This window comes from Dryobates pubescens, chromosome 3 (genome assembly GCF_014839835.1).
Source record: "Dryobates pubescens isolate bDryPub1 chromosome 3, bDryPub1.pri, whole genome shotgun sequence".
Taxonomy (NCBI): domain Eukaryota; kingdom Metazoa; phylum Chordata; class Aves; order Piciformes; family Picidae; genus Dryobates; species Dryobates pubescens.
The window spans coordinates 23,426,445-23,949,465 of record NC_071614.1 but is presented as its reverse complement, the minus strand read 5'-3'; the positions used below and the strand labels follow the sequence as shown (position 1 = coordinate 23,949,465).

General features: G+C 52.2%; 20 protein-coding genes and 6 non-coding genes across 53 annotated transcripts; 15 read left to right on the top strand and 11 right to left on the bottom strand.

Moving 5' to 3' along the window:
- Nucleotides 1–893: 893 nt before the first annotated feature.
- On the bottom strand, nucleotides 894–8,074 carry LOC104308324 (E3 ubiquitin-protein ligase RNF19B). Of its 5 annotated transcripts, none has more exons than XM_054179839.1 (11): nucleotides 8,023–8,074; nucleotides 7,537–7,630; nucleotides 7,319–7,410; nucleotides 5,372–5,975; nucleotides 4,573–4,781; nucleotides 3,647–3,797; nucleotides 3,158–3,320; nucleotides 2,379–2,493; nucleotides 2,095–2,232; nucleotides 1,561–1,753; nucleotides 894–1,438 (listed from the first exon to the last, which is right to left on the bottom strand). In XM_054179839.1, exons 4-11 carry the CDS (start codon nucleotides 5,812–5,814, stop codon nucleotides 1,279–1,281), a joined length of 1,572 nt encoding a protein of 523 aa, XP_054035814.1. In that variant the 5' UTR covers nucleotides 5,815–5,975; nucleotides 7,319–7,410; nucleotides 7,537–7,630; nucleotides 8,023–8,074; the 3' UTR covers nucleotides 894–1,278. The 5 variants fall into 5 exon arrangements, with proteins under 5 accessions (XP_054035814.1, XP_054035815.1, XP_054035812.1 ...); XM_054179840.1 differs by lacking the exon at nucleotides 8,023–8,074 and adding an exon at nucleotides 7,865–7,883; XM_054179837.1 differs by lacking the exon at nucleotides 8,023–8,074 and adding an exon at nucleotides 7,743–7,857.
- Nucleotides 8,075–8,111: 37 nt separating this feature from the next.
- ZNF513 (zinc finger protein 513) lies at nucleotides 8,112–13,007 on the top strand. Of its 2 annotated transcripts, none has more exons than XM_054179843.1 (3): nucleotides 8,112–8,419; nucleotides 11,080–11,673; nucleotides 11,903–13,007. In XM_054179843.1, the coding sequence occupies exons 1-3, from the start codon at nucleotides 8,212–8,214 to the stop codon at nucleotides 12,652–12,654; spliced, it is 1,554 nt and encodes a 517-aa protein (XP_054035818.1). In that variant the 5' UTR covers nucleotides 8,112–8,211; the 3' UTR covers nucleotides 12,655–13,007. The 2 variants fall into 2 exon arrangements, with proteins under 2 accessions (XP_054035818.1, XP_054035819.1); XM_054179844.1 differs by having other exon boundaries at nucleotides 8,155–8,251; nucleotides 11,025–11,673.
- A 137-nt stretch (nucleotides 13,008–13,144) lies between these two features.
- Nucleotides 13,145–23,252, bottom strand: SNX17 (sorting nexin 17). Its single transcript, XM_054179845.1, has 15 exons — nucleotides 22,965–23,252; nucleotides 21,103–21,177; nucleotides 20,835–20,952; nucleotides 17,980–18,044; nucleotides 17,730–17,840; nucleotides 17,251–17,341; nucleotides 16,972–17,059; nucleotides 16,597–16,666; nucleotides 16,387–16,479; nucleotides 16,048–16,251; nucleotides 14,687–14,809; nucleotides 14,484–14,561; nucleotides 14,233–14,307; nucleotides 13,906–13,947; nucleotides 13,145–13,826 (listed from the first exon to the last, which is right to left on the bottom strand). The coding sequence occupies exons 1-15, from the start codon at nucleotides 23,022–23,024 to the stop codon at nucleotides 13,707–13,709; spliced, it is 1,413 nt and encodes a 470-aa protein (XP_054035820.1). The 5' UTR covers nucleotides 23,025–23,252; the 3' UTR covers nucleotides 13,145–13,706.
- A 22-nt stretch (nucleotides 23,253–23,274) lies between these two features.
- EIF2B4 (eukaryotic translation initiation factor 2B subunit delta) lies at nucleotides 23,275–31,110 on the top strand. 2 transcript variants are annotated; one of them, XM_054179835.1, is made up of 12 exons: nucleotides 23,275–23,550; nucleotides 23,730–23,978; nucleotides 24,406–24,612; nucleotides 24,813–24,895; nucleotides 25,592–25,683; nucleotides 26,060–26,174; nucleotides 26,468–26,544; nucleotides 27,262–27,364; nucleotides 28,125–28,252; nucleotides 30,243–30,423; nucleotides 30,513–30,693; nucleotides 30,875–31,110. In XM_054179835.1, exons 1-12 carry the CDS (start codon nucleotides 23,475–23,477, stop codon nucleotides 31,072–31,074), a joined length of 1,692 nt encoding a protein of 563 aa, XP_054035810.1. In that variant the 5' UTR covers nucleotides 23,275–23,474; the 3' UTR covers nucleotides 31,075–31,110. The 2 variants fall into 2 exon arrangements, with proteins under 2 accessions (XP_054035810.1, XP_054035809.1); XM_054179834.1 differs by having other exon boundaries at nucleotides 24,403–24,612.
- A 1,258-nt stretch (nucleotides 31,111–32,368) lies between these two features.
- On the top strand, nucleotides 32,369–32,532 carry LOC128899921 (U1 spliceosomal RNA). Its single transcript, XR_008463176.1, has one exon. It is a non-coding gene; the product is annotated as a U1 spliceosomal RNA (small nuclear RNA).
- A 375-nt stretch (nucleotides 32,533–32,907) lies between these two features.
- LOC128899926 (U1 spliceosomal RNA) lies at nucleotides 32,908–33,071 on the bottom strand. Its single transcript, XR_008463181.1, has one exon. It is a non-coding gene; the product is annotated as a U1 spliceosomal RNA (small nuclear RNA).
- A 1,099-nt stretch (nucleotides 33,072–34,170) lies between these two features.
- Nucleotides 34,171–34,334, top strand: LOC128899925 (U1 spliceosomal RNA). Its single transcript, XR_008463180.1, has one exon. It is a non-coding gene; the product is annotated as a U1 spliceosomal RNA (small nuclear RNA).
- Nucleotides 34,335–34,749: 415 nt separating this feature from the next.
- GTF3C2 (general transcription factor IIIC subunit 2) lies at nucleotides 34,750–46,429 on the top strand. Its single transcript, XM_054180164.1, has 18 exons — nucleotides 34,750–34,911; nucleotides 35,094–35,457; nucleotides 36,287–36,584; nucleotides 37,210–37,304; nucleotides 37,410–37,487; nucleotides 37,880–37,978; nucleotides 38,239–38,466; nucleotides 39,202–39,313; nucleotides 39,459–39,576; nucleotides 41,435–41,466; nucleotides 41,640–41,769; nucleotides 42,269–42,413; nucleotides 42,676–42,837; nucleotides 43,264–43,351; nucleotides 43,622–43,750; nucleotides 44,624–44,752; nucleotides 45,439–45,546; nucleotides 45,683–46,429. Exons 1-18 carry the CDS (start codon nucleotides 34,797–34,799, stop codon nucleotides 45,884–45,886), a joined length of 2,634 nt encoding a protein of 877 aa, XP_054036139.1. The 5' UTR covers nucleotides 34,750–34,796; the 3' UTR covers nucleotides 45,887–46,429.
- A 932-nt stretch (nucleotides 46,430–47,361) lies between these two features.
- On the bottom strand, nucleotides 47,362–51,098 carry SLC30A3 (solute carrier family 30 member 3). The gene is made up of 8 exons (XM_054179833.1): nucleotides 51,000–51,098; nucleotides 49,633–49,805; nucleotides 49,411–49,557; nucleotides 49,186–49,339; nucleotides 48,462–48,672; nucleotides 48,201–48,306; nucleotides 47,636–47,770; nucleotides 47,362–47,508 (listed from the first exon to the last, which is right to left on the bottom strand). The coding sequence occupies exons 1-8, from the start codon at nucleotides 51,080–51,082 to the stop codon at nucleotides 47,363–47,365; spliced, it is 1,155 nt and encodes a 384-aa protein (XP_054035808.1). The 5' UTR covers nucleotides 51,083–51,098; the 3' UTR covers nucleotide 47,362.
- A 1,727-nt stretch (nucleotides 51,099–52,825) lies between these two features.
- Nucleotides 52,826–66,321, top strand: LOC104308329 (uridine-cytidine kinase-like 1). The gene is made up of 14 exons (XM_054179832.1): nucleotides 52,826–53,209; nucleotides 53,500–53,606; nucleotides 53,739–53,909; nucleotides 54,416–54,487; nucleotides 54,765–54,954; nucleotides 55,057–55,118; nucleotides 55,581–55,597; nucleotides 56,348–56,446; nucleotides 64,364–64,457; nucleotides 64,567–64,629; nucleotides 64,834–64,956; nucleotides 65,039–65,146; nucleotides 65,230–65,386; nucleotides 66,118–66,321. Exons 1-14 carry the CDS (start codon nucleotides 52,999–53,001, stop codon nucleotides 66,189–66,191), a joined length of 1,548 nt encoding a protein of 515 aa, XP_054035807.1. The 5' UTR covers nucleotides 52,826–52,998; the 3' UTR covers nucleotides 66,192–66,321.
- Nucleotides 66,322–67,506: 1,185 nt separating this feature from the next.
- Nucleotides 67,507–69,743, top strand: DNAJC5G (DnaJ heat shock protein family (Hsp40) member C5 gamma). The gene is made up of 4 exons (XM_054178378.1): nucleotides 67,507–67,723; nucleotides 67,949–68,162; nucleotides 68,333–68,486; nucleotides 69,041–69,743. The coding sequence occupies exons 1-4, from the start codon at nucleotides 67,611–67,613 to the stop codon at nucleotides 69,121–69,123; spliced, it is 564 nt and encodes a 187-aa protein (XP_054034353.1). The 5' UTR covers nucleotides 67,507–67,610; the 3' UTR covers nucleotides 69,124–69,743.
- Nucleotides 69,744–71,508: 1,765 nt separating this feature from the next.
- TRIM54 (tripartite motif containing 54) lies at nucleotides 71,509–75,534 on the top strand. The gene is made up of 9 exons (XM_009909513.2): nucleotides 71,509–71,730; nucleotides 72,342–72,514; nucleotides 72,839–73,010; nucleotides 73,346–73,441; nucleotides 73,536–73,769; nucleotides 74,346–74,368; nucleotides 74,482–74,606; nucleotides 74,901–75,002; nucleotides 75,284–75,534. Exons 1-9 carry the CDS (start codon nucleotides 71,563–71,565, stop codon nucleotides 75,520–75,522), a joined length of 1,332 nt encoding a protein of 443 aa, XP_009907815.2. The 5' UTR covers nucleotides 71,509–71,562; the 3' UTR covers nucleotides 75,523–75,534.
- A 3,325-nt stretch (nucleotides 75,535–78,859) lies between these two features.
- On the bottom strand, nucleotides 78,860–79,573 carry UCN (urocortin). The gene is made up of 2 exons (XM_054178388.1): nucleotides 79,471–79,573; nucleotides 78,860–79,171 (listed from the first exon to the last, which is right to left on the bottom strand). Exons 1-2 carry the CDS (start codon nucleotides 79,561–79,563, stop codon nucleotides 78,860–78,862), a joined length of 405 nt encoding a protein of 134 aa, XP_054034363.1. The 5' UTR covers nucleotides 79,564–79,573.
- Nucleotides 79,574–82,337: 2,764 nt separating this feature from the next.
- On the bottom strand, nucleotides 82,338–90,554 carry MPV17 (mitochondrial inner membrane protein MPV17). The gene is made up of 7 exons (XM_054179828.1): nucleotides 90,427–90,554; nucleotides 85,579–85,694; nucleotides 85,355–85,447; nucleotides 85,024–85,119; nucleotides 83,054–83,086; nucleotides 82,841–82,893; nucleotides 82,338–82,755 (listed from the first exon to the last, which is right to left on the bottom strand). The coding sequence occupies exons 1-7, from the start codon at nucleotides 90,497–90,499 to the stop codon at nucleotides 82,686–82,688; spliced, it is 534 nt and encodes a 177-aa protein (XP_054035803.1). The 5' UTR covers nucleotides 90,500–90,554; the 3' UTR covers nucleotides 82,338–82,685.
- A 21-nt stretch (nucleotides 90,555–90,575) lies between these two features.
- On the bottom strand, nucleotides 90,576–105,904 carry CAD (carbamoyl-phosphate synthetase 2, aspartate transcarbamylase, and dihydroorotase). 2 transcript variants are annotated; one of them, XM_054179829.1, is made up of 45 exons: nucleotides 105,739–105,904; nucleotides 105,357–105,496; nucleotides 104,196–104,325; nucleotides 103,867–104,009; nucleotides 103,476–103,617; nucleotides 102,739–102,910; nucleotides 102,470–102,655; nucleotides 102,275–102,387; nucleotides 102,006–102,151; nucleotides 101,794–101,925; nucleotides 101,362–101,595; nucleotides 101,055–101,276; nucleotides 100,542–100,730; nucleotides 100,215–100,339; nucleotides 99,982–100,115; nucleotides 99,792–99,904; nucleotides 99,455–99,705; nucleotides 98,688–98,934; nucleotides 98,483–98,581; nucleotides 98,163–98,387; nucleotides 97,884–98,066; nucleotides 97,558–97,776; nucleotides 97,294–97,461; nucleotides 97,041–97,223; nucleotides 96,856–96,960; nucleotides 96,528–96,776; nucleotides 96,262–96,343; nucleotides 95,915–96,081; nucleotides 95,650–95,814; nucleotides 95,441–95,572; nucleotides 95,159–95,360; nucleotides 94,892–95,082; nucleotides 94,683–94,823; nucleotides 94,505–94,600; nucleotides 94,289–94,430; nucleotides 94,120–94,167; nucleotides 93,592–93,636; nucleotides 93,354–93,508; nucleotides 93,196–93,270; nucleotides 92,874–93,086; nucleotides 92,553–92,678; nucleotides 91,819–91,974; nucleotides 91,643–91,744; nucleotides 91,420–91,514; nucleotides 90,576–90,687 (listed from the first exon to the last, which is right to left on the bottom strand). In XM_054179829.1, the coding sequence occupies exons 1-45, from the start codon at nucleotides 105,821–105,823 to the stop codon at nucleotides 90,585–90,587; spliced, it is 6,771 nt and encodes a 2,256-aa protein (XP_054035804.1). In that variant the 5' UTR covers nucleotides 105,824–105,904; the 3' UTR covers nucleotides 90,576–90,584. The 2 variants fall into 2 exon arrangements, with proteins under 2 accessions (XP_054035804.1, XP_054035806.1); XM_054179831.1 differs by lacking the exon at nucleotides 94,120–94,167.
- Nucleotides 105,905–106,233: 329 nt separating this feature from the next.
- LOC128899924 (U1 spliceosomal RNA) lies at nucleotides 106,234–106,397 on the bottom strand. The gene has a single exon (XR_008463179.1). It is a non-coding gene; the product is annotated as a U1 spliceosomal RNA (small nuclear RNA).
- A 1,056-nt stretch (nucleotides 106,398–107,453) lies between these two features.
- On the top strand, nucleotides 107,454–107,617 carry LOC128899923 (U1 spliceosomal RNA). The gene has a single exon (XR_008463178.1). It is a non-coding gene; the product is annotated as a U1 spliceosomal RNA (small nuclear RNA).
- Nucleotides 107,618–108,012: 395 nt separating this feature from the next.
- Nucleotides 108,013–108,176, bottom strand: LOC128899922 (U1 spliceosomal RNA). Its single transcript, XR_008463177.1, has one exon. It is a non-coding gene; the product is annotated as a U1 spliceosomal RNA (small nuclear RNA).
- An 819-nt stretch (nucleotides 108,177–108,995) lies between these two features.
- Nucleotides 108,996–126,168, top strand: TMEM214 (transmembrane protein 214). The gene is made up of 17 exons (XM_054179827.1): nucleotides 108,996–109,143; nucleotides 109,437–109,642; nucleotides 111,814–111,964; nucleotides 113,156–113,290; nucleotides 113,910–113,992; nucleotides 115,234–115,339; nucleotides 117,145–117,226; nucleotides 118,179–118,280; nucleotides 118,388–118,529; nucleotides 118,899–118,990; nucleotides 119,104–119,152; nucleotides 120,027–120,140; nucleotides 120,457–120,574; nucleotides 120,986–121,082; nucleotides 123,481–123,649; nucleotides 124,930–125,081; nucleotides 125,763–126,168. The coding sequence occupies exons 1-17, from the start codon at nucleotides 108,996–108,998 to the stop codon at nucleotides 125,887–125,889; spliced, it is 2,073 nt and encodes a 690-aa protein (XP_054035802.1). The 3' UTR covers nucleotides 125,890–126,168.
- Nucleotides 126,169–127,810: 1,642 nt separating this feature from the next.
- AGBL5 (AGBL carboxypeptidase 5) lies at nucleotides 127,811–142,721 on the top strand. Of its 2 annotated transcripts, XM_054179826.1 has the most exons (12): nucleotides 127,811–128,086; nucleotides 128,577–128,748; nucleotides 130,003–130,169; nucleotides 131,407–131,584; nucleotides 132,855–133,033; nucleotides 133,975–134,521; nucleotides 135,558–135,727; nucleotides 137,353–137,488; nucleotides 138,035–138,225; nucleotides 139,299–139,507; nucleotides 142,047–142,162; nucleotides 142,612–142,721. In XM_054179826.1, exons 1-12 carry the CDS (start codon nucleotides 127,890–127,892, stop codon nucleotides 142,660–142,662), a joined length of 2,313 nt encoding a protein of 770 aa, XP_054035801.1. In that variant the 5' UTR covers nucleotides 127,811–127,889; the 3' UTR covers nucleotides 142,663–142,721. The 2 variants fall into 2 exon arrangements, 1 of the variants encoding a protein (XP_054035801.1); XR_008463172.1 differs by lacking the exons at nucleotides 142,047–142,162; nucleotides 142,612–142,721 and having other exon boundaries at nucleotides 138,035–138,297; nucleotides 139,299–139,414.
- Nucleotides 142,722–143,686: 965 nt separating this feature from the next.
- On the bottom strand, nucleotides 143,687–144,763 carry OST4 (oligosaccharyltransferase complex subunit 4, non-catalytic). 2 transcript variants are annotated; one of them, XM_054179824.1, is made up of 3 exons: nucleotides 144,634–144,648; nucleotides 143,897–144,081; nucleotides 143,687–143,818 (listed from the first exon to the last, which is right to left on the bottom strand). In XM_054179824.1, exon 2 carries the CDS (start codon nucleotides 144,019–144,021, stop codon nucleotides 143,908–143,910), a length of 114 nt encoding a protein of 37 aa, XP_054035799.1. In that variant the 5' UTR covers nucleotides 144,022–144,081; nucleotides 144,634–144,648; the 3' UTR covers nucleotides 143,687–143,818; nucleotides 143,897–143,907. The 2 variants fall into 2 exon arrangements, with proteins under 2 accessions (XP_054035799.1, XP_054035798.1); XM_054179823.1 differs by having other exon boundaries at nucleotides 143,688–143,818; nucleotides 144,639–144,763.
- Nucleotides 144,764–146,431: 1,668 nt separating this feature from the next.
- EMILIN1 (elastin microfibril interfacer 1) lies at nucleotides 146,432–153,917 on the top strand. The gene is made up of 8 exons (XM_054179825.1): nucleotides 146,432–147,091; nucleotides 148,883–149,008; nucleotides 149,805–150,013; nucleotides 150,095–151,876; nucleotides 152,308–152,406; nucleotides 152,516–152,533; nucleotides 152,886–153,020; nucleotides 153,365–153,917. Exons 1-8 carry the CDS (start codon nucleotides 146,919–146,921, stop codon nucleotides 153,694–153,696), a joined length of 2,874 nt encoding a protein of 957 aa, XP_054035800.1. The 5' UTR covers nucleotides 146,432–146,918; the 3' UTR covers nucleotides 153,697–153,917.
- A 212-nt stretch (nucleotides 153,918–154,129) lies between these two features.
- On the bottom strand, nucleotides 154,130–159,459 carry LOC104308337 (cGMP-dependent protein kinase 1-like). The gene is made up of 18 exons (XM_054180162.1): nucleotides 159,278–159,459; nucleotides 159,036–159,202; nucleotides 158,607–158,720; nucleotides 158,431–158,536; nucleotides 157,902–157,965; nucleotides 157,634–157,711; nucleotides 157,237–157,325; nucleotides 156,989–157,054; nucleotides 156,862–156,909; nucleotides 156,064–156,205; nucleotides 155,692–155,822; nucleotides 155,521–155,610; nucleotides 155,292–155,433; nucleotides 155,046–155,209; nucleotides 154,839–154,955; nucleotides 154,433–154,495; nucleotides 154,286–154,361; nucleotides 154,130–154,216 (listed from the first exon to the last, which is right to left on the bottom strand). Exons 1-18 carry the CDS (start codon nucleotides 159,457–159,459, stop codon nucleotides 154,130–154,132), a joined length of 1,926 nt encoding a protein of 641 aa, XP_054036137.1.
- Nucleotides 159,460–169,993: 10,534 nt separating this feature from the next.
- On the top strand, nucleotides 169,994–259,550 carry ASXL2 (ASXL transcriptional regulator 2). 3 transcript variants are annotated; one of them, XM_054179809.1, is made up of 12 exons: nucleotides 169,994–170,240; nucleotides 197,204–197,286; nucleotides 215,094–215,202; nucleotides 218,769–218,922; nucleotides 233,923–234,038; nucleotides 239,749–239,875; nucleotides 244,261–244,401; nucleotides 246,070–246,233; nucleotides 250,384–250,480; nucleotides 251,521–251,626; nucleotides 253,306–254,005; nucleotides 255,135–259,550. In XM_054179809.1, exons 1-12 carry the CDS (start codon nucleotides 170,184–170,186, stop codon nucleotides 257,550–257,552), a joined length of 4,272 nt encoding a protein of 1,423 aa, XP_054035784.1. In that variant the 5' UTR covers nucleotides 169,994–170,183; the 3' UTR covers nucleotides 257,553–259,550. The 3 variants fall into 3 exon arrangements, with proteins under 3 accessions (XP_054035784.1, XP_054035785.1, XP_054035786.1); XM_054179810.1 differs by lacking the exons at nucleotides 169,994–170,240; nucleotides 197,204–197,286 and adding an exon at nucleotides 206,856–206,916; XM_054179811.1 differs by lacking the exons at nucleotides 169,994–170,240; nucleotides 197,204–197,286; nucleotides 215,094–215,202 and adding an exon at nucleotides 219,939–220,059 and having other exon boundaries at nucleotides 218,823–218,922.
- Nucleotides 259,551–270,302: 10,752 nt separating this feature from the next.
- Nucleotides 270,303–464,458, top strand: DTNB (dystrobrevin beta). Of its 10 annotated transcripts, none has more exons than XM_054179817.1 (22): nucleotides 270,303–270,455; nucleotides 271,163–271,238; nucleotides 288,691–288,758; nucleotides 295,245–295,325; nucleotides 297,631–297,844; nucleotides 305,612–305,697; nucleotides 312,250–312,404; nucleotides 317,832–317,937; nucleotides 326,228–326,394; nucleotides 340,781–340,905; nucleotides 366,612–366,689; nucleotides 376,231–376,320; nucleotides 384,450–384,537; nucleotides 391,195–391,280; nucleotides 393,761–393,874; nucleotides 397,789–397,885; nucleotides 404,102–404,122; nucleotides 440,165–440,315; nucleotides 450,482–450,571; nucleotides 455,767–455,820; nucleotides 461,551–461,586; nucleotides 463,469–464,458. In XM_054179817.1, exons 3-21 carry the CDS (start codon nucleotides 288,692–288,694, stop codon nucleotides 461,553–461,555), a joined length of 1,875 nt encoding a protein of 624 aa, XP_054035792.1. In that variant the 5' UTR covers nucleotides 270,303–270,455; nucleotides 271,163–271,238; nucleotide 288,691; the 3' UTR covers nucleotides 461,556–461,586; nucleotides 463,469–464,458. The 10 variants fall into 10 exon arrangements, with proteins under 10 accessions (XP_054035792.1, XP_054035791.1, XP_054035789.1 ...); XM_054179816.1 differs by having other exon boundaries at nucleotides 384,447–384,537; XM_054179814.1 differs by having other exon boundaries at nucleotides 376,231–376,356; nucleotides 455,770–455,820.
- A 10,880-nt stretch (nucleotides 464,459–475,338) lies between these two features.
- On the top strand, nucleotides 475,339–516,581 carry DNMT3A (DNA methyltransferase 3 alpha). 8 transcript variants are annotated; one of them, XM_054179804.1, is made up of 23 exons: nucleotides 479,590–479,649; nucleotides 482,244–482,481; nucleotides 486,674–486,778; nucleotides 495,837–496,176; nucleotides 499,742–499,788; nucleotides 502,119–502,265; nucleotides 508,236–508,445; nucleotides 508,542–508,700; nucleotides 508,781–508,888; nucleotides 509,404–509,560; nucleotides 509,827–509,976; nucleotides 510,249–510,293; nucleotides 510,770–510,849; nucleotides 511,000–511,112; nucleotides 512,759–512,942; nucleotides 513,069–513,153; nucleotides 513,259–513,404; nucleotides 514,425–514,515; nucleotides 514,606–514,754; nucleotides 514,851–514,936; nucleotides 515,437–515,506; nucleotides 515,900–516,018; nucleotides 516,107–516,581. In XM_054179804.1, exons 2-23 carry the CDS (start codon nucleotides 482,413–482,415, stop codon nucleotides 516,246–516,248), a joined length of 2,802 nt encoding a protein of 933 aa, XP_054035779.1. In that variant the 5' UTR covers nucleotides 479,590–479,649; nucleotides 482,244–482,412; the 3' UTR covers nucleotides 516,249–516,581. The 8 variants fall into 8 exon arrangements, with proteins under 8 accessions (XP_054035776.1, XP_054035781.1, XP_054035775.1 ...); XM_054179807.1 differs by having other exon boundaries at nucleotides 479,591–479,649; nucleotides 495,837–496,107; XM_054179801.1 differs by lacking the exon at nucleotides 479,590–479,649 and adding an exon at nucleotides 475,339–475,441 and having other exon boundaries at nucleotides 513,069–513,404.
- Nucleotides 516,582–523,021: the final 6,440 nt, after the last annotated feature.

The following is a 523,021-nucleotide window of genomic DNA, read 5'->3' as shown; positions in this document are numbered from 1 at the left end:
TCTGCTGAAGGGACAGAGCTACCAGCCACCCCCCTGAGCTGACCTGCCTGCTGCACACTGCACCACCTCTGCTCCAGGCTCCCTTCAAGGGGTGGTAAAAGACAGCTGCTCCCTGGTGTGCTGGGTGGCGTGAAGCTTGTACAACCCATGTCAGTGCTGCAGCTGCTGCTTGGACTCTAAATCACTGCTGGGGCAGTCAACTGCTCCTCCTGTTCCTGTGCCACTTCGCCTTCCACCCAGCACGGTGAAGCGCACAAGGAGGCACAGAGGTTTGCAGGCCAGGTCATGGGGCAGAGATTGCTCCAGGGTTCCTGTGGCACAAGCAGTGCCTCTGGCAGCACCTTGCACTGCAAGCCTTCCCTCTTAAAAACTGAAACCCACCCTCCTGTGCCCACTCCATTGTCAGCCCATGCACTGCCAAACTCGAGGGGTGCTTCTCCTGTCATTGCTGAGCCCCTTTCCTGTTGGCCCCTGAGCTTAGGTCCTTCTCTCTAGTGGTTCCTCCAAGGAATGAGTGATAGAACAAGAGATAACAGCATCAAGCTGCACCACGGGAGACTTCAGTTGGACATCAGGAACAATTTCTTCCCTGTGAAAGGACTGTCAAGGCCTGGAATAGGCTGCCCAGGCAGTGATGAATTCCCCATCACTGAAACTGCTTAGAAGCCACGTAGATATAGTGTTGAGGGGCATGGTTTAGTGGTGACCTGGCAGTGCTGGTTAACATTTGGACTCGATTACCTTAAAGGCCTCTTCCAAGCAGAACAATTCCACAATTCTATGCTTCTAGCCCTCCCCCCCCCTGGCTCCTGTGATACCCATCACAGGAAGGCCCAATTATCAGATCACTGTGGGGAAGTGGCCATTCCACAGGAGACAGACAGACTCTCAGAGAGCAGCTTTATTTCCCAGCAGTACTAATGCTCAAGCCAGACCTCAGGGAAAAGCTGGATGGGGCAGAGCACAGGGACAACCCTGGGGACAGTTAGTGCCCACCTAGCCTAGGGACAGCCAGGACCCAGTTCATGGCCAAGGTGGATAGGGCTCTGAGCAACCTTGTCTAGTGGGATGTGTCCCTGCCCATGACAAGGGGTTGGAACTGGATGATCTTTATGTGTTTTCCTGCCTAAACCATTCTGTGATTCCAGGGGGCTGTTGGTGCCCCACAGCAGGTGACAGTTCTGCCCAAGAGGACACAAACTCTGTATCAGTGGCCAGGGGGAGCCCAAGCCAGGACTCTTTGGATCGAGGATTTCCTCACCCTGTGCTTCAGTCCCTTCACTCTGCAGGGACACTCACAGCACTGCCTCTGTCACTGGTGCCTCCCAAGGAGTCCCCAGAGAGGCTCTGCCCTGACAGCACACTGCACAGGCTCTGCTCCCGGGCAGGATGTGGCACTGCCTCAATCGACACCTCCACCTCGATGTTGACACCTTCCCTGCAGACAAACGTGGGGCCTGAGCACAGCAACCCACAGGGGGATACCCAACCTCCCTGCAGGTATGGGGCAGGCTGTTGGAAATGAGGTGCCCATTCCCACTGCCAGCCCTGAGGGCTCACCTGAGGGACGTGTCCTGGCCCTCGCTCAGCATGCTCCCTGCCAGGGCCACTGTGCTGGCCGAGTGGCTGTCCTGCTCCTTCCAGCCCAACACACCGCGAGGGCTGTGGCTGCTGCTGGGGAGGGAGATGGTGGCATCCGGAGCTCCATCCTCAGGGGGCCTGGGGCTAGGCAGCACTGACCACAGCTCATTCACTGGCAGGAGAGATGGTACTTAGTGCCCTCCTTATTATAACTGCTCCCTATTGGAGCAGGGAGCAGAACAGCTTCCCCAGAGCAAGGACAGAGCACAGGGGATGCAAACAGGCAGATCCCAGACTGCTTTGGACAGCACACACCTCCCCCTGGACTGCTGCTTGCAGCCTGCCTGCAGGGACAGAGGCATATGTGGTGCCACCCTGGGTAGAAGCAACACCAACACCGCACCACAGGGAGCCCCCACCTCCAAAGATGTCACAGCCACAGAGATGAGGCAGGACCAGCACCTGCACAGCCCAATGAAGGGGTCAGTGACCATACAGCAGTGCAGGACTCACACTTGGTGAGGTTTTCCAGCTCCACCACACCAAGATCCTTGGGAGGGCTGCGGCTGCCCCCGCAGCCCCAGCGGCTCCGGCACAATGACAGCACCACCACCCCATAGACATAGGTGAGCATCAGGGGCACACCAACTCCTGTGGGCAGAAAGACAACTAGTGCACAGCCCAGCTGGTGGCCCTGGCTGGCCTCTCCCTCTCCCAGGTGAAGCCCAGGTGCCTCAGGTCTTGGACATACTCGCCCTGAGACGCTGCCATGGCGGCCCCCAGGCAGGTGCACTTACCCACAGTGACAGCTGTTATGATGGGGGACACAAAGAGGGAGAGGAGAACACTGCTGGTGACAGAGAGGCACTGCTGGCACCCTGACAGGCTGCTCCTCCGGCTCTGGCCCAGCACCTTGAGGAGAAGCAGGACAGGTAAACTGCTCTGCAGAGCTCTCAGCATGTAAACCCCAGGGATGGACCCTCTTGCCAGCCCTGGCAGAGCTGTAGCTGCAGCCACGGCTGCCCAGACATCCCCTCCCATCTCTTCAGGGACATGGTACCACTGTTCACATGTGCCTGGAAAACACACCCAGAGCCCTTGCCAGTGGAGGCTGTTGGAGTGAGCAGCAGTGAGGGTTCCTTCAAGGAGGAGCTGTGAGGGGTCAGGGATGGCCCAGGAGCATGCTGTGGGCAGTGGCAAGCATCGTGTGTCTGTTCAGGGCCGAGGGCTGCCAGTTTCCTTCAAGGAGGAGCTGTGAGGGGTCAGGGATGGCCTAGGAACATGCTGTGGGCAGTGGCAAGCATCGTGTGTCTGTTGAGGGCTGCCAGGTTCCTTCAAGGAGGAGCTGTGAGGGGTCAAGGATGGCCTAGGAACATGCTGTGGGCAGTGGCAAGCATCGTGTGTCTGTTCAGGGCCGAGGGCTGCCAGGTTCCTTCAAGGAGGAGCTGTGAGGGGTCAGGGATGGCCTAGAAACATGCTGTGGGCAGTGGCAAGCATTGTGTGTCTGTTCAGGTGTGAGGGCTACCAGGCTCAGTGGCGAGCAGGACCATGGGGACCCCAGAGCCCACTGAAGTACCTTCCTACCCATGTAAATGGGGATCCCAAAGGTAATGACAGGGATAGCGATGCCTGCAACAAGGGAGATCACCATGGGTGCCCCCAGCACCATGCCCAGCTGCCACAGGATCCTCCGGCTTCGTGACCATGGCCTCTTCCCCCAGAAGGTGCAGCCAGAGGGGCTGTGAGGACAGAGCAGGACTGAGCTGATGTTTCCTGCACAGGGGCAGGCAAACCCCAGCACAGCCACCCTCATGCTGAGGTGATTCTCCCACTCCAATCCTGAGATCCAGCTGTTCTCCAGGACCCCATCTGTGGCATGCCCAGAGCCAGCCCTGGGCCCTCAGCTGTGCCAGCACCAACCGTGCTGCTCTCCCATAGCCTAGCCAGACCCAAACCTGGCTCTCAGCATAGCTTCACTGCCCCCCATCCCAGCTCCACAGCTCCTGGAAAAGCCTCCATCTCAGCCCTGAGGCCTCAACCCATGATGCCCCAGCCCTGTGCTGACCTCAGGAAGTGGACATCAGAGATCTCCTGCAGACAGAGCCAGCAGAAGAGGCAGCCACACACTGTGCAGCTCATGCGGTTGCAGCTTCCATCGTTGATCTTCATGATGAAGGCACTGCAGCGGGGACAGACCTTGATGGCCTCAGCCTCAGCTGGTGGGGGAAAGGAGATGAGATGGGATGGGGTTGAGGGAAGCAGAAGAGGACAGTACAAGTCCACCCCTATATCCTACCCCAGCATTACAGCCCATCTAATGGATGTCAAGGTCAGCCAGACACAGCAAGGTCCCCTGCACAATCCCAGCACAACTGCACAGGGGCTACAGTAACTGTTAAGAGTTGAATTCAGGGGTGCATTAGAAAAGTGTGACCAGAAGACTGAGGGAGGTTCTCATCCTGCTCTTCTCTGCCCTAGTGCAGCCATGTCTGAAGTACTGGGTTCCATTGTGGGCTTCCCAGTTCAAGAGAGACAGGGAACTACTGGGAGAGAATCCAGCAGAGGTTACAGATGCTGAGAGGACTGAAGCATCTCTCCAATAAGGAGAGGCTGAGAGCCCCTGGGCTGTTTAGCCTGGAGAAGAGCAGGCTGAGAGGGGATCTTTTCAATGTTGATCAATGCTAAAAGGCAGGGAGCAAGAGAACCAAGCCATGGGGCAACAAGCACAAACTGAAACCCAGGAGGTTCCATCTGAACACAAGGCAAAACTTATTTTCTGTGGAGCTGCCAGAGCCCTGGACCAAGCTGCCCAGAAAGGTTGTGGAGTCTCCTGCTCTGGAGAGATTCCAAACCTGCCTGGACACCACCCTGGGCAATTTGCTGTGGGTGAACCTGCTATAGCAGGAGGGTTGGACTCAATGATCTCCAGAGGTCCCTTCCAAGCCCCACCATGCTGGGATTAGGCGAAATCCCTGCTCTGCTCGCTCCCACCTTGCACCATGGTCTCACTATGGGCCGAGTCCTCTGGGTGGGTGAGCTGTGCTGCAGGGCTGGACAGGCTTGGGGCTGGTGGCACTGGGGCACAAGGTCCATCAGGGTGCCAGGGCTGCCGGCAGTGGTAGCAGAACTCAGTGCCACAGCCCTCACGGCCACAGGTGAGGCGAGGACACTCGGCACAGCCGTAGGCGATGACAGCGTAGCTGTGGGGAGAGGGGGATCAGCACTGAGGCACAGCTGCAGAGTAGGGACTCAGGAGACACTCTCAATAGCTTAGATTAGAACAGCCTCCCCTCTCCACCACCCACCCAGCTTCCCTGGACCCTCCCAGACTGGTCCAACATGGACTAGGGTTGCTCAGTTTGGAGAAAAGGCAGCTCAGGGGAGAACTTCTCACTTAAGGTAACTCCCTGAAAGGAGGCTGGAGACAGGTGGGGATTGGTCTCTTCTTCCAAGGAATAAGCGATAGGACAAGAGGAAACAGTCTCAAGTTGTGCCAGGGAAGTTTAGCTTGGACATGAGGAACAATTTCTTCCCCAAAAGGGTTGTGTAGCCCTGGAACAGGCTGCCCAGGGCAGTGGTGGAGCTCCCATTCCTGCATAGATTTAAAAGCCACGTAGATGTGGTGCTGAGGGACATGGTTCAGTGATGACCTGGCAGTGCTGGTTAATGGTTGGACTAGATGATTTTAAAGGTCTTTTGCCTCTTAAAGGACTCTGTGGTTGCCCTGTGGGTTCCATGACCCACCACCACCCCAGCTCCCAGCCCCATACAAGGGGCAAGCACCAGTCACCTGCAGTCGGGCGCAGGGCACCAGCGTGTGCCTGGGTCTGCCACCAGGAGCCGTCGCAGGAGGAACTCTTCATACTTGTCCCGGAGACTGGGCTCAGCCAGGAGGCAGTGGACATCAGCAGGCTGGAGCAGGGCAGGGCAGTGCGGGCAGGCCACCGGCACACGGCTCTCACTGATGGCGATGCGCAGGTACTGCTCCAGGCAGGCCCTGCACGAGCGGTGGTGGCAGGAGGCCAGGGTGGGAAAGGCCTCGGGGGGCTGGGGCAGCAGGCAGATCGGACACTCCACCAGTTCCCCACCCTCACCCAGCGCCAGCACAATGCACATCTCCGCAGGTTCCTCTGGCTCCAGCTCTGAGGATGTCTCCCCTCCCACAGACTGTGGCTTCTGCCCAAAGAAGCCCAGCAGGCGGAGGGGCCTCGGCACCCACGTGGGGCGCTCCATAGTGGCTTCTCGGGGCAGCAGCCACCGCGCTATGGAGGGCAGCAGGGAGGTGCCAAGCCCAGCCTGGCCCTCATGGCCAGGCTCCTACCTGGGCCTTGGAGCCAGCTTCTCCCCGCAGGCGACAGGGGAATCATCTCCATCTGCAGTCGGTGCTGCTCAGCCTGTGAAGGAACCCCACGTGAGAGCAAGCTCTGGGCCCAGGGTGTGGGAGTGAGCCCTTAGCACCCAGAGGACCCCACTGCAGCCCCTGCCGATGAGCCCCAGGGCCGTCCACCAGCCACACCACTGAAAACACCCCAGCAGCACCAGGACAAGCCATAACCTGCAATCCACAGTTAAGTTCAGCCCTTATGTGTCCAGAGCAGCAGGGCCAGCCCCAACAGCAGCACCCTGGACCCATCACAAGCCCTTCAGCATTTGCCTCCCTCTGCTCCTGCATCTGCAGCCTCCTTCACCCAGAATGTAGAATCATCCAATGCTTTGGTGGTAATGGACCTTGAAAGGCAGTAGGACCCAGCCTCTCAGGGAATAAGTGCCTGACAAGTGCTTGCCTATATCCCAAGTTGTTGCCAAGCTTGTAGAAGAGACAGCCAAGCCAAAGGACCCAGAAGCCAGTTGATTCAGTGCCAAGTCAGGTGATTACAGGAGAGAGGAGGCAAATCTGCCCATTTTTACCATAGGGTTCATGAGCCTATGGCCACACAACCACTGTGATAGCAGTGCCAGCACTGCTCTTTTGCTCTTTACTTATGCAGAACCCAAAAGCTGCATCCTACACTTCACATCTCCCCAGCACTACTGTGTCACTTCACCTCTAACAGCCTCTGCAGTTTTTTTCTGATAGAGCAGAGCAAGGACAGCATAGCTGGCACAGGAGGAAGCAGAGATTAGTGTTGGCTCAGGTAAGAGCAAGGAGCCCAATTTCAGGGTGACAGAACCCTGGAAAATGCTGCTCAGAGAGGGTGTGGAGTCTCCTTCTCCAGAGAGATTCCAAACCTGTCTGGACACAATCCAGGACAACCTGCTCTGGGTGACCCTGTTAGCAGGGGCAGTGGACTAAATGATCTCCACAGTCTCCAGTCTCCACCATGCTGGGATTCAGGGATTCTGTGATCTGCTCTGCTGGGAATGAGCAAGGTTCTGCACCGCATCATGCCAGGTGATACAGCACTTCCCAGTGAGGTGGTAACTGAGGAGCTCATGGAAACCAGGCTGAGTATGAAATGAAATGCTTCTTAGCATGGGATGTACTGCAGGAGAGTGGGAGAGAAAGCACTCAAACATGGGGAGGGCAGTGGGACTGATGCCATTATTGGGACTCTGCCCAGCAGAACAGCAGCAATCAGTGCTGGAGCAGCCACAATGACACCGTGGCCATCAACTGTCCAGCCAGCAGGGACAGCTCACAAGGAGACACCCTGGAGCCACAATGCCTCAGCTGAATGTTCGGGGCTGTGGGGCACAAACGAAGAAGCACCAGCCCCATCCTCTAGCCCCCAGGTACCTGTCAGCGGGGGATCATTGCTGGTTACACAGCACAGCCATGGCTACCTTGGCACTACCACAAAGTCCGGCACATCCGAGTCCCTCAGGGACCTGAAAATACAGAAACACTCTGTGAAGAGGCTCTGCTGGTGGGCAGGGCAGGGTCCGGGATGCTGGGATGGCCAGACCCTGCGGTGGGGCTGCAGGGACCGGCACCAATACCGGCACACGACTCACCGAGCTGTTCCCTTGGCTCAGGAGCCCGGGCCCTGGCTTCCCCGGAGCGGGGCCAGGCCTGGCGAGGCAGTGGCAGAGGTGGCCGCAGCCGCTCCTGGTGGGGCATAAACACCGTCAGACCCCTGCCCCGGTGCCCCGTCGACCCTTCACCCTGGTGGCCCGGTGGCCCTCCGTCCCCATGGCCCCACCCTTTCCCGCTCACGGACCCCGCGACCGCCCCTCTGGGGTCCGCAGCGCCCGTAGTGCCGCCCGCCGCCTGCTCCGGTAGCCGGTGCTCAGGAAGGGGAGGAGCCCCGGCTGCCCCCGCCCTCACGACCTGCGGTCTCACAGAGCCTCGCCCCTCCCGAGCGCCACTATCGCCCGCAGGGCCCCTGCCCTGTCCATCTGCCGCCTGCCTCTCCCCGTTGCGGCTCGACAGTCCCCCGCCGCATGCCGGCAATCGCCGGCGCGGTGCCGGAGCGAGGCGGGCGCTAGGACCCGCCTTACACTTCCAGGTGCCAGGACGGCTTCCGGGGCGCCGCACCCACGTCCGGCGCTGGCCCCACCCCTCCGCGTCCGGAAGCGGAAGTGCCCGGTCGAGGCGGGGCGGCGGTGGCCGCCCCGGGCTGGCGGGGGCGGCTGGCGGGCCGCGGGCAGAAGGGCGGCGGGGCCGGGCCGGGGCCGGGGCCGGCCACGATGCCCCGGCGGAAGCAGAGCCACCCGCAGCCGGTGAAGGGTGAGTGCGCGGCGAGGCTGGGTGGCGGCGGCCCGGCCGTGACCCGCGGCGCTCCGTGTGTGGCAGCGGATGCCGAGGACGGCCCCGAGGAGACGGCGGGAGCGGCGCTGGTGCTGCCCGGTGAATTGCTGCTGGGCCGCGGCCTGGCCTTCGAGAAGGGATCGCCAGGTGCGTGCCGCCGTCCGGGCCCGGCGGCCCGCTCCGGGAGCGCCGCCGGGCGGGGACGCGGCCCAGCCCTGCCGGTACCGGCACAGCGCTTAGCCCCATCGGGCAGCCGCCCTTCCCGGGAGCGGTATCTCCCGGTGACTGCTCCCACTACGAGCGCGTTCCCCGTCCTGTATCATCTCCCGCGGGTGAAGGCCGAAGGCCGCGGCCCCTGGGGTGGTGCCCGCACTGGTGGTCTCTGGTTGCTCGACCCCGATCCTCGGCATTGACCCGCCCCCCGCGATTGCTTGGGGGCAGCGGGGTTTCCTCGTCGCCTACCGCAGCTGCACACGGGGCTCATCCCTGGAGCCCCTGATTCCCCCGAGACACGGCTTTGCTGCCCACCCAAAGCCGGGGCCTGGTCCCTGCGGGGTCCTACCCCACGGCCGCCCCATGCGTTGCGTGGGGGAAGCTGCGCCGGGGCTGTCCCTGCTCCCTACCGTTTGCCTGCTCTGTGGGACCCCCAGCCCCTTAGTGCAGCTGGTCGGCCAGGGGAGCAAAGGTGCTCCAGCCCCCTTCTTGTGCCTCTCAGAGACTGGTGAAAGCATCACTCGCTGCCACTGAGCAGTGAGTAATGTGAGGACATCCTCAATGGCGAGAGGGAGACACAGACCACCACTGTGGCCCTCTGTCACCTTACTGTCCTCAGGAGCTGTGTTCTGCCCTGTATACTCGGTGCTTGTGCTAGCAGCTCCCACTGTCACGTCGAGCTGTTGTCCCAGCTGCCTGACAGATGAGTTCTGTTCCCACTTGCCTGCAGCCTGTGTGCACAGAGCTCAGCATTGGGACAAAGCCATCTCAGCAGTAGGGGCTGAAAGCAGGTTTCTGCAGACCTTGTGCCATCAGCAATACCTTCTTTCCCCCTCCTGAGCTGGGGAACAGGACCAGGCACCTTAGGAGATGCTGAGGAGGTCAGGGGAGCCGTCACTGTCCGTGTCCTCAGCCTGTGAGCAGTACTGTCCTACCTGGGCACAATGACCCAGTAGCACTCGGGGGAGGGTGTTCCAGGGCAGCTGTGGTACTGTGGGCCTGAGTTGGGAGGCAGAGAAGTCCCTCAGTGTGGAGCTTCAGGCAGGTCAAGGGTCTCCCCAGCAGGAGCCAGGCCCTCATAGCATGCCCTGGTCTGGTGTCTGTGCTTCAGGCAGTGTTTACAACCAGACTGGAGGGCAGAGGGTTTACCCCATCCTGCAGAGTGGAGCTGCCTTGGGGCTTGGAGCTGGACCCAGCCAGGTGGCAGCAACAAAGGAGACTGCCCAGGCTGTTTCCAGGGGCAGTGTATGCCTGCTGAGTCTTTCAGGGTCCCAGGGCAGGCACTGCATGAAGAGAGCTGAGCAGAGCTTGAGGCTCATAGTTGCAAGGCTTTGAGTGCATGCCACTACCCTGCCAGCCCTGAGCACAGCCCTGGGGCCATATCTGGGGCACAAGAACAGCCCAAGGCAGTTACAGGGAAGCAGGTTTCATTCCTCTCATCATTACCGGTGCACCAGCACTGCCCCTAGGGTCTGTGACCAGACAGGAAGCAAAGGTGTGCTCTGAAAGCCTGGCACAGACTTCTCCCCACTGGCAGAGAGCAGGGGAAGGTCTCTTTTCCTCCGTGATGCAGGAGGGCTGGTGATGGAGCCCTGTAGTGTTGGCCATGGGAGCAGGACCAGCTGCCATCCCAGGGGTGCGGCAGTGGCACATCCTCAGGGGCCCAGAGTGAGTGTTACAGGGACACAGCCTTCCTGCCTGGGCTAGCCTGTACCCACCACCTTCCCACCACTACTGTGTCCCACTAGCCAGGCCTGGCAGCACTGGCAGGCTGGCTGCCCACCCCATGAACCTCTCCAGCTACCCTGCCTGCTGCTGGGGGTCTGGCTGTGGACTGACACCTAGCTTGGCCATCCACAGGGTAGAGGTGACAGGGCTTCCTGAGGCACCCAGGACAAGGTGCTTGGGCAGGTGGGGGCCATGACGCTCCTCATCCTGCTGTGTACAACATGGTGGGTGCTGCGGGGGTGAGTGCAGCTGCCCAGACCCTCCTGGCCACAGTCCCCTCAAGACAGACTGGTAGCCCAAGTGGAGGGGCTGATCCCATGCTAGCTGGGCTGACCCCACTGGTGAGGCTGCAGCTTGAATACTGGGTTCAGTTTTGGGCCCCTCACTCCAAGAAGGATATGGAGATGCTGGTGGGTATCCAGAGAAGGACAATGAAGCTGGTGAAGGGCCTAGAGCACAAGTCTTGTGAGGAATGGCTGAGAACTAGGCTTATTTACCGTGGGGAAAAGGAGGCTCAGGGAAGACAAATCCCTGAAAAGGAGGTGCAGGAGATGTGGGAGGTCAGTTTGTTCTCCCAAGTAAAAAGCAATGGGTCAAAAGGAAGGAGCCTCAGGTTGCACCAGGGAAGGTTTAGATTGAACGTTAGGAAAAATTCTTCCCCAAATGGGTTGCCGTGTCCTGGCACGAGCTGCCCAAGGCAGCAGCAGAGCCCCTGTCCCTGGAGAGGTTTAAAAGCCATGTACACGTGGTGCTGAGGGACTCGGTTGTGGTGACCTGGGATTGCTGGGCTAATGGTTGGACTTGATCTTAGGGATCTTTTGCAACCTAAATGATTCTGTGGTTCCATGACCCCCGCGGTGTTTCAGCAGACACGCTGGTGGGGAAGATCGCCATCCCGGCATACGCGCTGAGCGACGACGACTGCTCCTCCGGCTACCAGCAGCTGAGCGTGGAGAGCGACCCTGAGGAGGGGGGCGAGCCGGGCCCAGCCGCGCTGCCCTGCCGCCAGTGCGGGCTGCAGCTGGCTGCCAGCCTCGGGCAGAGCTGCCTGCAGTGCGCAGGCACCGAGGCGGGCCGCAGTCAGCGCATCGTCTACTCGTGCCAGCTCTGCCCCTTCGCCTCCCACTACTCCAGCCACCTCAAGCGCCACATGAAGACCCACAACGGGGAGAAGCCGTTCGCCTGCCCTCAGTGTGCCTACGCCTCTGCCCAGCTGGTGAACCTGACCCGGCACCTGCGTACGCACACCGGGGAGAAGCCGTACCGCTGCACGGGCTGCAGCTTTGCCTGCAGCAGCCTGGGCAACCTCAAGCGCCACGAGCGGGTCCACAGCCAGGACAAGCCCTTCCAGTGCGCCGCCTGCGACTATCGCTGCAACCAGAGCCGCAACCTGAAGCGGCACATGCTCAGCCACCGCATGCCCGAGGGCGAGGGACCGCACAGGCAGGACAAGGACACAGGTAAAGACTAGAGTGGGGGGCAGAGCTGCAGCTGGGGACCACCCCCAAGGCATAACCCCCAGGGCTAGGGAAGGGGCAAGGCTTTGGCTGCATGTTTCTGCCCTGCCAGCATGTCCTGTGCCAGGTCTGGGGCCGTAGGCCACCAGCGTCAGCAGGGCACCAGCCTCAGCAGGGCACCGTCACCCCCAGCTCCCCGCCACTGACAGCCTCTTCTGTGTTTGTCCCGCAGAACCCCTGCTGCCAGAGCTGAACCTGCACGTGGGTAGCGGCAGCGGCCCCTTCCTGCCCGGTTGTACCCGGCTGCGGGGTGAGGAGGCAGCCGCGCTGCCCGAGCTGCTCTTCCCCTTCACGTGCCGCATGTGTGGGCTGGTGCTGGACGACGGCTTTGCTCAGGATGAGGGCCTGGCCGAGCAGGTCTGCGGGCGCTGCAGCCTGGCGGTGCTGGGCACCGAACCGGGAGCCAGCCCCCGCAAAGGCACTGGGGACAAAGGCTTCGCCTGCAGCCTCTGCCCCTTCGTCACCCACTACCCCAACCACTTGGCGCGGCACATGAAGACGCACAGCGGGGAGAAGCCCTTCGCCTGCCCGCTTTGCCCCTATGCCTCTGCCCACCTCGACAACCTGAAGCGGCACCAGCGGGTGCACACAGGCGAGAAGCCCTACAAGTGCCAGCTCTGCGACTACGCCTGCGGCAACCTGGCCAACCTCAAGCGTCACGGGCGCATCCACTCGGGTGACAAGCCTTTCCAGTGCAGCCTCTGCAGCTACAGCTGCAACCAGAGCATGAACCTGAAGCGGCACATGCTGCGGCACACAGGCGAGAAGCCCTTCCAGTGCCGGGACTGCTCCTACACCACTGGCCACTGGGACAACTACAAGCGCCACCAGAAGATCCACGGCCACGCAGCTGAGAGCTGGGTCAACCCGCGCAATGCCAAAGCCCTCCTGGCCCCTCCAGCTGTGGGCACGGCCTTGCCCTGAGACAGCACTTAGCCCGGCTGCAGAGGCACCAGGCCCCGAATGCCTCAGCCCTGGGAACTGAACCCCCAGCCGCAGCCCCTGCCCTCCCTGGGGGAGGGATGGGCATCAGACTCCTTGGGGGCTCGGGGCTGCCTTACGCCAAGTTCTCCCAGGCAGGGTGAAGCGTGCGGCTCCGGTGCTTGCCGCAGTGACTGGTGCTGTGTCTCCAGGTACCCCCGGGAGCGGTTCCTGCCGACTGGAGCCTTCCTCTGCCGGAGTTTGGGGAAGAGGGGGGGTGGGGGGAACAGGACTGGTTCTGTGGCTGTCGCCATGCCGGTCGGTGTAATTTATATTGTGTATAAAAGCATTAAACAGTTGGTTTTGTTATCCGCTATTCTCCCTGGGGGCCTTGTTCTACTTCAGGAAAGGATAATGTGGGGCTGGCAAAGGTATACAGGGATGGGATGGGAGGGACAGTGGCCACGCCCCAACAGACAGCCTGGTACCAATCAGAATCCATTTTAATCATCATTGCAGTGTGTAAACATCAGTTACTGTCCATTAATGCTCTGGTCGGTCTGAGCAGCAGGAAATAGGTGGTTATAAAGCCTAGATTATGCTGGAGTCTATGAGCGGGTTAGAGAGGGGGCTCTGCGCAGGGCCTCCCCCTGGAGACAGCTTACTGCAGTTTCCCAGCAGAAACCTAAATGCTAATTTGGCATTTACAGAGCCTCAAGAGTGGCTGCTCAGTGCCACCCAGGGCAGCTGCCCTCCTGCACAGCTGGGCACTTGAGGCAGGGGCAGCTCTGCTCCCCACCACGCTGCTCCAGGGTTCAGCCTGGGCATGCTGCTCGGGTTGGAACAAGCCCTTCTCCCAGCTAGAGCCAGCAGCAGGAGGAGGTCAGCTGCCTCCAGCCCAAAGGAAGGCATTGGTGGGCTGAGGGCTTAGCCCTAGGGAGCAGGGGAAGGTGGATGGAGCGGGTGAGAGGCACATCGATTGCAACCTGACTGCAGGTCATACATTCCTCAGCGAAGGCCCTCGGCCGGTGCTGCCCGAGGAAGGAGCGGGGTCACTACAGATCTTCGTCACCGATGCCCTCAAAGGCGTAATTGCCATGGAAGTCGTTGGCGCCCACGTCGTTAGCTGAGCTGGAGTGGCTGATCCCTCGCAGGCTGACAGAGGTGAGCTTGCTCTATGGAGAGGGGAGGCATTAGGGTGGACCCCCACTCCCCCCAAGGGTGACAGTGATAGTGCAGATGCATACAACTCACCGAGAGTTTGGCCATTGGCTCCCGGGAGGCATCGGGTGAGTCCTGTGGGGAGCAGCATGGTCAGTACGCGGCACCCACCATCTCCCTGCCCTCATCTGGGACAAGGCCAGGCCACCCTCCCTTCCCCCCCGCAGTGAGTCAGCTCCCAGGGATGGGTATAGGACCTTTCTCTTCCCTCCCAGGGCTACAGTAGTGTGGCACTGCAGCCTTGCTGACTTTGGGGCTTGCCCCAGCCCTGCTGAGCAGACATGGCACCTCTGGTGGTGGCATACAGTGATGATCACAGTTGTGCCCATCTCCCCTCCAGCATTGCAGGGTCCCACTTACCAGCAGTGGGGGTGATTTCACAGCTTGCTGGCTCTCTGAGCGCCGCAGGGCCCCATTTACCCGCCGACGAAACATCTGCAAGGAAGGAGCTGGGCTCAGCCACAGGGTCTCCAGGGGCAGCTCCAGAGGTTGAGATGGGCCCTGGAGATCCTTAATCTGACCACACTCTCAGAAATCAAAGCAGGGCCCTGTGAGACCCCAGGGGCAGGGTAGGATCCCAGTCCAGAGATAAGATCCAGTCTCACCCTTACCTTGCGGATACTGCCTCCAGACTTTTTCACCATCAGCTCATCCACCATGGACTGCAGGCAGATGCTCAGCATGATTGCCTGCAAGGGAGAGGTGTCACAAGGCTCCACACGCCCCACAGCCTTCCCAAGAACCTATGCTGAGCCCAGACCACCACCTTGCTGCCATCCTAGTCCACCACTGGCCTAGCACCAGGCAGCCTTACCTGTGGACTGGTGATGGTAACCCACTGCAGTCGATCCTTGCTCATTAGATACTCAAAAGCCAACTCCAGCTTCACCTCGGACTTCCCTGGACTGCTCCCCGAGGGACCGTTGCTCATAGGCACCTGTGAGGGCACATGCTGAGGCTACAGCATCTGTAGAGGAAGCAGCCTGGGACCCAGGCCCCAGCAGGTTTCCCAGGCCCCAGGCGGCTTCCCAGATGCTGCACAGTCTGCCCAGTTCCCACTGGTCTTCCACCACTGTCAGGTGGCAGCAGTGGTCCCCTCAAATGTCTTCACACCGATGACCCTTAATACATTTATTAATGATCTGGACAAGGAGATCAAGGGCACCCTCAGCAAGTTTGCACACAACACCAAGTTGAGTGGGAGGGTTGTTGGTGGTCAGGAGGCCCTCAGAAGGATCTGGCCAGGCTGGATTGATGAGCTGAAGCCAACGGGATGAGGTTCAACAAGGCCAAGCACCAGATCCTGTACATGGGGCACAACAACCCCATGAATGCTCCAGGCTTTGGGCAGTGACTGGAAAGCTGCCCAGTGGAAAAGAACCTGGGGATGTTGGTCAACAGCCAGCTGAAGCCAGGATGTGCCCAGGTGGCCAAGAAGACCAAGAGCATCCTAGCCATGATCAGCAGTAGTGTGGCCATCAGGACCTGGGCACATAGCGTCTCCCTGTACTGGGCACTGATGAGGCCACACTTCAAATACTGCAATCAGGTTGGGGTCCCTCACCCCCAGAAGAACACTGAGATGCTGAAGCATGGCCAAAGAACGACAGCAAAGCTGATGGAAGGATCTAGAGCACAACTTCTGTGAGGAGCAGCTGAGGGAACTGGTGGTGTTTAGCCTGGAGTAAAAGAGGCTCAGGGGAGACCTTCCTGCTCTCTACAACTTCCTGAAGAGAGGTGGGGTCAGTCTCTTCTCCCAAGGAACAAGCAATAGGACAAGAGGAAATGGCCTCAAGTAGCGCCAAGGTACGTTTAGGTTGGACATAAGGAACCCTTCCTCAAAAGGGTTGTCAAGCCTTGGAACAGGTTGCCCAGGGCAGCACCCCTGGAAGGGTTTAAAAGCTGTGTGGATGTGGTGCAGAGGGACATGGCTTAGTGGTGACCTGGCAGAGCTGGGTTAATGGTTGGACTCAATGATCTTCAAGATCTTTTCCAACTTAAACCAGTCTGTGACACCCACAGCCCCAAAGCAGGACTCGGATCCGCCCTAGCTGGCTGGGCTGGAAGCGGGCGGCACAGCCAGAACCTCTTCTGGGCAGAGCTGCCAGCGCAGCAAGGTCCCAGCAGACCCCCCCCAGAGCTCCCCCTGCTCCCTGGCGGGGAAGCGGCACTCACCGAGGACGTGACACGCCAGCACCGCATGCGCGTGACCTTGAAGCTGCCCTCCTTGATCTGCTCGCTGGGCAGCCGCACCTGGAAGTTGAGCTCGTTGTTGCCAGCGCTGACCACGACGTGGCAACCCTTCTCGGGGAAGTCAGTAACGCAGGGGTCGAACTTGAGATAGCCATAGTACTTCAGGGTCTGTGCCAGCCGGATGAACTGCGGGCAGAGCCGGGAAGGGAGCTCAGCACTGCTGGCTGCACCGCCCAGACCAGCAACAGGCACCAAAAACAGCACCACCTCTTCACACAGTGCTGGGAATACTCCAGACAGAGCATTCCTGCTCTCCCCTACCTCCTTCTTGGAGACTTTCTCCTGCAGGGACTTCAGCTGCCGGTGCTGTTCCTTGTTGACAGGGATCCATCCATGCTCAATGTCTGACACCGTCTACCAGGGGACAGATGCTGGTGAGTAGCTGGTTCTGGAGCCACATCAGACCCTGCACAGCCGTAGCCAAGGGGTGCAGAAGCTCTCCTCACCCAGCGGGGCTGCATCAACCCTCACCTGTGCATACAGCAAGTTCAACCCCACGCGATGCTCCATTACATCATCGTCATAGGAGGAGTCCCAGTAGCTAGAAGGTAACCACATGGGTCAACCTATTCCCCAGGTCCTAATAGTGATGGGGAGAAAAACACCCCACACAATAGGACAAGGTGCTGGGCTGGCTCTCTGACCAGCACTTCCAGTGGCATGCTAGTTGCCATGACCGTCTCTTTTCCCTGTGTCATGGCTGAGACCATCTAAGTGTGTTCCTGGTGGCCAAAGCACCCTGTGATTTGGAATCCAGGCAGAGGAGGGGTCCCTCTACAGAGCAGAGACCCCCAGACACCAGCCCACTGCTCCAGCAGCCACTGCTACTCCATCCCCACCACTCACCTCTTGCGCAGGATGATCCTGAACTCGGGGTTGTGCAGGCTGGTGACAGACACATATGGCAGCTCAAACTCCTGCAGCTTCCGCACAACTGCAGGGAAACAGCAGCTCAGCAGCAGTTGTGGGCAGCAGGAGCCCACCAGAACCCCACCAGTACCCCACCAGTCAGGGCACTCAAGGGAGCGCACTGAATCCCCACCACCCAGGACAGGGTGCTTGGGGCAAGGCACAGAGCACATGTCCCACCACAGCCCTCACAAGGCTACAGTGTGCTCTACTTACAGGAGAAAGCTCCATCCTTGGTCTCCCTCACTAGGAAGAGGCTAAAGTATCCAATCAGGTCATCTGGCAGATCCAGCTTGGAGGCCACTGCCTAGGAGTGAGAGCAGGAGGTCAACACTTCCCACAGAGAGCACTTCTACCTCCCTGCATGGCAGGATCCAGTCCGTGTACACCCTGAGACCTCCAGACAGGAAGGGAGTACCGCTGTGGTAGTGGGACCCTGGGCAGTGGGGACAAATGGGGCCCGGGGGATCATGGCAACAATGAAGTGGCTGGGGACCTCCTGACATCAACCTTGGCCCAGAGAGGGGCACCAGCACATGGGGACACCCCTCCCAGCTTCAGCATTCTTCAACTTCCAAGACAACCCTGCTGAAGGATATGGACAAGGCAGGATGGGCCAGGAGCTGACAGACTGAGGGAAACGACAGAACTTTGGCTGAAGGAGCCTGTCTTGCACAGCACAACAGCTTTGGCACCTCAAGGACATCCTCCGTCTGGTCCGAGGTAAGAATGGTGACCTTGACCTTCTGGCCATTGGAGAGCAGCACTTCCAGCACCACCTCCTCTGTGGGTATCTGCTGTGTCTCCTGGAGAGAGAAACAAGGTTGGTATTTTGGCTCCTCCACCCTTCACTGCCCCACAGTCCAAGGGCCCCGGTTCCCAGCACTCACCCCCGTGCAGGCTGCCCCAGCAGCCCACCACCTCCAGCGGCTCCAGCCCCCTCACCTGCTGGGCCTTGCGCAGGAAGCTGTTGAAGGTCTCACTGCCTCCCAGCATCGGGTCCTGCCTCACTGGGGGTGAAGATGAATAAGAAATCAGACGTGACATGAGAAGTGTCACAACCCCCTGCAACCCTCCAGGCTTGTGGTAGAATGGCTGGAAAGCTGCCCAGTGGAAAAGGACCCAAGTATGTTTGGTCAACAGCCAGCTGAAGACAAGTCAGCATGTGCCCAGGTGATCGAGAAGGCCAACAGCATCGTGGATTGTGTCAGCAACAGTGTGGCCAGCTGGACCAGGGCCCTGGGGAGGCTCCACTTTGAATACTGGGTTCAGTTTGTGGCCCCTCACTCCAAGAACACTGAGGTGCTGAAATATGTCCCCACAAGGACAACAAAGCTGGTGAAGGGTCTAGAGCTTGGCCAGGAGTTTGCTGTGGGAGACAGTGTCAAAGGCCTTGCTGATACCCAGATAGACTACACCCACAGCCTTCCCCACATCCACCAGGTGGGTCACCTGATCATAGGAGGAGATCAGGTTGGTGAGGCAGGACCTGCCCTTCCTAAAACCTTGCTGGCTGGGCCTTATCCCTTGGCCATCCTGCAAGTGTGCTGTGATTGCCCCCAAGATGATCTGCTCCATAATCTTTCCTGGCACTGAGGTCAGGCTGACAGGCCTGTAGTTTTCAGGTTCCTCCATCCGACCCTTCTTGTGGATGGGCATCACATTGGCCAGTTTCCAGTCATCTGAGACCTCTCCAGTGAGCCAGGACTGGTGGTAAATGATGGAGAGCGGCTTGGCCAGCTCATCTGCCAGCTCTCTCAGCACCCTAGGATGAATCCCATCTGGTCCCATGGATTTGTGAGTATCCAAGTGACTCAGCAAGTCCCTAACTACTTCCTCATGGATTCGGGGGGGATTATGCTGCTCCCTGACCCCATCTACCAGTTCAGGAGGCCAGTTATCCTGAAGTCCTTCTGCCTTACTGTGGAAAATGGAGGCAAAGAAGGTATTTAGAACCTCAACCTTTTCCTCATCGTTAACTACAATGCTCCCCTCCAGGTCCAATAAGGAGTGGAGGTTCTTCTTGCCCCTCTTTTTAACATTAATATAGTTATAAAAATGCTTTTTATTATCTTTCACAGCAGTGGCCAGCTTATGTTCTACCTGGGCTTTTGCTTCTCTAATTTTTCTCCTGCATGATCTAACAACATCCTTAAACACATCACGAGCTGCATTCCCCCCTTTCCAAAGGTGATATTCCCTCTTTTTTTCCCCCCTTAATTCCTTCCAGAGCTGCTTGCCCATCCAGGCTGGTCGCCTTCCCTGCCAGCTCATCTTTCGGCACGTGGGCACAGCCTGGTCCTGTGCCTTCAAGAGCTCCTGTTTGAAGTAGGTCCAACCATCCTGGACCCCTTTGTTCTTAAGGGCTGCTACCCAAGGTACTCTCCAAATTAGTTGCTTAAATAAACTGAAGTCTGCCCTCCAGAAGTCCAAAGCAAGGGTTCTGTTATTGCCCCTCCTTATTTCCCTGCATATTGAAAACTCAAGGTCGCTGCACCCTAGACAGCCTCCTACCATCACATCTCCCACCAGCCCTTCTCTATTTGAGGTCAAGCAGGGCCTGATCCCTGGTAGCTTCACTTCACAGCTGCATCAAGAAGCTGTCCTCCATACACTCTAAGAACCTCCCAGACTGCCTCCTTTCTGCTGAGTTAAGTTCCCAGCAGATGTCTGGCAGGTTAAAGTCGCCCACAAGGACAAGGTCTGATGATCTTGAGACAGCCTCCAGTTGCTTATAGAATATTTCATCCACCTCTTCATCCTGGTTGGGTGGTCTATAAGAGACTCCAAGCAGGATGTCAGTTTTGTTAGCCCTCCCTCTGATTTTAACCCACAGGTATTCAATCCTTTCATCCTCTACCTCAAGTTCTGTGGCATCAAGAGATTTCCTAATATACAGGGCCACCCCTCCTCCTCTTCTCCCTCCCCTGTCTCACCTAAAGAGCTTGTAACCATCCAGTGCAGTACTCCAATTCTGTGAATCATCCCACCACGTTTCTGCAATGGCAACTGCATCATAGTTTTCCTGGTGAACCAAGACTTCCAGTTCCTCTTGTTTGTTACCCATACTGTGTGCATTGGTGTACATGCACTTCAGCTGGGCTGCTGATTTCTCCACTAACTCTAGTTTATGTCCCTCTCTCTCCTCTCCGGAGAGACTGGTTTCATCACCCACCCCCTTCAAACCTAGTTTAAAGCCCTCCCAATGAGCCCTGCTAACTCTGGTGCTAGAGCCCTCTTGAGCAGGACAAGAAGAAATGGCCTCAAGTTGTGCCAGGGAAAGGTTTAGGTTGGACATGAAAGACAATTTCTTCCCCAAAAGGGTTGTCAAGGCCAGGAACAGGCTGCCCAGGGCAGTGGTGAGATCACCATCCCTACAGGGACTGGGAAGCCATGTAGATATGGTGCCACGGTCACCTGATAGTGCTGTGTTAGCAGTTGTTCTTGATCTTATAAGTCTTTTCCAACCAAAACAATTCAGTGATTCAATGACTCTAAGGCACAGCGACCCCTGCCAACACCCATCCCCTCTGCAGCCACTCAGAGCCACACCTGCACTGCACCTAGGATATGTACAAGGGCAGCCACAGACTCCCTGCAGCTGGAGGCACCAGCAGGTCTCCACCTCTGTCAGTGCTGGGACAAAGGAGATGACCTCCAGTCGACAAAACTAGCCAGTACTAGAGCTAGACTGAGAGCATCAAGATGGGCCACATTGTGGGAAGATGCAGACAGTGCCTTGAGTGACCGAGCTGGGGGTGGCCAGCCCTGAGCCTCAGCATGGGGCACACTCAGCTTACCTGCCTGCATGTACTTCTCCAGCTGCTCCCGTCGCTGCTCCACCTCTGCTGGGGTGAGTGTGAAGATCTTCTTTGGGGGGAAGGCTGGGACCACGTTAGCGCCATATTCCTTCCTTAGCTGGGAAGAGAGCAAAGCACTGCAGGAGCCTCCAAAGCAGATGGTGGGTGCTGTGACCCCCCCACCCTAATTGATTCCCAGAGCTCCAGTGCTCCACAGCCACAGAGTGCAGCCAGTGGCTTGCAAGTCCAGCTGCTTGCAGCTCCATACCTGCTCATGCAGCCCCAGGAGCTGGCTGTAGCGCACTCGGCAGTGCAACACCCCGTTCACGTGGATGTTGTAAGCCTGGGGAGAGAGACAACAGTCAGATCCCAGCTCCTGCCAGGACACCGGTGCCCAGCTTGCAGAAAATGTGCCAGGGAGAAGCCCCTGCAGGGCCCAGCCTGAAACAGTGCTCCTGAGGACTCTGCCAAGGCACATATGGGGCACCCTTAGCCCTCCCCTCCTGTCAGCAGAGTTCAGCCCCCGCCCCACGAAGTGCCAGGACCCCCCATGGTACCCTGTGCCAAGCTGGGCAGTGCTGTGGGTGCTGGGTTTGCCTTACAGACATCAGTCTGGAAGCACCAATCCTAGCAGCATGCTGCCCAGACACCCTCCAGGTACTGTCCTGGAGAACACAGCTACACAGAGCTGCCCCTGGAAGGCCAGCTCCTCTCCAGCTCTCAAGGGCAACAGCCCAGTGCTCCAAGGCTGTCCACAGAGACTGACACAGGCAGGCACAGCCATGACCCCCAGCATGGCCAGGACCACAAAGAGCTGCTAATAGCAGCCAAGGGCTACATGTAGCAAGGATGGATCAGGCACCAAAAAAGGACAATAACAGCACTGAAAGAACTCCATAGAGCTAGTTCTTGCTACTGCCTACTGCTGCCTCTCTGCCCTGGCTCAGCCTTCCACTTACTGGCAGCCCCAAGTGTTCTCCTACCCCTGCATACTGGGGCTGCCCAGGGTCAGCAGAGACATCTCTCCAGGCCATACTGGAGCTCACAATGGCTTCTCAAGCCATCTTCCAACAACTCCTCTGCTCAGGAGCCGTGCAGAATGCTCAGGGCACCACAGGGGATGCTGGGTGGCCCAGACAGTGTCAATTTGGGGTCCACACTGCCAGGGTTCTCCATGGCATCACCAGCTCCTGCCCAGATTCAGAGCGGCAACTGACCTCTCTGGTGTCAGGGATGAGCTCTCTGATGCCAAGGATCAGCTCTCCTCCAAAACTGGGAACAAGGTCCCTGACACTAAGGACAAGCTCTCTTCTGACGCCAGGGATGAGCTCTTCTCCGACTCTGATGACATCCTTCCCCCACCCAAGGAGCCATCGTGATACTGGAGGGCAAAGTGCACGGGAAGGCTCAGGGCCAGACACTTCGGGTGCAGCTTTGCTCTTCCAGCTTTGTTCAGCTGCAGCTGTGTGGGGATCGGCGGGTCCCCTCTCAGCCCTTCCCGCAGGTCATGGCCTGTGTCCCCGACGCGCTGGCGAGACCCCCCGAGATGGATCTCGGCAAAGGGAGCAGGCAAGGGATCCCCCAAAAGAAGAAGCAGAGTAGCTGGGAGGCACGGAGCCCAGAGACGCGGGGAGCACAGGTCGGGACCAGCCTCACTGCCTCTGCGCACCCCGGGGTCTCCGCCGCTGCTGGGGTTCTCGGTACCGGGGAACTAGGGGGTCCCCACCCCGCGACACCATTCCTCCCCACCGCCCGGAGTAGCTGGCAGGCGGGAGGGCGTTCACAGCAAAACAGGAAGCCTGGACAGACGGATGGGCCAGGATGAGCTGGGCCCCCGCAGCGGACGGGGCCCCCGCACCGGACGGGGCCCCCGCCCGCTGTCCACTCCCGCCGCAGCACATCGGGACGGCTGGCCCCCAGCACCCCTCCGAGTCCGACAGGGCCCTCGCGGGGGGCTGCCCGCACCGCCTGGCCCGGCCTCAGACCCGGTCCCGGCCGGCACAGGCCACCCGCCACCCCAGGTCTGCACGGTCCCACCGGACCCGCTCCCGGCCGGCGGCCCCGTTCCCGGCCCCACTGGGCCACATCGGAACCGGGTACCGCGGGCGGCTCCGCTCCGGCCCCACTCACCACGTAGGCGGCTCCGCCGTCGCTGGCGCGGGTCTCGGTCTCGGGGATGGAGAAGTGCATGGCGGGGCCGAGACAGGGGCCAGGGCCGGTGCGGGTCGCGCGCCCCCGCTACCTGCCGCGCGCCGCCATGTCGGGCCGGGCCCCGCGATGGCGCGGCCGGTGGAACCACCCGACGGGGCCGGACCGGCTGGCAGCCCCGCCCCGCTGCTGGTGATCCCCTCCCCGCCCCTGGGGACCCCGAGGAAGCCCCGTGCCCAATGTCCGGGAGCGTCCCGGTGACGCCCCGCCGCGCCTGGTGCTGAGAGCTGAGAGCTGGGCGGACCCGGGGAGGGGAGCCCGGGATAGCAGGGGGAGCAGGAGCTCTCAGCCGCTTTGGGAGCGGAGCGGCGCGGGCAGGGACACCCCGGGTAGAGGGAACGGCCCCCAGCACCGGTCACGGAGTGGCGTCACCGCTCGTCATGCGGAGGGTCGCTTACATCACGCCAGGTCACGCAGCGCCGGCTGGGTGGCATGCGGACCTCCTGGCCAGCAGGGGGCACTGTGGGCGGGCGGGCAGGTGTCATGGCGGAGCGTGTCGCGCCGGGCGGTGAGTGCGGGACCCCGGGACGGGACCTCGGGATGTCGGTGGGACCCCGCCCCGCAGCACTGGCTGGGGCGCCGCGCCCGCTGCGCTGCTCAGCTCCTACCTATCCCCCTTCACACCGGTGTCCCCGTAGGCCACTCCTGGCCCCGCTGCCGGCCCCTCTCACGCTCTCATCGTTCCAGGTACGGGCCCCGAAGCAGTCGCGCCGCTTCCGACGGGACCGCAGGTAAGCAGAGCCGGGGATCAGTGTGGGGCTGGGGCCGAGGACCGTGGGCCGCCTGACAGTCTGTGCCTGCAGGCCCCGGAGCTGTCCCGAGAGGAGAAGCTGCAGCTGCGTAAGGAGAAGAAGCAGCAGAAGAAGAAGAAGAAAAGCGAGAAGGCAGCCGAGCCCCCGGAGCCCGGGACGCCCTCGGAGCCAGGGCCGCCGCGAGGTGAGGACTCCCTTACAGTCGGAATGGAGAGCTCTGCACAGAGCTCCCCAGAACCCTGATCAGGAAGGGGCTGGTGGGGTCCTGGGCTGAGAACGGCCTCAAGCTGGAGCTGCACTGAGCTGCGACAATGCTCTAGTTGGAGGAAGCTGCAGTAGGGCCTTGGGGTTGTCCCACCTCTCATATTGCACCTGAGTCCTGGACCTTGCTGTACCAGCATTCTGGCTGGGACTTGGATGGTGTCTTGTGCTCTCCCCACTTGAATATGGGGCTGGCCCAGTGTTCACTAGAGTGACAGGATGCAGGAGAATATGGGGACTCAGTCCCACCTGCTCCTCCAGAGGCAGGCCCTTACACAGAGGAGGGTCTCCACAGGCTGCCCTGTGACAAAAGCTGGGCACAGATTTCCCACTTGTGTCTCCTGCAGTAGCTGCTCAACCTACAGCCCCCCCAGCCTTGGCTGACGGCCCCAACGATGGTGAGAAGCCCTCAGGAGGCAAGAGCAAAGCTGAGCTGCGAGCAGAGCGCCGGGCCAAGCAGGAGGCCGAGCGGGCCCAGAAGCAAGCCAAGAAAGCAGAACAGAGCCAAGCAGCCGTAGCAGCCAAGCCCAGACTGACCCCAACCGAGCCTCAATCTGGTAAAGCTGTCATTACAGGGTGCAGGGGGTGGGCAAGTGGAGCGAGACAGGTCTGAGGTGGGCACCTATCTGCCCAGCCCTTCCATGGTGCCCTGGGCACTGCCCTGACTTGTGCTTTCTCAGTCTTGGGCAGGATGGCTGGGCTGGGGGTTGCACCAGGGTGGTACAATCTTACCCCATCCTCCCCTCTGTCCTTACAGTGGTAAAGCGGCTGCCAGAGCACGTGCAGGTGGATGACCCTGCTGCCCAGAGGAAGCTAGCCAAGAAGTTGGAGCGGCAGCAGGTCAGAGGAGAGCTGGATGACTGGGTGCCTCAATGCAATCATGCTGCAGAGGGGTGTGGTGGGGGTCAGGCTGCAAGTGTGGTGGAGCTGAGGCCTTCTCTGCTGGGGCAGGTGTGCCACCAGTGAGTGTGATCAGTGGCACTGGAGTGAGCAGGGCTGTATGGCAGGCTTGGGTAAACAATCATCAACCCCTCACTCCAAGAAAGACATTGAGTTCCTGAAACATGTCCAGAGAAGTGCAGCAAAGCTGTTCAAGGGTCTGGTGAACAGGCCTTAAGAAGAGTGAGGGAACTGGTATTGTTCAGCCTGGAGAAAAGCAGGCTCAGGGGAGACCTCACTCTACAACTCTCTGAAAGGAGGTTGTAGCAAGGCAGGGGTCTCTTCTCTCAAGGAACAAGCAATAGGACAAGAGGAAATGGCCTCAAGTTGCAGCAGAGGAGGTTTAGGCTGGGCATGAGGAACAATTTATTCTCCAAAAGGGTTGTCAATGCCTGGAACAGGCTGCCTAGGACAGTGGTGGAGTCATCATCTATGGAGGGATTTAAAAGCCATGTAGGTGTGGTGATGAGGGAACATGGTTTAGTGGAGACCTGGCAGTGCTGGCTTAACAGACAAACTAAATGCTCTTGAGGGTCTTTTCTAACATAAATGATTCTGTGAGTGTATTATTCTGTTGTCCCCACTCTTTGGCTGCAGGTGCCTCTGAGGCAGGACTATGGGACCAAGGTCAACCTGTTCTCCCACTTGCACCAGTACAGCCGGAAGAAGCCACTGACACAGCAGATGAGGTATGTGGCCTCCCCAGCCCAGCTGTCTGGCAGCCATTTTGCTTTGCTCTTGCTGGCCTAGCTGCAAAATAGCAAAGGTGTATCCTGGTTCTGCATGTGGATTAGGCATGATGTGGGGTCAAGGGACCCCTTCACTCGCTTTGAGAAGCAGAAGCAGCCCATGGGCTGGGGAGAGCTGCCCTTGAGCAAAGCATGGCCACAGTAGAAGAGGCTGTGGGGTTACCCTGGCTCTTCAGGTCATACAGCAAGTAGGGACCAGCTGCCAGCTCCCTCCTAGGGCTGCCCTGGCGGCTGTTTGCCTGGGGCCTGGCAGTGGGCTGTTTCATTCCTGGGCTGTAGAGGCCTGTGCTGAGGGCTCTCACATTTGTCCCTGCAGCATCCCCTCCACGGTCATTCACCCAGCTGTGGTGCGCCTGGGCCTCCAGTATTCCCAGGGCATCATCAATGGCTCCAATGCCCGTTGCATCGCCCTGCTGGAAGTCTTCAAACAGGTATGACAGCAACTACCTGTTCCCACCAGGCCCAGGCATTTCTTCCCATTCCCTGACTACTGAGGTTGTATTTGTGCTCAGTCATCTTCACCCTGTTCTTTCTGACCATGCCCAGGGCTGGGATGCTGTTCTGATGCTGACACTGCAGATTTGAGCTCTTGGAGCACCTTGTTACCAGCCCATGCCAAGCTGTGTACTGTGCACCCATGCCTGGTTCACAGACCCTTGGTTGAGGGTGATGGTGTATCAAGAAGGGGCAGATGTCCTGAGCTCATGCTCTCTTCTTGTCTCAGCTGATCCAGGACTACTCAACTCCTCCCAATGAAGAGCTGTCACGGGACCTGGTGGCCAAGCTGAAGCCACACATCAGGTGAGCAGGCGAGGGAGGGGATTTTGCCTCTCTGTTTTGCTCTGGTGAGACCCACCCTGCAGTGCTGTGTCCAGCTCTGGAATCCTCACCACAGGACCTGTTGGAGGTCCAGAGCAGGCTGCAAGTAAGATCCAAGGGCTGGAACCCTTCTGCTGTGAGGACAGGCTGAGAGAGTTGAAGTTGTTCAGCCTGAAAAGAAGGCTCCATGGAGACCTTATTGCAGCCTTTCAGTACTTAAGGGGTTGATAGGAAAGAATGCAGGGGGCAGACTGTTTAGCAGAGCCTGTTGTGACAGGACAAGGGGTGATGGTTTTAAACTAAAAGAGGGGCAGTTTGGACTAGATAGAAGGGAGAAGTTCTTCACTATGAGGGTGGTGAGACACTGGCCCAGGTTGCCCAGAGAGGTGGTAGATGGCCTATCCCTGGGTTGCCCTGAGCAACTTGCTTTAGTTGAAGATATCCCTGCTCACTGCAGGAACATGGGACTAAATGCCCTTTCAAGGTACCTTCCCACCCAAACCATTCTATGGATTTGATGTGAGGCTCCCAGTGCTGGAGTAGAGGGACTGAAACTAGTGGTATATCAGTTGTCTCTCCAGGTTGGTGTCCACCCAAACACAGGCTGACTTTTGGCAATCTGGGTTCTGCCTCCCTGCCCACAGCACTCCCTTTCTCTCTTCCTGTTGCTTTGGAGCTAAGCCTGTTTCCTCTCTGCAGCTTCCTGAACCAGTGCCGGCCCCTTTCAGCCAGCATGGGCAATGCCATTAAGTTCCTCAAGAAGGAGATCTCTTCCCTGCCTGACTCCCTGAGAGAGGAGGAGGTGAGTGGCCTCAGGCGAGCATCACAGGACAGCCCTGGTGCAGGCTGATTGAGGAAAGGTGGTGGGAGGAGACTGGGAGTAGGGCTGCAGGGAAGCTGGAGGACTTGGTCAGCACTGTCAGCAGCCATGGCCTGAGTGAGGACTGTGGCCAGACCTGTGCCCCCTCAAGTGACCCTTGAGTAGCTGGAGGACTTGCAGGCTGGTTGCACCAGTGCTGTGCACTGCTGGAAGGCCACCAAGGCTGTAGCAGCCAGGCACCATTAGCTGCCCTTGCCCACCAGGACTGGCTGTGAGCATTATTTGACAGTGTCAGTAAAGTCACAGATGGAGAAAAGTGTGGGTTTTTTGGTGCTCCTACACATAAAGCTCCCAAAGAGCACATGGGCTATGGACCGAGAGGCAAGGTGGTGGTAGTATGTGTCAAGAGGACCACTGAGGCTGTAGAGTAGTGGGCTGAGAGGAGTCTGAGCACTAAAATCTCTTAAGTCATGAGTAGAGTGTCTGCCCCAGGAGGTGTAGGGAAATAACGTGCAGCGCAGCTGAGGGCCTGCTGACAACCTGAATGCATGGTGAGGCACCATGGTCTGCTGGGACAGGAGCAATCCTGTGTGTCCTGCCCATGTCCCCTGGTCCCAGGGCAAGGTGCTGTTCAGCAAATAGGCTGTTAGAGAGCAGGGTGGGGTTCTCTGCTGGTGGGCAGGTCTGCAAGGGACAACAGTGTGACAAAACCATGCTGCACATGGTGGTACTATCTTCCCAGGCAAAGGAGAAGCTGCAGGACACTATTGACAAGTATCTGCGAGAGAAGATTCTTTTGGCAGCTGAAGCCATTTCACGGTCTGCCTTTGAGAAGATAAATGACAACGATGTGATCCTGGTGTATGGATGGTAAGAGGAGAAGGCAGCAGAGCAGTTGAGTGAATGTAGAACAGGGTTAAGGGAACTGGGGTTCACTCTGGGGAAAAGGAAGCTGAAGGGAGACTTTATCACTCTACAACTCCCAGAAAGGAGGCTGGAGTGAGATGGGGAGGTCCGTCTCTTCTCCCAAGGAACAAGTGCCAGGACAAGAGGAAAGGGCCTCAGGTTGCACCAGTGGAGGTTTAGGTTGGACATGAAGAACAATTTCTTCCCCAGAAGGGTTGTCAAGTCCTGGACCAGCCTGCCCAAGGCAGTGGTGGAGTCGTCATCTATGGAGAGGTTTAAAAGCCATGTTGAAGTGGTAATGAGAGATATGGTTTAGTGGTGACCTGACAGTGCTGGGTTAACTGTTGGACTCAAGGTCTGTCCCAGGCAAGACAATTTGATGGTTCTGTGTTTCTGTTTTAACAGTGGCTGTGTGAGGATGTCAGGACAAAGAGCATTGCCCTAGGATTAGCATTGGCTAATGGGACACAGATGTGTTGTCAGTGCTTCAGGAAAAGCAGAAAGCTCATTAGGACTCTGGTCCTATCCTGGGAGATGAGCAGGCTGATGAGCTCTTGTCACAAGGAGGTGACAGGGCACATTTTGCCTGGCAGCTGCCAGGAGGAATTCAAAGCACAGCAGGCAGTGTTGGCAGGTCTGGCTATAAACAGGTGCCATTGGAGGTCCTTGCTGCAGGGAGCTGCATTCTGCTGGTGTCATTCCTGGTATCTCCACATGCCCTCACATTGCCCTCGCATTCATTAGAGAAAGAAACAGGAGGATCTGATCAAGTAGCCGTATACCAGCCTGTACTGATGATTGTAGTGTTAGGACCTCAGACTTGGTCTGTGAATGCCTGAGTTGGCCATTTCAGCCATTTCCTTAGCCCAGACCCACCAGCCTGTGGCATTACAGCAGTGAGCATTGCCAGGGCTGGGCCAGGAAGTGTCTTGACAGAGGCCTGAAGCCATTTGTCTGTACCCACGGCTTGTCTGTGAGACTTTGCTGTTCAGGGTTCAGTGCTGTCCCCTGTGGGCAGGAGTCCAGAGTTAAGTGTTCAAAGGAACCCAGATTCACCACTCCTTCAATACAGGGCACTTGGGGAGCAGCCATGGCTCTCCACTGGCATTTTAAACACACTGTAGCAAAGCCGAAAGTCAGGAAACAAAGGTCAGGAGTCCAGTGAGGGACTGTGTCCCAGAAAGGCAAGGTGGGCGAAGGAGCCAGAGACTGCTGTGGCAAAACAGAGCCCAGATGCAGTGCATTCTCTGGGTGATGGGTGGAGGAAGAAGCAGGGGTGGGAGGGCCTGGTGTGTCGGGAGGAGAAAACTCAGAGAAGGTTTGGAGGGAGAGTTCCTTGCTGTGGTCATGGACGGGTTAGTGCTGCTTCCAGAGGGGGCTGAGACATCACGTTTTGTAGGGGCTGGTTCTCTCTGCAAGGACAGGGAGAGGGGCCTGGAAGTGAGTGTTGTAGGAGGCTGTTGGGAGGAGGCAGCACTTGTCACGGGAAGGGTGGACACTGGCTCTGCCTGGCCTCATCCTGAGGCAGCACCATCTCATCGGGGTGTCAGTGAGAGACTGCTACCCTGGGTAAGAGAGACACTGCTTAATTTGGGTTGGGTATGCTGGGGACCTGCTGCAGCTGCTGGCAGCGCCCACTCTGCTGCAGCTGCTGGCAGCGCCCACTCTGCTGCAGCTGCTGGCAGCGCCCACTCTGCTGCAGCTGCTGGCAGCCATCCTCTGCCATGGGGCACTTGTTGGGGCTGTCTCCAGGGCAACAGCCCATGTTAATGCTTAGAAGACCTCCTGCCTGGCTGGCATCTGATGAGTCCCACACTGGAGCCAGCACTGAGGGGAGAGTCCTGGCACTGGGCTGCATTTCTGGGCAATGCCACCAGTACAGGGCAACCAGGTGCCAAGTGAGAGCCTGGCATGGCAGGGTAGGGCAACCTCCTCCTTAATGGGTGTCTGTCAGCTCCTCCCTGGTGAACCGCACACTGTGTGATGCCCACGCAAAGAAGGGCCGGGCCTTCCGTGTGATCGTGGTGGACAGCCGGCCGCGACTGGAGGGCCGGGAGACGCTGCGCCGGCTGGTGCGGAAAGGCCTTCATTGCACCTACGTCATGATCAACGCCATCTCCTACGTGCTGCCCGAGGTGAGGGGCTGCGCTGAGGGCGGCGGTGGGCACAGTGTAGGCTGTGGTCTGGTTAGAGGGGCTGATGGATCTGTGCACTGTCCTTGCAGGTCTCCAAAGTGCTGCTAGGAGCCCATGCGCTCCTGGCCAATGGCTCTGTCATGTCCCGGGTGGGGACATCCCAGATAGCGCTGGTCTCCAAGGCCTACAATGTGCCTGTCCTGGTGTGCTGCGAGACATACAAGTTCTGTGAGAGAGTGCAGACAGACTCTTTCGTCTCCAACGAGCTGGGTACAACTTCAGTCCCCTTCCTCCCACCTGGAACCTGCCCCCTCTTCCTGCTGCTGCCCAGGACAGGGAGCTTTTAGTTCCCTTCCCAGGCGAGCAGCCACGGCTCACATGAGGGGTGGCCTGACAGGATGGAGAGAGGTGGTGTCCCTCCCCTGATCTCACTGGCTGCTCCTCTCTGCAGATGATCCTGATGATCTCATTGTGCTCCGAAAGGGCCAGGCCCAGCTAGGTGGCTGGGCTGAGAACAAGTCCTTGCGCCTCCTCAACCTGGTCTACGACGTGACACCACCTGACCTGGTGGATCTGGTCATCACAGACTTGGGCATGATCCCCTGCACCTCGGTGCCTGTTGTCCTGCGTGTCAAGAGTGTGGATCAATAGTGGGAGTAGCTGCATGGACATTAATAAACCATGATACACCCTCTCTGCCTTCTGTGGTACGGCAGGAACGCTGATGCCCCTTTTCCCTAAGGCTTGCCTCTTTGCTTGGGCTTGCTGGCAGTTCTGCCCAGTTCTGCATCAGCCTGCAAAAGGGGAAATGGGCCCTTCCTCTGGGACCTGGGGAAAATGAGGATGCAGTGCTGATGGACCCTGATTCTTCTGGCTCCAGTTCTGGCAGGCACTTGAGATGGGCTTGTACAGGAGAGAGAATAGCCCCAACTCTCTCTGTCCTCGTAGGAGAGGTGCTCCAGCCCTCCAATCGTCCTCGTGGGCCTTCTCTGGACACGCTCCAGTACGTCCAGATCCTTCCTGTAATAGGGGCTCCAGAACTGGATGCAGTACTCCAGGTGGGGTCTCACCAGAGCAGAGTAGAGAGGGAGAATCACTTCCCTCAACCTGCTGACTATGCTTCTCTTGATGCAGCCCAGGATGTGATTGGTTTTCTGGGCTGCAAGTGTACACTGCTGGCTCATGTTAAGCTTCTCATCCCCAAGCACCCCCGAGTCCTTTTCTTCAGGGCTGCTCTCAAGCCAGTCACTGCCCAGCCTATATCAGTGCTTGGGATTGCCCCAACCCAGCTGCAGGGCCTTGCATTTGGTCTTGTTGAACCTCATGAGGTTGGCTTGGACCCACTCCATCCTTGCAAGGTCCCTCTGGAGTCAGTGATTTGAGAGCAACGAGACCTTTAAAGGTCATTTACTCCAAACCCAGATGCATAACGGGTCCTTCTGTCTCCTACCACCAGCCCTTTTGCCAGTGCAGCCTCCCAAGTGCATTCAGGGATATGGATGGGGTTGGGGGAGCCGACTCCCTCCTAGCCAGGAACCCTGAGCCCACGGTAAAGGGACAGAGCAGGCAGTGCACGGCTGAGATGCTGTGGCCCGCGAAGAACCAAAGCCCCCGCTGTTCTGTGGATGGGGCATGGAGGATTATTCGGAACCACGAGGCCGGGCACCAGAATTGCCCCAGCTCAGCAATCCCAACCCTTCGGGGGCTGGGACTTGGGGCGGGGCCATTCAGATCAGGCACTGCGTAGCGTGCTGGGAGTTCATTGGTCCGCCCCACTGCTGGGCATGGACGTGGGTGAGCGCATGAGGCGGTGGAGCCTGATGGTGGCAAAATGGGCAGCGGGAAGCGGCGTAGTGGAATGTCGGGTTGTGTGTAAGGTGTGGGATGTCCGTGTGTTGAGTGTGTGTGCGGCGGCGGGCGGTGCGGTCACGGGGCATAGCTAAGCATACTTACCTGGCAGGGGAGACACCATGATCAGGCAGGTGGTTTTCCCAGGGCGAGGCTCATCCTTTGCACTCCGGGTGTGCTGACCCCTGCGATTTCCCCAAATGCGGGAAACTCGACTGCATAATTTGTGGTAGTGGGGGACTGCGTTCGCGCTTTCCCCTGGCTTTCTTGTAGCAAAAACAGGTTTAAGTGCGAGTTACAATTGCGTGCTGGAGAGCTCCTTTTCCGAGCAAGCTGATCGATCTGATGAGCCAATCCCGACGAGGTTTTCAGGGGGCCGGGAGCGTCCGTCACAATCTCCGGGGGGCCGAGGTTCAGCAGCAAAAGGCGAGAGGGTTCCGAGTCTTTTAAAAAATCCTTACTCAGAGGAAAGCGGCAACCTGGGGAACAACGAAGCGACTGAGACCTGCCTGCGCTTGCGTGCCCTGCCCAGCGCTAAGCAACACTTCAAAACCCATTACCTCTGTCCGTTCGAACCCGTAGCTGCCCCTCTAGTCACACGATCCCATTGTAACTCTATCTTTGTCACGGCCAAGTCAGGGGAGAGCGCGAACGCAGTCCCCCACTACCACAAATTATGCAGTCGAGTTTCCCGCATTTGGGGAAATCGCAGGGGTCAGCACACCCGGAGTGCAAAGGATGAGCCTCGCCCTGGGAAAACCACCTGCCTGATCATGGTGTCTCCCCTGCCAGGTAAGTATGCTTAACTATGTCCCGCGACCGCACCGCCCGCCGCCGCACACACACTCAACACACGGACACACCGCACCACACGGACACCGCACACACGTCGCCACGCCTCACCACGAGACGCCTGTCTCACCGACACCCCCGTCCCGGCGCTGCCGCCCGTGTCCGTTCCCGGCGACAGGGCGAAACGGTGAGCTCCCGACACCCCGTGCGGTGTCTGATCTGCATGTCCCCGCCCCGAGCTTCGAGACCCGGCCCTCTTGCTCCGTGGCGGCTCTGCTGGCAGCGGTGCGGTCTCCGTGGTTCTGCCCCCGTGCGCCAGGCTCCTTCTTTTTCCCCACTGTAGCGGGACGGGGCCCGGACCGGCACACAACGCTGCTCACAAGCGAGGCTGGGGCTGGCGAGATCCGGGACCCGGCTGTGAGCAGGAGCCGGTTCCCGCCGCCGGGAGGGGGCATCGGGGGCTGCAGGCTCGCCATGCACAACCGGCAGCGGTGACGTCCCGCAGCTTCGCAGCGGCTAGATTCTCGCCAAACCGTTCACCCCCCCTCGTTAATCCGGTCGCGCCGAGGCCCCGGGGCGCACTGGCACATAGCCCTGAACTGCCTCTGCTGGCCCCCTCCTACCCCGGGCGCTCGCACTGGCTGCTCCAGCACGACGGAGCCCCTCGAGTCCCTCCCGCCGCTGGCCCCGCGGTTGTCCCGCTCCGCCGGAGGAGGAGGAGGCTCCGTCCCGACCTCCCTCGGCTCCGACAGCGGCAGGTCTCGGTGCCGGCAGATGTGGGCCGCATGGGGGCGGGCTCTTGGGAAGAGGAGCACGGCCAGAGACCGCACCGCTGCCAGCAGAGCCGCCACGGAGCAAGAGGGCCGGGCCTCGAAGCTCGGGGCGGGGACATGCAGATCAGACACCGCACGGGGTGTCGGGAGCTCACCGTTTCGCCCTGTCGCCGGGAACGGACACGGGCGGCAGCGCCGGGACGGGGGTGTCGGTGAGACAGGCGTCTCGTGGTGAGGCGTGGCGACGTGTGTGCGGTGTTCGTGTGGTGCGGTGTGTCCGTGTGTTGAGTGTGTGTGCGGCGGCGGGCGGTGCGGTCGCGGGGGAGAGCTAAGCATACTTACCTGGCAGGGGAGACACCATGATCAGGCAGGTGGTTTTCCCAGGGCGAGGCTCATCCTTTGCACTCCGGGTGTGCTGACCCCTGCGATTTCCCCAAATGCGGGAAACTCGACTGCATAATTTGTGGTAGTGGGGGACTGCGTTCGCGCTCTCCCCTGGCTTTAGTGTAGTAAAAACAGATGGAATTTCTTTATTGTTCAAGTTGCGTTTGTGGATCTGTACGTGGAGTCAGCGGTTTCGGCTGTTGAGTTCTCCTTGCCCTGCAGCCGTTCAGTGCCCGTGCGGGTTGCTAAGGTTCATCGTGCGCCACGGTTGAGGTCGCTGCCCTATGACTGTGCTTCATCATCCCACATCTGCCCGTTCTAGCCCCGTTTGGGGTCCCGTAGCCCTCGCACTGCCCTTCGCGGACACCCCTTGGTCACACGTGGACACGCAGTGCTGTCAGCGCTTCGCACCACCGCTCCCGGGCCAGGTTCGCCCAATCTCTGTCACACGGCTGGGCGTGGACCGTGCCGGTAATGACGTTGGCGTCGTGACGTCATCTTCCCGCGCCACGACATTCCTGATCCGGATCCGTGCTTGGCGGCGCGGCTCCTTAACGGCGGCTCCGGGAGCCCGGGATGGCGTCAAGCGCCTCCCGTGCACCGCGCTGCCGGGAGCGGAGCCGTCGAGGCCGATCGGGACGGGGAGCAGCATGTCCCGGGCGTAGTCGGAGCCGCAGCAGGGCACAGGAGGGTAAGCCCCGGAAGCGGTCGGTGCTGGGCGGGGGTCCATTCCCGTGGGCGCCGCAGCGTCCTCTGGAGGGATCACCCTGCCCTAGTGCTACAGGGCACAGAGCTCACGTGTCGCTGCGCCCAGGGGTGGTGGGACAGCCTCGGTATGGTTGCTTGCTAACTTCGGCTGTTATTTTTGGGCAGGACACAAACATCCACATGGTTTGGAGCTCTCAGAGGATGGAGTAGAAGCTGTCAAATCACAGCAAAAAACTGTCCTCAACCAAAACCCGAAAAATAGCCCTAGTGACCCCCATGGTACAGAACCTACAGAGGGTGAGGGACACGGGGAGCCCTCGGGGACCTCTCAGAACGGGTCCGTGTCACCCACAAAGGGAAAGCGTGGGCGGAAGCCCAAGGCAGAGATGTTGCTGCTGAAACTGTCTCAGGACCTGGAGTGTCCGAGCTCAAAGCCCATCTGTGTGCAGAAGATGCTGGGGAACAGTGAGGCAGCAGGAGCCCTGGAGAACACCACTGGTGGGCGCCCCAAAAGGCGGGCAGCCAAAGTGTGAGTAGGGGCAAGTGGGTGGAGGGGTCCAAGGGCTGTGGGGAGGTTGGAAGGACAGACAGACATCACTCTTGCAGTCCTCTGCCTTACCTGGGAGGGCTTAGTGTCTCTGTTGAAGGACTTTTTCCATGTCAGTGGACCAGCAGGTTCTGTGCAGAATGATCTAGAATGTGTTTGAATCCAGGAGTGTGGGGTGGGGGTGAACCATGGGGGTTGTCAAGCTCACCTGCAGCAGGTGTTTGATGGTGGTGGGCTGTCTGTGGTCAGGAGAGGATCCCTTGGTTCCTGACAAAGCCACGAGGAGCCTTATCTGAGGGAGAACAGTCATAGGATCACAGAATCCCAGGTTGGACAGGGCCTTAGACATCATCTGGTCCAACCCTTCTTGGGAGCAACCTGGTTTAGACAAGCTGGTCTAGCCCCTCTTCAATTGATGCTTAATGGTGATCAATGACACAGCACTGGGGACATGCTGTGCTAGCCATGCACCGCTTAATGCAGTGTCCTGGGGGTACTCCATGTGCTCTGGGGCCTCCAAAGGCAGCTGAGGCAATGCCTTTGCTCTGTGAGAGCCCCAGGTGGGCAGGGACACAGCTGGCAAAGGGCCAGGTGCTGCTCTGCCTGCAGTTGCAGACCCAGGAGACTGACATTCCCTGCAGAGGAGCTGGCTGCCCAAGCACTGGCCCAAAGGCTATCAGTGCATCCAACTTGCTGCAGCCTGGCTGAGCAGGGCTAGCGCTAATTGCTTGCCCAGACCAGGAGCTGGAAGGGTTGGCAGTCCCTGTGCTGTCCCTCTGCTCACCACCAGGCCATGCCTTTGGTGTCCTAGGGCTTTGCTGTACCTGCAGGAGCTGGCAGAGGATCTGACATCTGTGTATCAGTCCTCACCTCCCACTGAGGGTGCCCAGGAGCCAGAGCCAGAACTTGAGCCAGTCCAGAAGAGGCGTCGGAAACGGAGGAAGAAGGAGGAGGAAATGGACAGCGATGATCTCACGCAAGATGCCGACTTTGTCCCCTCAAAGGACGTGCTGCTAGAGGCAGAGGAGGAAGGGAGTGATGGACCCCTCAGTGAGGTGTCAGAGCCAGAGCTGGAGACGCTCCAAGGACATGGTGGAAGGGCATCCTCGGTACGGGTAATGGTAGGGTCAAGGTCAAGGTTGCTTGGATGCTTCTTAGCTCTGGCCTGACATGAGCAACACAAAGTGCTGGTCAGGTTAGATCAGGCTCTGAGCAATCTACTCTAGCTGAAGATGTCCCTGTTTACTGCAGAGGGTTTGGACTAGATGACCTTTAAAGGTCCCTTCCCACCCAAACTAGTCTGTGGTTCAATAATTATAAGTGTCTGAGCTCTCCTGTAGTGTCCCCACGTGTGGCTGTTTGTGGCAGGATGGCCCTGAAGCAGAGCTCAGGGATGGCACAGTGCCCATCAGCATTGTGGCCTTTACTACAGGCAGGCACAGCTCTGCACGACTGTGGATGGGGACAGGGTGATAGATACTTCTGGGAGAGGGCACGGGGGTCTTGGGCTCCTGCTGAAGCTGGTGGGAGGTGAAGGCCATGTCTCGAGGCCATCCTGTACTTCATGTGTGTCCCCAGAATGGGACTCTGGCCCAGTGTGATGTGGTCTTGGTGACTGGCTGGGGGAGAGCTCTGTGCTTGGGGGCTGCTCCAGTGCTCTTAGGATAGGTGGATCCCCTGGGACATGTGGCAGTGAGCTGGTAGAAACAACCCTGAGTCTGCTCTTGTGCCCAGAGATCCAAGCCTCCATGCCGAGGCCTTGCTCCCAATGGCTTCCACAACTCCATCATGGCCCCAGTGGAGAAGAGCTCCAGCCTCACCTGCAACCTGTGAGTGGGGGCTCAGGGTGCTGGGAGGTCAGGGTGGGGTTGCCTGTGCTGCAGGCACGGTGCAGGAGGCATATCTGTGGCTGAGGTCTGTTTCACCCACTGCAGGCGGGATCAGCAGCACTCACAGTGGGAGTTTCCTGACTGGATCCCTTTGGCACACAAGTGGATATGTCTCTCTGAAAGGTGCCAGGGGAGCAATGTGGGAAGAGAGGGGCTGGGCGGGGGGGGGGCTGGCACACACGATGGGGCAGGTCCCACCAGTATTTGGGGTAAGCCAGCTAATCCCAGCCAATGGGGCTGGGGGAGAACAGGGGCATGGTGCATACTGAGGGAGATCTCTCAGGCCCCAGCAGAAGGGATGTAGCTTTCTTGTTTTGGTCTTTGGAGCTCTCATGGACTTGGCCATGGAGTGTCCATAGCCTTCGGCCCTTCAGTACCCTCCTATCCTGGCAGCTGGGCGTGTGGTGCTGTACAGAGGCTGGGATTGTACAGCGATGGCATGGTACTGTGCCAGGGGGTGACCAGGTGAGGGACAAGATGTGGAGATGTCTTCATACCTTCCTCTGTCTCCACAGTGAAGCTGCCCTGTACATGCCAGCCGAGGAGAAGTCTCCTTTCTTTTCCATCCAGCGGGAGGGCATCGATGATAACGGAGTTTTGTACAGGGTGAACAGGTCTGTGACAGGGTGCCCAGGGTGGGGCACTGCCAGGGTGGTCCCCGTGATAGGCAAGAACCCCCAGGGTTGTGGTCCTGGTGGGTCTGAGGGCTGGATGGCTGCCTCAGGCAGCAGGTGCAGCCATGGGCCAAACAGCCAGCCAGTGAAGCGTGCCCTGGGGTACCACCAGGCCCATGCCAGGTCTCTGTGCCAGGCAGATGCAGCCTCACGGTGACAGTGCCCTTGCCCTGTGCCCTCACCCCCTTCCTGGTTGCCAGGTTCGGCTCCCTCCAGCCCCATGAGGAGCGCCGGGATATGTCCTTCTTTGCAGGCGGCCCCGTCTGGGCGATGGAGTGGTGCCCGTGCCCGGAGGGCTCAGCAGCCTCACAGTACGTGGCTCTCTACTGCCACAGGAGCATGGAGGAGGCACACAGCATGGCTGGGCTCCACAACGGCCCAGCACTCCTGCAGCTCTGGGGCCTGGGCACGCTGCAGCACAATCAGGGGTGAGTTCTGCCTTCAGTTTTGGGCCCTTCACTCCAGGAAGGAAGTTGAGGGGCTGGAGCATGCCCAAAGAAGGGTCACAAAGCTGGTGAGAGATCTGGAGCATGAGTCTTGTGAGGAGCAGCTGAGGGAACTGGGGTTGTTAAGTCTGGAGAAAAGGAGGTTCAGGGGAGACCTTACTCTCTACAACTCCCTGAAAGGAGGTTGGAGCAAGGAGGAACAAGTGATAGAACAAGAGGAAACAGGATCAAGTTGCACCATGGGAGGTTTGGGTTGGATATGAGGAATGATTTTTTTTCTCCTAAGAGTGTTACCAAGGCCTGGAACAGCCTGCCCAGGACCATAGTGGAACTCCTATCCCTGGAGGAGTTTAGAAACTACATAGATGAGGTTCTGAGGGACATGGTTTAGTGGTGACCTGGCAGTACTGTGTTAACAGCTGTAATTCGTGATCTTAGGAGACATTTCCAACCTAAACAATTCCATAAATGGCCAAGCCTGGGGAACAGCCTCCCAGGAGAGGGGCTGGGGACTGCCCATCTCCCATGGATGGGTCAGGGTCTCACCACTTAACCATTCATGGCTGAGTGGGTGGCAAGGCTTGTCCTTTCCCAGAACCACCAGGCAGGTCCTGAACCCCATAGAGGCTGTGCTGGGAGCCAGCTTCAGTGCTGCTGTAGACTGGAGCTGCTGAGCCCCAGCTGCTGCGTTCTTCATGGCTCATCCTGTGCCTGCAGCTCTGCTGACAAAGCCAGGCTGGCTTACGGCATCGCTGCTGATCATGGCTGTGTCTGGGACATGAAGTTCTGCCCCAGCGGCGCCTGGGAGCCACCCACCACTGCCAGGAAGGTGGGTCTGCTGCTGGGGGGCTGCCTCTGCTTTCCTCCAGGACTCCTAACTCTGCCCTCACTCATGCCTTGCCTTCTCAGGCTGGGGATGGTGACCATGCAGTCCCTCAGGTGGTGACTCCCTGTCACTCTGTGTCGTTCTGCAGCTCCCACAGATGAGCCGGCTGGGCCTGCTGGCCGTGGCCTTCTCAGATGGCAAGGTGGTGCTGTACCCCCTCCCACACCCCGAGGCCCTGCGACAAGCCAAGACAACCCAGGTAAAAGGTAGGAAGAGCTGCGCTGCCGGGAAGGAGCTACCTGGCTCCCATCCCTCTGTGCTGGGATGGGCATGGGTGAGCCCCAGGGTTGGGGTCTCTCTGTCCTTGCTGCGCTGAGGGGCTAGGACGCCTCTGCCCTCACTGTGCCAAGAGGTTGGGCTGGGGCATGGCCGTGGGGCAGCTAGATCGTGCCCAGGCCAGTGCTACCCTGCCCAGGAGCTATGTAGTGGGGCAGCCAGCCCTAGTGCATCTCCAGGCTTGGGACCAGCAGTTCCTGCTTCCCTTGGCTTGGTTTCTGGCAGACAATGGTGGGAGGGGAGCAAGGCTGCTTTTTGATGTCATAGGACATCAAAGCACTGCTGATGCAGAAGCAGGTTCAGTCTTGGTGGGAAGCTGTGGCAACCCAGCAAGGGCATGGCTCCCAGGCAGCCCCACCTGAAGCTGGAAGCACAGGGAGTGTCCTCTTGGCAGAGTTGTGGGAGCTGGGATGGGGTTGAAGGATGAGGTGTCGCTGCAGCAGTGTATCCCTGAGCCTTTCCTCGCCTCCCTTCCCATTACTGTTGCATGTCCTGGCATGGTGAACCTGCTTATTCCAGTCCAGCTGAGGAGTGTTTCAGAGCAGGGCCCCAGGCCTCTGCACACTCGGCTGGCTCGGGCTAATGATACTTGTAATGGCCTCATCTGCCGGGAGCTGGGTGGGATTGATGGCTTGTGCGTGCTGCCTCGTGGTCACCCAGCCGTGGCTGACAGTGGGAAATGGGTTCCTCGCTCCCTGTCACGGCGCTGCCGCCGCCTCTCCTCCCTGTCTGGACAGGCTGGCTCTGGGTGGTTGTTGCTGGTGCCGCAGCACCCACGTGGGGAGCTTGCGGCAGGCGTGGATCCTTTCTCAGCCCGCAGCTCCTGTCACGTAGTGTCGGCCCAGCTGTGGCTGCTGTACCATCCCTGTGCCTTGCAGCTAGCCTGGGGCTGCTGGTTCACAGCCACAGGATCGCTGCCAGGCTGCGGCACGCTGAGGTTCTGCCGGCAGCTCCCGGGTGGGCATGGCTGTTTTCCCTGGGCACACCCTCACAGTGTTCCCACCTTACGGAGCCTGGGCTGCTCTCACAGCATGCCTTGGCTGTGCTGGAGGTGCTGAGGAAGACATGTGGCTCCTGTGTCTCCAGACAACATCAGCTGCAGTTGCCATGCTCTGGGATACAGGCAGTGCTGGCTGACAGCCCTGTGCTGAGGGATGGAGAAGTCCTGTCTGGCCCCAGCAGTGAAAGACAGGAACCTCACAGCACTTTTGTGCTTTGTCACTGGTGGTGAGATCCCACAGTGGACAAAGCTGGTGCATGGGGGTCCTGCAGGCACCTTGTCCTGGTTGCAGGGATCTCGGTGCATTCTGCCCTCCCCAGGCTGCTCCGGCCCTGTCACCAGCTGCTCTGGTCAGAGCAGGCTGTCCCACACAGCTGCTTTCATGGTCTTGTCAGGCCCCTGTGTGTCATCAGATCCCTTTTGGTTCAGGGAAGACCTTGTTCACAAAGGCAGGCGGCTGGTCACTCTGTGGTAGAGATTACCTGGGTGAGGGGAATGTCAGCCCTGCCCAGTGCCTGCCTGCGGTGCCTTTCAGAGTGCTGCTTCCTCCAGCACAGGCAGGTCTGGTTCCCAGAGGTCTGGTCACTGCCTGCATCTGGATTTGCAGCTCCATGTGCTGTTTGCTGTTCCTGGGTGTGCGACACTGGTCCAGATGGGACAGGAACTGGGAGCCCTGGCTAGGGCCATGGGGAGCAGTGAGCCAGGCTGCAGGCTACTGAGCAGCTCCCTACACAAGGAGCTTCTAGGAGAGCTGGTGCCTGTCCTGACTCCACTCTGCTCTCTTCTAGATGGGTCCTTCCACAAGCACGTTATCTGCAAGGTCAGTGTCCTCTACCAGTGTGCTCCCCGAGTAGGGCTGGCACCCACGAGCCTCTGGCAGGTGCAGGTGGGAGAGCTGGGGTGGCAGAGCAGAGCTGTGCGCCACAGCTGGGTGTCCTCGCTCTTGGGATATGAGCACAGGGCTGTGACCAATGTCTGTCCTTTGGCCTCCAGGTACAAGGTATTGCCACGCTCCAAGTGGGCTCTATCCAGGCAGGGAATGCCTCTGAGTGTGGCCAGTGCTTCAGCCTCTCCTGGATGCCATCTAAGCCCCATCATCATCTGGCAGCAGGTTTTTATGATGGTGAGTCCCCTCCTACACAAGAAGGATCTGTGTTCCATGGCAAAACATGGAAACACATGGAGCTTTGTGCTGCTGCAGCCTCACCTGAGGCAGGGAATGAGGAGTCTGAGAACAAGGTACAAGGCAGCATTGGAGCAAGTAGCAATGAGTGGCAGACACCGTGAAGGAACCTCTGCCCGTTCCCTAGTGGCTCTGCCTTAATCTACATCTGACTTAAAATCATAGAATTGTTTTGGTTGGAAAAGACCTTTAAGATCATGAAGTCCAACTGTTAACCCAGCACAAGACATGTGCTCTTAGACCTTTCATCAGCCTTGTTGCTATTCTCTGGACACTCCAGCACCTCAATGTCCTTCTTGAAGTGAGGGGCCCAAAACTGAACCCAGTATTTGAGGTACAGGGGGATGCTCACTGCCCTGGTTCTGCTGGCCACACTATTTCTGATACAAGCCAGGATGCTCTTGGCTTCCTTGGCCACCTGTACACACTCTTCCCACAGGGACCGTGGCCATCTGGAACCTGCTCACCAAGTCCCTGCTGCAGTGTGTGCGCCAGCCCAATGGCTCCCTCAAGCTCTACCCTTTCCAGTGCTTTCTAGCCCATGACCACGCTGTCCGGAGCATCGAGTGGTGCAAAGCCAACAGGTGAGGACCAGGATGTGGGCACGGGTGTGGGTAGTGCCTGGGAGAGCAGGCTGCTCCTGCAGATGAGCCAAGAGAGCTTTAAGAGGATGTGGTGGTGATGGCACTTGGTCCTCTGAGCTGATGAAGAGATTGAATTGGGCTTCCCAGGGTGAGAGATGGGAGCAGCACTGTGCTGCAGAACCAGAGCCACCTTGTGCCTGTAGCAGGGATGGGGCACAGCTCTGCACTGGGGTCTCAGTGCTGCCTTTCTCCTGGTTCTCAGCAACTTCCTGGTCACGGCAGGGAGTGACCGCAAGATCAAGTTCTGGGATCTGCGGCGGCTCCACGAGCCCATCAACAGCATCAAGCGGTTCCTCAGCACCGAGGTGGCCTGGCTGCTGCCCTACAACGGCGTCACTGTGGCCCAGGACAACTGCTACGCCTCGTGAGTGCCATGACCATTGTGCTGCCCGCTTTGTGCCCAGGGCCAGCCTGCTGGGGCCTGGCCATGCACCCAGTGCCCTCTCCAGTCTGTCCCTCCGTGGGAACATCCATTGGTGCCATAGTGAGGGCTGGGTCATGCCACCGCTGCACCATCCTGTGGCATGAGTGGGGTGGGCCCTGGGAGGGACAAGGTGCCTGAGCTGGGATGGGTGTGGGACTTCTGCATGTTGCTGACACAACACAATCTGACTGAAGGGTTCTGAGGTCTTGGGGTGTTCTCAGCCTCCGGGAGCTGCCCTGAGCTGTGACACACTGCTAGAGGGACGGCCCTCCTCCAGGGTCCCAGGTTCTCCAGGGAGGTGGACTGCTGTGGCTTTTAGGGTGGCCATGCAGGGCTCTGTCCTCACCCATTCCCTTTCCATTGCAGTTATGGTCTCTGTGGGATCCACTACATCGACGCTGGGTACTTGGGCTTCAAGGCTTATTTTGTGGCCCCTCGCAAGGGGACCGTGTGGGTAAGAGGCTGGTGCAAGGCACTTTTGTCCTGGGGGCCATGTCAGAGGGATGGGTACCCGCCCCAATACCAGTGCCAGCTGGGGGTGAGCCTCTTGGGGTCACCACTCTGTCTCTCAGATGATGGGTCATGACAGCTGCACAAAGTGGTGTCCAAGCTGGCTGTACCTTCAAGTCCTTTTCTCCCTGGAGATGCAAGGAAGTGCATGCTACAGCCTGGCTGGGGGTGTTGGGGACCCTGTTGGGATCCCCATGGAATCCTGTTCCCACAGAGCATTTCTGGCTCAGACTGGCTGAACACAATAGCTGCAGGCGACATCACCGGCGAGCTGGTAGCTGCAGTGCTGCCCGATCTGTCCATCTGCCCCCTCAACGTCAGGCGCTCCTCGGACCGCAGATTTGTAAGAGACCATCGTGCTCAGCAGGGCCTGTCTGTGATGTGCATGGGGCTGGGCAGGGTGACAGTTGTGTTTCTGGGTCACTGGAAGTGTCCTGAGCTGGCCTCATGCATGTATGTGTCATCCTCTCCCTGCCTGGGCAGGGGCTACATGGTGAGGAAGCTATGGGGAGCTGGGGTTTTGTGGGACACGAGCCATGCCCTTGCCGCAGCACCTCCTTCCACTGCAATGCCGTGGGACAGGGTTCCCAGGGCCCCCAGCCCCAGCAGTCTCAGGGGAGGTTTAGGCTGGATGTTAGGAAGAAGTTCTTCATAGAAGAACTGATTGGCCATTGGAATGGGCTGCCCAGGGAGGTGGTGGAGTCACCATCACTGGAGGTGTTTAGAAAGAGACCGGATGGGGCGCTTGGCATCATGGTTTAGTCAATTAGATAGTGTTGGATGATAGGTTGGACTCAATGATCTCAAAGGTCTTTTCCAACCTGGTTAATTCTATTCTATTCTCTGCCTGCAGAGGAGGTCAAGAGCACAAGCCTTCTGAGGGGCAGGTGAGGGAACTGAGCTTGTTCAGCCTGGAGAACAAGGGACACGTTGTTCTCTACAGCTCCCTGAAGGGAGGTTGGAGTGAAGTGGGAGTCAGTTTATTCTCCCAAGAAACAAGCAGTAGAACGAGAGGAAACAGCTTCTAGTTGCACCAGGGGAGGTTTAGGTTGGACATGAGGAACAATTCCTTCCCCAAAAGGGTTGTCAAGCCAGGGCAGTGGTGGAGTCCCTGATACTAAGTGGTGAGCTGGCCGTGCTGGGTTAATGGTTGGACTCAATGATCTTAAAGTTTTTTTCCAACAAAACCCTGCCCTGAGCCACATCTTGCCCACAGCCAGTCTACAAGGCCGACCTGCTGCCCTGCAGCCCCCCAGGGTCAGAGGGTGGTGAGAAGCTGCCAAGAACCAGACTCTACAGGGAGATGGTGACCAAGACCTACATTCGATTCCGGGACACAGACCTGGTAAGAGAGGGCTGGGGGTAGACCTGATCACAAGTGAGGCCTGTGGAAGCTATGCCAGGGTGGTGCCTGGGCAGTGGGAGGGCAACAACTTGCCATTCATATTGTGGCAGCCCCATGCCTCCATTTGGCTGCCCCAAGAGCACAAGGGTGGGTTGCCCAAACTCTGCAGAGCCTGTGCCTGGCTGCCTTGCCAGGCTGGGCCAGGATTCCCCAGGCAGAGACTGCCTGGCTGCCTAGTCACAGGTCAATGGGTGGTATGGCCATGGGTATCAGCCCCTGACAAAGCAGTACTTTCAATGTCCTGGCTGTGGCAGCCCTTGGAGGGAGCCTGAGGGGTCACAGCCTGCCAGGATCCCATTCCTGGCTGTGCTGGACTATGTTTGGAGCTGTTGGCTTGAGGCAGCAGGGCCAGATTGTGACCAGGGCCCCCCAAGAGAGGGGCAGTGAGTCTGTGGGTCAGAGCTGCTAGGATGGCATGGGGAAGTCTGCCACATTCCAGCAGACCTGTTTGGGCCCTCCCTGGCATGTAGTTCCTGCTGGCCTCTGCTGTGGGTGACCCAGAGGGGGACCTATGTCTGCTGGCCAAGCAGCACCTGCCCCGGTGCAGTCCCAATGCTGCCAAGATGGATATGTGTGCCACGCTTCTGGCCTGGCACACATTCCATGGATGTGCCACCACTTCACAGCGCAGCTTCAAGAATTTCTCCAGCCGGGAGCCGATGCGCAGGATGCACAAACAGGAGGCGAAGGCTGAGCTGAGCCTTGACCGTCTGCAGCTAGAGTCCCTGCACAAAGTGAGAGCTGAGCCTGCAGCCCCCACACAGCCTGGCAGGCTCTGCAGAACCCTGTCACCCATGCCCCATTCCTGGGCGCAAGGGTCCCGGTACCTCAGCCCCCTCCCTCCTGACCCCCTTCTCTTGCCTCCTGCAGGTGCGCTTCAGCCCCAACCTGGACTCACTCGGCTGGCTGGTGTCAGGCGGGCAGGCAGGCATCGTGCGGGCACACTGCCTGGCAGGGCTGGCCTCCAGCGTGGCACACCAGCTGCTCCCAGAGCGCCATGCCTGCTTCCATTCCCTCTATGGGGATAAGCCTGGCAGCAACAGCTCTGGCAAGAACTCCCCAATGCCAGTGTAGTAGGGGAGTGGGCCCCTTGTGCTGCTGCCCAACACGCTCACCCCAGGCAGGAGCGTAGGTCCAGGGCAGGTGGTGCTGTCCAGGGGAGCTGTGCACCCCTTCTTGGTGCTTCCGACCCTCGGGATCCCCTGCTCAGGGGAGGAATGGCTGCTCCTGGCTGTCACTGGGGATGCTGAGGACATTGTCCTTATGCTCTGGGTCCGGAAGGATCCTTTTGTGCTGTTTGCTCTGAGCTGGTGCGGGAGGGTGGTGGGACCCTGATGTGTCCCTGGGTCAAGCTGTGGGTCTGGGAGCCTGATGCTGGGGATGCATCCCACCTCTGTGGGGTTGTGCTTACTCTCACTCCCTGTTGCTCATGACCCCCTGCATGGGCTCAGGGAGGGGTCTGGGGGGTCCAGCCTTGCCCTGAGCAGGGCAATGGGGCTCGCATGGGGCCGGGACTTCTGAAGTCGCTCACATTGAGCCTGTGTTCAGCTGTGCAGTAAAGCGTGGTTGGTTTTGTAACACTGGTTGTGGTGCTGGCACAGGGCCCTGAGTTGGGCACCAGTGCCTGGGGAACTACCATGGGGCCCAATCCTGACTCTGCTTTACTCCTGGGGGAATGTCTGAGGCTAACCGCCATCCTTAGTCCCCTCCTGGATCCCTGCACTGCTGCTGCTGTCCAACAAGTTTATTGGGGGCTGCGGGTTCTGCCATTGCCTGCTGGGCTCCTTGCACAAAGCGGTGGACAGACACGGACACTCACAGTGTGACAGACAGATCACTACAGCAGGAATGGGTCAGGCCAGGGCAGGTGAGGATTCACTCCTGGCCAGGGTTGCAGTGCAGGGAGCAAAGCCAGGGATGTGGAGCTCAGGGCTGAGATCTGGGCTCTGGCTGCCCTGTTCCGCTGCCCTGGGTGGGTACAGAAGCAGCAGCTCTCCCACCCCACCTCCAGTGGGGCATCAGCAAAGCCATGACCATGGGGTGGTGAAGTGGCCATGGGGCTGGTGGGGTGGCCATGATGAAGCAGCTGCTGTCAAGGCTGAGTTTGGGGGCTGCATGCTCTCCCATCCCTGGCCCTTCAGCAGTGGCTCCCTCCTGTCCCCTTCTGTATGGGACAACAAGGCTTTGTGAGGGGACATGTGGCGCAGGACCCCACTCCTCCCTGGAGGCTGGCCCCCACTATGCATGGGGCTGTAGCAGCCTTCATGTACCCTCCTCCCACAGCTCAGGGTGGAGGTTCCCAGGGGACCCTGTGTGCAGCAGGACCAGTCTGTGTTCCCTGCCTCACAACCCTGCACCCTCAAGGACTCCGTTGTTCTCCCCCAGCGCGCTGTCCTGTCGCCAGCAGGGCTCCCCAGGAGCGAGGTGGATACAGTTCAGGGACAGAAGCCCAGGCAAGGCCCCCACTCCTGTGCTGCACCCCCAGCTCCCTCTCACCCCCAGGGCAGGGGCCAGGGCAAAGCCTGCCCCAGCTCTGCTGCAGGTGGTATCTCAGGCGCGGGGATCCTGGCAGTGGTGGCAGGTGGCCATGTCCTCCCGATAGGGCTCCACCTGCACCGTGCACGAGGCAAAGCCAAACTTGGCCTGCAGCTGGGTGACAGCATCCCGCAGCACCATCTCGGGGTCGACGCTGGACTCTGGGGACAGCAAGGCAGCTGTCTCAGTGCTGCTGTGTGGAGCAGCACTGGTGCCTGGATCAGCACTGGTGCCCCACGGGACCCCCAGCCACGCCCTGGGGGCTGCATGCGCTGGTGGAGCACTCACCAACAGCCACGTGCACCGACACAGCGTGGTGGCTCAGCGTTAGGGCCCAGAGGTGCAGGTCATGGGTGCCCTTCACCCCGTTCACCCCCAGCAGCATCTCCTTCACCGCATCGAACTCGACGCCCCGTGGTGACCCTGCCACCAAAACCTGGTCACGGGGGGGACAGCCCCAGCTGCAGTCCCACAGGGTCAGAGCTTGTGGTGGAAGCAGCTGTGGTGGGGGTTCCCTCAGGCTGTCACCAGTCTGGGGATGGTGGCTCCAGGAAGAGGTGACTTTTCACCACAGGGCTGTGTGCCCAGGGTGGCAAGGATGGCCTCAGGGACTATGGGGAGCAAGGGAGAGTAGAGGGGTGGGCTGGGGTGTGCCTAGGGCAGAGAGGCTGGGTTAGGGTCAAGGAGAGGACAGGATCATTGGCTGAAGGGTGCAGAAGATGGACACGAGGGGAGCTGCTAGCTTGGGGAAGCACTGTTGCAGCTGCAGTCCTGAGGCATTCCTGTGACAGCCCTCTGCACCCCACCACCTCCCTGTGCTCATGGTCCCATGCTCCCCTCACCCACTCCTCACCTTCCATGAGGACCCTGAAGACATCCCTGAGGATGGTGAAGGTGGAGCCAAGGACAAAAATGGAGAAGAAGAGGGTGCTGATAGGATCTGCAATCTTGCACTGGGGCTGCAGAGAACAGGGGCTGTATGAGGCTGGGGTGGGACAGACTTGAGCTGGGCACCCCAGTTTTGGGATGCCAGGACCTCAATGTCCCACAACACCCTGCATGGGGCTGAGGGACTTGTTCCCATGGGCAGTGAAGGGGGGTCCAGCTCAGGCACCTTGAAGTAGATGATAGTGGCAGCCACGAGGACTCCAATGCTCTGCAGCAGGTCACCCACCACATGGATGAAGGCTGCACGGATGCTGGTGCTGCCGGGTAGAGGGTCATAGCCAGGCAGGCAGACACCAGTGCTCTCCAGCTGCTCGTAGCCCTGTGTGCTATGGCTGTGGCCATGGCCGGTGGGACCCTGGTGCAGGATGTAGGCCATGCTGGGGAGAGCAGGGCTGGGTCAGTGCTGTGCTAGGCAGGGGACAGGGGTCTTGCTGGCCCTGCCTGGACCTGCACATAGCAGTGCCCACGCAGCTCAAGGAAAGGGGACATGGGCAGGCACATTGAGACCCTAGGATTGTGAAGAGGTGTGGGGCAAAGTCTCACCACTAGGCCGGGATGGAGGCAGATCTGGAACAGGGCAGATGCAGTGCTGCTGGGAAGTACGTAGGGCCAGGGCAGGGATGCCATGTCTCAGGCTGGGCATGAGCCAGGGCTGAAGGGTTGCTGCTTGGGGGAGCTGCAGGATGTGGGGCCAGAGGGGTGGAAGCTGGAAGTATACTGGGGACAACAAACAGGGAAGGGCAGCACTTGGGTAGGCAAGGCTGGTGCACAGGGACAGAGGGTGACCTGAGGGCAGGGATGGCAATCTAGTGAGGCAAGGGTGTGAGTGAAAAGCCAGGGTTTGGACTGGGGGTGTGCAAGGGGATGCACAGAGCCTGCATGGGACATACACCAAGTTGACGCCGACAGCGCAGGCAGAAGTAGCCAGCATGGCTCGTGCCTCGATCTCGTAGTCATTGCTGATGATGCGGGCAGCAGCCAGGTAGACAAGAGCCCCAGTCACCACCCAGATGGAGAGCACGGAGGCCAGCGCTCCCATAGTCTCTGCAAGATGGCAGCCATTAACACCCAGCTGGGCTGTGGGGCTCCTGGAAGACCATGCCCCACCAGCTTACCTGAGCGGTGCCAGCCAAAGGTCATGGTCTTGGTGGGTGGGCGGGTGGAGACCCAGAGAGAGAAAAGGCTGACAGACATGCTGCCCACATCCGTCAGCAGGTGAGCTGCATCCGTCATGATGGCCAGGCTGTGTGCCAGGTACCCACCTGCGGGCACAGGGTAGCTGGCACCCTGTGTCCTGGGAATCCCCTGTCCCCTCCTTGTCCCCATCCCGCCATTACCTATCACCTCCCCAACCATGAAGATGCAGCAGACGGCGCAGGCGATGCTCAGCTGTCGCCGAGCCTGGAGCTTCCCCGGGCCTGGGATGGGGATGGGGGGGCTGCAGTGGCAGCGGGAATCCGGGCCCGGAGGGTCAGGTGGCGCCAGGGTGTCCGAGGAACCTGCAAATACACTGGGGACAGGGGTCATTCCCAGACACATCAGCTCCCGGTGCCCCTGATCGGGGATCCCCGTAGTCAGCTTGGCTCAAATACCCAGGAGTCTCGCAGAGAACCGGGCACACGGGCACAGGACCGGGTCGCGGTCCTGCCGCTAGAGCTGCGGCAGCTCATCCTGGCTGTATCCCGAAGGGGTCGAAGAGATCCCGGACCGCGTGGGACCGGGGCCGGGAGTGGGGCAGAAGCCGGTGGGACCGAGGTGTCGCATGTGGGACCGGGATGCTGGACAGGGCGTGCGGGGACGTGAGGCGTGGGACGGGGGTGGACGGGGGCCGGGGCCGTGGAGGACCGGGGTGGGAAAGGGTACTGACAGCACCGGTGCGGGGCAGTGATGGATGGACGGACGGTAGCGGTGCGGGGACGTGATGTTTGGGCGCCGGTACCACCGCATGGATACCTGAGGGGAAAGCGGGGGACTGCGCAAGGTGCGGGGGCTGGTTCCGCTTGAATGGAAGTGCCGGTACCGGGGCGGGACGGGGGCCGCTGCACGGGCGGTCGGGACTGACTCGGGGTCTGCGGAGGTGCTGATGTCCGCGACGGATGGATGAGAGCGCGGGGGCTGGCGGGGGGGCAGCCGGACGTGCCGGAGGTGCCGGTGTCGTGTCGGAGTGGGAGTTGGGCAATGCCAGACGTGCCGGGGGCCTTGCGGGTCCCCGGGGGTGGGAGCGGGCGCTGCCGGGGGCTGCCGGTGCCGGGAGTGTGGGTGCCGTGGACCCGAGGGGGATTGGGTGATGATGGGGGAGCTAGTGTGGGTGCGAGGGATCGGGGGTTGCAGATGCAGCAGGTGATGGGGCGGCGGTGCCGGGGGTGCCGTGGGCACTAGAAGGTAGTGCTGGCAGGGAACGATGGAGAGGTAGTGAAGGGATGATGGGGGCGGCGGTGACAGAGGTGCCGGGATGATGAGTGTCTCTGGGTGTTGGGGGTGCTGGAGTTGCTGGTGCCGGAGATACCGGTGCTAGAGGTGCTGGTGCCGCAGGTGCCAGGGCTGCAGGTGCCAGGGGTGATGGAGCTGCCCGTGATGAATATGCTAGTGCCGGGGTGATGAAGGTGATGGAAGTGCAGGGGTGATGGGGATACCGGTGGTGGAAGTGCTGGGGTGTTGGGGATGCCGGGGTGTTGGGGATGCCGGGGTGCGATTCCGGATGTACCTTTTGAGACGCAGGCTGCTGTCGGCTCGGGCGCCCCGCGGGCTGACCAGCCGGGAGCTCTCAGTGCCGGTCGGTGGCTCCATGCCGGGAACGAGCAGCTCAGCGAGCGCCGACCGCCGACCGCCGGCTCTGCCGCGGCCCCGCCCCCTCGCCGCGGCCCCGCCCCTCCTCGGCACCTCGTAGGCAGCGGCCAGGGGGAGTGGAACTGTACCAGGGGTGTCGGGCGGGGCCAGCACCCGCAGGGCTACCTCCCCTGGCACTCTGGGTCTGCTCCTTGTTGGAGGAGGAGGTTCGCACACGGCGGCGCTAGCTGCTCCTGGCACCGGGGAGGGGGTACAGACCGCGACCCCGCTGAGACCCCAGCATAGGGCGAAGGAGACATGTTGGGGACCCTTCAGAGCCAGGCCGGGCTGTCTGGGGCCACAGGGCGCTGCGCCGGAGCCAGTTGGCCCAGAGAAATCACTGGGAGGCAGCACTGGTTCTGCCGGAGGGAAGTCGGGGCCCTGCTGAGTGCTCCTATGGATGTGTACGGGAAGGTGGATCGGGTACAGGGGGCTGCTCTGGTACGTGAGGAATGATTCGGGCAAGCTGCTTGGATCGGTGGGAACTGCTCATGTAAGGCGGTTGCTTTCACATGTGAGGCTGCTTGGGTGCAGAGGTCATCTCTCCTCTGTCCCTGCGAATTAATCCCGGGGGCCATTTCTAAGCATACGAAGGACAAACCTACCAGGAGATGCTAGCATGGCTTCACTGAGGGCAGATTGTGCCTGACTCACCTGATCACCCTCTTCGATGAAGTGATGACCTAGGCAAATTCACAGTGGGCGCTGTCTACCCCCACTCCCGGGAGGCTTTTGTGACCCCTCAGATCCTCCTGAAGAAACTATGGAAGCATGGACTGGAGGAGCAGATAGTGAAGTGCATTGGACACTACCTGCAGAGGCAGGCCCGTAGGATGCTGATCAGCAGCACAAAGTCAAGGTGGAGGCCAGTTAGGATCAGTGTACCCCAGGGGTCAATACTGATTCTATCCCCATTTAATGTCTTCGTTAACAATCTATCTATATAGGATGGGGAAGAGTGTACCCTTAGCACCAGGATGGGAGGAGCAGCTGTGCACCGAGTGCAGGAGTACCTGAACAGGCTAGAGAAATGGACTATCAGGAACCTCCTTAAATTCAGCTGAGTCCTGCCCCTGGGGAGGAACAGCGCCACACCACCAGCGCGTGCCGAGAAACAGACAAAGTGATAAAGGCCCCAGGGTCCTGGTGGACCCTGAGATGACCATGAACCATCAATGTGCTGTTGCTTCAAAAGCAGCAGATGGTGTCTTGGGCTGCAGGGGGGAAACACTGCCACTTGAGGGGGAGGATGGTCCTTCCCCTCTGCTCAGCACTGGTGAGATCACCTGAGGAGTGCTGGGTTCCACAGCACAAGAGAGATATGGTAACACTGGAGAGGGTCCAACGAGTGGTCACCAAGATGCTGAAGGAACTGGAATGTCTCTGCTGTGGCGGGAAGCTGGGGGAGCTGGGGCTGCTCAGCCCAGAGCAGAGAAGGCTCAGGGGGGTCGAAAACAGGTCTGTGCCAAGAGGATGAAGCTAGTGCACTCAGTGCCAAGACCAGGGGCAACAGACACAAAGTGGATTCCGGGAAGGTCCCTCTCCAGGGAGACGGGAGCGGTGGTGGGGTCTCCATCCCCAGGGACTCTGCCTATGATCCCGGGCAATGGCTCCGAGTGACCCGGCCAGAGCGGGGGCAGGGACGGGGAAAAGCCATAAGGGTCTGGCCCCGGGCGGCCCGTTTACGCTGGGCACGGGGCCGCGGGTCGGGACTCGATAACCCGGGCCCGGGGCCGCTGTGCCACACCCACGCGGCGGCGGGCGGGGTTCGGGGCGTGTCCGGCGCGGGGGCCGCCGGGAGCCGTGCGCGGCTGCGGCCCGTCCCAGCAGCCCCCGCGGCCCGTCCCGACCGGAGCGGCCCGTGGCGGCGCGGGGAGATGGCGGCGGCGGGCACGGCGGGTCCCGAGCCACCTGGCGCGCTGGGCTCGCTGTTGAGCCGGCTGCCGCTGGCCCCGCGGCGGCGGACCGCCAGCCAGTGCAAACCGGAGCCGCCGCTGCTGCGGACCAGCAAACGGACCATCTATACGGCGGGGCGGCCACCCTGGTACAGCGAGACCGGCGCGCCCGTGGACGAGGCCTTCGTCATCGGTGAGCGGCGGGAAGGGCCGGGCCCGGACTGGGAAAGGGAGCGGATGGAGCTGGGGATGGGATGGAACCAGGACCGGGGCCGGGCTGTGAAAGGGGTGGAGCCGGGCGGCGGTGCTGGAGCTGGGCCCAGGGAAATGACAGCTGGGGCTTGTGCCACAGCCAGGGAAGCGATGTGACCGGCGGGAGCTAGTCGAAGCTGGGATCGGGGATGGAAGTGGAATGGGATTGGAGCTAGGCGCGGGGCAGTAATGGAGCTGTGGGCACCGCGCTGCCCCACCGCTTGCCCCTAGGTCTGTGCGGCGGCAGTGCCTCGGGTAAGACGACGGTGGCAACACGGATCATCGAGGCACTGGACGTGCCCTGGGTAGTGCTGCTCTCTATGGACTCCTTCTATAAGGTGAGTGCTGGGGGCTGCAGATCTGGAGGGGTCCAGCACGGCACTGAGCGGTGTTAGCGTCTGTGGGGCTGGCGCGGTGCTGAGCGGTGCCAGTGCCCATGGGGTGGCGCTAAGCGATGCCGGTGCTCGCAGGTGCTGGATGAGGGGCAGCAGGCCCTGGCAGCCCGCAGTGACTACAATTTTGACCACCCTGATGCCTTTGACTTCGAGCTGCTTGTCAGTGTCCTCCGCAAGCTCAAGAAGGGCAAGAGCGTGAAGGTGCCAGTCTATGACTTCACCACGCACAGCCGTCGTCGCGAGTGGGTAGGTGCCACATGGGAACAAGGCCCCAAGAGGGTGGGTGGGGTGGACACCCTGGGTAGAGCTCCCAGGAAAGGGGCAGATGGCTGCAAACAGGGTTAGGGAGCATAGGAGGGAAGGAGGGGACTGGAGCAATCAGGTGTAGGAGTTTTAATCTGGGGCAATTTAGGATGTAGAGGCAGGCAGGGAGGGAGCACAGAGAGATTGAGAGGGACATAGAAATGAGCCAGTGCAGTTCAGGGAGAGGCTGTGGTTGGGAGCCTGGAGGAGTGCAGAGAGGATGAGGCTATGAGGAAGGTGTTGAACAGAGGTTTGGGGTTCTGGGTGAGTGGGGGGATAAGAGAAATGCCCTGTAGAGCTTGGATGATGAGTAGAACCCGTAAAGGTTGGACGATTATGGGGAGTCCTGCCCATAGGTGTTGTGGTCAGGGGTGAGGGTGTTGTCTTTGCTGAATGCTGATACTGCTGCAGTGCTTGTGAGGATGAGTACAGCTCTCATCTCCCCACAGAAAACGGTGTATGGAGCCAACGTCATCGTGTTCGAGGGAATACTGGCTTTTGCCAACAAGGAGTTGCTGAAGGTATTGCTGCCTGATGGGGCTGGTGGCCTCTCTTGGTGCGTGGTGTGGGAGATGCGTCATGGTGTTCTGTGGGTGCTATGGGCACTGCCCTGGTACAGCCCTTGTTGGCACTGGGTCTGGGCAGTGGCTGGAGGCTGTGGCGGGAGAGGTCACCAGGTGCTTGTGGCAGAGAGTACCTCCGTGCCAGGGCTTCAGAGGTGCCATTGCTGGGTGCTGGGAGCGAGGCAGGTCTGACAGGGGGATGCAAAGGGGATGCTCACCCCTCCCAGTTTTCCAGCTCCTGGACATGAAAGTGTTCGTGGACACGGACTCTGACATCCGGCTGGTGCGGCGACTGCAGCGCGACATCATGGAGCGGGGGCGTGACATTGTGGGTGTCATCAAGCAGTACAACAAGTTTGTGAAACCAGCCTTTGAGCAGTACATTGAGCCCACCGTGCAGGTCGCCGACATCGTGGTGCCCAGAGGTGAGACTCTGTTTGCCAGACCTCAGCTGGGTGTCAGAAGTGAATGTTCTGGGAGGGGTTGGGCACCGTGCATCTGACCCACCTTCTTCTCTCTCCTGGCAGGTGGGGAAAACTTTGTGGCCCTGGACCTCATCGTGCAGCATGTGCACAGCCAGCTGGAGAAGGTGAGGGGTGGGCTGTGATCACTGCAAGTGCAGGCGAGGAGAATGAGTACTCTGCATGCAGAGAGGAGGACGTGACTGCTCATAGAACCCTGTGCTTCTGTGCTCTCCTGTCACCTCTCTTTACAGAAGGTTTTGGTGCAGCTCTCAGGGCAGACTGAGCTGCAACACAGGGCTGGGGAACTAGAGACAAGGGTTGGAAAAATGAAGATTCTTGGCCTCATTCACTCACTGTTCCTTTCAGCCCTTCTGGTCTTAGCTGTCCCCACTTACTCTCCCTTGCCCCTGGGTTCACCCCACAGCCCACTCTTGTTCCCAGGTGTACCCAGCCATGGCTTTCCTGCTCCAGAAGTGGGGTGGGAGCTGAATGGGGCTGCTCAGGTAGTTGTGCCTGGCTATTGCATTGACTGGGTGTTCTTTTCTGTCCCCTTTGGCCATGCTGGATGCCTCTGCTCCACCACTCAGCGTGAGATCACTGTCAGGTATGTGGAGACACCTCCCTCCTCAGCAAGGCCAGTTCCTGGGCTGGAGGTGGAAGATTGCCAGCACCCCTCTGAGTCCTGCCTCTTCCCCAAGTCTCTGTTGGGAAAAACTTTGTCAAGATGCTGAACCATGGCTGGTGCTTCTTGACAGCTGAGGGAGCTGTTCCACATGCAGCTTCCTGGGGGTTGTCTCACGGTGGCCATGGGCTCCTGTATGACCTGTCCCACAGCAGCTATGCTTGACTTAGGAGATGGGCTCCTTGCACAGATCCTGTGCCTTTCTGGAGCACGTTTACTTCCCTGAGCACTGGAGTGCCCCAGTCTGCTCTCTCCTATGGGAGGTGTGCCTTGGACAGTCCTCTGTGACTCCACGAATCAACCTCATGGGACATTCCTTATCCCTTGGCACAGCACATACAGCTCCTGCAGCCCTGTCTCAGGGTGTGTGTGGAGCGGCTCCAGCTGCCCAGGTGCTGGCAGAGCCTTGTGTGCTGCAGAGGCTGCCAATGGCTGGGTTTGTGGGCAGGGGAGGCTCGCCCCGGGGTGGTGCTGCTTTGGGATCTGTGCTTGGCGCCAGACGTGGGGATCAGGGTGGGAAGGCCAAACACTTTGTGGTGTCCAGCCTGTGCAGTGGGTTCTCTAGGAGGAGCCTTCCGTCACCCAGGGGCCATGTCCCTCCAAGGAGGTCCAGCACAGTGGCTCTGTGTGTGTGTGTGCTGTGCAGCTCTGAGTGCTGCTTCACTGTTACAGGGCAGCTCTGGCCTCTGCCCACCAAGGGCAGCCCTTGCCGAAGACGCTGAGTGTCCTGGAGAACACGCCGCAGGTCCGAGGCATGCACACTATCATCAGGTACATCCCTGTGGCTGCCTTAAAGTAGCACAAGCCAAGCTCTTGGTGTCCCAAAGCAATCTTGAGCATCATGTCTCATGAAAATGCATGAGTTAATAGTGTGATGCAGCAGCAGGGTGAGCTCCAGCTGGTGCCTCCACAGAGGGACCTCGCAGTGGTGTCCCTGGACTCTTTAAAGCCTTATGCTCTATTGCATCAGCTCTCAGTGCCAACCCTGTGCATCTCAATGCAGCTGCTGAACAGTTATTCATCCTTTCCCCTGGTTGGAGTTTCGGCACAGGCGACATTACCCACGTACTCAGTTTCACTCTCTCTTGTTCCACTTGCCCCTGGGACTTCTTGATCTTCTCCTGACTCTAGGTTGAATGGATTCTTCCTTAATTTCCATCAATTCCAACTCCTCTCCTTTGGCTGGGATGGTCACTCAAATTCATACTGCTGAGCACAGAGTCCTCAGGAATGTGATTTATACAGGCTCATCATGTTCACTCAGTTACAATTCATCAGGGTCACGCAAAACTTCTCCTATCTGTTCCTCTTGTTTCTGAGAAGGAGCTCAGCCTCAGCTCACCCATCTCTAGGTCACAGCTGTGAGCTGAAGGCTTCAGTGATGATCTCATGCTGAGCGAGATCACTTTTAACCCTGCCCACAGCGTGGGATCCAGACAGTCTCATTAAGATCAGCTGCCAGCACTCCTGAGGGATATCCTTCCCATGGAAGGGCTGGTCTGCAGGATCACAGTACAAAACCTGGTGTGACTTTTCCCTCTGCTGCATTTAGGGTTTTGGATGAAGATGGTTTTGTGGAGCAGAACAGCTAAATAGAGCTGGCTCCGGCATGCAGACACTTTTTTGTTGACAAGACGTTGGCATATCTGCTCTGGGATGACTTTTGAGCCACAGGCAGGCTTTTTTTATGAGGGGCTGATTGGCTCTGGCCTAGATGAAGCAGAGATGTAGTAGTAGGTGGCACGAGGCGAAGTGCCCTTTCTGCCCCTGTCCTGAGTTGCTTTGTTTTGGAGCCATTTAGAGAAGGACCCAAGCTGCTGCTTCCACAGTGTTGATGTCACTTGATCATTCCCCACCAATGCTCATTTTTCCCAGGTGACAGTGGCATTGGTATGGGGCCAAGAGCTGCATTCCATAGGACCACTAAAATGTCCCTTGTTTCCTGCAGCTGCAAAAGCTTTAGCCTCTGTGTGTCTGTTGCTGAGTTGTAGAACAGTGAGGGGATGCTGATCTCAGCAGGGCTCCTCCTGCCACCTGCTGACGCTGTGGCTGGCCACCAGCACCCACATGTTGGTTTGGAGAATGTAATCTCACACCACACGCATGCTTGCACCTCTTTGTAGGAAGCATGGTGTTTGTGATGCTTCTCTGTGATTTCTAAGGGATCTAAAGCATAAGTCTTTTGAGGAGCTGCTGAGGGAGCTGGGGTTGTTGGTGAGAGAAGGTTGAAGAGAGGTGGGAATCAGTCCCAAGGAACAAGCAACAGGACAACAGGAAGTACCCTCAAGTTGCACCAGGAGAGGTTTAGGTTGAGCATGAGGAACAATTTCCTGGATCAGGCTGCCCAGGGCTGTGATGGAGTCATCTATGGAGGGGCTTAAAAGCCATGTAGTTGTGGTGCTGAGGGCCATGGTTTAGTGGTGACCTGGCAGTGCTAGTAACCTGTTAACCGTTGGACTTGATGATCTTAAAGGTCTTTTCCAACTAAAATGATTATGTGGTTCTATGAGCCCCTGTTGAAGCACAGACACCTGGAGCAGTTTGCAACAGTCAAAAGCCAAACAATGTGTTTCACGCTGCCGGTGCTCAGGTCAGTCCCATGCCAGTGTCTGAAGGCCCTCACCACTAGGTGGGGTCCTACTATGCTGTTCTGACTTGTGGCCTAGTTAAGGAAACTTTGGAGCTGGTATCACCTTGTCCCTCCGGCATCTTTTGCCCTGGCAGTGGCTGATTTCTGTGGATTAAGCCAGTTTCTCCAGCTCCCCTGCTCTGTGCACTCAGTGGTAGGGGTGGACAGGATGCCCTGGGGGAAAAGGCATCTCCAGAGCCTGAGTTGTCAGCTGTTTTCCCTTACCCAGGGTTATGAAGGGAGAGAAGAATGAGGTCTTTGTGTGGCAGCATGCCTGTCTGTGCCCTTCCTGCTCACTATCTGTGGCACTGACTGTTCACCTCTAACTCATCCTGTTCCCTGGAAGAGCCAGCAGCATGACTCTACTGTGTGCTGCTCTTGGGCGAGCCAGGTTCGGCCTGCCCCACCCAGAAGGGCAGGCACCAAGTCCTCTCTGGTGTGTAGCTGCTGTTTATTTCTTCCTCCTCGAAGTCTGTGTCCTTTTGCCTTGCCAGGAACAGCCTATGGTGCCTCCACCTTTCTGCCACAAGCCTCTGATAATCTTCATCTGCTTGGATTTAGGAGCGTGCAGGAGGGCAGGCTGTGCTGGCTGCAGTTGGAGTCCAGCAGTGCTGCTGATCTAGGCTGTGCTGCTGGTGTTAGCTGTGTGAGTGGCAGAGCTGCTGGGAGGAGGACTTTGCCTCTTCCAGATGGTAAATGAAAAACACCGTATTTATGAGGGGCGTTGACTTGGCCTGTCAGCCACCCCCTCAAATCCTGCTGCAGCCTCAGAAGGGAAAGCTGAGGCGGTGCTGTCACTAAGAGCCCAAAGCTGAGGAGCTCTCCTGGTGAAGAGTGCCTGTGTTCAGTGACAAGGCAACGTGGTATTTCTAGTACTTGTAGGTGATACTTGGCAGCACTTGCTTCTGCGTGACTTCAGCACGGCGTGGAGCTGTTAATGGTCCTCACGTGCGACCCTCTGGGCTCCTCCACTTCAGGAACACCACTCCCTGCCTGGGGGGCTTCCTGGAGAGCTCCATGCTGGCAAGGATTGAACAAACACCTTTCACCAAGCTTCTTGCGCCTCCCAGCGTGGACTTACTTTTGTCTTGGCAAACCTGATTTCTTCTTGGCCTCATTCTGCAGTGACAGTGCCCTACTGAACCAAACTGGGTGTCTATGGATGCACCAGTGAGCTGTGAGCCAGGGTTTCCCTCCAGCTCTCTCTTTTCCATCCTGCCTTTCCCATTCCCTTCCTCAGAGACGTTCTGTTAATTTCACTTGCCACGCTGCTGCCGGCCAACGCTGTTTTCCTGTTGTTCAACACTGGAGGCTCAACTGTGCTCCATCCTTCTGTCTCTGGGGGCCTGCCAGGAAGATGATGCCACGGCAGCAGATGAGCATTTACCACAGTCAGGCTTGGTGTGCTGGGACAAGTGGCTTCCAGAGAAATTTTCTGTTGTGGAGAAGCAGGAACTGAGTGGCTGAATGGTTTCATTGGGTGATGAGATACTGGCCCAGGTTGCCCAAAGCGGTGGCAAATGCTCCATACCTGGAAATGTTCCAGGTCAAATTGGACAGGTCTCTGAGCAACCTGTTCTAGTTGTCCCCCCTGACTGTAGGGGAGCTGGACTTAAATGACCTTTAAGGTCCATTCCCACTCAAGCATTCTGTGATCAGGCTGAGAATGGACAGTGATAAGGGTGTGAGTCTTCCAACGTATCAGGTCCAGACCTCCAGAGCCAGTAGTAGTGTTTCATGCCACAGTACTTGAACAGTCCTTGTTGCTCCTCAACATCCCTGAAGTATCTCAGGCTCTTTCTGCCACAGGAGCAACATTTCACAGAATCCCAGCATGGTGGGAATTGAAAGAGACTTCTAGAGATCATCAAGGTCAAGCCCTCTGCTAAAGGAGGTTTACCCAGAGCAGGTTACCCAGGGCCATGTCCAGACAGGTTTGGAATCTCTCCAGAGGAGACTCCACAACCTCTCTGGGCATCCTGGCCCAATGCTCCAGCACCTTCACAGGAAAGATTTTCCTCATGTATAGATGAAACCTCTTGGGTTGCAGTTTGTACCCACTGCCCCTTGTCCTGTTGCTAGGCACCACTGAAGAGTCTGGCCCCAGTCTCTTGGAACACAGGAGATTCCACCTCAACATGAGAAGAAACCTCTTTATGGTAAGGGTGATAGAGCACTGGAACAGGCTGCCCAGAGAGTTTATGGATTCTCCTTCTCTGGAGACTTAAAAAACCTGCCTGGGTGTGTTCCTGTGTGGCCTGCTCTAGGTGATCCTGCTTTGGTGGGGGGATTGGTCTAGGTGATCTCTGGGGGTTCCTTCTAATGCCTAACATTCTGTGATTCTGTGATTGTCACCCTTTAGATATTGATCAGTTTGCTCCAGGCTGAAGAGCCCCAGGTTTTTCAGCCTTTTCTTGTCAAAGAGATGCTTCAGTCCCCTCAGCATCTCTGTAGCCTCTGCTGGACTCTCCCCAGTACTTCCAGTTTCTCTTGAACTGGGGAGCCCAGAACTTGACCCAGGACTCCAGATGCAGCCTTACTAGTTCAGAGTAGAGGGGAGGAAATCCTCACTTGACCTGCTGGCCACACTCTTCTTAGTGCCCCCCAGTTTCCTTTCCACCACTTACATTTTGGTGCCCACATACTCATGAAAAGGCTCTGGTCCATGCCCTGTTGCACAGCTTCTCTTCAGGTTTGCTCTCACCCTGAAACTTTGGGCTCTGACAGGACACATTGTCCTATGCTGGAGCTGCCCTCGAGAGCGTGTGGCTGTTGATACTGGCGTAAAGAGCAGGGTGAGGTGCTCCTGCGCGCTGGGAAGCTGCCAACAGCAGACAAGGTAGTTCAGATGCAAGACCTCTCTGTGCTCAGGTTTCCTCAGGGCTGGAATGTGCTGGCTGGCTTTCAGCTGCTGACACTCCTCTTGCTGAACTGAGCTGATGCTGTGTCAGACTTCCAGGCAGATGCTTGCTGGTCCCTGTCAGGCCCCTGGTGCTTTCCTGCCATCTCCTGCTGAGATGGAGCTCACTGGGAGCCTTTTGCAGGGATCTGCACATTGATGTGGTTTGGCTACCTCCTGTTGAGTGGTGGGCTGCACCTGGGGCAGTGTGTATCCTTGGGCTTTACCTGAGCTGTAGCACAGGTGTCCAAATCTGTGCTATGAAGAGACAAGGTGAGCAGAGCTGACATACAGATGGCATGGAGGCATGGCTGGAACAGTCCTGCTCTGACTACTACAGGAAGGGTCCTCTGCTGCTGCTGGGGCTCCCCTGCAGCACCCTTCCCCCCTTGTACCGCTGGCAGATGCTTGTCCTCTGGGTGAGGAGAAGTTTATTGGTTGTCTCTGCCTCTGTTTCGGGCCTCTTGCTGCAAGAAGGACATTGAGGTGTTGGGGTGTGTAAGGACAACAAAGCTTGTGAAAAGTCTGGGACACAAGTCTTAGGAAGAGCAGGTGAGGGAACTGGGGTTGTTCATCCTGAAGAAAAGAGGGCTCAGGGGAGACCTTCCTATTCTCTACAACTCCCTGAAAGGAGGCTGGAGAGAGGTGGGGGTCTGTCTCCTCTGCCAAAAAGCAAACAATAGAACAAGAGAAAACAGCAGGTTTAGTTTGGACACAAGACCTCAAAGTGTTGTCAAGGCCTGGAACAGGTTGCTCAGGGCAGTGATGGGAGTCCCCATCTCTTGAGAGGTTTAAATGTCATGTAGTTGTGGACATGGTTTAGTGGTGACCTGGCAGTGAGCAGTCAACAGTTAGACTTGACAATTTTAAAGGTCTCTTCCAACCAAAATGATTCCATGATTCTAAAAGGCAGGCATGCTGGGGCCCTCATAGCACAGGGACAAGGATGCTTCTTCATCCTGCAACACCTGTTGGAGGCTGTGGAGGAACCTACCTCTGGTCTGAGCACTAATGATCCTGTCCCACCCAGGTCAGGGTTGACCAGGACAACCAACTGCCCCTTGCATGGCAGAGCAGCCCTGGGGCCACTGTGGGACTTGTCAGGGGTAGCTGTGGGCCTGGGTACCTGGGGCTCAGCTGGTGTGGGATGCCTCCAGAGCTGCTTCTGTGGGTCTGTGTAGGGGAAGTCCACACATGGATTAAAGTGTGTGCTGACAGCCCACACTGAGGAGCTGTGGGCAGGGTGCCTGTTTCTTCCAGAGCATAACTGATTTTCTGTCTTCTCCAGGAGTCCTCCAGTATTTCCACTCTGGTGGTTGAGTTTTTTGGTCACTGCAGCACTCTTGGGTGTGAGTTACCCAGGTCTGGCTGCAGAAATGTCTCATGATAGTAGCAGCTGTTTGTCCTTCTGAGCAGTGTTGACTGTGCTGTCTGTCATCTTGGTGAGATGTAAGAAGTGGCAGATGATGTCTTAAAATACAGAGTAAAATTATTCAATATCCTTCTGCCTCTCCTGGACTGCTGCCAGCTCCACCTCTTCCATCTGGACACTGGGAAACGTCTGCAGGGTTCCTTTGTTCCCTGCATCTTCCGGACAATACTGGGGGTGTGTGCAGGCTGCATGGCCTTAGAGCCGGGTCGCAAGAGAACAGATTTCATCTGTGTCCTTTTAACCATGGTTGTTCTGTGTCCATCTGCCTCTGGCTGCTGTTCAGCCAGGAGCTTGGTCTTGATGGTTCTCCAGTGAAACAGTGCTTACATCTCAGCCTGCTATGTACTCCTCTACCAAAGCAGCTGTGAGCTGTGAGGGGTATAGATGGATATTGATGGAGTCGTTACGGTCACGTTTTAAACCACAAGCACATCCCAGGTTCTCCTTCTTTCCTACTCAGTGACCTTTTGCTGAGGTACTTTGCCTTGACTGGCCATGCTGGTGAAGGAGCATTTCTGCTCACCCTTTGAGTGATGTTGGACTGGTCCCAGCCCTGCTGGTCAGGATGGTGCCACACAAGCCTGTACTGCTGCACGCCTGTGTGTGCAGCAAACCTGATGCTTCCTGCAGGGGTTTTTTCTTGTGTGATTGGAGGGTTGGGCTGCAGCACAAGCATGCTGATGATCAGAATGCTCCTAATAAGAAAAGCCTCTTTCCCCTCTGCCCCAACACTGGGATTAGCATGGGATTAGTTGCCTTTACTCCAAAAGGGAGAAGGGGAGGGAGGTGTCCTGTGAGTTACAAGCCCATTGTGGTTTCATTCTTATTTATTTCTTGCTGCCCACAGCATGTCAGTGTTGTGGTGAGACAACAGCAGGTGTTTCAAATCTCTCTGGTTCCCAGCAGTGGTTTATCTCCAACCTGGTCCATAAATGGAGAGGACTTGGGAAAGTGTTGTGTGTTTTCCTATTCCTGGTATCCCAGCAAGCTCCTGGATGGGGTGTGGCCTGGCTCTTCCACATCCAGGTGCTCCCAGAGCCAGCTGTCTGGCTGTGCCTGGTTCATCCTGACTGTATCCCTGTTGCACTCTGTGCTTCCCCGACAGGGCCCGTGTGGAACACTTGCCACTTGCTCCCAAGATTCTATTGCCCCAGAACTACTGGTGCTGCCTGATGTCCTGCTGCTCCTGCCATTTGTTCTTCTCCTGGTCCTTTCAGTGTAGCTGTGTCCTGAATTTCCAGCCCTGCAAATCCTCCAGCAGAGGATCAGCAGCAATGAGAGGTTGTGCTCAGAGCAAGTGATGCTGCACTTCTGCACCTGCTTCTGTGGCACCTGCCTCATCTTTGTTTGGGGTCAGGGTGTGCATCTACACCAAGCTGCTGATATTTGCTCACTTCTTCCTCCTCTGCCATTGGCTTTATTCACTTTTCTAGTCCAGCTAGCCCACTGCGCAAGGTCGGCCCTGAGCTGTCCCAAGTCCCAAAGACGGCTGAGCAGCTTCTCGTGGCATCCTTTCAGTGCATCTGACCTGAGTGATCTGCTGCAGGCTCTGTTCCCCACTTCCAGGGGAACTAAACACATAGCTTGACCATGTGCTACTTTCCAGACACCACCCTAGCTCTTCAGTGAGCCCTGTGTCTCCTTCCTGAGAGCTCCCAGGCTCTCAGTTTTCTTTGGGGTGGAGCGAGGACTCTGCTCTCATCTCATGCTGTTGTCTTCCCTCCACAGGAACAAGGACACAACTAGGGATGAATTCATCTTTTACTCCAAGCGCCTGATGAGGCTGTTAATTGAACACGCCCTCTCCTTCCTGCCGCTGAAGGTGAGCTGCCACTCCTCAGGTGTGGCCACAGCCACATTCCCCTTCCTGAGCCTGGGGCTATGCAAATGCCAGGTTTCATCCACACTCACTTCTCCTCCCCTTCCTGCAGTCAGTCACTGTGGAGACACCCCAGGGGACAATGTACGAAGGAAAGCGGTTCCACAGGCAGAGGGTGAGGTGTTGTCCTGTCCCCTTTCTTCCCCACCAGCACATGACTGCCCCAGCTTGGCACAGACTGGGAAAACCTGGTGGCTCCAGGGTCCATCCCTGCACAGATGAGCTGCTCAGTGGGGCTTGTTCCCCCTCCGCTGGTGCTAGAGCCTCAGGAGCTCATGGGAGCACAGTGCCAGGCAATGAGGTTCTCATCCCTTCCCAGATCACAGGCGTGTCCATCCTGCGCGCAGGGGAGACCATGGAGCAGGCCCTCACTGCTGTCTGCAAGGACATCCGCTTGGGCAAGATCCTCATCCAGACCAACCACGACACGGGTGAGCCCGAGGTGAGCGACGCCTGTGGCCCTGGCACTGCGGAGCCCCTGACACTGCACTGTGATCACCACCTCTTGTTCTTTCCCTCCTCAGCTCCACTACCTGCGTCTTCCCAAGGAGATCAGTGAGGACTATGTCATCCTCATGGACAGCACCGTGTCCACAGGAGCTGCAGCCATGATGGCTGTGAGGGTCCTGCTGGTGAGTGGTCAGGGATGGCAGGGGGAGGGGTGATGGGTCACACCCTAGCAGCAGCTGGGCCCTCATGGCACTATGTACTGCAGGACCATGACGTGCAGGAGGACAGGATCTTCCTGCTTTCGCTGCTGATGGCTGAGATGGGGGTACACTCCGTGGCCTATGCCTTCCCCCGTGTCCGCATCATCACCACCGCTGTGGACAAGAGGATCAATGAGGAGTTCCACATCATCCCAGGCATTGGTGAGCGCAGACTAGGCTTGTGTCAGCAATAGTGTGGCTGGCAGCACCAAAGCAGTGATTGTTCCCTTGTACTGGGTACTGGTGAGGTTGCATCTCAAATAGTGGGTTCAGTTTTGGGCCCCTCACTTCAAAAAGGACATTGCAGTGCAGAAGCATGTCTAGAGAAGAGCAGCAAGGCTGGCAAAGGGTCTAGAGTACAAGACTTGTAAAGAGCAGCTGAGGGAACTGGTGTTTAGCCTGGAGAAAAGGAGGCTCAGGGGAGACCCTCTCATTCTATACAACTCCCTGAGAGGAGGTTGGAGTGAGGTGGAGGTTGACTTCTCCCAAAGAACAAGTGAGTACCATGAGGAAACAGCCTCAAGTTGCACCAGGGAGGGTTTAGATTTTACATTTGGAGCAATTTCTGCCCCAAAATGGTTGTTGAGCCCTGGAACAGATGGCTTAGGGCAGTGGTGCAGTCTGCATCACTAGAGAGGGTTAAATGTGGTGCTGAGGGACATAGTTCAGTGATGATGTGGTAGTGCTGGGTTAATGGCTGAACTTGATGATTTTAAGGTCTTTTCCAACCAAAATGACTCTCAGGCTATGCTGTTACTCACTGGCCAAATCCCCCCAGTCCCTCGCCCCAGCAGCCCTATGGGGTGCCCAGTGGCCTCCCTGTGAGGGAGCCCCAGAGCAAGGGAATTGGGACTGCTGCTGCCATCACCTCACTTTGTCTCCTCATCCTTCAGGTAACTTTGGGGACAGATACTTCGGCACCGACGGCCCCTCTGCCTGGTGTGAGAGTGACAGCATGGACTGCTGAGCTGGCCAGCTCCATGGCCAGTCCGTGCCTGTGCCCCCCGGAGGGGCTCTGAGCTGCCAGCCTGTGCCACCTACCTACAGCATGGCTCAGCCCTGACAGCCCCCACTCGAGGAGGCCCTTGCCGCTGGCCTCTTCTTCACCTCTGGGAGCCATCCTCCCCGAGGATTAGGAGGAGGATGGGGTGGAGGGAAGGATGGTGGCTCCTCTGCCCCTGGGGACAGGGTCGATTCCTTGCCTCCAGAGCCCTGCCAGCTGCGCTAGGTGATCTCCCTGTGGCCCATGCCTGGGGGGGTGGACCAGTCACCCTCTTCTCTGGGGAGGTTGGGGGTACAGGGTCCAGCCCCCTTGCAACTTTCTCCAGGCCAAGGCTTGGCCCTGGGCAGGCTGCCAGGCTGGAATTTGTATTTATTTGTATTTATTTTGCGCAGCTGCCCGCACAGCTCTCTGGCAGGGCTTGCCACCTACTTGAAAACCATCAGGGATTGGGGATCTCTGCAAGGAACCACCTTGTCCCCACTGATCTGACACTCCATCCCCTCCCAGGCCCTGGCTTTCAGTGCCAGGAGGTCAGGGACTGCTTTGCCCCCACACTGTCCAGAGGGTTTGATATTCAAACACTCTTCTCCCAGTGAGATTCCAGCTCCGTGGGGTCAGCCTGGGGACCAAACTAAGGCTTCTGGCTCAGCTGCCACCACCCTTCTTGCTCAGGTTTTTCATTGAAGGGACAGCAGCAGGAGCAGACATGGCTCCAAGCAGGGCCCAGGCTCTGTGCCTGGCCCTTGCCCCCCTTTGCTGGCTGTGCCCCTGGCCCCAGGCACTGCCCCCTCCCTGCTGCCCTGGCTGCCTTCGTTTTGTACCCCAATAAAGGAGCATCATCACCCTGAGATCTTACCTCCTGCCACCATCATCACCTGCTGCTTCCTCACCTACACTGGGCATGGGGAGGGACAGCAGGCAAGGGGTGCTGCCTGCCTGCAAGGGTGTCACAGTGGGGCAGGGGAGGAGGTGATAGAATAGTGTGTGTGTCCCTACGCTGTCACTGTCTGGGTGTGGGTGATGGGGGTGTCACGGGGTGTGTGTAGGGGTTGAGGGGCGTGTCACTGCATGCTGGGGTGCTCTGGAGTGTTGCAGGGGGTGTGACTAGGGGCGTGGTGGGGGTGTCACCAGGTACTGGGGGTGCTGGGTTATGTGCTGGGAGTGTCAGCACACACGGAGGGTGTGGGTATAGGGGATGACGGGGGTGTTACTGGGAGTGCTGGGCCGTGTGACGGGGCCGTCACCCTGTACCGGGAGGTGTCCGAGCCGGCTCCCGGCGCTGCGCAGGCGCACAGCGGCGGGGGCGGAAGCGGCGGCAGGGCCGGGGCGACTGGTGTCGCCGTCCGCCTCCCTTCTTCCGTCCCTTCGGTCGCCTCCGCCGCCATGGCGGATCCCGGACGGCCGCAGCGGAAGCTGTCCCGGGTCGGGGAGAGCCTTTATCGGGTCCTCGGCCTGCAGAAGGGTAGCTCCCCCGAGGAGATCAAGCGGGCTTACCGGTACGGCGGGCACCGAGGCGAGACGGGGACTGGGCCGGGGCGAGGCGGCGGGGCTGGGGCAGCGGCCTGGGGATCCGTCCGGGTGGCAGGCGGGGCGGGACCAGCCGGGAGGGTGAGATGGAGGGGGGCCTGGCGCGGGGACCGTCCCGGGGGCGCCCGGGCACGCAGGGCCGGTCCCGGTGCCGGTATAGGTCCCGGTCCGGTCTTACTCGGCATGTCCCGCAGGAAGCTGGCCCTCAAGTACCACCCGGACAAGAACCCCGACGACCCGTCTGCCGCCGAGCGCTTCAAGGAGATCAACAGCGCTCACGCCACACTGAGCGATGAAGACAAGCGCCGGCTCTACGACCAGTACGGCTCCCTGGGGCTCTACGTGGCCGAGCAGTTCGGGGATGATGCCGTTAAGCACTACTTCCTCATGTCCAAGTGGTGGTTCCGGGTGAGCCTCATTACTGATTAGCCCGGCACTGGGCATCGTCGGGGCTGCCGTGGTGGGAGTCCTGGCATAGCTCAGTTGCACTTACAGGGACCTGGCTGCTGGTACAGCTTGGCTCCAGCTGCTGGCACAGCTCAGATGTTCTAATAGGGCTGCTGTCGCTTCCTCTGCAGGCCTTGGCCCTGTGCTGTGGCATTCTCACCTGCTGCTGCTGCTGCTGTTGCTGCTTCTTCTGCTGCGGGACATGCTGCCCGCCGAAGGAGGATGAGTCCTACAAGTACGTTGACCCCAAGGACCTGGAGGCGCAGATGCACGCAGAGGACAGTGGTGAGTCAGACTGGCTGTCTGTTTCAAGACCACCTGACTGTATCTTGTGTGGGACTCAGGGGGAGCTCGTGTCTCATCTCATAGAGGGGATGGAGCTCTGGCTCACAGCTCACATGGGACTCAGCTGCAGCTCTTGCTGAACTGCCAAGCCTGGGTGTTTCCCAGCTGGACTGGGGCTTGTGATAATGACAGAGGGACCAACCACACAGGCCATGAAGACTGTCTCCTTCCTTGCCTGCCTCTAGGTGAGGGCCCTCTGAAGCCCCTGTGCAGGTCTCTGACTGAGAGACAGATGAGTCTGTGCCTTCCAGAGTGTAGAACATAGCAGGAGCAGGCATGGTCCAGGCTGGTTTAATTCTCTGGGCGCTGGCCATACTGGTGCCTATGAGGACTGCCAGTAGGTGACTTGTGGAAGTCTCTGTGGGGTTGGGGTACTGCATTATGGCTGTGTGCTGGCTAGAGGTTTGGGAGCCTTTGTGGGGGTGTTGGGGCATCCCAGATACCAACTTGCTGGCACCACAGTATGAGGCTGATGCACAGTATTTCTCTTCCAGGTCAACAGATACCCATGGTGTCACAGCCCCACCCTGCCAGTGTGGAGCCGTTGCCAGCTGTCAGCGCCAGGAACGATGCCTGAGGCTGGCCTTGGTCCTGCCATCTCCTCCAGGACTCGGGGCTGGAATCCTCCTTTAGGACTGTTACTTTCCGGGACCCCGGTCACACCACTGGCACCGGCTTGCCGGCGTCACGGTGGTTAGAATCTCAGGTTATTTTAGCCAGCATCAATGCAGGGGCTCCTCTGGCCCTGCTCAAGCTCTGGGGCAATGCCCCTGTCGCCCAGCACTGGTAGTGGAGGTGGCCTGGAGCCTGTGCTGCTGCACCCCATCCCCTGTGCCTCCTCGCTTGCTGCTGTGCCCTTGCCTGGCATGGGACACCAGCCTGCCAGCTGCAGGCACAGACCTCTCCAGGCCAGGCTCTGTCACTCATGAGACCGTCAGCACTGTAATCTCTGGCGCTGGGCTGAGCCCGCTGCCCAACCTCACAGGGACCCTCACAATGGGTGCTGGGTGCCAAATGCTGCTGGTGGGGTTCGGGTGCCACCTTCTGTGCCCCCATCCTCTCTGCCCTGCCACAGCCCCGGGCACTGGCTGCACCCTTTGCTCGCTGCTGCTGGCCGGCTCCCTGCAGGGCTGGGCCCAGCACAGGCACTTTCCTTGGGTTCATGTAGGTTTTATGGCACCATTAAAAGGTGATGAGAGGGGAACTGTGCACGTGTCCCGAGTGCTCCAGAGTGGGACCTGGCTCTACCTGGGGGGCTGCAGCCATGGGTTGTGTGGGGAGGATCAGCTGAACAGGGTGTGGAGTAGCTGGGTCATGTCTCACTTGCAGCTCAAGGGATGACTTTCTCAAAGGGTGTAGGTTGATCTGTTTCCTGTCACTTTTCTGGGTCAGTTCTGTGTGCCCCAGTTGGTGCTGGCTCCCACAGGGCTGCTGCCACGCAGAAGTGTTTTAGCCCATCCAGCTGGCACTAAACGCTCCTGCAGCCACTTCCTCACTGCTGCCCCTTTCGGTGGGATGGGGAGGAGAAAATGCCACAAAAGGCTCAAGGGTTAAGACAAGGACAGGGAGGTACCACATACATGTAAGTGCTTCCAGTGCTGCTGATTGACTTGGCCTTGCCCAGAGGTAAGTCTGACATCTAGCTCCACTCCTGCCAACCCCCTGTCCCAGACACAGACCTAGCACTGCAGGGCAGCACTAGCCTGGCTGGACACCCTGCTCCCAACTGGCACCTGCGCAAAGACTGTCCCTCTTCTTCCCACTGCTGATGTGTGATGTAGCAGTGTTCTGGTCTCCCTGTGACCCTGGGGGAGATGCCACCCTGGGCCAGCCTGGCTGCCAGAAGCAGCTCCCCTAGACATGGGACTGGCAACTCGGTGTGAATCTCGCTGCCCTGGAGCCCTGTTCCTAGCCTGGACATAGCTGCTAGCTGCCTGGTCAGGCTCCTTAGCTCCTTCCTGGCTCTCCCAGGGACTGTGCCCCTGCTGAGGGCCAAAGCTGGACTGTGCTGCCACATCCTGGGGGAAAAGGGGTAAGGGTGACACCATGAAGCCTTTGTCCTTCCCTCCCACTCCACAGGCACCAGCCTCTGCCCACAGATGCACAGGCTGTGTCTCACTCCCTAAATATAGTCAGTGTCAGGGGGAGCAGTGGCACGGGGGGTAGTCCTGGCAGCGACCTTCTGGGAACCTTCCCACGCTACTGTCCAGGGGTGCTGGCACTGGACAGGGTCTGTGGAGCCTAAGGGGACCCTGGCCCTACTGTCTGCCAGGGAGGGCATGCTGCCCTGCTCCCCCAGGCCTGGCTCTGCTGTCCTTGGTCTTGCCTGCCTGCCCCAGCCCCATGGGCTCCATCACACAGGATGTTAGGGGTTGGAAGGGACTTCCAAAGATCATTGAGTCCAACCCCCCTGCCAGAACAGGACCATAGAATCTAGCACAGGTCACACAGGTCTTGAAAGTCTCCAGAGAAGGAGACTCCACAACCTCTCTGGGGAGCTTTGCCTTCCCCGTGCAGGAAGTAGTGGCAATACAGAACCCCTAGGAAGCAGACTAGGGGCCTGGGCTGGGGTGGAGAAGGACAGGCACCGAGAGGAGGTCTGCCTGCGGCGGGGGGCTGTCAGTCCTCGGGTCAACTGGTCCCTGGGGATCAGCCGGGCATGGGCTGTCAGCCAGTCCCAGGAGGTTAGCTGGGCCGGTCCGGAGGCTCAGCCAGTCCCTGTGGATCAGCCGGTCCCCAGGGGTCGGCCAGTCCCTGTTGGTCAGCCGGTCCGGTCCCAGGGGTCAGCTGGTCCTGGGGGTCAACCTGTCCCGGGGCCAGTGGGCCCCTCTGACGGACCGTGACTCAGTGTCACCCGACGCCGCCGACAGCTGCGGCGGCCCCGGCTGGGCGGGGGCAGCTAAAATTAGTGCCGAGTTCCGTGGGGCCGGGGCAGAGGTAGAGCGGGGATCGGACGGCCGGAGCGGAGCCGGAGCAGGCAGAGCCGGGCCGGGTCGGGCCGGACCGGACCGCGGCCATGAACTTCGCGGTGGGGTTGAAGCCGCTGCTGGCGGAGGCGCGGAGCATGGAGAGCTTGGAGAAGCAGCTCATCTGTCCCATCTGCCTGGAGATGTTCACCAAGCCCGTGGTCATCCTGCCCTGCCAGCACAATCTCTGCCGAAAATGTGCCAACGATGTCTTCCAGGTGCGCCCGCACCGGGACAGGACCACGGCGTGGGCCGGATCGGTTCCCGGCACTGGGACTAGCCGCTGGGATCCCTGGGTGGGCTGTACCCTGGTCTGCTGGGAGTGGGGACAGAGGCTGTGTCCAGGGCAAAGTCTGTGTCCATGTATGTGTGTCTGTCCATGTCTGGGGCTGTGTCAGCGTTTGTGCCCATGTCTGTGTCCATGTCTGTGTCCATGTCTCCATTTCTGTGTCTCTGTGTCCATGGCTATATCTATGTCCATATTGTTGTCTCTCCATGAACATGGCTGTGTCCATGCCCATGTCTACCCATGTCTGTCTATGCCCGTGTTCATGTCCACGTCTACAGCTGTGTCTCTGTGTCCATTTCTGTATCCCTGTCCATGTTTATCTGTGTCTGGGACTGTACCTATCGGTGTCTGTTGCATGTCCATATCCTCATGTGTTGATGTTGGTTTGTGTCCGTGCCTGTGTCCATGCAGGGAGGTGGGGGACCCAGCCTTTGTGGGATTTTTTGCTCCTGGCAGCAGAGGCCACGGTGGAGGGTGCTGGGAGGCTGTTAGGGGGCTCTGAGGGCGGGTGAACACAACCATGCCCTGCTGCCCACTCAGGCCTCCAACCCACTGTGGCAGTCACGGGGCTCCAGTGCGGTGCCGTCGGGCGGCCGGTTTCGGTGCCCGTCTTGCCGGCACGAGGTGGTGCTGGACCGACACGGCGTGTACGGGCTGCAGCGAAACCTGCTGGTGGAGAACATCATCGACATCTACAAGCAGGAGTCAGCCAGGTGCGGGGCGCACTGGAAGCACTGTGGGGAGAGAGCCTCAGGGAGAAAAAAGGGAGCCTACAGGATAGGAGGGCCGCAGGGTTCGGGTGGGGGCTGTTCCTAGGGCCATGGGGTATCCCTGGGTCTGGGTGTGTCCTTGGGGACTGGGTGTGTCCCGAGGACTGGGAGTGTCCCTGGAGTCAAATGAGGGCCGAGGGTGGCCCTAGGGCCATGCATATCCCCAGGGCTGGAAGAATCCCTCAGATCAGTGGTATCCCTGGGGTTGGGGGTATCCCCGGGACTGGGGACCCACTGTTGGGCAGCCATGCCCGGCCCCTGCTGCAGGCCCCTACACGCCAAGGCCGAGCAGCACCTGATGTGTGAGGAGCACGAGGATGAGCGGATCAACATCTACTGCCTGCGCTGTGAGGTGCCCACCTGCTCCCTCTGCAAGGTCTTCGGGGCGCACAAGGACTGCGAGGTAGCGCCGCTGCCTGCTGTCTACCAGCGACAGAAGGTGGGTGGTGCTGGGGAGTGCTGCTGAGAGGCCTGGAGACTACTCACCCAGCCAGCCTCCATGCTCTTCCCATCTTATCCCACCCCCTACTGTCTCATCCCATCCCCTCACATCCTGCCCTGTCCTATTGCCAACCCTTATCCCATCCCATTTCCACCTTCATCCCATCCTATGCCTGTTCCCCAACCCTAACCCATCCCATCTTGATTCCATCAATTCTCATCTTGTCCCACCCCCATTCCCCATCCCATCTCATCATGTCCCATCCCCATTCTCATTCCTCAAGTTGTCTCATCTTGTCCTGTCCCATCTCATCCCGTTGTATCCCATCCCAGAGCGAGCTCAGTGATGGCATCGCCATGCTGGTGGCCGGCAATGACCGCATCCAGGCCATCATCACACAGATGGAGGAGATCTGCCACACCATCGAGGTCGGGGCCAGGGAGTGGCATGTCCCCAGAGCCGTGCCAATGGCAGGGACATGGGGAGGAGGCAGAGGCAGCCCTGAGCCCTGTGGTCCCACAGGAGAATGGTCGTCGGCAGAAGCAGCACCTGGGGCTGCGCTTTGACACGCTGTGCAGCATCCTGGAGGAGAGGAAGAAGGAGCTGCTGCAGAGCATCGCGCAGGAGCAGGAGGCCAAGGTGCAGCGCGTGCGGGGCCTCATCCGCCAGTACGGAGACCACCTGGAGGCCTCCTCCAAGCTGGTGGAGTCAGCTATCCACGCCATGGAGGAGCCCCAGATGGCTGTCTACCTGCAGGTCTCTGTGGGCAGGGGTGGAGGCAGGACCCTCCAAGGGAGCTGGGGCTGCCCTGGGGCTGCCCTGGGGTTGTTGTGACAACCTGTTGTGGCAAGTCTTTTCGGGGGGACTTGGGGCTGCTCCAGGATTGTAGTGGGGAGCTGGGAGGCCGGGACTCCCCAGGGGGATGGGGGAACTGTGGAGCCAGGTCCTTCCAGGGACTAGCCCACAGGACGGTGGTGGGGAGCTGTGGGACCAGGACCTCACAGAGGGACTGGAGCTGTCCCAGGACAGTGGTGGAGAACTGGAGGCCAGGTCTTTCCAGAGAGGCTTAGACCGCTCCAGAACTCTGCTGAGGAACAGATCCTTCCATGGTGTCTGGGACTGCCTCAGGCATTGTGGTGGGGCCGCGGGTCCCTGCGGGAGGCTGCGGCTGCATCACAAGGCTGTCCTGGAGGCTGTGGTTGTTCCAAACGATCTGAGTCTGCCCCTGTGATGTGCTGGGATGGGACTGTAGTGAGGGTGACATGTGGTTCCTGGGGTCTCAGGTCTCATTGCTCCAGGGAGACACTGACCCCTCCACACTTTCCTCCACAGCACTCCAAGGAGCTCCTGAAAAAGTGAGTGGAGCCTAGGGAACATAGGGGCTTGAGGGCAGGGGCAGGGTGGGGAGGCATAACCATGGCTGCAGATGTGGGGACCCCACAACTCCCAGGCTTCTCCTGCCCTGCAGAATCACAGACATGTCCAAGGTGTCAATGAGCAGCCGCCCAGAGCCTGGCTATGAGAACATGGACCACTTCTCCATCAATGTGGACTATGTGGCTGAGATGCTGAGGACCATCGAGTTCCAGACAGGTGCCAGCACCAGGACAAGTACTGCCGTGCCTGGGGCACCCAGCCCTTGGACAGGCAGAGCCTCCTGGCCAACTCCTACCCTACATGGGGCTGTGTCTTGGGCGCAGGAATAGGCGTATGTGGCCCTTCAGCTGCTCTCAGGGACCTTGCAGGGTCAGGCCATCTCTGTGCCCCTTCCTGACTTGTGGGCTGCTGTTTCCCTCACTGGGATGGTTCTCTCTCTCCTGTGATGTCCCTGGGCTGCCCAGGATGTGGGGAGGGAGATCGCTGGCTGACCTGTGCCCCTGCCTGCAGAGCCACTGGGTGAGGATGAGGCAGATGGACCCGGGGATGGCAGTGAGGCCACAGCAGACGAGGATCGGCTGGACAGCCTCGAGGTTGCTGAAGCCACAGAGGGTGAGTTCTCATGCTGTGCCATGCCATGCTGTGCTGTGTCATGTCATTCTGTGCGTGGTTGCTGTGCTTGACCTCAGGGCTGCAAGGGTGGTTGAGGCCAGCAGAGCCCAGAGGGCTGGGGTTGCCATGCCCATGGAGGGGGGGACTGTGCCATACTGTGCCATGCCATGCCCAGCAACATATCTGTGTGGCTGCTCCATGGCCTGCATGTGGCTGTGCGGGTCTTGCAGCATGGCCAGAGGGTCCCTGCCTCCATCTTGTCACCCACTTTCCCTCTGCAGATGTGGGGCCGAGACAGAAGCCAGCAAGTTCGCCCCATGGTGAGACCCTCCCTGGGACTGAGGAGGAGGGGATGGAGATGGGATCAGGCCACAGGGTGCTGTGGGGCAGAGGAGGCACATCTTGGGGAGAGATGGGTGTTGGGAGAGAGAGGAGGGTTCACACCTTGGGGCCCCCCAGGCTGTCCTCATCTCCCTGCCTGCAGGGGCATGGGTCCTGGGTCCTCACTGCACAGTGCTGAGGCCACTTTCCTTCACAGGTCAGCACTGATCTGGTGCTGTAGTGGAGGATTTGCACTCTCCAGCTCTTTCCTGTCCTTGTCCCCACCCTTGGTGAGCCCCAGCCCTGTCACTGAGATGCCCCCAAAGCTGAAGCTGCTCTTCACCAACATTAAACGCTGTGTGAGGACATCATCTCAGGTGTGGTGTGTGGGATGGGTGGGCGTGGGGGCTGTCCCACCCACAGTTCCATGGGTTCCAGCTTGGCTCTGCCTCACTGACCTGGGTCCGCCCTGGACCCCCAGCAAGGGTCTGAGTCCCCAAGGGTCCCTCACCTCTGCCAGCCTAGAGCAGGAGCTTTGCATCCCAGACCTTGTGAGTGGGGCTCTGTGCCTGCGGCTCTTGTCTGGAGACCGCCCGCAGCCCCCACAGCGCTGCCAGCTTCCCCGCCGGGTGTGATGCTTGCTGGACAGCACTGTCCCCTGGGTGCTCTGAGCAAACAGCGAGAGGCTGAGCTGGCTGAGTACACAGCTGGGAACACCATGATCAACACTGGGTCAGGCTGTGCCCCCATCCCACCGGCTGTGCCCCCTGGGAGGGACGAGGCAGTGCTGGATGCGTCACCTGCCTGGTCCCACGCCACTGTGATGTCACAGATGATGCAAAAGGTGATGGCCGAGGCTGGGGCTGAGCAGGTTCCCTGGGTTCCCTGAGCAAGTTCCCAGCAAGAGCTGGCTGATGGTTCTGCCTGGGACTCCCCATAACCAGCAGCCCTGGTACCCCACAGCAAGTCCAAGGCCACCATAAGGGCCAGGGGCTGGGGGGCAAGACCCTGGAGGATGGGCCCATCTGAATGGGAAAGGCCAGGGGTGCTCTGAGAGCCAAGGGAGACCCCTGTGCCAGGGCTGTGCAAGACCCTTCCCCTGCTGCCACTTGGTTTCTGCCCAGTCAGGGTCCCTGTAAGCAAACAGGTAGGCACACCTGGCTGGGCAGGGGACACAGCAGGGACAGGAGCCAAGCTTGTGCAGCCAGGGGAGGGGAGACTCCTTGGCTGCCTCCTGGGGTGAGGGCAGCTGGAGCCAGAACCTCCAAGACCAGAAAGAGAGCACAGGAGTTGGTGATACAGGGTGTTGCACAGAACGTTCCTGTCAGATTCCAGGAAAATTCCATCTCCCAAGAGCACAGCAACCATGGGGCAGCTCCAGCTCCTTCAACATTGCCCCTACTCAGGGCAAGAGGGAGCAAGCGATGCAGCTGAGCTGCTGTGGTTTGACACTGCAGGGGCCACAGCAGAGCCCTGGCCATGGAATGGGACATGCACCAGCACCCCTTCCTGTAGGACACTGCTGTGGAACAGGACATGGCACCAGTGTCCCCTCTATGGGACACAGCCCCACACAGCTCTCATGGAACATGGCCCAGCATGGCTCCCTCATGGCCCCATGCCAAACCCACACCCATGTAGATGTTCAGGGATGCCACACACCTCAGGGACGTCACCCTGTCCCCATCACTCTCCAGAGATACTGTTGAGGGGCTCACAGAACCATGACAGTCTGTTGGCACCCTTGGATGCTGCCCCTTGGTACTCAGGTCGTCTCGGGAGAGTCCTCACCTTTGTTCTCTTTTTTGGGTAGCCCCATGTCCCAGTGCCCATCACCCATTGCTTCTCTCCCTATCTCCAGCCTGTCCATTGGGCAAAGGTCTTGTGCATCCCAGCCCCAGCTGATCTCTCACTGATCCACAAGCTCTACAGTGAGATGGTGACCAAGAGCTGGAGAGATGGATTCATTATCCTTGGAGGGGTTTCAAAGCCATGTAGATGTGGGCCATGATTTAGTGGTGACCTGGCAGTGTGGGGTTAACAGTTGGACTCAATGATTTTAAAGGTCTTTTCTAACCAGAATGATCTGATAGTGCTATGACACTGAGCTGAAGATTCAGCAGCAATGTGTGGAGGGTCCATCAGTACCGTGGGCTGTAGGGGACAAGTCCCCTGTTCCAGCAATGTGAGGAGGTTGTGGATGCATGATCCTAGCCAGGTTGGGGCTTCCCAGGTGACTTCTGGAGAACTGGCATGGGATTTATTCTGGGAAATCTATTCCAGTATGGCTCTTCTTGCCAGTACACTATTCCAGTTCTTATTTTCTTGCATTCAGATGGACTTTCCTCCTCCAAGGCCCAGGTGGGCACAGCCATGAACTACCAGCTCCAGCTGCCCCTGCCCTGAACAGGAGGCTGGAACAGGAGATCTCCCAAGGCCTTCCCCTGCTCCCAGCCATCTTGGCATCCTGTCACCACTCCTGAGCTGGTCTTCTTCTGGCTTTCCTCAGCAACTTTAGCTTTTGGAGCTGCCTCTGGCCAGATTCCATCTACCAGGTCACTGAAACGGCTCACTTGGAGCTTGTGGTGTGCACCCTGATAGTGGCCCTGGCAGTACTGAATTCCAGCCCCTCATGGCTGCTGCCATCACACTCCGGACACCCTCCAGAACCCTCCTTCCTTGCTCTCACACTGCTTTTCTAGTAGGTGCTGGAGAGGCTGAAGTCCTTTGAGAGGACCAGGACCACCTGTGAGGAGGCTGAGCCTCCCCACAGCTTCATCCATGTCCTCCTCTCGATGAGGGTCTGGAACAGATCCAAAACCAGTGGATGTGTTCCCTGCCTTCTGCTCCTGGTTCCCCAGCACCCAGCAGCACTCTGTCCTCCCAAAGGATCAAACCCCTCAACCAGTGCTCCCATGGCCCTCCTGAAGTGCCTATGCCTGTACCCCTTCCCATGCCCCAATCATACTATGACAGCAGCCCTTGGGATTGCTACATGCAGGACTCAGGTTCTCCCTACAATTCGTTTGCTTGTAGGTGCAGCACCTTTTGCCCTGCTCCTTAGTGACAAGGCACCCACTGTCCCATTACTCTGTGCCCTCGGCCTCCTGATGCACGCAGGGCTGCACCCAGCCCATCCCTCCGTTAATGGTGAGCCTGGGCCCGGTTCCCGGTGAGCCTATCCTTCTGGTCTTGGTGAGCCGATCCTCGGGTCAGCTTACCCTCCCCTCCCCTCCCCTCCCTCCTCCGTCCCAGGGACCCCCAGTCTCCTCCTCCCGCCCCGCACTCGCTCACGCCTCAGGTTTCCACCAGGTTTTATTACAAAATCGGTGCGGGCCGGTCCTGGGGCTGGTACCACACCCACTTGCCCCAGCACGGAGGATGAGGCGGGGGCAGACCGGTGCCGGTCCCGGCGAGTTTGCCAGTGAAGCGCTGAGCGGCAACGGCGTAGAGGCTGAGACAGTGGCCGGACCCCGGCGCAGCCCCGATGGGGTCCGGAGTATCACGGAAGGGTCCCGGTGGTCCCGGGCCGGCGCTCAGCGTCCCACGGCGTCGAGGATGCGGCGGTTGCTGTCGGCGCGGGCGCGCTGGCTCTGGGCGCGGGCAAGAAGCAGGAGATGCCGCAGGAGGTGAAAGGTGAGGTCGATGGAGAGCGGAGGCTCGTCCCGCCGCCCCCGCCACGGCCCCGGGGACGGCGGAGCCAGCGGTGGCCAATGTGGAAGCCGGTCTCGAACCCCTGCACCGGCCGCCGGGACGGAGCCGTCGGGGCGGGTGGCGGCGGGTGGCGGGCGAGCGAGGAGTAGCAGGAGGGCGAGCAGCGCCTGTCTCATCCTCGGCTCCGGCCGCACCTGTGGGGCCGTGGGTTCAGCGCGACCGGGACAGACCACCGGCGCACCGGGACGGATTCCCGGGACCAGGAAGACCCTAAGGGAGCAGTAGGGGACAGGCGGGCACCGGCTCGCCGTGGGGCCACCCCGGACACGGTGCCCCTTTACCCGGCCAGTGCACCATCCCGTACGCGCCGAGCCCTGCCTGGTTCCTTGCACCGGCGCCTGCTTGAGGCGCTGCACCCGTGCCCAGTGCACCGTCCCCTTACCCATGCACCATCCCGTACCCGGTGCACTGTCCCCGGTCCCCCGTCCCATACCCGGTGTGCTGTCCCCGGTCCCTTGTCCCCTCTGGTGTGCTGCCGGTGGAGTGGAACGCGAGTGGTCCCGCGGGAGCTGAGCCGGCGGCGCATTCGGTGGTTATATAGGTCCAGGAGCTCGGGCTGACGTCAGCGTCGGGAGCGCACCGACCGACGGAGAAGTAGGGGCGGGGGGAGGGGGCAGCGGGACCGCTGCGGGAAGCGGGCGCCCAACAGTGGCAGCGAGCGCCGGGACGGCGGGGCAGTGGGTCTGCGGGACAGAGGCTCTGCACCAGGGGGCCGCGACTCCGTTCCATTCTGGCCCCCACCTGGAGTAGCACGGCGGGGCTGTGCCGGTGCCGCTGATGATGCAGCTGCCGGCAGGTTCGCAGGGCCAGAAGTGGGAGCCGGCGCTGCCTTCCGGTGTCCCGGTTCCCCACGGGTCTCCCCGCTCCCCCTCCCGATCCCAGTCTCGACCCCGTTCACCGGGAGCCCCGGGGCCCAGCCCCAGTGCTCGCAGTGCCGCTGTCCGCGGTGCTGAAGGCCCGGGAGCGCGGGGGCTAGGTCACGGGTGGGGTGCCGGGGCCGGCGGAGCGGGGGTGACCCGCGGCTCCTGGAGTGGGAATCCTCTGTGCGGGACGGGCCAACAGCCGCGTCGAGCCGCGACGTCTGGGCAGGCACCGGGTGTGGCGGCGGAGCTGGCTCCGGGACTTCCGGCCACCGGCACACACCAGCCACTAACACCCATCACCATCCGCCGACAACCGGCACCCACGGGCACAGAGTGGGCACAGTGGAGCACTCAGGGCCTGGACGTGGCGGGGCCTGGGAGTCACCGTTCCCTGGTCAGCGCTGGTGGTGCTGGGGTCACACTGCTGCGTGCACCGGTACCGGTTGCTGCAGACAGCCCCCAGCAGCAGCGAGGCACCACCAGCCAAGTTCCGTGACTCATAGCGTGGAGGCTCCGGAGCCGACAGCGCTGTGCTGCATGCGGGATGTTCCAGCCGGGCATCGGCACCGCTGCCAAAGGGTGAGATAGAGCTGATGGTGCACCACTGCCCTGCCTGCAGACCCTTTCCCTGCCTGCAGACTCACAATTCTTGAAGATCTCCCTGGCAGCCCTGTACCTCTGCCTGCAGGTGAAGGGCACCTGAGCTGACACACAGGGTCGATGCTGGTGCAGGTGCCAGGGTGTGCCTGGAGAATGCCCTTTCCCTGTGCTGGTGCCAGGCAGAGCCTGGGGACAGCAGTTCTTAGCCTGGCCCCTTGCCCAGTGCATCCCACCCTGGGCTGTGCAGGGGTGAGGGGGCACAGCCCTGCCCGAAGCCAGACAGCACACGGTGTCGTGCACCTGTGACACGGATCTGGCATGAAGTTTGGCAGCCAGCACCACCTCCCCATGGCTCTAGGGCAGAACCCTCAGCAGGAGCTGGGCTCAGTCCCCTGAGCCCTGGCAGTCTCCATGCCATGGAGCTGGCTGCTGCTGGGGACAAGCACCTGGATCAGCCCTTCTTGCCACTCACTCACTGCCAACATGCTAGGGCCTCCTGCCTCCCACATAGGGCTCAGTGCATCGGGGTTGCAGCCTTCTGCAGCCTCTGACCAGTGTCATCCATGCTATGCACTGAGAAGAGACTGAGCCAAGCCCTGCAGCTCCCTGTGGTGGCCAAGGGCAGACTCGGCCCTGCACCTTGAAACCCTGATGCTGTCCACAGCCCCACAGCACGGCCCTGGTCCTGCAGCTGAAGGCTTCTCAGCTGTGCTGTTGGGCAGCTGTAGCTACAGCCCCACCACATCCCTTGGGTGCTGAGGGCTGGGCACCCAGCGGAGCTATGCCATCACCACAGAGCATACAGGGGTCCTGCAAGGATTTTGGCTCCTCCACGCTTTGGGTGGCACCCATATGCCTGGAACTGCAGTCATGCCTGGTGTGCCCAGCATTGAGGGGGTGTACCAGGGCAGCATGAGGCAGGGTCCATGTGGGCTTGCGGGGAGGGGAAGAATGGTGAAGAGGAAGGAAGGACAGTACAGCCCACTCAGCCAGTGGCACGATGGTGGCTGGTCAGTGGAGTCCAGCTGCTTGGGGCTGCAGCAGCATGACTGAGGGGCACAGGGCTTGGACTCCTGGCTGAGATCAACCTCCATGACCCCACCAGCCATGTGCTGGAGACCCTGGTCAGGATGTGCCACGCTGGGCATGGCATGAGCCGTGTCTGGTCACTACCTGTGTGGGATGTGGCTGAGCACATCTCCATGAGGCAGCTATGGAGGCAGGTGGTAGCACTGGGGTGCTCCTTGCAGGTGGGACTGACAGGCTCCTCTTGGACAGGGAATAGGCATTGGCCCTGTCACAGCCCCCACTCCTGCTTCACCCAGATCCTTCCTGCACCTTCCACTTTGATGCACAGCTTGACATCAAGTGTGATGTGAGCCTCAGCAAGGTCCTACTCCCAACATCTCTGTCCCCTGAGTGTAGATTGCCCTGTCCCACTGCTCAGCAACAGTGGAGGCACCACCACATCCACAGAACAGCCACAGTGGGACTTGGAGACCCACTAGGCCAACAATCCACCCTCTTCCAGAGCCCCTTACCCTTACTAGACAGCCGGGGTGCCTATGTCCAGCAACTTGCACCACTCAGCACTGCAGTGCCCAGCCCTGTGCCTGATGCCAGCCCCATGGCTCCACACTCTGCTCCCCAGGGGTGAGGCAAAGAGCAGAGCCATTGGTCTGCCATCTGGGAGAGCAATGCTGAGTTCCCACTTCACCAAGGGGACAGGAATGTCAGCAGCTCCCAAGCACAGGGACAACTGAGCTGAAACTGCTTCCGCACAGCCTGCAGCGTGGGATGGAGGGCTACAAGCTTGTGTCATGAGAGTTGAGTGAAAAACACCATTTATTGGGTGTTTTGACTGCCCACAGCAGACCTGAAGCCAAGTCCATCAGGGAGAGAGCTGGGGACTGGATTGAGCATGGACGGAGCAGCATATTAAGGGGCAGAACTGCCCCAACCACCTGCATCAGCTACTGGACCCCCATCAGTCCCTGGCATTGGCCCATCCCAGGCTGGACTTGGTGCTGTCTTCTCTTCCATGTGTCCCTGGAGCAGTAAGGGTGATGTGGTCTCCTGAAGAGAGCACCCTGCATATCCCAGCCCTGTAGACAGCCACAGGTGCCTGGTCCAGGGGCACTGGCAGTGGGACAGGGTCAGGCAGGGAGGGGACACAACTTCCACCTCACAGCCGATTTGTCTTCCAGGAGAGGTAGCAGTTCCAGATGATTGCAACGCACTGGACAACGGCCAGCCTGGGGACAGAAGGGTCAGAAAGAACAGGCTCCACAGCCACAGGCTCCAGGAGCTGAGGAGCCAGGGCTGCAGCAGCATTACTACCTGTGCTTCAGGGGCACGAAGTAGAAGTTTGCGATTTGCACTGGTGGCCAGATCTAGGGAGAAGATGACAGAAATGAAAGGGTTCTGCCAGTGCCCACCTCTGCCCAGACCCTCAGAACATGGCATCCCCCAAGGCAAGGGAACAGGGACAGAGGCACAGCCAGTCTGGCACAGAGGGGCATGAAGTCAACCGCAGCCACTGCCAGAACTTACAGAATAGTTGGTCAGGAGGGCATCCACATAGTCCTGGAAGAAAAGGGAGCCTGTGAGCACCGAGAGCCACCCTGTGCCCCCAGCCACTGTGGGGGACCCAGCCCCAGGGGTGCCCCAATGCTGGTAGGAACGGTGCAGGAGTATCTCTGAAGAGATGCCCAGGACCAGAGGTTGAGGCAGGCTGAGAGGCAGGTAGGGACTGGGACCAGAGGGTCACTGTCCCCTGCCAACTTCCCCTCTACTCCTGGTCACAGGAACCCTGCAGCCCCTGCCTGTCCCCTTCCCAGAGCCCTGTGCATGTGGGGTGAGCACAGGGTGGCACAACTGCTCTGCCCCCACCCAGAGTCCTTCCTGCCACGGATGTGGCCCACTGTGCCACAAACACGCTACCACACTGGCAAGCCCAGGGGCAGGCGTGGGGCAGGATAAGGTGAGTCTGCCAAGAGGGCAGGTGGTGAGCTGGGCAAATTGGACAAGGCAGGGGCAGTCAACTCCTCTCCCTGGCACAGGATGTGAGCCCCCATCAGGGCTTGTGTCACCCAACCTCCCCCCAGACTCTGTGGGACAGGGATAGAGTGGGGCACCAAGCCGAGAGCCACCTTGGGAGCCTGAGGCACTGTCTTGTCCTCGTGCCATGCCCATGGCCATGCCGCAGCCCTACCCCAGGGCAGCAGGACAAGTCTCTCGTCCAGCCTGGCTGTGACTCAGCTGGGAGTCCGGCCTCGTCCCAGCGCTGGCTGGCAGCCCAGGACGGGGTGAGCGGGCGCAGGGGTGATGGATGCTCTGCTGACGCTTCCTCTGCGTGGGGAGAGACGGATGTGGCCCGAGCCAGGGGTGAAGGTGGCTGCCAGCCACCGCTGCCCGGCCTCCAGCTCCCTGCCAGGGCCAAGCACCGCTCAGAGCCCCACAGCTCGCAGGAATCACCCACTGCCGTGCTCAGGCCCAGGCAGGCTTCCTTGGGAGAGGCAAGGCAAGAGAGAAGGCACAACCTGGTTGAAATGCAGCTGGGGCAGATGGGAATGCTTGAGGGGCTGCCCACACTGAAGACTAGCCTATGTGTCCGTCTGGGTGTTTCAAAAGACCTCAGACCCTGGCTCTCCTCTCACAATGAAGAGTTGACTTAGTCTCCCCAACATTTGCTCCTGGGCAGGACCAGGAACAAGAATTGTCTCTGCTGGCACATACCTGCAGCCCAGAAGGCTGCTGGCTGGGGCTTTGTGGGTGGCGCCACACTAAGGAGTGAGCTCCGAGTGATGGGACCCCAGCAGTGCTCTGGCCTGGGGGGCAGAGGGTCTGGCTGGAGCAGTCTCCAGCTCCCAGCCTTGGCTGGGCTTGGGACTTCTCACAACCCTGGTAGCTGTTGGTGCTGTGCACTCTGGGTATCTGTATGACCACCCCGGTGCACCTCATCCATAGCCAGTGGTCACCCACTCGCTGGTGACTCATGCTCTGGACATGCTGACTCAGCTTTAACGCTGGTTTCCAGCAACTGCTGCTAATGGGGAGCCATCTCAGTAATGGCTCTGGAGATGCAGCCAGGGGAGGGGCTGGGTGGCACACCGGGGACTGGATGGCACCAGGTACCCATCACCCTGGCCCAGGCAGGGGCCCAGAGCTGAGCCACAGGGAATAGCCCTGATATCAGCATCCAAAAGACTGCCAGCACCTGGCACCTGATGTTCCCAGCCCTGGCACCCACACCAAGCCCAGCAGGACCCTTGGGCCCCGGCCAAGTGGAGCTGGGCCACACCTCACAAAGTGGAGTTGACACTTCCCAACCCTGGTCATGGGATGCCCACGGGGCTGGCTTTATGTCTGTGGTTCTGAGGCACAACAGAGCCACAGGCCAGGCTGTGGCAGAGCTAGGAGCATGCAGCCTGTGCCTGGGCACTGGCATGGGCACAACCACAGGTGGGAGCAGCTAGTGCACCAGGAGGCTCCTGGTGCCACCCCGGGGATGCAGCACATACCTGCTGGATCTTGGACCAGTTCTCTTCCATGGACAGACCATTCATGGCACCTGTGATGGCGAGGAAGCAACCAAGGAAACACGGTGCAAAGGCCCCCTGCAAGACAGAGCAAGGGACTGACGCCAGGGAGCCTGTGGTGCCCAGCACAGAGCCACATGGCTGGCACCACTGTATGGCCTCTGGAAGGGTCCCAGCAGGCCTCTGCCCTCCACCACATCACGCCAGGGCTCTCAGAGCAAGACAGAAACTTGCCTACATGCACATCACTGCATCCACCACCCCACCCTGCTGTACCACCTGATGTGGGCACCCTCACCAATATGGCACCTACCTGATCCAGCACCATCTTCTTCACCGCCACCACTTTTGAGGTCCCTGGGATGAGTTGATCCAGAATCTTGTACCAGCTGCCCACAACGGGGCCCTGAGGAGGCCAGGAGGTGAGTGGTAGCACTCTGCCCTCCTGGGCCACAAGGTGCCAAGGCTGGAGTGGGTCTCTGTTCTGCCAGTACTGCCCAGGATGCTACCAGGTGCCCACTGTGTGCTGGCACTCACCACAAAGCAGAAGCCAATGGCCATCATCTTCACAGTGCGGGTGCCGTGGTGCCCGCGCAGCCCCCGCCGCTCCACCAGCTGCTGTGCTATCACGTCACCAACTCCCATGAGGGCTCCTGTGACCAGGAATGCCTGCTCAGGTGGGGCATGGTGAGATGCCCACATGTCCTGCCCATAGCCAGGCCCCCTGCAGCCCCACTGCCCTCGTGAAGGTCTGATCCTGCTCTGGATCCACCCCAGAGTGCAGCTGCCCACTGCCTTGCACCAAGCACTCACCTCGGGGCTCAGGCCCTCCCAAGCACCTCGGGGTGCCCTCAGGATGATGCAGCATCTTTAGCAGAAACAGTGTCCAGCTGTGCCAACTCCCTGCACCCCTGACATGGGGCTGATCCATCACCCAGCATCTGCTGCACCCAGGGCTTTTGGGGAAGAGCCCACCCTTGCTCCCCATCATGCCTCTCCCAAGCCCAGGGCTTCTGTTCTCCAAAACCTCCCCCTGAACAGCCCACAGACGCAGCCAACTATGATCCCATTCCTTGGAACGCTGCTCTGGGTCTGTGCTGCTTCTACCTGGCAGTGCCACTGCTGCCACCAGCAGCCAGGACAGGCAGGCAAGGCTCTGGCTGCTGGCACCAGTCCTCACCTTGTTTCCATGTCAGTGTGGGGGACCTTCTGCTGTGCTGTCCCCCACGGGGTGATGCTCAGCTGGGCCGCTGGCAGCCCCTACTGCATCCTGCACCCCTGACCTCTTCGACGCAACTTGGCTGGCCCAGTGCTGCTTCCCCTGGCTCCCTGCTTGTCCCCCCACTGCTCCTCCCAAGATGGGTCCCAGGCAGGTCTCCAGCCCTGCTGCCGGTCTGCTCTTGGGAACCCTGAACGCAGTAATCCTTTGGCCTGGGGAATAGTGTCCCTAGCATCCCCCCTCCTCTGGGCACCCTGCTCAGGGTCAGCCCTGTCTGGAGGGCCTCCATGAGCAATTCCTCACGGATGAAGTGTAGCAGAGGCCCAGGCGTGTCCCCAGCCTGCATGCATGTGGTGCAGGCTTGGCTCCCCGACCTCTCACCACAGCCACATGGACCAGGGCCACAGCGTGGCCCCAGCAGCCTGTGGGCAGGGGCTGGACCTGGCCCAAGATGGCTGTGGTAGTCAGGCAGGAGACGAGATCTCAGCCAAGGCCAAGTGGGCTGGATGTGCCCCAGCAGGACGTGGGTGGCTGTCCCAGTCTCTGCAGCTCCACAGGGCTGCTGTACTCCTGGCAGCATCTCCTGCTACCATATCTCCAAGCTCTAGGGTCCTCAGCACATGAGACATGGACCTGTTGGGCCTGAGGGCCGGAACTTCTCTGCTGTGAAGGCAGACTGAGAGGGCTGGGGTTGTTCAGCTGTGGGGAGACCTTCTTGTGGCATCTATCAGAAACCTGGGGACAGACCTTTTAGCAGGGCCTGTTGTGATAATTTTAAACTAAAGGAGGGGAGATTCAGTCTAGAGAGAAGGAAGAAATTGTTCATGCTGAGGGTGGGGAGACAGTGGCCCAAATGAGGCAGATGCCCTATTCCTGCAAACATTCCCAGCCAGGTTTGACACAGCTCTGTGCAGCCTGTTCCAGTAGGAGAGGTACCTGCTGTCTGCAGGGCTGCTGGACTGGATGACCTCAAGAAATTCCTTCCAACTACAACCAGTCTGTGATTCTGTGTCATCAGCTCCAACTCCCACCTCAGAGCACCATGGGCTGAAGCTATATCTCTGTTCCTAACAGTCCCCACTCCATAATGGCAGAACAGCCCCTGCCAGCCCACAGGCCACTGGGTGGGTCCCAGGGTGGTGCCAGACCCCTGGCTGTTGTGGCAGAGGCAGGACTGGCTGCTGTGGGCAGCGGTGCTGCTGGGCCTGGGCGCCTTGCTCCACACACTGCTCACTGGAACAGTGATGCCCTTGCTCATTCAATGCCAAAGGCTCTGGGCTCGGTGCCTGGCAGTGACAAAGCAGCCCCAGGGCTGCAGGGGGGCACAGATCTGTCCCCCAGCCCCTGTCTGGATCTAGGGGGACAAGATCAATCACCTTGCAAAGACTTCACTTGCTCAAGCTGGAACCAGCCACTGACTACCCCCACTGCATCTGCTAGGGTGATGCCAGCATGGCCTTGAAACAGCTCTGGCATAGGGCTGGAGCCTGGGGTGCTGTGCCCCACAGCATGAACATGGGGTCCAGCCATTGGCTGACCCCACAGCTCTGCCAGGCACTGTTATCATGCCCCAGGCTGGGCAGAGCCAAGGCACATTGCAGCACTGCGCTGGTGTGACAGCTGGCGAGAGAGGGAGATGTGCCACGAGGAGGCATTTTCTTGTCCCCTGGTGCAGAACAGAGCCATGAGAGTGGGGCAGGAGGCACCAAGCAGGCTGAGCCCTAGAGCTAAGGCTGCCTGACTGACCCTGGCTGGGGGAGTTTGAAATGGACCCAAGCTTAAGTAGGCCACACTGTCTGTGTCCCCCACGGCCTTGGCAGCTGGCAGCTCTCTGTGGGAGCACAGTGCTGCTTGCCCCAGGTGGGAAAAGCAAGGTTACTGATGTGGGCACGTGCTGCTGCCCACTGTGCCCAGGTCCTGCTGGCATCCTGGCCAAGGGCCTGGGATAGAGGAGGCAAAGCTCTACCTGACCCTGCAGCTCTGTCTGCAGGCTGGGACAAGGATTGGGCAGGCAAGCACAGCTGTACCCATCAGGCACAGCCAGCAACACTCTTTTGTGCTGGGGCCTGCTGGCAGCTCTGCTCTGCCTAGGGGGAACAGTGGCACCAGGGGAACAGCAGCACCAGCAGCAACCTAAGGAGGGGCTGGAGGCTGTCCAGTGCAGGGGCACAGGACCCAGGGCAGCCTGCCTCCTCTGTAAAGCTCATGGCATGGCTGGCAGCAAGTGGCCGAGTCCAGCACAGCTGAAGCCACAAGTAAAGCAGGAGAGAGCTCGGCCTCAAGCAACATTGCCCCATCACACTGGCACAGCCTTGCACAGACTGGGCCCCATCCTGGGCAAGGAGACATCCAAGATGACACTGAGGTAGCCCTGAGAGGCAGTTGACGTCCCATCCCTGGAAACATTCCAGGTCAGGTTGGATGAGACTCCAAGAAACCTGCCCTAGTTGAAAACTCTCATTGCAGCAGGGGTGGAAGTAGGTGATCTTCAAGGTCCCTTCCAACCCAAACCATGATATGATTTGGTGATTCAGGTCCAAAGGTTCTTTGCTATAGGAACCACATCCATCACTGGGCCAACCACCTACAGAGAGCAGCTGTGCACCTCCATAGGCACAGCTCACTCCTCGCCAGGGCTACCAAGGCACCAAACAACTCGGGGGGGCTGTGTCTTGGCACAGCAGGGCCAGTTCCAGCAAGAACAACATAGGGTTGCTTAGCCTGGAAAAAAGCAGGCTCAGGAGAGACCTTCTCACTGTCTCCACCTCCCTGAAAGGAGGTTGCAGCGAGGTGAGGGTTGGCATTTTCTTCCAAGTGAGAAACAATGGGGCAAGAGGAAATGGCCTTGAATTGTGGCAGGGAGGTTTAGGTTGGACATGAGGAACATTTTCTTCCCCGAAGGAATTGTCAAGGTCTGAACCAGGCCACCCAGGGCAATAGTGGAGTTCCTATCCCTGGAGGGATGAAAAGCTGTGTAGGTATGGTGCTGAATGACATGGTTTAGCAGTGACCTGGCAGCGCTAGATTAATGGTTGGACTCAAAAGGTCTCTTCCAGGCAAAATGATATAAGCAACAGGCAGAGCTGAAGTCCCAGCCAGCCCGGGCTGCACCAAGCCTGATACAGCAGCAGGCTGGAGTGGTATGGGAGAGCAAAGGCTGGCCCTGGGCAGCTCTCCCAGCTCCACCCTGGCCTCCCTCCAGGAACCAAGGGGGGGATGCACAGCCCAGCAGCACTTGGTGCAGCAGGGGCCATACAACAGACTCCATCAAATCAGATAAAAATAACAGCAGGAACTGTGCAGTGGCCTGGCAGAGCCCCAGTAGCCTGGGCAACATGCCACCATCCCCATGGGCAGCAGGAAGGAGGGCCAATGACTACACACTGAACTGAGGCTCCTCCAGCCATCACACCAGCTCCTTGGCACAGTGGTGCACCCCCAGCCCCCACGGTTGTGCTTTTCCAGTGCCCTGGGCCAGTCACTTGTGAATTTCTTGCAGAGTCTAGGTGGAGGGCAGCACCTCCTCCTCTCTAAGGCACCAGGGCCCTCCTTCCCACCTCCCCTGTGGGGGTCCTGCCCTGCATCCCACCAGGCGTGATTATGTCCATGACAGCAAGGCAAGGGGGCCCAAGTTACAGGGGTGAGGGGCTGGGGAAAGGAGGCAGTGGTAGGGATAGGGCAATAGTGGGGAGGACTGTGAGTTATACCCGACAGAAGGGGGCCTGTGCAGGGGGTGGGGCTGCATCAGAGAATGAGATGGGGGCTGTGTGCTGTGGGGCAGGGAGGAGGGCTGTGCATTCTGTGGTACAGAAAAGTGGAGCAGCAGTGTGCTGGGGCAGGTGGAGTGGATGGGGGGAGCGGGGTCTGCGTCTGAGGAGGGAATGGGGAGCTATGTGCAGAAGGGTAGAATAAGGCTGCGCATTATATGGGGATAGGTGGCTTGCGGTATGCCGGGACGGGGGCTGTGCACCCCCGAGGGGGCCGAGCCCTGCGTCGGGGGTGACGGGGAAACAGGCCGCGCTGGCAGATGGAAGGGGTCCAGGCCCCACGTGGGCAGGGACCGGGGAGAGGGCGGTGAGTGTTCAGGCCCTGGCTGAGCAGGGTCAGCGTTGCAGGACAAGGGCAGGGGCGGGGTCCCGCTCAGACCGGTCGTTCCCGGCCCTTACCGGCGGTGAGCGCCTGCGCAGCCCCCGGCCGCCGCGCCAGCAGCCGCCCGCAGTGCCTCCAGAGCGCCGCCATGGCCCGCGCGCAGCGATGACACAGAGACAGCGGCGCGGAGCGATGACGCGCGCGGGCACAAGGCGGCGCCGCACGGCGTTTATTGTCAGTAGCGGCCCAGCACGGTGGCCAGCAGCGCCATCCGCATGTACATCCCGTTCTCCGCCTGCCGGAAGTACGCGGCGCGCGGGTCCGAGTCCACCTCCACGCTGCGGAAGTGACGTATCCATGTCACCAGGACCCTCTCCCTCCCTCCCCCCGCGCCCAGCCGGGAGCCTGCGTGCGGAGCGGCGCCCCGCCTCGGCCCCGCGAGCGCAGCAGCCCCGCCTCGGCCCCGCGAGCGCAGCAGCGCCAGCGCCCTGGGCCCCCAGCCCCATCCGGCACCCATCAAACTGAGACCTTTTCCCCGCGCTCAGCAGCACCACAGCCCCCGGCGCCCCTGAACCCCTCCAGAGGTCCCCTCCCAGCATACCAGACCCCATCGTTCTGAGACCTCTCCACCTCAAGAGACCCCCACAGCTCCTCTCTCCACCCAGTACGTCCCAGCATCCCCAAACGCCCGGAGTACTCCCCCAGACCCCACCACCCTGAGATTCCCCTTGTGTCTGAGTCCCCTACTCAGGACACCACAGCCTCATCACTGCTGGATCATCCACCCCTGCAGCACACCATAGCCTCCATCACCCCTGCACACCCTGCAGCCCCTGTACCCCCAGAGTCCCCCTGAGCCAGCACACCCTAGCTCCTCAGACGCCTCACCTGCTCTCCTCCCTGCAGAGCCCACCACAGACCCCTCCCAATCCCACCAGCACACCAGTCCCCACTTATTCCAAAATACACCCAGATCCCCTCCACCGGGCACGCCACTCCCCCAGTCACCCTGAAACACCCCCAAACCCAGCATGCCACAGCCCCATGCGCCCAGGTTCTCCCATCCCCACCTGATCTCATTGACACGAGGCAAGGGGTGCATCACCACCATCTTCTCCTTGGCCCGGGTCATGATGTGGGGAGTGAGGATAAACTGCCCAAAGCACTTCGGGAAAGAACACACATCAACACAGCCCTGAGCTCCAGCATGGGGAGCCCCTACCCCACTGCTGCCCGCCCCCCCCCCCCGCCAAGGTGACACCCAGGGGTCCCCTCAAGCAGCCCCTCACTCACAGCCTCATACTCCTCAGTCAGGCGGAACCGTTCCTTCTGGATGCGAGTCATGTAGAGCACGTCTGTGTCTGGCAGCGCCTCCTCAATGCTCCCAAACTCCTCCTGTGACAGCACTGTCAGCGGGACTGGGGATGGAGGGGACACAGGGCCCTCGACCCCTCATCCCACTGACTCACCTGTTTGATGCCCTTGGAAGCCACAAAACTGGTGATGTCAGGGGGCATCTGGAGACCAGGAGGGGTGACGTAGCGTAGGTTGACACGGTACTGGGTGAGCAGACGGGCCAAGGAGTGCACTGTACGCCCATGTTTCAGGTCGCCCACCATGGTAATCTGGGGAGAGTGGCCGTGGAATCACCTCATGCAATTTAACCATTAACTCAGCACTGCTAGGTCACCACAAACCCACATCACTTAGCATCACATCGACACAGCTTTTAAATCCTTTCAGGAATGGGGACTCCGTCTCTGCCCTGGGCAGCCTGGTCTAGAGCTTGACAACCTCTTTAGAAGAAATTGTTCCTCATGTTCAACTTAAACCTTCCCTGGCACGCAAGGCTGGTTCCTCTTGTCTTATCACTTGTTCCTTAGGAGAAGAATCTAACCCACAACTTGCTCCAGCCTCCTTTTGGGAAGCTGTAGAGAGTGAGGTCTCCCTGAGCCTCTTTTACTCCAGGCTAAAAAACTCCACTTCCTTCAGCTGCTCATCACAAGACTTGTGCTTAAAACCCTTTGCCAGCTTGTCCCATTAGTCTCAGTTCATTGATCCAGCATGGCCAAAACCCTCTGCAGACCCTCCCAACACTCAAAGCAGTCCAACCCATAGTACCCAACAGCCCCTTTGCTCCAGATGGGGCCCTTCAGCCCCACGATGGTGTTGCCCCTATCTCCCCAAGCCCCTATCCCCTTACTGTCATGCCGTTGACGGTGCCCAGCTCCTCACGGATAGTGAAGATGTCCAGCAGCGCCTGTGTCGGGTGCTCCCCGACCCCATCCCCGGCGTTGATCACTGGCTTGCGGCAGTGCTTGGCAGCCAGCTGGAAGCACAGACAGGGCTCAGCATGAGCAGGATGCAGCCCCTGCCAGATCCAGGGGGCCATGGCCTGGCTCCTGCTCCTGCAACCTGCCCTGCTGGAGAACCAAGCCCTGCCCCATAGCACAGGCCACCACTCTCACTGTCAAGGCAAGACCCACAGTGCCACTGGGGCATGATATGATCACCCTACTCTCACCTCGACGGCACCAGGCTGGGGGTGCCGCAGTACCAGCACGTCAGCGTAGCAGCACATTGTCTGCACCGAGTCAGCCAGCGACTCGCCCTTCTGCACCGAGGAGGTAGCCTCTGAGAAAGACAGGACAGAGCCACCCAACCGGCTCATTGCTGCTGCGAAGGAGCTGCTGGTCCGTGTGCTTGCCTCGTAGAACATGGATGCCATCACCTTGCCCTGTGGGTGGCATGCCATTACCTCAGGGAGCCCAGGGGAACTTGTGCTTGGCACTTGGCTCCCATAGCCTTGCTCGGGGTCCTCAGCAGCTGCTCTTTGCCCATCTCACCTTGAGTATGTCCAGGCTCCGCTCCTTCTGCACCAGCATGCGCAGGGTGTGTGCCACATTGAACAGATGTGACATCTGTGGGGAGAAGTGGCTCAGCAGTAGGCACAAGAGATCACACTTCCTATGCCCATCCCGGTGCCCACCACCAGCCCAGGCACCTGTTCCTTGGAGAACTGCTGGACAGAAAGGACATGTTGCCCAACAAGGGGGTGCAGCAGTGGGGAGGTCTGGAAGTGGGGTGCACCCTGGGGGGATGCCTGGCGTGGGAAGGGGCCCGGTGGGTAGAAGTAGCTGTCTTGGATCACAGCTGGATCTGTGGCATGGAGAGCAGCTGGTCAGCTGACATGGTCCTGGAGCTCAGCCTGCTGCTAGCACTCAGATTCCCACAGCACTCACCTGCTTCCACTGCCTTCCTGCTGGCCTTCTCACGGGCATCCTCAGCTGGAGTGGGAGATAGAAAGTGGCAGCATTAGAGGATGGAAGGAGCTGTGGCACCCTGGGCTTTGCCCTCCCGGGGTGCTGGCAGCACAGCACAACCCTCCCGGCACTCATCAGCACTAGGCAAAAGCATGGCAGGCCCTGATCTCAGGCCTATGGCCACCCAGAGACTGGTGAAGCCCCAGTGTAGTGCTCTGCCCCTCTCCCCACGTACCCCACAAAACCCAATCGGACGCAACCCAAATCACTCTGGCAGGCGAGGGGTCCCTGAGGTGCCGTCCGGGCAAGGAACAGGCAGGTGCAGCCATGTCCTGTGCCGCGGTGCCCAGCCTCATCCCAAGGTGCAGGAAGAGGCCTGTGCTGGGATGGCATTGGGGCAGTCCGTGGCCAGCACGGCACCTGGGGGAGGATGCACTCATGGCTGCGGTTAGTGCCATTAGTACGGCCGCGTGTCATTGTCTGGGTGAGTCCCCCCTACAACATTACCGGTGCCTCGGGCGCCCGGGCGGTGCACGGCTCCCAGCCTCCGGAACGCTGAACGGGACACAAGGGCCGGTGTCAGCAGGGCCACCCAGCCGTGGCCCTGGGCGGCACACGCTCACTGCCCCGCCACCCACCATGCTACACTGCCCCATGCCACCCTACTCCCCCCTACCTGGCAGCCCCGGGTCAGAGGCCCGGTGAATGCGGGGCGGGAGGTGGAAGCGTCCCTCACCCGCAGGGCCGGCTCGGCGGGGGCTGGAAGCTCGGCCACGTAGCATCTCAGCAGCTACCACATGCCGCGGCCGCTCAGGCGTCTGCAAGGAGAGACTGAGCTGAGCCAGAGCAGGAAAGAGACCCCCTCCACCAGCCCCACACACACCCCTGGTACCTTTGTGCTCTCCTTGGTGGGGGCTGCATGTGGTGCCATCACAGCTCCTGAGGGCCACTTCTTCACATCCTGCCCATATCCAGGAGGCACCAGGACCTGCAGCCATGGGTTAGCAATATTGTTGGTGATGGGATGGGAGAACCCTTAGATACCAGGGTAAGGAGACCCATGACCTTACCTGCCCGTCGATGTAGGCAACCTCCCCACGTAGGACCACCCTCCGCACTGTCCCCTTCACTTTCATGCCCTCAAAGGGTGTCCAACGAGCCTTCGAGAAGGCCATGGCACTGGGGATGATCCACTCATGCTCCAGGTCCACCTACCAGGACAGTGAGTCAGGGGCTGCATTGCCAGGGACAGATCTGGAATGGGTGGGCAGGGACCCACCTCCACATAGGTGTCCTCCTGTGCTGGTAACCCAAAGATCTTGCGGGGGTTCTCATAGAGGCGCTGGATGATGTCCTCCACAGTAAGGCGTCCGTCAGAGACAGCAGTCAGTAGCAGTGGCAGAATCGTCTCCAGGCCGGGGAAGCCAGGAGGTGGCTCCTGCCCTTCCTTCTCCTCCAGTGTGTGGGGGGCTGAAAGATGGGGCTGGTCACTGGGGGGATCCACTGCTGTCCCCACCCCACGCTCCCACCATTCCCCTGAGCTCACCGTGATCTGTGGCAAAGCAGTCAATAGTGTCCATGTTCTCCCAGAGAGCCTCCAAGTCCTGGCGCGTGCCCAGCGCTGGCCGCACAGCCGCTCGGCCCTCCCCAAGGCGCCCCAAGTCATCCCGGCACAGGAAGAGGTGGTGTGGGGCCACTTCGCAGGTCACCGGCACCCCCTTCTGCTTGGCTGCCTTGATGAGGAGGATCTGAGAGAGCCATGGTGAGGTGGGAGCCCCAGACAGCCCTGGCCCCTGTCGCTAAGTTCCACAGTCCTCCCACCACTCACCTCCTCCCTGCGGGCCACGTGGCAGATGTGCACGGGGCGCTGGTACAGCTGGGCCACCATCAGGACAGCAGCCACCGTCTGCCGTTCTGCGTGTGCCACCACGGGCAGATGCCGTGGCCACCGCTCAAAGTGCTGCAGGATAGATAACACAGGGCTAGGTAGCACAAGTGCCAGGAGGTGGACCCAGCCCTGTGCCCACGGTGGCTCACCTCCATCCACAGTGACACGTCATCCATCCGCAGGTTGGAGAAGGTGTCATTCAGGTAGAGCTTGAGCCCAGCAGCTGCCCCAGCCAAGGGGCCCAGCAAGCTGGCATTCTCTGAGGAAGCCCCCAGAAAGAGGGCAAAGTCACAGCGGGCACCGGCCTCGGCCAGCTGTGGAGTAAGAGATGGTGGGTGTCAGGCCAGAGCACAAGAGTTTACACCACTGCCCATCTACAGGACATGGACACTGGGCAAGGCAGCAGCCCCTCACCTTCTGCACCAGGGTGAAGGAGGCGGCATCAGTGATGGCAGGACTGGTATTGGGCATGGCACACACCATGGTGACACCACCAGCCAGGGCAGCTGCTGTGCCTGATGCAAAGTCCTCCTTGTGTGTGCCGCCTGGCTCACGGAGGTGGACATGGACGTCAATCAGCCCTGGGGAGCGGGGAAGTGTTGGCACAGGTAGTTCCCAGCCACAGGGTGATGTGGGTACCCTGGCAGTGCAGGGAGATGTCTCCTCTTCTCAGAGCACCCAGCGTGGCTCTCAGCACTGCCCTGGCTCCATGCTGCACCTGCAGAGCCCCCACCCCCCTGCCATGGCCCAGTCCCACTGACCTGGTAGACGGATAAGCTTCTGGGAGGTCATGCAGTCCACGTGCATCTTCAGCGGAGGGGCTGCCCCGATCTGGCCCAGAGCCTGCAGAGACAGCAGCTGCGGGGTCAGGGCTCAGGAACAGGGCCAGGATAAGGACATTGGTCTGAGCTGCACCCCAAAAATGACCCTATGGCAGCAATGCCCACACACAGCACCCACCCTACAGTAGTCACAAGATGACTCACCTACCCCAGACATCCCTTGGCCCCACCACACCCCAGCCCACCTCCACAAAGAGCTTGGTGCACTTGATGTCAATGATGAGGGGCACGGAGTAGTCGACAGCCAGGCGCCGAGTGCGGTAGCCCTTGGTGACAAAAGAGGAGAGCCGGCGGCCCCCGGAGTTGCGCATTGAGAGGTTGATGACCATCTCAAAATGGTTCTCAGCCAGGTAGTCCAGGATGCTGCGCTGGGTCTCCCGGGCACCGGCCTCGCTACCATCTGCCTCATCAAAGTGCCAGTCCACAGCCATCACCTGCCAGCAATGACATCCATCAGGACCCCTCATACCACCCCAAAGATCATCTCTAGTCCCACTGCACCCCAGCCCCAACCTTGATGCCATGCTCAGTGTAGAAGTCAGCAGTGCCAAGGCTGGCATACAGCTTGTAGCCGAGGCTCTCCAGGGTCCGCACCGTTGGAAGCAGCTCGCTCTTGTTCTGCAATGACCCCACGGCTGGTCAGAGAGTGGAGGGGGGACACTGGCTCCCATTCCATCCCTTGTCCCGGCCCCACACACCTTGTAGCTGCCAATGGTCAGCAGGATGTTCTTCTTGGGGATCTTGAAACCGGTGCTGAGCATGGCCTTCAGGTAAGCCTCACAGCGGTTCTCCCCAAAGCAGGCCACCTCACCTGTGCTGGTCATCTCCACGCCCAGCACCACATCAGCACCCGCCAGGCGTGAGAAGGAGAACTGGGGCACCTAGGGGCAGAAGGGGCTCAGCGGCTGCCCAAATATAAGCCCCAGCCCAGCCCCGCCATCCCTTGCTCACCTTGACACCAACAATGCCTGTGCCAGTCATCAGCCCCACAGGCTCCACATCCTCACCCATGATCACTTGGCTGGCCAGTGCCACCAGGTCCACCCCCAGGGTCTTGGAGACAAAGGGAAAGGAGCGGGAGACTCGGACGTTGCACTCAATCACCTTCAGCTGGTCGTCCTGTGGGAAAGCAGACAGCACAAGGCTCGTGCAAGGTTGCAAAGCACCCTCCCACACCACACCACGCCAGATGGCAATGATCCCCAATTGAGGCACCTTGGCAATGAGCTGCAGGTTGAAGGGTCCGGTGACCTGCAGCTCCTGCCCAATGGCGTGGACAATAGCCTTGATACGCTCCAGTGTCTTAGGTGTGATGTCCTGGGGGGGTGTAACCAGTGTGGCATCACCTGAGTGCACCCCAGCATTCTCCACATGCTCCGAGATGGCAATGGCTACCACCACGCCGTCACACGCCACTGCATCCACGTCAATCTCCTGTGAGTTGGAACATGGTTATGGCACAGCACTGGCACCAGAGGAGGACAGTCAGGCTCTCATGGGGACCAGGGGTGCTCAGGGGCTGGAGTAGCCTCTAGATGGACCTTGGCTTCCTGGATGAACTTGGAGATGACAACAGGCTGCTCCTTGGACACAGCCACGGCGTTGCTCAGGAACTTCTCTAGGTCACTGTCTGAGTAAGCCACATTCATGGCAGCACCACTGAGAACATAGGAGGGACGCACGACACAGGGGTATCCCACCTTGCAGCAGAAGTGCTTGGCTGACTGTGAGCGAGATGGCACCCTCAGGGAACGTGTCAAGGACCAGTCCCCTTCAGGGCAGCCCCATTGCCCTCATCATCCCCCTCCCATGCCCCCCACCTCCATGTCGGAGAGCTCCTTCCAGAGGGGCTGGCTGATGCCGATGGAGTCGAGCAGGCGGGAGAACTTGAAGCGGTTCTCCGCTGAGTCGATTGCCTCTGGGGAGGTGCCCAGGATGCGGCACTGCTGCCGGTGCAGGGCCATGGCGATGTTGTTGGGCAGCTGCCCGCCCATGGACAGGATCACCCCCTCAGGATTCTCCAGCTCATAGATGTCCATCACCACCTGTGACACCACATGGGGCAAAGCAATAGATAGGATGGAGCCCAGGGCAACCCCCATCCTGCCCCACAGCAGGAAGGGCCTCCAGGCTTACTTACCTCAAAGGAGATCTCATCAAAGTAGAGGCGGTCACACATGTCATAATCAGTGCTTACTGTCTCAGGGTTGTAGTTCACCATGATGGTCTTGAAGCCCATCTGCCAAGGGAGCAGGACAGGGTGAGGCTGTGGGCCCCTTGCTCCCCCCTAGCTCATCCTCTGGCCAGGGACACCTGATGCAGCGACCCCATGGGGCCCAGCTGACCTTGCGGAGCTCCTGGATGCAGCCCACAGCACACCAGTCAAACTCGACGCTGCTGCCAATGCGGTAGACACCAGAGCCGATGACCATGACGTGGGGCTCGCGGAAGGTCAGGTCGTGCTCAGTGCCGTTGTAGGTCAGGTACAGGTAGTTGGTTTGGGCTGGCCACTCCGCTGCCACCGTGTCAATCTGCTTCACCACCGGCAGGATCTGCAGGTCATGCCGCATCTTCCGCACGGCCAGCTCGGTGCTGCAAGGGACTGGGTGAGCGCCGGGACAAAGCATGGGACATATACCACATGCCCTGCTATGCACCAGCTGCGGGAAAGATTGAATGCTACAACGGTTTGCTGAAAACCACTCTGAGAGCCATGGGGGGGGTGGAACTTTGAAAAATTGAGAGAAACATCTAGTACAAGCAACCTGGTTGGTAAACAGCACAGGTTCCGTAAATCGAGACGGACCTGCACAATCAGATTTGTTATGAAAAGTAGAAGGTGCTAGAGTTCCTGTTATTCGAGAAAAGAATCTGTCAGGAGAAACTGTTTGGGGATTTACTCCTTCAGGAGAGGCCAAACCTATCCGAGGTGGGGTTTCTGCTGAAGGTCCTGGTCACACTTACTGGGAAATGCAAGAGAATGGTGAAATTCAGTGTGTTCCACAAAGAAATCCCACTTTAGCTGAGAGAGTTTAAGTTCAGAGTATATAGTACAAGCTGTTAGGAGTTTCTGTTTCAGGCACAGAGCGGGGCCATTGCCTGCCTGCCTCACCTGAGCACGGCCAGGGCCACCTGTTTGTCAGAGAACCCAAGCTGCTTGGCCCTCATGAGCACGGCGGGCGGCATGGTGCTCTGCTCCTCGCGGTATGACTCCAGCAGCTCTGCGTGGTCTGTGATGTTCTTCATCTTGTGCAGGAACCAGCGGTCGATCTTGGTCAGCTCATAGAGCCGCTCGATGGAGTAGCCGGCCCGCAGCGCGGCCGCCAGCACAAAGATTCGCTTGTCTGTTGGTGTCTCTAGTTCCTGCCAGGCCGGGAGGTGAGTGTGGCTGGGCCGAAGCCAGACAGCTACCTACTACCCACACCTCCCCATACTTTCCTGCCACTCACCACGTCCGAGGCTCGCTTCACAGTGTGATCGAAGCCCACGCAGTTCTCATCCACCATCCTCAATGCCTTCTGAAAAGCTTCCTCGAAGTTCCTCCCGATAGCCATGACCTCCCCTGTGGACGAGGCCATGAGCAGCTGGACCCCACACCCACGACCCCCTTGCTCCCCCTCCTGCCTGCCCTGCACTCACCCACACTCTTCATAGAGCTGCCAATCTTGGTGCTGACACGCAGGAACTTGCTGAGATCCCAGCGTGGGATCTTCACCACACAGTAGTCCAGGCTAGGCTCAAAGTTTGCTGTGGTGGAGTTGGTGACAGAGTTTCTAGGGAGAGGATGGGGATCAGTGAACAGGGCTGTGCCAAAGCAGGGGTGTGGGGCTGTAAGGGCAGAGCCCTGTCCTGTGCCACAGCAGTGCCATTACCTGAGGATGGGCAGGGGGATGCCCAGGGCCAACTTAGCAGCCACATAAGCCAGAGGGTAGCCAGTGGCCTTGCTGGCTAGGGCTGAGCTGCGGGAAAGCCGGGCATTCACCTCGATGATATAGTACTGCAGGCAAAAGGGTTAGAGGGGTCAGCAGGATGTGCCCCCCAAGCCCAGCATCTCCCTGGTGCTGGGCTGGCACCAAAACGTCACTTGCACACGGAGGGCACAAAAAGTGACAGGGATGAAAGTGAGGACAGCCAGAGAAGGAGCAGCCCAGGGCCCTCAGGGAGCAGCCAGGGCTTTTGAGAGGGGAGGTCCCATTTACCTGCTCAGACTCAGGGTTCAGGGCGAACTGGATGTTGCACTCGCCCACGATGCCGAGGTGCTGCACCACCTTCACGGCTGTGCGCCGCAGCATGAAGTACTCAGTGTCATTGAGGGTCTGGCTGGGAGCCACCACGATGGACTCACCCGTGTGGATCCCCAGTGGGTCCAGGTTCTCCATGTTGCACACCTGGCAGTGGACAGCAGGTTACTGCAGACTGGAGTGGTCCCCACCACCCATCACAGGTTCCTCTCAGCTCCCACTGCCCCCTCTCCCCTACCTAGTGGGTGACAGAAGCACCCTGCAGAACCAAGACATAAGCCCCCAAGGACACCCCATTTGCTGCAGTTCCCACAGAACACAGAGGGTGTGGTGGTCTGCCTCAAGCTATGCAGCTCCAAGTGGTGCAGAAGAGGCTGGGAAGCCTTTCCTGAGAATGAGGTCCTGCCAGAGCCCCCCACCCCACACCTCCAACATCCAGAAGAGCCCTGGAGGTGTCACCCCAATCCATACCGTGACACAGTTGTTGTAGGCATCCCGTACCACCTCATATTCAATCTCCTTCCAGCCTTTCAGGGACTTGTCCACCAGGACCTGGGAGGTATGGGTGAAGGCCTGGCTCACCAGTGCCACCAGTTCCTCCCGGGTGTTGGCAAAGCCAGAGCCCAGGCCGCCAAGGGCATAGGCAGAGCGCACAAGCACTGGGTACCCCAAGCGGTCAGCTGCTGCCTGTGCCTGCAGAGAGCAGCAAGATGAGTCATGATGGACATGGGAAGGAGAGTACCCTGGACCCCACCTGTCCCCCTGACCGTGCCCAGACCTGCTCCAGGGAAGCAGCAGCCTCGCTGGGTGCCACATGCTCCCCAATCTCCTCCATCTTCTCCACGAAGACCTTGCGATCCTCTGTCATCTCGATGGAGGTGACTGGGGTGCCCAGCACCTGCACGTGGTACCGCTCCAGCACACCTGCTTTGGTCAGCTCCACACCACAGTTGAGGGCCGTCTGTCCCCCAAAGGTCAGCAGCACCCCATCGGGACGCTCATTCCGGATCACCTGGGGTGTACAGGGCAGTGGGGCAGGGACCTATGGCAGCTCCACAAGATGTGTGCTGTGCCTATGCAGCCCCACACGCATCCCTCCACCTCCTCCTTCTATGTATTAGCTTCTCTGCCATCCCACAGCCCCCCCAGATACCCTTAGTCCCCAGCCCCCAAAACTGTTCCCTCTGCCCCAGTGTCCTAAGGTGCTCACCTGAGTCACATACTCAGGAGTGATGGGTAGGAAGTAGACCTTGTCTGCCAGCCCCTTGGAGGTCTGCACCGTGGCAATGTTTGGGTTGATCAGCACTGTCTGGATGTTCTCCTCCTTCAGTGCTTTGATGGCCTTATAAGGAGCAGAGGGGTCATGGTTGGTGGCCCTGGTGACCTTCACTGCCTCCCTGTGCCCCCTGGATGTGTGCTCACCTGTGACCCTGAGTAGTCAAACTCGCCTGCCTGCCCAATGGAAAGGCCACCAGAGCCCAGGATCAGCACCTTGCGGGGCCGGACCAAATCCTGATCCCCTGCCGGCACCTTGGTGTAGGTCAGCCAATCCTGCAGGCGCTCCCGCACTAAGGGAGATAGGACATTCTGGAACCAGGGCCACATGCAGCCCTTTGCAGAGCCCCAGCCTCACAGGCCCTGTGCCATGATCCTGCCCCAACACCAAGGACGCAGCCCCTTCCTGCACCCACCTGTCCGGGTGCTGCCTTCCCCCCTCTGCAAGTCCCGCACAGTCTCCACAAAGACGTCAAAGAGCCCCTCCAGGTCCGTGGGGCCGGCACGATGCTCCGGGTGAAACTGAACACTGCAGAGGAAGGGCATCAGGCAGGGCTGTGCACAGACCTGCACCCCCTGCCTGGCCCCTCCAGCCCTGTCCCTGCGCCCACCTGAAGAAGGGCTTGTGCTGGTGGACAAGGCCCTCATTGGAGCCGTCATTGGCGTTGGTGAAGAGCGGAACCCAGCCAGGCGGCAGGCTGCCTGCCTCCACTGCGAAGCCATGGTTCTGAGCTGTGATGAAGCAGCGCCGCGTGTCCTCGTGCAGGCATGGCTGGTTGTGCCCGCGGTTCCCGTACCTGGGGTGGCAGGATGGATGGCAGTCAGCCCCCAGGCAGCTGGGACCCCAATGTGGTTGTTTCTACCCCAGAACCCTGCTCACTTCATCTTGTAGGTGTGGGCACCAATGGCCAGAGACAGCAGCTGATGGCCCAGGCAGATCCCAAAGACTGGCTTGGGCTGGGGCATGTCCAGCACCCGGCGCAAACTGGACACTGTCGCCTGGCAGAGCTGTGGGTCCCCAGGGCCATTGCTGATGAAAAGCCCATCGAAATCTGTGCCAAGACAGCAGTGAGATCAGAAAAGTGATCCCCAAGGCCACAGTGAGGTCCCTGCCCACCACCCAAACCCCTATTGCATGACAGCAGGATCCTCCAGCTCCCCAAAAGCCTTGCAGACTCACAGCAGGTCAGCCCCAGTCCTACCAAGCTGCAGAATGGCCCCCCAAGCTACCAGCAGCCTGAGCCCACAGTACCCCCGACACTCCAGCAGGGTCACACCAACCCCACAAATGCCACAACACTCATCCCATTAGCAGCAAGGCTCCCCTGAGTCTCATAGCCCCCAACAGTCCCCCATGTGAAGGGTCACATTACAATCCAGAGTTCCCCATCCCAAGCAGAGCAAGGCATCTCAAGTCCATGTCCCCCATCCCTGTAGTGTCACAGTAAGGGGTCTAAGTTCCAGAGACCCCTGGGAGAAAACTTTTAGGCTCCCCAACCCTTCCACATGGAGCAGGACACAGTTCCTTGCTGCCCCTACTACTGGCCAAGGAGATGGACCCTGCCTCCCTCACACCAGGGCAAGGCTCTATGATGTCCGCAGCTGTTGCCACCTCACCTGTGGTGTCCAGTGGGTGGTCCCAGGGCACCACAGTGACGGCTGCCCCTCGCTCACACAGGCACCGCACCTGGTTGTGCTTGAGGCCACAGTCAATGGCCGTAATGCGCAGTGACCCTCCAGGGTTGAACACACGGGGTGTCTGTGGAGGGGTGAGTATGAGGCACCCTAGCTCCCAAACTGGGACTAGCTACCTCTGTCAAGCCTCAGCCCAGCACCAGACTGTTGCCAGCCCCCTGCCACCCCAATGCCCCCCAGCTCAGCACCAGGCCCTCTGTCACTCCCCAGCCCAATGTCTACTCCTCTAGTCCCATCACACCTCCATTCCACTGCCAGCACTCTCTGCCACCCCCCAATCTCCCAAGTCAGGTGCCAGCCCGTCTAGCCCCACCTTCAGGGACACCTCCTGCACCAGGTGCCGTTTGTTGGGGTCCTCAAAGCAGAGGCTCTCCTCGGGGATCCCATCAGGCACCAGCTTCCCCAGCAGCGTCCCCTTCTCACGAATCTTCTTTGTCAGGGCCCGGGTGTCAACCCCTGCAGCAGGTTGTGAAATGCAACTCCATGGCCCTGACCCACCTCAAGCATCACCTCCCTTCATTGCCAACCACCAACAGGGGGAAAATCCCAACATATAGAGAGGCCTGGTCCAGAACTTGGTACCCCTGGTCTTTGGCCCCCAGGTCCCTCCCACACCCAACCCCACAGTCCCCTCAGTCCCACCTTGCAGCCCGAGGATATTCTGCTCCTTCAGCCACTGGTGAAGAGAGCGTGACGCACTCCAGTGGCTGGGGGTCTCCGAGCACTCGCCCACCACCAGTGCAGCCACGTGGATCTTGCTGGACTCAAACCACTGCAGGGATGGAAGGTCAACATGGCCAGGTGGAAAGCCACCAGCTTAGGAGGAGCCCTGTGTGCTTCTCAGGTGACTGGTCTGGCTGTTCTCACAGGACACAGCAGGATGGCTGTAGAACAGGGCTGAAGGTGCCCCATGGGACAATGGTCCACGGCACAAACCCAGCCACCCACACCCTCCCCCTATCCTTCTGATATGGCACATTGCGCTGTCAGTGCACCCCACTACATGCCACACCCAGCTCTGCAAGGTTGGGGCTTGGTCTAGCTGATTGCCCCCGCAGCTCTGGGAGCCCCAGGACAGAGTGTCCAGGCCCCCACCACTGCTGCACCCCAGACCCCCGCACCATGGGACTCCTCAGCTCAAACCAGCACACAGGAAAGCATTGATCCCTCTGGCACAGCCACATCGGGAGCCCCACACACACCAGTGGGTCCTGTCCCACGGGATTAGGGCCCTGGTCCCCAAGAGCAGGATTGAGGGAACGCAGCAGAAACCCGGAGTGGGCTGCAAATGGTGAGAGCGGGGCCAGGGATTTGGGATGGGCAGGACAGTCCCCAGGGTCAGCACGGGGGAGGCCCGAAACCACAGCGGAGCCTGGACTCTGTCCCGGGATGGGCAGCAGAGACCAGGAGCTGGGAGGGGGATGGGGTCTGAGAAAGCAGCAGGGGCAGCTCTGCCTTGACCCACTCTTGGGGCGTGGGACCCGGCAGAATCATACACAACAGCAGCACTCAGGGGTTCCCCCCCGCGCCCAGCCCTGGTCCTCTCTTGGAAATACGTCGAGCCGGAGCGCTTCGGGCCCCGCGACATCGGCGTCAAACCTCCTCTCACCGCCGCACGTGCCGCCCCGGTGCCCGCTGTTCCCCCGCCCTGGCACCCTGCACCGGCCTACCCAGCCACGCTCTGGCCACCACGGCTGCCAGCGCCAGGAGCTGCGGCGGCACCGCTGCCGGGACGCGATGCTCCACACACCGCTGCAGGGTCACGCTGCCCCATGCCCTCTGCCTTGGTCCTCGCCCGCTCACCCTGCTGAGGCCGAAGGGGTCGGTCTCGTCCCGGGGCACCCCGTAGTTACCGACCAGCGGGTAAGTGAGCACCAGGATCTGCGCCTTGTAGGACGGGTCGGTGAGGGCCTCCGGGTAACCGACCATGCCGGTCTGGAATACTGCGGGCGAGGAAGCGGGGCTGGGGATGGCGGGATGGCGCATTCCTTCCCGCCCGTCCCGCCCATCCCGCCGGCAGAAACAGCGAGCCCCGGGCACGGGCGATTCTTCCCCATCACCCAGGACAGTCCCCGCTCCTGTCGCCGTATGCCCTTCCCTCCCGGTACCGCTCGCCGCCCTCGGGCCGCTCTCCGACATCCGCCGCCGTCCCAGCCGCAGTCTAGCCCCGCCCGGCCGCCCTCACCGACTTCTCCGGAGACGGCAGCCCCGGTAGCCCCGAAGGGGCGTCCGTGCAGCACCGTCCCATCCTGCAGCACTAGGCGACCCATGGCGGCTCCACGTGCGTTCCGGCGGCTCCACGACAGCAGCGACCGAGTGAGGAGGCGCGTGCAGCGCGGCAGCAGCGACAACGGGAGGATCCGGGGCGGGGCCGGGCCCGGCCAGCCTCCAGGGCGGGGCAGCTGCAGCACCTGGTTCACCGGTGGTAACCTGCGGGGCAGCGCGATTCCACCGCTCGCGGCTATCAAGTGCCCGGGTGGCGAGTGCGGGCAGGATAAACTCCTAGGGGCTGAGATAGGAGCGCAACAACTCCGAGTGTGGCCACGGGGGTGCGGCAGGAACACGAAGGCGCCAATTAACGGAACCGCCAATGAAAAAGACACAAGATGCCAGTCACGGGTTACTTTGAAAGCAGGGAAATCAGAGTGAGACCACTGAGCTGTTTTTATAACACCAGAAACAGGGGAGAGCGCGAACGCAGTCCCCCACTACCACAAATTATGCAGTCGAGTTTCCCGCATTTGGGGAAATCGCAGGGGTCAGCACACCCGGAGTGCAAAGGATGAGCCTCGCCCTGGGAAAACCACCTGCCTGATCATGGTGTCTCCCCTGCCAGGTAAGTATGCTTTCATTCCCCGCACCACCGCGCCGCCCGCCGCCGCACGCACACTCAACACACGGACACCCCACACCGCACGCACACTCCGCACACTCCGTCATGCCTCACCCCGACACGCCTGTCCCACCGACACCCTCGTCCCAACACTACCGCCCCTGTTCGTGCCCGGCGATAGGGCGGAACGGTGAGCTCCCGACACCCCGTGCGGTGTCTGATCTGCATGCCCCCGCCCCGAGCTTCGGGGCCCGGCCCTCTTACTTCGTGGCGGCCCTGCCCCTTTCGCCAGGTCCCCTCTCTTTTCCCGTCGTAACGGGACGGAGCCCGGACCGGCGCACGACGGGCTGGCGAGACCCTGTTCCCGCGGCGGCTGCTTGGTAGGGGGCTGCGGGCTCGCCATGCACAACCGGCAGCGGTGACGTCCCGCAGCTTCGCAGCGGCTGCTTCGCAGCGCAAAGGGGCGGCTCCGGCCGGTAGATTCTCGCCAAACCGTTCACCCCCCCTCGTTAATCCGGTCGCGCCGAGGCCCCGGGGCGCACTGGCACATAGCCCTGAACTGCCTCTGCTGGCCCCCTCCTATCCCGGGCGCTCGCACTGGCTGCTCCAGAACGACGGAGCCCCTCGAGTCCCTCCCGCCGCCGGCCCCGCGGTTGTCCCGCTCCGCCGGAGGAGGAGGAGGCTCCGTCCCGACCTCCCTCGGCTCCGACAGCGGCAGGTCTCGGTGCCGGCAGATGTGGGCCGCATGGGGGCGGGCTCTTGGGAAGAGGAGCACGGCCAGAGACCGCACCGCTGCCAGCAGAGCCGCCACGGAGCAAGAGGGCCGGGCCTCGAAGCTCGGGGCGGGGACATGCAGATCAGACACCGCACGGGGTGTCGGGAGCTCACCGTTCCGCCCTATCGCCGGGCACGAACAGGGGCGGTAGTGTTGGGACGAGGGTGTCGGTGGGACAGGCGTGTCGGGGTGAGGCATGACGGAGTGTGCGGAGTGTGCGTGCGGTGTGGGGTGTCCGTGTGTTGAGTGTGCGTGCGGCGGCGGGCGGCGCGGTGGTGCGGGGAATGAAAGCATACTTACCTGGCAGGGGAGACACCATGATCAGGCAGGTGGTTTTCCCAGGGCGAGGCTCATCCTTTGCACTCCGGGTGTGCTGACCCCTGCGATTTCCCCAAATGCGGGAAACTCGACTGCATAATTTGTGGTAGTGGGGGACTGCGTTCGCGCTCTCCCCTGGTGTTCTGGTGATAAAGGTAGAGACGACCGTTGAGACGGAGCGTGTGCTTTTTCGCCTCGCGGTTCAAAAGTAGTTGGGTTTGTGGAACTGCTTGCTACCAAAGCCCTCCCTCCGAGAATGGCAGGAAAGGCACCAAGTTCCATCACGATACCGCGGTAGCAGAGGCCGAGACTCGTGGTTCCCACAGAAGTCGGGCAGGTTCTGTAATTTTCGAACCGCCGCTCAGAGCGAAGCGGTAGGTGGCAGAACAAGGAGGTCAATCAGCTTGGGAACACGGAGTGCTCAGCGCCAGCCCACCCCCGGCGACTGACCCCATCCAACCTCCTCTCCCTAGGGGTTTATTTACTCCCGTCGCTACACACTTCAGATAAAACTATTCTTGTGACAACAATATCAGGGGAGAGCGCGAACGCAGTCCCCCACTACCACAAATTATGCAGTCGAGTTTCCCGCATTTGGGGAAATCGCAGGGGTCAGCACACCCGGAGTGCAAAGGATGAGCCTCGCCCTGGGAAAACCACCTGCCTGATCATGGTGTCTCCCCTGCCAGGTAAGTATGCTCTCTTTACCCCTCCGCCGACACTGCCGACCGCCGGGCACACACCTAGCACATGGGCACCTCCATAGGCACCTCCACGATACCTCGCACATGCCACCACGCTCCGTTCCGACATCGACATCCTGCCCACACCCATGTGCCGCCTCCACCCGCGCCGCCCATGCCCGGCGGTTAAGGGGACAGGGAGCTCCCGGCGCCCTGCGCGGTATCTGATCTGCATGGCCCTGCTCCGGTGCCCGAGGCTCCGCCCTGTCGCTTCGTTGTGGCTCTGCTGACAGCTGTGCAGGCCCCAAGGCCCCCGTCCCCGCCCCAAGGCCCCGCCCCTCCCGCATCGCCCCGCCCCTCCCGACGAAGCTCTGCCGGGAGCGACAGAATCAGCGTGCTGCGGTCCTGCTCTGCTGGCCCTGCCTTTTCCCCCCACCTCGGACTAACTCTATCCGAGTCCGTGCCTTTCCCGAGGCCCGCGGTGCCGTGTCCCAGGACAACGCCTCGGTCAACACTGGCAATGCCCAGTGGGCACGGGACTGGCAGCCGAGACCAACTGCCAGCGGCATCGCTGTGGGTGCGGAGCTCGGCTGCTCTGGAAGTTGGGAATCGCTGGGGGCCGGAGCCGCCTGTCCCCGCCCCGCCGAGGCGTACCCGCGGCTGCCTTCTGACCTAGCGGGGCGGGGCGGGGACGTGGCACGAGCGGCGCGCTGCGCGTGTCTGCAGCTACAGCCAATGGGCAGGGGCGGTGCGAGTGGCTGTACCCAACAGGCGGGGCCCGTGTGCGCACGCGCCCCGCGCTGTCGCCTGCCGCTCCTCGGGGTGAGGCGACGATGGCGGCGGTGGGCGCGGGCCCGGGCCCGGTCTCGGCGGGAGGCGGGCGCTGGGAGGTGGTGCGGAAGGGACGGCGGACTGCGGGCGGCACCGGCAGCCGCCGCGCCCTGGGCGAGGCCAATGCCGGCCGGGTGCTGTCTTTGGCCGGTGAGTATGTGCTGGGTGAGGATGTCCCGCGCGGTCTCCCGGAGGTCTGGGGAGAGTCTGCCCGGGGCGATCGGGCCAGCTCCCAGCGCGGCATGGGGCGGTGGGTCGGGCCGTCGGGGTACTGGGCTCCATCGGGGTGGTGGGGCTAGGGGCGACTGTCCTTGTAGAGCTCACACCGAGACTCAGGCCCAGTTTGTCTGCCGCTCCCGGGAACTGTCCTTGTTCCCCGTCGCCCCGTCTGTCGGTGTTCTTGGTGCTCCCTGGCCATCTTCTCCCCTGTGTCCCGGTTCCAGCTCCCATTGCTACCTCCGACACCATTTTCGAGCTGGGCTTTGAGAGGACGCTGAAGAAACAGAACAAGGAGCAGGTTCCTCCTACCTCAGCTCCTGAACAGCCACATCGGAGGCAGCATGCAGGGAAGAGCACGAAGAAGCCACCGTCGAATGATGCCAGCATCAAGCCGGGCAAGTGCCGCACACTGGAGGAAGCCCTGAGAGCTGTGAGTGTGCCTGGCTGCGCTGTGCCTTGTGAGCACCCTGCCAGCACCTGTCTGCAGGTTGCTCATCTCCAGCCCACCCAGTTCCTGCAGGCCTGAGGGCACACAGGTCATTCCCACCCCACTTCAACATGGCAGAAACGAAGCTCTGGGGAAGCTGCCTGGGGAGGTGGTGGAGTCGCCATCATTGAGGGTGTTCAGGAGGGGGCTTGATGGGGTACTTGGTGCCATGGTTTAGTTGTTTAGGTGGTGTTGGATTGGTTGAGGGGTTGGACGCGATGATCTTGAAGGTCTCTTCCAACCTGGTTTATTCTATGTAATTCTACCCTTGGATACCTGAGGCTGGGCATTGTTCTGGTAGCCTGCACTCTCCCCTGCTTCAGGAGCGAGAGCCTGGGTTGTCAGGATGGGGGTGGGGTTGTCATTAAATCCAGTTGAAGGAAGCAGCACAAAGAGTGGTTCAGCCTTGTTACAGGGGTTCATCACACCTTGGGAGAAGCAGGAGGCTGGCTCCTGCTTCCCAGTGCCCCCTGGGCTCATTCAGGTGTCCCCACCTTCATTCAGGGATGAGCACTCCAGCTGTGGCCTGGGGTGGTCACGGTTGCTGTGGGAGTGGAACAGATGGTGTTGATGCATTGGCAAGCCCTGGGCTTGTCTGGGAGATCCCTATTCTGCTTGGAGTTCTGCTTTTGCAGTAGGCAGGAGCTGGCTGGAAGGGAATTTCTGGTTTCTCACATCACCCACTCCTTGTCTGCTGCCTGGGAGGAATCCTCAGAGAGCCTCATCAGTGAATCCTCCCTGTCTTGCCATGTGACGTTCCAGAGAGCTGTTTCTGCATCTCATGCTCCCTGCACTTCGGATAAATCTGTAGAACTCCTTTGCTTCTCATGTCTGAGCATGGGCAGGTTTTGGGAAGGAACCCCAGATGGACTCTTTGTTGAGGGAAAGTGGCTGCCTGGCAGGGCTCTCCTGCAGCACTGAGACATCCAGCTTCTTGCTAGCACCACCTTGTTTGTACCCTGAGCGCTTTTGGTCTCCTCTGTTGCAGGAGTAGGGGGTTTCTCCAACTCAGCAGTTCCCCGCATCCAGCTTTGTGCGCAGAGACAGCTAAGAGCAGAGTGGATGCATTGTTTCTGCATGTGTCAGGGCAGATATTCCTCAGGAGAGCAGCCCTGGACTGCAGTGTGGTTGTCCCATAAGTGCCCCATGCAGCTTAGCAGTGGCTGAGCTGTTGTGCAACTGCTGCTCCCCTGCCTTTGCCAACAGCCTCATTCAGTTTGCCCATGTAGCAGCAGCTATTTTGTTGTTACTCCTTTTTTTCAAAGTGGTTGCTGGAGTAAATGCACAACAGGAGGTGCCCAGCTCAGGTTTATTGATGTGCTGTAGCTGAACTCCATGGAAGGAAGCGTTAGACTCTTCACAGCTTCCGACAGCCATTAAAATCTTGCTGCTCTCCTACCTCTGGCGTGTGGACAGGGTCTCCCTGTGAGCTGGCAGAGAATCTGAGTTTGAAAGCAGGTGATGAGTGTGTTTGGTGACAGACAACATAGAAGGAAGACGGTGAGGGAACTTGAGTTGCTTCCTGTCCTCATGCTTTGTTGATTGCAGGTTGTTGATTGGAGGGGGTCTTGATGGTCTGGGCTGTTTTCTCCATGGAGGACTCTGGGTGCAGTTTCTGACACTGTTGACACAAACCAGCCACACTAGGGTAACGTTGGACTGATCCTCACCAAGCTGCAGCCTCAAGCTGTCTCTGCCCAGAGATGGTGTGGATGGAGCCAGCTGGCCCTGGGTGATGCTGTGGGGTACATGGAGAATAGCAGAACTGTGGTGGTAAATTGGAAGGAGGCTCTGAGAAAGCGCTCATCCTTCTGACATCTCTGGGCCTTTCTGCAGCCCTTCAGGCACCTGCAGTTCCCTGCATGTTTTTTTTTCTGTTCCTTGGTAGAGTTTTTTCCAGTGTTTCCAGTACAAGACAAAACACTGTCCAGGCCACTGCTCCCATTTGCCTGAGTCAGTGGTGGACTGGGGTTTCCATGCAGGAAAGGCAGCACTCTGGCGGTGAAGCAGGGAGTGTTTCTCTCCATGCCCAGTAGCCCCTTAGAAGCAGAAGTTCTCATTTTTCATTTGGTACTGCATGTCCTGGGTTGAATTTTTCTGTCTGTCACTTTCAGCTTGACCTGGCAGACCTGCAGAAGGAGCTGGCTAAGAGCCAGAGCATGTTCCCTGAGAACCCATCCGTCTGGGTGAAGGACCTGGCTGGATACCTCAACTACAAGCTGCAGACTCCCCGGAGTGACCCCTTGCTCAGCCAGCACCCCCATGGTCAGTGACTTGCCCTACTGCTGAGGAGGGCCTTGTGTTTTGTGGGGCACAAGGGACTAGTGCTTCTCCACGTCTAGGAGAGATTGGGGTCATTCTTAAAACCACAGGGTGCCAGGCAGAGGGGTGATGGGGCAGCTGGGCTCAGTGCCTGGGAAGAAGCAGCCTCTCCTCTCTTCCCTGATGGGCAGTCTCATTTAGCTTGGAAGAGAACCTTAAGATCAAGTCCAGCTGTCTTGGTCCCAAGAAGAAGACCTGAAAGATTTCAGTGCTGTTTTCCTTGCCATCCTTATTTTGTGCAGTTTCTGAAGTGCATGGGTTAGAGGCCAGCTTGCTATGGAGCCAGGTTTCAGAAACACCAAAACAGGTGAGACCAAAACAGATGTGACAGGAAAAAACTCTCACCTGAGACAGATCAGGTTGAGCCTGTCCCACAGTCTGGGCTGGTTCCCTATGAACTGAGATGTTAGGGGTTGGCTTTGCTCCAAACAGGTTTCTCTCTATGCAAAACCATCTTGGGAAACCTGTTAATAGAAAAGGCTCAAGACTGGTAGAGACCTTTATGTGCTCTGCAACCCTCTGAAAGGAGGTGGGAGCAAGCTGGGTGTTGGTCTCTTCTCTCAAGGAACAAGTGACAGGACAAGAAGAGCTGGCCTCAAGTTGTGCAAGGGGAGGTTTAGGTCAGACATGAGGAATATATTTTTTCCTCAGTTGTTAAGCCCTAGCCCGTGCTGTCCAGGGCAGTGGAGGAGTCCCTGTCTCCAGAGGGATTGAAAAGCTGTGTAGATGTGGTGCTGAAGGACATGGCTTAGTGGTGACCTGGCAGTACTTGGACTTGATCTTAAAGATCTCTTCCAACCAGAATGGTTTAGTGATTCTGGCTGGGTCTCCATTTGAAGCCTGATGTGTTGCTCTATGCATGCTTTGAGCACTTGTTGTCAGGGTGGCAATGGTTAAAAGAGCAGAACTCCTTCCCCAAACCCTTGGGTAAACTGCAGTGTCAACACTCAGCAGAAAACACTCCCTTACTGCTGAGTTAGCTGGTGCAGAGCAGCTGAGAAATAAGCTGGGGTTTGGCTGTGTGTTGTGCAAGGACAAGGTGCTTTGCCATGACCACCTTGTGTGCTGGGCCAGCTGTTTCTGGTAGCTGAGTCTTGCAAACTGGTGCTCACTGAACTCTTGCGTTGGTTCCAGACTACCCATACTGCCTGGTGAACAAGGAGCTAAGGAACATCATCAGATCCCTGCTGGGAAAGTCATCCAGTGTGCTGGAGCTCTTTTTTGATCACTGTGTTTACACCATGCTGCAGGAGCTGGACAAAACGCCAGGTAAGATGTTTGGCACAGGTCCATGGCACCAACATGCCCACTGTGCTCTGTTGGTGGACTAGATGATTTCCAGAGGTCCCTTTCAACCCTCACCATGCTGAGATTCTGGGATTGTGGAGCAACCAGTCTGTGCTACAGCCATGCTCCCTGTCCAAGGCGCTGGCAGAGCTAGAGGAGGTTGTTGGGTGGTGCCTGGCAAACATGGGGTTCCACTGTGACCCTCTCCTTTTGAACATGAGCAAGGGGAAAACGAGCCTTGGAAGCTCCTGGACTTGGGGTCTTGATGGGGACAGTTACTGTGCCTGCTTGCTGCTGTTCTGGAGGGCAGAGCTGGGATGTTGGGGGGGTTTAGGTAATTGCTGATGGGTTTCTAGGCATCTGTAGGGTCTGAAGGTCTGCTGGAGCCCTGCAGCAGAAGGTGAGTGGGGAGCAGCCAAAGAAGGAGCAGGACCTGTGATGCTGTGATGGGATTCATGTCTGGAGCTCACTAACCAGTGACCAGGCTGCTCTGTACCTGCAGGGACAGGATCATCACCCCCTGCACCTTCTGGGGCTGTCACAGGCAGAGTGGGACGTTTGAAGCAGCTTATGGCTTAGAAGCTTCTGTGCTGTGTTTCAGGAGAGTCGCTGCATGGGTACAGGATCTGCATTCAGGCCCTGCTTCTGGACAGACCCAAAATTGCCACCACGAACCTGGGCAAGGTGAGCCAGGGCCTGGTTTGCACCCCAGAGGTGCTGCTGCTTTTTATGCCTTGAAGACCACTGCAGCAGCTGTATGATGAGCATCTGTTCCTGATAACTGGAAGCCTTTTGGAGCCTGTTGGGGTCGTCCCATGCATGAAGCCCTTGTGCCTCTCTGTGCCTGTACCCCATGTAGAGGGACCAGTATTTCCAGTATCTCCCCACGTGAGCTGGAGCTGCTGCAAGCACTGACATCCAGCAGTGTCTTGTCCTTAAAGACCTTGTCCCTCTGTGCTGCTCTTGCAGGGACTAGGACCTGGCCACCCTCGGTGGCCAAGCAGCCATGGGGCAGGAATGAGGGTTTCTGGGGTCCTGTTCCTTTGAAAGCAGCAGGTGATCACAGGACCTTAGGGGTTGGAAGGGACCTTTGGAGGTCATTGAGTCCAACCCCCCTGCCAGAGCCGGAGGATAGAATCTAGCATGGGTTGCACAGGAACGCGTCCAGATGGATCTTGAAAGTCTCCAGAGAAGGAGACTCCACAACCTCTCTGGGGAGCCTGTTCCAGTGCTCTGTGACCCTCACAGGGAAGAAGTTCCTCCTCACATTGAGGTGGAACCTCCTGTGCTGTAGTTTATATCCACTGCCCCTCGTCCTATCACAGGGTGCAACTGAGCAGAGCCTGTCCCCTCCCTCTTGACCCCCAGCCCTCAGATATTTATATAACTGTGGCTTGGGTGCTGTCCAGCTCTGCTTCCCCAGAGCTGGGGTTAGCTGTTCCACCTGCCCAGAACTGGCACGTTCCCAGCCTCACTTGGTGCTGAGGGTCCTTCCTGGGATTGGGCTGGTGTGGAGAGTGCCTCTTGGGGTAATGGGACCATGAGGAGGGGATCCACAGCATCCATAGCAGGTGCTTAGTTCTTCAGTTGGGACCACAGCACCCATATTCACCCCTCGAAAGTTCTCATGGGGATGATGGGCCCACAGCAGTCATGGAGGGTACTCAGTTGCTCAGCACAGCACCCATATCATTTATATTGTGGGTGCATGGAGTGTGTTTGCTGGGGGGGTGATGGGATCGTGGGGAGAGGGTTCACAGGCCTCTGCCAGCAGCACCAGCTCACTCCTTCCTGGTCAGGCAGCCCTGTTTCCAGTGGAGCTGCTGTGGTCCTGAGACACCAGCAGCCCCATGAAGTAACACAGTGGTGTTGGGGTGGGAGGGACTGAGGCTCTGCTCAACTAGCAGCTCTTGTCTTTGCCACAGTACTTGGAGGTGTTGCGGTCCCAGCAGAACAAGCCAGCGAAATGCCTCACTGTCCTCTGGGCACTGGGACAGGCTGGACACACTGACCTCCACGAGGGCCTGAAAGGTGAGAGATGTAGAGCAGTGAGTTGGGCATCTGTCCCTGCTGAGAGGCACCCATCCCTCCCTGGGCAGTGGAAAGAGAGCCAGGGTGACCCTGGTGTTGCCCAGGCATGCAGTCTGTTCCAAAATGCACCTTCCCACTGCTGAAAAATGCCAGAGATGGGGGATCCTCAGGGCAGACTGCTCCAGGTGGACAGCTGGGAACTGGAGTGTCTGCAGCCACTGTGTGTCCCTCCCTATGTGGTCCTCCCTTCAGAGCAGAGTCATCGAATCATGGAATGGTTTGGGTGGGAAGAGACCTTTAAAACTCATGTAGTGAAGCCCCATGCAGTGAGCAGGGACACTAGAGCAGGTTGCTCAGAGCCCCATCTAACCTGACCTGTGTTTTTGCCAGGAATTGAGCATCTACCACCTCTGGGTGACCTGGGCTAGGTGTCACCACCTAAACTATTTCTTCTTTCAAACTAGTCTTAATCTCCCCTCCTTCAGTTTAAAACCATCACCCCTCATCCTGTCACAACAGGCCCTGCTGAAAAACCTGTCCTCATAAAGTCATTCAGGTTGGGAAAGACCCTTCAGCTCATGACTCTCAGCAATGGTGGGGCCTGGTCAGGCTATGCTACCTGGTGTGTCACAGCTGGCTGCTGCTGGCTGGTTCCTTGTGGGTGCCTTTGTTCTTTGGCCACATGTGTTCAAGGCTGGTCACCGTCACAGAGGGGGTGACCTGTGCTGAAGTGTGTTTGTAGAGGCAAACTGACTCCATGGTGACACTGCTAGAGCTCAGTTATTTTCAGGGCAGCTAAAGATGTTGCAAGAAGTATATTGCCCTCAGAAGGGTGGGTTCAGATCTCCTGTCCAGCCTGGGTGGTTAAATAGTGACACAAACTGCCCTTAACAGCATTTCATCTCCAGGGAGCATCTTCCCCAAGCTGGGACAGGGAACCACTGACTCTCAGCAGGGCTCATCCTGCCTGACAGGACAAGCCAGGCAGCACAGCGGCCCCGCAGCCCTTCCCAAGGGGTCTGTTTGTCTGGTTGCCTTCTGGGTGGTTTAAGTGGGGAAATGGGATCATGGTTTGTCCTGGGTTTAAATATTACTGTGGGCCTGGCACCTGAAGGTTCCTCTGCTCTTCACTTGCTGCCTGTGCACCCAAGGAGTGCTTGTGCTGATGGGTGGAGCATGTGGCATGGCCAGGGAGCATGTGAGTGTGTGGAGGCACAGCAAGAGCTCTCCTGCTCCCTGATCTGAAGTTGTATCATGAATAGTATGTTCAGATTTGGGCCCCTCACTTTCCAAGAAGGACATTGAAGGGCTGGAGCATATCTAAAGAAGGACAACAAGGATGGTGAAGGGTCTAGAACACAAGTCTTCTGAGGAGCATCTTGAGGGAACTGGAGTTGTTGAGCCCGGAGAAAAGGAGATTCAAAAGAGACTTTCTCATTCTCTCCAACTCCCTGAAAGCAGGTTGAAGCAAGGTGAAGGTTGGTCTCTTCTCCCAAGTAACAAATAATGGGGCAAGAGGAAATAGCCTCAAGCTGTGCCAGGGAGATTTAAGTTCAACACAAGCAACAATTTCTTCCCCAAAAGGGTTGTCAAACACTAGAACAGGTTGCTCAGAGCCCTTGTGGAGTCATCCCTGGAGGGGTTTAAAAGCTGTGTAGATGTAGTGCAAGGGGATATGGTTTAGTGGTGGCCTGGCAGTGCTGGATTAATGGTTGGACTGGATCATAAAGGTCTTTTCTAACCAAAATGATTCTGTGACTCCATGATCTTGTCCCCCTGCTCCTGACCATGGCCTCTCTCCACAGTGTGGCTCGGTGTCATGCTCCCGGTGCTAGGAATCAAATCTCTGTCCCCTTACGCTGTTACCTATCTGGACCGTCTGTTGATGTGAGTCACACCTTGCTTTCGGCATCTTTGCTCTTTTGGGGGCCCTGCTGGTGCCTTTCCTCACATGGGGAGGTTGGTGGAGTGGAAGCAAAGCCCTTCCTGGCAGGCCCTGGGCAGGCAAGTGGCTCAGCCACTTGGCTCCAGTGCTGAATGTTGAGGCTATGGCAGTGCTGGTGTAATACTGTACCAGGACCAGGCTTCTCCAGTGCCACCACAAGCCTGGGAGAGCAGCTCTGCTGTGAGTGTCCATGCCCAGAAAGGCAGTACTCTGAGGAACAGGGTCCCTATGTCCACTTGTGCTTGTGGTGCTTGGGCACATCAGGGGTCCTGGCTGCAGTGAGAAGTGCCAGCAGCGTTCTTCATCACAGGCAGATGAGCCTTTTCCTGGCTGAGGACTGGGACAGGTGGCTCTGTGGCCACTTCCCACCAGTCAGGATAGCCACTGTCTCCAGCATGGCCACCTGGGCATGGTGGAAAGAAGCTGGGAATTATGGCAGTGGCTCCAGCACTGGCTGGAATGCCAACTCTGCTAGCTTTGTTCCCTGGAAGTGGCTCCACAAGCCCCCTTTTTCTGTGTGTCCTTTGCAGCATGGCCACAGCCATGGTGTGGGGATACTGAAAGTATCAGGGTGGCTGCCCGGCCACAGGCCCAGAAATGGGTTGGCTGCCTTGTTCCAGAGTATGAAGGCAGCTGCTGTATCCATCCTGCCCAGCTGGCTGCTGCTAGGAAGGGATGTGGCCCCTGGAGCCCCAGAGCTGCCTATGTGGTGTGGCCCTGAGTAGCAGTGGAGGCCAATGACTGTGGTGGCTGGAAACCACTGGCATTTGGTGCCTCCCACTGGTGCATCCCACTGATGCCAGGCTGAGGGTGGTTGTTCTCCCATCCCTCCAGGGCTGTGTGGGGCCCCTGGCATGTCTGTCCCAGCTCACAGGGTGTGTTTGTGCCACACAGGATGCACCCAAACCTGACCAAAGGCTTTGGCATGATTGGACCCAAGGATTTCTTCCCCCTCCTGGATTTTGCCTTCATGCCCAACAACTCACTGCCACCCAAGTATGCTGACACCCTCTAGTACTCCCCAGTGTGGGCTGTGGCTTGGGGTGAACACCCCAGTGGCCAGGCTGGCCGCTGCCTGCAGCCCCAGTGCAATCTCCCCTCAGCCTGCAGGAGGAGCTGCGGCAGCTCTACCCTCGCCTGAAGGTGCTGGCGTTTGGCGCAAAGCCAGAGACCACACTGCACACCTACTTCCCCTCCTTCCTCTCCCGAGCAACGCTGAGCTGCCCTCCCAGCATGAAAAAAGAGGTGAGCCCTGGATGGGGGATGCATGGCCAGCAGCACCATGGGACTCTTGGTCCCAGCATGTAGCTGTGTGGCAGCCCTGGCGTTCCAGCGAGGAGGGAGGGCCAAGCAGGTCCTATCCGTCCCGTCCTACTCGCTGCACTGGGCATGAGGTTCTGCCATCCACCAGCCTGGCTACCTGGCATGGCCAGGCACTGGTTCTCTTGCAGGCTCAGCTCCCCAGTGTCAGAGTCTGAGCAGAGAGATGCCAACAAGAGGTCACGGTGCCAGCACACAGCCCAGAGCAGCTGTCTCGTGTTCCAGACCAAGAGACCTGTGTCATGCTGGGGGCCCAGATCAAGTGTGCTGACCTGCTGTCTGGTCTCTTCCCAGCTCCTAACCTCCATGAGCCAGTGCCTGAGCCTGGACCCCCTGAGCTTCAGCGTCTGGAGGCAGCTCTACACCAAGCACCTTTCCCAGTCCAGGTTGGTTCCTGCTGCTCTGAGGAGGAACAGCACCAACCTGCTAGTGTTTAGGAGTGTATTAAATTACTTCATGGAGCCCCTGATCCAGCCTTGTGCTTTCTTTCCCCCCTAAGTTTGCTTCTGAACCATCTACTGGAGTCCTGGGAGAGCAGCAGCAAGAAGGTAAGGAGGGAGCTGTGGGAAGGAGGAGTTTTCTAGGCTGGGGAGACAATGAACAGGTGCTCCTGTAGCAGGTCCCTGTATGAGCAGTGTCCCTGTGGGATCTGTTATATGCTCATCTGGTACTGCTCTAGTGGGCATGTCCCTGCCAGGCTGAAAAGGTGGCACCATGTCCTGGAGACAGGCCACACAGTGCCTGCAGACACAGGAGGGCCTCTTACTCTCCATGGGCTGCACCAGGACTCAGATATTCTGGATTCAGCCCCTCATAGGCCTTGCTGTTCTGGTGCTGAGAGGAAGCTCTTCACCTAAAGGGTCAAGAGGACATCAAGGTATCAGACTCTTTTCAGTGGTGCCCACCAATAGGACAAGGGGCAACAGACACAAACTGGAACCCAGGAGGTTCCATCTGAACATGAGGAAAAACTTTCCTATGAGGGTGCCAGAGGCCTGGATCAGGTTTGCCAGAGAGGTTGTGAAGTCGTCATGTCTGGAGAGGTTCCAAATGCACTTGGAGATTGCAGACCTGGGCAACCTGCTGTAGGTGACCTGCTGTAGCAGAGAGGTTGGAATAGATGATCTTTTCCAATCCCTGCCACAGGTGGGATTATGTGTGTGGGGAGATCACACTGGTCACTGCTGGTTTTCAAGCAACTCTGGCCACTCTGGAGCAGCAGGCTGGCTGGCTTGGTCAAGGCACCTGGTCTTGATGCAGGACCCTTGGAGTTGCCACCGCAGCTTCATCTGTCCTGCTTGTCCTCAATGTTTCTGCCCATCCCATCCCCTCTCCTTCTGCTCCTTCTCACAGCCTCTTTGGGGCAGGGTGCCACCAGCTGGCAGTGCCGAGTGCCATGACACAGCTCTTGCTTTCCCCAAGGTGCATCAGTCACTGCAGGAAACGGTTCACTCATTCAAAGTGACGAATGAGGAGCTGGTGGCAAAGGGTTCCAGCAGTGACCAGGATGTGTCTGCCTGCGACGCTGCCTGCAAGGTGAGCCCTGGGACAGGGTGGCTGCTGTGCTGTGACAGCCAGGGCCCGGGTTTTGGCTCTGTGCTGGAGTTGTGGTTGGCCTCTCCTGCCACCAGCACATGCCGGGCTGGGGCCTCACAGCAGCGTGTTTGCAGGACATGCTGGGGACAGATGTTGCTGGCTCCTGTCCATCCTCCCAGCTGCTCCGCAGATGACACTGGTTCCCACTGGGAAGCCAGGGGTGGGTGGTGTGAGCAGCTGCCAGTGCAGCAGTGTGGAAACCTCCCTGGCCTTGGCAGCCACATGTTCACTGGGCCTCATCCTTCCGCCTGCCCAGGAGCTGCTGCACAAGATGAAGGGCCGGGGCGTCCCCTGGTCCCGGCTGCTGCTCGTCCTCCTGGTCTTTGGGGCTGGCTTCCTCCTGCACGACGTTCGGACTCATGGCTCCTTCCAGGGTAAGGGGCTCTCTCTGATGGGATGGAACATCCTTGGGGATCAATAACCTGGCAGTTCTCCTGAGCAACACCCTTCCACAGCCCTCCCTTCACCTCGGATCTATGCTGATGAGCAGCATGGTCCTGATGATGTGTCTCTGGAATTGCTTGAGGGGTATGTGGACTGTGTTGGCCAGATGCTTTCAACAGGCTGCAGAAAGACTCCTCCTGCCTGTCCCCACTCCCCCAGGCTTCCTCTCTGCTTGGGAGTTTCTATGTCTCTTTGTCCCACCTTGGAGCATCTTGAAGATGTTTTTGTGAAGCAGCTCAAGCTAAGCGTTCCCAGAGAGAGGGTTCAGGGACAGGCTGAGAACACTGCTCCCACAGATCAAGTCAGAGAATTGCTCAGGGAGTGGTTCTTGTCTCTTACAGCCTCCTCTTCTGCTCGCCTGCTTCGTTCCACCAGCATCCTGCCAGTCTCTCAGCAAGCCTGGAAGAAGGTCTCCCACAGCTGCCTGGAAGGGTACAGGTCAGTGGTGCCAGTGCTGGGTGGCAGTGTGTGTGGCTGGATGGGTGTGAGGATATTCCCACAGCACAGAGCAATCTTCTTAGAGAGCCCTCCTTGCTGGGAAGTGTTCCTGGTGTTGCCTGGAGAAAAACTGAAGTCAGCTCTGGATTTCTTCTCTCTCCTTGGCAGCAGCTTGCTAAACCTCCCACAGCACAACTTGAGACTAGTTCTTCTTGTCCTATAGCTTGTTACCTTGGGAGGAGAAACCTGCCCCTAACTTGCTCCTACTCCTCTGTAGAACTTTCTGATCTTCAAGCAGATCAACACTGCTGCGCAGCTTGGTGTCATCTGCAAACTTACTGAGTATGCCCTTGATCCCCCCATCCAGATTGTTGATAAAGATATTGAACAGAAGAGGTCCCATGGAATGTTTAAAGAGGTTGCTAGGGCATGTAGGAGGAAAATTAGGGAGGCAAAAGCATATTTGGAACTTAAACTGGCCTCTGATGTGAAGGACAACAAAAAGTCCTTCTATAAATATATTAATAGCAAGAGGAAGGGCAGGGACAACCTCCACTCCTTGGTTGACATGGAAGGAAATGTTGTAACACAGGATGAGGAAAAGGCAGAGGTACTTAACACCTTCTTTACCTCAGTTTTTACTAGCTGGAAAGAACGTCTACCAGACAGCTGGCCTGCAGAACTGGCAGAGGGAGCCAGGGAGCTGCATGGTTTCCCTGTGTTCCATGAGCAAGTGATAGGAGCTCTCCTCAGCAGCTTGGACCCCCACAAGTCCATGGGACCAGATGGGATCCATCCTAGGGTGCTGAGAGAGCTGGCAGATGAGCTGGCCAAGCCACTCTCCATTATTTTTCATCAGTCCTGGCTCACTGGAGAGATCCCAGCTGACTGGAAGCTGGCCAACGTGGTACCCATCCACAAGAAGGGCCGGTTGGATGAGCCAGGGAATTACAGGCCTGTCAGCCTGACCTCAGTGCCAGGAAAGATTATGGAGCAGGTCATCCTGAGTGCAATCACACAACACTTAGAGGATGGCCAAGGGATCAGGCCCAGCCAGCATGGGTTTAGGAAGGGCAGGTCCTGCCTGACCAACCTGATCTCCTTCTATGATCAGGTGACCCGCCTGGTGGATGTGGGCCAGGCTGTGGATGTAGTCTACCTGGACCTCAGCAAGGCCTTTGACACCGTTCCCCATAGCAAACTCCTGGCCAAGCTGTCAGCCCATGGCTTGGATGGGAGCACACTGAGATGGGTTAGGAACTGGCTGGAGGGCCGAGCCCAGAGAGTGGTAGTGAATGGTGCCACATCCAGCTGGCAGCCAGTCACCAGTGGTGTGCCCCAGGGATCAGTACTGGGCCCCTTGCTCTTTAACATCTTTATTGATGATCTGGACGAGGGCATCGAGTCCATCATCAGTAAATTTGCTGACGACACCAAGCTGGGCGCAGGAGTTGATCTGCTGGAGGGTAGAGAGGCTCTGCAGAGGGACCTCGACAGGCTGGGCAGATGGGCAGAGTCCAACGGCATGAGATTGAACACATCCAAGTGCCAGGTTCTGCACATTGGCCACAACAACCCCATGCAGAGCTACAGGCTGGGGTCAGAGTGGCTGGAGAGCAGTCAGGCTGAGAGGGACCTGGGGGTGCTGGTCGACGGTAGACTGAACATGAGCCTGCAGTGTGCCCAGGCAGCTAAGAGGGCCAATGGCATCCTGGCCTGCATCAGGAACAGTGTGGCCAGCAGGAGCAGGGAGGTCATTCTGCCCCTGTACACTGCACTGGTTAGGCCGCACCTCGAGTACTGTGTCCAGTTCTGGGCCCCTCAGTTTAGGAAGGATGTTGACTTGCTGGAACGAGTCCAGAGGAGAGCAACAAAGTTGGTGAGGGGTTTGGAACATAAGCCCTACGAGGAGAGGCTGAGGGAGCTGGGGTTGCTTAGCCTGGAGAAGAGGAGACTCAGGGGTGACCTTATTACTCTCTACAACTACCTGAAGGGAGGTTGTAGACAGACGGATGTTGGTCTCTTCTCCCAGGCAAGCAGTACCAGAACAAGAGGACACAGTCTCAGGCTGCGCCAGGGGAGGTTCAGGCTGGATGTTAGAAAAAAGTTCTATACAGAAAGAGTGATTGCACATTGGAATGGGCTGCCTGGGGAGGTGGTGGAGTCGCCATCACTGGAGGTTTTTAGGAGAAGACTTGACAGGGTACTTGGTGCTGTGGGTTAGTTGCTTGGGCGGTGTTGGATTGGTTGATGGGTTGGACGCGATGATCTTGAAGGTCTCTTCCAACCTGGTTTATTCTATGTATGTATATGTATGTATTCAGTACTGAGCCATGGGGAACAGCACTTGTAACATATCACCAATTGGAGTTAACTCTATTCCTCCTGACTCTTGCAGGTGGCTGGAGCAGACCCTGCCTGTCTACAGCTCCCAGGCAGTGGCTGTCCTGCAGCCACAGCTGGAGCTGCTCTGGGTGAAGAGTGTTGAGCTGGCCCTGTACATGTCTGAGCAGAGTTTCTCTCTGCTCTCTGGCATCCATGACAGCTTGCCTGGCTTCATCGAGTGGGTAAGAAGGGTGTTTCAGCTGCTGGGAGAGACCAGGAATGCTGAGAGAGGCCTTGGGGGACTGCAGAGGCTGTGTTGGGGTCCCTGTCAGGTTGCAATACCACAGGCAGGAAGTGAAGGGAGAGGTCTGAAGGAGGAATGTGATGTCACTGTCACTGTTGATGCCTGACCGTGAGCCTTATGGTGCTGGTGGGTCTGGTGTGGGTCTCAGATGCTGTTCTCCCTGTGCTGGTACTGCTTACCAGCTGCCTTCCAGCTGCTGGCAGTGCCTGTGTCAGCTCTGAAGGGGAGAGGACACAAAGATAACTGACAGAGTTGCCTGGTTAGGAAAGACCTTAAGATCGTGGATCTAACCATAACCTAACATCTCCCTGTACACAACTGTTAGACCATGATGTCCATAAGCTCCTCACCCAAATATCTTTTAAACACCTCCAGGGATGGTGACTCCACTTCCTTGGGCAGCGTGTTTCAGTGCCTGATGACCCTTTTGGTGGAGACTTTTTTCCCCTAATATCCTGAAAATCAGCAGTTTAGTGGGAGGGGAATGACTTTAGTATCTCCCAGAGTGAGCACTGTGGGTACTGTGCATCTGCTGTTTGGTAGAAACATGCCACATGTGAGCCAAATGATCATGGAGAGGGCTTGGAGATGCCAGAACATGGCAGGAGGGTGGGGCCTGGTTCAGTTTAGACCAGTTCAAGAGAGGCAAGGAACTACTGGAGAGAGTCCAGTGGAGGCTGTGAAGATGCTGAGGGGAGTGAAGCATCTCTTTGATGAGGAAAGGCTGAGAGACCTGGGGATGTTTAGCATGGAGAAGAACCAATAGGTTCTCTGCCTATTGGTATGTAAAGGGCAGGGGACAAGGGGATGGGGCCAGGTTCTTTTCAGTGGTGCCCAGCAACAGGACAAAGGGCAGCAGGGACAAACCCAGGAGGTTCCATCTGAGCAGAAGAAACTTTCCTGTGAGGGTGCCAGAAGCCTGGACCAGGTTGCCCAGAGACTGTGGAGTCTCCTTCTCCAGAGAGGTTCCAAACCTGCCTGAATATTGTGACCCTGGGCAGCTTGCTGTGGGTGACCCTGCTTTAGCAGGTGGGTTGGACTGGGTGATGCCCGGAGGTGCCTTCCAACCGCCACCACGCTGGGATGCCTGGCTGTCTGTGGGACAGCCTGGCTTGGTAAAGCCTTCGTGGATATGCAAGACACCAGGCTCCTCAGGGCACCTGAACCCAGCCTGTGAAGGTGATGTTAAAGCTCTTCCATCCCTCTGTGTCCCCACAGCTCCAGTCCCAGGTGCCGCAGTTCCTGCTGCATTTTGCCGAATGCGTCCGAGAGCTGCTGCTGTTCCTGGTGCGGAGCTGCCTGCTGCCGCTGCTGGACTGTGTGGCCACGGCGCTGGAGCGAGTCTGGCAGCACTGCCTGGACTCCTGCAAGTGAGCATCTCTGAGGGTGCAGAGCCTGAACAGGCTGTGTGGGGCACTGGTGGGGTCCTTATCCCTGGAGGAGTTTAAAAGCTGTGTAAATGTGGTGCTGAGGTGAATGGTCTAGTGGTGACCTGGCAGTGCCAGGTTAATGGTTGGACTTGATCTTACAAGTCTCTTCCAACCAAAATGCTTCTGTGATGCTGTGGTGCTGCAGAGAGCTCATGCCCTGTGGCAGCAACATTCAGCCTGTGGGCAGCACAGCCAGGTCACTCAGCTTCCTCAAGCCCTGCAACCACTAAAGACCAGGGGTTCTCACTCATCCCTGGCTCCTGGTGGGACCTGGCAGTGGGGCCACCTATGGGTTGTCTGAGCTAAGAGTTGCCCCTCTTCAGGGAGAAGGGATGCAGCCAGACACTGCTGGTGTAGGTATAGTTTACTCCTGCTCTCACTACAGAACTGGCTCCATGCTCTTCCTGGCAGAGAGGTCATAGTCTAGGGAGATGGAGCTGGTGTTCCTGGGCAGGGCCTTTCCAAGGGGTTCAGGACATTCTTCCGCAGTGTGTCCCTGTAGCTGACAGCTTAGGGTGCTCTCATATCCCTCCTGGGCTTGTAACACTGGGGCTGGGTCACTGCCACTGCTCCACAAATGGTGATTTCCCTGCCCATAACCTGTTCTTCTCCCCCTTGCAGCGGAGAAGTGTCCTGGGACTGTGTGAGGGAACACCTGACGAGCTTTTCCTATTCCTCTTGGATTTACCTGCAAAACACAACCATAGCTGTCAAAAACTGGGCCTTGGCCATGATTTCCGGACACTGACCTGCTTCCTGGAGGAGAGGGGACACACAGTCCTGCCGTCTCCCGATGCTCCAGCCACCGAGGAGTGTCTCCAGCACAACGTGGGATGGAGGGAGACTCACATGGGGGTTTTGGGCTCAAATCTGAGCTTACAGAGGAGTTTTTTTCTTTCCTAGGCAACACACATCCAGGTCTTTTCCACACCATGTGAATTCCTTTTGTCTTTCCCTGTCCCGTGTTACGTGGGCAAGTGACTCCCATGTTCCCTCTCCTCCCCCTCAGTTCCCATGGCTGAATGAACTGGACTCATTTTTATTTCTAGGGTTTTTGTCTTTTTATTGTGGGTTTTGTTCCTGTCTGCAGGGTGGGGGAGGGCTCTGGTGAACTACTGTGCTCAGGGTCTAGCCCACTTTGGTGGGGGAAAACACCAATTCCTGCGGTTTCAGTCCCTGAGGAGCACTGTTTCCCCCTGCCTTGGACCTGGGCAGGAGAGTGAAGGAGGGGGAAAAGTGTTTGTGTGACCCAGTGGGGGGTTGTGGGTGCGTCTCGGGCAGGGTTTGAGAGGGATGTAGAACTCAGAGGGGATAGAATACTCATTGGCACGTGTGGGATGGTGGCTTTGAGACTCCTGTCCATGGTTTGGCTGCTGTGGGGTAGAGGAGCATGTATGTGGACATGCATGTTGTGGACATATGTGTATACATGTGCTTGGGGGGTTGGACATGTGTATCTGTGGGAACGTGTATTGATATGTATTGATGTGTGCACACATGAGTATGTGCATCTGTTTGGGTGCTTGTGCATGTCTGCATATATAGACATGCACATGCATCTGTTGGGAGTGTAGATGTGTGGGCAAGTACATGTGTGTATTTAGATGTGTGTGGGTGGATGCCTATGTGTGCATCTGTATGTGTCTGTACATGTGCATGCATGTAACAGCTTGGATCGGCAGAACAGAAGTGATTGTGTGCCTGTACTTGGCACTGGTGAGGCCACACTTCAAATACTCTGTGCAGTTTGGGGTGTGTCTAGAGAAGGGCAACAAAGCTGGTGAAGGGTCTGGAGAAAGAGGCCTTGTGAGGAGCAGCTAAGGGAACTGGGGTTGTTTGGAGAAAAGGAGGCTGAGGGGAGACATTCTCCCTCTCTATAAGTCGCTGAAAGGAGGTTGGAGAGAGGTGGAGGTTGGTTGTCCCTAGTAACAAGTGATAGGATACTAGAAAACAGCCTCAAGTTGTACCAGGGGAGGTTTAGTTTGGACACTAAAAGAAACTTCTTCACTGAAAGGGTTCTCAAATGCTGGAACAGGCTCTACCTCACTCCTCAGGGAGGTAGTTGAATCCTCATCCCTGGAGGGGCTTCAAAGATGCAGAGATGTGGTGCTGAGGGATGTGGTGGCACCAGACTTGGTAGAGGTAGATAAGGGTTGAGCTCCATGACCTTAGCGGTTTATTTTCTAGCCAAAGCAGTGAAATGATTCTGTATGCAGATGTGTGTACATACGTCTGCTCGTATGTACCTGTGCCCCTGCATGTGTCCTTCTGCACAGCTGTGCACGTAGGTGCATGCGTGGATGTGTGTGCGTGCACATACATGTACGGCGGTGTGCAGGTATGGGCGTGTACGCCTGCGTGCCTAGACGCCTGCGGCTGTGCGTATCGGTGTGTACGAACCTATAGCTGCGAGCACACCCACGCACATGCCTGTCCCCCGTGTACACCCGTGGGCGTGCCCCCCCCCGTCTGCGCTCACCCGCGGCCGCGGGGCAGCAAAGGGAGGCGGTCCGCAGGAGCGTGGCCAGCAGCGCACGGGTCCCGCGCAGGGGCCGCGAGCGGCAGTGGGAGGGTGTGGCCAGGCCCCCCGCGGACCGTGGGCCAGGCGCCGCCCAACGGGTGGGCGCGTTGCTGGGGAGCAGCGGGCCAATGGGAGCGTGCGTTGCTGTTGCCCGGGGGCGCGGCGGGCCGAGCCGGGCCAGGCCGGGCCCGGCGGAGCGATGAGCGGGCCGCGGCGGCCCGGCAGCCATGGAGATCCGGTGTGGGGGGCTGCTTTTCAGCTCCCGCTTCGACTCAGGCAATCTAGCACGTGTGGAGCAGGTAGACCCGACCGGTACCGGCGGGGGCCCAGCGGGTCGGGCTGCCACGCTTCCCGCCGCCGACTACGAGTTTAACGTCTGGACGCGGCCCGACTGTGCCCACACCGAGTATGAGAACGGCAACAGGTAACGGCACGGTGGGGGCCTGAGGGAGGAGGTGGCGGCTGCGGGGTTCCCCTGAAGGAGGTGTCTGGGGTTCCCCAAGGAAGGAGGCTGGCAGGATGCAGGGGTCCTGTGGGGAAGAGGGTTGGCAGGGGGGGCAGCTGGGGTGGCCCCGGGAGGGGCGGCCTCCGGGGAAGGGGGCTGGTGGAGGGGTGGCTGTCAGGGTACCGAGGACCCGGGAAGGAGTGGCTGGTAAGGTCGAAGGACTGTGGAGAGGGATAGGAGGAGCGAGCAGGGTCTGAGATGCCCTGGGAAGAGGGGAGCTTGTGCTATCTGTGTTCCCCCGATTGGAGATACCCTGGGATGCTTAGTGGGGTTGTGTGTCCGCCCGGGATCTGACAGGCTTCTTGCGGAGCGGGTGCTCATGGGGCTGGATGACTGGTGAGGTTGGAGGGTCCGAGAAGGAGAGACTGGTGGGCCTGGGGACTGACCCGGCGCTGCTGTCCCTCCCCAGGTCCTGGTTCTACTTCAGCGTGCGGGGAGGGGCTCCGGGGAAGCTGATCAAGCTGCACATCCTGAACATGAACAAGCAGAGCCGGTTGTACTCTCAGGGCATGTCCCCCTTCGTGAGGACCCTTCCTGTGCGGCCCCGCTGGGAGCGCATTCGTGAGCGGCCCAGCTTCGAGGTACGGACCCGGGCCTTAGGGCTTGTGCTGTGGCTGAGGGTACCTTTGTTCAGGGTGGGGGGCATTTCCGGGAACACAGATACCCCTCGTTCACTGTGCCAGGGTGACCTCCAGCCTTCTGTGGCAGGATAGGATGGCGTGGGCAAGTGGCTGGTTTGTATCTTAGCAGCCCTAGTGGAGAGGTGCGGGAGGTCAGTGACAAAGCCGCCTCTTGGGGCTGAGTACTTGGGAGAAGAGAACCCAGCGGCTTTTTTCTCTACCAGCCAACTCTGTCTGAGTATTGCCTCCCTCTAGGTGATTTCCCATTTCTGGCGTAGGAGAAACCACTGACCAGCTCCTGAGGTGTGCCTGGGGCTTTCTTTTCTATTGGTCAGTTGTCAAAGTGGGCAGTAAATGACCCTTTGTGACATGCTGCTGTCAAGAGTGTTGGTGCCCCATGAGGGGAGCAGGGGGTGAGAGCCCTGGGAACCAAAGGTGGCAAGAACAGCTACAGGGGCAGGTTTTCTCTCACAGCCCTGTTGAGCTCTTTGGACCTCAAAGTTTGCTGGTCCTAGAGTTTTCTGGCCTTGGCCTGGTAGGATATGCCTGGGAAGGGTCCCTTGTAGGTGCTCTGGGTTGTGCTTGCTCTGTGGAGAGGCAGTGATCCCTATTTCTGCCCCACAGAACAGGGGCCAGAAAGCATCTCCCCTGATCCAGGAGGGGTTGATGCTTGATACTTGATTTGGTCCATGCCAGTACTAGGGAGAGGCACAATGGAGAGCTGAGCCCTGTAGCACTTGTGAAATGTGTGAAGTGTGCCCAGATTGAACAGCTTAACTTCTGACTGCTGATGGTGGGTACAAGGACCACAAAGAACCCTTGTGGGTTTTCCAGAGAGCTCTCCACCTCTCTTGCGTGTGCCCAATGACCAGAAGGAATCCCCTGAGCTTGCCAGAGCGCTCTCTGGACATACAGTGAGGCTGGGGACATGAGCGCTCCAGGGTGAGCAGGGACTGAGGGCTTTGTAGTAAGCAGCTTGGTGTTTTGGGGATCTCAGTGAAGTGGGCTGGCATCTGCTGGAGCATATCTTTGATTCCTGTGCAGTTAGAGAAGGCCTGCAGGCACTGCCAATACCTGAGGGAGCCAGAAGAGAATTGGGGCAGGGGGCTGTGGTGGCCATGGCTGCCTGTCCCCTGCTCAGGGGGTGGCTCTGTGTGGCCGTGGTGGCTGCTTGTGGAACCTGCCTGCGCTCAGCCTCTGCTCTGTGTCTCCCAGATGGTGGAGACGCAGTTCGTACTGTCCTTCGTGCACCGCTTCCTGGAGCACCATGGTGCCACTACCTACTTTGCCTTCTGCTACCCATTCTCCTACTCGGAGTGCCAGGAGATGCTGGCGCAGCTGGATGGCCGCTTCCAGGAGTGCCGGCACATGTCTCCCAGCAGGTGCGACCCTCTGGTGCCCCCCATTCCCAGCCCTCTCTGCTTGGCTTTGCATCCCTAGTGGAAGTGCAGTGGGCTGAAAGTCAGAGGGGGTTCCCTGAGTCCTCTACTCTCCGTCCCCTTGTAGCTGCTGGATGCACCAGCAGCTGCAGCAGCTCCTCCCCAGCATGTGTGTCCAAGGGGTTTCCAGACAGTCCTTTGCTGCTGTGGGCAGAATCTCCCTGGTATTCTCAAGGGCAGGAAGAGGCTGAGGAGAGGCTGTTGCTGCAGCCCTTGGTTTAAGGAGAGAGGATTCTCATAGGCCAGGACCTTGTTTGCTTTCTCTCTGCTGGCTGCGGAAAGGTCCAAGCATCTCTCTTCTCCTGCTCCCTTTCTCTGCAAGCTGCTGTGGCAGGAGGAGACCTCACTGTTCAGAGTAGCCCCAGTGCTAGGCTCTCTGTGGGTCCTTCTGGGAAGCTCCTCTGCTCTCATGAGCTTCTTTTCCACAGTCAGAGGAGAACTTAATGCCTGGCTGAGGGGATGAAGGGAGAGAGTCATTCTTCAGTGTTTGTGGGTAACTGTCCTGCCACCCTAGAGATGCTCCTTGCCCTGCGTCTGGGATCACAAATACCTTTTCTCAGACAATAGGTGAGCAGTGGTGCATTGGAGGGGTTTGTGATGGAGAGTGATGAGAAATTCCAAACCTGACAGTCAATAAGCAAGGATCTCAAGGAAATATCATAATCTATGGGTCAAACTTACCTACTGATGTGAGGACACCAACCACTGGGATCATGGCAGGGCTGAGTGGTCCTGGCTGAACTCTGGTAATGAGGCTTCAGGCCCACTGGTGCAGCAGGAGCTGCCATGGCCACTGGCAGGCTGATACAGGGATCTCCACACCATGGTGGTAGTCAAGCACTCCTCTGTGCACCATCAAACCCTCCAGTCTAAGGCTGGAGGCTAGTCCTGCAGCAGCACCTGACTGGTGCCTAGGCTGTGGGTGACCCAGTGCCTACCTCATTTTCCCTCTTAGATGAGTGGTTGGAGGCCAAGCTCAGGGCTGTAGAGAATGCCCCCTGCCCACCTAGGAGCCACCTTTGCTCCTTGAAGGTATCTCCAGCTGCCCAGAATGAGGCTTGGGTGCCTTGTCCCTCGGTGCCCAGCCCAGCAGCACACACGGCCCCGGCTAAGCCACTTTCTTCCCTGATGGGGAGGCTCTGACCTGTGCGTTGGCAGCTGATCCCTCCTCACCCTGCAGCCCCCTTGACTCCGTCTATTACCACCGGGAGCTGCTCTGCCACTCGCTGGACAAGCTACGAGTTGACCTGCTGACCATCACCTCCTGCCACGGCATGCTGGAGAAGCGAGAGCCCCGGCTGGACAAGCTCTTCCCAGACACCAGCACTCCCCGGCCACGGCGCTTCACAGGGAAGAGGGTAAGTGCTTCCCAGCAGACTGTCTGATGGACTCCGTACCCCAGCCTTGTGTCTCTGACTTGAAAGGTTTCATAGCATAGAATCACAGAGTCGTTTTGGTTGGAAGAGGCCTCCAAGATCATCAAGTCCACCCAGCATTATGTCACCACTAAACTCTGGCCCTCAGCCTTGACAACCTTTTCAGAGAAGACACTGTTGCTCATGTCCAGCCTAAACCTTCCCTGACACAACTTGAGGCTGTTTACTCTTGTCCTGTCACTTATTACTTGTGTGAAGAGACTGATCCCCCACCTTGCTCCAGTCTCCTTTCAGGAAGCTGTAGAGAGGGAGAAGGTCTCCCCTCAGCTTCCTTTTCTCTGGGCTGACCACCTCCAGTTCTCTCAGCCACTCTTTTGATTTGTGCTTTAGAACCTTCACCAGCTGTTTTGCCCTTCCTTGGACACTCTCTAGCACTTCCATGCCCTTTTTGGAGGAGGGGCCCAAAACTGAACCCAGTGTTCAAGCTGCAGCCTCACCAGTGTCCAGTACATGCATACTGTCTCTGCCCTGGTACAGCTGGCCATGCTATTGCTGATTCAAACCAGGATGCTGTTAGCCTTCTTGGCCACCCGGGCACACACTGACTCACTTTTGACTTGCTGTTGACCAACAGCCCCGGGCCCTTTTCTACTGGGCGCTTTCCAGCTATTATCCTGGAGGGCTGGAGCATTGGACTGGATGGAGATTGTGCTGTGGGCACCACTGTCAGGAGTGCATCCACTCATCACCATGCAACCCTCTCTGGCTGCACCACACATGTGCTCGTCTGGACACAAATTAGTGTCTTGTTACCTCTGCAGCTGCACAGAACTGGGATGAGGGGATGCAGCTCCTGCTCAACCTCCCACCAGGTGAAGGGCTTTTCAGGAGGTGTTGTATGTTGCAATCAGGCTTATTCTGGGCTTTTCCCCTGGTGCACCTCTGTTGCTGTGGTTTCTCCTGGCAGCAGCTGGAGAACTCCTGTCCCCTTGGTCTCATGCAGGGATAACCAGCTTTGGTCTAAGCAGGACCTGGGAGAGGCATCAGGCAAAGAAACCACTAAAAATGTTGTATTGCCACACATGGTACCTGGTTGTCTGCTTCCTATAGAGACCTTGGCTACTTGTTGGGTGCAGGGGGCCTTGCTGCAGAGCAGGAGGGAGCCCTAGGAAGCATTTGACCTCTCAGCAAAGGCCATCACATCTTGGGGCAGACAGGAACTGTCCCATTGTCCCTGTCTCTTTGCCCCAAGGTATTCTTCCTGAGCAGCAGAGTCCACCCAGGAGAAACACCTTCCAGCTTTGTCTTCAATGGATTCCTGGACTTCATCCTGCGGGAGGAGGACCCCCGTGCCCAGATGCTGCGGCGGATGTTCGTCTTCAAGCTCATTCCTATGCTGAACCCTGATGGGGTGGTGCGAGGCCACTATCGGTGAGAGATCACTGGGTCAAATAGGGTGCAGGCTGGTCTGGTCTCTCCTGGTTTGGAGCCTGATCTGTGTTTGATGGTGGCTGGCAAGAACCATCCTGGGTCTGCGGAACAACCTGGGACTGGTGGATGCAGCAGCCTGTCCCTGCTGCTCTCTGATCTGTGTCATGACCTGGGACTGCAATGCCTGTGTAGGTCATCTCCTAGATGAGGGTTTTCTAGCTCAGGCAAGCAACACTGACCTGTGCCTTTGAGGTGCTCAAACGCTGACCTGTCCTGTCCTTGCTCCCCCTGGGGTGCTGGAGAGAGACCATAAAATCACTGAATTGTGCAATGGCTTGTATTGGAAGGGATCTCTAGACATCACTCAGTCCAATCCTCCTGCAGCGAACAGGGACATCTTCAACTAGATCAGGTTGTTCAGAGCACTGTCCAACTTGACCTGGAATGATCTCAGGTGTGAGGCATCTACATCCTCTCTGGGCAACCTGGGCCAATGTCACACCACCATCAGTGTGAACAATGTTTTTCTTCACTCTAGTCTGAACCTCCCCTCTTTTATTTTAAAACCGTCAGCCCTTGTCCTGTCACAACAGCCCCGGCTAAAACATCTGTCCCCAGCTTTCTTATCAGCCCTCTTTGAGTACTGAAACAGGGAAACCTTCTCCAGGCTGAACTCCCTCTGGCTGTCCTCTTAGCAGAGAGGTTCCAGCCCTTGGATTATGTTTGTGGCCTCCTGTGTCCGCTCCAACCAATCACTTGGGCTCTGTCTCACTACGGCCAGGAGAAAGTTTCTCAGTTGTGTTGGGGAAGAGTCTTTGCCTACCAGATGTTTTGGCCCCAGGACAGCACTCAAAGCTGTGGCTGTTAGGAGGAGAGGTCATGTCCTTGCCGAACAGCCATTCTCTCTGATGAACCTCATATCTCTTCCACTCTCTCTGCAGAACTGACTCCCGTGGGGTAAACCTGAACCGCCAGTACCTGAACCCCGATGCCGAGCTGCACCCTGCGGTGTTTGGGGTCAAAGCTCTTGTCCTCTACCACCATGTCCACAGTCGCGTCCTGCCAGGCTCTCCTGACTGGAGGACCTTTGTCTCCCCACTCAGCAACAGCTCGCTAAGAACAAAATCTTCCAACCATTCCGTCCGCAGCAGCGGCCCGTTCCCAGAGGCTGCACTCTTGGAGCTGGAGAAAGCCAATAACCTCCGGAACTCGCCCAGCTCCTGGCATGCCGGCAGCTACTTCAGCCCTTCTCAGGAAGCCCCTCTCTCGGGAGCACCGGGCAGCACAGGCCGCACTGGCTGGATCCTCCCATCAAGCCACACCGCAGAGCACTGTGAGGAGGAGGCTAGGAAGCCCCTGCCAGCACCTCTTCCTGAAACCATCCTGCCCCAGGACAGTGGACTGGCCTACTATGTGGATCTGCACGGACATGCCTCCAAGCGTGGCTGCTTCATGTATGGCAACAACTTCAGCAATGAAAACGATCAGGTGAGGCGGGGAGTAGGAAGTGATGTGAATCCCAGAATCCCAGCATGGTGAGTGTTGGAAGAGACCTTTGGGGATCATCCAGTCTGAGCAGGTTCCAGAGCAGGCTGCCCAGACTCATGTCCAGGTGTTCAGAGAAGGGCAACAAAGCTGGTAACGGGTTTGGAGCACAAGCCCTGTGAGGAGAGGCTGAGGGAGCTGAGGTTGCTTAGCCTGGAGAAGAGGAGGCTCAGAGGAGACCTTATTGCTCTCTACAACTACCTGAAGGGAGGATGTAGCCAGGTGGGGGCTGGTCTCTTCTCCCAGGCAACCAGCACCAGAACAAGAGCTGTGCCAGGGGAGGTTTAGAGCGGATGTTAGGAAGAAGCTCTTCACAGAAAGAATGATTGGCCATTGGAATGTGCTGCCCAGGGAGGTGGTGGAGTCACCATCACTGGAGGTGTTTAAGAAATTTGATGGGGTGCTTGGTGCCATGGCTTAGTTGATTAGATAGTGTTGGATGATAGGTTGGACTTGATGATCTCAAAGGTCTCTTCCAACCTGGTTAATTCTATTCTATTCTATTCTATTCTATTCTGTTCTTTGGAATCTCTCCAGAGGAGTCTCCACAACCTCTCCAGGCAGCCTGTTCAATGGCTCCAGCACCCTCACAGGAAAGAAATTTCTCTTCCTGGTCAGATGGAACCTCCTGGGTTCCAGTTTGTGCCTGTTGCCTGTCATCCTGTTGCTGGGCAGCACAGAAAAGGAGTCTGGCCTCATCCTCTTACCCCCTGCCCTTTAGATACTCATCAGCATTGAGAATATCCCCTCTTAGCCTGCTCTTCTTCAGGCTAAACAGTCCTATGTCTCTTAACCTTTCCTCATAGAGATGCTCCAGTCCCCTCAACATCTTCAGAACCTTCACTAGACTCTCTCCAGTTAATTCCTTGTCAGCCAACACCCCTGAGTGTCCCAGAGCTTGGCACTGGTGATGCTGGAGCAGGTTGAAGAGCTGTGGGCTCCCCACAATGTCAGCCATATTCCTCTCTGTGTGCTGCAGGTGGAGAACATGCTGTTCCCCAAACTCATCTCCTTGAACTCCCCTCACTTCGACTTCACGGGCTGCAACTTCTCGGAGAAGAACATGTACGCGCGGGACAAGCGGGACGGGCAGTCCAAGGAGGGCAGCGGCCGCGTGGCTGTCTACAAGGCCCTGGGCATTATCCACAGGTAGGCAAGGCTCAGATGCTCGCCGTGCGGCCCTGCCAGTGGGCCTGTCCTAGCACTCCACCATCTTGCCAGGTGCAGGGTGTTAAGGAAACTGTTTCGTTGGGGCAGCAGAGTCCTTTGTGGCTCTCTCGGGGGTTGGGGCTGGCTGGGAAGGGTGCTGTAGGCAGAGGCCAGGAGACAGCCCTGCTGGGTGCTGCCACCTTCCTGAGCCCACAAGCCTGACTCCTTTCCCTCTAGTATCTCCTGTTCACATACAGCCTGCAGCTGCTCCAGTTTCCTGTTCTCACTGTTACAGAGCTGTTTGTGTGCGGTTTTCCAGAAGGAATTCTTCTCTTTCGCAGCTGTTTATGTCTGTATTGAGCTGTAGTTAAAACCTTTTTAGCTGTAATGAGCTCAGATTCCCCAGACTGCCCACGTGAGGTTGCTCTGCAAGATTCCAGCCTCAGCCATCTGTGATTCTGCGAGACAGAATCATGGAATTGTTTTGGTTGGAAGAGACATTTAAGATCATTAAGTCCAGCCATTAACAGAGCACTGCCAGGTCACCACAAAACCATGTCCCTCAGCACCACATCTACATGGCTGGAAGCAGCCACTCTGGCTCTCTGGTACCCCCACAGCCAGTCCTTCCTTTGTCATCTGTTTTGAAGCCTGGTTCTTTGAGTCAGAGAGTCACAGAATCATTTGGATTGGAAGGGACCTCCCAAGCCCATCTGGTCCAACCCCCAGCAATGAGCAGGGACATCAACTAGAGCAGGTTGCTTAGAGCCCTGTCCAGCCTGACCTGGAAAGTTTCTAGGGATGGGGCATCTACCACCTCTCTGGGCAACCTGTGCCAGTCTCACCACCCTCAAAGTAAAAAATTTCTTCCTTCCATCTAGTCTGAATCTCCCCTTTTTTAGTTTAAAACCATCACCTTCTGTCCTATCACAACAGGCTGTGCTAAAAAGTGTGTCCCCATCTTTCTTCTGGACCTCTTTAAGTACCAAAAAGCCACCAGAAGGTCTCCCCAGAGCCTTCTCCAGGCTGAAGAATCCCAACTCTCTCAGCCTGTCCTCACAGCAGAGAGGTTTCAGCACTGAAGGTGGGGTCTCAGCAGAGCAGAGGGGCAGAATCTCCTCCCTCACCTGCTGGTCATGCTGCTTTGGATGCAGCCCAGGAGACAATTGGCTTCTGTGCTGTGAGCGTACATTGCCATCTCCTGCCCAGCTTTTCACCCACCAGCACCCAAAGGCCTTCTCCACAGGGCTGCCCTCCATCCTTCCATTGTCCAGTGTGGACTGATATCAGGGATTGCCCTGACCCAGGTGCAGGACATTGCATTTGGCCTTGTTGAGCCTCAGCAGTCCCGTGCCTCTGTCCTTGGCACACTTCTGGCTTCCACTCATTGCTTCTTTTTTTGTCCCCTCTTTTATTCTTTCCTCAGCAGATGACAATGTGCAGCACATGACACAGGTCACAGTCAGTGCTGCAGCTTGATGGCAGGAGCCATGCCTTTTCCCCAGACTCCCCTAGAGCCTCCCCTCCTGGGACTGGGGGACACACAGGCTTGGGGTGACCCCAGCTTTGTCTTCTGAGCGACATCTGATACATTAGGTGATGTGGGGCTTCTGTGTGCTTCACAGCTACACGCTGGAGTGCAACTACAACACAGGGCGCTCAGTGAACAGCATCCCTTTGGCCTGCCATGACAATGGACGTGCCAGCCCCCCACCCCCGCCCACCTTCCCCTCCAAATACACCGTGGAGCTTTTCGAGCAGGTAAGGGGTCCCCAGCAGTAGTGGGGGGCAGGTCTGCGCAGCCCTTTCTGGGAAGAGGTTTCACATTCCATTCTACTTCTGCATCCACGAGTTCCTGTGGGAACCCACAGAGTGGGTTTGGCGAGCTGTGAGAAGCATGGTGCTCTTGGTGTCAGTGCTGTAACCTGGCCATACATCCCAGCCCACACTGGACTGTGAGTCCCTCCACCACTAGCCCTAGCCCCAAAGTGCTTTGCCCACTGGCTGAGCTGGAGACTTCTGCCCTTGGCCTTGGAGGCAGCCCAAGAGAGTCCCTGGTTTCTCTCCACTGAGCATGGGGTTTACCTGCTTCTCTGTTGGCCCGTGTCTGTGAGCACCTGGCCCTGCGTGTGCTGTACACCCAAAGACATCCCATGGGATCAGTCCTCCTGCCAGGGAGCTCACTGAAGCCTATGCTGGAGGTGAGATGAGCTCTGGGGAGCACCTGTCTGCCTCTGTGCCTCAAGCTCCTGTGAGCTGCTGCTCTGCCTGGAGGCCCCTCTCACTGGTCACCGCTTGCCCCGGCAGGTTGGGCGAGCCCTGGCCGTGGCGGCCCTGGACATGGCCGAGTGCAACCCCTGGCCGCGCATCGTCCTCTCGGAGCACAGCTGCCTCAGCAACCTGCGCGCCTGGATGCTGCGTCACGTGCGCAGCATGAAGGGCGCAGGAGGGGGCCCGCGGCGCAGAGGAGGTGCCAGGACCCCCCCCCGGAGCTCCACGTAAGGGCCTGCCGGGTTGAGCGCTCAAGAGCTGCAGGATAACGCCAGTTAGAGATGATAAATGAACTCCAAGTGAGTTACCCTGCAGCTAACGATGCCGAGGGTTGTTTGCTTGCTCTCTCACCCCGCTGGGGCCCTGCAGGGTTTGCTCTGTGCCCTGCAGGGTTTGCTCTGTGTGCTGCAGGTGTGGGTGTCTCTCAGCCCCGTGGCATCGGGATGCAGCTATGTGGGGTCAGGCTGTTGGGGGTTCACCTGGGAAGAACCATGGAATGATTTGTGCAGGAAATTCCTTTTAGGGATCTAGTCCAACTCACCTGCATTGAGTAGGGACATCTTCAGCTAGATCAGGTTGCTCAGAACCCTGTCCAGCCTGACCTGGAATGTTTCCAGGCACCATCTACTGTTTCTCTAGTCAACCTATCCCAGTGTCTCACCATCCTCAGCATAAATAATTTCTTCCTTATATATAGTCTAAAGGGATGATCTGCCTGCAGATACAGCCAGCCTCTTCTACTTCCCCTCTCTACCCAGCCTGATCTGATGCTGGATGGGAATGGGTTTGGGACTAGAGGTGAGGAATAGGACTTCTGAAGCCACACTGCTACTCTGAGCTGCTGGGACAGTGATAAGCAGCACTGTGGACTGGGGTCTGCTACTGCTGGTGACAGCCCCATGTCACAGAATCATAGAATCTTTTTGGTTGGAAGAGACCTTTAAGATCATCAAGTCCAGTCATTAACCCATCACTGCCAGGTCACCCCTAAACCATGTCCCTCAGCACATCTACACAGCTTTTAAACCCCTCCAGGGATGGGGATTCCACCACTGCTCTGGGCAGCTGTTGTAAGACTTGACAACACTTTGCAGGGTTGTCCAACCTAAACCTCCCCTGACACAACTTGAAGCTTGTTTCTTTTTGTCCTATTGCTTGTTCTGTGGGAGGAGAGACAGCCCCCCACAATGTCTGGGCTGTTACTGGGGACAAGTCTGGGTCTCTGACCAGCTGCAGGGAGCACAGAAAGGACCCCTCCCCACAGAGCTGGGCTGAACCTCCCATTTCTTGCCCCTTCCAGCGGGATCCCCATCTCTGCCTCCGATAACGTCCTGTCCCGCGCCAGAAGCTTCAGCAATGGCACCAGCGGGAGCGGCAGCAGCCAGCAGGACTCGCCGCGGCTCAAGGCCTCTCCCAGCTTCACCTTCGGCTGCAGCAGCCCCTCGGCTCAGGCCGCCACAGACCAGAGTGCTCAGCATGGCAGCACCCCAGCCCCGGCTGTGGGCAGAGGTAAGCTGGGCCAGGGGCTGCTTGTGCGCCTGATCCGCCATCTGTCGAGCTGCTGTGCCAGGCCACAGCCCTGAGGAGAGCTCCTTCCAGCATCATGTGTGCTTTGATGTCATAAACGTGGGTTTGTGTGCAAGAGGTGTATGTGAGCTGCTGCCCCATTCCCTCAGAAGGGTGCTGGATGCCCTCTGGGCTCAGCCCCACACTCTGTCCTTGCCTGGGTAAGGACAAATATCAACCTGTGGCTTCTGCTGCCCAGCTTCTGCCAGGAACCATGAGGCTCAGGACAGAAGCTCAGGGCAGCAGCAAAGTGGCTTCTGAGAAAGCCAGCATAGAAAACCTCCACTCAATTTCCTTTGGCCTCAGCCACTCTCAAAGCATTCCTGAGGCCTGTGGGACACACCAAAGTGCCTTTTCCCTTCCCAGGCACCTGCTGAGCAGCATTTGATCTATCACAGCCCATGGCTCTGGCAGAGCTTCAGTCACTGGGGGGCTTGGAACAGGCAGTGAATGCTGGCCAGGGGGTTCCAAGTTGCCAAGGGGCAAGGGCTCAGTGCTGCTGCAGAGCTGGCCCCTTGGGGGCTTGGTGCTGATGATGATGGAGGAAACGCCAGTGCCACAGTTTGCTCTGGGCCAGCCCCACAGGCCCCCAGATAAGGAAACAGGGCTGGACTGAATGCCCCAGTCTGCTGTGGGGTTCTGGGCTGGGGTGAGCACTGAGGTATCCAAATGCCCAGTGATGGGAGGTGTGTGGGTGAGGGTCTGCTGTTGGGGTGTGACTCTGGGTGCAAGTCTGAAGCTGTCGTGGTGTCGTGGTGCTGCTCTCGGGAGACATCTCATTGTTCCTGACTGTCAGCTGGTTTCTTGTGCTCTGCCTGTTTCTTGCCTTGCTTAGTCCCTTGTATTTGCTCTCCAGCACTGTGTAGTGACTGTTTCTCCTCTGCCATGAAAATGTGGTGGGGAAGAAATAAAATGTTTCTGTTCTTATGGCCATGTTGTAATGCCTGTTCCTTCTGCCGTGCATGCATGGCCGGCCCTCAGCCAGTGGGACACCAGCCCTGGCTGCCAGGGGTTGGATGACAGTTTGGCACTTGAGCAGAAACAGACTCTGTGGGGCTGGAGGGGGAAGACTTTGTCTCAATAGGACTGATCACCATTCTGCTGCCCTAGCCTGTGCTCTCTGCTTGCTGGCTGCTGTCCACTGCCTCTGGATATGAGTGTCAGGTGGGGCATGCCTAGCTCCTGTCACTGGAATATGGCTCTTCCTTCCCTGCCCTGGCATTGCCTGGCAGATTTGCCTTCCACATGTCCAGCCTTGCTGCCAGCAGTGCCACTGTTTTCTGAGCGTGAGACCCTGGCAGCACTAGCACTGCTGTGTCCATGCAGGGAAACATGACCCAAGAATGCTTTGACCACCCAGCTTTGCCTTACAAGCCTCACAACACTGCCCTTCTGCCTGCTGTCCTGACATGGTGCTGGGGTACTGGCACAGACTCTCCCTTCCCCAGACAGCTGAGAGGGAACCGGGAATGCTCAGTTCCTGCCACCAGCCCTCGCATGATGAGGCAGTGGTAAGAAGGCACAAGATGAAGACACTGTCTCCTGGTCCTGTCCCATCCCTCCCCTTCCTGCTTGTCTCCTGCCATGCCCCGAGGGCCAGGGAAGCTGCTCTCTTGCTGCTGTGGCCCTGCAGGACAGCTGTCCTTGATCACACACAGGATGTCCTGCTGCTGGGGCCCTGACAAGTGTCAAGAGATGCATCCCTGTCCCAGCTGCTTCCTCACAGCCTCACAGGAAGGGAGCCCTTTCCTAGTGGGCTACAGCTACAGCCACAGCCCTCTGGCACAGCATGTGCCCAAGCAGTCTAGAGGCAACCCCCACTGGTGGAGCCAGTGGCACTGCTGTGCCAGGTCTCGTCTCCAGCTTCCGTGTCTGAGGAGTAGCAGTGCCTGGGAGAGGCTAGGGAAGGGAGAGGCACGTCTCTGAGCATGGGACCCCCTGGTGACCCTCCCAGCTGCTGCTGGCCTTTGCTGGCTAGAGTTTGCCACCAAGAGATGCTGTTTCAATTGTGCTGTGTCCCAGATTAAGGCTTGTCCCTCACTGGTACCAGCTGCTGTGTAAAGCCACAACTCAGAGAAGAGCTTCTGCCCATCACGAAGCTGCCCCAGCACAGGCACTGCTGGCATCTGGCACCTGTCTGCTGTTGTTGCAGACTGGTTTGCTGGGGGTTCCAATGGCCTGCTCAGGCATTTCCCATGTTGTCCAGGAGACAGTGTCGTGGTGTCATCCTTGGACAGCTCAGCCACCCCCCAGCCACACCTAGCACATGCTCACACACTGCTCTGTCTGCTGTCTTGTGCCACAGCCCAGCCACAGCACATCTTGGTGAGGGCACCAGCTCCAACATTTCTTTCCACCGCAGCGCTTGGCCTGTCCACACTGAATGGCACCACCGTAGCTCTGTGCACCCAGGGCAGGCAGCCAGTGCCCCTGCCATAGCTCACCCACCCTGGCACTGAGCTCTATCTCATTTGTCACACAGGGATTCTGTCAGCAGGCACCTGGACAGCACCCAGCACTGGCACCAGCCACCGACCACAGGAGGCCCAGCATGGTGCAGGACACATGGCAGCTGTCCACAGTACAGCACCACTACAGGTACCACTGGTGGGGTCTGGCTTCTGAGTCCTGGGTGAGGGCTATCCCATGGCTCTGCCAGCCAGGCCTGGGGAATATGGAGCTGTGGTGGGAAGTACCAGGACATATTCAGGTTGGACTCGATGATCCTTGGGGTCTCTTCCAACCTTAGTTATACTGTGATACTGGTCCCCAGATCCACTGAAGTGTGGGACTCAGAGACTCATCTGTGGGTCTGAAAACCCCCATCTGTCAAGCTCAGAGATGCCCCAATCCATCAGGCTCTTCCAGGAGCCTTTGCTCCATATTCATAGTTTTCTGAGCTGCACCTTCATGTTCCCTGAGCCATGCAGCCCCTCTCCATGTAGGGGTCTTGCTCTGAAGGACCCCCAGCCGCTGTGGGGAACTGCTGCGAGGCCAGGGTCAAACACCCCTGCCAGGCACTGAACCCTCATCTCCCCTCCTTGTAGGTACTTCCGATGAAGCTGGATGCCAGGAAAGCCTATGAGCAGCCTGGGTAGGTGCTGGCATTGGCCATGGTATGGGGTCACCCTTCAACCAGCCTCGAGGCTGCCCACACCTGGGCAGTTAGAGCTCCATGCAGAGCCCTTGCTGCAGGGGAGTCTGAGCAGAGGCACCCCTCCACTGCTGGCAGCCTCCTCAGGAGCATCATGTGGGTTCTCCACAGCCTGGGGGTGCCCTCTGTGCGCCCCAGCAGGATCCCGGTGCGGAGGAAGGGGGCAAGCACCTTCGACAGCACCACAGCCCTTTTCCAGGCTGGGGAGCAGAGCCAGAGCGAGCACCAAACCGTCCAGGCACCACCAGGTAGGGCACAGCACAGCGCTGGCACCAGGGCTGCCATAGTAGACACTCCAGCAGGGCCTGGCACCATGCTGGGGCCAGCCTCACTACTGATGCCAGTCTTTGTTCCCACAGGGCTGTGCCAGGAACCCCCTGGAGGAGTGCAGAATGCCAAGGGACTGTTCCTGTGCCAGGGCAAGGGGCTGCACCCCCAGGTATGGCCCTGTGGTGTTGGGGGACTGCAGCTTTGCTCTGCCATCTGCTTGGGCAAGGGCTGTGGCACCGGGGAGTGGGCTCCAGCCCCTCTATGTCTGCAGCCCCTCTCTACCTTGTTGTCCCCTACTGCAGCACCCACCAGGCCACGCCACAGGCCGTGCTTCGCTCAGCTCCTACCGGCACCTCCTCTCCTTCTGCGCCGAGGCCTGACTACAGCCACTGGCACTCACCAGGTGGCACCATGGGCCACAACGGTGCACGGGGCAGGCCCAAGGCCCCCCCAGACCAAAGCAGCAGCAGTGCAAAGCCCGCTCCTGGCACAGCCCAACGCTGTCTCTACCCCCTGCTGCAGCCAATGCCACCCCTGGTGCTGACTCACGTGGCTGGCCACCCTGGCAGCTCCCCAGCAATGAGAGCCTCCTGGCCCTGGATGGCCCTGCTCCTCCTGTGGGACCGGCAGAGGGACTCAGTGGGGGGCAGCAGAGATTTTTACATCATATGGTTTTATCTGGTATTGTTGTGTTTGTTAAAGTTGGTTTGGAAGAAGCTCAGCGTCCTGCCTCACTGCAGCACCACAGTGATCCTGCAGGGCTCCAGGCTGTGCTTGGACGGTCCCTGCTCCTCCATGGCCACTGTGTCACGGGGCGGTGCAGCTCAGCCCTGTTGGGGGGAGAGGGGTGAGTGGTGGTGCTGGCGCAGTGCTGGTGTGGGCGCCGGTTGTGGGCGCCGGTGCCTCACCTCATGTCACCTCACTCCTGCTTCTTGGGGTTGTTGACGGCCACATAGTGGTAGAGGACAACAAGGAGGAAGAGCGACACGCCCAGCATGTTGGCAAAAATGGCGAGCTGCACGTCTGTGATCATCCTGCCGGGGGGATGTGCTCACAGCCCACCAGTACCACCGGCCCCAAGCCTGGCTGGGAACTGCACGTTGGAAGGGGACATCTGTATCTCACTCCTGCTTGGGACATCTCCTTCGGGGCCAGCCCCCCTCCCCCGTTTCACCCTGAGCCCCTTTTGCACCTGGGACTGGACTTCCCCGGTAACTCCCACCCAGGTCAGGACCCCAAAACGGTCACGACTGGCACCCTTATGCCCGAGCCCGGCCGGGACCCACCCCGCGAGCCCCTTCCCACTCTGCATCGGAAGGACATGATACTACCAGTACCCCAGGGCAAGACCTTGTCCCACCCCACCTCCCCGCAGAAGCACCAGCACCCCTGGCTCCAGGGACCCCCGCTGGGCCGTCCGACCCCAGGACAGGACAATCCCGAGCCCCTTCCCACCCGGAACTTCCTGGTCACGACCCTCTGCTATCCCCCCACCCGGGGCTGGGCCCCCCAGGACCCACAACCGGGACCCCACTGCGGGGCCAGACCCCTCAGTAGCCCCCACCTGGGGCAGGGCCTCCCGCCGCCCGCACCGAACGCCCCCCGACCCACGAAGTCCCTAGGACAAGCCCTTTCCCCCCCGAGCCTCACGCGCTGCCGGTCCCGCCGCTACCGACACGTCTCCTTGCGCCGCGCGCCACTTCCGGGGCGGGGCCTCGGGAGCACCTCGGCCACTCGCATCCCGCCGCAGGCTCTGCCGTGACGTCACGGCGCGTTCCCGGCCACGTCGTGACGCCACGGCCGCCGATCCCCTTTCTAAGGGCTCTCATCACTCAGGCTCGGCGACACCCCGGCCCTGGGGCTGCGGTGACGCCACAGCTGCTGGCCCCAGACCCGCAGTGACGCGGCGGCTTGGCCTCAGCCCCGCGGTGGCGTCACGGCCCGGCTCACCCCATGGCAGGGGATGGGACGCCCCTGGGGCACCCCCCACCGGGAGCGTCCTGCCCGACCCCGTGCCTGTCCTCAGGAGGGGAAGAACTGGAGCCACCGCAGCCCCCCGCGCCCGCCCCCCGCGTTGCCTTCCCCGGGCCCCTCTGGCCGCCGCCGCCTCCATACAAGGCCTGGCGCGGGCCTGGGGGCGGGGCTGCGGCGAGCCAGGGGTGGGGTCTCGGCGCGGCCGTGGCTAATTATAGCTGATGGAGTGGGGTGTGCCTGCCGGGCTGTGCCTGCCGGGCTGTGCTGGGTCAACAGGAGCCGTGCTGGGATGAACTGAACTGCTCGTGGGCTGTGTTGGGGTGTACTGGGGAATGTAGGGATGCACTGAACCCTGCTATTCCGTACGGGGGGCCACAAGCTGGGTGGGGTCCCAGGAATGAGTCCACTCTAGGGGTCCTGCACCTCTACTTCACCGCAGAGTCCCTATGCCTAGCACCCACGAGCCATGCTGGGAACAGGACTGGGTTCTCTAGAGGATGAGAATCATAGAATCATAAAATCAATAAGGGTGGAAAAGACCTCAAAGATCATCAACCTGTCACCCAAGACCTCATGGCTACTAAACCATGGCTTCAAGTGCCATGTCCAATCCCTGTTTGAACACCTCCAGGGACAGTGACTCCACCACCTCCCTGGGCAGCCCATTCCAATGGCAAATCATTCTATGAAGAACTTCTTCCTAACATCCAGCCTAAACTTCCCCTGGTGCAGTTTTAGACTGTGTCCTCTTGTTCTGGTGCTGGTTGCCTGGGAGAAGAGACCAACCCCCACCTGGCTACAACCTCCCTTAAGGTAGTGGTAGAGACCAACAAGATCTCCCCTGAGCCTCCTCCAGGCTAAACAATTTCAGCTCCCTCAGCTCTCACATTCCCTTCCCGGCTCTGTCTGGGGTCCCCTGTGTCCCACCATCCCCCACACCCTTCAGCCGCCCAGCTGCCGGCAGCTGTTTGTGCTTAACCTGCCCACGATGAGCCCCAGAGAGCAGTGGGTTCCCGCGCTGCTCTGCCAGGCCATGATGTCACCCTGGGGCTGGGGCCAAGGCATGATGTCACTAGGAGACTGCTACATCATTTGTGATCTGGGGAAAGCCATAGTGTCACTCCAAGTCCAGGGCTCAGGCAGGGCAGCTACTGTGTCACCACCTGCTGCTGGTGACTGTGCAAAGAGCAGGGTGTTGTGTGACACTGCAAGGAGATGGCTGTTGTGCGATGGTGTCGCTGTGCAAGGAACTTGGTGTTGCATGTCACTGTGTAAGGTGCAGGGTGTTGTGTTATACTGCCTGAAGTGCAGGGTGTTGTGTGATGGTGTAGCTGTGCGAGGTGCAGGGTGTTGTGTGATGGTGTGTCATCTATGCTAGGAGCAGGGTGTTGTGTGTCACTGTGTGAGGTGCAGGGTGTTGTGTGATGCTGTGGCTGTGCGGTGCAGTGACTGTGGTGGTAGCACCATCAGTGCTGGCTGCCTCAGCCCTGGCCCCCTGCCCGGCCTCTCTGGCTACCCCCGTCCCTCCTGCCCGGCCTCGCCGCGGCCGGGCCTAACGAGAAGCAGATGTGCAGGCAGCTGCGGTGGCGGGGGCCAGCGGGGGCTGCGGTGCCCAGCAGAAGTCGGGATGCGCCGGGGGCTGCAACGAGGAGGAAACGGGGGGCCCCTGGGACCCCGGTATCGTGGTTGTCGTCGGTGGGCAGCACCGGGGCGGCTCTGGAGGCGAGGGGCTGGCCGAGGCGCGGCCAAGGGGAGGGCAGAACCGCCGTGCCGAGCTGAGTTGAGCCGAGCCGTGCTCGGCGGCACACAGCCAGGAGGGACGGACGGAGCCGCGACGGGACGCGCCATGAGCTCCTGAGCTGGGCCGTGACCGCCGAGCCACGCCGTGCCACGCTAAACTGTGCCGTGCTGTGCCAAACCGAGCCGCGCCACGCTGTGCCGAGCTGTCCGCTCAGCATGGCCCCCTGGCTCTGGCCGTGCCTCCTGGCCGCCCAGGCCCTGGCCGTCAACTTTCCCCCCAGGTACAGCCTCTACACCAGGGGGGCCACCTCGCTTGGTGTCGGTCAGGCCACAGTCCCGCAGGGCCCCGCCGCGGCCCACAGTGGTGCCCGGGTCGCCAGCCAGCACAGGTAGGAGCTGTGACCGCCGGGACATGCCGGGAGGGGACAGAGGCATCGGGGGAAGTACTGCCACCTCCGGCTGTCGGGGGGAGGGGGCGGGCTGGGGTCAGCCGTCCACCCTGATGTCCCTGGGACTGGCTAGGTACCAACACGTGCAACATTCAGCTCGGGGTGTGCGGCAAGGGACAGCAGCTTCTGTCCCTGCTGGGCGCTGCCATGCCGGATGCTGGGGGCACCCCCCACCTCATGGAGGCTGCTCCTACCCCTCCCTCACCCGCTGGCCCCGGCGCAGGCAGCTGGTGGGCGTGGGCAGGGGGTGCACGTGGAGGACACGGGACGGGGTGGGGGGTCTGCAAGGGGCTGAGGGCATGTGGAGGAGTTGAACCTGGGGGACCACAGATGCAGCTGTGAGACCCAAGCGTGGGGGAGCCCCGTGAACTGCACTGTAGGGGTGCCATGGATCCTGGGGCTGGTCCTGCCTCGGCATCCACACACTCGTGCTGTCTGGGACAGGACAAGGGGCCCAGACCCACCCTGTCCCCATCTCTGCCTATGCCATGCTGAGGACTGACAACTGGTACCGTGGGGCTGCCTGGAAAAGGTGGATAAGGTTCAGGCACCCCCAGCACAGCCCCGCAGTGGGGCACGGACATGGTTTGCCTGCTTTGGGGGCATAACGGCGTTTCCTCACAGGCTGGGGTGCACAGCGACCCCTCCCAGTGCTCAAGGGAACACGGGGTTGTCCCCATGCCCTGCCCTTTCAGGAGGTTTCCTCTCTCATCCCATATTCCACATCCCCGTTCCCATCCCATCTCTGGGATTGGGGCATCCTCAGTCCTAAGTGCTTGGGGACCCTAGGGCAGCCTGGGGGGTCCCGGAGTTCCGCGGGTGTGGGGCTGATGGGGTACAGTGAGGCCGGGAAGGGGAAGGAATGGGAAGGGGGAGGCGAGGGGGGGCCGTTGGTCGGCTCAGGAATTCCCGGCGGCCCCCGGGGAGCAGCTGGAATCCAGCCGGGGCTGAGGGGAACCAGCCGGGCTGACGGGAACCGGCCGCGGCTCCGCGCCCCACCGCAGCCCAGCAACCGCCAGGGGAGCCGGGGCCGGTCCCGGGGGAGCTGCCCGGGAGCTGCTTGGTGTGGGGCTGCTCGGGGGCTGGGTACGGGGCTGAGCTGCGGGCTAGGACCATATAAGGCGCTGCCGGGGACCCTGCAGTCTGTAGGGCTGGACTGGGGTCCCACATCATGGAGCTGGAGTCCCTGCGGCTTGTGTGGCTGGGCAGGGAAGGAAGGGATCCGGCCCATTAAACCGCAGCGCTGGGCCGTGACGGCTGCTACTGGTGGGGCCGGCTGGGCGAGTGTGGGGGCAGCTGGGGGGGGGGGGCGGTGTGTGCCGGGGGATGCCTGGGGCAGGGCATGCTGGATGAATGCCGGGACAATGCCTGGTGTGTGCCAAGGGTTGCCAGGTGTGAAGGACAGAGATGCCAGGTGTAAGCCAAGACAATGCCCCGTGTGTGCTGGGGGATGCCTGGTGCATATGTCAGTGTGTGCCAGGGGATGTCCACTGTGCTGGAATGATGCTGAGCATGCTCATGGGGTGCCTGATGTGTACCAGGGGATGCCTGTGAGGGTAATGATGCCTGGTGTGTGCTGGGGGATGTTCAGTGTGTGCCAGGATCATGATGAGTGCATCCTGGGGGATGCCTGTGAAGCAGATGATGCTGGATGTGTGCCAGGATGATTCCCAGTCCAAGACAGGGGATGGCCTCTGCATGCCAGCTGGACATTCTGACCCTTTCCTGCAGGAACTGGTGTGCCTACGTGGTGACACGCAGTGTGAGCTGTGTGGTGGAGGATGGCGTGGAGAGCTTTGTCAAGCCAGATTACCAGCCCTGTGCCTGGGGGCAGCTCCAGTGCCCCCGTGTCCTGGCGTGAGTAGGGCTGGGGACTCTGAGGGCTGGGGGAGCTCGCACAGAGCTGGCTCTGGCCATGGTCCGATCTCCTCCACTGCTGGTATTTATCCACCCCGGGGTCGTGTTTACTTTTTCACAAGAGCCGGATGGCCTCGAGCAGTGGCGGAGGGGCGGGGGTGGGGGGATCAGCCCTTACTACTGCCTGGCTGGCAGTCCCTGCCCAGGCGTATGCCAGGACCCCCAACACATCTGGTACACTCTATGCCCAAAGCAGGTCTCTCCATGCCAGTGGCTCACTGGCTGGTGATAGGGTTAGGGGGCCAGGCAGATGCAGCACCCTCCAGCTGCTGATGGTTGAGCAAGCAGCCAGGCACAGGCTGGGGCCTGGCTGTGCCAAACTATGACCAGACCACAGCCTGTGTTTGGTTTTGCTCCTGGGTGCCCAGCTCTGACCTGCTGCCTGCTGCTTTTGCACACACCTGGAACTGGTGATGCTGGCACAGCCTGAGTGGGGACCCACAGGCAGAGAACATGGGCAGGGGCCTGGGTGCAGGCAGGGAGCTGAGTGTGGGCAGTGGGCTTGTTGTAGATAGGGGCCTGCATGCAAGCAGGGGATTGATTGCAGGCAGGGAACTGGCTGCAGGCAGGAAGCTGAGTGTGAGCAGAGGGCTCAGTGTGGGCAAGGCTCTCTCACCTCCCCGCCCCTGCTTCCCCGTGATCAGGCCTGCTCCCCACACCTGGAACTTCCACCCAGTGCCCCAACCAGGGGCTCCCATGTTGACCTACATTGTGCCAGTGTCTCCTGTGCCTGCAGGTACCGCACCTTCCTGCGGCCCCGCTACAGGGTGTCGCAGCGGACAGTGTCCGAGCTGGCCTGGCGCTGCTGCCAGGGCTACTCGGGGGAGGACTGCACGGAGGGGCCAGCATCAGCACCCCCCCAGCCCACCAGCCACCCCCGGCCTCAGCCCGGCCGTCCCACGCTCTCTGGTTTTGGCAACCCCCTCAGCGGCCTGGGGGGAGAAGGTAATGTCAGAGATCAGGGCGGGGAATGCATGCTGGTGGGGTGTCCGCAGCGTGACCATGACCCTGCCGGTGCGGTGGTAGGTGGTGGTGATGCCGAGAAGGTGCGGCGGCTGGAGGAGCAGGTGCGGCGTCTGAGCGAGCAGGTGGAGGAGCTGCGTGCTGGGCAGGAGCCGCTGACGGAGCACCCGCACCGGGCGCCGGCCGCTGGCTTTGAGGGCGAGCAGCCGGCTGATGCAGCCGCCCCAGCCGAGGTGCGGGAGGCTCTGAGCCACGTCCAGCGGCGGCTGGAGGAGCTGGAGAACCGCCTGCGACGTCAGGAGAGCAGCCGGGAAGGGCCGGTACTGCCATCAGGCCCGGCGCTGCGGGAGCTGGAGCGACGGCTGCAGGAGACCTGCGCTGCCTGTACGGCTGGCACCGAGGGGCTACGGCGTCAGGCGGCCGAGGACAGGGAGCGCATGAGGGCTCTGGAGAAGCTGGTGGGCTCGGTGGACCAGCGCAACCGGGATGCGGTGGAGACGGTGCAGCGGCACATCAGCAGCCTGAGCAGCCGCCTGGCCCCTGCTGCCCCCCCGCCGCCAGACGCTGAGCTGCACCGGCGGCTGGCCGAGCTGGAACGACGTATCGAAGCCCTGCCTGCGGCAGCAGCGGGACGTGGTGGGCAGGGCCCGGTGCTGGCTCGGCGGTTGGCAGAGCTTGAGGGGAGGCTGAATGCCTCGCGGGCCGGCCCGTGGCCCCTAGAGCCAGAGGGTCGGCACAGTGGGATGCCAGCACACCTGACCAACCTGAGCCGGGTAGTGGAGGGGCTGGTGGCCAGTGGGGCCAAGTATGGTGCCCGCCTGGACGAACTGGAGGGGCTGGTGGCTCGCTGTGGACAGCCCTGCCCGGCACCACAAGATCCGTGGGCCGGGCAGCTTGGTCCCATCCTGCAGCAGCTGGAGCAGCGGCTGCAGGACGCCGAGGGTCAGCTTCGGGACCTGGGGGCTGGTGGGGATGGGGTGGCCGGGACCCTTGGAGGACTGCGGGAGTTGCTGGGGGCGCAGGGGGAGGCCTTGGGGCGGCTGGAGGGGCAGCTGGAAGTAGGGGGGTCCCTGGCAGAGGAGTTGGCACAGCTCCGCAACCGGACAGGGCAACTAGAGGCCAAGCTGGGGGGATCAAGTGATGACCTCTGTCCCCAGTCCTGCACCCCGCTGTCACCCCAGGAGCTGGAGCAGCTGCGGGCTGAAGTGGATGCCTGCACTGCCGCATGCCATTCGCCCCAGCCTGGCCCTGCAGAGCCGGAACTGGAGCCTGAGCCTCCACTTGATGGGTTCAGCACTTTCGGAGGCACCTCATCTTTGGAGCTGCAGGGGCTGCGGGGCGAGCTGTCAGGTGCTCTGCTCGCCTTTGCCAGGCTGAATGCCACGGTGCAGGGGCTGGAAGATGCTTTGGATGAGCAGGACGCTCGGCAACGGCATCTGGACACCATCATTGACCGCATCGTGGCCGAGCTGGACACAGCAGCGGCGGCGGCAGCAGAGCGGCAGGCTGAGAGCGAGGAGCGGCTGGAGGCGCTGGTGCGGGAACTGGTGCGACAGGCAGGGAGCTGCCCCGCTGGGCTGGAGCCGCGGCTGGCCAAGCTGGAGGGAGTCTGTGAGCAGCTGGAGGCTGTGTCTGACGGGCTGCGGGGTGTCCGTGATGGGCTGAGCCGGCACGTGGCTGGGCTGTGGGGTGCGGTGCGGGAGCTGAACGGCACAGCTCGCACCAACGCTGCCGTGATAGAGAAGGTGCTGGAAGCCCAGCTCCCGCGCCGTGTTGGGGCCCTCAATGCTAGCCTGCAGCAACTGCGTGAGGAGCTCCAGCGTCTGGGACAAGCAGACCTCACCGGTGCGTGGGGACATGAGGTCTTGGGGACGTGGGGCATCAGAGGTGCTTGGGGACAATGGTGGATGCGTGGGAACATGGGGACGCAGAGACACAGGGTGTCAGAAGGGTTGCTGGGGGGAGTGGGGCTGGGGGAACAGTACTTGGTGACAGCGGTGGAGGCATGAGGACGTGGGGACACATAGGCATGGGGGCACCAGGACAGAACTGAGTGGCACAGAGCTGCAGGTATGGTGCTTAGGGACAATGGCAAAGCTGTGGGGACGTGAGGACACAGGTCACCATAGAGTAAGGAGCTGGAGTGTAGGGACATGGGGATCCAAATCATGATATGGGGGCTCAAGGTGTGGGGATGTGAGGACACAAGCCATGGGAATGTGGGTGAAGGGAAGTGCTGTGGTGCTGGGGCAGCTCTAACCTCATCCTCCCTGCAGGCCCCCCTGGCCCTGCTGGCCCCAGGGGTGAGATGGGCCCCCCTGGCCCTGCTGGGCCACCAGGGAAGGATGGAGAACAAGGCCCCATGGGCCCCCCAGGTAAGAAGCAGTCCCCACAGCGGGGTATTGCTGGCATGGCTGGATCCTGTGCCCTGGGGGTCCTGCCCTATGCCACCTCTGCAGCCCCTCTCCTCCCCTTCTATTCTAGGGCTGCCTGGAGAGAGAGGTAGGACTCGGGGGCTTGGGGAGTGGGCATGAGAGAACAGGGGGTGGGCTTGGGTGGCTGAAGGGCGTGGGGGAGGCTGAGAGACTGGGTGCTGGGTGATGAAGGGGCCTGGAGTGCTTATGGTCTTGGGCTGAGGGTCTGGGTGTTTGCAATGGCAGCTGGGGGTGTGTGTGCTTGGGGCAAGGGGAGCAGGGGCTGGGGGCATGGGTGTGTGGTTAATGGCAAGGGGTATGGACAGCAGTGGGGCTGGCAGAGGGTGGGGGGGGTAAGGGGCTGTGGCTGCTGGGCTGTGGGTACTGGTGGGGAGCAAGGGGTACTAGACTGGGGTGCCTTGTCTTGACATGGTGCCCAGGCGAGGTGGGGGAGCCGGGCTCTGTGCCCCGCATTGCCTTCTCGGCTGCCCTGAGCACCCAGCGCACGGAGCCTGGCACTGTCCCCTTTGACCAAGTCCTGCTCAATGATGGTGGAGCCTATGACCCTGAGACTGGTGAGCATCTGCAGCATGGCCATGGGGGAAGTGGGGCAGAAGGGACTGTGGGTTGTAATGGGGGTGTAGGGTGAAATGGGACTGTGGGGTGGGATGGAGTTGCAGTGGGTTCTGTGGGGCTAGTGATGGCTGCAGTGGGGGCTGTGGGTTGGATCAGGACTGCATGGTCATGGATGAAGTGTGACCCTGGAGTGTGATGAAGGGCAACAGGAGAGGGGGGGTCTCCTCAGTGGGTACTGTGCACTAGGGTGCTATGGGGGAGCCTGGGGGTTGCCAAGCCTGTTCAAGGTTGCTTTCGGGGTCCCTGGGGCCAGGGCTGGCACTGACACCTGCACCCACCACAGGCACATTCACGGTGCCGGTGACCGGGCGGTACCTGGTGAGCGCGGTACTGACAGGGCACAAGGGCGAGAAGCTGGAGGCTGTGCTGTCACGCTCCAACCAGGGCATTGCCCGCCTGGACTCAGCCGGGTTCCAGCCTGAGGGGCTGGAGAAGGAGCCGGTGGCTGCCTTGGGGCCCAGCCCTGGTGCCCTTGGTGTCTTCAGCCTCCTGCTGCCACTCGCTGCCGGCGAGACCCTCTGTGTGGACCTGGTGTCGGGGCGCCTGGCCCACGCACCTGACGAGCCCCTCACTGTCTTCAGTGGGGCCCTGCTCTATGACACTGACGAGCCCTAGAGCTGGTGGATCCCCCAGGGAGGGTCCCCCCAGGGACCCTCTGACCCTGCCACCCAGACAGGGGAGAAGAGCCAGGCCAGGGGAACCCCACATCCTGGTGGGGCATCCCATCCCCACCCTGTTATTTATCAGCACCCCCCACCCCTCGCTGCCCCGATGCCAGGCACCCCTGCCCCACACTGCCCACCCCCATCCACCCACACCACCCCTGTTCCCCACTGCCCCCCACCAAATAAAGATGCGGCACCGGGTTTTGTACCCACGGCTCCGGCTCCTCCCTGCACCTGGGTGCAGCCCCACGATTTATTGCCTTAGGGCAGCCCCAGGCCTCACCACGGAGAGCAAGAGGCCACAGGGCAGCCCCCGGCATCGGCCTGCTGCAGAGGGGGCACAGCCAAGGGGTCCCACTGTAGGCACAGGAGTCTCGCTGCCATTAGAAATCCTTGTCCCAGCCTGAGAACTCATCCTCCACCGTTGTCGAGTCCACTGAGTAGCGTTTGAAGTTGATGTAGGGGGGTCCCTGTGGGGGGACAGCATCAGAGCTGGCCCCTCCTACCCCCCCACTAAACCCCTCGAGCCCCCACCTCACCTCCTTGATGAGCCGCAGGGTGGGTGCCTCCAGCTGCCCCAGCAGGAGCTTCCTCCACTTCAGGGCACCGAACCACCTGGGAAATGGAGGCTGCAGGAGGGCCCGGGGCAGACAGCAGGGCATCCCCCTCTCCCACCTTCCGCTCACCTGTGCTTCTTGATGCCGCGGATGCCGCTGGCCGTGTTCCCCAAGCGCTGTCCCGGGCGACGCCTGCAAGGGATGGGTGGGTCAGGGATTGGGAGCGGCACTCCAATGTACCCAGGGCCCTTCCACCCCAATATCCACCAGGGTGTAGCCAGGGGCCTCCATCATACAAACTGGGGTGTAACGGTCCACCCAGGGCACCCCACACTACCATTGGGGTGCACGATGTCCCTTGGGGCACCCCACCACGCGTGCTAGGATGCAACAAAGCGCCCAGGGACACCCCACGTGCCCCCATGCTCACTGGTGTATAATGATGCACCCAGGGCATGCAAATGCCTCCCATGGTGCCTTGATGCTGCCCAGGGTATCCACTGCACCCAGCCAGGCCATGCCCACCCCACGGTACCTGCAGAGCTTGCTGATGAGGGAGCAGGCGGCCTCGCCAAGGAAGGCTGGGAAGGAGAATACTCCATCCAAGATGCGGCTGTAGATCTGCTGGGGGTCAGCACTGTGGAAGGGTGGCCTGCAGGGTGCAGGGACAGGTGGGGTCTCGCCAAGGAGATGTGTGCAGGGGTGGGGTCTTGTCTAGCCCTAGCATCCCCTGCCCACTCACCTGCCTACCAGCAACTCGAAGGTGAGCACACCCAGCATCCAGAAGTCAACGGCAAAGTCATGGCCCTCCTGGCGCAGGATCTCAGGAGCCAGGTACTCGGGGGTTCCGCAGAAGGAGAATGTCTTCTCCCCCGGCCCCAGCTCCTTAGCAAAGCCGAAGTCTACCTGCAGACACCATCAGCCAGCATGGCCCCCGCTGTGCCCACTGCCCCCTCCACAGGCACCTCCCTGACACCCGCCCCAGTACCAGCTTGACGTAGCCACGCTGGTCCAGCATGAGGTTCTCAGGCTTCAGGTCACGGTAGATAATGCCGTGGCTGTGCAGGTACTCAAGGGCCTCGACCACGCAGGCGCAGCAGAACACAGCCACTGGCTCCTCAAAGCACCGCCTGTGTGGCAGGGAACAACAGTTGCATGGCACAAGCATGGCCTGGCACAGAATGGCATGGCCTGGCACCACCACCCTGGCTCCATACATCTCACGCAGCTTGGTCCACAGTTCTCCGCCCTGGCAGAACTCCAGCAGCAGATAGACGTAGTGCCTGTCCCGGAACGTACCGAAAAGCCTGTTGACGATGAGGGGTTGGCAGGACCTTGGCACGGCTGGTGGCTGCCCTGCCCAATGCCCTCCACAGCCCCCAGCTCACCTCACCACGAAGGGGCTGCGGCTGCCCGCCAGCACTCGCCGTTCTGTCCGCACGTGCTCCTGCTGCTGCTTCCCCACCACCCGGTCCTTGCGGATCCGCTTCAGCGCGAAGAGACGCTCCCGGAAACGCACCTAGGCATGGGCAGCTGTGGGCACTGAAATGGGCACCACAACAGGCACTGGGGTGGGTACCAGTTGGGCACTGAAATGGGCACCACAATGGGCACTGGGATGGGTACCAGGATGGGCACTGGGACGGGTACCAGAATAGGCACTGCAGTGGGCACAGACCACTGGAATGGGCACCAGGAGGGAGACTGCCATTCATGGCATGATGGGTGCCAGGAGCTAGGAATGTGGGGGTGGCACTCACCAGATCCACCCGACCGAAGCCTCCTGTGCCCAGGACAACACACTGGCCCTGCCGCTCCCCCTCCTGGTAGCGCACGGCCTCCAGCTCCTCCAGCCGCAGTGGCACAGCTTGTGGCTGCCCCAGGCTCGAGGAACCCCAGCCCCTGCAGGTGGGGACCACAGCCCTGCAGCACCAGCACTGGGGGACTCTTGACCCCCCGCCTGGACAAAGCCTGAGACTCCCCTGCTGCTCCCCAGGGACAGTGGTGGGTTGGGCCTTGAGGACCCCTGTCCCACCCCATCTCTATCCCCTTCCCCATCCTCATCCCTATCTTCAACCACATCCCCATCCCATCTCTCCCCATGATCATCCTCACACTAACCTCTCAGGATCTTCTGGGGATGACGCTTCTGTTTCAGGTATGTTTCTGGAGCGATAAGGAGGTGGAGGGAAGGTGAAGGCAGTGGTGCAGCCACTGCTCACCCCTGGGCACCCCCCACAGCCCTTCAGCCCCACAACTTCCCACAACCCCCCAGGGATGGGCACAGGGTGAGGGGATCAGTGGCAACCCAGTGGCAACCAGGAGCCAGACAGTCCATGGTGGTGGGACACCCACAGAGGCCCGCACAAGGTGTCCCCTTGACCCCACTCCAGATCTTTCAGGCCATGCCCACCTACATAGCATCCCACTCTCTGCCCAGCAGGACCCCAGTGCCCTGCCAGAGCAGCCCACACACACTGGAGGTTGTCCCTGTGGCTGAGGGGCTCTGCAGAGAGCCCTGATGGGTTGGGGGTCCCAGGAGGGCTGGCAACACTCACGGCTCTGCAGGATGGGGAGGGCAATAGGGACTGATCTCCAGGAAGTCTCTGTGGGGCAGAGGAGGAGTCAGGGGGCTGGGGGTGTCTGGTAGGGACAGGCCAGGGGGATAACATGGGGGACACCCACTCTTTGGCCATGGTGACGCAGGTGACATGTCCCTGGGCCTGACACGATGCCGTCCGGGGGCTGTTCCTGCACAGAGGGTCACAGAGGCTGTCACCGCGGGGACAATGTCACTGCAGGATCCCCTGCCGCAGGGACCAGAGCAAGCCCAGTCTGGCCAATGCCGCAGAAGCCAGGTGGCCAAGACTGGGCTGGTGGTCCAGGGAAGGCAGATGGAACACGGGGGTGGTGGTGGGCAGCTGGGAACTTACCATAGCAGGGAAAGCTCCCCAAAGTGCTGCCCAGCACCCAGGACACGGAGCAGCTTCTCTTGCCCATCCACTTGCTGGGTCACCCGCACCTGGACATGGGACAGGATGGGATAGGGGTGAGATGGGATAGGATGGGATGGAGATGAGGATAGGATGGGGCTGAGGTAAGGATGGGGATGCAGATGTGGATGGGATGAGATAGGATAGGGTAAGGATAGGATGAGGATGTGGATAGGGGTGGAATGTAATTGCATAGAGAAAAGGATGGGATGAGAATGCATGGGGATGGGATCTAAGGGTTGGGTGGAGCTGGGGGTAGTGGTGGTGGGCACAGGGCACATCCCTGCCCCTTCCCACTGGGGTATGGTCTCCAGGTTTCAGGGAGTGTTGCACACACCTCACCCTTCAGGATGATGTAGAAGTTTTCTCCCTCATCACCTTCATGAATAATGATATGACCAGGCTTGAAGGTGCGCTGTGGGGACAGGAGATGGGACAGAAAGGCAGTGAGGCATCAGAGGGGCAGGTAGGGGAGCAGGAGGGCTTCAGGAAGGCAGGCACCCCTCCACAGTCTGTCCCAGACCTGGCCCTCCAAGGGACACCGCCCCTCTGGCATGCGTCCAGGGGACCTGTGCGAGGGAGGCCCTTCCTGGGAGCCCACCCACCTCCTCCATGGCATCCAGCAGCTTGCAGAGGTAGCTGTCTGAGAGGTCCTGCAGCCAGTGCACCCTGCAGGGGAGAGGGTCCAGCTGGGCTCCATGGCCTGCCTGCTTGCACCTTGCCTGTGCCCTCCCTGCACCTTGCTTGACTCCCGCACCCTAGAGCCCAGCCCAGCAGGTGAGAAAGGTGCTGGTCTGGGGAGGAGATGGAATGGGGAAGGAAAGTGGGAATGAGGATGGGGACAGGTGTGGATGGTGACAGGGATGAGATATGGAATGGGAATGGGGATGGGTATGAGGATGTGGTGGAGTGGTGCTGGGCATAGGAAGGCAGATGAGATGGGAAGGGGATCAGACAGGAACAGGGATGTGGATGAGATGAGAATAGGGATGGGAAGTTGGAGGAGGGGGACAAGGCTGGGGCTGAGACTCTGAAGTGAGAAGGGGTTAGCACTCTCCACAGGGAGGGGGGTGTGGGGCATGGGGTGGTGGGTGCTAGGGTGGTGCCAGCAGGTAGCTGCCATGCCACACTCACTTCTGCAGGGAGGCCAGGATCTCAGCCCGTCTCTGCTTGGCATTGCTGGTGGCAATGGCCCGGTACCGCTGCCGGTCGATGGCCCAGAGGCGCACGGGGCTGAGTGCTGTAGCACAGGGGTGTCAGTGGGGTGCTGGGATGCCAGGGTGTAACGCAGGGCCTGGGGGGTCCCTTACCTTGCACGGTGGCCGTGCGCTTGCAGTTGTAGAGGATGGCCAGCTCCCCAAACACGTCCCCTGGCCCCAGGGTGCGGAGCTGGCGGCCACGCTGGCTCACACTGAGCTGCCCCTCTGCAGGGAGATGTGGCATCACGCACATGTGGGCACATGAACACAGGGCTGCCCTGCAGCAGCTGGCCCCCACATTTGTGCCCTGCAGTAGGGGCACACGTGTGGCAAACTGACAACCACAGGCACATATGGATGTGCACAAGCACATGTATGTGTGGCAGCCCAACAAACATGGGCACAGGTGGCAGATGCAGCCAGTGAGGTCACCCCAACACACACCAACATGTGGACACAGACATGGTCATGCCCGCGGCACACCTGCACAGGTGTGCCCTAGCTGTGTGACCACTGTGTGTGCCAGTGCTGTGCTCTCACCTGCCACGATATACATGCTGGTGCCTTCAGTGCCCTCAGCCAGCACCGTGTCCCCAGGGCTGTGCTGGACAGTGACGAAGCTCTGGGCCAGCACCTCAGGGCAGCTTTCGCCCAGATGCTGTAGAAACTCGCTGCGTGCCACCGCCTCCATGATCAGGCCAAGGTCCCTGGAAACACAGGGACATGGGGACAAGAGCAGGGCAGCACTGACCCCCTGCCCCCTCCCTGTCCCCACTGGTTACCTGCGAGATTTAGGGCTGTTGGGCACGCAGAGTGCAGCGTCACTGGCAAGGGGCTCTGGGATGATGGCTGGTGCCCGGCTGTCCCACCAGCTAGGGGGCTTCTTGGTGTCCTCCTCCCTTGCCATGCTCTGCAGGAAGACCCTCTCCTCCTGCAGCCGCAACTCCCGCAGCTGCTTGTCCATTCCTGCTTCTGGGGGTGCCACAGGCAGTGAGCAGCATGGCAGCCCCCAGCTATGCTCCCCAGGGGCACAGGTGTCCACACGGTGAGGGACACCCAGGATCCTTACATCCTGGATACTTGGCTCCCACTCCACCCTAAATCTTTGGCCCTGGCAGCTCAGCAGACCCAGTGCAGGAAATGGGAACCCACTGGGACCAGTGAGGTCCCAGCCCCACTCATATGCCAGCTGGGGCTGCCCTGGCCATGGCCCTGCAGCACAGGGCTCTCACAGCAGCATGCTGGGGCACACCCTGCTCTGTGCAAAGGTTGTACCACCAGCATGAGAGCCCAGAGGAGCCTTGGCACAGCCCCCAGCACAGCATGAGAATGTGAGGGCTGGCCCCAGCTACCCTGGCTCAGGGGTGCTGCTGGTCCCTGAGGGTTCAGCCCTGGTGCCTGACCCATGCCCAGTTGCCTACCTGTACCACTGCACCCGCTCCCGTGCTTCTGGTGACACGTTAGACTGCTTGGTGGCACTCCCACAGGCTGCCCTGCCCAGCACGTGCCACCCTACACCTGCGCCTGCTTGCACTACTGCACCTCGACCTGCACTTGCACCCTGGTGTGCACCCAAACCTGCACTTTGGCCTGCAGACCGACCTCCACTCAAACCCGAACCCTGGTCTGCACCCTGACCTGCACCTGCACCTGCACCCTGGTCTGCAGCCCGACCTGAACCAAAACCTGCACCCCGCCCTGCGCCGTGCAGCTGAGATGTGCGTCAGGTGTGCGCACGTAGGGGGGTTGTGCGCACCTAGGGGGTTCTGCGCACGGAGGGGGTGAACGCGGTGACGCGCTCACGACGTCCGGGGGCGCAGCGCGCGTGCCCGCTTTCCCAACGGGGGCGCGCAAGCAGCGCGTGCAGCCGCGCAGCTCCCGGCGGTCACACTCACTCGCGCGAGGTAGGGGGGAGGGGCCGGGTGGGCGTGGCTTCAGGCTCGGGGGGCAGCGCGGCCCCGCCCTTCCATCGCCCCCGCGCGGCGGGCGCGGCCCGGCGGCGGGCCGCGATTGGGCGGCGGGGCGCGGCGTGCGTGCGGGGCTTGCCGGAGGCGGCAGCGGAGGGCTGGGTAGCGGCCGGGTGCGGGGCGGGTATGTTGGAGCCGAGGAGCGTGAGCTCTCTTCTGGTCCCGCAGGACGTACGTGGGGCTCGACATATCAGCATGGTGGAGGGCCCGATCGGGGACTCCGTCTGCAGGTACCGCTGCTAGGGGACTCCTGCGTCTCCGACCGAGACAGCCCATGTGGATCCTCCTGGGGCTTCTGCCGGAACTCTTCCAGGGCCCTCCTGGACTGTTCCCAGGGTTCTGCCGGTGTTCTCTCTGTCTCCTCTAGGCCGCTTCCTCTCGAGCGCTCCTGTGCCGTTCCGATACTGCTGCCAGCGAGGTGCAGAGCCCGTCTCCAGACGGCAGTCGTGATGGGCGATAATTAGGGGGTTTGTCCATTGTTTTGAATCTGTTTTCTCAATTGTTTCAGACGTGTAGGGATCTGAAGTGATCTTAACCTGACTGCTTGGATCCCGTGGTGCGGTTGCTCCATCTGTCCCTGCTGCTATAACACTATTAAATTGTTTGGTTTTCTGAGATCCAATGCTTGAGACTCAGTTTTGGCACACTGAGGGCTTGGCTTGTGCTGCTTGAACATGTTGCAGCAGTTTTCTCACCAATGGAAGGTTCATTCTGATGGAAGTAGTTGGTAAGTCATGATACAACTGGAGCTTAACTGTAGCAGTTAGTGGGTTGTGCCAGAAGCTGAATAGGTAAAGTCACATAAAATCACAAATACAGGAACCGCCTGGGGTCCAATTTGCCCCTTGTCCTGTCACCACTGAGAAGATTCTGGCCTTGCCATCTTGCCTCTTGCCTTTCTAGGCTCCATAATTCACAAGAGACAAGAAACTTCTGGAGGGAGTCCAGCAGAGGCCACAAAAATGAGGAGAGGACTGGAGCATCTCTTTGATGAGGAAAGATTGAGAGACCTGGGACTGTGTAGAGAGGGGATCTTCTCGATACTGATCAATATCTAAAGGGCAAGGGGCAAGAGGATGGGACCTGAACCTCTTCAGTGGTGCCTATTGACAGGACAAGGGACAGTGAGCACAAATTGGAACCCAGGAGGTTCCATCTGAACAGGAGAAAAAACTTCTTTCCTGTGAGGATGCTGGAGCCCTGACAGAGACTGTCCAGAAAAGCTGTGGAGTCTTCTCTGGAGAGATTCCAAACCTGCCTAGATGTGATTCTGGGCAACCTGCTATGTGTGACCCTGTTTTATCAGGTGGATTAGACTAAATGATTCTTGGAGGTCCTTTCCAACCACCACCACACTGCAATTCTGTAATGTTGCTCTTTGCTTAGCTTTGCTTACTCAGAATAAGTAGCTGAATTTGCTGAGGCCTCTAGCTCTAAACTTCCACATGGATTTACTGAAATGTACCTGCTTAAGCAAATCAGGCCTCCAGAACCAGAAGCTAAGTGGGGCACAAGGCTACAGCCTTAAATGGCAGCTGTAAGTGGTCTAGGTAACATCCTGCCTGGAGACAATGAAAGAACAGAGTAGAGAGTCAGGTGTTGGAGCATCTCAGGTCAGAATTGTCATTGGACCAAAGGACGTGTGAAGATCACATGATAGTCAGATGCACAGTCTGTAAGGGTATAAAAGCCCAGGGATTTCATTCTCTGGAGGCACCCAGTTCAAGCTTTACCACTCTTCTAAATTACCTGTTTTTATGAGATCTAATGCCTGAGACTTTGCTTCATGAAAATGAGGGTTTGAACTGTGCCTCTTTAACATTATCTTCATACCAGCTCCTTTAATTTTCCAGATAACTCCATTTTCATGTGTGACCATGTTGGAAAGGTTATAATTTCCCTACCAGCATGAGTTGCCACCTTTCAGTGTATTTAACACAAGTCTGAGACCGTGGCTCCTCAAGGTGTCCTTTTGTGAGGCTCCTTTAATAATGCTGGGAGTGTTTAGCACAGGCATGGGGGTGGTTGTGCTGTGTTAACTGATTCTGAAAGATCTTGTTCTTAATATGATGTTACATCCTTCTGGAGTGCTCCACTCATTCATGATTTGTGGTCAGAGCCATAGGCACATGGCCAGTGGAGGGGAGATTGACCATGCCAGGCTGTCCTGGCTGTGATGTCATTGGATGTTCCCTTTTCCCAGAAGGTGGAGTGCTAGGCTCAGACTCTGTGAGCAATGCTTGGCCATAGGTCTCTGTACAGTCCACTCAGTAGATGGGGTGTGCTGGAAAGATGAATGTGGCTGAAGGCTCCTACTTAACAGGCCATCAGCTCTTTCTACCATCCCATTTGACTGAGGAGAATATGGGGGGGTGCATCATAAAGGCACCTACAAACCAGACAGGAACAGCTACCTGAAAATGGGGATTTATTGTCACCACATTTACTCAGCCCTCCTGCTGACACAGTTAAATTAGAAGTTCAGATGGCAGTCAGGAATACAACTACTACACAACCAATTAAGCTATAGCCTTAGTCTTTTAAGGATTATTGTTTCTAGAAAGATGAACCAAAATGTGTGTGTACTCACTCTTAAAGGGGAAACCTCCCACTCAAGGGTACTCAAAATAAACACACACCAAAGGAGTGTGTGTGTGGGTGTGTGGGTGTGTGTGTGTGTGTGAGGACTTGGTCAACAGAAGTATCCTCAGATGGTGTCCCATTCTAAGAGAAGAGGATCTGCCTCCTTTTTCTTCTCATTTTGCCTCTGCTCTGGTCCATTACTGAGGTTTCATTGGCTTTCATGAACCCAACTCATCAGCTGTTTGGTGTCAGTTTTGCTTTCATTTACTCCAAGGGAATTTTTGGATCTCAGCACAACCTCCCCCGCTGCCCAGGGCTGGCTTGAGATACTGAGTTATGTCAGGCCCTCAGCTGGAAGCAAGCACAAATGAGAAAGGTTTCAAGGCACGTTGGGATCCAGTTCTGCCTCAGTGGACTGCAGGCACCTGAAGGGGTTTGAAACCGCATGGTGCAGATGAAGCTAGTGAAGGGTCTTGAGCCCAGGGCTTCTGGAGAGGGAACTGCTGAGGGAACTGAAGTTGTTGAACCTGGAGAAAAGGAAGACTCAGGGGAGACCTCACTCTCTACAGCTCCCTGAAAGGAGGTTGGAGTGAGGTGGAGGTCTGTCTCTTCTCCCCACTTCTGTGCTCACTGGAATGTTTTCTGCTCAAAAAACCCCCAAAACCCATGTGGCACCCTGCTGTGAGCTGTCAGAAGATGTAGCTGAAACAGGAGTGATGAGATGAGATGAGAATAGCCAGTCAGCAGAGTTCCTGGTACAGTGATGACTTCAGACCACCAGAACAAGGGGACACAGTCTCAAGTTGTGTCAGGGGAGGTTTAGACTCGAGGTGAGGAAAAAGTTCTTCACTGAGCGAGTCATTCGTCATTGGAATGGGCTGCCCAGGGAGGTGGTGGAGTCGCCGTCCCTGGAGGTGTTCAAGGGGAGATTGGACGTGGCGCTTGGTGCTATGATCTAGTTGTGAGGTCTGTTGGAACAGGTTGGACTTGATGATCCTTGGGGTCTCTTCCAACCTTAGTTACTGTGATACTGTGTGAGACCAAACCCATTAGTTACACTGCTCCCTGCCTTATCCTTCAGCTAAATTTAGAGCAGAAAAGAAATGCAGTTCATTAACTTCCCCAGTAAGAGACACAATAAATCTGGGAGGCCCATGGAGCCTGGCTCTGGAGGCTCTGTTGTCCCCCCTGTATATGGTGAAGGTGGATAGGAAAACTTCAGCCACCTAAGACAGATCCCATAACCCAGCTGCAGGAAGTGACCTGTCTGCTGACATGTTCCAGACTGCAGAAAGTTGCACTTGGTGCTTAATGCATCACTTCCCATGGAAAGGGAAGTGAAGGTTGCATCCTTTTAGTGGCAATAAGACAAAGTTTCTGTTCTATTGTTTGTACTTGAGCATGACAATCTTATGTGCATAAGGCCAGACCTGCTTGCATTGCTCCCCATGAGCATGAGTATGACAGGGGAGATCACCAACTCTGAGCTTTTGCAGGGTTGGGAAGGGGCTCACACCTGAGTGTCAAGGCACATTTCACTTTCATTTTGTATTGTGGGTACACACTGAAAGTCATTCTGGTGCATATCTTGTTCCAGACTTGTGCTCATTAAAGACAAAGTTGTGACTGAAGGAACATGTTACTAAATAATATTTAGATGATTAGAGCAAACAGAGTAGAAACTTGTGGACCTCAGGTGAAGCCTCTCATGAGGAACCACATGATTACAGGCAGCTCAATGATTGGAGACTTCCAAGCCAAGTTTTTCACCTATAGCCTGTCAGAGTCCAATACTCTTTGAAAAGTATCTTACAGTTACAAGGTTTAATGTTTAATATCGAATATACTTACTAGAAGCTATCTGATGCTACACATAGTTCTGATTAAGCAGTGGCACAGCAGTGAGCTGAAATCACTACCCAAATACAACAACAGTTAGCAGTAAGCAGCAGTTGGCATAGAATCACAACACAAACATGATTTCTTTTCCCAGGCTCCATAAGACACTCACCATTATGACCCTGAGCATCCCTACAAAGGAGATCTTCTCAGTGCAGATCGATATCTAAAGGGTGAGGGTCAAGAGGATTGGGCCAGACCCTTTTAAGCCACAAGGCAAGAGGCAGTGGGCACATAAGGAGAAACTTTGTCCCTGTGAAGGTGCTGGAATCCCAGAGCAGGTTGCCCAGAGAGGTTGTGGAGTCTCCTTCTATGCAGAGATTCCAAACATGTCTGGATATTGTGATTCTGGGCAACCTATGCTGGGTGAACCTGCTTTATAAGAGAGGCTAGTCTAGATGGTCTCCAGAGGTCCCTTCCAACCCCAGTGCTGGGATTCTGTGTGAATACCTAAGTTGAGACCAGCTCAGGCCTGTTTCTCTCATCAGAGCTTCTTGATGCTTGTTGTTCAGATTTCATTCTCTCTGTGGGGCTGAGCCATGGATATGCTCTCTTATTTCTGGTCTGATTCAGGAAGGCTTTCAAACCCTTCTGACTAACTCAAGGACAAACATTTACACAACCACTTGATCCACTTAGCTGATATAGCCAGTTGATCTAAAACAAAGGCCACCCTTCAGTTCCCTTTGACTTGAGATCAGTCCATGTTTATTTGAAAGAGACATGGTCAATTATTCCTTCCTCCTTTAAGCTTCAGGAGCCCTTTGTCCTCTTCCCCCTCACCTTCTTCCATTGTAGAGGTTTATTGATTGGTCCTGTTGGTAAGTGCACATGTGACTCAGTCATAACTTCAAACAAACATGGGACATGCTCCACGGTAGCAAAATCCCACCCAAGGATGAATTCAAAAGAGTCACTAGAAGAGTCACTAGAAGAAGCAGTGTTGGGCCATCATTAAACCATGCCCCTCAGCACCACATCTACACACCACTGCCCTGGGCAGCCTGTTCCAGGACTTGACAACCTTTTTGAGGAAGAAATTGTTCTTCATGTCCAACCTAAACCTTCCCTAGCACAACTTGAGGCCATTTCCTGTTGTTTATTACTTGTTCCTTGGGAACAACTTGTTCCTGAGCCTCCTGAGTCTCCTTTTCTCCAGGCTCAACAATCCCAGTTCTCCCAGCTGCTCCTCCTAAAACATGTGCTCTATATGCTTCAGCAGCTTTGTTGTCCTTCCTTGGAAACTCTCCAGCACCTCAATGTCCTTCTTGGAATGAGGTGTCCAAAACTGAACCCAGGATTCCAGGCACAGCCTCACCAGTGCCCAGTACAGGGGCACAGTCCCTGTCCTAGTCCTGCTGGCCACACTATTGCTGATTCAAGCCAGGATGCTGTTGGCCTTCTTGGCCAGCTGGGCACAAGCTGGCTCGTCTTCACCCAGCTGTTGACCAGCATGGTTTATCCAAACACATTTAGATCAGATTTAATAACACAACTGTGTGGAGCACATGGAGATTTCAGACCTGACTCTACAACAGGCCTGCTTGGATTTAATGGGGATAATTCTTTGCCAGACTGGAGAAGTCCTGCTGGATCTGAGCTGGCTCTGCAGAACCCCAGGGCAGGTACCTGCATGCCCAGCAACCCAGACATCTTGCAAATGGATAGGAAGAATCAAGAAACAACACACTTCTCTGTTGTGAGGTGTTCATGTTACATTTCTCATTTTCATTCAAGGCTGCAGTCATCTGTTTGCACAGACATTTGGTTTCCTGGTTTTGAGTCACTTTCAGAACTTAAAATAATGATTGAAGAGCTGTAGCCCCATAACCCTCCCCCACCAGAAAGACCATCTGCTCCTTATTTTACCTCAGCAACCTGACATTTGCATCTTCTTTCCCTGGCTAGAAGAATCAACCTGCAACCAGCTTACTTCCTGCTTTGACTCTGAGTTTAGAAATAGGATTTAAACAGACTCACCCATTCTGCTTTTAATAAATACAAATTATTTAAGCTTAAAGCAAAATTACTGTAACAACCTTATTCCTGATCCTTCCAAAGTGGGATAGTGCTGGGGTCATATATAATAAGGTCAGTCCTTCCCTTTTCCATCAGGGACAAATGGATTCCCTGATGATGAACTCTGCTTCACTTCCTCCTGTACAGCATCCAGAGATAAAATTAGATCTGAGAAAAGTGACCCCTGAGAGCAGCTGCCCAACTGAGCCCGAAACTCTGAAACTCCTGTAAGCTCTTGTAATCAGCCATGACACATTTTCACAAAGTCCCAGCATTGTGGGGGTTGGAAGGGACCTCTTGGGATCATCTCATCCACCCACTCTGCTAAAGCATAGTCACCCAGAACAGGTTGCCCAGGATCCCAATATCCAGGCAAGTTTGAAAGCTCTGCAGAGAAGGAGATGCCACGACCTCTCCAGACAGCCTCATACAGTGCTCCAACACCCTCACAGGAAACATGTTTCTCCTTCTCTTCAGATAGAACCTCCTGAGTTAGATTTTATGCCCATTTCCCCTCATCATGTATCATAGTAGTATCAGTATCAGTCAGGGTTGGAAGGGACCACAAGGATCATCTAGTTCCAGCGCCCCTGCCATGGGCAGGGACACCCCGCACTAGATCAGGCTGGCCAGAGCCTCAGCCAGCCTGGTCTTAAACACCTCCAGGGATGGGGCCTCAACCACCTCCCTGGACAACCCATTCCAGGGCTTTACCACTCTCACGGTGAAGAACTTCCTCCTCACATCCAGCCTGAATCTCCCCACCTCCAGCTTCATTCCATTCCCCCTAGTCCTATCACTACCTGAGATCCTGAGAAGTCCCTCCCCAGCCTTCTTGTAGGCCCCCTTCAGATACTGGAAGGCATCAATTAGGTCACCTTGGAGCCTTCTGCTGAACTCTTTCTAGTAGTTCCTTGTCTCTCTTGAACAGGGGAGCCCAGAACTGGATTAAGGATTCCAGATATGGCCTCATTAGGGTAGAATAGAGAGGGAGGAAAGTCTCCCTTGACATGCTGGCCACACACTTCTTCATGCACCCCAGGAGACCATTGGCCTTATTGACCACAAGGGTGCATTGCTGGCTCATGGGGAGCTTGTCCCCCAGCACTCCCAGGAACTTCTCCACAGAGCTGCCTTCCAGCAGCTCATCCCCTAACCTGGCCTGGTGCAGGAGGTTCTTTCTCTCCAGATGAAGGACTCTACACTTACCCTTGTTGAACTTCATGAGGTTCCCCGACCCCCAACACTCCAGGCTGTCCATGTCTTGATGAATGGCAGCACAGCCTGATGGGGTGTCAGCAACTCCCTCCCAGTTTGGTTTCACCAGCAAGCTGGCTGAGGGTCCACTCTGTCCCTGGTCTCTTCTCCCAGGCAACCAGCACCAGAACAAGAGGACACAGTCTCAAGCTGCGCCAGGGGAGGTTTAGACTGGATGTTAGGAAGAAATTCTTCATAAAGAGAGTGATTGGCCATTGGAGTGGGCTGCCTGGGGAGGTGATGGAGTTGCCATCACTGGAGGTATTTAGGAGGAGACTTGATGGGGTGCTTGGTGCCATGGTTTAGTTGATTAGATGGTGTTGGATGATGGGTTGGACTCGATGATCTCAAAAGTCTCTTCCAACCTGGTTAATTCTATTCTATTCTATTCTATTCTATTCTATTCTATTCTATTCTATTCTATTCTATTCTATTCTATTCTATTCCATTCCATTCCATTCCATTCCATTCCATTCCATTCCATTCCATTCTATGTCATTGATGAAAATGTTGAATTTGCCACACCAGGTAGCCAAATAAATGGCAAACTGAAAGCTGACTGAGGGATATTTTTGTTAAATAAATAACAACCATTCAGTTTGGTGGCATGGGCAGCTGATTTGGAAAGATAAACCTGTCCAGATCATGTTTCCTTTGAGGTGCTGGCATGCAGGGTAGCATGCCCTCTCTAGAAGCACCCTGTTAAATAATTAACATGTTTCTAATGTTAAAGTAATTTATAAAACCAATGTCACAGACCAACTCTAAGTAAATGATTTACCATTTGTCTGATTTGTTTATATCAAGCAACCATCTATGAAGAGATGATCTTAGCACTTGTTCTGTGTGCTGACCGCATCTCATTTCGTGTCTTTGGTCTGTTCTAGGCAGATAGGAGGACAGGATCACAGAATGTTTTTTGTTGGAAGAGGCCTTTGAGGTCTCTTAACCCAGCACTGCCAGGCCACCACTACACCATGTCCCTCAGCCTGACATCTACTCTGCACAGCTTCTAAACCCATCTAGGGATGGAGGCTCCACCACTGCCTTGGGCAAGCCTATTCGAGGCCTTGGCAACCCTTTTGGGGAAGAAATTGTTCATGTCCTTCTCACAAGGATGCAAGAAAATGACCTCAAGTTGCACCAGGGTAGGTTTAGGCTGGGAGATTAGGAAGAATTTTTTTTTTTTTTCACTGAAAGGGTTGTCAAAGCCTGGAACAGGCTGCCCAGGGCAGCGCTGGACTCCCTGAGGAGGTTTGAAAGCTCTGTATGTGGCGCGGAGGGACACGGCTTAGTGATGACCTGGCGTTAGCGATGGGATTTGACGACCCTAATGTCTTTTCCAACCAACACGACCCTGTGATTCCGTGGCGTGGAGGTGGGGGGCAGTGCTGGCATGAGGAGAGGGAAATGAGTTTCGGGGTGGGGGTGGCGCCGGTGTCCAGCCCATGGCGAGCGGTGACTGCACGCAGTGGAAGGACAGCTGATCACTGTGACGGGAGCGGGCCGCCATGGCGCGGCCGCCGCGGCTGAAGGAGCCGGCAGCAAGGACGCACAGCAGCTGGCGGCCGGGCGCCAGCTGCGCGGCGCAGGGCAGGGACAGGCGCGGGCGCGACCCCGCGAAGCCTCACGGCCGCGCCGCGCCCGTGCGCAGGCGCGCGGGGCGGGAAGCGCGCGGGGCGGGAGCCGCGCGGCGGCAGCCCCGCCCCCAGCCGGGGCCCGTACCGTAGGTGGAGTCACGCGGGCGGGTCACATGACCGGGGCCCTTTACAGTAGGATCCCAACATGGCAGCGGTGGCGAGTGTGGGGGTCGTGGTGGTCCGGGGTGTCCGCTCCTAGGGCCGTTCCGCTTCTCTCCGCTCCCCCGCGAGCTCCTTCCGTCTCCCCTCGCGGACAGGCGGGTGGACGGCCTCCCCTTCCCCCAGGGTTACTTCAGAGTTAGCTGCGCCCCGTCGCGTCCGACATGAGGGAGAAGGGCCGCAGGAAGAAGGGCAGGACCTGGGCAGAGGCCGCCCGGACGGTACGTGGGGCTTGCGGGGTAGGGGGCAAGAGGTTGCTGAGGCAGGTCGGAGGCCTCCCAGGGCGCGCCGAATGATGCGGGTTCCCTCCTGCTTCCGCCGCGCACGGCCCCGCTCAGAGCCCGGCGGGGTAGGGGTTCGGTGCAGCTTCGGCCTCCGGCTGTGTGCAGGACTGCAGGGGCGGCCCGGGGAGGTTCGGAGGGGTAAAGGGGTTGCAGAGTTGGTGCGAGCTGCTGACCTGGCTCTGCCTCCAACTTTATATCAACGCTGCTCACTTGCATAGTATTTAATTTCTTTTTATTTTAATTTCTGACCTGTTCTTCAGTTGTTTGGAGGCTCCAGGCACGAATTTATGTGGGAATCTTTGTGGGGGAGGGATTGCTCCTTCATACTTAGAAAATGCTGTGGTTATTCAGGGTGTGCACAATGGATTTTTTTGTCACTATCATCAGTGTCTCAGTGTCTTTCATGCAGCAGAACACGTGCAGTAGGAGATACTGGGTTGTCTCAGGTCAGATAGTATGTTGTAAACCCTAAAAAGAGGATTTTTGTCTTCAAATTTCCCCAGAGTTTTTTACCACACAGTTTTCAAAGTGCATTTATTGCAGCTTCTCTGCAGGGTAGCCACGTTAGAGAGTGGATAAAAGAAAAGGGATGTTAGGCAGTGGCACAGGCATGAGAGGGGAAACTAAACAAGTGCAACCTGCAGGAGCTGAACAGCAGCATTGAACTCTGAAAGTACAACACACGCTTCTGAGGGAGCTGTATTTGCAATGGGGATTCACATCTACCTAATGGAGGGGGGGAGGGGTCCAGGTTCTATCTAAGCATTTTGAAAGAGGTATCTGTTAAAACAAGACCTGAAAAGCCTGGCTAGTGAGTAAATGTAGATAGACATCTGCAACTGAGACTTGCAAGCACCATTTTCATAAATAGTAGTTTATTTGGGCTTTGTATTTGCAGTTTGAAAGCCACCAAAATAGCTGCTGCCCGTTCAGGGAATATGAGGCAGTTAACTGTTTTAAGAATATGAGATGCTATCTCACAGGTAAACTCTCTGGTACTGCTCTCTGTGGTTTTGTGTCTATCTTTTAGAAATAAATTATTAAAAATAAAAAGAGTGGCAGCATCTCCAGAGTGGAGTATAAGTTGGACCAGCTCCTCTCCTGTCAGAGTTCATCCATGATCTCTTCCAGAATCCACTTAGTGGCTAAAACACGTGCTTAGAAAAGCTGCCCTGAAAACTGAGCTGCAGGTTGCCCCTTACCCTGCGTTGCATACCTGGATTCATGGCTGAGGCAGCCAAAACTAACCAAAAGAGGAGTAAATGCTTGCTAAAACTGAGGCTTTGGCAAATATTTCTAGTTGTGTATTCAGTGGGAATGTTAAAATATTCTGGTCAAACTCCAGCTCCAATCTTCAAAAGGTTTCCCTGTGTTTTCGGCTTGGAATAATGCCGTTTGATTCTTGCCCTAGCTTGTGTGCTTGTGTTGGCTTCTTAGCTGCTGGTGGTTGAAGTTTGTAGGGTTTGTTACAAAACTGCATTAAGAAATGTGGCAGCTCTTGCATGCCCTATTTTTCTGTTCTTTTAAGGTAACAGAAAACTTACCTCAAGATTAGGAAACCTCCCATTTTGTCTTCAGTGCTCTTCTGCAGAGTTAGTTCACTTGATAAGCTCTCTGTGGGGTGAGCTCTTAGAGTCACAGGTCAGCATGGAGCTGCAGGGGATGGAGCTAGGGTTCTGATAGCAGCTGGCTGTAGACTTCCCTGTCCTGGCAAACTGCCTTGTGGTGGTGTCTGAACAGCAATGTAAGGTCATCACAGCTGATGTTTCTGTGGCAGTTTTGTCCCTTCTCTGCCTCCTTGCTCTGTCATCTAACTGCTGATGCTTGTAGGTAGCTCATGGTGCTAAGCCAGCAAGAAAACATTGATGTTGTTATGGTGTTGATCTGGCTTAATGCCAGTTTAGTCTTCCTAACCAGGTATTTGGGAGTGGGTGTCCTCCAGTGCAAGGGAGGTGATGGGAGTGTGAGGTGGGAAGAGTGCCAAGGTAAAAGCTACTTGAATTAGCTTAATCTGTGGTAAGAGTTCAGTGTTAGCTGGAAATAAGGTGGTAAGCAAGACCTGACAGCTGAGCCTTGGGGAAGGTATGTCGATAAGGTAGATTCAGTGGGACTCAAGACATGCTTGCTTTTGGATTTATAGGACTATTAATTAGAGCAGAATTGCAGTCTGAAGGAAGGAAAGGGTGCCCTGTGTGGGCAACGTGTTTGGGGAGGAAGTTACTGTTGATAAACAAGGTTTTTCTTGTTTCCTGGCCCATTCAGTAGATTTGCAGCTGTAGATGACGGTTAACTTGTGACTTCTCTTGGGACAATGGCTGCATGTCCCTGCAGTTAAAGTAAAAAGTTTCCTTAAGGTAAGAATCGCAGAATGCTGGGGGTTGGAAGGGGTCTCTAGGGATCATCGCCTCCCGCCCGCTGCTAAAACAGGGTCACCCAGAGCAGGCTGCTGGGATCGTGTCCAGGCAGGTTTGGCATCTCTCCAGAGGAGACTCCACAACCTCTCTGAACAGCTTGTTTCAGTGCTCTGTCACCCTCACAGGAAAGAAGGTTCTCCTCATGTTCAGATGGAGCCTCCTAGGTTCAAGTTTGTGCCCACTTATCCATGTCCTGTCAGTAGGCATCACTGAAAAGAGTCTGGTCCAGTCCTCCTGACCCTCACACTTTAGATCTTAGTAAGATACCGTACAGTACACAAGATTAAGCTGATATTACACACTTTTAAGATAAATGCTCCAGGTTAGGGACACTTCCAGAGCATACTCTTCAGATACAGTGGTAGAGCAGCCAAACTGCAGAGACTCACCAAAGTGACAGTGTCTAAAGAAACAAGGCAATTTATCCATTGGGCTGAAGACTACAACAGGCAGGTTACATCTGTACTGATAAACTCAACTTTTAGGGCTTGCTTTCTGTCCCCAGGGACATCTTACAGGTTCTGTATGTATTCATACTGTTTGACCTTCATCCTAGCTGGATGTTAGTGTTCAGGCTGTCTTATGCTGATTCTTGAACAGCACCAGTGTCAGGGCTCAATTTGTCACTTTGCTTACAACCAGGCTGGTGCCTGTGCAGTGTCTATCTGGGGCTGAGCTTGAACTGGCTGTGGCAGTCCCATGGGCATGAGAGCACTGTAACTGATACCTTTTAAGTTGGCAGAGGCAGATGAGAACAAGCATTCAGAAGTACTTGCTGTAATCTGATTTGTGTTGAGTGTTATCACTGCAGCACTGAGTTGATGTTTGCTGGGCTGGAAGGGGCAGGTGCCTTGTTGCATGTGGCAATGGGACTTGGGTTGTGCAGCAGCGGTTCTGTGCTTTGTTGTGACTGCTCAGTCCCAAGTTATTGCTGTTCCTCTTGCTTTTAACGTGCTGCTTGTGATGCAGCTTTCCAAAGCAGAGGGATCAAAGCCCAGTTGAATGCTCTGTGCACTTTCCTGCTGCTGCCCTCTGCTCTGTGATGGGCTGCTGTGGTGTGTTAATGGCCTGTTTAGATCCTGACAAGAGGTCCTGCTGCTGGACAGAAGCCACGAGCAGGCTGCCTTTGTGCTTTGTTTGCGTGGAGGAAAGTGTGTGCAGTCCTGTGCCAAGTCTGAAGAAATCTGGTGTTTGTTTTTCATGGGAAATCCCCATGTGTGACCTGACAAAACAGTTCTTGCTGTGTGACCTCTGACTGTCAAGTCCTGGGGGTTGTAGGTGGCCTCTCTAAGTCCTCCATGGCAAGCTCATCCAGGAACACACAAGGCAGTCTTGTTTGCTACCTGTTTGAGAGGTGACTGCTGCAGCCGTGTTCTCTCCTGTGTGCTGATTTCCTGTTGGGTCAGACTGGCCTTATTGGCTTTGAGTGGTGGAAATCCACCCTGTAAATGCCTTTGGGAAAGCAGACAGAGCCTGAGCGTGTTGTGGTGGGCACCTCTGAAGATGTGTTGCTGTGTGGCCATGGTGATGTGAACGCTGCTTCCCTCTTGCTGTAGGGGTTTGTTTGCATCACGTGGCCAGGGAAGAATTCAAATGAAATGACTTGCCTTCTGAAACTGGTAGTGCAGAGCATATGATCTGATTTGGTGTTCACAGGCCCATCTGTTGTGTCAAACAGAAGAGTAGTAAGGTCAAAAGGTGAAGTCAAGTAGGAAGCTCATTTGTTGGGGGAAACAAATGATGTGTTTTTGCAAGCTGCCTTTAGTAATGAAGTCACAGAATGGGAAGGAGCCTTTAAAGGTCATCTAGTCCAATCCCCTGAAGTGAGCTGGGACATCTTCAACTAGAGCAGGCTGCTCAGAGGCCTGTCAAACCTGACCTGCAATATTGCCAGGGATGGGTCTTCTACCACCTCTGTGGGCAACCTGGGACAGTGTCACACCCCCCTCTATGTAAATAATTATTTTCCTTCTACCTAGTCTAAATCTCCCTTCTTAGTTTAAAACGATCACCCCTTGTTTTGTCACAAAGGGCCCTGCTAAAAAGTCTGTCCTCATCTTTCTTCTTGGCCCCTTTAAATGTTGAGGGGCCCCCCGATGGTCTGCCTGGAGCTTTTTCTTCTCCAGATTTAACAACCCCAACTCTCTCTTCCTTGTCATCCCCTGTTCCAGCTGTTGGTGCATTTTCGTGGCCTGCTCTAGCTGTGTTCCAACAGCTCCATGTCTCTCCTGTGCTGAAGACTCCAGAGCTGGGCCCAGCGCTGTGGGTGGGAGTTGGATCAGAGCAGAGGATCGGAATCCCTTCTCTTGACCTGCTGGCCATGCTGCTTTGGAGGCAGCCCAGGAGACAGTTAGCTTGTGGCCTGTGAGTGCACATTGCCAGCTCCTGTCCTGCTTTTCATGCACCAGCACCCCTAAGTCCTTCTCTGCAGGGCTGCTTTCCATCCCTTCAACTCCCAATCTGGATGGGTACCAGGGTTGGTGTGACCTAGGTGCAGGACCCTGTGATTGGCCTTGCTGAACACTAGGGAGCTCCCCCAGTCACACTTCTCCTGCTTGTCCAACAATGGAATAGAGAATGAGGGATGCCTCTTATCCCTCCTTGCTGTTAAGATGTTTGCAGAGGGGAGGATGGAAGGTTCCATACTGTAGAAGCTGTCTCCTTGCTTGCATTTGCTCACCCATATACATGGACTTGAAAACTTGCCACAGTTCCAAGGCTGCTGCAAGAATAGGCAGAAATTTAGAGGATTCTGTAAACCATGAACCTGAGGGGTCAGTAGATGATGTTATTTTTCACTGCTGTGTGTTTCAAGTGCCCAGCTGCAACTTTCTGGTGTGTAAGTTGGCAGCACCAAGTTTTGTGTTGCTTTGCAGGTTGCTTTTCTGAGGGAAGAGCAGTACCTGCTTTAAGGGGGTACAAAATGCTTCTGATGTCTGAGATGGGTTTCTTCATCTTGCCAGTCTTTCAGAAGTCTGATTGTTCAGCTGGGAAAAGTCTGAAGGATGATTTGGAGCACAGCAGCCCCTTCTTGGTTGAATCTGAGCACTGGCTTTTTGCTTTTCAGCAAGATATTGAACGGGGCTGCCCTGTAGAAGGTTAAATGATTAATCCCAGCTTGTGAAATGAGCTGAGAGTTGAAGCTGCTACAGCATGGGTGGGTTTTTCATTTGTTTGGGTTTTTTGAAGGGATTGTTTGTTGCTGTGCTAGGTGGTTTTGGCAGCATTGTTTCTTTCATTTTTAATCCCTTAAGTATTACCACGGATTACTTGCATGAATTAAGATGAGCGTGGCCAGAAGGTCGAGGGAGATTCTCCTCCCCTCCTGCACTGCCCTAGTGAGGTCACATCTACAGCTGTGGATCCAGTCCTGGGTTTCCCAGTGCAAGAGAGTCAGGGAACTACTGGAGAGAGTCCAGCAGAGGCTACAAAAATGCTGAGGGGACTGGAGCATCTCTGTGGAAAGGTTGAGAGACCTGGGACTGTTTAGCATGGAGGAAAGACTGATGGGAATCTTCTCAGGGCTTATCAATAGCTAAAGGGCAAGGGGCAAGAGGATGGGACCAGACACTTTTCCATGAGGGAAAGGGACAAGGAGCAGTGGTCACAACCTGGAACCCAGGAGGTTCCATCTGAACCTGAGGAGAAACTTCCTCCCTGCGAGTGTGCCGGAGTGCTGTCTGGAGAGGTTGTGGGGTCTCCTTCTCTGGAGAGATTCCAAACCTTGCCTGGACATAGCAATCCTGAGCAGCCTGCTGTGGGTGAATCTGTTTTATCAGAGGGGTTGGACTAGATGATCCCCAAAGGTCCTTTTCAATGCCTACCACACTGGGATTCCCTCTTTCTGGTCTCTGTCCAGGTACAAGACCTGTTTCCAGTGAGGATAAAGAGTCGTGGCAAAACTTGGTCTTGTGTGTCTGTTGAATGCTATTGCAGAGACCTTTGCAGGCCAGGCACAGTGTGCTTGGCAACCACTGCTCTAGTGACCAAACCATTGTATGGTGTCCTTCTGCCCTTTGCCCTATCTACATTTCTGCTAGCTAGGGAAATACCTTGGCAGTGTTTCTAGAGAAACAGACTACTGGCTGCACAAAAGTTGGCATGAAATTTATCACATGGTAATAAAGAACTGCAGTTTTCTTCACTCCATACTCATACACAACTTGATTCACCCACAGCACTTGGATTATTTTCCTGTGTTGTTGTTTGGGGATTTTTTGGTTCATTTCCCACCCCCCCGGGTTGTTTTTTTACTGACTTCAAAGTCAGTATTTGATCTGTAGCCACAGCAGCCCCATGCAGAGCTACAGGCTGGGGTCAGAGTGGCTGGAGAGCAGCTTAGAAGAAAGGGACCTGGGGGTACTGATTGACAGCTGGCTGAACATGAGCCAGCAGTGTGCCCAGGTGGCCAAGAAGGCTAATGGCATCCTGGCCTGCATCAAGAATAGTGTGGCCAGCAGGAGCAGGGGAGTCATTCTGCCCCTGGACTCAGCACTGGTTAGGCCACACCTTGAGTCCTGTGTCCAGTTCTGAGCCCCTCTGTTTGAGAAGGACATTGAGACTCTTGAACGTGTCCAGAGAAGGGCAACAAGGCTGGGGAGAGGCCTTGAGCACAGCCCTGTGAGGAGAGGCTGAGGGAGCTGGGGTTGCTTAGCCTGGAGAAGAGGAGGCTCAGGGGAGACCACCTTGCTCTCTACAACTACCTGAAGGGAGGTTGTAGCCAGGAGGGGGATGGTCTCTTCTCCCAGGCAACCAGCACCAGAACAAGAGGACACAGTCTCAAGCTGTGCCAGGGGAATTTTAGGCTCAAGGTGAGGAGAAAGTTCTTCACTGAGCGAGTTGTTCATCATTGGAATGTGCTGCCCAGGCAGGTGGTGGAGTTGCCATCCCTGGAGGTGTTCAAGAGGAGATTGGACGTGGCACTTTGTGCCATGGTATAGTCATGAGGTGTTGTGTGACAGGTTGGACTTGATGATCTTTGAGGTCTCTTCCAACCTTATTGATTCTATGATTCCATAACTGTTTTGGCCCAGTGTGAGTTGTAATCTCTGATACCTGCTCTTCAGGATGCTGGAACTTCTAATGAACTACAAGTTGCTTTAAACTCATCTTGGGAATCTGCAGGAGACAAATGGTGGTTTAAAAAGGTGGTTCTAATGTGGAAATAGTGCTTGGAAAGGGTGAGGAGAAACAGCAATCTGCTTTAATTGCTTCAGCAGACAACAGAATCTGCCTTTATTCCAGTTGCAGTAATCCAGTTATTTGTCTGCCATTTCAAAAAACAATTTCCAAGTCGACTTGCATTCCTGCTGGGAACTTTAACCTCTTCAAGGCCCCAAGACCTGACATCCCTGCTGCTTTGTGTGTGCAAGTGGTGCTGGCTTTGGCTGCAGCAGCGTGAGCTTGTTTGCCAGCTGATTGATGGGATTGGCAGTGCCATGCTCTCGTGTTAAGGTGTGGATAATTTCAGTAGTAGTGGTACAGCTTCTTTTAAAAGATACTTGAGAGGAGTGGCTCTGAGAATCATCAAATCACAGAATAGCTTGTGGGAAGGGACCTTTAAAGATCATCTAGTCCAATCCCTCCGCAGTCAGCAGAGATGTCTTCAACTACAGCAAGTCATTCAGAGCCCTGTCCAACCTGACCTGGAATGTTGCAGGGGATGGGGCATCTTCCACTTCTCTGGGCAACCTGTGCCAGAGTCTCACTACCCTCAGTGTGAAAAAATGTTTTCCTTCTCTCTAGCCTAAATCTCCTCTCTTAATTTAAATCCATCACCCCTTATCCTGTCACAAAGGCCCTGCTGAAAAGCCTGTCTCTAGCTTTCTTCTTGATCCCTTTAAGTGCTGAAAGGTCTTAAGAAAGTCTCCCTGAATTCTTCTTTTCTCCAGGCTTAAGAACCCCATCTCTCTCTGCCTGCTCTTGCAGCAGAGGGGTTCCAGTCCTTAGAGCATTTTCATAGCCTGCTCTAGACTCATTCCAGCAGGTCCATGTCTCTCCTGTGCTGAAGACCCCAGCGCTGCAGGTAGAGTCTGAGCAGCAGGGCAGAATCCTCTCCCTTGACCTGCTGGTCTTGCTGCTGGGGATGCAGCCCAGGACATGGTTGACTTCTGTGCTGTGAGCACATGTTACCAGCTCATGTCCAGCTTTTATCTACCATCCATTCCCTCTTGGCATGAAGGTAGTTGAGTCTCTGTCCCAAAGCATCAGTGCACATGGTATGATCCTGGAGTGTTACTTCCCTCCTGCAAAACAGGGTGGAGGCAGATGTGTTGGCACCCAGCTTGCAAGCACAAGGTGGAAGAGGAACAGGCAGGGAATCCCTGGCAGCTGCAGAGCATTGAAGCCCTGCCTGGGAATGCCTCTTATGGCATGCTGCAAGGTAGAGGTTTGGGCAACTGCTCACCTTGTTCTGTGTTCCTCCAGAAAAACTCATTGTTACTGAAGGATCTCAGACACATTCACTTCATATTCTTAAGTAAAACAATAAATGAAGTGGAGCTATTAATTCAGAGCTGAGATTTACTTGTGGTTCCTCTCATTAACTTTGTTTTGGCACCGAAGGATTCAAAGGTATCCACAGAGTTTTCCTTGAGTAAGCTCACCTCTGGAGCTGCAAGAGCATTGAAATGGCTTCTCTGAAAGTGGTGTGGTCTGTTTTCAGATGAGAAATGTAGATGTGTAAGTGTGTCTCCAGCATTGTTCCTGGGAGGCTTTTCCAATGCTTGTGAACAAAAGCTACTTGTGTTTCCCTGTTATGGCCTTACAAAACATCTGTAGGAGCCTAACCATTGTGTGTTCACCAGCACGTTGTCTGGTGTCCCCAGGAAATGGATGAATGATCTCTGCCTAAAATGTAGTTGGATTCTGGGTATCATGAAAGCTTTTTCTCTGGAAAGAGGGAAGTTCAGATAGTTTGTGCTCAAACCCCATGCTGCACAGCTTGTGGTGTGCACCAAGTGGGCATTGTTTTTGACAAGTAATGTGGAGGGATAAAACCACCTTGTGGAGGGAAGCTGGTGGCAAGGAGTTGGTGATATTGGTGGATGCTGTTGACCACCTTGGCTGCCTGAGCACACTGCTGGCTCATCTTCAGCTGGCTGTTGACCAGCACTCCCAGGTCCTTTTCAGCTGGACAGTATCCAGCCACTATTCCTGAGGCCTGGAGTGTTCAGATCCCTCAGCAGAGCCTGCCAACCATCCAGCAGATCCACACTCCCACCCAACTTGGTGTCATCTGCAAACGTATTGAGTGTGCCCTTGATCCCCTCATCCAGATCATTGATAAAGACACTGAAGAGAACCGGCTGCAGTATGGAGCCCTGGGGAATACCACTTGTGACTGACCACCAGCTGGAGTTAACTTCATTCACTACCACTCTTGGGACTTGGCCATCCAGGCAGTGAACTATCTGCCCATACAAGACATGAGCAGACAGTTTATCCAGGAGGATGCCATGGAGGACAGTGCCAGAGGCTTTGCTGAAGTGCAGGTGGACTCAGCCTTTCCCTCATACTCTAGGTGGGGGGTCACCTTATCATAGGAGGACAGTCCTCTGTCTTCATCCAGAGAGAATCTGTTGTTTTCACTGATAGCTGTTCTAGGAAGTGAGCTGAAGCAATGTAGGTAGAGACAGCTGAGACCCAGCATTGTGAGTGCTCTGCTGATGAGATAAAAACCAATAGTGTAACTGTGACATGTGGGTGTTAGTGTCCAGATACACCAGAACCAAATGATGGTCATCCTGTGGCTTTTTGGTTCCATGCTGCATCCATTGCCTGTAATGTCTGAAACCCCATCAGAAGTGGATGCTTAATGTATCTGTTCAACAAGGGCAAGTGTAGGGTCCTGCCCCTGGGGAGGTAGAACCTCCAGCACCAGGCTGGGTTAGTTGATCTCCTGGAAAGCAGTTCTGTGAAGAAGGACCTGGGTGTGCTGGGGGACAAGCTTCCCATCAGCCATCAATGTGCCCTTGTGGCCAAGAAGGCAAATAGTCTGCTGGGGTGCATTAAGAAGCATGCCCAGCAAGTTGAGGGAGGTGGTGGTTCTCCTGTATTTTGCCCTAGTGTGGTAGTTTTAGGCCACACTGGAGTTCTGAGTCCAGTTCTGGGTGCCCCAGTTCAAGAGACACAGCACACTGCTGCATAGAGTGCAGCAGAGGCTACAAAGATGCTGAGGTCACTGGAGCATCTCTCTGAGGAAAGGCTGAGAGACATGGGGCTGTTGAACCTGCAAAAGAGCAGACTGAGAGGGGATCTTCTTAATGATTAATAGCTAGAGGGTGGGGGGCAAGAGGATGGGGCCAGACTGTTTCAGTGGTGGCCAGTTACAGGACAAGGGGCAATGGGTACAAACTGGATCCCAGAAGGTACCATCTGAACAGGAGGAGAAGTTTCTTGTGAGAGATGCCAGAGCACTGGAACATGCTGCCCAAGAGAGGCTGGGGAGTCATCCTCTTTGGAAAGATTTAAACCCACCTGAATGTGATCCTGAACAACCTGTTCTGGGTGACCCTGCTTTATCAAAGGGATTGGACTGGCTGATCTCTAGACACCCACCATGCTGGGATACTCTGTTCATAGCTAATCAAACCTGGGAGTTTCTGAATGAAGAAGGCACCTCCTGTGCTGGCAGAGTCAGAAGTTTGCTGCTACCTGCTGAACTTCCTTTTTAACTATATTTAAATCCCCACTCTGTTTCAAAGTGTCCTTGCCAGTGCTGACATGGAGGATTTAGTGAAAAGGCTTTCTGCTCCTTGCCTCCCCTACCAGTGGCAGTGGGGATGAAAAGGCTTTCTGCTCCTTGCCTCCCCTACCAGTGGCAATGCAAAGCCCTGGCTGCAATGTTTAAAGGCAAACAAAAATCTGAGTGCAGTTCAGCAACCTTTGCCTCGCATGGCTGGCTCTCCCAGGAAGGTTCAGAGGAGTGGTTTTAGGGTAAGGTAGACATGCCTGAGCACTGACTGCAGAGCAGGCACCCAGGCACTCTGCCAGCTTGCCAACACTTAGCTCTCTCTTATGGTAATAAGAGACATTTGCTTTTCAAGGTCTGTCCAACTGTGTTCAAAAGAGGTTGTGGAGAGCTGTAGGGGCTTCTTTGAGAGATTTCTCTTCAGAGAGAACAGTTGGATCTCTGCTTCATCATCAACTTCAAGTGAAGGTCTGTAATGTGAGTTCTCACTTCAGGTCAGTAGGCAATGAATTTCCCATGGTGTCTCCTCTTCAGTGTTCTGACTAATGTGGAGGCTGCAGTGGGAGAGAATCCTTTATTCCAGCAGGGCTGAAAATGTGAGAGCTTCATTGCAGGAAAACAGGTTGAGGATCCTGTGTTAGGTCTAATTATTGGAGGGCACATTTTACAGGTTAAAGTAGCATTGCTGCTATTCTGATAATCTGATTCATGTGCTTTTAAAATTCTATTAGCTGTTAGATAATTACTGGACTGAAGTGGAGTCTTAAACAAGATTTTGCTCCTGGTTGGTAATAAATATTGACTCAGTTGGTGTTTGTTCCGGTGACTCCTGTGAAGCTGATGCACTTAATCAACCTGAAATATCGTTAGTATAATGATGATCATGGCTAAAGACACTTTTCTCTTGGAGACTTTGTCAATAGCTGTCCAGCAGGAACATTCTGTGGTGTCATTTGTCAGTGGTGCTGCTGGTGGGAGGCTCGCTGTCTCACCTCTGGAAACCAGGAGTGTGAATCGAGTTCATCTTTCCACATCCTCCTTAATGGGAACTTGCTGACTCCATGCACCATGGCACAAATAGCCAAGGTCTAATATGGAGGGTAAAAATAGCTGCAGTGGGTTTGTCTCCCAGTGTGCTCCCTGTGTTTCAAAACTGGCCTGCAAATGTGAGTGCAAATATTGGATAGTTGTTTAATCCTTAGTGCATCAGAACCATTAAGGGTGAAAAAGACCTCCAAGAACATTGAGTCCAACCATTAACTCAGCAGTGCCAGGTCACTGCTAACCCACGTCCTTCACCACATCTACATGGCTTTTAAATGTATCCAGGATGACAATGCCACCACTGCCCTGAAACAGGCTGCCCAGGCCTTAATAACCCTTTGGGGGAAGAAATTCTCCCTTATGTGCAACTTAAACCTCCCCTTGCACAACTTGAGGCTGCTTACTTTTGTCCCTGGGAGGAGAGACCGACCCCACCTCAGTCCAACCTTCTTTTAGGGAGTTCTGGAGAGGGAGGAGGTTTCCCTTGAGCATCCTTTTCTTCAGGCTAAACAACCCCAACCCCAGTTCCCTCAGGTGCTCCTCACAAGTCTTGGTCTCTAGACACTGCACTGCCTTTGTTGCCCTGCTCTGCACGCAGGGGTGGTAAAACCTGAAAGTGTTCTAAGTAAGGTTAACAAATCCATCAAACTGCACCATGGCACTTGATGGTTTGGTTGTGCCCTGTGCTGTCACGAATGTCTGCTCCTTACTTTCCTTTTTGGCTTCTCCTTACCTTGGAAGGATCCCCTGCTGGCACCCACAGCAGATGCAGTTACCTCCTTCCTGCAGCCTCCTGTGTTGATATTTGCAAGTCAAAGGCTGGTTTATGAACTACTCGAGCTGCTGCCAGATGAGGAGGTGCTTGTCAGCACTGGCCTCTTTCTAGTGCAACATGAATGTGTGAAGCTGCCTTTTTCTTTCCATTAAAAAAAAAAAAAGCTTATTTTTAGCTCAGATTAGATCCCTGATCTTGTTTACCACTTGGATAGCATGCAAGGTTCTGCAGCCTGGAGGAAGGGAGATGTGCCAAAGGCACAGAACCATTTTCCAGTATCAGTGTGGACACTCCAGCTTGTGGAACTTTGGTGTTTTGTTTAATAGGACATTGAATCATTTGAGACAGGTGTGGGGTTTTTTGGTCACTGCATAGTCTTAAATCACAGAGTTGTTTAGGCTGGAAAATACTTTGTAAGATTGTGGAGCTGAGCCATTAACTCAACACTACCAGGTCAGCTGCTGAACCATGTCCCTCAGCACTGTGTCTAAACTGCTCTAAACCCCCTCCAGGGGTGGTTGACTCCACCACTGCCCTGGACAGCCTGTTCCAGGGCTTGACAAACCTTTTGAGGAAGAAACTGTTCCTCATACCCAACTTAAACGTCCCCTGGAACAACTTGAGGCCACTTCCTCTTATCCTATGCCTTGAGGGGAGAAGAGACCAACTCCCCTGACTTCAGCCTCCTTTTAGGGAGTTGTGCAGAGCAAGAATATTGCCCCTGAGCCTCTTTTCCTTCAGGCTAAAGAGCCCCGGTTCCCGCAGCTGCTCCTCATATGATTTGTTCTCCATTTAGTAGCTGTCCCTGTTGGATTTAACACGATCATGTTTTCATACACAAATACTGGAAACTCTGCCTTGTAGCCCTGGTGTTCTACCCAAGTCAAGCATGAGCTGATTTTGATTTAGCTCTTTGCTTCATGCAGGATGGCTGCAGAAGCAATGTTTTATTTCTGAGACTTCCTTGTTGGGTTGCTACACACAGGTCTGGGACTCTGACCTCCAGTGTTTGCTCTCCCAATTGCATTGCTGTTTGTTTTCTTGTTGGGAAGTGGTGACCTGCACCAGGTCTCCATGTCTTCACTGCATGCCCATGCTCTCTTTTCACTAAATGTAGGTACCAGTGCAGGGCTTAAACTCAAATACTGCTTTTATCTCCACGAATACTTATTGGGACCTTAAGACCATTTAAGTCTGAAAGAAGTATATGTGTCCAAAGATGGTACTTTGTAGAGTTTTACATTCGTGTGTTGACCTCTTCCTCTGGGTGTGGGAGTCAAAATCATAGAATGGCTTAGGTTGGAAGGGATCATAAAGATTATCTACTCCAACCTCCTTGCCATGCAGAGGGACACCTCTCAGTTAGACTCAGCTGCTCAAGGACTCACCCAGCCTGGCCTTGAACACCCCTAGGAAGGAGGCATCCTCAACCTCACTGGGCAGCCTATTCCAGAGTCCCACCACCTTTGTACTGAAGAACTTCTTCCTAAGATTCAGTTTAAATCTACTCTCCCTCAGTTTAAAACCATTCCCTCTTGTCCTATCACTAGACATTCCTCTTCAGCCTTCCTGTAGGATCCTTTCAGCTATTGGAAGGCTGGGAGTAGATCAAGATTTGCTTAATGCTTGTGTCTTGCTAATAATTATGACCACCTTGTTTTACTGTATAAATACTCAAACCCTGAGAGATAATACAGTTTCATGTTTGTGTGTGGAAAAGGCCTCCACTGATTACCCTTCTGCCCCTCATCACCAAAGAGCTACAGGGATGATTTGGGAACTTGAACATCTTCCCTATGAAGAAAGACTGGGAGAACTGAGGCTGTTTAGTCTTGAGAAGAGAAGGCTGAGAGGGGGTCTTAACATCTATATCTGAAGGGTGGGTGCCAGGATGAAGGTGACAGGACAGAGAACAGTGGGTACAAGCTGGAGCACTGGAGGCCCCACCTCAGCATGAGGAAAAACTTCTTCGTGGTGAGGATGCCCAGAGCGGTTGTGGAGTCTCCAGCTCTGGAGATTTTCAAAACCCACCTGGATGCATTCCTGTGTGACCAGCCCCAGGTGATCCTGCTTTTGTAGAGGGGTTGGACTAGGTGATCTCTAGGGGTGCCTTCCAACCCCTGGCATTCTGTGATCTCATAAGCACGTTACTGCTGAAGGCATGTTGCACATAAGCCCTTTCCTCAGAGGTGCTGTTCTACTTTGTTTTTTGTTCACAGTTTGGGGGTGTAAGCTTCAAGTTCAGAATCTCAACATGGTGGTGGTTGGAAGGGATTCTGAGGATCTAGTCCAAACCCCCCCCTGCTACAGCAGGGTCACCCACAGCAGGTTGCCCAGGATCACAATGTCCAGGTGGGCTGGGGTCTCTCCAAAGGAGACTCCTCAAACTCTAAGGGCACTGTGTTCCAGGGCTTTGACGCCCCTCACAGGAAGGAAATGTTCAGACAGATCCTCCCAGGTTCCAGTTTGTGCCTGTTGCCCATTGTCCTGTTGCTGGGCACCACTGGAAAGAGTCTGTCCCCTTCCCTCTAGGTATTAATCAGCTTTAATTGCTCTTCAGGCTGAACCAGGAGTCTCAGCCTTTTCCTCATCTTTGAGTTGTTTTGTAGGGATGGTCACTCTTGGGTTTTCCCCACAAAAATGTGTTGTAGACATCAAACTTCTCTTGGTCTTTGAGGTTGATATAATCCTGTTGAGCTTCTTTCAGATTCTTTGTTTTCCACTTAAAGCTGATCTTATCAAGCTTCTGAAGGGGAGTTCTGGGAGTTGGTGGGAGCACAGAATAGCCTACAAAATGGTGATGTCTTCACCATTGGTTGGAAGTTTTTTCACCAGTACAGAAATGATTTGGTGCAGCACTTCAGTTTCCTCTTGGCCATATAATCTTCAAATGGAACAATCACAGACAGACAATTTCAGTTCCTGTCTCAGCTGAGCATCAGGGTATAACTTCAAACCTGTGTCCCTCTTCCACCATCTCTCCTGTGTTGTGTCTGGCAGAAACAGGTAATGAGCTTCCATGGAGCTGCTGTGTCCTCCTCCAAGTTCATGCTAGACTGTGGGTTATGCAGTTGCCTAACCAGGTCCTTGAGCTGAAACATGCCTCTTGGATCTCACCTCCTCATGCTGCTGTTCAAAGACACTTACAGCTGGTGTGACATGCTGCATGAAATGACAATGTGTACTGGCATTTAATGGCAAATGGTTTCTAATAGCATGGAGCTGTCCATTCCTTCTTGACCTCATTTCTGGCTAAAACCTTGAATAGCATTTGGTTAATTGGATGAGTAGAAAAGATACTGCAATCTAGGTCAAGTCTTTCAGTCCCCCTCTTTGCTCCTCTCGTTACTGCCAGAGTGGAGTGGTGTTTTGCATGCTGCCTCTGCCCAGCACACTGCTATGGAGTGACTGACTGAGAAGGAATTCCACACACACTTAGGGTTTTTTTTTATAGCTGACCCACTTCTCTCTAAAAGGTTTGATTGCATAAAGATAATTTCTTTATGAAGGAGTCTGTAATGCAATTTGCAGTTCCTGCTGGCATCTGCAGCTGGAATTCTCCTAGAAAGGACTATCCCGGAAGTAAGAGGCTCATGTTAGAGATGAGGGTTGAGAGAGAACCTCCTGAGAAGCTATTGCTGCCTCTCTAGAGCATGAGGGGAAATGAGCTAACAGCTGATTAAATCACTGTGAACTCATGGCTTTTAGGAAGCTTAAATTCTCTTTGCAGGAAGGAGCCCACATGTAAGCAATGGTTACACTCAGTGTTAAGTTGCCCCCTTTGAATTCCTCCTTTATAATAGATGCACTAAATAATGTTGCATATTTGATACTGTATGATAGTTTGGAGTTCTTGCTCCTGATGGTTATTGTAAAGTGCATTTTTAGCAAAGCTTGCTGAAAACATGAGTGGACTAAGGCTGCCCTTTCATATCACAGGATGTTAGGGGTTGGTAGGGACCTCTGGAGATCAAGTCCAACCCCCAAGTCTGCCCAGCCTTGGACAATCTCTTGCTTGAGCCATCATGGTCAGATTTGTTTGAAAACAAACCAACCCAAACCCAACCAAACAAAAACAAACCCCGAAACACCCTCAAAACAAGATTACAAAACCCCAAACCACTTCAAACACAGGGTTCCATGAGGCTTTTCTCCTGTGTGGTTTTAAACACTGGCATGAATTGCTGCTGTAGTTACATGGGCAGAGCTTTGATCACTCAGAGCATTCTTAAATGGAGAGGTGCAGCCAGCTCTTACTTCTGGCAGAGGCTGAGGTATGCAAGAAATCTTAACATTATCACCCAGGAGGAGTTGTTCTGTGCTGGACAGACTGGGGGAGGGGATGGCTTTTACTTCATTTAACAAGGGTTTCAGCTTCTGTATTCATGAATGATTCATTGCAGCCTTCTAAGGAGCTGCTTGCCCATGGTGTAACTGCATTCTAGTGAGGTGCATGCTAATTTGCTGCCCTGAGACTGCTCTGAAGCTCCTAACTAGCCTCGAACCTTGGTACTTACGAATGGAGGTGTGGATTCATTACATATGACAAATAGGGTGGGTTCCCTGTCATAAAGTTCCTCCTCCTTTGCCTGGTAAGCTGCACTAAGTGCTCAGATTTGTGCAGCAATTGATACATTTCCTGAAGACCTGGCATTGAAACTGAAGTCTCAGCATGGTGGGAGTTGGAAGGGATCTCTGGAGACCATTTTCTCCAATCCCCTTGCTAAAGCAGGGTGACCCACAGTAGCTGGCCCAGGATCTCCTCCAGATGGGTTTGGAATTTTGGCAGAGGAGGAGACTCCACAACCTGTCTGGGCAGCCTGGTCCAGGGCTACAGCGCTCTCACAGGGCAGAACTTTCCCTCGTGTTCACATAGAATGTCCTGGGTTTCAGCTTCCTGACTGAAGTGTCAGGCCCCATCCTCTTCTGGGGCACAAGAGGACGTGCTGGGTCTCTCTTTAGTGGTGCCCAGCAGCAGGACTAGTGGCAGTGGGCACAAATTGGAGCCCAGAAGGTTCCAGTTTTACTTTTCCTAGTAAGAAGCTGTAGGAGAATGATGAATGTAAAGAGCTGTACATTTATTCTGTGTTGTTTTAGAAGGAATCTTGATCTTATGTGGAACTCCCTCCTAAGCTAAGACTGGATCTTCAGGTTCTGACTCCATCTCCAAGTTAACACTCTTGCTTTTACTGTTTTAGACAACTGCAGATTAAACACAAGGGTGTAAGAGTTGAGTTTCTCATTGCCTTTTTCCCCAGCTGTTTCCAGTTAGCCATCAGTTGATCAGTATGATCCTAGACCTTTGTCTTATCCCTGTGCTTTAAAGTTATCTTCTATGGTTTTCCTGTTCTGTTTAATGGGTTGATGAAAGGGATAGAAATCCAAGATGGGGAGATTCTTTGGTCTGTCTGGTATTGTCTGAGAAGATATTCTAACAGCTTTAGCCTTACTAAATCAAAGATGTAACATGTTTCTGCTCACTAGAGAGACTTGCAATGCAGTTGAAAGGAGAGAAATAATACCACTCTTTGCAGATACAGTGGCTCTTGGTTTAAGTAGCACAGGTAACACCAGTTGGTTTGGTTCTGTGGGGTATGGGTCAGTATTTGAATCACAGAATGCTTTGGATTGAAAGGGACCTTTTGAAGGTCATTTAGTCCAATCCTCTTGCAGCTAGCAGGAACATCTTCAAATACAGCAGGTTGCTTAGAACTTTGTCCAGCCTGGCCTGGAATGGTTCTAAGGATAAGCCATCTACCACTTCTCTGGACAACCTGGGCTGGTGTCTTCCCATCCTCAGTGTAAACAGTTTCTTCCTTCTCTCTAGTCTGAATCTCCTCTCTTAATTGAAACTCGTTGCTCCTTGTCCTGTCACAACAGCCCTGCTACAAAATCTGTCCAGGGCTTTCCTTGCTTCCCCTTTCAGTGCTGAAAGGCCACAAGAAGTTCTCCACAGAGCCTTCTCTTCTCCAGACTGAACAGCCCCAATTCTCTCAGCCTCTGCTTGCAGCAGAGGGGTTCTAGCCCTTGGATCATGTTTGTGGCCTCCTCTGGCTTTGCCCCAATAGGTTTGTGTCTCTCTCCAGAGCTGAGAGCTGGATGCAGCACTGCAGGTGGGGTCTGAGCAGGGTGGCAGACTCTCCTCTCTTGACTTACTGTCCATGCTGCTTTTTAATTTGATGTACTTTCAGAGTGAGACCTTGGCTATGCCAGTGTTAATATCAGGAATCTAGTGGTGTGGCCAGTCATGCCTCCTCTTCAGTCTTGTTCACAAGTGTGTTGCCTTGCAGCTTGGCCAGCGCAGCGCATGGGCATTGCTGCAGCTTTGGGGAGTTGAGAGCAGGCTGCTGTTCCATGGGGCTTGGAGCTAGAAGGGCTGCTGATTTAGTTTAAGAAGATTTCTAAAAAGGAGGTGAAAGCTTTGATGTAGAAATGAGATTGTTTTGGTTTGGGATTAACAATGCTGGAAGATGCATGCCAGGCTACTCCCACAGCAGCCAGCCCAGGCTAATCGTGTTTCGAGGCTGGCTTGTTTGGTTTTGACTTTTAAACCCCTCCTGTCTGCAGCTGACACTGATGTGTGGGCACACTGAGCCTTGTAAACTTTTATTACTGAGCTCTTCAGTTTTCACAGAATGCTAGGGGTTGGAAGCAACCTCTAAAGATCACCTAGTCCAGCTCCCCTGCCAAAGCAGGATCACCTAGGGCATGCTGTATCCAGGTGTGCTTTAAAACTCTCCAGAGGAGGAGACTTTCAACTTCAACAACAACCTCTCTGGGCAGCCTGTGCCAGTGCTCCTTCACCTTCACTGTAAAGAAGTTTCTCCTGATATTGAGGTGGAGCCTCCTGTGTTGCAGCTTATACCCCTTGCTCCTTGTCTTATACCTTGGCACCACCACAAAGGGACTGCCACCTTTATCTTGCTACCCACCCCTCAGGTATTGATAGACTTTAATGAGATCCCCTCCCAGCCTTCTCAAGACAGAACAGTCCTAGGTTTCTCAGCCTTTTTTCTTAGAGGTGTTCAAGTCCCCCAGTCATCCATGTAGCTCTCTGTTGGACTCTCCAGTAGCTCCACATACCTCTTGTCTTTGGATGGTTTCTGTTCTGTAGCTGCATGCTGTAGCTCTGGGTTGCCAGCCCTACTGAAGGCATCACTGTGGGTCCTCTGTAGCCCAGCAGCTGAGGTGGAGGCTGTTCCCTACTGTGTGCTGGGTCACTTGAGATGTGTGTTGGCAAGCTCCCTCCTCCTTACCCCAATCCTTCCTGCTACTTAGTCTTGCTGGTTGGAACCTGATCATCCTCATTACTGAACTGAGCAGCAAGTTCAGATTTGTAGCAGAAATATGTATGTTTAAGAGGACATGTGGTTATGGGTGAAACCTTGTTGTATTGGGAGGTGTTGGAAATGCAGATTTCTGTTGGAACTCCTTGAGTCTTTGCATTTTGCTCTCAAAGTCAGGAGTGCTGGTAGGCAGGATAGCCAGAGATGAGATTTCCTCTGGATGGTGTTGTGAGAGTTCAACCTGGAACCAGAATGTGGAATTTGAGCTTGAGTTTAGCCAAACTAACAAAAGTGTATTTGGGGTACATTCAGAAGACTGACTAGCAGTTCAAGTTAGATTCTTCTCCCCTTTCCACACTGGAACCTAGAAGGTTCCATCTGAATGGGAGGAAGAATGTTTTTCCTGTGAGGGTGCTGGAGGACATTCTCAGGTTGCCCAAAGAGGTGGTGGAGTCCCTTTCTCTGGAGAGATTCCAAAGCCAGCTGGATGTCGTGGTCCTGTGCAGCCTGCTGTGAGTGACCCTGTTTAGCAGGGGGGTTGGGTTAGGTGATCCCCAGAGGTCTCTGCCAGCCTCCACCATTCTGTGGTTCTGTGAAGACAGATGAACCATGAAGTAATTTAATTTCTGTTGTCAGATTAGCCCTCCATCTTCCACTCTGGTATTTCCCTGGTTTTATCCCAGGTTCCAGAGTCTCCTCTCTGTTGTAAAGGGCTGCTCTAATGACAAGGATTTTGTGCACTATGACTCCAAACTCCCTAAATACTGTTACCTGTGTTTGGTCTCTGGTACCTCTAAACCACCTCTCAGTTCTGCCCCTTCACTAAAGCAGCATCTCCGGTATCTGCTCCAACAGTTGGATGCAGCTGCAGGCTTGTAAACAGCCTTTGGGTCGTTCTGCTGTAGCTCTGAGGTGTGACAGAAGCTTCCCCTCTTGCCAGTGCTTATAAATCAGCCATGTATGGGGAATGTGGAAAAACTTCTCTCATAGAATCGAATTAACCAGGTTGGAAGAGACCTTCAAGATCATTGTGTCCAACCTATCATCCAATACCATCTAATCAACTAAACCATGCAACCAAGCACCCCATCGAGTCTCCTCCTAAACACCTTCAGTGATGGCAACTCCACCACCTCCCCAGGCAGCCCATTCCAATGGGCAGTCACTCTCTCTGTGAAGAATTTCTTCCTAACATCCACTCTAACCCTCCCCTGGCACAGCTTGAGACTGTGTCCTCTTGTTCTGGTGCTGGTTGCCTGGGAGAAGAGAGCAACCCCCAACTGGCTACAACCTCCCTTCAGGTAGTTGTAGAGAGCAATAAGGTCTCCTCTGAGCCTCCCCTTCTCCAGGCTAAGGAACCCCAGCTCCCTCAGTCTCTCCTCACAGGGCTGTGCTCCAAACCCCTCCCCAGCTTTGTTGCCCTTCTCTGGACACCTTCCAGCAGCTCAACATCTTTCCTAAACTGAGGGGCCCAGAACTGGACACAGTACTCGAGGTGTGGCCTAACCAGTGCTGAGTCCAGGGGCAGAATGAGCTCCCTGCTCCTGCTGGCCACACTGTTCCTGATGCAGGCCAGGATGCTATTGACCCTCTTGGCTGCCTGGGCACACTGCAGGCTCATGTTCAGCCTGCTATCGACCAGTACTCCCAAGTCCCTCTCTGCCTGGCCACTCTCCAGCCACTCTGACCCCAGCCTGTAGCACTGCATGGGGTTGTTGTGGCCAATGTGCAGCACCCAGCACTTGGATGTGTTCAATCTCATGCCCTTGGATTCTGCCCATCTCCTGTGTTTTGCTGGAAATGATGAGGATGTTTCCAACAGTGGAGTCTGGGGTGGTGCTGGGTGAGAGTTTTGGTGTGGTGAGATGGTGCTCATAGGGCGCTCACTTTTCTGGGTCGTCTTGATGCAGAACCTTTACCATGCCACAGATACTTGTAAGAGTGTTTTGAAATCTTTGAAGAGGTGAAATGGGGAAATAATCTTCTGGGGATCCTATTTTCTTGGAAACCTTTGTGGGAACCAGAACATCTTCAGGGTGCAAAGCAGCTTGTGCTGTGGAACAGATAAACAATTAATGGAGTTACCAATGAGCCAACTAAAAATATTCCAGTGCCTAAGGGGGCATAATTTGACTCAGTGACACCATCCCAAGGTAACGGCTTTGCCTGTGCTGAACACTGACACTTCACTACTGAGAGTTAGGACCAAGTATCAAAGGCTTTGCCAGTACCCAGTGTTGGCTCTTGTTGCTTTGTACTCTTCAGTTATCTTGGCTGATGCTGAACGTAGTCCAAAGGTAGTTTATAAATCCCAGCATGGTGCAGGTGGGAAGGGATATCTAGAGATCATCTAGTCCAACTCCTGTGCCAAAGCAGGGTCACCCACAGCAGGTTGTTCAGGACCATAATGTCCTGGTGGGTTTGGAATCTCTTCGGAGAAGGAGACTCCACAACTTCTCTGGGCAGCCTGATTCAGTGCTTCTCGCAGGAAAGGATTTTCTCATCATGTTCAGGTGGAACCTCCTGAATTCCAGTTTATGCCTATTGCCTCTTGCCCTGTTGCTGGGCACCACTGAAAAGAGTCTGGCCCTATCCTCTTGCCCCCCACCCTTCAGATATTGATCAGCATTAAGAAGATCCCCTCTTAGGCTGCTCTTCTCCAGGCTTAACAGCCCCAGCTCTCTCAGCCTTTCCTCCTCAAAGAAATGCTCCAGTCCCCTCAGCATCTTCAGTCTCTGTTGAACTCTCTGCAGTACTTCCCTGTCTCTCTTGAACTGGACTCAGACCTCCAGAGGTGGCCTTCCTAGGGCAGAGTAAAAGGGGAGGAGAAAGTCCCTAGACCTGCTGGTCACACTCTGAGTGAACCTCAGGAGAACAGTGGCCTTCTTGGCCACAAGGGCAAAGTTCTGGCCTATGGAGAACTTCTTGTCCAGTCTTGGCTCTTAAATTGCCTCTCCAGTACTGTGACAGTAGAAGTAGACTTTATTTACACACAGTAACTAAAAAGACTTGAGTGAAAGAGCTGATGTGGGATTAAAGGGCCAGAAGAGAGGAGAGGATACTTAAGGTGGTGGTGTGTGGTTTGTTGTTTTTAAAGAGCTTCTTTAATTCTTGTATCTGGTTCTTCTGGATCAGCTTGTAGAACAGCAGAGGGGTTATGAGTGTCTGAAGATGTGAACTGCTTTGCTTATCTAAGTGGGCTGAGAGTTAGTGTTAAACAAGCCTCTCAAAGAGCATGTTACCAGGGTAGTGCAAATGAATCTTGGACCTGTGGAGCCAAAGCTGTTCATTTTATGGGCTCTGCCTGTGGTGTTAGTTGCCCCACACAAGAAATATCAATCCTACAGTACAGGATTAGCTAGTTAGTGAGGTGGGAGTTGATGTCTTTTTCCCAAGGAACAAGTGATAGAAGAGGAGGAAATGGCCCCAGGTTGTGCCAGGGAAGGTTTAGGTTGGGTATGGAGAACAAATTCTTCCCAGAAAGGGTTGTCAAGCCCTGAAACAGGCTGCTCAGGGCACTCTCCAGCTCTGGAGGAGTTTAAAAGCTGTGTAGATGTGGCGATAAGGGACATGGTTTAGTGGTGACCTGGCAGTGTTGGCTTAATGGTTGGGCTTGATTTTTGTTGGAAACCGATTCAATGATTGTAAAACCTCAGTGAACCAAAGTGGCCATGCAGCAACACAGTGGTTTATGTCACTGGGTTGTTGGCCTCTCAGCTTCTTTTCTAAAGTCAGACAAAGATCAGTGTGCTGGTTGTAGTCTGGTGTAGGTGAAGCAGTCCTGCATGGTGTATCATAGTATCAGTCAGGCTTGGAGGGGACCCCAAGGATCACCTAGTTCCATCCCTCCCTGCCCCTGTGGCTCGCACTGGTTAACGTCTTCCCTATTCCTGTTTGGGATATTTGCAGAGCTTGGTAGGCTGCTGGAAGTAATCCAGTGGGGGCTGCATGTCTTTGGGAAAGATGGAAACTGGTGCCTAGGAGTGCCCTAGCCACTCCCACAGATGGGTTGTCCTGCCTTTTCGTTTCTGGCTTGTGATCTGTGATCTGATTGCACAGGAGCTGTGTGTGCTTGGAGGTTTCTGGGAAGTGTCTGACCTCTGTAAACAAGTCTCTCAACTCTCCTGCAAACCTTCTGCTGTTAGAAGCAGCTGTGGCTGCTCAGCCAGGGAAGTTGTTTTTCCAGATGAGCTTGTCTAGACCGAGCTGAAGTTCCAGGAGTTTCCCAAACCTTGGACCTTTCTCAGGATGTTGTTCTATTTAAACCATACTGCACTGCTCAGGACTCCCTGAATGAGATGCTTTCTGGGATCTGGAAGCCTTTTGACCATGACCTGTTTCTGCCCATGCTTTCACAGCTCTGGCAGTACCTTACTTTTCCTCCTAAGGTCTCTTGTGGAACTTCCAAATGGTGAAAAGGTTTTCAGTGCCTATTTTATGGGACAGGAGTAGTGAATCTGAAGACCCTTTTCTGTGGTTATGCTGAGAGGAGTGGCTGGAACCCTGTCAGGCTGTGCTGCTATCCAGCAAGACCTGGACAGGCTGGAGAGTTGGGTGGAAAGAAACCACATGAAGTTCAACAAGGGCAAGTGTAGGGTCCTGCGCCAGGAAAGGTTAGGGGCATGACCTGCTGGAAAGCAGCTCTGCTGAGAAGGACCTGGGAGTGCTGGTGGGCAAACAAGTTTCCCATCAGCCAACAATGTGCCCTCATGGCCAAGACCTCCTGGGGTGCATTCAGGAAAGTGTGGCCATCAGGTCAAGGAAGGATCTCCTCCTCTTCTACTTTGGCTTAGGGAGACCACGTTGGAGTCCTGTGTCCAGTTCTGGGCTCCCCAGACAGGGAACTCCTGGAGAGAGTCCAAGAGAGGCTATGAAGATGTTGACAGGACTGAAGCATCTCTCTGAGGAGGGGCTGAGAGACCTTGGGCTGTTTATCCTGGAGAAGAACAGCTTGAGAGAGATCTTTTCGATGCTGATCAATATCTAAAGAGGGTGGGTCAAGAGAATGGGATGGACTTTTTCAGTGGTGACCAGTTGCAGGAAAAAAGTCAGTGGGCACAAACTGGAATGCAGGAGGTTCCATCTGAACATGAGGAGAAGCCTCTTTGCTCTGAGAATGTGGGAGTCCTGGACCAGGTTGCCCAGAGAAGTTCCAGAATCTCCTTTTCTGGAGAGATTCCAGAGCTGCCTGGGTACAATAGAATAGAATTAACCAGGTTGGAAAAGACCTTTGAGATCATCAAGCCCAACACTATCATCCAACACTATCTAATCAACTAAACCATGGCACCAAGCACCCCATCCAGTCTCTTCCTAAACACCTCCAGTGATGGTGACTCCATGACCTCCCTGGGCAGCACATTCCAATGGCCAATCTCTCTTTGTGAAGAACTTCTTCCTAACATCCAGCCTGAACCTCCCCTGGCACAGCTTGAGACTGTGTCCTCTTGTTCTGGTGCTGATTGCCTGGGAGAAGAGACCAACCCCCAGCTGGCTACAACCTCCCTTCACGTAGTTGTAGACAGAATCCTGGGCATCTAGCTCTGGGTGACTTTCCTCTAAAGCAGGGCTGGATTTAGGTGGTCTCTAGAGGTCCTTTCCAACCCCCCTTGTGCTGGGATTTGGGGATTCTGTGAACAGAAAAATTCAAACTGCTGATTTCTTTTTGCAAAGTCACTTGTAGGTTTTCATACTTCATACACTGATGGTTTTGTTTTCTGCTTAAAGACCCAAGTCAGGACTCCAGGGTTGATGTCTGGACATGGGTCAAAATTGGATGATTAAGAAGGAAATGAGGCATTTCCTGCCTATCCTTTCCAGCACAAATACTGCTTAAAATATCCAAATGACACATAGTAACTGACATCCTCCCTCTCTCTGCTCTTCTGAATTACACTTTTGCTTCAGGAAAGTGGTAGAGTAACTGTCCCTGGAAGTGTTTGCAAGACATGGGGATAGGGCCCTGAGGAGCATGGTTTAGTGGTCAGCTGGCAGTGCTGGGTTCATCGTTGGACACTCTCTTGGAGGTCTTTTCCAACCTTAATCTTTCTATGATTCTAGGATCTTGGCTCCCTTAAGGGGATGGATGGGTGATGCTGAGGCCCTGGGGTGTGCTTAGTGTGGGCTGGGGAAGTGGCAGGAGCATGTTGTCCATGTAGGAAGCATTTTTGTTTGCCTTGGAGCTTAATCATGAACTGTGTGCAGAGGTTTCCTTTCAGAGCACCCAAACAGTGCTGAACCCCGCACTTCTTTCAGCTTCTGCAGCACTTAGGACTAAACTGATCAGTAGTTGTTTCAACATCACAAACCTCAAAAGGTTTGTGTTTTGGAAGTTTTGTACCTCAGCAGTTCTTGAAGCATTCTGAAGTGAAGGTAATGGTTGTGAAGCCACCCATTTACTGTGGAACACTTAATTATCTTCAGAAAGTGTTTACTTCAAATGCACTGCCTCTAGCTAAACTTGGGAGTTGCACTCAAGTTCTTTATCCAGTCCAAGGGAATCTCCTTGCCCCATGTATTCTCCAGATGTATGGGGTGGTAATGAGATGTGAGAAGGACAGCAGTTCTTCCTTCTCCAAGGCTGTATCCCTGGGGAAGCCCAAACCATGAAATGCAGTTTTCTGTGCAGTTGAACATTGAAGTGAAAATGCAAATGAATAAATTCCTCTCAATCTACTTTTACTTGCCAGGTCCTGGAGAAATATCCTAATACACCTATGAGCCATAAAGAGATCCTTCAAGTTATCCAGAAAGAAGGACTTAAGGAGATCAGGTGAGTTAAGTCCTCATACCAGTAAACCAGTCCTCAAAACAGTTGTATAACAACTGTTGCATAAACAGTTGTAGTTCCTGCATAGTTTAGTTTACTCTTAACTTCCATCTCTCAAATATTTGGGGACTGAAATGTTACAAACCTGCAGAACTGGAGTCCAGGTCCCCTTTGCTATCAAGTCACTTACACCTTTCACCAGGAAAGCTAGCTGTAGAAGTCATACTTAATTCCTGCTATGAATGACTTTGCTCTGCAGCACTTAGATAAGATAAACTATACCTGATCAGGTAGTTCAGGCTCTAGGTACTGAAGTAGACTTAATTACTTGACTATTAAAAAGTGAATAGTCAGGTTAATAGAAATAACCTAGCCCAAAGCTACCCAGGAGGTTAAAATGCAGCCTCAGTTACAAATGCTTATTTAGAAAGCTTCATGCTCTGTTCTTCAGTCCTCTCTGGCAGTAGTGTGTGGTTCTGCTTTGCAGACCTTCCTATTTCTGCCCTCCCCCCAAGTTGCAGACCAAGTGTTTGGTGTGCTGGGCAAAAGAGAATGCCAGCCTGGATGCTGCTGATCTGCTTTGGAAACACAACAATCTGGATGACAACTCTGGAACTGCTTAATTCTTGAGTCCACACTCACATGTATTCCCCAGAGCTCACAGAATCATAGAATGCTTCAGGTTGGAAAGGACCTTTAAAGGTCATCTAGTCCAACCCCTCTCACTCAGCAGGGTCATCTTCACCTAGAGCAGGTTGCTCAGAGCCCTGTCCAACTTGACCTGGAATGGTTCCAGGAATGGGTTATCTACCATCTCTTTGGGCAACCTGGACCAATGTCTTGCCACTCTTAATGCACAAATATCTTCCTTCTGTTTAGCTGAAAAACCATCACTCCTTGTGCTGTCACCACAGACCCTGCTTAAAAAATTGTCCCCACCAAAGATGTATTTGCTGAGATACAGAGCAACTATCCATAGGATTTAGAGTCATTGTACTGCTGTTTTCTAAGACCAAAGGAAAAGGGAAGGGGGGAGGGAAGAGTATTGCATGTACCAGTTCATCTCTTTTGGAAATAAATAGGCATCCTGAATTCAACTTAATTACCTTTTCCACTTCACTTTCCCAGTTTAATACATCAATCCCTTGGCTTTGGAGGAAGTCCTCAAGGGCCCAAGTGTAGAAATTCTGCCATTGAGAACAAGCTGTGAACAACACAAAGGGTATTTGCTTTTTGGAAATTTGAGCTTTAAAAGTGAGGAAACCAAGTATAATCATACAGCTGTTAGGGAAGTGACCAAAGTGTGGTTTAGATCCTGCCCTGATGACACACTTTGCTTTGGGGCAGTGCTACATTAAGTCAGATCAAAGCTCTACCAGCCTTAGGGCAGCTTCAGTATTCTGTTAAATGCTGTGAATTCATTAAAGGCAAATTCATAAAAGGGGAACTGTGCTTGTCAGCCCCTTGTGTGCACCCAAGTGTAGAAATGCAGTTGTTAGTACTAGTGGTCTAGCTGATGGTAAGGCACAAGTCCAGCACTTTCATGTGGGGAACTGTTTTAGCAGTTCAGTGCTCTCTTGGGGCTAGAGCCTTAGAGAGGAACTCAGATGTGACATGAACGATCCAATCCCTGCCTGGCCAGGCATAGAACTGAACAGCCTCCACCAAAGCAGGACAGAAGTGCCATGGTGCCATATAAACTGCTTACCCTCAAAGACCTCTTTTATAGTTGATTTGAGGATTTAGCCTGAGCTGATAAATTGGTTTTCTTCACTAAAGAAGATTCTGTGAACACCAGGACAGCTCAAACGCTTCAGGGTCTTAAACCCCAGGTGTCTGTGGGAGCAGTTGGATGTGAAACTCAGTTTCTCTGGTTTGATCCACCCTGCTGACTTAGCCACCTTTGGATGCTGTGTGGTGCTCTTTCCCTCTTAATTGTTAGATTGGACTTGCAGCCCAGAAGCTGCTGTATCCAAAGCAGTGTGGCCAGCAGGTCGAGGGAGAGGATTCTCTATTGTGCTCTGATCAGACCCCACCTCCAACACTGTGTCCAGCTCTGGGGTCCTCAGCACAAGAGAGACATGGAGTGGGCCCAGAGTAGGCCACAAAAATAATCCAAGGGCTGTAACCCCTCTGCTATGAGGACAGACAGAGAGAGTTGGGGTTGTTCAGCTTGGAGAAGAAAAGGCTCCAACGAGACCACCTTGCAGCCTTTCAGTACTTAAAGGGGCTTAAAGAAAGTACTTAAAGAAAGCTGGGGACAGACTTTTTTAGGGCAGGAGAAGGGGTGATGGTTTTAAACTAAAAGGGAGATTCAGACTGGAGAGAAGGAAAAAAACTACACTGAAGATGGTGAGAGACTGGTCCAGGCTGCCTAGTGAGGTGGCTGATACCCCATCCCTGGTAACATTGCTAGTCAGGTTGGACAGGGCTCTGAGCAACCTAGTCTAGTTGAAGATGGCCCTGCTACCTGCAGAGGGGTTGGACTAGATGGTTTTAAATAAAGAGCATTCTATGAAGTAATAAAAGTTTGTTTAGATTAATACCTGAAAGGTTGTCAGTTCTTCAAGCATTTCAGTTCCAGGTAGTGCTAGTAATGTGTTTGTGGCTGGACTGGGCTTCTGTTAGGTCTGTGTCTGCAACAAGATTGACTTAACACAAACCAGCATTTAGTGGAGGAAAAACCATGATAGGGAAGATGTAAAAGCTAATGGAGGAGCATGTTAAATTCACCAGGTTTTTGAGCCTTCCTAAGTGAAGGTTCTGGGAGGAGACCATGGCAAAGACTCTCGGGCTGGCATAAGTGGTGTGTAAGTCTGTAGGCAAGCCATAGGCTCCTGTTAGCATGTGTCAGGGTATTTGAAGTTTGTTTGCCATTTTGTTTATTAAAAGCAAATTGTGCATTGAGGGGGAAAAAACCACAACAAATTAATTTGTTAATAAACTATTTCCACAAACCACGTAGTCAGTTTGGAGTGTGCCTCTGTTGAGGTTTTGAGATTTAGCATTTATTGTCACAAATGCCTAGCCACATCCAGCATTTCTAAATCTCTGATTTCCAGAAAGCAACCAGCTTTAGAAGTGACTTTCCTACAGATGTGTTGAACTGAGGCAAAATGGTGGGGCCCAGCTCGTGTCCAGCAGTCAGTTTCTGTTTTGTTTGGCTGTGCAACCAGTCCACCTCCTTTTTCGCTCTGATTCCTGGCATGTTGCTGCCCTTTGGCAGCTGCTGGAGAGGGAGCTTGAGGACATGTTGAAAGAGGACTTGAAGCCCTGTGGAGGATTTGGAACTGCAGGGAAGAAGGGTGGCAGGGGAGAGGAGTGTGGAGACAAAAAAATAGGAATGGTGATTTCTGCTACCTGCAGGACACTGACTCCTCTTTGAACAAGGTCTCTGATAAGATGGGGGGTGGGGTGGGCATAGCAATACTGGGTGATTATCTTGTCCATATTTATAATTCTATCCTACCAGTCAAGTGATTTTAATCATGAGATTTTTAAAGGTCAGCCCAGGATCAGTACTCTGATGTGACAGTTCCTGAGACTTGGGGCACCTTGAAGCTAGATTATATCTGTGCGTGATCTGTCATCCCAATTTCCTTGATTTGCCTCTTTCGACAGGCTGCTCTAATCCTCTGAGAGCCTTTCCTACCTATAGGTCACTGCAAAAATGTGGATAAACACTCAATGAACTGGCAATGTAACCAGATCTGACTCCTAAGGTTTGGCCAGCATCCTATATTGTCTTGTTTCTGTAGCCTGGTGAGGCCTGAGGATGTTTTTGCACGCTCCCAAACGAGCCTTTGAGATTCAGGGCAATGCTAAGGTGCATTAGTGTGAAGCCAAGCAGCATCAGCTGTAGAAGTTCCCTTAGCTTATATAGATGGACACCAAGAGTTAGCAACAGAGAATCATTTGTTTGATCAGTAGCTTTTAACATGCAAATTGTTAACTTGCCATTGGATTTAATTAGTCCTCTTGAGTACATTAAAATCAATTTAAGAATATCTGAAGAGTTTGCATCTTGGAAAGACATCCTTGGGACACTATTCTGTGAAAGCTTAATTTTTCATGAATCTTACTTGGGACACCATGTAAAATACCAGAATCTCAGCTTGGTGGGGATCAGAAGTAATCTCTGGAGATCATCTAGCCCAACTGCCCTGCTAAAGCAGGGTCACCCAGGATTGCAATGTCCAGGTGAGTCTGAAATCTCCCTAGAGAAGGAGACTCTACAGCCTCTCTGGCACCCTCACAGGAAAGACATTCTTCCTCATGTTCAGATAGAACCTCCTGGGTTTCAGTTTCTGCCTGTTGCTGGGCACCACTGGAAAGAGTCTGGTCCCACCTTCTTACCCCCCATCCTTTAGCTATTGATCAGCATTGCAAAGATCCCCTCTCAGTCTCCTCTTCTCCAGGCTAAACAGCCCCAGGTCCCTCAGCCTTTCCTCATCAGAGAGAAGCTCCTGTCCTGTCGGCATCTTTGTAGCCTCTGCTGGACTCTCTCCAGTAGTTCCCAGTCTCTTGAAGTGGACCCAGTACTGCAGATGTGGCCTCACTAGTGCAGAGTAGAGAGGGAGAAAAACCTTCCTGGACCAGCTGGCCACATTCTTCTGAATGCATCCAAAACACTGTTGGCATTCTTGGTCACAAGAACACACTGCTGACTTGTGAACCTCTGCCCAAACTCAGTGACTTTTTTTGGTCCAAATTTGAGCAAGGAGATGCATCTCAAGACAAGCTCAGCCTTGGTGAAAATGAAAACAGACTTGGTGCTCGGGCTGCTTTTATTTCAAGTAGTTGTGGCAGTTCTAACAAACCACAAGAAACTCTTAAACCACATTGGGGGAAGGAAATAAGTAGAGAAGCCAAAGTCCCCTAAGCTCCAGTCCAAATATGACCAGTGAAAAATGTGTTGTGAACAGTTTGGTTTCAACTTTTAGTTGCCCTCCAGGCAGGGCCTAATTTATGCTTCTCTTTGGCAAGTCAGTCCTTCCAAATGTTTTGCAGGATGCTCAGGACACCAATGAGGAGAGAACTTGTGTCCAGACAAGGAGATGGTTGTGTGAAAAGGCCTGGAGCTGCTCAGTGTGGCACCTCTATAAATGAGCTGCCAGCACTGCAGTTTTAGGCTTCCATAAGGTTTCTTCGGTGGTTTCCTATAGATTTTTCTCTCTTGCTGTCTGGAAATCAGATGCCTGCTGTATTTCTGTTCTCAGCTTCTCCTCCGAGTCCAATAATGTGAACAGTTTGTCTTCCTAAGTGATGAGGACTGCCACAGATTCTGATTCCCTTCATCTGGAAAGGAACCATGGAGCTCTTAGCTTCTGCCTGTTTCAGTGTAGTGCCACATTTGTATTGTTCCTGCAGCAGCTTGTGTGCTATGAAATGAGGATCTTGCATCTCTATACTTGGTCACTGTCTTGCAGGAGGAGAGAGGATGAACTTAAAAGGCAAACTGCTCTCTTGTTGACTTGTCTCAGAAATATGAGCAGAGGTCAGGCTAGAGTCTGGACTTAGGTGATAACTGTACCAAGAGGGAAGCTGCTAACTGCTGGAGGATGTTCTTGTGTCTCACTGAGTTGAGGACCAACAAAGTAATCTCTTCTCATCCTTGGCAAAAGGCTTTGCCATTAAAATTTCCCAGCTGTTCTGAAGTGCTTTGATTTCCCTTTGCTGCAGAGCTGGGAAATAAGATGGTGTTCAGAGAGCTAAGCTGCATGCTTCTCCATGCCTTGACTCTTGGGGCAGTTGTTCCTTGAACAGTTTGATGCTAGGAAATTCTTCCTCTAACATAACACCCCATCAAAAATTGAGCCCAATACCCTCCTGCAGAGTAGGGCTGGAAGGGGGTTTTCAAAAGGATGCAGAGTTCTTAGATTACTTTGAAAAGGCTGAAGTTGGCATTGGGTCCCACTGGCACTGGGTGTGAAGATAGATCATCTCTTGGTCTTTCCCCTCTCTATTGAAAACCACCCCTGTCAAAACCAAAAGACTCTTCCTCTCTTGTAAAAGCTGCTCTTCAAAACTGATGGATCCACACAACAAAAAACCTCTCCCAGGCAAAAAAAAGAAGAAAATCTCATCTAGATGAAAAGAATTAAATGAATAACCAGTGAAAAATGCAATTCTCATTTCTTTGTGCTTAAAAAACAAAGGGGGAAAATGAGGAAGCTGAAATTATCCAACAGTGGAAAAGACATGCAGAGAGCAGGCAAGCCTCTTGCTCTTGCTGCTGGCTGTGTGTCACATAGCCTGAACCACACTCTTGCCCCTTCCTGGCAGGGCAGCTGTCCATAACATGAAGATTTGCTGGTCTGAGTCAACTGTGAGGTTACAAAGCTTAGATTGAGTCCACTAATACACTTCTACCTTCCTAAAAGCAGATTAGTAGGACAAGGGGAGAGGGTCTCAGGTTGCCCCAGGGGAGATTTAAGTTGGACACGAGCTATTTCTTCCCCCCAAAAGGTTGTCAAGTCCTGCAACAGCTGCCAGGGCAGTGGTGGAGTCCCCATCCCTTTGAAGGTTTAAAGGCCATGTAGGTGTGGTGCTGAGGGACATGGTTTAGTGGTGACCTGGCAGTGCTGGGTTAACAGTTGGACTCGATGACCTTAAGGTCTTTTCCAACAAAAGTGATTCTATGATGCTGTGTTAACTCACTTCCTCTGTAGATTCTCCAGTTCTTCAGTGTTTTCACAAGTCCAGAGGATATTAGGTGTAGACCAAACCCTTCAGCAGTCTCCATAATGGCTCTGCATACTTCTGTTTGCTTTCAGGAAAGGAAGAGTTTTCATCATCTCAGTCTGACTCTGGTCATGAACTTATAGTTGAGGAACAAATATAGGCCATTATCCATCTTTTAGACACCTTTGACTAATACACAATTATCTTGATAGGCTTTTTAAGAACTTCTTGTGGAATAAGCATGTCCCTTCATCCTTGATGTCTGTACTCAAAATGCTAAGGAGCAGTTTCTTCATATGCAGTCTGCTTCCTGTCATCTTTTAGCAAGTATCTGTGCACTGGCAACTTGAAATTGGTCTCTCTGTTGGAGACTCTGTATTGTTGCTGATGAGCCAAATGCCACACAGAGCTCAAGTGAAGGAAATCAGCATGGGGCAAAGCAACCTTCATGGTATTGCTCTTAAAGTGGCTTCAGGCCATTTGACATGCTGGTGAGCTCACCTTCAGTGTTTCCTTCATGTTCTCTGATCATCTGAGCTGTTGGCTGAAAAGTACTTGGTCAAGCAGGGCCAGTGAGAAGTCTTGAGATAATGATGTGGCCTGCTTTGGGTTTGTCTTTCCAACTTCTGATTCCACCTGACAGCAGGAAGCTGGGAAGCTGCAGTCTGCTAAGTGGGAAAGCAAATTTCAAGCTTATTTTCCTGCCACTGCTGTGTAGGGAGCCTGGTGGCAGTAGGGTGAAGGAGGTTGGAACAGCTAGGAGGACCTGCTGGAGGTGCTTCAGGATGTCACAGTATCAGTCAGGGTTGGAAGGGACCACAAGGATCATCTAGTTCCAACCCACCTGCCATGGGCAGGGACACCCCACACTAGATCAGGCTAGCCAGCAGCAGTCCCTACAGCAAAGCATCCTCAAGGGGACACTTGTGTTCCTCTAGCATTCTGCCCTTAGCTAACCATCTAGCTTCTTGACTGTTAAGCACACCAATAAATGTTTTTTAGAGGCAATGTAATCTGTAGTATCAACAGGTTTTTCTGTGGGCTGGCAGGAGCTCCATACAGGAGGTGTTTGGAGGCATGAGCAGCAAGCACAGTACTGTGGGACAGGACCTCAAGGGAACTGCATGGAAAAATCTGCCAGGCAACTCATTGCAGTGTATTTCACTTGGGGCCATACAGTCTTCCCTAAAGGCTTCTATTTGCATCTGAGACCAAGAAGAATCATTCTGCTGACAAGAGCTGAGGCTTGGGTGTCACAGCCCCTCCCCTGCCCTGTGCTGCAGGACCCTGTTGGGAGGGATTGCTGGCAGCAGTTGTCCTTGCAGCCACTGAGTGTTGGCAGGCAGCAGGTTTGGCATGCTTGGTTTGTTTAGAGTGTTAATTTATTCATAGAAAGCTTTTCAGTACTTCTTAAAACAAATATTTATGAATTGCCTGGTGATAGCTGTGACATCACACAGGGAGGAGATCAGGTGACACAGGGGCTGCCAAACCCCCATCTTTCTGCATGGACTGGCCTGGAATTTGAAACTACACATTGCTTAGGTCTGTAGGTAACCACCACAGGACCCTTCTCCTGCTTGAGCTCTCTGTACAGCAGTACATTTCACAGAATCCTAGCGTGGTGGGGGTTGGAGGGAATCTCTGGGGACCATCTAGTCCCACTGCCTTGATAAAGCAAGGTCACCCACAGCAGGTTGTCTGGGGTGACAATGTCCAGGTGGGTTAGGAACCTCTCTAGGGAAGGAGCTTCCACAACTGCTCTAGGCAGCCTGGTCCAGAGCTCCAGCACCCCTCACAGGAAAGAAGATTCTTCTCATTTTCAGATGGAGCCTCCTGGGTTCCAGTTTGCATCCATTACCCCTTGTCCCCGTTACTGGGCACCACTGAAAAGAGTTTGGTCCCATCCTCTTGACCCCTGCCCTCTAGATATTGGCAAGCACTGTAAAGATCCCCCTCCCATTCTGCTCTTCACCAGGCTAAACAGCCCCAGGTCTCTCAGCTTTTCCTCCTCAGAGATGCACCTTTGTAGACTGTTGCATTCTCTCCAGTAGTTCACTGTCTGTCATGAACTGGGGAGCCCAGAACTGGATCAAAGGACTCCAGATATGGCCTTGCCATGGAAGACTAGAAGAGGAGAATCTCCTGTGATGTTTGCCACGCTTTTCTGAATGCACCCCAGGAGGCCTTTTGCCTTCTTGCCCATGAGTGCACATTGCTGGTTTATGCGCAATTTGTTCACCCCTAGCACTCCCAGGTCCTCCTTCCAGCAGGTGAACACTTAACCTGTCCTGGTGCAGGGGGTTATTCCTTCTTCTGGTGTAGGACTGTACACTTCATGAGGTTGCCCTCCAAGCGGCTCGGCAGCCTGTCCAGGTCTCACTGAGTGACAGCAGAGCCTGACTGGGTGTCAGCCACTCCTCCCAGTTTGGTATCCTCAGCAAACTGGCTGAGAGTCCACTCTGTCTCTTCACCTAGGCTGTTGATGAAGATGTTGAACAATACTGGACCCAGCCCTGACCCCTGGGGAACATCACAAGCTGCAGGCTTCCAACTACACTACACCACTGATCACAACTGTTTGAGCTCTGTCCTTCAGCCATTTCTCAAGCTGCTTCACTATCCACTTATCTGACCCACATTTCCTAAGTTTACCTATAGGGATGTTATGGGGTGCTGGGAAGGGTTGAAGACAACACATCTAGGGCTGCTTGGGGTTATTAGCTCCTTTGCAAAGAGACTGACGAAATCTGACAGGTCTCCATCTTCCTCCCTCATGTCTCCTTGATGGAACCTGCTCTTGGTGTTACTGCAGGTCTCAAACCCCTTTGGCTTTGGTTCTGGTGGTTGGGGGGAGGGTTCAATACTAACGATCAGATAATTTGTTTTGCTCAAGTTTTTAAAGGGGTGTTTCTCTCCTTTTTTTGGGTTGCACTCCAACTCCAGAAGGTAAGAACCACTGCTGATTGTTCTAAAGCTGCTCTTCTCTATTAACCCACGCTGCAAAAGCCTTCATTAGAAAAGCAACTGCTTGTTTCACACAGCGCTAGAGCTGAGTAATGGTCGTGTGTGTGACATTAATGCTTCTGCTCCCTTCCTCCTGCCTCTGCTGCATGCTGCTTGCATTGGCCAGTGTGATGCAAACCTGAAATCCTCATGTTTAAAGTCTGTGGAGAATGTTGGCTAATAGCTTGTGAGTGCTTCATGTCTTACACATTAACCCTGCTGTCCCCAGGCCCAGATTTGGTGGGAGGGGGTGGCGGTGCTTGATTTGCATGACGTGGCTTTGTGCATGGTTTGTCTCTGGGATACTTGGCACTGCATGGTGGGTGAAGCAAAATGTGACACATCAAATAAGCTGCTTTTCTAAATCCTGAATGTGTTTAACGAGCTTGAAGTTGGTACTGTGGTGTCTGCTCACAATGCTTCTCTGCTCTGACACTTCCATTGATCTGAAACTTGTTTGCACCATCAGATTTTAATACACTAATAACCGAAGAGCTATTTGTGTGAATGTCTGATGCAAATCGGAAGAGGGGAAAAAGGGGATGCTCAAAAGAACCAAAAGTGGGAAACCCCTCAGCCTTAATCACAGCCCAGTCCATCTGGGTGTTTTTACCCAGTTACACCAATGTGAAATGACACTTGCTGCTGGATGCACTTGATAGAGAGCTCCATTTAGAGCAGAAGGAAATCATTCACTTTTCCCAGGTGCTGGGGTTGCTGAATGCTCTGGTACCTAGCTGGTGTGGACCCAGTGAGTTCTGGGCGATGTTTCTGTGCCCAGCAGGATCAACAGATATCCCCTGGGGGGTCCTGCTCTGGTGGAGACTGCAATGGGTTCTTCTGGGTTTGCTATGCTGTTCACAGATTGCATGGGGTTGGAAGGGACCCTCAAGGGTCATTTTGTCCACCCCTTTGCAGTCAGCTGGGACACCTCCAACTAGATCAGGCTGCCCAGGGCCACATCAAATCTGATCATGAATGGTGCCAGGGATGGGGCCTCAACCACATCCCTGGGCAGCCTGTTGTGCACACAGAGAAATACTAAAATCTCTGCTAAGCAAACTGAAAATGGAGCTTTACTATGAAGTAACCTATTGACAGGTAAATTCACCTTGCATGGTGCTCCTGGGGGGCAAAAGGTTTTACGTACATCACCATCGAAAAATCTGAATGCAGGTCCTATCCACATGTGACCAAACAGAAGTGCTTTGGTCACTCTTTGTCTTCAAAGCAGAACAAGTTGGGTGCCTGAGGTCTCAGGAGCCAGGCTGCTGGGAAGGATGCTGCAGTGGGACTGAGAGTGCGGGGAGAAACGTGCCGCCTTCTTCCTCCCCTTACACAGGCAGCTGCTCAGAGGAGGGGACTCTCCTTAACCTTGTGTGCATTTACCACTCTCGAAACCCTTCTTTCCTGCTCAGTCTGAAGAAGCTTTGAATTTTAATGTGGAGTTTAAAATGCCATGATTTAATGAGGGCTTAAAGCTGGCAGTTCTCTAAAGGGGAATTTGGTATGTACGTGTCTGAAACGTCAAGTAGCTCGGAGAAATGCTCAGTGGCAAGAGCTCAGAACATGAAACTCTTCTTAGGCCTTACAGCTACCTCCTGACTACAAAAATTATTATTGCACAGATGTAGCCACTTCAGCAGTCCAATCAAGTAAGTAGGGAAGATGTTTTGTTAAAGAATTGCCAAATCCCAGCATGGTGAGGGTCGGAAGTGACCTCTGGGGATCATTTAGTCCAACCCTTTTGATACAGCTGGGTCACTCAGAGCAGGTTGCCCAGGATTGCCATGTCCAGGTGGGTTTGGAATCTTTCCTGAGGAGGAGACTCCACATCCTCTCTGGTCAGCCTTACAGGAAAGAAGTTTTCCCATGTTTAGATGGAATTTCCTGGGTTCCAGTGTGTGCCTGTTGCCCTTTGTTCTGTTGCTGGGCACCACTGGAAAGAGTCTGGCCCCAATGTTTTGCCCCCTGCCCTCTAGGTATCAATCAATATTGAGAAGTTTCCCTCTCAGTCTGTTCTTCTTCAGCCCCTGGTCTCTCAGCCTCTGCTTGTCAGAGAGATGCTCCCTCAGCATCTTTGTAGACTCCTATGGAGTATCTCTAGTAGTTCCCTCTCCTTTGAACTGAGGAGTCCACAACTGGAGCCAGGACTCCAGACATCACCACCAGCCCTCCTAGTTCCTTCTTCATGGTCCTGTTCTGCAGGCAGAAGGACTTTCACTAGCTGGAGGTCACTTTGAGATGGATGTTGTGGTTTATTAATGAAATGAAAGTACAGATCAGATAGCTGTTAGTTTCTAAACTAGGATGGATGCTTAAAATCTCCCCAAACCTCCACCCCTCTTTGTTTGCTCAAGGTAAAAATGCAACTTATGCCTCAGGGTTGTAAATGTCAATGCAAATTAATCTGTTAATTGGATTGTTTTTAATGGGGAACTCGGTGTTAGAATAATTACTAAACCACCATCTTCAGTGGAAAGAGGCACTGCAATGGAAGCAGAACAGTTGGTGACTGGACTGGCCACCTCACAGGCACTTAGTGTTTTGTCCCAGTGCCACGTGCTTGAATTGAGGTTCAGGAGATAGCAGACCTTTGGCTGACAAAATAAGTGTTGTTCACAGAATCACCAAGGTTGGAAGAGACCTCAAAGATCATCAAGTCCAACCTGTCACCACAGACCTCATGACTAGACCATGGCACCAAGTGCCACGTCCAATCCCCTCTTGAACACCTCCCTGCTGTGGAAGGTGCTGTGTAGCAAAGAGGTCAGTGCTGGCTCTGGTAACATCAGGGTTTGAGAACAGGTCAAACCTATCCACCAGGTGGTTGCCTGGTAAGTATTGATGGATACTTGCTGGTTTAGGAAGGTCTGATATATGCATCTGTAAATGAATGTGTTCTTGGTGCTGTGGTTTAAAAGCCATGCCAGCACTTAACTAACTTCTTCTGCTGTTGATGAAGGTGGTTCTAAGTGGGTAGATATGCTGCTCCCTAGTTTTGATGAAGCTGAGATATGCTTTGAGTGAGGGTAATGCATATTTACAGGCAAGTGAAATGATTCAGGACTTAAAAGAGTGAACAAATCAATGTTTCCTGGTTGTCATGCTGAAGATCCTGGGTTTAGGGAGGAGAGCTTGCCTCATTCCCCTTGCAGCAACACCATCATCCTGTAGTGATAGGACAAGAGAGAATGGATTTAAGCTAAAGATTCAGACTGGATATTAGGAAGAAATTCTTTACAGTGGGGGTGGTGAGACGATGGAGCAGGCTGCCCAAGGAGGTCATGGATGCCCCCTCTCTGGAGGTGTTCAAGGCCATTTTAGATGAGGCCTTGAGCAACCTGTCTAGTAGAAGGTGTCCCAGGCTATGGCAGGGGGGTTGGAACTAGATGATCTTCAAGGTCCCTTCCAACCCAAACCATTCTATGAATCTATGAATCAGTCCTATTTATGCTGTGTTTTGCTGCCTGTATTCTGCCAGCAAGCTTTGCTATTTTTAGCTTTTTGAGAAGTAAAAATGAAGAAGTTCCATGACACCATGGAAACCAGATTAATGCTGGTAAAGGCTGTTACAGTGACCTTTGCATCTTACCAGTTGCAAATATATGTTTTTACTTTAATGCAAGCTCATTTCCTAGAATCACTGAATTGTTTTAGTTGGAAGAGACCTTTTAACATCATTGAGTCCAACTGTTAACCCAGCACTGCCAGTCACTACCAAACCAGGTCCCTCAGCACCACATTTATGTAGCTTTTGAACATCCCCAGGGATGGGCACTCTACCACTGTTCTTGACAGCCTCTTTCAGGCCTTGACAACCCTTTGGGGGAAGAAATTATTCCTCACGTCCAACCTAAACCTCTCCTGGCACAACTTGAGGCTATTTCCTCTTGTCCTGATGCTTGTTTCTTGGGAGGAGACATTACAGTGACCAAAGCTGTAGCTGACTTTGCCTTAGGTGAATTTAGCAGTCTTAAACAACTCTGTTCTGATCCCAGCTGTCCTAAGAAGGGCTCAGCCGAGATGTGAACCAATATAAACATTTATGGCCTGGTATAAACAGAGGGATGTTTATCCTGATTTTTCCAGAGGATGCAGTTAGTTTATGGGTGAGCTAGCACTGATCTCTGGGTAGATGATAAAGGTCAGCATGCCATTTATTATCACAGCAGTTAAAATCTGCTGCTGTTGCTGTCAGCTCACACCCACTTCCCTATCGTCGTGCAAAGTGCAGGGAATGCCCTGCTGGGAGCGCATCAATGAAGACACAACTCAGAAATCCTTTCTACTCACAGAAGCACAAACAACTCCTGTGTCTGTGCACCTGAAAAAGAAAAAGCTGACAGTTGGACTGGATGATCTTAGATGTCTTTTCCAACCTTAATGATTTTCTGATTTGTGGTTAGGTACAAAGCTTCTGATAACTATGTAGGTGCAGAAGTAGGAGGGATGAAGAACACCACTTGTGGGAGTAGGACAGGTATATTGGTCAGGTATGCTTGTGTGCAGTTCTTGCATAGGATTTGTGTGCAGAAATCACATGCAGGAGCAGAGATGAGAAGAGGGGAGGTGTGTACTTCGAGAGTTTGGGGTTGCTGTAGGAAGTCACATTGAGTTGTAGTTTCCAATTGTACCTTTGGGCTTGGATTGGATGACCTTTAAACTACAAGACAGGTGATTCAGATTAGATACAAGGAAGAAATTGTTTGCACTAAGGGTGGTGAGACACTGGTACCTGTTGCCTGGAGGTGGTAGAAGCCCCATCCCTGAAACATTCTGGATGGGACTCTGAGCAACTGGCTCTAGCTGATTATGTCCCTGCTCACTGCACAAGGGTTGGACTAGATGACCTTTAAAGGTCCCTTCCAAGCCAAACCTTTCTGTGATGATTCCAGAGGGACCTTGTGACTTTCTGGACATGAGGATCAGTTTTGTGAAGTTAGCAGGTAGCCTTGGTGAAGCTAGTGTGAGAGAGTTGCTTCCAGTTGTGGTATTCCAATTTGCAGTGGTTGGTTGATGTACCTCTGGGGAAGGCACACAGAAAAGTGGTGGGAGCAGCGGGGAGTGATGAGCCATGAGCTGGTTTGGTGGTGTTGGTTAAGGAAGAGTTTGTCTACTGTGTGCAGGTCTGTTTAGGAGCTGTTTACATTCAGTGACATGACTTCTGGCTAGAACATCAACATAGACACATTGGGCATGGGGTTTTGGCAGGTATCAAAGTGGGATGCTGAGGTTTCTGGTTGCTCTCTTGTATCACAGTTGGCTGGCTCTCCAGAAGACACAAATTACTTAGAAGAGTTGCTGGGTCAGTGTAAGAGCACCCACATGAAGTAGAGTTTTACTTTGTAAGTACTAAACCATGAGTGGGTGGTCCCCAGAGTGCTTGAAGCTCAGCTGCTTCCTCCAGCATTGCTGGTTTTGCCTTGAGCATCAGGCTGAGCTATCTGCTGATGCAGTCAGATGAGCTTTGGGCTGGAGTTGAGAAGACTCTCCCCTCATCACCATTTTCACTGGTATTTGTTAGTTAATGATGCTGGCAGAACCTCAGAAAGCTCAGGACTGAAAAGAGACACAACAGAGGTTGTTCTCTGACCCTTTGCATGGAATAGCTTAAGTTTGAAGGAGATCTGCTCTGACTTGGGGTCTGTAACCCCACAGAGATCTCTGCTGGTGGGAAAAGACTGCACACCTGTGTCAGGCTTGTCTGAGCCCTGGGATGCCCTGGCACAACCATGGAGCTCCCACATCTGTCTCAGTATTTCCCTAAGGCTGTTCCTCAACCAGAGGAGCCATGAGCCTGCAATGAGGTTGTCTTCAAAAGCAGCTATGTAATTCCTGCCTTTCCAAATGGAGAAGGTACAAACCTTCTGGAGCTTGAACCCCCCCATCTTCAAGCCAGGAATCACAGCTTGAGCTTTTCTAGAGCTCAGAGCGATTGATGACCATGATCACAAAGCTGGAGAACACTTCCAGCATAAGCAATTTTGTTCTATGAAGAGACCTTTAAGATCATGGAGACCAACTGTTAACTCAGCACTGCCATGTCCACCAAGCTTTGGTTCAGAAGCTCTAGAAATCAAGTTAGGGGGTTGATCTGTAACAGATCTAACACAGCTTCCCCTGAGGGGACATGGAGGAACACAGCAGTTACCAAGTACTTGTGTCATAGTCTAGCTGCGGTCCAGAGAACCTTTCCTGAAGGATGAATCCTGTTTGGAGACCTCCAAAATTACTTGACCTCTGTGTTAGCATTCACATTGGTGGTCATCAGTGTTGGAGACTGACTGTGGCTTTGCATGTGGAGCAATATGAGCCTGTTCCTCAACTGGAGGGGCCAGCAGCCTCCAGGATGGCTGATCTGCAGTGCTGTGGGCAAAGGGGATCACCATGGTGTCCTGGCAGCGGTGATGCCCTGACATGGACCAGTGTGTCTCTGTGTGTTGGTATGGCAGTCAGCACAGATGGGACTGGGTCTAGCAATACTGACTCCTCTTGTCATGGTACTTCTGCTGTGGTTCATGAGTGCCATATCTAGCTGGTGTTCCTTGGGGGATCTCCTGCTGGCTGGTACTTGAAGGGCTTGAGGAGACCAGGCCTATTTCAGGCCTTGAGAAAAGAAGGCTCAAAGAGACCTTATCACTGCATTCCAGTATTTAAAGGAGAGCTACAAAGGAGAGGGAGACTTCATCTTACAGGGAGTCACATGGAAAAGGCAAGGGGTAACATATACAAGATATTCATGGGGGGATTCTGGTTGGGCACAAGAAGAAAAATTTTCATAGTAGGGGCAGTCAGCCATTGGAAATCTTGTAGAATCATGGCTTTTTGGTTGGAAAAGAGCTTTAAGATCATCAAGTCCAGAGATAAACCAAACACTGCCAGGTCACCACTAAACCATGGCTTTTAAACTCCTCTAAGAACAGAAACTGCCAGGGCAGTGGTGGAAGAAATTGTTCCTCTTGTCCAGCCTAAACCTCTGCTGGCACAACTTGAAACCACTTTCTCTTGTCTTGTTGCTTAATAATCTCCTCAGGAAAGTGGTGGAATCCCCAGCATTGAACACTGAAGATTAATCTGGATGGGATACTGGGCCAGCTTGCCTGAGCTGTGCTTTTGACAAGAAAGGATTGACCAGATGGTCCTTGAGGTCCTTTCCAACCTGTGGTTCCATGATTCAGGACATTGTCTTCTCCTTGTACTGGGTGTCAGTATCTCAGCTGAGCTGCTGTGTTACTCTTAGGCAGAGCTTGAAGTGCACATGCCCTACCCAGATGATCCTAGAGGGCTGTGCCAACCTTGCCTTTAATTCCCTTCCCTCACTGCTTTTGATCTGATAAAGGTTTCCTGCTCAGGGATTTCAGTCAAGCAATCACAAATTCAGATCTTTAGTCAGTTTGTTGGTTCTGGTTGCAGCCTTTGTGACAGGGTGTTGGAAGGTGAAAACTTCTGTGTAGGGGTTTGCTCCATATCAGAACAGTTCGTGAGGAAGGACACCTATTTAGCAGGGTGTGATCAGCCTGATGCTGCAGTGGGAACAATTCACCTGCCTTGCTGTGTCCACCTGATTCTGCTTCTCTCTACAGCATGATGGGTTTAAAAACCAAACAGAAACCCTCAGCAGCACCAGTGAAAAGATGGATCTTCTGTCTCTGTTCTGCTGCCTGGGATTGAAGATCTCCATTCTTTTCAGGGCAAATTTCATGACTGATTTCCATCCTCTATCCCACAGTCCTCATTCCAGTATGACATGGGGTGTTTTGGGCATAGACCCCACAACACAACTCTCCTTCTCTCTGCATTCGGTCGTTAGCTCGCAGCAAACCTGCTCCGAGTTGCAGAGAAGCAGCACTGAGTGTCTGGAGCTTGAAAGAGGCATTGGAGAGCATGAACTCAGGGGCTGCTCTGTTTGCTTTTTTCCCTGGGACGTGGGTATGTGGACTGCTGTCGCTTACTATGGCAGCTTCAACTTGTATTCCCCTTGGGAATAGAAGTTGGATCTGGAATCTTTCTGCCTCTGCATGTGTGGTGGTCAGGTGAGGGGCTGTGATTGTCTCCTGGCGGTAGATTAGCTCCAACCTAGTCCATGCAAATGTTAACCCTGTGTTTTTTGTTTCCAGTGGGACTTCTCCTCTTGCATGCCTGAATGCTATGTTGCATACAAACTCCCGAGGGGAAGAGGGCATTTTCTATAAGGTCCCAGGGCGCATGGGAGTCTACACTCTGAAGGTAAGTGGTCTTGGAATGCTCAGGGGACTGCTGTCCATTTAAGAAAACATTGGATTAGGATAATCCCCAAGAGGGGAACTGTATTCTTCATTGGTATGAATTGTAGTCAAAACCTTCCATCCAAATATGAACACCAAGACTTCATGTGCTAGTGGGCACCTGGATGCTGAGAGTATCACAGAGTCCCAGGATGTTAGATGTTGGAAGGGACCTTGAAAGGTCACCTGGTCTAACCCCCCTGCCACAGCAGGATCACCTAGAGTAGGTCACACAGGAGTGTGTCCAGGCAGGGTTTGAATGACTCCAGAGAAGGAGACTCCCAACTTCTCTGGGCAGCCTGTTCCAGTGTTTGAAGTACAACTGAAGATGCTAGGCATTTGTTTATTGATCACAGAACCCCAGCATGTGTGGGGTTGGAAGGAGCCTCTGAAGATCATCATCCACCACCCTGCTAAAGCAAGGTCACCCACAGCAGGTTGCCCAGGATTGTGTCCAGGCAGGTTTGAAATCTCTCCAGAGAAGGAGACTTCTCAACCTTTCTGGGCAGCCTGATCCAGGGCTTCAGCACCCTCACAGAAAAGAGATTTTTCCCTCATGTTGTTAATTAATCTTCCTGAAATGAAAAAGTAATTAAAATGTTAATGGCATTTTAGCCCTGAAATGGTAGCTTCATCTCTACTTATCTCAGCTTGGAAAATTACTTTGTCTTCAGTCTATTAATAGGAGGCAGAAAAGCATTTGTAGGGGGGAAAGTGTGGGTTCCTTAATTTGTTAGGCGTCTTTAAAAATCTTTGTTTGAAACCTTTCACCCCAATGTAATTACTGGGAGGCAGCCTGCTTGCAGGCTTGATTCTGAAGACTGTGCAATAATGTAAGATTCCCCTGCCCACACATAGACCTTCTAGAGTAGGTGTTGTCACTGGAACCTCTTTTCTCCTCACTCCAGGCTTCATAGAAATAAAACCTTCTGAGATGAGATTTCATAGACTCATAGAATCATTAAGGTTGGAAAAAACTTCTGAGGTAAATTAAGTCCAACCTTCTACCCAACGTCTCCGTGACCACTAGACGGTGTCCTGAAGTGCCACGGCTGCTTGTGGTTTGAACACCTCCAGGCATGGTGATTCCACCTCCTCCCTGGGCAGCCTGTACCAATGCTTCCCCACTCTTTCAGTTAAAAAAAAAAAGGTCTTCCTAATACCCAATCTGAACCTCCCCTGGTGCAGCCTGAGGCCCTTAAATCTTACCTGGAAATGAGACACAGTTGAGGGCATATGGTTTAGTGATAGTGGCTTAGCAGTAGTAGTGGGATTGGGAGTTCTAGGCAAGGGGTTGGGGCATGATCTCCAGGGTCTTTTCCAGCCTCCATAGTTGTGTGATTCTGTGAAAATACTCAAAACATCAGAGAATCTGTGCTTTACAAAGGCCACTGAGATCCCAGAATCACAGCATTGTGGGCACTGGAAGGGACCTCTGGGGATCATCTAGTCCAGCCCTTCTTGCTAAAGCAGGACCACCCAGATTACCAATGGAATCAACTAAGAACTGCCCTGCGAAAGACATCCTTATCATTGTCAGAACTGTAGCTAGGCTGGATCCCATTCTCACCATCTCAACCATGGCTCAGGCTGGAAGGGACCTCAGGAGATCATGTATTCCAACCATGGGCAGGGAAGCCTCTCAACTAGACTTGGTTGCCCAAGGTCCCATCCAGCCTGACTTTAAACACCTTCAGAGGAGAGGGCATCCACAACCATTCTGGGCAACTGATTGCAGTGTCTCACCACCCTTGTACTGCAGAACGTCTTCACCTATAGGGTCCCCCCAGAGCCTTCTCTCCATGCTGAACGACCCCAGCTCCCTCAGCCTGTCATCACAGCAGAGTTTGTGCACCAAAAGGGACTGGCAGGGTGATTTGCTGTAGCTCAGTTTTTCTTCACAAAATCTGCAAATTAAAACTGATTTTCTTTTAAATTTTTTTTTTGGTCTCAGTGTTAAGCTTCAGCAGAACTCCAATGGTACTTAGCTGGTTGTAGGAGTAAGTCAATTAAATGTAACAATTTGTATTGATTAGGAGGCTGGACTGCCAGCTGAGATAATCCAAAGGCATAGTCTGTCACGTGTCTCTAAAGATACTATGGATTTGTGTCTTCTTTCTTTCCTTCCTTGGGCATAGGTAGTCTGGAGGTAGTAAGTTCTGTGGAACACCAAGAAACCCAGTATTACAGAAAAGAGGGAGAGGTTCAGCCCTGCTGCACCAGTCCCGGGTCCCCTGTGCTGTGTTTACTTCTAGCACAGCTGCCAGGAAGGGCTTGGAAACTGATGGTTTGACAAGTCCTTTGGAGGGTCCATGATTAACATAACATGATGGCTTAGGCTGCAGTCAGGAGGACTGCAGAGGGGCTGACTACTCCCCAAGCAATGTGTTGTTACACCACAGTGAAGAAAAGCTAAATGGCCAGTACCTCACACCTCATAAAAGAGAAACTCACTGGGCACTGGTGAGGCTGCACTTTGAATCCTGGGTTCAGTTTTGGGCCTCTCGTACCGAGGGCATGGAGTTGCTGGGGAGTGTCCAAAGAAGGACAGTGAAGCTGAGGGGTCTAGAGCACAAGTCTTGTGAGGAGCAGTTGAGGAAACAGGGGTTGTTCAGCCTGGAGAAAAGGAGGCTCAGCAGAGACTTTGTTGTGCTCTACAGGTCCCTGAAAGGAGGTTTGAGCCAGGTAGGGCTTGTTCTCTAAAGAACAAGTTGTACCAGGTGAGGTTTAGGTTGGACACCAGGAACAATTTCTTCCCCAAAAGGGTTGGTAAGCCCTGGAACAGGCTGCCCAGGGCAGTGGTGGAGTCCCCATCCCTGGAGGTACTTCAAGTCATGCAGGGTGCTGAGGGGTGTGGTTTAGGGGGACCTGGCAGTGCTAGAATGATGGTTGGACTTGATCTTGACATTCTCCTCCAAACAAAATGATTCCATGATTCTATGGCTATCTCAGGAGCAGTTATCACCAATTTCCAGTGTAGGTTAGAACTGGAATCCAGAAGGACAATCACTAGAGGGCAGTCTGAGTTCAGGTGTGGACAGGGTGAAACCCGCCTGCAGTTCTCCCTGCTGGCTGTTTCCCACTTAATGTCGTAGGTGAGCTGAGTGAACCCACTGCTGTGGCCTTGGGTAGTCCAGGTTTTCCACCACACAGAAAGCCCCTGGCAGGTCCCCAGGGGCTGCTGAGGGACCTGATTGGAAAAATAACATTATCTGGGCCCACGGAACGCTGAGCCATCAAGTGTTCTTCTCTCATGAAATTCACAGATTGCCTGGATTTTCTGGGGAATGGGAATGTGTGTGTGATGGAGCTGTTAAGGAAGAGTGTGTACCTGAAGGTGGTGATGAGGGTGCTGTAGAAGAGATGATGTTAGCTGGGGTTGGGTTAAGCATTTCATATGGGCCCACAGAGGCAGTGTGTGTGATGCCAGTGGGCAAGCAATTTTGATGCTTGGTAAATAGAAATGTTTTGTTAATTGGGGGAGTTTATTGTCGAATGGGTGACTGTGCCTGTTTCTTGCCTTTGCAGAAGGATGTTCCAGATGGGTTGAAGGAACTCTCTGATGGCTCTGAGGAGAGCAGCGATGCCCAGTCTGACTCTCAGAGCTCTGAGAACAGCAGCAGTAGCAGCAGTGATGGATGCAGTAAGAAAGATGGGAAGAAAAGCAGATGGAAAAGGAAAGGTAATTTTTCCTTTTCAGGGGTGATGATTTTAATGTGGTCTCTGTAGGGCTTGAAGGCTTTTATTCATCACATCTGTTGCCTTATAAAGAGGAGGCTCAGGGAAGACCTCTTGCTTTCTGTGACTCCTTGAAAGGAGGTTTGAGCCATCCTGAAAGAGGGTCTGTCACTTCTTCTTGGGAACAAGAGGATCAGCCTCTAGTTGCTCCAGGGGAGGTTTAGGTTGAACATAAGGAACAATTTCTTCTCTGAAAGTGTTGTCAAGGCCTGCCCAGGAAAAAGCTCAAAATCTGCTGTTACCTTGGCACTTGTGGACTTGATCTGATGGATCTCTTCCAATGAAAATGATACTATGGTTCTAAATGCTCCTCTTCCCCATAACTTCCACCTTTGCTACTGCTCATAGGGAGCTATGAGGCAGACTTAGCAGAGAGCAAGAGTGCTCATCTCTCTGTCTGCTGGAATGACCATGTTTCAGCTGTCAGTGTGAGGCATGAAGAGAAATAAATCACCTGTGGGAGACACAGAGCCATAGGCTGAGTTCAGTGTGACATACTGAGACATCCCAGGGAGGTTGCAGGGAGTCCTCCCTAAGTGGAATGTGCCTTTACCCTGGGGAATGGGTCACGAGCAGTAGGTACAGGACACGTTGGAACATGTCCTTGGGTGGCTCTTTTATGGTGAGTGTCAGAGTGCATCTTTAACAAGCCAACTAAATGGCTGTGCTCAGAGCTGGGAAGGCTATTTGCAGCAGGCAGAGGGACACTCCCATCACAGAATCATTAAGGTTGGAAAACACCTTTAAGATCGAGTCCAGTCGTAACCAAACTACCATGACCGCAAGTGCCACATCTGTAGGCTTCTTGAATATCTCTAGGGATGGCACCTCCACCACCTCCCTGGGCAGCCTGTTCCAATGCCTCACCACTCTCCCAGTAAAGAAGTTTTTCCTAATGAATGTCCAATCTAAACTTCCCCTGGCACAACTTAAACCCATTTCCTCTCATCCTATCACTAGTTCCTTTGTCTGGAGTTGTCTGCTGCAGTCCATCTCGGCCTCCACCTTCCTCTGTCTTGGTTCACAGTAGGATCAAGAAACAGGTGGTTAAAAATCTACTTCTATGCATCACACTGGGAAGGTAAAGCAATATTTCCAGATGTATTTAGGTCTCAGAGGTCCATATCCAAAGATGACAACATGAATTTCATGCTTCAGAGCAAAAAACCACAAATTGCTTTGCAATGATGAAATTCCCTAATAGAAAAAAAAAAAACCAAACAATTGTTCTTAACTAACTTATGGGTCTGGTACTTTCCTCTAAACCACCAGGATGAAGCTTCTGCAAGGCTGGAGTGGTAACTGTCTGCTCTGCTTGGTGTGACTCTCTAACCTGCTCCGTGCTGACTTCTCCAGACACACCACCATGTTCTGCACCCTCAGGAAGGTGCAGGATGAGGGGGTGTGTAATTACTTGTTCCTCCTTGATGTAGCTTGAGTGATGCACTGAGCATTTCTGTCACTTAGGAGTAATGAGGAGAAGGACACAGGATTTATTTGAATGCTGATTGTTAGAGCGGGGATGAAGCCTCTTTTCTTGGCAGTCCACTTTCATTGCCTTTCCATATTAAAAGGAAGAGCTTTCTTTTAACTACTAACTGGTAGAGGACAAGAGCCCAGAGTGCTGGAGCCCAATTCTGGGCTCCCCAGTTCAAGAGAGACTGGGAACTGCTGGGGAGAGTCCAGTGGAGGCTATATGAAGATGCTGAGGGGACTAAAGGGTCTCTTCTCAGTCAGTCTTGCCAAACTAAACAGCCTTAGGTCTTGCAAGCTTTTCCTTGTCAGAGAGATTCTCCAATAAAGATGCTTCTTGGCTTAATGTAGCTTTGCCTGAAAACTAATGATGCAGAACTGTTGAATGAGATCAAGTAAGGTATCATAATGGTAAATTACTGAAAAAAATTTCTTTGCATGAAACATTTAAGTTCTAAGATTTGTAAGGCCTCTTTCTTGGGTCACACACTGTCACTCAGTGATGTCTGAGAGACAGAAATTATCACTAGGTGGAACCCACACTTCTATCAGTTTCACAGAGGTGCAGCTCAGCTGTACTTGGAGCTGACCATTTGAGACACACACAGAGTTGTGCCAGGAGAAAGAGCTTTTCTTTCTTTTCAAGTGTTTCATTTACTTGATGCATCTGAAAAGATTCTTTTGGTTTCCTCCAGCAACAGCTGAAGCTTCATGATCTTTCTGTGTATAAAAAATTCACTTGGGTTTCACATTGAAGGAGCTGCCATGAAAGCAAAATGAAAGTAGGAAGTACAAACTGGTTTCAGCTCACTCCCAGCTGTGGTTCATCTCGGACTTCTCCAGTCAGCAGTGTCTGAAAGTGGGAGTGGAGCTGCACATTGCAAGAGCTCCTGGCAGTGGTGGTTCCTGGCTATGGGGTTTAAGAAGTTGTGGCTTTGCTGGCAGCTCTCCTCTTTGGTGCTTCCATGCTTTTTACATTTGTATTCTTCAAGAGAAAAAGAGTTTCCTTTGCAAAAGGAGGGTTTTGTTGGGCAGCCTGGGTTGGTGTTTTTGGGGTGGGTTGGTTGGTTGGTTGGTTTTTCAGTTGGTATGTTCTTTTAACCAGAAAAGCATTCAATTCCAATTAGAAATCATGAGCTGTGCAACATCAGCTCTGGAATGCAGCATTCCTACACAACTGCTTCCTGGCTTGTCTGTGTGCACAAGAAACATATAAAAGATTCCTTACAAAAAACATAACACTCCCCCTCCCCCCAAAAAAACCAACCCCAAACCCCACCCAAACCAAAAGGACAAACAAAAACCCAAACACAAACCTAGCCCCTGGAACTCAAGGATGGCCCCAAACTTCAGTTGAATTTCTTGCTTGGTGGCTGACAGTGTCCTCACCTGTGCAATGCTGGTGGTAGGACTGTCAGCATCCACCAAGCCCTGTGTAATTCCACCCATCCTGAGAATCAGGTAGGAAGCAGCACTGGTACAAGGTGCTGCTGCTTTGCAGGGATTGGGGAAGGGAGGATAGGTTGGGAGTTGTGATAAAAATCAGTGAAGTGAGTGCAAAGCAGGGCAGACAGCGAGCAGAGGAGCTGTGCTTGTGTTGTTTCACTTAGAGGCTTTGACTTGGAGCTCTTGGAGGCTGCACTTCAGCTTAACGTGACATAATTTTTTGCTCATATACATATGAAACAGGAAGTGTGTGCAGATAACATCAACACTGCTTCCTTATATGTGCAAAAATAAAGTGCTCTGACAGCAGCAAAACTGAGGCTTCATTTCAGAGACAGAAACCTTTGTGCATTCCCAGAGACCCACATGGGCATTAAAGGAGGCAAATCAGGAGCACAGGGGGAAAGGTTTAAGAACAAGACCCATGTGAGGAGGCCAGGAGCAGCATTGAGTGCAGAGCTTAAGCAGCAGCAGAAATGTTTGTGGAGCAGTTCTGTGCCTTTCCCCATGAAGGTAAGATGGGGTTGTCTTAGCAGGCAGCTGTAGCAGGGGTTTGCTTTTGGGAAGGATGGGGGTGATCAGCAGTACAGAATCTAGTTGGAGGCCTGTCGCTCATGGTGTTTCCTGGAGGTTAGTCTTGTTCAACACCATCAGTGTCTTGCTGAGGCTCCAGTCTGTCCCTCCATTCAAGTTTTTTGAGGCTATAAAATGGAAAGAGTGGCTGAAACACTGTCAGTCTGTGCTGTCATTCAGTGAGGCCTGAGAATAGTGGGGCCAGCAGGTGGAGGAAGGTTGTCCTCTAGAGTCCTCCATCAAGTTCTGAGGTCTGCAGTTCAAGAGACAAGAAACTACTGGATAGAGTCCAGCAGAGACTACAAAGATGATGAGGGGACTGGAGCATCTCTGTGAGGAAGAAAGGATGAAACACCTGGGGCTGTATAGCCTGGAGAAGAGCAGGTTGAGAGGGGATCTTTGCAATACAGTGAAGGAAAAATACCTGAAGTAATATGTTGTCTTCATTGCCAATGACTTGCACTTAGGAAAATGGGAATAAGAAATAAAACACTGAGATTTTGTGTTATCTTTTAGTATGGGTTTAAAAACCTTGGCTACTCTGGACACACACAGACACCAGTTCCCAGCTGTAGAGCATGATCTGCTTTTTTTGGAAGAGTTTGGTGGAGGTGGCTCTTGGCTTCCTTAAGCAGTACCCTCATCATGGCACTAACTGCAGGAAGCCCTTTACTGCCTCGTGGCCCCAACAGCTGTCTAAAAACCCCAACAACTTCAAAAAAGAATTCTATTTGGGTTATGTCATTTTGTTTCTTCCTGCTAAATATTTGGTAGAAATATCAGCTCTCCTAATTGCAGCCCATTCATGCCTCTGCTCGTGACTCATGAGGAAGCTGTTTCCCAAGTATCACATTGTGCAATTTACCAAGGAATCTGCAGACACAAAGCCAGAAATGTTCCTTTTTCCTTTATTTAGCTCAGTGTGTCTTCTACTTAGGCTAGGACATCATAGTGTCCAGCTTTTGAGGGAGCTGGAGGTTTTATAATGGGCTGTATGCTCTCCCAGGGCTTCATCTCTATCAGTCAAGAAGTTACCTTTTCAGCAGGTTTCACAGCAGGTGCTGTAGTTTTTAAGTTGCATGAGCAGCAGTCATTAGACTGTGGGCTCAGCCCTCTCCCAGCTCTGTTTGGTAGGAGATTTAGAGCCATAGAATCAATAAGGTTGGAAGAGACCTCAAAGATCATCAAATCCAACCTGTCACCCAACACCTCATGACTACTCAACCATTGCACCAAGTGCCACCTCCAATCCCCTCTTGAACACCTCCAGGGATGGTGACTCCACCACCTCCCTGGGCAGCACATTCCAATGGCCAACAACTCTCTCTGGGAAGAACTTTCTCTTCACCTCTAGCAAAAGCTTCCCCTGGTGCAGTTTTAGACTGTGTTGTCTTGTTCTGGTGCTGGTTGCCTGGGAGAAGAGACCACCCCCCTCCTGGCTACAACCTCCCTTCAGGTAGTTGTAGAGAGCAAGGTCTCCCCTGAGCCTTCTCTTCTCCAGGCTAAGCAACCCCAGCTCCCTCAGCCTCCCCTCACAGGGCTGTGCTCGAGGCCTCTCCCCAGCCTCGTTGCCCTTCTCTGGACATGTTCAAGAGTCTCAATGTCCTTCTTAAACTGAGGGGCCCAGAACTGGACACAGTCCTCAAGGTATGGCCTAACCAGTGCTGAGTACAGGGCAGAATGACTTCCCTGCTTCTGCTGGCCACACTATTCTTGATGCAGGCCAGGATGCCATTGGCCTTGGCCACCTGGGCACACTACTGACTCATGTTCAGCTGGCTGTCAATCAGCACCCCCAGGTCCCTCTCTGCCTGGCTCCTCTCCAGCCACTCTGACCCCAGCCTGTAGCACTGCATGGGGTTGCTGTGACCAAAGTGCAGCACCCAGCACTTGGACTTGTTGAATGCCATCCTGTTGGACTCTGCCCATCTGTCCAGCCTATATACCTGCATGTATTTAAACGTGTAGAAAATGACGTAGATAACAGGAGAAGTTGGGGCTATGTCAATCTCCTGAGCTTGAACAAAGCTAAGAGCAAGGCACTACAGCTGGGTTGGGGCCACTCCTGGAATCAGTTGAGGCTGAGATGAAGAGCAGAGGGAGCAGCCCTGCAGAGAAAGACTTGGAGGTGCTGGGGAGTGAAAGACTGGGCAGGAGCTGGCAGTGTGCACTCACAGCACAGAAGTCAACTGTCTTATAGGCTGCACCCAAAGCAATGTGGCCAGCAGGTTGATGGAGGGGATTCTGCCCCTCTGCTTCACTCTAGTCAGACTCTACCTGCAGTGCTGTGTCCAGTTCTGGGGTCCTCAGCTCAAGAGGATCTGTTGGAGCAGGGCCAGAAGAAATAATGATGATCTGAGAACAGGAACCTCTCTGCTGTGAGGACAAGCATGAGAGAGTTGGGGTTGTTCAGCCAGGAGAAGACAAGGCTGTAGGGAGATCTTGTGAGCGGGGGCAAATCATTTTGGCAGGGCCTGTTGTGACAGAACAAAGGGTGATGGTTTTAAACTAAAAGGGGAGATTCTGACTAAGTGGAAGGGAGAAATGTTTCTCACTGGTGGTGATGACAAACTGGCTCAGGTTGCTCAGAGAGGTGGTAGAAGCCCTATTCCTGGAACCATTCCAGGTCAGGTTGGATGAGGCTTTGACATGGTTCATCTTGGCAGTCTGACCTAGTCCTCTAGTCAGTGGCACAGAGTTTAACTTGGTTTCCCTCCAACATTTCTGATGTATGCAGTGACACAGCTCCTTAGCATAGCTCTCTGGAATTTTTTTTAAATGGTTTCTGCAAAAAATAAATAAATAAGTGAAGCAGACTTGGAAGATGTCACAGCTACCTGAATGCTACCAGACCCAACTGCTGCATACAGCATGTCCTGTTTGCTCCTTTTAGGACCTGGTCATCAGCCAGGTATTACCCTTGTAGAGCAAAACTGTATCTGACAGCAAAGACATCAGGAGGTTGTCACAGAATCCCAGCGTGGTATGGGTTAGAAGGGACTGTTGGAGGTCCTATAGTCCAACCCTGCTTTAGAAGAGGATCACACAAAGTGGGTTGCCTGGGATTGTAGTGTCCAGGTGAGTTTGGAATCTATCCAAAGAAGATGACTTTGCATCCTCTCTGAGCAGCCTGGTCCAGTGCTATGGCACTCTCAGAGCAAAGGAGTTTGTCCTTGTGTTCAGATGGAGTTCATGCCCATTGCCCTTTGTCCTGTCATTGGGTACCACTGTGAAGCATATGACCCCATCCTCTTGCCCTTTGTCATTTAGATATTGATCAGCATTGAGAAGGTCCCCTCTCCATCTGTTCTTCTGCAGCCTATACAGCTCCATATCTCTCAGCCTTTCCCTGTCACAGAGATGCTTCAGTACCCTCAGCATCTTTGTAGCCTCTGCTGCACTGACTCCTGTAGTTTCCTCTCTGTTGTGAATGGGAGAGGCCAGAACTGGATCAAGGACTGTAATGTAGTTTCACGAGGGCAGAGTAGAGGGGGAGGAGAGCCTCCTTCTACCTGCTGGACACACTCTTCTCCATGCACCCCAAAGGACCATTGGCCTTCTTGGCCTGGAGGACATATTGCTGAATGATTGTGTATTCGTCCTCCAGCACTTTCAGGTCCTTCTCTGCAGAGCTGCTTTCCAGCAGGTCAGTCCCTAACCTGTCCTAGTGCAGGGGGTTATTCATCCCCAGGTGTGGGACCCTGCCCTTGTTGAACTTCATGAGGTTTCCCTCCACTGAACTCTGTCCAAGTGTGGCTTAATGTCAGCACATCCTTATGGGGAGTCAGACACTCCCAGTTAGGTATGGTGAAGCTGTCCCAGCACTGCTGGGGGCATCAGAGAGAAGACTGCAGACTTGCCTGTACTTCTGCAAGCACATTCTCCTGGGGGCCTTTGGGAGGCAGTTTCAAGAGCTGATGCTGCCCAGCAGTCTTCTTTAAAAGACCTTTTTCATTTGCCAGACTTTATTTTGATGACTTAGTTGTCTGTCTATCTGGGGGAGTGTCTTTTAGCAGCAGGATGTCTTCAAATGCCGCTGAGAATATAGTGGAGGGATATTTATTTTTTTTAGGGTCTACTTAAAAGCCTGACTTTCCCAGTATGGCAGTGGCAGTGCCTCAGCCCAGGACTGCAAGTTCTTGCTGACAAAAGGGAGCACACAGATTTGTTGTTTTCGTGACCCTGTGCCTGCATTGCTGAGCGCCTGAGGCTCGCGGTGCAGCGGGCTGAGGGCACAGGTCACGACAAGAGGAACAGGGAGCAGAGCGCAGGGGCGGCGGGGAGGCACATTTTTAAGCGCTGATTCTTTTCCCCCCAAAACTGTGAGTATCTCAGCTTGGCTCTTTCTTTCCTTGCAGTGCAGGGTTGTGGAATCCACTGTCAAAACGCTGGAGTTTTTGTTGTTGGGGTTGGTTTTTTTTCTGCTGGTCCCACCGCGGCTGAAGGGTTCCGCTTCAGCTGCGGATGGGTCCAAGGCACGCCAGGGCCGCAGCTGACAGCATTTTGTGTTTCTCAGCTATTTTGTTTTTTAATGTACATTTGCAAATTAATGAGAATTAGTTTGGGTTGTGAGTTGGAAATGCTTGTTGACAGCTCATTCCACATGAGGACTTTGCTGTTCCTGAGCGATTGGTCCCATGTGGGGTGAATCGGGAAGCGTTAATCACAAACAACTGTGAGGAAGAGCTACAATAGCTTTGTTTCAGTCTGTCTGACAGTGGGCTCTAGAAACTGGTCTCTCAACAGCAGAGAAGAAACTGAACACATTGTAGTAGATGTAGTGCTGAGGGACGTGGTTTAGCAATCACAGAATGGTTTGGATTGGAAGGGACCTTTAGAGATCATCTATTTCCAACCCCTGCACCATGGGCAGGGACTCCTTCCACTAGTCTGGGTTGCTCAAAGCTTCATCCAACCTGGCCTTGAACATCTCCAGAGAGGTGGCATTTACTCTGCCAGTGTCTCACCACCCTTACTGTAAAGAATTTCTAATATCCAGTCTAAATTTGCCCTCCTCAAGCTTCAGTCCATTCCCTCTCACCCTATCACTACAAGTCCTTGTAAAAAGTCCCTCCCCAGCTTTCTTGTAGGCCCCCTTCAGGTGCTGGAAGGCTGATACAAGGTCTCCCCAGCATCTTCTTTCCTCCAGTCTTTAAAAGCCCCAAATCTCTTGGTCTGTCCCCATAGGGGAGATGCTTCAGCCCTCTGATCATCTTTGTTGCCCTTCTCTGGACCTACTCCAACAGTTTCATGTCCTTCTTACACTGTGGTGACCTGGCAGTGCTGGGTTAATGGTTGGGCTCCATGAAGGCCTCTTCAAACCAAACGAGTTGATTATTATATGAATTTAATCCCAGCTATGTGTCCTGCTCTTCAGTAGCAACCAGCTGGACACACTCCAGCCCTGTTTCAGTGTTGCTCCTGGAGAAGGGGCTGCTCTGCTGGGGTGCTGCTCTGCATTGTTCCTGCCCAGGGAGTTTGCAGACATGCCACTTAAGTGACAAAGTGAAAACAGAGAAGGAAGCACAGGGAAACAGCTTAAGTTCTTCTATACTGGCTATAATTTGACTTCCCATTTAGGAGAGTGATGGGTCTAGAACACAAGTCTGATGAGGGAACTGGGGTTGTTGAAGCTGGAGAAAAGGAGGCTCAGGGGAGACCTCAGTCTCTGCAACTCCCTGAAAGGAGGTTGGAGCAAGGAGAGGTTGATCTCTTCTCAAGAACAAGTGAGGAGTGCTGAGGCATGTGGTTTAGTGGAGACTTAATAGAGCTGGGTTAACTGTTGGAGTTGATGATCTTGGAGGTCTTTTCCAACCTTAATGATTTTAAGATTCTGTGATTCTATTTTAGTGAAGTACCCTAGAGCTGGTGTTAAACATGATTACTCTCTCCATCAGCTTTTCTGCCTAAAAATTATCTGGAGAATTCCTAAAGTGTCTAAATCATCTGATTCAAAGTCAGCTGTGTGGTTTCACTAATGAAGAAAAAATGCTGCTTCAGAGGGTGAAAATCAGGAAGCTTCAAGTATTGGGTAACTCATGGTTCTTCTCCAAAATATGGATCAGTTATGCTAGTGCTGTCTCAGGAGTAAGAGTGTTGGCATCACTGCTGCTGCAGTCCATGCATAACTCTTATCACCCTCATGTGCTTGTGAAACAAAAAATAATCTTCTCACAGGCCCTTGTGCTGTCCTTGGAGGCTTATTTTGAGGCCTGTGTGTCTTGGCAACAAGCCCTGGTTACGTGGATGAGACACCTCCTCAGAGGCACAGGTGAGGTGGCAGCTGGGAGAGTGATGTGCAAGGCTTCACAGGTTCTAGTTTGGGATTCTCTGTAATCAGGATATGAGAGTTTTTAAATGGTTGGATTTGTTTGTTTGTGTGTTTATTTTTATTAAAATGCCTATTGGCAGAGACAAGCTGCAGAAACAATGATCAAAGAGAGCTGAGATCTGATGAGTTGGTTATCATCAGCTCTTAGACCTGGGGAGGTGAGCAGCTGCACTGCCTCGATGCAGTCACACTGAGGTGAGACGTGATGCAGGGAAGTGGAGTTCAAAGAAACATGACCACATTTTCCCCCCTTCAAATGCCTGTGTTAGCTTCCTCTAGGGTTTGTGTTTGGCCACATCTAATCTGTTCTGTGTTTGAGTCAGCAACCTAGAAATGTGTTCTGTTACCCCAGAACAAAGTATCTGAAGCATATGGTCCTGCTTATGTTGGCCTCTGCCTGCTGTGAAGAGATGCTAAGGATCAGCGGAGCTGCTCAGAGGACTCTCTTTGCCCAGGACTGTGATCTGTGCCCTCTCTTTACTGACCCTAGGTAGATGTGGGCAGCTGTGGCGACCCTGCTATGAGGCACCACGCCTCAGTAGTCCTGGACAAACCTAGCAATACAAAGACTGACAACCTTGTGCCTGATGAGCAACTTGGATCAGCCCATGGAGGGAGCTTTGGGTGTTTATCATCAGGGGGAATGAGTGAATACTTCTATCCTGGGCCGCTGTTGTGCACGTGAATAACTCAGCTCACTCACCCTCACGGTCTTGGCTTGTTCCTGAGGGCTCTTATGCTGGGATGTTTGGATTTTAACAACAGAAAGCCACACCAGATACCGTTGATGTTGGCTCATCTGATGCCAGCTGAGGTAGTTAGCCCTTAAAGCTGTAATTTTTCAATGTGTTTATGTAAAATACTTTGTTTATTTTCTTCCTTCCAGTACAACAAATGTAAAATCCCCCACAACAATGAACAACGTTGCTTGGATCAGTACAACATCTCTAAATTCAAAACATTTTGATGATTATGATTTGGCTTCTTGAGCACCCAGGGAGTTGTGCTTTCATCTGTCTTTGTCATTGCCATGTATCCTCCAGGAAACTTGAACTTTCTGAAACTTAGCGAGAGGGCTACAAATCACTGAGCATTTATCTTTTACTGTTTGCTTTAGTTCTGTTTGGTTTATAATTAGATTCTGAGCCTGCTGGGTTGGGGACTTCTCATGCCATTTGCACACATGCTGTCTGCAGCTGGGTCTTCTAGTTTGTGGCTGGTGTTCCTAGATGTGCTGCATGCTGTGTCATGGGCCCTCCCCATGGCCGGGCTGAAACCAGAACTGCTTTTATGTCCTTTTGGTAAGGCTGGGGTTGGTTAACTGGGGGGATCCTCCATAGCTGGTAAGGCTTTATGACAGAGATGATGTCTGAAAGGTTTGTAATGCTGATGGATGTTTCTCTGACAGAAGCAAAGGTTGTGCTTAGTCCTGCATCACAAAGAGCTCCACAGTGACCTGGCCTTCTGGTGTAAAGCCATCACAAATATGCAGAGCAGGTTTTGGTGTCAGTGTCTTGAGGTTTTCATGTAGAATCCTTGACTACTGTTGGCAGCTCAGCTTGTCAGACATTTAAGCGATCTCTTCCTGACTTTAAGCTACTTAGTGAGAGCTGCTTGGTGCCAACTTTATGTCTTCACCAGAGCAGAAAGCTGTAGAGCTGGGTCTTTCCTTTTCTCTTTCCCCTTCTTTCTTGTCAGTACTTAAATGATGTCCTTTCCTAGAGTGTAGGAATTGCCCAATGTGACCACAAATGAACAGATAAATAAATTTCCTCTAAGGAAAGCTCTAAATTGAGAGAGAAAGAGGATAGATTTTAGGTGAAATCACTGATGGATGGAGTGATCAGACACAGACTTGCTGAGTACTTCAGTTTGTTTTTTCAGAGCTGCCAGTGCCAGAGACATGTCAGTCTCTCCATATGAAGGAAACAGTTGATCTTTTTTTCTGTCTATAAAACTGTAATCTGCTAGCAGGAATGTGTAATCCTCAGCAGATCACAAGCTTCAGCTTTACCCAGGGTTGGTGCAGGAGAGGGAGTGCTGGGAGGTCACAATTAGACAGTGTTTTTTTGGCTGTTGTTTCTTCCTTCGCTTTAGCAAGGAACAGTTACATGAGGAAGACCTCATTTAAAATGGTTGCCTCACTTATAAGCATGACACTGTTTTGATGTGAATTCAAGGTCAAGTTGCCATTCTCTTTCTGGTAAACTTGCAGAAAAGAAAGGCATTGGATTAACTGGAGACATTTCTCTGCTTCTCAAAATGCATTTTAATGGCTTTCACTAGGAGTTGGCAATGTACTACATCTGGATCCCATTATCTGTTTGAAATTGGGTTATTTTAAGCTTTTGACTGCACATAGTTGAAGGGGGAGTATTGTATTTTTAGTTCAGCTTGCCTGTACTTTCTTTCCAAAGGAGTGAAGTACAGCCTTTTCTTTCTGAACATATAGAACTGAGGACAAAAAAATACCTTGGAAATCCATGTAGCCCCTTGAGCAGGAACTCCAGACCTGCTATTCCAGTTTCTTTCCATTTTACCATCTCCCAAGCCCAAACAAGTCAGTGACAAAGCCTCAGTAGAGCTCTTGCTTCTGATCTCCAGCCAGGACACAGGGGACACCTGCTCTCTCTGGCTGCATCACTTTGCCCCAAGCTCGGCTGCGGCTGCAAGAGTGACAGTAGCAGGTGCAGGGCTGGCAGCAGTGTCTGCCAATGGGATGTGCCTTGAGTCAAGATCACACTGCATTTTGGTGCTGTTAAAGGCAAAGGGCAGATATGCCTGAGGACTGTATGGACCCTGCTTCTGTGCCAAGTGGTCACAGTATCACAGAATCACCAAGATTGGAGGAGACCTCAAAGATCATTGAGTCCAACCTGTCACCACAGACCTCATGACTAGACCATGGAGCCAAGTGCCACGTCCAGTGGCACTTGAACATCTCCAGTCAATCAAGTGTATGCTGGCAGCAGGATTATGGACTTCAGACTCCTAATGAGTGGAATGAATTACCCAGGTGCATTCCCTGATCATAAGATGGCATCAATTTCTGTGTCATGTGCAGCCACAGTGGCTTGTTAAGTGATGCTCATGAAGCTGTTGTCCAGAAGAAGGCTTTTTATCCCTGACAGATGTTTATATCTCATGCTCTGAATATAAATTTAGTAGAACAATTTTAGTGCTCCAAAATATTTTGATTCCACTAACCCAAAGATGAAAGTTTGAATATATTTGAATAATATCTTTGAAACTATAGATCTGATCTTTAAAAGATAAAGGATGAGAGATCAAGCAAATCCCCCCATTCCAGGAGCTGTTGTGTGAGTGGTTCAGAAGGTTGTGCCCTTTGCTTACATCACTGAGCCTGTTGCAGTGTCACAACACAAGGTCCAGGTGGTGTTTTCACACAGTAGTATTGGGGTAGGTTAGTTTGGGCTGTGTTCAGCCAAAGAAGTTGGTTTCAGTTGGCTTTAGCCATAGCTTACACAAAAGACTCTTCTGTCAGATTAACTTCAGTTCTGCAAACTGTTACCTTTTCTCTTCTGATTTGAATGTATTTTGACTCCCAGGTTCTCCAGCAATTGCAGATGTATTTTTCCTCTACTCCTAGCACATTTTTTAATGCTTTGAATGTGTTTCATGCTGTTAAATAGTTAGCATGTTAGTCAAAATGTCTGTATCATAGAATCCCAGCATGGTGGGGATTGGGAAGGACCTCTGGGGATCATCTAGTCCAACCCTCTTGATAAAGCAGGGTCAGCCAGAGCAGGTAGCCCAGGATTGCAGTGTCCAGGCAGGCTTGGAATCTCTCCAGGGAAGGAGACTCCACAACCTCTCTTGGGCAGCCTGTTCCAGTGCCCTGGCACCCTCACTGGAAAGAAGTTTCTCTTCCTGCTCAGACGGAACCTCCTGGGTTCTAGTTTGTGCCTGTTGCCTCCTGTCCAGTTGCTGGGCATCACTGAAATGAATCTGGCTCCCTTGTTTTGACTCCTAGCGTTTAGATATTTGTAGGCATTCAGAAGATACCACCTTAGACTGCTCTTCTCTAGCCCTTTCAGCATCTCAGAGATGTTCCAGTCCCATCATCACCTTCATAGCCTCTGCTGGACTCTCTTCAGTAGTTCCTTGTCTCTTTTGAACCAGGGAGCCCAGAACTGGACCCAGTACTCCAGATGTTGTCTCACATAGTAATGTCAATGAGCTGTTTCATGCCAGGACAGGGATCCATTAGAGCTAACAGATGAATGCAAATGACCAGCAGGTTAACCTTGGTTATTGGCCACTATGATGTGTCTCTGAGAAGACAATGGAGACAAACCCATGATGATGAGAGTCTAGGAGTGAATGATTTCCCTCCCTAGCCATGTATCCATCACCCCACTGATGCCAGAGCAGAGTTGTTGAGTATGCTGTGCCAAACAGGTCTATTCAAGCTACTAAGAGGCATTTAATTCCCATCCCCAGTCTGCTGGTTGTGAGGAGACCTTTTGAGAACTGAAACTTGAAGCCTTTAGGACTCCGCATGGCTGGGACTAGATTTCTTTAAGCAGCTTAATTCTCATCCGCTGAGAATATGTCTTCATTTAGAGGGATATCCTGTATATTCCCTGATTTCATTTTGGAAAGGAGCAAGTGATGTTCCACTTCCTTTGCATGTCACTTCTCTTCCTGTTCTTGCGTGGGATTCAGATCTGTTCTGATCAGAAAGTGCTGTTATTTGGGTGTCTGACCACAGGACATTCCAGATGAAGACAACCGCTGCCTATGTTATTATTTCCATTTAGATCTGAAGTGGCCAAACTTGCACAAGCCTGAAGCTTTTCCTCCAGCTGCAGTGTTGTTTGACAGCAGCTATTTACAACAGCAATAAAAAAAGAGATGGACAAGAGCTGATAAATCTGAAGTCACAGGTATTGCTGTTGGCTTTCAGAGGAAAACAGCTGCCTTGGTGGTGGGGAGGAAATAGAAACGATTCTTTGTGTAGAGTAACATTTGCTAGAGGTGCAATTTTGATGAGCCTCATGAGACAATCTGCAATGGTCAGGACTGGCTAACGTGCTGCAGTCAAAATAAAGGTCAGATTATGTGTGTGTATACATACTGTTTTCTCTTTTCTTGTAGTGTCATCTAGACTGTCACAGACATCGTCTCCTCAGTCAGGCTGCCCGTCACCTTCCATCCAGGCAGGCAAAGTCATCTCCTCGTCACAGAAGCACAGCAAGAAGGCACTCAAACAGGTAAGGAGCCTACTCCAGAGCTTGGCTCAATGATTGCTGCCGTGATTTTTGTTCTCTGGTAGGTGCCTTTCTCAGTAAAACTGCATTCTGCAGGGAGAAAACTCAGGGCTGCCTGGCTGCCTCCTAGTAAATAGCTCTGTTTTGCTAATACATCCCGCTCTCTTAAGGGTGATTCCAAATGTTATGCTGTTTAGTTCTTTGCTTTTCCTCTGGAAACTCTTTTCATTATTATTTTAAGGAACAAATGTAAGATGTTATTTATTTTCACCCAACCCTTTGAGTGTCCTTAGCTTTCTACAGTCTGTTCAAGTAAATGGAAGGTCTTTTGGGGAAAATAATTGACTTCTTCCTTGAGTTAGCAGCATCTTTTCCCTTGCAAGGCTTTCTGGTTTTGCATATGTGGAGAGAGGAAGGGGAAGGAGAGCACACTGACTTTGTGTTGCCTCTCTGTTGAGTGTTAGGAGGGATAGAGGAGGACTGGTTGTTTGCCATGCTTGGAGAATGACTCTTTGTAGACAGAGTTAATTTTTTGTAGGCAGGATGAAATGGGTGTTTGTACTTCAAATTATGTATTTCTCCTGATGAAAAGTGCAAGATGAATTAGTCCTGAGTGACCTATTTGCAGGTGTTTCCCCAAATGCATTGTTCAGTTTTCCATGGTCCTTTGACAGGAAATGTTTTATAAGGGTTAGATTTACTCTGTAGTGAAGTGAAAACCTGTAAGGAATTATGGATCAAGTTGCAGAGGGGGTCCTACTCCAGCGATTACAGAGGCTCGTCACAGATGAAATCATGATCTGTTCCAGACAGGGTTTACCTTTTCCAGCCTGGACTGTTTGTGGTGTTCTGCAGCTGAGAAGCAACACTGGGGATGGTATTCAGCTAACAGATGTCTGGGGCATTGGGAAAAGGATCTGCAGTGAGAGGGAAGGATCTAATTAGGGCAGGTTATTGAGGAAAATGTTACAGGGGAAGATAAGGCAACAGGATGAACTAGAGCACTTTTTCCAGCAAGAGAGGGTTGATATCAAAATGGGATGCCAGTTTTAGGGAATCTTCTCTATCTTCTCACTTGTCTATTCCTTGACAGAAGCATCAGTGTTGCTGTGATGCTCCTTGCTCCTGATAGCTGCAATAAAGCTGCAAGATTATGTTGTCACTTCAGGGAGATTTACTTCTGAAATTCAGATTCAAGCTTCCCCTTTCATTTGAATCCTCAGAAAATGGCTTCTCAGTCATTCAGCAAGATATTGATGGTACTCTTTGCTTTCCCTTCCTCATCACTTTAACCCTGACTGGAAATCATTTCTTTCCAATCTCTGCAAAGACTTTTCTCTCTGAAGAGAGTGATCAAGCACACTCAGGGTTCATAACAAACCCTGAGTCTTACCCCTTTCATGCTCAGTAGTTCCTCCCCATTCTCTTTGCTCTGTAGGTCCTTGTTTTGCTGAATCACCTTGGAAGGGACTTCTGGGCAAAGTCACACTTCATTTCCAAACCAGTATTCTTTCCAAACCTGTACACCATCTAGCTTTCTTCTCTTCCCAGCCTCTGCCCTTACATGCCTAATAATTTGTTTTCCATGGTCCTGTTCCTACCAGCATCCCCCCACCATTATATTAATTCCCCTCTGACTCTACTTTTTCCCTCCACTCTGCAGCTTTCTTATTCTGAGATGTCTACTTCCCATTCAGGCTTGTTCCAGCACTGTTGCTGAATGTAATGGAATATGTCAGAGCCACTGAATTCCAAAATGAAAGCTGTTTTCATTTTCAGTGTGGATCTCATTGGTTTAGGGGGAAAGAAAAAGTCAGAAATCCTAGAAGAGAAATGGGGAACCACATGGAAGCCTTGCAGATCTGTTTGTACTTAACATTTCTGCAGTTGCCTGCAGAGCAAAAAGCTATTCCTGATGGTAACTGTAGAATTTGGTTGGAAGAGACCTTTAGGTTCATCCAGTCCAACCATTCACCCAGTGCTGCCAGTGCCTTAGAACCACATCTCCGCATCTTCTCAGTCCCTCCAGGGATGATGACTCCACCACTTGTCTTGCATTGCAACAGCTCATCTCCCTGAACTGAGCTCTTGTGGTGCAGAGTAGAGCCTCAGCTAAGAAGAGACATGCACCCATTGGAATGAGTCCAGAGCAGGCCACAAGCATGATCTGAGGGCTGGAACCACTCTGCTGAGGACAGGCTGAGAGAGCTGGGATTATTTAACCCAGAGAAGAGAAGGCTCTGGGGAGATCTTATTGAGGCCTTTCAGTACTTAGAGGCCTATGAGAAAGCTGGGGACAGACTGTTTAGCAGGGCCTATTGTGGTAGGACAAGGGGTGATGGTTTTAAACTAAAAGAGATTTAGAGAAGGAAGAAATGTTTTGTGCCAGGGGTGGTGAGGCACTGGCCCAGCTTGCTCAGAGGAGGTAGAAGCCTGTTGCATTTAGAGAAGGATAAACTTGGTAAGAGATGAATTCCCTTTGTTCTGGCTGGCCCTCAGAGATTAGAGGGGCTGGGGGCAGCTGGATTTCTCTCTTGATAAGCTGCCTGTGGCCCAACAGTTCTGTTTAAATTACAGTTAGAGATGGAGCTCAGGATGCTTGTTGGTGCCATTTGGAATTCTGCTCCTTTTTCAGCTCTCTAGAATAAAGTGGTGGTTTCTGACCTCAATAGTTGGGTTCACCTGAGAGTTGCCCTTTGTGCAAATGCACCTGCATGCTGAGGAACATCTGCCCTCCATTGAGGGGAGAGCAAAGAACAGCTTAAAGGCAAACAAACCAAAAAGTAATGAGCTCCTGCACACAGGCAGGGAGGAAGTGTTTGGGCAGGTCAGGGTGAAGGCAAAGTTGGCAGACTGGTAGAGGAGTCTACCTTGCTGTGGAGTCTCTGGAGACAAGACCCTCTTGGGACCCTCAGAGAGATCCTCTGGAGAGAGAGACCCACAGAAGAGACCTTCTGAGAGACCTTCTGCTGCCTCCAGAGGCTTCTGAAGCTGTGGCCCAGTTGGTGGGTGCAGGGTAGTTACTGCTTTGCTGATTGCCTGATTCCAGACAGAGGCAGGGTGAGGCCTTGCCTGGCTGGAGCTGAGGGGAGCTGGGTGTAGTGTGGGGTGTCACAGGAGAGCTGAGCCTCGTACCTCTGCTCAGCATTTGTGAGGAGGTTTTGGAGAAAATAGAAACAGGCTGTGGTGGAGGAAGTGAGATGATGAGGATTTGTTAAAGAAAGCCCCAAACATTTATTACAGAAGTGTGAAGAGTTTAAGAAGAGGTATCTAATGAATTTTTGCTTCCTCCTCTTCCCACACATCCCTAAGACACCATTGGCGTAGGCACCTTCAGGTGCTGCATGACCAAGAATTGAGGTGACAGAGGGAACAGAAGCAGACTTGTTTTACCTAAGCCAAAAAAAAATGCAGTAGTTAAAGAGCATAATGGAACAGGTGATGGACAGAACATACAAAGCCTTGAATATTTCATAGAATCATAGAATGGTTTGAGTTGGAAGGGACCTCCAAAAGTCATCTAGTCCAACCCCCTGAACACTTTAGTGGTCTTCATAGTCTTGTGTGTTCTTGATGTTCACTGTTTCCTGTGGTTCCTCTTCAAAGAATTTGAAGGAGCCTTCTGAACTTGTTTATGGATTTTTGATACTCATGTGAGTGCCAGGCCTCTGGTTTGATCTCGCTCTCTTTAAAGAGCTTTTGACCTCAGTAACAGGAGTTTCAGAGGATACTTCCTCATACTGATTTTCAATTCTGCTGTGTTTCAGCTTGGCTAAAGGCATTTTTTTTTTTCACCCTGTGGTAGAAGTGGTTAAATAGGAACTATTTAATATTGGAAAACAGGACTCAAAAGTGTCCATTTGTTCCCTTCATCCTTTTGTGTCTTTGCAGACTAAGTTGGTTTGTCTGCTGTTCTTGTGTGGCAGATTTTCTGCAGGTTCCTGCATGGTTTTTTTTTCGCCTATGATTTTTGTATCACTATTCATAGAAACACAGAATCATTAAGGTTGGAAAAGACCTCCAACATCATCATGTCCAGCTGTTAACCCAGCACTTCCAGGTCACCACTCAACCACGTCCCACAACACCACATCTGCATAGATTTTCACTTCCTGCAGGGAAGGGGACTCCACCACTTCCCTGGACAGCCTGTTTCAGGGCTTGACAACCCTTTTGGGGAAGAAACTGTTTCCCATGTCCAACCTAAACATCCCTTGGAATAACTTGAGGCTGTTTCCTCTTGTCTTGTTGCTTGGGAGAAGAGACCGACCCCTGCCTCACTCCAGCTTCCTTTCAGGGAGTTGTAGAGAGCCAGCAGGTCTCCCCTGAGCTTCTTTTTCTCCAGGCTGAGCAATCACAATTCCCTCAGCCACTCCTCACAAGCCTTGTGCTCTAGACTCTCTGCCAGCTTTGTTGCCCTCTCGGAGTGAGGGGCTCAAAACTGAAGGCAGGATTCCAGATGTGGGCTCAGCAGTGCGCAGTACTGATGGCTGCCTTGGGTTGTTGCTGATCTGTTGTTGGCATTCTTGGCCCCCTGGGCACACACTGGTTCACCTTCAGCAGGCTATCTACCAGCACCTCCAGGTTCTTTTCTGCTGGGCACTTTCCAACTGCTCTGCCCCAAGCCTGGAGCTTTCATGGGATTGTTGTTATTGTTACTGTTAATTAAGATGGTGATCTCTATTTAGCAGTCCCACTCATTTGTATGTGTGCAACACCACATTTTCCATTACTCTCTATGTCACAGCTCCACAGCTTATTTGATCTGTCAGTGTTCACTCTGAGGTTCAGTTGGTTTGGGCTTGAGTTTCCTTTTCTGAAGGCAGACAACATGGTTTGAGTAAATGTTGCAGTTGATCCAAATGTCTGCTTACTTCCTCATCTTAGTCATTTAGGCTCTATTCTGGTCACCTTAATGGCCTTTTCTGAAACAAAGGATTTTATTTCCTTCCTCTGAGTGTTTTAATCTTTGTTACCACCCTAATTAAAGGAATCTTGCCCAAATGACTAACCTCTCTGTAGAAGATATTTAGGAAGTTGGTTTTCCAGGAGACAGAAATTAATTTCATTGTGGTCCTTTGAGGTTGAGGTGCTGGTCTCTTCTCACAGGTAATTAGTGATAGAACAAGAGGGAGTGGCCTCAGGCTACGACTGGGTAGGTTTAGACTGGGCATTAGGAAATATTTTTTTTCCCAGCAAGAGTGGTCAGGGATTGGAATGTGCTGCCCAGGGAGGTGGTTGAGTCACCAACCCTGCATGTGCTTAAAGGTGGTTTGGATGTGGTACTTGGGGATCTGGTTTAGGGGGTGACTTCAGAGTAGAGTTATCATTTGGACTTGGTGATCCTCAGGGTCTTTTCCAACTTCAGTTCTTCTGTAATCATGTAATTACTTCTTGAGCCAGCTTCAGATTTGGAATCCTTTCTTTTTGCATTCTCTGGAGAGCATTTTTCATGAAACAAGGCAGGTTAAGATGTTCTGGGTTTTGGTTTAGATGCAAGGTAGAAAAATCTGTCAGCTTGCAGTGGTGTATTTAAGTGGCTGTTGTCCCCTGTGAACTGAATGTCTTTCAGAAGCCGTTTTGAACCTCTGATGTAGCTGGAATCAGAACCCTGTTATGGTTTGGTGTAAAACAAACAGTTTGTACTGTATGCTAGTCATTTGTAAGAGCAATTTGAATGTCTTTGGTCATGTTCTTCTGTCCTCTTCCTCAGGCCTTGAAGCAGCAGCAGCAGAAGCAGCAGCAGCAGCAATGCCGAGCAGGCATGCCTGTCTCCTCTAACCAGCACGTCCTTCTGAAGGCCGTCAAGGCAGCCAGCAGCCCCACACCAGCCAAATCCTGTAGGTGGCAGCCACACTCCCAGCGTGGGTTTTTACTGTCCTGTCTCTCTGAATTGCCTTTTCTCTTCTTAGGGGATGAGAGAAGGAACTACTCCTTTTTATGAGGTGTTCTTTTTGTTTCTGAAATGGTTTACCTTCTGTTTTCCTGCCTTTGATTCTTGTTAGAACCATAGAATCACAGAATGGTTTGGGTTGGCAGAGACTTTTGAAGTCCATCCAGTCCCTGCAGCACCCTGCAGTGAGCAGAGGTATCTGCAACTGGAGCAGGTTGCTCAGAGCCCTGTCCAATCCCACCTAGAATGATTGCAGACATGGGGCATCTACCACCTGTCTGGACAACCTGGGACAGTGTCTCACCACCCTCAGCCCAAAATATTTCTTCCTGCTGTCTAGACTGAATCTCCCCTCTTTTAGTTTACATCTATCACCCCTTGTCTTGTCATAACAGGCCCTGCTAAAAACTCTGTCCCCAGCTTTCTTCTTTGCCTGTTTAAGTGCTGAAAGGTCCTCCCAGAGCCTTTTCCTCCAGACTGAACTCTCTGAGCCTGTCCTCACAGCAGAGAGGTTCCAGCTCTCAAATCATTGTTGTGGCCTCCTCTGGACCCACTCCAACAGGTCCATCTCTCTCCTGTGCTGAGGACCCCAGAGCTGGACACAGCACTGCAGGTGGGATCTGAGCAGAATAGAGGGGCAGAATCCCCTCCCTCAACCAGCTGGCCAAGCTGTTTTGGATGCAGCCCAGAATAGAATAGAGTAGGAACTAACCAGATTGCAAAAGACCTTTGAGATCATCGAGTCCAACCTATCACCCAACACCATCTAATCAACTCAACCATGGCACCAAGCACCCCATCCAGTCTCTTCTTAAACACCTCCAGTGATGAGGACTCCACTACCTCCCTGGGCAGCCCATTTTTATGCAGTTGTCTTCTGGGCTGTGAGTGCACATTGCCAGCTCCTGTCCAGCTATTCACTCAGCAGCACCCCCAGGTACTTCTCCTCAGGACTGGTCTCCATCCCTTCATCCCCCCAGCCTGGATTGGCACCAGGAGTTGTCCCAACCCAGGTGCATTAGCAGTTCATTCAGTTTAGAATACACCTTGAATAGAACCCACCTGGGCATGATATTGGGCAGCCTGCTCTGGGTGACCCTGCTTGATGAGGGTGGCAGAGAGGATTATGCAGCAGCAATAAAGCAGTATTAGCATGAGAAACATCTTGGTCTTGCATGTTCTTGGTGTGATTTTATGATTGTTTAGTTGAAATTGACCAGTCAGGTTAAGAAACTTCATAGAACTACCAGACACTAGGCCTAGGAGTACCTTTGAGAGCTCATCTGGTCCACATCCTTTCCTCAGGGACAGATCTGTGATGCACTCATTCATTCCTGGCAGGTGTTTTCTTCAGTCTGAGAGATGCCATTGATGCCAAGACCCAAAACTTCCAGCAAGTCTTGTCCTTCCTGCATTGTTAAATTGGTCTTCAAAATGCTTTTCTTAGCCTCTAATTGGAATATTTTCTTCCTTCTTGGGTTTAAACCCAAGATTTCCTGTCCCATCTGCCACAGGCACAGAGTGCAGGTTATTTGATTTCTTCTCCCTACTGCCTTTGACATAATTAGAATTAGAGAATCAGAGAGTCATTTTGTTTGGAAGAGACCTTTAAGATCACCAAGTCCAACTGTTGACCCAGCAGTGCCAGGCCACCACTAAACCATGTCCCTCAGCATCGCATCTCCATGTGGTTCACTCAACAATGTTAGCTGACAATGTTATCTTACAAATCATCCCACCTGTTTCAGTCCCTCTTTGGTCTGCTCTGTTCTTGCTTTCCTAAGTGAAGATGCAGTTCCTCCTGGGGCTCAGGAGATGGGGGTCCTCCAGGAACAATATCTGCCTGTCGTGCTAATGAACCATTCAGGTTTAATCCTGGTTAGCAGAGAAACTGCCAAAGGCTTTTAAACTCTCATTTCACGCTAAAGACTTGACACACCTGACACTGCATTTTCTTAATAGTGCTGGGGGAAATGTGTCATTTCCTAATGGATTAATTTTGGCTTCCTTCTCAGACCAGGTGTTAGAGGCACAAGCACAGCTTAGGACTGAATTTCAGCCAAACAAGATGTTGTCTGCTACAAGGACAGGCTGAGGGAGCTGGGGTTGTTCAGCTTGGAGAAGAGGAGGCTCAGGGGAGACCTAACAGCAACTTTCCAGTACCTGAAGGGGTCCTACAGGAAGGATGGAGAGAGACTGTTTACAAAGGCCTGCAGTGGCAGGACAAGGGGCAACGGCTTCAAACCAAAGAACTCGAGGAGATTTAGACTGGATGTTAGGAATAAGTTCTTTACCATGAGGGTGGTGGATCACTGGAACAGGTTGCCCAGGGAGCTGGTAGAGGCCCTTTTCCTGGAGATATTCAAGATGAGGCTCAATAAGGCCCTGGGCAGCCTGATCTAGTTGGGGATGTCCCTGCTGACTGCAGGGAGGTCGTACTGGATCATAGTATCAGTCAGGGTTGGAAGGAACCACAAGGATCATCTAGTTCCAACCCCGCTGCCATGGGCAGGGACACCCCACACTAGATCAGGCTGGCCAGAGCCTCATCCAGCCTGGTAAGATGACCTTAGGAGGTCCCTTCTGGCCCAGACTACTCTATGATTCTATGTTAACCTCCTTCCCCTTAACCTTCTTGAAAGGGTCTGAGCTCCTAAGTTGCTTGGGAGCAACAGGCAACATCATCAGTTGTTAAATACTTTGCTCTTAAGTGATGCATGAAGTAGAGCTGATAAATATGGCTGTTCCTTCAGCTGGCTCTACAGCACATAGCTGCAACCTTGCATTTGTCTAAACAGATGTCACAAGAACCATTCCAGCTGTGTATTAACCAACAAGACAGGACAGATTGGTCTAGTTTTGGTTTGGATTTGTTTAGGGCTATGTGGAAGGGGAGCATGAACACACACACACACACAAACCCACAGAATTCCACACTACAGAAAATGAGCATGAGATGAGGAAATATTCCAGATTTTGTAGTGAGGGGCTCAAAACCTGCTGGTCACTCTGCTTTGGATTCAGCCCAGGATATTGTCAGCTTTGGGCTGTGAGTGCACAGTGCCAGTTGCTGCCCAGATTTTAATCTGCCAGCATTCCCAAGTCCTCCTCCACAGGGCTGTTCTCCATCCCTTCATCCCCCAGCCTGGATTGATACTGGGGGTTGTCCCAGCCTATGTGCAGAACCTTGCACTTGGCCTTGTGGAATCTCAGGAGTTTCTCCATTTGTCCAGGCCACTCTGGATGGGTCCCATCCCTCAGATGTGTCAACTGCACCGCTCAGCTTGGTGTCATTACAGACTTGCTGAGGGTGTCACTCAATACCACTGTCCCTGTCATTGATGAAGATACTAAACAACATTGGTTCCAGTATGAATCCCCAAGGGACATGACTTGTAACCAGTCTCCATCTGGACATTGAGCCATTGACCACTACCCTCTGGATTTAGTCACAACAGGAGCAGCTGGTGTAAAGAAGAGGAAAGGAACCAGGCTGAGAGCAGAGTAAGAGGCAGATGGGCAACAAAGGTGGCACAGAGTGGGTGAAGGGATTGATTAGTGCAGTAATTAATCAGAGCCAGAATTTGTTTAGGTTGAGACTTTATCACTTGCATTGTGGAGTTTCACAGTGTTGGACTTCAGTACCTTTCCATACTTGAGTGCTTGCTATAACATAAACTTAGAACAGAGGGAAGACCAGCTCTTGTTCTTAATTCATCTCACATAGGAGGAGGGAAAGAAAAGCAAGGAGAACCTAGGGGAGAAGCTCTTTCCACTGGCACAAAAAAATACTGCTGTGCAAACTAGAATGTGGGTGACAGTGATGTATAAGGAAAAGTCATAGTGATGCAACCTGTCTCATTTGCCTAAGTAATGCATTTGGAGAAGGACATTTAAGTATCTCTTTGAGTATGCGAAAGAGGAAGAGAAATTACTGAGAATAGCCTAAAAGAACAAAAGCTGCAAAAAGTAGGGTAGCATATGGAAAGTGCACATGCACTCAAACAGAACCTGAAGCTGCTTGTGAAAGGTGATTTTAACAAGGTCGTTAGTGGACTGGATACAGAGGGAAAATAAGATGGGACTAAGTGGGAAATAGACTCAAACCATAAACAAAATGTCTGTGTATCTGAAATAGAGGGGTCCTCTATTTCAGGCATTGGGGAGCACGTGCAACAAGAGCAAAGGAACATAAGTATCCTAGAAGTGCTTGTTCCAGAGCTGCTGGGGTTGGGCTGTGCATGTTAAAGCACCTTTGTTTCTATCCAAACAGCTCTGATTTGGTATTTCTTTGTACTTCCTTGGTTTTAAATGTTTCCATTTCCTGTGCAGCTTGGGAAGCAAAGCAGTCGGATGGACAGTCAGGAAGCCCTCAGAACTCCAATTCCAGTTCCTCTCCCTCTGTCAAGCTTGAAAACTCCTTGCCAGGGCTGGGGAAGAAACCGTTCCAGAGATCTGACAGGCTCCATGCAAGTAAGATATTTCTTCCTCTGCTTCTGGGGATTTGGTTGCTCTGATGACAGAACAAAAGCCTGAAGAGCAAAATGCACTAAAATGTGTAATTAATTGCATGGCTAACATGACTTCTGGACCACTCAAGAAGGCACTGATGTGAATTCACTGTGTGAATTAGGATAAATAATTCAAACCTTAATTAGGCAAAGAAACCTTTTCTCCTTTCTTCTCATCAGGGGTTTCTACCTGTGCATTTGCAGCTTGCCATTTGAGAAGCTAAAAAGGTCCTACATTATTTAGCAGGCTCTGTGTACTGTTTGGCTTCTTTCCCATTCACTGAGCAGAGGCCTTTCTCAGCACTCCTGACCTTCTGTGGTTTCTTTTACATCTACTAATAAAGAAACTGACTTCAGTGAACTAAGGGACATGCTGAGGTCTCTGTCTATACTAATCATGGTAGATTTCCTGTATCACTGCTGAAAACAGACACTTTTCAGGGCACGTTCCATTTGTCCTCTGTACTAAGGAAATTCAGCAACTTGAGTAGATTATAAACCTGCAGGGCTGTTTTCTGAAAGACCTCTAATTGAGCAAACTTACCCTAATGAAACAAACCTCCATGGCATTCATTAGGTACTGGTACTGTGAAAATAACTGCTGTTGCCCTTGGAGTCAGGAGGAGCATGACCTGTCTTCATGATAGCCATTTTACTAGTAATGTACTTCTAATCTACGCTTCCAAACATGGGGTGTTTTGCTAGTAGTAGGCAGTGGATGTGTCCAAAGGAAACAGAGTGCACAGCACTAAGGCTTTCTTGGTTATTCTCTTCTGAATTTGCAGCACAGAAATGAAGCTGGCTGCAGCAGAAAGGTTAATGCTGGACTTGCTGACTTGAGCACAGAAAAGGGAAGAAAAAGAGTTACTGCCTTGTCCACTGTTGTGGTTTCTACACAAGGACAAGGAGATGAAGAAGTTTACTAAAATGCTGTTGTGGAGATTGAAACAGGAAAATACAGGAAGAAATCCTGAGGAGCAAACTGACCTTAGAGGCTTAACACTGATGTCTCTGGGGACTCCTACCGATGACCTTCCAGTGCCTGAAGGGGACCTACAAGAAGGATGGAGGCTGTTTACAGAGGCCTGTAGTGATAGGATGAGGGGCAGTGGTTTCAAACTAGAGAAGAGTAGATTTAGATTGGACATTAGGAAGAAGCTCATGGTAATGAGGGTGGTGGAACGCTGGATCAGGTTGCCCAGGGAGGTGGTTGAGGTCCCATCCATGGAGATATTCAAGGTGGGGCTTGACAGTGCTCTGGGCAACCTGATCCAGTTGAGGATGTCCCTGCTTTCTGTAGAGGGGGTTGGACTGGATGACCTTTCGAGGTGCCTTCCCACCTAAACCATTCAGTGATTCAAAAAGCAGTTCTAGAGGCCCTCATGGATAAGACTCCTGGACAGTCCCCAGCTGGTCAGGATTCCTACTGAAGTGAGGTGAGCTGCAGGCTGGAATGTCTTAGGTATGGGAATGGTCTGTGCTGGGAAGGACCTCCCCATTTGTGCAACGGCAAAATGTGTCCAGTCGAGGTATGAAGAGGATTGTTGAGGTAGTGTTTTGATCTTCTCAAAAGGAGCCTTTAATCCTCTCCTAGCTGAGATGTCACTCACGTCCTTGTGCTTGATTGCAGGGCAGCTGAAGAGAGCCAAGTGTGCAGAAATTGACGTGGAGACTCCTGACTCCATCTTGGTGAACACGAACCTGCGGGCGCTGATCAACAAGCACACCTTCTCCGTCCTGCCTGCGGACTGCCAGCAGCGCCTCCTGCTGCTGCTGCCCGAGGTGGACAGGCAGGTACGTCCTCTGGAGACGAGCCAGGCTCTTAGGCATCAGCAGGAAGCTTCTCCAGCAGGAATTCAGACTAGACATCCCCGTGCTGATATCTAGTGGGATGGACTTTCTCTTCTGTGCATGGTGCAAAAAAAACAGCCTGGAAAATGCTTCAGTGATTTGTTTGGGTATTTATTGCTACCAGAAAACCAAACCAAAGCCAAAGAGTTCACAGCATCATTTTGGTAGGAAGAGACCTTTCAGATCATCACGTCCAACTGTTAACCCAGAGTTGCCTGGTCACTGCTAATCCATGTCTCTCAGCATCACAGCTGCATGGCTTTTAAACCCCTCCAGGGATTGTAATGCCCAGGTGGGTTTGGAATCTCTGCAGAGAAGGAGACTCCACAATTTCTCTGTGCAGCCTGGTCCAGTGCTTTGCCACCCTCACAGGAAAGAAGTTTCTCCTTCTGTTCACATTGAACCTCCTGTGTCAGCTGACCCTTGTTCTGTTGCTGGGCACTGCTGAAAAGAGTCTGGCAACATCCTCTTGCCCCTTGCCATTAAGATATAGATCAACATTGAGAAGATCTCCTCTTAGTCTGCTCTTCTTCAGGCCAAACAGCCCCGGGTCTCTCAGCCTTCCCTCCTCAGAGAGATGCTCCAGTCCCCTCAGCATCTTTGTAGCCTTTGTTGATCCCTCTCCAGTAGTTCCCTGTCTCCCTGAAACCAGGGAGCCTAGAACTGGACACAGGACTCCAGTTATGACCTCACTAGTGTGGAGTGGAGGGGGAAGATTACATTCCATGACATGCTGTCCACACTCTTTGAGTGCACCCCAGGAGAACATTGGCCTTGTTGGTGATGAGGGCACATTGCTGGCTGATGGGAAGCTTGTTGTCCCCCAGCACTCCCAGGTCCTGCTCTGCAGAGCTGTTTTCCTGAAGGTTAAGCCCTAACCTGTCCTGGTGCAGGGGGTTGTTCCTCCCTAGGTGCAGAACCCTATACCTGCCCTTCTTGACTTCATGAGGTTCCTCTCTTCCCAGTTTGTCCAGGTACAAATCTAGTTGGAACAATCCAGAGCCTGTGACCAAATACAGGTGTGTGCTTCAGGATGAGGTGAACCAAGTGAGTGAACCAAGATGAGGCTCTGGCCAGCCTGATCTAGTGTGGGGTGCCCTGCCCATGGCAGGGGGGGTTGGAACTAGATGATCCTTGTGGTCCCTTCCAACCCTGACTGATACTATGATGTTATGATAAATGCCTCCCTCTGTACACACAGCTGGCTTGGTCACTATAAACTGAAGAGGGACAGCAACTTGGGCTTATACACTTGGCACAAACATCTGTCTTAGTGGGGTTCTACCCATCTGCACAGCTGTGCTGCTCTTTTGGTTCCCACAGTATGCTGGTAACAGCTATGGCTGTGGCAGCCACACTCTGCTCTGTGCTAGAGGATGCTGTGCTGACCAGGCAGTGTTCTCCTGGAGCTAGGAGGAGTTCTGACATTTCATGTTGTCTCATAAATTCTCATCTTCCCTCAGTGTTCACTGGGGACTTGTTAGCCCAAGACTGATCCAATAAATATTTGAAGGAATTGTATTAGAAGTCCTGTGGCCTTTTGTCATAATTAGGTATGTGTCAAAATATGATGTGGTTGAGTTTGCAGCTGGCGTTCACTGGCAAGAGCCACACAGCAGATGGTAAGATGATTCTGGCCTGACTTTCAAGTTTAATTGTCCTTAAATTGAGTTAGAATTTGACTGAGAACAAGGTTTGACTAACTGACTAATATTGCCTGGCTGCTAGAAAATGTCAGGCATTAGAAAATGCCAGGCTCTGCTGTAGCAAACAGAAGAGGTGAAGGTGTTGGACATGCCAGCTGTGAAAGGTCACATCTCCTGTGTTTTGCTTGGCCATGACTCTGAGCTGTTATAGCTGCTGCTGCTGGGCACCTTGAGGTGTGACCTGGTCAGCCCTGCAGTAGTCCTCCAGCAAAAGGAACAGGCAGCACCATATCTGCAGCAGGGAGTGGTCATGTGAATCCTGCTCCAGATTTGGGCTGGAAGTAACAGCTCTGCTTTTGTAATCCCTGTAACGGCTGCTCCTACTGGAAAAGCCTCCAACTACCTCTTACCTACAAAACCCTCTGTTAGGTCACTTTTGTCACTTTAATCCCCTCCACCACACATGCTGCCTAAGGAGAAGCAGTGTGTTCTGCCTAACCCTGCACCACTGAAGGCTTGCCGCACAGATCTCTAAGTGCAAGCAGATGTATCCTGCATTTGGACAGCTGGATTTTGCTTGTTTACTCTGACTTATCATTTATGCAAGAACTGGAAACATGTTGGGTTTCTCCCTGCAAGTTTTCATGGAGCACCTGAGGGAGCTGGGGTTGTTCAGTCTGGAGAGGAGGCTGAGGGGAGACCGCGTTGCTCTCTACAACTACCTGAAGGGAGGTTGGAGTGAGGAGGGAGCAGCCTCTTCACCTTGGTGGCAAGTGTCAGGACTAGAGGAAATGGTTTCAAGCAACACCAGGGGAGGTTTAGGCTGGATGTTAGAAATATTTCTTCACTGAAAGAATACTCAGACACTGGAATCCTCTGCCCAGGGCTGTAGAGGATTCACTGTCCCTGCAGTGTGTGGACCTGGCACTTGGGGATGTGGTTTATTGCTGACCCTTCAGTACTGGGTCAAGAGTTGGATCTTTGAGGTCTCTTCCAAGCAGATGTATTCTGTGATTCTGTGATACCTCTATTTTTGTGTTTCTGGTAGAGAAAATTACTGCTGTGGGATAAGGAGCAAAAGCAAACTTGACATCTTTTCTATTACCCTGGTTATAATTTCTCACCATGCTCTGCTCTAGTCTTACCCTCAGGCCTTCTCCTTCATATCCTACTCTGCAGCATGACTGCCCTGTTTGGTTAACCATACTTCAAAGACCTGGGTTTTGAGCCACATTCCTGTTTTTCCTGGAGCATCCATAGTTATGACTGCATACATTTCAAATACATCTACATTACCTGCTGGAAAGCAGCTCTGCAGAGAAGGACCTAGGAGTGGTGGTGGACACCAAACTCCCCATCAGCCAGCAATGTGCCCTTGTGGCCAAGAAAGCCAGTGGTCAGGAGTGGATTCAGGAGAGTGGGAACAGCAGGCCAGGGACATTCTCATTGCCTTATACTCTGCCCCAGTGAGGCCACATCTGGAGTCTTGGGTCCAGTTCTGGACTCCCCAGTTCAAAAGAACAACTGGTGAAAGATTCCAGTAGAAGCTGCAAAGGTGCTGAAGGGACTGAAGCATCTCTCTGATGAGGAAAGGCTGAGAGTCTTGGGGCTGTTTAGCCTGCTGAAGAACAGACCTAGAGGAGGTCTTTTCAATGCTGATCAATAGCTAAAGGGCAGGGGTCAAGAGGATGCAGTCAGACTTGTTTCAGTAGTGCCCAATGACAACACAGGGGGTAGCAGGCACAAAATGGAATCCAGGAGGTTCCATCTGAAAATGAGGAAAAAATTCTTTCCTGTGAGAGTCACTGAGCCCTGGAAGAGGCTGCTCAGAGAGGTGGAGTCTCCTTCTCTGGAGAGATTCCAAACCCTCCTGGATAAAATTCTGTGCAGCCTTCTGTGGGTGACTCTGCTTGATCCAGGGAGGTTGGACTAGATGATCCCCAGAGGTCCCTGCCAACTCTCACTGTGCTGGGGCTCTGTGAAATTTACTTTTTTATGACACCTTTCATGTCCTTGCTTTTCTTTCATGCACTTCACGTTCCCCAGAAGACAGCAGAGCTGTTGCCTTGTGTGGTAGTTCAGACAATGCTAATTCTGGAGGGGAAAGAGCATCTAAAGAAGCTTCTCAGGGGCACTGCTGTTCTGTTGCCTTGTGATTCTCCTTGCCACCTTTACCATCTGCTGCTCATGCATGCTTGTGCAGCAGAAGGACCACAGAGAGCTGGGCTGAAGCAAGGGTGAGGGTCATTTACTCCAGCCTCCTGGATCCCAGGCTTGGCTGAGCACAGCCTTAAGAAGTGATTATCTAGGTCTGTGTGAGTTAAAGAAATTCCAGAGAGATTCGTGTCAGTGTTTGGGCTCTTGCTCTGTTTTCAGATCTGAGGTGACAGCTTGTGGCACTTGCCTTTCCAGCTAGCTAATGCTGTTTCCTTTGTCCTGTGCTGCAGGTTGGGGCGGATGGTTTGATGAAGCTGAGTGGCTCTGCGCTCAACAACGAGTTCTTCACCTCAGCTGCCCAGGGCTGGAAGGAGAGGTTGTCAGAAGGTAAAACCTCCTAAGAAAATGAAGCCAAATGCTAGAAAGCTTTCAACTAGTGAATGCCTGAAATGTGCTATTTGATGAAGAAGTTGAAGTGCTGTAGTGACCAAAGGTCACTGTTGTCAGTGCTGCTCATGCAAGCACACGCCAAGCCTAGATCTGTGTCATCTCAAGGCTATGGAGAGGGCTGGAGTAAGGAGTTCTCTTCTGAACCTAATATGAAAAAGTGAGCAAGTCCCTGGAAGAGGTGAGAAAAGATGGATAAATGGGCTTAAGATCTCACTGAACTGACAATAGAGATGTGATATCCTCAAGCTCTGGTATCTAAATACAGCCTGCTGCTGAGCCCAGTAGAGAAAGGAAGTGCACAAGCGTGCTCTTGTGACCAAGAAGGACAGCGGTCTTTTGGGGTGTATTAAGAAGAGTGTGGCCAACAGGTTAAGAGAGAGTCTCCTCCCCCTCTACTCTGCCCAAGTGAGGCCACATCTGGAGTCCTGGATCCAGGTCTGGGCACATCAGTTCAAGAGAGGCAGGGAACTATTGGAGAGAGTCCAGCAGAGGCTAAAAAGATGCTGAAGGGACTGAGGCTTCTCTCTTGATGAGGAGAGGCTGAGACACCTGGGGCTGGGTAGTCTGGAGAAGAGCAGACTGAGAGGGGATCTTCTCAGTGCTCATCAATAGCTAAAGGGTGGGGAGCAAATTGATGCACCAGACTCTTTTCAGTGGTGCCAGCAACAGGACCAGGGCCAAATGGCACAAACTGGAACCCAGGGGTTCTACCTGAACATGAGGAAAATCTTTTCTGTGAGGGTGCCACAGCCCTGGAAGAGACTGCCCAGAGAGGTTGTGGAGTCATCTTCTCTGGAGAGACTCCAAACCCACCTGGGCACTGTGATCCTGGGCAACCTGTTGTGGGTGATGGTTCTTTAGCAGTGGAGTTAGACCAGATGACCCCCAGCAGTCCCTTCCAACCCCCAGCATGCTGGGATTCTGTCATTCATTTTATCCATAGCTTTATAAAAGGTATCCTCTATTGCATTTTGCAGGTGAATTCACCCCAGAAATGCAGCTAAGAATACGTCAAGAAATAGAAAAGGAAAAGAAGGTTGAGCTGTGGAAGGAACATTTTTTTGAGAGCTATTATGGTCAGAGGTAAGGAAATCACCTGCCTTTTTTACCTTTGCATTGCCTGCCCAGATGCACTGCCACATTGATAGCTTTGCTGTCCATAAAGAAGCATTAACGTTTCTTTAGTCCTGACACCTGAAAAACTTGCCCCAGAGCTGAGTGATCTAGGTCAGAAGTGATTGTTTTCTGTCATTTCTAATGCTAATTAGACTTAATTTCTAATCAAGGCTTAGATTACACATTAGGAAAAAATTCTTCACCATATGAGGGTAGTGAGACACTGGAACAGGTTACCCAGAGAAGTGGTGAACTTTGGAAGAGTTCAGAGCTAAGCTGGATGGGGCCTTGAGCAGCATGGTCTCATAGGAGGTGTCCCTGCCCATGGCAGGGGGTTGGAACTTGGTGGTCTTTAAGATCTCTTCCAACCCAAAACATTCTATGATTTTGTGATTCCTTAACTCTTGTAGTACTGTTTTCCTTACCTGAGGGTGTCCTTTAGACTTTATATCTCAGTTTCTCCCACTCCTTGCCAAGATACTTAGAGATGCTATCCTCTCATGGCTCTTCTAGTGTCAGGATCCTGGTGATCCACAGGTGGTGGTTGAGCCTACTCTGCCTTGCAGCAAGAGGACACAGTCTCAAGCTGTGCCAGGGGAGGTTTAGACTGGATGTTAGGAAGAAATTCTTCATAAAGAGAGTGATTGCCCATTGGAATGTGCTGCCTGGGGAGGTGGTGGAGTTGCCATCATTGGGGGTGTTTAGGAGGAGACTTGATGGGGTGCTTGGTGCCATAGTTTACTTGATTCTATTCTATTCTAGTCTAGTCTAGCTGCTAGGTAAAATCTTTGTATTTCTCCACATCTTCAGTCAGGGATGTGTTCAGTTAAACACCTCAGTCTGCAAGCCTGTGCTTCTTTTTCCTTCAAGACTTTCCCATCATTTTGGAGATGGATTTAAGAAGTTCTTTAGTACGAGGGTGGGGAGACTCTCTGATTCTATGAAATTCACTTTATAAGGATTGGAGCATCCCTTTCTCCAAATGTCACCATATGTGCTCCAGTCAGAGGCACACAGTGTGGGAGATGTTCACGTGCTGCAGAGATAGGTCTGTGATGACCAATGAAGTGAATATTTACTCTTGGCCAAATTATTCTGGTTTGCAGCCTGGCAAATGGGTAGTTCTCTGAGTAGAGGGACTAGATCTCACCTGTGTTCCTCAAGTTTTGTTTAGATGGTTTAAAATTTGCTATTAAGTTCTGTTCCATGTGGAAGCACCAAGAGCTCAGAGAGTCACAGCATGTTAGGGGTTGGAAAAGGACTTTGAAATATCATCTAGTCCAACTCCTCTGCCAGAGTAGTATCACCTAGAGTAGGTCATACAGGAATGCATCCAGGTGGGTTGGACTTGATGATCCTTGGGGTCTCTTCCAACCTTAGTTAGTTATATTGGGTTTTGAATATCTCCAGAGAAGGAGACTCCACAACCTTTCTGGGCAGCTTGTTCCAGGGCTCTGTCATCCTCTCAGTGAATGAGGTTTTCCTTATGTTTACGTGGAAACAGGTTTTCAAAGACAGCAGCATAGATTTAGTTCTGAGACACATTTATTTAGGGTGTGCTCTGCTGAGAGTCTTCTCCCTGTTTTCAAAGTGGTAATATGCATTTTGCAAGCATGTTTTACAAAATACTCTGTTTTTATTGATAGTTCTGGACTAAGTCTTGAAGAGTCTAAGAGACTGATGGCAAACAGCAGCCCTGCCGAGCCAGAGACTGAAAATGTAGTAGCTGAACAGCCAAAACGCACAGCGGCCTCTCTGGCCTCGCTCAAAGAGGAGGTGATGTCTTCCTCAGAGTCTAAAGCACAAGCAGTCCACGAAGCACCAACCATGAAAAGAGAGGAACAAAGAGAAGATGTGCAGCCCAAACCAGCCAAACCTGCAGAGCCCTCAGTTTCCCCAGTGAAACCCAGTGACCATTCACTCCCTACAAAAGAGAAGGTCCAAGGAGAACCCGTTCAAGAGAAACCAGAAACTGCTGCTGGTCAGAAGCCTGAGGAAGAGAGAAAGCACACTGCCTCCAAGGAGGTGCTCGTGAAAGGGACCGTCAGTACCTCAGTCCTGGCCCCAAGTAAACCAAAGAGCCTTGAAGCAGGGGAAGTTGTAGCAAACATAAAGAGTCCAGTGAAGACTCCAGAAACACCTGAAAAGAAGGCCCCTGTAAATGAAGAGATGGAGGTCAGCATTGAAGCCCATAAGAGGAAGCTGGAGAGTCGTGAGGAAGCTCTCACCACTCCTGAGAAGAAGCCACGCATGGTGGAGAGCTGCCAGCACCACCAGGCGTTTCGCACCCAGCCACAGTCCTTTCCTGCCACGGGGACCCCAGTGCCACGAGTACCCCCACTCAAGGTAAGGAGAAACAAAGCCAGATATGTGGAGTGGCCCCAGATGGCTCATTTCAACTGGTGGCTCCCAGAGAAACCCTTTGTTGGTCCTGGTTGTGTTTGCAGATTGTTGCCTGCCTGTTGCAGCAATGTGGATATGAAGGCTGGTTGCTACTCACCATGGCTTGGGTTGGGTGTCTCTCGTACACACGTGTCTGTTAAAAGATGTCTTGGGCAGAAGCTTGGACAGTTGTGCAGAAGCCCAAGACTGCCCATAACAGGGAGCACTGAGTTCATTGTGGAAGCCAGGGACAGCTGTAGAGGAACTGTGAGACTATAACAAAGCAGATTGCAGCCCAGAAGTGCAGAGAACTTTGCAGATGTGGAGGTATCCCCAGCAGTACAGTAACAGGTCAGGAAAGAACATTGTTGCAGCTTCCTCCATTATGTCAAGCTCAGAAATTAAATTATTCACCATCTAGAGCTAATGCAGTTCTCATTTCTACCAGCTGGATGCAGCATAGTACGGACTGGGTGGCAGGGAAAGGCTGTTGTAGGGAATATCTGAACTTCAAAAGCCCTTTAGCTGCTGAGTCTTGAGAACCTGCATAGGAAAGGAAGCAGGCAAACAGTTGCCACTGGGATAGGGCAGACGGAAACAAAGAGGAAATACTCCAAATTTTGGTCTGGGCAATAGACCATACACCTACTACCAAACCACCAGGAAATACCCCATGAGTGAGCAATAAGCACACTCAGTTTGGGCATTTGATAGTCTTTGAGGAAACAAAGGCTGGAAGAATGATGGACCATAAGTGCTGAGGTCCAGAACAACCTTACAGATTTTTCTGAGTGAGCTTGATAGGCTTTGAGTTGTGATGTATGATGTTCTCTTGCCTGTAGCTGTGAGGGGTGAGCTTCCAGGTGAGTCACTAGGATTGAAATGTACTTAAAACAGGTCTGCCTGACACCGAAAGATCACACAGGGCCTTTATTACTGGCCTCAGGTGAGGGAGATGAGGGATTTCTCCAAGAGACTTCTCCAACACTACAACTATTTATCTAAGGCCCCAGCTGTAGACCCTAAAGTTCTTAAATACATGGGTTGAATGTTTCCTGTATCTCAGCTGTGCTTTTCTCCTCCTCTGTTTCAGATTCCCGTCTCCAGAATCTCCCCAATGCCATTTCCTGCGGGCCAGGTCTCTCCCAGGGTACGTTTCCCACTCTCACTTACCAGTCCAGGAAGAACCGGGGCCAGAACTCTGGCAGACATCAAGGCAAAAGCCCAGCAAGCCAAGGCTCAGAGGGCAGCAGCCGCCGCCGCTGCCGCCGCCGCTGCTGCCGCTGCCTCCAATGGGGGAGCTGTCCCAGGGCCTGGACCAGGAGGTGGTGGGGCCCCGCCGGGAGGTGGAGGAGAGAAGAGTAACACAGCATCAGGTGGAACCAACACAACTGGAACTGGAGGAAATGCACTGGAACTGGCAGGAACTGGAAGCGGGGGAAGTTCGAGAAGGTTTCTTTCCCATTGTCCAGGGACCCACAGCCAAGTGGAGAACCAGGCCACAGAGCAGGCACCACCTCACAATCCTTCTAGAGCACAACTACAGCAGACTTCCACACTGCAGTCCAGAACTCCGGCCAGCAATACAGGCACCAGCCCCTCCCCATCCGCGGCACCGGCATTAGAGAAAACCAGCAGGTTAAAGCAGAGCCCTCCCAGCATGGTTCTCAGTCAGACTTCAGGCTCCCAGTATGCTGGTAGCAAAGAGAAACAAGAGAAAGTACCTCCTGCTCTGGCAGGGCCAGGCCAGGCCCGTGGGGCTCCAGCTGTCAGGGATGGAATGGTCTGCGTCACGGTATCCACAGCGGATCCCAGCACAAGCCTAACTAAGGTAACACCTACAGCCTTAGGAGGGACCATCTTAGATGTTTCTAAAAGCAAATCTCCTTCCCCTCCAATGTCTTCGCTAACATCCGTGAGCTCAGAAGGCCAGGCTGGAGGCGTGGTCCCATCTGCTGCATCCGTCCCACCCTCTCACACTTCATCAGCAGTGCCTAGCCTTAAAACTCATCCAAGTTCAAGTGCAGCCCTCCCAAAACCAAGCTCCAGTATTCCTGCTAACAACCCTTTGGTCACCCAGCTTCTTCAAGGCAAGAACGTCCCTCTGGAGCAAATCCTGCCGAAGCCTCTCACCAAAGCAGCAATGAAAACTGTCCCGTTAGCTCCTCATGAAGAAAAAGGGGCAGCAGCAGCATCCAGTGCTACAAGTGTAGCAGGGAACAGCACTGGAGCTGAGGGTGGGGAAAGACAATCCAGTTTACCTGCACCACAGCTGGGGAAAATCTTTTGCCAGAACCGGCCTCTGCCTCACGTTCAAAGGACCTTCCCACTCCCCTTGGGAAAGGAGCCCAGTCTTGAGCAGCAGCAGTGCCATGAGGCACTCAGCAAGACAACCCAAGAGCAGATTCTTCAGACTCTTATCAAGAGGGTCCAGAGGCAGAATTTGTTGCCAGTCCTTCAGCCTTCACAACTGAATCTCACTCACTCAGGCTTCCAGGTAGAAAACAGCTCCAACAGCCAGAGATTTATGTTGGGTTTCATGGGCAGAAGGACATCCAAGCCTGCTATGTCTGGTCATTATCTGCTCAACATTTCCACCTATGGTCGTGGTTCAGAGAGTTTGAGGAGAGGCTTCTCCTTGAACCCTGAAAGCCGCTTGTGCCTGAGCAGTCCTGCTGATGCTCTGAAACCAGAGTGTGGGGAATGTGAGGAGGTAGCTGGCCATGGCAGCAGCAGTGAGGAAGGAGATGCAGATGATGAGAGCACTGGTGATGAACAGGAACATATCAGTGTAAAAGAGGAGCCCCAGGCTTTGCAGGCTGCTGGTCAGTGTGAAAAAGAGCAGGTATCTCATAGCATGACTTCTCCAGATTACAGCACCCTTGCTAAGAAGGGTGTAAAGACGGAAGCAGCCGCGTCGCAGCAAGCAGCAGCAGCCAGCAAGGAGAATGTTCAGGCCTTTGATGGGACTATGCTAGCACAAGATTTTATTCAGGCCGCCCAAGAGCAGGTGGCACATGCAATGAGGGGAAAAATGCACGGCAGTCCGGAGCTTTTCAGTCCTCCTGTACTGTCCTCAGACTCTGGGCAGCAGCAGCCTCCACGGCTCTCTCCTTCACACCCTCCAAAGCTGTCTGGAAACACTGCCCCACAGCTCATTGGGCCCAGTTACAGTGGTACAATAAATGTCTCCACTTCCCCGGACGTGAACCAAGGGTCTCTTATGACTGGGCTGTCTGAGTGCAATCAGTTGTCCAGTAGCATGGGGAACGTCATGTCTTTTTCTGTGACTGTCACCACCATTCCCACCAGCCAGGCTATGAACTCTGGCAACCACAGTCAACCCATCCCTGTTCAAGCCTTCGCTGAAGACAGCAGCATGGAGGATTCCCCTTCCAAATGTTACTGCAGGTTGAAAGCCATGATCATGTGCAAGGGCTGCGGTGCCTTCTGCCATGACGATTGCATTGGCCCCTCTAAGCTCTGTGTCTCCTGCCTCGTCGTGCGGTAACCAGGACGGGAAGTGGGGAAGAGGATGGCTTGATGTTGGGTTTGCTTTAGGAATTACATTGGGAAGAAACAGGAAATTTACTGCCTTGCACAAGAGACACGTTACAGAATCAGGAATACAGAGTAGAGTTCTTCTTTCATTAGAGAAAGAGCACCTTCTTGTACAGTGAGTCTAAACTCAGCTCAACTACGTGAATTGTGACAAGAGTTTGCACTTAAGGAATTATGTAAATATGTCACATTATTTTGTTTAAAAATATTTTTTCAATCTTCTAGGAGGTAGTGTTTGACTTGTACTGCAGTTTCATTAACCCCTTCCTGCTCTTCAGCACATTTGCTGAGCTCTGCTCTAGATGGAGGGGAACAAACCCCTGGCAAAACCTTAGCCTGGAGGTGGTCTTCTCTGGGCAAAGAGAAGAATTGGGTAATCAAGCAACTAAACATTTGTGCTGACTGACAACAAGCACCAGAGTGGAAAGCCCTGCCTGGGTTGCTGCCTGGCTCAGAATTTTAGCTCCAGTTGTTCAGAACTGGGAGGCCACTGCACCAGCCTTTCAAGCAGTTGCCTTTGCCTTGTGAGCAGGGCATTTCAAGAAGGAATTTTGGGTTGTGCAGTGTGGGCTGGTGGTTTTAGTTTGCATGTCCCTCTTTGTCAAGGAGGCAGCTGCAGTGGCCTTGTTTGAGTGTCTTGATTTGGTCCTGGTAAATACTGAAAATGGCAGCTGTGCTAACCATAGGATTCAGGAATCTAAATCACTAAAGCAACTCAGTAACCTTGATTATCAGTAATCCCAGGAACCATTTAAAGCAGAGGTCACAAATATGTGCTGAACCACATTTCATTTCTGGACTGTCAGAAATCTGCTTTCTTAGGCATTTTGAGCGAGCTGGAAGGTGTCATCCCCGATCACCATCCACTGTCACAGCACATGATGAGAGTGAAGCGTGCTCAGTGTCACCCTCAGTCCTGCTGTTTTCTTAACCGTGCTCATTCCAGCCCCTGCAGCAGTCAGACCTCTCTGAGCTCTGTAGATTTTATATTTAGCCAAGCATAGGAAAGGGAACGCAGGTGTCTTGTTGGGCCTTGCCATCAGCCTGCCGTGGGCGTCTCTTTGTGTTTTAAAATACCAAATCAGGCTTGACTCAGCTTGGGTTTTGCCCGGCTGAGAGCTGGGGAAGACTGGAAGGGGGTGCGTGGGACTTGTGCGTGGTGGTGGGACACAGCTCGTGCTGCTCATCCTCCCTTTGGGTGTTCAGGAGTGCATTCACTTGGGTTAATGGAAGCAGCTGCAAAGGGGTGCTCTGCTCTCCCGGGGAGGAACCGAGGTGTCAGGCTGGCGAACGACGCACAGGCTGAGCTGCGCTTCCATGTCTCACAACACGTCCGCATCGCATCCACCGTCTGTCTGTTGTTACTGAAACAAAGAACATCAGAGTCACCAGTCACCTCCAGTCCCATGTTGTTGCTGTTGGGGGCGGGTGGGGGCCATACTGCATTGTGGTCAGGGAACAGTTCTATGTATCTTTTTGATGGAAAAGCACTGAATTCACTTTTAATCCAAAGGCCTTTTTAAGATGAAGCAATATTAACAGAACAGGTGGGACAGCTGTTTGGTGAGCTAGGGGTCCTCAGCCTATCTCTTCTCCCTTTGACTGCTACTGCTTTCCCTTGCCCTCTCCCTTGCCCCAGAACCTGGCATGCTGCTGGCAGAGTTCAGGAAGCATTCCCTGTGAAGCAGTGTGTTTTACCAAGGGGCAGATGGTGATTTATTTGGTAACCATAAAGAAAAGAGTCACAGACTTCATCGCATCACAACAGAAACATTTCCTTCTCTGCCCAGCAGAGCATGGTGTCCTCCAGAGCAGGATTTGTGGGTGTGAGTTAACCAGAGCTGCAGCTTGGTCTCCATTTGCTCATCTTCACTGGTGAGCTGTGACTTCTGCTTTCTGACAGTGTAACACTGCTCTGACATCCAGCAGAGGAGGATTTAAGCGTTAGAAATAACCCCCCCACCCCCTTTGTTTTTAATCTAAACCTGAAATCTCCAATCCTGCTCAAAAATTCCTTCCAGTTTTTCCATCATGCTGCACACGTTGGTGGGAGAAACCTGTGGACGTGGAGAAACACATCCTGGTCTGTCTGCTTTCCCTCTGCCACCTGCGTGTGTGAAGGGCAGACCACCAAACATGGGCTGGCTTCTCCCGTTGCATGCCCAGGTGCTGGAACAGGGATAATCTCGTTCCCTAGGTTGGCTTACCCATCAGCACTGATTTGGACAGCAGCCTGTCGCTGCCTGCCTCTATCTCCAGTGCGCTTTGAGGAATTTCTGCCATTTTTTTTACATCCTAGGCTGTGGTGGTGTGAAATGGTTTCAAGCTGTGTGCCCTGGGGAGCCCAGCACTGAGAGCAGAGTCTGTCCACTTCTGATTAAATTAAGTTTTGTCTAGATATGACAGAAGTGACACCAGTGCAATCCTCAGACACTCTCAGTCCTCCCAGTATAATCCAATTTACAGATTGTTGCTAGTTACAAAACAAACTGAAAAAGTCATTAACTGCCCCAAATAAGAGCAGAGAGGCTTTGCTAGCATAATTGGATTGGTTCTGTTCATACCTTTACTTTCATCACTGTAATTTTTTAGGTTGACAAGAGTGCTTAAGGAGGGGAAGATGATGAGGGAGCAGCAGGCTGTGATCTTGGTCCCTGGAGGCTTTTCAACCCGCTGAAGCTGCCCCTTGGACAGGCTGCTCTTGGCATCTTTTAGAACAGTCCCCAACCCTGGCTGTGGCTCTAGCTGGTTCCTCCTTTTGAATCTTACAGCTCTGTAGTGCATGGGTTTGGATTTCTGTGCCACAGGCACCTCTTGAGCGTCTGCTTTGGCAGGGCAAGAAGCTGCTGCTCTATGCATGGTCCTGCAGGAATGCACCTGCTGGGCCATCGCTGTCCCAGGCTGGGATGTGTAGTGACCACGAAGACCTTGGTGTCTCCAGGCATGTTGTGGACAGTGTAGGCATCTTACATCACAATTTGGAAGTTTACAACTCTGTTCAGTGCCTTAGTTGTATTTTAACAGCTCAGCACTTTTATTGGGCTACTTTTCTTCTATTTCTTTTTTAAGAAAATAAATTCTTTTAACTGCATGTCTTTGATTTTAACAGAAGCTCTGAGCTATGAAGTACAGCTTGATGGAACAGCCTCCAGAGGTTTGCAAGAGGGAATGAGTTACTTAGGAAATCGTTAGAAATGACAGGGCTCAGTGTGATAATGTCTCTGAAGTTCAGGTGAAGTAAAACCTTGAAAGCTTTGCATGTTTTACAGTGCTGGTTATGGCACAGAGGACTTTAGAAGGGGGGAAATTCTGCAGTCTGCATAGAAAGTGGCATCAGCCTGCTGCTGCCCTGCTGCTGAGGCTCCTTCCAGTGGTCTCCACTCTTCCCATCATCCCACCTTCCTGCCGTTCCTTCCAGCCAGGTGGTGAAACCTCTTTCACACTGGTTGTACGAGTAAGAGGGATGCTGTGGCATAGTGTTAGACTCTGTTTTGCTGGGTAGTAAATTCACAGCACTACAGTAAATGCTGTTACAGAAAAAAAAAACCCAAAACCTGAGAAGATGGTGTTTTCATAGCTAAACATCAAACTATGTTTATAGGAGTAAGAACAACTTGAGTAAGGAAAGATACACAGCTTTACATTTTTCCCTTCAGGCCACATCCAGGTCCTGCAGTGAGAACAAGGTATTCTGTCTGATCAACAGAATTTAACCTTCCAGTACAAAACCTCCCAGTTTTGTGCTGCAGAGGAGCAGTGAACACAGCTCTGAGCGAGTGCAGTGTTTGAGGCAGGTTGGTAGTGTGAGTTTTTATTGTCCCTTCTTAAATCAAAAGGAAAGACCAAAATACTCAGCAGTTAGCACTGGTCAGCAGAGTTGTGGCTTTGTTATGGTGGCAAGAAATAGATGATGGGGCAGCAAGTTTCTGGTCAAGCTGTTAGCAGGCAGGAGGTATCCTCAGGTTGTTACTTCTAATGGGTGAAATTCATGCTGCTACAGCCACAACTATCCTGGGGCTGGCATGAAGGCAGTGGTGGGTTGGGAGCAGGACTTGGGCTTCTCTCTTTCAGGGGGGCTCAATGTGATGGGTCATTCGAACCACTCGAGTCTGGCAGGCCACCAGAAGGGGGAGGAGCACCAGCCCTGCCCAGGCGTTCTCCCATCTTCTCTGGAGATGGTCAGTCTTCCCCGTGGCAGTGGTGTGAGAGGCTTGTGGTAGGGCTGGAGCAGAACTCACCACTGCTCTGGTGGCAGACTCTACTTGGAGCACCATGGCTTAGAGAAATAAAACAGGCTGGGCTGTTTTCCATTGAAAGGCCAGCAGCCCCTTCACCTCACCAGAGGTGCTCGAAGCCCTGAACAAACTCTGGTTTCACATGGGAGTTGTGCTTAGGCTCAGCTGTTTGGAAGCCACCACTGGCTGTGCTTTATGGTTTCAGGGGTTGATGGAGGAGGGTGCTGGGCTCTGCCCAGTCAGGGCTGACTGGGCTGGCAATGGTTGAACATCCAGAATCCCACATCTGAGCATGTGGGTGGCAGCAGCAGTGGGAGGGAAAGGATGGGAGGGAAGGGATGGCTTGTGCATAATCCAATTAGCATGGATTAATTGCTGTGTGGGGTTGGAGAAGACTATTCCCAGGACACTGCTGCTGTGTTGAGGAGCACCCTCAGCCCATCTGCTGGTTGTGGGGTTAACTTGGTGAGTGAGGAGGGTCCCTTCCAGATGTCAGGTCCATTTCCAGCATAGTCTCACCGGGGGAACAGCTCCCACATCTGCTAAGATGATGATATCCAGGATTTTCTTTGTTACTTAGGTTGTTTGGTGGTGTTTTTTTTTTTTAATGCTATACATTTGATATAACTGAAGATCAATTTTAAGAGCTTACAGTAATATATTTTAAGTAATATATATTTTAGTATCTGTTTAAAAAAAAAAGAAAAAGGCAAAAAAAAGAATTGCTAAAGGATGATTTATGAAGTAGATAAACAGGGTCTGGGGGTATGCAGTGTCTCGGCAAGGCTGAGAATTGTTTTACTAGCAGGAGAACTTTTGCTTTGTTTTCCCTGAATGCAATAAAAATGGGAGTTCTCACAAAGAAGAAATCTGATGCTGTTGGCCACGTCTGTCCCTTGGTTTTGACAATGGGCCTGTGACACCCTTTAGAAGATGCTAATCTTTTGTCTGTCTTTTGCCATCGTAAAAGGGACTTAAGTAGTAGAGTGTCTGTACAGCAAACTCCAGCTGGCACCGTTTTCAGATGTATTTTTTACACAGATAATATAGAGGAGTCATATTTTACATAAGGATTTTCAATATTGGCAATATGTGTATGTATATTCTGTATGTACTTCATATAGGCTTTGTTTTACACTTTTGATGTATTAAAAAGGGTTTGAGCTGGTTGGGTTTGAGCGTGTGTGAAAACAAAAGGAAGAAAAGAGGGAGAGAAGGACTCGAAGCGCTGCGCCGCTGCAGGGGTGCAGAGGTTCAGGAGCAAATGGAGTTGGGAAGAGCTTCTGGAGCAGTTTTAGGTAGAACATCCAGAGTGTTTCTCAGTCCTGTGTCCTGTGTGTGTTTCTGTTAATGGTCATTCATTTTGCCTCGTAACCCACCCAGAATAACCTACGGTGAGATGGTGAAGTTGAGGTGGATCTTTTATACAAGCAATGCTGCCTTTAGAGCCAAAGACATGATGGACTGGTTCAGAAGCTACTCAACCAAAACAAAATTGGGAGCTACTCTGTTTTGCTGTGCCACTGAAATGTTACTAAATGGCTTCATTTCTTCCGTGAGCACCTGATGGGGAATTCAAATGATAGACCTAAAGTCCAGTGACTGGAAGGAAACATGCTCAGAGCAGGTGGAGGTTTTGCTTTGTAGGAATTTTGCTGAGAATCTTGCTGCAGAGGACAATCCATCTCTGCAGCTATTCGAATTCTCATCAGAAATGGGCTCCTGGAGATGCTTCTCTTGAGCAGCAACTACCTAATACACACACAGATTGCAGAGGGCAGCTGCAGCGCTGGTCAGACAGCACAGGGGTGCAGATCGTGGGGTTGCAGGATGATGCTGAGATAGAGAGCGCTGTGCCTCCTGGTGGTATTTATCAGAGCAAGCAGCACATGCTGCTCATTTGTGAAAGACTGGGAGATCTGCAGCCCCCTGAGACAACACAAAATCTCTGCTGAGAATCAGGTGGCAGCAGCTCTGCAGCACAGGAGAGACAGTGCACTCACCTCTCCTTTTCCGTGGTGCCCATTTTGCCTTAGATGAGTCTCAAGTGACATTTACACCGTTCCACTTAGTCCAGCCAGCAGTTGCAGGAATCTTGTGTAGGAATTGGAGATGTTTGCAGCAATTATCTGTTGCTGGGACCTGGGTGGGCGTGGAGGTGGGGAAAGAAACGATGGGGGGAAAAGAAAGAGGCATTAACAAGTCCTTAAAAGTATAAATCTGAAAGGTGAAAAGGCAGCTGAGTTTTATACTGCTTCAGTTATTAGTGGACTCGCTTGAAAAAACAAACCATGGCACCCAAAGCTTTGTCCAAACTTGCTGTCAGCACACTGAGGGGGGCTTTCACTCCATGAAGAGTTGCACTATGAGGAAGCCTTGCTGTTCTGGTGTGCATATAGAGTCTCTACGGGGGGGGCTGCGCGTGTGCACACTCAGCCACGTGTCAGTCGGCTGTACAGAGCAAGACCAGCTCCATCTCAGCCTCCTGGTGACCTTACACCTTGCAAAGTCACCATGGACCTGGGATGGAATTACAGCTTTTCTGTTTGTTTTCTTATTTAAGATAGGTGGGTAGACAAAGTATATGGTAGCAATGTGTTTTGACTGCACTTTTAAACAGACATTCCTTATTCCCCTGGTACTGCTGCATCTCCCTTCTTCTCCCAGTTTAACATTTTTTGTCTCTTGTACCTTTCAGTTCAGACTTCTCAGATGCTGCATTATATAGGAAAAGCTGGGTCAAGACATTAATTTTTTGGATCCCTCCAGATCCTCACGGCCCAGTTCCAGGGAATGTGACCCAAAAGGGGCAGCGCAGGTGTGGAAGTGAACGCGGTGTAGCTGCTGCAGCTTTCCACAGGGCTGTTTCCCAGCTGATAGGATTCATGTGCAGATGCTCTCAGCTTGTAGCTGAGGTGGGACAAGCTTTACCTTGAGCCTCAGGGATGGGGATTTCAGGAACAAGGATTTTACCGGGTGTCTAGAGGTATTCCAAGGATAGACCCACAAGCAGCCAGCTGGACTTACAGCACCTTGCACTGCCAGGAATCTTCTGTGCGCTTGCAAGCCCATATCGTACCACAGTCTGTTGGCAAAGTCAAATTTAGTAAGAAATATGGTGAGGTTTGTGTGTGTGGGGGGAAAAAGGCAATTTTAGGTTAGTAGGTGCTTAAAACCAGCACAGGCCGGTTCCAGTGAAGGAAGGTGTGCTCTGCAGCTATGCATCCTGGCAAAGGTGGTTTGGCAGCAAGTGTCTCACTCGTTTGGCTGTATAAGACTCCACCTTAGCTTCTCACCAGCATTGAGAGGGATCTGAGGAGTGCTAAAACCAGCCTGTTTCTAACCTGTCACTTGAAGATCTGCGTGCCCTTAGGAGATAGCACTTTGACAAGTAAAGCCTGCCCTGTGGCTGAGGTCTTCTTGCCGATTCCGTTCCTCTTCCTCCCACTTACTTTTTTTTGTCCCCCGTCGTGTAAAACTACCTGCTTTATAAATGAATGTAAAATACAGTAGTTCTTCAGCACATGGACAAATGTGTATTTTATCTTCATGTTTCATTTTATGTTAAATAAACAAAGCATATGATTTTATGGTCGTTAGTTCTGCTAATGTTGATTATTTTTTTCTCAGCCGTTGGACTTTTGGCTTTCAAGGACCCTTACAAACAACAGGCAACCAGGTTTTTCTGGCTGTATAAGCTGTGGGCACCTGTAATGGTTTGGTTTGTTTGTCTGCTTGACACATTTCAAGGGGAAATTTTGGTTTCATACAAAGCCTTAATAAATACCCTGCAGTCCCCTCAGGCCTCACTACCTGGGGTCCTGAAAGACTTCAGGAGCATTGGGGCTGTTTATCCTGGAAAAGAGCAGGCAGAAAGGATCTTCTCAGTGCTGATCAATAGTGAATGAGTGGGGAGCAAGAGGCTGGGGCCAGACTCTGTTCAGTGGTGCTCAGTGACAGGATAAGGGGCAATGGGCACAACCTGGAACCCAGGAGATTCCATCTGAACATGAGGAAAAAATTCTTTCCTGTGAAGATACTGGAGCCCTGGACCAGGCTGCCCTGAGAGTTTGTGAAGTATCCTCTGCAGAGATTCCAAACGCACCTGGACATTGCAATCCTGGGCAGTTTGGTGTGAGTGGCCCTGCTTGAGCAGTGAGGTTGGACTAGATGATCTCTAGGTCCCTTCCAACCCACACCATGCTGGGATTCTGTGAAATCAGCTGGGGTGCTTTGGAGCATGACAGTTGTTGCTCTAGTCCTTGTACCTCCTGCCTCTCTGGCACACACTGTTGATGCTCTCAGCTAGTATTTTTTTTTATGACATCAACACACTCTGCATGAGGAAGTCCTCTCTCCCCACACTTTTGCTGCTGTTTTTCTTTAGCTGAAAAAATATTGTGTGCTGTTGCTGTGGTTCCTCCTTTACCCACCCCCCTACCTCCCCCTCTGCATCGCTTGGAGAAGCTGTGACCTAGAATGGAGTAATGCTGGGCAAATGGATGTTGGCATCTTGGAGGTATCTGTACTGCAAGACCATGATAGAATGGGAAGAGTTCTGTGCAAACCATGTCCATCAATCTCCCTTCCCAGCCAGTGACTTTGGTTTGGGCCACAGCCCAGGCTTGGTTTCCCTTTTGTCAAGGAGAGGCTTGAAGCCAAGGGGCTGAGCATGCATTGACTATATTGTCCTATTTACACTAAGCAACCCACAGCAGCTCAGAAGGGAACAGCCTGTTCTGCCTCCATCAGGAGCTGCTGCCCACTTCGGAGGACTGAGGGAGCCAGCTGCTGTCACTTTGAGGCCACCCCAGCTATCTTCTGAAGGTCATGGTGATCAGGGGATATTCCTGAAGACTAGGCAGAAGCAAAAGTTGTTTCTATGGTTAAAAAGAGCAAGGCTGCTCCAGCCTCACCTCAGTCCCTGGGAAAGTGATGTAGCAAGTAAGCCTAGAAACCATTTATAAACATATGAAGGGCAAGGTGATTGGTTGTAGTTGGTGAAGACAAAACCATGCCTGACCACTATTACATTACAGCCTTCTGCAGTGAAGTGACTGATGTGCTGGCCATCTGTGATGGGGGAAGAGCAGAGGATATTTATCTGGGCTTCAGCACAGCTTTTCAAACTCCCCCACAACACAGAGCAACTGGTGAAGTGCAAAGTAGGTAAGAGGACAGTGGACTGAACAGTAGCTGGCTATGATCAGTAGCACAAAGTCCAGTTGGAGGCCTGTCACTCAGTGGTGGTGGTCCCTGAGACTTGGAACTAGGTCCAGATGTTTAACATCTTTATTAACCACTGTGGTGGGTAGACCCTGACTAGATGCCCACTGAAACTACTCTATCACTGCCCAACTCAGCTGGACAGGAGAGAGAAAGTACAACAAAAGGCTTCTTGGTGAAGATGAGGACAGGGACATCACTCAACAATCATTGTTGTGTGCAAAGCAGACAAGACTTGGGGAAATTAGTTAATTACAAATTCATTCAAAGTAGTGTAATGAAATCTTAAAACACCTCCCCACCCCTTTCTTCTTCCTGGGTGTAGCTTTACTCCCAGTTGTCTCTTCCTCCTTCCCCCCTCAGTAGTGCAGGAGTTAGAGAATGGGGGTTGGGGTCAGTTCTGTACTGTCTCTGCCACTCCTTCTTCCTCAGGAGGACTCTTCACACTCTTCCCCTGCTCCAGTGTGGAGTCCCTTCCACCAGTCTTCCTTGAAGTTCTCCAGCACAGGGTCCTTCCCATGCAAGACATTTCTTCATGAAGTGCTCTAGCATATGTCCCCTCCACAGGGATTTGCCAGCAAAGCTGCTCCAGCATGAGCTTCTCTCTACATGGGACCACAGGTCTTGTAAGAAGCCTGGTCCATCATGGCCTTCCCAAGGGGTCACAGCCTCCTCTGGGCATCCATCTGCTGTGTTAAAACAGTGTGTGGACCTGGTGCTTAGAGTCATGGTTTAGTGTTGACCCTTCAGTGTTGGTTAGGAGATTGGACTGGATGATCTTTGAGGTCTCTTCCAACCAGATGTCTTCTGTGATTCTGGTGTAGGGTCTTCTCTAGGCTGCAGGTGAATATCTGCTCACCCATGAACCTCTGTGGGTGCTCGGTGGATATCTGCTCCACCATGGACCTCAATGGGCTGCAGAGGCAGAGCCTGCCTCACCACAGTCTCTTTTATCCACTTGCACACAAACCCAATGCATTGACCTACGTGATGGGATGGTGTACAACCTTTGCAAGTCTGCAAACTTCACCACTGATGAGACACTGGCCCATATTATTCAGAGTGGTGGTATAAACACCATCCCTGGAAGCATTCCAGATCATGTTGGATGGGGCTCTGAGCAACCTGCTCTAGCTGATGTCCCTGCTCACTACAGGGGGACTAGATGACCTTAAAGGCCCCTTCCCACCCAAACCATTCTGGATGCACACTAAAATGCACTGTTTGGTACCTGTTTCAACAGTTAAACAGTACCATCAAACTCCAGTGCCAACGCCTACGTCCTGCTGCTACTTAATTCGCTAGTGTCGACGGAGCCAGCAGAAACAACCACCTCTGCCAAGTCTGGTTCCACTGCTGCTCGTGGGCCTGGCTCCAGGATTTGGGAAAAGGGCCCCATTACTATCATTTGCACATATAAAGCTCAGGGGAAAAAAAAAATCAATGCAGCACTAACTAGAACATCTATGCCATGTTTTTCTTTTCCTCTCTCATTTTCCTGCTCCTCATGCCAAAATCTCTTTCCCATACGTGTTAGCAGCCTCTCTTCTTCACACAGTGTTTAGACTCCTGTTCCTTTCCCACAGGCACAGAATTCTGCAGAGGGAACCTGTGGTATTTCCACTCAGGGATGCTGAGCAGAGGGAGGCTGCAGGCACAGATGCCCACCCTGCCCAATCTTCCTCAGAAAACACTCACGTACTAGTGTCTGTTGTGAGGGTGCCAGTGAGCTAAGCTGTGACATAGTTGATTGCCGTGCCACAGTGCTATCCAGCTGGCCACAGATGGTCAAAGAACAGAGCAGGGGAGATTGTCACATGAAAAACTTGCTGTTCCTCTGGCGGGGGAAGCTGTGAGACACAGCAGGGTGCTTTTAGAAGACTCCCCTGGTGTATGACTGGCCTGTTCTTGAAGTGCACAGCTCCTTGTGAGCCAAAGCTACCCTTCAAGCACAAAGGATACCTGTTGAAGGTAGTCTCAGCAAGACATACTGATAGAGCTGAAGCACTACACCAGTGTCTTCTCAATGCTATCCCTATCTAAATGGGAGGGAGGGTGCGGGGGGGGGGGGGGGGGGGGGGGGGCAAGAGGATGTGGCCAGACTCCTTTCAGTGTTGCCCAGCAACTGGACAAGGTGCATCGGGCACAAACTGGAACCCAGAAGGTTCCATCTGAACAGGAGGAGAAACTTCTTTTCTCAGAATGCCAGCGCCCTGGAAGAGGCTCACCAGAGAGGTGATGTTGTCTTCTTCTCTGCAGATTCCTAACCCACCTGGATTTTGTGACCCTTGGCAACCTGTTGTGGGTGACCCTGTTTTAGTGGAGGCTGGATTAGATGATTGCCAGAGGTCCCTTCCAACCCCCACCATTCTGTGATTCTTTGTTTCACACGATGGATGCTACAATGCTCTGTTCTTAGGGACTCCCCATTCCGCTTACCATGGTCTCAAAGCATAACTATCATACTTGCCTAATCTTTAGTAAACATTTAAATCGTTTAGACAACAAATACATATATGTATATGCACACACACCACACTGCTTTTTTGGAGCTGCTGCAGCTCCGCGGAGTGCTCTACTACAACCTGCCTGTACCAGGCCTTACCCGGTCCCACTGACAGGGCACCCTCAGGTTCAGAGCTAACCTCCGGATCTTTCTGTGGCCTCAAGAAGCTGCCTCTGTGCTCCACATAGCTCTACGGGCACCACAAGCGGGGCCGGGGCCGGGGCCGGGGCCGGGGCCGGGGCCGGGGCCGGGGCCGGGGCCGGGGCCGGGGCCGGGGCCGGGGCCGGGGCCGGGCCGACCCTGGCGGCGCACACCGCACTCCGCCGCCGCTGCGCCCTGAGGCAGGGGTGCTCCGCCTCGCGCTGTGGGGTGGGAGACGGGAGCGCGCGAGGCTGCTGATTGGCTGCAGTGCAAGAGAGCCCCCGGGCCCCAGGTTGGCGCAAGGCAGACGGCGCGCACTGGCAGCGCACGACCCCAGCCGCCGATTGGCTGAGGTGAAGGGATGGAGCGCGCAGGGGGAGCGCACGCACGTCCGCCGCCGGGCGAGGGTAGAGTCCTGCCTCGTGATTGGACAGCCAAAGCGGTGTCGTGCAGGAGCGGGAGGGTTGGAGGCTTCGCTGCTGATTGGCTGAGGGTGTCGGAGAGGGTGGGGTGAGGCGGGGCGCGGCGGGGCGCGGGTTCAGATTGGCGAGGGTGCGCGCGCCCCTGCAGAGGTGTGTTGGGATTGGTTGGGCGCTGCGAGGCGGCCGGGGACCGTTGGAGCAGGGAGGCTGACGGAGGCGTTTGGGCCGCCCGCGCCTGCGGAGCCGCTGCCGGCGGCGGCTGGAGCACACCAGGACGGTACTTCCCGCCCTCCAGCATCCCCGGACCGCCGTCCCTGGGAGAGGTGCGTGCTAGGCGGGACGAAGACAGGCGCTAGCGGGGCCGAGGCAGGCGCGCTGTGAGGTCCGCTACCGCCCGCGGGGCGGGAGGGTGCGGGGCCTGTTAGGGAGGAGGATGCTCCTGCAGTGCCGCCTCTGCCCGTGCAGGGTTCAGGGACCGGCGGGCACGTCCGGGACGCACCCTTCCTGCCCGCTAAGGTGTTGGCGGCAGCACCGGGCCGGAGCCCTTCGCGTCAGCCCCGGGAGCTGCGTGTGCGCTAACGGGCTTCGCCGAACTGCGGGCCTGGCGCGGAGGAAGCGCCGAGCGGGACGGCCGCCGGGAGGCCTGGGGAGTGAGGCAGTGGAGCTGCGCTGCCGTCTCGGTGCTTCTAAACGGGCCGCAGATACCTTGGAGAGAGCCTGGCAGGTTCACCTGCCCCGCGCCCTGCCGGCGCTGCACTCCTTGTGGAGGCTGTTGGCTGGCAGCAGGAACAGTCCTGGCACCCGAGTGATTCTGGCTGTGTCTCGTTCTTTCATCTTGTAGCAGACAGATGCTCACGTAGACACAGAACCTGCAGGCTTCATTGCTTTTGTAATTAACAGGAGACACAATCAGGGAGAAGTGGCGTAGTCACAATTGTAACTGCAAAAGAGGGGATGAGAGGTTATTTTTCTGTGGAAAGCCTCATCTTGGAAAAAAAAAAAATCCACGTTTTTCCTCCCGTCTTTTTAGATTGTCTTTAAATGCTTAAAGAAACTGAGCCCAGGAAAGTGGAAGTCGTCCTGAGAGACTTCTCAGTGTAATTCAGGTAATGTGAGCTGTTGCGACTGCCTGTGGTATTGAACTAAAGACTTTGGTAGGTAACTGATTTCAGTTGCCTGTTCACACTCATAGAACTGATAGTGAAGCGTTTCATTTGGGACATGCTTCTGGAATGAAGAAGTGATATCTGTACTTTATGTGAAATACTGGACATGGAAAAGTATTGCTGTGTGAAATGCAATCCTGTATTTAATAAACCTTTCACACAACAGCTCTCATAGATGAGGAAGGTGAAGCCAGTGGATGTTCTTTTGGAGACCTAGGAGAGCCTCATTGGTGTGCAGAGCACGAGCATGGTACTTTCTTTTTTCAGAGGGGATTGATGAGCCACTGAGAATGGGGTGGAGAGCACAAGGATACTTGGAAGTTGTTTCTGTGCTGCTTGAAAATGTGTGTCCAATAGAATCTGAGATACTAAAATTAGGATTTGATCAATAGTTGAGCATGACTGCCCCTTGAAAATGGTTTGTGCTTTCAGTTTTCTCACTCTGGTTCCCAAAACTGAAACTATAGTCTGGAGTGGCTGCCAAGTGACAAAACGTTCCATGTGCCTCAACCAGTGACTCAGAGTCAGAAGTCTCAGTTACAGGTTATAAGTTGGGAAATAATGGACTAAACAATAGGGCTTTTTCTCCTTTTTTCTTTATCCTGTTAAGTGTCTATGACCCTGTACTAGTGGATGGTATTGGGCAGTCAACTCTCACCAAAACATGGACATTTGACAAAGACTGGCTGTGACTTATCACAGAATGAATCAACCAGGTTGGAAAAGACCTCTGAGATCATCAAGTCCAACCTATTACCTAATAGCTCCTGACAACTAAACCATGGCTCCAAGTGCCACATTCAATCCTTTTTTGAACACCTCCAGGGATGGTGACTCCACCACCTCCCTGGGCAGCACATTCCAATGGCCAATTAGTCTTTCTGGGAAGACCTTTCTCCTCACCTGGAGTCTAAAGTTGCCCTGGTGCAGCTTGAGACTGTGTCTTCTTGTTCTGTTGCTAGTTACTTGGGAGAAGAGACCAACCCCCACCTGTCTACAACCTCCTTTCAGGTAGTTGTAGAGAGCAGTAAGGTCTCCCATTATGCTGCAGTCTTTGCTGAAACTCTTCCAGACTGGTGAATTCACGTACTGTTCCCAGCAACACTGTTCCTCTGGCCATTAGATTCTTCTTGTGATTTCATCTGTCCAGGATGCTAGACCAGAGGTGGCTTGCTGAGCTTATTGCTTTGACCATATCAGCCTACTTACATCCTCTTTAGGTTTCTGCTTCTTACCATTATTCTTGTCTTTGATTTGTAGCTGTTTAATGACTTATCCTAGTCTGCTGCTGAGGTGGTCTTCGGTACCAAGAAGGGAGCACCTCACTCTGGAGCTGGAGGCCTGCAGTTTGTGGTATTCCCCATGGATTAGGACTGGGTATAACCTTATTCAATAGGGAAAGAGTAGACCCTAGTGAGGCTACAACCTCATGGCCTGGGTCCAGTTCTGGGCTCCTCATATCAAGAGTGACAAGGAACTACTGGAGAGAGTCCAGCAGAAGCTACAAAGATGCTGAAGGGGCTGAGGCCTCTCTCTTGATGAGGAGAAGCTGAGAGACCTGGGGCTGTTTAGGCTGGAGAAAAGCAGCCTTAGAGGGGATCCTCTCAGTGGTTAGAAATAGCTAAATGAGGGTAGGCAGGCAGTGGAAGAGGATGGAGCCAACTCTTTTCAGTGGTGCCCAGCGATGGGACAAGGGGCAACAGGCACAAACTGGAACCCAGGAAGTTCCATCTGAACATGAGGAGAAAATTCTTTCCTGTGAGGATGCTGGAACCCTGGACCAGGCTGCTCGGAGAGGTTGTGGGGTTCTCCTTCCATGGAGAAATTCCGAACCCACCTGGATATTGGTAACCCTTGGCAACCTGTTGTGGATGACCCTGTTTTAGCAGTGGAGTTGGACTAGATGATCTCCAGAGATCCTGTCCAACTCATACTGGAGTTAGCCTACTTTGTAAGTGCTCTCACAATTTAAGAGGGCATATCCAGTGGACTTCCATGTTACACTGACCTGAGTTGCCCATAGCAGTAGTAGATAACCCATCAGTGGAACCATTCCAGGTCTCTAAGCAACCTGCTCTAGTTGGAGTCACCTCTGCTCACTGCAGGGGGGTTGGACTAGTGAGCTTTAATGGTCCTTTCCTTCCTACCCAAACCTGCAAACTTGCTGAGGGTGCACTTGATCCCACTGTGTCATTGATGAAGGTATTAAAAAGCACTGGTCCCACTATGGACCCTTAAGGGACACCACTTGTCAGTCATCTCCATTGAGCCACAGCTATGGGTGTGATCCTGCAGCTTGTAGAGCAGGGCGGACAGCACACCATTTGGAAGCAGGTGTGCTGTGAAGTACACACATCACAATCTTTCCTGATCTGGTTATGAATGCAGCTGAAATAGGCTTTGGGGTTTGGTGGGGTTTTTTTTAAGCTTTGCATAATGAGCAAGCCTGCTTGTCACGAGAGGCTCACTGGGGCTGCAGAGTGGACTAGCCAAGCTGGGTGGGCACGGTAGAGTTACACCAGGAGAGAGCTGCTGTGGTGACAGGCAGGATGCTCTGTAAAAAGCACAACAGGGTTCTTGGAGTTTGTTTGTTTATGGTACATCTTTTATGCAGTGTTTATGAAATCGTAGCTTTTAATTATTGTGGGTTAATCTTTTATTTATTGATATTGGAGTAGAATGATTACATAAAGGGAAACACTGAGTCAGTAGGGAGGCACTGGTGGTTTTGACAACTAGTTTGTGTACAGCCAAATCTTGGAAGGAGGTGGTGTCTGTTTCTGGCAACTCAGATAAAACAAATGTTTTCTCCTACCTGGGACTATATCTGTGTTCACTTTCCCATTGCCTGTTCCCCATTCTGCCCTGGGTGACCCTGCTTTAGCACAGGTGTTGGACTAGATCTCTAGAGGTCCCTTCCAAGCCCCACCATGCTGGGGTTCTGTGAAATGGCAGATGTACTTTTCAGGTTAATGTAAATTCCCTGTTCTATACTTTCACAGTCTTTTAATAACTTCCATAACTTCAAAAACATTATCACTTTGTAGACTTGTGAAGTTGAGGATAGTTCTACAATTCAATATATGACACAAAATTGCCATTATGTAAAGAATTAAGCTTGAGTAAGTGTTGTGGTTGTGTTGTTTTTTCCTTCCTTTTCAGTTGTGACAGTAAAAGTCCTTCATGGTTCCAGGAGTTTGTCACTACCTCTGTGATGGGAATTTGCCATCTCTGCAGATTCCCAAAGGAGCAGTTTGTGGCAGCATTTTCCAGTGGCTGAAACTTGTAATCCAAGATGATTACCTCTGAAGTGAGGTGGGAAGGAAAGGTCTTGCATGGATTACTCTGGTGAAGATGGAGAAATCATGAAATCATAGAATGCTTTAGGTTGGAAGGGACCTTTAAATCTCATCTAGTCCAAGCCTCCTGAAGTGAGCAGGGGAATCATCAACTCAGGTTGCTCAGAGTAAGCAACAGAGAACTGGAGATGATGGTATTATCTTTTCCTAGCATGAATGGGCTGGGAGGAGAGTGATGTTTCTGCTTTGTGCTGTCACTGACCAGCCAAAGATCAGGGTCAGTTTGCATTTGTTCTGTGTTCTTGTAGGTGTGATACCCTGCTGATCATGCATTCCTTACTCTGTTTATGTTTGATCACATCATGGTGAGGGCTTGGAAGGGAGTTCTGCAGATCATCTAGTCCAGAGTCACCTACAGCAGGTTGCCCAGGATGGCAGTTTTCCTGTAGGTTTGAAATCTCTCCAGGGAAGGAGACTCCACAAGCACTGTGGGCAGCCTAGTCCAGCAGCCTCAAGAGGTTTTCCCTCATGTTTAGGAGAAAAACCTGGGTTAACAGAGAAAAGAGCAAACATGTAACTCCAAGTTTTCCTACTAAATATTCTGTGGAAGAGGTGAGTTTAGAGGTCTCTCTTGTGTTCTGCTAGGCATTTCTGGGAACCTGCAGATTGAAGTGGCTAGGAGGGGTTTTGTTAAGGTTCAGGGTTTATTTTTGTTTTGGGCATTTGAGCAAATAGTTACATGCATGAGGTGAAATCTTGCTGTGTTCCAACAATTCAGATGGTTTGGAGCTCTACCTGGACTGGAATTCATTTTATCTTGAGCTGATGTGGAGCATTTAAAGCATCTCTTTTGAAAGAGCTTTTGGAGGTTGTGAAAGAAACCCATGCTGGAATACTGTTTCTTGTTCCACCTCTGATTAACTTACCTAGTATCACTTTTTACTGGGTGGGAAGATAAGATTGCTAGTCTCATCCTGGAGCTAAGAGCAGTGCTGTGGTTTTCCATGGCAGTGAGTTGAAGCAGTGAGGATTGGTTGTGGATGTGTTGCAGCATGCACCACGCTGTACAAACGGAACAGATGGCTTTTTACGCCTTGGAAAAAAAATCTCAGTTTAAATAGAAGTGGCAAGGCATGGAGTAGGGAAATGTGTAGTTCTTAGTACTAAATTTTACTTCCTAAACTGCTTGATTGCCTGTTCATTTCCAAGAAAGTTTACTGTAAAATAGGTGTTTAGGAGGAGACTGGATGGGGTGCTTGGTGCCATGGTTTAGTCGATTAGATGGTGTTGGATCATAGGCTGGACTCGATGATCTTGAAGGTCTCTTCCAACCTGGTTTATTCTATTCTATTCTAATCTATTCTATGTGTTTTAGCAAAATCCTCTGTAAGAGTGGCTTTTGATCTACTTTATTTTATATGAGATAAAGATCCATTGCCTTTTGTAGAACTTCACTGCAAGGTGATAATCCAGCCTCTTGGCCTTAGTCTAGTGGGTTTTTCACTTGTGCCCTTCTACACCAAAGTAATTTTTGACTAGTCATGCTCTTACTCAAGAGTTTGAGTCCAGTACTTGTAAAAAAGCTTTTATCTTAAAAAAATTGTGAGAGATCCAGACCTTTAGGTGTTTGGGAAACTGCTACTAGAAGATGCATTTTGTATCTCAAGGGTGCTCTGTTACTCCCCTTGCTGTAGGTACTGAAGTAACACTTTAAAGTGTTTTTAAGACTTTGGTGCACAGTTGCTTATGCTGCAATTACTTACCTCATACAGTTGTTGAGAGACACTGACTGGTTTTCTATAGTAAATTTTAAATAGAATGAATCTATTCTATGGGAACAGTGTTCAAAATCATGAATTAAACTGGGAGAGTTATCAGAAATGGTTAAAATAAGCTTTAAAAGCAGCTGTTATCAGTCTGCTGGCATAAGTAAAGGCCCATCTTTTGTCTTCCTGAGTTTTACTCTGTGTCTGTGTTAGATGTGTCCTCCTGATAAAACTTCTAGATTGTTTCTTTTAATCCTAGGAGGCATAGGGAGATGAAGGAAGTCATATCAATTAGATATATTAATGCTGACTGCCACTAAAAGGGAGATCAGAATATGAACTGAGAGGGAATGAAGGACAGAGAAATGAGTAAGACAGCGTTCGGGCATTTTGGACAGAGAATGAGATGAGGGGATGAAATCAATCCTTGTGGATTTTTTTTTTGGCTCAGATTTGCAGCCAAATAAGAATCCTTAATCTTTTTACTGAAATCTGCCTGAGCAGAATAAATGAAGCAACTTGCTATCATAACTACATTGTGTTTTTATACTTCAACCAAGCATTTATGACAATTCAGAAGCGATTTAAAATTACTTCAGTCAAATGCCCGTTGAAGCCACAGAAGTTTAGAAGCCCAAAGCAAATGATTGAAGTGTGAAAGCAGATGGACAGCAAGAACTACTTCTGCAAGTACAGACATGCCCTGGATTTTGATTCTGTATTTTCATCCCAGTGGAAGGTTCGCTCGGATATTTAAGAGTGAAGGAGCTGACAAGGGATGAAAGCTTTTCTTTAAACCACCCCTGAAGACATGTTCCATCTAATTAGCAAATTAGCACCAAGTTATTCAACTTCCTTCACTGAAAATGAAATAACTACATTTGAGATCAAGATAACCTCATAACTGGTATTCTGAATTTCTTTCTTCATTATAAGTACCTGTTTATGTTCAGAAAGAACAGTACAATTTGACCCTCACACAGCAGCTGCAGTCTTCCTATCACAGAATGTTAAGAGTTGGAAAGGACCTGAATGATAATCTAGTCCAACCCCACTTCCAGAGCAGGGTCACCTTGAGTAGGTCACACAGGAATGCATCCAGGCAGGTTTTGAATGTCTGCAGAGAAGGAGAGTCCACAACCTCTCTGGACAGCCTGTTCCAGTGGTCTGTCACCCTCACAGTGAAAATGTTTTTCTTTATGTTTGTGTGGAAGCTCTTGTGGTCCAGCTTGCACCCACTGCCCCTAGTTTTATCACTGGACATCACTGAGCAGAGCCTGGCTCTATCCTGCTGACACTGCCTTTCACATCTTCATAAACATGAATGAGGCCACCCCTCGGTCTCCTCCAAGCTGAAGATACCCAGCTCCCTCAGCCTTTCCTCATATCCCTGACATCAAATATTATTTCTGCTGGTAAAATGCAACAGTGAGACTCTGAACAAACTCAAATTCAGTAGTTCATAAATCAACTTCTATTTCTGTGCTCTTCTCTTTGGCTAATGAGGCTGTGCTTCAGTGCAAACTGCTGTCTTTAAAGGATTATCAAATCATGAATATCAGAATTGCCTTTGGAGTATTATCTTAAGGGTGGAAACATAAAACAAACAAAAATTGAATTTCAAGCAATAAAACCAAACCATCTCTCACCAAGGAGCTGATTTAGTGACTTAGAGTAATCAGAAAGCAGTGAGGAAGCACCTGGAATTGCAGATAAAAAACTCAAATGACAAGAGTTTCAGTGTATGGCCTCTGATGCAGGAAGTCAATGTAGACTCATACAGTTTTTAAGGTTGGATGAGACATTTAGTATCAGCATGCCTAACCAGTAACCCAGCACTGCCACATCACCACTAAACCATGTCCCACAGTGCCACATCTGCATGGCTTTTAAACCCCGCCAGGCATGGGGACTCCACCACTGCCCTGGACAGCCTGTTCCAGGGCTTGACCACTCTTTTGAGGAAGAAATTATTCCTCATGTTTAACCTGTACCTCTCCTGGTGCAACTTGATGCCATTTCCTCTGGTCCTATTGCTTGTTCCTTGGGACAAGAGATCAACCTGGTTCCAACTTCCTTTCAGGGAGTTGTAGAGAGGGAGGTCTCCCACGAGCCTCCTTTTCTCCAGGCTAAACAACCCCAGTTCCCTCAGCCATTCCTCGCTTGTGCTTTGGACCATTCAACCAGCTTCATGTATAGTGGCAGCTAGGGAAGCACAGAAGTGTCTTCTCTCAGATGATGGCTGTAGTTAGTGCAGAAACGAGGCAGCTGCATTGGCTGAGATTGGTTCCACAGCCTGTCTCCCTCCCTTCCATTTGAGGAGGAAAAGCTGCTGCTTTAGGCCGTTACCTACAGCTGATGAGCTCCAAGAAGAGCGAAACCTGTTAAGATAGGTCCTGTAGTATTGGCCTAACAGTGTGCAGAGTGGCTTGCTCATGTTGGCTTTGTGCTGGAGCTGCAAGAGTGCTGATGAACCCCAGAAATGAGTGGTCTGGAGTCATCAGTGGCTGAACCTGTTGGAGCAAGGCAAGGGGAAAACAGTCATTAGATTTTGCTTTTGATTTCTCTCATTGGTTTTGATCTAGCCAGGTGCACATATCTCATGCATGCATCTGTGGGGAGCGTGGGAGAGAGCTTTTGAAGGTAAAGAATAGGGAGAACTGTTAAACCAGCAAGGAATATAAACAGGAAAAGGAAAAAGAAAACAAGACAAAGAAGAGAAATGTTTCAGCTCATGGTGCTACTGAAGATATCTTAGATGGTGACTGACTGTAATTCTTCACTCTTACTGGTATGGAGTTTATAAGTTAGTTTATATGTTAAAACTGTCATAGATGTTAGTGGTGAAACAGTGTTAGTGTGGCTGTTGAAGAGGGAGAAGCTGAGTGGATAAAGCACAACTTTTTGAAGGTAAACAACTTTTTGAAGGTTTGCATCAAACCTACTCAGCTGTAGTTTTGTGAAGTACTGCATTTGATGTGCTTTAAGGTGAGCATTGCATTGCAACAAATGTAAACAAATCACAGAACAGGAGGATGTTTTACACTGGAAAAGACCTTTAAGATCATAAGAGTCCAACCATTAGCCTAGCACTACCAAGTCTGTTGTTAAACCCTCACCACATCTACACAGCTGTTAAATCTCCAGGGTTGGGGACTCCACCACTGCCCTGGGCAGCCAGCTGCAGGCCTTGACAACCCTTTTGGGAAAGAAATTGTTCCTCATGCCTAGCCTAAAGCTCCCCTGGCACAACTTGAGGCTGTTTCCTCTTGTTCTGTCACTTGTTACCTGGGTAAAGAAACAAACATGGCTCCAGCTTCCTGAGCCTCCTTTTCTGCAGACTGAGTAACCCTCAGTACCTCAGCTGTTCCTCACAAGACTTGTGCTCTAGACCCTTCACCAGATTTCTTGTCCCTCTCTGGACATGCCATAGCACCTCAATGCCCTTCTTGTTGTGAGGGGCCCCAAACTGAAACCAGAATTTGAGATGTGGCCTCAGCAGTGCCCAGTGCAGGGGGATGATCCATGCACTGGTCTTGCTGGCCACACTATTGCTGATCCAAGCCAGGATTCCACTAACCTTCTTGGCCACCTGGGCACACAATGGCTTATCTTCAGTTGCTGTTGACCAGCCCCCCCAGATCCTTTTCTGCTGTACAGCCTTCCAGCCACTAATAACTGTTATCATTTAATGGTTTTGTTCTGGTATTATTTAACTATAATTAAACTGTGTTTCTTTAGTGACTGCCATTACTGCAGTGCAGATAATTCCCTGCTGATTGTCAGCACTATGAATGTCAATAAGTCTTAGCTCTCTCATGGAACTTGAGGCTTATCCTTCCCATTACAGTAAAAAACAAGCCTTTAAAAAAATGTATTTCTACATAAGGTTATAGACACACACTTAAAAGTACAAATAAACTACCATTACAGTGTCTTGTTAATTTTCAACAGGCACAGCCTCTCATCTGAATACTTAGAGGAGGCAACTGAGAACAGAAATAACAGAGCTACTTGAAATGGGAGAAGTTGTGGCTTACATTCCATGTCAACAAACTTCAATCAGCAAACACGGTTAGCCCAGTGTCAGGTGCTGACTGCAGCAGCAACTTCAGTCCTCTAACTTTCATTTCTGGTTTCAGCTGGAGCATACTCAGCTGTAGAAAGCCATTAGTGCTAGTACCTGTCCTGACTTCACACAGAGTAGAAACTCTTTGCCAGTACTGGGATTGTCTTTCTGATTTCAGATTTTCCTTCTTAAAGTTGCTGCCTCTTGACATAAAGCAGAAGCATTTCTGTGGACTCAGCACCTTTAGAATAGAGTAGAATAGAATAGACCAGGTTGGAAGAGACCTTCAAGATCATCATGTCCAACCTATCATCCAACACCACCTAGTCAACTAAACCATGCAACCAAGCACCCTATCAAGTCTCCCCCTGAACACCTCCAGTGATGGTGACTCCACCACCTCCCTGGGCAGCCCGTTCCAATGGGCAATCACTCTCTGTGTAGAACTTCCTCCTAACCTCCAGCCTAAACCTCCCCTGGTGCAGCCTGAGACTGTGTCCTTTTGTTCTGGTGCTGGTTGCCTGGGAGAAGAGACCAACCTCTGCCTGTCTACCACCTCCCTTCAGGTAGTTGTAGAGAGCAATAAGGTCACCCCTGAGTCTCCTCTTTCTTACTTTACGTTCAAGCCCTGTTCAATGATTGCGTGTAATAAAGTCTGTATTTCAGCCTTGAGCAGAGCACTCGTGTGCTCTCTTGAATGTTTTCTGCACTTCCACCTCAGCTGGTGAGTGTAATTTTTAGTCCATTCTGTCAGAGCAAGAGCTGATGTGAAGACCAAAGTCTGTGGAAGTAACTTTTGCTTCCAGCTTTCTATGCTTTCAGAGTCCTTGACACTTGGGGAGACTCCTGTTGTCAATCCAGGCTGGGAGATGAGGGAATGGAGAGCAGCCTTGTGGAGAAGGGCTTGGGGGTGCTGGTGGGTGAAAAGCTGGACAGGAGCCTGCAATGTGCACTCACAGCACAGAAGTCAACTGCATCCTCCACTGCATCCAAACAGCATGGCCAGCAGGTGCAGGGAGGGGTTCTGCCAATTTGCTCAACTTTAGTGAGATGTCACTTCCATCACTGTGTCCAGCTGTGGAGTCTTCAGCACAGGAGAGGCATGGACCTGTTGGAATGAGGAGGAGACCACAATAATGGTCAGGGGGCTGCAGCACCACTCCTATGAAGACAGGCTGAGAGAGTTGGATTTGTTCAGCCTAGGGAAGAGAGGGCTCCCAAGAGACCTTATTGTGGCCTTTTAGTACTTAAAGGGGCCAAGAAGAAAGCTGGGGACAGAGTTCATTTGGGCCTGTTGTGACAGGACAAGTGGTGATGGTTTTAAACTAAAAGAGGGGAGATTCAAACTGAGGCTGGTGAGACACTGGCCTTGGTTGCTCAGAGGTGGTAAATGCCTTATCCCTGTAACCATTCCAGGACAGGTTGGACAGGGCTCTGAGCAGCCTGCTCTAGCTGAAGATGCCCTGCTGACTGTAGGGGAATTTGACTGTATGACCTTTAAAGGCCCCTTCCCACTTAAGGCATTCTTTGATTCTATGACATCCAGGCAGAAGAGATTGCCCCTGCCATACAAATTCAACTGCAGTAAGTTTTAAGAGCCTTTAAGGAAACACAGCAGTAGGTTGAACCTACCCTTAGTCCTTTTCCTTAAGTGGAGCAAGAGTTGTCATCATTGCATTTGTCCTCTCTGCATTGCTAAAGGTTTCAGAGAGCTTTCTGAGAAAGAAATACCCATGGAAATAATCCAGGATAGATCACTTAGACTTCCTGTCATGTCTACTCTCATGGGTGGCAGCAGAGTAAGCTGTTTGATGCTGCTACTTTTGCAAGAATAGCAAAAACAGGATGTTCATCATGAAGCACCTGTCTGCAATGCACAGCTTTATCAGATTGTAGGTTTTCCCCTCTAAAGGCACTGGTGGTGATACAGATTGTATATGTATTTTTTTTTCTCTTCAGGGGTATTTCTTTACACCCTGGAATTTTCAGCCTTTGGTTGAAGTGAGCGTTATTAAAGCTGGTGTTACTAAAACCTGGTGTTATTCTTCAGTCATTTATGTGTGCACCAACTGTATAAGCATTGAAAGTCTGCAGGTTTCACTTAGCCCTTGAAGCAACCTGTGAATCTGTGGTTTTCCTTTCAGTTCAGTTGTGAGTGTAATACTTAATTTGACCCTGACTTCTCTGTCTTTTTGGCAGCAAGGGAGAAAACCGATTTGGGTTGTATCACACAACAGAGATTTCTAATTTGTGAAACACTGGAACAGGGAAAGGGGAAGCAAAATCAAATCACATTAAGTTATTGCTAAGAATGCCTCAGTATAGGGTAAGAAAAATGGATCTCTGCCCTGTGAACAAGGTTATACAGAGAAATGGAGCTGAAGATCACAGATCAATTAATTTCTTGTAGTGTTGCCATTCCCAGATTAGCTGAGTTGCTGTCATAAACAACAGCAAGTGTTGGCTGACCAGAGGGTGACCAGGAACCTAATGAATAGAATAGAATTAACCAGGTTGGAAAAGACCTTTGAAGTTCAACAAGGGAAAGTGTAGAGTCATTCAGTGAGACCTGGACCGTCCAGAGAGATCAGGCAGAACCTCCCAGGTTCCAGTTTGTGCCTGCTGCCTCTTTTGCTGTCACTGGGTACCACTAAAAAGAGTCTGGACCCATCCTCCTGACACCCCCTCTTTAGCTATTGATAAGCATTGACAGGATCCCCTTTCAGCCTTTTCCAGGCTAAAATGCTCCACGTTACTCAGCCTTTCCTCCTCAGAGAGATGTTCCGGTGCCCTCAGGACTTTTGTAGCCTCCACAGGACTCTCTCCAGTAGTTCCCCGTCTCTCCTGAACTGGGGAGCCTAGATCTGGACTCAGCACTGCAGATGTGGCCTCACTAGGGCAGAGTAGAGTGGGAAGAGAAACTCTCATGACCTCCTGGCCACACTCTTCTGAACACACCCCAGGAGACCATTTGCCTTCTTGTTCACAAGAGCATGTTGCTGGCTCATGGTACTCCTATAAGGACTTTAAAAATCTAGTGTGATACTGGAGAAGTCCCATTCACATTGTCCTCTCTTGATACATAAATACATTTGAATATTTATCCTCCAGATATGTCCAGTGTAAGGTGAGCATACTTCTTGAGAAGTTTTGGCTCCCTTGTTGTTTTAATCCAGGCATGTTTCTCAGCTCTTTTCTCATGCATTCTTATATTCATAGAAGGTTTAGGTTGGAAGGAACCTTGAGGATCATTTGGTTCTAACTCCTCCACTATTCTAATTTAGAATAGAATTAACCAGGTTAGAAGAGACCTTTGAGATCGAGTCCAACCTATCACCCAACACCATCTAATCAACTAAACCATGGCACCAAGCACCCCAGCCAGTCTCTTCCTAAACACCTCCAGTAATGGCCACTCCACAGCCTCCCTGGGCAGCACATTCCAGGGGCCAATCACTCTCTCTATGAAGAATTTCTTCCTAACATCCAGCTCAAACCTTCCCTGGTGCAGATTGAGACTGTGTCCTCTTGTTCTGGTGCTGGTTGCCTGGGAGAGGAGACCAACCCTCACGTGGCTATAACCTCCCTTCAGGCAGTTGTAGACAGATGCACCATCTCTGGAGCAGGTCATGTTAGATGGGGCTCTGTGGAACATACTCTAGTTGAAGAGGGGGTTCACTGCAGGGGGGTTCATCTAGATGACATTTAAAGGTCACTTCCCATGCATAAAGGCCCCATGCACTCTATGACTCTGACCTCAGACAACGTTCCTTAGGATGTGATTTTCCTGAGATCACATCTGAAAAATCCATACAAGGTAATTCCTGAGCTATGGATTGATCAGGCTTTGTGGATGTGTCCCTGCAGCACTTCATAATTGTGGACAGACCAGCTTACTAATGCAGATCTCATTTCAAGGACATGGCTTAACAGATACTTCGCTCATTTGCTTTGCAGAGAGCATGAAGGGTACCACTAACTCCTTTAGAATTCTGAAGGTGTGTATCCTGGTCTATCAAACCTGTTCAGCTGGCAATTATGCATGGTCCTGTTGTGGTCCATGCAGCTTGAATGACCTCTTCAAATCCTCACATTCTGATGCCTGCAAGGCAAGGAAGGGTCTGTAGGGACAGAGATTGACAATCACAGAATCATTTAGGCTGGAAAAGATCCTTAAGATCATAGAGTCTAACTAAGTCTGCAGCTAAACCATGTCCCTCACTGCCACATCTACATGGCTTTTAAACTTCTTCAGGGATGGGTACTCCACTACGGTCCTGGGCAGCCTGTTCCAGGCCTCGGCACCCCTTTTTGGCTAAGAAATTGTTCTAATGTCCAACCTCCCCTGATTCAGCTTGAGGCTGTTTCCTCTTTTCCTATCATTTGCTGCCTGGGAGAAGAGACTGACCCTCACCTTGCTCCAGTCTTTCAGGGAGTTGTAGAAAAGTAGAAGGTGTCTCCTGAGCCTCTTTTTCTCCAGGCTAAACAACCCCAGTTCCCTTATCTGCTTCTCACAAGACTTGTACCCTGGATGCTGACCAGCTTCATTGTCCTTTCTTTGGACACACTCCAGCAGCTTGATGTCCTTCTTGGAGTCAGTGACCCAAAACTGATCCAAATAGTTGAGGTTTGGCCTCACCAGTGCCTAGTACAGGGGGACCATTGTGGTCCTGCTGGCCACACTATTGCTGATCCAAGACAGGATGCTGCTGGCCTTCTTGGCCACCTGGACACATCTTGGCTCATCTTCAGCTGGCTGTTGACCAGGACCCCCAGGTCCTTTTCTTCTGGGCAGTTTCCTGCTACTCTTTCCAAGCACTGAGCATTCATGGGGTTGTTGTGACCCAAGTGCAGGACCTGGGGGTCTCATAATATCATGACTTCCAAGGTACATGTTCCCCAAAAGCAGCAAAATCAATTGCAGCCCTTAATTCAGTATTACTCTCATCCTTTGCTTCATCTCTACCTCCAGTCCTCTCCTCAGCCCTGTCTGTGCTCCTTGTGCAGCCTCTTGATGGGTGCTGAACAGGACCGTCTGCTGTTGCCATCTGCTGCTTCTTGCTGGCTGGTAGCACGTCTCCGTGCCTTCTCTGGAAGCATGGTGGAAGATCTTTCCTGTGGGTTTAACTGGAATCTGGTAGGTAATTACTGGGACAAATGGTGGTTATGGTATCTCTGCTATCACTATCTTGCTGCTCTGCTGGGAGACAAATCCCCAGGGACTGGTTCCTGCTTTGCAGAAAAAAGAGATAGGCTTGGAGGCAGGGGGCTAGGAAGGTGGAATGAGGGACATGGGCACCTGCAGCCAGAGGACAACATTTAATGTTATTGTGATTATTAGTTTTTGGGGGTGTTGCAGAAGGATCAAGTGCTGTTGTCCCTTATGTCTTGATGAAATAGTCTCTACTAAAAGCAATTTAAAAGGTAAAATCTACCCCTTGGAGTCCATCTGTTGTGGAATTGAGAGAGGCACTAGCTCTTGAAATAAAGCTAATTGCTGCTACAGTAACTGGCAGTCTTCAAGATGACATGCATGTTTTATGTGGTGAGGAAATGAAGAGAACAGGAGTTAGTTCCAAAAGCTTTTAAGCATGAGGCAGTGTATGAGGATAGCTGAAACTTGTGGGGGAGCAAAATGAATCACCTGGGCAAAGTTTCTCTGTGCCCAGCTCCTTCAACACCTGCTTCAGGCTGCAGTGTTGTACAGCTCGAGATAATGTGTTGTGAAGAAGCATGATTGAGGAGATAAGACACTGGGTTTGCATGTAGTTATTGATCTTCATGGAAGGAATTTATTTGAGGAAGCTGAAAAGAAAAATAATTTTACATATCTACAAAAATATCATTGAATTTTTTCGCCTTTAAATAAACCCAAATCAGTTTGAGGTCTTTTCCAACCTTATTGATTCTATGATTCTATGATGAAATAGAGAGCAGCCCTACAGAAAAGGACTTGGGGTGACTGGTGGATGAGGAGCTGATCATGAGCCAACAATCTGCATTGCAGCCCAGAAGGCAAATCATATCTTGGGCTGCATTAAAAGCAGTGTGGTCAGCAGGTCAAGAGAGGTGATTCAGCCAGTCTGCTCTGCTCTGTTGAGACCTCACCTGGAGTATTGTGTCCAGCTCTGGGTCTCCCAGCACCAGAGGGACATGGAGCTGCTGGACTGGATCCAGAGGAGGGCCACAAAGATGATTAGAGGGCTCTCCTATGCAGAGGAGCACCTCTCCTTTAAGGACAGGCTGAAAGAATTTGGGCTGTTCAGCCTGGAGAAGAGAAGGCTCTGAGGAGACCTCACAGCTACATTTCAGTATCTGAATGGGACCTACATGAAGGCTGGGGAAGGACTGTTTAGAAGGGCTTGTAGTGATAGGATGAGGGGCAATGGTTTGAAACTGGAGCAGAGTAAATTTGGGTTGGACATCAGGAGGAAGTTCTTTACAATAAGAATAGAATAGAATAGAGTAGAGTAGAACAAAGTAGAGCAGAGCAGAATAGAATAGAATAGAATAGAATAGAATAGAATAGAATAGAATAGAATAGAATAGAATAGAATAGACCAGACCAGACCAGGTTGGAAGAGACCTTCAAGATCATCACGTCCAACCTATCATCCAACACCACCTAATCAACTAAACCATGGCACCAAGCACCCCATCAAGTCTCCTCCTGAACACCTCCAATGATGGTGACTCCATCACCTCCTCGGGCAGCCCATTCCAAAGGGCAATCAGTGGTGAAACACTGCAACAGCCTGCACAGGGATGTGGTTGAGGCCCTGTCCCTGGAGACATTCAAGATCAGACTTGATGTGGCCCTGCACAGCCTGATCCAGTTGGAGATGTCCCTGCTGACTGCAGAGGGGCTGGACAGTATGGCCTTTGAGGGTCCCTTCCAACCCAATGCAATCTGTGAAAACACAGAAGCATATTGGTTCTGAGTCTGTGGTTTTCTAAAGCAGGAAAAATTAGGGAAATCAAAAGTATTTGCAGATTTTCCCACCATAGGCTCATTTTCTTCTTATGAATAGTTAAGGAGAAAGGTTTTGGTGTCTTTCAAGAAAAACATGTGTTGTGAGATCTTTACCAGAGAATAATTAAGAGGCAATGGACAACTGCTGAGGGAAACTGTTAATCAGGGAGTGTATATTAAGTGCCAAGACACAACTTTCTCTTCCTTGGTTGACATTTAATCCTAATGAAATCTGTCCTACCATGTTGCAGGAGGGTGAGCTGGCTAAATCCCACAGAGTTAAGTTCTGATGTAACTGTAGGATAATTGTCTGCTTTTTTGACCTTTTTTGTTGTCTTTTTTTAGACATTTAAACAAATAACCCAACCACAAACATTTAATTGGTGAATCTGGTAACAAAAGGACAATACAATGGGGTTAATTTTAAGGGAACAATTACACTGATACTGAAGTAAGTTGTTTTTTATTCTGCAGGAGTTGACTGAAATTCAGCATGTAGCTTTTAGGTCTAAAAGTAGCTCTTTGAGCTGTCAGAGGAACTAAATTGTCCCTGTGCCTCCTTAACCATGGGCTGTAAGCTTTATTATGTTTTCCCCCTGTGCAGGGCACTGGTGAGGCTGCACTTCAAATACTAGGTTCAGTTTTGGGCTCCTCACTCCAAGCAGGACATTGAGGTGCTGGATCATGGCCAGAGAAGGGTGATGAAGGGTCTGGAGCACAAGTGTTGTGAGGAGCAGCTGAGGGAACTGGGGTTGTCAAGCTGGAAGAGAACAAGGCTGATGGGAGATTTTCTCGCTCTCTACAGTTCCCTGAAATGAGTGAGGTGGGGGTCAGTCTCTTCTCCCTGCTATCAGGTGATAGAATGCGAGAAAAGGGCCTGAAATGTTGTGCCAAAAAGGTTTAGTTTGGACACTAGGAATTTTTTCTTTACTGCAAGAGTGGTCAGGCATTGGAACAGGCTGTCTGGAGAGGTGGTGGAGTCACTGTACCTGGTGTGGACAGGGCACTTTGGGACATGGTTTAATGGCCATGGTGGTCTCAGGTTGACAGTTGGACTTGGTGATCTTAGAGGCCTTTTTCAACTGAAACAATGCTATGATTCTGTGAAAGTGTGGCTCTGCTGTGAAGCTGGATTGTTACAAAGAGAGGCCTGCCTTTCTACTGCTTTTTTTTTCATTTATTAAACACAAACTTTTATTTGAGGGATAAAATCATGTTGTTCACAGTAAGTTGCTCTTATAACAGAAATTCTAGCACCAACAGTGTTTGCCTTTTTTATCTTCAGAATGATTGAAGAGAGTGGGAAGAGGAGGAGGACAATGGCAGAGAAGAGACAGCTGTTCATGGAAATGAGTAAGTAAGACATCGCATGACGTAATGTCACTTAGTCTTTAGTCAGAGCTTCACTCTTGATAGTTTTCCCAGATCATTTACATCTTGTTTCCACAAGACCATTGCCTCATCTAGTGAAAAAAAATAGAATGGAATGGAATGGAATGGAATGGAATGGAATGGAATGGAATAAACCAGGTTGGAAGAGACCTTCAAGATCATCGTGTCCAACCTATCATCCAACACCACCTAATCAACTAACCCATGGCACCAAGCACCCTATCAAGTCTTCTCCTCAACACCTCCAATGATGGTGACTCCACCACCTCCCTGGGCAGCCCATTCCAATGGGCAGTCACTCTCTCTGTGTAGAACCTCCTCCTAACATCCAGCCTAAACCTCCCCCGGTGCAGCTTGAGGTGTCCTGGGTTCTGGTCAGGAGGAGAATACAAGAGGTGGGTGCCTAAAAGGCCCCTTCATTTCTAAGATTTGTGAAGCTCATATTTTAAGGAAAATTTGTGCCCTGTATATGGCAATCCCTAGAGTGTGTGGGCAACTATTAAAATAAATAATGACAAAAGAGAGATCACCTTTTAACTTCAAAAAAACCCAGCAAACCACAAAGCTGCACTGTAAGTCTGGTGTGACCCAGAAGAGAAACAGTTTGAGGGGTTTGGGAGGTTGGTTTTTGTACTTAAAAGGGCCCTATAAGAAAGACAGGGACAGACTTTTTAGCAGGGCCTGTTGTGACAGGACAAGGAGTGATGGTTTTAAACTCAAAGAGGGAGATCTAGGTTAGATAGAAGGAGGAATGTTTCATGTTGAGGGTGGTGAGACACTGGCCCAACTTGCCCAGAGACATAGATACCCCATTCCTAGAACTATTCCAGGTCAGGTTGGATGGGACTCCAAGCTACTTGCTATAGCTGCAGATGCTCCTTCTGACTGCAGGAGGGTTAGACTAGATAACCTTTAAAAGTTCCTTCCCACCCAAGGCATTCTGTGCTTCTTTGACACTCTAGATTAGGCAAGGATATCCTATAATTCTAGTTATGGGCTGATGAAGGTCTGGCTTAAAACAATAGTGTATTTGTGTTGTTTTCTTGAGGGAATTCCAGAGTGACATTCTTAGTGTGGTGATGAGCATCTTACCATTTCAGGAACAGTTTAATTCCTGGCTAATCTATATCTGCTTCCTCCTATGTGAGACTGATCTTGGAGAGTGTTTCTCCCCACTTTCCCAGCTTGAATTTATAGTCATGTCCTTTCTTGGCTTGTCCTACATATGGCACAAGCTAACTCCTGTGGTCTCCCTGCCCTGCACCTCATGTTGTGCTCTTCTCAGCCTCTGTTCAGTTTTATGTAAGCAAAGGTGGCTGAACTCTGTGATATCCTGGATGAAATCTCATTGGAGCCTTTTAAAATGATGATAGGACTTCTCCACTAGAAATGTTTTGACTAAGTGCATCAGAATATGACATTTGCCTCATCACTTTCAAGTGGTGTAGTCATCCTGTGATCCTGTGATCAGTTAGTACAGAAATGGCCTTGCTAGTTTTGGGTTTGGGCCAAATTGTTAAAAATACTCAGAATTCTTCTGATTCTCTCTATACAAGGTGTCCTTTTATTATTTTTTTGCAGCTGTGGTTCTTGCTGTTTGTCAGTGACAGTGCTGGTGTGTAGACCTTCTGAGCTGCCTTTCTCTTTAAAGCACTTTGGCATGTTGGTATGAGAAGTTTAAGGTCCCCAAGCTTCACCTGTGCTGTGGTGGACTGTTTCACTACAAAGTGAACACAGAAATGTTTTCCCTTCTAGGTGAGCTTCATACTCAGAGTATCACAGAATCACAGAATCACTGAGGTTGGAAGAGACCTCAAAGATCATCAAGTCCAACCTGTCACCACAGACCTCATGACTAAACCATGGCACCAAGTGCCACGTCCAATCCCCTCTTGAACACCTCCAGGGATGGAGGCTCATGATAAACTCAACATGAGCTGGCAATGTGTACTTTTAGCCCAGAAGGCCAACCATATCCTGGGGTGCATCAAAAGAAGTGTGACCAGCAGGGTGAGGCAGGTGATTCTCCCCCTCTAATCTGCTCTGGTGAGACCCAGTATCACTAAGGTTGGAAAAGACCTCGAGGATCATCGAGTCCAACCTGTCACCACAGACCTCATGACTAAACCATGGCACCAAGTGCCACGTCCAATCCCCTCTTGAACACCTCCAGGGATGGTGACTCCACCACCTCCCTGGGCAGCACATTCCAATGGCTAACAACTCTCTCTGGGAAGAACTTTCTCCTCACCTCCAGCCTAAACTTCCCCTGGCGCAGCTTGAGACTGTGTCCTCTTGTTCTGGTACTGGTTGCTTGGGAGAAGAGACCAACCCCTTCCTGCCTACAACCACCCTTCAGGTAGTTGTAGAGAGCAGTAAGGTCTCCCCTGAGCCTCCTCTTCTCCAGGCTAAACAATCCCAGCTCCCTCAGCCTCTCCTCACAGGGCTGTGCTCAAGGCCTCTCCCCAGCCTCATTGCCCTTCTCTGGACACGTTCAAGTGTCTCAATGTCCTTCTTAAACTGAGGGGCCCAGAACTGGACACAGTACTCAAGGTGTGGCTTAACCAGTGCTGAGTACAGGGGCAGAATGACTTCCCTGCTCCTGCTGGCCACACTATTCTTGTTGCATGCCAGGATGCCATTGGCCCTCTTGGCCACCTGGGCACACTGCTGGCTCATGTTTAGGCGGGTGTCAATCAGAACCCCCAGGTCCCTTTCTGTTTGGCAGCTCTCCAGCCACTCTGACCCCAGCCTGTAGCTCTGCATGGGGTTGTTGTGACCAAAGTGCAGCACCTGGCACTTGGATTTGTTGAATGTCATCTTGTTGGACTCTGCCCATCTGTCCAGCCTGTCAAGGACCCTCTGCAGAGCCCTTCCACCCAGATCAACACCTGCTCCCAACTTGGTGTCATCTGCAAACTTGCTGATGACTGACTCAACCCCCTCATCCAGATCATCAGTGAAGATATTGAAGAGGATGGGGCCCAGCACTGATCCCTGGGGGACGCCACTGGTGCCTGGCTGCCAGCTGGATGTGGCACCATTCACCACCGCTCTCTGGGCTCGGCCCTCCAGCCAGTTCCTAACCCAGCACAGAGTGCTGCTGTCCAAGCCATGAGCTGACAGCTTAGCCAGCAGTTTGTAAAATCAACACTGTCAGTAACCATTTGCTCTTGGTCAACGTACAAAGTGCTCAGGTGAGACAAGAGCAGACTTTGACATTCACCCACACTGGACATGCCACCTAAGGATGTGTGTGTTGGGTTTGTCATGTTCTGCACCAGTGATGGAGAGAAATAATTCTTGGACATTACTTTCAAGACAAGTACACCAAGTTGAGTGGAGGAGCTTGCACATCTGAGGGACAGGATGCCTTCCAGAGAGACCTAGGCAGGTTCAAGAAGTGGGTCCATGAGAACCTCCTGAGGTTCAACAAGGTCAAGTTCAAGGTCCTGCACCTGAGTCAGGGCAGCCCCTGGTACCAGTCCAGGCTGGAGAATGAAGTGATGAAGAGCAGCCCTCTGAAGAAGGACTTGGGGCTGCTCTTGGGTGAAAATCTGGATGTGAGTTGGCAATGTGTGTTCACAGCCCAGAAGCCAGCTGTATCCTGGGCTGTATCCAAAGCAGTGTGGCCAGCAGGTCAAGTGAGGTGATTCCACCTCTCTGCTCTACTTTATTCAGACCCCACCTGCAGCGCTGTGTCCAGCTCCGGGGTCCTCAGCACAGGAGAGACATAGGTTGGAGAGCGTCCAGAGGGGGATGCAACAATGATGCAAGGGCTGGAACCTCTCTGCTCTGAGGACAGGTTGAGAGAGTTGGGGTTGTTCAGCCTGGAGAAGAGAAGGCTCCAGGGAGACCTTCTTGCAGCCTTTCAGTAATGAAAGATGCCAAGAAATAATATGGGGACAGACTTTATAGCAAGGCCTGTTGTGACAGGACAAGGAGTGATGGTTTTAAACTCAAAGAGGGAGATCTAGGTTAGATAGAAGGAGGAATGTTTCACGTTGAGGGTGGTGAGACACTGGCCCAACTTGCCCAGAGACATAGATTCCCCATTCCTAGAACTATTCCAGGTCAGGTTGGATGGGACTCTGAGCTACCTGGTAGAGGGGGGATTTTGACTAGACAGAAGGAAGAAAATTTTTACTGTCAGTGGTGAGACACTGATACAGCAACTGGAGACCTTCAGGAGCATGTGGCTTTGGTTTGTTGTTTTTGCTTTGAAGTACCTTAGAAGTCTGGATTCTCTTAAGTCACAGTTACCCATATTTCTCAGTTCTCTACTCATCTAGGCTGTGGCTTTTGAGAGGGGTGTGAAAGGCTGCAGCAGATCCTACATTTATGCACTCTCCTGAGTGTACAAGTGGTTGGCTGCTTCCAAATCAAAATGGTCACTACTGGAATTTAAGCCAGTGTCATTTATCATCACCACATCATTTACCATCTCATTTGAGTGGTGTAGGAGGTACCCAGGCCTGTTAACCCTGGTAGAGGGTTAGCACAGTATCCTGCAATGGGTCAAGTTTGTAACCTTCAGAGCAAATGCTGGAGCTCGGAGGTGTGGTACTGACCAGTGACAGAAATCTTCCATGATGTGGCAGTGTTGGAAGGTGTAATCTTACCTGATTTGGATCTATCTGGGAGACCAAAAGCATGCTCCTGATGGAGCTGCAATGAAGGTGGTGGTAGGAGATAGATCCAAAACTGAGCCCAGTATTTGAGGTGCGGCTTCATCCATGCCCAGTACAGGGGAAGACAAACCCTGACCTTATCCTGCTGGCCATACTATTGCTGATCCAAGCTAGGATGTTGTTGGCCTTCTTGACCACCAGAGTAGCTCGTGTCAGTCTCAAACTTAGGTCAATTTGTAATGTACTGCTGAAAATCACTTTGACGTGAGCCCTTTTCTTTGTCTCTTATTTTTTGCTTACATCTTCCAGCATCAGCACAATCCTGTTCCTTGCTCACTCACCACTTAGTTCTTGCTTCTTTTGAAGATAATCATAGAATCTTTTAGGCTGGAAAAGACCTTTGAGATCATTTGAGTCCAACTGTTAATCCAGCACTGCCAGGTCATCACTAAACCATGCTCCTCAGCACCACATCTATATGGGATCGAGACAGTCACTGCCCTGGGCAGCCTGTTTCAGGCCTTGACAACCCTGTTGGGGAAGAACTTGTTCCATATGTCAACTTAAACATCCTCTGGCACAATTTGAGGCTGTTTCCTCTTGTCGTGTTGCTTGTTACCTGTGAGAAGAGACTGACCCTCACCTCATTCCAACCTCCTTGCAGGGAGCTGTAGAGAGTGAGAAGGTCTCCCCATAGCCCCGTTTTCTCCAGACTCAATAACCCCAGTTCCTGCAGCTGCTCCTCACAAGACTTGTGTTCTAAACCCTTCACTATCTTCACTGTCCTTCTCTGGACACTCTCCAGCACCTCAATGTCCTTCTTGGAATGAGGGACTCAAAACTGAGCCCAGTATTTGAGGTGCGGCTTCATCCATGCCCAGTACAGGGGAAGGCAAACCCTGACCTTATCCTGCTGGCCATGCTATTGCTGATCCAAGCCAGGATGCTGTTGGTCTTCTTGGCCACCAGAGTAGCTCGTGTCAGTCTCAAACTTAGGTCAATTTGTAATGTACTGCTGAAAATCACTTTGACATGAGATAATGAAATTCTTCATCATGTTTCTATGATAAAGGTCACAGGATGTTAGGGGTTGGAAGGGACCTCTGAAGATTATTGAGTCCAACCCCCCTGCCAGAATAGGACCACAGAATCTAGCACAGGTCACACAGGATCACATCCAGATGGGTCTTGAAAGTCTCCAGAGGAGACTCTACACCCTCTCTGGGCAGCCTGTTCCAGTGCTCTGTGACCCTCACAGTGAAGAAAGTTCCTCCTCATGTTGAGGTAGAACCTCCTGTGCTGTATTTGTATCCTTTACCCCTTGTCCTATCACAGGGTGCAACTGAACAGAGCCTGTCCCCTCCTTCTTGACACCCAGCCCTCAGGTATTTATAGACATTTATTAAATCCCCTCTCAGTCTTTTCCAGACTAAAAAGCCCCAGCTCTCTCAGCCTCTCCTCACAGGGCAGTGCTCCAGTCCCTTAATCATCCTCATAGGCCTCTGTTGGACTCTGTTGAGTAGATCCCTGTCCCTCTCGAACCGGAGAGCCCAAAATTGGACACAAGGACAGAATATTCCAGGTGTGGTCTCACCAGGGCAGAGTAGAGGGGTGGAGAACCTCCCCTGAGCTGCTGGACACACTCCTCTTAACGCATCCCAGGCTATCATTGGCCCTCTTGGCCACAAGGGCACATTGCTGACATAAGTGACATGGATAAGGTGATGTCTGTGAGGAAACACTGATACCATTTTTGAAGTCATGCTCTCAGAGTGTTGCAGAGGAAAGCAAAACAGCACCTCTTCTTTATTCATAGGAGCACAGAATTTTGATGTCATCAGACTTTCAACGTATCGAACAGCCTGCAAGCTGCGCTTTGTACAGAAAAGATGTAACCGTAAGTTACAACTGCTCTTTGTCTTCCAAAATTCCTCCTGCATGACTGTTTCACATGTCCTACCCCTGTGAATTGGAAGTATAGCCAGAGTATAGCCAGAATGAGCAACATTTTGTCAGACAGTGGTAGTTGCTGCTTAAACCAGAGATTAAAGAGAATAATTAAAGCGAGGCAGCAGTCTTTGTCCAGTGCTCTTTAGTATCTTCAGTTTTGTGCCTTAATGTTTTGAAACTTTAAAATATCTGGGCCAGCTTGCTGTTTTTCAGTTGCCTTGAGTGTTGGATGTGAGCAATCTCGAGCTATTTGAGCTCCTGTTCCTTCATGGTGCTCCACTAACCACCCCATAGCAAGGCCCAGCTGTTGAGTCTGGTGGTGCAGATGCAGTCCCCACCATAAAAGTGGATGGAGCTGATCACGGTGGTGTAGAAGAAATGTAACAGCATAAAGAATTCTGTATGTTTATGCCATGCTAGTTAGTGTAAGTTTTCTCATTCTCCTCTGTGGTCATTAAAACAAGGATCAATCCAAGGGTGAATAGATAATCCTACTCTGCATTCTGCTACCAGCATTGAACTGGATGTGACAAAAAGTGGAACAGACTGGTGAATGCAGGAAGATTCCAGTGCAGTGGAATTGGTGTGTGTCTGGTGTGGAAGAGGGTAGTTCACCAGCTGAGGAAACCTCTAGGGGACATGTACTACTTCAGCACAGCTGTCCCTGGGCCATTTGTGTCTCAGGGCTGTTCTGACAGCCCTCAGTGCCTTGTATTTGGTGAATGGCTTCCAAAGTTTTTGTCCCTGTGGAAAAGTGTAAGTCCTGGTCTGTAATTCCTGTTTTTGAATCAAAACCTCTCTGAATCTATAGAGAGGTATTAAGAAATGCTGAGGATACTACATTGCACACTTTGGGCCAAACTGACTGATACCTGTATGTATAGATGATTGTGCATTCATTATCTTTGTCCAGAGACAGGGTGATGCAGGGGCTTATGTTGGGTGTGAAGAGGCAGCCTGGCTTTTATCGTTGTGTGGTTTTCAGGTGAGAAACCATAAGATGAGTTTTATGCAAGAAGGGCCACAGAATAGATCTGAGGGCTGGGGACAGGCTGAGAGAGTCGGGCTTGTTCAGCCTGGAGAGGAGAAGGCTCTGGGAAGGCCTGATGTTGGCCTTTCAGTACTTAAAGGGACCTATCAGGCTCCTTTTGGCAGGGCCTTCTGTGACAGGACAAGGGGGGATGGTTTTAAGGTAAATAAGGGGAGATTCAGACTAGAGAGAAGAAAGAAATTCTTTACACTGAGGACTGTGAGACACTGGCCCAGCTTGTCCAGAGAGGTGGTAGATGCCTCATCTCTGGAACCATTCCAGGTGTGATTAGATGGGGCTCTGATCGACCTGCTATAGTTGAAGATATCCTGGCTGACTGCAGGGTTAGTTGGTCTAGATGAGCTTTAAAGGTCCTTTCCCACCCAAAACACTCTCTGATTATATGAAATGTTAAAGATCACACCCTTACTTCAGAGCCTTGTTTTGTAAGTTAAGATAATGAAAGGTGTGAAGTTAGCAAGTGAGTCTGTCCTTCGTAACTGTTGGATCACATTCAGTTTGGAGTGGTGGATTTCCTTTGATCCTTAGATGTCTTCTCCCACTCTCATACCTACTTTCCAAGCTTTGGAATGTTTAAAAGTGCTGTTTAATGTGGTTCTGCAGATACTCAGTGTGGGTTTGAAAACCTTTTTCTCTACACTGTTAACATTTAGATATGCACTAAGATACGGCAGGATAATTTAGAGGAACACTTGGGAGTTGTGGACCTGTGTTTACAAGGTGTTGTGCTCTTGCCTTGGCAGCTGGATCAACTGGAAATAGTTGTAGTTTAACTGGAACATCAAGTTTCTCCCTCAGTGCTCGAGTACTAGTCAACATGAGGATGTTCAAAGTTATTGTAACCAGATTGTAGTGGATGTAGAATATGGCTGATGTCTCTTTCAGATGGAGATACCTAACAGAATGCCCTGCATGATGATGGAAGATCACTTTTCTCCTTTAGGAGGTTGTTCTCTCAGAGCACCCAGAGGTCAAAGGGTGGAATAAAAGGCACTCAAGATGTCTGGGCACTGCTCTGTTGCTTTAAACTAGCTGACACGAGCTATGAGTATAACTATCAAGAGACTGTCTCTCCCTAGGAGTACCAATAAGTAACTGTTCATTCCAGAGTGAAAGCTAACATAGTAACCAGCAACAGTACCATAAAATAAGCTTGCATGCATTACAGAATAGAAGTTAATTTTTTTTCCTTTATTTTTAGTTCATCTTGTTGATATCTGGAATATGATTGAAGCCTTCCGAGATAATGGCCTTAACACTTTGGATCATAACACAGAGATCAGCGTGTCTCGACTAGAAACAATCATTTCATCCATCTACTACCAGCTAAACAAACGCCTTCCTTCTACTCACCAAATCAGTGTAGAGCAATCCATCAGCCTCCTCCTCAACTTCATGATAGCAGCATATGACAGGCTAGTAACTCCTCTTAAACTAATTTTCTGTTTTAGTTAGCTGGATGCAGCCAACAAACTGCATGAGTCTGGCAAGCTGTCCGCATGCTGTTTCTGGAGCTCCTGAAGTGGTGTGGCGCAGACACGCAGCTGCCTTGAGCATGGTGGTGGGGCCCGCAGAGCTTTACACTGCCGCAGCAGCAGCGCCTTGTCTTGAAGCCTGCTCTCTTCAGAAAGATGAGTTAGTGCCCTCTGTAAGTGGCAGGCTGTTGGATGCTGTGTGCCTGACCTGAAGATGATGAAGTGAAATGGTGCTCTGCTCTACAGGCTGTGATAGAACCTTGTAATGTTAACCTTTTGGTGGTATGGCAGTGTTGTGAAAAAGTGAAAGTGTTTTACTAACTCTTGATCCACAAGACCATTTGATAATGCTACTTCTATCCCATTCTAACATGCTGTGACCCCATAAAGGCTAATTCTCATTTCTAGACTGGAAGAAGCTTGATTACTCGTTCAGGAGAGTGTCCAGGCATTTCCTTTTGCTCACTGTTAGGAGTTTCTATTGCAGCCTCTTTCTTCAAGGTTTGGTTTGCTGATCTTCTTATGTAGTTGTGTCTCTGTGGGTTCTCTGAGTAGCAACTGCAAGTCTTTCACTGTGGTTTAGCACTTCTTAGTTTTCTCATCTCTTTTTCAAGTGACCTATTACTTCAGCCCTATCTTCCTTCTGCTTTTGCCCTCTCAGAGCAGTGGAGAGCTGCTTGTGGCCTGAATACTGTCACAGGCTGAATTTTACCCATGGCAATCTGCAAGAATAAATATACCAAATAGTTGCTCTATTTGTAATGTCCAGACTTGGCTCCTTTCTTAATCTTATCATCACCAGAAAAGAAGCCCCCAGAAGGCCAAGACTTCAGAACAGTTCTTGACTCTCCAAGGACAGATTCAAACAACCCAAAGCTCAGAGCAGGAAGACAGCTGTGACAACAGAATCAAATGTGTATTAGGTTTAGTTATTCTGAGACAGATCACACTAAAAAATGTAGAATTTAAACATAGAAATGGTTGTGTTTTGGGGACCTGGCTGAAAAGCTTGAGGCTTTAGACAGAGACAGGTTTTCCTACCCCCAGATCTGCAAGCTGTGCCTCTTGTTGGACCCAAGCAGCTGGCTGGATCCCAGCACAGTGGAACAGCTTCCCTTCAGCTCCCTCTGCCTGGCATCTGGGATCAAGACAGAAGCTGAGATGCTGAGCTGTGTGGAGCAGAGGGAGAACCAAGAGTAAAACGAGAGGTAGGGCTGAAGCTCCCTCTCCAGGAGTTCATCAGTGTGGCAGACAGCACCTGAGCACAAATCCAGGCTGAGCAGAGGATGGATAGAGAGCAACCCTTTGGAGAAGGGCTCAGGGTGCTGGTGGATGAAAAGCTGGACAGGAGCTGACAAAGTGTGCTCACAGCACAGAAACAAGCTGTCTCCTGGGTTGCATCCAGGGTAGTGTGGCCAGCAGGTTGATGGAGGGGAGTCTGCCCCTCTGCTCTGGTGAGACCCTGCCTGCAGTGCTGTGTCCAGCTCTGGAGCCCCCAACACAAGAAGGGCATGGAACTATTAGAGCAGGCCCAGAGGAGTGCCACAAAGATGATCAGAGGGCTGGAGCACCTCCCCTGTGAAGACAGGCTGAGAGAGGTGGTGGTGTTTGTTCTGGAAAAGACATGGTTCCAGGGAGACATTACAGCAGCCTTCCAGTACCTGAAGGGGTCTACAGGATAGCTGGAGAGAGGCTTTTTGTGGAGGTATATAGTGACAAAACAAGGGATAATGGCTTCAAACTGGAAGAAACTAGATTTATATTAGACATTAGAAATAAATTCTTCCCCATGAGGGTGATGAGGCAGTGGAACAGGTTGCCCAGAGAATCTGTGGAGGCTCTAACCCTGGAAGTGTTCAAGGTCAGGTTGGGTGGGTCCTAGAGGAGTGTGATGTGTCAGGAGGTGTCCATGACCCTGGCAGGAGAATTGAGACTAGATGACCTTTAAGGTCCTTTCCAACCTACCTATGATTTATGCTTTAAAAAGAACCACAGATCTGGAATTGTATCACCAGGGCAGCAGTGTGGTTGCTGGAATGAACATGGGAAGGTAGCTTCTTACAACATGGTGCTAGTGGTAACACCACAGAGTCATCAGCATTCCACCAAGCAGGGACAGGAATCAATGTGTTTTACCAGCACCTTCCCCATGGAAGTATTTCAGTTAGAGCTTATTTTAGAGCACAGTGAACACTTCCCTGGGACCCACAGAACAGCACTGTTCACAGTGGTTCCTGCTGCATCCGTGGTGAGCTGTCAGGAGGAGCTGTGCTGTTCTTTGCTTCGTTCTCCCACAGAGCTTTGTGACAGTTTGTTCCTGCTCTGTCTTTCCCCAGTATCCTCTCATGGCTTTCCAAAGTTGCTAACTGATGACTGGCAGCCCAGGCTCATCTCCTGACCCTGTCTGGCTGTTTCAGAGCAGCCAGGTTTTGATTTCATCGTTCCTGGGTACCATGTTTGATTTCACAGTGGGTTTAGTTGCTCCAGCTTCTTTTTATGTAACTTTGGCTCCTACTATTTTTTTTTCTTTTTAATTTAAATGATAAAATCACACTGCATGCTGGCAATAAAGGAGTGTGTAATAAGAGGGAGGGAGAGGATGACTAACTGTCGAGGGTTAGGGCTGGGCTGGCCTCCAGATGGGTAACAGATGCTCTCTGTGATACTACTCTCCCTTCCCAAAGGGAAGGGAAAGAGAATAAGGGAGAGAGACTTATGGCTTGGAAAAGAAAACAAATCAGCTCTGAACATAATAACAATAAAATGAAATAGATACAAATGGATACAAACCAATACTGAACTCAGCCCCCTGATGGCAATGATGTCACCATTACCACTGGTGCTGGGGGCAGGCACTGGGGAAGTCCCAGAATGGACTCAACAGAAGACAGGAACTGGATTCAGGAACTGGATTCTGGAACTGGATTCAGGAACACACAGGTCAGGATCAAAGGCAGAATGGACAGAGTCCCTCCTCAGACACAGGCTGTTGAAAAGAGGCTTGACCCTTGTGGTCCCTCAACCTTATGCTGAAAATCATGTCCATGTAATGAAATCCTTTGTTGGTCAATTTAGGGTCACCGGCGTTGTCTGCTTCTCCCTCAAGGTGTCACCTCTTACTATACCCCCAATCTTTATAATTCTATGGCCATGGCATACAAGATTTAGAAGTGACCTTGGGTTCCATAGAGGCAAGTACAAGCAAGAGCACCCCAGTTGTTGGAAGTAACTCTAAACATCAACATTATCACTCCTAGAAGCAGACACTGTCTGCAAAAACATGCTGGTAACATCGGAAAGTGCAGTCACTGAGAAGAGACTCAGCTGAGAAGTCAAATCACTGAACAGAATTATCACAGAATTAACCAGGTTGGAAAAGACCTTCTAGATCATTAAGTCCAACCTGTCACCCAACACCACCTAATCAACTAAACCATGGCACTGAGTGCCTCATCCAGTTTCTTTTTAAACACTTCCAGCAGTGGTGACTCCACCACCTCCCTGGGCAGCACATTCCAATGGCCAATCTCTCTTGCTGGGAAGAATTTCTTCCTAACCTCCAGCCTAAACCTCCCCTGGCACAGCTTGAGACTGTGTCCTCTTGTTCTGGTGCTGGTTGCCTGGGAGAAGAGACCAACCCCCACCTGGCTACAACCTCCCTTTAGGTAGTTGTAGAGAGCAATAAGGTCTCCCTTGAGCCTCTTCTTCTCCAGGCTAAGCAACCCCAGCCAACATCCAACTTAAACTGCAAAATTGTTTTAGAATCATAGAATCACAGAATTGTCAGGGCTGGAAAGAACCTCAAGGATCATCCAGTTCCAACCCCTCTTCCATGGGTAGGGACACCTTACACCACATCAGGTTGCCCAGAGCCATATCCAGCCTGGCCTTAAAAACCTCCAGGGATGAGGCTTCCACCACCTCCCTGGGCAACCTGTTCATTTCTCACCAACCTCATGGTGAAGAACTTCCTCCCAACACCCAGTCTGAGTCCACCCATCTCCATTTCTTTTTCCATTGCCCTTAGTCCTATCACCCCCTGACACCCCAGAAGTCCCTCACCTGCCCCATTTTGCCCCTTTTTCCCCTCAAATCCCGGAACACCTGGGCTGTGTTGGAGTCTCCTCCCACCCCAGGTGTGGCCATTTGGCCCTCCCCACCCACTCCCCTTTTTAATCCCCACCAGGAAGGGCAGAAGCCCCAAGCTGAGCCCATCTGGGCTGGAGGATCCTCCTCTCATCTCTGGTGAGTCTCCTTGGGGCACACTGGGTGATGGTGGTGGTGACAACAAAGGCCGGGGGGCCTGGTGGCCCCCCGGTTCGGTAGGGAAAGAATTGATGTTTCCTCCAGTATCACAGGATCATAGAATTGTTAGGGTTGGAAGGGACTTCAAATATTTTTGCAACAGAATTTGTTGTCCTGTCTACAGTTACACACTTTAAACTCATCTAGAGCAGTGTCCCTGAAAAACAGCTCTTAGGCTTTATGTACTGAGTCCACAGAGGCATCGTGGTATTGAGCAGGACATTAGTAAAAGAGATTCTAAAGCAAATATTTCACTGGTATCTGAATCCATAAAGTGAGGTACATAGGTTTCAGTGGTAGATAATAATAAGGGGAGGATCCCTAAGCCTTAAAAGCAAAAAGCCCATGAGGTAGTTCCAGCTCAAACCAGGACGCCAGCAAACGAGAAAGTAAGTTGGTGAGCAGTGTGGAGTGATGCCATTAGGAGGAACCTTGTAACTAGAAGAGCTGGAAGGGACTCACTTAAAGCAGATGCATAGAGAAAAGGGCATGCCTTCAGATCAGCATTGTGCAGAAGGCTCTTGTGCCTTTACTGGGCAGTCAGCCTGAGCAGGCATCTCTCTGAGATACTATTGTGTGCAGCATGGGGGAAAACCAGGTCTGATTCCTCTAGGGAGGACATGGTGGGAGAGCTGACACAACTGGAGTGCTGCATTGGGCTCTTTAAGAGGGACAGACCAGGAGGGCAAGTTGCTTTTCCTCTGAGAGAGTGGCTGGAGTGCATGGAGCTCTGCCTGGGGATGAAATGTGAGCCAGCTGGGAGCTTGAGTCAAGATTAGTGGGCAGACTGACATGGACATTACTGCTGTGAGCATCTGCTGCAGACTGCCTGGTTTGGAAATGTGGAGGCTGAGGCTTTCTTAAGGTGACTGGAAGAAGCCTTCTGGATGCAAGACAAGTCCCTCAGCTCTCTTTCAAGTCCTGAGAGCTCCTGGTGGTTCCAGGATTTGCAAAATCATATTGAAAGTTCTGTCCCTTTTCTGTTTGATAGGGAATTCAGCAGACTGAGTAGCAGTGGGACAGAAATACCTTTAGGGAAGATGTTTAAAGCCACACCTCTGCCAGATTGCAGGAGGAAGAGTTTGGGGTTTTCTCATGATAAATAAACAAAAGGCCAGCAGAAGCAGTCCTGATATCTGAAGGCACCGTAAGATAGCTTTGCAAGGGTATGTCCTCTGAGGAGGCACTGATGGCTTTTGTCACTTGTTTGTTTTCCTAGAAATCAAAACTGAACTTTTTGGGGAGAAAATTCTCTATTGAAAAGAAAAGAGGGAGGGTGACTGAGACTATAACTTAAGAATCCGCTAGAAAGATTTGCTTAGATGGAAGTGGGGGTCAAGGCTTGCAGGCCGTGAATTTTTGAGGCAACCATTTTGAGCTATGGTCAAATCTGATTTATTTTTCCACACTTACTCCTTGGAGAAAGCTGTTTAAGAGAAAAGACAGAAAATGGGAGAGCTGAAATCTTTACCATTTTATAGCCTTTATATAACTTAAAGTAAATATCTAATGTGTGTCATTTTCTGCCTTTGTTTAGCTTCTTCAAACAGAGATTCACAGGTAAAGTGATGGCCTTTGGATTGCCATTCGTCTTCAAAGATCTTCCTGAAGCTGTAGCTCTGGCAGAGGTTGCCTCTCTTCTGTAGAGGGAACACTTGTCTCTGTGTTAGAGAAATTGCAGATTACATTTCAGGTATTCTCAGGTGAAGAGCATTTACCTCACCATGGAGTTGTTAACAGAAGATAGTATTTGTGTATTAACTCAGAGCATGAAAGGGAAAACAAGTAATTTAGTTACTTCCTGATATCTCCACCTGACTGCTTGACTGTCAGTGGTGTTAGACCTTGTCACTGCTTTAATACCACAAGCCAACATTCACTTTGAGTAATTCTACCCTTAGCACTTCCCAAGTGCAAATGTTACATCACAGGATGGCAAGGTTGGGAGGGACCCCAAGGATCATCTGGTCCAATTTTTCTAGGTAATAGTGCAGCTGAAATAAGATGCTGAGTCTTACACTGCCCAAAGTAGGGGAATCCACCACTTCTCTTGGGAGAGGATTCCAGTGTCTCACTGTTCTCATGGTGAAAAATGTTCTTCTGGAGTCCAAAACAACTCTTGCTGAACTCATGGCCAAGAGTATGAGGGTCCATCTTGTTGGGATGTCTTGTTTCCACTTGCAATTCTTCTTTCCACTGAGAAGCATTCAAGAGTTTCTCTAGAGCTCTTCCAACACTGAAGTTTATTTTCTTCATCATTGTAGTTGCTATGATGATACTTCAGATTCTGTCCAATACATTTAATTAGTTACTTGAACTTATTTTAATTACTTGTATGTGACTTAACTTCCTTGATGGAGTCTGTTGTTTGTAGTTAAGGTTAATGATACGCCATGCTTCTGTCTGGCAATAAATTGCTCAGAACTCCAACAGTTTTTACCCACCTTTACACACTTTATTTTTTCCCTAAACCAGCATTCAACCAAGTTGTCACTAAGGGTGGATTTACACTGAGGTGACCACACTGTGGCTGTCCTACCACATATGCAGAGGTTCTCTGTCACTGTGGCAGACAGGCATTCAGGCGGCGGAGAGGGTGGGCTGTGTGAGCCCTCTGCCCAGCGCCCAGCTGGAGAAACTGACATCAGCTGTGCTGTGCTTTAACCCAGCAAGCTGCCTTCTGCATTCCTGGTGACTTTAATTCCCTCATAATTTCATCCTTATCTGTCTTTCTGGTAACAGGAGTAATGCACATAGCTGTTTCTCTATCTCATACTGTGCTGAATGGCCTTCTTCATACTTCCCATAGAGACAAATTCATTTTCCCTTGAAAATAATTCCCCAGTGTGCCATCTGCTCTGATAGCACAGCAGCTTGATTAACTTAAATTGGAATACAAGATTGTTCATATCCCTCCAGTTCTGTGTGAGATATTCAGGGCATCAAACAGCTTTTCCTTTAGCTATCAATCACCAAACTATTTGCAGAGTGAAATGTATATTTGAGCATCAGAGCTTAAATCAAGGAGTAAGAATTGATAGAGACTAACAAAGGGTAGCAGGGGTAAAAAAGAGATTCATCTTTTCTTTTACAGTGAGCAAATGGGGTTCAATAGAAAAATGTAATGCTACAGTGATGGGATGAACAAGGCAAATGTAGTCTGTCTGTGCATTTGGCTTAATTCTGAAAGGAAACTTGATGTGTGATGAAACACTTGTTAACTCTTCCAATACAGCAAAAATGCTGCTGAGTTGTCACTGGTTTAATGTTACATGAAATAGTTTGGGCAAACTTTAGTAGTTAATGGAAGGCATTTGTGCATTTCCTTCCTAGGCCTCGAGTGGTTTTGTTGTTTCTCATTCTGGGTAGCAATTACTCACCCTGTAATTTTTTTTTCCACAGCGAGGGCCACGGGAAGCTGACAGTGTTTTCAGTGAAAGCTATGTTAGCAACAATGTGTGGTGGTAAAATCCTGGACAAACTGAGATGTAAGTACTTTCAGCTCATGAAATGCTTAGTTTCCCTCACTGGCCACATGTTTTATTGTGCTTAAGTCCTGAAAGCTGACTTTTTCACTTATTCAGCCATCTTTGCACTGAAACAGAGCTTGCTCTGTTCATGGTTTTGTGACCCATGCCATCTGCTGTCCATAAACCAGACTGATTTGTCACTGAGAAGACTTCATGACTACATCTGTTTAAATCCCTGGGTGCTTCTTCAGATGTGAAACTTCAGGTGTGATTTTGCTGGTAGTAATGTCAAACTTGTTGCCATCTTCCCTAGTCTGAGGATGTTGGGGTGGGGGCGCAAGGAGTTGGCTGGATGGCCACACTCCAAGGGTTGTGGTCAATGGCTCAATATCCAAATGGAGACCAGTGACAAGTAGCATCTCTCAGGGGTTGGTACTGGCACCAGTGCTGTTTACCATCTGTCAGTGATATGGACAGTGGCACTGAGTGCACCCTCATCAAGTTTGCAGATAACACCAAACCGTGGCCCAGTTGTCACGCTGAAGGGAAGGAATGCCATCCAGAGGGCCCTGAACAAGCTCGAGAGGTGGGCCCATGCCACCCTCCTGAAGTTCAACAAGGCCAAGTGTGAGGTCCCAAAGCTGGGTCAGGGCAACCCCAAGCACAGAAAGGCTTGAGAGCAGCCTTGAGGAGAAGGACTTGAGGGTGTTAGCTCATGATAAACTCAACATGAGCTGGCAATGTGTGCTTTTAGCCCAGAAGGCCAACCATATCCTGGGGTGCATCAAAAGAAGTGTGACCAGCAGGGTGAGGCAGGTGATTCTCCCCCTCTAATCTGCTCTGGTGAGACCCAGTATCACTAAGGTTGGAAGAGACCTCGAGGATCATCGAGTCCAACCTGACACCACAGACCTCATGACTAGACCATGGCACCAAGTGCCACGTCCAATCCCCTCTTGAACACCTCCAGGGACAGTGATTCCACCACCTCCCTGGGCAGCACATTCCAATGATGAACGACTCGCTCGGTGAAGAACTTTCTCCTCACCTCAAGTCTAAACTTCCCCCTGGTGCAGCTTGGGACTGTGTCCCCTTGTTCTGGTGCTGGTTGCCTGAGAGAAGAGACCAACCCCCTTCCTGGCTACAACCACCTTGCAGGTAGTTGTAGAGGGCAATGAGGTCACCCCTGAGCCTCCTCTTCTCCAGGCTAAACAATCCCAGCTCCCTCAGCCTCTCCTCACAGGGCTTATGCTCAAGGCCTCTCACCAGCCTTGTTGCCCTTCTCTGGACACATTCAAGTGTGACCTGCAGTCATCCAGTTCTGGGTCCTCCAACACAAGAAGCACATCAAACTGTTGGAGCAGGTTCAGAGGAGAGCCATGAAGGTGATCTGAAGGCTGGTGCACTTCTCCTGTGGGGACAGGCTGCAAGAGTTGGGGCTTTTCAGCCTGGAGAAGAGAAGGCTTCTGGGAGGCCTTCAAGTAGGCTTTCTAGTACCTGATGAGGGCCTCCAAGAAAGCTGGGGAAAGACTTTTTACAAGGTCCTGTAGTGATAGGATGAGAGGGAATGGATTGAAGCTGGAAGAGGGGAGATTCAGACTGGATATTAGGAAGAAATTCTTTACAGACAGGGTGGTGAGACACTGGAACAGGTTGCCTGGGGAGCTCATGGATGCCCCCTCCCTGGAAGTGTTTGAAGCCAGGTTGGATGAGGCCTTGAGCAACCTGGTCTAGTGAAAGGCATCCCTGCCAATGGCAGGGGGTTGGAACTAGATGATCTGTGCCCTCAGCATGTCACTCACACTGACTTACCCACATTTGATCTTTCTGGACTAGTGTTAACTGTTGTAAGACCTATGTAAAACTTGGGTTTGGTGAGGGTTGTTTTTGTTGTGCTGTCTGGTCTAATATATTACAAGTCAACTGAGAAAGAAAAAGATCCATGCTGGTTTGCCACTGCTTTGTATGGCTATGGCACTTTGTTCACATGCACCATCTGGTGTGAATACTTCTCTGGCCCCTTATGTGCTGCTTGTGGTCTCTGCTCAACTGGAGAGAAGTTGAAGACTTGAACCACCTTACTATTAACCCCTAGAATGCTCAGAGAGGTTAGACCTGGAGGCAGAGTCTTGGTGTGTGATTAGCAAAATTGTCCAAGAAGAGTGATTTTGGCTAGTTTGAAGTTGAGCTTTCAGGAGCTTAGGAAATCTGTGCAGAAGGGAAAAAGCTTTTTCTAAACCAGGGTAGAATTAGGCTGTTGACTTCCCAGACAAGGTCATAGGAGAACTTACTGTGAAATGTGGGGGAAAACCTGGGAAAATCAGGGTCTTGTGAAGCTTCTGAGGGCAGAGAAGAGAAGTCTGTTGTGTTCTTAAGCTAAGTTTCCAAACACCACCAGAGTTCAAGTAAGTAATAAAATAACTGAACTTTAACTGTTGGTTACTTGTCTGTCTGAAAACTTCCTAAGGGACAAAAGAATGGGAAGAAGAAAATACCATCTGAAGTTTGGGAGGGGAGATGTGGCAAGCTGCAGGCTTCCCACATTCTGGGAAAGCTGTTAACAAAAAAGAACAGTAGCAGCTGACATGTGGATAAATGAGATTTTATTGTTGGGGAAATGGCTTCTGTGGAAGGATGCCCTATAAAACCACAGGAGGTCATTAAAGGAGGCAAAAAAAAAGATAAAAAATGTTCTGGCTGATGCAGACAAGGCTGAGTAACCATGAAATGAAATGGTAGGTGAATAGAATAAACCAGGTTGGAAGAGACCTTCAAGATCATTGTGTCCAACCTATCATCCAACACCACCTAATCAACTACACCATGCAACCAAACACCCTATCAAGTCTCCCCCTGAACACCTCCAATGGTGGTGACTCCACCACCTCCCCAGGCAGCCATTCCAATGGGCAATCACTCTCTCTGTGAAGAACTTCCTCCTAACCTCCAGCCTAAACCTCCCCTGGTGCAGCTTGAGACTGTGTCCTCTTGTTCTGGTGTTGGCTGCCTGGGAGACGAGACCAACCTCTGCTTGTCTACACCCTTCCTTCAGGTAGTTGTAGAGAGCAATAAGGTCTTCCCTGAGCCTCCTCTTCTCCAGGCTAAGCAACCCCAGCTCCCTCAGCCTCTCCTCACAGGGCTGTGCTCCAAACCCCTCCCCAGATTTATTGCCCTTCTCTGGACACCTTCCAGCAACTCAATCTTTCCTAAACTGAGGGGCCCAGAACTGGACACAGGACTCAAGGTGTGGTCTAACCAGTGCAGTGCACAGGGGCAGAATGACCTCCCTGCTTCTGCTGGCCACACTGTTCCTGATGCAGGCCAGGATGCCATTGGCCCTCTTGGCTGCCTGAGCACACTGCAGGCTCATGTTCAGCCTACCATCAACCAGCACCCCCAGGTCCCTCTCTGCCTGGCCACTCTCCAGCCACTCTGACCCCAGCCTGTAGCACTGTGTGGGGTGGTTGTGGCCAATGTGCCTCAGTGTATTTGTCAAATGGTGAATGCTGGAAGAGTGTAATCCTAATGTGGTGCACAGAAGGGTGAGCTAAGGAAGTTGTTGTTGCTCAGATGAGAGCCCTTGGAGTTGTACTTCTGTGAAGATTTTGATGCTCTGTTTCATAACAGCTAAAACCCACATAGAATGGTTTTGTTTGGGAAAGACCTTAAGGTCAAGTCCTGCCATAACCTAACATTTTCCTGTACAGAGATGCTTTTGTCATTGATCATGGAGTCTGAGCAGTAGGTTTTCACATTCTCTTTTTTTTTTATTCTCTCTGCTTTAAAAAAACACCCTGATTGTTTATACTGTAGCAACACTGAACTGAAATTGCATATGAGAGCTAAAGTATTAACTCCTTGTCATCAGGGAGCTGTTAGCACATGCCTGTTCTGACCCTGAGGTTAGCTCCTGAGAATTGGCACTATTAGCCTCTGTTTCACTTGAGGTTTTGTCTTTGAGGGTAATTTACCACCCTTGAAATGGACAGGTGGCTGCATAATGATATCCTACTAATCTTTAGCTTCCCCAATTTCACTGCTAATTTCCCATGTGTGAGGCCCCTGCAGAAATGGGTTCATCTTTACTTTGGTTACAAAGGCACTATTTTGATGAATGCAAGATGTAGGTTAGTGGGCTTTGGGATTGGTTTTTTTTTTTACCCTTGACACAGCCTGTTCCATTTTCTCATCTTCATTTTCCCAGCTTTAATTACTTTCTCTTCAAAATCATTTAAATCTTGCATACTGTTCAGGTTAATAGACTGCATATACCCAGAAGAGTTCTGTCCACTTTTAAATACAGAATAACAAAATCCCAGCATGGCAGAAGTGGGAAGGGACTTCTGTAGAGCATCTAGTCCAAGCCCCTTTGCTAAAGCAGGGTCACCCACAGCAGGTTGCCCAGGAGGGTTTGGAATCTCTCCAGAGAAGGAGACCCCACAATCTCTGTGGGCCACTGAAAAGTCTGTGGCTTGCCCTTTAAATATTGATGAGCATTAAAAAAATAACCACTTAATCTTGTCTTCTCTAGGCCAAACAGCCCCAGTCTCATCCTCCCATCAGAGAGATGCTGTGGTCTCCTTACCATCTTCATAGCCTCTGCTAGACTCTGTCCAGTAGTTCCCTGTTTCTCTTGAAGTGGGGAGCCCAGAACCAGATCCAAGACTCCACATGTCTCCACAGAGCACAGCAGTCAGGGAGGAGAACTTCCCTCAACCTGCTGCTCTTCTGAGTGCCACCCAAGATACCATTGGGCTTCTCTGCCATGAGAGCACATTGCTGGCTGATGGGGAAATTCTTGTCCCCCAGCACTCCCAAGTCCTCCTCCACAGAACTGCTTTCCAGCAGGCCACCCTCTAACCTGTCCTGGAGCAGGGGTTATTCCTCCCCAGAGGCAGGCCCTTGTTGAATTTAATGCAAGAGCTGTCACCTTCCAGGCATGATATTACTGTCCCACCTCAACTGATCTCTTACCAGACCTTCAGCTTTTGTTCATGTGCCAGTTCTAGACTGTAGATCCTCAAAAATCCCAGAATCCTAACCCACTGTAGATGCTCTTTAGTTTTAGTTGTTTTCATAGTTTCATTTGTTTGGGTTTTGATCCTGATGCTTTTTTTCCCCCTTCACATGCAATTTTCAATTTAATTTTTCAGCTTGGCTTAATTTTCTGAAAGACACAACTTCTTCCACCTTCCATCTCTCTCTTTCTCTTTCCTTCCCCCCCCTCATTATTCCTAATGTGTCTTACAAGATTAGAGGGGCAGAGAAGCTGGAACCAGATGATCTGTAAGGTCCCTTCCAACCCAAACCATTCTGTGAGCCTATGAATTATTTCATCACAAGGGCTCCAGACCTTTGCATTAAGCTTCTCTGCTTCTGCTGTTGTCTTCTTCTGTAGCCAATGATACAAATTCCAGACAGCCTTATCACCCTTAGCTTGGCTATTGCAGGCTGCTTCATCAGCTCTTTCACTCAGATGGCTGCAATAACTTCTTTGGTTTATTCAAAAGAAGCCTTTCTGAAACAGTCTTGTTTTTTTTCCTTCTTTTTTTCCCCCCAGACCTAATGTTGATTACTAAATTTAAGCTTAGTTTCTGTCAACATAATCCTGTTTGATGCTTAATTACTGACAGTGTCTTAAGTAACCTCATAGATGATTCAGTGGCTGTTCAGTGAAGGATTCTGGTATCTGTCACATCTTGGAAAATGTTTAGGTGTTACTCTCATTAGAGAAATTTTCCTTTATGGAGGAATCTGACTCTGCAAGTATCTCAGGGATCCAGCTTTCCTCTTTGAGGGATTTGTCTTTTCTAAAGACACTTCTTGATCCCAGGACAGTTCTGCTTTAATCTCTGTGCAGCTGTCCTAATGTTTGCATAGAATCATAGGATTGTTTAGGCTGGAAAAGACCTTTAAGATCATTGAGTCACAGAATCAACAAGGTTGGAAAAGACCTCAAAGATCATTAAGTCCAACCTGTCACCAGAGACCTCATGACTACTAAACCATGGCACCAAGTGCCACGTCCAATCCCCTCTTGAACACCTCCAGGGATGGGGACTCCACCACCTCCCTGGGCAGCACATTCCAATGGCCAACAACTCTCTCTGTGAAGAACTTTTGCCTCACCTTGAGCCTAAACTTCCCCTGGCACAGCTTGAGACTGTGTCCTCCTGCCTACAACCACCCTTCAGGTAGTTGTAGACAGCAAGAAGGTCTTCCCTGAGCCTCTTCTTCTCTAGGCTAAACAACCCCAGCTCCCTCAGCCTCTCCTCACAGGGCTGTGCTCAAGGCCTCTCCCCAGCCTCGTTGCCCTTCTCTGGACATGTTCAAGAGTCTCAATGTCCTTCTTAAACTGAGGGGCCCAGAACTGGACACAGGACTCAAGGTGTGGCCTAACCAGTGCTGAGTCCAGGGGCACAATGACTTCCCTGCTCCTGCTGGCCACACTGTTCTTGATGCATGCTTGTATCTTTATAGTAAGTGATAAGAAGCCATAAGAAGAAATTTCTTGGGAGTTATTTTTAGTAAACATCTACTTACTGTAGGTTTTCCTCTGTTTTCTTACAGATATTTTCTCTCAAATATCTGATTCAAATGGACTAATGATATTTACAAAGTTTGATCAGTTTTTGAAGGAAGTTCTGAAACTCCCAACAGCTGTCTTTGAGGGGCCTTCTTTTGGATACACAGAGCATTCTGTACGGACCTGCTTCCCACAACAGGTAAGAGCTCACAGCACAGGATTTGGGCACAGCTTGTTTAAGCAGTGCTTGCTCCTAAAGTCTGGGCTGCTTGTTGTTTGTCTGGGGTGTAAAGGGAGGGGCTTGACAGCATACAGCTATATAACTGACACAGCTCTAAGGCAGTCTGACTAGTTTAAGTTAGTATGTCTAGTTTTTAGTCTGTTAAAGAAACTTCTCACTTTTTAGTTTGTTCCTCCTTCTTGAAGGGACACTTCTGTCCTCATCCTAAGAACAAGGATCACAGACTCACAGAATGTTAGGGTTTGGAAGGGACCTTGAAAAGTCCAACCTCCCTGCTAGAGTAGGATCACCTAGAGTAGGTCACACAGTGATGCATCCAGGTGCATCTTAAACGTCTCCAGAGAAGGAAACTTCATAACCTCTCTGGCAGCCTGTTCCAGAGCTCTGTCACCCTCACAGTGAAAGTTTTCCCTTATGTTCATATGGAATGCTCTGGCTTGCAGCCATTGCCCTTTGTCCTGTCACTGGACATTAATTGAGAAGAGCCTGGCTCTGTCCTCCTGCCACTCACCCTTTCACATTTTTATAAACATGAATGAGGTCATCTCTCAGTCTCTCTGTCTCCTTCTTTCCAGGCTAAACAGACCCAGCCTCCTCAGCTCTCCCTCATAAGGGAGATGTTCCACTCCCTTCAGCATCTTTGTGGCTCTGTGCTGGATTCTTCCAATCAGTTCCCTGTCCTTCTTGAACTGAGGGGCCCAGAATTGGACTCAATATTCCAGATGTTCTCTCCCCACCTATTTATTTTCTAAACCAGGAAGCACAGCATTTGTACTATTTCCCATTGCTTTTTGTCAATTTTAAAGCTTTCTTAGCATGCTAAAAACTATTTTCAACAAATCTCTTACTAGTTGGTTGGATCTGTACAAAATAAAACCACTTTATGCACATAGTGTACTTTAAAATTGATTGTTGTGCTTATTACAGAATCCCCCAGGTGGGGGTTGGAAAGGACCTCTGGGGCATTGTCTAGTCCAACTCCTCTGCTAAGGCAGGTTTCATGCAGAGCAGGTTGCACAGGATGGCAATGTCCTGGTAAAGTTAGAATCTCTCCAGAGAAGGAGACACCACATACTCTCTGGGCAGCCTGTTCCAGTGCTCTGGCACCCTCACCAGCAGGAAGTTTCCAGTATTCCAGATGTGTCCATGCTCCAGGGCAGAGTAGAAGGGTAGGGCAACCTCCCTTGACCTGCTGGCCATGTTCCTTTCCATGCTGTCCAGGAGACCATTGGCTGCCTTGGTCACGAGGGCACATTTCTGGCTTATGGTGAACTGATAGCAAGGAAGCAGATGATGACAGAGTGTTCACACAGAAATGTGTTCTGGGGGTCACTTCTCATAATACCAGCATGGTGGGAGGCAGAAGAAAGCTCTGAGGATCCAATTTTCTTGCTAAAGCAGAGTCATCCACAGCATGTTGTCCAGGATCATGTCCAGGTGGGTTTGGAATCTCTGCAGAGAAGGAGACTCCACAGCCTTACTGGGAAGCATGTCCCAGGGCTCCAGCACCCTCATAGGAAAGAAGTTTTTCTTCTGTTCAGCTGGAACCTCCTGGGTTCCACTTTGTGCCTGTTGCCCCTTGTCCTGTTGATGGGCACACTGAAGAGAATTTGGCCCCATCCTTTTACCCTTTAGATACTGCTAAGCATTGAGAAGAATAATCACTGGTGAGCTTTGCCATTTCCTGATTTTCAGTTTATGTTCTTGGAGTTTGGAACCTGCTGGCAAACTATTGGATTGTTTGACATTTCCACATAGTGACTGATGTTTTTGTAATTGGGTTCTGAACCCAGGGAGAAGTTTTAGAGCAGCTCCAAGAACAGCCTTTATCCAGGCTTTTTCTCTGGCACATTCATAGTTTCCAAGAGAAGGAGAGGGCTACTTGCCTTTCTGCCAGCTCAGCCATTACCCTGAATATCAACGTCCAGACACACAAAAAGGCAGCAGTGATGCTGCCGTGGGATTCCTTTCGGCCCATTGGTTGCAAAATACCCCCCTGGTACGGCTGAAAGTAAACCCCAGCGCTTGTGTCCTTACCGCCCTCCTGTGGCCGCGCTGGGAATTGCACCACTCCGCGCACCGGCTTTGACAACTTACGTAAGGGTCTCACTCCTTAAAGGGACCCAGTGTCCTCTCTTTCAGGAACAGCCTTGTCTGTAGCAGGAAGAATCCTTTCTCGCAGGTTTAGGTTCTTCTGCCATTGTGTGTATCATATATCACTGCCTAATCGTAGAAGGGTTTGGGTTGGAAGGGACCTTAAAGATCACCTGGTTCAACACCCTTGCTTAGGGACAGGGACATCTTTCACTGATTCAGGTTGGTCAAAGCCCCAGCCAACCTGACCTGGAATGGTTCCAGGGATGGGAGATCTACCACTTGTCTAGGCAACCTGGGCCACCCTCAGTGGTGAATCTTCTTCCATCTCAATCTCTCTTTTAGTTTAAAACCATCCCTACCTTGTCCTGTCCCAACAGGCCCTGCTAAGAAGTCTGTCTCCAGCTTTCCAGTTGGGCCCCTCTGAGTACTGAAAGGGCACCAGAAGATCTCCTGGGAGCCTTCTCTTCTTCAGGCTGAACAACCTCAACTGTTAGCCTGCCCTCATAGCAATAAGGGTCCAGCCCTCAGATAATTTCTGTGGCCCCCTCTGGCCCCGTTCCAGCAGGTCCATGTCATTCCTGTGCTGAGAAATCCAGTTTTCACTCTGCATCCTTCTAATGCTTAAAGAAAGATGGGTCTGGAACAGAGAGACCTTATAAAAGTTGGAAGAAGTAAAATTAAATATTTGTTGGCGTTTTCCTTAATGGTAACTGGAATAGACAATGCTCATTCCATGTGTGCTCTCCAAGGCAGTTAGCTGCAGAGATGTACATATTTTCTAAGCCTCTTTAATTAATAAAAGCCAACAAAACAACCCACATGGAAAAAAAGAAATTTAATTATTTTTTTTTTGGCATGATGGTTGCAAGTGAAAGCTGCTATTAATTTCACAGCTCCTAGAAAACCAGCCTGGCTTTCCCTCTGGCTCTGCCTGCCCTGCCTGTTGCAGAGGCTTTTTGGACTAACACTGCCATATGCTAAGGTGAGGGGAAAAAAGAGCCACCTGCCCAGCTGCTCTTCTGCCTCTGGGGAGAATCTTCAGCATCCAGTTTACTGCATTCAAAAGCCAATGTTGTTTTTCTTTGTACCCATAATATTCTTAGCTTCTTTTCTTACAAATTATCTCATTCTATTTGAATTTGCAGCAAATATTTTTTCTCCTGCTTATTTGAATCTGAAACCTTAGGGAATACTACTCTTAATGTGCCTGACTTCCTTCTCCTAATGATTTAAATCCAATTTATGTTTTGTGTTTAGTTGTTTACAGTCATAACCTACTTCTCCTTTTGCCTCTTTTATTCCTTATTTTGCCTTTTTAAAATATTTCCTGCTGGGATCTTCTAGGACTATTAATTGTAATTATTCTTTTATGTGTGGCTACTTCTTGTAGCCTGAATTGCCTGAATTGCTGTTTTCTGCATTGTTAATGTTAATTATATGTTAGTAACCTCTACTCACATTTCACAGAAGGTTTGGAAGGGACCTCCAAAGGTCATTAGTCCAACCCCCCTGCAGTCAGCAGGGATATCCTCCACTGGATCAGGTTTCTCAGAGCCTTGACCTTGAGTATCTCCAGGGATGGGGCCTCAACTACCTCCCTGGGCAACCTGTTTCAGTGTTCCACTACCCTCATGGTAAAGAACTTGTTCTTAACATCCAGTCTAAATGTAATAATAATAACAAACCAGGTTGGAAGAGACCTTCAAGATCATTGTGTCCAACCCCTCAACCAGTCCAACCCACCTAAACAACTAAACCATGCAACCAAGTACCCTATCAAGTCTCCTCCTGAACGCTTCCAATCGTGGTGACTCCACCACCTCCTTGGGCAGCCCATTCCAATGGGCAATCACTCTCTGTGTAGAACTTCTTCCTAACCTCCAGCCTAAACCTCTCCTGGTGCAGCCTGAGACTGTGTCCTCTTGTTCTGGTGCTGGTTGCCTGGGAGAAGAGGCCAACATCTGCCTGTCTACAACCTCCCTTCAGGTAGTTGTAGAGAGCAATAAGGTCACCCCTGAGTCTCCTCTTCTCTAGGCTAAGCAACCCCAGCTCCCTCAGTCTCTCCTCATAGGGCTTGTGTTCCAAACCCCTCACCAACTTTGTTGCCCTTCTCTGGACCCGTTCCAGCAAGTCAACATCCTTCCTAAACTGAGGGGCCCAGAACTGGACACAGGACTCAAGGTGTGGCCTAACCAGTGCAGTGTACAGGGGCAGAATGACCTCCCTGCTCCTGCTACCAGCACTGTACCTGATGCAGGCCAGGATGCCATTGGCCCTCTTGGCCACCTGGGCACACTGCAGGCTCATGTTCAGCCTGCCATCGACCAGCACCCCCAGGTCCCTCTATGCCTGGCCACTCTCCGGCCACTCTGACCCCAGCCTGTAGCACTGCATGGGGTTGCTGCGGCCAATGTGCAGAACCTGGCACTTGGATGTGTTCAATCTCATGCCGTTGGACTCTGCCCATCTGCCCAGCCTGTCGAGGTCCCTCTGCAGAGCCTCTCTACCCTCCAGCAGATCAACTCCTGCCCCCAGCTTGGTGTCGTCAGCAAATTTACTGCTGATGGACTCGATGCCCTCATCCAGATCATCAATGAAGTGTTAAAGAGCATGGGGCCCAGCACTGATCCTTGGGGCACACCACTGGTGCCTGGCTGCCAGCTGGATGTGGCACCATTCACCACCACTCTCTGGGCTCGGCCCTCCAGCCAGTTCCTAACCCATCGCAGTGTGCTCCCATCCAAGCCATGGGCTGACAGCTTGGCCAGGAGTTTGCTGTGGGGAACGGTGTCAAAGGCCTTGCTGAGGTCCAGGTAGACCACATCCACAGGCCTTCCCACATCCACTCTTCTCTAGTTCCAAACCATTGCTCCTCATACTATTGCTATAGGCCTTTGTAAACAGTTCATCTGCAGCCTTCTTGTAGGGTCCCTTCAGCTACTGGAAGGCTGCTATTAGGTCATTTGTTATGTCCCTCTTCAAAGCAAGAACCTTTAACTGCAGCACAGGACCCAATCCTGATTGACTAGTACTCCACATGCTGCAGTTTTCTATTCCTCTGTTTATCATCTGGTTTTGTGTGATTATATCATGTCTATATTAATGCCTGCTTGCTTAATATAGATTGAAACTCCTTGAGCAAAGATTTTTATCTCTTTCTAGCCTATGAAACACTCTTGATAGGTAGAAGTTGAGTCAGAGTAGTAGTTGCAAGTAGCTGAAGTAGTTTTTGGTATGTAAAACAGACATTTCTCTTATAATTAAGTTCTTTTTCTCTTTTCTTTGCAGAAAAAGATCATGCTGAACATGTTTTTAGACACATTGATGGCTGACCCACCTCCTCAGTGCCTTGTGTGGCTGCCTCTCATGCACAGACTTGCCCATGTTGAAAATGGTAAATGGAATGTTTTCTTGTTTAAAGCATCTGTTCTGTTCAACACGTGTGGATGTCCTGTCCCTTCTCACATCACAAAGCACTTAGTGCCTTCCTTGTTCCAGCTGTAGCTATCTTAGTCCCAGAAGCATTTAACCCACCCTTCTCTGGGAGTGAAAAGTGTTCTGTGCTTCCTGGGATGACAACAAATTCTGTATGAAATCAGCAGCAGCAACAACGCAAAACATGATTAATTTTGGAGGGGAAGGTGGAAAAACAAGCAGTGGAAAGATGATCTTCTCTGAAAATTCATATTTATGCTGAAACTTTCCAAAAGCTTCACTTGAACTGTGCTGTAACACACACTTCTAGTGTGAACTCCCAGAGATTTTGGTACCTGTTCAAATGTCTGTCTTGAGTAGCATTTGAACACAGAAGTCACTTCAGTGTTTGCTGTGGAAGGCAAATGCTGAACTCCCCTCACTTCAGACCTTTTCTTAGCTAAATTGTCCTGGGTTTGCTGCCTATAGAAAGTGTTTAAGGGGCAGTAAGGGATGGAAAACTGAAGAGGGACAGTGACAAAGAATGATGGAAAAAGCAGTCTGGCTGGGAGGGCTTTATGGAATTCAGGGAAGCAAAAGGGTTTCCTGCAGAAGGTTGTGCAAGTGTATCAAAACTATTTCTTTGGTTTGGTGGCCAAAAGGGTGGTGTGTGTGTTTAATTTCCTGTGTGGTTGCACACAGTGCATGTATGAGAGTGTGTGTATGTGAATACTAGGGGGAAAATCCCAACCTTTTTATTTCTTCACCTATAAACTAAACTTCATTTTCTCCTTCCCCGCTAAGTAAAATCATGTTGTCAACCTTCAAACCCTTACTAGTTGTTAACTCTTAATGCATTTATAGTCATTTCAAGGTCTATGGATTGTTGCTTTTAAGACACAGACTCTAGACTCTCGGGTTTGCTCATCTCTTTACAGGCACACCTTGGCAGTTTTCATGGTTTATATTCCATTCTCTGATTCTTGACATTTATGTCTGTGAGGTGGCTCAGTATTGCAGTGATTTTTGATGTGCTGGGTTCTGGCATTCCTTTCATCACCTTCTCTTGATCATTTTTGCAAATCAGGGTTGTGAATTTAACCTGCATTTTTTCAGCAGTGAACAAGCTGGGAGTTGTGGTGCATGGTGGGCCTTTTCTTTATTGCAACAGAAGAGGAGGTGACTTTTCCATGTGCTCAATATGTGTACAGGCCTTTTCTGATAACTGGGGGTCTCAGTACAAAAGTGATTTGAGAGAGAATTTTTAGGAAAGCAATTTCATGAAGACAAATCTTATGGGAAGACATAGCAAAAAGGTGAGGAGGATGATCTAGTTGAAATATTGTGTGCACTACAGTAGTGCAGTGTCTTTCCCATCCTTCTGTGACAGGTTGCTCTGATAGAAGCTGGCAGAAGTGACTTCTTGCTTTCTTCTTCCTTTACCCTCTCAGCCCCATAAAACAGTGCTTCAGGAAAAGCACACAGGATAAACACAGTAAGGAAACAGGCAGTAAAATTGTTTTACATGACTTGCATGTCAGGATGGTATTGTACAAAGCTTAGGCAAGGGTAACATGTTTAAACAGAATGTATGGAAAGACCTGGGATCAGTCTTCTGCTTGCAAGTAGCTGAAGGAAATACTAGATACCCAGAATAATATCCTTACAGATGACTGCATGCATTCCTGTGTTATCTGAGAGCTTCTGTTGCTCTCACTGTGCCATGGGGCTGCATGAGTGCCCCTTTTGCTAGAACTTTCTTCCAAGCAGGAAGAGATTCTCCCCATTCACCTCTTCTGCCAACCAGTCCCCAGATATTGTAAAATCATAGAATTGTTTCAACTGGGAAAGACCTCTAAGATCATTGGGTCAGCCCAACACCACCATGGCCATTCAGTCATGTCCTGAAGTGCCATGTCCACAGGTTTCTTGAACAGCTGCAGGGACAGTGACTCCACCAGCTCCCTGGGCAACCTATTCCTGTGCCTGACCACTCTTTTTGTAAAGCATTTTTTCCTACTATCCAACCTAAACCTCTCCTGGCACAATTTCAGGCTGTTTCATCATATTACCTGATACTAGAGAGAAGAGACTGATGCCCACCTCGCTACAGTCTCCTTTCGCATCGTTGTAGAGAGCAGTGAGGTCTCCCTTCAGCCTCCTCTTCTCCAGACTAAGCAACTCCAGTTCCCTCAGCCACTCCTTACAAGACTTGTGCTCTAAACCCTTCACCAGCTTTGTTGCCCTGCTCTGGACACACTCCAGCACTTCACTGTCCTCCTTGTGGTGAGAGGCACAGAACCGAATGCAGTATTTGAGGTGAGGCCTCACCAGAGCTGAGCGCAGGGGCACAATCGCTTCCCTACTCCTGCTGGCTACACACTTGCTGACAGAAGCCAGGATGCTGTTTGCCTTCTTGGCCACCTGAGCACACTGTTGGCTCACATTCACACAGCTGTCAACCAACACCCCCAGGTCGTATGGTATGCACAGGAGTCTTGTTTCACAGAGGTGTTTAGCAGTCAGATAACTTGATAGGATAACTTTTCATGTTTGTGGTGTTAAAATTCTGGTTCTAACACTTCTCAGCCTCTTCTACAGCTGCCTCCTGAGCTGCTTGCAGAATTATGTTACCATCTCTAATTCCTGCCAGTGTTCTTGCCCTCTAAGTTACTACAATTTCTTTGTTTTCCTCAGAAACTTTTATTCTGTTGCAAGTGATATTTTTGCTCCAGAGTCAGGCAGCAGTTTCTCTGACTACTTAAAACAACCGATGAGGAATCATTGCAGCTACTGTAGAGAGGTATGTGGCAAGTCGTAGCAGTCTGAAGAGGTGGGGGGATTGAGTCTGCATTATGCCCCTGCAGTAAAAGAATGCCAGAATCCCAGAATGGTGGGGGTTGGAAGGAACCTCTGAGGATCATTCAGTCCACCCCCCCGCTAAAGCAGGTTCATACAGAGCAGGCTGCCTGGGATCACAACGACCAGGAGATTTTGGAATCTCTCCAGAGAAGGAGGCTCCAAAACCTCTCTGGCCAGACTGGTCCATTGCTCTGGCTCCATGTAGGAAATAATTTTCCTTCTCATGTTCAGATGGAACCTCCTGGGTTCCAGTTTGTGCCCACTGTCCTTTGTCCTGTCACTGACCACCACTGAGAAGAGTCTGACCCAATCTTTTTGACCCCCACCCTTTAGCTATTGATCAGCATTGTGAAGACCTCATCAGAGAGATGCTTCAGTCCCCTCAGCATCTTTGTAATCTCTGCTGGACCCTCTCCAGTAGTTGCCTGTCTCTCTTGAACTGGACCCAGTACTCCAGAGGTGGCCTCACAGAACAGATGAGAGGGGGAGGAGAACCTCCCTCAACTTGCTGATCCCATTCTTTAGAATTCACCCCAGGAGACTATTTGCTGCCTTGGCCATGAAGGCACATTCCTGGCTGATGGGCAGGTCCTTCTCCATAGAACTGCTTTCCAGCAGGTCAGGACTCTACAGTTGCCCTTGTGAATTCCTTGAGGTCCCTCTCCACTCATCTCTTCAGCCTCACCAGGTCTTGCTGCTTGCCAGCACATACTGCTGGTGTGTCAGCCACAACTCCCATTTTGTATCATCAAATAAAAAAGTTAAAGGAGGCTTGGTGTTGGAGGAGTGACTATGGGAAGGTAAAAATAGCAAACTTGAGGCATAGAGACAGAAGGAATGCTCATTGGATTACTGGAACATTGGGTAGGATAAGAAATATTGAGGGACAGCACAGCTCTGATTCCAGATGTTCCTGGTAAGGAAAAAGCAAGCCAGCAGCTTTTGTGGTTTAAAGTCTGGGACAGGATATAGGCAAAAGCTAAACATCTCCTATTAAGTGGTAATTTTCAACTTTTAAAAAGAAGTAGCTCAGTCAGCTTGTGTTGACATTGGCTGTTGCTGTGGCTTCTTTGACCAGATGAGTATGAAGTTATGTTGTGAGAGCTGTGTTATGTGTTAACATTTGCAGATACATAAAAGCATAAACTTGGTTGAAATGAGCGTTCATAGGAAGTCCCTTTTCAGTCAGGAAACACAGGCAAAGCATGAACAAAGGAGAAACCTCTGCTCATTCAAAACATGATCATCTTTTCTTTGGGTATGTTCAACTGATGATAGAAGGATGTTGACTTGCTGGAACGTGTCCAGAGAAGGGCAACAAAGTTGGTGAGGGGTTTGGAACGCAAGCCCTATGAGGAGAGACTGAGGGAGCTGGGGTTGCTTAGCCTGGAGAAGAGGAGGCTCAGGGGAGACCTTATTGCTCTCTACAATTACCTAAAGGGAGGTTGTAGACAGGTGGGGGTTGGTCTCTTCTCCCAGGCAACCAGCACCAGAACAAGAGGACACAGTCTCAAGCTGCACCAGGGGAGGTTTAGGCTGGAGGTTAGGAAGAAATTCTACACACAGAGAGTGATTGCCCATTGGAATGTGCTGCCCAGGGAGGTGGTGGAGTCACCATCACTGGAGGTGTTTAGGAGGAGACTTGATAGGGTGGGTGCTTGGTTGCATGGTTTAGTTGATTAGGTGGGTTGGACATGATGATCACAGTATCACCAAGGTTGGAAGAGACCTCAAAGATCATTGAGTCCAGCCTGTCATCACAGACCTCATGACTAGACCACAGCACCAAGTGCCACGTCCAATCCCCTCTTGAATGCCTCCAGGGATGGTGACTCCACCACCTCCCTGTATCTTGAAGGTCTCTTCCAACCTGGTTTATTCTATTCTAATCGCAGGATGCTTTGGTTTGGAAGGGACCTTTCAAGATCATCTAGTCCTGCAGTCAGCAGCTGTATCTTCAGCTGGAGCAGGTTGCACAGAGCCCTGCCCAAGTTCACCTGGAAGGGTTTCAGGGATGAGGTATCTACCACCTATCTGAGCAACCTGGGCTGGTGTCTCATCACCCTCAGTGTAAAAAAACAAAAAATAAAATTTCCCTTCTCTCTAGTCTATATCTTCCCCTCATTTTGTTTATACCCACCTCCCCTTATCCTGTCACAGCAGGCCCTGCTAAAAAGTCTGTTCCCAGCTTTATTGTCTTCTTCAAGCATGCAAAGGCCTCCATAAGGTCTCCCCAGAGCCTTCTCTTCAGTCAGGTTTTTGTCAGCCAGAACTAATCCTCTGGTTTGGAGGAAAGAGATGGCCACAGAGCTTATCCAATCTTTATCCATTACTTGATAATGAGTTACTGCCCCAACTGCTTGCTTCCTTCAGGCATTACCTCCACTTCTAATCCTGACCAGCCATTCAGCGCTGCGTGCAGGACTGATTTCTCCCAGGATTGACATGGTGGGAACATCAACACTGGATGCAGTAAGAATTGGCATCACCCTATGGAAATCTTGGAGCTGAAACCCGAGGCTTGATGGCCCCAGACATAATATTGGAGTTGTTTCATGAACTGTTCCCCAATTAGGAATAAGGCTTGTGTTTCAGAAATGGATTTTGAGCCCTTAATGCATTTGGTACGCTGGGGGTTTAAATTTTAAACTACAGCTGGCACCTGTGTTTCTGCATGATACAAAGTGCAGTGGAATGACAGGTTCTCACATCCAGCATCAGCTAAAATCAGCAGCAGTCACGACAGGAAGAATAACTAATCTATTCCACCCAGATGCTGGAGGTGCTTTGCTAGGGCTGCTGTGAAAGTCTCCCTGGCTGATGAACCTCTGTTGGGTTGTGATCTGATACTAGAACTTGTGAGAGTTGTGAAACTTTTTCACCTTCACCAATGGTAAACATAATGATGGATTCTCCAAGATCAGAGGCAAAACAGAATCCCAGCATGGTGGGAGTTGGAAGGGACCTCTGTAGATCATCTACTACAACTTCCCTGCTAAAGCAGGGTCACCCACAACAGGTTCCCTAGGACAGTGTCCAGGTTTGGTTTGGAATCTCTCCAGAGAAGAATCCACAACCTCTCTGGGCAGCTGGGTCCAGGGCTCCAGCACTGTCAGAGGAAGGAATTTTATTCCTCATGTTCAGGGGGAGCCTCCTGGATTCCAGTTTGTGCCCATTGCCTTTTGTCCTGTCACTGGGCACCACTGAAAAGGGTTTTACCTCATCCTCTTGCCACCTGCCCTTTATATATTGATGAGTATTGGGTAGATCCCCTCTCAGGCAGCGCTTTTCCAGGCTAAAGAGCTCCAGATCTCTAAGCCTCTCCAGATGTTTGTCTTCTTCACAGCTTGTAAATATTCCCATTAATTTCTGTGGCACTCTGCTGAGTTACTTCAGAAGCATTTAAACACCTCAGCTGACATCTTCAAAACCAGGAAAGAAAATCCTGGTGTCTTGGTTGTCTTCTCCACTCTGACACAAGCAGAAGGCAATTAGCTTGTTTTACTGGCAAAACAACGCTGCCACGTGAAGAACGTCTCTTCCTTCTTGAGGCATCAAATAAGCTCATGGATTGCTATTATTGATACCACAGCATGTTATTTTTGAGAGCTATCATCTCAATTTGCATGCTGATGTGCAGTCTAATAGCAGTGTGCATTCTGATCTGGTTAGCCATGCTCTTGTAGAAACAGGGGCCTTTGTAAATGCAAGTGGAAGAAGCCTGCAGGCTATGGTGGTTTTTTTTTTCACTCTCATTTGTAACAAAGGGAAATACAGAAACAAACAATTAGCTTTTAAACTTGCCATGGCTGTTACCTTAAGCTCACATTAAGATGTCACGGTGAACAAGTTTCCCATGAGCTAGCAGTGTGCCCTAAGGCTAACGGTCTCTTGGGATGCATTAAGAAGAGTGTGACCAGTAGGTGGAGGGAGGTTCTGACCCCCTCTACTCTGCCCATATGAGGTGCTGGATTTAGCTGACACAGTAAAATCTCACTTTTACTTCATTCTCATGTTCCTCCTTTGTTTATTCTGAAGACTTTTTGCTTAAATGAATCTAAGTCTGTGACTGGTCCTGGGTAGGGAGCTGGGGTTGAGGGAGCTGGGGTTGCTTAGCTTGGAGAGACTCAGGGGTGACCTTATTACTCTCTACAACTACCTGAAGGGAGGCTGTAGACAGGTGGATGTTGGCCTCTCCTCCCATGCAGCCAGTACCAGAACAAGAGGACACAGTCTCAGGCTGTGCCAGGGGAGGTTTAGGTTGGATGTTAGGAAGAAGTTCTATACAGAGAGAGTGATTGCCCATTGGAATGGGCTGCCCAGGGAGGTGGTGGAGTCACCATCATTGGAGGTGTTTAGGAGGAGACTGGATGGGGTGCTTGGTGCCATGGGTTAGTTGTTTAGGTGGTGTTGGATTGGTTGATGGGTTGGATGCGATGATCTTGAAGGTCTCTTCCAACCTGGTTTATTCTATGTAGAAGAACAGGGAAGAAACATTGGTTTACTTTTAGCCTTCTTATGGGGACTCTGCCTGTCACACCTAATTGAATGTTCCAGTTCTTGAGGTGTTCAGATTGAGAGGTACTATGGAGATTTCTCCAGTTTAAGCTGTAGAGGTACAAGAGGCAGCACACGGGTGGGGAAGGGAAGTACCTCAGTGAGAGGTGGTTCAGAGCAAAAGCACATTGTGGTGCTCTGGATTTGCCTGTTCTGTGGAGAGCTCTCCCAACTGACTCTAGGGCAAAGCAATCTCCTTTAGGCAGGAATTAACTTGTGTGAATGTAGCCTGTCTCCTCTCCCTGTCCCCTTGTATATGTTCACACTGCACTTGGACTGCCACAGAGGCTTCTGGGTCTGAGTGCATCAGAGGAGGGAGAAAGCTGAAGACAAAAGTACTGAATTTGTCAGATGGAACTTCTGTGTTATTATCATTAGGGTTAATCTTACTGAAATTGTCTGCTCTGCACTCAAAACTCATGGCCTGCTGTGGCCGTTTGAGGCTGTGCCTTTAAGAAAGGGGCACACTGGCTAAATGTTTGTAAAATATTTTGGTATTCTAAACGAATTTCATTGGCCAAGTATAGGGGGGAGGTGAGATTGGACCCAAGGGAGCTGGGAACTTTCTCTCAGTCTTCCTTCCTTCGCTGTCCCTCTCGGCTGGATCTGCTTCTGGGATTCTGGCCAACTAAGATAAGATACTAACTCCCTGTGCAAGGCCTTTCTTCCTTTCCTGCCCTGTTAACCGTCCCAGGCCACACCTGCCCAGAAATACAAGTTGCTTTCATGGTTAAGAACCTGGGGGTGCTTTGGAAGCTCCAGTGAAATTCATTGATCAAGGTTTTCCTGAAGTTCACTTACTACTTTTCTCTGTTTCTTTTTTCCCCTCTTCCTTCCCCATCCCCACCAAGTCTTCCATCCTGTGGAGTGTTCCTACTGCCGGTGCGAGAGCATGATGGGCTTCCGGTACCGGTGCCAGCAGTGCCACAACTACCAGCTCTGTCAAAACTGTTTTTGGCGTGGCCATGCCAATGGTCCTCACAGCAACCAGCACCAGATGAAGGAGCATTCCTCTTGGGTAACTCACCTTTGTTTGTCACGCTGAAACCACCACCTCACAACTCATTTGTTCTGAAAGCTGCAGTTTCTATAGTAGAGCTGAGCAGCAGGACTTGGCAAGGTCTTAGAGAATCATAGAATGGTTTGGGTTGGAAGGGACCTCCAAAGGTTATCTAGTCCAGCCCCCTCTGCAGTAAGCAGGGGCATCCTCATGCCCAGAGCCTTGTTGAGCCTCACCTTGAATATCTTCAGGGACGGGGCCTCAACTACCACCCTGGGCAACCTGTTTCAGTGTTCCACCACCCTCGTGGAAAAGAATTGGTTCTTAACAGAAATCGAAATGTACTCTTCTCTAGCTTGAAAGAAGCAAAAGCTTGTAAATAGGTAAACTGTCCTGGTTTTATCACAGGTCATGGTGATTTATTGGTGGTTATCCCTTTATTCACTGCTGTTTAAAGCATGCAAGACAGCACCTTCCATATGAAGGCTTTAACAGGTGGTTTTGCCTCCTCTTCACAACAGTCCTACTTTTCATGTATTTTCCTCTCTTCTAGCTTGAAAAGACTTAAAGGCTGCCATACCTTTCCTTCCCAGGAAGGTGAACTGGTTACCATGAATGTTGTGCTTAGAAAGGGACTGTATCCAAAGTGGCAAGAGGAAAATTCATTACTGCTATGGTCCTGACTATTGTAAATACATGCACTGAAAGCTTCTGACTAAAAAGACTTAAAGAAATTGAATGAGAAGTATCATTCAGTTAGATGACAGAATCCCAGCATGGTGGGGGTTGGAAGGGACCTCTGCAGATCATTTAGTTGAACTCCCCTGCTAAGGCAGGGTCACCCAGAGCAGGTTGCCCAGCATGGCTTCCATGTGGGTTTGCAGTCTCCCCAGAGAAGGAGACTCCACAAACTCTCTGGAAAGCCTGGTCTGGGGCTCTGGCATTCTCACCTGAATGAAGTTTCTCCTCATGTTCAGATGGAACCTCCTGGGTTACTTCCCAGGTTCCATCCTCTGGGGGGACCAGAACTAAACCTAGTACTCCAGATGTGGCCTCACTAGGGCAGAGTAGCGAAGGAGATAGAATAGAATAAACCAGGTTGGAAGAGACCTTCAAGAGCATTGTGTCCAGCCTATCCTCCAACCTGCCTAATCAACTAACCCATGCAACCAAGCACCCTATCAAGTCTCCTCCTGAACGCTTCCAATCGTGGTGACTCCACCACCTCCTTGGGCAGCCCATTCCAATGGGCAATCACTCTCTGTGTAGAACTTCCTCCTAACCTCCAGCCTAAACCTCCCCTGGTGCAGCTTGAGACTGTGTCCTCTTGTTCTGGTGCTGGTTGCCTGGGAGAAGAGGCCAACATCTGCCTGTCTACAACCTCACTTAAGGTAGTTGTAGAGAGCAATAAGGTCACCCCTGAGTCTCTTCCTCTCCAGGCTAAGCAACCCCAGCTCCCTCAGTCTCTCCTCATAGGGCTTGTGTTCCAAACCCCTCACCAACTTTGTTGCCCTTCTCTGGACTCGTTCCAGCAAGTCAACATCCTTCCTAAACCGAGGGGCTCAGAACTGGACACAGGACTCAAGGTGTGGCCTAACCAGTGCAGTGCACAGGGGCAGAATGACCTCCCTGCTCCTGCTACCAACACTGTTCCTGATACAGGCCAGGATGCCATTGGCCCTCTTGGCCACCTGGGCACACTGCAGGCTCATGTTCAGCCTGCCATCGACCAGCACCCCCAGGTCCCTCTATGCCTGGCTGCTCTCCAGCCACTCTGACCCCAGCCTGTAGCACTGCATGGGGTTGCTGTGGCCAATGTGCAGAACCTGGCACTTGGATGTGTTCAATCTCATGCCATTGGACTCTGCCCATCTGTCCAGCCTGTCGAGGTCCCTCTGCAGAGCCTCTCTACCCTCCAGCAGATCAACTCCTGCCCCCAGCTTGGTGTCATCTGCAAATTTACTGCTGATGGACTCAATGCCCTCATCCAGATCATCAGTAAAGATGTTAAAGAGCATGGGGCCCAGCACTGATCCTTGATGAGAATCACAGCACAAGAAATAATACACAGTTTTAGATACAGACCCTTATTTTATGGCAAAATAATAAGCCCAGCCTTTCACTTACTAAAGGAGAAGTTCAAATGATGATTGGATTATAATTAGTAATTATCTTCATGAGGCAGAGTCATTATAGTATTACTGTTTAATTTAGAAAATTGGGGCTGACTGCCATGCAATAGTTGGAAGGTGAAGAAAGGAAAATTCTGTCTTAAAGAATGTTCTATTTTTTTAAACTATGTGGGTAATAAACTGCTGGAATGTTTAATCTGAACTTCCAGTAGACTGTTATCCCTTTAAGTATATATAAATCCAGCCTGGATTGTTTAAAACAAAGACATATTGAAATAAATAGCTTTAATGTAGATAGTTACTTTTGAAGTCTCTGAGCCGTGTCTGAAGCAAGCTGTGTTAGATGAACTGTGCCCCATCCTGGTACCAGGGTCTGTGGCAGCCTTTTGTGCCTCACTGGTAACTCTGAAGACATTTAATTCTTACTGGGCTGTGCAGAGTAAGTTAGCTTTAAGATATAATGTGAATTGGAGGAGTGGAAAGCTGTCTGAATGGAGGGGGATATTCAGACTGTCACACTCTGATAAATGAAACAGTGCAGGTTGTTGGATGATCTCAGCTGCAGGACTGCAAGAACAATCTCTAGCAGACCAAACGGCACTCTCCAAGCAGCTCCTAAGGTAGGTTTAGGAGCTGACACCTGCAAGGAACTTACTAGACAATCTGGGTGCAGCAACCTTGCTTTGGAGATCAAGAATTCAAATTCTCTGCCATCAGGACCAGGTCTCTGTTCTGGATCACTTCCATTTTCCAAACAAATGCAGTTTGGTACAGAAAATGGCAAAGTTCTCAGGCGGGACAAAGCAGCTGCTAAGTTTTATGGAGTGGATGTGGCTGGGGAGCAGCTCTGCAGAAGACAATGTGAGGTATGTGGTTGCCTGTGAACTGAACATAGATGAGCAATGTCAAACTGCTGTGAAAACCCTATACTGGTGTCTGGAGAGGAAGACAAGACCACACAATCTAACTCTTTCTTCTACTCAGTGCTGGTGCAGCTTCAGCTCCTAACCTGTCCCTAGTCCAGGGTTTTTTCCTCCCAGGTACAGGACTCTACACTTGCCCTTGTTGAACTTCATGATGTTCCCCCCACCTCTCCAGCCTGTCCAGGTCTCAATGGCAGCCCAGCCTGCCTGGGTGTCAGCCACTCCTGCTGGTTCTGTAAATCACATAATATAGTGATTTTTACTGTGTATAAAAATATGTATTACTATAGTGAGATCATAGAATCACAGACTGATTTGGGTGGGGTGACCTTTAAAAGTCATCTAGTCCAGCCCCCCTGCAGTGAGCAGGAGATATGTGTGTGTGTATATATATCTAAATTCAGGTAGAAGTCTGTCTTTAAGAGTGAGGATTTGCTGCATGAGCACAGTTCTTGTTGGGGCCTGTTTGGGGGAGAAACAAAACCACTTCATACACTTCCCACCTTTTTCCTTCTGGGCTATTTCAATTTTGGTTTTATTAAATACCTTCAAATGCTGATTCATTTGGTTATGTACATGCAGCAGATCTGAAACCCAAATTGTTCCTCTTCAAAGGGAGCAGATTAGTCATTGTTCATTCCATTTGTTTATGTTTGTTTAGTCTGCTAAACTTCAACAGCCTCTGACATCTATAAATCTCAGGTGAAATGCTAAGACAGCCAAGTTCCCTGAAGGCCCACAGATTTATAGAATAGTTTGGGTTGGAAAGGACCTTAAAGATCGTCTAGTTCCAACCTCCCCACCATGGGCAGGGGCATCTGCTACCAGCCCAGGTTGCTCAAGGCCTCACCCGACCTGGCCTTGAACACCTCCAGGGAGGGGCATCCTCAAAATCCCTGGGCAACCTGCTCTAGTGTCTCGCCACCCTTACTGTAAAGATTTTCTTCCTAATATCCAGTCTGAATCTGCCCTCCTTAAGCTTCAGTCCATCCCTCTTGTCCTATCACTACGAGCCCTTATAAAAAGTCCCTCCCCAGCTTTCCTGTAGGCACTCTTCTACTATAAGGTCTCCCCAGAGCTTTCTCTTCTCCAGGCTGAACAGCCCCAGCTCTTGCAGCCTGTCCCCATGGGGGAGGTGGTCCAGCCTTTGTGGCCCTTCTCTGAACCTGCTCTAGCAGTTCAATGTCCTTCTTGTGCTGAGGACCCCAGAACTAGATGCAGGATGCCAGGTGATGTCTCACGAGAGCGGAGTAGAGGGAGAGAATCTCTTCCAAGATTTGCTGGGTTATTATTAGCTGTAGTTGAGTTAGAATCTGCTTTTTGCTGTAAATAACTGAATGCTTGTTATTTATAACCACTCTTAACGTGGTGGCTTTAGAGTATGTATCCACAACCTAAACCAATGTTCAGTTGTTTCTATAGTAATACTATCTCTGGCTTCTGTTGGGAAGCCATTGTGCTGGGTACTAATCGAATGGGAAACAAAAGAGCGACCCTTTCCTCTGCTGACTGAGAGACTAGCAATACCCTAAGCAGCTGTTAATAAGGTTTTGCTCTCACAATGATCTCGCTCCTATTTCTGCTTCATTCAGTTTCCCATTTAGACTACCATAACGTTATTACAAAATTTTGAGCACATTTTGATTCGGTCCCCCCGGAAAGGAGCCCAAAAGGAAGATGGCATGAACCGGTATGCTCTGCAGCCCTGTCACGTTGCTGTCTGTGTGTGGACTTCCACCATCACATGGCCTCCTGTTTTCAGATGGTTTAAAAAACCCTTCCGTCATTCGGCATTTTCCAGCAGAGGGCACACTGGCCTCGCAGACAGACAGGCAGATCTAGGGTGACCCTGCACCTTCTCTGCTGGGAGCTGGAGGCACACGTGTGCAGTTAGCTTCCTTCACCAAATACCGTCTCTGCATATGGGTTACACTCACTTCACTGAGCCCATCAGCTTTTTCCTGTTTAACCACTGGGCTGCTCAGCACAATTCTTCTGCTGGAAGAAGAGGAAAAGTTCTCTCTGTGCTGGCTTGGACAATGGGTTTTTTGCTTACTTACCATTTTTCAGTATAGGGGAAGGAAAAGTTTTGCCTTATTTCGTAGAATCAGCATCACAGAATGCTTTGGGTGAGAAGAGACCTTTGAAGGTCCTCTAGTCCAACTCCCCTGCAGTGACCAGGGACATCTTCAACTAGAGCAGGTGGCACAGAGCCTTATCCAATCTGATCTAGAATGGTTCCACTGGGGGGATGTCTCCCACCTCTCTGGGCAACACAGGCCAGTCTCTCACCACAACTTTCTTTCTTATGACTAGTCTGAATCTCCCTTCATTTAGTTTAAAACCATCACCCCTTGTCCTGTCACAACTGACCCTGATAAAAAGTCTATCCCCAGGTTTTTTATTGACTCCTCAAAAGCCTCAATAAGGTCTCCCTGGAACCTTCTCTTATCCAGGCTCAACAACCCCTGCTCTCTCAGCCTCTCCTTACAGCGGAGACATTGCAGCCCTTGGAACATTTCTGTGGCCTCCTGTGGATCCACTCTAACATGTCCATGTCCCTTCTGTGCTGAGAACCCCAAAGCTGAGCACTGCAGGTGGGGGCAGATCTCACCAGAGCAGAGAAGGACAGCCAGAGCTATTCCCTTGTGCGCTACTGTAGTCAGTCCATCATAGAAGGCCACTGGATTTGTCATGTTTACATCATGTGTAGTCTATTATATAGTGAGGAACATCAGCAAAATGCAGTGGATACTGTGGAGGGGAGCAAAGAGAGAGAGAATCATAGAATCAATAAGGTTGGAAAAGACCTCAAAGATCATCAAGTCCAACCTGTTACCCGTATAGCTGGATAGGAAGCATCAGGATGAAGGTCATATCAAACACCTTGGTTTTCACAGCACTGCTCTGCTGTTTACAGAGCAACAGCCATGGATGTGGAAAGGCAAGCTCCCTCCAGACCCACTGAAACTATGCTCCATGAGAACACTGCATGGCCATAAAATTCCCCACTTTCTGCTAGAAGACAAAGCAGCAAAAACCCCAACCACCAATCACCAACAAACCCAAAAGCACCTAAGAGCTTTCATTCCCATCAGTCAACATGCCACCGAGCAGCACTGTGAGTCCTGCTGTGATGAGAGCCATAGAAAAGTCTACAAGCAATAAAACACTGTGGCAAGTTTTCTTCTGGTCCATCCTCCACTGAAGGCAGTGAGGTTGCAGCAGAAATAATCTATTTGCAGTGGGCAAGACTGATAATACAAATAACAAAGCCCTTGCTGCTCCTTTATTAGAATCATTTATTGCTGCAGACATTTCAGTAAGCAGCAGACTCAAACCCTGCCACAGATTCACAGATTCAGACTGGTTTGGGCTGGAAGGGACCTTCAAAGGGCATCCAGTCCAACCACCCTGTAGTAAGCAGGGACATCCCCAATCAGACCAGGTTGCTCAGAAGTGACGTTAAACTCTCCACTTTCAAAACTTGCCAACCAAGTTTCAGTTCAGTTTCTATTACCTACAACTTACTAAGCCCATCATATCCATTTTTACTAGACCCTTTTGGTGGAGGTGATTTCTAAATAGACACAGGCTACCCAGAGGGATTGTGAAGTCTGGAGACTTTCAAAACCCCCATGGGCATATTCCTGTGTGACCTGCTCTAGCTGACCCTGCTCTGGCAGCGGGGTTGAATTAGGTGATCTTTTGAGGGCTCTTCCAACCCCTAGCATTCTGGGATTCTGTTATTTTGTGATTCTGTGGAAAGCTAGAAAGACAACTTTTAATCCAGTGTAGTTTTGAATTTCCAGCTTTTTTAATTCCATGAGGGAAGTAGTGTTTTTTTTAGCAGATCAGAGTGCAGGTGGACAGAGACAGGATCTATAAGCCGTTTGGAATTGAAAAAGATCTGGCACACACAATACAGATGCAATTTGGAACATCAAAGTTACATTTTTACTGGTAATTTCTCACATCTTTTCATAGAATCATTGACTGTTAGGGGTTGGAAGGTACATCTACAGATCATCTAGTTGAACAACTCTGCCAAAGCAGGACCACCTGGGGCAGGCCACACAGGAATGCATCCAGGCAGGTCTTGAAAGTCTCCAGAGGAGACTTCACAGCCTTTTTGGGCAGCCTGTTCCAGTGCTCCATCACCCTCACAGTAAAAAAGTTTCTCCTCATGTTGAGGTGAGCCCTCCTGTGCTCCAGCTTATCCATGTTGCTCCTTGTCCTATTATTGGGCACCACCAAAGAGACTGCCACCTTCATCTGAACACCCACCCCTCAAATATTTATACACATTAATAAGATCCCCTCTCAGCCTTCCCTTCTCAGGACTAAACAGCCCCAATTCTCTCAATATTTCTTCATAAGAGAGATGTTCAAGTCCCGTATCATCCTCATAGCTCTCCACTGGACTCTCTCCAGTAGATCCCTGCCTCTTGAACTGGTGAGCCCCAAACTGGTTACAGTTTTGCACATGTAACACAGTTTTTCAGTGCTCTATGTTAATAACATGTTCATTTCTCTGGCAGAGATGATCAGCCCATTTGCATTTGCTGCAGATACTTGGGCCATGTATGTTTGTGCAGATTTAGGCATCTCCAGGGCTGATGCTTGCCCAGCCACAGCACAGCTTTCTCTCAGCTCAGTTAAGAATGTGCATGCTCAGCACTTGCCATGGTTTTGTCAGAGAGCCCTTCATGGCATTTTCCTCATCTCCCTGGACAGTGGCTGAACCTCTGCTGTCAGAAAGACCTGCAGAGCAGGATGCCTGTTTCATTTGTCAAGCAGAGCCAGACCCCACACAGAGCAGCCATGTGCTGATGTCTGGGTCTCTGGGAAAAAGGAGTGGAACTGTTGTTCTGGTACTTAAAATGGCTTTTATTTATAGGCTGGTTGCACACTTACACAGACATCACTGCATCAGTTATGTTTTGTTCACCCCCTCTGCTGTGAGGACAGGCTGAGAGAATTGGGGTTGTTCAGCCTGAAGAAGACAAAACTCCAGGGAGACTTTCTTGTGGCCTTTCAGTACTTAAAGCGGCCTTTTTAGCAGGGTTGGCTGTGACAGGACAAAGGATGATGGTTTTAAAGTGAAAGAGGGGAGATTTAGACTAGATAGAAGGAAGAAATGGTTTTGGTTGAGGGTGGTGAGACAACACTGGCCCAGGTTGCCCAGAGAGATGGTAGGTGCCCCACCCTAGAAACATTCCAGGTGAAGCTGGATGGGGCTCTGAGCAACGTCCTCTAGTTGCAGATGCCCTTTCTAGGGGGGGTTGGACTAGATGACCTTCCCACCCAAACCATTCTGTGATTCTATGATTGTTTATCAAATAAAAATGTTGAATCCAGGACAGTCCATGGCTGATTTAGCAATGATACCTTTACAGAAGTAACTGAACCCTAAGTGTTAGGTTTGCATTTGATCCTGACTGAGGGTGGGTGCCATAGGGAGGGTGAGTCAATGGTTAATAGGAAAAGTCTCTTAACCTTACCTTGTGGCTATACAGGTGGAATGTGACATCACCTGGAGAGGCACAGTGCAGAGCCAGGGTCTCCTTCAACTCCTTATGTTAAATTAAACAAGAGCAAAGCTTCCAGCCTCTCAGAAGTATTTATTTCACTGTTTTGCAGCCTGGAGAAGCCAGCTGTGCTTGCTGGTAGGTAGACACTGTTGTGGATTGTGCAAGCTACTGCTGCTACTTATGAACTTGAGTGGCACTGCTGAAGAAGGCAGTTTTGCAGCTTCCCACTGCAGTGGCCACAGCAGCTGTGTACCAACCAGTGCTGTGCCTGGAGACAGATATGACTCTTTTCATACTTGCCTGATCTCTTCTGACCTCCATTTCTTGTTCACCTGTAAAATTTATTGACATGTATCATGTAGAAAGTGGTGGTGGAAGTGGTGTCACAGCAGCAGTTCTGGATGTCTGGATTCATGCATAATTAAGTAGCCTGCCTCTGATTTCAAACTTCATAGGGTTTACAGAAAACAGGAAACCCCAAAATGTGCATCTCAGATAACCAGCTCAAAAGCAGGGGGATCCACTGGGATGTCTTTATAGCTGTGTACTGAATTGTGACTGTTTAGAAGATTCATTGGGCCCTTAAACATCTACAGTAGCTGGTGCAAACATTTCTCCCAAGTTTTATTGCTATCAGCATGATGAAGAAAAAGCAGAAGCTGTTTCTTTTGAGAATTTCATGATAGACTTGGGGAAAAGGTAAGTAGCCTCCCCTGGTAGGCCTAGATGTGTAAAAGGCTGAGGGAGTTTGCTGCAGAAGAAGTCTCAGAAAGACCATGGAATTTAAGATTTATTATGCTGAAAAGCAGGAGTTCTGCAGCAGACCTTCCCTACTAATGCACACAACACTGCAAGGACCTGCTGCCTTATTCTAGGGCACAGGTCTTGCGAGGACTGACTGAGAAAATTGGGGTTGGCTAGCCTGGAGAAAAGAAGGCTGAGGCAGAGACCTCCTCACATTCTACAACTCCCAGAGAAGGGGTTGGAGAAAGGTGGGGATCAGTCTCTTCTGCCAAGTAACAAGTGATAAACAGCCTTGAGTTGTGCCAGGGGAGGTTTAGGTTGGACATTGGGAAAAAAAATTTCCCCAAAAGGGTTGTCAAGGCCTGGGGGCAGTGGTGGAGTCCCCATCCCTGAAGGGCTTTAAAAGCCTTGTAGATGTGATGCTGAGGAATGTGGTTTAGTGGTGACCTGACAGTGCTGGGTTAATGGCTGGACTAAATGATCTTAAAGGTCTTTTCCAGCCTAAAAGATTCTGTGATTCTATTACTGCTAGAGCCAAAGTGACACCAGCATCTGGTGAAGCTTTTGGAGTCACCTGGAGAAGAAACCTTTCATGAATACCTTGGCAGTTAGATGATCAGTAAAAGGGGGGAAACACAGTTGCTGTATGACAGCATTTTGGAAGAAAAGCAAAGCCATGAATTCCTGGGTCCAAGAAGGTGGCTGAAAGGTGGTGTCCAGATAAAGAGCACATATTTTGTTTGGTTGCGGGGGGGGAGGGAATCAAGAGCCACGCTTGCAGTCAGGCTGATAGAATGGCCACAGCAGTGCAAGTCCTGCTGAGTCATGTACCATGCCCCTTCAGGAAGTAAACCAAAATGGATTGCCTGCCAGCTGTTCCCAGGAGAGTGGAGGATGAAGCTGAAGGCAGAGCCGTGTGTTGCTGGCTGGTTTCTGCAGTGGCGCTTCTGCAGCAGAAGAAAATGCTGAAGGGGTTGAAAACCTTTTGAAAATAAAGGCACACCAGATTGTTTGCCCATCCCAAGCTGTAGATAAATAAGACCACAAATTGGGACTGGAGGATGTGTGAAAACCTTTTCAAAGCCTGAAATTCTTTATTAGTTTTTAGCTGCTGGTGTTGTGTTGAAATTCATCAATAGCAGGGATGTTACAGGTTCCAAACAGACTCACATCCTGTTGTGACAGCAGCTATGGTCGCTACAGGCCTTTGTAAACAGTCCCTCTGCAGCAGCCCCCTTCAGGTGCTGGAAGGCCACTATTAGGCCTCCCAATGCTTGCAGCCTGTGTCCATAGGGGAGCTGCTGCAGCCCTCTGATCATTTTCATGGCCCTCCTCTGGACCAGTTCTGCCACCTCTCTGTCCTCATTATGCTAGGGGCCCCAAAACTGAACACAGTACTCCAGGTGGAGTCTCACCAGAGCAGAATAGAGGGGGAGAATCACCTCCCTCATCCTGCTGGTCACACTTCTATTGATGGATATGGTTGGTCTTCTGGGGTGCAAGCTCACACTACCAGCTCACAGTGAGTTTTACCAACTGACACCCCAAAGTTTTTGGGACTGCTCTCAAGCCACTCCTCACCCAACTTGTATCTGTGCTTGGGATTGCCCTGACCCAGGTGTAGGACCTTGCACTTGGTCTTGTTGAACTTTGTGTGGTTGGCTTGGGCCCACCTCTCAAGCCTGTCCAAGTCTCTCTGGATGGCATCCCTTCCCTCCACTGTGCCCTTGTTGAACCTCATGAACTTCTCCTTCACCTAATTCTCCACCTGGTTTAATGTGATGCGGAAGGAGATCGTGTTATTTGTGGGTTCATGGTGGTGGATGAGAGGATTGGGTTACTCTGGGGCTTTTTGTTTGTATTTTGTGCCTTTTTTTTTTCCTTAAGAAAAAGGTGCTTACAAATGCTCTCAAATGAGGGATCCAGGTTAGTGACAGTGATGAAAGAGAAATGGCTTCATTAGAAACTGCTAATGGAGAACTTGGCTAATTAAAAGGAAAAAAAGAGCTGTTTCTCTGGGAAATGAGACACCCGTAAGAGGTTTACTTGCCTGTGAAACAGCATCTCACTCAGCCTGCTCTGCTCTTCTCACTATCAGCTGCACTGAGAAGCATTATCAGAAGGTTGGGATCAATGGGAATTATCTTTCCCCTGTAATTTTGGGAAAGCAAAGCTACAGTTGTGGCTCAGTTGTGCTGCGTTGCAGACAATGCTCTGTGTGTTTGACACAGTAAATGGTGGGGTAGCACAAGAGGATGTTGTGTTTGTTACCACAATGGGGGAAAAAACCTCACTTTTCAAATAAGCCTGAAATACTGCAAAGGGGAGGTCATAGCAAAAGGGGAGGTCTCAGCAAAGACACACTGAGAATAGAGGGGCTGTGCAGGAACTGAAAGGTGAGCAAGGGGAAAGCAAAGCAGGGAATACTCTAAAAGGAGAAGTGAACAAGTTAAGAGAGAAATAAATGTGGGAAATTTCAAGATGTAGAGGAATTAATTTAGGGCAACTAGAATGTTAGCTTTGCTATTATCACCTTTAGGTGCATGCTTTTAAGTTTGACTGCACACTTTAATAAGCAGTGATAAAAAGATTGGATCATGGTTTTCATAGGATTTCAAAATAGTTAAAGCTGATGGTAAATGGTCTCTTGGGGTGCATTTGGAAGAGTGGCCAGCATGTCGTGGAAGGTTCTCTTCCCCCTCCACTCTGTTTCAGTGAGGTCATAACTGGAGTCTTGTGTCCAGTTCTGGTTTCCCTGGTTCCAGGGAGACAGGGAACTGGAGAGAGTCCAGTGGGGGCTGAAGATGTTGAGGGGACTGGAGCATCTCTCTGAGGAGGAAACACTGAGAGACCTCAGGCTGTTTAACCTAGAGAACAGCAGACTGAAAGGGGATCTTTTCTATGCTGGTCAGTGTCTAAAGGATGGAGACCAAGAGGATGGGGCCAGACTTTTTTCATTGGTGCCCATCAACAGGGCAAGGGGCAGCGGGCACAAACGGGAACACAGGAGGTTCCACCTGAAAAGGAAGAGGAAATTCTTTCCTGTGAGGGTGCTGGAGCACTGGACCAGGCTTTCCCAGAGAGGTTGTGGAGTCTCCTTTGCAGGGGTTCCAAACCCACCTGGACATTGATAACCTGGGCGGTCTGCTCTGGGTGACCTTGCTTTATCAAGGGGCTTGGACTACATGATTCCCAGAGGTCACTTACAAGCCCCACCGTGCTGGAATTCTAGGGTTCTGTAATTTTACTTTAAAGTGCACCTCAATTTACTACAAACTTTGTAAATCCACAGAGGGAACAGCTTCCTTCACACAAGGATTCTCCATACAAAAAACCATTGCTACCTGGTGTATATCATGACAGCCAGAAGGCCCAAAGTTGGAGATTCTCACTGGTTTATGAATTACTAATTGTTTATTTTCTTAATTCTTTATTACTAAATAATAATAGTAAATAATAGTAAATAATTCTTTATTAGTAAATAATAATAGTAATTGTCAGTAATTGCTAGCTACTAATTTATATTAGCTGAAGTATGTGTGTAGCTCCATTCTGAGCAGCCTTGCCACCTACTTAAATCAGTGTTAATCTAAACTTTAATTTGATTGTGTCTTGAGAATTTGCCCAAATTGCCCTCTGGAAGGCCTTACAAGAGCAGTAAAAAAATTAGAGTAATTAGCCACTGGGTTATACCTGCATGGACTGTTGGTGAATTGGATCAGGAAAACAGGTTGCTTCTGATCTTGTAAAAGCATTATCTGGCCTCCCACATCACTGGCCAGACTCCAGTGGGTATAATAACATTTTAAGACTTAATTTTGTAAGTCAACATTGGACCTGAACCACATTTTCAGTGCATGACTCAGGCCAGCCAGCCATTCTTGTGTGTTTGGCAAGATTGTCTGCAGAGTTTTAGTCTTCCTTGGATGATCCCTGAGTAGTTGCTCCTGTGAGGTTAGTTAGCACAACCCAGTGAATTTGTGGAAGAAGATAAAGGAAGTGGTCATTCATATTTTATATGATTCTTAATTCTATGATTCTGTATCTAAACACTGTGGTTCACCTTGGCTTTGCCCATAATGACCAAAAAATGGTAAAGTTGTCCTGCCAAACTGCCTTTGCAAAGGAGGGAGGGGGCACAGCACCAGCTTTCCATGGATGCCAGTGGCTGTGAGATGAAAGCAGTGGTAGCTCTTGGTGTGTCTGTGTGTGCCAGTTCCTTACCTGCTCATACACCAGGTCCTTGGTCCTTTGTCCTTCTCTTGCCCTTCCCTCAAACTGAAATGCCTGTGTTCTGAAGATGTAAGTGTCAAAAATAGGTAATGGTGGAACATTGCTGACAAGGAGAGGCTGAGAGACCTGGGGATGTTCAGCCTGTATAAGAGCAGACTGAGAGGGAATCTTCTCAATGATGGTCAGTATCTGAAGGGTGGGGGGCAAGAGGATGAGTCCAAACTCTTCAGTGCTGCCTAGCAACAGGGGCAGCAGGCACAAACTGGAACACAGAAGGTTCCATCTGAGCAGGAAGATAAACTGCTTTCTGGTGAGGGTGCCAGAGCAGTGGAACAGGCTGCCCAAGAGAGGTTGTGGAGTCTTTTTACTTTGCAGAGGTTCCAAACCCACCCAGACATTATGAACCTGGGCAGCCTGCTCTGGGTGTCCCTGCTTTATCAAAGGGCTTGGACAAGATGATTTCCCAGAGGTCACTTCCAACTCCCATGATGCTGCAATTTGGAGATTCTGTGATTGCCACTTGATTTAATTCCTAATAGAAATGCCAGATAGTTGGTTTATTTCTTTATCTTGCACACTGTTGTGAAACTACTCTTACAGCAGGAAAAAAGCCACCCTCACAAACCTTGTTCACCTCTGTAGTGTCTGTGTTAATTACTGATCTCAATGTCTAAACTAATTTCTCCCATGTGGTACAACATGCCAGGATATTTCTGAATATTCTGGCACTTTGTATTTCTTTACACCTCTGTGTTGTCTGATTGCACAGTTAGCTGTTATCTGATTACCATGCCCTTTGTAATACTCAACTCATTTTTGTCCTTCTTCTCACCAACAGAAATCACCTGCAAAGAAGCTGAGCCATGCAATTAGTAAATCTCTTGGTTGTGTACCGAGTCGAGAGCCACCTCGTCCTGTATTTCCTGAGCAGCCAGAAAAGCCTCTTGATCTTGCACATATAGTGTGAGTATCTGGTTTTGTCTGGTTTTCACTTACTCAGTGATTTAAAGCAAGGTTTTTGTGGCTGTATTTGACTTCAGAATAGGCTGGCAGAGAGGAGAATTTAGGTTTGAATGATGAAGTTAGAATACCATAACTCTTGTGTTTCTCTCAAAAACCATTTGAAGCATATGTTTGGTTAAAAATAGCTCATTAGCAAGAAAAGAGACACAGAATATGTTTATGTGCAGTTAGACCAAGGCCTGACTCGATATTCTCCTTGCATCTATTAGCATTTCAAAGTACTGATCAGTCTTACAATCAATCAGTCTTTGCAGCAGTCTTTTGCACATCTCCATATTGCATCAGACACTATATTCTCATGTATGGCAGATTAAAATTATATAAACAACAACAACAAAAAGAAACATATTTACTTGCAACTTGATGTTGCCTAATATTAGCAGCAGCAGCAGGTTTAGCTGCCTGGCAGCTCTGGCTTTACATCCTTATTTGTCTCGCTGAGGGGTTTGCTCTGTTTCCCTGCTCAATGGCATTATTGTTACCCTTTCCTTCTGACCTTATTATTGAACCAGTGCAGTGATTGTACTGGTGCTGATTTGAACAGGCTTGAACTCAGTCTGCTTCCCCAGTTTACCAGTTTTCATATCAAAAATAAAACCTGAGACACCCCATCCCCCCTCCAAATGAATTCTGTTACTATGTATGTACAATAAATGAAGCCTCCCAATAGATCTGTCCTACAGAGTCTGGAGAGGAAGTCTCAGTAGCTAAATTTAAGGATGTGCTCAAGAAAAGGGTGAGGAGAGGAGCAAAGCAAAGGGAGATAATTGATGTGACATGGGGGACTCATCTTCATGAACACTGAGTCATTTGCAGTTCTGAGATTAAGTGGAATTGATGTTTTTTCTGGTTTTCTTTTGATGTCACAAATACCAGATTCTTCTTGAACTGATGGTCACCATTTCTGAATGGAGAAGCAAGGTATTCACATCTGAAAGTCCTGTAACCTCTGTTAGTTCAGTGTTAGGATGTGCTACTTGGCCTTTCCTGATGCCATATGGTTGTGATTGACTGGCTCTTCTGTACGCTCCTTTTGACAGTTGACAGTCATTAAGGAAAAGCTGGAGGCTAGCTTGTCAAAATATGGGAAAGGTGAGAATTGTAAAGCTTATCATAGTGTGGTAAAACACTCATGTGGCTTTCTCTTGTGAAAAGCATAGAAGATCCATAACGTGAAGTGGAAGCGTAGATGCGATGCTGTACTCCTTTACAACATAGTTTTCAGCTTTACCAGTAACTGCTTAGCTGTGTGAGTGGTTTCTCTCTGGTTCTTGCATCACTAAGTATTTACCACTTTTTCTATTGCTTGCTTTAGTCCTGTGCAGTGAGGGGAAGCTGATCTGATTTAATGGAATATGATTTTCTCTGTGAAATTGCACTTAAATTAAAACCAAAACAAAACAAAGCCTGTTCTGCTGCTGTTCAGTTCAGAGCTGGACTCCCTGTTCTCCTTAATGAATGGCTTATCAGACCCACATGGACAAGGCTGGACATTGTCTACAGATTTAGCTCCATGCCTTGGCTGGGATGTGATATGGAGCTTTTCATTTAGCCCTAAATCTGAATGTTCTGTAGTGAAGGTGCTGCTCAGCCTCACAGAAAACAAGATTGTGTTTAAAAAAATCTCATCAGATCATGAATCCATTCACATTCCTCCGTTTAGATTTTTCTCTGTGCTGCTTCCATGTTGAAAGGCACTAACATTCACAAGAGAAAATTAGTTATTCACTATGTCACATTTGTATAAAAAATAACATAATATGGCATTGCCTAAGTACAGTGTATGAAAATAATTGCCAGGATGGTGGTGTGACTCCTGCATGGGCAGCTGCATAAATGGACCCCAAAACTAATGAGACAAAGTTTTACCTCTGACACAGGTGACCAAGTCTGATAAACTACTCCTTTCTTTTCACAGAATCCTAGAACTGTTAAGGTGGTAAAACATCTTTATGATCATCCAGTCCAGCTGTTAACCCAGCACTGCCAGGTCACCACCAAACCATGTCCCTCAGCACCACATCTACATGGCTTTGAAATCCCTCCAGGGATGGTGACTTCACCACTACCCTAGGCAGCCTGTTCCAGGCCTTCACAACCCTTATGGGGAATAAATGGTTCCCAATGTCCAACCTAAACCTCCCCGACACAACTTGAGGCAGTTTCATCTTGTTCTATCACTTGTTCCTTGGGAGAAGAGACTGACCTCCACCTCACTCCAGTCTCTTTTCAGGGAGTTGTAGAGGGTGAGGTGATCTCCCCTAAGTCTCCTTTTCTCCAGGCTAAACAACTTCAGTTCACTCAGTCACTCCTCACAAGGCTTGTGCTCTAGACGCTTCACAGGCTTTGTTGCTCTTCTCTGGACATGCTCTAGCACCCCAATGTCTTTCTTGTTGTGAGGAGCCCACAACTCAATACAGGATTTAAGGTATGGTCTCACCAGTGCCCAGTACATTGGGACAATCACTGCCCTGGTCTTGCTGGCCAGAATATTGCTGATCCAATGCAGGATACTTTTGGCCTTATTGGCCACCTGGGCACATGCTGGCTCATCTTTAGCTGCTGCTAGGCAACACCTCTAGGTCCTTTTCTGCTGGGCAGTTTCTAGCCAGTCTTCCTCAAATCTAGAGAGTTCATGGGATGACCCAACTGGATTACTTGGCACTTGGCTTTGTTTTACCTCATCCCACTGACCTCATCCCATCGTTCCAGCCTGTGCAGGTCCCTCTGTAAAGCCTTCCTACCCTCCAGCAAATCAAAACTCCTGTCCACCTTAGTGTCATCTGAAAAGTGAGGGTGCACTCAATTCCTGCTTCCAGATCACTGATAAAGATACTAATGAGAAGTGGCCCCAGTACTGAACCTTGAGTAACACCACTTGTGACCAGCCATACCTAGATTTAACTTCGTTCCTCACTACTCTTTGGGCCTGACCATCCAGCCAGTTTTTATGCCCAGCAGAACCTAGCCTCATCCATGCACATCATGTGCAGCAGCCATGGTAGGAGCCAGCTGGGGGCATGCCACCTGTGAGGAGATAGGTAGAAGGGTGCTGGGGCATGTTGGGAACCTGACAAGGGTATGTGACCCTGGGGATGAGCAGTTGGGGTACAACAGGACATTCCTGCAGTGACTGGACTGCTGCCCAGACACTCTTGGCAGCAGCATGACAACTTGGAGACATCTGCTCTGGGCTGCCAGCTTTAATTAAAACAAAACCAAACAAAAAGTGTGTCCTAAGAAGTCCTAAGTCAAAGTAATTGGAAATGCTGCCTAATGCTTCAAGGACAACTGTGCTGAAGTCTGGGGTGAAAACAATGCGAGCTGATGATTTATATTAAACACTAAATCACATGATAATAGAACACTGTGGGGGGGGGGGAGACAAAAAAGACCTGCTCTTTTTATATATATATAAGTGATGGAAGACCTTTGGGGGTTCCTGTGTAAGTGGTACCACTAAAGTTAAACACACACACACACACACACACACAAAAAAAACCAACCCAGAGTTTTGAAGTGCAAAAAGCGACATAGCCAGCCAGGTTCTTTAATAGATCTCAGCTAATAAAGAGGAACTGCTCAGGGCCACAATGAGTCATTATTTAGGTGTTGGTGATCATGGCATGATTCCATTTGTTTCATGTAAACGAGGTGCCCATCAGCATCTACCACGTGCTTTAGAGGAGAGGCTCACGAAGCTAAAAATCAACTTCAGCTGAGTAAATAATGAGAATGTGAAAAACATTAATAACTAGGAACAGTTCAAAAACACTTGGCCAAAGATTCCAGGGAAAACAAGGCTTGGAAGGGAAGGAAAAAGAGCTATGCTCGTCAAGGGAAGGAGACAAGGCAAAAATTGGTATCAAGGAATGTAAACAAATGGTTTAAAAGTTGCTGGAAAATAGTTTCCACATTGTGATTTGGGGGGGGGGGGGGGGGGGGGGGGGCAGCAGTTGTGTGGTGTGCTGCTGGTGAGATATTTACCTTGCAAAGGATGTGGAATTGCACCATTGATGTTTTCAGTCCAAACTGCATCTTGAAAGGATTTCTTCATGTGGATTTTTGCTACTTGAGTGCTGGTATGTCTTGGAGCATTCAAAAGTTGCTGGAGTACTGCAGGGAAACTCATATGATCTCATTTCTTTTTGTGTTGTATTTTTTTAAGGTGGGGAATGAAGTCAAACAGGGCAATCTCTGACATGTTGTGTTTACCAACATGACTTTGATGGTGAAATAATTGAGCAGCAGAGAAGCTGTTTTGTTGATCAGTAAATAAAAAGATAACTCCTGCCAATCAACCAAAGGCTTTTGGCAGTGTGGTGTAGTCAGACACAGTTTATATCTTCTTTAATTAGATTAAGTTTGATTAAAAAAGTGATATCTGGCTTCTTGTCTGTGGCCAAGAAGGCAAATGGTATCCTGGGGTGCATTCAGAACAGTGAGAACAACAGGTCGAGGGAGGTTCTTCTCCTATTCTACTCTGCCCTCGTGAAGCCACATCTGGAGTACTGGGTCCAGTTCTGGTCACCCCAGTTCAAGGAAGACAAGGAACTACTGGAGAGAGTCCAACAGAGGTTACAAAGATGCTGAGGGCACTGGAGCATCTCTGTGATGAGGAAAGGCTGAGAGACATGGGACTGTTCAGCCTGTAGAAGAGCAGACTGAGTAGGGATCTCAGTGCTGATCAATATCGAAAGAGCAGGGGGCAAGAGGATAGGGCCAGACTCCTTTCAGCAGTGCCCAGCAACGGGACAGGGGGCAATGGGCACAAACTGGAACCCAGGAGGAGAACCTATGAGGAGAAACTTTGTTTCTGTGAGGGTGCTGGAGCTGTGGACCAAGCTTGCTAGAGAGGTTGTGAAGTCTTCTTCTCTGGAGAGATTCCAAACCCACCTTGACGTTGTCATCCTGGGCAATGTGTTCTGGGCGATCCTGCTTTATCAGCAGGGTTGGACCATGCTGGGATTCTGTGATGTTGTTGGCATAGTGCTTTTATTGTGAGCATTGAATAATTTAGAAAACAATAATCAATAGAGCACAGATACAGCAGATAAGGAAAAAAAATTGTTTAGCTTCTTGTCCTCAATATAACTGCCTAAAGCAGGTTGCTGAGTAGGGTCAGTTTCCTGCAGAGATCAGGCCTGTCTTTTGTGCTGTTATAAGCTGATTTCATGACCAGGAGGAAAATGTGTAAAATCACTACTGATAGGCTAGACAGGAAAACAGGAAAAATATGGGAGGGTTGAAGAAGATTAAAAGAACAGCATACTGCTCCAAAAATGTTTGGAGGTTGTGGTATCCAAAGGGCTGAATATGTGATTGCAGGTCATTCTGTAATGAAGGATCACAGAGTCACAGAATGTTAGGGGTTGGAATGGTCATCTAGTCCAGCCCCCATGCCAAAGCAGGATCACCTGGAGTAGGCCACACAAGAATGCATCCAGGTGAGTTTTGAATGAATAGAATAGAATAGAATAGAATAGAATAGAATAGGATAGGATAGGATAGGATAGGATAGGATAGGATAGGATAGGATAGGATAGGATAGGATAGGATAGAATAGAATAGAATAGAATAGACCAGGTTGGAAGAGACCTTCAAGGTCATCATGTCCAACCTATCATCCAACACCACCTAATCAACTAAACCATGCAACCAAGCATCCCGTTAAGCCTTGCCCTGAACACCCCCAGCGATGGCGACCCCACCACCTCCTTGGGCAGCCCATTCCAATGGGCAATCACTCTCTCTGTGTAAAACTCTCTCTGTGTAAAATGTCTACAGAGAAGGAGACTCCACAACCTCTCTGGGCAGCCTGTTCCAGGGCTCTGCCACCTTCACAGTGAAAAAGCTTTTCCTTCTGTTCACATGGAACCTCCTATGCTCCAGCTTGCACCCACTGCCTCCTGTCCTGTCATTGGAAGTCACTGAGCAGATCCTGGCTCTGTCCTCCTGATACTCATCCTTCATGTATTTATAAACATTAAGGAGGTCACCTTTCAGTCTCCTCCAAGCTAAAGAGCCCCAGCTCCCTCAGCCTTTCTTCTTAAGGGGGATATTCCACTCCCTTCAGCATCTTTGGCTCTGTGCTGCACTCTTTCAAGTAGTTCCCTGAGGTCCTTCTTGAACTAAGGGACCCAGAACTGGACATAATATTCCAGATGTGGCCTCACCAGGGCAGAGTACAGGGGGAGGAGAACCTCTTTTGACCTACTAACCACGGTCCTTCTAATACATCCCCAGGATGCTGAGAGTGCCAGCCAGAGTTAACCCACTGTGCTGGGTGCTGGCTGGGTCTTTGTCAGGAATCTGTAGTTACAGTTCCCACCGTCAAGACAAAGATTGAAAGACCAAATAGTCTGAGAAAATCAGTGGAAATGATGAAAGGACTGGAATTAGGTATGAGAAGGTGAACAGCTTCACATCCAAAGAGTCAAGTAACATAAGTGTAACACAACGAGGTTAAGAAATTACTTAATATGTCTAAAAATACCCATCCTAGAGAAATTAATTCTAATCCCAGGGTGCTCTAGCAGACAGGCTTAATGAGAGTCATGAACTGTGAGTTGGAGTTAGACAAATTCAGGCTAAAAGCAAGAAATAACATTTTTAATTGTGAGGGTGAGTAAATAATGGTTAGGGTGGATTACCCAAATGAAAAGTGGTGGTGCAATTTCCACCACTGACACCTTCAAACCAAGAGGAGAGTCTTTATCAATCAAAGAATTGCAGCCAGTCTTTGGTTCTGTGTTTGACAAAAGCTCTGTTGTTTCAGTGTTCCCTCAGAGCTTTATGAGAGAGAAAAAACTGCATACAAAACTTTTCATGTACTCTGAGAGTCAGGAGTTTTACAGGATCCACTGCCAGAGCACTGTGCACATGCTGCAAGAGGCAATGGCAGATTTGCTTTACTTGTATCTACAACAATAAGCGAGTGTTTCTGACACTTACCTCTGTTCCTCATGGAATCTATCACTACTGGTATGGTCTTGCTGTGAACCTGACAGTACTGTGGTGTTCTTGTGCTATGGGAAGACCTTATTGCTGTCTACAACTACCTGAAGGGAGGTTGTAGACAGACGGATGTTGGTCTCTTCTCCCAGGCAGCCAGTACCAGAAAAAGAGGACACAGTCTCAGGCTGCGCCAGGGGAGGTTTAGACTGGATGTTAGGAAAAAATTCTTCATAGAGAGAGTGATTGCCCATTGGAATGGGCTGCCCAGGGAGGTGGTGGAGTTGCCATCACTGGAGGTGTTTAGGAGGAGACTGGACGGGATGCTTGGTGCCATGGTTTAGTTGATTAGATGGTGTTGGATGATGATTTGGACACAATGATCTTGAAGGTCTCTTCCAATCTGTTCTGTTCTGTTCTGTTCTATTCCATTCCATTCCATTCCATTCCATTCCATTCCATTCCATTCCATTCCATTCCATTCCATTCCATTCCATTGCTGAGCATGGTGGTTGGTGACAGCTGCTGCAGTGTCAGATGGGTTGCATCACACTCTACCTGTCAGGTGATGCTGCTTTCCCTGAGCTGCTCCTCTCTCCTTGCTGTGGGAAATCGGTGTCTTCATGGGAAGGGTGACAGAATGTGGCATTTGTCACCTCTGCACCTCTTCACAGCTTGGAGGGGTTTAGCATGGCACTAGTGAAGGTGTGGTTGTGCTGATGAGTTGTGCTGCATTCAGTGACATCTGAAAAGGAAACATATGTCCCACTTGGCTCACAGAAAAGGAGTCTGTCTGCAGCAAGTCTCTCCAGGTGACAATATGTGAAGCCACAGAGAGGTAAAGGACTATGGATTACTTCAAATAAACTTGCTGATGTTAGGGAACTGGAGATGCTTCTTGAAGCCTTCATGAGATAAATGGGCTGAGGAACCCTTTGAAAGGATTCACAAAGTATTTTGTACTCCTGCTCGGCAGGGCTGACAAAAGTAAAGTTAGGAGCCCCATTGTCCTTATGTTAATGCACTTGCCTTGTGCCCAGCCAGAGCCAGTGTCACAGGGGAGCAATCATCTCTGGTGTATCGCAGTTGTCCCCCCAGAAGAGAACCTGGGGGCATCTGAGTTTTGTTGGTTGCCCCAAGTCACCTGGTGAGGTGATGTGAGACACTGGAAAGCATATTTTAAGTATTGTTACTGATTTCCATCTGAGCTTAAGGGAAAACTTCTTTCCTGTGGGGGTGCCAGAGCCCTGGAGCAGGCTGCCCAGAGAGACTGCAGAATCCTTCTTTGGAGGGATTCCAGATCTGCCTGGATATTGCTGTCCTGGTCAACCTGCTTTGGGTGACCTTGCTTTAGCAGGGGTTGTAGTAGATGATCTTCAGAGGTGCCTTCCACTATGCTTGCACACAGTTGTGATATCTTGTCAGCCTCTTGGTTTTATCTGTCCACATTTTTTGGGAAGTGGCTGTGTTTTCCCAAGATCTGCAGAGGCATTTGGTAGGAATTTATGTGTTGGGAATGCGATGGCTTGTTTTTAGCTTGCTGCTGCTGCTGAGGAATGGTGCCTGCTTCTTTCTCATTGTAGGCATTTTTTACTGAAATGACACAAATACTCATTTTAAAACTGCAAATATGTTTAGCAGAAGACTGATGACATGGTTCTTAAAAAGGGCTATAAAACCAAATGTGTTTGAAATGACTCTTGTCCTTGATTTTTCTGTTCTCTTAGGTTTTGTATTTGAGTACCACACCTGCTGCCTTGAATTTTCCATCATTTCATACAATCATGGAATCATTCAGGGGATAAAAGACCTTTAGAGTCACCCACTCTAAGCATATTTCCCAGGGAAGGAGCCATGTTTCTGTGTTCTCTGAAGTTCTCTTGATGGTTGCTTCTTCAGAACTAAATTGGTTTCATCATAGTATCAGTCAGGGTTGGAAGGGACCACAAGGATCATCTAGTTCCAACCCCCCTGCCAAGGGCAGGGACACCCCACACTACATCAGGCTGGTCAGAGCCTCGTCCAGCCTGGGCTTAAACACCTCCAGGGACAGTGCCCCAACCACCTCCCTGGACAACCCATTCCAGGGCTTCACCACTCTCATGGTGAAGAACTTCCTCCTCACGTCCAGCCTGAATCTCCCCACCTCCAGCTTCATTCCATTCCCCCTAGTCCTATCACTACCTGATATCGTAAGAAGTCCCTCCCCAGCCTTCTTGTAGCCCCCTTCAGATACTGGAAGGCCACAATTAGGTCACCTCGGAGCCTTCTCTTCTCCAGACTGAACAGCCCCAACTCCTTCAGTCTGTGCTCATAGGAGAGGTGCTCCAGGCCTCTGATCATCCTCATGGCCCTTCTCTGGACACCTTCCAGCACATCCATATCCCTCTTGTAATAGGGGTTCCAGAACTGCATGCAGTACTCTAGGTGGGGTCTCAGCAGAGCTGAGCAGAGGGGGAGAATCACCTCCCTGGACCTGCTGGCCACACTTCTCCTGATGCAGCCCAGGGTCTGATTGGCTTTCCAGGCTGCAAGTGCACACTGAGAGCTCCTGTTGAGCTTCTCGTCCACCAGCACCCCCAAGGCTCTCTCCTCAAGGCTGCTTTCCAGCCAGTTTTAGGTATCTGCACACTGGTGGTTTGATTTGCCTGATACCCCATGGACAGTTTCCTAATAGTTTTAAACCAGCGCTCACTCTTGTTGTGTCAGCTGGACTCCAGACTGCCTCACAGGCAGGATCTTCATCTCACAGCAGGAGAGGGATGCTTTCTGGGTTTCCATGCTTTTCTTGAAGTGAGCTGTTCTTAGAGAACAGGGAAATTTCCTAATGTTTGGGTCATAAACCCTTTTGCTGTTTCATACAATTCATCTGGATCAGCACAGCAGCTCTCCACCACATTTCATAGCAGCCTTTAATTTGGGGACCTGGTGGCCCTGTACAGGGTGTTCTGTGTACAGTGGGCTTTTTCCTGAAGCATTTGGCCAGTCAAAGAGTTCAGACTAGAAAGGCTTGGATGATGTGCTTGTCTTAACTGCAACTCTCATTATTCTCCATGACACCAAAAAATATTTCTTCCTTTCAAATTCTTTGGTAGGCTGCCAGGTGGAAAAGAACCTGGAGGTGTTGGTTAACAGCCGACTGAAGATGAGCAAGTGTGTGCCCACGTGGCCAAGAGGATCAACAGCATCCTGGCTTGGATCAGCAATAGCATGGCCAGCAGGACCTGGGCAGGGATTGTCCCCCTGTACTGGGTACTGATGAGGCCACACCCTGAATCCTGGATTCATTTTTAGGCCCCTTACTCCAAGAAGGACATTGAAGTGCTGGACCAGGTCCAGTGAAGGGCAACAGAACTGATGAAGGTTCTAGAACACAAGTCTTGTGAGAAGCAGATAAGGGAACTGGGGTTGTTTAGCCTGGAGAAAAGGAGGCTCAGGTGACAACTTCTCCCTGCAAGGAGACTGGACAAGGTGGTGGTGGGTCTCATCTCCAGAGTAGCAAGTGACAGGAAAAGAATAAATGGCCTCAAGTTGCACCAGGGGAAGTTTAGGTTGGACATTGGGAACAATTTATTCCCCAACAGGGTTGTCAAGACCTGGAACAGGCTGCCCAGGACAGCAGCGGAGTGACCACCCCTGGAGTGGTTTAAAAGCTGTGTAGATGTGGTGCTGAGCAACACGGTTTAGTGGTGACCTGGCAGTGCTGGCTTAATGATTGGACTGGATCATCTTAAAGGCCTTTTCCAACCAAAACAATGTGATGATTTTATGATTCTTAGTGCAGTTTTTGCTGGCTGAGAGAAAGCAGTGTGATGATTTTGTGCTTCTTGGTGCAAGTTTTGCTGGCTGAGAGAAATTTCTTCTGAATTTCAGGCTGGCTGAAGGTTGTGATGATACTATCCAGCACAATGCATAGAAACCTCTGGGTGGTTGGATATAAATTCTGGTGGTTTTTTTTTTAATCCAATTCTAAATTATTTTTGTATTCACGTGTGAATGATCTTTTTACAGTATTAGCAAGCAGCTTTCATGTGCTCCTTTCCATGTATTTTCATGTATCCAGGTCCTTTGTTAGGCCATCAAGTTTTAGGATATTGTCAATAATTATTAAACAATCATCTGACATCTTATCACACTTGTGTTCACAGCCATGGTTCTGGGAGTAATGCTGTTACTCAGGTATGGAATGTGAACCATAAGTTAGAAGTCTTTTTATATTTGGCAGAGGACTTCTTTTAATCCCTAAGCTATTGATGCTGAAGCCAAACAAGTGTTGGGTAAGAATCTGCCTTTTATGATCGAGGCAGGAACGGAATCAAGAACCAAGGGAAGGTGGTGTGACATTTTGCTGAATCACAGAATGATAGGGGTTGGAAGGGACCTCAGGAGATCGTGTAGTCCAACACCCCTACCAGAGCAGGTTCACCTAGAGCAAGTTCCACAGGGTGGCATTCAGGAGGGTTTTTAATGACTCCAGAGAAGGAGTCCCCACCACCTCTCAGCAGCAGCCTGTTCCATTGCTCCACCACCCTCAAAGTAAAGACCTTCCTTCTCATGTTTAGATAGAATTCCTGTGTTCAAGTTTCTGCCTGTTACTTCTTGTTCTGTCACTGGGCACCAACAAAAAAGGACTGGTTCCATCCTGACACCTAACCTTTAAGTATTGATAAGATACCCACACAGTCTTCTCTAAGCTAAAAAGCCCCAAGTCCCTCAGCCTTTCTTCATAAGAGGGATGTCCTAGTCATCTTCATAGCCCTCTGCTGTACCCTCTCAAGCACTTTCATATTCTATTTTAAACTAGGGAACCCAGAATTTGACACAGGACTCCAGATGAGGCCTCAACAGGCCAAAGTAGAGGGGGGAGGAGAACCTCCCTCAACCTCCTTGCCACACTCTTCCTGATGCACCCCAGCATGCAACTGATGCTTCGGATAGCAGGATGCTTTGGATCCAAGCCTGCTGAAAGTAGGCTTTAAACAAACTGAAGTAACTTGTCTTAGTGCTGGAGTATGTGGGGGAAATGTGATTTGTTTGTTTGTTTGTGTTTTATATACAGGAGGGCAGATTACCTGGTGGAATGATCTCTATTATATTTGCAGTTTATCATTCCTACATTAATTTATATTTGAGTTCAAAACATGCAGCAGTTTGCATCTCACTGTGTATGTATTGGCTGGATCTGTGCTTCTGTTCTAGCCAGTCTTTATTCTTCTCTGCCACCCTTTCCCTTCTTCCTTCCTTTCTTTTCAATGTCCCTAGGTCCTTGGTGTGGTGCAGAGAGCTGTGTGTCTGTGAGTCCATGGCACTTCTTTCTGTGCCCCATTCTGTCTGGGCAGTGGGAGATCAGTTATTTGTATTGAACTCTAAGGTTTCCTGGTGTTCATAGAATCATGGAATGGTTTGGATGAGGTGGGACCTCTGAAGGTCCTCTAAAGGTATTCACAGAATCACAGAATCACCAAGGTTGGAAGAGACCTCAAAGATCATCAAGCCCAATCTGTCACCACAGACCTCATGACTAGACCATGGCACCAAATGCCACGTCCAATCCCCTCTTGAACACCTCCAGGGATGGTGACTCCACCACCTCCCTGGGCAGCACATTCCAATGACGAATGACTCTCTCAGTGAACAACTTTCTCCTCACCTCGAGCCTAAACTTCCCCTGGTGCAGCTTGAGACTGTGTCCCCTTGTTCTGGTGCTGGTTGCTAGAGAGAACAGACCAACCCCTTCCTGGCTACAACCACCTTTCAGGTAGTTGTAGAGGGCAATGAGGTCACCCCTGAGCCTCCTCTTCTCCAGGCTAAACAATCCCAGCTCCCTCAGCCTCTCCTCACAGGGCTGTGCTCGAGGCCTCTCCCCAGCCTTGTTGCCCTTCTCTGGACACGTTCAAGTGTCTCGATGTCCTTCTTAAACTGAGGGGCCCAGAACTGGACACAGGACTCAAGGTGTGGCCTAACCAATCACAAATGTATGTGTGACAAATAATTTGGCACCAGAATTTCACAGAGGCTGTGCTGTGGTCTCTCTAACCCACATGGGATTTGGCAGGGCTGGCTGTGAGCAGCCTTGTTAGAGAGCCATGACAATATTCTTCCCCAAAAAGCCAGTGGTTTGATCTCAGCCTGGTGATTCCTTCGTGAGGGTGCTGTTTCTTGATGACTATGGGATTCTAAAGAGTTGACTGCTATTCCATTTACATGCTGGAGACAGCAGCCAGCTAACGATGCTCTTCAGTGTTTCTCATATAGATGTTGTGTAGAAATAAATTGGCTGTTACAGCAAGAAAGCAGCAAAACCTTCTTTGTTAAACCTCTCAGAAAGAACAGAGTGCACAGATCTCGCAGTATACACAATCTGAATTGCAAACTGCTGTATGCTGTGAACTGAAAAATAACTACAGGATTCACAAACTGTAACGGAGCTGACTCCACCAGGTAATCTGCCCTCCTGCATAGAAAAGGAATAAACAAACAAAAATCACATTTCGCCCAGTGACTCCAGCACTCAGACAAGTTATTTCAGTTCATCTAAAGCCTAATTTCAGCAAGTTTGGATCTAAAGAAGTAGGTTGAGAGAGGTTCTCCTCCCCCTTTATTCTGCCCTGGTGAGGCCACATCTGGAGTATTGTGTCCAGTTCTGGGCCCCTCAGGTCAAGAAGGACCTCAGGGAACTGCTTGAAAGAGTCCAGCATAGAGCCACAAAGATGCTGAAGGGAGTGGAACATCTCCCTTATGAGGAAGGGCTGGGGGAGCTGGGTCTCTTCATCTTGGCGACAAGGAGACTGAAGGATGACCTCATTAATGTTATAAATGTGTGAAGAGAGAACAGAAGATGGAGCTAAGCTCTTCTCAGAGATGCCCAATAATAGGACAAGAGGCAGTGGGCGCAAGCTGGAGCACAGGAGGTTCCATGTGAACATAAGGAAAAGCTTTTTCACTGTGAGGGTGACAGAGCCCTGGAACAGGCTGTCCAGAGAGGTTGTGGAGTCTCCTTCTCTGGAGACATTCAGAACTCACCTGGATGCATTCCTGTGTGACCTACTCCAGGTGATCCTGCTCTGGCAGGAGGGTTGGACTAGATTATCCTTTGAGGTCCCTTTCAGCTCCTAACACACTTGGATTCTGTGAAAGCATCAAAGAGAAAAAGTCACGACACCTTCCCTTGGTTGTTTATTCTATTCCTGTCTTGATCATAAAAGGCAGGTTCTTGACTGACATTTGTTTGGCTTCAGCATCAATAGCTTGAGGATTAAAAAAACCCTCTCAGCTCCTTTTTCAGGTATAAAAGGAATTAAAACTGATGCTGAATATTCTTTCCTTGAGTAACAGTATTGTTTCCAGAAGCGTGGCTGTGAATACTGGTATGCTAAGATGCTAAATGATGATTAAACAAATATTAATTTATTCAAGGTGGAGAATGTAGTGAAATATACATCTACAAAGTACTGCTTGTTTGTTAAAGAACTTTGCCTGCACATCAGCATGTGGTGTCTGGCTGACACCTCTGTCCTTCACCCCCAAATAGGTCAGAAGGGGTTAGATTACAAAAAACCCCAACAAAACAACAACTTAAAACCCCATTCAGAGTCCTTTTGTAGCTGGATAATCTATCCTGGACCGCCTCATCCAACCCAAACCTATTTTGTGGGATAACATCCCCTGTGCCCAGGAGATGCTGGGTCACGTGGCGGCTCCGTTTCCTTAGAGACGGCACCGTGCGGTGCATCCATCGGGATGCCGCCTGTCGTCGGGATGCCAGCTCGGTGGAGGACAGGAGAGCTGCTCGCCACCAGCGCAAAGGTTTGAGGATTTGCATTCCTCAGCAGGAAAACGTTAGCCGGGGCTTTGGGAGCTGTCGGGATACGGGAGCGTCGCTAAGGCAGAGTGAACTCTGGATTCGCGTTAAAACGTCACCCCGGCTTTTTGTGGTGGTGCGCGGGGAGCTGTTACGGACTTGGGAGAGAGGGATGCCAGCGAGGAGCAGCAGCAGCACGACCGTGCTGGCAGGTTTTGTTTCTTTCTGGCTGTTGTAAACAGCTTGTAGGAGCAGCTCAGAGAGGGACGCGGAGGGGGTTTCTTACTGAGCCACCGGGAGCGGGTAACTCACTGAATGCTTCCTTTTCATCGCTCCTGTTAGTCATTTTCGAAGAGGGCAAGAGCAAAGTCATTATGAAGTAATCCCTCACTTGGTGCCTTGTTTACAATCAGAACGATCATTAACAGATCATCCCCACCCTTGTGACGTTTTAGTGGAAACCAAGAGAATTTACTGTGGCGCTTTGTCACGGTAAGTAACGTGCACGCTGCAAATCACTGGAAATAAACAGGCTTAATAGCAACCTCGTGTTCCTGTCAGCTTCTCTGAACAGCTCCTGCTAATCCAGCTACGTGATGGAGATAGCAGCTAGCTGAAGATGCTCCTTAGTGGTTTTGTTAGAGATGTAGCATACAGATAAATTGGCTATTACATAAAAAGCAGTGAGGATCTTCTTGTAAGATCGCTCAGAAACAATCCAGTGCATGTTGTCAGAGTGTCCAGGGATGTATTTTCCTCAGTAGCTATCTTTTGTGAAATAGGGACTTGAGAGGGCAAATGTGGTCAGAATTGTGACTGGTGTTTAACTTCGGAGTATGTCTCATTTGTTTCTGATCAGCCATACACCTTAAACTATTTTTTTGAATGACTACAAATCCTGTTCAATTAAAACAGTCTGTTCATCACCCCTGCTGCTGAGTAACCTATATCCACAGTTTTCTGGAGGACAGAGCAGAGAGATGAGGTCTTTGAGTCCCCTCACCTGGGCCCGTGGCAATGCAAAGCCAGGGTGAGTTGCAGGACGTTGCTGTCCTGGCTTTGGGAATGAGTCAGGCCGTGGAATGTCATCATATCCAAATATGTTTAAAATGTTTCCCCTTGGCAAATATTCAGGCTGCTGGTTTGGGGTTATACATTTTTTAAAATGGAATTGCTGGATTGTACATTGTTCATTTTATTCCTATCTTCCTTTGCATCAAGAGAGCTTTGCGCTGGTTGACTATGAGGCAGCATTAGGAAAATTAGTCACAGTTAAAGAGCTGTAAAAGCTCCATAAAGGCATGTGTAAAACTAGCTCAAAATGTTACAGGGAAGCAGAGACCACATTGCTCATTCTTACGCCACAAACAAACAGTAGAAGAACAGGAATCGACTATTTTCTACTCTTTAAAGTAACAAAGGAAACAAAGAAGGAAGTAATCTGTAATACAGACACACAAATGTTCTAGGAAGTGGCTCATGTGATTTACACTGGAGTGGGGTGGTGAGGTCCAATTTGATACTACAGTTATTCTGTTCCCTTTTTATAGGGGAAAAACTGTTGGCTCAGCATAGCCAAAGATGTATTTGCCCTTGGTGCTCTCATTGGAGAAGTGTTAGCAAATATTTTTAAACAGTTCCCTATTTTTTCCTTACAAATACACTGTCTGACAGTAGTGTTCCAGTGAGGAACTGCCAACAGTCATCCTGAGCTTGGAATTTTTCAGGACTAACTGAAAGAGCAGTTAGAGAGATTGATTAATTACACTGAACTAGTTCTTTAGAACTGTTTTAAACAGTTGTAGAATCTGGATAGCATAGGAGGTAGGTAAAGAGCTATAGGGCATTTTACATCTGGTTCTCTGCCATTCAGGGACAGCCACAAAATCACACGATCCCAGCACTGTAGGAGCTGGATGGAAGCTCTGGGGGAATCATCTAGTCCAACCCCCCTTGATAAAGGAAACTCACCCAGAGCAGGTTGCCCAGGATCACAATGTCCAGGCAGGTTTGGAATCTCCAGAGAAGGAGACTCCACAGCCTCTCTGGGCAGGCTGTTCCAGGGCTCTGGCACCCTCACAGAAAAAAAGTTTCTCCTTGTGTTCAGGTGGAACCCCCTGTGTTCTAATTTGTGCCCACTCTCCCTTGTCCTGTCGCTGGGTACCACTGAAAAGAGTTTGGCGTCATTGTCTTGCCCCTTGTCCTTTAGATCTTGATCAGCACTGAGAAGATCCCCTCTCAGTCTGCTCTTCTCCAGGCTAAACAGCCCCAAGTCTCTCAGCCTTTCTCCTCAGAGATGTTCCACTTCAGCATCTTTGTAGCCTCCCGTGGACTCTGCAGTAATTCCCCGTTTTGCTGGAAGTGGGGAGCCCAGATGTGGATCAGTACTGCAGACATAGCCTCAATGGAGACACAAATGCAGTTCCATTCTCCAGTTTGTTTCATCTGCACATTTAATTGATTTACATGTCCTGGAAATTCACATTATCCCTATTAGGGAATTTTTGTTCTTTGCTCAGAAAAGAAACTGAAAGAGTACCAGCAGCTTCAATCTCTCTTCTTTACTGCAAGTCCACTTTGACTTTAAACAGACTTTGATTTTTAGTTAACTGTGGAAATAACAAGTAACAGTGTCCCACTTTTTGCTGGAGTTTTTTAGTATTTTGTTGTGGGATCATAGAATGTTCTCCAGGTAACCTCAAATCTCAAGGCTGAACTTGATTAGCCACTCTCCTAGGCTCCCTGGTGAGATAAAATAAGCACTTGAATAGAACAGAGATGAGGTAGGAAGTGATGTTTTTGGTTGCCCTGTGGCCATGTTTATACCTGTCTGGACACTGCAGGACTCTGGTGCAGTTTTACTTTAAACACAGGTGCAGAAAGTCATAGAATCATGGAACCATTGTGTTTGGAAGAGACCTTTGAGATTCTCATCTCAGCCGTTAACCCAGCACTGCCAGGTCACCACCAAAACATGTCCCTCAGCTTTTCAATCCCTCCAGGAATGGTGACTCCACTACTTCCCCAGGCAGCCTGTTCCAGGGCTTGGCAACCCCTTTGGGAAAGAAAGTTTTCCCTGTGTTCAGCCTGAACCTCACCTGCCACGACCTGAGGCTGTTTTCTGTTGTCTTATTACTTGTTGCTTTGATCTTTTCCTCCTTCATAAAGAGGGAGGAGGTAGTTTTGTGATTCTTAATCCAAACTCCTACCCAAGATTAACAAAACCACAAAACCCACTAAGGAAAGATTTCATTTACTTCTGCCTTTTGCACAGTACATCTAACAAAAATATTAGATCTAGATTAAATTAGATTAAATCTAACAAAAATATTTTTGCTATTACAAATCACATCAGGTTGAACGGAGCTCCGAGCAGCCTGGCCTACTCAATGTTCCTCCTCACTGCAGGGAGGCTGGACTAGATGACTTCTAGAGGTTCCTTCCCACCCAAACCATTCTGTAATTCAGTGACTCTATGGCGTTGTGGTTGGTTGTCAGCTGTTAGAGAGCATGGGCCATAGCTGCCACCAAACTGTCATTTTGAATTTGCTTATTTTGCCTCTTGAATTTGGCTGCTAATTCTTCTGTTTGTGCCTGATGGCGGTTTGGTGTCTTCATTCATTGTAAGAAATCACACCATGGCAAACAAAAGTTTCCAAAACTTCTCCTGATGTGAGGCTTTTTCATCATGTTTTGGAGCAAAAGAGCTGAGAACATTTCCACAGATGATTCTACAATTATTTCCTCGCTCAATGTTCAGGGAGTCCAAGTGAATCATCACAGGCATTTAACTTCAGCTGCAAGTTGAACAGAAATCAGAAGGTTTCTTTGAATTAATTCCAGTGCAAAGGAGAAAATACCAACAAATGTGAGATATTTTATAAAAACCTTTAAAATTTCTGATGTGAAGAGAGTGTCCCAGTCCTGGGAGTATCACAGAATCACAGAACATTAGGGGTTGGAAGGGGCCTCAAAAGATAATCTAGTCCAACCCTCCTGCCAGAGCAGGATCACCTAGAGAGGTCACACAGGAACACATCTAGGCAGGTTTTGAATGTCTCCAGAGAAGGAGACTCTACAACCTCTCTGGACAGCCTGTTCCAGGGTTCTGTCACCCTCACAGTGAAAAAGTTTTCCCTTTTGTTCACATGGAACCTCCTATGCTCCAGCTTGCGCCCACTGCCCCTTGTGCTATTATTGGACATCACTGAGAAGATCCTGGCTCTGTCCTCCAGACACCTGCCCTTCACATCTTTATAAATGGTACTGAGGTCACCTCTCAGTCTCCTCTAAGCCAAAGAGCCCCAGCTCCCTCAGCCTTTCCACTCCTGGAATCATCTTTGTGGCTGTATGCTGGACACTTTTAAGCAGTTCCCTGAGGTCTTTCTTGAACTGAGGGGCCCAGAACTGGACACAGATGTGGCCTCACCATGAGGAGGACAACCGCTCTCAACCTACTAACCACACCCCTTCTAATACACCCCAGGATGCCATTGGCCTTTTTGGCTCATGGTCATCCTTCTATGCACCAGGACCCCCAGACTGCTTTCCTCCAGGCTCTTCTCCAGTACTGGAGTCAGTAAATTAGTAGCTGATGTTGCTTTGCTGCACTTTGTTCATTGCAGTTTCTGCCCTTTGGATTTTGTTATGTCTTTGCTTGTGTTACTGTGGTTTGGTTTTATTAGAAGTAAATCAAATTTAGATCTAAGTTGCCATCACATCACCACATAATTGTCTGCTAAATAGGAGGTTTGGAATTAGGCTTCTCTGTGGAAAGAATGTTCTCCAGCTTGGAGTTGTTCCTGTTTTTCTTTGCTGAACCATTGCTGCTTTTCAGCCTCTTGAATTGTAGTTCCTCAAATTGGATGCAGTTCTATTAGCATTCTTAAAGAGCCAAACAGAAACTCTCTGTTCCCAGAAACTGCTCTCCTACTTCTGCACATGGTTACTGCAGTTGGCTGTTCTGCTCCAGCATCTCACCAGGGATGCTGCTTCAATTGACTGCCATGAACCCTTGTGCCTTTTGCAGTCATTCTCCCCAACTGAAATCTGTTTGTGTCCCTCAATCTGTTCATTCGGGGGGGGGGGGGGGGGGAAGATAGTTCTAGCATCCCTGTCCTTCCTGTTGTGAACTTTTATTTTATTAAAGTGCTCTTGCACTTTATATAGGTTTAGGTCTGTTTTTCTCTGATGCAGAGAGACTGAGAGACCTGTAGCTGTATATCCTGGAGAAGTTCACAAACTGAACGTGAGGAGAAAGTTCCTCTCTGTGAGGGTTCCGGAGCCCTGGCTCAGGCTACCCAGAGAGGTTGTGGACCTGAACACAATCCTGGGCAACATGCTGTGGGTGACCCTGCTTTTAGGGGTGGGGGGGTGGGGTGGGTGTTGGACTAGTTGATCTCTGGAAGTCCCTTCCATCCCCCACCATGCTGGAATGCTGGGATTCTTTGGTTTTTTTGCCTTCAGTGATGTATTGATCAGATGTACTGATCTTATATTCTACTTACTCAGACCTGTAGTCAAGAGGGAAAAGGTGGCAGGAGATCATTATTTAGCTTTGAATCATAAATATTTGGCCTTATTTATGAGTTTGGTTCTATACAGTACACTGTGCAAAAGAACTCATTCTTTCATGTCCACCTACTTTATGAGAGGTGAGTAGAGTAGAATAGAATAGAACAGAATAGAACAGAATAGACTAGACCAGACCAGGTTAGAAGAGAGTAATTAGCAGATAAGAGTACCAGTAAATACCAGTGGAATAATTACCCTCAAACAGCAGAAAAATTAGCTTGGTAGAGAAACCTTTGGACAGGAAATTCACCTGTCTTGTGGTCACCATTACCAAGGGCACAGTGTGACCCACTCACATCAGAGCTGATGAATTTCAAAGCAAGAAGGTATCTGACCTGATTAACTTCCAGAAGTGTTTCAAGTAATTGTTGAACCTCTCCAGGCACACTATGTGGAATAGCAAGGGCAATGTCAAAGTAAGAGGTCTGCTATAATTTTCACCTCATCTTATTTAAAAGTAGCTCTGTGGGCTACTGAAGCTTCAGTATCCTGCAGCACTGCACAATATCCTTTTCCTCATGCCAGCCCTCCTCTTTTGATTTAATGAATGTCTGTATTGCACAATGTTTCATACATGCTCCACCCCAGAGCCACTACACACAGAGCTCTGAAACGTATATGCTCTCCTGCCTAGCATGAATTAAAGCTTTCACTTTTGGCCATTCTTTAACTGGTTTTAGATAACTAGTAACCTGTGCTTGTGTAAAGTCAGGCCTGAAAGGACTTTGTGAAGCTCATGGTCCTTAGATGTTCTGGTCTTCCCATCTGCTTGCTCACTTCCTGCTCAGCACATGTAGGTTTAGAATCAGAATATCTCAGGTTGGAAGGGATCCTTAAGGATCATAAAGTCCAGCTTCTTTGATGTTAGCGAATGCAGACCTTAATGCAGACTGACCTGTTTCTGCAGATTATCCCAGATCCAACTGCTCAAACCCTCTGATGTAAGAAGAAAGGTTGCCTGATTGTAGGTAATCAGTGGGGTGGTGGAGTCGCCATCCTTGTAGATGCTAGTAACCTGACTGAGCAACCTGATCTGGCTGCTCAAGCTTGGGCAGAGAGTTTGGACTAGGTGGTCTCAAGAGGTCCCTTCCAACCTCAATGATTCTATCAGCTGAAATAACCGATTGCTTTGAGATGCTGGAGGCAGGGTGATTGAGCAGTGCTGTAAATCATTGCTTAACTCATGACTGCCAGTCTCCTGAGTGCCACCACTGATGTGAGGAGTTTCCCTGGATCGTTGCTTCTGATCAAACACTGTCCTCTGGCAGATTCCTGGTTGAGTGCTGTGCGGCCTTGATAGCAGAGAAAAACTGAAACTACAAAGCCAGAGCAACAAGCCCTTGATCAAGTCATAGTGCTGTGCATGGCTGTTAATTTGAATGTGCCTGGGACTGCTCTTTGCCAGTGAAGCAGCTGGCTCTGAAACATCACATCCGTGCTATGAATGCTTCTCACCTTCCAAAAGAGTCTGGCCACATCTGAACCACTTCCTGGGAGTTGTTCCTGGCTCCTGCAAACTCCTAGGAATTGTTAGAAGAGAGCTGTTTGACTCAGCCAAGTCTGTGCTAGTGCCTGCTAACAATTTAAATGTGTGGATGATCCCATTCCAGGGTTTTGGAAGATTCTGTTTCATTTAATAATCCGAGTGGGGCCAAACTGGCTCTGGATCAGGTCATCAAACTGTGTTCTTGAAGATCTGTGGGACAGCTCAAAAATGAGGCACGTTGGAGCAGGCTCTAAATTTTGAGTCCATAAATGGGAATCTCCCTTTCTTATATTATTTTTGGAGAATGTGCAATACAGTGGGGGAAGATACCCCCCTGGGGGACTATGGTTGCCACGCCACCTGAATTTTTTAACTCTGCTCCTTCAGTGTCCCTGTGTGCACAGAGCAGGTTTCTACACCAGCCCAAGCCTGCAGGGTTGTGTGTGAGCACATGAGGTTGAAATGCTCTCCTGTTATGGAGCAGTTTGATTTTAAATGGCAGACTCCTCAGACTGCAGCAAACTGCTCAGCAACAGTGGCCCCAATTACCTAAGCCATACAGAGGATCCACCGTGCTGCCACCCTTGTTTCATCCACACCTGTGTGCCAGTGGCCACAAATGGAAGCAGCATAAGGACATCCTCAGCAGAACCTCGCCTGAGAGTCTTGGCAAGTTCCAGCATGTGTAAAAGAGTGTTTTCTCTTTTTTTCCCTTCACTCTAAAAGGACACTGAGGTGCTGGAGCATGTCCAGAAAAGGGCAACAAAGGTGTTGAGAGGCCTAGAGCACAAGACTTCTGAGGAACGGCTGAGAGAGTTGGAATTGTTTAGCCTAGAGAAAACGAGGCACAGGGGAGACCTCTTCACTCTCTAGAACTCCTGAAAGGAGATTGGAGCCGAGTGGGATTAGATCTCTTCTGCCAAGAAACAAGCAATAGGATGAGAGGAAACAGCTTCAAGTTGCACCAGGGGAGATTTAGATTGAACGTGAGGAACAATTTCTTCATGGAAAGCGTTGTCAAGCCCTGGAACAGGCTGTCCAGGGCAGTAATAGAGTCACCATACCCGGAGAGATTGAAAAGGCATAGAGATGTGGTGCTAAACAACAAGGATCTAGTGGTGGACTTCACAGTTCTGGGTTAGAAGTTGGGCTTGATGATCTTGGAGGTATTTTCCAACCTTTATGATTCTATGGCTTCAGTTGTATTCACAATATAGAGCATTTTGCACATAGTGATGTGGTTTTACCCTCATTGCCTGCTCCCTTGAACCTTCTCCTCACAGCTACCCTTACTTTAGGTCATTTAAATCCAATGCACTTTGCCAGAATGACCTGACTTGTATAGCTGTTAGCACCAGACCTTGATGACCTGGATATGCTTTGTTTTCATAGTTGCATCTTGTGCCTTTTTGTCATATTGCAGTGCCTGCATCATGCCAGGTAGAGGAGAAACTCTGTTCTCCTTAGAGCAGCCCAGTGTCCTTGTACTGCACTGAACGTACACCGAGTCTTGTCATATCTGTGACAGATGGGAAGATTCTGAGAAGGAAAAGTTCCATATAAATTATTAAATTCTTGGCCAAAGTGCATTTCAAACATCTATCTCTGGATCTATCTTCCTTTGCCACTGCATGGTAGGTTCTTCGGTCCTCTGGCAAAACAAAAAGAATCAATCTCCTTTATATACTAACCTAGAAGACTATGTCCTCCTTTGTGTTTTGGATTGTTACACAGTCAAACTGGCCAGAAAGGAAGCTTGAAAACAAAACAGCTATAGATCCTGTATCTCATCGTCTTAAAGGTAAACAAGACGGGCTAGAATAACAGGAAGCACAAGCAGCCCACTAATCACTCTTAGTGTGAATAATGTCCGGGTTGGCCTGGTGAAATTAATGATCTATCATCTCAGCATCAAGTATGATAATGCTCTTACTGATGTTGATGAACCTATCAGTCTGTGCCTGACTACAGCCTTTCTGAATGAAGTCATTGAATGACAGACTGGTTTGGGTGGGAAGGGACCTTTAAAGGGCATCTAGTCCAACCCCACTGAAATGAGCAGGGACGTCTGCAACAAGAGCAGATTGCTCAGAGCCCCATCCAACCTCATCTGAGTGCTTCCAGGAATGAGGCATCTACCACCTCTCTGGGCAACCTGGGCCAATGTCTCACCACCCTCAGTGTAAACATTTTCTTCCTTCTATTCTGAATCTCACCTTTTTTTTTCAGTTTAAAACCATCACCCCTTTCTTATTGACCGCATTAAGTACTGGAAGGCCATGAGAAGGTCTCTCCGAAGCTTTCTCCAGGCTGAACGACCCCAACTCTCTCAACCTGTCCTTACAGCCTTCAGATCATCTTTGTGGTCTCCTTTGGACCCACTCCAACAGGTCCATATCTCTCCTGTGTTGAGGAGCCTGGAGCTGGACACGGCACTGAAGATGGAGTCTCACCAGAGTGAATCGGAGGCTGCTGGCCACACTGGTTTGGATGCAGCTCAGGAGACAATTTGCTTCTGGGCTGTGAGTGCACAGTGCCAGCTCCCATCCACCTTTTCGCTCTCCAGCGTGCCCAAGTCCTTCTCCATAGGGCTGCTCTCCATCCCTTCAACTCCCAGCCTGGACTGATGCCAGAGGTTGACCCAGCCCAGGTGCAGGACAAGCAGTTCTATTGAATTCTAATGAATGGTACTTCTTAAACTGCTGTGTGAGAGAAACTCAAGTTCCCAGACAGAGGACTCAATCTCACTTTATTGCTTTTTCTAGTCCACACCTTCTCTGAGAAAAGTGACAGGACTGTCAAGCCAGCTCTGATGGTTTTATCTCCTCTGTTGTGTGCAGTTTTATGTTTCATCAGCCTTTACTTATCATTCATGGAGGGGGTTTCAGTTAATAAACTAATCTAGGGTTCCCTATGGATTTGGTTGTTATTCCTTTGTTATAATCCCTATATTTAACTCGAAGCAAATCTTTCTAATGGTATCAAGGTCTTGACTGCAGGGTCTTCTGCCTGTGAAGCCAGTCTGCCTGTCCCCAAGAAATGCTTCATATTAACCCTTACCTTGAAACATCCACAAAACCACCTGTTTTCCTTTAAATATCTCCTTAAAATTCCATCAACATGCCTGCAAAATAATCATCATTGTCAGTCACTCTGTAGTGTAAAGTGATGCAACACCAGTGTGATTCTTCAGTTTCATGTCTCTAATATGAACAGTGTATCATGTGTGGAGGCTACCAAGATGCTGAGGAGACTGTAACATCTCTCTGAGGAGGAAAGGCTAAGAGACCTGGGGCTGTTTAGCCTGGAGATGAGCAGACTGAGAGGGGCAAGAGGATGGGGCTTGACTCTTCTCAGTGGTGCCCAGTACCAGTACAAGGTGCAATGGGCACAAACTGGAACCTGGGATTCTGGAGCCCTGGAGCAGGCTGCCCAGAGAGGTTGTGAAGTCTCTTTCTCTGGAGAGATTCTGGGCAGCCTGCTGTTGGATTAGAGGATTTTCTGAAATCCTTTCTGACCCCCTCAATGCTGGGATTCTGGGATTCAAGTAATTGCCCTCATTTGAATGGTTCCTACGTTTGCTTGAAGTATTAGAAAATGCCAAATGTCAGTGAATGACAAATGTTAGTTTTATCTCATTTAATGTAACACATCACATCATTGTTAGACCACAGTGGACCAAGCTCTTCAAGTCACTTTGTGCAAAGCAGTTTTTGCTGCTGCTGTTTGACCTGATGCTGTCACAGAGCACACCAATGTCCTTTTCCCTTGGGTTGGGTTTGTTTCATTTTTTGCTGAAATCACTAACTGGAATAAATATTTCTGTTGTAGTCCTCCTCGGCCTCTGACTAACATGAATGACACCATGGTGACCCACATGTCCTCTGGAGCACCTACCCCAACAAAAAGGTAAGTGTGCCTCAGCTGCTGATTTCTCTGAGAGGCAAAAATTACAGATTTTGGGGGTTGTATCACTAGGACCTTCTGTTTCAGACAACAATGACACTTCCAACCATGTCTGCAGCACTGGTAATACAAGGAACTGTTTGCATTGCTTCCTGTTGTTCTCTCTGGAGTGGTTATCTTTTGTTTTACCTGTTACTGCCTGGGAGTGACTGAAGAAATACCTAAAGAGCTCTAAAGAGGGTTTTAGTTTTGTTTTCAGTTAGAGCATTGCTTTCAAAGCCCTTCTGAGGAAGGCTGATCTTGTGTCATAGGCTCCTCTGCTCACAAAGGGCTGTTCTGTTCTGCTGGAGACAGTTCACGTTTCACTGTGCCCTGCACTGCTGTTGTTAGCATGTGTTCTCCACACCCAACACAGCCAAGCTGCCAGAGGTCTTTGGAGTTGCCCATGTCTGGTGAAGGCTTTTAGATTTGAATTTGGGCTTATATTTCACTAGTTCTATATATGTAAATTAATGTATGGCTGTATGTATTCAACCATCAAAAATATTTAGTAGAATCCTTCTGGAATTGCATTTTTCTGCCTTGTTAGGATGTTAGGGAGGATAGTGAGGTGGTTCACTGGAGACTTCACTTCTCCAAAGCTGCGAGTGAATATTCCCTTCAGGGAATAGGAAACCTAGCTGTCACTCTTTTAGTGACAAGGAGGTACTCAAGAGGCAAGCTAAAGGGTAGGGGCAAGAGGATGGGGCCAGACAGCAGGGCAAGGGGCACAAGCTGGAACCCAGGAATTTCCATCTGAACATGAAGAGAAACTTCATTCCTGTGAGGGTGCTGGAGCCCTGGGTCAGTCTACCCAGAAAGGTTGAGAAGTCTCCTTCTCTGGAGAGATTGCAAACCTGTCTGGACATCGTGATCCTGGACAACCTGCTGTGGGTGACTGTGCTTTAGCATAGATGATCTCCAGAAGTCCTTTCTGCTCCCCACTATGCTGATATTCTAGGATACAAATAATTGCCCTAATTTGAATGGTTCCTACCTTTGCTTGAAGTACTAGACAATGCCAAATGTCAGTTAATGGCAAATGTTAATTTTATCTCATTTAATGTAACACATCACTTGTGAAGAACGATTAGAGGTCCCTTCCAACCCTCACCACACTGGGATTCTAGGGTTCTGTAATGCATCCAACAGCAGGGGATTTTTTTAGCCTTGAGCATTTTAAGGTCCACTGACTTGTGCATAACCTCTGCATACAGCCAAACTGGATAGCTGTGGGATCTGTGAATTTAGCACTAAGCTTGAAAGCTGAAATACTTGGCTCTTGCCTCAGCTTGACACTGTTAGGTGTGTCTCAGCATATGTCTGTCCACGTATGGTATAATGTTTCCAAGTATTTTGAGGCTTTTAGTGCACTGACTGAACTTCTGAATATGTTGAAGCATTATTGGTTCATCTGTCATGTAGTCTGTCACAGAAGCTCATGTCTGTGCTGTTTGCATCTTCCATTTCTGTAAACTTGGAGAATGTAGAGGTGAAATAGAGTGAGGTGAGGAGGAGAAATGGGGTTTTCCCCCTTTGAAAGTTGGCTCAATTTCTCTTTTGTCAGTTCACCTATGTCTCATTACAGTGTTTCCCCTAAGATTTATTACTGTAAGTATTGCTCTGGGTTAATCCATGATGTAAAAGCACATCACTGAATAAACTTCAGGCCTCATTTCCCTAGCTGGAGGCACTGTCACGTCTTTGCAGCATGAAATAAAGATATCAGGGTCACCAAGGCTGCTCCATGTGAGCTGAATGGGGCTCAGAGCCACATTTAAATGTGCTGAAGCTGTTCAAACTGAAAATGTTTCAGTGGCTTCACTTCTTTGTTCCTAAATTAGAGTCATAGTATTGTTGAGGTTGGAAAAGACCTTTCAGATTGAGTCCAACTGTTAACACAGCACTGCCAGGTCGCCTCTAAACCATGTCCCTCAGCACACCATCTGAATGGCTTTTAAACCCTTCCATGGATGTGGCCCCGGGCAGCCTGTTCCAGGGCTTGACAACCCCTTTGGGGAAGAAATTGTTCCTCATGTCCAACCTAAACTTCCACTGGCACAACTTGAAGGTGTTTCCTCTTGTCCTTCTGCTTGTTCCCTGGAAGAAGATACCAACCCCCACCTCACTCCAAACTCCTTTCAGGGAGTTGTAGGGAGTGAGAAGGTCTCCCCTGAAACTCCTTTTCTTCAGGCTAAACAACCCCACTTCCCTCAACTGCTCCTCACAAGACCTGTGCTCTAGACCCTTCAGCAGCTTTGTTGTCCTTGCTGACTGCAGAGTAGCTAGATTAGATGACCTTTAAAGGTCCTTTCCCACTAAATTATCCCATGATTTGATCAGGATGGGGCCAGCTGCACTGCAGACTTTCTCACTCTTCCCAGTGAACGCTGACCATTCAGTGGCAGGGAAGGACAGAATCCTCTTTTTGTGATTTCCTGGTCTTAAACCCACAAAAATAACCTGCCTTTGACAACTGTTTTGTTGGGAATGGGGCTGAGCTGAAAGAACAGGGTTTTGATGCCTGAGGTCAGTTGTTTTGTCTACTAAAAAGGTGGAAAAAAAAAAAAAAACAACCTAAAGGAGCCCTCTCTGACACTGTTTTTGATTCCATGCACACCTCTTGGAGGAACCTTCAGTGTTTCCAGCCTCCTCATTCTCTATGTTCAGTGAGAAAATATCCAGAGGGGCAGTGAACTCTTCAAGTCCCACCATTGCAATGGCTTTGTTTTGCACAAGGAAGCAAGCTCTCTAAACTGCTGTAGACAGAATGAGGTCAGAGAAAGATTTTTGTGGTGATGGGGGAGTTCTGGGAGCTGTGGCCACACTCAGCTGTAGATTTTGTTCACATTTCTATGTGTAATGTTACAATTTTGGTGTTCTTCATCTTGCAAAATGTAAGTTTCCAAATGAAAAATGCCAGCTGATTCACTGGTGTGTTTACATGTAATGGTGTTGGTTCAGAGGTGGAAGCCAGATGTTCCATGTGTTCATGCATTTCAACCCACCACACCTTTGTAGATGTCTCCAGAATCTCAGCGTGGTGTGGGTTGGAAGTGGCTGCTGGAGATCACCTAGTCACCCACAGCAGGATGCCAATGATCACAATATCCAGTGAGGTTTGGAATCTCTCCAGAGGAGACTCCTCAACCTCTCTGGGCAGCCTGCTTCAGGGCTTCAGCACACTCACAGGAATGAAGTCTCTTCTCATCATCAGATGGAACCTCCTGGGTTCCAATTTGTGCCCATTGCCCTTTGTCCTGTCAGTGGGCACCAATGAAAAGAGTCTGGCCTCATCCTCTTGCTCCTTGCCCTTTAGCTATTGATCAGCAACAAGAAGATGCCCTCTCAGTCTGCTCTTTCCCAGGCTAAACAGCCCCAAGTCTCTCCACCTTGCCTTGTCACAGAGATGCTCCAGTCCCCTCAGCATCTTTATAGCATTTGCTGGACTCTCCTTCAGCTTGCTGTCTCTCTTGCACTGGGAAGCCCAGAACTGGACCAAGTACTCCAGATGTGGTCTCACTAGGGCCAGAGTAGAGGGGGAGGAGAACATCCCTTGACCTGCTGGCCATTCTCTTCTGAATGCATCCCAGGAAACCATCAGCTTTCTTGGCCACGAGGGCACATTGCGGGCTGATGGTGAGCTTACTGTCCACCATCACTCCTAGAGCCCTCTTGGTGGAGCTGCTTTTAATGCAACCTTGCCTGTGTTTGTTAATTTAACAAAACTCAGCATTTCTCTCATTTTCACAGCCAAGGAGCCTTTCCAGCTAACCAATGATTATGTTTCTTTTTTTGGACTTGGCCCAGCCACTAAATCTTATTTTGTTTTTGCTAATTTATTTTAAGTTACTTCAGAAATAGATTTGTATTTTTTTTTTGCTTTCCCTTGTGGTCAGTGTGCACTATTGTTCTTTCAGTAATTCTCTTCCCAAAGACAGCATGTCCTTGATTAGGTTAATTACATGATTTTCCCACTTCAAATGTACTTCTACCCTTCTGCCCTGCTGAGGAATCTTCTGTATTCTATGTATTCTATATGTACTCAGCACTGGTTAGGCCACACCTTGAGTATTGTGCCCAGTTCTGGGCTCTTCAGTTTAAGAAGGACATTGAGACACCTGAACGTGTCCAGAGAAGGGCAACGAGGCTGGGGAGAGGCCTTGAGCACAGCCCTGTGAGGAAAGGCTGAGGGAGCTGGGGTTGCTTAGCCTGGAGAAGAGGAGGCTGAGGGGAGACCTTCTTGCTGTCTACAACTACCTGAAGGGTAGTTGTAGGCAGGAGGTTGTTGGTCTCTTCTCCCAGGCAACCAGCACCAGAGCAAGAGGACACAGTCTTAAGCTGCACCAGGGGAAGTTTAGGCTTGATGATCTTTGAGGTCTCTTCCAACCTTGGTGATTCTGTGATTCTGTGTGATAGAGCAGACCTGATCTAGATGTCCACTTTAAGATGAGAACAGGCCTGATGAGAGTCATCCCACAGTCCTGAGGGAATTAGCTGATGTAGTTGCCAGGCCACTCTCCATAATATTTGAGAAGTCCTGGCAGTCAGGTGAAGTCCCTGAAGACTGCAAGAAGGGACACATTGCACCCATTTCTGAAAAGGGTAGGAAGGAGGAACCTGGGAACTAACCACCTGTCAGCCTCACCTCTGTGCCTGGGAAGAACATGGAACAGATCCTCCTAGAAGCTCTGACAAGGCACATGGAAGACAGGGAGGTGATCAAAGACAGCCAACGTGGCTTCATTAAGGCCAAGTCCTGCCTGATGAGCCTAGTGGCTTTCTGTGTTGGAGTGATGATGTCTGCAGGCAAGGGACGACCTACAGATGTTATCTATCTGGTCTTCTTCAAGGCTTCTGACACGGTCCCCCACAACATCCTATTTGCCAAATTGGAGAGATACAGATTTGACAGGTGAACTCTTCAGTGGATAAGGAATTGGCTGGATGGTGGCATCTAGAGGGTAGTACTCAATGTCTTGAAGTCCAGATGGAGATTGGTGACAAGTGGTGTCCCTTGGGTTGTTCAGAGCATTCCGGAAATGTTTTGGCTTCCCCATGACTTCAGATCTTTAAGCCAGATTACATCATGGTCTCAACAGAGAGCTGCAGGTCAGGCAGAGACGTGGCTGTGATTAGAAATTACTGTGCTACGTTTCAGCATCTGTGTTATGCAGACAATGGTGGTAATTATCCTTTTTGACCTTCACATCTATGTAAATCAGTCACAGGGGAAAGTAATGCAACAGAAAACAAGAGACCCCTCTAGGTTACATCCTAGCAGCTCTGTCAAAAGCTCCTACCCTTCTCAGCAGCCAGAACAGCAGTGTGCAGTTTAGTGAAGGTTTACAGAGTTGTGAACCAGGAGAATAGAAATTTGCAGGGAATTCTGCTGTAAGTTCAACAAGGGCAAGTGTAGGGTCCTGTGCCTGGGGAGGAATAACCTCTACCCCAGGACAGAATCATAGAATGATTTAGGTTGGAAGGGACCTCCAAAAGTCATCTAGTGCAACGCTCTCTGCAGTAAGCAGGGGCATCCTCAACTAGATCAGATTAGTGGTTGATCTGTTGGAAAGGAGGACCTGGGAGTGCTGGTGGACATGTTCCAGAGGTCCCTTTCAGCCCCCACCACACTGGGATTTTGTGATACAAAGATTTTTTTGCTGAAATACATCTGTGACAGTCAGAGTTACCTTCCCCTCCCAAACGCATCATAAAGCAATTGGTCAGTGCCCACGTAGAGGGATAGAGAATAAAAATAGCTGACATATCTATGTGGGGAACAAATCCTGCCCAAGAATGGAAACTGGGTGGTTCTGCCTGGGTGGGTGGCCTCCTAAAGGAGGGGGAGGCAGCAATTTACAATGCAGTGACTCATAAAGCTCTTGAAACTATCCCATATGCTGTATTCATAGATAAACTAGGTGGATGTGGACTGTTCTGGGAGTGCAACACCAGTGGAAAAATTGCAATCAGAGAAGGAGAATGTCAATATTTTCCTATCAAAGAAGGAACACAGGTCAGGTGGGACTCCAGGGACTCTGTTCCTAGCTCAGCGTTACTGGGTTTATGTCTTGGCAGCTTGCAGAATGCACTAAGGAGCAGGAATAGGTAAATGTCACAGCCACTGTGCGAGGGAGTACTGAGGATTCTCCAGCCTCTGATTCGGGATGGTCTGTAGATGCAGGACCAAGAAGGTCAGTAGTATCCTGGCTTGTATCAACAGTGGTGTGGCCTGCAGGACCAAGGCAGTGATTGTCCCTGTGCACTTGGCACTGGTGAGGCTACAGCTTGAATACTGGGTTCAGTTCTGGGCTCCACACTTGAAGAAGGATGTTGAGGTGCTGGAGCATGTCCAAAGAAGGGCAATGAAGCTGATGAAGTAATTGGAGCACAAGGCTTGTGGGGAGCATCTGAGGGCACTGGGGTTGTTTAGAAAAGGAGGCCTGGGGGAGGTCTTCTCACTTTCTGCAACTCCCCTGAAAGGAGGTGGGAGTGAGGTGGGAGTCAGTCTCTTCTCCCAAGGAACAAAGGACAGGACAAGAGGAAACAATATCAAGCTGTGCCACCAAAGATTTAGATTGGACTTTGGGGAAAAAATCTTTCCTGAAAGAGTGGTTAAGCTCTGGGGCAGAGTGCCCAGGGAACTGGCATTGCACTTGAGGGCATGGCTTAGTGGTGGCATTGGCAGTGTTAGATTAATGGATGGTCTTCGAGGCCTTGTCCAACCTTTATGATTCTGTGATCCTGTGATCAAAATGATGAAATTAATAAAGACAGCTCTGAGTGACAGGAAATAAAATGGAGTGCATGAATAAGTTGTAGAGGACAACAGACCAGACAGAACTCTTTTCTGTGGAGTCACAGAGCATTCAGGGCTGGACACAAGTCAACAAATTCCCATAGAAAAGGAGATGATGATGTCATTGGGGTTTGTAGTAAGAGGAGTGTCATATCTAGGACCTTATCTGTTTGACCAGGAGAAGAGCAGACTAAGAGGGGATCTCCTCAATGCTCATCAATATCTAAAGGGCAGGGGACAAGAGGATGGAGCCAGACTCTTTTCAGGGGCATCCAGTAACAGGACAAGGGGCAATGTGCACACACTGGAACCCGGAAGGTTCCATTTGAACAGGAGGGTAAGCTTATGAGGATGCTGGAGCCCTGAAGTAGGTTGCCCAGAGAGGTTGTGAAGTCTTCTTCTCTGGAGAGATTCTGAACCTGCTTGGATGTTGCAATCCTGGGCAGGCTGCTGTGGATGACCCTGCTTTAATGGTGGAGGCTAGACTATATGATCTGCGGAGGTCACTTCCAACCCCCACCATACTGGGATTCTGGGATTCTAGGAACAGCATTCAGACTCAAGTGAATCTAACTTACTTCTCTTCCAAACCCAGGAATGCTGTTTGTTGTCAAAGCTGTTGCCATTTTGTGTTACAAACATTGTCATCTCTGTTGGGCTTTTTCCCTTTCAGTAGAGCATTGTAAGGAGTTATGATGAAGAAGGTCTTGGAATCTTACTTGTTGTGTTTACAGCCATGTGCTTGCTCTAAATCCCACCTAAGCCAAACTTTTCAGCACTTGCTGGTAGTCAGACTTGATGAAGTGTAGATTGCTTAAAAATTCCTCTGTGCAGTGGTTAATGTTAAGGCACTTTGATTACAAACCCATTATTACAGAGGTTGCTCCTTGCCCAGAGGGGTTGGTGTGGATAATTCCATTTTACCTCTTTTTTTATAGGGTCTTATTCTGCTTCTGGCAGACTTCTCTGGCGTGTTGCTGCATGTAACATAGAAGAAAAGAGTTTGTGTGTCTAAAAAAATGTGAATTCTGTTTTCACAGTGTCAGTATGTTCATGCTGACAGCAATAAAAGCCATGTCTTTAAAGGTTCCTGAAACAAATACTTCCTGGCCATGTGTGGAGAGGGAATTAACTGCAGATTATGAACTGAAAGAGCAGCTTGAACACCTGATAGAGAAATGACAAATGGGATTTCTTGAACACTGGGGTTTTAGGAAGAAATGCATATTAGGCTAAAATAACAGTGATTTATGCTCAAGAATCTTTTTTTTTATGTAAAAAGTCTGATGTCATACCTTCCCAGGGCTTTCATTTCCCAGTACAGAGTGGTGCTTTCTCTAGACACGAACTGCAGGAGAGAGTGCAGCCAGCACATCAAAGGAAGTTCTCCTCCTGTTCTGCTATTCCCTAGGGAGGCCACCTCTGGAGTCATGGGTCCAGTTCTGGACTCTCCAGTTCAAGACAGACAGGGAACTACTGGAGAGAGGCCAGCAGAGGTTACAAAGATGCTGAGGGGACTGGAGCATATCTCTGAGAAGGAAAGGCTGAGAGACCTGGGGCTGTTTAGCCTGGAGAAGAGAAGGCGATCTTCTTAGTACTGATCAATATGTAAAGGGCAGAGGTCAAGAGGATGGAGCCAGGCTCTTTTCAGTGGCACCAAGTAACAGGACAAGGTGCAACTGGCACACACACTAGAACCCAGGAGGTTCCATCTGAAGATGATTAGAAAAGTCTTTCCCATGAGGGTGCAGAGTCCTAGAAGAGGCTGTGCAGAGTGGTTTTGGAGTTCCTTCTTTCACAAGATTCCAAGCCCACCTGGACATTGTGATCCTGGGCAACCTGCTGTGAGTGACCCTGCTTTAGCAGGGAGGTTGGACTAGCTAATGCCCAGAGGTCCCTTCCAACCTGCACCATGCTGGGATTCTGAGGCTCTGTGATACAGACAAATAGTTCTTTATGTGAGATGAGTTCTGACAAATATTTGATGTGTCCAACCTCTACGCATAGAAATAGTCAGAAGCACAGTAACCTTATTTTACAAGTCCTCAAAACAAACAAACAAAAAGTGTCATTTAATTAATCCCTATTAGAGGGTAGTTTGATTGGTTGGTGTCCACTACTCTTAGTAGTGGATATCAACTCATTTTGTAGGTTTTAATCACCTTCTTCATATTTTCATTTATTATTATGAGAGAAAGAAACTGGCCACTTACAGGTCTGGTTTTAGATACATCAATAAAACTGCCACCCAGTTTGGTTTGAGGTATTTTGGGTGCTGTTTGCCATCATAAGGGTAAGTTCTCTACAGGTTTGGGCTCCGGTCTGCCCAGCCATTCTGGCTCTGGTGGTTCTCACCTATTCCCAGGAGCTGCCTGAAGACCACGGATTCTGGTGGGAATGTCCCTGCTGCCATCAGAGCTTTGGTGGCACTGTTTGAGGCTGTCTCTCTCTCTCCAAGTGACAGCAGGCTCAAGGACACCCCCCATTCCACATTTACCTACCCAAATGTTGCTCTAACCTGCGTTTCCATCCCTCCCCGCAGAACAGGTCGTTTTCATGGGTCTTACAGAAACATCTTTCCATGTTTAACTGCTCATGCTTGGTTTGATTTTTTGACTGTTTGTTTTGTTAACATTCATTAATGATTTGCTTTGTATTCATGTCCTGGTTTTGTTTGCTCTCTTTTGCCTCCATTAACACCAGGTCACCCCGCAGCCTGGAGGCTGCCAGCCCAGTTGCTGACGAGCACACACTGATAGCCACCTACGTGAGCCGGCTGCAGAGCGGGGCACGGTTAGTGTTAGGGAAGCGTTCCCGGAGCAGGGACAGGTACAAGAACTGCTGCTTCTTCTGGGAATGATGGTCCCATCGAAGGTATTTGCCCTCTGTTGGCAAATAGAGGGAAATGTTTGTAGTATTCTCCAAAACCTTCTGAAAACACACAGACACGGTGTTCATGTACGCACCAAGAGCACAGGGGGAGACATCCGACAGGAAGGGATCTCTCTGTGTCCATTCCCACTCCACTGCACTCACTGTGTGACAGAATCCCTGACAGGAATGGGTTAATATAATTCCAAACAGGTTAGGTAGTTTCTGTAACCATTCTGAAATCTTGGTTTTCACCAGTAGGAAACAGTCAAATTTCATAGAAACATGGAGTGGTCTGGATGGGAAAGGGACCTTTAAGGGTCATCTAGCCCAACCTCTCTGCAGGCAGCAGGGACATCTTCTCAGCAGGTTACTGAGAGGCCTGTTCAACCCGACCTGTAAAATTTCCAGGGTTGGGGACATCTACCCTCTGTCTGGGCAACATGGGCCAGTGTCTCCCCACCCTCATAGTGATGAACTTCTTCCTTATAACCTAATTCTAATCTCCCTCCTTTTAGTTTTAAACCATCACCCCTTGTCCTATCACAACAGGCCCTGTAAATAATCTGTCCCAGTCATTCTGATAGGCTCCTTTAAGTATTGAAAGGCCACAAGATGTTTTCCCTGGAGCATTCTCTTCTCCAGGCTGAATGACCCCAACTCTCTCAGCCTGTTTCACAGCAGAGGGGCTCCAGACCTTGGATCATTATCACAGACAGATGTCCTGTCCTGTAATCACCTTTGTTACCTGGGCTAAATAAGCAAGCTCTTCCAACCCTGTTAACATGATCCTCTTTTCTTTTTGTGCCCTTCCAAAAAAAGGAGTTAATGCTTTGAAGAATTAATTTCTTTCATCTCAGCTTTACTGTTTGTTCACATTTATGTTTCATGTCTGTGTCTATACAAAAATTTTCCCCTAAAGCCCCAAAATTCAGCTCTCCCATTTCAGGACCTAGCTGGGAGGTTTCCCATATTCCACTTTTGGACCTAATTAAATTCTGCCTTTACAGAGCCAGAGCTGAGCTGGAAAGGAATAGGAGGTTTGGTAAGCTGGAGGCTATATGTAAAGACTTTGCTCTATCCATGTTGTCATCCTCTGGATGATATTTTTAGAACCCTATTTCATCACTGTGTCATGTAGCAATGTGTACTCCACAGCTTTGTTGATGAGGTCCATTCTGCCTGACTAGATCTGTGGGGAAAGTCAGGGTTTTTTTCTTGGTAGTGAATCACTCTTGTCTGTCATCACCTGCTATGAACTGAAAGCCCATAATACTGCCCATGAGACAATAAAACCCAAGGAATGTCAGGCTCTCACCCTCACTCAATTACTGTAATCATAGGACTTGGGGATACAAAGGAATGCAGGTTGTAGAGTACATGACAGATGGAAATCCTGTGTGTAGTTCCTAGCTGCCATGTCTCAACCAGCTAGAGTAGAGCTGCTCAGGCTTTGTAAGGCTTTACATTTAAAGAAGCCACTCAGTACAGTACTCCAAGAAGGAGTCAAACACAACAAAACCAGTTTAAACCCCGTTTTCATTGTGCATGGGAATGTCTCCCAGTTCAGCATGAGGGACTGAGGAAGGTGTGCTTCACTGGCACTTCAGGGATCTTCTCAATGCTGATCAGTATCTGAAGGGCAGGAGGATGAGACCAGACTATTTTCAGTGATGCCCAGCAACAGGACAAGGGGCAATAGGCACAAACTGGCACCCAGGAGGTTCCTTCTGAACAGGAGGAAAAAAATCTTTCCTGTGAGGGTGCTGGAGCCCTTGAACAGGCTGCCCAGAGAGGCTGTGAAGTCTCCTTCTCTGGAGAAATTCCAAACCCACCTGGATGTGATCCCAGGCAACCTGCTCTGGGTGATCCTGCTTTCAGCAGGGAGGTTGGACTAGATGATCTGCAGAGGTCACGGCAAACCTCCACTGTGCTGGAATTTGGTGATTCTTTTGGTTTTCACTTCTTACCCCCTCCATCTTTGTGGATATTCTTGTACTCCAGCCAGCCCTTGCACAGCATCTCTATTTCTGAGTGTGACAACAGTAAAGTCTCACTTAGGGAAGCTCTTCCTGTGATAGCCATCACTTACTTTCTCTTTTCTGTTCTCCTCTTTGCATCTGCTCTGGGCTGCTGTGGGAAACGTAGTACAGGACTGCTGTTCTGGCCCAGGTGTTCCTTGTCACCCCTCTCCTGTTAGAAAAGTTCCAGAAGAGATCACTAGAGAATCTTGTGTGCCATCTCACATCAATCTTAACACCAATGTCCAGGAATTTGGACATCTAAGAGGCATTTAGACAATATCCTTAATAATGTGCTTGAACTTCTGTTCAGCACTGAAGTCATCAGTCAGTTGGGCTGGTTGGTGTAGGTCCCATCCAACTGAAATAAGCTATCCTATCCTATCCTATCCTATCCTATCCTATCCTATCCTATCCTATCCTATCCTATCCTAGCCTAGCCTAGCCTAGCCTATCCTATCCTATCCTATCCTACCCTAGCCTACCCTACCCCCACTGAATCATAGCATAATTCCCAATAGACCATCTGAAGGGACTGCCGTGTTTAGACTCATAGAATGGTTTGGAAGGGAAGGAACCTTTAAAGGTCATCTAGGCCATCCTTGCTGAAGTAGCAAGGACATCTGAAACTAGAGCAGGTTGCTCAGAGCTCTGGCCAATCTGACCTGGAATGATTCAGGGATGGGACTGTGGTAGGTTGAGAGAGGGCTTAGCTCTCCCTCCTCCACAGAGTAAGAAACCACAGCTAACCCAGTCGAAGAGCAAAGCTATATATTTACAAGCATATATGGAAAGCAGGTTATATATAACACAATATATACAGGTATTTACAATATATACACAGAAATATACAGCAAAGAGAAATAACAAAAATCCCTCCCCCAGGAGGGATCCCCTCCCTGTAACCCCCTCTCTCCCCCCCTACCTCCCTTTTTTTCCCAAAAAGGGGTTAGAGAGAAAGAAAGGCAAGTTACTAAGGAAAAGAGTTGTTAGTAAGCTTCAAAAGCCCATGCAGGATTCGTTTTTGCTTATCTGAAGGCCAACTCCAGCAGTTCACAGAGAAGCAGGCAGGGAGAGCAGGCTGAAACCCACACTTCCCCAACTCCCAAACGAAACTGAACTGAGAGAGAAAAAAATTCCAACTGCTCAACAATTTAAAGTTGCATTTTGTCTATCCACCAATGAAATTCGTTTAGAATATCAGAATGTTTTTGTTCTAGTACCGAAAACATTCAGCCAGAGTGTCCCAGCACTGTTTGTTCTTAAAGGCACAGCCTCAAATGATCACAGGGACATACCACCTCTCTGGGCAACCTGGGCCAGGGTCTCACCACCCTCAGCATAAACACTTGCTTTGTTCTTTCTAGTCTGAATCTCCTCTCTTTCAGTTTAACATCATCATCCCTATTCATCCCTGAGCTGAACCTAATACTTCATTCCTCTGAAGATGTAGCTTTCAGAGAACACTATGATGAAGCCACTCATGTCATCAACAATCTCATATCATCAACAATCTCATGTCATCAACAATCTGTCCCAGTGATTAGTTGTGCTGACTCTTTTGAAAAAGCCCTACTTCACATTTGAATTTATCTTTCTTCTATCCCTAGCCACTGAGTTTGTGTATAATTACCTCTGTTCTTTATCACCCAGCATCTTTTCATGTCTTTCAGCCAAACTTTGAGATCCTTTCAGCCATGACTAGCCAGATCCCTGAGATTTTTCATCATATTAAAAGTTATTTGATTCACTGATTCCAGCCAAAATTCACTGATTCTAGCCAAAAAGCCTATCCAGACCACATAAGGAACAGAGCTAGGAGAGCTCAGTGGACTTCATTTATGTTAAAATAACATCTTTTTCTGGGTTTTTTCTACCTTCTGTGCAGTTGTGGTAGCAAGCCAAATTGGTTAAGTGCTTTTGAAAGAAATATTAGAAAATCCCCACCCTAAAGGATGTGCTGGAGGCAAAGCAGCTGCAGAGCACAGCAAGTTAGACTGTACACAGTTAGAAAGCTTACAGAGCTGATGAGTTGTGCTTTATTACTTGGGCAGATGTTTGTGACATTATTTCCTAAGCTCAGCATTCATAACTTACATTCCACATCATTCAACAAGCCTATTTTTCCCTTGTCCCCATGAAGTTTCTATTTCAGCTCCACTTTTCACCAGAAAAAAAATAAATTAAGCAGCTCTGCTCAAAGTGTCATTATTTTTATGTATGTTTCCTGCAGAAGACAACTGGCTGAAGTGTGGACGTGGTTTGCTTTTGGTGGGCTGATCTAGGTAGATGGATGGGTGGTTAGAAGCTTCACTGGTTTGATTTGGTTTCCTTTAACTACCTGGCCCTCTGAAACTGCAATTCTCTGCAGCACTCCTGGTTTTAGAGGAGAATGAAAGGGAAAAGTCACTTTTAAAGACATTCTGTCCCCACGGGTTTTATTCTTGGCACATCATCAGTTGACACTTGGGATGTGTGGCTCTTCAGGTCAGTGCTAGAAGACTTAAGTCATTCCTTCTTTGCCACTTCTCAGCATCATGAATTCCTAAGCAGTTTTGGAAGGAGTCCAAGATCTAAAACCTCCCCCTGTAGTGTATCATCTTCCCTTACATCCCTTGGGGCCTGTTCCAGTGTTCTGGCACCCTCACAGGAAAGAAAGTTTTTCTCCTATTCCGGCAGAGCATTCTAGGTTCCAGTTTGTGCTCACTGCCCCTTGTCCTGTTGCTGGGCACCACTGAAAACAGTCTGGCCCCATCCTCCTGCCCCCTGGCCTTTAGATACTGACGAGCATTGAGAAGATCCCCTCTCAGTCGTCTCTTCTCCAGGCTAAACAGCCCCAGGTCTCTCACTTTCCTCCTCAGAGAGATGTACCAGTCCCTTCAGAATCTTTGCAGCCTTACAGTGGAGGCTCTCTCTATTAGTTCCCTGTCTCTCTTGGACTAGGGAGCCCAGAACTAGATCCATGACTCCAGTGTGGCCTCACTGCGACAGAGAGGGAGGAGAACCTCCTTTGACCTGCTGGACACACTCTTCTGAATGCACACAAGAAAACCATTGGCATTTTCATCCATGAGAGCACATTGCTGCCTCATGGTGACCTTGGAAGTCCTTCACCAGAGCTGCTTCCACCTTGTTACCCCCTAACCTACCCTGATGCAGGGAGGGAAGGGTCCCTGTGCTTGCCCCTGTTGAACTTCATGAGGTTCAACCCCCACCATGCTGGTATCCTGTGTGCTTTAAGTGTTAAAATTAAGTATTTTTAAGATGAAGAAACCTATATTACCTTCCCAAAATTCTGCTGCTGTGAAAACCTCTAAGCTGTCATTCATATATCCTGCATCCTTCTGAGCTCTGGGCTTAAGTCAGGGTTAATCTTTCCCTTTGCTGCCTTTCCTGCTCTTCTTGCTCTGCTGCCCTCAAGTTGGTGTGCTGGCTGTCACCCCAGGACAGGCAGCACTGGATACCAGTGGGATTGCTGTAGGCAGGGGGAGGTTCACAGTTTGCAGGGACAGAGCTCCACAAGGCATATGTCCAAGAGGAGATTTCAGGGTGGGAATCCTTTGCAATGGCTCCAAAGAAATTAAAACTACAGGGAAGTGAATTTTCCTTCGTGAAACAATGTGAAGAATTCAATGGTGTTTTGCAGATGGTGTTTAATGCTCCCTCTGTTAATCCAAGAGTTGTAGGTTGTGGTCAAGTTTCCTTGTTCAAGCTGGTTTATGTTAAAGAATATGCAGAAGGGCCAGGAGATGGACTTGAGCTCTAAAAGCAAATGCAAAAGAATTTATTTTTATTCACAGATTTTCATCAAGAAAGTAGGAAATCGTCAGTAAGTATTTCTGGATTCACTTAGAGAAGAAGAGGTTAAAAGTTACAGGGGCTGGGAGAGGTATTGGGAGAAACCAGATTATGGAAAGGGTAGAAGGGATGGAATGAACTTGCACAGACAGAGGCAAGCTAAACAAAACCAACACCTTCAGAAAGTGGGATGGCAAAAATTGCTCTTCAACGTAAATTAATCAGGAAGCAAACTGGCATGAAGGCATTGGAAGGTTCATCAGGCCTCCTGTGAAGAATGATCTGTTTTCCTACAGGTTTAACTTGCCTTTTGCCAGCTTCTTCCATTGCACTGTGTTTATTTAACACTTCAGGCCCTTTCCACATGAATCCTGGTGGTTTTCAGTTAATAATGATGTGGTTTATATAATTAAATCAATGGCTTCCCTTTTAGAGGAGGTCCTGGTTTTGCTGGTACGGAATCACAGGCCAGCCATGTGCTGTAAGCCATTAGCGGTTCTGAGTCAGCCTGGACAGCTGGCTTGAGTTGGCTCACAGGTGTATCCCAGACCATGAGCATCACACTCAGTGTAAAGGCAGAAGTTTGAGGAAAGGGTAACCTCCAGCTTGAATCTCCTGCTTGGGCTGCTCCTCACCCTGCTCCTCTTCCTTCCCCTGAAATGTAGCCTTGTAGCCAAGAAGGCCAATGGCATCCTGGGGTGTATTAGAAGGGGTGTGGTTAATAGGTAGAGAGAGGTTCTCCTCCCCATGGTGAGGCTTCTTCTGGAATATTTATCCCATTCTTCTGTCATCTCGTGGACGTGGGGGCTGGCCTCTTCTCCCAGCTAACAAGCAATAGAGTGAGAGGAAATGGACTCAAGTTGCACCAAGGGAGGTTCACATTAGATATTAGGAAAAATCTCTTCACTGAAAGTGTCCTCAGGCCCTGGAACAGACTGGCCAGGGAAGTGGTGGAGTCATCATCCCTGGAAGTGTTTGAAGGACATTTGGATGAGGAGCTTAGGGAGGTGGCCTAACAGTTGTGTGCAGGAAGATGTTAGGTTATGACTGGACTCAGTAATTTTAAGGTCTTTTCCATCCAGGCTATTCTATGACTCTGTGGTGCTGTCCCTGTGGCTGATGATTATTGGCAATATTTTGTAATACCTCATTCAGCAACATCTCCAAGGCAGCCAGAGCCTTGTCTGTGTGAGGTGATACAAGGCAGCTGGAACCGTTTCACCCTCTGCTAGCTGTGGAATGAAAGGCCGGGTCTCAAATTGCCACCTTCTGTACCACTGGTTGTGTGTAAGGCAGTAAGTCAGGTATAACTCAGACAAAGTACTGTTTGCATTCAAGTTGATGCCATTTAGGGACAGAGTCCATTCTTGGCTCAGCATGGTCCCCCATGGTTCCCCCACAGAACCACAGAATGGCTTAGGTGGTAAGGGGCCTTTAAAGGTCATCTAGTCTAAGTACCCTGCAGTGAGCAGAGGCATCAGCAATTAGAGCAGGTTGCAGAGGGCCCCATCCAACCTGATCTAAAATGTTTCCATGGTTGAGGTGTCTACCACCTCTGGGCAACCTGGGCTAGTGCCTCACCACCCTCAGCATAAGCAATTTCTTCCTTCTGTCTAATCTGAACTTCCCCTCGTTTAGTTTAAAACCATCACTCCTTGTCCTGTCACAACAGCCCCTGCTATAAAGTCTGTCCCCAACTTTCTTATCAGCCCCATTAAATAAAGAAATGCTGCAAGAAGATCTCCCTGGAGCTTTCTCTTCTCCAGCCTGACCCCAACTCTCACAGCCTGTCCTCACTGCAGCAGTGCCCAGAGTCTGACATTTGTCATCCTGCGTCTCCTGAGGACAAAGCTTTTCTCTGTTACCATTCAGCCATTTCCCCCTTTTTCCCTTTGGTAAATCCAAATGCTTTGCAGAAAAGCTCCTCAGAAGCAGGTGAAATTTACTCCTAGTGATATGTGTTTATGAATTGTTGAAACCAAATTATTTGAATCATTAAAAATTGGCAAATGTGACTCCTGGATGAAATGCTGCCAGGCAGAAGGTCTGGAGAGCAGTCCCCATTTCAGAAGTGGAATGGAAAAGGGAATGATCTCTGTTGTTTCCCACGTGACTCTTCACTTCCCCATCACTGTCCCGTTGCAATAACACAGCTTTTCTCTGTTATGCCCTAGCCTGAGGAACATCTTGAGGCAGCAGGTACTGACAAGGTGTTTTGGCTTTCCCCAGCAGCGTCCTGGACAGCCCTGGCCGGCTGGACGAGGAGCACCGGCTGATTGCCAGATACGCCGCCCGGCTGGCTGCCGAAGCCGGAAATGCAGTAAGTCAATATTCCATCCCCCTCTTACTGACCAGGGAGCGTGGAAGGAGGTGTTTTTCAGAGCCTAATGAGTAGTTTGATGCTAATAACTGCATGAAACCCTCTGGTTTTGTTTATCCAGCTGAAAGAGCAGCTCGCTTTCCTCCTCTTCAGCAGAAACGCTGCATCCTCTGGCAACGGGGGAAACGACAACACAAATTTATTAGAAATGAGGTCAGAGGAGACAGGAGAATAAGCAGATTAGTCCTACTTAGTTAAGAGAAGAGATAAATACGTAGATACTTGAGGAAAACAAATGGTGGAACAAACAGTGTGGAATATATTGCTACCAGAGGGAAGGAGCCTGAGAAAGGAAGATATTTGTTATGTTTGCAGTCTCTCACAATAGGCAAAAACTAAATCAAGCACCCAAGCAATTTTGAATTGGTAAAAGTAAATGCTGCTTGAACAGAGAATTGCTAGAAGAGACCATGACTGAAATTCCATAGAATTCATTCCTTAGCTGGATGAGATGCTCATCTTTGCCTTTTTATCCACATGAAAGCAGAACAGCATTTGCAGGAGCTCTCTTCCCTAGTACTGAGCAGCCGTGGATCTCCCTTGATTCACAGCTGCCATTTTACAGTATTTCCCTCAAAATGAAGCAGCTTGACTTAGCACATCCACAAAAACCTGGCCACTCTTTCTGTCTGTTGAAGGTGCACACACACCATCAGGCCTGCTCTAACAGCTTTGGACAGGCTGCACCATCTCTTCCAACCTGGTTAATTCTATTCTATTCTATTCCTCATTGCTGCTCTACACAATTCCTATTGCAAACCAAATTTGCTCCCATGTAGTTTCCAATACAGCCTTTGTCTTCTGCAGCCTCCTGCAGCAGCAGTACTAAACATAGAATCACAGAATCATTTTGGTTGGAGGAGACCTTTGGGATCACTGAGTCCAACCATTAGCCCAGCACTGCCAGGTCACCACTAAGCCATGTCAGTGCCACATCTATGAAGCTTCTAAACCCCTTCAGTGATGGGGACTCCACAACTGTCCTGGACAGCCTGTTACAGGCTTTGCCTACCCTTTCAATGAAGAAATTGTTCCTCATGTCCAGCCTAAGTTTCCTTGGTACAACTTGAAGCCATTTCCTCTTATCCTATTGCTTGTTCCCTGGGAGAAGAGTCTGATCCCCTTTTCACTCCAGCCTCCTTCCAACGAGTAGTAGAGAGTAAGAAGGTCTCCCCTCAGCCTGCTTTTCTTCAGGATAAAGAATCCCAGTTCCCTCAGCTGCTCCTCATAAGATTTGTGCTCTAGACACTTTGCCAGCTTTGTTGCCCTTCATTGGACATGCTCCACCACCTCAGTGTCCTTCTTGGAGTGAGAAGCCCAAAAGTGAACCCAGTTTTTGAGGTGTGCCCAGTACAGGGGGACAATCCCTGCCCTGGTCCTGGTGGTCACACTGTTACTGATCCAAGCTACAATGCTGTTTGCCTTCTTGGCCACCTGGGCACATGCTGGCTCATCTTCAGTCACTGACAACCAATGCCCTCAGGTCCTTTTCTGCCAGTTTTCATCCATTCTTCCCTAAGCCTGGAACATTCATAAGGTTGTCAAGATTGGACCCAGCATTTGGCCTTGTTGAACCTCATCCTACTCACCTCAGCCCATCGATCCAAGGCAATACCTCCTTCCCACCTGCTTTCTCTCACCTCTATCTTTCCCTGTTTTCAGCTGTAACACACCTCCAGATCCTCCTGAGGTTCTGCTGATACACTTGGGGAGGTTAGTTCATACAAGCACAGGTTGGTATCTGGCCTGTGAGCCAGATGTGCCTTCTGCTTCCCAGTGACTTCTGATGGAGAGTGAGCCACCCAGGCAGGAGGCAGCCTGTGGCACTCAGCAGGAGCAGAGGTCCACAGGGACTGTGCACTCTTGGCAGGACTCTGCTGACCTTTGCAGCCTTGCAGCTAGGAAAAGTACAAGCACCTAATAAATATGAGATAATAATCATGGGTGAGTGAATAATTAGGTTGAGTTATGTGGATGAGTTACAATAATTAGGTTCTTGCCCACATTGCTCTTTTTTGACAGCAGTGTGTGGTTGCTGCTCTTGCCTCAACATTAAGCACTGCTAAAAGCATCATCTCACCTCGTTAAAGCTACCTACAGCCTAAATAGTATTTATCATTTTCACTTCATGTAACTTTTCTTTTAGGCTTATAGGCATTACTCAATAAATAGTTTTAATCAAGGAAGAACAAGTAAATTAGGTTTCCTGCTCTACTTTGCAGGATATATCTGCAGCTTGGTCCTTGGGTCATTTCTTCTTCTCCCAGATGCACCAGTCATATGGAACATTTTTTCTTCCTTGCTTCCTCCTCTTCTTTGTCATAAAGAACATTGTGATACCACAGTGAAGGGGAGGGGAAATACTGTTTCAGATTTTCCATGACACCATGATGTCCTTGCACCAGGAAACCTGGAATCTGATGCCCACGAGGCATGAGCTTTACTCTTCTTTGACAGTTTCTTCCAGATCAGAGTGATGCCAAACTGGGTTTGGGAGCTTGATTAAACACTGTCATTAAACCCCCTTCTGTCACCCAAAGAAAGGTACACTGTAGGTGAGGTCTAAATGCTCCATATTTGGAATACCAATCCAACAAAGAGTTGGACTCGGAGAACCCCAGCATGATGGGGGTTAGAAGGCACCTCTGGGGATCATCTAGTCCAACTCCCCTGCTAAAGCAGGGTCACCCACAGCAGGTTGCCCAGCATAGCTTCCTGGTAGGTTTGGAATCTCTTCAGAAAAGGAAACTCCACAACCTCTCTGGGCAGCTTGGTCCAGGGCTCCAGCATCTTCAGAAGTGTATCCTCCCATTCCACTTTGTGCCTGTTCCTGGGCACCACTGAAAAGAATCTGACTCTGTCCTCCTGTCCCCTGCCCTTTAAATATTGGTAAGCATTGAGAAGATTCCCTCTCAGTCTGCTCTTCTCTAGGCTAAACAGCCTCAGGTCTCTCAGCCTCTTCTCCTCAGAGAGATGCTCCAGTCTCCTCAGCATCTTTGTAGTCTCTGCTGGACACTCTCCAGTAGTTCTCTGTCCCTCTTGAACTAGGGTGTCCAGAACTGGACTCAAGACTTCAGATGTGGCAAGAGATGTGATGGAGGGGATGAAACAGAGGTCATTAAACTTCCTGCTTTACAGGACAGACTGCAATCCTCTAGACTTCAGAAAGGCAGAGACAAAGTTTTTTAAATCTAGGTCTTTTGTAAGCACTTTTGTGATGACATTGTATTTTTATTCAAGCTACAGCAAGATCCTTGCCTGTCACAGAGAAAATGGTTACATCTCAGGACTGAGTTGTGAAGGAACTTGGGGGATTATTGATCAATGAGCAATCACAAAAAGATTAAGGCTACAGATCCTGTGAGCCGAGGAGCTGATAAGAACTGTTATCATTCATGGTATTCATGGAAATGTCGAATGGTACTAACTGTAAAACCCCTCAAAAGCATCTACTGTGTTCATAGTTTCCTATACACAGGATTTGATTTTTTACTGTGGAAGGAAAATGGTTTGCTTTGGTGTGATTTGATCTTAAACCCTTCATTTAGATGACTCTTTAACCTGTTCTGATGAGTTTACTGTGAGTTTCTTTTCCAAGAACCGGGTTTTAAGCTGACTGGTCTGTACCTGTTGGTTCCTTCTTGCATTGTTTTGAGGTGCAACCTTTAGGGATAGCCTCTTCCCACATCTGAGTGTCAGCTTATAAAACTCAGTGCTTTCAGAGATGAACACAAAAGCTTTGAGAATGCCTCAGGTTTATTTAAGATGAAAGTACTCTGATGAATTTCCTTATGTCCTGGCTACTCGAAGCATCTGTTTGTGCTTTCTTCAGGCTGCTTTCTCTTTCCTAATCAAGATTTTGCCTGAAGGCTGTAAAGTCTCTGTCCTGGGTAGCTGCCATTTTTTAATATTAAACCTACTATTGGACTTTTTTAAAATAAAGCCTAACCCTGGACTGCCTCTTGCCCCCCACTGCATGTTGTACTGCTGCCTGCAGCTGGGCACTGGTAGGGAGGATGTAGCCTGCTTCGCAGGATGCCTGTCTGCTGGGGAATGTGAGGCAGGAGCTGTGTAATCTTATCCATGCAAGGGCAAATACATCTAGAACAGGTATCAGATATTCTCTGGACAAGTGCAAAAGCAGTTATACATGTACCTCTGTTGTATTTCCATCAGGCTCAGTGCTCTCTCAGGTGGCTCTGATAGACTTTTGAATATGGAAGAGTTTAGACACATCTCCTCCTGAGCCCGCATCATAAGTGACTGATAAGTGCTACTTCTCAACAGCTGAGTGTATCATAGAATCACTGAGTCACAGAGTGCTTTGGCTGAGAAGGGACCTTTAAAGGTCATCTAGTCCAAACCCCTTCAGTCAGCAGAGAAATCTTCAACTAGAGCAGGTCCTGTCCAATGTGACCTGGAATGGTTCAAGGGATAGGGCACATTGGTGGCTCATCTACCACCTCTCTGGGCAACCTGGGCCAGCATCTCATCACTGTCATGGTGATGAACTTCTTCCTTACACCTATTCTCAATCCCTTTTTAATTTGAAAGCATCACCCCTTGTCCTGTCACAACAGGCCCTGCTAAAAACGCTGTCCACAGCTTTCCTATAGGCCCCTTTAAGTAATGAGAGGCCACAAGGAGGTCTCCCTGGAGTTGTCTCTTCTCCAGGCTGAACAACTCCAACTCTTTCAGCCTTTTCTCACAGCAGAGGGGTTCCAGCCCTTGGATCATTGTTATGGCCTCCTCTGGACTTGCTCCAACAGGTCCATGTCTCTCCTGACCTGGACACAGCACTGCAGGTGCAGTCAGACTGCAGTGGAGCAGAGGGGCAGAATCCCTTCACTTGACCTGCTGGCCAAATTGCTTTGGGTTTGCATCTGTGCTGTGAGTGCACATTGCCAGTTCCTGTCCAGCTTTTCACCCACCAGCACCCCCTTCTCCACGGGGCTGCTCTCCATCCCTTCATCCTCCAGCCTGGATTGATACTGGGGGTTTCCCCAACCCAGGTGCAGGACCATACACTTGGCCATTTTTGAACCTCAGAAGTTTCACATGGTCCCACTTCTCCAGCTTGTCCAGACCCCTCTTGGTGATCCCATTCCTCAGGTCTGTCAGCTGTGCTACTCAGCTTGGTGTCATCTGCAAACTTGCCAGTCTGTATCACTCAGGAAGATATTAAAGAGCACTGACAGACCCTTAGGCTCCCTGTGTAGCAGTCATTAAATCCTTCTGGTGCCCACATCTATCATCCTGAGCATTCTTCCCCACCTGATCAGTGCAGCTGTGCCAACACAACCACCTGCTGCAGATAGTTCCCAGCTTAGAGCAGAACCTGAACCACACTGAGAATTACTGGAGAGATCTGTTTAGTCCAGGCTAAAAATAGAGCAGGGGCAATGCTAAACATCTGACAGTAAGGGTGGTCAAATTCCAGTGCCTCTGCCTGGTGCTTTTAGACACTTTCTGTGCAAACCTTCAGGCTGAGCATCTTCTAATAAGTTCAAGGACCTGGAAGGTTTAGATATTGGTAGAGAATCAGCAGCCTAGGGTTTTTTTGTGGTTTTGTTTGTTTGCTTGCTTGCTTGCTTGTTTTTTTCTGGGTGTCTTTAGCCTTGAGAACACTTGTGGGGGTCTTGTTGTGTCTTAATAGATAATGGTTCTAAGAGGCAGTGAAGCCAGTTGAGTGGTGCCATGATAGAACAGGAGGTAATGGGCACTAGGTCATTCCATTTAAACAAAAGAAAGAACTTTCTTATGATCTAAGTACTCAACCACTGGAGCAGGCTGTGGAGTCTTCATCCTTGGAGGTATTCAAAACTCAGCTGGACAGTGCCCTGAGCAGCCTGCTGTAGTTGGCATTGCTTTGAGCAGGGGTTTTGGGTTAGACTATTTCAAAAGGTCCTTTTCAATCCCTGTGACTCTGACTTAAAATGAAAAATTAAATGTACTCCTGGAAGCAATAGAACAAATAAGAAAACATTGGCTTGTGCTGTAAAACAGCCACTGTGGTTTCCAGAAGACCTCTTGACTAGTGGTGTTTGAAAGTGAGCAGCATGAAGGAGTGTTGTCTTTGCTCCTGAGGGCTCAAGTACTTTAGGTCATGAGGCTGACTTCAGGCTTCGGACAGGATTTCTGAAGAAAGGGATTAAGGACCAGATTGTATTTTTCATAGGCACATCCCTTCTTTTCAGCAGAACAAAGGTTCTTGTGCTTTGGATGGAGCCCCAGAACCTCAGGAGCTTCCAGAGTCTGCACATGAAAGACATCACTGGCACTTGTCCTTGTAGCTGATTGTTCCACGATGCAGGGAGATACCACGGGACCTCAGCTTTGTGACACACTCTTTGGGGACACCAGTAGGTCATCAAGTACAACAGTTAACCCAGCACTGACAGGGCTCCACTAAACCGTGTCCCTCAGCACCACATCTACATGGCTTTATAACCCCTCCAGTGATGGAGACACCACCACTGCCCTGGGCAACCCGTTCCAGGCCATGACATCCCCTTTGGGGAAGGAGTTTGGTTCAAACTATGTCATAGGTGGTAACAGGTAATGAATATTGTGTCTAATTTTCCTCTGTTCCTCCAGCCTCGCCCACCTACAGACCTGGGTTTCAGCTTTGATGCCAACAAACAACAAAGACAGCTGATTGCAGAGCTGGAAAACAAAAACAGGTAAAGCAAGCTTTGATCAGCACTGTTTGGGGAACAATGTTTGAGGAGAGAAAAGTCTTTAGTCCTCATGCTTTGTTGTTGCTAACCTTTTGTATTGCATTAACCAGATTGTTCTTCTAGATCTTTTGTTGAAGCTGCCTCATTAACCAATTAGTTCAGTGTGGATAGAGCTGCAGGGCTCTTAGTCTCCAGGGAGCAGGTTGATCTTCTTCACTGATCTTCTTAATACCATCTTAAATGGTGATGAGTGTTGGGAGCTGCTTTGCAGTCTTCTGTTGATGTCTGCAAACTTCTCACCACAAGGTCAAGCATTCAGAGGCAACAAAATAAGTGGGCTGAGAACAATGCAGTAGAGTGATGGACAGCTGGGATGGGTAAACTCATTTTGAAAAGAATGAGTGGGGGTTTTCCATTTGTTGGGACACAAAATAGTCTGAAGGAACTGGGTGGCCTGGAAGAAATAGGAGGTGGGCTGTAGGAGATGGCTTCCTTCTTCTGGACAGGAGCCAGCAGAGTGCATTTGTAGGCCTGAGGCCAGGCATACCATGGGCTGCATCCCCAGCAGCATGGCCAGAAGGTTAAGAGAGGGGATTCTGCCCCTCTGCTCTGGTCAGACTCCTTCTGCAAAGCTGGGTTCAGCTTTGGGGTTCTCAACGTGGGAGAGACATGAACTGTTGGAGCAGGGCCAGAGAAGGCCACAAAAATGCTCTGAGGGCTGGAACTCCTCTGCTGTGAAGACAGGGTGAGAGAGTCGGGCTTGTTCAGCCCGGGGAAGAGAAGGCTCTGAGACCTTCTTGTGACCTAATTAAGGTGGTAGAGAAGAAAGCAGGGAATAGACTTTTGAGGAGGACCTGTTTTGACAAGACAAAGAATGATGGATTTAAACTAAAAGAGGGAAGATTCAGACTAGAAAGAAGGAAAAAAAATACTTCTTTTTCCTTCTGACAGTGGTAACAAACTGGCTTAGGTTGCCCAGAGAGGTGGTAAATATCCTATCCCTTGCAACATTCCAGATGAGTCTGGATGGGGCTCTGAGCAACCTGCTGACTTCCCTGTTTATTGCAGGGGGGTTCGACAAGGTGACCTTTAAAGGTCCCTTCCAAACCAGATCGTTCTGTGATTCTATGACTTCTTGGTCCCAAGAGACTACTACGAAGTAATCCACCCTGGTGTTACCATAATACTGCATTTGCAATCACCTGCTGCTTCAGCAGCTGCATTTTGAGTTCATGTTTCTCTGGCTGAGAGAGGCTACTTGGTACAGCTCTAAAGAACAAGCTGCTGAGCAGTTCAGACCCCAAATGTTGTATGCAACAGCAGCCCCTGTGTTATCTGCAGAGCCTCTCCTGGATGTTGTCTGCGTGCTCTCCTCAATGGTGTGCTCCTCTCATAGCCGTGATCTGCTCTCTCCATGCTGCAGCTGAGCCTCACTGGCATGCATGAGCTTGCTGCCTGCACAGCCCTTTGCCAAGGCACTCACAGTGCCAGGTAAAAATACTGAAGGTTAGTTTGGAGGAGAACCAGTTCCTGGAGAGCACAGGAACAGCTCAATACTTGCACTGTCATAGCATCCATATACTACCAAGAGACCTTGCAGGTATATGAAGTTCTTTGTAGAGATGACAGATAAGGGAGATCTCAATCACTGCTGGTATGAAAGCCCGGGAGGAGAGCAGAGTGGCTCAGAAACTTTAAAAAGGGCAGGAGGAGAGAACAAGAGATAATGATCTTCACTCAGAAGGATTTCATTTCCGTTTCAATCAGTGAGCCCTTGGCTGTCGCTGCGTGTTCCCTCACCTCTGGCTATACAGAACATTGTGACCTTAATGGTGCTGCTCACTGATCACCTTTACACTGAGAGACCTCTGAGTTGATCTCTATTACTCTTATTTTCTTTAGTTCTTCTGACCTGCCAGAAGGCCTTGAAAAAGTGAGTGGGAAGCTGAGGATGCCAAGTGAGAGGAGTGGCTGCCAGACTGTCAGGCTGTGCTGCCATTCAGCGAGACCTGAACAGGCTGGAAGTTGGGCTTATGAATAGCTAAAGCATAAGGGACAAGAGGATGGGGACAGACTCTTTTCAGTGGTGCCCAGCAACAGAACAAGTGGCAACTGGCACAAACTGGAATCAGGCTACCTAGAGAGATTTTGGAGTCTCCTTCTCTGGAGTGATTCCAAACCCACCTGTATGCAATCCTGGGCAACCTGCTGTGGGTGACCCTATTTTAGCAGGGGTGTTGGACTGGATGATCTCCAGAGGTCCCTTCCAACCCACACCATGCTGGAATTCTGGGATTACAGTAATTCAAAGAACTGCACTGACTTCTGTCTTGGGTTTGAATCCATGCCATCCACGTATGAACCCAATTGCTGTGCCTAGGCTGGAAACCGACACAAAATGCTCTGTAAGGGCTCTGACTGTGTTTAAGAGCCATGTGCACACTGACTGACATTTCTCCTCTAATCTTCTCTCTCTTCTATAGGGAGATACTCCAGGAAATTCAGCGTCTCAGGCTGGAACATGAGCAAGCCTCTCAACCCACTCCTGAGAAAGCCCAGCAGAACCCAACTTTATTGGCTGAGCTCAGGCTTCTACGGTAAAAGCAATCCTAGCTCTGGTCTGTGGCTGTTACTGGGGAAAGAATATCTTGAAGTGTATTTAGAAGTAAATCAAAACGTCTCTTAAAATGAACTCTATTTGGGTAGTTCAGAAAAGTGTTTGTAAAGGAGAAACCTATAGGAAAAAAGAGCAGAAAAGGCATGAGCTGCTCCTCATTTACTGTTTAAAGGAGCACAGTTGAAGATACATGTCAGTGAAACTCTGAAAGTTCCTACCTAGGAATTGTCAGATGTACATCCAAAGCTGGAGAACAAGCTTCAAAGCCTCTTTGATTAAGTTTGTGAAGTGACAGGGGGACATTGTCAGGGGGGTTGTTCCTTTTGCTGGAAGATAAAAAGGTCTTAGGAAACTGAGAGGCTTGGAAGAAATCAGAGATGGGCTGAATGAGGTGGTTTCCTTCTTTGGATCTTGAGCTGGCAACATGCTCTCACAGAAGCCAACCATCTCCTGGGCTGTCCAAAGCAGTGTGGCCAGCAGATCAAAAGGGGAAATCCTGTCCCTCTTCTCTGCTCTGGTGAGATCCCACCTACACTGCTGTGTCCAGCTCAAGGGTCCTCAGCACAGGGCAGATATGAACCTGTTGGAGTGGGTCCTGAGGGGGCCACAACAATGATCCAAGGGCTGGAACCCCTCTTCTCTGAGGACTGGCTGAGACAACTGAGGTTGTTCATCCTGGAGAAGAGAAGGCTCCAGGGGGACCTTCTTGCTGCTGTTCCTTATATAAAAGAGGCCAATAAGAAAGATGGAGAGAGACTTGAGGCTTAACCAAGGACTGTAGGACCAAAGGGGCAGCAGTTTTAAACTGGAAGAGGATTGGTTTAGATGCAACCTAAGGAAGAAATTGCTTAGGCTGAGGAAGGTGAGACACTGGCCCTGGCTGCCCAGAGAGGTGGTAGATGTCCCATCCTTGGAGCCATTCCATGTCAGCTTGGACAGGAGCAGCCTGCTTCAGTTGCATATGCCTCTGCTAACTGCAGGAGGGTTGGACTAGTGACCTTTAAAGGTTCCTTACCACCCAAACCATTCCATGATTCAGTGATTCCATTAGTTAGATGGTTTGTATTTTACCAAGGGAAAAAAGCTGAATGACCATTTGTAGCCATTTCTGGCCTTCAAATATGTAAACACCACTGACAAATACAGTAAAAAAAAGACAAATTCAGCATGTCAGGCTGGTCAGGCCATCACAGTTGTCCTGTCTGACCTTCTGTGTAACACAGGCCAGGAAATTTCTCCCTGCAGCACTCCTGCAGAACACTTTTGGGCTGGGCTACAGCATCCATGTACAACAGATGTTCAGGCTTTCGTTTCAGAGATGCAGAGAATCCCACATCCCCTGATACCCTTAATGTGATCATCAGCTAATTTCTGTGCCTTGGCTGTGCTCAGTGGACTAGAAGCATGCACATTATTGCTCACCTCTAGAAGCTCAGTGCTGTTTTCCAAACCTTCTCTTTCCCCCCAATTTTGTCTACTAAAGGTCTTTCTCAAAATTCCTCCATATGGGATTTTGATTCCCTCCTCTCTTAACCTTATCTTGCCTAAATAGCTTGAACCGATTCTGGTTTGCCCTAAAGCTCTTTTGCCACATCTAAAGCTCTGCCTTCAGCTTACTGTCAGGTTCTCCCTTAAGTCCTCTGCATCTCTTCCATATATAGGATGGGGTATACTAGCTGCAGTACTTCATATGGAATCTCACTGGTGCTATAGATAGAACTAATGTTATCTTCCTTACCACTAAACATCACCCTCATTAATCAGTTCAAAATGCACAGTAATTGTCTTGACTGCATGGCGTCACGCTGGAGGCTCACAATTAGCAGGTTATCCATGGGGTGAAAGTGCTTCCCAAAGCCACAGCTAAGGAGGAGGCATTTCCCAAGGCTGTGAGCAGTGGGTGATGACCTTACCTTTAGATGTAAGCACCAGGGGTGGTTTAAGTTGGACATGAGGAGCAATTTCTTCCCCAAAGGGGTTGTCAAGGCCTGCAACAGGCTGCCCAGGGCAGTGGGGGAGTCCCCATCCCTGAAGGGGTTTTAAAGTTCTGTAGATATGCTACCGAGGAACATGGTGGCCTGGCAGTGTTGGGTTAACAGTTGGACTTGATCTTAAAGGTCTCTCCCAACCAAAATAATTCAATGATTCTATGATTCCAAGCATGTTCTTAAATGTTCTCAGTTGCTGTGTAGAGTTTAGACTGTGAAAGCCTGAGAAAGATAATCCCTGGAAAATCAGCTTGTCCTAGGTTTCAGAACCTGCCTACAGCACAGCCTGCAGAGCTGAGTCAGCTCCACCATGCTGCTGGCAGATGTAACCTTGGAAGAAGCACGGCTGGATCCCTTGCCCTTCCAGGTCCTGCCTTTGATGCAGACGTGCTTGGCTGCATCTGAGAGTCCACAGGATGCTCATCCCTACCCCGGTGCCAACGACTCCTGTGCCCCAGGCATGTGCCTCAAACAGCATCACTCCATTTGCCCCTAGAGCTTTTCCTGACTTTAGATATAAACATTTAAACCCTTTGTCATTGCCAAGCAGCACCTCCTCTTTCCTCACTGGAGGGCATTAGAAAAGAGAATCAGGCAAACTGATGCTGGTTCTTCATTAACAACAACACTAGGGGGGTGCTCAACTTACTAAGTAGGCTAATTTGTACATGATTTGTAGGTGCTAAATAAAACAAAATGTTGAATAGAACGAAATATTAAATAACTATAGAATAAATGCTACAGGCTTTGAACTCACCTAGAGAGAGAAAAAGGACCACAGAGACGGGGAAGAGAAGGCTTATTGCAATCTTTCTTTCTTTACTGGGGCCATCAAAGATGGGGGCAGACTTTTTATCAGGACATCTTGTGACAGGACAAGGGGTGATGGTTTTCAATTAAAATAGGGAAAATTCAAATTAGACATGAAGAAGAAATTTTTTTATGCTGAGGGCGGTGAAACCCTGACCCAGGTTGCACAGTGAGGTGGTAGAGGCCCCATCCCTGGAAACATTCCATGTAAGGTAGGATGGGACTCTGGGCAACCTGTTCTAGTTGCAGATGTCCCTGTTGACTGCAGGGATTTGGACTAAATGACCTTGAAAGGTCCTTTCCCACTATGAAATAAGACTTTTTAATCTCTTTTTTTCCCCCCTTACTTATTTTTCATTACTTCTGAGTGGGATTTAGGGGGCCCAGCATCTATTAAATCATCTTGGGATACTGAACTCCTGATGCCTTGACTTTCATCTTTGAATATATTTTTATATGAGTCACTTTATTTATTTAAAACATGAAATAAACCCAAAGTGTCAGAGTTCCTTAAATAGCTGACAAATAGGCATCAATAGTCATAAAGTGGTTTTCTGATGCCAAGGAAGAGGAAGGTCACTTTTCATCTCCTTTTCTTGTTCCCTGGCTTCTGGTGCAGCCAGTATGTCAAAATTGTACGTCACATTGGTGGACAGAAATATCTCTGCTGAGTCTCCATCCAGAGAGTGATGGCGTTTCCTCCCCAAACATCTGCAGCCTTTTCTCCTCTGCTGGTTTTTTCTCTTCCTCCCATAGTTCATTCCTGCTTGTCTGAGAGCTCTGCAGGGTGCCCGAGTCTGACGTTAAGAGAGTTCTTAGCAAGAAGGAACAAAGCAGGGTTTTCTGCTCAAAATGCACTGCTCTTGACAAGGGCTTCCCACTGCCAAGGTGCTGAGTGAGGATCTCTGGAGCTGAAGGGAAAAGGCTGATTTTCTACAGGGGTTTCATGGTCCTTGTAGTGGGCTTTTCTCTGGGGTTTAAATTGGAAGCAGGGGGGAGGCATGAAAGACACAGATATCTGGGCGAATTTCCTGAAGTGGTTCTGAAATAACTCAAAGTTTGTTTTCTGGCTCTTTCTTTCATGTAACTGAAACAGACAGAGAAAGGATGAATTGGAGCAGAGGATGTCTGCACTTCAAGAAAGCCGAAGAGAACTGATGGTGCAGCTGGAAGGGCTGATGAAACTGCTCAAAGTAAGCCATCCCACATCTGAAATTCACTCTTCCCTCTCTTCCTCAGCCCTGGAATTTGTATTACTGCTCTGAGATTCCCACCTTGCTGTCATACCATTCGTTGTCAAAAAGTCATTTCCACACTGGCTCTGCGCATTGGTGCAGCTGGTTGAGCAGTTTCAGGTTCATATCTTGCTGGCTTGGTTAAAGTATCAAGAACCCTTAAGATTTTGAACTCTTTGGAGAAGTATTAGATTTGGTGATCACCTGAGTGCTCTTCTGGGTACCAGTTTGGTTCTTTCAACCTGAACTGGAAGATAAATTGGAGACTCTAGTCCCTGGAGTACAGAACATGACTCACCCATGACACAGTGCTGTGCCCCACAGGTAATATTGCACTGACCCCACAATGTCTGTGGAGATATATTCCTTTAGAGTGTGATGATCTTGGCTCTGATCTACCATATAAGTTGATGCTTGGATTTCTGAGGAGGGTCTATTACAAAATTATGTAGAGTCCCACTGGATTTGAGCTCTTAAAACCCTGGAGTCATTAAGGTTGGAAAAGACTTCCTAGATGATCAAGTCAGCCCAGCACTGCCAGGTTACCACTAAACCATATCCCTCAGCACCACATCTACACAGATTTTCAATCCCTCCAGGGATGGTCAGTCCACTACTGCCATGGGCAGCCTGTTCCAGGCCTTGAGAGCCCTTTTAGGGAAGAATTGTTCCTCATGTCCAACTTGAACCTCCTCTGCTGCAACCTGAGGCAGTTTCCTCTTGTTCTATCACTTGCTCTTTGGGACATGAGACTGACCCCCATCTTGCTCCAAGCTCCTTTCTGGGAGTTGTAGAGAGTGAGAAGGTCTCAACTGAGCCTCCTTTTCTGCAGTCTAAACAACCCCAGTTCCCTCAGCTGCTCCTCACAAGACTTGTGCTCTAGACCCTTCACCAGCTTCTTTCCCCTTCCCTGGACACAGTCCAGCACCTCAATGTCCTTCTTGGAGTGAAGTGCCCAAAACTGAGCTAAATATTTGAGTTGATGGCTGTAGTTGAAATATGTGCTTGTTCTTTCTGGGTTTTGACTCAGACAAGAGCCTCTATAAAGTGAATGGCAAAACCTTAGCTTTACTCAAAGAGGTCTTGGTCTGCGACAAGATGCAACAAAGATTCTATAGACAGTGTAGGAAGTGGGAGAGAGATTGTGTCAATGACACTGATGAGAGCAGCACAGGGGGTTATACATTAGTTACAGACACATCTAGAAAAATGAAGAGCTTCTCTGCACTTGGCAGTGATAATGAATTCACATCATCTGTAAATCCAAAGTGCAGCTGCTCCTCAGATTAGGCTGGAGTTCTGGAGTAGGAGTGTGTATCCAAGAGTCAGGCCATTACTATCTACCATTCTGTGATTCTATAAACTGTGGGTTTAGGACTCATTCATTAAGTTCAGTTGTGCAGTTCAGTTATGAGCCCGACAGAAGCTTTAATGACATCTAGGCTATATCATACAAAAAGTTAGTTTAGAAGATGATTCTTACTAGTTTTTTGTTTCTAAATCTAGTACCTTTCAATTAACTCCCCCTGTTCCCAAAGTTGTTTCAAAACTCTAAGGGCAAATAGGACTGGATATAAGGAGAAACTCCTTCCCTATGAGGCTACTCAAGCAGTGGAGCAAAAACCAGAGAGATTGTCATGTCCCCACCTTGGGAGATTTTCATGACTCAACTGGACAAGGCTGTGAAATGAACCTGTCCCTGCTGTGAGCAAGGGGCTGGATGCAAGACCACCTGAGGTCCTCTCTAACCTGAACCACTCTGTGAGCCCATGACTACTGGAATGATTTGGCTCTACGCATTGCATAATGGGGTTCTTTGCATTTCCCCTTCTTAGCTCTCTATGGAGCCTGACAGCTCCTCTTTGATGAAAGCATCCTCCACAAAGACATCTGGTCTTGAACTGAAGGAATCAGAAATTCTCCATTTTCTGCCAATGCAAATTTGATTGCACAGTTAAAAATTTATTCCTCATTTTCAGTTTTAATGCCTTTGACTGCAGTTTACACCCATTGCCTTGGGTACGTGCAGTTCTCCCTCCATTAAATTAAGGAGTATTTTAGCACCCCTGGTTTTTTCCTACGCAGATACTTACTCATCCCAGTGAAGGCACTTTTCAGTCTTCTTCTTTAAATCAGTTAAGCAGGTAGAGGTTTTCTGGGCTTCCAACAGTCCTGCACAGCAGAGGAGTTTTTTATGGCTGATTTCTTTACCATCTCCAGACTTTTAACCTGATTCTTACTTTGGAGGAAAAAAAAGAACAACTAACTGTAAGTTGAATTCTTCTCTGGAGCATAGCAACACTACACAGAGAGCTGCAGGAGGAATTTCATTGCTCACCATTCCCCTTCTTGCCTTTCTGCACCAGTGAGTGCTTATTGAAAGCTGTCAGTTCTCCAGATCTTACCCTGTTAAAAAGTGATTTATTTAATTCATCTAGTACTAAGTGATTAGTGACAATGTACTACACCTTTGGCCTCTGAAGGAACTCTGGGTATGAAAATATCTCACATCTGTGCAGTCCCTCTAGAAGCCAAACTTGTAAGGCATTCAGACAACAATTCAGATTTATTTGGCAGAACTTCCTTTCCATGAATCCCAGACTTCCAGGCTGGAAGAGATCTCTGAAGATCATCTACTCCAAGCCCCTGCTACAGCAGGGTCACCCAAACTAGGTTTGGGATCTCCAGAGAAGGAGACTCCACAACCTCCCTGGGCAGCCTGCTCCAGGGCTCCAGCACCCTCACAGCAAAGAAGTTCTTTCTCCTGTTCAGATGGAACCTCCTGGGTTCCAGTTTGTATCCTTTGCTCCTTGTACTAATGTAAATGCAGGATCGAATACCAGTGCAACTCAGCACATTCCAGTCCTGGCTCTTCCAAGATCTATTAAAAATTACCTTCACTGGGCTGGAGAACTCCTCATCTAATTATTTTCAGAATCCAAGCTGCAGTGCACCCAGGCCTGCTGATCTAAAGATACTATTTCTAGTAGGTACTTTCTAACACCTTTTGTCATTATTAGTGACAAGTACTTCATTGTTTGCTGATAGAAATTACGAGGGGGAGATACTGTGAGTCAAACACAATGCAGAAATGTGGACTCCTCTCCTTATATTAAGAATTTTACTTGGACAGGCTGGAGAGCTGGGCATAGGGGATCCTCATAAAATTCAACCAGGGCAAGTATAGAGTCCTGCACCTGGGGAGGAATAACCCCCTGCACCAGGACAGGTTAGGTGTTGACCTTCTGGAAAGCAGCTCTGTGGAGAAGGACCTGGGAGTGCTGGTGGACAAGTTCACCATGAGGCAGCAGTGTTTACTTGTGGCTAGTGGTCTCCTAGGTTGCATTAAGAAGAGTGTGGCCAACAGGTCAAAGGAGGTTCTCCTCCCCCTCTACTCTGCTCCTTTGAGGACACATCTAGAGTACTGTGTGCAGTTCTGAGCTTTCCAGTTCAAGAGACAGGGAACTACTGCAGAGAATCCAGCAGAGGCTTAAGAAGATGCTGAGGAGTCTGGATCATCTGTGACAAGGAGAGGCTAAGAGTCCTGGGGCTGTTTAGCCTGAAGAAGAGCAGACTGAGAAGAGACCTTCTTGATGCTCATCAATAGCTGAAGGGCAAGGGGCAAGAGGATGGGGCCAAACCCTTTTCAGTGGTACTCAGCAAAAACACAAGGGGCAATGGGCACAAACCAGAACCCAGGAGGTTCTATCTGAAGATGGGGAAAGACTTCTTTTCTGTGAAGATGCTGGAACACTATACCTGGCTGCCTAGAGAGGTTGGTGGAATATCCTTCTCTGGAGAGATTCCAGACCCACTTCAACATTTTATCCTGGGCAGCATCCTGTCAGTGACCCTACATCATCATGAGGCTTGGACTAGATGATCTCCAGAGGGTCCTTCCAGATTTGTTCTGATGTTTGTGTTCATTTCAGAATATCATTTTGGTGGTTTTAGCCCTTCCTGACATGAACTTTTCCCACAAGGTTTTAACCTCTCTCATCATTGAGAAATATTCATCTATAATTTACAGCAGCTGTTAAGCTTTTATGATTTTTTTCCATTTTCTTACACAGTATTTTGTACATTTTTAATGCTGCCTTCATTCCATTATTTAGTGCTGGGTTCAGCTTATCTAATGCTAGTTATCTGAAAGTTGGGCACCTCAGTCCTCTGTAAAAAAAAAAACAGAACAAGAGGGAAGATCATGTTTGAAGGAAATAGTTGGTCTCTGGAGGTTCATCCATTCTCACATGGTGAGATTTGACCTCAGAGCAGAGAAAGACCCTCAACTATTTTAGTTGTTGGTGTAGAGGTAATGAACTCCCCAGTTAATGTTGCAGAATCCTTGAATCACAGAGTGTTTTGTGTTGGAAGGAGCCTTTAAAGATCATCCAGTCCAACCCCCCCTGCAGTCAGCAGGGATATTTTCAACTTGAGCAGGTTGCTCAGAGCTCCATCCAACCCAACCTGGAATGTTTCCAGGGATGGGTCATCTATCACCTCTTTGGACAACCTCTTCCTGCTCTGTTGTTTATTTAGCCCCCACAGCAACCTTCCCATGCCTCTGTAATTTAGAGTTAAGGTTGGGTTTTACATCAAGTGTCCTTCCACATCTTGCTGTTCACTCTCCTGTTGGGAGGTTCCTGTTAGAGGAATTTGATGGTGGTTTTCCCTGAAGGAGAAGTTCTGGCTGTTCATCTTCACTAAGTCATTGGTATCTTCTGCTGTGTTGTCCCCCTGGCTCTATCTGTCTGGTGAACTTGTTAGTGCCAGATAATGTTCTTTGGGCAGGCACTGCCTGCTCTGCTGGTGGTGTGGTTGCTAACATGTCTTTGGATCAGAGCTACCAGTGCTTCCTCAACACATCCCCAACCACCACCCAGAGGTTATCATGTGTGGATCATAGATACCAGCTCTCTCCCCGATCATCTCCAACCACCACCCAGTGGCCCAAACCCATTCCTGGAGGGCAGTATGGATAAGGCCACCCCAAGAGGGTGATAAAGGATTTTAGCAGCATGGATATTTGCAGCTGATGATGGAGAACAATTGCACAATTTCATTTAAGACTGTAGGCTTTAAGTCTGCAGAGCTGCTGAAGTAGCCACTGTAGTGCTCCTGCTGGCTGCTAACCTTGTCCTCCTGACCACTGCAGTCCGTCCGGGATGAGCAGTGGCCAGCGACCTGTTAGTACTCTCCTCAGTGACTTCTTTCCCTATTTTTGTCTTGTTTTCCTCATTGTGGCCATTGGCTTAGCATTCCCTTTTTTCCTGAGGACTCTGTGATCACCTAGTGCCGTTACCTGGCACTCCTCTAATGAGGGGTTGGCCTCCTGCCTTGGTGCAGGGCTTTTGCTTTCGCCAAGGCAGACGTTCCGCAGACAGATCCCATTTCACTTTTTCCATTTCCTCGATGGTGATTTCCTCACTGGCTGATCTGATGATTTATCTCATCACTGCTCAGTCCTTGTAGCCAAGGTCCATGCCTCTCAAGATTATTGTTTCACATCTGTAGTTAATGCTAAAGCCTCATTTTTCAAACTAACAGTTTCTTTATAGAGCGGAGATCATTTAAGATCTTTTCCCTGACCCCGCTCACCATCTGGTCCTGCAAATCCCACTGCTGCTAGGAGGAGAAACTGCAAACGTGTGGGAATGTGGTAGGGACAGCACTGGCCTCTGCTGCTGATGTGGGTATGTGGTTGGCAGGATCCCAGCATGCTAGGGGTTAGAAGGGACCTCTGGACATCATCTAGTCCAAACTCCCGCTAAAACAGCGTCACTTATAGCAGGTTGCCCAGGATCACAATGTCCAGGAGGGTTTGCAATCTCTCCAAAGAAGGAGGCTCCACAACCTCCCTGGGCAGCCTGGTCCAGGGCTCCGGCACCCTCACAGGAGAGAACTGTGGCCAACAGTGAAGGCCAGTTTAGACAAGAGTCATCTTTTGAGATTGGAGCAATTGACCCCTGTGCTCTCCCACCATCCTGTGGTGTTCAGCATCCTTGTTTCCTTTGGTGTCTGCAGATGTTTCTACACTTTGCCACGTTCTGTTCTTCCAAGCTCTGTGGAGGATTGTGTGTGTGTGTGTCTGTGTGTGTGTGTTCATTTTCTATCCATGCCATAATTAATTATCTTGTTTCTCTCTTCGCCTTTTTCTTTTGCCAACGTTTATAGGAAGAAGAGCAAAAGCAGGCAGTAAGTTGACTTCCCTTTGTAGGTGATCTGACTCTTTTTTTTCTTTCTGCATGACGACAATTTTCTGCTCATTGGCTTGTATGCAAATAATCCACAGGCATGTGGGGCCTGTCGTGCTTGTGAACTTGAAAGCGGCCTTCATCCCTTTCCAGCAGAGCATGTTTTTGTGCCTGTCCTTAAAGTTACTCCCCTCTCCCTCCCAAATTAAGTTGATTGCCATGGGTACAGCCAGTGCCTGCTTTCATTAGGTTTTGATAGAGCCGTGCACGACGGTCCAGGGTTGAAAATGTGAGCTTTAAGCTGGCTTTGTAGTTGGTGTTGTTGGAGATCCTTCGCTGTATGCAAAGAAAGCTTTCTTGTCTCTTCAGGAATCCTTTCGTTTCTCTCCTTGCCACATACAAGTCCAGGCATGAAAACTAATTAATGACTTAATATTCCGGGCATGGATCCATATCATTCAGTCATGATGTAGTCTCCTTGAATCAATCCCAGTGTGCTCGTTGTAAACAGGAGGAGTGAGCTGAGAGACAAGAACGCATTTGCTGTGTTACTGATTTTCATTTGCTCTGCCCACCAATTAAAATCTGCATCCTGTGTTAATTTTGGAATCCACTCCAGAGGGAGCCCTTCTGCTTTCCTCAGCCCTAGCCAGATGTTCCATCTCTTCCTTCCAGAAAAACAGATCTTTTTTTTAGCCTTTTTGAATGTGGTTTTCATTACACACAAAGCTTTAATGAAGTTTAATCCTGTGCTTCCCATTGTTGGGGATTTTTTTTTACACGTTGCTTATTAGCTGTTTGGATGTTGGGTATGTGAATTGAAAACTGTGGTGGCTTATTTTGGTAAGGAAATACGTATTTATGGCTGGCTTCTATTGCTGAAAACACTTCAAGTCCTACATGTGCTGAAATTGGCTTTTGGTTCCTCTTGGATGGCCTTGTTATTAAAGTTCTGTCATCAGTTTAAAAAGAAGATGGTGGTAAGTGTGCATCTGCTGATGGAGCCCCATTCATAGAGTCACATCACAGCGTCTTAGCTGATGCTGCCAGTGAAGATGTCACAGAATCTCAGCATAGCTGGGATTAGAAAGGACCTCTAGAGATCATCTAGTCAGACCTCCAGCTACAGCAGGCACACCCTAAGCAGGTTATCCAGGATTGCATCCAGGCAGGTTAGGAATCTGTCCACAGGAGACTCTGCAACCTCTCTAGGCAGCCTGGTCCAGGGCTACGGCAGCCTCACAGGAAGGTTTTTCCTGATCTTCAGATGGAACCTTCTGTGTTCCAGTTTCTGCCCATTGGCCCTTGTTCTAATACTGACACATTGACACTGTCTCCAGTACTGTTCTCTTGGAATCAAGGATGAATGAGCCAGGAAGGGTTTGAAACCCAAGAAGGCAGATTTTCATCAACCCAAGGACACATTGCTGAGCTGTAGGAATTGTAAATTTACATCCTTACATTTACACAGACTGAAACAGCTTGAAGTGTTCTCCTCGTAACTACAAAGATGCAGATGGTGCCCAGCAGTCCTGGTCACACCCTTGAGGAGCAGTGCATTGTGCAGAGATATTATTCCACTAATGGAGTATTAAGCCACATGGTATTCATAGACCATCACACTATTCTCTACTACTGCTAAGATTGTTGTGTCTTAGCTTATAAAGATCTTTGCCAGCGTAAATCCTAATTCACAACAGGACCATTTTCATGTCACAGCTGGTGAGAGGCTTGAGTAGTCTGCTAAATATTAAACCCTCTTTGTTTTATAGTTCGACGAACAGCCGTTGGAGCTGTAGTCTTCAACATTCAGATGAACGTTAAAGGAATTCACAAAGACGTACATCACATCTATGGTGTCTTTGACATGTAGTACAATTCCTCCTACACATCCAGAGGAGCATCAAGGGCTCATACTCCAACACATGAGAACTTCTCTAATGCCAAACAGGCACAGAAATGGCTTCACAGCAGAGGAGCTCACATGGGAGTATTTAAACACGGCCGTGGAAGTCTTTTTTCATTTCAGAAGATGGTGGGAACTGTACGACAGAGCTGAGCAGACTGGGCTCATGAACTCTGAGGTTATGTTACCAATCAAACAGAGCAGACATGCTCTCAACCAACAATCCTTGTGAAGTCATGGAGGTTGTGGGAGGGATCCTGTGCAACCCCATGGAAATTGAGTGAGGAGTTCCCATTTTCTCCCATCGTTCAGAGTCTGTAGATCAAAGAACCACAGAACGCTTTGGGTGGGAAGGGGCCGTTAAAGGGCCTCTGGTTCCACGCTCCCTGCAGCGGGCAGGGACATCTTCACCTAGACCAGGTTACTCAAAGCCACACCCAACCTGACTTTGAACACTTCATTTCAGTCAGCTTGTCTGCAGGCAGCACTGCACATACCCTTAGTGAGATGTACCTTCTTAACCAACAGCTGTAGCAAATCTGAGCCCAAATAACAAGCTAGGATGATACTTGTGTCCTTTCTCAAGAGGTGTAAAAACCTCTGAGTGGGAGATTCCCTGCCTTGAAAAGCCCTGTGGCAGCTGAAGAAGACTCATCATGTCGAGGGAGATGATTCTCCCCCTCTACTGCGCTCTGGTGAGACCCCACCTGGAGTTCTGCGTCCAGTTCTGGAGCCCCTGTTACAAGAAGGATCTGGATGTGCTGGGATGTGTCCAGAGAAGGGCTGTGAGGATGATCAGAGGGCTGGAGCACCTCTCCTATGGAGACAGACTGAGAGAGTTGGGACTGTTCAGTATGGAGAAGAGAAGGCTCCAAGGAGACCTTATTGTGGCCTGCCAGTATCTTAAGGGGGCCTACAAGAAAGCTGGGGAGGGGCTTTTTTGAGGTGTCAGGTAGTGATAGGACTAGGGGGAATGGAACAAAACTAGAAATGGGTAGATTCAGATTTGATATTAGGAAGAAGATCTTGACCATGATGGTGATGAGACACTGGCACAGGTTGCCCAGGGAGGTGGTAGAAGTCTCATTCTTGGAGGTTTTTAAGGCCAGGCTGGATGTGGCTGTGAGCAACCTGATCTAGTGCGAGGTGTCCCTGCCCATGGCAGGGGGGTTGGAACTGGATGATCCTTGAGGTCCCTTCCAACCCTGACAATTCTCAGATTCTACGTTGGTAACAGAATCCGAGATTGCTCTTCAGCTCTGCATCGCTTTTTCCATCAGCCAAAGTACTGATGAAGTAAAAATTCTTCCCTGGGAGGGTGCTGGTGCACAGGAAGTAAAACTTCTTCCCTGGGAGGGTGCTGGTGCACAGGAACAGACTGCCCAGAGAGGTTGTGGAGTCTCTGTCTCTGGAGAGATTGCAAACCTGCCTGGACATCGTGTTCCTGGACAATATGCTGTGGGTGGCCCAGCATTAGCACTGGGGTTGGACTAGATGATCTCCAAAGGTCCCTTCCAACCCCCACTATGCTGGGATTCTGTGAAATAAATGGAAGACTGCCTTCTACAGGGTAGGATTGTGCTACAGCCCAGGGAGCATAACATAGAATAAGACAAAACCTGTTTGGGATAAACTTAAGGTTAGCCACCACGCTGGCAGCCTTAAATGCCTTCTCTGGTTGAGCTGGCAGGGTTTGTGGTATGCAGACTGCCTGTAAATGCACGTGGAAAAAGTCTCTTACACTGAAGGCAAGCAGCCTGATGCTGCCTGCCTCTATGCTCACAGATTCACTTAGCCTCCAAGGCCTGGTGGCTGCAGGCAGCGTTGGGATTGGTGTACCTGGGAACTGCTGAGAAATGTGCTAGATGAAATGTGTCACAACCCTGCCAGGGAACGTTCTAACACTTAGATGCTCTAAATTATCTTGATCCACTGCCAGAAACACTCCTGCATATGGTTCAACTCACTAATATAGCTATGGAATAAGCTTTGAGAAGTTGCCTCCACAATAAGAGCCACGTCCATGGGCCTCCTGGAGGATGTCAAACCTGGAAAGGCTCCTGAGGGAGCCATGTAGACATTAAAGATTTAATGTCATGTAGGGAACCAGACCTCCATATCTATGGAGTTTTATCTGTCAGTAGACTTTCTGGAAAGGAGGGCTGGGTCTGTGCTGGCATTAGGTAGTGGAGGTGAAGAAGACCTTAACCTGCTCTTGAGTTGGCAGCACTACTCCTAGCACATGACTTGAGGGGGAAGGCTTGGCAGGGAATAGCCATGGCTCAAGAATCCCACAAACAGCCATCCATCAGGATCACTTTCCTGGAAGTCTGTTTGCTCTGATGGATGGCTCACACTGTCCTGTGGTGTCTAAGTGTCAGGTAAGAGACAGATCCACAAGAGTTTTAAAATCAAAGAATGATGTGGCTGGGAAGGGAGCTTTGGAGGTCACCTCGTCCAACCCCCTGGAATGTTTTCAGGGATGGGGCTTCTACCACCTCTCTGGGCAACCTGGGCCAGGGTCTCACCACTCTTGGCTTAAATGCAGACCGAGGTGTGAAGGTGATGTCTGCAGAAGACCCAAATTCTGTCTGAAGGGAAGGAAAACACTTCTTCTCACACCACCAGAGCATTAGCAGGTTTCTCTAGGCTCACACCACCCTCCCCTGCCACCTTTTGCCATCTGTGCCAAGCACAGCAGGCAGAGCTAAGAGGATTGAGCATGGCTTTGTCAGCAGCACAAAAAGAAACACAGGATCCCAGAATCCCAGCATGGTGGGAGTTGGAAGGGACCTCTGGGGATCATCTATTCCAACACCCCCTGATAAAGGAGGGTCACCCACAGCAGGTTGCCCAGGATCACAATGTCCAGCTGGGTGCAGAATCTCTCCACAAAGCGGAGCCCAGGACATTCTGTAACCCCCAAAGTGTAGAAGTTTTTCCTCATGTTCAGATGGAACTTCCTGGGCTCCAGTTTGTGCCTGTTGCCTCTTGTCCTGTTGCTGGATACCACTGAAAAGAGTCTGGCCCCATCCTCTTGCCTCCTGCCTTTTAGATATTGATGAGCATTGAGAAGATCCCCTCTCAGACTGCTCTGCTCCAGGCTAAACAGCCCCAGGTCTCTCCAACTTTCCTTGTCAGAGAGAGGCATCTTCATGGCCACTGTTGGACTCTCTCCAGTAGCTGCCAGTTGCTCTTGAACTGGGGAGCCTGGGACCTTGACAGGCTGGAGAGGTGGGCACAAGCCAACTTCATGAGATTCAACAAGACCAAGTGCAGGGTCCTGCAGCTGGGTCGAGGCAACCCCAGGCACAAATCCAGGCTGGGCAGGGACTGGCTGGAAAGCAGCCCTGAGGAGAGAGCCTTGGGGGTGCTGGTGGACGAGAGGCTCAATATGAGCTCTCAGTGTGCCCTTGCAGCCCGGAAAGCCAATCACATCTGGGCTGCGGCAAGAGAAGTGTGGCCAGCAGGTCAAGGGAGATGATTCTCCTGCTCTACTCAGCTCTGCTGAGACTCCACGTGCTGAAACGTGTCCAGAGAAGGGCCACGAGGATGACCATAGGGCTGGAGCACCTCTGCTATGAGCACAGACTGGAAGAGTTGGGGCTGTTCAGTCTGGAGAAGAGAAGGCTCCGAGGTGACCTAATTGTGGCCTTCCAGTGTCTGAAGGGGGCCTACAAGAAGGCTGGGGAGGGACTTCTCAGGATCTCAGGTAGTGATAGGACTAGGGGGAATGGAATGAAGCTGGAGGTGGGGAGATTCAGGCTGGACGCGAGGAGGAAGTTCTTCCCCATGAGAGTGGTGAAGCCCTGGAATGGGTTGTCCAGGGAGGTGGTTGAGGCCCCATCCCTGGAGGTGTTTAAGCCCAGGCTGGACGAGGCTCTGGCCAGCCTGATCTAGTGTGGGGTGTCCCTGCCCACAGCAGGGGGTTTGGAACTAGATGATCCTTGTGGTCCCTTCCAACCCTGACTGATACTATGATACTATGAACATGTGTTGGAGATGTTCTCCCACTGCCTGGGCACTTCTGTCCTTCGTCTCATGTTCATGGCACATCAGTGGCATTTTTTAGTTCACTTAGATGTTTCCACCAAATCAGTTGTTGTCACGTTTGGGGACAGATACTCATGGGACATCGTGGGGGTATCACTGAGATGTACTGTAAGGGTTTGCAGTCACTTTGGTGAGATTTGGCTGTGCTCCATTTGTGTTAAGTCGCTCAGAGATGTGATGGTGCCGCTGAGATTGGCAAGACAGGAGACAGAATTCTGGAGCAATGCATTTTTCTGTGTTTTAGAATACATAGAATAAACCAGGTTGGAAGAGACCTTCAAGATCACCGCATCCAACCCAACCAATCCAACACCACCCAAACAACTAGCCCACGGCACCAAGCACCCCATCAAGTCTCCTCCTGAAAACCTCCAGTGATGGCGACTCCACCACCTCCCCAGGCAGCCCATTCCAATGGGCAATCACTCTCTCTGTATAGAACTTTTTCCCAACATCTAGCCTGAACCTCCCCTGGCGCAGCCTGAGACTGTGTCCTCTTGTTCTGGTACTGGCTGCCTGGGAGAAGAGACCAACATCCATCTCTCTACAACCTCCCTTCAGGTAGTTGTAGAGAGTAATAAGGTCACCCCTCAGTCTCCTCTTCTCCAGGCTAAGCAACCCCAGCTCCCTCAGCCTCTCCTCTTTGAGCGTGGTTTGGAACTGGTTAAATGATAATCCTTCTAAAGTCCAGGATGTGAAATATTTTATGGCTTCCCTGATGAGTTCCATGGCCATGGTGATTCTTTTGAGACAATGTTTTCCACACTTTGTAGTCAAGGACCTGCTGTAGCACGCTGATAAAGCTTCAGTAGGTGCAGTCGTCACAGGCATGCTTCTCCTTCGGGGTGCGATTCAGCATCAGTCTTAGTTCTCTGCAGGTAGTAATTCAAAGGGCTGTAACTCCTGCTGAGCGCTGGGGTGGTTCAACCTGGAGAAGAGAAGGCTCCAGGGAGACCTTATTGCAACCTTTCAGTACTTAAAGGGTCCAAGAAGAAAGATGGGGACAGATTTTTATCAGGGCCTGTTGCAGCAGGACAAGGAGTGATGGGTTTAAACTGAAAGAGGAAAAATTCAGACTAGACTTAAGGAAGAAATTTTTTATGCTGAGGATGATGAGACACTGGCCCAGGTTGCCCACAGCAGTGGTAGATATCCCATCCCTGAAACTATTCCAGGTGAGGTTGGGTTGTGCTCATAGCAACCTGCTCTAGCTGCAGATGTCCTTGCTGACTGCAGGGGGTTGGACTAGACGATCCCTTTAAAGATCCCTTCCCACCCAAACCAGTCTATGATTCTGTGCTTTCAGAGGCAGGGAAAACTGACACTTTTTCAGACATTCAAGACTATCCAACAAGATGTTGATGAAATTCAGATGAGAGCTGTTGCCTGTATCTTGGCTGTCACTTGTAGAAAGGATTGCTCCTCATATACAATCATGGAAAATACAGCAAGAGCTCGTCTCATAACTGAGGCTGCTGTAGCTCCATCCTGAAGGTCTGCCTGCTCTACACCTTGTGTAAGTTCCATCTGCATAGCTGACCTCCAGACATTCAGGAGGGTGGGAGGTGCATAATGCTGTTAGTGCCCCCTAATTCAATTGCAGAGAAATTAATATTAAACCTGTTTCTGTGTGTGTATCTGTAATACTTTCCCTCCTATCATTATCCAAGCCTGGAAGGGTAATGAAAGCCACATGAAGAACATCTGAATCCAGTGGTGGTTTATATGGCACCTGGCCCTTATTAATAGTAATAAGGAAATGGCAGTTTGGGATTTCTTGACCTCACATGAAATTCATTTTGCTGGGCATAAGCTGTTAACAGATGGCAGTGATTTGGGGCTCATTTCATCATCTGTTATACAGACTTTTCTTGCTGCATTTTGGCCCTTTCCTTTGTAAGGAGCTATCCTTTTTTTCCACCTCATCTCTTTATAAGAGTTGTCTCTTTCAAAGGGAGTTCTGAAACATCTTGTTAAAGCATGTTACATGCAGCACAAGGGTTTAGGTATGGTCTGAAACAACAAAATGATCCCTTTGAGCATAAATCACTCTTTTACTAACTGTGCTGTAAAATTTTCTCTTTTTGAAGTCAGGATTTTCTTCTGGGTTATTGGCCTCTCTCCAATTTGTATTTCCCTGGCCCACAAATACAGTTTTGCACTCCAACTTTGAGCAAATGGAAGAGCTACAAGAAGACACAATTCCTGAACTGTCCACACCATGCACTCAAGCTAGTAATTATGTCCCTGAAGTCCAACCTAATAACCTACTCCAGTGAGCTGGAGACCAGCAAGCCTGGTTTTGCAGAGCACCCGGCACCTATAGAAAGGATTTGTGTTTTGGTGTTTACCTTGCTGCTGTTACATTGGTGTTACAGAAATCCCAGCGTGGTGAGAGTTGGTGGGGACCTCTGGGAATCATCTAGTCCAACCTCCCTGCTAAAGCAGGGTCACCCACAGCAGATTGCCCAGGTTTGCAGCGTCCTGGCAACTTTGGAATCGTTCCAGAGAAGGAGGCGCTGCAGCCTCTCTGGGTAGACTGATCCAGTGTTCCAGCACCCTCAGAGAAAATAGGGTTTTCCTCATGTTCAGGTGGAACCTCCTGAGTTCCAGTTCGTGCCTGTTGCACCTTGTCCTGTCACTGGACACCACTGCAAAGAGTCTGGCCCTATCCTCTTGACCCCTGCACTTTAGCCATTGCTGAGCATCGAGAAGATCTCTTCTCAGTTTGCTTTTTTCCAGGCTAAACAGCCACAGGTCTCTCAGTCTTTCTGCCTCAGAGAGGTGCTCCAGCATCCTCAGCATCTGTAGCCTCTGCTGGAATCTCTCTACTAGTTCCCTGTCTCTCCTGAACTGGAACCCAGAACTGGACCAAGTAATCCAGAGCTGACCTCACTAGGGCAGAGTGGAGGTGGAGGAGTCAACTGAGTGTTGACTTGGTTATCCTTAAAAAACCTCCTAGGTTGAGCAGTCATGAGGAGATCTTTGTGCAGTGGCTTGTTCAAAGGTTGGTTGGAATGTGCTATAGAATCATAGAATCAATAAGGTTGGAAAAGACCTCAAGGATCATCAAGTCCAACCTGTCACCCAAGACCTCATGACTACTAAACCATGGCACCCAGTGCCGTGTCCAGTTCCCCCGTGAATACTTCCAGGGATGGTGACTCCACCACCTCCCTGGGCAGCACATTCCAATGGCTAATAACTCTCTCTGTGAAGAACTTTCTCCTCACCTCAAGCCTAAACTTCCCCTGGCGCAGCTTGAGACTGTGTCCTCTTGTTCTGGTGCTGGCTGCCTGGGAGAAGAGACCAACATCCACCTGGCTACAACCTCCCTTCAGGTAGTTGTAGACAGTAGTAAGGTCTCCCCTGAGCCTCCTCTTCTCCAGGCTAAACAACCCCAGCTCCCTCAGCCTCTCCTCACAGGGCTTGTGCTCAAGGTCTCTCCCCAGCCTCATTGCCCTTCTCTGCACACATTCAAGAGTCTCAGTGCTAGTGTCCTTGCTGACTGTGGAGCTCATTGCCATACAGAACCATTTGTGATGCTCCTCAGAGGTTAAAAATTTTGAGCTAGGTTTACTTTTCTGTTGTTAGGGTTTTGTTGTTTGGGTTTGTTTTTTCAGTTGTAGCTGATTTGAAGCACGCTAGAGGTAAGATGAAGAAACCTAGAAAATACAGACACAATGCTGGTTAGTAGTAAGGAAATATTATGAATTCTAGACCCTGGAAATGATGAGGTTTGATATTTACTTGCTCAGACATTGCAGTAGCCATTATAGTGATAACTTCCTCTTGAGCAGTGGTGGCTACTGCTCCACGACTACAAAGCTGAGTCGTCAAAAACATCAAAATGCTTTACAGTGCTGTAAATATTACACAGTGCTACACAAAATGTTAAACCCCTCCATACCTGGAATCAATTTAGCCCTAGTGCCAGGTCAGAATAGTCTTACCTAGGAGCCTGACTGTATGAAAGATCACTTACAGCTGTAGATGTGGCCTTTCATGATGCTTTCAGGCTGATACCTCATGGGGGGTTTATTTATCCAAGTGAAATGGAGGTTGTCCTAATGACTAAAATGGTCGTGTAATCCAAATTGGGTTTAGAGGGAAAGGCTTGTGCTGTATTTGTGATTTAGTCTGACTGCTGTAAATATCCCTCTGCTTTTGCAGGCCTAAAGCAGATGTGCTTAAATCCACAGGGAATTAAAACAGCAGAGAAATAGAAAAATCTCAGTGTTTTAACTTATCTAGAATTGCTTAGGTAGGAAGAGACCTTTAAGATCATCAAGTCCCAAGTAGTTTAGGCAAAACCTTGCTTGTGAATGTTAATTCTCTTTTCACTGAATCTCTAAATTCACTGAGGGAGATGCTTGCTTTAAGAAACATCTGAGTCCCAGTCCCCAGTAGCCTTCTGGGACTGCAAAAACCAAGAGCAACAGTGGAGCCATGCTGTGGTCAAGCCCCATTGTCTGAACTCACCTGCAAACATCACGTTTGCTTCTGGCGGCTTCAGTTCTCCAGATCATTGGCAGTTTAATTCTACTTCCAACAAACAACATCAATGACTTCATCAGATTGAATGAAATACAGGATGCCAGGAGATAGGCATCTTTTAAGTTGGGTAACATCGGTGTGAGGTCCAACCTTGACACGCTTTTGGCACTTAGGTGTGTCAAGGTTGGACCCTGCTGAACATTGCTGCAGATGCAGATGTTGGATACTCCTGCTCTCCATGTGATCAGAGCAGTCCTGGCAGCCCTGATCAGTACTTCCCTCCTGAGGAGATTGAAGTGCCAAGTTCTTAGCTCCAGGGATTTGTCTCAAAGATTCCTGCAGTCTTTCTCATCTGTTGATGTACAGCCTCAGTGGTTGGCTTTGACCTGATTGAGCTGTGTGCTGACAGTGAAGTTCACTCTGGCCCAGCCTGCATCTTCAGATATCACTTTCTTCCATATCGCTCTTCCTCAGTGTAAGAGACTGGAAACCTCTGGTCCCCTAATCTTCCACAGTTGATAGTGACTGATATCAAGAATTTTATCATCTTGGTATCAAGAATCCTCACCATCAGTTTCACTTTTACCTTAACAGTCAAGAATTGTTGCAGACAATACGTCACTTTTGACATTAGGAGACACCTGGTGGCATTGTAATCTCTTTTGACAGCAGCAGTAGCCTTGGGCAAAGGCCATCAAGTAACAGGCAGGAGCTCTGAGCTCCATCATGTCCATCCTCCCTACCAGGAAAGCCATTGCCAAAGCTTTTGATAGATTTATAGCACAACTATGTGATGTGGTTTTACATGGTAAGAGAAGATCAGGCTTGATGTTGTAGAATCAGAAAGGTTTGGGTTGGAACGGAGCTTTAAAGGTCCTCTAGTCCCACCCCTAGAGAAAGTCTAGACAGTTTCCCAGCCCTGGACTACTCTAAAAAACAGCAGGTAGCTGAAGGGTATTAGAAGAATTAATGAGCTTTAGAGACTGTATTGGTCCTGGTCATCATCAGTGAAATCTCTTAAGAGATTTGATCATGTGGATGATGTTCAGCCATGGTGCTGTAGTTGCCTGCAAGCCACTCAGGTTCAAATGGCTGAAGATCAGAGCTAAGCCTGGCTGCCAGGATTTGTGTATCTTACCCCATGCCCATTCTCGCACCCTGGATGTGTCAGTACTGCAGGAACACCGATATGCTGAAGGGTATCTTTAAGGGCTGGTAACTACAAAAGCTGAAGATCTTCTGTGTCCTTGTCTGCAAGCTGCCAGACCATAAAAGTCAAGCCCAGTGCTGTTCAGTATCTTCATCAATGAGATAGACAATGGGATCACCCTCAGCAGGTTTGCAGATGCCACCAAGCTGAGCAGTATGGTTGCCACACCTGAGCGATGGTGTAGATGAAGAGGGACCTGGACAAGATGAAGAAGTGGGACCATGTGAACTTCCTGAGGTTCAGCAAGGACAAGTGCAAGGTCTTTCTCTAGCAGCTGAAGGCAAAGGAAGGAACAAGGCAAGGTCAAGTAAATACTGGAGCTGAGGCTGCTCTTACAGTTTTCAAAGCTGTTAACATTCAACATGAAGTAGAACAAGGCCAAGTGCAAGGTCCTTCGTTTGCCCTGGGTCAGGGCAACCCCTGGTACCAATACAGGCTGGGAGATGGAGATGGAGAGCAGCCCTGCAGAGAAGGACTAGGGGATGCTGGTGGGTCAAAAGCTGGACAGCAGCTGGCAATGTGGGCAGCAGGTGGAGGGAGGGGATTCTGCCCTTCTGCTGTGGTGAGACCCTGCCTGCAGTGCTGTGCCCAGCTCTGGGGTCATCAGCTCATGAGAGATAAGGACCTGTCGGAGCAGGACCGCTAGAGGCTACAACAATGATGTGAGGGCTGGAATTCCTCTGCTGTGAGAACAGGCTGAGCAAATTTGGGCTGTTCAGCCTGGAGGAGGCTCCAGATCCTTCATCTGTTGCTTAGACCTGTGACTGTCACATCAGGACGTGTGTAAAGGAGGCCTAGAAGAAAGACAGAGACAGACTTTTTAGCAGGGCCTGTTGTGACAGGATAAAGGGTGATGGTTTTAAGCTAAAAGAGGAGAGATTCAGACTAGAGAGGAGGAGAAAATTGTTTATGCTGAGGGTGATAAGACATTGGCCCAGGTTGCCCAGAGAGGTGGTAGATGCCCCATTCCTGGGTTCAGTTGGGCAGGGCTCTGAGCAATCTGCTCTAGTTGCAGATGTCCTGCTGACTCCAGGATGTGTTGGACTAGATGACCCTTGAAGGTCCCTTCCCATTCAAACCAGTCTGGTTCAATGATTCTATGATTTCAACTGGAGCTTGGTGATTCTCTTCCTCTTAAAACCCCATGGTGTTCATGAGGGATGAAAGGGAGCTGAGACAGCTGGGTCAGACAGCAGGATACCAAGAGAGCAGCTTGATGATGGTGATCAAACTCAGGCTCCAAACACAGGATTTCCCTAGGAAAGGAATTTAGGGGGAAAGTCTAGGCCTTTGAGGAGCTGGTGTTTGTGGGATGGGCTGTGTGTGCTGCCTGCCATCTCAGCTCCCTGCTGCAGCACCCCCCTGCAGCCACTAGCTCAGACAAGACAGCAATTGCTCTCACAGCATCATAGGCAACTGCTGCTCTACTCATAGGGAGCAACCCAAAATACAGCAGAGATCATCAGTCTGTGTCACTCATGACGGCTCATGTTTGCTCCACTGGCATCTCTGAATTCCAGCCTGGATTTGGGAACCAACTGAGAAGGAGGGAGAAGAAAATGGAAGAAATTTCACTTCTCTGTCCATGGCATCAGACACAAAGGGTCAGAAGCCATTGCCTGCGCCTCCCACACCCATTTGTGTGCCAGTCTGTGTGTCTCATGCCCCTTCTCTCAAGTGATACTTCTCTCATGAACTTGTTGCCAGACAGCATGTGCTTATTGCTATAGCTAGGAGCTAATGTCAGGGTTTATTCCTGCTGGGTTTTTTTCTTTCAAAGAGCTTTTTTGTTTCTGATGTTTGACCCAAGAAGTCACACAAAAAAGGTGCCTCTATCTCGGGTTCAGGATGGTACTGTCCTCCAGCCCCAAAATTGTATGGCCAGAGTATGCCCTATTCATACTTTCACATTTAACCCATTACTCTTAAGCTCTTGGAAAATATGAGGAAGATTTTTTCATCATCATAGGAAACAAAGTCTGCAAGGACTGGTCTGCTCTCAGGCCAGAATAAATTTCCATGAGAAGCACAATGCTTATATTTGACCCCAGCCATTGCAGAATCCCAGCATGGTGAGGACTGGAAAGCACCTCTGGGCATCATCTGCTTCAAACCCCTGCTAAAGCAAGATCACCCAGAGCAGGTTGTCCAGAACCTCCCTCAACCTGCTGGGCATACTCCAGGACCTGGGACTGCTGGTGAGCAAGTTCCCCATGAGCCACCAATGTGCCCTTGTGGCAAAGCCCAGTGATCTCAATGGGTACATTAAGGAGACCATGGTCAGTAGGTTGAGGTAGGGTTTTGTCTCCCTCTACTCTGCCCTAATGATACCACCTCTGGAGTCCTGGGTCTGGTTCTGGGCTCTCCAGTTCAAGAAGGACAGGGAACTACTGGAGAGAGTCCAGTGGAGGCTACAAAGATTCTGAGGGGACTGGAGCATCTCTGTGAGGAGGAAAGGCTGAGAGACCTGGGGGTGTTTAGCCTCGAGAAGAGAAGATAGAGAGGATCTTCTTAATGCTGACCATAGCTAAGGGTGGGATAGGAGGGAGGGCAAGAGGATGAGGTCTGACTCTTTTCATTGGTGCTCAGTGACAGGACAAGGTGCAACAGGCACAAAGTGGAAACCAGGAGGTTCCATCTGAAAACTTTTCTGTGAGGATGACAGAGCTCTCTTGAGAGATTGCAAACCAACCTGGATGCAATCCCAGGAAACGTGCTGTGGCTGACCCTGTTTAGCAAGGTGTTTGGTCTAGGTGATCCCCAGAGGGGGCATCTCCACCATTCTGTGATTCCATGATTCTGTTGTAGAAGTCCCATTCCTGAAAACATACCAGGTCAGACTGGACTGGGCTCTGAGCAACCTGCTCTAGTTGGAGATGTCCCTGCTGACTGCAGGGAATGTTGCACTAGGTGACCTTTAAATGTCCCTTCCCACCAACAAATTTTCTTTGATTCCTCCCATGTTTTGGATGAGAGGTGCCCAAACACCCACCATGACAGCCAGCCTCCCCAAGTGGCACTCTGGGGAGGTTATTAAACACTCTTTATTTGAGATGCTGCCCACCCTACGTGTGGCTGTGCTCACCCAGCCCGCAAGCATCACTAATACTGCTGGACGGGAGGAGGTGGAGGAGGAAGGAGGTTCATTCTGTAGGCACAGTGTGATGAAGCAGCCTCACTGCCTCTTCCCTATGTCATCTCCATACACTTTTTGTGTAGGCCATTGCCTGTGGAGGCCCACACTGAGGAGGAGCTCCACATGCAGATGATTTGATGGGTTAAGGTAATTCATTTGTAAGGTACTTGCGGCATCCTTACGTGACAAGCCTTGCAGGCGACTCATCTGCATTTGTTTTTGCTTCTTTTGAGAGCCAAGTATGTTAAAAAGGGATGACAAATCCTGGAGAATTTTATAGGTAGCCCACTTCAGAGAGGCAGTAGAAGTTGCCAAGTAACCAACCAGCTGCTGCTTACCAAGGAAAATATGTAAGACCATGGCTTCAAAGGGTATGGCAATTACTAGTTAAGGGCACTGGGAGCCTTCCACTTCGTGTCTAAAACATAGCCAAATTCCATTATAGCACAAGGAGTTTTCTGAGCCCCAAAGCAAATATTTATTTGTCAGCATGGTCTTCCTGAAATGGGCTGCAAAAGCTTGCTTTGATCAGTTCCTACAGAAACTCACAGCCTTACGTCAACAGCGAGGTATGATTTCCTCACTGCCTTGTACCCTTCTTATCAAAGACTTCATCTTCCCATCTATTTTAGCCTCCTTGCAGCTATTCAGAGAAAATATTTAGATACAGAAATCAAACCATCTAAGTTTTTGATCAGTGGTGAGGTTTAAGTTTATTGAGAGCAAAATATGGTTCTGTGCCCTTGTTAAGACTGATTTTATTGTCCTACTCTGTGGTCAGTGAAAGATGGGTCTTCCTAACCATCTTTTTTAAAGTTTTCCTGTCTTTATAATCACCAGTATTTAACAAATGTGACTTCTGGTGAAGAAGAAGATCAGAGACTCAGGTAGTGTCTGGAGTGGGACCAGTGGTGTTCTTAAGCTGGTTCATGTTTGGTCATGGTCACTATCTTCATGAAATTAATTTTCTGAGAGAGTTCATGGTCAGGAGGCTTTCCTTATCATTTTGTGACATGCAAGATCCTCATGTGTTTGACAGGGCAGAGTCTAGTTGGAAGCCTGTAGCTCACAATGTTACCCAGGGGTCAAGACTGGATGCAGTCTTGCTCAACATCTTCACCAGTGACCTGGATGAAGGGACAGAGTGGACCTTCAGCCAGTTTGCTGATGGTAGCAAGCTGGGAGGTATGGCTGACACACTGTCAGGCTGTGCTGTCATTCAATGAGACCTGGACAGGCTGGAGAGCTGGGTGGAGGGGAATCTCATGAAGTTCAACACAGGCAAGTATAGGGTCCTGCATCTGGGGAGGAATAACCCCCACACACACCAGTACATACTAGGGTCTGACCTGCTGGAAAGAAATCTGTGAAGAACCTAGGAGTGCTGGAGGACAGAAAGTTCCCCATAAGCCAGCAGTGTGCCCTTGTGGCCATGAAAGCCAGTGGACTCCTGGGGTGCATTAAGAGTAGTATGGCCAGCAGGTCAGGAGGTTCTCCTTCCCCCCTACTCTTCCCTAGTGAGACCAGCTCTGGAGTATTGTGCCCAGTTCTATGCTCCCCAGTTCAAGAGAAACAGAGACCTGCCCAGAGAGGTTGCAGAGTCTCCTCTGGAGAGATTTCAAACCCAGCCAGACACTGCAGTCCTGGGCAACATGCTGTGGGTGACCCAGATTTAGCAGGGGTTGGACTAGCTGATCCCCAGAGGTCCCTTCCAACCCCTGCCATGCTGGGATCTGAGATTCAGCTGAGGGCATCTAGCCAAAGTGAGGTCATGTTTCATTATTTCATGGCTTGACTAAGCCCAAGTAGGTGACCTTCCCAGTTCAGCTCCTGGAGAGTCTCTGCAGCTTGTCAGCACTGTTGGTTATAGGCTGAGTGCTCATCTCTCATGAATAGTGCATTATTTTCTCACATTCCAGGCAGCTCCTTGTCCCTGCCCTGCAAGCAGCATGTTCCATAGACTTTCTGCTCTGTGCACATGCTGGCCCCAGTGCCTCTGTTCCAAGGCCAGCACTGGAACATGGATGTGTGGCTCAGGCCATGTTTCTCAGTTAATCACCCATGTTTTGGCCTTTTCCATGGCACACCAACAGAGCTGTGCTACAGCAACACCTGCCTTAGCAGTGTGCATCACCAGAGCAGAACTTCCCAAGCACAGTCTACAGTGTCCTTGAGGACTGGGAGAGTGTTTCAGGAAATGAGGGAAGCCATGAAGAATTTAAATGTTTTCCCAAGTTGTCTGTCCACACCCACATTCTGTCTTCATTGGCTTTCTCTCCTTTTTTCCAACACACTCAAACCTTCAGCCACGTTTTTTAAGGTCCTGCAAAAAACCTTGAGTACTCTGTTGCTTTTACACTTTGTAGAAACATCAAATCACAAAACGGTTTGGATGGGATGAGACCTTAAAGGTCATCTAGTCCATCCTCTCTGCAGTGAGTAGGGACATCATCTAGACCAGATTGCTTAGCCCTGTCCAACCTGACCTGGAATGATTCCAGGGTTGGGGCATCTACCACCTCTCTGGGAAACCTGGGCCAGTGTCTTATCACCCTCAGCATAAACAATTTCCTCCTCCTCTCTAGTCTGAATCTGTCCTCTTTTAGTGTAAAACCATCACTCCTTGTCCTGTCACAACAGGCCCTGCTAAAAAGTCTATCTCTGTCTTTCTTCTAGGCTTCTAACTTTACGCACTTCCTGATGCGACAGTCACAGGTTTGAGCAACAGATCAAGGACCTTGTAAATCCACCTGGTGTTTTCTCCCCATTGTTTCCACCCCCCAGCCCCCATCAGTCTCCTCTGGGACAAGACTATAGTTTTTACCTCTTCATATATCAGTAAAGTCTTGAGGGCTCAGTTTGGAACCAGGATTTCCAATAACTCCTCCTTCACCTGATTGCCACCGAGAGTCCCTTTATGAGTGTCTGTGTGCGACACCTTGCAGCAGTTCCATAGTCCGGCTGGCAAATGCTGATCTCTATTACAAATTGCTAATGGTCCTTCCTCCTCTGAGGATCTCTGGATGATTATCCTCTAGTGGAATGGTTCTCTGGAGCACATCCAAAGAAGAGCACCAAAGTTGATGCAGGATCTAGAGCACAAGTCTGCAGAGCAGCAGCTGAGGGAACTGGGGTTATTTAGCCTGGAGAAAAGGAGGCTCAGAGGAGACCTCACTCTCTGCAACTTCCTAAAAGCAGGTTGGAGACAGGTGGAGATCAGTCTCTTATTATAAGGAATAAGCAACAGGGCAGGAGAAAAGGGCCTCAAGTTGCACAAGGGGAGGCTTATTTGGGACATGAGGAGCAACTCATTCATGGAAAGGGGTTGTCAAGCCGTTCAGCAGGCTGCTCAGAACCCTGGAGGGGTTGAGAAGCTGTGCAGATGTAGTGCTGAGCAATGTGTTTTAGTGGTGACCTGGCAGTGTTGAGTTGACATTTGGACTTAATGATCTTAAAGGTCTCTTCCAACCAAAATAATTTCCCACTTCTGGGATTCAAGAGGAAGATGTCTTCTTGGGGAGATGTACTGCTCTTAACTATGGTGCATCTAATGCTGTTATCAGGACTCTGATCCAAACAGTGACACAAATATAGCTGTTTACTAGGTCTAAAAGAAGAATTTTGACTTGAAAAGTCTCTTCATTTTTTTTTTAATGGCTTCCTTCAATATTTCTTAAATGCAGGAGTTGCAAGCTCAGAGATCAGATTTCTCAGTAATTCCATTGTTCTCCAAGAACCTGTTTTCTCTTTGGAAAGTAAAAATATTCTATCATAGTATCATAGAATCAGTCAGGGTTGGAAGGGACCACAAGGATCATCTAGTTCCAACCCCCCTGCCATGGGCAGGGACACCCCACACTAGATCAGGCTGGCCAGAGCCTCGTCCAGCCTGGGCTTAAACACCTCCAGGGACGGGGCCTCAACCACCTCCCTGGACAGCCCATTCCAGGGCTTCACCACTCTCATGGGGAAGAACTTCCTCCTCACATCCAGCCTGAATCTCCTCACATCCAGCCTGAATCTCCCCACCTCCAGCTTCATTCCATTCCCCCTAGTCCTATCACTACCTGATACCCTGAGCAGTCCCTCCCCAGCCTTCTTGCAGGCCCCCTTCAGATACTGGAAGGCCACAATTAGGTCACCTCAGAGCCTTCTCTTCTCCAGACTGAACAGCCCCAACTCTTCCAGTCTGTGCTCATAGGAGAGGTGCTCCAGCCCTCTGATCATCCTTGTGGCCCTTCTCTGGACACCTTCCAGCACATCCATAACCCTCTTGTAATAGGGGCTCCAGAACTGGAGGCAGTACTGCAGGTGGGGTCTCAGCAGAGCTGAGTAGAGGGGGAGAATCACCTCCCTTGCCCTGCTGGCCACACTTCTCTTGATTCAGCCCAGGATGTGATTTGCTTTCCAGGCTGCAAGTGCACACTGAGAGCTCCTGTTGAGCTTCTCCTCCCCCAGCACCCCCAAGGCTCTCTCCTCAGGGCTGCTTTCCAGCCAGTCCCTGCCCAGCCTGGATTTGTGCCTGGGGTTGCCTCGAGCCAGCTGCAGGACCCTGCACTTGGTCTTGTTGAACCTCAACCTCTGCTAATGCATTTTTGTCAGTTCTCTCATCCATGGAGCAGGTGGATTCTCCTCCAAGCAGCCTATTTTAACTTACTGAAAGGTTTCAGTTCCTCAGCCATTGTTTGTAGTCTCTCCTCTAAGTTTGTGTTGTCTACATGAGGAAAAAATTTTCGGTTAACAACATCCCCAAGGCCGGGAATTTCACTTTTCAGTGAAGACTTTGATGTTCAGAAGATGTTCACATTTGCATAGCAAAGGGTCTCAAATATTCAGGAATCTCAGGATTCTCTTCCACGTGCAGATTTCGTGGTGCTCTGGGGTTCATCACAACACTGTTACCAGGGATTAGATGATAGGAAACATGTGACACAGAAAACGTCTGAGATCAAAGTCTGCTTCTGCGTTAAGCTCTCCCCTTTCCAAGCTGGTGCTCACTAAGATGAGCAACCACCTGCACAGCTGCTCTGTCCCAGAGCTACCGCTGAGCTATGCAAACCCCAGGAGAGAATGGGCACAGCTTTCTGGTACTCTGACATCCACGTCTGGAGGATGCTTGGCTTTCTGGCTGTGCTCTGTAACAGTGCTCCTTAGGGAAGGGCTTACAGAATCCCAGCATGACAGGGGTTGGAAAGGATCTCTGGAGATCATCTAGTCCAACTTCCCTGCTAATGCAGGGTCACCCACAGCAGGATGCCCAGGATCACCATGTCCAGACAGGTTCGGAATCTCTCCCAGAGAAGGAGACTCCTCAACCTTTCTGAACAGCCTGGTCTGGGGCTCCAGCACCCTCACAGGGCCATCTGGAATTCTCTTGTTTCTTCAAGATTTATCCAAAACAGGTATCAGTAGGCCAAAAAACCTCTTCAAGCAATTCTTCAAGGGCTCTTACATAAAAGTTACGCAGCCTACTGCCTTTATAACTAAGTATCTTCAGAGAACAGTCTGCTGAGCACTGAAAGACTGCCCTGTGAGCAAGTCACCAAACCTGCTCTCACAGCACGTGTCCCCAGCGTCTGTTAGTTCACCTTTGTTCACCATCCTGAACTCCAGGTGGTATCTTGTGCTGGGTATGGAGCACTTTGCAGAAGAACGCTGTGATTTCCAGCCTTTCTGAGCACTCAGTGTTCCAGAGGGAGCTCTTGCAAACCCATCTCAAGTTGGAGTCCTCCAAAACTATGCTTCACTTCTGCACTTTGTGAGGAGATGCTTAAAGAAGAGCTCATCCTGCTCCCTCATTTGGTGGGATACTTAATGCCATTAGTGCTCTTTGTCCATACCAGTTACCTCAGGGAGGTCCTGGAGTTCTGGGTTAACAATGTAGCTGAAGGAAAAGCATTTCACATGGACCACCACCCACATGCATCTTTTTCATAGAATCTTCACATCACAGACTGATTTTGGTGGGAAGGGACCTTTACAGGTAATCTTGTCCAAACCCTCTGCAGTCAGCAGGGACAGTTTCAACTCGAGCAAGTTGCTCAGAGTGCCATCCAACCTGACCTAGAATAATTCCAGGGATGGGGCATCTACCACCTCTCTGGGCAACCTGAGAAAGTGTCTCACCATCTTTGGCATAAAAAATACCTTCCTTCTGTCTAGCCTGATTCTCCTTTCTTTTAGCTCAAAACCATCACCCCTTGTCCTGTCACAACAGGCCCTGCTGAAAAGTCTGTCCCCATCTTTCTGAAGGGTCCTTTTTTGTACTGAAGGGCCACAGTAAGGTCTCCCTGGAGTCTTCTCCAGATGATCAACCCCAACTCTCTCAGCCTGTCCTCACAGCAGAAGGGTTCCAACACTTCACATCATTGTTGTGGCATTCTCTGGACCCTCTTCAACAGATCCTTGTCTCTCCTGTGCTGTGCTGGGGATCCCAGAGCTGGACACAGCACTGCAGGTGGGGTCTCAGCAGAGCAGAGGGGCAGAATCCCCTCTCTTCACCTGCTAGCCGTGCTGCTTTGGATGCAGCCCAGGAGAGGGTTGTTGTCTGGGCCGTGAGCAGATATTACTGACTCATATGCTTCTTCACAGGGCTGCTCTTTCTCTGTAACTTCACCTTTCCTAAATGGGAAGAAGTTGGATTTTGGGATGCCAGCATACAAAGTCTCTATGTTCACAATATCATATCCGCCGGTTTCTTCCATCCTGTTAAACACGATCTGGGGGGGAGGGAGGGGGTGTTACTTCTCTGGACTAATACTTTTGAACACCCAAAGGACTTTTTCTGTCTGAGTTTTCACCAGAGATTGTGTCTGCCCCATTTTCTCCTTTTCCATGTCAGGAACAGGGCTAACTGGACCATAGTCATTGTCCCTTGGGATGTCCCACATTGTGAATGTTAGAAAAGAGGTGAGGATGTTTCAATGGCCATACCTTCAGAGTGAGCCCTGGGACTGCTTACATGACTATACTGTCCTGCTAACCAGTACTTACCTTGCAGTGAGTAACTAGTGACTCATACTTGCCTGGTAACCAGTCACTAGTTCCTCTTCTGAGGGCATCCCTATGCCAAGGTGCCAGAAGCCCTTGCTCTGTTGTGCATGAGTGTGCCCCATGCCATTTCTGTTCTTCTGAGCCCCCAGATGATGTGTAATGTTCTACTCTGCCTCTGTATTAATGATTCATCCCAACCTCTATGTCATCAGGAAGCTTCATTAGAGAGGGGTTATTTTTGTGCACATAATTAAAATATTAAATGGACAAATCCCTGTGGAATTCCTCTTGTATCCTGCAGTCTGCAGGTTGTCTTTCAGCAGAACTCATTTTCTTCTCACTTTCATGTTGATGTGGAGTCACTGATCACAGCCCTGCCTCTCTGGTTGACCTGTGTTGACCACTGTTTCAGAGAACAAAACCAAATAGCAGGTTTCTCTCCTAGAGCCTGTTGTCACAGAATCACAGAACGTTAGGGGCTGGAAGGGACCTCGGGAGATTATCTCATCCAACCCCCCTGCAGAGAAGGATCACCTACACCAGATCACACAGGAACTCATCCAGGCAGGTCTTGAAGAGAGGGAGACTCCACAGCCGCCCTGGGCAGCCTGTCCCAGTGTTCTGTCACTCTCACAGTGAAATAATTCTTCCTCCTGCTTCCATGGAGCTTCCTATGCCTCCACTTCCACCCATTGCCCCTTGTCCTGTCATAGGGCATCACCAAGCATAGCCTGGCTCCATCCTCTTGGCACTCACCCTTTACATAGCTATAAACATGAATGAGGTCACCCTTAGCCTCCTCCCCTCCAGGCTAAAGAGCCCCAGCTCCCTCAGTCTCTCCTCATAAGGAAGATGTTCCACTCCCTTAAGCATTTTTGTGGCTCTGCACTGGACTCTTTCAAGCAGTTCCCTGAGATCCTTCTTGAACTGAGGAGCCCAGAACTGGACACAATATTCCAGATGTGGCCTCACCAGGGCAGAGTAGAGAGGGATCTACCATGGTACCTGGGTCAGATTGCTTGATAGTTCCTTTTCCAAGCATCATCTCACCACTTGGTGTTCTGGCTTGAAGAGGTCACCCTTCTGTCTCATGGTTACAAGTCCACAGTCCATCTTTTCAGCTCCTCACACACTACTTTGGCTTCTCTTTCTCTTTGGCAATGGTTACCACATTGGGCTAACCAGAATGCTTTGAGATGTGTCTCTCTGTCTACCCCAGAAGCCACAGGCTTTGGGAGGTTTCTTTCTGCTCTGTAAAGGCAGCACAGCTCATCCAGTATTACAAAGGTACTTCTTTGTTGTCAATATCTGTCAAGTGTGTAGACAGAGTTATGATTCCTGTCCAACTTCCTCACAAGCCACATGCCCCTGCCTGCTTAGAAGCACATGTGCAAACTTGTTTCTATCCTCTCTTTTTAGCTTCATGCTGTTATTACCAAGGAAGAATTTCATCAGTGACTTCAAAAGCTCCATCTGTTGAGAGACCCACTAGTGCTGGTTCTTATCCCATCAGCTCTGTAATTGAGTGGCTGCCAGCATCATTATACCTGTGTCCTGCCCAAGAACTAACCACTTTGCTCTGCTTGTGTGAAAGGAGACAGAACTTGATCTTGGGAAGCAAGATCATGGAATCATCAAATTACAGAATGGGTTGGATTGGAAGGCCTTTAAAGGTCATCTAGTCAAACCCCCCCTGCAGTCAGCAGGGACATCTGCAACTAGAGCAGGTAGCTCAGAGCCCTGTCCAACCTGACCTGGAACAATTCCAGGGATGGGGCATCTACCACCTCTGTGGACAGCCTGAGAAAGTGTCTTACCATCCTCAGCATAAAAATATTCTTCCTTCTATATAGTCTGAATCTCCTCTCTTTTAGTTTAAAACTGTCATTCCTTGTCCTGTTGCAGCAGGCCCTGCTAAGCTGTCAGAGATGAGTGTTGTGCTATGACACGCTAATCATTGCCACCTCTAGACTTGTTTCTGCATGCTGCTTGGTGGTGACCCAGTGTACTGGAGCAGCTGGGCTTGTCTATAGCCACTTGCTTGCAGGTGACAACAAATGACCAGAAACACTTTGATCAGGCTGTTTGTCCATGGAGAAGTTGGTGTGGGGCTGGAGATGCAAGAGGTGTTCCATCTAGAGCTTGCTTTGCTGAGCATATGTTCCCAGTACAAGCTCTTTGATGTTTTTAGGGGGTAATGTCTTCTCTCCCAGCAGTGACAGGTGTACTCTCATTACACTGCTGCCATGGTAGAATCATGGAATCACATAATCATGTTGGTTAGAAAAGACCTTTAAAATCATTGCATCCAACCACTAATCCAGCACTACCAGGTCACCACTAAATCATGTCCCTCAGTACCACAACTACACAGCTTTTAAATCCCTCCTGGGGTGGGGACTCCACCACTGCCCTGGACAGCCTGCTCCAGGCCTTGGTGATCCTTTCCATGAAGCATTTTTTCCTTATGTCCAACCTAAACCTCCCCTGGTGCATTTTGAGGCCATTGCTTCTTGTCCTATCACTTGTTCCCTGGAAGAAGAGATCAACCCCTGCCTCACTCTATCTTCCTTTCAGGGAGGTGTGGAGAGCAAGGTTTCCCCTGAGTCTCCTTTTCTCCAGGCTCAACAACCCCAGTTCCCTCAGCCATTCCTCACAAGACTTGTGCTCTAGACCCTTCACCAGCATCATTGCCCAGGTGAAAGAATTTCAGGTGGCCCTTGGTACCTCTATCATTGCAGACTGACCTTCCTGGTGGACTTCTCTAGCTGTTGTTTTAGTGGCAGGGAAATCGAACCTGGGGCACTTCACAGGTCCCCAGGCAACGTCTGGAGAATGGAGCAACCACAGACAGTGGCTCTGGTGGTTGGTCTGGATGCTTCCAGAGTTAAGACATTTTGCTCTGGCCCCTTACAAACCCCACCAGGCTGGTGCTGCAGCATGGAGCTGGAGTAACTTCTCCACCCTTCCTGCTTGCCCCCGGAGACATGGTGGAGAGCTTTTGAGCCATGTTAGTGATGCTGATGAGCTAAAGGGATAAAAGTGGCAACTGAGAAGCCTGAAAAGAAAACTGGGATCATTATGAAAGATAAGGCTCGCTTTTAGCCTCTGTAATCCAAGTCAGTCAGGGAATCAGGTGGGAATTGAAACCATCAGAGTCCTGGGAACGGCTGGAAGGGAGGGAGCGATGCTGGATGCAGGGAGGGGAGCGATGTGGGACATATTGAGTGCAGTTTTGGCATCTCCAGATGAGGCCCTGTTGGAAGGAGAGGCAACACATGCCCCTGAACTGTGGAAATGGCGGATGAAAGCAAAAATGTCAGGCTTTGAAAGGAGCAAGGAAAAAGGAGGCATTCTGTGTGGTAACCAAGATTTTATTGTTTCCTGATCCCTGCTCTGTATCCCACAGCTGGGGGGAGAGAGAGGAATGAAAACAAACAGTGTTGCATGAATGGAGTAGTTCAAACAGCTCTCTGGCACTCAGCAGAGCTGGGGATGCAGCAGACCTGGTTCTGGAGGGGTCTTGGGGTGGTGGCCAGGCTCTTCAGCAGCTGGCACCACAAGGCTTTGGTCATTTTGTTTATTTATTTTATTCAAAAAAAGCCAAACGACAGCAAAGTGCAGGGGGGTGCTTAAGAATGGGTCAGATGTGTGGACAGTGAGGTGGACTGAGAACTGACTGAAGGACAGACCTCAGAGGGTTGTGAGCAGTGGGACAGAGTCTAGTGGCAGGTGTGTAGCTTGTGGTGTTCCCCAGGGGTCAGAACTGGGTCAAGTCTTGTTCAGCTTCTTCATCAGTGACTTGGATGAAGGGACAGAGTGGACCCTTGGCCAGTTTGCAGGTGGCACCAAACTGGGAGGAGTGGCTGACACCCTGTCAGGCTGTGCTGCTGATCAGCCAGACCTGGACAGGCTGGACAGCTGGGCCAAAGGGGAACTATGAAGTTCAACAAAGGCAAGTGTAGGGTCCTCTCCCTGGGGAGGAAGAACTTCCTGCACCAGTGCAGGCTGCTTGAAAGGAGCTCTGCAGAGAAGTACCTTTGAGTGCTGGTGGACAAGTTCACCATCATTCAGCAGCCAGCCATGTGCCCTTGTGGCCATGAGGGTGAACAGCATCCTGGCTTGTGCCAGCAGTAGTGTGGTGAGGAGGACCACAGCAGTGATCATCCCCTTGTAGTGGGCACTGGTGAGGCCACACCTGGAATTCAGTTCATTTGTGGGCCACTCACTACAAGGACATTGAGGTGCTAGAGCAGTTCTAACGAAGGCCAGTTAAGCTGGTGAGCAGTCTAGAGCACAGGTCTTATGAGAAGCAGCTAAGGCAACTGATGTTGTTGAGCCTAAGGAGAAGGAGACTCAGGGGAAAGTTTCTTGCTCTGTACAAGTCCCTGAAAGGAAGACAGAGCATGGTGGGGGTCAGTCTCTTCTCCCAAGGAACAAGTGACAGGACAAGAGAAAACAACCTCAAGTTGCACCAGTGAAGGTTTAGGCTGGACATGAGGAACAATTTCTCCATGAAAAGGGTCATCAAGGTTTGGAACAGGCTGTCCAGGGAAGTGGTGGATTCCCCATTCCTGGAGGGTTTCACAAGATATGTAGATGTGATTCTGAGGGATGTGGTTTAGTGGTGCCCTGCCGTGCTAGGTTAATGGTTGGACTTGATGATGTTAAAGGTCACTTCCAACTGAAATGATTCTGTGATTCTGTGGAAAGAGCATGCAAGAGTGTCAGGGAAGCTGCATGAAAGTTGTCCTGAAGTCCTGGGTTGTCTGTGCATTAGAATTAAAGCTGAAAAAGCAAATTGCAGAAAGAGCTGAGCAATACACAGTGGTTGCCAGAACAGCAGTGGAATAGTGATGAGGCTCAGTGTCTCTCAGTTTGGCACTGGGACCTGACCAGCTACCTCAATATCTGTTGCTGGTTCTGCTGAAGGCTCTGACAGAGGTTTCTACCAGTTCCTGGGCACTGCCTGGGTAGGGACAATTGGCATAGGGTCCTGTCCTTGGAGCAGGATCTTGGGACTGAAGCAACAGGGATTTAATTTAGCACTAAGGATCACAGCTGTGTGGCATCCCTGCACTCTCAGACTCTTCAGTACAGTGTTCCACCAGCCTGTCCTTAGCCCCCAGCCCAGTGCAATGCTGGAGCTGCAGTCAGGAGGGCAGAGCCACCACCTTCACAAGCAAACCTGCTGTTAATTAATGCCATGACTTAAACCAAAGCCTGCTCGATGGTGGTGCAGGCTTGGCCCCTGTCCTTCCCTCCTTGTGCCCTCCCAGTGTGCTCTGCCTCCCTGCCCATGCCTGCCTCCCAGCCCACTCAGCATCACTGGGTGGTTTTCTGTATCTAATCTAATTATGTCATTCTGAACAATTAAGCACAAACCTTTCAGTGCAATCTGATAATCCCATCAACTCCACCTGGCCTCTGCCCTTCACCACTGGGTTGGCATTGCTGGGCTGGCATCAGTGAAATGCCCAGCATCAGCTGGGTCTAAACCAGAGCATCCCTTGTTAGGAAGTTGGTGTTTGTGCATTTGTGGTACATTCCCCTCCACACACCCACTTTATATAAATATAGGGTTATTTTATATACAGAATCCCAGGGGTTGAAAGGGACCTCTGGAGATTATCCAGTCCAAATCCCTGCCACAGCAGGTTGCCCAGGATCACATCCAGGAAGGTTTGGAATCTCTCCAGAGGAGACTCCACAACCTCTTTGGGCATCCTGGTCCAGGGCTCTGGCACCCTCACAGGAAACAAGGTTCTCCTCATGTTCAGGGTTCCAGTTTGTGCCTGTTGCCCCTTGTCCTGCTGCTGGGCACCACTGAAAACTGTCTGGCCCCATCCTCTTGACACCTTCCATCCCACATCTTTAACTATTGATCAACATTGAGAAGATCCCCCCAGTCTTTTCTTCTTCAGGCTAAACAACCCCAGGTCTCTCAGCCTCTCCAGTCCCTTCAGCATCTTTGTAGCTTCTGCTAGATTCTCTCCAGTACTTCCCCATCTCTCTTAAACTGGAGAGCTCAGAGCTGGACACAAGACTCCAGCTGTGGCCTCACTAGGGCAGAGTAGAGGAGAAGGAGAACCTCCCTTGACCTGCTGGCCTCCCTCTTCTTAATGTACCCCAGGAGACCATTGGTCTTCTTGTCCATGAGGCTGTGTTCCTGGCTGATGATGAAGTTTTTGTCCACCAGCACTCCCAGGTCCTTCTCCACAGAGCTGCTTTCTGGCAGGTCTACTCCTAACCTGTCCTGGTGCATGAGGTTATTCCTCCCCAGGTCCAGGACTCTACACTTGCCCTTGCTGAATTTCATGAGGTTTCTCTCTGCCCAACTCTCCTGTCTGTCCAGGTCTTTGTGAACTGCAGCACAGCCTGACATGGTGTCAGCCACTCCTTCCAGTTTGGCACCATCAGCAAACTGGCTGAGGGTCAACTCTGTCCTTTCATCCAGATCTTTGATGAAGACAATTAAGAAAACTGGACCCAGTTCTGACCTCTGGGTAACACTGTGAGCTACAGGGTAACACTGTGAGCTACAGGCATCCAACTAGACTCAGCCCCACTGATCATAACCCTGTGTACATGGATAGATGTTGGGGTTCCAGCAGCACACCCAAAGCCCTTTCTTGTGCTGCGTTTCAGAGCACTTTGTTCCCGTGGTACAGGATGCGTTCAGTCTGCAGTGGGATGCAGTTGCTTGTTCAGGCGAGCTGACTGCTGCCCCACACCAGTGAGACTTGGGAAGCCTGGAGAAATTGGGGGGGACCAGGAAAAAGCAGGGAGACCAGGGGAACTGGGGGGAGCAGGAGGTCCAGGAGAGCAGGCACAGCTCCTCTCCCCCGCCTTTGCCGTGCAGACAGCCTTGTGTTGTTTTTCAGTCGGAGGATTGCATTATCGCCTCCAAAAGGTCATTAGCCCACTCCACTAATGAGCCTTTGATGTATTCCTTGGCGTGGTTGCTCTTGGAGAAGAGCAGCAGGCAGCGCGGGGCCTCGCGGAGCCAGCAGCCCTGGCTGATGTGCCACGGAGGACAGTGAAATTCAATTGTGCTACAAGAATAAGGTTAAGAGGAGCGATTGGTGAGGCTCTGAGTTAATGACCTTATTTTTTTTGTTTTAATGTTTTCCTCCAAGAGCATTTGCGGGGAGGGGGTTGGATTATTTTTAGCACAGGCTTCGATCGAGCTGGAATTATTCAGGCAGCAGTGGCGGCGGCGGCAGCAGCAGCAGCAATAGTTTTGTTTGCAGCACTGAAAGCATTTTCCTCCTCCATTTCTGGTAGATCACGTCTTGCAGATGTGGGGGCTGAGGGACACGGTTTAGTGGTGACCTGGCAGTTCTAGGCTAATGGTTGGACTTGGTGATCTTAAAGGTCTCTTCCAACCCAAGCGATTCCATGATGCTGTGCTTAACAAAAATGATTTTAAATGACTGGTCAAAACAAAAAGCAAAAATGACAACAGACTCAAATTCTGGAGCAATATCTCACAGGGAAATGAAGCCCCTGAGGCTGCAGTCGTGGTACTGAATTGCACAAGGGGCTGCAGAGCAGAAATGGGGAGAGCAGCTCCAGTGGTGTCCCAGGAAAATAGGATTGGTCCCACAAGGCTGCCGCAGCTGTTGTGCACCTCCATGTTTGTGCTTGTAGCGCACATCTGATCCCTGTCTGAAAGCTGTGAGGACAAAACTGAAGGTTCTGACACCAAACCGGCTCAGCAGCATTCCAGTTTTTATCACAGAGTAATTTGAGTAAATGTGTATGAGGAAAAATCAGCCAGCACTGAGCATCCTCTGTGCAGTGCTCTTCTGCGGGCCTGCGCCAGAGCAAACTCCCATTTTCATGGAATCATTGAATCACAGAATGGTTTGGGTGGGAAGGGACTTTTAAAGGTCATCTATTCCAGTCCCACTGCAGTCAGCAAGGACATCTTCCATTTGAGCAAGTTGCTCAGAGCCCTGTTAAATCTGACCTGGAATGTTTCCAGAGACGGGCCATCTACCACCTCCCTGGGAAACCTGGGCCAGTGTCTCACCACACTCAACATCAACAATTTCTTCCTTCAAACTAGTCTGAAGCTGCCCTCTTACAGTTTAAAACCATCACCCCTTGTCCTGTCACAACAGGTCCTGCTGAAAAGTCTGTCTCCATCGTTCTGATGGGTCCTTTTTAGTTATGAAAGGCCACAATAAAGTCTCCCTTCTTATCTCCAGAATAAGCAACACAAATTCTCTCATCCTGTCCTCACAGCAGAGAGGTTCCAGCACTTGCATCATTGTTGTGGCCTCCTCTCTGCCCCTGTACACTGCACTGGTTAGGCCGCACCTCGAGTCCTGTGTCCAGTTCTGGGCCCCTCAGTTTAGGAAGGAGGTTGACTTGCTGGAACGAGTCCAGAGAAGAGCAACAAAGTTGGTGAGGGGTTTGGAACATAAGCCCTACGAGGAGAGGCTGAGGGAGCTGGGGCTGCTTAGCCTGGAGAAGAGGAGACTCAGGGGTGACCTTATTGCTCTCTACAACTACCTGAAGGGAGGTTGTAGACAGACGGATGTTGGTCTCTTCTCCCAGGCGGCCAGTACCAGAACAAGAGGACACAGTCTCAGGCTGCGCCAGGGGAGGTTCAGGCTGGATGTTAGGAAAAAGTTCTATACAGAGAGAGTGATTGCCCATTGGAATGGGCTGCCTGGGGAGGTGGTGGAGTCGCCATCACTGGAGGTTTTTAGGAGAAGACTTGACGGGGTGCTTGGTGCCGTGGGTTAGATGTTTGGGTGGTGTTGGATTGGTTGATGGGTTGGACGCGATGATCTTGAAGGTCTCTTCCAACCTGGTTTATTCTATGTATTCTATGTATTCTATTCTAACTCCAGAGAAGTGCTGAGGACTCCAGAGCTGGACACAGCAGTGCAGGTGGGGTCTGACCAGAGCAGAAGGGCAGAATCCCCTCCCTCCACCTGCTGCCCATGCTGTTTGGATGCAGCCCATGATGCAGTTGGCTTCTGTGCTGTGAGTGCACATTGCCAGCTCCTGTCCAGCTTCTTACCTACCAGCACTCCCAGGTCCTTCTCTGCAGGGCTGCATTCCATCCCTTTATCCTCCAGCCTGGATTGATACCAGGGGTTGCCTTGACTGCAGGACCTTGCACTTGGCCTTGTTCTACTTCATGTTGAATGTTAAGAGCTTCAAAAACCATGAGAGCAGCCTCAACTCCGATATTTATTGGACCTTGCCTCATTCCTTCCTTTACTTACTTTGCCTTCAGCTGTTGGAGTAAGAAGGTTGCAAGAGTGATTTATGGACCATTCTCAGAGACATGGTCTCATCCAGCCTTGGGAGGCATCCCTGAGCATACCCACTGACAGTCACTGCCTCTGGGCTTCATGTGCCGCAGCTGCAGAGGCACTGCTACACCCACCATGTCCTCCCACGGCTTCCTCTGCCCTGGCCAAGCCCCATCACTGTGCCCTAGCACCTGTGTGTCACGTGGCGGATGCTTCTACTGGCGTGGCTCCCTGCTGCTCCCTCTGCATCTGCCCCAGGTGGCTCTCTTGGTTTCTCAGTAAAGTGCTTTCTAGGACAGGTTTTATGCTCTGCAGTCACTGAGTCATACAATCATTTTGAGACCTTTAACATCATTGAGTTCAACTGTAAACCCAGCACTGCCAGGTCACCACTAACCATGTCTTTCAGCACAACATCTGCACAACTCTGAAACTCCTTCAGGACTGGGGACTCCACCATATGTATGCCCTGGGCAGCCTATTGCAGGTCTTGACAACCCTCCCAGGGAAGAAATTGTTCCTTATATCCAACCTAAACCTCCCCAGGCACAACCTGAGGCCATTTCCTTTTGTCCTATTACTTGTTCCTTGGGTGAAGAGACTGACACCCACCTGTCTCCTTTAGGGGAGTTGTAGAGAGCTAGAAAATCTCCCCTGAGCCTCCTTTTCTCCAGGCTTAACAACCCCAGTTCCTTCAGCCACTCCTCACAAGACTTGTGCTCTAGACCCTTCACCAACTTCCATTGCTCTTTGAACATGTTCTAGTACCTCCATGTCCTTCTGGGAGCAGGGGACCCAAAACTGAACCCAGTATTTGCTGTGCAGCCTCACTAGTGTCAAGTACAGGGGGATGATCCCTGTGCTAGTCCTCCTTAACACACTCTAGCTTATGCAAGCCAGGTTTTCTACCCCCATTGTAGACCTGTTCAGATGTCATCTCCACTCCAAATGTGGCCATCTGAGAGGGACTGCACCCTCCAAGAGATCTCCCAAAAAATCATCCATAATCCATGAGATTCTTTCTTTCCTCTTGGAGACATAAACTTGGAGGCCCTTGTAACAAGCTTGCACAGGTCCTGCACACACAGGTGGAGCTCAGACCGTATTTCCCACCTGTAGGTGCTGCATAGGAAGGGTTCATTTCACTGTTGGTCAGGAGTGAGAGGTTCTTGTCACCTTGCCTAGGAAGTCTATCCCACCCAGGTGTCCCACAAGTCTTTCTGGCTTTTACATTTCCATTTTTCTCCCCCAGCACGGTGGAGAATGCATGAGGAGCTGGTAGGAGCTTAATTACTGGCTGGGGCAAACCCTTCAGTGCAGCTCCTGGAGTCCCTGGGATACCAGTGCAGCTCCTGGAGACTGTGTGATCTCACTTGAGATCTGTGAGCCCCATTAGCCTGGGACCTGTAGCTCTGTGGTCCTGAGCAGCAACCGTGTCTCCATCAGGGAGTTTCTGGTGAAGGCTGAGTTTGAAGCCTTCACTGAACCAAAAACTCTCAGATCCTCCTTCAGAGTGCTGTAGGGTGGACCTCATGAGGCAGCTGAGCACAGTGCTGTGACCATGCACGAAGACAGGGGAAGAGGGAAATGTGGCTCTGTCCCATCGAGATAACGTCGTCTGTGTGCGACCTCAGGAGCTGCTCTCACAGTCGCTGCGGTTTCCAGGAGCCGCCTCCAGGCGCGGGTGAGGGAGTTCCCAGCTTCTCTGCTCCAGTGGCGCTATGCAAATCAGCACGGCCCATCTGTGTGCCCGCTGGGTAAAGCAGGCTGAAAACCAATACATCAAGTGCTCGGGCACTCACTCTAAGAATGCAGAAGTAGAGAGGATGTCTCAAAGAGGAATGGTGGTGAAAACAACATTTCCTCCCCCAGAGCTGAAGTCTCTGTGCATGGAGGCTACAAAGATGCTGAGAGAGCTGAAGCATCTCTCTGAGGAGGGGAGGCTGAGGGACGTGGGGCTGTTTAGCATGGAGAAGAGCAGACTGAGAGGGGATCTTCTCAATGCTTGTCAATAGCTAAAGGGCAGGGGGCAAGAGAATGGGGCCAGCCTCTTTTCAGTGGTGCCCAACAACAGGGCAAGGGACAATGGGCACAAACTGGAACCCAGAGGATTCCATCTGAACATGAGGAGAACCTTCTCTGAGTACCAGAGTCCCAGAAGAGGCTGCCCAGAGAGGTTGTGGAGTCTCCTCTGAAGAGATTCCAAACCCACTCAGACATTGCAGTTCTGGGCAACCTGCTGAGAGTGACCATGCTTTACAGGAGGGTTGGATGAATGATCCCCAGAGGTCCTTTCCAACCCCACCATGCTGTGCTGCTGTGGACAGTGTCTGGGTGCTTCTGTCCCAGCTCTCTGCCGGGGTTCAAGGCACAAGCACATCTGCACACAGCACCCCCGGCCAGATGTGGAGATGAGTGGGATGGATTGAGTTTGCCATGAAGGGTAAGATTGGACCCCTTGCAGCCTTGGCATGTGTTTTGGGGAGGGAAGGTTCCCAGTGAGGTTTTACTCCACTCACTGAGCTCTTTTCCAAATAACAAAATCTCTCAGTGGTTTTTCATTCGTAGTTCCTCCCACGGCTGCCATCAGCAGAAGGTCTCAGGTGGTTAAGAGGAACATGTGCTAAGGTCCCAAGGTGCAACCTGGGAGACAAGCTTCACAACATACAATGCTCCCTTAGGCTCCCTCCTGGGAGAAGTGGAGCTCTGACTTGTGGGACTCTGTCTCCATTGTGGTGCTGGCACTGGGTTTCCTCCTGGGTTTCAGTCTTAATTCACACATGGGCTGATTCTCCTCTTCTGAGCAGCTTCTGAGGGAGGAGAAAGGATGAGCCAGTTGCTTCAGCCCAAAGCCATGGGATGGGTGAACACTGCCCAGTTTGCCATGTTGTGCCTCCTGTAGCAGACTGGGAGCACTGAGCAGTGCTTCTGCCACAAATCTGTGCAAATGTGGGCACTCCTGCCTGTTTCTGTGTATTTTCAGGCCATTTTGAAGGTTTGCTTTGAGGTTTAATTGAAGGCAAGTGAAGCTGCTGGTGATTTTACCTTTGAAAGATGTCCTGTCCCTCCTGCCCCATCATGAGAACATGGCACGCAGCAGTGTCACCGCTGTGACACAGTGAGGTGCTGGTGGCAGTGTCACTGCTGTACAGGCTGCTGGTGGTGTCACCACCACACAGGGTGCTGGCAATGTCATTGCTGTCCAGGCTGCTGGCTGTGTCACTGCTGCACAAGGTGCTGTCAGTGTCATCACTGTGTGAGTTGGGCCAGGTGTTACTGCTGTGCTTGTGACGTCCCCGTGGCGGTGATGTCACTGCTGTTCTGGGTGCTGGTGGTGCCAGTGCTGTGAGGGCTGCTGGCAGCGTCACAGCTGCGTGGGGCGCTGGCGGTTTGACCGCTGCTCAAGGTGTTGGTGGTGTCAGCGCTGTGAGAGGTGCCAGCAGTGTCACCACTGCACAGGGTGCTGGCAGTGTCAGCTCTGTACTGGGAGCTGGTGGTGTCACTGTGCAGCATCACCGCTGCTCTGGCCAGGTTGTCCCAGTAACTGGTGCATGTCAAAGGCATGAAGAGGCTCACAAAAAGGTGACAAGAGGCCAGGTTTTGCTCCAGGAGGCTGGGGGGATTTTAATGCCCCTCGCCTGTAATTATTTTTGAGTGAATTTCCTTTCATCATCAGCAGCACAGGGACCCTGCTGCCATGCAGACACAGTCACAGCTCATAAAGACTCCTCAGCAAACCAGGCAGAACTGATCATTAATGACCCTGCAGTCGGTTCAGAGGTGGTTGACAGGCACAAGTGGCTGCAGAGAACAACCAGATTATTAACAGTAAAGTAGCACTGGGTACATCCAAAGCCTTCATAAATAATGGGCAGTGCTCCAGGGAAGGTGACATCTTTGCCTCCTGGGGATAGGTGATGGGGAGTGAGCAGTTTCTGATGAGGAGGAACTTAACCAGGCTGTGCAGACCCTCTGCTATGTAGTGAAGGACAATGACACTGAGGTGCTGGAGCATGTCCAACAAAGCTAGTGAAGGGTCTAGAGACCAAGTCTTGTGAGGAGCAGCTGAGGGAACTGGGGTTATTTAGCCTGGAGAAAAGGAGGCTCAGGGGACACCTTCTTGCTCTCTACAACTCACTGAAAGGAGGTTGGAGACAAGTGGGGATCAGCCTCTTACTACAAGCAACAAGTGACAGGACAGGAGAAAAGGGCCTCAAGTTGTACCTGGGGAGATTTAGGTTGGACATAAGGAACAATTTCTTCCGCAGAAGGATTGTAAAGGACTGGAACAGGCTGTCAAGGACAGTAGTGGAGTCCCCATACCTGGAGTGGTTTAAAAACATTGTAGATGAAATGTGGTGCTGAGGGGCATGGTTTAGTGGTGACCTGGCAGTACTGGGTTAGCTGTTGGACTTGATGATCCTGAAGTTGTTTTCCAACCTAAACCATTCTATGATTCTATATAAAATATATTAAAATATATTAAATATATAAAAGCACCTTTTAAAGGGGGATGGACCTTCAGCAGAGGCTTGGTGGCTCCATGGAGCTCTGGAGGTTTCCTCACTGCTGCCCACTGGAAGAATGAGCAGATCCCAAGTGGTAGACCAGTCCTTCAGGAGCATGTGGCTGGGAAGGTCATTCTGTGCCTTCCTGGGGTTTTCTGACTTGCTATTTGACCCAGTGACACAGTAGACATGTGGTATGCAGGCTGTGGGTCAGATCCTGTGCTGGAGGCAGCGTGGATGTGTGAACCATGGGCAGCTCCACCTTGGGCACTGCGCCCAGAGTACCACCACGGGGTCCTCCCACGGCTTCTCCCCATCACACATCCCATCATTACCCAAACTGAGAGTGGTTTGGTGAAGCATCTGTCCTCAAACATTGCTCTTTTCTTTCAGCATTATTTTTAGACACTGACCCAAAAAAACAATTAAGAATTTGGAATCTGTGTCTCATGTCTCCTGCAGGTGCAAGCAGCAGGCTCAGCACACTCCTCGCCCACCCACGGAGCCATGCCCATGCCGGTCAGATCCACCTCTGCAGGCTCTACCCCGACTCATGGCCCACAGGACTCGCTTGTAGGTGTTGGGGGAGATGTGCAGGAAGCTTTCACACAAGGTGAGTATCACACAGGGCAGAACCACACCTGATGTTAGTCCTGCATCAGCATGTGGAAGAGGGGGGACTCAGGCCGGATGAAAGGCATTATTTGAATGAGGGTGGTGAGACACTGGCCCAGGTTGCCCAGAGCGGTGGTAGAAGCCCCATCCCTGGAAGCATTCCAGATCACATTCAGTGGAGCTCTGAGCAGCCTGCTGTAGTTGAAGATGTCCCTGCTGACTGCAGTGGGACTGGACTACATGACTTTTAAAGGTCACTTCCCACCCAAACCATTCCTTCATGTAACTCGCCAATATCAGGACAATATCCATGAAACCCCTTCCTGGGCTCTAGATCAAAGAGACTGAGGGCACATTTTTAATCTTTACAACTTAATGACATTATTTCTGTCATGAGGATCTCTCTGGGGAAGGGATCTTCCATCCCAGAAAGTAATTGAATAGTAAGGCATCAAAAAGTGATTGTAGTTACAAATCTGGTGGTTGAACTCCACTGTGACTTGCAAGAGGGAAATAAAGAGTTTAATAACCTGAAGGAAGAAAACAAACAGGCCTCTCACCTAGAGTATTGGGGTGGGGAGGGGAGGGGTCGAGGGGGGTGGGGGGAGGGGAGGGGAGGGGAGGGGAGGGGAGGGGAGGGGAGGGGAGAGGAGAGGAGAGGAGAGGAGAGGAGAGGAGAGGAGAGGAGAGGAGAGGAGAGGAGAGGAGAGGAGAGGAGAGGAGAGGAGAGGAGAGGAGAGGAGAGGAGAGGAGAGGAGAGGAGAGGAGAGGAGAGGAGAGGAGAGGGAAAGGGGAGAGGGAAAAGGGGAGAGGGAAAAGGGGAGAGGGAAAAGGGGAGAGGGAAAAGGGGAGAAGGAAGAGGGGAGGGGGAGGGGTGGGGACGGAAGGGGAGGGGAGGGGAAAAGCTATCTCTTTTGGGCCCAAATTCATGGAGTTGTAGAATGGGTTGAATTGGAAGGGACCTTTCAAGCTCATCTAATCCAACACCCCCTACCGTCAGCACAGAACATTTGCAACTAGAGCAGGTTGCTCAGAGCCCCGTCCAACCTGACCTGGAGTGGTTCCAGAGACGAAGCTACTATCTCAACCCGGGCCAGTGTCTCACCACCCTCGGTGTTAATTCATTGCTGCCAACTGCTCCATCAGCAGAGCTTACAGTTGTTCTTTTATCTGGCAGTTCCAGCTGCATTTCTCTCTCCACCATGTCCCCTGGTCCTTTGGTGACATTGGTGTGGTTGGAGCAAGTGGGTAAGCTATCCATTTGTAAATAACGCAGCTCACTGGGCTCTGTAGCAAAGCCAGGAGAGCAGTTGACACACGTATTTTTATCCCCCAACTCCTGTAGGTAGTGTGAGTTTATACTTAGCTGCTGTTGCTTGCTATAAAAACCTGAAGTGCTGGAGTCACGCGTTGCAAAAAAAGCCGAACCGCTCCATGTCAGAACCCTCAGCGGCTCGAGAAGGGCTCCAGAATTTGGAGGCAACAAGATGAGATGAAAACTGGTGCAGGCCACTGCCACTGCCTCCAATCCTGAGGAGGTTTGACTGGCTGGAAGTACCAGAAGGCAGAAAGCAAAGACACAACTGTCAGTGTGATGGCAAGAAACTGGGCAAGCATTTCTTCACCCTCCAGGGACCATTCTCTCACTGCAGTGGAGGTGAAATCAGTTATTCTGCACTCCTGCCTACTTCAGCTGTGCTCGTGGCGAAAGAAGCCATTTCTTGTAGGACCTCTGTCCAGACCTCTTCATCTTTAGTACTCCAGAAGCACCCCAGGATGTAGAGCTGTGAAGAAAAACAGCAGCAGGATCTGTCTGTTCTGGTGCTTCTAATAGATTCATATGATCCAGAGATCCTGAACATGATGTACCTCTCTGGAGAGGGACATCCATTCATGTATAATATTCTTCTTACCGAGGATAAAAGGAAGAAGGACAGAAAATCCACCTGAAGCACTGGCAGGGACTTCACCTGTTTGTGAGCAGAGACTGGGCAGTGGCTCTTTGGACATCCTGTTACTCCAAGGGAAATCCCACCGGATTTTGGCCATCTTGGAGCCTGTAGTGCCAGGGTGCTGCAGCTTCTCATGTGTGCTGGTTGTTTGCAGTAAGCAACCAACAAAGCTCTTGCCTTGTTGCAGAGGCCAAGCTGTTTATTGCTTTAAAAGATGACAAGTTGTAACATATGGAGTCCCAAACCTGGAGGTGGTGGTTTCTCATACTGGGAAGGGAAGATTGTGAATGTTGGTGTCAAATACCTGTGTCAGATGGATGCTCTCCTTTTCAAAACAAAGACAACATGAAAATAAACCTCACAGGACTGCTGATGTGCCTCAAAACCAAACCAATTTTAAGCAGCAATTTGTGTTTCATGGACTCACAGCATGGTGCAGGGTTGGAAGGGACCTGTGGAGATCACCCAGTCCAACCCTCCTGCTAAAGCAGGGTCACCCACATCAATGTGCCCATGACTGCAATATCCAGGCAGGTTTGGAATCTCTCCAGAGAAGGAGACTCTATCAACTTCTCTGGGCAGTCTGGTTCAGGATTCTGTAAAGCCCAAAAGAAAAAGGTTTTTCCTCCTCTTCAGAGAGAACCTCCTGGGTTCCAGTTTGTGCCCATTGCCCCTTGTCCAGTCACTGGACACCACTGAAAAGAGTCTGGCCCCATCTTCTTGTCCCCTGCCCTTTAGCTATTGATGAGGATTGAGAGGATCCTCTGTTAGTCTGCTCTTCATCAGGCTAAACAGCCTCAGGTCTCTCAGCCTTTTCTCCAGTCTCTTCAGCATCTTTGTAGCCTCTGCTGGACTCTCTCCAGTAGTTTCTTGTCTCTCTTGAACTGGGGTGCCCAGAAGTGGACCAAGGATTTCAGATGCTGCCTTACTAGGGTAGAGTGGAGGGGACTGAGAACCTCTCTTGACCACACTCTTCTGAATGCACTTGATTTATCAGCTGCCTATGAGTTATATCCTTTTAAACGATTTTCTTCCTTGCCTAAATGAGCTGTTGACAGAAGAAGGTGAGGAAAGAGACTGCTTCATGGTAGCAGAGGAGCAGGACGTATCAGGCAATACTTCTAATTTGATGGCTGGGGTGCTACATCGAGGATGTCAAGCCCAGAGCTCCAGCACACTCCAGTGAGAGAAAGGCTGTTATTTGTTCTCCAGAACTTCAGTCAGTGAACGGGTCAGGCGATGGAGAAAACACACAGAGTATCTACAACTCAGGAGATGTCTTTTTCCTATCCCATGGGTAGGAACAAGCTCCTCATCTCTCTAAACACTTGAAGAAATGACAGCAGGATCAGGCATTTCCAGGGAGGCAGGATGCCAAATACCAGAGGCACAACACTCCATCTGTTGCTGTGGGTGGTCCAGTCGCCTCCTCTTCATCTCTACAAGAAGTTTGATGGTGCAGCCGAGAGCTCTCAAGCGATGTCTTTGGCAGCTGCCTCTCCTCCCCCCATTCTCATCTGCAGATCAACTTTCTTTTTTTCCAGGCTGCATGAAGGGGAAGAGCAGCACAGTGAGTCCCACCAGTTCCTGGGGAAATCTGCTCTGCCTCAGTGTTTCCCCTTTCCCTTTCTTAAGGGGGAAGGCACAATGAGATGAAAATGAGGAAAGCACAAAGAGAAGAAATTATTTCCTTTGCTGCTGAAGCAGTGAACATGAGTGGAGTAGCACATTGACTGTCCTACTCGGTTTGTTTGCATTGTGCAGTGTTTCTCTGGCACCAAACTCACTCTCCATCCGTCTGCTTTTTCCTTCGGAGACACAGGGAAAAGCCATGACAAAGCAAACTCCTCTGCACTGTTTGCAATCACCAGAGCTCTCTTCCTCCAGCTCCTGGCCCAGGCAGAAGCTGATGTCATTAATCATGGGCTCCTTCATGCCTTTTACTTGACTGACTGCTTCATAATGGGATTGTCTTCGTCAGGACCTGTTGAGATTGCCCAGAGTGAAAATTTGGTTTTTTCTAGGTTTTTAACACCTGACAGCATCTCAAATATCTGTTGCAGTGAACCAGGTGTTGTTTAAATTATGCAGGGCTGGGCTAAGGACTTGGGCAGCAGCCACATCACCACAGCTTGGTGTCACTGATGATGACCACTCCTCAGAAGCAAAACATCTATCGTCAGGGCCTGCAGAACACGTATTTTATGGAGGCTTTTTATAGTAATATCATTTAAATTACATTGGCTGACTTTTGCATATCCACAGAACGGTGGGAGGCAGAAGGGACCTCTGGAGATCATACAGTCCAACCCCGCTGCTAAAGCAGGATCACCCACAGCAGGATGTCCAGGATCACGATGTCCAGGCAGATTTGGAATCTCTGCAGAGAAGGAGACTCCACAACCTCTCTGAGCAGCCTGTTCAGTGCTCCAGCAACCTCACACAAAAAAAATTCTTCCTCATGTTCAGGTGGAATCTCCTGGGTTCTATTTTGTGCCTCTTGCCCCTTGTCCTGTTGCTGGGCACCACTGAAAAGAGCCTGGCCCCATCCTCTTTTAGATATTTATGAGCATTGATTCCTTCTCAGTCTGTTCTTCTCCAGGATAAACAGCCCCAGATCTCATCTTTGTAGCCCCTGCTGGACCTTCTCCAATAGTTCTTGTCTTTCTTGAACTGGGAAGCCCAAAACTGGACATTCCTGGATTGATAAGCATCTAACAGATTTGTATAAAATGTTATGGTGGGAGAGAGGAGGGAAAGGGAGTGAAGGTCACAGTGTTGTTCCACATCTTGCTGCTCTGACCTAAGAGCAACCAGGGATGTCAATGCATTGTCTTTCCTCCCATGGCACATATCTTCTTCCCTATCAGTGCTAGAAGGTGTAGAGAAGGAAACCCTTAAGGAATTGAATCCCTGGGATCTTGATTATGCTGTCCTAAGTCTTTTGGGGAAGTGGTGGAGTCCCCATCCCTGGAAGGGTTTAAAAGTTACGTAGATTTGGTGCTGAGGGACACATTTTAGTGGTGACCTGGTAGTGCTGCGTTAATGGTGGAACTTGATGATCTCAAACATCTTTTCCAACCAAAACACTTCTATGATTCTAAGATTATGTAAGTTTTCTCCATAGGTGATTTAATGCTCTTCTGCATGGCCAGAGGGTGGATGCAGTAATACATTAGTAGATAAATTCCCTGATGATATTCCAGGTGGGCTATTCAGATAGAGAGGCCTCCATCTAATTGGAAAGCTAATACTGCTGTTCATCATCTTGAAAGGGAAGAAAGTCCTTCAGGATATCTCAGTTCATGGAATCATAGAACAGTAGGGGTTGGAAGAGACCTCTGAAGATCAACTAGTCCTGCCCTGCTGGCAAAGCACCATCTAGGACAGGCCACACAGGAATGCATTCAGGTTTTGAAAGTCTCTAGGGAAGAAGACTCAACAACCCACTGGGCAGCCAGTTCCAGTGCTCCTGAGGTTTTTCCTAATGTTGAGGTGAAACTTTCTGTGTTCCAGTTGTATCCATTGCCCTTCATCTTATCACAGGGCACCACTGGCAAGAGACTGGCCCCTTCTGGACACCCACCCTTCAGGTATTTATAAACATTAATAAGATCCCCTCTCAGTCTTCTCTTCCCCAGGCTCAACAGCCCCAGGGGTCTCAGCCTTTCCTCATAAGACAGATGTTCCAATCCCTTAATCATCCTCCTAGACCTCCTTTGGACTCTTTCTGGTATTTCCCTGTGTCTCTTGGACTGGGGAGCCCAGAACTCCAGATTAAATACAATGCACCATTGCCAAGAGAGAGGTGGAGCTTCCTCTCACCATAACCACAACAGTGTCTCATTCAACTCCTAGACAAACTCTTGCAAGAAGAATGTTCAACAGCCTCTCTAATAAGTTTCCTGGCCCGGTCCTTCCGGAAGGGCCATCTGCACAATTAGAGCTGTTTCAGAGCAGTCACGCGAAATCAGGCAAAAGCAAGGGGAAAAGGCAGGAAACAGGATCAAATTTCTGTGTTTTCTCATAATAAAATAATTGAATGCCACCAGGCAGAAGGGCTTCAAGTGGCTGCTGCGCAGCTCAGTAACATTGTTCGTCTGTTTCACAGGGCAGACAAGCTGGAATTTTATGACCTTTCACTCACAAAAGTAATGTCAGGCATGGCAGTGGTCGTCCTTCACAGTCATGGTCTAAGACAGGGCTAGGGAAGGCCAGGAAAAGTGGCCTCCTTTGTGTAGGAGATGCAGAGAAGTCTCCTAAGTCACAGGTCATACAATCATGCAATCACTTTTGGTTTGAAGAGACCTTTAGGATTACCAAGTCCAACTGTTAACCCAGCACTGCCAGGTCACCACTAAACCCTGTCCCTCAGTGCCACATCTACACAGATTTTAAACCTGTCCAGGTCTGGGGAGTCCACCACGTTCTTTGGGCTTGACAGTCCTTTAGGGGAAGAAATGGTTCCCCATGTCCAACATAAACTTCCCCTGTAGCAACCTGAGGCCATTTCCTCTTGTCCTCTGCCTTGTTCCTTGGGAGAAGAGACAGACCCCCCACCTCACTCCAACCTCCTTTCTGGGAGCTGTAGAGAGTGAGAAGGTCTCCCCTCAGCTTCCTTTTCCCCAGGCTAAACAACCCCAGGTCCCTCTGCTGCTCCTCACAAGACTTGTGCTCTAGACCCTTCACCAGCTTCATTGCCCACCTCTGCACACTCTCCAGCACTTCAGTTTCATTATAGTGGGGGACTCAAAACTGAATTCAGTATTTGATCTGCAGCTTCACCAGTGCCCAGTACAGGAAGACTATCCCTGACCTTGTCCTGCTGGCCACACTATTGCTGATTGAGGCCAGGATGCTGTTGTGCTTCTTGGACACACACTGGCTCATCTGCCACTGCCAACCAGCAGCCCCAGGTCCTTTTGCACCAGGCAGTTTCCAGCCACTCTTCCCCAAGCCTAGAAGTTGCTGTGACTGAAGTGCAGGACCCAGCACTAGGCCTTGTTGAACCTCATCCCACTGGCCTCAGGCTGTTGATCCAGCCCATCCAGTTCATTTCCTAGCCTGTCTTAGATCCGGGTCTCGTACTAAATTATTGGTCAGTATCTTCAGGCTTTCCCAGAAACTGCACAGTGTGTGCACAGGAACATCCGGTGCCTTGGTGCCACCATGGGAATGATGCTGATCAGCTGACAACCTAATTTGGAGGGCTGGAGCTCCTCTGCTATGAGAACAGGCTGAGAGAGTTGGGGTTGATCAGCCTGGGGAAGAGAAGGTTCCAAGGAGACCTATTTGCACCCTTTCAGAACCTAAAGGGGCCAATAAGAACGCTGGGGACAGACTTTTTAGCAGGATCTGTTGGTGATGGAACAAGGAGTGATGGTTTTAAACTCAAGGAGGAGAGATTCAGACTAGATAGAAGGAAGAAATTGTTTATAGTGAGGGTGGTGAAACACTGGGCCAGGTTTCCCAGAAAGGTAGTAGATGCCCCATCTCTAGAACCACTCCAGGTAAGGTTTGATGGGTCTCTGAGCAGCCTGCTCTAGTTACAGATGTCCCTGCTCACTGCAGTGGGGTTGGACTAGATGAACTTCCCAACCAAAATCATTCTGTGATTTAATGATTCTATGACAAAGCTACTGATGGAGTCATGTCATCTCAGTAGCATGCTCCAGCAGTGCTCAAATAGCACAATGCAGGAGCAGGAGCTCTGACATCTCCACAGCCAAGGACAGAGTGAAAACCAGCAGAGCATTTGGGAGATAAAAGCATTGCATCTGGAATAAGAGAGACACCCAGCTTCAAACAAAAGTGACCTTATGATGCATAGTTGTCATCACTGCCATTCTGTAAAGCTGAAAAATGTTATATCAGATGTCTCCAGTGGTTCCATGTGCTGTCTTCCTGCCCTTGGTGGAGTAAATGGCAAGAGAGAATCTCAACACCGAGATCTTAGAGAAATGTCAGGCTCTCAGCATCAAAGAGGTTGAGGCTGTGCCAGTGCAGACATCTGTTGCTTATGTGGGATAACAGGCCACCTAAAGCCACTTTCTTTGAGCAGTTAAAGCTGAAGCACAGCTGAGGTGGTGCCAATGAGCCAGCATAGAGACCAGCAACACTTTTAGCTTGAGGCCATCAGCTTCGCAACCTGGGCAGAAACCATGACTCCACGGCATCAAAGCCTCCAGATCAAACACAAACAAGGAGCACAAAAAGGTGCTGGAGGAAAAGGAGCTCTGCAAGGACAATGAGTCATGTCTGCGGTGTCTGTGGGCACAGCAAAATTGGACTGCAGTTGGCAGGGTGTGCAGCCACAAGAATAAGGACTTAAGTTCACTTGGCAGCCAGTGACAAGTAGTGTCTCTCAGGGCTCAGTAGTGAGGCTGGAGAAAAGGAGGTTCGGGGGAGGCCTTTTCACTCTCTACAGCTCCCAGAAAGAGGTTTGAGTGAGGTGGGAGTCTGTCTCTTCTTCCAAGGAACAAGTGATAGGACAAAAGGAAGTGGCCTCAGGTCATGACAGGGGAGGTTTAGGTTGGGTATGAGGAACACTTTCTTCTCCAAAAGGGTTGTCAAGCCCTGGAACAGGCTGCCCAGGGCAGTGGTGGAGAAGTGCCATCCCTGGAGTGGTTTAGAAGCTGTGTACTTGTGGTGCAGAGGGACATGGTTTGGTGGTGACCTGGCAGTGCTGGATTAACAGTTGGACTTGATGATCTTAAAGGTCTTTTCCAACCAAAACAATTCCATGATTCTATGATAATTTGGCCAGCTGTGCCACATGGAACCAGAACAGCTAGCAAAGATCATTATCTTCCCATTTTCAGCAAGAGGCAATTATTATCATCCCCTGCTGCCCTCGCTCCTTTTATGTGCAGCAGCCGGTTTGACAGTTCCTCTGCTGATCTTGGCCCCTCCTGGCTGATGTTCACTTGCTGATGGGGTTCCTGGAGCAGAGGCTGGCACAAGCTGCATGTGCAGACTGGCACTAGGCAGTGTCACTGTGGGTGACATCAAGGTGCCATGCCCCTGACTGTGTGGCATCCCAGGGAAGAGGATTGCTTCCTCCAGTGATGCAGGAGGGTGAGAAATCAGTTGCCTCTTACTGCATTCAAACCTCAGTGGTATTGATTGCAGCAGTAACAACTCTGCACAAACAGCAGGGATGGGCTGTGGCACAGCCAGCGCCCAGCCACTCCTGCCTTGGGGAGACAAGCATCTGCCCTTCAGCTGCTGTACAAGCAGTGTCCTTGTCAAGAAGAATGATGTGATAGCCGTCAGGCAGCCAAGCACAACTGACCTCTTCCAGAGCAAATCATAGAATCATGGAATCATAGAATGGTTTGGGTTGGAAGAGAGCTTTAACATCATCAAGCCCAACTGTTACGTCTTAAGTCATCATCTCTTGTTAAGCAAGGGGGCTCTGGTTGGGCTCTGCTGGGTCATCCAAGTGCTATCCCAAGGTGGGCACCTTGGTGGGGAGTGATGAGGTTGAGCACTGATATAGGCTGGGCAGTGACTGGCTTGAGAGCAGCCCTGAAGAAAAGAACTTGGGAGTGCTGGTGGATGTGAAGCTCAACATGAGCCAGCAGTGTGCACTTGCAGCCCAGAAAGCCAATCACATCCTGGGCTGCATCAAGAGAAGCATAGTCAGCAGGTTGAGGGAGGTGATTCTCCCTCTCTGCTCTGGTGAGACCCCACCTGGAGTACTGCATCCAGTTCTGGAGCCCCTATTACAGGAAGGATCTGGAGATGCTTGAATGTGTCCAGAGAAGGGCCACAAGGATGAACAAAGGGCTAGAGCACCTCTCCTGTGAAGACAGAGTTGGTGCTATTCAGTCTGGAGAAGAGAAGGCTCCAAGGAGACCTTATTGTGGCCTTCCAGTATCTGAAGGGAGCCTACAAGAAAGCTGGGGTAGATTCAGATTAGGTGTTAGGAAGTTGTTCTTCACCATGAGGGTGGTGATACAGTGGAACAAATTACCCAGGGAGGTGGTGGAAGCCTCATCCCTGGAGGTTTTTAAGGCCGGGCTGGATGTGACTGTGAGCAACCTGATCTAGAGTGAGGTGTCCCTGCCCCCTGGCAGGGGGGTTGGAGCTGGATGATCCTTGAGGTCCCTTCCAACCCTATTAATTCTTTGATTCTATGTGTCCAAGCATCATGGCATGAGGAGGTGAGGCAGTGGCACTGTTGATTGTGTGTTTGCTCTGCTCCCAGGTACGAGGAGGAACCTCCGGAACGACCTCCTAGTAGCAGCCGATTCCATCACAAACACCATGTCATCACTGGTGAAGGAGCTGCATTCTGGTAAGAGTTAATTTCTGACTCATGCAGAAAAGGGAGAGCTGGAGGTCACAAGCTGCAAATTGGTCTTTAGATTTATTTTAGTCTAGTCTCCCATGTTTGGTCTGTCCTCCCAAGAAGCATGCAATAGGAGAAGAAGTAATGGCCTCAGGTTGTGCCTGCAGAGGTTTAGGTTGGACATGAGGAGCATTTCTTCTGCAAGGGGGTTGTCAAGCCCTGCAAAAGGCTGCATCAGGGCAGTGGAGGAGTCCTCATCCCTGGAGGAGTTTAAAAGATGTGGTGGTGAGGGACAGAGCTTAGTGGTGACCTGGCAGTGCTGGGCTGACAGTTGGACTCGATGACCTCAAAGGTCTCTTCCAAGCAAAATGATTCCACGATTCTGTAATTTTTATAAGATCTGTTTAAAGCATCCTGTGAGGGGCTGTGTACATTTTTTCAGTGATAAAGTGAAAAAAACCATACTAGAGCTGACATCCCCTCCAAGTACCTTCTGAACAGGCTCTCTATTGATTTTATCACTGAGAGTTAGGGCAATGCTCTGCAGACACAAACCTGGCCGATGGCACCGTTAGTGATTCATGACTCACATCCAGTTCCTGCTCATATTGATCCATGCATGTGGAACAGCACTGAGAAGCTTTTCCTTCAAGCCTCTCCTGAACCACTCTGAGGCAGGAGAAGTGCCACTTCCCAGTCCCACTTTTGGAAGTCAGAGCTCCTCCACAACACAAGGCAGGAGCTGGGGCAGATCTGTGAGCATCTCCAAAGCATTGCCTAGTGACATCAGTACTTGAGCATGACTTGAGGTCCCTCTGCAATGAATCCCCAGGAGATGCCATCATCACAGATATACAGTAAATGTGTGTGAGGCCAATGGCAAGAGGATTAAACAACGATGTGTAAAAAGCAGTAATTATTCCCTTTGTGCCATTTTTTCCTGTGCCAGTGGAGGTAAACATCCTGATAAGGCTGGAGCAGCTTCTGCTGTAGCCCAGCAACACGTCTCAACCTTCATCACACAGACTCCCAGCATGGTGGGGGTAGGAAGGGACCTCTGAGGATCATCCAGTCTAACACCCCTCTGCTAAAGCAGGGTCACCCACAGCAGGTTGCCCAGGATCACAATGTCCAGGCAGGTTTGGGATCTCTCCAGAGAAGCCACCACCACTTCTCTGGGCAGCCTGGTCCAAGGCTCCAGTACCCTCATAGGAAGTAGAGTTTTCCTCATGTTCAGGTGGAACCTCCTGGGTTCCGGTTTGTGCCCATTGCCCTTTGTCCTACTGCTAGGCACCACTGAAAAGAGTTTGTCCTCATCTTCTTGTCCCCTGCCTTTTAGATCCTGATGAGCACTGAGAAGATCCTCTCTCAGTCTGCTCTTCTCCAGACTAAACAGCCCCAGGTCTCAGCCTTTCCTTGTCAGAGAGATGCTTCATTACCAGTGGTGGACTAGAAGATCACTTAGGATCCAGCAGCTTGTTTGTGGGCTGCCTTCCCTATTCCAGCAGAATTGAAGCATTCTGCATCCAGAGCTTCCCCGGTTCTGCTCCACGCCTCCCCCAGCTCCATGCTTTATCCAGTAGTTGCATCACATAATCCCCCCTCATAAATGTATCCAACCCTGCATTCAAAGCAGTTCGGCTTCTCCCTTTTTTCCCCACTGCCCTTACTGGAGATCTCACTGCTATAAAGCAGGTTAATATTTTACTGCCCAGCAGTAAATTCAGCCCCTCTCTGCCCGGTGCCTGGGCTGCAAAGGCAGCTGTGAGTTAATAAAGCCTTTCATGTACAGCAGCAGCGGCGCTGGTGCCGATGCCGCGAGGGGCCAAGTGTGCCCTCAATAAATCACCATGCTGGAGACGCGCCGCTCTTTCCCCTCCAGGCTGAAACCTGGCAAGCCAAGTCTCTGCCCAAACCAGATGTCTGCAGTCATTTATTTTTTGCTTCTAATAGCAGAGGGGTCTGGCCAAGCTCAGGGTCTGCTCTGGGCTGGCTGCAGGCAAGGCTGGTGTTGGCTGGACCTGCAGCAGTCCTGCCCTCCTCTGAGATGCCACAGAGACTGGCAATGCCAGCAGCCCAGGTTTGAGCTCCTGACAGGCCTTGCAGCTCATCAGGGATCATAGAATCATAGAATGGTTTGGGTTAGAAAGGACCTTTAAAGGTCATCTAGTCCAACCAACCTGCAGCCAAGAGGGACATCTTCAACTAGAGCAGATTGCTTAGAACCCTGTCCAACCTGGCATGGAATGTTTCTAGGGATGGGGCTTCCACTACCTCTCTGACCAACCTGAGATAGTGTCTCACCTCCCTCGAAAAAATACAATTTCTTCTTTCAAACTAGTCTGAATCTTCCCTCTTTTAGTTTAAAACCATCACAACAGGCCCTGCTAAAAAGTCTGTCCCCAGATTTAAGAAGGTCCCTCTGGAGACCGTCTTGTTATCCAGGCTGAACAACCCCAGTTCTCTCAGCCTGTCCTTACAGCAGAGGAGCTCCAGCCCTTGGATCATTGATGTGGCCTCCTCTGTCCCCTCTCCAACAGGTCTATGTCTCTCCTGTGCTGAGGATCCCAGAACTGGACATAGTGCTGCAGGTGGGGTCTCAGCAGAGCAGAGAGGCAGAATCTTCTCCCTCCACCTGCTGGCCACACTGATTTGGATGCAGCCCAGGATGCAGTTGGCTTCTGTGCTGTGAGTGCACATTGCCAGCTCCCGTCCAGCTTTTCACCCACCAGCACTCCCAGGTCCTTCTCTGCAGGGCTGCTCTCCATCCCTTCATCCCCGGGTCTGGACTGATACCAGGGGCTTCCCCAACCCAGGGCCAGGACCTTACACTTGGCCTTGTTGCACCTCAGGAGATTCACAGGGACCCACTTCTCTAGCTTGTCTAGGTCCCTCTGGATGGATTCTATGTCTTAGATATGTCAACAAACAGACCATACAAAGCTGTTAGAGCACACAGGGGAGGGAAGATGCCAACAATTATAGTCTCCTCCTTGAGAATATGCAGATATGAAAGAAGGCTCCCCTGAAAGTATCTGAAACCATTTCACTTGTGTAAATTAGGAAAAGCATGAGTTATCCTCAGCTGAGAGCTGAGAGGATCTAACACATATTGTCTCAGAGGTAAACTGTGAGAACTGACACCTCCTCCAGCCCCAGGATGGCCCACTGGAGCTGCAGGCATTGTGTTTTGTGAGATGCCAGTGCCTGCATCACCCACGCTTCTGCTTGCCTCTCCATACCTTCACAGGAGCTCAGGAAAAATGTTCTTTCAGAAAGGAGGCACTGCTCAGGGTTCCCTTCCCCATCTGGGCTTCCAGAAGTGCTCTCACTATCCCACACCTAATAGTCTGATGCTCCTGAGGCTGCCAAGGGACCACTGAGACAAATTTTACTCCGGCTGAACTTAAAGACACACACTGCTGATCTCCAAGGATCAGGGGTGATGCTGCTGGAGGGGGCTCACAGGGAGACAAGTTCAGGACTCAAAAGTGGCTGCTTAGCTCAGGCTACCTATGGTTGTTTGAATGGCATTTGAGTTCCTGATTTGTTTTGCACTTACATCACACAGAATCCCAGAATTCCAGCATGGTAGGGCTTGGAAGAGACCTTTGGGAATAATCTAGTCCAATCCCTCTTCTAAAACAGGGTCACCCACAGCAGGTTGCCCAGGATCATATCCAGGTGGCTTTGGAATCTCTCAAGAGAAAGAGACCACACAACTCTCTGAGCAACCTAGTCCAGGGCTCCAGCACCCTCACAAGAAAGACATTTTTCCTCATGTTCAGTTAGACCTCTTGGGTTCCAGTTTGTGCCCTTTGTCCCTTGTCTTGTCAGTAGGCACCACTGAAGAGTCTGCCCCCATCCTCTTGCCCCCTGCCTTTTTGATATTGATCAGCTTTGAGAAGATCCCCTCTCAGGCTGCTCTGCTCCAGGTCTCTCAGCCTTTCCTTCTCACAGAGATGTTCCAGTCCCTTCAACATCTTTGTAGCCTCTGCTGGACTCTCTCTAGTAGTTCCTTTTCTCTCTTGAGCCAGGGAGCCCAAAACTGGACCCAGGACTCCAAATGTGACCTTAGTATGGCAGAGTAGAGAAAGGAGAAAGACTCATCAATGGTTGTCACTGAGTAGGCAGAGACTGTGTGACTCTCAGATACCTCATCAGTCCTGCTGTCAAAGCAACAAAAAGAGCAAATGGTTCTGAGATTCCCTTTGATCAGCTTGATTCAGAATGCCTCAGTTTGTCAAGACTGAGCCTTTCCTTTCATGTCTCCTCCTTTGCTCTGCTCCCTGCAGTGTCTGAAGTAGGCAGATGTGATATCACTGCTTTACCTGTTTGCTCAGGCCTCAATGTGCAGAGATATGAGCCGCTACCTGCAAAAGAATGTGACCTTCTGCTCCATAAATATGAGCCTGGCCATAAACTCTTCAGCTTAACCAGAGCTAGGTATGATGAACCACCAGCTCTTGGACATCAAATGAGTGGCTGTCCCTGTGGGCACAGCCCCTCACCAGTGATGTGACTTTGCCCCTGTGTGAGCATCACCATCACTGACAAACCCTGCAACACCAGGAGGGATCCTCCAAGGTTGTCACCTCATCCTTTGTAATTTTTCTTCCTTAGATTTGACCTCAGTCTGAAAGTCCCAGTTTCCTCCCCATTGTGGATATCATGCAGACCTTTGTTCCAAATATCTTAGGTCCCAATATTACCAGTGAAGCTGGTGAAGTCTTATGAGGAGCAGCTGAGGGAACTGGGATTGTTCAGCCTGGACAAAAGGAATTATTAGGGGAAACCTCCCTGTTCTCTACAACTCCCTGAAAGGAGGTTATAGCCTGCCCAGGGTTGGTCTCTTTTCCCAAGGAATAAGTGATAGGACAAGAAGAAACAGCCTCAAGTTGTGGGAGGGGAGTTTTAGGTTCAGTATGGGGAACAATTTTATCCCCCAAATGCTTGTCAAGGCCTGCAACAGGCTGCCCAGAGCAGTGGTGGAGTCCCCATCCCTGGAGAGGTTTAAGAGCTGTGTAGATGAGGTGCTGAGGGACATGGTTTAGTTGGTAGATTCCACAGCACTGAGTTAATGGTTGGGCTCAATGATCTTAAAGGTCTCTTCCAATCAAAACAATTCCATGATTCTATGATTCCCTCTATTCTTTCTTGTCTCATGTCTGGGTTGGTTTTTTTCCCTTTTGTTTTTAAAGCAGAGGAAGAAGATGAAGAAGAAACAGAAAAAATGCAGAATGGAAAGGACCAAGGTAAGGGGACAGGCTGTGGTCTCTAAGCTGTGAAGCATTTTCTCACTTGATCCTTTGCAGGAGCTCAATTTGCCTTGTGAAGACCCAGTAAAGGACTCTGAGTGAGGATGGCTTCTGGTGGAAGCAGCCCACATTGCTCCTGCTGGTGTTAGGTAATAGGTGGACTTGATGATCTCTGAGGTCTTTTCCAGCCTGGTTGATTCTGTGATTCTGTGCTCCTGTCACACCACCTGTAGACAGGGCACAAGTTTATCTGCCTGCTCTGGTCATCACCATCCTGCCAGATCACTCTCTCCAACATCTGCCATGGTTCAAAGTGATGTCACAGCCAGAGGTTTTCCAGTGTGTGTAGTCAGCTGTCAAGAATATTTTTCTTTCATCAGAGGTCATGCACAGAAATGTGTGAGATGAGGAGGAGTTGCTCCCAGTGCTGTGAGCAGGCCAGTTCAGATGGACACACTGGTAAAACCCAAAGCATGGGCTGGCCACCAGCCTGAGAGGTGGGACCAGCATCTGCTGAACCTCCTGTGACACCGGCTGGAAGGATGTTCAGGATTACTCTGTTGATGGCAATCCCATGTAGGCAGTGCTACCAGCTAAGTGGGGTTCTGCAGGAGGTCCCTTTCATCTCTGCTATCCCTGAATTGCAGGTCTAGATACTATTGCTGCCCAGATCTCATCTCCCTTTGGAGCACATGAATGCAAACATGTGGTAGCAGAGTTATTCCTGGGGCTGGAAGTGATTGCCACTGGCATGGAGAGCAGACCCAAGACTTGCAAACACCCATGCAGTGGACAGTTGAATTGGAGAGTGCTGCAGGAGATTGGTTCCTCTTATTCCTTCACAAGCACCTCCCAGACCTTCCTTGGGAGAAACCTTGCTGAGAGGTCTCAGGAGTTTTGCTTTCTGTGTTTTAAACCAAAGTGCAACTTGGACAGCTTTGAATCAGTCCAAGCATTTGTCTCACTTGAGCCAAACCTAATTTCATCATTGACAAATCGGAACTTCTTTTGTTGGTGTCTGCACATTTTCCTGCAGCTGAGCTGAAGGGGGTGGGGATCAGGTTTCTCAACAAAAGAGCTCATTTTCCTGAGTTTTCCTGTCCAATGAGTTCTGTGAAGTGTGTGGATGTTTGGAAATGCTTTGCTTCCCCATGGTTTGTCCATCAATGTCTCAGAATCCCAGAATCCCAGCATGGAGGGAGTCAGAAGGCACCTCTGGTGATCATCTAGTCCAACCCCCCTGCTAAAGCAGGGTCACCCATGGCAGGTTGCCCAGGATCACAGTGTCCAGGCAGATTTGTAATCTCTTCAGAGAAGGAGACTCCTCCAGGGTTCTGTAACCCCCAAAAGAAAGATTTTTCCTTTTATTGAGATAAAATGAGTTTGTGCCCCTTGCCCCTTATCCTGTTGCTGGGCACCACTGAAAAGAGTCTGGCCCCATCCTCTTGCCCCCCACAAGGCCTTTAGATATTGATCAGCACTGAGAAGATCCCCTCTCAGTCTTCTCCAGGCTAAACAGCTCCAGGTCTCTCAACCTTTCCTTCTCAGAGATGCTCCAGTCCCCTCAGCTTCTTTGTAGCCTCTGCAGAACTCTCTGTAGTTCCCTGCCTCACTTGAACTGGGGAGCCCAGAACTGGGCCAAGGACTCCAGATGTGGCCTCTCTAGGGCAGAGCAGAGGGGAATGAGAATCTCCCTCAACCTGCTGGTCACTATTGTGAATTCACATGAGGAGACCATTGGTCTTCTTGGCAATGAGGACACATTGCTGGCTGAGGGGAACCTTGTCCACCAGCACTCTCAGATCCTTCTCCACAGAGCTGCTTTCCAGCAAGTCAGCCTCTAACCTGTCCTGGTGCAGGAGGTTATTCCTATCTAGAGACAGGACTCTGCACTTGCCCTTGTTAAATTTCATGAGGTTCCCTTCCACCCAGCTCCCCAGCCTGGCCAGGTCTCACTGAATGGCAGCACAGCTTCAAAGTGTGTCAGCCACTGCTCCCAGTTTGGTATCATTAATAAACTGGCTGAAGGTCCACTCTGTGCCTTCACCCAGGTCACTGATGAATGAGACATGGTGAGTTGGTATGAAGAAGTCCATCACTATCAGATGTTGTAAGTTTGTAGGGAGGAGTGCAGTAGGTCTAATTTTAGCTAAACCAGGAGTTTTCAAAGCAGAATCACTTTGGCTCTGAAGCACAGGACCTCCTTTGCCCTAGAACATTCCTCCTCAATTAGATATTTTAGATGCTTGGCAGAGGAACCAGCTGCTCTTTTCCACACACACACTGTGCCTTCCATGGGAAATAGGGAAAGGGGGATCTTGAAGAGCTGAAATACGATGTCTGGTGGCAGAGATGTAGTAAGACAAATTCCTCTCTGTTACTCATTGTGGCAGCATTGAAGTCGGGGCGGGACCAAGACGTGTAACCAACAGCAGAACTTGGCCCAAAAGCCTCCATGAGGAATGTAAATACTGTCTGTGCCAGAGAGTGAGTGCTTCCAAACGTCACACAGCCAGCAAGAGGAAAACCTGGCAGGAAGATCCAGGAACAATGCATCAACTGCAGTCCTGGATCATGGCGGGAGCTCCTCCAGTGACCACAGCACAGGTGGTGGTGGGGTATCAGATTGTGTTTCATGCAGGCTTCATCAAGGATGAATGCTCTAGAGGTCCTTGTTCTCTGCACCTTGTTACTTAAGGGGCTCATGGCTGGGGTGCTCCAGGCATGCAGAGTCTGATGGGCCCCGTGCTCATGGGGAGCTCTACCTGCCCTGACTTCATTATTTGCACAGACTCTCTGCACAGCCCCATCTCAGCAAGGCTCTTCTGTTGCTTCCTCCCATCCTGAATGGGTGAGAGGATGAATAGATGACCTTTAAAGGTCCCTTCCAACCCAAGCCATTCCACAATTCTATGTTCAAAATGACTTGCAGCTCATTTATTCCCCATGTTCTGCAGCAGCCTAGACCAAGGAGATGCTGGTCCTCATGAGGACTCCGTTGCGGTGTGTTTCCTAGGGACAGCGTTGCCCTTGGGCCTCCTCACAGGTTTCTTCACAGAGTTATTTCATGTTTCTCTGTGTCCCAATTAATGAAGCTCAGAACTTGCTCCTCTGCTGGAGAGCCTCACGTTCGTGCTCTTTATTTAGCGTCAGCGTGCTTTGGCTTCAGCAGGATGAGATCACTCAGGAGGACTCCAAGTTGGCTGTGCCTTTTGTGGTTGGGATTACAAATTACTCATCATCTCCAGAGATCTCTACAAGGTTTCCAAGCACAGTTGGGAACTGGCAAAGCCACATCCATCCAGTTGTGTTAGACATCACTCCACAGCAGTTAATAATAATAATAATATAATAATAATAAACCAGGTTGGAAGAAACCTCCAAGATCATCGCGTCCAACCCCTCAACCAATCCAACCCACCTAAGCAACAAACCCATGGCACCAAGCACCCCATCAAGTCTCCTCCTGAACACCTGCAGTGATGGCAACTCCACTACCTCCCCAGGCAGCCCATTCCAATGGTCAATCACTCTCTCTGTATAGAACTTCTTCCTAACCGCCAGCCTAAACCTCCCCTGGCGCAGCCTGAGACTGTGTCCTCTTGTTCTGGTACTGGCTGCCTGGGAGAAGAGACCAACATCTGCCTGTCCACAACTTCCCTTCAGGTAGTTGTAGAGAGCAATAAGGTCACCCCTGAGTCTCCTCCTCTCCAGGCTAAGCAACCCCAGCTCCCTCAGTCTCTCCTCGTAGGGCTTGTGTTCCAAACCCCTCACCAACTTTGTTGCCCTTTTCTGGACTCGTTCCAGCAAGTCAACATCACCCAACCTCAGTGCTCTCTTTGAGTTGCACCTTCCTGAGGCGTGGTGTTACACCTCCAGACACTGCATGTGAGCCAGACATGAGTCCAAGCTGGATGGTCACTCAACTAGGGCTGTCCCACAGCCACTGTTCGCCACGGTCCTGCTGCCTCTCTCCATGATGCCTGCTCCAGCTGGTGACTAGGAGGTGAACCCACAACAATAGCACCTGAAATGAGATCCTCCATCAGCTGTTCCCTTCATATGTGGATTCCATAACCCTCAAAACCACTTGAAAGGGCACTGAAGAGCTATGCCAAACTGCTGGCAGCAAGCATGTGGTTTGCAGACCCATAAATTTGTTAGATGAAAATATGTTTGAAGTAGACCTGCCCATACTGACCAAAACTAGTCCCTGCAGCTGTCTGTTGCTGGAGGACTGGACAGCGTCCATCCACAGCAGGTTTGCAGGGTGACACCAGACTGGGAGGAGTGGCTGCACACCAGAGGGTCATGCTGCCATCCAGAGGGACCTCAACACACTGGAGAAATGGCCCAGCAAGAACCTCATGAAGTTCAACAAGGAGAAGTGCAAAGTCCTGGGAACAACACAGGCTGGAGGCCACCTGCTTGCAGCTCTCTTGGGAAGAATCCAGGGGTCCTGGTGGACACCAGGTGGACCATGAGGCAGCAATGTGACCTTGTGCAACAAAGGCATTGTCAGTCAAGGGACAGGATCTTTCCCCACTGCTCAACACTGGTGAGGCCCCCCTGGAGTGCTGATTCCAGTGCTGGGCTCCCTGTTAGAAGCAAGACATGGACAGACTGGAAAGAGCCCAGGGAAGACCCATGGCAGCTGTTAAGGCATTGAAGCATTTGTCCTATAAGGAGAGGCTGAGAGAGCTGGGTTCAGCTCAAGGTGTGTGAATAACTGATGGAAAAGACCAAAGAAAATGAGGGTCTTCTCAGTGACAGCCAGTGGCAGGGTGAGAGACAACCTGCACACATCCAAACAGAGGAATTCTGTAGGAACACAACACATACTCTTTTGCCACGAGGCTGGTCAAACACTGGCACAGGTTGCCCAGAATGGCTGTAGATTCTCCACCCTTGGAGATATTGAGAACCAAGGTCCTGAGCAGCCTACAGTGGCTGACCCTGCTGTAAAGGAGTAGGCTGGACTAGGAAATCACCAGAGGTCTCTTCCAACCTCAGCAATGCCAGGATTTGGTAAAATCAGGAGCACTTCTCCACCTGCAAAGTCTTTGCAGTCCTGAGTAGGACCAAGAGATGGGAGGCCAGCAGGTCAAGGGAGGGGATTCTGCCCCTCTGCTCTGGTGAGATCCCAACTGCAGTGCTGTATGCAGTTCTGGGGTCTTCAGGACAGAAGAGGCATTGACCTGTTGGAGCAGGTCCAGAGGAGGCCACAGAAATGATCCAAGGTGCTAGAGCCCCTTCTGCTGTGAGGACAGGCTGAGAGAGTTGTATTACTCAGCCTGGAGAAGTGAAGGCTCCAGGGAGACCTTCTTGTGGCCTTTTATTGCTTAAAGGGACCAGGAAGAAAGCTGGGGACAGATTTTTTTTAAGCAGAACTTGTTGTGACAGGACAAGGAGTGATGGTTTTAAACTAAAATAGAGAAGATTCAAATTAGACAGAAGGAAGAAATTCATCACTGTAAGGGTGGTGAGACACTGGTCCAGGTTGCCCACAGAGGTGGTGGGTGCTCCATCCCTGGAACCATTCCAGGTCAGGTCTGATGGAACTCTGAGCAATATGCTTCAGTCGAAGGTATCCCTGGTGACTGCAGCAAAGTTGAACTAGATGACCTTTAAAGGTCTCTTCCCACCCAGACCATTCTGTGATTCAATGATTTTTCAATTTCAGAGGAAATCAAATCACTTCTACATGTTCCTCTCCCTCTGTTGCAGGTTAGGCAGATGACTGCAGGCTGTACAACAATCCAGGTAAGGATGGGTGTGGGGTTTGGGATGCATTTTTATTTCCTCTCCCCGCCATCACTGCGCACCATTTCAATGCCCAGGACCAAGTCCTTGGTCTCTTCCTGCCTTTTTCCCCTCCTGTCCCATCTCTGCACAAGGAGGGCTCTCTGCCCATCACTCCACAACTCCAAAAAAGGATGCGGAGTGTTTCCTCACGGAGATCCGGTCCTGCTCCTGCTGCAGGCAGTGGGAAACGGTCACTAACCTGGGTGAGAACAACATTATCTCCTGGTTCATTAGCATCACGTCCACACTGAGAGGCCCCAGCCAGGAAACAGGAGCCTGTTGTGATGGACACTATCCAGATGTACTAAAAATACAATCTCTGCCCTCAAAGAGCCTGCGCTTCAAGTTATAATAAGGCACAGCAGATGGACAGACAAACAGGTGCTTGGAAAGCAGAGATAGCAGTGAGGGAGAGAGCCTGAGCCCTGTGGTGACAATGCCTGAAGGACCTGAATGAGATCCTTATCATCCCCTTCTGAAAGGCTTGTAGGAGGGCTCAGGTTTCCACACTCTGGGTGTGTGTTGTGTGCCTGTCTCACCATCCCCACTGTGAAGAGGGAGGGTTGTCATGGCAGAAAACCTAGCATGGATGCTACATAATTCATCAGAAAGGGATGAGGACTGGGGCAGGAGGAAATCTTGCTTCTAGGATCTTCTCCTTTACACTGTAGGTTGGAGAAAGTCTTTTAACTTCTCAGTTCAGCCCCAGCCTGATGGATCTGAGACATAGTTTTGCACAATAAAGCCACTACAGTTGTCTTCTGAAGGTAATCTCCAAAGGAGAACAAAGTGGGGTTTGCCCTTTTTTGCCTCCCTGCCATTCTAGCTGTGGATGGAGATAACACAAAAGTAGCTTGAGAGTCTTCCTGAGAGTTTCTTCATGAGAAATTCAAGTCCTGTCTCATCTGGGAGACAATCTGGTAACCCAAGAAGGGGTGAAATTATACTGTTGGAGAGGGATCCAGCAGTGCAGAGCTACGCATGCTGCTGGGGGGACAGGGAGGAGAGGCTTTTCTTGATGTCCCTTTAACTCAAATAGCTTTGGAGAAAAGAGTGGCTTTGACCCTGCTCACCACTTGGCCACTGATACAGAGGTGAGAAGCAACCTGTTCCCTAGGAAGCTCAGGAGTGACTCCAACTCCACCAAGGGCCAAAGCTGATGAGCACTGAAGTAGAAACAACTGTGAAAATAAGAGAAACAACTTCCAGGTTTCTTTATCCTCCAGAAGGAATGGGAAAGCATGTCAATGAAAGGGAAAAATCCCTTAAACTCTGCTGGTTCTTCAAGTTCCTCCTGTTTATGGTGTCAGGGCCTGGGGTGGGTTCTCCTGAGACTTCCTGATGGTGGTGGTGTCTGGCCTCAATGCACTGTTCCACCCTTTGGCTCTGTTTGCCCACCAGTGATGGAGGGGCTGAGGTGGGCAGCAACATCTTGGCTCTTCTGGGGGGAAGATGCTCAGCAGCAAGCTCACCTTGGCTTCCAAAGTCAGCAGTGTCAGCTCATGGGCCTTCACTTGCAGCAGCCAGGGACCTGCCCCAGCACCATGTTCCTGGTGTCATCGACTCAGGAACTCAGGTTTCCTCTTTCCTGAGTTGTCTGGGATCCAAGGTGAGGAGCTCTTGGATCAGCAGGACACTTGGTGGTCATGGTGGGTACCACACATTTGATCTGCCCTGCGCTTGCCAGCGATGGCCACAGAGATGCACAGACAGAAGGTTCAGGAGGTCGCAGTCACAGACCTGCGACTTTGCAGGAGCTGCTCTCCAAAGCTGCAGAGGGTGAGGCTGGAGCTCTGTTCCTTGCAGATGCTGATGGCACATTGTGTGTTTCTGATGACAGGCATCCAGGAGGGCTGCGCTTACGACCGAGACTTCTCCCTGTCCTCTGGAAGAGGCACATTCACCATCGCGCAACTGTGCTGAGCTCAACAACCTGCTGACCAAAGCGGCTTCCTCCAACCCACCTGGAGGGCTTTCCCCGTGGGCACTTGCCTCTTCGGTCATTGCATGTCCTACTTTCCTCCATCTGTCTACTAATGATAACCAAATCCATCAAAGTCAGCAGTTTAAGGGAGGTTTAAATGAAAACAGCACAAAAGGAAAGCTCATACTCGCAACTCCTGCTCCGTGTCCTGAGCTTCTTTGATTTCCTCCCAAATGGTGTCACCGTGGCTTCACACGCAGGTTATTTCCTCCTAACTTCTCCATGTGCATGGGAAAATGGGTATGGAGCCTCCCAGGGTCCCTCATGTGCATGACACAGAAGGGAAGCAGCCATCACACACCTGAAAACGCTGCGCTGTCTGCTGCTGGCTGATTGCCATCCCGTGGGATGTTCCCTGTCTGATCCCAGGGGTACCTGCCAGGGTACCTCACGGATGGAGGGATGCCCAAACAGAGGAGCAGCAGTGGTGGGGATGGGCCACCAGCTCCCTGCCTCCTGGCTCTGCTTCTCTTCAGACTGTTAAAAGGTGTCCCTTTTCAGCAGGGAATTCAGGGGTGGTCACTGCCAGGCTTAGGTCTGCTTTCATTTCACAGAATCCCAGCATAGTGGACAGAGGGAACCGCTGAGTGTCATCTACTCCTCCCTCCCTGATAAAGCAGGGTAACAGAGCACATTGTTGTGGATCACAATGTCCAGCCAGGTTTGGAATCTCTCAGAGAAGGAGACTCCACAACCTCTCTGGGCAGCCTGGCCAGGGCTCTGGCACTCTCATAGGAAAGAAGTTTTTCCTCATGTTCAGGTGGAACCTCCTGGGTTCCAGTTTGTGCCCTTTGCACCTTGTCCACTGAAAAGAGTCTGGCCTCAGGTCTCTCAGTCTTCCCTCATCACAGCACTCTCTCCAGTACTTCCCTGTCGCTCTCAAACTGGGAAGTCCAGAACTGGACACAGGACTCCAGGTGTGGCCTCACTTGTGCACGGTAGTGGGAGAGGAGAACCTCCCTCAATCTGCTGGCCACACTCTTGTGAATGCACCCAAGGAAACCATTGTCCTTGACTGTGATCTCACATTGCTGGCTGATGAGGAACTTGTCCCCTCCCAGGTCCTTCTCCACAGAGCTGTTTTCTAGCAGGTCAACCCTCACCTCTCCTGGTGCAGGGGATTATAAGGACCCTACCCTTGCCCTTGTTGAACTTCATGAGGTTCCCCTCTGCCCAACTCTCTGTCCAGGTCTCACCGAATGGCAGCACAGCCTGGCAGGGTGTCGGCCACTCCTCCCAGCTTTGTGCCATCAGAAGTGTTACTAAACCACATCGAGCTGAGTTTGGTTTAAAACCAAGAGAAAGAACCCAGTTGTGTAGCCCGAGGCTGGCAGCTCACTGCTGGCAGGGCTTTTCTTCCGTAGCTGCTTAGAAAGCCTCAGCAGCAGCTCCAGTCACGGGTGGGTTTCTTCTTAGTTGTTCTTTTTCTTGGTGCTCAGGAATGTTATTTTTAGTGGCAGGAGCTGAGAGCCCTGGTGCAGCTATAAATATTTATTGAGGGTGATGAACGGGAAGCAGTGATAAGCCCTGAAACCAGCCCTCAGCTTCTCTTCCTGCCTGAACCCATGCGTGGCCCCGGTGCTCGGTGGAAAGCGCTCGCTGGGTACCTCCAGCCCTTGGGAAGAGGGAAAATAAACAGACGTGGTGGCCACAGCTTTGGGTGAATATAAATATTGTGAATGAGCTGTCAAGGAGGAGAGGAAAGTGATGATAACCTGGTGCAGCATTGCTGGCTTCAGCCTCCCAGACAGAGCACGGGGAAGGTCCCGTGTGTGTCTGTGGCTGAATGTGATGAATTACAATCAGAAACATAGAACCAGGGAGTGGTTTTGGGTGAAAGAGTCCAACTGTTAACCCAGCACTGCCAGGTCACCACTAAACCCTGTCCCTCAGCACCACATCTACACAGCTTCTAAGCCATTCCAGGGATGGGAACTCCACCAGTGCACTGGGCAGCCTGTTCCAAGGCTTGACAGCCCTTTTGGGGAAGAGATTGTTCCTCATGCCCAACCTAAACCTCCCCTGGTGCAACTTGAGGCCCTTTTTTCTTCTCCTGTCACTTGTTCCTCACAAGAAGAGACCTAGCCCCACCTGGCTCCAACCTCCTTTCAGGGAGTTGTAGAGAGTGAGAAGGTCTTCCCTGAGCCCTCTTCTCCAGGCTAAATAATGCCAGACCACTCAGCTGCCTCTCACAAGACTTGTGCTCTAGACCTTTTATCAACTTCATTGCCCTTCTCTGGACATGCTCCAGCACCTGAATGTCCTTCTTGGAGTGAGAGGCCCAAAACTGAATCCAGTATTCAAGGTGTGGCCTCACCAGTGCCAAGTACAGGAGGATGATCACTGCTCTGGTCACATACCCTGTAATTTTCCCTTCTCACTTTTGCTACCATGATAGGCAAAGCCTTCTGCCACAGCCAACACCTTAGCCATCAGCATCTCTCAGCCTGTGGTCCAGCTGCAACTAGAGGCAGCAATGGTGGCACCACTGAGACCTGCCATCACAGCTGCTCCAGCTGGCCAGGTGCTCAGAGGGGAGACATTGGGGGCATGCCCTACCTTTGCCAGGGGTCCATTCCCTGTAGGGCAGGCACTGCCAAGGGGACCATTGATTAGCTGGCTTGGTGGTGCCCTGGGCAGGCTGTGGACATCCAAGGGTGTCTTTTAGGAAGGTCCTTTCCAGTCTCCAGAGCCTGTTGGTCAAGCCCAGTTGGTACAGATGGTCCCAGTACCCTGAAGTCTGCCCTCACCATGCTGCTGCCTCAAGCACACAGGTATGGCACTGGACCAGGCAGCTGTGACCATTGAGGGGGTTCCTGTGAGAGGCAGGATGTCTGAGATCATTTTGCACCCCAGTAATGCCAGACACCTCCACCAGTGATGTGCTGGGATATTGTGCAGGGGAAAAAAACCAGCACTGCAGTTCGTTTACAGGGAACTTGGAAACCTGATTGCCTTTGGAAGCAGCACCTTAACCCCCCCCAGGAGGAATGTGAGTGTGGAAGTGTATGCCTAGGGGGGAGGGGGGGCCCATGCCCATGGGTGTGTGCCCATGGGTGTATGCCAGTGGGTGTGGGGGTGTGCCTGGGGAGAGGGGGGGGTCCATGTCCATGGGTGTGTGCCCATGGGTGTATGCCAGTGGGTGTGGGGGTGTGCCTGGGGAGAGGGGGGGGTCCATGTCCATGGGTGTGTGCCCATGGGTGTATGCCAGTGGGTGTGGGGGTGTGCCTGGGGAGAGGGGGGGTCCATGCCCATGGGTGTGTGCCCATGGGTGTATGCCAGTGGGTGTGGGGGTGTGCCTGGGGGGGGGTGGTGCCTGGGGAGGGGTGGCCATGTGCTGATTGTTCTCCAATGACTGCTCAGCCTGTGCTGGAATTCCCTTGCCAATAGAATCAGAAGCACAGAATGGTTTGAGTGGCCAGGGACCTTTCAAGCTCATTTCGACCAAACCTGTGCAGCCAGCAGATTGCTCAGAGCCCCACCCAACCTGACACAGAATGGTTCCAGGGACAGGGCTGCTATCACCACCCTGGGCAACGTGTGGCAGAAACAATTTCTTCTTTCTATCCAGTCTGAATCTCCCCTCTTTTAGTTTAAAACTGTCACTCCTAGTCCTGTCATAAGAGGCCCTGATAAAAACTCTGTCCCCAGCTTCCTTACAGGCCCCTTTAAGTACTGAAAGGCTACAAGAAGGTCTCCCTGGAGCCTTCTTCATGCTGAGCAACCCCAACTCTCTCAGCCTGTCCTCAGAGTAGAGAGGTTCCAGCACTTGCATTATTGTTGTGTCCTCCTCTGGATCAACTCCAGCAGGTCCATGGCTCTCTTGTGCTGAGGACTCCAGAGCTGGACCCAGCACTGCAGGTGGGGGCTGACCAGAGCAGAGGGGCAGAATCCCTTTCCTCCACCTGCTGCCCATGCTGTTTGGATGCAGCCCATGATGCAGTTGGCTTCTGGGCTGTGAGTGCAATTGCCAGCTCCTGTCCAGCTTTTCACCCACCAGCACTCCCAGGTCCTTCTCTGCAGGGCTGCTCTCCACCCCTTCATCCCCCAGCCTGAACTGTTACCAGGGGTTATCCCAGCCCAGGTGCTGGGCCTTGCACTTAGCATTGTTGACCCTCAGGATGGTCACATCATCTCACTTTTTCAGCTTTTCCAGGTCTCTCTGGATGCATCCTGTCCTTAGGTGCCATTTGCACACTTGCTGAGGGTGCACTTGATCCCACTGCCTGTAACAATGAGAGATTAAACAGCACTGGTCCCAGCATGGGCCTCGGAGTAACACCAGTGGTCACCCAGGAGTCCTGACTCAACCTTCTGCTATCGCCCCAGCAGCTATAAAAATACCAGGAACGGCATCACTCCCTGCGAGCCACGTTCCTGCACTGGCATCCCTGACCAGGGGAATCTGGCAACCCCAGCTGCTGCCCCTGTGTCAGTGGTTAATGCCAGGAGAGGGAAACCCCCAGTTTTCCTGGCATAGGGAATAGAGATGGGCACGGTGCAGGGTATTGCACCCCCAACTGATCTGTCAGTGGTGTGAAAAAGGGAAGCGGTGGCTTTGGCCACTTGTGCCATCCCTTGGCACAGATACTGCTCCCCACTTGTGCCATCCCTCAGCACATGCATCCCTCCCCAAGCCCTATCCATACCCACATGATCAGGGTGTCCTGCAGAGCCCAGCAGTCAGAGGGATGGGAGCCATGCCAAGCTTTGGTGCCGTTCCCTCTTCCTGGCACAGTGCGAGCGCAGCCATGGGCATGGATGTGTGCAGGAGCGTTTGGCAAAGACGATGCTGTGAGCCTGGGGAATGACTCTGAGAGAAAGCTGTAAACTGGAAGCCATGTTCTGTCATCTGCCAAACACTTAATAAACTCATCTCAGCCCTGAGGGGTGCCTTGTCCCTTCAGTGTGTGAAAAAAAAAAAAAGCCAAGACAGTGATTAAAGATTGGGGGGGAAAGGTTTTTAGTGGGGAAGGAGAGCGGTGTGGGAGCAGCTGCCAGAGCTTCGCCGTGGGCTGGGAGGGAGCGGCAGAGCCGGGAGATTACCCACATTTGTCATGGCTGCAGGTCACTGGAAGCAGACAGAGCTGCTTGTGTTCGGGCGTCCACCCTGCCAGATGTTCCTCACACGCTGCATACCCCGGCGATCACATCTGGTGGTGGTAGAAAGGGTGAGGGACAGGCTTGGAGAGCAGGCACCAGGGTGGGAGTTTCTGCAGTGGAGCTCCCCCCCCCACTCCCATCCCTTCCCAACACAGCAGGGGTTTGGGAGGGCTGGTGCCAAACACCACCCCCCCAGCAAAGCTCCCTGTGATGGTGGGGTCGTTGTCACTGCTGCTCCCTCAGATAGGGAGCCAGTGATGGAGGAAGGCTGATGCCCCATTCAGCCCCAGAGCACCGGGGTGGTGGTTCAGAGCTGGCATCAGTTCTCACACAGGGATGCCAGGCTCCCGTTGCTGCATCTGGCAGTGATGCCTCATGCCCATTCCTGGACCCCTTGGCCCCTGCAGACTCCCAGGCAGAGCTGCCGGCAGCGGGGACCAGGCTCAGCTTGTGGAAGGGAAATCTTAGCCTCTGGAATTTGCAGCTTCAGGGGCACAGATGCGTCCCCTCCACTTCCCTGGCCCCAATTTGGCACGGCACTGCTCGGCTCCAGGTGCCCATGTGCGTGAGGGATTAGGTGCCTTGGTGGGAAAGATAATGGAGCGCAGCTGAGGGAAGCCGAGTTACACTCCCTGGTGTGCTCGCTGCCGGCAGGCTGCAGCCAGGGTGCCTGTCCGTGGCATCCATGTCCCTGTCCGCTGCCCCTCTGTGCATTCTGTGGGGTACACTGACACACCTCATCAGAACCATGATTAAAACAAACTAACCACAGACCCAGGAGGGGGATCAGCTCAGTGTGGGGCATGGGATGGGCTCAGCCCCACAGAGACCCCATGGATCTCATGTGCCCCACAAAGACCCCAAGGACCCCATGTGCCCCATGAAAACCCCTGGGTCTCTATGCACCCCAAGGAAACTTCAGGGACCCTGTGTGCCCCATGGAGACCCTGGCAACCCTATACACCACACAGAAACCCCAGTGACTCCATGCAGCTCATAAAGACTCCAAGGACCCCATGAACTCCACAGAGGCCCCAGGGACCCCAAGGAGACCTCAGGGGCCTTGTGTGTCCCATGGAAACCCTATGGATATCATGCATCCCAAAGAGACCTCTATGGCTTCCATGTGCTACAAGGAGACCTCAGGGACCCCATACAATCCACACAGATGCTAAGGATCCCATACACCCCCAAAGACATCCCAGGTTGTCTACATGCCCCATGGAGACCTCAAAGACCCATAGATCCCCACAGAGACCCCCAAGAATCCCACGTGCCCCAGTGTACCCCATTGAAACCTCACAGACACTATGCACCCCAAAGAGAATGCAGGGACCCTGTGCACCCCAAAGGCATCCCAGGAAAACTGTGAGTCCCACAGCCAGGCTCAGATCTGGGTCCCTCAAGTAGCATCTGGAAAGGCCCCAAATCCTGTCTGCAGTACCCACCCTGCTGCCATGCTCCAGTGCTGCCACACAGCCTGTGGGCCCCGGTCCAGCAATGGCCTCATGTCCTGGACACTGTTCCTAGTCCTCACTGGAGTGCCCAGTCCTCACCACCCATGCTCACACCCACCTCTGGCACTTGGACTGACCTGTCCGCCTGGCACATTGTGATACACACTGTGTCACCTGGAGATAGGCTACCCCCACGTGCTCCCAGTGCCAACAGTGCTCCTGCACCCCTGTGCCCCCTACCTGGTTCCCTGCCCCATGGGATGGCACAAGCCCTGGTGGCACTCTGGGAGATGACACAAGGGAGACAGCCCCAGCGGAATGTCTCTGAGCTGCTTTCCTTCTGCTGCAGACATGGTATCAGGATAGGGATAACCAGGAGAGGGGCTGGGACATACAGGGTCCATCCTGGCCACCTGCTTCCCTGCTTTGGGACACTGGGACATTCAGCCTGTCCACCCCTTGCCATGCTTGGCCACCACTGGCCTCTCTTGCTGGCTTATGCAGAAATTCAGCAGCAATTACATAAGGAGTCATGATGTCCTGGCCCATGTGACTCTTGGGGTCCTCTGAGCCAGTGTCATCCTGCTTACATCCTGTGGAGTCCCCTGAGCCATGGTGTCATTACACATGCATCCCTCAGGGTCCCCTGAGCCATGGTGGCATCATGTCTAGGTCCCTTGGTGCTAGCTTGTTGGGTGCTGCAGGCTACCCCCACACCATGGCAGGCTCAGGGGCTGCACCCTGCACTGACTTAGTGGCTGTCCATGTGTCACCAGATTAATTTGATGCCTGCCCTCTTGGTGACATTAATTAATCCAATCCCAGAGCCCCAGGAGGGAGCTGCCTTCCAAATGGCAAATGTCACCAGGATACAGGGCCGACAGCTCTCAGTGACACAGCTGAGCTGCTGCAAGGGTAAGCAGCTGAGCAGTGTTAGGGGACCCCCATCTCTGCCAGGGGCCCCCATCTCTGCCAGGGGCCCCCATCTCTGCCAGGGGCTTCTGCGCTCCTCCAGCTGACAGCATCCTGTCACACAGAGATGTGACCCAGGGACAACTGTACCTGTACTGGGCACTGGTGAGGTCGCACCTCAAATCCTGGGTTCAGTTTCGGGCTCCTCACTCCGAGAAGGACATTGAGGTGCTGGAGAGTGTCCAGAGAAGGGCAACGAAGCTGACGAAGTGTCCAGAGCACAAGTTGTGAGGAGCGGCTGAGGAAACTGGGCTGTTGAGCCTGGCGAAGACGAAGTCAGGGGAGACCTTTTCACTCTCTACAACTCCCAGAAAGAAGGTTGGGGCCAGGAGGGGATTGGTCTCTTCTCCCAAGGAACAGGCAATAGCACAAGAGGAAATGGCCTCACATTGTGCCAGGTGAGGTTTAGGTTGGACATGAGGAACAATTTATTTCCCAAAAGAGTTGTCCAGCTCTGGAATAGGCTGCTCAGGAACTGCCCTGAGCAGTGGAGTCCCCATCCCTGGAGGGATTTACAAGCCATGTAGATGTGGTGCTGAGGGACATGGTTTAGTGGTGCCCTGGCAGTGCTGGGTTAATAGTTGGACTCAATGACCTTAAAGGTCTCTTCCAACCGAAATGACTCCATGATTCTAGAAGTACAAGCCCAAGCAGGTAGTTTATTGGTCCTTTAAGTTAAGCCTTCCTGGAGGTGCAGTGGTTGAAATGCAGTGGGACAGCCCTGCCCAGCCAGCAGGTGCAGGACAGCAAGGGCCACAGCGAGGTTGGCCGTGCAAGCCCCAGCCATGACCAACACAGCTGCACCTACACTCAGCTGTACACAAACGCAGCACGGCTGCGGCGCGTGCCTGGGCTGGTGCCAGGCCAGTGCCAGCCGGTGCCGGAGGCACAGTCACCTGCAGCGCTGCAGCACAAGGAGTCACAGGCATGCCAGGGCGTGCCAGCATGGCTGTGCCAGGGCGCTAGGGCAGCTGTGCCAAGTGGCTCTGCAATTAGGCTGGGCCTCAAGATACGGGAAAGAATTCCTGCAACATGGCAGCAGACCATGCTGGAGCCAGGAGCGGAGCCAGGAGTGGGCCAGGAGTGGAGTGGGGTGCTAATGCCAGCATTGCCAGTGCTGGCCAGCATTGCTGTCTTAGATGACTGTGGGGAGCTGGGCAGAGTCTAGCTGCAGGCTAGTTGTAAAGTTCTCTGGGGTCAGAACTGGGTCTAGTCTTGTTCAACATCTTCACCAATGATCTGGATGAAGGGACAGAATGGACTTTCAACCAGTTTGCTGATGATACCAAACTGGCAGGAGTGGCTGACATGCCATCAGGCTATGCTGCCTTCCAGTGAGACCTGGCCAGGATGGAGAGCTGGGTGGAGGGGAACCTCACGAAGTTTAACAAGAGCCAGTGCAGAGTCCTGTCCCTGGGGAGGAAAAACTCCCTGCACCAGCACAGGTTAGGGACTGACCACTTGGAAAGGAGCTCTGTGGAGAAGGACCTGGGAATTCTGGTGGACAAAAGCAATGTGCCCTTGTGACCAAGACCAATGATCTCCTGGGGTGCATTCAGAGAGTGTGGTCAGCAAGTCAAGGGAGTTTCATCTTTCTCTCTACTCTGCCATAGTGACTCTACATCTGGAGTCCTGAGCCCAGTTCTGGGATCCTCAGTTCAAAAGAGACAGGGAACTACTGGGGAGAGTCCAATGAGGGCTAAGAAGATGACAAAGGCACTGGAGCATCTCTCTGAGGAGGAAAGGCTGAGAGACCTGGGGCCATTTATCCTGGAGAAGAGCAGCCTGAGAGGGGATCTTCTCAACAGGGGGGGTTAGATCAAGAGCGGTGGAACAAGAGGATGGGACCAGACACTTTTCAGTAATGCCCAGCAACAGGACAAGGGGTAATGGGCACAAACTGGAACCCAGGAGGTTCCATTTGAAGATGAGGAGAAACTTTATTCCTGTGAGGGTGCTGGAGCCCTAGACCAGGCTGCCCAAGGTTTGTGGAGTCTCTTTCTCTGGAAGATTCCAAACCCACCTGGATGTTGTGATCTTGTTCCAGATGACCTTGCTTTAGCAAGGGGGTTGGGCAAGATGGTCCTCAGATATCCCTCCCAACCTCCACCACAGTGGGAGGATTCTGTGATCACCAATACCGGCATCACTAACAGCCCTCACTGTGGCCACAGGAACCAGCTGGGAAAGCTCTGCCATAGCTAGGGGGACCGTGAGGCCATGGGCAGCTTGAGGAGGGCATACAATGGGACACATCCAGGGCCAGCCTGCCTGAGTTCTGCTGCAGGCACACACATGGAGCCAAGGCTCAGCCAGACAGGCTGTCCAGTCGTGGGTTGTATCAGCAATAGTGTGGCCAGCAGGAATAGGGCATGGATTGTCCCCCTCTACTCAGCACTGGTGAGGCCCTGCCTTGAATACTGGGTTCAGTTTTGGGCTCAGGTCCTGCACACTGTGCCACTATCAGCCCCTGGCTACCCCAATACCCAGAGCCAGGGCAGATCCCAAATTTCACATGCCTGGGCAATGACATGCTCATCGCACCCCAGCTCTTCTCTGACAGCACTGAGGTGCTCTTTCCAGGTCATCATCAAGGATATGGGCATCAGCAGCTGGTGCTGGTTTGTTGAGCTCAGTCCCAGCCCCAGGAACACCAGCATCCACTCAATGGCTCCAGCAAGACATCCATGGGAGCAGGAATGAGGGAAGAGCAATATTCCCCTGCAGCAATGAGGAGCTGGCCTATTAAGTCACAGGAATGCCACATTAATTATCATTATTAATTAATACTTTATTTTACAGTGCCCCCATGTGCACTCAGTGCCTTCTAGCACCACAGACAATACAGGGGCTCAGCCTGGAAGAGTTCCTTTTGGGGTTGCATCCCTGCATGGCACAGCAGGGGACAAGAGTGGGGCCACTCCACACACAGGAGAGAGGCCAGGCACTGCCAGGTCCCTCTGTGCCCTTGCCAGGGGCTGTAGATACCAGCCTGACACTCTAAATGGTGTCAGAATTCTCCCTCAGCAGCCACTGGCGACAGCTTTGGCAGGTGGCCCTGGCCAAGCACAAGCTTTGGTGCTGCAGCCCATGCCCAGTGTGCAGTGCTGGGGGTGGCAGTGTGGCCATCTCTGGGTGCCACCATGGCTGGAGGGACCCAACAACCTCTCCTCCTATCCCTCCTGTCCAGTGGTGGCCCACAGCTCTTCTGGGGTCTCCAATGGCCCTCGAAGCCCAGCCCCAAACCCTTGACCTGTGGGTCTTCCCTGTGGCTGCTGCCAGCCAGCGGGTCTGTCCCCGTGATGCTTGCAATGTGCAGTGGCTGCACAGATTACCACCGCATGGCACAGCTTGACGTGGCATGGCCTGGTGCTCCTTAGCTAGGTATGGCACTGCTTGGCTTAGCACTGCATGGCCTTGCACAACTTGGTTTTGCCTTCCACTGCTTGGCATAGGGTGGCACAGCTTGGCATGGCCTGGAATTGCTCAGATCTGGCCGGTACAGTTCAGTGATGCTGGACTCTGCCTGGCTCAGCTTGGCCCAGCCTGCCTCAGCCCAGCACAATGTGGCGCAGCTCAGCTTGGCTTGGCACAGGTTGGCTCACAGTGGTCTGGCCTGGCTTGGCACTGCATGGTCAACATTGGCTCAACCCAGTCTGATCCAGCCTGGCTTGGCTTGTCTCAGCTTGTCCCAATCCAATCTGGCCTGGCTTGACACTGCACAGCCATTGACTTTGCTTTGGTTGACCCAGCCTGGCTTAGCTTGGTCTGCCACGGTCTGGCTTGGTATAGCGCAGCACAGCTTGGCATGGCACAGCACAGGTTGCCTCGCCATGGTCTGGCCTGGCTCAGCATTGCTTGGCTAGCACTGGCTCAACCCAGCCTGGTTCAGGTCAGCTTGGCTTGGCTCAGTCGAGCTTTGCTTGACACCACACATCCCTTGACAGCGTTTGGCTTGGTCTGGCATGGTCCTGCTTGGCACGGCATGGCACGGCACGGCACAGCTTGGCTTAGCCGAGCTCAGCAAAGCCCAGCGTTACCCGGACCGTCCCATTCCTGCCGATCCCCGATGACACCCGAGGAAGCCCAGTCCGACCCTGCCCGCCCCTGCATGGCTCTGTCTGGCCCAGCGGGTCCGGGTGCGCTGGCGCGGGCGGCGGGCGCTAGGACCGCGCGGCGCGGCTCGGTGCTGCAGTGGAGGCGGCGGCGCTGCGGGCGGAGGGAGGCCTGGCCGGGCAGCGCAGCGGCGGCGGCTCGGCACGGCTCGGCACGGCGCGCCGGGCCCGCACCGGCCCAGGTAACGGCACCGCGGACACGAACTGGCCCCCACTGACCCCCGGCATGGGGCAGACCACTTCCCCGTCCCTCGGCACCGCCGGGCTCGGCAAGACTCGGCTCGGTTCGGGAAGACTCGGCTCGGTTCGGCACCGCTCGCCTCGGTTCGGCAAGACTCGCCTCGGTTCGGTTCGGTTCGGCTCTATTCGGCTCAATTCGGGTCGGTTCCGCACGGCCCCGCCCGCACTCCCCGCCGACACCCTCCCCGCCTCGGTGCCGTCCCTTCCCGGTGTGTGTCCCCCGTCCCGTGTCCCGTCCTCCCCCGTTCCCTCAGGCTCGGGGGCTGCGGCGGGGCCGGGCCGGGCCGGGCCCCGCAGCGCCGAGCAGGAAAACATGGCAGCGGCCGGGTCGCCACCCGCCGGGCCCGCCTCGGCCTCCCCCCGTCCTGCCCCGCTCCCCGCCGCCGCCCCCGCTCTCGGCCCGGCCCCGCTCGGCGGGCGGAGGAAGGGACGGGTTGGGGGGGGGGGGGGGGGGGGGGGGGGTGCTTGGCGGCGGGGCCCGGCGGGCTCGGCCCGGCCCGGCCCGGCCCCCGCGGCGCCGCCGTGTCCTTGAGCGCAGCGCCGGGCGGCTGAAGGGCAGCGCGGGGGGCCCGGCCCGGCCCGCGCCCCGCTACGAGGGAGAGGTCCCCGGAGTGGGGGAGTGTGTGTGCGTATGTCCCAGCCCCATCGCTTAGCTGCGGAGACCCCCGGGGCGAGACCTGCGGAGAGCCCCGGAGTGACACCGCAGGGAGCCGAGGGAACTGTGGAGAGCCAGGACGTGTACTCTGTTCACCCTGGCGCGGGTGCGGGGTCGCAGCCCACAGACCCCCGGGCCTGCACTGCCCTCCCTCGGGCGGCAGTGGAATTGCCCCGGCGGGGGTGTGTGGGTGGCGTCCGCCTGCCAAAAGTTTTCTATTTTTGCAGCTAAAATAACACCCCCCAGGGGAGCCTGAAAAGCCCAGGGCAGGGAGAGGGCAGCAGGGCACAGGGTGGCAGGGTACTGGGTGCCTGTCTCCCGGCCTCAGTGGAGTAGTTCAGCCACCCACTCACTTCCTCGCTTCCTTCAGCTTATCTTTTTTTCTTTACCCCCACCACATCCCGGGTTTTGGGGTGTTGGTGGTGCAGGGACCTGTGGGCAGATGAAATGTTCCTCTTCCTCAGTTCCTCTTTCTTTATTTCTTCCCTTTGTGTGACGTAGACGGTGTCACCGTGGGATTGGCGTTTGGTGCTCACATTTGCTGCACCGTGCACAGCAGCAGCGGTGGAGGCAGGACTGCCACAGTGGGCACCCGCATCCTTCCCGCCTGTGCCAAACGCTGCCCATCACCCACCCCGTTGGGGAAGCACACAAGCCGGGGACACCTGGGACCAGCCCCGAGCAAACCAGTGGCTATGGGGAGTGGATGTTGTGGTAGCCGGCAACTGCTCCTGGCAGCTCCCGCGCCTGTGTTGGCCTTTTTGTGCTGAGTCAGCTCAAAACTTCCTCACGGGAGCCTTATTTCGTGGCACGAAGCGCCTGCCACTGCTTGTGGAAAGGCAGGATGCTGGCAATGCTCGCTGCAGCTCAGGCCTTGCCCTGGCTGTCTACATGACCACGGAGATACTGACTGCAGGTGATGTCCCTGCTTTAAAGGTGACCAGTGGTGCTGCCACCCTGTCACAGTGCCATGGTGGCCTCTCAAGGACCTTCAGGTGGTGATTTCCGTGCGAGTATTTTTAGGTTGGCACACCCACACGTCCCTGCCCAATGCTTTCCCGTGCATTCTGTCTGCCCCAGGCCGTAGGGAAGTGTGTGGGCTTGCCAGGTAACCACCGGCGCGTGTGTGCGCGTGCTCGGGACATGCGTGTGCCAGACACACACGTGCTGCAGCGGCTCTGGCTCCGCAGGATTCGCCAGGGGCATTTGGGTGTGATGTTTCTTGGGGTGGGAGATGTCATCTGCGTTCTGTTTTGGTTCTGGAATCCACTTGCCCTTGAGGTTGCAGTTGGTTTGGGGGTTTAATGCCACCATCTGAACACCCACTGGTGCCACCACCTCATTGTGAGACTTGTGGGGCTGCACCAAGCAACTTCACCAAACCTGGCAGCCTGGATGGGGATTGGGCTGAGTCACTGTTCCACCGTCCCGCTCTTCCCACCACTGTCCCGCTTGCCCGCCGTGCTCTTGCCACCGGTTTGGCCTGTTCCTGCGGTTAACCGCCCTTCCCAGTTCCAAGCATGTGCCTGGCTGCCAGTCTGAACCACCCCAGCTTTGCTCCTGGACCTGCTCTGCTGCCAGCTGGTGGGTTCAGCAACGCTGGGGGCTCTGCCCACAGTGGCACTTCCTCACCATAATCAGATCATCTCCCAGCCTTTTTTCCCCTGATAAGCTGAGCATGTTGAGCTGCATGGTGTCCTGCGGCGAGGTGTTCCCACAGCTTGGGGAGCACAGTTCATAAACTCCACCAGGGCTGCACTGTCCCACCTGCCAAACCGCACTAAAACCCAGTGCCAGGGTCTGTGGTGTGTGTCATGGCACTGCTTCACTCTTGGGGTGCAGTGAGGTGCCATACATCACTCCAGGGACACAGCAGCACAGGGCAATGCATTGCTCCTTGGGGTGCAGTGTAGTGCAGCACACTCCCCAAGGTGCAGCACAGGGCAGTACATTGATCCCCCGGAGCAGTGTAGAGTTCTATGTTGCACTCTCTGGTGCAGTGTTGTGCAGTGCATTGCTTTTGAGGTGCAGCACAATGCACTGCATTGCTCCCCCGGGGTGTAGTGTTGTACGATGCATTCTTCAGGGTGCAGGGCCCTATATTGCACCTGGAGTGCTGCTCAGGACCGCACATCATTCCCCCGGGTGCAGTATGAGACCAGTTTGGTGATGCCAACCATTCTGGGGTTCCCCTCAACCCTCCTGGAGGGACCTGTTAGTGGTTCCTGGGTGGCTGTGGTGAGTGCAGGAGCCACTGCAGGGGCGGGTGAGCAGGAGCTTCCCCGCCTGTGGCCATGTGCACCCCCCAGCAGTGTGGGCAAATATTTGGCTCCTAAGTTGTAATTATGGGCGATGAGGTCAATGCTTTGCCCGCAACCGTGGTTTTGGTGCAACCATCTGTCGGAGGCGATCGCAGGGGAGCTGCCGGCACTCAGTTACATTTCATGCCCTGGAGGATGCCCACTCCATCCCCGTTGCCCCCACGGCAACGGGGGGGGTTGGGGCTTGGGGGGAGGCCCCCTCCATGAGTCAGGGATAGGGGGTGCAGGGGGTGGGGGGTGACTCACGGACGCAGCTCCCGGCCCCTCTGAGTCAATGCTGAACTTCATCCCCGGTGCTGGGGAGGAGGAGGAGGAGGAGGAGGAGGAGCGCGGCTGCCCGGGGGTGGCGGTGACTCAAAGTGACAACAACAATAATAATACGCTGCGGCACTTGTCACGGGAGAGGCGTTTGGACAGGGTCCCTCCTGCCACCGGCGGGGCGGAGATGCACGAGGGACCCCGGCCAAACCCGGCGATGGGTGTCACCGCGCCGGGAGGGGGGCGGGATGCTACACGCGAGGTCACATTAGGACAGGAGCGAGGGGGACTGCGGTGAACGTGTCACCCGCCACCTGCGTGGGGGTCTGCGGGGACCCTGCTCGCCAGCACCTAAAATGGCCGTTTGGGTTTCTGCGGGTTCCCGGCTGCGGCACAGCAGCGGCGGGCGCCGGCGAGGTCCCTAAATGTAGGGGGGGAAAGGAGGGGGGGGAGAGGGTTTTTTCCCTGGGGTTTTTTTGGGGATTGCCTTTTTTTTCTTCTTTTTTTTTTTTTTTTTTGGTCAGCGCGGCGTGTCTCATCCCCCCGTCGCAGGTAACCTACTTTGGAACGCCTCTGCCGAGCGTGACTCGCCGGGGCCCCGGAGTGCGGGAGCGGCACGGCGCGGGCTGGGGGCTGCCGGTTCCCCCGCTCACCGTCAGCCCTGAGGCCGGCCCGAGCCCTTAAATAGGGAGGCAGGAGGCAAGCGGCGCCGTGAGTCCCTCCCCGCGCCTCGGCACAGGACGAGGGTCTGTGTGTGTGTGTCCCCCCGCCGCCACCGCCAAGCCGCCGCGTCGGCGAGGGGATGTCCCGGCGCTGCGGGAGAAGGGTTCCGGCGGCCTAAGGTGGGGGGTAGGACACCACAGCCCCCCCCTCCCCCCATTCGCCCCGTCCCCTACATCCTGTGAGCCTCGGCCGGGTAAGAGCGCGGGGGAGCGGGGCCGGTGCCGGGGGGGCTTCCGCGTTAGCCGCATGGACCCTCCCGGTGGGACCGCGCTCGGCTGTCCCCGCCGAGCCGGCGGTGGGGCTGGGGAGAGCGGGAAGCAGCCGGTGCCGCCGGTTTCTCCCCGTCTTTGTTCCAGCGGCCGGCGGGCCGGAGCTGCCGCGGGGTTTTGTACGCAGCCCAACTATTTTTAGAGCGTTCGGAGACCATGTTGGCTGGAAGCGAACCAAAGCCCTGCGAGCTGGCCCTTCGGCAGCGCCAAGAAGGGCAGTTAGTGGCCGTACGAGCACCGGGGAAACTGGGGGGGGGGGGTTCACCTGCCTCCCCCGCCCGGGGCTGCCAGAGGGACGCCAGTGCAGTGGGGCTGGGCTTGGGGGCCGGAGGGACCCCGGTGTCGTGGGACTGGGGTTGCCTGAGCCATTTCCTAGAGACGTATCACATGCCATCAGGGACCCACTGGGGACATTGTCATTCCGCCCTTTGGGCACGGGGGACCCCCCCGAGGGGGCTGGGGCACTCCTGCCGCGGTGCGGGGGTGCTGCTGGGGTGTCCCCGGATACTTCCCTATGGCTCGTGTCCTCCCGTGCCCACAGCCAGGGCTTTGCTGTGGCACAGCTTGATGGGAGCAAGGATGGGGGCTCGGGCAGCTTCACGCCCACGAGCAGCACCCCAAGGAGGCAGCTTACCAGAAGGGCCATGGGACTGAGGTGCTACACCATGCTGTGCCATGCCATGCGGAATGGTGTGCCATGCTGTGCCAAACTGTGCCATAGTGCTGGTGGCACAGCATCTACCAGATGCGTGCAGGAAGCAGCAGCATGTGGGTGTTGGAGGTGCTCCGTGGCAGCCCGGGCCCCCCACAGAGGGGCAGAGCCGTGCCTGGACTGCCAGTGTAGGGCAGAGTCCATCAGTGGCAGAAGGCAAAGAGTGTGGCCAGGCCCTTTGTGGCACGGGGCTGGCCGGGCCAGTGCCTCGGGATGAGGCTCTCCCAGGGGCTCCCCAGACTGGTGAGAGAGGGATGGGGAAGCCCCTGACTGGCATCTGGCACAGGTCTGGCCATTGCAGGGGAGGCAGCCTGCACCCCACATCTCTATACTATGTCCTGTACCCACACTTTCATCCCACATTCCCATCCCACACCCGTATCCTGCACCCCCAGGTCTCATCCTGCACCCAGCACCCCCAGCCCACATCCCCCATTCCCATTCATCACTCCCAGGTCTTACTCTGCACCCAGCACAATTAGCCTGCATTCTGTGCCCCCAGCCCACACACAGCACCCCAGCTTGACTCCTACACCTGCATCCCCCACTTCCAGTTTGCACCCCCAGCCTGCACCTACACCTTGCACCCCTCTCCCCATCCCCTTGCCATGTCCCACCCCAGCCCTCCCTGCGAGAGGGGCCATGCTGAGGGAGCTGAGACAGGAACAGCTAAGCTCCCAATCATCTCCCACTCTCCCATCTCCCACCTTCCAGCCCAGCACCCCGAGTCCTAGAGGGTCCCTGTGCATGTGGTGGGTACAGCTGGAGGGGGCAGGAGAAGCTGCAGCCCTGATGGGTACCCCTCCACCCCTCACAGGCAGCCCCCCATTGTAGGTAGCCATAGGGACAAACAGGATGTGCTGGATCTGGGGTTTGTGTTCTGTCATCAGTGGCCCTGCCTGCCCATAGTCCCCCACAGCCCCCCGGCAGCCCCCCACCCGCCTGCCGGCTGGGAGCAAGCAAGCGAACAGGCTGCGGCTGGAAAGCTCTAGAAACAAATTGCAGCTCCGGTGCCAAAGGCAACAGCAGCCTCGGCCATGGCTAATGCAGCGTTTGCCATAGCAACAGGTGCCGGGGCTCAGCCTCCTCCACAGCCCCTATCGGCACCCCCTCACCCTGCACCTCACACCCTGCACCTGCAAGCTGCACGCTGCAGAATGCAACCTGCCCTCTGCACCCCACACCTTGTGCCCCACAGAACGCACCCTGCATTTTGCACCCCGTGTTCTGCATCCTGCACCCTGCAGCGTGGATGCTCTGTGCCTTGCACCCTGCACGTTCTGTATCCTACCTCGTGCACCCTACACTGCACCATGCAGAATGCACCCCGCCCCATGCACCCCAGCTGTGCACCCTGCAGAATACATCCCACACCTCACACTCTGCCCTGTGGGCTGTGCCTCCTGCACTGTGCACCCTGCAGTATGCAATTCCTCCATGTACCCTGCACTGTGCAGCACACCCCCACACCTTACACCCCACAGTCTTCACCCTGTGGCAGGCAGCTCTCGTGGTGTGATAGCACCCCATGCTGGGCACTGTGCACCCCTCAAAATGTCCCATGCACCTCACACTGCACCTTGCACCTGTTGCCAGCACCATGCACCCCACGCTGTGTCCCCTGCAGCCAGGGCAATGCCAGGGACAGGGGCCCCCAGCCCAGCCCAGCTGAGTCAAGGTTGTGGTGTGTTAATAATTGCTGGGGGCCAGGGCGCGGTGCAGCCGAGGGGCGGTGGGGCTGGCGTTCCCCCCTCACTCCAGTCCTGGCATTCCCCCCTCAGTCCCAACCCTTTCTACTTCCTGCAGGGGCAGAAGGATCCAAGCAGGTGGTGGGACGCAAGGGCTGGCCGCTGCGCTGGGTGACGGCTCCTGGACCCCTTCCGTGGTGCAGAGAGTCAGAGAGTGGCAGTAGCAGCAGGACCTGCTTTGGTGCTGAAGAGCTGACAGTCCCAGACACCCACCCTTGCTCCCCACCATGCCATCCAGTGGGAGCCTCGACACCAGCAGCCCTACTTCAAACCGTGAAGCACTTGACACGCACAAGGTAGGGTCCTGCCATAGCTCAGGGAAGCTGTGGGGGGGTTGGGGGGTGACCTGGTTGTTCTGTGGACATCCCTAATGCTGCGCTTGGCCTGATACAAGCAGTGCTGGAGTACTGGTGGGCTCTGGGGGTCAAGTTTGTGCCTGGCTGGATGGTGTGCAGATAAAGGGAGCATAGGGTCCCCTCTGACATGTGCAAAGCCCTCTCCCCCTCGTCACAGTGGGGAACAAGGTGCCAAGCCAGGGGAGCCCTGAGCTGCAGCTGGGATTAGTGCGGATTGAGCTATTCCTGGCAGTGGGGAGGGGACAGGGCAGCAAAGACCTGCTGTCATCTCAGCAGTAGCAGCCAGGGCTGGGACAAGCCTGGCTGCAGGGAGGAGGCTGCTGGGGTAGGGGGTGTCCCCCAGCTCTGGGGCTGAGTGGACGTACAACCTGGACTGTGGGGCAGTGGGCTGGGGACACAGGACATGCAATGAGAGGTGGCCCTGTAGCCTCACCACAAGACCCAAGCTCAAACCCTCATGCCAGTCTTGATGCTCCATTGTGGGGATGCTACCTGCTGCAGGGACTAGGGGATCCCTGTCCTTCTCCTGCCTCCTTATGTGCAATGCTGCAGCTGGGGAAGGAACAGTAACCCCCCTGTGCCAGGTGGCATGTAGTGCATGCTCACTTCATCAGTGTACCATACTCAGGGTTCTCAGCCCTGGTGCATGGACCCCATCCCTAGTACATGCTCCCCCCAAGCATCCCTGTCTGTAGAGCAGCTCTGTGGGGAAGGGCTGCCCCTCAAACTGCCCTGTCTGCTGCAGCACTCAGCAGGGGCCAGCTTGGTTGGGGCTGAGGATGCAGCAGTGGGCAAGAGGCTGTGCTGGGTTTGTGGAGGTCAGAGCCAGAGGGGGTAGCAGGTTCTGACCCTGTCCTCACTGCTTCACTGCCACACATGGACACGCCAGGCTTGCGTGGCACTCCTAGTGCTGCCAAAGGCATCACTCTTCCTGCGGAGAGAAGCAGCGTCCTGGGGGGCACAGGGTCAAGGCCTGCCCTGGTCAAGGCGTGGGGACTGGAGCTGGTGGCCAGCTGGCCGCCATCCTGCTGCGGGCAGCAGGGGATTGGGGTCATCCCAGTTCCTCCAGGCCAGCTTGACCGTGGCAACTACGCTGAGCCTCCAGGTCAAGCCTGACTGGTCTCTGTGCCAGTGCTCCCCATCCTCCAGCCATCACTCTGGGCTGCTGGATGGCTTGAGCCATGTGTCTTTTGGTACTTTGTGGCATGACTGGGGAGGGGACAAGTAAACCAGGGGTTAGTTGATCAGTACCATGGTTTAGCACATGGCAGGCTATGCAGGGCATAGCGTGTGGCCAATCCCACCTGCATCAGTTGCTGGCACAAGGAATGTGAGCCGAGACTGTGGGGCAGACCCTAGGAGGTGGGTGTGACAGCTGACCCTGTGTTTTGGTGCAGTTCTGGAGGTTTGTGGCAGAGCTGGCTTGGAGAGTGGGGCTGTGGCATGTGGAGGGATGCAAGGAAGAGCCGTGGGAGAAACTGGTGCTTACAGTGCAACCTGGCTCACCCTCGAAAGCAGGACCTGCCAGTGCCAGCACTGCTCCCCCGGGTGCCAGTGCCCCACGTGGGCTGGCAGCAAGTTCACGGCGAGCACGCCCAGCTGAGCACTGTCCTGGCCTGACCCCACCGGGACACAGCATTGCCTCCCCCGCGGAGGTCACCTCTAACAAGGGGGCCAGGAGAATGAGGCTGTACAGTGCTGTAGGTCATGCCAGGGCTGTCAGCTCTCAGCACAGGCCTGGCAAGGCCGAGCTCCAGCTCCTGTGTGAGGTGGGGTGGGTCTCTGCACCCCCATTCTCCTGCCCAGCCAGGCCGATTTCCTTCCACTGCCAAGGTCTCCCTAGTGCAGCCGGGAGCAGGGACCCGGCACAGCGGCTGCAGAGCCAGCACTGCGTCATGCAGCAGCTTTTCCTCCTCCTCCCTCCTCGGCGGTGGTTTCCCTCTGGGTTGTTGCTTGGCAGCGGCGCAGGAGCAGGGCACATCGGGGACGTGCCATGCAGCCCCGCGCCTGGCCGAGCCCTGGGGAGAGGAGCCGGCGAGGAGCGGGGTGATGTATGGGGAGATGACTCAGCTCCCGGCGGGCTGCGTGCAGCGAGGGGCTGCAGCACCAGCTCTGCCGCGCCGGGAAGGGGACAGCAGATCCCCCTCGCAGGGCTTTGCACAAGCCTTGCTCATGCTTGGGATGCATTCTTGCTTCCCCGATGCCTGCTCTGATTTTGGGATGCGGTGCCCTGGATGGGGGTCCCTTCAGCCCCGGTCCTGCCCCAGGTCCTGCATCCCCCAGCTCGCTGGTGTGGAGACTGTGCTGATCTCTGTGGCAGAGCCACAGGGAGCTCATCTTGTATGCCCCCGGGCTGGGAGCACCTCCCTGACCCTGCATCAGGGACCCCCGCCCCCAACACTGCAGTGTCCCCCTGGCACTGCAGTGTCTTTCATGCCAGTGTTCCATGTACTGGGTACAGCATGGGGAGCAAAATGGAGCCCTGAGCACCAGGTCAGGGTGGGGGTCCCTCCTGCAGCTCTGCACCAGGGTGTCCTGTGCACCATGGGAGGAGCTGGGGTTGCTGTGGCAGACAAGGCACTGTGCCCAGCATTGCTTTGCCAGCACAGGGCATTGCTGGTGAAGAACCACAGCTGTGCCCATTGCCACTGTTCAGGCAGTGAGGCAGGCCTGGGGAAGCACAGAGAGACCCCTGTAAAGGACTGCAGTCCCCCAGAAGAGGGAGCATTGCCTGGGGATCCTGTAGAGCACCCCTTGCCTCACCAGCACCCACCATGTGCTCCCCAGCTGTATCCTCTCCCAGCTGCAGGATTTGACACCCTGCCAGACCTTTCCATTCTATCCATTCTAAACACTCATGCATGACCCCGGACAGGGGGAGATGGGAATTGAGGGGCATGGTTTGGGTTGGCAGGGGTGGGAGGGAGCTGGTCTGGGGCACCACAGCTGTGGGGTGCCATGGCCATGGGACATGGTGTGTCCGAGCTCTGCGGGACCTTTGGGCCGGAGCCTCGCAGGGATGTGCTGATGCTGTGGGCATCGCTGCCTGCAACCGCCCCAGGCCCAGGGAGAAGGAAGGCAGCAGCAGGCAGCAAGAATGCATCCGGGACTGGCGCCCGCCATGACTGCAGGGCCGCACGAGTGCAGCTGGATGTCTGCGCTGTCTGGCTGCCAGCCCCATCCCCTCCCCGGCCTCTCCCTCGCCAGCCCCCCGCCGGCCTCTCCTCCTTCCCCTGCTCCCCCTCTGTGGCCTCTTCCTGCCTTGGCTGCTGCCGACGGGATCTTCTGGGGCTCAGGTGAAACCAGCTTCGCCACCGCCGCCGGACACGCGAGGGGCCCCGTGCAGCCTCGCCCTGCGGGCACGTCCCTTCGCCAGGCCGCAGCACCAGGCGTGGGACCCCCGGGCAGGGAGCAGGACCCTGAGCGGGAAGTGTGGCCTCCGGCACGACACCGTCCTTGGGCGGGTGCTGCCGCCGCGGCGCGGGAGCAGGTTCATTTCCCGGGGCCAGGTTCCTGCTCCACTGCCTGTGCTGGTGTGGGCACCCTGCCAGCACACAGAGCTGGGGCACGGTGCTAGGGAGGCGGGGGTGGAGTGGTGGGGCACTGGCAGCTGCTTCAGGCAGAGCATGGAGAGCGGGGTGCAGTCCCCAAAACCGTGCAGACACCTTGCTCTGAGCGCACCCTGGCTCCTGCTGCCTGTCCTTGTCCCCAGAGAGCTGCATGGCCCCTGCTATGCCATGCCATGCCACAGGGTCCATGCAGCCCTTTCTGCATGCCACAGTGCAGAAGCCCCAACTCCCACACGCTTAGGGTGCTTGCAGGCTGCAGGGGTGGGCACATACTCCAGAGCTGGCTGGAGCAGGAGCATGTATAGGAGGGTTCACCCAGTGATGGTACCCAGCTTGTGCTGCAGCCCCAACCTGGCAGGAGCCACAATTACCCTTCTAATGGTACCCTGGAGGCCACGGGCTTGCTGATGCCAGATGATGCCAGGTGCCCAGCCACGTGCAGCCCTCTGTGATGCACCCTTGGTGCCAGCCATCTCAACACTGAGCAGAGCCGTGCCCGAGACCCCAGGCTGCCCAGCCCTGGGGCCGATGGCATAACCATCCTCTCTGTCTCTGGCTCGCAGGGGGAAGAGGAGCCTGAGGAGAACCAGAGCAAGGAGGAGAAGCAGGAGCCAGGGACGCCCATGAGGAAAGCCGGGCGGCCTGGGCGGAAGCGCAAGCATGCCCAGGTGAGCCAGTGGGCACTGGGCGCAGTGGGGTGTCCCCCGCCATGGGGCTGTTCTGCCCCTTTGCTGTGTTGGTGGGAGACTATGGCTTCCGGCATGCAGCTGGCCCCCGCAGCTTCCCCGTGTGCAGGACATGCAGCTGCTCGCTTGCCACCCTGGCAGCCTCCAGCCCCCGGTAAATGCTTCCTGTGCCTGGCGGGGGCAACTTACTCCTCAGTGTGGCTCTGGTTGAAGCCCTGCCGTGCATTTGCTCCCCATCTGAGGAGCTGGTACCCTTTTGTGTCCCCTCAGCCACCATGAAGCTGCTCAGCCCTCCTCTGGCTGCTGTACCAGCCAGGCACCAGGTGAAGGTGCACAGCTCTTGGCCAGCAGCTGCAAGAACAAAATGGATGTGGGCATGCAGGGCTGGGCCCTGCCCCAGCTTCTCCAGCTCCTGCCACACAGGTGATGCCCACTCCAAACTGTGCAGGGCTCAGTGAGGGATACTGAATCCCCAGAGGAAAGGTGCACATCATCACCCTGGGCTTCAGCAGTGTCCCTGTCCCCATAGGAGGGAACAGTGCGACAGAAACAAGCAAGGGTGGGGCACCTTCACTGCTAGAAGGGTGAGAAAAAACTTCCTTGCTGGGGTTTCCAGCTGCAGAAAGGGTTAATTCCGTGCTTGGATGTGTCCAGATCCTGATCCATGTGCTGGATCTGTGCCTTCACAGCAGCAGGGCCAGGGAAGCCAGCGTGTGGGGGCGAGCAGGGGTGTGATGGGGCTGGATGTGGTGCAGGGCTGGGAGCAGGCAGGCAGGCTCTGGAGGCTGGCTGTAAATGCAGAGGAGAGGGAGGTGCGTGCTGGGGCGGGGGGAAGCCGTTTGGGTGGAAGAACAATGCTGGCATGGGAACAACTGGGGAAAGTTGTCAGGAAGAGATCGAGCCTGGGAACCAGGAGGTCTTTGCCCATAAGAGCAGGCGGCCCCAGGAGCCCTCTCCATGCCCTGGGATGGATGGCAATGTTGCCACAATGCTAGGCACCTCCCAGGCCTCCTGCAGAAGAGCTGACTGGCTCACAATGGGTGCCCATTCTAGCTGCTCTTACTGCGTTTTTCCCTTGTGCCACATCTGCCCCATTCATGGCACCAGGCCCTTTGTCCAGCCAGCAGGTCCTGCTGCCAAGCAATTGGAGCTGGCAAGCTCCACAGGCCCATGGGCACTGCCAGGAGGCTGGGGAAAGCCCCAGACAGGTGTGAGGTGCTAAAAATATCCTCCCCATTGTGCCAGTGCCTTCAGAAGCAGCACTCTTCTGGGGCCACCAGACTGGGGACTCTAGGGGAGCAGGCTAACTCCTTGGGGTCTGGCTGAGGGTCCCCAGAACCCTGTTCACCAGGATTCAGCAGGTAGATACATGTCAGGAGAGTGCTGAGCACCCACCTCAGCTTATGCCTGGGCAGGGACATGAGCCCTGTGTGGGGATGGAGCTTGCCAGTATGGGGAGGGGGTCAAAGTGGGTCTGGGCACTGAGCTACCCCAGCCTGCTGCTCTGGAGGGGCTGAGGTGAGTGAATCTCCATGGAAGCCCTGTCTGGTGAGAGCTGATCCAGGGGTTCTGATTGAGGACAGCCCTGCAGGGACATGTATCATGGTGTTGGTGAGCCATGCTGCACTAAGCCATGCCAGGTCATACTGTGCTGTCCTGTGGTGCGCTGTGCCATGTTGAGCCATCCCATACCACGTAGCGATGTACTGTGCTATACAGTGCCAGACTCTTCCATGCTCCCAATCCCCAGCAGGGTCCAGCACAGGCTCAGCAGTGGGACACACCCTTGTGCCTTGGTGCCGTGGATGAAGCAGTGGCTCTCCAAACACCTTCCTCCTGCAGAGGAGGTATGGCCACAGGGCTGCCCATCCCATGTCACCCAGCTGGACAGCTCCCCAGGATTGGGCAAGGGCTGGTGCTGCAAACCCTGGAAAGGGGGTTTGCATGAGCGCTGCGGTGTTTGGAGCTGTCCCAAATCCCTCTGCTGGGACTTGTCCTTAGCATCGGCATGTGTGCCCATGTAGCCAAGAAGGCCAGCAGCATCCTGTGTTGGATCAGCACCTGTGTGGCTAGCAGCACTAGGGCAGGGATTGTCTCACTGTGCTCAGCACTGCTGAGGTTGCTTCTTTAATACTGGGTTTGGTTCAGTTTGGGGCCCCTCACTCCAAGATGGACATTGTGGAGCTGGAGCATGTCCAGAGAAGAACAGCTATGCTGGTGAAGGATCTAGAGCACGCATCTTGTGAGGAGCAGCTGAGGGAACTGGGATTGTTTGGTCTGGAGTAAAGGAGGCTCAGAGGAGACCTCTCCACAGCTCCCTGAAAGGAGGTTGGAGTGAGGTGGCAGTTGGTCTCTTCTCCCACAGAAGAAGAGATAGGACAAAAATAAGCAGCCTCAAGTTGTTCTAGGGGAGATTTATGTTGGACATGTAGAAGAGTTTCTTCATGGAAAGGTTTCTAAGGCCTGGAAGAGGCTGCCCAGGGCAATAGGATAGTGTCCATCCCTGGAGGGGTTTAAAAGCCATGTAGATGTGGGACACATTTTAGTGGTGACCTGGCAGTGGTGGGTTAATGGTGAGTCTCAATGATCGTAAAGGTCTTTTCCAACCAAAACGATTCTATGAGTCCCCAGCACAACCAACCCGACGAGGTCCCCTGCAGTGTCCCCTCTGGCAGCGAGCAAGGCACTGGGGCGGGCACAGGGCTTTCCAGCCCAACAGGCTGCCGGGAGCAGCCTCCTTGGCAGGGGCCCAGCGGAGGGGAGGGGAGCAGCAGAAAGGCTGTGCTTGTTCCCAGGGCCCGGCCGGCGCAGAGGAAGTGGGTGGGTGGGTGGGCAGGAAGACAGACCTGCCGCTGGGCTCTCCTCGGGGACGGGGACAGGCGCCGGGGCGGCCAGAGAGGGGCAGGGACATAGGGTGGGTCCTGGCTTCCCCTTCCCTTGTGCCTCACTGTCCCAGAGGCAGCGTCTGAGCGGTGGCACTGGTGTGCCCAGTGTGCCAGAGTCCGGTTCTAACCCAGGCAGGGAAGCGGTGACGCTGCTGGAGCCAGCGTACCAGGTTTCGCTGGGGCAGCTGTCGATGGGCTAGAGGTGAGAAGATGCTGCCTGTGAATGGGTGTGATGCCAGGGCATGCTCGCCACTGTGCCAGCTGTGGTGTCCCTGTCCCAGCAAGCTGTCATGCCAAGAGATGACGCCCCTTGTCCCACTGCAACATGGCAGGACCCACCAGCCTGGCACAGCCTGACACTGTCTCACAGCATTGTGGTGCCCAGGGAACCATAGCTGCATGAGTGCCATGGTAGATATATGGTCTCCTGAAAGTACAGCTTGCTGGATCTGCTGTACTGGTGGGAAGAGACTGCCAAGGGCAAGGCTATAGCACCAGGGTGGCATACAGCATGGCAGCCCCCACAGCCCTGCATGGGTAGGGAGTGATGTAGCTCCCAGTAAGGGACGTATGATCTCAGCAGGATGGCATTGCCCAGTCCCAGGGCTGATAGTGATGTCATAATGCTCATCCTGGTGACACTGCCATGGCCTCACAGTGTGAAGGGTAGCATGTGCCACCATGCTTCTGCTACCCTTCTGGGTCTCCTGCAGCCAGACTCAGACCCCATGGATGGATTAAGCCCCTGCAGCTGTCTAATTCAGAGCACATTTGCTGCCCTTCCCATTTCCTCCTGGGAAACCCATGTGATTGCTGTTGGTGCAGTGTCCAGGATGCAGCCCCAAATAAAAGGCAAGAGTGGGACTGGGGGTGGCTGGGGTCCTGGTACCACACTGAGAGGATGGCAGCCAAGAACCACAAGGATTCCAGTGTGTATGTCGACAAGCCTGAAGGATGGGATCCATCCAGAGGGACCTGGAAAAGCTGGAGAAGTGGATCCACATGAACCTTGTGAGGTTCAACACGATTAAGTGCAAGGTCCTGACTTGGGTCAGGGCACCTCTCAGTATCAGTTCAGGCTGGGGGATAAAGGGCTGGTGAGTAGCCCTGTAAAGGAGAACTTGGGGGTACTGGGGGGTGAAAAGCTGGATGTGAACCACCAATGTGTGTTCACATCCTAAAAGGCAACTGTCTTCTGGGCTGCATCCAAACAGCATGGGCAGCAGGGAAGGAATTCTGCCTCTCTGCTCTGCTGAGGCCCCACCTGCGGTGCTGTGTCCAGCTCTGGGTTCCTCAGCACAGGAGAGTCATGGACATGTTTGAGCTGGTCCAGAGGAGACCACAACAATGATGCAAGCGCTGGAGCCCCTCTGCTATGAGGACAGGCTGAACCAGTTGAGGTTGTTCAGCTTGAAGAAAAGAAGGCTCTAGGGAGAGCTTACTGTGGCCTGTCAATACTTAAAGGGGCTGATAACAGAGTGTAGAGACAGGACAAGGGTGATGGGTTTAAACTAAAAGAAGGGAGATTAACGCTAGCTAGAAGGAAGAAATTGTTTGCACTGAGTGGAGAGACACTGGCCCAGGTTGTCCAGAGAGGTGATAGATGCTTCAGCCCTGGAAACTTAACAGGTCAGGTTGAATGGGCCTCTCAGCGACCTGCTGTAGTTGAAGATGTCCCTGCTGACTTTTGGAGAGTTGGACTAGATGAGCTTTAAAGGTCCCTTCCCACCCTAACCATTTGTGATTCTGTAACACCTCAGCCCTCCCAACGGCACCAGTGTCTGCTTCATCGAGCTGTGCCCTCTGTGGTAACCAGGCTTTGTTGCCTTCCACAGCTCAAAGCATCACGGGGAGTGGCTGTCAGGGTCCTCTGTGACTGGTGGTGGCTCATGTCCCCAGTGCATGGTTGTATGGTGACCCTGTGCGACCTGATCTAGGCAAACATGCAGGAGAGTTGATCTAGATGATCTCCAGAGGTCCCTTCCAACCCCTATCATTCTGTGATTCTGTGACCCTGGTTGATTCCTGGTGCACACACATCCCCAGCACAAGTGCCATCACCGTGCTGTCCTCAGGCAGGAGCAGGTCCAGCCTGGTGCAGGGGGGGTGCACAGCACAAGAGCGTTCAGGAGCAGTTCCATGGAGCTGAGAGCCATTGCACCAGTGTGGCTGTAGCAACCCACTGGTGCTGCCAAACACCCTGTTGGGGTTCCCCCTGGCCCCCATCGCCTGTCCTGCCCTCCTTCCTGGCTCTGCTTGTGGCCCCTCGGCACAACATCTTGCACATTGGGGCCAGGGAGCGCGCAGGGGAGTGGAGGAAGTGACTGCCAGCGAGCCGGAGCGGCCGCGGCGGGCAGGAAGCGTGCGTGGGGAGGAAGCAGCTGCACCCAAGCGGGCGGCAGCCAGGCGAGAGGGTCTGCAAGCCCGAGGAGGGGATGCACCATGGTAAGCGGCACACACTCCCCACCGCCTGCCAGGCATGCCTGAGGAAGGGGCTCCTGTGGCATGAATCCTGGAAGCCCTGGCAAGCAAAGCCACCTCTGTCACTTGCTGTTGCCCCTGGAGCTCCTGCTTTGCGTCTCCTACCTTATGGCCCTGGGGCAGGGGAGGGTGGGCATTGCCTCAGGCACTCCTATGGCACTGCAGGCACCCCAACTCATGCCAGGCCTGGCTGGCAGCTCAGCATTTTCTCCCTGGCACATTGCCACTGTATAGTGCATCCTGGGACATGTAGTTTGCGGGGAACGGGCAGGAGGGTCCCTGCAGCTGGCATCTCTCTGTGCCACCCCAGCACTGCAGCCAGCTTCCCCTGTGCCACTCGGCCACTGCACCAGCCCCATACCACTTCCCTGGCACCCCATCCCTCTTGGGAACAAACCTGGGGCCTCTCCCTCCCTGGGACTCTGCAAAACCCCTGACACTCCTGGCTTCTGGCAAAGCCTTTGTTGAGGGCTCAGGGGCACAGGGGTGCCCGGGCAGGTAAGTGCAGGGCTCAGATGCATAAGCTCACAGATGCAAGCATGAGGCTGGCGCACTTGTGGCAGTGAACGTGGGGCAGAGGATGCACAGGTTCGTGGTGTGGGATGTGGGGCTCGGGGCTGCAGAAGCTCATGGACACAAGTGTGTGGGTCTGGGGAGCACAGGCTTCCAGAGGTGAGCATGAGAGTGGTAACCTTGTGGAGGTGATTATGGTCCACAGGATGTACAAGTTTGCAGAGTCAAGGTGGGGTTCAGGTTGCACAGGCTGGCAAGGATGAGCACAGGGCTGAGGGATGCACAGGCCTGCAGAGGTGAGCACAGGGTTCTGGGGTGCACAAAATCATGGAGGTGAGCACAGGCATCTGGAGTGCACAAGCTCACCAAGGTGAGCATGGGGCACAGGAAACAGGGCCAGGCGCCACCTCCTCAACTCCTGGTGCTGGGAGGCAGTGGCAGCACCTCTGGGTGTCTGTTCTTGGGGTGTTCAGCCTCCTGTGACCCCCCCAGGAGCACATGGGGGAGGGCGCTGAGCCCTGTGGCAGTGGGTCCCAGCAGGGTGTCAGAGCCCGCCCTGCCACGGCTGCGCCCGGTGTCGCAGTGACGTGGCAGCACTTTCACTCTCCTTGGCCACGGAAACCGCTGAGCCAGGCTACTCCTCTCACTCTGACTGCTCCTGCCAGCCCGTGCCATGCAGTGCCATGAGGCTTTCCCATGGCCGGTGGCACGGCAGGGCCTGGCTGTGCCATTCCCAACCCTGTGCTGCTTGTCGTGTGCAGACACCTGCTCAGTGAGCACCAGCACCGCTGGGCTGCCTCTGTGCCCCACACAAACACCAGGGCCAGCGGCACACTTGCTGTGCTCCCTGACACACACTCCCCCATCACACACACACAAGCCTGATGCACACAAACCCACCACACACAGAGACCTCTACCACACCACCCCCCCCATCACACATGCACACACATCACACACACCTGTCACACACATACCTGTCACACCTGTCACACACATGCCTGTCACACACAGAGACCTGTAACACACTCACCTGTCACAGAGACCTGTCATACAGACCTGCCACTCACACACCTGTCACACACACACACCTCTGTCACACCTGTCACACACACTCCTGTGACACACACGCCAGCCATGGCCGTGTGTCATGCTCCTGTGGATGTCATGGCATTGTGTCCTGGTCCTGCAGGTGACAGCATTGTGCCCAGGTCCTAAGAGTCCTCTGGTGGTGTGTCCTGTCTGGTATGTCTGGGTTCTGAAGGTGTCATTGCTGTGTATCCAGGTCCTCGTGGTGTCAGCTCCATTTATCTTGCTCCTGTGGGTGACATAGCATTGTGCCTGGGTCCTGAGGTGGCATTGTGGTACATCCAGGTCCTGAAGGTATCATGGCAGTGTATCTATGTTCCCGTGGTGTCATGTCCTTGTTTCTTTGTCCTGAGGGTGCCGTGGCTCCATGTCCTGATCTTCATGGTGTTGCTTCCATTTGTTTTGGTCCTGAGGATGACATGGCGTATCATGGTCATAAGGGCATTGCAGTGGTATGTCCTGCTCCTGAGGGTGCCATGATGGGGTGTCCTGATCAGGAGGACCATGTATCCTGGTGTTGAGGGTGCCATGGCTTTGTTTCCTGTATCCTAAGGGTGTTGTGTCTGGGTGTCCTTCTCCTGAGGATGTCATGCCAGCATGTCTAGCTCCTGAGAGTTTCAGGGCGTTACGTCCTGGTCCTGAGGGTGTCGTGACACTGAGTCCCGGTCCTGAGGCTGACATGGTTGTGTGACATGGTTGTGTATCTTGTTCCAACGGGTGCTGTGGCTGTGTGTCCTAGTCCTGAGGATGTCACGGCCCCATGTCATGTTTTTGTGGGTGTCATGACAGCGTGTCCTCATCCCGAAGGTGCCATGGCCGTGTGTCCTTGTCACAAGGCTGCTATTTCACTGCATCCTTGTCCTGACACTGTGGCTCCCATGTGTCCTGGTCCTGAGAATGTCATGGCAGCATGTTCTTCTCCTGAGGATACCATGTCTTGGTACTGAGAGCATCATGGCAGTGTACCAAGGTCCTCATGGTGTCACATTCTTGTGTCCTCGTCCTAAGGGTCCAGGTCCTGAGGATGCCATGGCTTCGTGTCCCCATCCTGAGGGTGTCATGGATGTGTGTCCTTGTCCTGAAGGTGTCAATACAGTATGTCCTGGAGCTGAAGGTGTCATTGCAACATGAGCTGCTCCTTAGGGTGCCATGGCAGCACTCCTGGGGTACCATGGTACCATACTCTGGCCCTGAAGGTTTCATGGCAGCGTGTCCTGGTCCTCCAACTCTTGCAGCAATGTCTTCTTGCTCTAAGAGTGCCATGGCAGCATGGCCTAGTGCTGAAGGTGTCTTTGTCCTGAGAGTGTCATGGCTGTGTGTCCTGGTCCTGAAGGATTCGCAGCTGATGGTGTCATGGCAGAATGTCTTGGGCTTTGATAGCGCCATGGCCTTCTGCCCCCATCTGGAGAGTTTTATGGCTGTGTGTCCAGGTCCTAAAGGTGTTCCGTCACCATGTCCTGGTCTCGAAGATGCCACAGCAACATGTCCTGCTCCTGAGGATGTCCTGTTAGCATGTCCTGAGGGTGCCATGGCAGCATGTCCTGGTCCTTTTGTCCCATGTCCATGTGTCCTGGCCCTGACAGTGTCACAGCAGCATGTCTTTTTTCTGAGGGTGTCACGGCAACGTGTCTTAATCCAGATGATGTCATGTTTCTATAGCCTGGTTCTGTGGGTGCCATGGCATTGTGTGGTGCTCCTCATAGTGTTGTGATGCCATGTCCATGTCCTGAGGGTTCTGTGACTACTTCTCCTAGTCCTAAGGGCAGCCTGCCAGCCTCTGCAGTGAGCAGCATCCTGAGGTGCAGGAGGTGGAACTTGTTCTTTGTGGCGTAATGCACTTTTGTCCTCAGAGCATCACCACATCCTGGCGCTGTGTCTCTGGGGGTATGGACTGTCACCCTTCATGCTGTGCCGTCTGCAGTGGGGAATTGGGGCCAGGGCAGGGGGCCGGGGGCTGGATGGGACTGGCCGACCTGGGATGGTGCTGTGGGGTCTGCTGGCAGTGCCTGGTGGAGTGCAGGCTGGGCACCCTGCCAGCACCCAGCGCGGCTCCTTTCCCTCTCCCTCGGCAGGTGGAAAGCAGTGACACCCCCAAAGACATCGCAGCCGTCCCCAAGTGCCCCCCACCCTGCCCAGAGGCCAGCCCTGCCGAGCCGCTGCCCAACGGTGACGTGGAAGGGGACAGTGCCCAGTGGAAGGGCGCAGAGGAAGGTGGCACGAGCCCCAAGGGCGGTCGCCCGGAGGAGGACGAGACGGAGAGCCTGCCCGACGGCGAGACAGGCCGGACGCTGGAGAACGGCCGCTGCACCCCCAAGGAGGGCATGGACGCCCCGGCCGATGAGGGTGAGCTGGCCCCTTCCGATCCCCAGAAGAAACGTGGGAGGAGGAAACTCCTGGAAGCCGCAGAGAAAAGTAAGACCTTAGCGTTGAGGGCTCCCGGCTACAGGGCTGCGGCTCTGCCCGGCACCCACCGGCACCCACCCGCTGCACCTCACCGGGGACCCCCCAGCCCTGCCTGGCATGCCCTCCCTGGGCTGGGCAGTGCTGCCGGATGAGGAGGAGGAGCGAGGGCCGAGCCCCTCGGTGCCAGGCGGGATTTGGGGTGAGGGCAGCAGGTTAGAGCTGTGGGGCTGCCCTCGCATGCTCATCCGGTTGTGCCACCCATCTCACCAGGCTCTGCTCCCACCAGAGCTGGAGGGGAGCTTGGTCCTTGTCCTGCCGATGCAGCTGATGCCCTGTGGCACAGTTGTGCCCTTGCCTGCATGCCCACTGGTGCTCGTGTCGCTTTGCATGGCAGCCCTGCATGTGCCACGGGCAGTGTGGGAGGTGTGGGCATGGGTGGGTCCATTCTTCCTTGGTGCCAAGGAGCTGCCAGCTCTGGTGCTAGTGCTGCTCTAGGCATGGAGTGTTGCATAGAGTATGGTGGGCTCAGCAGCGTTCTGAGGATGAGCCCCAGCATGTGCTGGGCACCACTCAGCTGGCAAGCAGCTGTGCAGGTCTGGAGTTCCTGGTGGGCACCAAGTTGACCAAGAGCCAGCAGCAGGTCCCTGTGCAGTGAAGGCAGATGGTGTCCTGGACTGCATTAGGAGTGGTGTCCGTGAGCTGAGGACGCACTGGGAGTGCTGGGTCCAGTATAAGAGGGACATGGACAGACTCAAGACAGTTCAGTGAGGGACCACCAAGATGCTGAAGGACTGGAGTGTCTGTGCTGTGGCGAGAAGCTGGGGGAGCTGGGACTGCTCAGCCCAGAGCAGAGAAGGCTCAGGAAGGTTGAACCCATGTCTGTGCCAAGAGGACAGAGCCAGGCTCTTCCAGTGTGCCAAGACCAGAGACTGTGGGCACAAACTGGACCCCCAGCTGGAACATATTTCTCATTGGGTGAGTGACACAGGTGCTGCAGAGCAGAAACATGGGGAGGACAACGTGAGGCTCTGGCTCTTGGGGTCTTCTTGGCCTGGGTCAGCACAGACCGGCTGCCAGCCACGCTGAACAAAGATGGAGATGAACACAGAAGGGCTGGAAATGGAGAGAGGAAAGGCTGGGATGAAGCAGGGAGAGGCTGAGATGGAGGTGGAAGAGGCTGAAGTGGGATGGAGATGGGAGAGGCTGGGATGGCATGTTGCTGGGAGAGGCAGGGCTGGAGACAGATGAGGCAGGGCTGGGATGTTACTGGGAGAGGCAGGGCTGGAGACAGATGAGGCAGGGCTGAGAAGGAGTCGAGCAATGCAGATGCTGCCGCAGTCACGAGGCACAGAGCAGGCAGCCGAGGGAGCAGAGAAGGCAGAGCCAGCAGTGCAGCACAGACGGCGGGGGGGGAGCTAGCTGGGCTGGGCATGCCCTGGGCAGCCCCAGTGCCAAGCTGAGTGGTGCTGAACAGAGCTAGATGAGACAGGCTGAGCCAGAAGGGTCAGCACAGCATGGGCTGATGTGGGGAGCAGGGTGAAGTGGGCTGGAGGCAGCCCTGGGGGTGTCCTGCACCAGTTCCAGTGATGAGCAAGCTCTGGATTCAGTGGCCGTGTCGCTTCCCTTCCCTGGAAGCCATTTGCAGTGCTTCAGCCTTGTCTGTGCTGAGGTTACCAGAGACATCAGCACCTTCCAGCCACAGGCTTGGATTCTGCCAGATCACTTCTAGGGCAGTGATCTGTACTGGGCACTGCTGAGGCTGCATCTTGAATACTGGGTTTGGTATTGGGTTCAGTTTTGGACCACTCACCCCAAGAAGGACATTGTGGGGCTGGAGTGTGTCCAAAGAAGTGCAAAAAAAGCTGATCTAGAACACAAGTCTTGTGAGGAGCAGCTGAAGTAATTGGGTAGTTTAGTCTGGAGAAGAGAAAGGCTCAGGGGAGGTCTGTCTCTCTACAAGTCCCTGAAAGGAGGTTGGAGTGAGGTCCAGGTCAGTATTTTCTCCCAAGGAATGAGTGATAGGAACAAGAGGAAACAGCCTCAAATAGTGCCACAGGAGGTTTAGGCTGGACATGAGGAACACTTTCTTCCTCAGAAGGGTTGTAAAGGCCTGGAACAGGCTGCCCAGGGCAGTGGTGGAGTCCCCCTCCCTGGAGAGTTTTCCATGTAGATGTGGTGTCTGAGGGTCATGTTTGGTGGTAACCTGGCAGTGCTGGGTTAACAGTTTGACTTGATAATCTTGAAGGTCTCTTCCAGCTAAAATGATTCCATGATTCTGTGATCCTAGTCTGCTTCTAGCTCCTGCTGCCTCATGCTTAGCTGGCTGGAGAATTCTCCCAAGCATCCTTCACCCCTCGCCCAGTGCTGCTGCCTCCAGCACTCATTCCTTCTCCTCACACTCTTGCTTTCACCTCTTGCTGCCCCACATCCCAGCCTGCTGTCACAGCAGGTTGGCAGAGTGCACGTGGCATGGCACTACTGGGACGGGCAGGAGCTGAGGCCAGGGGCTTTGCTGAGCCCCCACCGTGCCAGGTCTGTGCAGGATGCTCAAGGCAGTGAGCTGGAGGCCCGCAGCCCATTTCTGCAGCAGCCCTGGCACTGGTAACAGCCCAACAGTGAGCTTTGTGCCCCCAGCAACATGGTGGGCAGGGTGGCAGAGTAGTGGGGGGACACCAGTTGCACCAGTCCCCAGTTTAGTTGATGCCCCACAGTTTAGTCAGTCTCAGTGCCTGGGTTGTTGACTCAGTGCAGAGGGCACCAGCATCTCAGAAGAGGCCAGATTCCCTCTCCTCTGCCTCAGTTTCCCCACCTGAGAGCCACATGCCCATGTGCAGAACCAGGAAGACAGGCTGAGTACCCCCAGGACACACACCCCCAGAGCAAAGCCAGAAAACTCCTGTTCCCCAGTGTCCCCTACTGTGCCCCAGCTGCTCTCCTGCTGCATCCTTGCTGCTTCTGGGGTGGGGGCTGGCTGTTGTTGGGGAGTCAAGTCCCCATATGCCATCTGCAATGGACTGTCTGGGTGCCATGCAAGTCTGGGTAGGCATCTGGAGGAGCTGTGACTGGGCGATGTTGCATCCTGCAGCAAATCATGGTGTGTGTTCAGCTGGAGAAGGGGGCACCGGTGGTCCCAGCTGAGCCCCTTCATTGCAGCCCCGCTCTGTGTCAGGATAGCACCCCAACCTCTGGGGTTAAGCTGGTGCCCAGGACAGAAGTGCCCTCCCTGGCATGGGGACCTATCTCCAGTGATGCCCACAGCAAGGCAGGGGTGGGTGGCTGCCCCCACATGCACCCCATGCTCTGCCTTGTCTCTGACCCTCTCCCCTTGGGGTGCACAGAGATTTGCAACCCCAGACCTCCCAGCTGGGGTGCAGGAGCAGCCAGCTCCTGTCCCAGCAGCTGGCATTCCCTGGGGAGCATGGCCCAGACATCACATAGCAGCAATAGGTACCCTTCTCTGGCCCAGGAATGCCCTGGGGGGGGCCTAGGTGGCCCCCTTACTCCCCCAGGTGCCCTGTCCCATAGCACCGAGCCAGTCTCCCTCGCTGATGGCTGCTCTCTGTTCTGTGTGCAGGCAAGGAAGAGAAGGAAGAAAACAACTTCGATACCCTGAAAATGGAGGCAAGTATGTCCCGGGGCTGGGGCCCGCTGGAGGTGAGCACGGTCTTGCAGCCCAGCAGATGGCACTGTGCTCCCCGTGCCCATGGCAACCCGCACCCCCTGGCCTCTCTCTGGCAGTGGCTGTCAGGGAGATGCAGGGACAGGCATCCTGTGCACAGCCAGGAACTGGAACCGGACGGCACCAAGCCATTGCCAGGCTGGTGAACCCTCCTCTCCAGCCCTGCCGTCGGATGGGACATGCCTGGGTTGACCCCACGCCTTCCCCTGGTGCCCAGGTAGACCATGTCGGCCAGAGGCAGATCTGTGCCCAGCTAGCGGTGCCCACCACGATGCAGCCAGGCATGGCTGTATCAGGAGGACCTGGTGCCTCCAGGACCAGACACAGACATGGGCCGGAGAATGTGTGTGTGCGCAGTGTGCACGTGTGTGTGTGCGTGCGTGTGTGTGCATGTATGTGTGTGTGTGCACACTGTGTGCGTGTGTGTGCAGTGTGTGTGTGTGCACAGTGTGTGCACAGTGTGTGCAAATGCGTTTGTGTGAACGTGTGTGCGTGCACTGTGTGTGTGTTTGAACATGTGTGTGCATGTGTGTGTGCACATGTGTGTTTACATGTGTGTGTGTATGTGTGTGTGCACAGTGTGCAAATGCGTTTGTGTGAACGTGTGTGCGTGTGCGTGCACTGTGTGTGTAGGTGTGTTTGAACATGTGTGTGTGCACATGTGTGTTTACATGTGTGTGTGCATGTGTGTGTGCACAGTGTGTGCAAATGCATTTGAACGTGTATGCGTGTGCATGCACTGTGTGTGTAGGTGTGTTTGAACATGTGTGTGTGCACATGTGTGTTTACATGTGTGTGTGCATGTGTGTGTGCACAGTGTGTGCAAATGCATTTGAACGTGTATGCGTGTGCATGCACTGTGTGTAGGTGTGTTTGAACATGTGTGTGTGCACATGTGTGTTTACATGTGTGTGTGCATGTGTGTGTGCACAGTGTGTGCAAATGCATTTGAACGTGTATGCGTGTGCATGCACTGTGTGTAGGTGTGTTTGAACATGTGTGTGTGCACGTGTGTTTACATGTGTGTGTGCATGTGTGTGTGCACAGTGTGTGCAAATGCGTTTGAACGTGTATGCGTGTGCATGCACTGTGTGTGTAGGTGTGTTTGAACATGTGTGTGTGCACGTGTGTTTACATGCGTGTGTGCATGTGTGTGTGCACAGTGTGTGCAAATGCGTTTGTGTGAACGTGTGTGCATGTGCGTGCAGTGTGTGTAGATGTGTTTGAACATGTGTGTGCACATGTGTGTTTACATGTGTGTGCGCAGTGTGCAAATGTGTTTGTGTGTGTGCATGCACTGTGTGTAGATGTGTTTGCCTGAACATGTGTGTGCATGTGTGTGTGCACATGTGTGTTTACATGTGTGTGTGCATGTGTGTGTGCACAGTGTGTGCAAATGCGTTTGTGTGAACATGTGTGCGTGTGCGTGCACTGTGTGTGTAGATGTATTTGAACATGTGTGTGCATGTGTGTGCACATGTGTGTTTACATGTGTGTGTGCAGTGTGCAAATGCGTTTCTGTGTGTGTGCGTGCGCTGTGTGTGTAGATGTGTTTGTCTGAACATGTGTGTGCATGTGTGTGTGCACATGTGTGTTTACAGGTGTGTGTGCGCAGTGTGCAAATGCGTTTGTGTGTGTGTGCGTGCACTGTGTGTAGATGTGTTTGAACATGTGTGTGCATGTGTGTGTGCACATGTGTGTTTACAGGTGTGTGTGCATGTGTGTGTGCACAGTGTGTGCAAATGTGTTTGTGAACATGTGTGCGTGCATGTGTGTGTGCACATGTGTATTTACAGGGGTGTGTGCATGTGTGTGTGCACAGTGTGTGCAAATGCGTTTGTGAACGTGTGTGCGTGTGCGTGCATGTGTGTGCATATGTGTACACGTGTACATGTATTTGTGCATTGTGTGCAAATGCATTTGTCTGAACATGTGTGCACATGTATGTGTGCATGTGTGTGCATTGTGTATGTGTGTGTGTGCATGTGTGTATGTGTGCACGTGTGTGCGCGTGTGCATGTGGGTACATGTGTGCACGTGTGTATACGTGTGTGCACGTGTGTGCGTGTGTGCGTGTGTGTGCGCACAGACAGTGTGCCCTGTGCACACCTCCCCCAGCCACTCGCAGCAGTGTGCCTACCCCCAGTCTCCCCCTAGCAGCTCCACTCTTCCTCATGCCAGGCCACGGCTCCCACCACGCTGCCATCCCCAGTGCTGGTGGAGGCGGTGGAGCTGTGGCCTTCAGCCTCACCTCTGTTTCCCTCTGGCGCAGGGCTCCCGCGGGCGGCTGCGTGGGGGGCTGGGCTGGGAGTCGAGCCTGCGGCAGCGGCCCATGCAGCGCCACACCTTCCAGGCTGGGGACCCCTACTACATCAGCAAGAGGAAACGGGACGAGTGGCTGGCACGCTGGAAGAGGGAGGTAAGGAACTGGATGCTGCTGGAGGTGGTGGGCATGGGACTGGACTGGGAGGAGTGGCTGCCACACCATCGAGCGGTGCTGCTGTTCAGCAAGACCTGGACAGGGTAAAGAGTTGGGCAGAGAGGAACCTCATGAAGTTCAACAAGAGCAAATGTAGGGTCCTGCCCCTGGGGACGGAAAAAAAGCCCTGCACCAGGACAGGTTAGGGGTTGACCTGCTGGAAAGCAGCTCTGTGGAGAAGGACCTGGGAGGAGTGGTGAACAAGTTGCCCATGAGGGGGCCCTGTCCCCTCGTGGTCAAGAAGGTCAGTGGTCTCCTGGATTGTATTAAGAGTGTGGTTGAGGGAGGTTCTTCCCTTCTGCTGAGCAGACTGAGAGGGAATTTTCTCAATGCTCATCAATAGCTAAAGTGCAGATGGCAAGAGGATGGGGCCAGGCTTTTTCAGTGGTGCCCAGTGACAGGACAAGGGCCAATGAGCACAATCTGGAACCATCCGAGCAAAGGAGAAACTTCTTCCCTCTCAGCATACTGGAGCCCTGGACCTGGCTGCCCAGAGAGGTTGTGGAGTTCCCTCCAAAGAAATTCCAAACCTTCCTGGTCTTTGCACTCCTGGGCAACTGCTGTGGGTGGTGCTGCTTTAGCAAGGGGGTTGGACTAGATGATCCTTAGAGGTCCCTTCCACCCCCACCATGCCTGGATCTTGTGGTGCTGGCATGTGGTAGGCTGCAGAGCTTGAGCTGCCATTCTCTGGACGCCTGCAGCCTGGTGTGTGCAGCCACCAGTGGTGTGGGCAGTGTGGGCCCCTTCCTTCTTCTGCAGGATGTGCTGAGGGATGTGCTGGGGTGTGCTGGTTTCCCAGGGAACCGCTGTGGGCCATGACGTAGCTGAAAGCAGCCATGGTGGGAGGCTGTGGGGCAGCAGGAGCCCCAGGGCATATGCAGGGCTGTGGGCATGCTGTGGTACCAACAGCTGTTTGGGGGGTGCCATGGGGTGGGGGCTCTGTGGGAATCCTGCTGGTGTTCCCCATGGCCCCCCTCATCTCGTTCTCAGTGTCGTCCCTAAGTGCCAGTGGGTCTCCCTGGCAACAAGTCTCGTGTGCCGCCACCACCCCCAGCACTATTTATAGCCCTGCACTGCTGAAAGCCATCACACTGGCACTGTGCAGCAATGGGAGGAGGCTGGCACGGCCAGGGGATCTCACAGGGCATGACTGGAACAGCCATGATGTCCCCATGGTGCACAAGGTGTGGCTGACACAGCCACGGTGTCCCCAAGGGGCACGGGGCATGGCTAGGTCATCCCTATGGGGCACAGGGTACAGCTGGCACAGCCACAATGTTCCCAGAGGACACAGAGCAAGGCTGGCACAGCCTTGTCAGGTAATGATAGGTCTAGGGGGAATGGAACCAAACCAGAAATGGGTAGATTGAGATTGAATGTTAGGAAGTTCTTCCCCATGAGGGTGGTGAGACACTGGCACAGGTTGCCCAGGGAGGTGGTGGAAGCCTCATCCCTAGAGGTTTTGAAGGCCAGGCTGGATGTGGCTGTGAGCAACTTGATGTAGTGTGAGGTGTCCCTGCCCATGGCAGGGGGGTTGGAACTGGATGATCCTTGAGGTCCCTTCCAACCCTAACAATTCTCTGATTCTATGATGTGTCCCCATGGGGCATAGGGCTGGTGTGGTACCTGCACTAGGACATCTCATGGATCAGATCCTCTCAGGGCAGCTGGCACGGGCACAAGGAGATCCCACTGAGGGGCTGGCACCATGGGGCATGGAGGGGCTGTGCATCCAGGAGTCTGTGTGTGGCTGCTGCCCACAGGCACAGGGTGGGCTGAGGAACCAGTGGGCCTCATGGGGTGTCCCAGCCAGGATGAGCTCCCCCAGGCTCAACTTAGCTGTGTCTGGAGTCAGGTTTGCCAAACACATCAGTGGTTGGTGTTTGCTGCCATGCCAGGCATGGGGAGCACCAGCAATGCCAGGCATATACCCCTGGTGTAGCCATGCTGTGACTGTCCACAGCTGCTGCTGGGGATGCCACAGACACCTGTGCTATGGATGTGGGCCACAAGCCAGTGGTGCCCGCCCTGGAAGCCATTTGGCACCTGCCATTTCCTCCCTGGAAGGTCCCCAGTGGAGATGAGGATGGAGATGGAGATAGATAGAGATGAGAATGGGATGGGGCAAGGACAAGGGATGGGATTGGAGATAGGGCAGAACATGGAGGTGGGATGAAGATGGGGATGGAACAATGGAGACAGGTGATGAAGATGGAGGTGTGGGGATGAGAATGGAGATGGAGCAGCAGATGGCGATAAAGATGAGGATGGGGATGGGACAGGGACATTGAATGGACATGGAGATAGATGGAGATGAGGATGGGAGTTGGAAAGGGACAAGGACTGGTTGTGGGGATGGGGACAGGAGAGGGGATGGAAATGAGGGCGTGATGAAGATGGAAATGGAGGTGGGGCAAGAACAGTGGACGGAGATGAGAATGGAGATAGATGGATGGAGATGAGGATGGGGGTGGGCTAAGGACAGAACAGGGAATGGGGATGGAGGTGGGGTGGGATGGGGCAGAACAGGAGCAGGACTGGGGCTGAGCAGAGTGGGTTGTGGCCTGAGGGCAGTGGTTGGGTTGATTGTCAGGATGTCCCATCCCCTGGAGATGCAGCTTATCTCTCTTTAATGACCCTCCGATGGGACATTTCCTCCGGACAAAGCTGGAGATTCCTGGCATCGTTGCTGCCCCCTCCGCCAAGGGGACCAGGCAGTGAGTGCCCCATGCCCCTCTCGAGGCGTCCTAGTGCCCCTGGGTGACGCTGGCTGGGGTGTCTTCCCAAGGACACCCCAGGTGCATTCAACCCCTGGCCATGTTGGTGAACACATCATCTGACCAGGGATGGTTTGTCTCCAGATCGTTTTATTCCGGATTTCCAAAGCTACTTAATTGCTGTGGCACAGCTGAGGAGTCCTGGAGGGGACACCCCGTGCTGCCCATGGGCTGCTGTCACCCCCCCACTGTGACCCAGAGGGGCCCATCACCTGGCATTGGTGCACAGATGGGGTCCCTTGGGTGGAATGGTTTGGCTGAGGTGCCACCCCCTGGGCAGGGTGGGGGTTGGCAGGGCAGGAGTGCTTTGCCACTGCCCGGGGGGTGACAGCCATTTGCCCCATTGTCTCTTCACTCTGCAACACAAAGGGGTCCCAAATCTGAGGAGCCACTGCTCTGCAGGGGAGGGGGGTGGGGGCGGGGCAGGCCACCTCAGCCTGCCATGGTATTGGCAGGGTATAACTAGGGGCTGCAACTGGGGCCCTTGCTCTGCCCAGCGTTGGTAAAAAAAAAAGAGTCCCAAAAACATCCACCAAGCCAGGAGGGCAAGGCTGGCATCCCATGGGCATCTGTGCCACGGCTTGGTCCTGCACCCTGGGCACTGCAGAAAGGTACCCCACCCCCTTGAGCAGGTTGGCACCCAACCTCCCACTTAAGGGTCTTGCAATGGGCAAGGAGAGGGCACATGGTGGGCAGTTGATGCTGCCACCTCATCTTTGTCACCTTTGTGACACTGGCACATCCCTTGCAGCCATGGCCTGGTGGGACATGAGGCCAGGAATGTGGCATGGCACAGGCAGTGCCAGGGGGAACTTGCGCAGCATCCAGCTGCTGGGGGACATGTATGAGGGGATGTGGTCCCCGACCAGTGCCTTGACAGTGCGTGCTGATGGGCTGCACTGGGTGATGTGATGCCAGATCAGTGCCATGTGGGGCTGAGGTGAACTGGGTGATGTGGTCCTAGATAAGTGCCACCAGTTCTGGACATGCTGAGTGGTAACAGCCTTTTTCAGCAGGAGCCGAGAGGCTGAGCTGGGCCAGTTGCTCTCCAGACCAGTGTCCATAGTGGGCTGAACTGGTGGCCAGTGGCCTCCCTAGAGCAGCCATCCGTTCACCAACTGGTGTGCCGCTGGGGCGAACTGGGCCGGCGGGTCCCGTCCGATGCCAGCGCGGTGGGGTCCAGCCCCTCGGCGGATTCCTGCCGTGGCGGGGCGAGGCCCCCCGGGGCGCTGCCGCCTCCCCCCGCCCCGGCAGCACAAAGGGGCCGGTGGGGCCGCGGCCCCGGGACAAAAGGCGGTGCGGAGCAGCCCCGCGCGGGAAATCCAGCCCGGACCGGAGCAGTGCCGCCGGGCCGGTGAGTACCTCGGAGGCCAGGGAGCCCCCAGCCCGCTGCTGCCACCCAACCGGGCCCGGAGCTGGGCAGCGGGGAAAGGACCGGGATGCATGGAAAGGACGAGCCGGACTGAACGGGACCGGACTGCGGGGAGACACCGGAGCCTAGCCTACCGGGACCGGGCCACGGTGTGAGAGCCGAGCGAGCGGGGACGAACCGAACTGAGCCGAACCGAGTCGCCGAGCCGGGCCAAATGGAGTCGACCGGAGCAAAGGCGAGCTGCCGAGCTACCGAGCCGAGCAGACCCGAGTTACCTAGTCGGGCCGAGCAGAGGCGAGCTGAGTTGCCGAGCCGCCGACTCGAGGCAGGCCGACTCTAGCCGGGGCCGAGTCCAGCCGAGGTGACCCGAGTTACCAAGGCGGGCCGAGCGGAGCCGAGCCGGGACAAGGCGCGGGTGCGGGGGGGGCCGAGCCGGGCTGTCCCTTGGCGGCGTGCTGCCCCTCCCCGCCGCAGCCAACCAGCCGGGCCGGGAGGCACCATGTGACCCGGGATCCCAGACAAAGGACCGACGGGCTTGCCCCGCGGACCGGCTCGGCACGCCTGGCCCGGTTCGGCTCACTTCGGCTCGATTCGGACCGGCCCGCCGCGGCGCCCTGTCCGCATGGGTAGGTGGCCACCGCGGGATGGCTTGGTTCCGCCTCGTTCGTTTCCACTCAGTCCGGCATAGCTCAGTCCGACACGACTCGACTCGGTGTGGCTCGGCTCGGCCAGGCTGATCACTGTTCGGCTGCGATCAGTGTCCCGACTCGGGCCCGGCCCGGCTCTGCGCCGTCCGGCTCGGCTTAGTCCGGCGGTCCCTGCCCGGCAGAGCTTAGTGTTTCGACTAAGTCCCGGACGCGGCTCGGCCCATCTTCGTTCAGTACAGCCCGGATCGCCTTGGCTGAGCCCGGCTGGTCCCCGCCTGGCTGAGTTTAGCGTCCCGGCAGCACCCCGGCGTTGGCTTGGTTCGGCTCGGCCAGCGCATTTGAGCACACCCAGCCGGGGACAGTGGGTGCTCGGGCAGGGGAGGGCATCAGGGCTGGGTGACCGGTGCAAGTGGGACATCGGGCCACCTGGAAGAGGTCTGGGATGGGTGTCTCGGGGCAGAAGGAGAAGGTGCGTGGGAGACCCGCCTGCTGGGGATCTGCTCAAGGGATGGAGCTGCAAGCCTGGGGCAGGTGCCAGAGAGGCTCCAGGAGGGGCTCGGACTAAAAGGAGCTCGGGAAGGGGTTGGGCGGTGGGGAAGGGGGCCAGGAACAGGGAACCCGGTGTGGTAGCAATGTGTGGGGACTGGGCAGGATAGGACAGGACAGCCCCCGGGCCGGGCTGGGAGTGAGACAATATGTACAGGTTTTAGAACTGGTGGGATTGCCTCTCTGACATTGCAGGAGACCAAAGGCTGTGTCCTAGGGGACACTCAGGGGAAGCCTGCCTGGCCAGGAGCCAGGGACAAAGCCCCAGGGGGAAACAGAGCTCCTGGGGGGCTGTCAGCTGTCATCTCCTTTGTCCAGAACCATCTTTGGCAGCTTTGCAGGTGGTCTTCAAACTGTCCTCTCCCTGTGCACAGGGAAACTCAGGCAGGAGTACCCAAAGGGGACAAGGTAGGAGGGTGGTGTCTGGGTGGATAGCACAAGGGAATCACACATGCCCACTACCCTGTTGGGTAGTCAGAAGCCAGGTGGTGCCACCAAATGTGGCCTACACCTTGGGGTGCAGGGTGAGCTATGCCCTAACCAGTCTCTCCCACCTTACTGTCCACAGGCAGAGAAGAAGGCAAAGGTGATTGCCGTGATGAACGTGGAGGAGACACAGCGGACCGAGCCCCAAAAGGAGGAGGAGGCCAGTCCCCCCGCCTCACAGCAGCCCACTGACCCTGCCTCCCCTAATGTGGCCACCACACCTGAGCCAGTGGTGGCCGATGCTGTTGACAAGAACACCTCCAAGTCAGCTGATGATGAGCCTGAATACGAGGTGAGGATTGGCTGAGAAAGCTGTGGGGGAGGGGTGGGTGCATGGCTACCCTTTCCTGGGCACCACCTGGGCTCTGACCATGTCCTCACGGCACAGGATGGCCGGGGCTTCGGCATCGGCGAGCTGGTGTGGGGCAAGCTGCGTGGCTTCTCCTGGTGGCCTGGGCGCATTGTTTCCTGGTGGATGACAGGCCGGAGCCGGGCAGCCGAGGGCACCCGTTGGGTGATGTGGTTTGGGGACGGCAAGTTCTCGGTGGTAAGTGGCACCCTGTGAGGTGGAGGGTCCTGCCAGCCCACTGTCCCCAGGTGTCCTCACGCTTGTATCCTATTTCCCAGGTTTGTGTGGAGAAGCTGCTGCCACTCAGCTCCTTTGCCAGCGCCTTCCATCAGGCCACCTACAACAAGCAGCCCATGTACCGCAAAGCCATCTACGAGGTGCTGCAGGTGAGCTGCAGGGTGGTGCTGGCTGTAAGCTTGCACCAGTTGTTTTGGGGGCATTGGCTGCAGGGTGTCATCAGCTGCGGGGTGGCACCTTCCTCCCAGCACCAGGAGGCTAGGGGGACATCGATGCCCAAATGAGTCCATCCTGCTAGCTCCAGGCAGGGTGTGTGGGAACTGTCCCCGCCTCTTGCATTTGGCAGGAGGCACAGAGTGTCCCCTAGAAGGTGGGGGGTATCTGGGAAACTTCATAAGAACACTGGGGCTCTCTTGTCCCAGCTGGGGGTGTTGGGAGGTCTTGTTGGAGAGGTTTGGATCTCCATAGGGTTACTGAGTTCCTTGGGGGCTCTTGGCAGTGCTGGGAGGTTCTTGTCGGGACAGTGTGGAGAGTGACCATGTAGATTCCTTTGTGGACTTGGTGGGGCAGCATCTGGAGCATCCAGGATGAGGGGGTAGGGATGGGGACCACCTTGGCAGGGTGGGTGGGTGTGTGATGGCTGGTCCTATGGCTTCCTTGGCAGGTGGCTAGTAGCAGAGCAGGGAAGATTTTCCCAGCATGCCCCGAGAACGATGAGACTGACACCTCCAAGGTGGTGGAGATCCAAAACAAGCAAATGATTGAGTGGGCCCTGGGTGGTTTCCAGCCCTCTGGACCCAAGGGCCTGGAGCCCCCTGAAGGTGAGCACTGGGGGAAGCGCAGGGTCCTGCTCATGGGTCGGGGACCTGTTTGGTGGCTTCAGTAGTTGTCTCTAGGACCCCTGGCCATAGGTTTCGCCATCACCGGGGTGGTGTGAGCTTGGGCTGAGCTTGCCATGGGGCGGGCAGGTTCTTTTGTGGGTATGGAACTACCAGGACCCCACTGATGGGACTCTCACTAGAGGGACTCCATTGGTGGGATCCTGCTGGTGTAAGCTCACTAATGGGACCCCACACCTCCCTTGCAGAGGAGCGAAACCCCTACAAAGAAGTTTACACGGAGATGTGGGTCGAGCCGGAGGCAGCTGCCTACGCACCACCCCCACCCGCCAAGAAACCCAGGAAAAGCACAACGGAGAAACCCAAGGTCAAGGAGATCATCGATGAGCGCACCCGAGGTACCACCCAGGAGGTGTTGGGATGTCCTTGCACCCACCCTTCCTCAGCCGTGGCCTTGCCAGGAGGGCTCAGCTCACTGTGGGTAGCTGTGGAGTGAAAGCTGCTTCAGGCTATGGCCCCTTCTCCACTCCCATCTTCACTGGGGACCTTCCCTCCTAGGGGTCCCCTGCCCTTGCCCCACTGCAGGGGCTGTGTGGAGGGGATGTGGGCTGGGGCAGGGCTGGCACCAGGCAATACCTCCCCCAGTCTGACACCTTTTGTCCCTCCCCAGAGCGACTTGTTTATGAGGTCCGGCAGAAGTGCAGAAACATAGAAGGTGAGTGTGGGGCGGTGCCTAGCATCAGGGCTGGGGCAGAGGGTATCTCCTTAGCTGGGCTCCAATTCTGGCTGCAGAATTGAGTGGCAGAGAGGGGGGTTGGCAAAGCAGGGACCCAAGGGGCAGTTTGTTCCATCTCAGCCTGCCTGGCAGATAAGGCTGCCCAGATGGTGGCAGGGACCCTTGGGACACTGCCCATGGCTAAGGTCACCAGCATGGGCATGGAGTGAGGCAGGGCTGGGCAGGCCATTGGGGGCCAGGATGGGGACAGGGAGGTCATAGAAATGCTGGTCTGCTGGATAGATCCTTGTCACACTGCAGTAGTTCCAGTGGTGCCACCAGTTTGGGGCTTGTAGGGTTTTGAAAGTGATGCGAACCAGACACAGGGGCGAGTGTTTGTTGGGACAGCATCAGAATGCACCTCAGGATTTTAGGGGGTACATTTTAGGGGGTAATATCTCCCCTCCTGCCCCCAGATATCTGCATCTCTTGTGGGAGCCTCAACGTGACCCTGGAGCACCCTCTGTTTATTGGAGGAATGTGCCAAAACTGCAAGGTATGGCATGGCACCAGCAACCCCACTGCCAGGCGAGCAGGCATGGCTGGGACCCCCCAGAGACCCTCCCTCAGAGGTTTCCTGGAGGTGTCCCAGTGTCCCTGGCACAGGACTCAGGCCATGCCACACTCACACCTTGGCTCTCCCCAGAACTGCTTCCTGGAGTGCGCGTACCAGTACGACGATGACGGCTACCAGTCCTACTGCACCATCTGCTGCGGGGGCCGTGAGGTGCTCATGTGTGGCAACAACAACTGCTGCAGGTCTGGGGCCACCGGCCCGCCGTGGGGCTGGGTGTGTGCTGTGGGTGCCACAGTCCTGGCCTGTGGGGTTAGAAGGTTGTGGTGGTGTCATGGTTCTGCAATGGGATTGGGAAGGTTTAGATAATGTCCAGGTCCTAGCCCAGGGCTGAGAATGTTTTGAGGAAGCCGTGGTCCTGTTCTAGGGCTGGGGAGGTTTTGTGATGCGGGGATGAGGAGGTGTTGGTGATGCCCCAGTGCTGCTGTGGAGCTGGGCTGGCTTCAATGATGCCAGTCCTGGTTTAGGGCTGGGACATTTTGGTGATGCCAGAGTCTCAGTACGGGGCTGGGGGGTTTTGGGGATGCCACAGTCTTGGAATGATGCTGAGAGGTTTTGGGGGATGGTCCTAGTGTGGGGCTGGGAGGTTCTGGAGATACTGCAGTCCTGGCATGGAGCTGGGGAGGTTTTAGGGGTGCCCCTACCATGGAGCTCTGGTGATGCTAGTGTTAGTATGGGGCTTTGACATTTTGGTGATACCACAGTCTCGGTATGGGACAGTGAGGTTTTGGTGGTGCTGCAGTCCTCCTAGTGTGGCATTTTGGTGATGCCCCATTCCTGCCTAGCATGAGGCTAGGGGAGGTTTTGGTGATGCTGAAGTCCCAGCATGGGGCTGGAAAGCTTTGCTGATTGCACAGTCCTGATTTGGTGCTGGGAAGGTTTTGGCAGCCCTACAATGTGATGTGGGGTTGGGTGTGGGGGTGATGCCACAATCCTGGCATGGGGCTGGGGAGGTGTGGTGGTTTGAAAGGAAAGGCTCTGCTTTCCCTCCCCCACTGAGAAAAAGACCACAGCTAAACCCAGTCAGAGAAATGAGAGTGTATTTTACAAGGAAACAGATTATATGTAACACAACAAATACAGGTATTGTACAATATATACAGGAATATACAGCAAATGAACTCAACCAGAACCAGACCCCCCACAGAGGGGGCTTCCCCCTGTGCCCCCTTCACCCCCCTACCTCCCTTCTCCCCCCAAAGAGGTAGAAAGGAGATGAGGATGGTTAGCAGGACAGGGAAAGAAGTGGAGAGGCCTGTTATAGAGAGTCAGTTAGTTCTTATCTCTTGGCAAGAAGCCCAGAAGCAGATCCAGCCGAAAGGGACAGCGAAGAAAGGAAGACTGAGAGAAAGTTCCAGCCGCACTGGGACTAACCTCGCCTCCCACCTTAACTTGGCCAATGAAATTCGTTTAGAATACCAAAATATTTTATAAACATTTAGCCAGTGTGCCCCTTTCTTAAAGGCACAGCCTCAAACGGTCACAGGAGGTTTTAGTGCTACCATGGCCCTAGGGTGGGACTGGGAGTCTTTGGTGATGCTGTGGTCCCAGCATGGATCTAGAGAGGTTTTGGTGAAGCCAGTCACAGTGTGGGTTTGAGAGATTTTGGTGAGGCTGCAAGGTCCTAGCTTTGAATCTTTGCATAGTGCTGGCTGAGCTTTGGGCATGTGGCAGGTCTCAGCATGGGGCTGCTGGAGGTGATGTGGCCTCCATACCTCCTTCACAATGCATCACAACTGCAGCCTGCCCTTACTCCCAGCTGAGACAGCGTGGTCATGCCAGGGCCACTGTCCCCAGCCTCACTGCTGATGCCAGTCCCTGAATCTCCTAGGTGCTTTTGCGTGGAGTGTGTGGACCTGCTGGTGGGCCCAGGGGCGGCCCAAGCTGCCATCAAGGAGGACCCCTGGAACTGCTACATGTGTGGCCATAAGGGGGTCTACGGGCTGCTGCGGCGGAGGGAGGACTGGCCCTCACGCCTTCAGATGTTCTTCGCCAACAACCACGACCAGGAGTTTGTGAGTGCCCCTGTGGAAGGACCCCCTTCATCCTTGGTCCCAGCCCTGCTCCCCACCATGGCTCCCCCTCTCTCTGATGGCTCCCTATGCCTCCCCTCCCTCCTGACCCTCACCCCTGCCTTTCAGGACCCACCGAAGGTGTACCCACCGGTGCCAGCTGAGAAGAGGAAGCCCATCCGAGTGCTCTCACTCTTTGATGGCATCGCCACAGGTTGGTGGGGGTCCCCAGAGACCCTTCTTGGGGCATTTGGGACCAATGAGGGGGTCAGGATGGGGGGTGGGGGGCCGTTGCCCACTCCAGTCTCGTTCTCCACAGGCTTACTGGTGCTGAAGGACCTGGGCATCCAGGTGGACCGCTACATTGCCTCTGAGGTGTGTGAGGACTCCATCACTGTGGGCATGGTGAGGCACCAGGGCAAGATCATGTACGTCGGGGACGTCCGAAATGTCACTCAGAAACACGTACGTCGTCCTCACAGCCAACCCCACTGCAGCTCCCCCCACCCCTGCTGCCAGCACGGCCCCTCAAAGTGTCTCGGTGTCCCTAAGACAGGCCCAGTCTCTTGTTCTGCATCTCCCCACACTCAGCTTCACCAGGCCATCAACAAGGCCAAGTGCCAGGTCCTGCAGTTGGATCACAACAACCCCATAAACACTCCAGGCTTGGGGAAGAGAGGCTGGAAAGCTGTCTGGTGGAAAAGGACCTCAAGTTGTTGATAGACAGCAGCTGAGTAGGCCAAGAAGGTCAGCACCATCCTGGCTGGCAATAGTGTGGTCAGCAGAACTAGGGAAGGGATTGCTCCCTTGTACTCTGCACTGCTGAGGTCACACCTTTAATACTGGGTTCAGTTTGGACTCCCTCACTCTATGAAGAACACTGAGTGCCTAGGGAAGGGCAGCAAAGCTGGCGAAGGGTCTAAAGCACAAGTCTTGTGAGGAGCAGCCAAGGGAACTGGGGTTGTATGGCCTGGAGAAAAGGAGGCTCAGGGGAGACCACTTCATTCTCTACAACTCCCTGGAAGGGAGGTTGGGGCAAGGTGGGGATTAGTCTCTTCTCCAACAGAACAAGTGGGAGGACAAGAGGAAATACACTCAAGTTTTGCCAAGAGGAGGTTTGGTTTAGGTTGGACATGAGGAACAATTTCTTCATGGAAATGGTTGTCAAGGCCTGGAACAGGCTGCCCAGGGCAGTGGTGGAGTCACCATCCCTGGAGGGGGTTTAAAACACATGCAGATGTGCTGCTGAGGGACATAGTGGTGACCTGGTCACGCGGGGTTAACAGTTGGACTCCATCCTAAAGGTCTTTTATATAACCAACACAATTCTATCACTGTCCCACCAGGGAGCTCAGCCTCCATCCATCCCGCAATGCCCCATGTATCTGGGTGCACCCCCTTGACTGGCACAGTGTCCTCTGAGCTGGTGGCAGCATCCAGCACCAGTGCCAGCACACAGCTCACTGCCATCTCTCCCTTTTACAGATACAAGAGTGGGGCCCCTTTGATCTGGTGATTGGGGGCAGCCCTTGCAATGACCTCTCCATCGTCAACCCAGCCAGGAAGGGGCTCTATGGTAGGTATCTCCACACTTAGGCTGGGGCTGTCCCCTGCTACTGGCCCCCCACCACTGATCCCAGCCCCCTGCTCCCTCTCTCCTGCCCAGAGGGCACCGGGCGGCTCTTCTTCGAGTTCTACCGCCTGCTGCATGAGGCCCGGCCCAAGGAGGGTGACGACCGGCCCTTCTTCTGGCTCTTTGAGAACGTGGTGGCCATGGGCGTGAGCGACAAGAGGGACATCTCCCGCTTCCTGGAGGTGAGTGCTGGGGGCTTACTGCCCTCCAGATCCAGCCCTGGGGGCTCAGAATGGGGGCTGCTGAGCTCCACTGACATCTCTTCTTCCTTGTCGCAGTCTAACCCTGTCATGATCGATGCCAAAGAAGTGTCTGCAGCGCACAGGGCGCGGTACTTCTGGGGGAACCTTCCTGGGATGAACAGGTTGGTGAGAGCATCCCAAAGCTTTGCCAGTCCTGTGCCCGTGGCAGGTGTTTCCAGTACCAGGTGGGAGTGGTGGCAGGGGATGCAGAAAGGAGCAAACCTCTGGGTCCTCCTCCAGCCCAGGCATGCAGGGCTTTGGGGGTTCCCTGGTCCATATTGGTGCTGGGCAAGATCATGGTGGGCTCACAAATGGGTCTTTGTGACAGCACACCCCGAAAGCCCAGAGTGGTGGCTCCCATAGAGGAGGCTGGTCCTGTCCTTGCTGCCTTGTGCTGGTGGGGGTGGCAGGAAGCCACCCTCCACATCCCTCTCAGGTGGTGGCCCACGGCTGTGGGCCACAGGAGGGCTTCTATGGGGATCAGCTGCCGCAGTCCTCTGAAACAGCCCTGGCCACCCAGTGCAGCAGCTGAAGAGCTGTCCAGTGCCCACAGGGGTGCTAGCATAGGGATGTGGCACTGTCACCCCATGCCTACTCTGTGCCCACCTCATTTCTCTCCCAGGCCACTTGCGTCCACAGTCAACGATAAGCTGGAGCTGCAGGAGTGCCTGGAGCATGGCAGGATAGCAAAGGTCAGCCCCAGCACACAGGATATGGCCAAGGCGGGTGGTGGGGTCCGATGGTGATGCGGTCCCGTGGTGAGGTGCCACCATAAGGTCCTTCGGTGGGGTCCCGTGGTGATGTGGTCCCGTGGTGAGGTGCCACCATAAGGTCCTTCGGTGGGGTCCCGTGGTGATGTGGTCCCGTGGTGAGGTGCCACCATAAGGTCCTTCGGTGGGGTCCCGTGGTCATTCCTGGTGGTTGGGCTGCAGTGGGGGAGGTTCCATGAGGGTGGAGCAGGAACATGACAACCTGGAAATAGGTGTCACCATGTGTGTGAGCACCCTGCCAGCCTGAGCGCTGTGCCTGGGGCAGGGGGCTCCATCACAGCCCCCCCAGCATGACAAGCCCTGTGCCTCTTGCAGTTCAGCAAGGTGCGAACCATCACCACTCGCTCCAACTCCATCAAGCAGGGCAAGGACCAGCATTTCCCTGTCTTCATGAACGAGAAGGAGGACATCCTGTGGTGCACAGAGATGGAGAGGTACCAAGGCTGGCCTGTGGCTCACCATGCCTGTGCCACGGTGTGGCCAGCACCCCGCCGTGACCCCGCTCTCCCCGTGTCCCCGCAGGGTCTTCGGTTTCCCGGTGCATTACACGGACGTGTCCAACATGAGCCGCCTGGCCCGGCAGAGACTGCTCGGCAGATCCTGGAGCGTGCCGGTGATCCGCCACCTCTTTGCTCCCCTGAAGGAATACTTTGCCTGCGTTTAAGAGAGAAAGAGAGAGACAGGCAGGAGAACTGGTGACGCGCAGAGCAAGTTGGAAACAAAACCATCCACGCCAAGAGAAGTGACAACACGGAATGAGAGAAGAGTCAGCACCCAGAAGAGAGATGGGATTTCGCAGCCCAGTGGGAACCCAGCACACGACGTCTCCCCAAGCGAAAGGGTTCGGTGTCCTCTCCTGAATTTCCAATGTTCAGCTTTTAGCCTATTGAAAAGGAAAAAAAAAAAAAAAAAAGGCAAACAAACAAAACAAAACAAAAAACAACCAACCAACATAAATGACAAAAAAACCCAACCTAAACGAGAAAAAAAACAACAACAAAAAGCTCAAACAAAACCAAAACCAGTTTGGGGGGCGGGGTGGGGGATGGGGAGGGTGTTGTTAACCTTTTAATTTTCTTCTCTTTTTGTTGGTTTTCTTGTTCTTTTCTATTTCTTTTCTTTTTTTTCTTTTTTTGCTGGCTGGGTTTTTCTGTTGGTTTGGTTTCTTGCTTCTCAGAGCAGCGGGCTGAGACAAGAGGCGTTCGTTGCCCAAGCTCTGCTCTCAGAGGAAGGGAACCGGCAGCTGGAAAAGCCCAGCCCTGGGAGAGGCGTTGGGAGGAGGCGAAGGGAGACCCCCCCTGCCCTGCCCCGGCTCCGTTCCACGCCAAGCTTGCGGCCCCGGTGAGCTTGCGGGGAGCTGAGCTTGCAGGGAGCCGCGAGGCAGCAGGGAAAGGCGCTAGGCCAGCTCCGCAGCAACGCCCAGCGACTGAGCCTCTCACTCTTTTTTGATTCCACCAGCACCGTTCACTGGTGATAAGGAGCCAACCCAACTGGCAGGGAAGCCGAGAACACACACACCACACCACACACCTTTTCTACAGTATTTTTGGGTGCCTACCACACAGGAAACCTTGAAGAAAGCAAATTCTAGAAGCCGCTGTTACCTCTTGTTTACAGTTTATATATATATGATAGATATGAGATATAGATATATATATATAAAAGGTACTGTTACTACTGTACAACCTGACTTCATAATGGTGCTTTTAAACAGCGGGGTGAGTCGAGACATCAGCTTCCATGTTGCCTTATGTGCCGGGCCTTTCCGAGCGAGCGGCGCGGGCCGGGGCCGGGGCAGCAGCCGGGCGGGAAGCGTCTCCATCCCGAGTCATGCAATAACCTTTTTCTGTCCTAAAAGGAATCGCCTCCCGTGGCAGTGGTGGCAGCGATGGTGGCCCTGCCCTGCCTGCGCTGTCCACCCTGCCTGCCCCGCATACAAACGTACTGGTGCTCTTCTGCGTACGTGGCGTCCCCGGCCAGGCTGGTGCTGGTTGTTCCCTTGCCCTAACCCAGTGGCAGTGGCAGCAGGGATGCTCCTGCCTGCACCTTGCCTGTTCATGCCTGCTGGGCTGGGGCACAGGTGCTGCGAACTGGGGTCTTGCCGAACCGGTGCTGCTGTCAGGGATGCTGGAGGCAGGATGGAGTGGTGCCTGAGCGTAGCTGGGATGCTTTCAGCATAGGACAGGGATGGCTGTGGGTGCCTGGACCCTGGTGCTACATCTGTAGAGGCAGGCTGGTTGGCAGGAGGATAATGCCCCTGTGATCCAGGATGGGACCTTGGTGCTGCCCGCAGTGTTGGGCATAGCTCTTCTGTCTGAGCATGAATTTCAAACAACTTGTGCCCTGTGCCCCTTTTGTGGGGTGTTTGGTGCCCACAAGACGCTCGGTGGGCATGGGGATACTGTGGTGATGGTGTCAAGGGCAGGCAGCCCCGGTCGCAGGGGGCCGGGAGCAGTGGCGCTGGTGGTGGTGCCAAGGGGAGCCGTGGCGCAGTCAAAGTGCAGTCAGGACACGAGCAGGTGCTGGCATTGCTGTGGATGGCACTACTTGTCTTGGCAGCTGTGGGTGCTGCAGAAGGTTGGTGGGTCCGGCTGAGTACAGAGGCATTTGCCCTGCAGCCTTGGTGCACACTGGGGTGGCCGGATCCTGTGCCTGTTGCTGGAGCTCACGGGGCTTCGATGGGGGTAAGGACTGGTGCTACGGCGCTGGGGGAGGCTCACGGAGGGTCTCCAGCCTGTTGCCGTCTCTTCTCTAACTGTGAAAGGTGCTGGGGGGACCGCCGGCCACTCGGTGCGGGGTGCTGGCTAATTTGGCAGCGAGCTACACCGGCAGTCCCTGGGGTGCTGAGAGGTGCTGGGACCGATGGCAACAGGGGCAGGCTGGGGGGACCCCAGGGAACCCCCCCACCTCCCCATTGTGCCTGGTGCTACATTGGGGCAGTTCAGAGGCCCCTCCGTTGGTGTGGATGGTGCAGGGAGCTGAGGGGCAGATGCGGTGGGGGGCACCGCGGGGCCCTGCTTTGCCAGGTGGTAAAGGAGGCGAGGTGGGACGTGGCTTTCCCCCACCACTGGCCCCAAGTGCTGAGCCGTGGCTAAGGGCTCCGGCTCAGTGCCTGGGCCACATCCTGTGCTGTCCTGCAGCACTGGGGTGAGTGGGGCACAGGAGTGCTGCACCACAGGCAGATCCTGCCTGCTGCAGCAGTGCCAGGTGCAAGTGATGCATGGCCCTGCAGTGCTGGGTGTAAGTCTTGCATGGACCTGCACCATCACGTGAGTCTTGCACGGCCCTGCAGCACTGGATGCAAGTGCTACATGGCCCTGCAGTTCTGGGTGCAGATCCTGCATGGCTTTGCAGCATCACATGAGAATCTTGCATGGCCCTGCAGTGCTGGGTGTAGGTCCTGCATGGTCCACAGCACTGGGTGTGAGTGCTGCATGGCCCTGCAGCATTGCATGCAAGTCTTGCACAGCCCTGCAGCACTGTTCACAGCTCCTGCATGGCTCTGCAGCACCAGTTGTGTGCCCTGCACAGCTCTACAGCATCACATCCTACATGTCTCTGCAGCATCACATGCAAGTCTTGCGTGGCCCTGCAGCACTACTCACAGGTCCTGCATGGTCCTGCAGCATCACATGCAAGCCTCATGTGGCCCTGCAGTGCCAAGTGCAAATCCTGCACAGTTGTGCAGCACTATGAGTGAGCCTAGCATGATGCTGCAGCGCCAGCTGCAGATCCTGCATGGCCCTGCAAGTGCCAGCAGGGAATCTGGCACAACTCTGCAGCAGGGTTTGGGGGTCCTATCGGACCCCACCATGCTACACCAGCCTTGCACAGCCCTGCAGTGCTTCCTTGGGACCCTCTTGGCCCCATGGTGCCATTCATGGGCCGGGTCACAGCCAGCTCTGCAGCGATGATTGCCAGCCTGGTGCAGTGTTGGTACATCCCAGGCAGCTCCAGCACCTGCTCTGGGTGCCCACGGTTGGGCTGCTGGAGCCAGAGCTGGTGCCGGAGCCAGTGCTGGGAGCCGCTATGTTCTAGGCTGCTCTGGCACCTGCTCTGGGCCCCCACGACTGGGACACCTGGGCTGGTGCCAGAGCCAGAACCAGTGCCACCAGCGGGAAGCACGTTCCCATCGTGGCGCAATAGGAAAGGCGCTGAGGTATCGCCAAGCTCGGCTTGGCGCGGTGCCCAGGGGGCACGCTGGCTGCTGCACGGCAGCTCTGGTGGCGCTGGGGCCCACGGGGGGCCGGCCAGGGGAAAGATGTTCAGTTTTTAACATACCCGACTCACATCTTTTTTTAAAACAAAACAGCAAAACGTTGTTGCACAGCCCCAGACGAACCAGTGAAAAGAGACAACAGGAAAAACAAAAAAAAGGAAAAAAAAATATATATATAAAAACAAAACAACAAAAAAAAAAAGAAGCCTAAATTCCTTAAGATCCGCTGAGGGAGTGGGTGACAAACACGGTGCTAAAAACCTTTTATTAAGAATATATATTGTTAAATTAAGTCTGCTGTCTGGACAATGACTGTTTGTTTTGTTTTCTTGTAGTGGAGTTTCAAAGAGCACTATTATTTTACTCTTCTATATTATTATTAAAAACAAAAAAAAAAAAAAGGAAAAAAAACCAACAAAAAAAATACCCAAAAAACAAAACAGAAAAAAAAAAAACCACAAAAAAGAGGCATTTTAACTTTGTACTTGAAACCTAAACAAGCGCGTTCACGTGTTTTAGCCTAGGCATTGAAGTAGCTGACGCTTAACTATCCGTGGGGAAAACCATGTACTCATCACCCCGAGGAATCAATGCGTAGAGTTCGGTCCCCCCTTCCTTCCTTTTCCTCCCTTTTCCTCCTTTTTCCTCCTTTTCCCTCCCTTTCCCTCCCTTTCCCTCCCTTTCTCTCCCTTTCCCTCTTCCTCCACCCCTCTGATTTGGCCCAGCCTGTGTGCCACTGCCACATTCCCGGCAGTGCCAGCGGCACCTAACCGTGTTTCCCCTTCTCCGTCCCTCTCTCTCTCCCCCTTTCCCAACCCTATCCTGCTTTAATTTCTCAACTTCTCCCTCAGTTCCTGTCCTGTGTCCCCCCCCCTCCCCCTTTTTATTTTTTCTCTGTTTGTTTGTTTTGTTTGTTTTCCTGTCGGTTTATGTTTCTTTTTTGGGGTCGCTTCTCTATTTATTGCCGCTGAGTACTGTGCATCTCACCGTACGGTCGTGCCGCGGGCTCGCCGGCACTGGTGTATCTGTGTAAGTATTGCTCGTGACATTGCTGTGCTCAACTAATTAAAGGTCAAATGCGTGCAGCCGATGTAGGAAGTCTGTCCGTCCCGCTTCCATCCCATCCTTCCTTCTTTTTTCTTCCTTTTTTTGGTGCCCGGAAGAATATAATTACAGACGAGCTCCTTTCTAATGTACTTGTGCTGGAGAACACTTGAATCAATGTACTGTTTTTGTGCAGGAAAAACAAAAAAAAAAAGTAAAAAAAACAACAAAAAAAAAAGGAAAAAGAAAAAAAAAGATTAAAAAAAAAGAGATTAAAAAAAAAACAACCAAAAAAAAAAGCCTTACCTGCGATCCTGTGCTCTGTGTACTCTGGGTGCTCCGGGTCCAATCAGCAGGGCATGGGAGGTGGGCAAGGGGGTCCCAGTGGGTGATGGGAATCCAGGTGATGGTAAGTTTCCAGCGGTTGGTGGCGTCCCAATGGGTGGTGGAATCCAGGCGGTGGTATGGTTCTGGCAGACACTGAGGTTCCAACAGTTGGTGGGGTCTCAGAGGGTGGTGGAGTCCAAAGAACAGTGGGATCCCAGTGGGCAATGGGATCTCGTTGGGTGGTGGAGTTACAGCAGACAGTGGGTTTCTGGCAGTTGATGGGATCCCAATAGCAGGTGGGGTTCTATCTTAAATGGTGGGGTCCAGGTGATGGTGGGGTTCCAGTGGGCACTTGGGTACCAGCAGACACTGGGGTTCCAGTGGGGTTTCAGCAGTCGATGGAGTCCCAGTGCCTTGCAGGATCTCAGCATGGGTGGTGGGGTATGGGTTAGGGTGTGGTCCTGGTGGATGGTGGGGTCCTAGCGGGTCCTAGCAGGCAATGGGGTCACAGTGGGGTTCCAGGATTTGCATGAGTTCCAAATGAATGGTGCAATCCCAGCACAGGTAGTGGGATTCCCATCGTGGTGGGGTCCTGGTGCAGGTGATAGGATCCCAGCACCACAAGTGTTAGTGTCCAAGTAATGGTGGGTTCCTGGTGGGCAAGGGTGAAAGCAGGCAGTGAGGCCCTGGTGGGTGATGCTGTCCTGGTGCGAGTGGTAGGGTCCCAACAGGTGGTGGGGTCCAGGTGGTGGTCGGGACCTGGTGAACAGTACGGTCCCAGAAAACAATGGGGTCCCAGTGAGGTTCCAGAAGTTGGTAGGGTCCTAGTGATGGTGGGATCCCACAGATAACAGCAGGAGTGGTGGTATCTAGGTGATGGTAGGGTTGCAGCAACCGGTGGGATCCTGATGGTGGAGTTGCAGCAGGCAGTGGGGTCCCAGTCCAGGGGACAAGTCCAGAGGAGTCCAAAACAATGATAGGAAGGCTGGGATCCCTGTGCTGTGAGGACAGAGAGAGTTGATGATCTTCAGCTTTGAGAAGTCTCCAGGGAGACCTAATGGCAGTCTTTCAGTACCTAAAGGAGCCCATCAGAAAGATGGGGTCAGACTTTTGACCAAAACCTGCAGGACAAGGGGCAATGGTTTTAAACTTCAAGGGGGTGGGTTTAGATGGAACCTATGGAAGAAATACTTCATGCCAGAGGTGGTGAGACACTAGCCCAAGTAGCTCAGAGAGGTGGTAGATGCCCCATCCCTTGCAACATTCCAGGTGAGGTTGGACAGGGCTCTGGGCAGCCTGCTCTAGTTGCAGGTGTCTCTGCTGATGCAGGGGGCTCAGACTAGATAGCTTTTAAAGGTCCCTTCCCACCCAAATCTGTGAGTCTGTCATGACTCAGTGACACTGCATTCAAGGGCAGAGCTGTAACTAGCGAGATGGAGCTCCTCCACTGGTAGAGAGGGCCAGAAGGGACCTTCCAAGGCCAAAGACAAAGCCCTGCCTGGCTGGGGAGAGATGTGTGTTTCTGCATCTCTCCTCACATTGGGAACCTGTGGCTGCTGAGGTGGGCTGTGCTGGGGGCTGTCTGGATAGACTGCGAGATTCTGGGCTGTGCAGGACTTGATGGGATCTACCAGGCTGTGCAGGGAACTCCTGGGTGTTACCAGGCTGTACTGAGGTACCAGTGGGCTACTACTGGACATTACTAGGCTATGCTGGGGCACTGCTGGGCACAGCTGGGTGTCATTAGGTGCTGTTGAGCTTTATTTGGCACTACTGGGCACCAATAGGGTGTACTGGGCACTACTGGGCTGCACTGGGGCATTGCTGGCACTACTAGGGTGTATTTG

What these genes read in the sequence shown, in the direction of transcription:
- LOC104308329 (XM_054179832.1), top strand. Translation starts at nt 52,999, where the DNA reads ATGGCGGCGGCGGGCACGGCGGGTCCCGAGCCACCTGGCGCGCTGGGC. An exon ending in CTATGGACTCCTTCTATAAG is followed by an intron (nt 53,607 to 53,738) that starts GTGAGTGCTGGG and finishes CGGTGCTCGCAG; the next exon opens with GTGCTGGATGAGGGGCAGCA. An exon ending in TGGCTGTGAGGGTCCTGCTG is followed by an intron (nt 65,147 to 65,229) that starts GTGAGTGGTCAG and finishes TATGTACTGCAG; the next exon opens with GACCATGACGTGCAGGAGGA.
- UCN (XM_054178388.1), bottom strand. Translation starts at nt 79,563, where the DNA reads ATGCGCCGCCGGCTCAGCTCCCGCGGGACCACTCGCGTTCCACTCCAC. An exon ending in GACCGGGGACAGCACACCGG is followed by an intron (nt 79,172 to 79,470) that starts GTATGGGACGGG and finishes ACGGCCCCACAG; the next exon opens with GTGCGGCCGGAGCCGAGGAT.
- ASXL2 (XM_054179809.1), top strand. Translation starts at nt 170,184, where the DNA reads ATGAGGGAGAAGGGCCGCAGGAAGAAGGGCAGGACCTGGGCAGAGGCC. An exon ending in AAGCAGATGGAAAAGGAAAG is followed by an intron (nt 218,923 to 233,922) that starts GTAATTTTTCCT and finishes CTTTTCTTGTAG; the next exon opens with TGTCATCTAGACTGTCACAG. An exon ending in TGCCCGAGGTGGACAGGCAG is followed by an intron (nt 246,234 to 250,383) that starts GTACGTCCTCTG and finishes CCTGTGCTGCAG; the next exon opens with GTTGGGGCGGATGGTTTGAT.
- LOC104308324 (XM_054179839.1), bottom strand. Translation starts at nt 5,814, where the DNA reads ATGGAGCGCCCCACGTGGGTGCCGAGGCCCCTCCGCCTGCTGGGCTTC. An exon ending in TAGTGAGACCATGGTGCAAG is followed by an intron (nt 3,798 to 4,572) that starts GTGGGAGCGAGC and finishes TTCCCCCACCAG; the next exon opens with CTGAGGCTGAGGCCATCAAG. An exon ending in TCTGATGTCCACTTCCTGAG is followed by an intron (nt 3,321 to 3,646) that starts GTCAGCACAGGG and finishes CTGTCCTCACAG; the next exon opens with CCCCTCTGGCTGCACCTTCT.
- DTNB (XM_054179812.1), top strand. Translation starts at nt 288,692, where the DNA reads ATGATTGAAGAGAGTGGGAAGAGGAGGAGGACAATGGCAGAGAAGAGA. An exon ending in TGTACAGAAAAGATGTAACC is followed by an intron (nt 295,326 to 297,630) that starts GTAAGTTACAAC and finishes CTTTATTTTTAG; the next exon opens with TTCATCTTGTTGATATCTGG. An exon ending in GCTGAGCTCAGGCTTCTACG is followed by an intron (nt 393,875 to 397,788) that starts GTAAAAGCAATC and finishes TAACTGAAACAG; the next exon opens with ACAGAGAAAGGATGAATTGG.
- EIF2B4 (XM_054179834.1), top strand. Translation starts at nt 23,475, where the DNA reads ATGCGGACCTCCTGGCCAGCAGGGGGCACTGTGGGCGGGCGGGCAGGT. An exon ending in CCCAACCGAGCCTCAATCTG is followed by an intron (nt 24,613 to 24,812) that starts GTAAAGCTGTCA and finishes CTGTCCTTACAG; the next exon opens with TGGTAAAGCGGCTGCCAGAG. An exon ending in ACTCCCTGAGAGAGGAGGAG is followed by an intron (nt 27,365 to 28,124) that starts GTGAGTGGCCTC and finishes CTATCTTCCCAG; the next exon opens with GCAAAGGAGAAGCTGCAGGA.
- CAD (XM_054179829.1), bottom strand. Translation starts at nt 105,823, where the DNA reads ATGGGTCGCCTAGTGCTGCAGGATGGGACGGTGCTGCACGGACGCCCC. An exon ending in ACCCCTTCGGCCTCAGCAGG is followed by an intron (nt 104,326 to 105,356) that starts GTGAGCGGGCGA and finishes CCATCCCTGCAG; the next exon opens with TGGTTTGAGTCCAGCAAGAT. An exon ending in CTTCCAAGGGCATCAAACAG is followed by an intron (nt 91,745 to 91,818) that starts GTGAGTCAGTGG and finishes GTGCTGTCACAG; the next exon opens with GAGGAGTTTGGGAGCATTGA.
- AGBL5 (XM_054179826.1), top strand. Translation starts at nt 127,890, where the DNA reads ATGGAGATCCGGTGTGGGGGGCTGCTTTTCAGCTCCCGCTTCGACTCA. An exon ending in GAGTATGAGAACGGCAACAG is followed by an intron (nt 128,087 to 128,576) that starts GTAACGGCACGG and finishes GTCCCTCCCCAG; the next exon opens with GTCCTGGTTCTACTTCAGCG. An exon ending in GTGGTGCGAGGCCACTATCG is followed by an intron (nt 133,034 to 133,974) that starts GTGAGAGATCAC and finishes CTCTCTCTGCAG; the next exon opens with AACTGACTCCCGTGGGGTAA.
- SLC30A3 (XM_054179833.1), bottom strand. Translation starts at nt 51,082, where the DNA reads ATGGAGCCACCGACCGGCACTGAGAGCTCCCGGCTGGTCAGCCCGCGG. An exon ending in GCTGTCGGCGTCAACTTGGT is followed by an intron (nt 48,673 to 49,185) that starts GTATGTCCCATG and finishes TGCTCTCCCCAG; the next exon opens with CATGGCCTACATCCTGCACC. An exon ending in GTCGGTGCACGTGGCTGTTG is followed by an intron (nt 47,509 to 47,635) that starts GTGAGTGCTCCA and finishes TGCTGTCCCCAG; the next exon opens with AGTCCAGCGTCGACCCCGAG.
- GTF3C2 (XM_054180164.1), top strand. Translation starts at nt 34,797, where the DNA reads ATGGCGTCAAGCGCCTCCCGTGCACCGCGCTGCCGGGAGCGGAGCCGT. An exon ending in TCCAGCCTCACCTGCAACCT is followed by an intron (nt 37,305 to 37,409) that starts GTGAGTGGGGGC and finishes CACCCACTGCAG; the next exon opens with GCGGGATCAGCAGCACTCAC. An exon ending in CAAGACAACCCAGGTAAAAG is followed by an intron (nt 39,577 to 41,434) that starts GTAGGAAGAGCT and finishes GCTCTCTTCTAG; the next exon opens with ATGGGTCCTTCCACAAGCAC.
- TMEM214 (XM_054179827.1), top strand. Translation starts at nt 108,996, where the DNA reads ATGGCGGCGGTGGGCGCGGGCCCGGGCCCGGTCTCGGCGGGAGGCGGG. An exon ending in CCGGGTGCTGTCTTTGGCCG is followed by an intron (nt 109,144 to 109,436) that starts GTGAGTATGTGC and finishes TCCCGGTTCCAG; the next exon opens with CTCCCATTGCTACCTCCGAC. An exon ending in CCTGCGACGCTGCCTGCAAG is followed by an intron (nt 120,141 to 120,456) that starts GTGAGCCCTGGG and finishes CCGCCTGCCCAG; the next exon opens with GAGCTGCTGCACAAGATGAA.
- LOC104308337 (XM_054180162.1), bottom strand. Translation starts at nt 159,459, where the DNA reads ATGGACAAGCAGCTGCGGGAGTTGCGGCTGCAGGAGGAGAGGGTCTTC. An exon ending in AACAGCCCTAAATCTCGCAG is followed by an intron (nt 159,203 to 159,277) that starts GTAACCAGTGGG and finishes CTGTGTTTCCAG; the next exon opens with GGACCTTGGCCTGATCATGG. An exon ending in TGGACCAAGCTGCGTGAGAT is followed by an intron (nt 155,434 to 155,520) that starts GTATGGAGCCAG and finishes CCTGCCACACAG; the next exon opens with GCGGTGCTTTGAGGAGCCAG.
- EMILIN1 (XM_054179825.1), top strand. Translation starts at nt 146,919, where the DNA reads ATGGCCCCCTGGCTCTGGCCGTGCCTCCTGGCCGCCCAGGCCCTGGCC. An exon ending in CAGTGCCCCCGTGTCCTGGC is followed by an intron (nt 149,009 to 149,804) that starts GTGAGTAGGGCT and finishes CTGTGCCTGCAG; the next exon opens with GTACCGCACCTTCCTGCGGC. An exon ending in GGGACAAGCAGACCTCACCG is followed by an intron (nt 151,877 to 152,307) that starts GTGCGTGGGGAC and finishes TCCTCCCTGCAG; the next exon opens with GCCCCCCTGGCCCTGCTGGC.
- OST4 (XM_054179823.1), bottom strand. Translation starts at nt 144,021, where the DNA reads ATGATCACAGACGTGCAGCTCGCCATTTTTGCCAACATGCTGGGCGTG.
- ZNF513 (XM_054179843.1), top strand. Translation starts at nt 8,212, where the DNA reads ATGCCCCGGCGGAAGCAGAGCCACCCGCAGCCGGTGAAGGGTGAGTGC. An exon ending in CTTCGAGAAGGGATCGCCAG is followed by an intron (nt 8,420 to 11,079) that starts GTGCGTGCCGCC and finishes GCGGTGTTTCAG; the next exon opens with CAGACACGCTGGTGGGGAAG. An exon ending in CAGGCAGGACAAGGACACAG is followed by an intron (nt 11,674 to 11,902) that starts GTAAAGACTAGA and finishes TTTGTCCCGCAG; the next exon opens with AACCCCTGCTGCCAGAGCTG.
- MPV17 (XM_054179828.1), bottom strand. Translation starts at nt 90,499, where the DNA reads ATGGCGGCGCTCTGGAGGCACTGCGGGCGGCTGCTGGCGCGGCGGCCG. An exon ending in AGAAGATGGTGCTGGATCAG is followed by an intron (nt 85,120 to 85,354) that starts GTAGGTGCCATA and finishes TCTGTCTTGCAG; the next exon opens with GGGGCCTTTGCACCGTGTTT. An exon ending in TTCGTGCCCCTGAAGCACAG is followed by an intron (nt 82,756 to 82,840) that starts GTAGTAATGCTG and finishes TTCTGTCCCCAG; the next exon opens with GCTGGCCGTTGTCCAGTGCG.
- TRIM54 (XM_009909513.2), top strand. Translation starts at nt 71,563, where the DNA reads ATGAACTTCGCGGTGGGGTTGAAGCCGCTGCTGGCGGAGGCGCGGAGC. An exon ending in TACAAGCAGGAGTCAGCCAG is followed by an intron (nt 72,515 to 72,838) that starts GTGCGGGGCGCA and finishes CCCCTGCTGCAG; the next exon opens with GCCCCTACACGCCAAGGCCG. An exon ending in GGTTGCTGAAGCCACAGAGG is followed by an intron (nt 75,003 to 75,283) that starts GTGAGTTCTCAT and finishes TTCCCTCTGCAG; the next exon opens with ATGTGGGGCCGAGACAGAAG.
- DNAJC5G (XM_054178378.1), top strand. Translation starts at nt 67,611, where the DNA reads ATGGCGGATCCCGGACGGCCGCAGCGGAAGCTGTCCCGGGTCGGGGAG. An exon ending in TGTCCAAGTGGTGGTTCCGG is followed by an intron (nt 68,163 to 68,332) that starts GTGAGCCTCATT and finishes CTTCCTCTGCAG; the next exon opens with GCCTTGGCCCTGTGCTGTGG. An exon ending in GATGCACGCAGAGGACAGTG is followed by an intron (nt 68,487 to 69,040) that starts GTGAGTCAGACT and finishes TTTCTCTTCCAG; the next exon opens with GTCAACAGATACCCATGGTG.
- DNMT3A (XM_054179801.1), top strand. Translation starts at nt 482,413, where the DNA reads ATGCCATCCAGTGGGAGCCTCGACACCAGCAGCCCTACTTCAAACCGT. An exon ending in TGGCACGCTGGAAGAGGGAG is followed by an intron (nt 502,266 to 508,235) that starts GTAAGGAACTGG and finishes TACTGTCCACAG; the next exon opens with GCAGAGAAGAAGGCAAAGGT. An exon ending in ACAACCACGACCAGGAGTTT is followed by an intron (nt 512,943 to 513,068) that starts GTGAGTGCCCCT and finishes CCTGCCTTTCAG; the next exon opens with GACCCACCGAAGGTGTACCC.
- SNX17 (XM_054179845.1), bottom strand. Translation starts at nt 23,024, where the DNA reads ATGCACTTCTCCATCCCCGAGACCGAGACCCGCGCCAGCGACGGCGGA. An exon ending in AGAAAGTCTCCAAGAAGGAG is followed by an intron (nt 16,252 to 16,386) that starts GTAGGGGAGAGC and finishes CTCTGCCCGCAG; the next exon opens with TTCATCCGGCTGGCACAGAC. An exon ending in GCTGGCGTGTCACGTCCTCG is followed by an intron (nt 14,810 to 16,047) that starts GTGAGTGCCGCT and finishes GTGCCCTCACAG; the next exon opens with GTGCCTATGAGCAACGGTCC.